Below are 484655 nucleotides of genomic sequence, written 5' to 3'. Positions count from 1 at the left end.
TCATTGAGCTCCTGTTCATGCTTCTATCCACCACGCGCATCAATTACTTGCTTACTTGCTTCCTTCAGCTGCACGTCTGCATCCATCACCACCCACAACCAATCGATCCAGCCTCAATACGCAGGTACAGATTTCACTCCAGCCAGTCAATTCTTACGTTCATCGTCGATCCCAGCCCCCACCAGCCTCGGTCTCTCCCCCTTTTGATATGCGCCTCACGATAACCAGACGGGACCCAGCCACGGGGATTTAAAATCAGCCTCATTGTTTTCTTCTTTATAGGCTAAAACGAGACGAGGAATCGCGGCTGCCTAGCTTTGCGAGCTGCCCGGGCTCCATCTCCGCTCAGCTCATGCGCGACAGAACTGCAGACCCATTCTTGGCGGTCACCCTTGATGTCGCATTCGAGGATACGTGGCTCTTTCAATCAATTGAGTCCCAATGGACCAAATTGAACTTCAATGAGCCCCTTTGCAGTATCCATGACAAGCACAACATTACCTCGCAAAGGCGCCTCTCGCCTAAGGTAGCGTTGGACCCTTGGGATGTCATCAAGCCCTTGCCGCCCCCTCGTGCAGCAGCCTCTGCAAGATTATCTGCAGGTATTCCGCAACCTGTCCCGACGACACAACACCGGCCAATTTCCAAGCTCCGTTGCCCCGCCTCAACAACTTTCGGTGTCCGGCACACCGAGTGTGTCCCCGTCGCAGGATTAGGGTCTGATGCCCTCGTGAAAGAGACACTTTAGCAAATCCAAGACATGGAGCTCCAGAGCCGCAAGAACACGGGGTAAAACTTCCGCAAACCAGACCACGTTGAAACTCAATCTGGAGCCCTTGTTGCAACTGTGTCGGATATCCCCGATACTGGGTCCCAACGCTGTGGGGAGGGCCTTGGGATAACGGCGTCCATCTCTATCCATACCCGGTACGGAGTAGCGAGTTTCGAGGCGTCGTAGATGTGGTTTCCTGTCAAATGACGATCCGTCCTTACCAATCCGTACACAGACTTCTGTGACTGGATAGATAAGCTTTCGCCAGTTCCCCAATTCATCATCAGGTCCCAAAGATAGCCTCATCAAAGCACAACCGAGCTGCTGGGGTTGCTGAGACACTGCCCAGACTGGGGGGAATGCCAAGCTTCGACATGGGTGGATTCTCGGCTTACATGACCCTGCCAAGAGCACCCTGACAACCACTCTTACCAACGCCAAACCGCCGCAGATCCTGTGTCGTCAGGGATGGCACCTGTAACTTGGGGTTCCCTCCTGAAGGCATCGTGAAGCAGTCATGGGCCGTGGTAGTGGGCTGGCCTCGAAACTTCTCGAGGCCGAGACGGTCTTGCTGTACCGGCCTTGTTTCATTGAGCGCGTTTGAGAATCGTCGCAACGTCGGTTGACGCCGAGAACGGGATATCCCACCGCGCACCAGGCTGCCCAAGAATGCATATAGACCTTCCTCTTGGCGCCTTGAATCAACAGATTGTGTTTCTTTTTGTCATCGCTCGCAGGTTCGGCCGTATTCTTCGAAACTTTCGTCTTCGTCTTTGTTGGGTTTTCCTCCCCACCAGTGCTATTGTTTGAATATTGCTTGCTGGCCAAGTATTCTCCGGAGACATCCTTTGAATTACCGTTTTCTCAACCGCTCCTCCATCCCTTCCAACATCATGCATCTGGTCAAGTCGATTCTTTTCGCATCTTTGGCTGCCTGTAGCACAGCAATGCCCAGTCGAAGACAGGCCAACGTCTTGCAGGTTCAGGACTACGCGCAGTTCCAGATTTCGGATGGACTTGCAGGAAACGCACTCCAAGAGGTCGCCGAAAAGTTCCCGGTCCGTTTTTTGCCAAGGTTCAATGTCGTATCGATTGTGGGCTTACAAACCCCAGGTTGAACAGTTTCGGGCGAACCTAGCTGGAGTCAGTCAACAGGATTTGGAGATCCTCAAAGCCGCGCGGGAGACAGCAGAAGCCGCCGAAACAGACGCGGGCGGTTTCAATGACGCCATCGCTCAGGTTGGAGAGGATAGTAATGATGGCAAGGCGCTACAAACTGGGTGAGTTTGTCGCAAAGGTTGTCTGGAAGCTGACAAGATCAGGGGCTGACAGTGGAACAGAAAGATCAAGAACAAAGTATTGAAGCTGGAACTTCAAGTACTTGCTCTCCAAATTGAGCAGGCTCAAGGCGATGACAACCAGGAGAAAATCGACGAGGAGCAGCAGAAGCTAGATAAGAATGTGGCCACGGACAAGGAGAGCGCGGGCGACCAAAGCCAAAGCGTCAACTTTCAGGGTTCGTCACAGCCATGACGAATAGACCCTCACTCTCGGGATGCTCTGCCGAAAAGGAGGTCTGGGACAGGCCGACTCCCCGATTCCCGGGTCCTGGTGATGTCAAGAGGTCGAAGCTGGCGTTACACAGGCAGGCGATTGTCCCAAACTTGAAGCGCTTGTTTTGGGGCGGGGCATTAGGCTTCGATACCTGACTCTGATGGCCCAGACAGATGTCATCCGATGGTTGATTCTGTCATGGAGGCGATATCCACCAGGAAAGTCGAGAACAGCCTGGCAGTCTGTAATAATCAAAAGCTGCTGCAACTTCGGAATAAACTCTTTCTTGGCATGCACAGACACGATCCATTGAAACTTTTTCAACAAATGTGCTTGGGCGTCGAATCGATGAGGCTTGATGTCGGCTACAGCTGCGAGTCATTCCCTACCCAGAAACGGCCTAGGGATATCGATGGACCTCGCCACGAGGAACTAAAGACGGCATTGCAACGGTATTAACCGCCAGATTCCACTCATCGTTGCTCGTTAGTGCTTGTGCCTGTCCGAGAAAAACTTGACGGGTCCCTTTGTGAAGAATCCGGCCGCGGCATGTATGGATTTGGAAGGTACCACCCCGGGCGACTGAGAGCAAATGCCTGTCTCGTAACGGAGAATTTCAAACTCTCAATCTGCTCTTTCCTTATTAGGTGCCTGCCTGCCGATGGCAGATGGAGTGACACGGCACGTGCACCCTACTAGCTGACCTCTACGTTCCTTTCCTTCTGATCTCTAATCCGCTGCCTCATTCAACTTCAGTTGTTGGCCTGTATTTTGCTTCTTTCAATCAAGGCAGTTGTAATATACAGTCTCTCCTCTTTCAGACCTCTCGGACTTAGCATCTTTGCAATATCACCCATACTACAGTCTTATAGATTCCACGCCAAGACTCTCGCCAACTTCCACCTTCCTTGATCTCCACGGACAACACCTTATCTCGCGATCACTCTCCCTAATGACATTCACTCGGCCCTCCCTCGGTCCCCTTCATTAGCGTGAATCGGTACTTGACACTTTCAAGATCCACAGCTGCCATGCATGGCGCTTCTGTGCCGATGACATCTCCTTCCTAGGAGAAAGGGTCCATGCAACAGCCCGAGGCCGTCCACTCCGATCCCAATGGAGACTCCGCCGATCTCCAAGTACATGACGAAAACTCTCTTGATCCATGCTCTGGCGCCCTAGAGTCTTGTTCGAACAGTCTCGACTGTATCTGTCGCCCAGGGTCCCCCCACGTGCGATTCTCTGACAAGGTCCAGACGTTCATAATCGGCGGAAGTGTATGACCCATCGCCTGAACAAGTAGTCTGTCCGAACTGACAAGCCTATTCCAGGATGGCGTCTCTGACGATCTAGAGCAGCTAAGAGAGAGAGGCATGGATCCTACCAAGGTACGCTCATCACAGCAACCGCAGGGTCTTTCTTCAATATACTGACAGGTCATGTTTAAGGGAACAAGGCCACGCACGTCGCTAGCCTTCAGGTTGAAGTGGCTCCGATCCCCGAGCAAGCGGGGACATCAGTGTCTCACAACACACCTCGCGAGTGCCCTTGCCGCTGGCACCATCCTTCTTTTGATGTTCGTTTTATACGTCATTATACGATTTCTGCATGCCAGACCCTCCGGCAATTGAATGTCACAAAGAGCCGTTGTGGATCTAGATGGACCGGCCGGAAACTAACTACGGTTAGTTCCTACTCCTCAGTCAGGAAGAAGTAGGTGGTATAACACGACTGATAATCATTGTATTAACAGTTTACAGCAGGTCGATTTGCCAATGCACCATCCGAAAGCAGACTTGGCCGACTCCTAGGTTACGAGGCGCCAGAATAGGCATACAACAGCTTGGTCAACTCATTTCGTTCCCTCAATGCTTGTGATCTTCAGCACTGCCCTGTGTTTACTCAGCCTAGAGTATCGTCGTGACTTAGACCCAGTCCACCTCCTTGGCCTGGTCATGTTCTCTGCCCGTCCACCAACCATTGACTCGGTTATGCCTGTGATTTCTATTTTAGACCACCTGACATCTAAACGCTGACGGTATCACATATAGGCACTCCTCGCTTCGTTGACAAGGGTGATTAATAGCCTCAATTACTCGCCACAGCACTACATTCACCTCCCTCAAGAACTTGCAAGCATACTAAACAGACAACACCCAAGTGGTCTGACCAATGTCACTTCTTGGAGACTGACCCAGGTAGAAAGAAGTTGGCTGGATGGGACGGAACAGAATATGCAGCCGCATGGTCGAGACAACTCACACAGCCACCGACTTGGACCGATGCAGCCGAAAAGACGTCAACCTGTCACTTTGGTGCTGTTTCTTGGCTGCCCGTTCCCGACTACGATATGCGTCATGGCATATTGCCGAGATTAGGCATCTTGCATGCCCAGCAAGCGTACCGGAGTGCGGTCTCCGGCGGCCCTGATTCTAGGAAGAACATGGCTCACCACAAAGAGCTTCTATGGCCATATTTTGATTTATGGCGGGGTTTCCGATGCCAAAGAGGGATTACAAGTACACTTTTGACAGGTCGATGGTGAGATATGCGCTCCGTCACGGGAACGCAACATGCAAGCATCCACGAAGGGTACTCACTCAGGCATTCGTTCCCCAGTGGTCTATGGTCTTCTATAGCACTCGGCACCCACTGTGCCGCATGGCGATCGTGCTGCAGGCCCACAGGTACAAACAGAAACCACTGGGCCATCAAATCTCAGACGCGGGGATCCGATATGTGAGGTTATGCCCGACGTCCTTGCCACCTCACCCCCGCCTGACGACGCATGAAGCATGCAGTGCAGTGGCAGCGAAGACACGGCAGAAACCAAGACATGCAGCCGCTATCTTGCATGGCACCCTCACAAGACATGCCTTAATTTCTTCGAGGACGCGAACCCAGAACGCCCGGGCCTCGTTGGATCTTGGAAGAGGGTTGCATCTCACCCCGGCCCAAGCGAATGAGATGGCGTTCGCAAGGTCCCGATGGCCGGCGCTAGGGCAAGCAAGAGACACCATGACAGGCTTAGCCTCTATCAAGATGAGTTGTTCTGCCGTTGACCGCAGGCTAGACGCAACAACCTCTGCAGCAGCCCACAATGGCATTCGGGAACCGGTATCAGTCAACTTCCGATGCTGCCCAGCAATGCGACTTGACGCGAGCGAGGAGCCGACGGGACGGGGCGGGGACGGGGACGGAACGGGTGAGCATGGAGCTGATCTCAAGGGCCGACATGGCCGTGGGTCCCCGGACCTGCGTTGAACGACACCAAGGTGAGCCGATTTCTAATGCGTTTCGCACGTCATGCCAGATGGAGTACTGATTGTCAACATGGCAGGTCGAAGGAGTGTGGTGTGTATCTCAGCTTCACATGGATATAATGTCATAAATGATGCTACGACATGAGTGGCTTGGAAATGCCTGGCCAGGCCTGGATCCTGGACAACCACAACCCTGCTCTTGGTATGGATATGGACCGCTCCGTTGGTGCCCTGTCCCATGTCCTCACGAGCCGTGGCAGCAGTCCGTCTTTTTCGGATTCTCACGCATGCTATAGTAGCCGGAAATCTCACCCATGAAATTACCTCGGCCAACCACCTGATGCGGCGTATGGTCTGTCATCGACCAGGCGTTCTTTGCCGGCGGCAAAGACGTCTGTTGGGCTGTCACACGCAGACTCCACCATAATCGAGACGGGCGTGGTAGCCGCCATCGCCAGCACCATCACCAGGGCCGGGTCCTCGACGGTTTGGGTAGTCAGTCTGGGAGGGTACCGGGGCATCAAGGTAATCGAAACAGGAAACATGTTGTCACACGCATCTCACCCTCATCACGACACCCGGGAAACTCGTGCTGTGTGTAACACAAACATACAGGGGTCAGGTGCGTCCAACCGCAGGCCAGGGAGGATCGATCTTGGTGGATCAATGCAGCTTGACGGACGCTATGAAGCTTTGAGATAAGGCCGTCTCCCGATCACTTGGTGTAGTTTCAAGTGGCCGCCCCCGGTCCAGTGATTTGTGGCTCCGCGCAAGAATGAGGCGCTACTTTCAACCTCAACCCGTTTTGGCGGAGGTGGTCGTCGTCGGCCGAGAGGGCCCGCAGCATGAGACGCAGCAAACAGACCATGGATACAGACAGAAGTAGCGGGTCGTGGCAGAAAAAAAAATTGCAAACGAGGGACCAGAAATGGGCGAATCTGGCCGGCAAATGTGTCCCCTCATGGACCATCCCCCACACGAGTATCCAATAGCGAGGGCCTAGGGGCAGTCAGATATCAGTTTCCAGAGCCCATGTCACCATTTCGCCAACAGTATTGACGCAATGCTGGGATAAAAGAGCCCCGGCTAGGCTCTCTGGACGTGTCAAGTTGCGGGGGAATGGTCAAGCAGTTGGATGCCGGGACCTTGAGGGCGCTGCAACTCGTGCAAACCAGTCGAGGCGTACAGGGAACTGCAGTGCAGTGCAGTGCAGTGCACCGCAGACTCTGGTCGATGCGCCTCTCGTCATCCGTCATGCAATTGCCCTCGTCACTTCGCCCAAGGTGGCTGTAGGCGGGACATAGGTGCATAGGTACTATGCTCAGGCGTGAGGCGGCTGGAACGAGCAGAGATGGTGTTCCTGCTCGCGCCACCCCCGATGGAACGCAGGCATCCGTTGCTGCGGCACATACTCGGTGCAGTGCAGGAGAGGAGAGAGGACCGGTAGTAACCTCGCCGTCGCATCGCCAAGGACAGAGGAGCGGAATCGCCGTCACATTGCATCGCTGCCCATGCTGTACCAGGGCCTGGCATGTCCTGTCGTGCCCTGCTCTGCTGGCTTCCTGCTGTTTGCTACGTAGTGCTCATCCCATTATGTTGTTGACATGGTAGCTTGGAGCTGAGGTTGAATCACAGCAGGGCAGGGCAGGGTGGCTTCCAGAAACAAAGGGACTGAGACACCTGGTAAGACCACCACCCACCACCACCCACCAACTTGGGATGCGCAGAGCGGAGGATTTTCCAACCAACTACATGGCGTGCCTGGCGACACTGGAACGCTGAGTACCAGTCGCTCGGGGCACAGGCTGCATCATCTCTCCTGCGGCCGCCTCAGCGTGGAATTGGACTCGCAAGCAAGACGAGATTGGGAAAAGAGAGATGAGGAAACTCGTCCGATGACGATGATGGACAGAGAAGAGAGGGCCAACTGAGGGTCCCCCCCTTCCCCTCCCCTCCCCTCTCCAAGGCCACAGCATTCCGGGGCCCAGAGACCCCCGTCAGGGCTACGAGCCAATATCCATAAAAGCCGAGAGTCCCGCTAAATGGGCTCTGGGTGTGAGAGCGCGCTGTGCCTCTGCAAGTCGTTCGTTCGTTCGTCAGTCCAGTCCAGTTCAGCCCTACATAATCACAGTCAGCCGCCCCTCCGGTTACCAACCCTTGAAGCAAGTGACATTTGTCAAGAGCCTCTTCCCTGGTCGTCTGAGTATAAGCAGAGAGGGTCCTTGTCGTCATCGTCTTCGTCCTCGTGCTGCACTAAGGGGCAACTTGTCAGTTCCTTGACTGGTATATTAGGGGTAGTCTTCCCCCTCTGCGGCAGACCGAAATCTATCACTTGTACCCTATATTCGTATCCAACACGAGTCAACAAGACACAGCAACTCACTTCCACGGGCCACTGAAATCGACACAGTGCTCCATGACAGCAGTGGCAACTCCATTGACCAAGAGCGAATCAAGACAGACCTTCTGGGACATGATGCCACCTTCAACCAACGCGAAGTCGGTGCGAGAACTGCAGGGCCCAGTCAACTCAGCCAACGGCCTCTGCGGACATAGCTCCGTTCACAACTGTTACAACCTTGCTCAGCCCAACAGCACGCTCTGTCAGATGTGCGCGCAGGGGCAATGCTCTTGAACGGAGATGCCGATATTTAGCGTCTGACGGTCCATGGAGTATCCTCTTGAGTCTCCGGGGCTGGAAGACGACACGTCTTGGCCCCCGCACCGCCTCCGGGTCCCAGATCTCAAGAACTCATATCATTGACAAGAGGCAAGAACGCCAAGGGCACAGCAAAAGCGAGCTAAGAAGTTGGACCCGGAGCTACGGGACAGATACGCGGGAGTGGTAGCGGGTGGGACCGTCCCCCAATGAGACAGGGTCTCAGCCAAGGAAACCCAGACAAAATCGTGATGCCCACGTGTCTGGGGGGGTAACTGCCGCCATACCGACGGCTGAGCTGAGGGAGGGTTCGGGGCATGGAATGATGACGCGGGTGGAGGACCAGGGGGGTCGAGGGGAGATCACAGCAACACTGAAGAGAAGAGAAGCAAAGGCAAAAAAGGACGATAGATTTCACAACAACTACAGGGACGACAATGGGTGGACCAGGATGGTGGTATGATCAAACGAGGATATCAGTACTCACAAGGACAACCAAGGATGGATGGATGGATGGATGGGATTGGTGTGTAATAGCAACAGGGCAACCAACTAACTACCTTACTACTCTCCATACGTTTGATAATGCCGACTCTAATACCGGACAGGATTCAGCCACGGCGTCTACTCCCGTGCTAATCCCACATCAAGACCACGCTAGCCAACAGACGGGGGGGCAAAAAAACTCTCGTCGTGTGTGCATGACAATAGGTCAAGGTACGTAGTTTCTGATCTTCTAGCCACGTGAGAAAGGATCCGCCCTCCCTCCCACATCCCGGATACTTAATATCCGCCCTGTGGAGATGGGGTAGTACCTAACAGCGTGCGTGTGTGTGTGTGTGTGTGTGTGTGTGCGCGAGTGTGTGTGCTTGTCTCAGCATGACATGGATGAGGCGAGACTCAGGTTTATTCGACATGCGAGTATGGTTACACTCATGCATCTGTATGACATTGAGTGTCTTCCATTGTCTTGGTTGGATACCATAACGAAAAAAAAAAGAGGAACAGGGCATGGGTGCGTACCACCTCAGCTTACCTTGTCTGGGGGCTTGCAAAGCGGAATGTGCATGTTCCATACAGATCAAAGAGTCAGCTCATCAGGGTCACTACACGTCCGAGGCTTATCGGAGAGCATCACTGAATTAGGTTCAATTCCACAACGAGAATCACACGTATGTATCTTTGTTTGTATTGTATACTGTTGTCTAAACTCCAAAATGTCCCGAGGTATCCATCCCCAGACCAGGCAACGCGAGTGTAGATAGTCACATCTACAAACCGTGCCTTAGAAAACTCCACGCTGGTATCCATGCGCCGGTTCCGATGACCTGCAAGGGATCAAAGACTGCTACGCAGTAGCCGCCATGTTGTTTGTTGTTGAAAAGAGTTGCCTCCCCAGAAAATGTCCGCTCATATAAGGTCTCCAAACGTCCATCCCCAAAGAAGTTCATAAAAGGTATTCACAAGAAGTTGAAAGGGGTAGATGCTTTCACACCTACAACTAGGTCATCAGTACAAAAGTGGATGAGGCATCTAGTAGAGGGCAACGAAAGCAGCCACAAGAGCGGCACCGAGGAAGCCAGACGAGGCAACGAGACCGTTGGCAGCGGCGGTGGGAACAGTGACGGGAGCAGACTCGGAAGGAGAGCCACCGCTGGGGACTGTAGGGGGGTTCTCGGGAGTCTCGGGCACGTTGGTGCCAGGAACGTTGAGCTTGGTGGTGCGGGTGACGGGAGCAGTAGGGCCAGCCTTGGTGGTGGTGTTGCCAGCAGGGTAGAAGGTCGTCTTGACGCTGGGGACCCTCTTGGTGCTGGTGCTAGTGGTGGAAGTGGAAGTGGTGGTGTTGAGAACGGGGATCTCGATCGAGGTGGTGGTAGGAGGAACGTAGACAGAGGTAGAAGTCTCAACCTCGGACGAAGTGGTCTCGGCCTCAGAAGAAGTAGTCTCAACCTGAGCAGTAGAAGTCTCAACCAGAACCTCGGTCGAGGTGGTGGTGCGGTAAGGGCAGTCGGACACGGTAGGGTTGCACTGGGTGAGAGTGAGGACCTTGGTGGTGGTAGAGGTCAGAGTGGTGGTCAAAGGCAGGCCGTAGTCCTGGGCAGCAGAGAGAGAAGCGCCAGCGGCGACGACGGTGAAGATGGTGAAGCGCATTTTGATGATTTGGTCAAAAGTACAGTGAGTGCTTTGTTGATGTCTGAAAGACGGTGATGACTCGAAGTCGAAAGTGATTCTTGTTTATTGCGTTGAGCAAAAAGGAGAGAGTCGTGCAAGGCACAAAGATTGTGTATCAAGAATCGTTGGAAATGAAGGTATAGCACAAAGCTGTAGAGGTGTCGTCGAGACAGTACAAGCGCAAGGTGAGGAGGGAAACAGGAGGGAAACAAAACAAGGTGTGGAGGGCGGATATCCAGCCTGACTTGTAGTTTTCGCATCTGCCAGGGCGAGCGAAATCTCTGCTTATAGAGGCTCCGGGCCCCCTTCGTCAACCCGCCGAGAATCCTTCTGGTGCGCTGTCACCTCATCGCCCCCGGTTGGTTGGCACTGCTACCGGTCCCTGGAAGTTCGACCTAGCCCCGGCATCCAGGCAATCTTGCTCCCAGAATGGTACCCTGCATCGCCTTCGCAATGCCATGATTGGGTCCAAGAGAAGGCGGCAACCCGGCCGAGGATCGCGGAATACCTTTGCTGCTGCAACTCTGACTGGCTTGTTCCTGAACTAGAGCCCTCATCCCGGTCAAACTCTGCTCAGGCCCCGGTCCGCTCCCTGCAAGGGCGCTTCGGCTGCTGGGTAGCCCTGGCATAGGTCTTCGGCTCCTACCAGCGCACCAATCAGATGTTGCGCTCGTTGACATGGCCACGTTTCGCTGGGGGCTTGATGGGTCTCGGAGCCTTGCCAGCGCAATGACACTCTTTTTAGCACTCTCCTTTTGCGCGGTTTGTGTGTCCTGAGATGGTGGGACCGCGGCTAGCCAATATCGTCCTGGTGAGTTGAAAAGAAACGGCTCGCAAGTCGTCGAAAGAGAGGTCAAAGTCTAAACCACGCAGTTCGAGCCGAGGGAGAGAAACTAGAGTCCATGTGAGCCAAGAGAAGAGGGGGGGAATTTGCTCGGCCAGCTCTTGTCTTGTGTGACCCTGACCCCCCGATGCAGCTAAGACAGTTGATTAAGATGTTCGGTTGCATCGCCGGACATTCAATTTCCTCGACCCATGGCAAGGCCCACGAGCGACGCGTCCAGCGTCCCACGATGCTGTTCCCCGGCCAAGGCTCTGAAACGCTTGGCCCGGACGCCTCTGACGACGTAATTATCCCGCCATGCAGCGTCAAGGCGATGGCCAGTTGCTAGTAGCAGAAGAGTCTCATCTTGAGATGCTCGTCTCGAGTCAAGCACCTGCGCTTGCGGTGAGGGACATGCGACCGTTTGCATGTCTAGGCTAAAGTGTGTGCACAAGGTTTGGGCCGCCAGCCAGAGAGTCCACTGCGGACCGGTACTGACTGGCAGCCACACCGAGAGCCAAGATCAGAGGCAAATGGCTAGTCAGGGGCCGGCGTGTTGGGAGCGGAGCGGCACAGCCAAGACCAGGCTGCTTAGCGGCATCCTCTCACCGATGTTGTGAGCCGCAATACCGTCTGTACACAACATGAGGGCATGAGGAAATGCGATAAGGAGCAAGTTGGCCCCGTTCATAGACTTCTAATCTCGGAGGTCCTCAGCCAGGGTCAAGGAGAGATGCGGCTATCATCTGCAGGCCCCCGTATCGATAAATAGATGGGGGCGGGGATCGACACGAGATTGCTGTGCGTGCCGTGTGCTCAACTCAGCTCAGCTCTCAAGGGTTTGCTTGCGGCGGCAGAGAGTACAGTATGGTACAGGCCACTTGGCTATCTTTAACTCAATGTCTTGAACTTGGAAGACTGCTGGCCTCTGGCGATGGACTTGACGCAGGAGAGTTGGTGATTTGCCCGCGAAGCATAAGCGTTTCAGCCCGCGTCACGGGAACAAGAAAGATGTGCTGTGCTGTGTTGTCCATGCGTAAATTGCTGCCATTTTTGGGTGGTCTCCCAATATAGATAATGAGGAGTCGGTGTGGGTTCAGCTGCGGGCTCTAGGTAGATGTCGCTTGCGGTGAAGGGATCTTCCAGGCATGAACGAGGAGATGATCAAGATTGAAAAGATGGAAAACAGGATTCAAAGTGAGAAAATAGAAGAGGAGGAAGAGATGGGTTGGAGACGAGAAAAGCTGGAGCTGGAGGATGAAGGAAGGGAGAGAGCTGACGAATGGTGGGGAAGACGCCCCTTCCTTGTGCAGCTTTAGCCAGCTCAATACGAGTCTGTGTCTGCAGAGAAAAGATACCGTACCAACGCAGATATGCAAGGAGAAGACGATAACATGTTTACCGCCCAAAAATAGGACAATTTGTTAGGTAGCTATCCTGTGAGGCATCTATAAAGGTGTGAGGCCCATCACCAACCTCTTTGCAGGTGCGGGCAACTGGGGGAAACCAGCCATCTGGGTGAATGTCTATGACCTCCAATGTTGGAGCTGGTACAAGGGATTGCGCGGCTGAAACTGTTCAACCTCCAGATAACAACTCAATACAGACAATTAGAGCCATTCCCATTCAAAATTGACTCTCTGGAACTCATTCTCCCTGCTATTTCGTCATCAGAAACGGCTCGTACCTGAGATTCAACTCAGCTCAGGCACTCGGAGTTTAGAGGATGGACCCCTTCTGTGCCCCGCCCCCGCATCATTCCCAGTCACCAGCCTCATTTGACATTTGGGGGGCTCAGGAGACGGGGACCGACCTCCCTCTCGTCTCCTATTCTTCCATGCAGCTACCTAATTACCTTCTGTACCTTAGCTTACGTAGCTCCAAGAACCTTGCTCCTCCATCAACAATTATCAAGACTGACACTTATTGACTGACTCCATTTGCGATAATACACCCATCTACCTAATCAACACCTAATCCATCTCCAGCATGTCGAACCCATTCTACGACGATCCCGCCCTCTACATCTTCACCTCCCTCACCGCCGGCTCCTCCCACATCGTCACAGCCACCTCGCGCCTCGAGACCATCCTGCGCGCCAACCGCATCCCCTTCAAGGCCGTCGACATCGCCTTTGACGACAAGGCCCGCCAGCTCTGGGGCCGGAGAGCCGGAAAGGATGAGAGCGGCCGCGTGAGGAAGTTTCCCGGCCTGGTTCAGGAGGGCTGGGTCATAGGCGTATGCGCGACTCCAAAGCTTTACTTTTTTGAGATATGACTGACCATGGCGATAGGATATTGTCGAGATTGAAGAGTGGAACGAGTATGGCGAGCTCAAGGAGCATGTCAAGATCTACTACGACGAGAACACCATCCCTAGCATCCACCAGAAGTTGCCCGACCCTCCGCTAAAGAAGCCCATCTATCCGAACCCCGTCCCTACTCAAGCATCTCAATCTCCGGTCGGAAAGGCCGTAGCAGCAGCCGCTGCTGCTAAGGCTGCGGCACCTAAGACGACACCCGCCGCGAAGCCCAAAGCTGCAGATACAAAGAAGGAGGAAAAGACCCTTCCGGTCCGCTCCGTCGCAGATGAGGCTGCGCAGAAGGCCAAGGACCTTCGCCTGAAGGCTCTGCGAGAAAAGGTCCACGGCAAGGACGCCGCCAAGCCCGCAGCGGAGAAGGCGGCAGCGAGCAAGGAAACTCCCAAGACTCCCGCCAAGGCCACCCCCTCCAGCAGCAAGACCGACGGCCTCCAATCCCCCACGTCCAGTTCGTGGACAGAGACCGATGCTGCTAAGAATGCAGTCCAGAGCCCTACGACCGGTACTTGGAAGGAGACAGGCGTGTCCTCTCTAAAGGGTGCCACCGTTTCCGCGGCGAGCAAGGATGAGATCAAGGCAGTTGAGGCCAAGACAGCGATCAAGGAGGAGCCTGAGGCCGAGAAGAAGGCGGAGAAGAAGGACTCTGATAGCGACTCGGACGACGACGACGATAGCGACGAAGAAGAGGACGAGGATGATGAGGATGAGGATGAGGACGACGACGACGACGATGATGATGATGATAGCGATGATGACGATGACGAGAAAGAAGTCAAGAAGCCTGCAGCTGCAGCTGCATCAGCGGAAAAGGACAAGCCCAAAGACGCCAAGAAGTAATCCACACCAACATTAGAACAAACCCAAAGATAGTTGACATTCTCGCTCAATACTGGAGCTGATGATGTACACGACTCTTTATTAGAGCCTCAGTTAATATCCCGCCGGGGAGGTATATCCAACAAAGTCTAGTAGTCAAGGTGTTGCGCAACCCCTTTGCTCGCTCATTATACAGGGGCCTATATAGTCAGAAGATCCTCACTCATCTAATACAATCCATCGTCGTCACTCGCCGTGCCGTCCTGAAAGCCCATGACAGCCTTTCCCTTGCCCTTGGATCTTCCATTAAGATCATCAACCTCATCCTCCTCGTCAAATTCATCATCACTCGTCAGGGCAATGGCCTTTCCCTTACCCTTGCCTACAACAGCCTTCCCTTTGCCCTTTGACGACGTTGATGCACCTGACACAACGCGCTGGGTTACAGGGGCGGGCTTGTCATCCTTCTCTTTCTCCCGGCCACCCTCAAACATGGCCCGAACGCGCTCATAGTGGGACAGTTCACCAGCGCTAACACTAGGAACAAGTTCATCGTTGGCAGCCAAGAAGTCCTCCTCTGTAACCATGACAGCAATGTCCTCTGGCGTGGCATAGTGATCGAAATAGTAAGCGGTCGAAATCGGGTGTTGAGTTGCTGGGTCGGCATTGATAGCTTTGATATTAGCGTCCACAGCTGTAGCTTGGCGCGTGACGGCCTTGAGCATGGCATCACTGCAAAGAGCGTAAAAGTCGGCACCAGTATAGGTGAATGGAAGGCGCTCTGCCACAGAAGCGAGAGAAACTGAGGGGTGAAGAGTGAACCTGAGAACAGATTAGCATCAAAGCGTGTCAGAAACATGCGTAATTAACTCACTTCCTTGTCAGTGCCTCCAAAATGGTCTGCTGCTTGTCGTTTGTGTCAGAGACACCCAGGTAGAGCATCTTGTCGAAACGACCAGGTCGCAGCAGGGCAGGGTCCAAAAGATCAGGTCGGTTGGTCGCACCAATAACAAAGACACCACCACCCGAATCATCGCCACCGGACATGCCATCCAACTCTGCCAACAGCTGAGAGACGATTCGGTCCATAACACCACCGCTGTCACCCTGGTTACCTCGCTTCGGAGCCACTGAATCCAATTCATCAAAGAAGACGACGCAAGGTCGAGCATCCCGGGCACGCTGGAACACGCGTCGCACGTTGGCTTCAGACTCTCCGATGTACATGTTGAGCAGCTCAGGACCCTTGACACTGAAGAAGTTGAGACTGTACTCGGTGGCGATCGCCTTGGCCAGCAGCGTCTTTCCGGTTCCAGGAGGGCCATAGAACAGAATACCCGATCGCTTCTTCATGCCCTTCGCGAAGAGCTCGGGGCGCTCCAGTGGCAGTTGAATGGTTTCGGTGACAGCCTCCTTGACATTGTTCAGGCCACCGACATCGTCCCAAGTGACGTTGGGAATCTTGGGTGCGCCGATAGAATCAGAGAAATTCTTGCGAGCCGCCTCCACGGCAATATCAAAGTCCGACTTGGTCAAGCAGCGCGCAAGAGGGCCACCAGCAACCTGGACGTCTCGCACAGTAACGGTTGTTTCAGCGTCAGTGTTCTTAGTCGAGAGCTTCTCAAGGCGAGACTGCTGGGCAATTGAAGCTCGTTCAACGACGTCTACCAGATCACCTGCCACGAGGGCTGCAGTCTTCAGGGCGATCGAGTTGAGATCGATAGAAGGCTCAAGACTGACGCCCTTGTCACTGATGATAGACTTGAGAATGGATTCACGCTCCGTCTCATCGGGTGCTGTCATTTCAAGCTCGTGCGTGAACAGTCCTCGGACACCATCTGGAACCTTGTCGACCTCATTCGTGGTGGCAATGAGCACTCTAGTGTCCTCCAGAATCTCCTTGATGGTGGCCTCAATCCGGTCAGCGGTCAGGGCCTCGATATGCTGGAGAAGCAAGCCGCAGCAATCAGAGCCACAGCTCATGGCACGCTCTGCTCTTGTTCTAAGAAAGCCTTCTGTCTTCACATCGCTTCCACTACCACTTCCCTCGCTCAGGATATCATAGGCGTCAATCGTATACGTATGCAGGCCCATATCAGAGCAAGCACTGGAAGCGAGAGTTGACTTGCCGATATTGCGGTGCGTAGAAGTCAGAAGGATTGCGACAGGTGGCATCTTGAGATGAATTGCCCTTGCGCTCGTGGCAGCAGCAATGAGCTCCCTCAGCTGACGCCTAAGGGGAGAAACGTATGGCAGCTCGGGCTCCTGAATCGGAGGAGGCGTGGATTCAGATGCTCTCCTGGGTGTCTTCTTAAGACCAAGATAATATTGCCAGGTGCTCTGCTTGATACCAGGTATCCGGCTTGTCTCAAACCCTGAGCCGTGCATGGCTACGGACGAGCTATCGATGCAAGCAACCGATCCCCAGAAAGCATCAGCAGTACCGTCTTCATCCTCATCGGCCTTTTGGATCTGGATATGTCCAACCTTGAACCAGGCAACGCTGTCGAACCTCGAAGGCTGCTTTCCGGTCTCCTGGCCGCCTGCGGTGAGTGCCATCACATCATCCACCTCGGAACCTCCAGCACCAGGCATCTCCTGGAGTGTACGGCCGAGTTCAGCATCGACCGGCACAGCGATAAGATCTCCACTCCGGACTAGGCGGATCTTCTGCGCAAAATATCGCTTCAGGCCACCCAGCACAGCGGTCTGGAATGCCCGCTCCGCGGAGATAGGGGTTCGGATATGGTGGATGGTAATGTCCCGAGCATAAGGAGGCCGTGCTGCGCTGGTGAATCTAGGGATGGTACCCTTTCCTTGGTAAGACGCCTTCTTCAAGGGAGAGAGGCGAAGATAGGAAGCATCGTCAAGGTTGGCGAGGAGAATAGGAGAGGCATAAGCCGTAGGGCTAGTGGGTCGCTGGATTTGCGACTCAAAAAAAGACAGTCTTCTTTCTCCATGCTTTGCACTTGGAATCCTCGTCATAGGTCGCTGAGAATAACCCTCTGGCAGACCATATACGCGAACAGGTCGCCACTTGGCAGGTTCCGAGTCTGTCTGTCCAAAGCTTCCCAGGCCAAAGGCACCGAACCCATTAGCAGGGGGTTCCTCAGCAGCCTCAATCCTAACCCAGTCACCAGAAAAGCATCCTATCCTAGTTAAGGAGGATACATCAACATAGATTCTGGCTTCCTCGTCATCTTCCAGGGCTGGCTTTGGGTGGAGCAGGTCTGAAGGAATCTGCTTCATTAGGCCCTGAGCCTTGAATAGTCGGCCTCTTGGTCTATCCGGTCGAGCAGTGGTTGCGGTAAAGTTCGAAAAGACAGAGCCAGGCGTAGCAATGCCGCTAAGACCGCTCACCTTTCTGCCACGCAGAGTGCCCACAGTCATTGGTGTTCCCGGTTGTAGCGTCGAAACTCCACTAGCATTGGTCGTGGGCAGAGTTGGAGCTTGCAGAGAGATCATATCATCCATCGAGTCGTCCGATAATTCGTCCTCTTCAGAGCCCGACAGATCGGTTTCGGTTTCAGTCGCAGACTCCATCCCTTCGGTTGTGGTGCCTGACTTGTCCCGGTCCTCAGCAGCAGAGTAGAATTGGTCGGTGCTAGTATCGTATTCATCCTCGCGGGCGCCATTGAGTTGCTGGCTCGCTGATGCGACGCGACGGATCTGCTTAGTGTGGACACGGCCTCGCATAAGAATGATCTTAGTTGACTTGGTCAGGATACCCTGGGCGACTGGCTCGCACAACATGATCTTGCCCGGGTTCGGCGGCACATGGGTGAGAGGATGCGGAGGGAGAGGAAGCGGAAACAGATCACCAGAGTGGACGACTTTTAGAGTACTTAGAGCAGCTCTGAGAGAACTCACAAGACGCTCCTCTGGTGGTGGGTTGCCAGCGCTCTTGCCCCTGCCGTTGGTAGGGTGGTCTCGATAAAATGTGCCTTCTCCATTCTCAAGCCTCTTTGTTAGTTCGCTCTCCAAGCTCACAAACACGGTTTCAAGCGGTACAGGAGCGACGTCGAGGACGAGAATCTCGATCCCACCTCGACTATGACTCGACAACTTGGACGGAGCAACCTGTTGCAGGGTGACGGCGAAGCTCTGGAGGGAAGCGGACGAGGGCGAGAATCGGACGGTCGAGGGAGAGAGAGTAGAAGACTGTATTATCGGGACAATGGACCACGGACTGTCGGCCGGGCTCGCGTTTGGCGCCCATGGAGCGATCGCGATATGATGGATGTTATTCTGGCCAGCGCCTGCGCAAATCCAAGGTTAGTAACCTTTCGATGCCGTGTATGAGTTGGTATTAGCATCTAGGTACTGAGGCGACATACCATCGCTGACGTTAGGGAAGAGGTCGTGGAAAATGTCCTCGGACACAATGCCGACATCGCTCTTGATATGGTCATCGAGGATGAGTTTGGCGGCGATGGATGGCTTGTCCTGACGACGTCTGCGGTTTCGTCGCTTGGCCGAGGTTACAACAGATCGAGATGAGCTTGCCATCTTGATATGTGCGTCAAGGTAAGGCGTGGGGTCGTGATGATGGAGCTGGCGGTCGAGAGATGGAGCTTCAGGCGCAACGCGGGGATGGTTGCATCGCGATCCGGAGCTTCTGGAGGGACGGTGTAGCAAGAGATGAAAGGAGAAAGCGTTGAACAACACACTCGGGACACGCAGTCACTTTAGCAAGAGACAATTGAAGCGACAGGTGAGGAGTTTGTGCCGAGTCGACGTCGTCACGGCCCCAGATTCCGAGGTGCAAAGCGGTTGCCTTTGCGACTGGAGATTGGAGATTGGGATGTGGCTTCCGTTTCGGCTGCGGCTCAAAGCGACCGAGAGGAAGGGGGACAGAGAATTTGGCCTCGGCATTGGCGCGCGACACGGGGTAGGAGCGGTACGTACCCCGACCGACCGCGGAGCACGGGCGCGGGCACGGGAAGTACGTACCGGCTTCTCCGGGGTAAAAAAGGGTCAGCTGTTGAGACCCTGGATTGACAGAGAAACAACAGCTTAGAGATCAGATGCTATTATTGCATGTGGTGCACGATGATCGTATTCGTGTAGTTAGTCTCGATGAGGCTGATATGATGCTCTTGTTCGGTGGATTCCCCTCCATCGTCAGTTTTGTTATCTCCTGAGGTTCACAATGACGCTCCATTTCCCCACGGACACTTCAAATCATTTCCCCAATAACAAGATGAAGCCGCCACCCAGATACCGACGCCGTCACTGACACACAGACACGTCCAAGATTTTTATCAAGTCCAGGCCTTGGTCGTTGGCAGTGCAAATTAGCTCTTGCAGCCTGATCGGCCGGAACTGAACCAGGCGTGATGATCCCCCAGCCCCTTCACATGCTTCGAGCAGGGATCATCCGTCCTCCACGTCGTGGCAGTCTCCGCCACAAATCCGACTCCCTGGCGGCGAGTGACAGACTCGTCGAGTGCTAGCCCACCCTCCTCTGCGGCGCTTCCAAGCCCCCCCTTGTATCAACGCCCATGACGCAACCATATTTCGCAGCGAGTCAGATGTAAGGGCCCTTACACCGCCGCCAACTTTCTCGCCATTCTCAGCTTTGAAACGCTCTGTCTTGTAAACAATCGGACGACAAAAGGGTCCTAAAAATCCACCCAGAACATCTCAGTATCCGTACTTTATTCTTGTCATCCAATCACGGCTCTACCCCTTCTCAAAGTGGAAGTTGGCCGCCGACCTACCCTATTGGTCCGGTTTTGTCATCTTAACGTTCACCATCCCACCCTCTCCCCTTGAACACTAATCTTTTCTTGCTTCTAAAGTTTTCGAACAAGTTTATTTCTTCTTTTTGCTTCTGTTCCTGCCAGACATGCGGATATATCTGGCTGGTTAGTTCTTCTCTTCACCTTATCTCGACCTGTTAGTCCCTCATCATCAGGACGGCTATACGCGACCCTTCGTATATCCGACTGGACTTTGGACCTCACCACGCCATTGCATACTCTCTCCAAACCCAAAGACTTCAAAAATGACCTTGAAACATGATGGAACAACAAGCGCTGCTCAAGAGCGGACCCCTCGCGTTATCGGCAAGAAGCTGGCCGAAACCGCCGTCCAGTTCAGTCAACAGGCCGAAAAGCTCTCTCACCAACACCCGACTGGACAGGATCCTTCTGTAGCCGTCGAGGCTCAGTTTGTGACACCTCAAGACCCTGTTATTGTAACTTCAGATGGCCAACGGCTTCCCGGTGTACCCCTGCAAGAGGCGCATAAACTTAATGTCCTCCGCGAAGAGCTCCAAGGGGAACCCAAGACCGTCGAGATCAAGGAGGGCGACGAGGTAAAGGAGAAGATCTCCAATGTTGAAAGTGCAGACACGCGACACCGAAAAGTCGTCCAGCTTCCAGAACAACAGAATGGCGCATCAATGCAGAAGTCGACGACTAATGGCACCTTGCGAAAGGCCATGCCTCCATCGCACACGAATCCTCTCTTTCCCCCATTGCCTCTTTACGGGCCGCCTTCAATGCTTCGAAATATTCAATGTCTATTCTTCCGAATATCAGCCTTCTTCCTCAGTTTGGCATTTCTTGGAGTTATTGTTCTGGGTGCTCTATTTACAAGCATCCCTTCGCTTTGGAGGAACATCTTTTACCGGTTAACGTTCCGCAACCCTGACGCACGTCGGCCATTTTTCGAAGAGGAGAAGCGCAGAGCCCGCGTGAGGCATGAAAAAGAAAAGGCTTGGATGCACAAGAAGTCAACAAGCGGGCTCACTTTGGACCGTGTAGAAACCGCCGAAGCGTTTCCACCAACCGAGGGTGGACCTGATCCGATCCTGTGCGATGTGGCATACTATGCGCGGAGAGTTGGGCTCGATGTTGAAACGTTTGAGGTGCAGACCGAGGATGGGTTCTTGATTGAGTTATGGCACGTTTACGATCCGAAGGAGTACACCGAGCTGGATGGCAGTACCCGATCTCACCGAGGACCGGAAGTTTTCCAAGGCCCCAGAAGGAAGTTTAAGGATCCGAATCAGAAGCCCAAGTTTCCCGTGCTGCTCATGCATGGCTTGCTGCAGAGCTCAGGGGCGTACTGCTGCAACGACGACGAGTCCCTTGCTTTCTGGCTTTGCAAGTCTGGCTATGATGTCTGGTTGGGAAATAATCGATGCGGTTTCAAGCCCAAGCATACACTGCTTGAGTATAGCGACCCGAGGATGTGGTGTTGGAATATTCGGCAGATGGGTGTCTTTGATCTCCCTGCGTTGACATCGCGAATCATCAGCGAGACGGGTTTCGAAAAGATTGGCCTCATCTGCCACTCTCAGGGGACGACACAAACATTTGTTGCCTTGGCAAAGGAACAACGACCTGAACTAGGAGAGAAGCTGACAGTCTTTTGTGCCCTTGCTCCCGCAGCATACGCTGGACCTCTAATCGGCAAGATGTACTTCAAGTTCATGCGAATCATCTCGCCCGGCCTATTTCGACTCATGTTTGGGATTCACGCTTTTATCCCTTTCATGATGCAGATGCATCAACTTCTGGATCCACGCGTGTATGGATGGCTCGGCTACAAGGTCTTTTCCTTCCTCTTCGACTGGACAGATTCCCGCTGGGACCGTGGCCTTCGAAACAGGATGTTCCAGTTCGCGCCTGTATACGTCAGCGCCGAGTCGATGCGATGGTGGCTCGGTCGGGAGTGCTTTGCCAAGCACAAGTGTATCTTGGCTACTAAGGATGCCCTGAAAGCTGAGGAGCACATGGATGGAGCAACCGACGGAAGGCCCGTGACACCGAGAACGAAGTCAGCTATCGAGGCGCACCGGAAACATCCCAAGGGCTCGACAGCATGGTACAACGAGCAAGCACCGCCGATGGCCTTTTGGGTTTGTGGAAACGACAATCTCGTTGATGGCGAGAAACTCCTCCGACGTTTTGAGAAGGGTCGCGAGCCCTTTGTTGATGTGGTTCATAGCAAGACAATTCCTGAGTATGAGCATCTTGACGTGATCTGGGCTATGGACGCAGTGGACCAGGTGTTCAAGGAGGTGCGAGAGGTGCTTTGGAAGACGTGCGATGTGCGTGACATTTGCCGTGTCCCGGAGGGATGCGAGCATGTCGAGCCACGAAAGCCAAAGGTGTCTGTTGCTGAGGACGTGATTGATGAAACTCAATCAAGCAGCAGTGGTGAGAACTAGATGAGATATGAGGATGAACGATACATGCATACATTCACCTATATAAACGACACACATATACACGAGAAACGCTGAATGATGGAAAAGAAGGATAGAGACGTTGTCTTTTGCTGATAGCTCTGACTGGCTTTTGTTAACATCACTGCCTTGGCCTCGAGTTTGGAGTTTGAGCGACGGTGTTGTTATAGGAATTAGAGGAGGATATAAGATATTAATTAGAATATTGCTATTCATATAGATTCATCAATTCATCAGATACTATGCCAAAAGCTCGATAAGTTTGTTTGGTGACACAACAAGCCATGGCGTTTCCCATATCCAGGGACTCGGGCCATGAAACGGTCAAGCACAAAAACGGCAACGATCATCGAGTCGATCTCTCCAACCGTCCCAAACTCAAATTCCGCATCAGCCAAGACCTCTCCCTCCCCCGCGCAAGCTCGGTTCCCGGCGTACAACACCAGCACACCACCCCGGTCTGGATCCTCCGGAGGGACAAGACCTAGCATCAGGAAAAGCCACCCTAGGAAGCAGGGGGCTTCGTTGGCTCGGGGCGGTTAGATGGAAGCTGAGGGGATCGTCATGTGGTCTTGGGAGGCGTAAACTCTGGGGCTCGTGGTGCGACTTGGGCTTGGAGGATGTGACATAAGATGTGAAGGAGCTCCTGAATGTATCTTTTCTTGTGATGGTTTTTAGTTCTTTGATCCTACATTTTGAGCTGTATGTTTCTTTGAGGGAAGAAGTTGACTTGTTCATCCGTTGATCCCGGATTGCCCACCATGCCGTACTCGTCACCATTCGCAGACGTCGACATCCCTCTTGTCGACGTCTGGAACCTATATATGGAACGCTCTCGCGATTTCCCTGATGACCATCGTTTGTGTTCCGCACAATACAATTGAAAGATCAAAGCTGACATTTTGTACAGCAATTCTCATCGACGGCGACACGAACCGCTCCTACACCTTCGCCCAGATCCGCGATCTCTCTGCCGCCTTTGGCCGAGGTCTCCGACACACCTTTGACTGGCAAAAAGGCGACGTCCTAGCTTTCTTTGCCCCAAACCACATCGACACCGCAGTCGTAAACCTCGGCGTCCTCTGGGCTGGTGGCGTCGCAAGCCCCGCGAACCCGACTTATACGGCCGAAGAGCTTGCTAGCCAGCTCGTTGACGCGCGGGCCCAGGCGCTCGTCACGCACAAGGCGTTTCTGCAGACAGCATGCAAGGCGGCTGAGCTGGCGAGCCTTAAGCCTGAGAGGATCATACTTCTTGGCGATGGGAAGGACGATGCTGGGAGGTTCAGGCATTGGACTGAGGTGACGGACAAAGGTGCTTGGTTCAAACCCAGGAAACCGACAATTGATCCGCAGAGGGACCTTGCGTATTTATCCTACAGCTCGGTAAGTGAATATTCCGTAGACAGTGAGAAAAGACTAATGATTTAGGGGACAATGGGACTTCCGAAAGGTGTCATGTTGACGCACTACAACATGGTTGCCAACGCCTGTCAGTTTGACAAGTTTGACCTGAAGCTTATAAACTGGGAGTTGGATGCTCAACTAGGAGTGTTGCCCTTCTTTCATATTTACGTGAGTTATGTCCTATTAAGAGGAAGGGAGAATAGTACTGACCTCACTCCAGGGCCTCGGCGTCGTCCTCAATGTCAGCCTCCTCTCAGGCGCAAAGTGCGTCGTCATGGCGAAGTTCGATCTTGCGCAAGCCTGCCAGCTCATTCAAGACCACCGCTTGACTTTTGTATACGTGCCGCCACCGATTATTCTCGCTTTGGGAAAGCACCCCTTGGTGTCGCAGTATGATCTCTCGTCTCTACGCTTCGTCAACTCAGCTGCTGCGCCCCTGAGCCGAGATCTGGTGGATGCAGTATGGGATCGTCTCGGAGTCATGGTAAAGCAGGGTTATGGATTGACGGAAACGAGTCCTGCAGTTTCGGTACAGATGTTTGATGAGTGGAGGCGGTATCTTGGGTCAATTGGGAGACTTGTACCCAACATGCAGGCCAAGATTGTTGATCCTGAAGGAAATGAACTGCCACCAAACGAGGTACGTGTTGCTGAATTATACTGTCTCCCTCATATGTCGAAAACCGTTAATGTGACTACAGTCTGGTGAGCTGCTCCTGAAAGGCCCAAACGTCTTCCAAGGCTACTGGAACAGACCTGAGCTCAACAAGGAGACCTTTACCGAGGATGGCTGGTTCAAGACTGGCGACGTCATATACATTGACACAAATGGGAATCTGTTTATAACAGACCGTATCAAGGAGCTCATTAAGTACAGTACGTATAACGAAGCCCGCGTGCGCCATTCTTACTGACAACTCGACAGAGGGTTTCCAAGTCGCACCGGCTGAGTTAGAAGCCAAGCTCATCGGTCGCAAGGATATCGCTGATGTCTGCGTCATTGGAGTCTGGAACGAAGACGAGCAGACTGAAGCTCCTCGTGCATATGTCGTGCCTAGCGCCGGCGTAGATGGGAGCAAGGAGTTGGCTGCTGATATCATTGAGTGGTTGGGTAGCCGAGTCGGTCCCTCTAAACGGTTGCGCGGAGGTGTGAGATTCATCAAAGAGATCCCCAAGTCACCATCCGGTAAGATTCTGAGGCGCATATTGAGGGACCAGATGAACAAGGAAGAAGGGGGACCAAAGGCCAAGCTGTAGGGTCGGAGTATCGTTACTTATTTTGTACAATATGCTTTGTATCTTACATGAGGTATGGCTCTGTTATTCCACCTCTATACAATCAAATATGTCAATCATGTCGTCCTGTTTCACATCTTTTGATTAACCTATTCGCTCGGCTTCCTCCATCAACTTCTCGACGCTGAACCTCGAGTCGCCGGCAGCAAACCAGTCCAGAAGCTTCTTTCGCTCCTCAGCCCTCTCCTTGCGCTCACCGTTTAGCTCAGCATTCTCGCCTTCCCAGCCGCCGTAGAATCGCTGCAGGCACATAACCAACCACCTGGCATTCTCGGGCTTGATGCCCCGATCCTCGACGACCTGACCCTGCATCAGGACCAGGCCTCTGTCATCGGCAAGGTCCAGATGGTGCGTGATGGTTGTGTGTGGCTGCGCAAACTCGCCCCGGTTCTTGTATTCGGCGAGCTGAGTGAAAAGTACGGTGCTTGTCTTAGACTGAGCATCAAACGTCCACTGAAGGAAATGAATCTCGGCGCCCTGCGTCGGGTGTGGCACGGGGAGGACGAACTGGGGCGCATTTTGCGCAGCCTCCTCCATGATCTTGTAAGTCGAGGTTGGGATCACTGCGCAGATGGCGTTCTCGTTGGAGGCATGTCGCAGGCGCCAAATGGCAGTGAGCTCCTTGTCAGGAAGCTCTCGCGCCTTGGGGAGGTCGATGATGTTATTGAGTGTCTTGACAGCGGGCTTGCCAGCTCCCGTAGGAGGCGCCCTCGGAGCCTCGCGCTCTTCTGTAGGCTCAATCTGACCCGGTGGGAGGTCCTTGTTTGGCTGGATGGTCGGGGTATCGGGAGCTTGGGGGATGGTTCCGGGAGGATGCTCGACGGCATCCCTGCGGCGCTCGGCGTCGATCTTTTCGGCGTAGGCAGCTTTGAGCTGGTCAATGCTCTCGTGGCCCTCCTGCTGGGCCTTTTGGTTGAGCTTCTCGCGGTACTTTTCGAGGACGGCTTGTGGTGGCTGTGTGGTTGCGAGGAAGCGGATATCGTGAACTTGAGCCCATCGGCGTTGGTTGACGGCTTGGGTCGCGCGTAGGGGAGCGGCTACGAGCCGGCGAATAGCGGGAATTCGTAGTGAAGCCATTGTGATGAGCTGATATTATCGTCCTTGGACGTACCAGCTCCAATTGGGTATCGTAGTCTGGATGTCGTCGCAAGGTGAAGAGGGAGAGCTTATGGAGTCGTGACGGAAAGATTTGGTAGGACAGGGTTAAACCACTGAATTCCGGGGGCTTCGAGCTCTATCGTCACTAAAACCGGCAATAGTGGGGGCGGGCGTTTATCAATCCTCTCAGCTTGAGGAGCGTCCGGCTTCGGAGTTTGAAGGATGACAAAGTCGCCCTTAACAATTGGACCAAATTGATAGTCCATCTTTGATCTTATTGAATCGGAACTAGACGCTTTCAGTTTCCTCAAGATCTTTTTATCAAACCCTCTCACCCGCCGCATTCTCCTTCACCAACAAACCGAAAGCGTCTTGTACCCCGCCATCAAAATTCACCGCCTTTGGTGGGCATCAACTTTCTGCCGCCCTCTACCACAACCCGAGCACCGAGGACTCCAAGTCTCCCAAGTCCAAGCGATAGGTCCTGAACTTGCATCGTCGCATCTGCATACGCTAGAGTACGATTGAAAGTCTCATCCCTGCTCGCCATGGCGGATTTCAGGCAGTGGGCCCTCGAGTTTGTCCTGGCCGATGATGAGGGGCGACAGACGGCCATCGCTCAGAAGGCTGCTAAGGGTACTTATTCTCCGAACATGTTTATTGTTTTCGCGAGGGATATTCTCTGACTGTATGTTGCAGAGATTCAAACTGCACCTGCCAATACAAACCCAGTAGCACGATGGGTTGAAGCCGTGCAACCGTGGATGCCAGGGAGTGGTCATGAAGCCGAAGATGAGACACCAGACTGGACTGCTAGAGCGAAGGGTAGGTTAGGAACGCTACTGGTTATCATTTTTGCTAATTATGAAACTTGTAGCTCTGGAATTTCTCTCTCGAACTTTGGACTTTCTGAGCAAGGACGTCTTGAAGCCAAGTCAAGGTATGTAGCATGCGTCTTATACACCCGCATCCTGGCTGACAACTCGTAGTAAAATTGCTGGTTAGCTTCTTTGGTGCCATGTTCGAGGTTGACCACAAAGCTGGCATTATGCCTTCTGCTACTGCCTTAACCCGGATAGCGGCTATGAAGTCGTTCCAGCGTCAAAGCGGAAACGACATCATCCAAAAGATCACTGCCTTGCGAGATGACTTTCCTCGTCAAGTGTCTAAGACCCGACTTACCATCTACGAGCTTATCCGATTGCTCATGTCTACCCCTGAAGTTGCCGGTGATCTGCAGCATCGGCATGGCTCATCAGCTGGCTTCATGATTGACCTCATGCAGCTCTGTCGAAGTGAGAGGGATCCCGAGTGTTTGATGGTCTGGTTCGACATTCTGCGAATATTCTTGTCCGAATATTCGCCCTCAAAAGAGGTTCTGGAGGAGGTCTACGGTGCTTTCAAGCCGTACTTCCCGATCTCTCTTCCTCGAGCATCACAAGTTGCCATTACCCCTGAAGACTTGAAATTGCAGCTACGGAAGTGCTTCTCATCTACCCACTTGCTAGCTGATCACGTGTTTCCATTCCTTCTTGGAAAGTTGGACCAGGGTGATGCTGTAACTGTTAATGTCAAGGTGAGAGCCACAATGCCCCTTTGTAGAGTTGCCCTCACTAACTATCAATAGGTTGATATTCTCAAAACCATTCGTGCCTGCTTGGACGAGTACACACACCCCGAACAGTCCGTCGCCCCTTACTGCAATAGACTTTGGGGGAGTCTCAAGTACGAGGTCCGAAATGGAGAGATCGAAGACACCATCTGGGGTACCTTGGAAGTCCTCAAATCCCTTACGAACAGACTTAAGGGTGATGACCTCCGTGACTATACTCTATCTGTCACAAGGGATTGCGTCGCAGATCTTGCTACCACCATGTACGCATCATCTGCTGGTAGACTCTTGGTTAGTGTCTTGAGCGCTAAGCCCAGTGCTTTCGTCTTGATGGCCGCTCCTGTCATGACACACATCAAAGAGAACCTGCGGCATCCAAAAGCTCCTGTGCACAGCCAGGATCTACTCAAGGTTCTTCATGTTGTCTTGGAAACTCGACTTCTGCTTGTCGATTCAGAAATGACTGCAGAGGAACGAGAAGATTTTGCCGCTATTGATGCCTTCTTCAAGTCACTCTACGATGAAGTTTTCAAAAAGGCGGTTAATCTGGGCTCAAATTCGGACGTTTCTTACGACGATATCAAGATTGCGTCCCAGGCAGTTCAGGGGGCTGGAGCTTTGCTATGCCAAAGGCCGGCCAAGTCACTTGTTGCGGCTGAGGATGCTGCGAATACTGGCTCTGAGCGACTTCTTCCTGAAGCAACGTGTTCAGAGATCTGCGAGTCACTCTTCGCTATCCTGACGAAATCCGGCCCAGGACATCCCCGGTCAGCTGGTGGTGACGAGCTTATTAATGATACTACTCAGGCCCTGCAACGTGCAGTTCGTCTGTATCCCAAGGGCTTTAACCCCCTGGTTGACCAGGCCATGGCCATTATTCGACCCAGTTGGCGAAGTGGAGGAGCAGAGGAAGCGTCCGAGACTATCACAGCCCTTGGAGCTCATATTGCCTTTGTGGGATCCTCAGAGCTACCATCAACCCCCAGGAACGGATTCGACCACTTCATATACTCCATTCGATCGTTCCTTTCGGAACTTTTCAACGCTCTCGAGACAAAGGCAGACCCTCGGGTCTGGTGCGCTCTGGCGGCGACTGTCCAATCTATAATCCGACACTTCAATGATGCTTGCCTGGCACAAACCCCACGGAAAGATCTCGACCTTGAGAATGAACCCTTGCAAAGGGTTAGTGCCGTTTATCCCGAGCTGGAGCAACTTGGTGGAGAGAAGCAGGTCGAGCCGTCAGTGGGTTACCACTCTCAGATTCCGCAATCATCGTCTGTTGATGAGATTAGACGCGAGTTCCTTCTCGTCAGTCTTTTCATTTCTCGGCAACTTTACCGCAGGGCCACCAAGGTTGTCGACTCTGGTAAAGCGGCACTTACCCTGAGTGACGACTTTACTGGTATGGCCCAGGCCGCTGGATACCAATACCTCCATTTGATCTCTACTTTGGCGGGTTTTGTGGTTCACGAGTTTAGCGAGTCTCAACAGACTGCACTGAAAGCCGAGGCGTTCGCCATCAGCCTCTTCCGTGATGATTCTATAACCGTCCCCCAAAAGGCATCAGAGGAGCAATTTCCCGGTGGTGAAAACGGGTCATCGTGGAGTTGGTTAGCATCAGAAGCTCCCAATGTCCTATCTCTTGGTATACTGCAAGCACTGAAGCCGTCTGCGGTAGCAAGACTTGTATGTCTATCCTGTTCAATGTGCTGTATCATGACTTTGCTAACTGAGATTATAGTTCGAGACAGGAGTCGCACAAGAGCTGATCCTCAGCGGATTCGTGGCAAACTACAGCCCAAGCAGACCGGTTACGTTATCTATTCTCACCATCCTGGCCAACAAGTACAAGATCGAGACTTTGCCGAGCCTTGTAACTGCACTTGAACAGCTCACATCGAATCTGCTTTCAGCCTCTTCACCTGAGGATGATGCATCACGCTTAGAGAAGATCACCTCGGTTTATGCCCTTGCCGCAGGAATGGTCCGGCGATATAGCGGCAAGGAAGCAAAGCCACTTCTCCAACTGATCAAAGACTCGCCAAAGGATGCCAAACTTGGCTCTGAACTTGCAAGACGACTCGAGGTCATTGTGGTTCCCCAGCAGCCATTGACCAAGGACAATTATGCTATTGTCAAGCCGCTATGGGTGCAGAAGGTGTACTTCGAGTTGGTGAGCCCCATGCTGCAGGCCGCTACCGGACAAGACGCCGAGGTGCAAGACCAGCAGGTCAAGTCAAACTACAGCACTGGAGTTCTTCTCATCGTGAAACATATGAACTTCCCGATCTACGAGGCGGACGCGGATAAAATTCTTCGCATCTCTATCGCCGTTGCTCAGAACAGCAACATCGGCCCTGAGACCAAGGCTGCTCTTGATGTACTCAAGAACACGCTTATTGAGGCCCCTGAGAAGGGTAAGGGGCATCTCCGAAGCATCATCAAGATCTGCACAAGAGTCTTCTCGCATAGGTCCTCCGCCGCGAGCGTTGATCCCGAGACAGAGGGCGCTTGCGGTAAGCTTGCTCTGGAGATTGTTGGAGGTTTACCACGCATGTACGAGTCTCAGCATCTGTTGCCACACGCACCTCAGGTGCAGCGAGAACTGACAATGGTCTGTGGACATCGTGTGCGAGAAGTGAGAAAGACGGCACGGTTGGCGAGAGTGGCATGGGCGGATCTCAAGTGAGCGAACTCGGCGTTTTCAAGCATTGGGCTTCTGGATGGATGGGAGCCCGGATATAGAGGCTATATACGGCGTTGACATTCAATCTTGCGTGTTGGCTGTCGCAAGATGGCTAGATGAATGCCCATGACGATGAAATCCTTAAACATGAACAAGGTCCTGCAGTGACTCTGATAATATCACCTAGGATACAACGAGTTTGTCCTTGAGTTTTCACTTCCTCTCTTTAACATGGTATCAAGACACGATCCTCTCTGAACGCCGGATTAAAAACGAACAGTCAATCCCAACTTCTTCTACATTTTGATATCCCCAACTCTCTTCCTACGCCTTGCGTCGCTGCTTGCCTCCCTTCTTTCCGGCGTCAGCTGCCGTCGAGCTACCCTCGGTCGTACCCGCGCTGGCGGCGAGAACAGCGTTGAGAACATCGGGGCTAGCATCGAGGAGATCCTGCGAGACAGTAACGCGCTTGGGATCACGCTTTCCGATCAGGGGAACCGAGGTGGCGAGCAGCTCCTGGAAGGGGATTGCGACGAACTGGCCCGTCTCGTCGAACCAGCCGGTGAAGGGCTTGGAGATTTTGAGAACCGAAGACTTGGAGTTGTTGTCGGTGACGGTGATGGCGAGGTTGTAAATGGGGACATTCTTCTTGGTCGAGCTGCTGATGGAGATCTAGAGGACTTGTTAGAAGAAGTATGCGAATGGCAGGGGGTTAGCCGTACCTTTTCGCCGGACGGCGATGTACCCTCATAAATGACACCCTTCTCACGGAATGTAACCCATAGTGTCAAGGCAGTGTTGACCAGAGTATAGACTGCGACGGCAGCAGCTGTAAAGTGCTTGGTGTTCTCGAAGCCAAGCTTGTAGTCCCAAAGGAAACAAGCGGCGGCGATGCCAAAGGCGCTGTAACCGAGGGCGAGGCGAACATCGGTGAGGGTATGCGATTGTCGAAACTTGAGAGAGTTGAGGTAGTTGGGAATGGCGTCGTCGGATGTGTTCTTGAGGTCTGTTTGTTCGCGAGGGCCACCGTGTCAGAAGAGCTGGTTCGTGAATGGGACATGGGATAACTGGTGCGCGTTTACCTGCAAGATTGTAGACGGAAATCTTTTCCGCTGCGTTGGCCATGATGGGCTAGAGGCCAGAAACGGCGCGTAAATCGGAGATTGGGGTGTTGCTATGTGTTGCGAACGAAGAGCCGTTGAAGTTGGCTGTATGTAAGTGCAACTTCAGCTCGCCCATCCATCCATCATGGGGGTTCGGCTGCCGTGGGGCTTAAGCATGTGGGATAGCTGTCCCTTCAAAGAGAGTCTGGCCAATAAGAGGTTAGAATGAGCGCCAGATGTGGCTCAACCGCCTGCCGGCATAGTCGGAGCTCCACCGGTTTGTGGCGCATTAGAGACGCCATGGATCGTGGCTATTTGGCGTCTTGGACCTCACAACCTCCAACAGCTACATCGCAACACGACGTCAACCTCTTCGCCTCTGCCTCACCAATTGCGCGCCCTCGACTGTCGACATCATGGTGCAAGTTCCGATCCAGACCCTTCACAGGGACCCCCAGTTATTGTACGCACAGCTTCGAAAGCTCCTCCTCACGCCAATTGCTGACCTGAAACTCCCAGCTACTGGATCCTCATCCCCATCACCATCGTCATGGTCCTGACCGGTGTCCTCCGCCACTACGCATCCGTCCTTATGGCGACCGCGCCTAAGAAGCAGGACAATAAGGCTATGCGTGAGCAGCGGTCCCTTGCCCGCGGCGTCGCTCTGCGCTCCAACCACCACGCCCTCTCCCAGAAGGCCTTTGAGGCTCGCCGCGATGTTCTGACCGCTGGCTTCGAGTCTGGAGCGTACCTAAAGGAGCCCGACCGCAAGGGCCAACCTCCTGCCAACCCCCTGACCGATCCCAGCGCCATGGATGGTATGATGGGCATGATGAAGAACAACATGGCTATGATCATTCCCAATACACTCATTATGAGCTGGATCAACGCTTTTTTCAGCGGCTACGTTATCAGTATGTGTTCTGTTGACATGTAGAGACTTTGTCTAACTTTTATAGTGAAATTGCCCTTCCCCATCACCATCAAGTTCAAGAGCATGCTGCAGGCTGGTGTGCAGACCAAGGAGATGGACCCCCGATGGATGTCTAGCATCAGCTGGTACTTCCTTTGCATCTTTGGTCTTCAGTTTGTCTACGTCTTTCTCCTTGGCAGTGACAACGGTAAGCCTCTATCCATACTCCACCCAACCATTGAGACTCAATAACTAACGCAATACAGCTGCCAGCCAGGTCGCCCAGCAGATGCAGGCACAGCAGATGGCCAACCCCATGGCTGGCCCCGGTCAGGACCCCCACAAGCAGTTCAAGGCCGAGGCTGAGAACCTGGCTGTCGTCGAGCACTACTCGGTCCTGGACGATGTCGAGGAGCGTTTCTTGGCGGGTATCAAATCGTAGATTCATAGAACGAGCAATATACATACGCCGACAGACGCCGTGGCACATTTTCCTTGGCCCCTAATCTCTATCCTCAGTCCCTTGTCGTATCCAATTCTATAGCTACTAGTCCCACCAGAGGCACAGGCCTAGTCCATCAGCAATCATGCTGCCCTTGATTCTGTATGGTGCCGTTGCCTCCGTTTCTTCTTGCTTTTTTGGTCCAGCAGGTGCTTGGTCGTGCCACTCCTCATCGATGACCTGGAAGCGGACCATTTCGTGCATTTCATAAAGGAGCCGTTGCTCTTCATCAACGTTCCAGACCCAGAGTTGATGGCTATGACTACTGTAGGAAATTGTCAGTGCCTGTCGGTCAATGACCCATTCACCAACGGAAATACACACAATTCGGCACCCGGTGGTAGGTACTCATACGAAACAAAGATGTCGGCGAAGAAATCCGTCTGCAAGTAGATGCCTTCGGGCGTGGAGGTTGATATTCTGGCCATCATGACCTCACCTTTGAAGGGACGAAACACCACCATGCGAAACTCGACTAGAGATTGCGCTTGATCAGCTGCGAAGGTCATCAGAGTTCAAAGGCCAATATGACAAACCATTGACATTGACCAGGCCAGTGCCATGGCCGATGAGACCTTCTGAGGCCCATTGCAGGTCATACAAGCATATGCAGAGACCAATTTTCTGGATGACCTTGTTGGAGTATTTGGCGTTGATGTTGTCCTCAATGGCTTCCTTGCTCCGCTTGGAGAAGTCTGCCGGCGCAATCTGCACCAAGTCGGCGATTTTGGTCTGAGAGTGTCAGTCACGGTTTCACTTGGATGACGCTTGGTGGGGGTGCAACCTACCAGGATGAACATGCTGATAGCACGTGAGACTCACTCCAGAGTCACTGTCAGTATCGGGACTTTCTTAAATCTTGCTCTAAAGAATCGAAATATTTGTCAAGCGCCATAAGAAAGAGGTTCTTCGTCCCATGGGTGTCTCAGCGGCCCAAACACTTTGAGTGGTTGACTGCACCAAAGAAACGGCCTTGGTCGCGGCAGAAAAAGAATGCCGCTGGCGCTAACCCTCTTGGAGTTAGCTCCCTAGCAGACCCGCCTCACCGCCTGCCAGAAAAAGGGCCGACCCACCAGCTGCGATTGCGGTGTGCAGATAATTTCCAACAGCTTGTCGCAGTGGGCTTTTGGGGAAGGAGGGAGCTTTCACACTGCTCCGTCTCGGCCGTCATCGTGCCTTCCTTCTTTCTAGAGACGACGGGAATCAAACAAGCAGCCGCGACCATTCTCGGCTGCTGCCTTTTTCTGAATTTCCGCGTTTGAACCGTATTTCTTCTTTTCCTCCTCCTCTTCTCGGCGCTGATTCTGATCTCTCTTCCTTACTTCAACTCTACTGTGCGTAACCTTTTCGTTCTGCAGCCTCCGCGAACCCTTTTCCCACTCGACACGTCGACCACGAAATCTGCCATCGAGAAGCTATAAACACGCCCGAATCTTCCATCCTAACGAAGCAACGAACCATCGTGTGTCATCGCTTAAAAGATTATCGACGAGGTTGAACACTACCAGCGCAGACCTTCCCTACGCCCGCTAGATCCGAGATCCCTTCATCCAGCAACACTTTCCATCATGTCAGGCTACGGTTACGGCCCTCCTCCCCCGCCGCCATCGGCTTCTGCTCCCCCAAGTTATGGACCCCCAGCACCATCCTACCCCCAGCATGGTCAGGGCCGAGGCGGCTCGCATCATGGCAGAGGAGGACGCGGCGGCCACTACAATGGAGGTCGCGGTGACTACCACGGATCACCCCAAGGTCACTATGAGTACAGTGGTCAACCCTACCCTCCCCATCACAATGCTCCTCCATATGGAGGCTCCCACCCGCCGGCCGGAAGCTATCCACCGCCGCAGCCCCAATGGGGACCTGAACATGGCCATCCTCCACCTCACGGGCATTCGCCCGCTCCCATGTCTTCCAACAATTACCACCCTAACTACGCTCCCCAGCCCTACCCACCTTCTCAGTACCCGCAGCAGCCTCCGTATGGCGGTCCCCAGCCATACCCTTATCAAGGCCCTCCTCCCCCTCCTAACCAATCCCAGTGGGGTGGTCAAGGACAACCGCCTCAGAACCACTACGGCAATGGCAGACCACGAGGTGGCTACAGTGACCGTGGTGGACCAAAGCCTCCAATGAACGGCCCCATTCGCCCTGGGTATGAGCATGAAGGAATGGCACCACCTGTTAACGGTTATGGCCAGCCATATCCTCATGATCCTCGGGCAGCCCCCTATCCCCCAGCGCAATATCCCTATCCTGGCCCTCCTCCGCCTCCTGGACCACCTCACCAGGATGGCTACTATGGCCACAATCGCCGCGGCCGAGGTGGCTTTAGAGATGGGAACTCTCGAGGACGTGGAGGCTACCACGGAAACGACAAGTCCCGCCATCACAACAAGCCTAGCCACAATGACTCCAATCACAACAAGCCTGAACCTCCTACCTTGGGTAAGAAGAAGAAGCGGAAGATGAACACGTTGGGTTTGACTCCTGGAATGGACTCGGAGTCTGAGGACGACGAGGGAGAAGAGAAGATCTTGACTGACCTGATCGGGCAAGAGACCATCCAGTAAGTGGCCAAGCCATTTCCCACTGACCCCTCCTAACTCTTTACAGGATCCAAGATGTCGCGGCGTTCTTGGCGGATCGAAAGAAACATTTCCCTACAAAGGCCCGTGTTGAGGCTAAGAAGGCTGCCGAGCTGGCACAAAATGGCGAAGACAAGGCTTCCTCGCTGGAGAAACAGGCCGACAAGCTCCGGCGACAGCTTCGCAAGGTTGAGTCGTCGATCAAGCGAAAGCGTGAACAAGGGGATGAGGGTGATGAGATGAGAGATCCGTCCGAAGAGTCTTCAGATGACGAGCCAGAAGTCATGTCTACTCGTTCCCACGTCGCTCCTCCACCACCTCCTCCCGCAAAGAAAGCCGACGTTTCCAAACACTGCAAATATTATTCCACTGGTGGAACATGCGGCAAGAAGGGCAAGTGCCGCTTCGTTCATGATCCCGAGGTCCGAGAGGCCGCCATGAAAGAACGCGAGGCCAACAATGGACGTCTGACTATTCAGCAACGCTTGATTCTCAACGACAAGGAGCAGGAAGACCTTACTGTCCTTCAGTCCATCGATTACCTCCGGAAAAAGGGAGCGATAGACGCGGCTGATCCATCCGAGGTCAAGGACGAAGTCACCAAGAAGGCCAAGGCCGAGCTTCCCGCGCAACCTCCTCCGTCCAGTTTGCTCCCCGATGCCCCGGCTTCCCTTCCTCCCCCTCCAGTCAAGCGGGAGCCTGCTTTGCCTCGTCGCAACCCACCACCTTCCATTGTTCCCGGCGACAATAACAACAGCCAAGGAATCAAGCACTATCAAGGCTGGCTGCTGAGACCGTATGGAAGCACCAACGGCAAGTCATCCAAGAGCGACGATCTGCCGTGAGAGTCAAGGCCTACTATAGTCACCTCTCAACCCGGACTTAGGACCATATGGATGGCCTACCAGGAGTCGTTTTCAAGTTCCGAAAATGGATAGTTACCCACGGATGGACGTTCCCTATCCTGCCCTTTTTGTTTGATTAGTGTATGAGTACGATGGTCGGTTACTGACTTGAGCTTGACGTGCGGGTTACTGCCTATAGTGGGCTCCGTGTCGAGGATCAAGTGCCTGAAGTCGGTTGTATCCGGGCGGCTGGAGCTTCAGTTTGGAGCCTTCCGGTGATCGACCCCTTTGGTTTTCTTATCTGGGTCAATTTTTACGTTTGGGTTTGCTAGGCACAGGCGTTGAGCTAATCTCTGGTCACTAATGGCGTCTAGTTCCTAGACGTGTTTGGAATGGGAAAACTACCTATGTTTGTGCTTTCACTGTGTCCTCTCCTGCTTATGAACGTGTGTGGATGAGATGCTTCAAGTGTGTAGTTGCAAAGTGGCGACTCACACTGATGTGTGAAGACTACCAAGCGGAAACGTGTCATACGCGAGTGCGTTACAAAATTGATACCATTATTGCTAACAAAAGAACTACATGAGGTGATAGACTGCCAGTCTATGGCTGTTGGTGGTGTTGAGAAGAAGCTCAAACACTTGTGACAGTAGAGGGAGGCTTGGTTGGGAGCTCAGACAGAAGCTGTAGCAGCTCAGCTCGTAGGGTTTTGCAATTACGTCTAGACAAGATACCATTCTGAAGCGTCATCCAGTGTACGTGTCCGTAACTATCTACAGCCCCATCCTCGCCAATGTTCCCTTTGAAAAGCCACTCGTGATCCCCGATCTGGGTTCCCTTCCCCGCCCGAGCCCCCTACCCCGTCTTGACCAAAACCATGCAGCCGCCCCCTTTAAGACAGTGTGCGACGAAAAAAATCAAAAAAAGGAGAAAAAAGGGGAGGGAAAGATGACAACTCCGTCGCTAATGTGGTCCCTACTGCGTGTGGAATAGACGCGGTAAGGGAGAAAAAGCAGCAAGATAAAAAGCCGTTGTAGTAGGGGAGAGCAAAGAAAAGCACATCTCATAAAACGCCTCCGTTTCCGAGTCCTCGACCGTTGCTCGCGTTGTTGTGAAGTATTGTTTCAGGTGGATAAGTGTGTGATGATTGAAGAACCAACTGGAGTAGAGTAACTCGATCAAAAACCTCATCGAGATGTACCATGTGAGGCGTGATTACTGCCCAATGGTCATCCTGTCCAAGAGATGACATCGATAAAGACATAACAAAGAAGTTGGATCATCGACGTCGAGCACGAAGTGCTTCCAAGGCCGCTTGACGCTTGCGCGCCTCCTTGTCGGCCTTGAGTCTCTTCTCAAGTCGCTCCTCTTCAATATCCTCACGGCGAGCAATCTGCTCTGCCCGGCGTTCTTCGATATCGAGCTCGTCCATACCGGCCTCCATGTCCGAGGACCCGTCAGACGCATAATCATATCGTGGTCCACCTTGATCCTCTTCCTCGTCGTCGTAATCAATGAAATCGTCCATGTCTTCGTCGTACTCGTCTTCGAAACGTGACTTTGAACGCGCCGGACGAGGAGCCCGTGGAGCGCTGAGTAACGCTCCACCGCGGGGGGTATCCTTCTTCTTGGTGGCATTCCCGGGCCTCGGTCTTGCTGTGCCGGTGTATCCCGTGGTTGCCGTGACGGCCTTCTTCACCTTCTTTTCTTCCTCGGCAGCCGCTGCGGCTCTGCCAGAAGCCTTGCTTCCAGCTGCCTTGCCCCGTTCTGTCTTTGCCGGAGGCGGGGCCTTGCTATCACGACCGTTACGTGGATCCCTGCTTTGTCCATTGACAGGTGTGCCATTCCGTTGGCCTGGTTTAGCCGTGCCGGAGTAGCCTGGAGGATGACTTGGCCTTGCTGGCTTCTTAGCGTCTCGAGGGTCCGCCTTTGCTGCCTTGGCCTCCTCCTTCTCCCTCTTGATATTGCCACCCTCGACCTTCTTGTGCTGGATCTTACCGACCTGACCCATCGTGGCCTGGGCTCGTTGAGCCCGAGCCAAAATCTCAGCGAAAGAACCCTTTTTCGGTGGTGCACCACGGGCGGCGGGAGGCGCGTTCGAGGGGCCGGGGGACGGCCTGCTGGGAGGGGCAGGCTTCGAGATCCGATTACCCCCGTTCATGGGTCTCGAAGACAAAACATTGGGTTTTGAACCCCCACCATTTATCGGATTTGATGGCCGCTGGGAAGGCGTCGGTCTATCGAGCGGACGTGATGGTTGAGTCGGTCTCGAGGTCTCGTTAGGGCGGGGTCTGGGCGGCTGTGATGTCCGTGGTGCCACTGTGGTAGATAGCGTCGTGACTCGAGGCGCCTTGGGGACGAACGGGCGAATGTCATCGTCGGCCTTCCTCTTGGGTAGAGTATTCGATCGTGCGAGGTTCTGTGCGGGGGACGGCGACGCCCCATCGTCGCCGCCACTGATCTGGGCCAGGAGGTCTCCGATCTTGAAGGCCATGGTCAACGATTTTTCCCAAGATTGGCCACCGGGTCAGTCACTCACCGGCATCGCGTCAGAGATGAGCCAGAGAAGGGCTATATGTGGAGGTGATCCCTCAGAGTAAGAGAGGAGCAAGCAAGCTCGTGCGTGAATTGTGAGTCATTGAGCGGGCGGCAAAGTTTGTCGGGCTTTGCTCTTTGTCTGCTGTCGTCAGGAACTTTGAAGTCTTGCAAACAATGTGAGACTCAAAAGCGTTCTTGGTGGCGGGAGGCGCAGAGGCGACAGATGGCTTGTTCGAGGTCGAATCGGCCCAAAACTTGCAACCAAGACACCTGGAGCTCAGGCGATCACAAAACTGCAAAGGGGAAAATCATACAGTTGCGTGAAGAACAAAGAATCAGTGACAGCCAACCTTTATGGGCGAAGGAGGAAATCAGGGAAAACGCCACACCGGAGCGCGGCGCCAGGACACGTGACCAATATCCCGGCACGAGGCAGGCTACCATGTGGCTGTGCGCGCGAGGGACACGGAACCACGGCGGGGGACTTTTTCCGGGCAGTCCACAGAAACGCACAAGGCACAGGGGATCCCCGCAGCCCCGCCCTAAAAATTCGGCTAGCAGCCCACAGGATCAAAATTGGCCTTGAACTTCGTCACGCCGTGAACTTTTTCTACCTTGTCACACCGAAAACCATACCTAACCAAAGGACTCGAAGGCTTCAGTCTCCGCCCAACTTGCGGTTAAATTGATTGATTTCTCGTGTTCTCCTCTGACTCCAGAAGTAAGTATTTAATCCTGTTGCGCGCTGGTCTCCCGCCGTCGAGTTTTACTTGTCGCAAAGCGCAACTCCAAATCCTCAAGTTCACAGCCCTAACGCGCTCGACCAGAAACCACATTCAAAATGAAGCACCTCGCAGCTTACCTTCTCCTCACCCTCGGCGGCAACGCCTCTCCCTCTGCCTCTGACATCAAGGCCGTCCTTGAGTCTGTTGGCATTGAGGCTGACGACTCCCGCCTCGAGACCCTGATCTCCGAGCTCAAGGGCAAGGACATCCAGGAGGTATGCCAACCCGATCTACAACACCACACGCACACAGCATGCTGACAATTCTACTCTAGCTCATTGCTGAGGGCTCTGAGAAGCTCGCTTCCGTTCCCTCCGGCGGTGCTGGTGGCTCCGGTGCCGGTGGTGCTGCCGCCGGTGGTGCCGCCGCCGAGGAGGCCAAGGAGGAGGAGAAGGAGGAGGAGGCTGAGGAGTCCGACGAGGACATGGGCTTCGGTCTCTTCGACTAAGCGGTCTATCTCTAAAGACTCGCACGGTTACGACACCTCACGAATTTCGGAGAAGCTCACGCGCACAACGGGTTGTTGGTCGACTCCTACATGTCTTTTTTCGGCGTGCAAGGATTGGCTGCTCATGGCTGGATTGGGTCTCTCTAAGGATGGGATAGATACGGCATGGGGAATTAAAAAAGGCGGTTCGGCTCTTCGAATACTTGGTCCTGATTCTGTGAATGTTGGGTGTGTGGCATCCCTGTGATCCTTCAAGTCAATTTTGATCTCGAAGGTGTGTCGCCGTCTAAGCCCTGTTACAAGGTATAGGGTTGTTCACCTTTACTGCTCACGACTGTCGCCGTCACAACTTCTCAGCGTCATTGTGTTCCCATGCGTACCCAACAACTCAACTTGAGTGTTCTAGCAACAGCACGAGCAATTGGTCAACCTGAAGCGCATATAGCAGTCAAGCACAACTTGGCATGGTGTTGACCCGTCTTCTGCCTCTTCGTGGTTGTTGGCGTGGGTGGTTATTGCTGGCTCGAGGGGGGTTAAAATTGCAGTGAAGAGGCATGCACATCGAGTGGAATGTGCATGTGTTGGCAAGGGGTAGGAATGACAAGCGTCAGCATGGCTAGGTATTCCGGACATCATCAGCGCAAGGGCCCTGGTCAGCTGACGACGAGTCAGCAACTCTTTGTTTGTCAGAATGAGAAGGGAAGGCTTGGTTTTCGGCAAGTAGGCTTTCCGTTAATCTAAGTTGCCCTCGTGGTTGAGGATGATGGAACTCAAAGAGGCTTTTCTCATTTGCAAGTATTGACCAAAACTACCTACATACAAATGGACTAATATTAGATTCCATCAGAGAGAGTCCAATAAACTCGGCATTAGACAGCCACTCGTGATGTCGCCAAGATGAATTGCGTATACAAACTGCCATGTAACACCAAAGCCAACCAGCACAAAGAGACTCCGCATGTACCCAACTTTGAACGCCGCAACACTTCAAATCTAACATGTACACATACCGTTAAACTACTTGTTGGTCGAACGGTAGCCAGTCTCCTCACCCGCCCATGAAAACACTTGTGATCGACTGTTGTTGTTGTTGTTGTTGTTGTTATTATAGGTCGGCAGAGGCGAGTTGCCAGGATCCGCAGAGGCAGGCAATTCGGCGGGTGCAGTTTGCTCGGGGGGCTTCGGCGTCGTGCCACCCTGCGAGGGCGAAGGCGCGGGATGCTGCGTATAAGTGTCACTGCTGGACGCCGCCCGGGTTAGCAAACACAGCCACACGGAAAGAAGAAGAGAGAGATAACTCACTAGTACGACCCTATTGTTCCGTCCTGGGTTTGGGCTTGGGCCATCATTGCTGCCAGCGTTGCGGGGTGTGTTCCGTAGCCGACGGATTGGTGAGGGCTCATGGGTGGGCTTTGGCCGAAGGGAGCTGCTACTACGCCTGGTAGTGGTTTGTTCACATCCCAAGGAGATCCAGAAGGATTAGGAGAGTTGTATTGTGTTTCTGCGACCGGAGGATTGGGAGTACCACGGAAACTCTTGCGGTATGCCTTGTCGAAGCCACCTCGTCTTCCGCAGAGGTAGAGCAAGGCGCCGGCCAAGAGTAACACTGCAGCACTTCCGATGGCGATTCCGGCAATGGCACCAGGGGAAAGGTTTGATGATGTGTCTTCGTCATCCTCTTCTCGATCTGATTCTTTGGGACTCGCAGTCTCACTGGGGTGATCGTCTTCGGTAGGCCATGGTTCTCCAGGTCGTAGCTGGTAGTCGACATCTTTGGCCTTTTCGAGCCACATGTCGAGGGTTTCATTCTTGGACTGTCCTCTGATTAACAATCATTCGCTTTAAGAAGGGCACAAAGAACTCTTACGGGATTCACCACGCCCATCATGTGCCACTTTACGCAGGATCCGGGTGCACCACAGTAAAAGAAGATGGGATCGGTATTATTGACTCGAACTCGGAATCGGGGAGCCTGGACATGTCAGCATCAGGATGGGTAGTAACTGGACAAGAATTCACTCACATCATCAGTGATGGCCTGGACCTTTTGAGCACCACTCGAGAACCCTTCTCTGTTTAGGTCGACGTATTCGTAGGGGATACATGGGTGCTCAAAGTCTCCTCGGATGATCCAGTGCCCGCTGGGATAGAAGCGCCATTCGATAACGTCGCCGACCTCGGCTTTGACTTCGGCAGGGGTAAACTTGTGTCCAGACTATGAAGCCATCAGCAAGGTGTAACTTCTCATACACTCGATATAACCTACCGCTCCAACATTGACTGTGTGAGTTGCTGCCCCTGAAGACGAAGCAGTTGTTGCAGCCTCAGCAACTGTAGACGTAGCATCGAGGGTCTCTGTCAGAAAGCCAGAAACGGTAGGAGCCTCAGGTCCTCCAGCGGCCCATACCGCAGCAAGGAGGGCCGGGAGTATAACGAAGGGACTCGGCAGCATTGTAACAGGATCACTCGGGATCTGATCTCAAGCCTTGTGGATAGCAAGCAGATGATTTCAAAGCATGAGAGAACTGACAGCACAATAAGAAGAAGAAGGAGAGGAAGGAAGGACAGATGGAACACGGGAGCTGAGTCATGAAGCACTTTATCACTACGTGGACACGAGTACAGGACAAAGAGGGTGTACGAGGGCAGCTGAAGTTGGTGAACCCCCCCTCCTCCTCTGGGGGCTGAGGGAGACCACCTGGATTTGCTCATCGACATCTGTGCTTCCCAACGAGGCGCTGCATTTAGCTGCATTCGATCCTGCTGAGGGATGCAATTAGCATGTTGGGTTTTCTTGGAAGGGCTTGTGGTGGTGGAGGGTCGTACCCAACCAACAGCAGCAGGGAGGGAACAAAGGAACTTTAGGATTCAGCGAATCTTTTAGGTCATGCAACCACTCTAACATATTGAACTTGCTTGGAATTACGAGTTTCATGGTGCTGCACTGGCCAGAATGCCAACCTTGACCCTTTGTTGGTCAAGTCCGAAACGTGAAGGCCAAGTTTCCTCCAAGCCTGACAAACCTAATCATGGAGGAAACTAAAGTAGGAAAACCAGTTGCTCAGCCTGGCCAAGATTCTCGGCTAGAGTAATATAACTGTATTTGGCTCTCAGCAGCAACACAGTCAGCCACTCTTTCTTGCTATGCATCGCTGGGTAGTACTAGTGGGGGAGGAGTCAGCCTCAGCCTTGAAAAGGTGGTTGTAAGCGGGCAACCTTTTTTCTGTTGGAGTTGCAGTGTCAGCATTGATTTTGATGGGTGAACTTGTTGCCAAGCCATGCAGACACGGGCACTAGATTCCTTTAAGGTTGTTTCCGATACAACCTCATGCCTCCAATCGAGATGTTCCTGTCTAACCGACAACACCATCTTGGGTAGTTGACAGAAACATGAGTACATTTCAAGATATTCTGTTCATAGAATGTGATTATCTATTTTGACATGCCTTCTTCAAGGCCCTGGTCCACCACATGCTCGTCCTCCTCTCACAGCCTTATATCGCCATACACCCCAGGAAGCAAGACAAATCACCACGCCGTGACACGTTTCAAATGCAACGTCTTGTCCCGCAAATCATAGCAGAAATCGGAAGGAGCATATACCCCTCCTTATCGGCGCCCTATGAGGCTCAATTGGGGCCTACCACTTGAGATCTTCGGGAGTGGCCAGCTTCTGCTTTGCCCACACCCTCTCGTTCGATTGAGTGTTGTGTAGAATCCTCTCTTGTTGTTCTTTTGTAGGAGTTCTCCAGCGCCAGAATTGTGTGTACTTATTCTCCTTCCCTTCCAATACATCTACCACGTACTCGCCCAGAACGGGCAAGAATTTGAAGCCTATAATCTGTAAGCGCCAAGTCTCCAACTTGTGCAGATAACTCACCATGAAAACTTCCACCAGTGACGACCAAAAGACCTCCAGTCTCCAGTACACGATCGATAACAAAGTCGAGATCAACAGTGCCTGCATACCAACACATCTTTACCGCCGTAATCTCTGCCCCGACCAAATCTGGCAGATTCTCCCTTATAATGTCCTTGGCCTCTGCGATCGGTGAGAGCGGTGGTCCTCGCTTCTCTACCTCTTCAGCCGTTGCTGGGGCTGAGAAGGGTGTTTCCGAGTCTGTGTCTGATGGGTTTGTCCATTTCAGAGATCGATACGAGATTTTGAGAATGCCGTTTCCTACTTTGGTCAGTTTTGCAACACAAAGAACAAAGCGCGAGTCGTCCAGCGGGAGAAAATAGGGGAAAGCATCAAGGAACTCACTGTCCAAGGGAAAACCGGTAAGTCCTCCACTTTCTGAGCTACCAGCATAGTTCCAAGCCCAAGTCGGAAACACATCAGCGCGGTAACGATGCTGCAAATGCTCAGGTACTTTGATGAAGACAAAGTTTCCAGCCGTGGTCGTCATGAAGCTCTTCAGTTCTGGAACGATGAGAGGAGAAAACGGGCCCGCAGCAACAATGACCAAGTCCGCAAAGTGACGCTCCCCATCCTTGGTCACGATCCCGATGACCCGACGAGCGTCTTTGTCATCTCTAATCAAGGACGATAACTCGCCCTTGTCCCCAAAGTAGGTCTCTGCGCCTTCCTGTTCTATAAGGTCAAGGGCATACTTGCATGCCAAGTCAGCGTTAGCCAATCCTGCATTGGAGTCAAAGACGCCGTCAAGCGCGAGACCTCGACTGCGTCGTTGAAACTGATCAAGACGGGCACCACCCCATCCATCGGCTTCTGCTCTTTTAAGATCTTGCTCTGAGTGCAGAAAGTACTGCGTCTGGCCTAATCCAGCCTCGCTCATTGTCTTGAAGGTCTCAATGTCGACGTCTTGGGGTCTGCCAATGTCTGTGAGACGTGCCCAGCCGATGTTTTGGAATAGTTCCTGGCCAGATTCCTTGTTCCATTGCTTCCATTTGTCTATGGCGCGGTTTGCTAGGTCTTGAAGTATGGCTGAGTCTCCGTATGCACTGCGGATGACCTTGTGGCTGTCTGATGGCAGTGTGTTAGTCTGAGACAGGACGTAACGGCTTAACACTCACCAGATGACGCCGAGTCACCTCCGTTGAAGGGTGAGTACTCTGAAGCATGATAATCTTGTTTGTCGAATATCTTGATATCTCGGTAGCCGCGTTGTTGCAAGTGCAATGCCGAGGACAGTCCAAACACACCAGCGCCTAAAACGCATTAATAAGAGATACCAAAAGAAGGGGTCAGTGGCTGGCTATACCAATAATGATGATTGAACTAGCTGGACTGGTCATGATGAATGGCTTGGATATTGAATCAAGTTGTTGCCAGTCTCGTTCAACTCCAAATACCACTGTATATGGGTTGTGGGCAATCAGGTCCCCTCAACTCGGGTGTAAGCCGACGGGAAAGATATCAAGAAACGCCAGCCGAAGAGTCGTCTCCAAACTGGAGTATCATTTCGTATCTAGTTAGTCTCCATTGCGTGATCATCAACGGCGTCTATAAATCCCGGTTGACATTAGTTAACTACAATCCTTCAACTCGTCTCTAGATCCCTTTATGTCCGGGTCCATGACTCAAGCCATCGGGTGCATGTAACCGTAAACCCCCCGGGGATATCAAAGCTGTGGGGAAGTCGATGATGCTATTTGAGCTACAGCTTGCGAATCTTTAAATCATCAAGGATTCGTCGTTTCTTTTCTATTTGTACGACGGTATCTTCCGGATATAAGGCCGGTGATAAAGACGGCCCAATCAACTTGAGACACTCACACATATTCCCCAACCCATCGCTTCACGCTCCGACATGTCAACAGTCAAGAGCGTCGCCGTAATCGGCGCAGGTCCATCTGGGGCAGCAGCTGCAGAGGCCCTCAGGAGGAGCAATGCGTTTGACGTGATCAAGGTGTTTGAGCGGAGGGCTGAAGTTGGAGGGGCATGGTACGACTTCAGTCTCGAGTTGAAGCTATACTCGACTGACGATTGATAGGAACTTTGATCCGGATCCTGATGTACCGCCTGCTGATCCTATGATTCATCCGAGTCTTGTAGATCCTCCTGTTCAACCGCCTTCTACACTGCCAGCGCGAACGCCAAAGCAACAACTGCAAAGATGGACTACTGCGCCAGTATACGAGACTCTGACTACAAACGTCAACGTTGTATGTGATTTCGAAACAGCCAAAAGTTGTATTTTACTCATAATGCTAGGAAATCATGTCTTATACCTATGTTCACTTCTCCCAAGTTGACAAGACTCCCCCGGCCGAGGACACTGATCCAATGTTTCCCTCTGCAGCCCGTGTCTTGAAGTATATCCAGAAGCTTCATGCGAGACATGCCGACTTTCTTGTCTTGAACACCACTCTTGAGCGAGCCTCTAAACAGGACTCAAAATGGGTCTTGACGTTGAGAAGGTCCGAGCCTGAAGAGGATTATTGGTACGAAGAGTCGTTTGATGCCCTTGTCGTAGCGACTGGTATCTACTGGGTTCCCAAAATTCCTTCAATACCAGGCCTCCAAGAGTACAATCGGAACTTTCCAGGCCGTGCTCTACATTCCAAGTACTTTCGATCAGTTCAAGCTTATAAGAACAAGGTAAGTTGCCGCAGCTTACACCGTGAATAAGCAATTCTGACACAACAGACTGTCATCATTGTCGGCAACGGCATTACCGCCCTAGATCTTATTCGTGATCTTATGCCCGTCGTATCCAGCCTCACCGTCTCCCATCGGAGCGTAAGCTGGATGTATCCTACTTCCTTGGAAGGGGTTGAAGGAATATCGGTGCGACCCGAGTCAAGCCATGTCGATCCAAGCACAGGAGATTACTTCTTCAAGGATGGTGGTCCTCCAGTTCGACCAGATGCCATCATCTTTGCCACGGGATACCACGTCTCGTTTCCTTTCCTATCCCCGCCTCAAGCAGTTCATAATTACGACGAAAATTTCACTGCAGATTGGGTCCCAGGAACTTACCTACACACTTTTTGGAGGAAAGACCCTACTCTCTCGTTTGTCGGTCTTGTTCAAAACAGCGTCTCTTTCAGAATTTTTGAATACCAAGCTGCACTGGTAGCATCGTACCTCTCCGGAAAACTAAAGCTGCCCCCGATATTGGAAATGGAAGAGTGGGAAAAGAAGCGGCTCGAAGAGGTGGATCACAAGACGGCGCTCTTCCACTACAACAAGTACCCAGGCAGCGTCGAGTTCCTGAACCAGCTACATTCGATCCTCGCGGGTGCAGGCGGTGACAGCCTCGGTCTGTTGGAGTGGCAGGATGAATGGACGCCGCGGTATCTCGCCGGGGTCAACGAACGTAGACGGCGTGTGGATAACTTGAAGACGCTCCATCTTCGGGGGTCGGTGATTTAGAAGAGATAGACTATACCTAAACAAATATATAGAAGCCCTAGACTGTACCCAAACTTATAGAGACGGCGTCTCTGCACCATGATTGGAAACCATACAAATTCCCCCGAGTCAGCAGATAAACTTATTTCCGCGCATGCATGGATCCGAATAGCTTCAAACCCCGGGACCCAATGGCGAGCGACAAGTCAACGACTCGCTTAGACGATCCATCTAGGACATGAATCCTATGCTAGTAGTTATGCGGCAAGACTAGGCGCGCGAATCCACTTGGGCAGGGCCGTGTTATTCCCTGTTTAGATAGGAGTGAGCCCAGTTCGTTGGAGACCCCGTTGATCTATACCATGTAACCTGGTCCAACAGCGGCGGGGAAGCGAGTTTTTAACGACTGTGTTGATATGGCGTAATAGAGGGTCGGTATTAGCATGATTCACCTAGTCTCATCCCATGTTTTTCGGTGTCGAACTGTTCGACAGGTGCATATATAGGATGTCTAGATAACAGCTTCCACAGTATGGCAGTGTCAAAACCAACGTTAAGCAACCCCAAAAATGGCATCCTCTAAGGATATATCAGATCCCATGGTGGCATCACACGTTCTTAAGGAAGGAGGCGTGAAGCCTCATATCGATGTCCATGAAGAACCTTCCAAGGAGGAGAGGAGGGTTGTCCGAAAGATTGATCTTCGAGTCCTACCTCTCCTTTTCTTCATGTACCTGTTCAAGTAGGTTTTCTCCTTTAATTTTCTGAAATCGCAAGTCTAACTTTATATCAGTGCTCTAGATCGAAATAACTTAGGTGCTGCCAAGACTGATGGTATTGATGTCGACCTCGGATTCACCAAACATGAGTACAACATCCTGGTCTCTGTATTTTACGTCCCATACTGCGCGTAAGTATAAGCTTTCCATCGTTCTAGATGTAACATTAACCATGTTAATAGCTTGACTGTGCCAGCAAACATGTTCACCCGCAAGCTCTCAGCCAGGTGGACACTGCCCTGCTACCTCCTCTTCTGGGGAACCACCGTAATCCTCTCCCCAGCATGCAAGAACTTTGCCGGTCTCGCTGCTCTCCGGATTCTTCTGGGTATGGCTGAAGCTGGCTTTGGAGTCGGCGGTGTCTTTTACTAGACTCAGTGGTACAAGAGAGATGAGTTGGCCAAGAGAATCGCCCCGTTCTATGGCAGTCAGACCTTTTCAGGAGCATTCTCTGGTTTGATTGCCTTTGGTTTGTTCCAGATTGAGGGATCTTTGCATGATTGGCAGTGCCTTTATCTAGTCGAGGGTGCTCTGACAATCACTATTGGGCTGATTGCTCTGTATGTTCTACCCCTATTACCTATCAAAACCAAGCTGTGGTTATATATGAGGATATTCAACTAACAAGTCCAGTGTCTTTCTACCTCACCCCCCTCACAAGGAGTCCTCATTCCTTACAGACCGGGAGCGAGAAATCTGCCGTCTCCGATCCCTCCGCGATGCCTCTCAAGCTGTGGGATCCAAGTTTCAGATCCGCGACTTCTTTGCCCCCTTGAGAGACTGGAAGCTTTGGGCCTGGGCTTTTATCGCCTTCTGCTTTGGAGTTACCAATGCATCTGTCGGAAACTTTACGCCTCTTATTGTTGCCAAGCTTGTGAGTGACATTGAAGCACCTACTAAATACTGCATCTGACACGATTCAAGGGCTACTCGGCTGTCAAGACCAACCTGTACACTGTTCCTCCCTACATGGTGTCTGCTGTTCTTCTCTTCAGCACTGCCATCAGCTCGGATTACTTCCGTGAGCGAACATATCACTTGCTCTCAGCCTTCACACTTGTGGGTCCAACGTAAATCATTCTTCAACTATTTACTAATGTATATTAGTCTTGTACTGGCTTCATCATTATTGCCTCGATTGATGTCGAGAGCCATATCGGCGTCGCCTACTTTGCAGTCTTCCTCATTGTCGGTGGTTGTTTCACTCCATCTATCGTGTTTCACTCGTGGCACCAAAACAACATTCTCTCCGAAGACAGGCGCGCGTTGTAAGTCCCTTATATCGACTGTTGAGTCCTGTCATGTTAATCTCAAATAGCAACATTGCCTTCATCACCTTCTTCGGCAACGCAGCCGGCCTCGTCTCGAGCAACGTCTTTACTCCTGACAGTGCGCCAAAGTACATTCCTGCTTTGGTGACCAACTATTCTTTCTTGGCTGCTGCAATCATCGTAACCATTCTTATGAGGCTGTGGATGCAGAGGCAAAATGCTCTACGAAACACGGCCCAGGGCGTCAACTGGACGAGCGCAGATGTGCCGACTCATCTGCTACTGGCTGGTGCTTCTGAGAATCCTCACGAGAACCCAAACTTTAGATTCGTGCTGTAGATTTAATTTAGAGACATGAGTAATAGGGCCATATAGAAGGCATGCTTGTGCCACATCAAGTAACAGTCAAGTTGACCCCAACGGAACCACTGACAATACTGCTTTCAACTGCTGCAACGCTGCAGTCTTGGTTAAAGTCTAAAGTTTTATCGTATAATCATGAGCCCTCGAAAATTGCACGTTGATATTTTAGTTGGACCATCTCAGCTCAATACATCATCCCTATCCCACTCCCCTATTCTTCAGCGTCCCATCCTCACGAATCGCCGCAAGCGCGAACCAAGGAGAACGCATCCAGTGCTAGTAAGCTCAAGTAGGAGTCCAGATCTCGCATCGTAAAACGCCACCATTTCTCTTTCACCTTGAATGAGCATCACTCGGTCGATCCACGCGTCGAGTTCTTGAGCCCAGCTGGAAATAAAACCAAGACATTTCACAGATCACAATCAAGTCGATTGCTCAGCACAGAGTTTCCTATTCGCCATTGCTCTTGAAATCGATATTTTCTTCCCGGTGGAGTTGCGGCAAGCATGCACAAGTTAACGGTGTCCTTGCTAACTCTCAGAACTCTTGTTATCAACAGGCACTCTATTTCGAGCTTTTTATTTATCTTCACATGATGTACACTATTAGTCTGATATTACAACTCTATGACGTCTTGCTCTTCTTGGTTGTCTTTGTCGGAAAGAGATCAGATTCCTGAACAAGTTTCAACAAACACCAAAGATAGCAGATGATGAACCCAGCCGCTCCAATACCGACATTGGCCACAACCCAGAGGTCCGGCTTGTCGACAGGGGGCACAGCCAGTGCATCAACAACATGCCAGCCCACCATGGCGGCATAGAATATCCAATGGAGGAGGGCTGTTGACCATTGAGCCCAGGCGGCCTGGCCGTCCTGGAAGTATGCGCTCAAAGAGGTAGGTGGGAGACCAAGCAGATATGACCAAAGAAGGGTCAAAACTGCATATGGAACCCTCAAGTCAACACGCTTGAGCAAGGGGAACATGGTCCAGGCTCCCAGAAGGTTGGCGAATCCAACCCAAGCCCGAGTGTCCTTGCTCAGTCCTTGCTTTCCGGCCAAGAGCAGCGTCATGGGCATGAGCGGCAACAGGACGCTCTTCTCGTGAACCTGGTAGCTAAAGAGGAAGAAGCCCCAAGCAGTGGTGGCGAACGCCAGGGGCAACGTCGTCTTCCGAGGTCGCAGGAACAGGATGAAGTTAGGAGGGATAATAGAGGCGAGCGTAGCGCCGAGGGCCACCTTCTGAAGCAGAGCTGCTGGATACTGGCGGAGCTTGATGACAACGTTGGCAGCACACCAGAAGTTAGCAACCTTGTCCTCGAACAAACCACGAGCAAAGGGGAACACTCGGTGGATCATCTGGACCAGTTGCACAACGAGAGGGTAGTAGAAAGCCTTGGTGTCGAGAATTTCCGCAAGTTGGGGGAACAGAGGAAGAGGTGGTCGAGCTCCATCTGATTCCGCATATGGATCGATTCCCTGCTTCACATCATGAAGAGTGCCCAAAATCAAAGGCAGTAAGAGAATAGCGAAGGAAATGATAGTAACGAGAGCAATGCCGAAAAGTCTTGTTGGGTTAATCCGAGGGAAGACGCATCTTCCAAGCAGGTAAGAAAAGACGCTGAAGGCATAGTACAAAGCCATCTGCTTGAATCCCAGCGCTCCAACGAAGAAGACGGCAGCCCACTTGTAACGTTCCGCAATCATGCTAGACATGCTCGCAAGCACGAAACCCAGCATAACGGTGTTGTATTGAAAGTGAACATGGTCGATGAGGATAGTCGAAGGCTGCATCAGAATGGCGACGAGCGCAAGCCAGGCGTTCCAGTTGGCAACTCCTTGCAGACGACTATACCGTCGTACAAAGACAATCGCAGCCGGGACGTAGATGAGGTATTCCGAGATGATAACGGTCACCCTCATAAATATCTTGAGGTTAGGGTCCTCGTTGCCTCGGGAGGCGAAGAGGGCGAACCACTCGGGGTCGATGAGAGCTCCAATCTTGCCCAGAACCCAGCTATGGTAGGCGGTCAGGGGAGGATAGTCGAGTCCCCACCACTGGAGATCATGAAAATACCACTGCGAGACGGGGAGTTGTGTCGTCACCTCCATCCAGTGTCGTTGCGCTTCGTAGTCTCCAAACATGGGAGGCTTGCGGTGACCTGCGAGGTAGTCCACGTTAGCATACATGCTCGCGTGTCATGATATGATGGAAGCAACTCACCAGAATATCCCCATAATCCAGCAGCCCATCTAAACAGACCAACGACCATGAGAATTACGGGCAACACCTCCCAATGCGACGAAGAAGTGCGCGCAGGCCATAAAAACGCGGCAAGGGGAAAAGCAGGCGCCCTCACCAGGGCCTCCGAACGAGATGGCCTGTCGCCGCCATTGCCGGTCTTCTTGGTCTTGCGACGAGGTTTGTGCGGTGACGGAGAAGGGCCAGCCATTGTCACCGCGGGAACGAGGAATCCGTGGGAGAAGCGAGCGTCATCAAGAGCACACAATGGAGCTCCCTTGGTGTTTTGAAAGGAGAGAGGGCGGGCGGGACCTGCTTGCGTGGTGTTTAAGATGACAGCCTGCAAACCCCGGAAATTTTGGTGGAGCTTCTAGAAACTCGATCCAATGCCCTGAAAAGGAGCTCCGAATTCCGGTGAAACCCCGGCCGGCAGACGTCAGTGCTGTGGTACAGTGTCAATCTTGCAGGTTTCTGCACAGTATGGCGATGCTTCCAAGAGCTTGGCAAGCCTGTTGCGTCACAGAATCCCCATGTTTTCCCTTGCTTCAACATCTGAATCTCTTTTTATACCCTCAAGCTCTCGTCTAATATAAGATGCCTTTCCCCTTTGTCCTCCCGACAACATCCGCCTTCTCCTTCTCATCCAGCTTCAGCTCCGATTCACATCCCTCGCTGCCCCTCAACGCCAGCACATATCGCGGGGTGGTTCGAGATACGCTAAAGAAGCACAAGAGACTTCCTCCTAGCTCTCAGATCTCGAACCTCAATACAGCCATATCGAGTCTCAACGGGTACATACCCTACCTTCTCGCTGTAGATGATGGCTTGAGCAGCAGAAACCTGCCCAACGGGGAGTTCATCAACATCGTTCTTAAGACATCCCCGGCCATCGAATGGAGACCGACGCTGTCAGGTGATATTGTTCCAGGACGTGAAAGGGCTCGAGTCAAGATTTCATCTCTGGAATATGAGATATTCTTTGTTCTCTCAACGTTGGGCTTCTCGCATGTCCTGACTGCCCGATCTGCTTTACAGCCCCTCTATTCGACCAACGGCGAGTTTCTCGGCGCACAAGGCAGGACGAGCGCAATCACTTCAGCGACAAAATCACTGTTGGAGGCTGCTTCCGTGTACGACTATCTTGCTGGCCGAGGAGAACACATCACAACGAGCCCACCATGCGCCGACGTCTCACCTGGTACAGCCCGAGCCCTCTCATGCCTGGCCTTGGCGGAAGCAACTTTGCTGGCTGTTCTCAAAGATGATCCATACCCAGCGATTGTCGCTCAAGACAGGAACAAGAATGACAAGGAGTGGATGTTCAAAGCACCAGATATTCCAAAAGTCCGCGCTCACCTTTACGCCCGTCTATGCTTGGCAGCGTCAGAACATGCTGCCAAGGCATCTTCCCTATGCAGCTCAGCCGGCTCAGGATCTCACAAGATCAACAGCGGGCTACTAAAGTACCTGGAGGATCTTCGCCGAACATGCCGGGCCCGCGCTTGTCGGTTCTTCGGTATTGACGCTGAGCTGGGAGGACAAACTGCGGAAGGCATCGGATGGGTTCGCGCCGGTCTTTCAGAGTTGGGTGTTGAAGTCAAGGACAGCAAAAAGGGCCTCAGCTTCAGTCGATTCAAGAAGGATATCACGGAGAAGCGAGAGGATCGACGAGTGGACAAGGAGGCTGCATGGGGAGCTGATGCGGGCAAGTTGGAGGAAACACGCATCTTGGAGATGCTCGACGCCAAGTGGAACAAGATCAACGACACAGTAAGCAGCCTCATGCGAAATACGGAAGCATTTTCTGACAAGAACAGATGAACACGCAAGCCATCCCGCCCGCCAACACACTCCTGGGCAAAATGCCATCAGGGCGTGAGATTCATACCATCAAGCCGTATGAGCCGCCTTCCCTTGACCGGGATGTCCTGGAAGCCATGCGAGCACCTCCAGAGGAAGATGATGGCTTCGTCGATGACTTGAGCTCGGATGATGAGATCAGAGGAAGCCCATCGGCTCCAGTTGGTGCGTTCCCAGGATCTGCGGCCGATTATGCACGGAGTTCAAGCACAAGCACGCCTGGCAACGCATACTACTAGTTTTAGAAGCGGCAGCGCCAAATACTATACGGAAGATGCATTGGATGAGTAGCTGGTTGAACTATTTTTGGTGATGTAGACGCATGGCCGGTCACACAACACACCATTGTTGGCCATCTGAGAAACTGTCCACAGCCCTCATACAACCGATATGCTACAACAGCACTCGGTCACATTTCCTCCTTAACACAAACATCTCTTTAATTGCCGACTGCTTAATCGGCTGTGATTTCCGGGTACTCGACCGATGTAGATGCTGCTGGACAAGGAGGGGCCGTAGGAGCGTCTTGGGGAGAGCATACATCGTAGCAGCTATAGTCCGTGTCAGTATTCTGTGAAAGCTTTTTCTAAGACGTAGGAATTGCTCACGCTCCGTATCTAATACCACATGTGTTGATGGCATCAACACAGATGGTCTGATGCTCACATGGAGGATACGGCGAGGCCGCAACGAGTCCAGCGAGACTGGCAACAAGGAAGAGAGCGTTTGAAAGCATGATTTCGTAGAGAGATAGTCAATCGATGTATTGTACCATTATCACATTGTGCGGGTTCCTGTCTGTTTAATATATACTGCATTACCGGTCGATCGGCCGCCGCGACATCCGCAGCAAGACACAGCGGGATGTAATACAACTCCGCAGTCGGCCGCGCTTACAGATGATCGTCAGTCAAAAAGACGTTTGATGCTCAGAAGCAACACGGCAGTATACGAGGTGTAAGCATTCCCCGTCGAGTACCGACGGCCCAATGGGAGGTGTAATAGAGACGATGCGACGTCACGGACCGTATAACACGGCAAATCACAAAGATGTGACCTGAAGCCTGCAGGTACTGGGTCAACGGCTCGAGGGCGCTTCAGATAGCCCGATGGGAGGGTCTTAGAGACACAGTTACGTCATGGGCGTTCTCACTTTAATAAGGATTTGCTGGTCGGGGTAACGTCAGCGTCTCTTGTGCAAAAGTACTTTTGAAATTAATTACAGCGCGAGATCATGACATGTTTAGCTACGGAACACTGACATTGTCTTTGTTCGTCTGTGCTGCATGCCGTAGAGACCCTCTTCGGTTCCCACGTACGATTATGAGACACGGCAACGGCGGGTCAGGAAAAATGGGCAGAATCATAATAAATTAAAGATATTTTTAACCTACCTCAGTCCTTCCGAACTGAGCGATACAGTCTCAGAAACACCAGGAAAGCAATGATCCTGTCGGTTGAAATAAGGCCGCATTAGACACCAAGCCATGGTTGCCCGAGTTGGAGGGGCGGCATCACTAGACCAAGCTAACAAAGGGTGTCCTCGGCTAACAATCTCGATAATGGATGCTTATTTCTTTCAGACGGCGCTGGGATGGATGTCTTGATATGGTGAAAAGGTGTGCCCCCATTGTATGGGAGTGATCTCAAGCTTTATCCACAGTCAACTCGATATCTTCAGTATGTCTCAGCATAAGATCAAAAAATCGGTCAAGAACTCTGCCCTACCTTTAATTATTTTCCCCTACCCAACCCAAATACCCTTTTTTGCGTCAAAAAAAAAAACTCGAAGAGATGCTGAAAAGTATATCTTGAGAATCGTCATGATATGCTTGGGCGAAACCGACGCACAAAGTCAAACACCAAACCTTTCAATCACACTGCCATCGCCAATTGCCAAAGCGCGTGGCAAGCACTCAACCACGAGCTTAATAGAAGGGGCATTATTGAAGCAAGAAGGACTCTTTTCCCTAGACCCTGTCATACGTTTCTTCCCTCGTAGTGATTAACACTCCCGCATGATCTAGCTATCACGGTGATCGAGGGGAACAAAGGCATCATCTTGCCATTATCAAAGTCCAATAGTAAAATATGACAATAAAGTGAACAATGTATAGATTTGTATTAGTGGTCTATTATTTATCATAATATTTTTTTCTGCTCTTTGGTCTTTTTATACAAGTCCTTACATTGTTCAGTCGTGATATTAAAAAGACATCAATGTACTTTACCCGCTCTACATCATCAACAGAGTCAACTTGTTGGGTCGGGGAGTTGTCGGGCTGTAAGTTAAATATACTTTCGACAGCCGTTCTTTGCCAGCTTCTTCCTTCGTTCGCTTTCTGCATGTGTCTTTTTCTTTCGGTATCTGGCAACTATTCTTCCTTTGCATCGCGCAACACTCTCGAACCGGCCGATCAAGCATAAAGATACCAAGATGAAGTGGTATTCGCTCCTATCAGCTTCATTTCTCCTGGGCACCGTCATTGCCGCCGATCCGGTCCATCAAGTCCCCGAGCCGATTACATACCGTCTCATAGTCACGGCGTAAGAAGCCGTACAAACCTCTGGTAGCTGGACTAACATGGTACAGGAACGGTACTATTAAAGACATCGACGACATTTACCTGTCCAGTGACGAGGAGGGTACTGTCGGGATATTTGGCACCGACCGAGAACCCATCTTGATCCACGACACCAAGCCCGGGAAGAAGTCCGGCCAGTTCTACTTCGACACCCGCCCCGGGGACGAGCTCTTCCACGGCCTAACCCTCCTCCGGTGGCAAGGCGTCATGAATCTCAAGGACACCTTGCACCCACACCGTTTTCGAATCAGGAACGACACCGGCACCCAGTATCTCCCAGACAGATATTCGTGGAACGAGTTCTGGTTTACCGAGGGTGAGAACGGCATGAAGGAGCTGTTCTGGGGCGCCAAAGGAGATCACCCCGGATGGGTCGCAGTACCCTTGATAGATGCGACTTACATCATTAAGTGGTATGATGGTGAGTGCAAGCAATACCGGCCCTGTCGGGCCCGTCCTTGGGATTTCGGAGCTAACACCGATAAACAGAAACAAGTTCGTACATGGTTGCGAAGCCCTGGGAACCTGTGAAAATCTATTTGCAGCCGTTCGAATTGTAGGACGGCTGCGCTCGGTTAAGCCAGTAAAGAGTATTCACCTCATAGCCTAATTATGAGCTAAATGAGAGATGAAAATGAGAAATGATATCATAAATCTTTGAATACCAGGACAGTTCGTAAGGTCGGTGATTCAGAGGCCGGTAGGGCACCATACGGCTATTTCTCAAACTCCCAGCCATCGGCGAGTACGAGTCAGCCCAATTGAGGGCCCGAGTGAAGCACCTTGGTGCTTGGGCATGGCGGTCTGCTTGTGGGGTGTTCGGCACAGTGTTTTGGCGTGATCGTCTCGTGTCCCGTGTCTCGGTTCCAGGCTGGAATGAATCTAGTGATTAGCAACAAGAAATGAAAACAAAACAATGAAAAGCAAACTCATGAACAATTTGTCAACAAGGCCCCGAGGGTTGAACATCCAAGAAAATAGTATTGCCAAGTTTGCTATCAGAACACAGCGTGAAACTCCCGCCCATCTAGCCTATACACAGGGTTACAATCCTTGTAGCATCACACGCAGTATTCCATCTGCGGTAACCCTTAACTTCACCTCCGCCTCAAATCATCATGTTCGTTCCGCGACAAATTCGCTTTTGGGTTCTTAGTTGCCGAGAGCCATCTGCTTCTTGATCTCGGCGATCGCCTTACCAGGGTTGAGACCCTTGGGGCAGGCTCGGGTGCAGTTGAGAATGGTGTGGCAACGGTACAGGCTCATCGAGTTCTCGAGGTTGTTCTTGCGCTCGGCTGTGCGCTCATCACGAGAGTCGGCGAGCCATCGGTAAGACTGGAGAAGGATGGCGGGTCCGAGGTACTCCTCAGAGTTCCACCAGTAAGACGGGCACGAGGTAGAGCAGCAGGCGCAGAGAATGCACTCGTAAAGACCGTCGAGCTTGCGGCGGTCCTCCTTGGTCTGTCGGTACTCACGTCCCTATTGACTCTGTCAGTACACGTCAATGTTAATGAGGAAGAAAGGGGGCCGTACGTCCTCAGCAGGGGTATCGCGCTGGAGGTAGGGCTTGATGCTCTTGTACTGCTTGTAGAAGTGCGTCAAGTCGGGGACAAGGTCCTTGACGACGTAGGTGTGAGGAAGAGGGTAGATCTTGACATCAGATGAAGACTCGGCAGGAATTCGGCCTGGTCGGGAGCGTCAGCACTTTGCTCTCAATTGAATAATACCTCGCACGCGACAATGGCGGGGAGTCATACATAGGCAGGCAAGGGTGTTCTGGCCATTGATGTTCATGGCGCAGCTACCACAGATACCCTCACGGCAACTTCGTCGGAAAGTCACGGTAGGGTCGAGCTCATTCTTGATGCGGATGAGGGCGTCGAGAATCATAGGTCCGGTCTTGTTGAGGTCCAGGGTGTAGGTCTGGAGACGGGGCTTCTCGCTGGGGGTATCGGGGTTCCATCGATAGATCTGGAAGGACTTCATGTTGGGCTTGGGCTCCTGAGGAGCCTCGCTGACCGAGGCCATGGAGCGAGAGAACACAGCTCCGGGTCGAAGGGCAGCCGTCCTTGAGACGGCGCCGACAATTCGAGAAGAGGATCGGAGGGCGGCCATGATGATGAAATCGAGATTGGGACCGGAGGAGAAGGACAGTCAATCTTCGTGGGGTAAAATCTGAGCTGCGGCCGAGGAATTGACAGGAAGAAAAGCCGTTCAATCCCCTCCGTTGAAGTTGAATTGACGATGTTCACAAGGGGTGGCGTATCCAGGTTTCTCGTCGTCATGAATTGGGAAGCAAACCTTCCCTCGGCTATTGCTTTACGGAATGGAGACATGCGCTTGCCGTGGACCAATCAGAGCAGGGGTGTTGAAATCAATTTCGACGGCACACTCGGTCGGGATCGGAAGCAGGTGCTCGTGAAAGGCGGATGGATCGAGGAGAAACAGATAATCCGGGAAATCCGGACATGAGGTTCCGGGAGAAATGGAAATCAAAATAATTTTCAATCTGTGGCTTTGCCGTTCAGCCCCATCGCACAGCCTCAGCGCCCTGCAGTGGCTTCTCCTTCTCGAAGGGACAGGGCACTGGAGGGGCTTGCCTTCCAAAAAGAATTAGATTAGATATCGGAGACCCAACAACTTTATTTCTCCGTTCGCGATCCCACTTCTGAGGAGCCAACTCCCTCCAACACCACTAATTTTTTCCTTGATCCCTTCGCCAAGATGTCTTCTCTGTAATTGCCTACCGCTTTAGACCGACTTGACTCTACACTCGACCATCTTCTCTCTTGAAGCTATCTCTCGCAACAATTCTTGTCCTCGACGATCCACTCTAGCCCTTCATGGCAGCGCCTTGCAACCGAGTTGCTGCGGCTTCATGGCAATCGCTACTTACTGCTAGAGGTCCGTCGCAGAGCCCATGCATTCCTACTTAGCCACTCATACTAACTTTCTTTCAGCTTCCTTACAGACCTGCTCGCGATTTCGAACCCGACCGATCTGTGCCATGGCCTCATGCTTGCGATCGAAACTTTACTCCACATCAGCCGACGCACCAAGATTCTCTTACCATATCGCCTCCTCCTTTATCGCCAAAGACAGACCCTACGATCCCTCCACCCACGTTTTCCACTTTAACCCGTATAATCGAATTCAGCCCCCGCGGAACCGTCGCCCTTCCGCTCGTCCCGAATCCGGACACGATGCCTTCTTTGTCAGCCGGATCAATGATTCAGGCTCAGTAGCGTTTGGCGTGGCAGATGGTGTTGGCGGCTGGGTGGATTCGGGTGTCGATCCCGCCGACTTTTCTCATGGCTTCTGCGACCACATGGCAGTGGCTGCTCACGAGCACAAGGCGGAAACCGATCCTCCCTTGACAGCGAGGAAGCTGATGCAAAAGGGATATGATGCGATTTGCGAGGACCGCAGCCTTCGGGCAGGTGGTAGCACTGCGTGTGTTGCTATTGCTGGATCAGACGGAAACCTGGACGTAGCGAACCTCGGTGATTCCGGTTTCTTACAGCTTCGTCTGAACGCTGTCCATACCTATTCGGAACCCCAGACACACGCTTTCAACACTCCCTTCCAATTATCGCTCGTCCCTCCGAGTGTTGCCGCTCGCATGGCAGCTTTTGGTGGTGCTCAGTTGAGCGACTTGCCCCGAGATGCGGATGTTACACAGCACTCGCTCAGACATGGCGATGTCCTCGTCTTTGCGACTGATGGCGTTCTCGACAACCTCTTTAATCAAGATATTCTCCGAATTGCGAGCCGGGCTCTGGTTCGGAGCGGTGCCTGGGTTATGACTGAAACCGGGGGTGTCCGTGTAGCTGATACTCTGGAACCTCTAGTTCAGCTCCCCGAGGCGTCCGAGGAAAAGAAGGAAAGGACACTGACGCTTCAGAGTTTGCTCGCGACCGAAATCGTGACAGCCGCAAAGCGAGCCAGTGTCAACACGAAACTCGATGGACCTTTCGCGAAAGAGGTCCACAAGTATTACCCCAACGAAAACTGGCACGGCGGCAAGGTCGATGACATTTGCGTCGTGGTAGCTGTGGTTAATGAGACTTCAGCGGGCTTGAAGAGCAAGTTGTAATTTTTATCTTTATTTTATTTCCGGGAGCGGGTTTATGATAGAGATGGGAACAGCTCATAGAGGCGGGCACGCAAGCACACTGCGATTGGGAACTTGGGATGTTTTGGAGTCAAATGATAGACAGCAGGGAGTGCGTCGCGGTTGATTGATTTACGGGGTTGTATACATGATGGCGCAAGTCGGGTTGCCTATATGTTTTTAATATTAAAAGCACATTCGAGTTCAGATGCGACTTTGGGGAGTTTCGGAAGCACTATCACGCTACAGACTATGCTAAGCCTCAAATGCTACGCTGCTGGGGCATTCACTATTCACTATTCATCTACTAGGTGAAATAACCCATTATGCAACCACAATGATTGATTCACAGCTTGTCTTGGTGCCTATGCCACGAATAATTGACCTAACGGTTTTATTAGATAACCAACGTGGCAAAGTCTTCAAATCGGGAAGTACCTATGTTAATGTGGCGTTTGTTCGAGGATACGTAGGTAGGTAGCAATCCAATGTGACTATGTTTATTAGAGGTTGTCAAGGTTGCAATTAACTATCGTTGCTACACTTTGGGCATATTTCTATTCTATGTGACAACTATTGAGTGCTACCTAATCTTCAAGTTTCTGAAATTCCCTGATTTCTAAATTGGCTTGCTATCATAGATAGGTGACCCGAGAATTGTATCTCCATTGGATGGGTTGGATGTGAACGTGGAAAATGCAGGGTAGCTCCGGAAGCCATCCGCACGTGGGACCCAATGATCCATGACATCACCAACTCGAAGCAAGTACTCGACTCGTTGCATCTTGGGGCCGGAAATCTGGAAGAAATTCATGATGCTCTATTTCATAAAATTTCACCTGGAAAACGATGGAGATATATGCGGTAAGTTACTACCTATGCTCAATGGATATAGCTCTCTAATATCCATATCAAGGCTGGCGCTATTGCAGCATTCACGGTTGACCTGTTGGTCTATCCTCTCGACACCATCAAGACTCGATACCAGAGCCAAGACTACATCAAAACATATGCTTCCAGTTCGGCCAAGAAGGCACCCGTTTGGCGGGGTCTTTATCAAGGCATTGGAAGTGTAGTCCTTGCTACGCTCCCAGCAGGTCAGTATTCACAAATATTGGCGAGACAGGGTTGCTCATGTTCCCAGCTGGACTATTCTTCTCGACATATGAGAATGCGAAACAAGTCATTGGCAAATCAACATCGCTACCACAACCTCTAGTACACTCATCCGCTTCGGCAATTGCAGAGATGGCATCCTGTCTAGTCCTCGCCCCTGCAGAAGTCATCAAGCAAAACGCCCAGATGCTACGGGGCGAGACTTCAAGCAAGGGGTCGTCAACATCTTTACAGGCGTTCCGTCAGCTCGCCGGGACCGGGGCATCACGGCGTCTCTTTACAGGCTACACGGCCCTCGTCGCGCGCAACCTTCCATTCACGGCACTTCAGTTCCCCATTTTTGAGCATATGCGCGCACGGGTCTGGGAATCCCGCGGTGACGACGCCCCGGAGCCCACCCTGGTCGAGACGGGGCTTGTGACGGGGTTAAGCGCGGGAGGCGCGGGATCAGTAGCAGCGTTTCTGACGACGCCGAGCGATGTTGTCAAGACGAGGATGATGCTGAGCGCCGGGAGTGAAGGGAATGAAGTCGCGGCCAAGATGGCGGGCAAGAGGGCCAAAAAGGGGGCGTGGACGGTGACGCAGGAGGTGTACCGGGAGAGGGGAGTGCGGGGATTCTTCCGGGGTGCGGCTCTGCGATCGGGGTGGACGATGCTGGGGAGTGGGTTATATCTGGGGACGTACGAGATGGCCAAGGTGTGGTTGAAGAGGAGGAAGTCTGAGGAGGAGGAAGTCGAGGAGCCGTGAGAGATGAGATGATGATTGAGACAGGATCAATTGCATGATATTAGACCATCCAGTCAGCAATAGATGAGAAGCTGCAGAGGCTTGAATGAAAACAGACATGACGGCATGTTCTGGTATATTGCTGACAATGAGGTCAACGAAGATCTTCTCAGTATGTCGACATTCTCGTGGCTTTTGACGTCTTGCTTGAAACAGAGTGTGCGACAGTCCGAAAGAAGCTCCCTAGTCTCCCCGTCACCGCCTGTAGCGTTACACTCGTATCGCCCGGAGCCCAACGCATGTATATATACGCCCTACCCCAGACAAGACACACCTTGATGATTTTGTTATATCCAGCATCCATGTTGTTTCTGTCTGCGGGTTTGTGTGTGAGCTGTCGCCATTTTAGCGTCTGGCGCACATGTCAGTGCCGCATCCTGGCCTGCGCTAGTCTTGCATCTTCTGCCCCTGGCATCCAAGTTCCAACACCTGTAGAAACCTTTTTTCACTTCCGACTCGGCGTCGTCTTGCTGCCGAGACCGGGGAAGTGTTATCATTGCTTCTAGCGGTGAAGCCGTAGATTGTCGAATTTTTACCCCGGCTCGTTGCATTACGGTACGACGTATCATCATGATCTCGCTGTCTCGCGTCATTGGTACAAAGCGAGATCCCGGAGCCGCATCTCAAGTCCCCCAAGACAGACTTTTCCCAAGCCATTGAGGAAATTCAAGGCGGCTAGGAGAACCCCTTTGGTTCTGGGACCCATTTTGGAAAACCCTTACATGTTGGAGATAGAAGCCCAACTGACTCAGGGCTGCAAATTCCGCCGGGCTCGGCCGGAGGCTTGTCTGTCAGTGATTCCGACACGCCCGACCACCCGCACTAACAAGTAGTTGCCGAGAGAAGACCCTTTCCTTTGACACTCTTCACCGACCCACACGTGCTGGTTTCTCGTTTTCCCCAGATGGTGTCATTTAGCACGTTATTCCAGGCTCGATGGCCTAAGAGGCCGTAGGAAGGGGCTTGGTGTGACAATAAAAGGCCAATTGCTCGCTGTTGGGGTGGTGGTCCTCGTAGCTGTTCCCATCTTCATCCCTCAATTGCCCCCGGACTGTATATCTCCCTGCTGAGACTGTACTGCTTAGTTGGAACTCGCAAGGTCATCCAGCATAATCATCTTCCAAGTCGTTGTTCAGCCACAATGGCGTCCGTTGACATCCAGACGGCTCCCGGAGCGGAACTCGGCGTGTTCCAAAAGACCGGCACACATGTGGACGTGAGAGAGATCAGCCCGGAACTCGCTCTTAATAGTCGATATTTGATCCAATCCCCATACACCGAGCAGGAACATCTACTTGACCTGGACACCTTGAACCACGAGAATGTGTTCCTTGCCCGTGCCTTGAGCCAGTTCCGAGTCCTTCGCGATGACTATGCAACGGCGCCTTATGTCGACTCTTTCAACTGGCCCGAGGTGCTCGAAGAGGTGAAGCGTCTGGCTGTCGAGTCAGGAAAGGGGTTCAAGGAAACCTCTTTCTACATCGTCGCTTTCCGGTCCCGCATCAAGAAAACCACCGAGTATGCTGATCTCGGCCGACTCGACAAGGCGGCTCACGCTGAGGCTGTGGCAAGTGGTGGGTTCCTCAAGTAAGCCGAATCTTTCGTGTTCATGGTAGTTCCTTGCTAACAGTGACCAGATACTGGTTCGGAGAGCCAGACTCTGAGTTGGCCAACCTGGCGACTTGCATCTGGAGGACAAGAGAAGATGCCAAGAAGGGTGGCACCGGACCGGCTCACCGAAAAGCGGCGGGAGCTACTCGTTCCATGTACGCATTCTGGAGGATTGATCAGCACCGACTCATTATTCGGGATAATGTCGAGTCATGGGAGATTATTCCATGGGAGGAGTGATATCCTGGCGCGATAACGGGCGTTACAGCGGGCGCTGGAAGCGACATAGAATGAGGGCGTGTTCTGGTGCTCATATTAAAATTAGAGGAGGTCTGATATCCGGGGTTAAGGAGCTTTGGTTTAGCATGAGAGGGTGAGCATGATACACAAGGGACGGGATGGGTCGGAAAAGGTCACAAGGCGTTTGTTGGAAATCGATATATATTCGGCATGGGAATGAGCTATGATAGACGGTTTAGAAAAGATAAAATGTGCTTTTGGATTTGATAAACTAGGTAGTAATAGCTGATGCTTGAATGTTGAGAGGAAGGGCTAGGTTCCGAGTGAGGTTGACGATTAGCGAGGTGGGGACTATGCAGGAAGTACACGGCTTTGCCATGGAAAAGAAGAACCATGAGTTGTCCTTCAAATAGAGAAAATAAGATGCTGGCTTAGAAAGTGAGTAAATCTTGATGCCTGATGAACTGTAGTTGATGGCAGGTGATGCAGTTGTTAAGCTCGTGAAGTGCACCGCGGGATATATAATCTGCCGCACTTCACCGCCCTCATCCCACAACGCCCACAAATCGGTATGCGAAAAGTTTCGATATTCCCACATTCAGCGCCCCGAGGCCTTCAACACCACCCGCCCACTCACGATCGTAGCGCCGAACCTCTATCCATCACTCGCGGCCCCGTGAATATCTCTTCCTGAATTTCTGCCAAAATGGGTGACGCTCCCAAAGATGCGCCTTTCCAGGCCGTCCAGGTCGAGGCTCTGGTGAGTTGAGATGCCCCACCTCGAGGCCCCCTCTAGGAGTTGCGAGGAGGCAGAGCTGACCTGTGTCGCTGTGTAGGTCATCATGAAGATTGCCAAGCACTGCTCCTCGGCCTTTCCTTCTGTCGCCACCGGCTCGATCGTGGGTATGGACCGTGATGAGCTTCTGGAGATCACCAACACGTTCCCTTTCCCGACCGTCGACCCCGCTACCACCGATGGCCACCAGAACGACGCCTCGGCACTCGCCGCTGCCGCTCCCCGACAGAAGGCCAACATCGCCTACCAGAACGAGATGATCCGACACCTTAAGGAGGTCAACGTGGATGCGAACAACGTCGGCTGGTACACGAGCGCGACCATGGGCAACTTTGTCAACTTGAGCTTCATCGAGAACCAGTTCCACTACCAGAAGGACAACGAGCACACCGTCGCCCTCGTCTACGACGCCAGCAAGAGCTCCCAGGGCAACCTGACCCTTCGGGCGTTCCGCCTCACCCCTGCGTTCATGACCGCGTACAAGGAGAACAAGTTCACCACCGAGAAGTAAGGCGACGTCGGAGCATACTTAGGGAACAGGTGCTAACTGAAAATAGCCTGCAAAAGACCAAGCTCACCTTCAAGGACATCATCGCCGAGGTCCCTATCAACGTCCACAACTCGCACCTCCTCACCACCTTCCTCCACCAGATTCCCTCCGCTCCCGTCAGCGGCGATATTCAGCAGCCTTCGTCGCTCGCCGACCTTGAGCGGGACGGTGTCAAGCCCCCGCTGTACCCCTCCATCGATTCCCTCGACCTTGCGATCGACCCTTTCCTCGAGAAGACCTGCGATCTCCTGCTCGAGAGCATTGAGTCGCACTACACCGACCTCAACAACTTCCAGTTCTATCAGCGACAGCTCGGCCGTGAGCAGGCCAAGATCACACAATGGCAGACCAAGCGCAAGGCTGAGAACGCCCAGCGAGCCGCGGCCAAGCAGACTCTCCTGCCCGAGGATGAGTGGCAGCGGCTGTTCAAGCTTCCCCAGGAGCCCAGCCGGCTGGAGGGTATGCTGAACGCGAAGCAGGTGGAGCAGTACAGCAAGCAGGTGGACGGCTTCACGGCCAACGTCAGCGCCAAGATGTTTGCGGTGAGGGAGAACCTGTTGCCGAAATAGACAGAGGACGGGGGCTCGAAGGGGTTCACGGTGTCTCGAGGGAATTTCAGGGATACGAGACGCTCAGTGACGGTTTGCATTGGCGGCGTTCCGGGCAATGTGGAATATAATTGAGTGCTGGTCTAGATTTACAGCGTTGAGAAAGAGAGGAGCACTTGATAAGCACATGATGGACAGACCTGATGTTGCTGGTGATACCGAGATGTGGTGGGGAGGATACCTGGTTCTGGCCTCTTGTTGATGACCGACAGAGGTTCATGAGTGATGCCCAAGAAACAAGCTTGAAATGCTTGAAGGCAGATCAACTAAAAAGTACGAATATTGGATAACCAAGATAATGCTTGTCTGGATTTATGTGTCTTGCGGCAACTTGAAGGGAGCATCTTGCTTGTAGCTTGTCGTTTGTTGTCAACATTGTCTCTGGCAAACCTACAACGGCATGCATGATGGTCAAGCTGCTTGTTGTCTCTCTTGTGTGGCCATTCAGCTTGTGCCATGCTGGACAGGCACAACGTAACATCAGGAAAGGCGGTCGGTTTGAGATGATCAGCACCTAGCTCAACAGGAAAGGTCGATTGGCCCCCCAGCCTCCAACGGCGGCCGGGGATTGACGGTTGCTGTGGGAGGCGGTTCTCGGCTTCCGAGCGGGGAATTCGAGTTTGAAGGGAACATCAGGGTCCCCGAGCAGAGAGCTCTCTAGTTAGCTGAGTGAGACGCGGCAATATCGAGAGGTAGCAACCGAGTTTCAGAGAAGGTGATCCAGTCAATGAACGAGAAAACTCAACGTGGTTCCCGGTTCGCTAGATCAGAGTGTTTTGCACCGTAATGGATCCGTATTCGTACAATGGATGGCTCCATCATGTGAGGGAGCTGTCGCTGATGAAAAAGATCCTCTTTTTTTTTTTTTCTGACGCCGGCTTCTCGCAGCTCCACTCCCCGGCCGGTGCCCGCCCCTCAGGTCCCCTCGTCAGCAGTCCAAAGGTACCGCTGGAGGGGCGTTTCCAGGCGAACCATCCGCCCGTCCACAAGTACCGATGGACAGCGGCGACTTTTTTGGTTGCATGCCCGTGGTGATTGCCCCGCCTCTTGGTGGGAGGTGGTTTGTTGGTCTCTTCTCAATGGCAAAGAAATTTCTGCCCCTCATTTTGCCGTTTTCACCGCCCGCCCACCAACCCCTCCCCCTCTCCCCCTCCAATCGAGCAGGAGGTCAAGTCTGAAAAGCCCCGCTCCCATCTTATCTTCTCTCCTCGTCCTCAACCTCTTGACCTCTACATATTCCTCCTCTTCCCTTTTCTTCTTCCCTTTTTCTTTCTTCCTCCTCTTCTATTCTCTTTCTTTCCCTCTCATACTCCTCCTCCACCAATTCATCCACAATGTCTGCCCCCGCTCACAAGTTCAAGGTCGCTGACCTCTCCCTGGCCGCCTTTGGCCGCAAGGAGATTGAGCTCGCTGAGAACGAGATGCCCGGTCTCATGCAGACCCGAGCCAAGTACGCTGCCGACCAGCCTCTCGCCGGTGCCCGCATTGCTGGCTGCCTCCACATGACCATCCAGACCGCCGTCCTCATCGAGACCCTGACTGCTCTTGGTGCCGAGGTCACCTGGACCAGCTGCAACATCTTCAGCACCCAGGACCACGCCGCTGCTGCCATTGCCGCCGCCGGTGTCCCCGTCTTCGCCTGGAAGGGTGAGACCGAGGAGGAGTACAACTGGTGCCTCGAGCAGCAGCTCCTTGCCTTCAAGGATGACAAGAAGCTTAACCTCATCCTCGATGACGGTGGTGACCTGACCACCCTCGTCCACAACAAGTACCCTGAGATGCTCAAGGACTGCTACGGTGTCTCTGAGGAGACCACCACCGGTGTCCACCACCTCTACCGTATGCTTAAGGAGAGCAAGCTCCTCGTCCCCGCCATCAACGTCAACGACTCCGTCACCAAGTCCAAGTTCGACAACCTCTACGGCTGCCGTGAGTCCCTTGTCGACGGTATCAAGCGTGCCACCGATGTCATGATTGCTGGCAAGGTCGCCGTTGTTGCTGGTTTCGGTGATGTCGGCAAGGGCTGCGCCATGGCCCTCCACGGCATGGGTGCCCGCGTCCTCGTCACTGAGATTGACCCTATCAACGCCCTCCAGGCCGCCATGGCCGGCTACCAGGTCACCACCATGGAGAAGGCTGCCAAGATTGGTCAGATCTTCGTCACCACCACTGGCTGCCGTGACATTCTCACTGGTGTTCACTTCGAGGCCATGCCCAACGACGCCATCGTCTGCAGTAAGTTTCCTGATAACTTCTCTTTAGCTCATCATCTAACATCTCCCAGACATTGGCCACTTCGATATCGAGATTGACGTTGCCTGGCTCAAGGCTAACGCCTCCTCCGTCCAGAACATCAAGCCCCAGGTTGACCGCTTCCTCATGCCCAACGGCCGCCACATCATCCTCCTCGCTGAGGGCCGTCTGGTCAACCTTGGCTGTGCCACCGGCCACTCCTCCTTCGTCATGTCCTGCTCTTTCACCAACCAGGTCCTTGCCCAGATCATGCTGTTCAAGGCCAGCGACAAGGCTTGGGGTGAGAAGTACGTTGAGTTTGCCAAGACTGGCAAGCTCGACGTCGGCGTCTACGTCCTCCCCAAGATCCTCGACGAGGAGGTTGCCCGTCTCCACCTGGACCACTGCCAGGCTGAGCTCAGCACCCTCACACAGGTCCAGGCTGACTACCTCGGCCTGACCCGTGAGGGCCCCTTCAAGGCCGACATCTACCGCTACTAAGCGGATGTAATCATACCCAAGGATCCTTCAACTGGACTCCTATGTGTAACGAACTTTCCCTCTTCTATCGACACGACAACTGGCAAAATTCTAGTTTCAACAGCATGAACTTGCATGGCATATGGGCTGGGAGAGTTACAAGGACATCTGCGGTTTTTTGATTTTTTCCCTCTTCTCTTCTTTGTTTCTGCTTATTCGGGATGCTTCTCTTTCCATCGTGAAGAGGAGATTTCTTCGCAGGGTGCAGGGAGGGGCAAAAAATCTTGCTTTTTCAACAAAATGGCGTTGGCTTTTTTGCTAATCATATGATTCCCCCCTTCGAGATATAAAAAACGGATGATGAATGGATGAAAGGATCTTCATGATCCACGACGAGACCTCCCCATAGAGATGGAAGGAGATGATGACTCGAGATAGGGCCCGTCAACCGTGGCCAGGACAGAGTAGAACTTCAAAAGAAATTCTTCTCAACAAACTTTGATAACTGCTTCTCTGATGTGATGACTTGAACCTTGTCGGGGAGATGATGGTGTTGAGGCTATTGTCTCTTGGTAAACTTGTATTCGTAAACTTGTGTTTTTTCTATTGCTACCATGTCTAGAAGTCACTCCATCCCAGTGTATTTGAACAATTCCAACTTTACTGCAAGTTCTTTTGCTCAGTGACAATACTCTTGAGCTTCCCCTCTGTAATTGCCAGCCGGACATTATCAATGGCCCATTCCTCCATGGCCTTTTCTGTCTCGACGGTATAGGTGCCCATGTGCGGAACCAGCAGCACATTCTCATTCGTCAGCAACCCAGGGTGAATCTCAGGTTCCTTTTCAAACACATCCAATCCCACGCTGGCGACCTGGCCGGATGCGAGGGCATCTACAAGTGCTGCTTCATCCATGACTGCGCCGCGAGCTGTGTTGATGATGACGATGCCAGGCTTCATTATTTCGAATTGGGCCTTTGCAATTGTGTGTCGAGTGCTAGGCTAAACGTGTGTAAGATTAGAGAGTGATGTTGTGGTGTTGTGACTTACATTGAGGGGCAAGTTCAGACTCAGGACATCACTCTCCTTCAGCAGCGTTTCAAAGTCGACATACTCGGCGCCCTCCTCTAGCTCAGGAGAGAGCTGCTGACGGTTATGATATCGAATAGTCATACCAAAGGCACGAGCCTTGCGGGCAACATTACGACCAATGCCACCCATGCCTAAGATACCAAGCACCTTGCCCTCAGGGTCGTGGCCTAGCGGGGGAGGAGGGCTTCCACGCCACTTTCCAGCGCGGAGGGATAGGACTGAACTGGAGAGGTTTCGGAGAGCTCCTATAAGTAGCCAGATGGTAATATCTGCTGTGGCATCGTCTACTGCTGTGGGTGTGTTGGAGACGCGGATGTCGTGGGCTGTGCAGGCGGCGACGTCGATTTGGTCATAACCAGCGCCTGAGAAGTTAGTGATAGAACTCGAGTTTGTATGAATCCTGAAAGAGGGAATAGGGCAAGTTTAATAGGAGTATGCAAGATATAAAATTGAAGGGCGTATATGCGAATCATGCCTGAGAACAAGGAGCCTCACCATTATGGCAGATAAACTTGAGCGTATCAGGAAGAGCATCAAGCAGCTCTTCGTTAACAAGACCAGTAGTGCTCACAGACGTAAAGTTTCGATAAACAGCAACAACTCCATCAAAGACTCCAGACTTGGACTCTTCTAAAAAGGCAGCTCGGTCAGTCGACTTGGGCTTGATGATGTCCGCGATGGAGGCTAGTGAATCCCAGGCTTCATAGGCGCTGGAGGAGTTAGCAGTGACTTCCTTTTTGAGTAATCATAGGGGCTTAGATGAGTGCTGGAACTTCTGGGGTACTTACTGCTCGATACCGCCTAGTAGGAGAACCTTGGGCTTGGCTGCCATTGTGAGGTGAGGATTAGGCTGGGGAAGCTATCGTGGGGGCTCAAGGTGGGAAACGGGTTTAGCAGAACAGAGATTGATCGAGTATGTGTCGTCTCTTAGGCTTCACAGTTTGTATCTTGGTAACTCTCTATGTATAGAGAATGATAGAAAAGGTCGGGATCCGAATCAAGATGAGATGCAATGTGACCTTATCTACCCTACCGCCCGGGAGCTGTCGATATGGCGGGGTGGACGTGGGGGCGGGGGTGGGGTTTGACAGATCGTCAGAAGGCGCGGTGAGACGAGGGAGCTGAAGCTGAACTATTGATGCCTGATGGGAAGGTTTTGAAGGAATTGGGTTATTGTTTCCTACCTAACCCGCGGAAGTAGAACAAGTTCCGGACTTGCCAACTCCGGGATGACTGACCGGCTTAGACGGAGACGCTATTGTATCGGGACCCCACGGGTTCGGCCTGATTTACCGACGGTGTAACCGGGCATATGTTCATTCTTGTGATATACCCATTGTAAGCTAAGAACAAGCTCCCATAACCGGAACGTCCATGGCTACATGCTATTTTGTTTTCAAACTCATGACTCTAGAAAATCTATGCCGTATAGGTGACGGGCTGACACTTAATATCCCGTCCACACCATGACTCTTACCCCTGACGCCGCTCTTTACATGAGCAATCTCCAAGCACCCAGCAACAGAGCCGCGAAACCAGTGCAAACACCCATCAACCACTGCAGGGTCTGAAACTTGACCTGCTCCAGCTTCTCCCTCAGGGCGGCAACCTCCTGCTCAATCTTTGTCTCAGTCTCCTTGATCTTGAGCTCCTGGCCGACGGCCTCCTCGCGGATGCGGCCCTTTTCCAGGTTAAGGTCGAGGCGCACGCTGGCCTGGGTGCGGCTGATCTCGTCGCGGAGGCGGCTGCTGAGCTTGGCGATGTCGTTTGTCACGCGCTCGTGCGCCGTGCGCGTCGTGTTGGACTCGGTGCTGTCGGCCGAGAGGAGCTCGGAGCGCAGCTTGGCAAAGTCGACTTTCTGGGTGTAGGTTGCTTTGGCGGCGTCTTCGCGGAGGACCATTGTACGGGTGAGATTCTGGATGCTGCAGATTAGGTTAGCAAGATGTAGACTGGGCATGATGTGGGATCGAGTGTACCTCTCCTCTATAACGTCATTCAAGACCTTCATCATGGCCACTGACTGCTCCTCGGTGAACCCCTCGCTCTGTAACCGCTTGACAAACTTGAGTGTGTCAAAGTGATGATCTCGCTGTCGTACGGCTGTCGCATGGAACGCTCTCTTAAGGATCGGGCTCTCGGCGCGGCGAGCGCAGCATCGAGGGGTAGCAGAAGCAGTCTGGAAGGAGGCAAAGGAGCGTCGCTGGTGGCTCGAAACCAAGGGCCGTACAACTTGCGACGGAGGACCCCAGCTGAGGCGTGGGAGGAGGAATCGAGGGAGCATTTCTGCTGCGGCGACGGTTGGAGCAGCCATGGTTGGTCGTCCGCGGTGAAGGTGGAAAGTTAAAGATTGTCTTTGGCTTGTGACGTGAATGGAGTTGAATTGAGTTGGCGATTGAAACGAGCGGGAAACACCGGCTTTCATTGGTGCCAGGTGCTAACGGTTTATAGCCAATGGGAGGCCGTTTGAGCCATGTGTTTGCCCAATAAGGGAAGACGAAGATTGGTTTGCATCTTGCAATTGAAGTCACAAAGTTAAGTCTGAGAGTATTTCATACACATGTATGATACATTAAACAGTGAATTGGGTTCTTGTGCGATGGTATATAGAGCGTTATCTATCAATTCCTCCTTCTGCTGATGTTCCTGATACGAATGTCACGGTGGATATAGCAGGGTTCCAGCTCACTGTGGGCTCCCTCTCAATCACACTCCACGTGTCGCGAGCGCCATTCAATCCACCCAGGACCACGCTTTGGATCGGGATTCAGGTTCTCGATAGTCCAGCCTCTGCTAGTAAGTTTCAGGAATAGATCAAGCCAACTTCTAGGCTAAGACGGCAAATTATCCGACAAAGGGATGTCCTCACTTGACCTTCAACATCAACGCTCGTGTTGGTCGTATGATACGCGCAAGCTTCAATGGCGAGCGACCCCTAATCTCACTCACTCTCGGACTGATAGACTTTCCGATCACAAAAGCATCACCCTAGCCATTGTTTTTATGAGCATGATTGTAAAAATGATACCTTGTTGCTGGCGCTCAGTTGGAAATCTTTCTGCCTGGTTGACCCATGACACGGAGTTGGCTTTAAAAGCTGTCCGACAACCCAAACAACCATCCATTCCATCATCCACCACATCCAGGTCCAACGACCACTTAAAACTCCTTGTTTATGCAATCCTTCTCGCAGTCTGTGCCCAATCTAGATCTAGCAACCAACACGCGTGTCGGGTGCGGGACAATTGCTCGCATTCGCTTGGAGATAATCGCTCCCCCGGAGTTAACTGAAATCCGAAATCCGACAAATACCAGAACATCCCCCAGCTCCCAGCGCAACAAACAACTTGATCGATCGGCTTTCATCACACCCCCCAAGCATTCCCAACTCCGAACCTCTTTTTTTTTTGCCAGACGAAAGCTAGGAGATGCATGCGCGGACTTTACCAGCACTCGTCCTATCCCGTCCCCAGAAAAAGACAGAAACAAGCATTGTGAAATCCCGTTGAGCCCTATCGTGCGACCGGACTTGGCGTCCGTCTATCCCAAACCATGGCACCACCTGATGTGGCCGCTTCTGGCACTCCAGCTGGGTACGGCCGAGCCTGTACAGCCTGTCAGCGGGCCAAGTGCAAGTGTATCCTGAGACCTGGAGGTCAAAACTGCGAACGGTGCTTTCGTCTAGGCAAGTCTTGCCAACCAATGGCAACTTCACGGAGAAGAGTTGCCAAAAAGACGACATCTTCGAGAACGGCACAGCTAGAGGAGAAGCTCGATGATCTTGTCTCCATCTTACGTGCAACTCAGTCTGCCAATGGTGTCCATCCACAAACTCCCCCTACTACTACTCCTGGCTCTACCACGACACATCCTCCTCCCCACAACTCTTATTGTCCCTCGTCTGTACTTCACACCCCCAGTCGTTTAGACTCGCTAGCGACTGCTGCCACTTCATCCTCGGACAACTTTTCGAGCATGCCCCATGCTTTCGGGACTGCTAGCTCAATAGAAACCCCGATGGAGTCGGCACCGCTTCCCAGCGATGACAGCTATCTGCTTCCGGAACCGACGCCGGCAGAGGCAGAAATCTATCTAGACAAGTTTCGATCTTGGCTACCGAGATTTCCCTTTATGGTCTTGCCTAAAGATCAGACAGCTGAGAATCTCCGCAAGGAGAAGCCCTTTCTGTGGCTATGTATCATGAACATCACCACCACATCCTATCCTCAACAAGTAAAGATGAAGGAGCGTGTTCGTCAAGAGGCCGCTCAGAGGGTCATCGTTGACCATGAGAGGAGCATGGATGTTCTTCTGGGAATTGTTTGTTACATTGCTTGGCAAGTTGAACTACTAGCTCCGTCTTTCAGGATGAGCTCTAACACGAAGCAGGGCCACGCTAGTCTCTGGACCTGGCGCAAGACCCTTCATCATCACATTCTGTCAGTTGGCGGTTACGTTGGTTTATGACCTCAGCTTGATGAAGGCCCCGATTGAGGAGCAATACTTTACAATCTGCTTCAAAATGTGGGGAGGCCGGCCTCCTCCACCCCGGCTCCGAACTCCGGAAGAGCGGAGGACCGTCGTGTCACTCTGGTTTCTGACCTCAGTGTAAGTCTCATGCTTTCTTTAACTCTCAGTCAGTTGCTGACTTGGCCAGGATATCTTCCTTTGTGGGCAAGATGGACACCCTCCGCTGGAGTCCGCATATGGAGGACTGCCTCATCAACCTAGAGAGGGAAAAGGAGCATCCTTCTGACGAGGTGCTGGTCGCCTTTATCAGATACCAACTCGTTGCCGACGAAGCACAGAAGCTTTTAGTTCGCGATGTCATGGGCGAGTCGAGCCAGGCGCCGACATATGTCTTTAGAAGGGGCCTCCTTAATAGGTTGCAGGAGATCCGTGATGGACTGTCTCCAAGCCCAACTCCGCACAGTACGTGATATCTACAATCTTTTTGTGAGGTGCGCTAACAAAAAGAAGGAGTTCTGGAGGCCCATTCGTTGGCGACCGAGGTGCTGGTCAACTCGGTTGGACTCTTCATGCAGACCATTCCCATGAACCAACGCATTGAAAGTATGTACTCATGCCTCAAAGCAATCAGAGGATGGTATGATGTCTTCTTTGGCATGCCACCCGAAGACCTACCAGGTGCTCCTTTTGCTCTCTATATACAGCTCTCGCAGATCCAAGTTGCCCTATACAGGCTCACAACCTCTGAGGATCCTGCCTGGGACAAGGATCTCGTGCGAAATACGGCCGACTTGCTTGTGCTACTCGACCAGGTCATCGAATTGTTCACCCGATTGGATACCGTATACCCTTTCAGGGCAATGATGGATGAGGATTCGCTGTTCACCAAGGGAGCCATGATCATTCGCAACATCCGTTCTTCATGGGAACCTATTTTATCGCGACATCTGGGAAACACTCCATCATCCTCGAGTCAAGTAGTCCCCAGTCGAGCAAGAATGACACCAAATCCGGCCCAGACCTTTATGAATCTTCCAGACCCGAATCTTCTCGACTTCGGGGACATAACATGGATGTCGGATGTCTTTGGGCCGTGGGAGATGTGAGGACATGTCAGCAAATGGGGATCGGGATTTTAAAAGAGCACCGAACCCGGGGAGGGATGTTTCAAAGGGGGGTGTTATTTGGCCGCAATACCACCTACGGGTCGGGACCGGGGTTCAAACGGAATCTTCAACTCCGCTCCGCTCTCCACCCCCGGCGTCAACACCACCATGTGTACCCCGATGCCCGGATCAGGAGGCTTTCCGCGCAGCCCTACGCAAAATCCCGGTAATGATCTCGGAGATAATTTATCTGCCTGAAATGGCGAACCATTCAAATATGTCGGGTTCCCGGCTTGTCTCCAAGGTCCGCCACCTCTTGTCACTTCACTTAAACCTCGATACTTGAGTCAAGTCATTGCATGTTGAGATGACCACGACAATCACCGAAAAGTTGCAGGACGAACCTCGTGGCAGTATTGCCGGTCATGAGAAGAATGACTGTCAATCCGATGCCCCTACGCTACATGAGCCGGAGCAAGATGGTGTTGACAAGACACCTGGAGATGATACGCCAAAAGATGAAGAACAGGAGTGGGTTGGTGGATGGAAGCTCGCGAGTCTGATGATTTCCATTACTCTTGCTGCTTTCCTGATGCTCTTGGATATGTCTATCATTGTCACTGTAAGTGTGTTGTGATGCATTGTATACGTGACCTAACCCGAATCCAGGCAATCCCTCAAATCACGTCTGATTTCCACTCGCTACAAGACATTGGATGGTATGGTAGTTCATACAATCTTGCAAGGTACGCATTTTTTATTCTTCTTGTGGATTATACAACTTGTCTGACATGCGACAGTGCTGCTCTACAACCCCTTTCTGGTAAACTATACACATACTTCAAGACAAGAGTAAGCAAGCCACCATCCATCAACTCGTGCGATACTTACAGTCTTTAGTGGCTCTTCCTGGGTTTCCTGTTTCTCTTCGAGCTAGGCTGTCTTATTTGCGGCGTCGCTCAAAACTCCATCACGTTGATCATGGGTCGAACCATTGCCGGCATTGGCAGCTCGGGAATCCAAAACGGAGCGCTCACCATGATTGCGTTCTCGGTCCCTCTGCACAAACGCCCTGCTTTGGTTGGTATACTCATGGCTGGTGCTCAACTTGGCTTGGTTATTGGACCTTTGCTCGGTGGAGCGTTTACTGAGTACGCAACTTGGCGATGGTGTAAGTGTCCCCTGTCCAGAGTATTGGATAGAAAATATTCTGACTTGTTATCCAGGCTTCTACATCAACCTTCCTATCGGCGCCGTCTGCACTGCCCTCATCTTGGTCGTCCATGTCCCCGATCGTCGAGTCCGAACCACCGATACCGCCCGCCAGATCATCACCTCCAAGCTCGATCTCACCGGCTTCGTCCTCTTCGCCCCTTTTACCGTCATGTTCCTGCTCGCCCTCCAGTGGGGAGGTATCGACTACGCCTGGGACTCTGCCACCATAATTGGACTGTTTTGCGGTGGTGGTGCTCTCTTCGCCATCTTCATGTATTGGGAGTACCGTGTTGGCAATGGCGCCATGATCCCTATCCCCGTCATTCGAACAAGGCAGGTCTGGACTGCGTGTCTGACACAGCTGTTTCTCTTCTCTACCATTCTTGTGGCTTCTTACTACATTCCCATATACTTCCAATCCATCAAGGAGGCTACACCATTCGAGAGTGGTGTCGATATGCTTCCCAGTATCCTTAGCCAGCTGGCGGCTGCTATCTCGAGTGGTTTTCTTGGTGAGTTGCCTCCCTCCTTTCCCGATAACATAATGTAACTAACACATTATTAGCTCAAAAAGTGGGATACTATCTGCCCTTTGCTACCGTCAGTGCAGTACTCTCCGCTGTCGCCAATGGACTGTTCAGCACCATGGGCCCCCATACTCGAACCGTCACTTGGGCCGGTTACCAGATCCTGGCTGGTTTCGGTCGCGGGCTGGGCATGCAGATGTCCATCATCGCAGTGCAAGCCCACACGAGCCCCGAGATGACCTCAGTCGCGACCGCCGTGCTCGTCTTTTCGCAAACTTTCGGTGGCGCCATCTTTGTCTCTATCGCCAACGTCATCTTCAACAACAAGCTCCACGATGAGCTCGTCTCACGACTTCCAAACCTCGACGTGGATAAGATCATTGATGCGGGTGCCTCTGGTGTTCGACAGGTTGTGTCGACAAAAGATCTCCCCGAGGCTTTGATGTCTTACTCCAAGGCTGTGAACGCAACCTTTTACCTCGCTGTGGCAGCGTCTTGTGTCATGTTCTTTAGTTCGTTTGGTATTGGATGGAAGGATATTCGAAAGAAGGCTCCTGCCAAGACGGGAGATGCTTAGATTTTTGGCAATTTTTCTTGTATCATTTGGATATTCATCGCGAGCACAGGCTGCTTCTCGCAATACCTATTTAAACACCAACAAATGGCGTTGACTTGGAGGTGGATTGACAATCCCAACTTTAGAACAAACTACAAATACTTTAGATAATCTCATAGGATTTAAATTAATAATGCGGGACATTAATCCTCATACTTTTGTTCTTTTGTGGCCTCATTTCGTGATATTTAACTCTGGTTTATGTCAAAGCGCGTCAGGAGATTCTGTCGGTACAGGGTAGGTAACCCTCAAACAAAGCTTCATTGATGCACATGTTTGCGAACCACTCACACATCTTCATCCCAAGTCAACATCACGCAAACATCATATTCTTCCATCTCATCTACCCGGCTATTTGGATATTTTTCTCGTTCACCGCTAGAAGTTGCTACCATGAACCGACCAAACAGACCTCGCAACCGCCAACCTCGCCCACCCCGGCAAAACCAGAACCAGAACAGGCAGGGTCAGAACAATCAGCGAGGGTCATCATCTCGGGCGCCAGCAACACCACAGCAAGCAGCCGGCACAGTCCCAACTGTCCAGCAAGTTGTCCCCGGCGCATCCGTATTCATCATTTTGAAAGAGGACCAACCGACAGGCGAAGAGACACAAGGCATAGTACAGGACATCCTCACGAGAGGCAATCACCCACGGGGCATAAAAGTACGTCTGCGCGACGGCCAAGTGGGCAGAGTGCAGCGGATGGGCAATAATTCAGCCGCAGCAGAAGATACTGGAGCAAAGGCAACGCCGTCTTCAAGGTTCACGATGCGGTATACCGATGTGCGGAGGGATGACGAGTTTGCGTCGGAGCCGCCGCCGAGAAGCTTGGCGGATTTCATGCCAGACTTGGATGAGAGGCTAGGGACTGCGCCCAGTGGTGTCGAGGCTGTCAAGTGTCCGTTTTGTGAGGACTTTGAGGGGGATGAGACAGCTGTTACGGTTCATATCGACCGTGAACATTTGTCATGAGTTGGGGCCTTTACGATCTGTTGCAATTTGGATGAATTGCGCTTATTTAAGAGCTGTGTTGACTGGATGTGGAATCGGCTTTGAGTATCTGTCAGACCTTGCTATGAAATCAAGCAGTTGTTTCGAGGGCTTTAGGCGAATGTGGCTGAGACAGACAGCTGTGTTTCAGCAGGACGACTCGGCAGTTCATTGTTTTTGTCAACTGAGGCTTGTGAAAGAGCGTCGTTGTCGCGTGCAGCTCTTCGATGGGGAAAAGTGGCTGGTTGATGAAGCATGGATGAGCCACATGGAGCTTTGTTGGACAAACATCTACTTTTGATGAATCATGTTGATTGCGTTACTTGCTCCTTCGACAGTGAACGAAGAAATTCAGCTGACCAATTGGATCCAGCTCTTAACGGTGAATCTCCTGGTCTCCATGTATGGACGGATTTCCCCTCTTGGAGATTGGTGACGGGCTGTTCAATAGTTTCCAGCTTCTTAAAGTGCAGCCTGGAGCTTCTCAGGAGCTGCACTTTATGCATGTGGATGACGTCGCGTGTTAATCAGCACAATGATTCACTGTAAACCATGTGTTCTGTACTCTAAAGATTCTGTGAATATGGACCTCTCGGGGTTAATGATAGTGATTAAGCAAGTCCAATTGCTTCAATAATCATGCATTTCGCTGTTCTCTTGGCCTCAACTCTTGTCGTCGCCCACGTCACTGCCTATTTTAAGCCTCCCCCTTTTCGCCAACATCTCAAGACCAAGGTCAATCTCGCCCGGAGCGGAACATTGTGGCTTCCCGTGGAAATCATTGGCTCATCTCCTGAAATAAGCTGTCAGCAGCTGACGGCCAGTGGAGGCCAGGTTGCCAGGCACGAGCACCCAAACTGCCCTAGCGGAGGTACGTACCTTGTGGGTCCCCTTTCACTGTGAGCCTGCAGCCCAAGGACCCAAGGCTAGCAGCACCTGCCCTGGACGGTCCGTCGCCTTTGAACCTGCCCCCGGCCGAGAAGAACAGGTAACGTAACCCAAAAAGTGACGGACCTCCTGCTTTGCTTGCTTGCTTCTCTCCTTTCCTACCAAACAAACCCTCCATCTCCATCTCTCCTCCTCCCCGCCACGACGACGACGACATCGCCTGCATCATCACCGGCAGCTGACGGATAATCGCGAATCTCACGTCGTCTCTCTTTCTTTTCTTATCGATCCTTTTCGCGCCTGCGCCCTTTGCTTTCCTCGATCGCCTCGTGCATCCATCCGCTCCGCCCGTGCCACGCGGCGCATGGAAGCTTCTACATCGACCTTTTAAGGACGCTCCCACGCAATCGCTGGCAGTCGATCCGAGATCGACTCCAACTCATCGTCGACACTTTCCTTTGTCCCAGTCGAGCTTAGGAGTATCGATTTGACGACGGTCCCTTTTACCTGATAATAAGCCATACCGGCATCATGGCGCCCCTTCCCATCAAGTTCCAGGAGGTTGTCCAGCTCGCCAACGTGGGCGTGGACACCCAGAGCATCGGCTTCAACTCCTGCGTACGTTTCTGCATCGGCGCCTAATCGACCATGAGCTAACCACGAGCTAGACACTCGAGTCCGACTCGTACGTTTGCGTGCGAGAAAAGAAGAGCGAGGCCGCCCAACCCGAAGTTGTTATTGTCGAGCTCAAGAATGGTAACAACGTTACTCGTCGGCCGATCAAGGCCGACAGTGCCATCATGCACTGGAACCGACAAGTCATTGCCCTCAAGGCTCAGTCTAGGACACTCCAGATCTTTGATCTCGAGCAGAAGAAGAAGCTCAAGTCGTGTACCATGAACGAGGATGTTCAGTTCTGGAAGTGGATCAGCGAGAACGAGCTTGGTCTCGTCACAACGTCCAGCGTCTATCACTGGAACGTCTATGACGCTGGCCAGGACGCTCCCGTCAAGGTCTTTGAGCGTAATGCCAACCTCAACGTGAGCTGCCTTCTGCTACTCTGACGTGTTATCCAGGTTCTGACCGTGACATTACAGGGCTGCCAAATCATCAACTACCGAGTCAACAGCGACGGCAAGTGGATGGTCGTCGTTGGTATTTCATCCCAGCAAGGCCGCGTGGTCGGTGCCATGCAACTCTACTCTAAGGACCGAGGAATCAGCCAGGCCATCGAGGGTCACGCTGCTGCCTTTGGCACCCTGCGATTGGAGGGTGCTCCTCAAGATACCAAGCTTTTCAGTTTTGCTGTTCGAACAGCAACTGGCGCCAAGCTGCACATCGTCGAGGTCGATCACGCCGAGTCGAACCCCGTCTTCCAGAAGAAGGCTGTCGACATGTTCTTCCCCCCGGAAGCCACCAGCGATTTCCCCGTCGCCCTTCAGATTTCCCAGAAGTACGGTGTCGTCTACATGGTCACCAAGTACGGCTTTATCCACCTTTACGACCTTGAGACTGCTTCATGCATCTTCATGAACCGAATCTCGAGCGAGACCATCTTCACAACATGCACCGACAACGACTCATCGGGCATCGTCGGTATCAACCGAAAGGGTCAAGTCCTCTTCGTTACCATCGACGACACGAACGTCATCCCTTACCTCCTCCAGAACCCTGCCAACACCGAGATGGCCATCAAGATGGCTTCAAGAGCTGGTCTTCCTGGCGCCGATAACCTCTATGCTCGCCAGTTCGAGCAGCTCTTCAACTCTGGCAACTACTTGGAGGCTGCCAAGATTGCTGCCAACTCGCCCCGAGGCTTCCTGCGAACCGCCGAGACGATAGAGAAGTTCAAGCGTCTGCCTGCTCAGCCTGGTCAGATGGCCTACACCCTTCAATACTTTGGAATGCTTCTCGACAAGGGTGCCCTGAACAGACATGAGACTATTGAGCTGGCACAGCCTGTTCTCCAGCAGAACCGCAAGCACCTGCTCGAGAAGTGGCTGAAGGAGGGCAAGCTGGACTGCTCTGAGCAGCTCGGTGATATGGTTCGCCCCTACGATGTTGGCATGGCCCTCACCATTTACCTGAAGGCCGATGTTCCCCAGAAGGTTGTTGCTGGTTTCGCTGAGACTGGCCAATTCGACAAGATTCTCCCTTACTCGGCTCAGACTGGCTACCAGCCTGATTACATCCAGCTCCTTCAGCACATCACCCGCGTCAACCCCGAGAAGGGTGCCGAGTTCGCCAGCGCTTTGGCCAACAGCGAGCAAGGTCCCTTGGTCGACTTTGAGCGTGTGTGTGACATCTTCCAGGGTCAGGGTCTGATCCAGCAAGCCACTGCCTTCCTGCTTGATGCTCTCAAGGAGAACAAGCCTGAGCATGCTCGCCTCCAGACTCGCCTTCTGGAGATGAACCTCATGCATGCTCCTCAGGTTGCTGAGGCCATCCTGGGCAACGAGATGTTCACCCATTTCGACAAGTCCCGCATTGCCCAGCTCTGCGAGCAGGCCAACCTCCCCCAGAAGGCTCTCGAGCTCTACGAGGATCCCGAGTCTATCAAGCGGGTCATTGTCAACATTCCTGGTTCTCCCAACTTTAACCCAGAATGGCTGACCACCTTTTTTGGCAAGCTCTCTGTTGAGCAATCTCTGGACTGCCTGGACGCCATGATGAAGAGCAACATCCGCCAGAACCTGCAGTCTGTTGTGACCATCGCAACTAAGTATTCCGATCTTCTCGGGGCCGTTCGTCTGATCGACCTCTTTGAGAAGTACAAGACCGCTGAGGGTCTCTTCTACTACCTTGGTAGCGTCGTGAATCTGTCAGAAGACCCCGATGTGCACTTCAAGTACATCGAGGCTGCCACTAAGATGGGCCAGTTCAACGAGGTCGAGCGGTTGTGTCGCGATAGCAACGTGTACAACCCTGAGAAGGTGAAGAACTTCCTCAAGGAGGCCAAGCTCCCCGAGCAGCTTCCTCTCATCATTGTCTGTGACCGCTTCAACTTCGTCCATGACCTGATTCTGTACCTCTATCAGAACCAACAGTTCCAGGCCATTGAGTCGTATGTTCAGCGTGTCAACCCTGGTCGAACTCCCGAGGTTATTGGCGGTTTGTTGGATGTCGACTGTGACGAGAACATTATCAAGCAGCTGTTGACTACGGTTAATGCCCAGTCAATCAGCATTGATCAGTTGGTTTCCGAGGTCGAGACACGAAACCGACTCAAGCTTCTGTTGCCCTTCCTTGAGGCTACCCTCCAGGCTGGCAACACGCAGCAGGCCGTGTTCAACGCTCTTGCCAAGATCTACATCGACTCCAACAACAACCCCGAAAAGTTCCTCAAGGAGAACGACCAGTACGATACCCTCACTGTTGGAAAGTACTGCGAGAAGCGAGACCCCAACCTGGCCTACATTGCCTACTCTAAGGGCCAGAATGATCTGGAGCTCGTCAACATCACCAACGAGAACTCCATGTATAGGGCTCAGGCTCGATACCTGCTTGAGCGTTCTGACAACCAGCTTTGGGGCTTTGTGCTGAGCGAGAACAACATCCACCGCCGTTCCGTCGTCGACCAGGTCACTGCCACGGCTGTTCCCGAGGCCAACGACCCTGCCAAGGTGTCCGTGGCTGTGTCTGCCTTCCTTGAGAACGATCTTCCCCTTGAGCTTATTGAGCTTCTCGAGAAGATTGTTCTGGAGCCCTCACCTTTCAGTGACAATGAGAACCTTCAGAACCTGCTTCTGTTCACTGCTGCTAAGGCTGATAAGGCTCGTGTGATGGACTACATCCACAAGCTCGACAACTATAATGCCGACGATATTGCCGCCTCGTGCATTGAGGTTGGTCTCTTCGAGGAGGCTTTTGAGATCTACAAGAAGGCCGACAACAAGTCTGCTGCCGTCGATGTCCTAATTGACAACGTCGTCAGCATTGACCGTGCCCAGGCTTATGGTGAGGAGGTTGACCTGCCCGAGGTTTGGAGCAAGGTTGCCAAGGCCCAGCTTGATGGTCTTCGAGTCGCCGACGGTATCGAGTCTTACATCAAGGCTGAGGACCCCAGGAACTACCTTGAGGTCATTGAGATTGCCACTCACGCTGGCAAGAACGAGGAGCTCGTCAAGTATCTCCGCATGACTCGCAAGACTCTCCGTGAGCCTGCCATCGACACAGCTCTTGCTTTCTGCTATGCCCGCCTTGACCAGCTCAGCGAGCTCGAGGACTTCCTCCGAGGCACCAACGTCGCGAACATCGAGGAGTCTGGAGACAAGGCTTATGAGGAGGGTCTCTACGAGGCATCCAAGATCTTCTACACTAGCATTTCCAACTGGGCCAAGCTGGCCACAACCCTGGTCCATCTCAGCGACTACCAGGCTGCTGTTGAGTGCGCCCGCAAGGCCAACAACATCAAGGTGTGGAAGCAGGTGCACGAGGCTTGTGTGGAGAAGAAGGAGTTCCGATTGGCTCAGATCTGCGGTCTCAACCTGATTGTCGACGCTGAGCAGCTCCAGACTCTGGTTAAGGAGTACGAGCGCAACGGCTACTTCGATGAGCTCATTAGCCTTCTCGAGCAGGGCCTTGGCCTTGAGCGTGCTCACATGGGCATGTTCACCGAGCTGGGTATTGCTCTCTCCAAGTACCACCCCGACCGCCTCATGGAGCACATCAAGATCTTCTGGTCTCGTATGAACATGCCAAAGATGATCAAGGCCTGTGAGGAGGCAAACCTCTGGCCTGAGCTGGTCTTCTGTTACTACCATTACGACGAGTTTGACAACGCCGCTCTTGCTGTCATTGAGCGACCCGAGAACTCTTGGGACCACCAGCAGTTCAAGGAGATCGTCGTCAAGGTTGCCAACCTGGAGATCTACTACCGCGCTATCAAGTTTTACGTGGAGCAGCACCCCTCTCTGCTCACCGATCTCCTGGCCACCCTCACTCCTCGCATCGATGTCAACCGTGTTGTCAAGATCTTCCAGAAGAACGATGACCTTCCTCTCATTAAGCCTTTCCTACTCAACGTGCAGACACAAAACAAGCGTGTGGTGAACGAGGCTGTCAACGACCTTCTCATCGAGGAGGAGGATTACAAGACTCTTCGCGACTCTGTCCAGAACTACGACAACTACGATGCCACTGAGCTGGCCAACCGTCTGGAGAAGCACGACCTGATCTTCTTCCGCCAGATTGCTGCCAGCATCTATCGCAAGAACAAGCGCTGGGAGAAGTCGATTGCTCTGTCCAAGCAGGACAAGCTGTACAAGGATGCCATCGAGACTGCTGCTTTGTCCGCCAAGATCGATATTGTCAGCGACCTCGTTCAATACGTAAGTTTCTCACTCAACTTTTTGAGATGCACACTAACAAGCTTAGTTTGTCGACATTGGCCACCGCGAATGCTACACTGGCATGCTCTACGCCTGCAATGAGCTCATCCGACCTGACCTCGTCCTTGAGCTCTCATGGCGCCACGGCCTCATGGACTTCTCCATGCCTTACATGATCAACCTTCTCTGTCAACAGACCAAGGAGCTTGCCACTCTCAAGGCTGACAACGAGGCCCGCAAGACCAAGGAGAAGGAGCAGGAGAAGACGGAAGACAACACCCCCATCCTGGGCGCTTCTCGACTCATGATCACTGCTGGCCCTACCGGCATGGGCTCCAGCCCCTCGCCTGCGCCTTACGGTCAAGCCAACGGCTTCGCACCGCAGCCCACCGGCTACGGCTACTAGACGCAGGTACCGGTGTGGCCTTGGCTTCCCACCTACAACATGCCAGTTTTTGCGCCTCTTGGTGGTCAAGGCCATCAGCGAAAGGCCTCGCAAGTATCACAATACCAGGGCTTGCGCGACCCTAGGGGATTCAGATAATAGTTCGGACTCGCGATCCTGTAATCATAGTTGGCCTCTACTGCGAGACGCGAGTGAGGCGTTAGGAGGAGAATTTGAGCGCATGGGACTCAAGGATCTGCGGTAGACTTGAGGATGTTTTGTTGGCATTAACTAAATCTTGCAGTCGGGGACACATATCCGGACTGCTGTATGTTGTATGATAGTACATTGATTTTTCCTAGTTTGCTATTTGACTGTACCTTATCCAATTCCGTGACAACGCCGTGATACTATAATAATTACAATTACGCTATATGAGCGAGGCTCCATCAAATCATTCAAATGTCAAAGCTCTTTACTTGAGCACACGCTGGAATAGTTCTAAACCAATGCCTGGGGAACCATATGACGCTTCTCCTTCTCGACTGGGTCTTTTTGTGGCTGAGGATTCGAGACCTTGAGCCACTCGCCGTTGAAGGCGTTGATGAGCCAGTTTCGGAGTTCTGGAAGCTGTTAGAGGCCTGTTGAAGGAGACTTCGAACGGGGACTTACTGTCGTAAACAATGCGGTTGCCATTGTGGAAATAAATGCTATGATCACTGTCTGGGAAAACATGAACATCATAGTTCTCAACGCCCGCAAGGTCAAGGTCATCAAGCAGGGTGAGCGAGTTCTGGAAGTGGACATTGTCATCTGCAACTCCATGCATGAGGAGGAAGCGCTTGTTCTCCCCGAGAGCGGTGGCGTTGGCGACCTTGGATAGGTCGTAGCCATCGGGATTGTCCTGGGGCGTGCGCATGTATCGCTCCGTGTAGATGCTGTCGTAGAAGCGCCAGTCAGTGACAGGGGCGACAGCCATGCCGTAGCTGAATGTGCGGCCGGCATCCTGCTCGAGAGTCTTGAGGGTGGTGAAGCCACCGTAGGACCAGCCCCAGATGGCGAGGCGCTCGGCGTCGACGTAGGGCCGGGACGCAAAGGATGCGGCGGCGGCGATGTGGTCGTGAGCCTCGTGGACACCGAGCTTAGAGCGGACCGTAACGCGGTGCTTACGGCCGAGGAAGCCGGTGCCACGGGGGTCCACGGTGATGACCAAGTAGCCCAGGGCAGCGGCAACGTAAGCCTGGAAGTCGACAGCGAAGCGCTTGGTAACGGACTGAGAGCCGGGACCCGAGTACTGGTGGAAGAGGACTGGATACTGCTTCTTAGCGTCGAAGTGAGGCGGGCGGCGCTCGACGTAGTTGACCTTGACACCAGTGTCGAGGTCCAAAGTGCCGTACTTGAGGATGGGAAGCTCATGGCGACGGGCGCGATCAGCGAGCTCAGCATTGTCCTCGATGATGCGCTCGTATGAAGAGGCGCTCACCGGCGTGGAGATGACCTTTTGTGTAGGAACCTTGGGGCCGCGGTAAGATAGGAAGACGAAGCCGGCTCCCTTGGAGAAGGAAGCGTCATAGTAGGCCTCGGTCTTGGGGTCCGTCAAGGCCTGGAGGTCGCTGCCATCGAGCTTGACTGAGTAGACATGGCGCTGAATGGAAGACTCCTTGGCGGCGATGAAGTAGACAAGGTTGTTTGCGAGATCAACAGCCGAGGGTGCATCGTCAACCTCCCAGTTGCCCTTTGTAAGCATGATAGGCTCCGAGTTGTCAAGCGGCGTGAAGTAGGCAAGATGATCATATCCCTCATGAATGACAGAGTCGACGTATCCATCGTGCTCACGGCCATTCTTGGGATCAGCAGGGATGTAGGTCATCTTGTGTGAAATCTCGAACCAACCGCCGTCAATCTCATTGATATTGATGGTGTTGATAGTCTTGCCCTTGCGAGAAGGAACGTCTACGAGGACAACCTTGAGAACATCGCTGACTCGGTTGGTCTGCTTGACGATGGCCTTGTCGCCAGCCCAGAGGAGGTTATTGATGATGCGGTCATCATCAGCAAATGCGCCGTCAATCTCGACAGAGAAAGTATCCTTCTTGCCAATATCGTAGAACTGCAGATCCACGACTGGGTTATGGGCACCGGCCTTGGGGTACTTGATCTGCTCCACCTCAGGATACGCCTCCTCGCCATCCTCAGGGGTTGTGCCACTGGGACGCTCAATGAAGAACTGAACGGGATACTCGGGGACGCCTGTCTCGTTGGTGCGGAGGAAGGCCAGGTACTTGCCGTCGTCGGACCACCAGGTAGCGCTGCGTCCGCTGAACACTTCTTCCTCATACACCCAGTCAGGAATACCGTAAAAGTACTCAGGGCCGCCGTCCTTGGTGATCTGGGTAACGTCCTTGTCGCCTGTCAGACGGCGGATGTAGAGGTTGTTCTCCCTGGTGAAGGAGACGGCATCACTCTTGGGGCTCCATGAAGCAAGCTGGATTCTAGCATCGACTTGGTCCGGGACGAGAGGCTCAGCTTCCTGGGTCTTAACGTCGAGGACAAAATAGATGGCGCTGAAAGAGTGTCGCCAGTTCTTCTTCCGGTCGACACCGAGGAGAACCTTTGTCAAGTCTGGGCTGGGTTCAGACCACGAAGGGGAGTACTGCTTGCCGTCGTATTCAAAATAAGGATGCTCCATGAGAGTGCGCGAGTTGGAAGCCTTGGGCTCTGCGTCATCGCGCGTCGCGACATTCTTGTCGCTGCGAATATCCTCAACGACGATATAGGGCTTGTTACTAGCCCCGACCTCGAGAAGTAGGCCATCCTCTCCCTTGGGACCGGCGATCCAGCTAATGCTGTGGTACTTGGGCGACCAGGTACCGTCGAAAAGCTGGTCCATGGAAAGGGACTTGCCCGAGCCGCGCGAATTGGCATCGGGATCGTGCTCGGTGTCACTCTCGTGATGGTATGAACCTGATGCGATAAAGATACCGAGACCGGCGAGCCATCCACCGATAAAGACGACGGCGACGATGATCAGAATCCGGCGCAATCCTCTGTCCATAGGCTCACGATGAAGCGAAGCTCCAGGACCGAGGAACGGACCCGTCTCAAGGTCGTCCTCATCTCTGAGAGGATCTTCATCGTCAAGGGCGCGAGGGTCCTTCTCCTTGTCGTTGTCGGCGTCCATCTCTGTCTTTTCCTGTATTCTTTCAAATACGAGACTCGTAGTAGAAACCGAAGAAAGCGAATCGTCCGAGTAGCGACGGTCGCCCTCGGGGGATAATGCCGACGACATTGTTCAAAGGGTTGTTTTGTTGATCAACGTGATGTGTGACACGCGGCCGTGGAGGGATCGGAATCGAGTATTGCGTAGCTACGGGCGTGGGTGCTGGAGCATATTGCCGAGGAAGGAACGTTGGTAGGAAAAAAGAACGATTGGCTACAGACAAAACGGTTCGAGCAGCCTGTCTGTCAGAGTAAAAGAAGGACAAGAAAATGAGGCGTTGATTTGGAACTCTATCGGGGAGTCAATAGCTGATGCGAGGGGGTCGTCAATCAATACACGGAGCTCGTGCTTGGTTGCTCTCTTTGGGGAAAGCTCGTGATGACATAAGCCACCTACGCACCCACGTCGCGGCGGCGCTTATTGAAATGACTGATTTGAACAGAGACCGATTCTTGGCTTGCAGGTTCTAGGGGAGATTAATTACGCCCTTGTTTTTATTAATTGACGCCTTCTTGCTCTAGCTAGCTCACTCTGTAGCGTGGCTCGTTCTAGATGCTATCTGGGCATTTATCATATCCGTAGCCCCATAGCTTCCCCGGGTTAGACCCGCTCTGTAACCCGGCCTTCGGCTCCGACCCGGCCCCGCCCCGGCCAGTCTCTCCCTGGCGTCCTCTCTGAGGGTATGTGTAAATGGATGTATGCGAAAAGGAAAAGAAGAGACTTAATGGTGATGTAGTGGCAAATCTCTTCCTCGCGAGCAAACCAGCCTAGAATTGTAGGTTTGTCACCGTGTCCCCCTGTTCAGCTGCTTGACTCTCACGGTGACGTTGATAACCGCCAACATCGTTGAGCCAAACCAACTCCCTTTAGACCATGTACAGTGACTCGAATACGGGTATATATAGCTGTCCAATACTAGCGGAAGATGAATAAAAAAGAGTCGAAACAGAAACAGAAGAAGACTGATGTTCGCGAACGACATGTCAGTGAAGCAAGTCGACGAAGACAAGCCCAACGAATATGACCGAAGTAGAACAGGCCTGCCCACCACCACGGCGCCCCGGTACTTGACCGCTGGGGATGGCCTTTGGGATAATTATCCTACGAAGAACCTGGACCTCGATACTTCAGTGATGTGTTCGTTGTCGACACCATTGATCTCCGATATGTTTCTCTTCTGCCACGATGATCTACCGCTGGCAGTGTGCGATCTCAGAAGTGGGATAGTGTTAACGATATATATATGGCATTCTCAGGGGGTGTTGGCTGCTCGACTCGACACCCCGAAGCTGCCTAGATGCTCAAAACTGAGAGTCGATCGCCCCAGCCAGTTCACTCTAGACATCGTGTTTGTCGGTTGCTGCCCAGGGGTGTTGTTTGGGGACCGGGCAAATTCTTCGGAGCGCTCCAGTAACGTATCGTCTAGTGAACCATAGGTCTGGCTGGCGAAATCTTCCTCCTCCCTAGAGAAGATATTTGGGCCGTAATGTGCTGTTGATTGGTCCTATATTCGACAGTCTTTTAAAGCAAGAGCTCTGTGAATATCTTGCACGTAGCAGTGGAGCACAACCCAAAACCCCTCCCATGCGATGGCGACGTACCGAACTCCGTGTATCTTATCCGCTGGCTTGATGGCTCCGTTCAAGTCATTCGAAAGGACAAAGAGATCTCTCCAAAGATCTACCTGTTGTGTCGGGATCCACCATCGGTCGGAGTGTAGGTAGTAAGGCTCTGCCCATGAAAGCGGGTATGGGACGCTGGTGTTGGGTGCAATGCTGGGTTCCCTCCTTTCTTAGGATCCTCGTATATATTAACCACACCCATACTCCTCATCGTCGTAGCCCCGTCATCTGATTGGGAAGCGCTCGTTTTGCTCGTTTTGCTGGTTTCCCCTCTTAACTTTAGCCGTCCCAGCACCGGTAGCTTCTCTTTGCCAGTAGTTGCCATAGGGAGACCCAGCAAATGCTTTGCCCCTTGGCGTTTGCAGGCAAAGTAGATTCTTCAGCGCAAATAGGAATCATGGGTTAACCCATACTTTCTCGTGGTAGCTTAGCGCCTGTCCAGGTCCATCTGCGCTGTTATATAGGAGGACCTCGGGCTGCTCATCGCATATATAATGACAGATGTGGTAGAGGTTTGTCAAGGCTCTGATGAACCACGGAGAGAACGGTTGACGGATTGAAAGAGGCTTGTCCTGAAAGAAAGAAACCTGTTGGAATGTCTGGTGTCTGGTTCCATGGGTCTCCAGGTCTCGCATTTGAGCGACGAGCGAAACCAAGGCAAGTATATAGTAAGGGAGTATACAGCTCTGTAGTCGATTGGGTTGTTGCGATTTCAAGAAGGAGGAACAGGTATTATATGCGAACGTTAGTGAGGTTTTATAGTGACAAGAAATGCTGCTATTGATTGATTTGGCATCTAGAACCTTTGGAGTGTTTCTACTATCATCATGTTTCCTATTATGTTGTTGAAAAGAGACCAAGGGCGGGACAAACACCACACGACAAATCAAGCGAGTGTAGATACCAAGCAGATCCATGCTCAACCCCAACTCTTCTAGTTTACATAGCCATGCGAGTTACGACAGAAGGCAGTCAGAGACAACAACCCAAGAGAGAGCTGCGAGTGTATGACCTGCCACCGAAGCTAGGCAATGGGGCTACAGAGAGATGGGAGTCTACCCTGCAACATGAAGACCATCTCTGGCCGTTGGCTAGAGCACTTCCTTTCTCTCACAGGCAAGAGACCCCTGAGCGCAGCATTCATGAGCACAACCCTGCACAAGGATAGAACCAACTTATTCCACATCAACATCAAGGCTATGCATACAGAGCGAATCATCGATCGGCAATTATGTTGGGCATCAAGTTTCGCTTCAGCATTCCCAAAATAGACGTCTCTCCCAACCTCCGTATGTATTCGCCCTTCTCTTGAAACGCTCTGATACTTGGGCATGCAGTCCTTCCCGTGAGGAGGTGGTCGTGTGATAACATTTTCTTGGCAACATCCATCAAACCAAGAGCATTCGTTTGCTTCAACTAGAAGATTCTGACGCAACCTGACCTATTCTAACTAGCGGTGAGCAAGCTATGAGACACCAAATAGATTAATGTCCCATCTCTTCCAAAATTACTGCCTCGTTTGACGGAGATGATGACGGATGGTATGCGCAGCGCCGGCGGTGAGTTGTCAAACTGACAAATAACAGGCCTTGCTTGACGATGATGGCCCAGCGTGACCAGAATATTCCTTTCCCGTCGGGAACTGCGGGATAATTCATGACAAAATTTCGGGATATCGCATTCGAAACGGGTTAAATCAAGGCAGTGAGGCCATCACGAGCCAGCTGGCACGGATAGGAGCATGTAAGTGGAGACGGGATATCTGTGGTGAAGCAAGTACCAACACGCAATAACAAGCAAACAACATCAAATCTCCAATCAACTCAAGTTGACACTTGCCGAGAAGCACGGGAGCTAATGACGGCACGGGAGGAGAGTTTCAAGATATCTTGGTCAGCCCCCCAATCAGAGGCTGAGGAGGAGTTGAGCAAGGCCACAAATTTTAGGCGGCCTGCATCGACGACGGGAAAAGGAGGTTGGATTTTCAGTCTGCAACTTGTGAGTCAGACCTGGTTCTACGTGCTCACCGGCTGATCGATCGATCGATCAATTGACCATGGAGCTCGTCAGGTCGAGGAGTGACTTCCTTAGGCCGAGTTTGGCTATATATACCTGTCCTCTGTCCCCCCAAACTTCTGATTCTTTCAACAAACAACTCTATATATACACACAATCTTTTGACTGGTGCCTACACACCTCCACCATCGTTGTCGTTCAAGTTGTGCCTTGGCTGCCCTTGACACTTGCGATCGTTGATCTCAAGTCCCTTCGTCTCCAGGGATCAGGTTGGAACTCGTTCCTAGCTGCGAGAGGACGATTCATGCTGGTTGTGTCTGCCTGGGAGGGACCCGCTGCGATACACACTCGAGTAAGTGAACTTGATGGTCCTTGACTATTTCATTTGACTGACATGCTTCTTTGACTTGCCAGTTTCGTCGCATTTTTACGGTTGGACGACGAACAGCCCAGGCGGTCTGACTGCCGTTCGTTGGTTCACCCGACGAAGATGGGACTCTCGCTCTCCAGGTTCCTGGCGCCCACATACCCAATACAGTCCCGATGAACGCGACAAGGCCGCCCTCATGACGGGCTTTCAGTGCATTCTCCAGCACAACAACGACGACCGCCACATTCTCATCCACAGCGACGACACTGTCGACTTCTTACCAGCTGGGACATCACTCTTTACACTCGTCATGGTCTTTGCCTGCATGTCCAGCAAAGTGCAGGATCGGGTCCTCCTACATTGACCATTTCAACGCCAACACTCCGTTCCACAACAAGAAGACGTGTGTGCAATTCCAACTCTGCCCACGGGTTCGACTTTGCACTCGGGCTGAAGCGCACCTCTGGATGAAGTGAGCGGATCATACAACTCAAGATATGGCTTGTGAGCTTTGGTTTACCAGTTCCGCCCTGGGAAGCGGAATTGACTTTGGTATGATTGGGTGGAATGCCATGGGTCCTCTGGACTGCATCGACTCTCAAACTTGGGTTGCCTGAACCTGAGATACTCCATGGTGGTTCGCCGGACTGCCTTCTCTGAAGAAAGTGAGTGAACTTGATGATCTCAGACTGCTGTACTTTGACTGACGTTTCTATTTCTTAGTGTTTTGGACGCCATCGCTCCCTTGGGTCACCTCCTCACCATTCATGAGGACGACATTGCAAGCCCTCAGCCTTCCCATGCTGTGCCTTTCTGGCCCCTTTTCAAGGGTGCGTTGACGTCTGATGAGCGACGTCTCGGCAAGGTTTAACGCCAAACCTTACCATACGCAGCAGCGAAGTGAAAGGCAAGTGTGGAGCATTGCAAGGGCAAGTTTATGCCCTTCGCAATGCGAAGCGGAAGACTTTTGGTCGGGGCCGGTGCAAACCCAGCCAAGAAGCTGGAAAAGATGGACAGGATTACTGGTGCGCCTCTTCACGGGGTATCCGACGTCTTCACGGAGTATCCAACATCGCCAGAGTATCCAGATGGTCCATGGGGTGGTGCTAATGTCGTACTACCCATGGTTCAAACTGCGAGAGCTTTCAGAGAGGTTTATTGGAAACACCGCCCGGTGGTGGTATCAGATGAACTCGATGAGCTCGGTAAGTCGACTCTACCATTCAGCAACCGTGAATTTTGACTGACCTTGCATATTCTTCAGATATCACGAGTTCCTCTTGCGCCTCTGTCACTCCATCACCGTATGTGGCCCTCGACCCCAAACCATTCCATCTGTTCGGCCACCAGCTTCAATGGAACTCGAATTTACACGCAAGGATCGTTCGACCAAATTTCAAGGTTCTCCAACTTCGCCGAACCACACGCATCGGTGCCATACTCCCCGATGGCGCACCCTTTCCTCACCGGCTTCGCTTCACCCTCCTCTTGCTGTCTCCTCGACCACGCACTGTGCAAAGCCCGACGCGAAGGCTCAGAGGCTCAGTGTCGAAAAAGACAACGCTGATATAGAGACTGTTTTGTTTCTCTTTCCCGACTCTTTCGGATGCTGTCGACCGCGCAGCCAACTGCTTGTGTAGGGTCGCCTGTGAACCCACGCTCAACGAAAGTCAGTTTCCTCAACGACAACTGAGCTATCCGACAAATCCTCGACGTTGCGTTCAAATACAACATATCCCTGGTCATGGGCCGCCAATCCTCATCCCAGACGTCTTCACCCATCATCATTGGCGTTTGTAGCTGCGAGCCATGTCTTCATCTCATAGGTCTTGCAAAGCCTTAGCATGCCAGAGGAACAACGTTTCCGAGACTCTGCCCACAGAGAATCATGATGCAGTCACTGCATTCATCACGATCGAGCGATCGCTTTTCGGAGACCACGCATTATATACACAATGGCAGCGGGACCTCGCTTCACCCAACTGCTCCCCTGGTCGGTGAGGCTGCAGACCAGCTTCTTTCGCCAGAAGCTTACGGCCTTTTCCCCTACAACTGCCAATACATCTCAAGCCCGACGGATGCGAACAAGCATGTTGAGAGACCTATGTTCTGGGTCTATTACTGCATGAACCACAAGCTGAATCGATTCGACACCGGCAAAGCCATCGGGTCCATTGTCGACAAACCCACAGAGTACTTCAAAAGAGGATCTGTTACTTTCTGGGAGGACGCCAGGATTCATACGGGAAAGCGGATTCACCAACGATAGACCCTCATGGTGACAGACGAGGGCACTGACGATGCGTACCATGCCGCCCAAGCGGTCATTAAAGCTCACGATGGTGATAGCTTCGGAACCATTGGGGCGAGTGAAGACTTGGGGCCCCACGCGATGGAAAAAGGTCAAGGCGGTCAAATGCGTTGGCAGCCAGACTGAGCCAGGAGACGATGCCATGGAAGGGATATCAAATCTCGAGCGTCAGCCCGAGGCAAGTCCACGGACAGCCCATTCGGGAACAAATGCACCAGCCAATCCGCTTGTAACAGAAGGCTTAACACTACACCCTCATGGTGACAGATGAATGCACTGACGATGCGTACCATGCCGCCCTGACGGCAGACACGTGCCATCGTCACGGAGGATGAGGCCGAGGCCAAGGGGGGAGATGTGTGTACTCGGGTAGCATCATAGGGGCCCGACTCCATGAGCTAGCGTCAGCCGCCTTCGAGCTGCATTCTGTTGAGCCGCACTCCTCATACGGGGATAACGGGAAAGCGGATTCACCAACAGAGATCAGCTCGAGGATGTGTCCAGCACCATACAAAGCCTCGTTCAACTTGCGGTATACTTACTATTCCCACGAATACTTCTTCAAGCTGTGTCCAGACGAGGTGGAGACTGCACAGCAGAGGACCGACAACTTTCACTTTGGGTGTTCGAAGATGGTGCACTCCGTCGTCATCTTCTGAGGCATGGAGAAACCTTCGTGGTACCAGGCGCGCATTAGACGATGCATTCGATGGCACACTGACCATGAACTCTCGGGATCTATTCTCACCAACACGAACGACATGTGGAGGAACATGGGGGAGGATAGCAGTGAAAGAATGGTTCAATTCTTGGCTCGGTCAGGTTACTCAAGAAACGCGCAAATCGGCCGTCTTGTCGACAACGAATTAGACTTCTACGCCTACTGTCAACATTTACTATCTGTTGTGTGAGGGGACTCTGTCCTCGAAAGAAACATGACGATGCGAAAGCATGGCGGATACATTCCCCCAAGACTTGCCACCAACGACATCTTTCTCGAATGTGCTGGGTTTCCATTGTCCCAGCAATGATCCAGACTGGGAGATGCCCGACAGCAAGGGCTTCTCCCAGGACACTGAAGATTGTCTCCTGATGAGCGGAGACTGGTCAGGCATGCTAACCAAGAGCTGCAATTTTCTTCTGCAGGAGGAAGAGCAACCGATGGTGACCTTTTCACGGGCGAACTACTGGACGAGAAATGAGGCGGCAAAGGCTGGATTCCTTCCGACATACGCAAGAAACTCAGCCGGCCCGATTCCCCTGCCAAAGAAACTTGCAAGTACCTCTGGCAAATCACTGCCATAGCATTAAGCCATGGCCTACGGCATTAGGTTGGTCTGAGTTTGCTCCTCTGAACCCCGTCCAAGGAGAATCCAGTAGGCCAGTCTTCCTAGCGGTGGATGAAGACATGGCCCCAGATGAAGTCGGAGAGAGCTTCAAAAACACCAAAGTTTGTTCTCGGTGAAAGACTGAGGGGCGGCCTGGGTCTACCTCCAACTCAAACTCATTTTGAGCCAGCAGGCGTATGCCACCGTAACCGACGGTGCTTTCGTTGGTTCTTTCAAAGCAGTCTACGCGAACTATCATCTTCGGGCCAAGGTGGGCAGAAGAAGGGTCGCATCGAGCGGTATCAAGCCATCATACCAAAATACCGGTTGTTTCGGCGTGTTTTGGCTATGTGCCGCGAAAAATCTATTCTCGCCTGTTCACCTGCTTGAAGCGCAGGGTTTTCTTGATGTGGCCGACACAGAGGAGATGACGGCGGAACACCCCAGGGCAACTCTGATGCGCGATACATTGACCAGTGGCACTAAAATCGTCTTTATATGCCCATTCTCATCGCATTGGACAGTTTGCATACTGAGCGAACCCTTGCCGGATGCGGATTACGTCGCCCACATTCATGATGACCGAAAAGTTTGACTACAGTGACTCCCAGAAGTTCTGGGAAGAGCTATGGTCACTTGTGAAGACATGCCACCCTAGGCGTGTCTAGACGCTCCCTTCGATTAGCTGCGTCGTGGATGAAGAGGAGCAAGCCCATTTGGGAGGAGTGTTTCCTAGCTCTTGCTGAGCGAGCCCATCAATTTCCAACCTTTGGGAATGGAAGAGAGGGTAGAATTCGTTGATGAGGCACATCTTAGCCGGATACCAATAGTTGCCGAGTGTTCGCGGTCGAGTGTCTTCGCAGTACAAGACCCTCGACAATAAGCATGACAGCAGGAACGCGTCTCGTATCTCACTTGGGAGATCTTTTTCACATCGGCACATCATACCACAACCCTCGCTGTCCTCAGGGGCATGTACAAGTGCTTTCGAGGGACGAGTGATGGACAATACCTGGTGCTTATCGAGCGGGGTGTCCATACCGTCGCCAGGCGCCCTCACCGGACAAGCATCTGTGATTGCGCAGGAGACGCAACGACACGGTAACCTCCATTCAGCAGAGACGTTGGTTCTTCAAGATGCGATATGTGCTAGGAAGCTGGCGTCCAGCATGACTCGTCTGGTGGGAAAGAAGAACAATGCATTGACGAGATGCTCTTTTCGACAGCCCCTCCGTCCCGTCCCGACGATCGTGAGGTTGCCACCGAGTTCAGACATGGCAATCGCCTCGAACGTGCATCAGGACTGCCTCTTCCCTGTCACTCTGAACGATCCTTGGCCCAAACCCTACGTCAAGCGCCAACATTCGTCGGCCAGCACTCTCCCTAGACCCGGAGATTCTTGTCCAGTTTGACTTGGGTTTGCTTGCCCCCTGCGAGGAAAGGATGCCACCGTACTGGGACCGTGCCGCTTCTGGAAGAGATTGACAGTGACGACGGTCGTCCACCTATCGCCTATCCTCCATTCCCCAGAGAGCGCAGAGAACGCGATGCGCAACTACGGGATTTTCTCTCCAACCCTCCTTTCTATCCAAGACGTGATCTCCTGATGAGCGGAGACGGCCGGGTATTAACCCGAGACCTCTTGGTGTCGCCAAAGGAGGGAGTGCGGCTCGATGGCGAATCTATCACATGGATATCAACGTCCACATATCCACATCAGCGGCCTTGGCGAGATATACGTGATTAACGCTGCTGTGATCTATGGGGGGTACTCTTGCGCATGCCCTGGTGGAACAGCAAGACCTCGAATTTTGACCTGGACGATTATTCTACTGCAGGAACCACAATCCGCGGCTCCGCTACGTACCCTCAATGACGAGTCGGCTGAGGACTGAGCGATGTCGATTATGATGTCGACCCGGCCACTTTGAGGACAACCCTCACCGTGAAGTTACAAGCCCCTTCCAACATCGCACGGGGCATGACGATCTACGACGAATCCATGAGTGATATTATCACTTCATGCCTCTCCGTCCACCTTGCCGTCCTCCATGAGACATCGGAGAAGTTGGTGTTGAATGCATCACGATGGGCAAACATCCCTATTCCGATTTGATGTTCTCTGCTTCCTCTACGCCTGACGAGATCCGTTCCAAGACATTCTTCAGTCTTTACTACTACCAGCCAACGACAGAAGGGCCAAAAGAACGGCTTTCTTCGAATGTTGTTTCCGGAAAGCAGGCTGCACTATTTGGCCTAGCCTGCTCTTTTCGGAGAGAAGGCTGACCATTTAGGGTCCTCGTTCGACTTTCGATGAGCACTGCATGAAAGCACAGCCTATGATGATCTTGAAAGGATTGCACAACAAATCTGTCCCTTTTTGGTACCATGGGTTATACCCTCGACGGCCATTCACCATGTTCCAGCGACAGCGTCTCAGAGTAGGCTCGCGTGTGAGCGGAGGAACGGGCCGATAGACGAAAATTCATGTCCTGTGATACCTTTCATGAAACGCTACCCACCGACAATGCTGGCCTTTTCTCCCTCGAAGATCTGAATGGAGCTGTGTTGATGAACTACCAACAAATTCAACCTGAGACAGAACCTGTGATGTGACCGATACCGTTGACGAAATCACCGATGACGACGGCATTGGAGGTACGCAAACAACAACAAGAGCTACGCTTTCCAACATTGCGAGCCCACAAGACGGTCACAGAAGACAGGCAGCATGGGCGGCGACCAGATTGCTCCGCTTCTCGGGAACACGAACGATCCGAATTGTACATTTGGAATGAAACAAAGTTGATTCTTCTCCCCAGCCGTGACTTGGGCTTACGGTTTGGGGTGCTGAATATGATATGCCGGGGATTGTTCCTCGACAACGCGAGGGACGTCACGTCAAGTTCAATGGTTCATTGATTGGCAGAAGGTCATCATGACAATGCTGTCAATGGCAAGAGACGTGGAGGTACAATTTCATTACTATTCTTTCCGACATGATCCGGGTTGCCTGCTTGACCGGAGTCCGACCCTCCTATTCCCGCTCAAGAACGCTACCTGAAGCGTGTGGCCTCCGTGGTTGCAGGACAGGCACCGAAGAGTTGCCAGACAGCTCGCAAGAGCAAATGATTTGTTCAATCATCCAAGAGTTTTGGATTGGGTCTCGTATACCATGCGATGGCTCCTTCGCCGCGGCCTCTTCGCTGTGGCATCTATGTCATATCTGGCTTTTCCCACAGACAGCAAGCCTGAGCCTTCATCGCCTCCTTCTCCATGATCACTCATGTTTCGACCATCTGGTTGACAAATACATGTACGCCCAGTTTGGTCTGGACCACAATTTGGTCTGGACCAAGGCTTGAAGAACCATATCCAGGCAATCACAGTTGTGCTTGCTTGCCTGGATGCTGGATGCTTCCTCGACTCTAGGGATTCCATACCTCGATGTTTACAATTGGGGACAACTATGTTCTTCATCTCCACAGGAGACGGGACACTGGGAGACACTTAGTCACCAAACCCTTCTTCCAATGGCTGATGATTATGGAGTTTCTCATGATCATCGCTGTGGAAGAGCTTACACGAAGACTGTTGGCGTTGGGTCCTGGATGTGAATCTTCCAGGTTTTTGTCCCTTGACACAAGGCTTCCGGGCGAGCTCCTAAACATGCATGACTGGAGCGTCTTCTATAACTCATGCTTGGTGGAGGAAATTCGAGTGCTGCAACACTCTCTCGCATTGCAGACGATCCAGCATTTCTTACTGGAGATTTCGCAAGCAGTCAGATCAATCCAAGGGGTTTTCTAGACCACCGTGATGATTTCGGATCCCTTCCCCACTTTCCCCGCCCCTGCCACCTACGCAACCAACGGAGATTATCGATCTTATGGAGGAGGAGGATGAGGAGGCAATTGACCTTGTGGAGGAGGAGGGGGTAGCGGCTGGGGAGGTCAATGAGATGGCTGATCCGGACCCGGCCATCACCAACGGCTTTCTTGAACCTGGGCCGTCGCAGAGGCCGGTCCTGACCAAGGAGTCTCTGACACAACGACTTCAAGAGCTTCGAGCCCGCCGTGATCCGCTCATGGAGGAGCTAGATGCCATTTCACAGGAGACACTTTGGATCTTGTTTGCGAGACGTTTGATCGAAACCAATAGACCCTTAACCACAGCGCAGAGAGAGACAACTGGTCGATAAACGGCTGGCACCAACAACGAATCCCAGCAATCACCAGCGACTATTTTCAAGAGTCATATGTACGACCGAACTACGTCAGCCTGGTAGAGCCGCAAGGCTTGGACGCATACTCAGGGCGCCCAGATCACGAAACAACTAGAAGAGAAGGACCTTGTCCAAGGCAATGGCGAGGCACAGGAGACTTTTATTTTGCTTCTCGTTTGTCAACAACAACCCAACCTCCAGGCACGAAGTCAGTTGAGGCCGAAACAATTCAACCGTGACGGACGACTCGTTCCCACAACTCGTTCCCTGTACCTCCACCAATTGAGGTCATAAACGACTCTGTGTCGATCAAACTTAGGCGAGGTGCAAGAAGGGGAAGAGACGGATTTGCCCCCCTTTGACATCGATTTCATGACATTCGGGGTGGTCATCTGAGTCATCTGGCCTCAGAACTAAATCTGGCTTCTTCCATCTCTACGCATTTGGTCCTACAGTCTCTATCATGGACAGTTTAGTCCCCTTTTCCAGTAAATGAGCTGAAATGAGATTTCCTCGCTTGGGTGAGAGCACCAAACCAAATACAACACACTGAATAACATCTCGACGACAACAAAGCTTCTCTCCTAGAGGACATGATCAAGCTCAAACTGTACACACGCACAGTGAGTATGACATCGGTACATCTGGTCGACCTCCGACCTCGCTCCTTGCCCAATTGACCAGCTCAAACATCGGACACGACTTATCCCTTCTTGGATTTCACAACAGTGCGAGAGAAATACAACTGGGAGGCATTGTGTGAGGTGCAAGAAGGGAAAGCTGCCAGAATGTTCTATGACAAGCAAGACTCTTGCTGGGCATCAGAAGAAGTACGGTGGTGATGACAGCATCTTATCCTGTCGGATATGCAAACAGCTGTTCGCACATGAATCGGATCGCACAAGACGCGCTAGAGGAAGCCAACAAGCTCCTAGCAGACCGACAAAAAAAGCGGAAAACACTGGAAAAGGTGATCGAGTCGATAAATGAGGAGATCTCATTGGATCCAGTCGAAACAGAGCTGCTCACTTGGGCCGTGGGTGCCAAAAGACTCTTCACGCGAAGTGTGAACATGATGGTTCAAAGGCCTTGGGTAGCATCTTGCAGAGTCATGTCAACAACTACTATTTGGACACTGAGAGCCTGACGGCGATGTACAAAAACTACGAAAAAGGGCCAACGCGGCCCGGACAGGGGATTATCGTCCCTATTACCCTCTTTTATGTCTGGAAGGAGAAAGTGGAAACCGAAACATTTCGGCCGTGTTTCCCAGTTCAAAGCCCTGATATCAATCGCTGGGCGTTGGCTCTGGGGGCACCAGAGTTGCTCGAGAGATATTTTTCGGGTTTGGTTTTCTGGAACAGGACGAACGGCTCACGGGTTGCTGATGTGCGCACCCACGTTCGGACAAGGTGTTCCAGGCCCCGACGATAAGCAATTGGACAACCGAGAGTCATTGATACCATGGAGGATAACCAGGGGATGATCAGGACCCGGCCATATGGGAGAGATGTCTTTTTTTCAGCACCACGAGGAGAAGCTCGGACGTAAGGTCCTGAACTGTGAACATCTCATGAAGATGAAACAAGAACAAAGACCAAGCCGACGAGGAAGGCGAAACTGAACCAGCTGTTTTCGGCCAAGATCCAACAAAGCTAGCCTATGCAGGCTCGTAGAGGCAGATTCGGGAACAGAGCTTGGTGACCTTTACCAGCCATCGACACGACTTGGCGTCAACATCGAAGACGCACTGATTTTCCATCGGAAGTCGTTGGGGTTTCTACTTGTTCAACCCACCAGAAGGAGTTGGAAGGGAAGTCAAAAGGGGCTCAGCTCAACCAAGTTGACCAGCACATGAATGGAAGGATGGCACAACAAGGAGTCAATTCATGCGACCCCCACGGCCCCAGCCCAAACTACAATTCGTTTGGCACAGGCTCTGGATCCCTGGTTCAAGGGATTCGGTCGGTCGTCGTGGATTAATTCCAGCAGAAGCAACCGACCCAACTGGGACATCTTTCGCAGGCTCATATCCAGAGCCTCCCTCGTCCGCCACATTACATTTACGCACTATCCTCGACTGGCTCATGTTGCGGGATGACATTCAGGAATAATGCATTTTGGGAAGAAACGTTATCCTGGTAGCATCACGGAAACAAATCATGTTGGGAAGGAATATTATTCTGGTAGAATCATAAGAACACTACCTGTTTTGGGCACAAGGTTGTCGACGTACTTGACAAAGGTGAGCCCGCCTGGAAGAAATATTATCATGATAGAATTATGGAATTTAAACTTGAACCGAAAAAAAAAAAACATAAAACATTCAAAGCCAACTGTGAGTAGTCCAGTTACTCGTGAGGTTCAACCAATACACATATCTTGAACACTTCACATGTTGCTCCTCAGTCACTAGCTCCTTTAAAGAATCATCCAAGGGTATCCTTCCATAAATCACAAACTCAACACTCCCATTTACTTTAGAAGCTGTGAAGCCTCGACATTTGCCCCCTCAATCTTCTCAACCACACAAGCCGTCCCATACGCACTCGCCTGCGCGAACCCTCCAAGGTCACCCGTCTCGAAGCGTAGGCAGATAATGGCATTGCCGCCCCGGTTCTTAGTCTCCTCGACGACACGGCTGATGGAGTCGTTACGGCACGAGTACAGCATCGAGGTGAACCAGGTTAGCTCGCCGCCTGCCATGCTCTTGAGGACCATGCCGATGCCTGCTGCAATGTTTCGGGAGCGGACTGTTATTCCATAGACGGCGCCGAGGACCTTGACTACACGGTAACCGGGGAGGTCCATCATGGCTATATGAGTGTTAGCGGTGAGGATCTTGGTTTCTTGTGTGGATAGACTCACTTGTGGTGACGATTCCGTCTGTCTCGGTGACTAGGGTTAGTGTTAGTGAGGGTGATCGTGAGACTTCTATGGGTGAATTCTCTTACAACAATGCAAATCAGACAGCTGGGGAGGAATATTGGCCACAGAGCCCTGCTCCTTGCCGTGGTGCTGCTCCTTGGTTGAACCGAAGCCCATTTTGGCGGATGTGTATAACTGCGACGATGATATAAATATTGTATGATGAATGACAATTATCGTGTATTATAACACAACTGACTGTCTTGTAATGATAGAATATCGAATCCTGTCATGATGAAAAAACGAGGGAGTCGACTGGTATTTAAATACTCCTACAAGCGAAGCGAAAAAGCCATAATCAATGCATCCAAAGCCTCAAAATACAAAGCTACGGCATGGTGATGCCGCATCATCCAACGCTCCCCTCTCGCATTCATCGTATTCCTTGCGAAAGTGGCTGAGGTTTCTGTTAGTGCCGATCAGCCGTCGCAGAGCTTTCTCGTTTAGGCCGCATTCGCGTGGCGGTGCTGGTAGGGCTGTTTCTGATCCACGTGATTCTGCCTTGAATTACCTTCTTTTTTCCTTCCTTAGATAACATGGCAAATCATTTGTTGATGTTGGGTCGGGGGTGTCGGTCCTCGTGACCGGGGGCTCCGCCCGGGAGTGGGGCCGTACGGAGTGTTTGATTCCGGGATTGACGGAGGATCCCACGTTCCGAGGGTATCAATAGTTTAGGCAAGAAAGCGCTGATATTCCTAAGTAAATTGTACAAACTAGATTCTCTTTAACAGATGCGTCTTTCGTTGAAATATGCAGTCATCGTCTCATGTCAAAATATATACACTCATTCATCATCATCTACCCCCAAAATGAACGGCTCGACCTCTTCATGGTAGCCCTCTTTCTCCGTCCAAACTTCTTAACCCTCTTCGCATCTCTAGCATGCAACATAACCGCACTCAAACTGCGCTTTCCACCACCACCCTCAACATGAGCAGCCTCGATGTCACCGCAGTCAGGCCTCTCGAGCCTATTGGCAAAGGTGTCGACAGCCCAGAGAAGCACGCCGTTGGTCCACCCGAAACCCTCGACGACTTCGTACTCGCCGCCGCCGCCAGCGACGTTTGTGGCGTTGTCGGCGTACTTTTCAAACATGATGCCCTCGTCGGCGTCCGAGAGACCCCGAAGCTGCGGCGTCTCCGATGTGGAACCGCCCGTCGCGTACCACGTGCAAAAAGTCGAGTCGAGGTATCTCTGTCCGAGCTTGAGGGCCAGACGGCGGAGCTCGATGAAGGAAGGATCCATGATGCCAAAGGTAGGAGGAACGTTCTGCAGACCCGCCATGAGAATGTGCATCAGTGGTGGCCAGACGTTGGGTTGGTCCCACTGCTGTCCGGTACGGAAGTTTGTCGCGGGGATGCCGCCGGCTTTGGTGTCGAGGTACTCGGCGACGCGGCTGTAGGCGTTGAGGACCGCAAAGGGGTTTCTCATGAGGTAGTCGGGCGCGGCGCCCAGCCAGAAGGGGTAGAACTGGGAAACGCTGAAGAGAACCTGCTTGCCCTTGGGAGCGGTGGTCTTTTCAATGGTTTCCGTGTCTTCGTCTTCTGGTACGTAGATGTTCTGGGACTGGGATGTGATGTTGTAGTCAAAGTAGCTCCAGAGCGTCTCGTTCCACAGAAAGGTCGTCATGGCGTAGCTGCGGTTGGCGGCTACCTCTCGCCATTGCTCACTGGCACTCGTGTTGCCGGCGTTTGCGTAAAAATCAGCAATGGCAATCTCATTTCCATACAGGATGGAGTTGAGATCCACGGGGATAATCTCCCTGGTGTTGAGGTATCGGAGAGGGAAGTAGTTGTCCCTCGCAGCATCCTGAGGTCGAGCAATCCATCGCGATGTATAGTCCCAACCGCTCTCGGCACCGCTGGCAAGGTTGCCATACAGCTTCTCCTTTTGCTTCTCGTCGAGTTTCTCCTCCTCGGGAAAGACATCTCCCTCGGCTGAGTAGTAGGACTTGTTATTTGCGGTGACATAGTCTTCTCGGTACGATTCTGGCCGGGGACGGGTGTTGGAGACGTCATAACTAGAATTCAGGTTAGTCCGGATGCTACGGGGGAGGACATCTCGTATTCATACCGGTTCAGGAGGAATGTTTCGTCATTAATGTAGACCTCGGCAGTCCGGTTGGTCATCCAGAACTCGTGCTCCTTGACTAGCAAGGGCAAGGCGCGTTCGAGGATATCGGTGTCGTTGGTGTGCTGGACGTAGATCTTGACCATCTGGGCCAACAGAGGAGGCTGGGACCGGTTGAGATAGTAGATTCGAGCTCCATTGGGCACAAAGCCATACTCTTCCACAAAGTCTAGGAAGTTTTCAATCGTGTTCTTTGCAATCTCGACAAAGGAGCCACCAGTGCGGAGAAGGCCCTCGAGGATCCAGTAAGAGTCCCAGTAGTAGGGCTCTCTGAACCGACCACCAGCAACGACAAAGGTGCGGTTAATGGGGATGAAACTGTTCGGACACTCGGTACAGTTGTTGGAGTCGCTATTATAGCGACGGGTCAGGTCAGGCCAAATGTCAATGACCTTTTCCGTAAACTCCTTGATGACGGTATCGTCAATCTTGTCGAGGAACTCGGGATCCGTCTCGAGCTCGTCCTCGGGAACTTCTTCAAGCTCGCCACCAGCATCGGCAAAGTTCTCATCGAGAAAGTCCGCGAGTTCCGAATTGTTTCTCAGAGGTTTTTCGAGCTTGTCAAATGCCTCTTGGATCTCTTCCAGAGGTCGAATGGCTGGCCTGCGAGCGTGTTAGTGCAAGTGGGCCATTGAAGTGAGACAACAACCTACATGTCGACAAAGGTCTTGGAGTCGCTAAATGGTTGCGCAAGCTCAACCTGCTCTAGGATATCGCCGTGGCAGTAGATAGGTGAGTCGCACGGCGCAATAACAGAGCCATTGACATAGAGAGCGGACACGGCCGTGACCGAAGCGGCCAGGGCCGTCGCAACATGTCTCACCGCACCCATTGTTGTCAACTGAAGCTTTCCTTGAACAAATCTGCCTCAAGAAAGAGTGAATTGACTTGAAGAAAAAGAAGGAAAATCAGAGGGACGAAAGCTGCGTATATATGCGATGCTACCAAAAAGTCACTGACTCGGCCAAGCACGGCATGACATGATGCCCAGTATCCTTGACCAAAAAAAGTGACTGTCTGCTTTTCCCCAGCTGTGAACAGGCTTTCCATGCTGCCCAGCCCAGAAAGGAAGCTGTTGTTCGCTTGGACGACGATCACCCTCCACAATGCACCACCTCCACCAAGAAACATGGGGCGACCTTTTTAACAGCTTCGTCGAGATGCTAGCATGCAAACTGACAAGAAAACTGCCAAGGGCTTTGTTTTCCGTCATTCAAGTTATTGTGCATCTCCTAACCATCTTGGCCTTGTCATTTAACTTGAGGGCAGTTCAATTCCAAGCTTGGCCGATGAGTCTTCTCATCTTTCTTCAAGAATACCTGACCTCACAAGGATCATCATGATCATGCCCCCGAATTCGGCCCGTCCTCTCAAGGCTTGGCCGTCTCGACCAGTGACGTGATGCCGAGACAAGGCCTCACCCCAGACGCCACATTCAAACGTGGGGAAGCAGAAAAACGCTGCCTACGAATCCTTGTCTTTCTTGTCCCCGCAGTTCGGCACATCACCATCGTCGTTTTGACCGATTGGTCCGTGACGTCAGGGGAGTCTTTTCAGCTCAAGCGTTGAAAAAAAGACGTTGATGAGGGTCTGGCTGCATTTCCGGTTTCGTTTAGAGTGCGGAATTGAATCCTTTCATGAGCTTGACGCGTGGTCATTGACGTGTCAGCGGCGTTGTTTAAATCGTCTTGGCTGTCCCAAACTTGGATGAGAGATGCATCACAGACGTTTGTTTTGAACGGCATCTCGTGCAGGGAATAAGATGGTGTTCCCGAGTGAGTGAAACAATTGCTTCTGGAACTTGATTCAACGACACCTGAGAGTCCCAACAACTTCTCAATGGCTATTCCGTGTAGACGACCACAAGCTATGCATCTCCACCCCATCTCAATCCTACTCGGTCAAATTGAGCTTATTCTTTAATTTATATTAGTCCATCTTACAGAGCCAAGTCGGCCTTATTTGTGTAATAACGCCGACATTGAGTCAGTTTGTTGTTCTGGACCTCAGCCTGGGCTAACCGAGCAGTATCAACATATCCTTCACCGAGAGCACCCATGAAATGAATAAAGATCATTTAATATTCTCCATTTTATTAGATAATCTTTTCATAATTTTAAGATTTCTTGAATAATTCTCATATCATAAAGTGAAAGCGTTTGAGGAGTCAAGCCTGGGCCTTCATCTCTGTGTCTCTTTTGTAATCAGACACGCGTGGAAGCGCTCAAAAGAGCTGGGAACCAGAGTGTTAATTTGGTAGTGAGCCGATTTTATCCATGTGCACCCTAGGGGACGACGACATACTCAGGGTCATCCTATTCCCAGTGCAGTGGGTTCGTGTCCTGGAACACCGAGGTGTTTGACAGCGCTGAAGCTTGAGATGAAAAGGTGATTTGTCTTGGAGTTTCCTTGTGAATGCGTTCCAGATGGATCCATGGACGTCTAGTAATTTGCAGGCAGGCTTGTGAGTGAGTCTTAGGGCAACGAGACATTAGTCCGAGTGAATAAGCCATAGCGGGAGTCATCAAGGGCCATGTAAGTGACAGCCTGGGAGAGGACTCTTTGCCACTCAATAAACAGAGTACCAACGGTTCGATGTCAGCCGAGAACCCCAACAACTTCTCAATGGCCATCAAGTGTATATAGCCGTAAGCCATACATCTTCGCGCTGTCCACGTGCGCTGCCACCGGGGCCGCGGTTCCTCCCTAGATGATGTTAATTACTAGGAGTACGAGGTGTTACACCCGGGTACTCAAAGAATCAGGAAATCCCGAGGCTGTTGTGTCCGGCCATCTTTAGACAATGTCACGGACGAGAGCAAGTAGTCACCCAGCTGATAGATTGATTCCAGAGGCAAAATTGCAGTATATAGAGAAAGAATATTTGAACGAGTGACTATTGCGTTTTGTTATGGAAGCTGGCCCCCAACCCACCAACTCCCTTGTTAGCTAACCGCCCTTTGCACATCGTTGGCCAATGGTTAGGAGATAAAGGCGATAGTTAGAGTGTTTCAGGATTCGGCTCATAGTTGGTTAGGGCTATGGTTGGGATTGGTCTGTGACTTGTCTAAACTAAGGAAGACTCAGCTTGGTTACCTACCTTCAGACCCTCGACGAGATCTGATGACAGTCCCATCTAGGGAAACTTCTTTGCGAAGTAAACGTGTTTCTTCCCTGGAAGCATATAGCCACCTTCGATCTTTGTCCACTCCTTCTTCGTAGTCTTCTTCTTGCGATTCTTCGCATCCAAGAAGTAGAGACCCTTGCCGGATCTCGACTTCTGGATTTTCACCTCAATGGACTTCTTTTGGGGGCGAGAGGAGTCTCCTTCCTCTTCTTCCTCGCCATCTTCGTCATCTTCGGCTTCGTCGTCGTCATCTTCACCACCACTGGCCTCTGCCCCTTCTTCTTCCTCTTCCTCGTCACCATAGTTGCCAAGCTGGCCCCCGCCAAAGTCATCGCTTATTTGGCTGAAGGAGGGCTCGTCACGATGCCACTCTTCTTCGTTCTCGCCGGTACCGTCCCAGTTCTGCGTCACTTGTCCAAGATCGGGCTCCTGGATCTGCTCTCCCCTGGAAAGTCTGGATTTCTTCGCGCCTGACGTATTATGGATGTAGTAGCCGTCTTCGGTGCTGCGCCAGCTATCCAGGTCTGGATATGAATAGTCGAGGAATTTGTCGCCGTTGGTAGCCATCACAGCCAGGAACCAGAGCGTCAACTTGGTTGTAAGCCGATTCGATCCATGTGCCCCCCATGGAACGGTGACGTACTCCGGGTCTTCGTAATGCCAGTGGAGTGGGTTGGTATCCTCATATACAGAACCGTCCTCCATCGAGGCGTCAGATGCATACCTGACGTGGCCGGCAGTCGCCCGAGGGGCACGCCCGGTAAACAACGTATCAGGGGAACGCTTACGAGTGAGCCTGAGGGCAACAAGGCACTCGTCTGATAGTATAAAGCCATATCGGGAGTTGTTGTCAGCCATGTAGGTGACGATCTGGGTGATGACCTTCTGCCACTCAGCCCAACGGGTGCCGCCCTCTCTTCCCATTGTAGGCCACCATTTCTTGCTGAGCTTGGTGTCTCCAGGAAGGACGTTGACAAAGGATTGGTTCTGGCTCAGACGAAGAGGGGAGATGACAGACCAGTCCGGCTTGTAAGTCGTTCCGCACCGGCTCCCTCGGCCAAAATGCGGCACCCCGTCCCGCCTATTCAAGGAATAGTTCACAATGGGGATTTCAAACCTCCTCAAAACATCATCGAGAGTCTCCTCGTTGAAAAGACACAGGTCCTGTGGCAGCGGCTCAGGCTTTGCTGCACCCACATACTCCTTGTCGAGCTCACGCCGGAAAATTGTCGTCAAGGTGGCATAATCGAATCCTTGCCACGGCCGCCAGGACTCAGGCGCCTGAACATCCGTGTCGACAGTCGAATTTCCACCTCTGGGGACGAGGCTGTTGTCGACATTGACGTTCGACCTCGTGAGCACGTGAAGAAGAGTCGGCATCTTTAGCCAGATGGAAGTTAAGTGAAAGAATGGGTAATAAGATAATGTGCTTCTTGGATATCCGGGGATCTATCCAGACCTACTGGTTTCTAACGGGAGAAGATATGCCAGTTTATATCTCCAAATCTTCTCTTCAACCCTGCGTGGCATTTTTGCAACTCGCCGAGGACGCGGAAGGCTCTTCTCCCAGTTGGAACGAGCCTAGGTATTGCCAGGGTGAATTCGAATTTCGGAATTTCTCCATCTTCCCTTGAAGTGACGAAGATTCCGACATTGGGGTTGCCTCATTTGTTGAGCGTCTTGTGTGTGGTCGCCAGAAACGCGTTGGTGGGCTAGGCGCTGTCCAACGCTCATAGTTCGAATATCATGCATATCTCCCCCCTGCTATCGAACTTTGATGAGCCATCCGATTCGAGGCAAGCCATGAATAGACGGAAATCTACTGTGCCTTTTGGGCCATCCGGATTGAAGAACAATGCAATAGGTGCATAACTTATGCTGTAGGTCCGTTCGGGTTGGAGGAGAAGTAGTGGAGGGCGAATGAAAGGCTTCTCGAGTTTCTTTTGCCCTCTCCTGTTCACTCCTTTTAGTACTTGGGGAAAGCTATTATAATAGTAATACTATATTTAATAAGTTTTATTAATCTTATAAACTTCTATTATAAAATAAGAAAAAATATTTTATAATATTATTATTTTTACTTTAATTTTATTATAACCTTATTATATCTTTTTTTAATCTCTTTAAACTACCTATTTATACGAAGCTATAATCTACCTAAAATGCGTATCAAACAGTAAAGTGCACATACTCCCTGTATTGTTTGCTTTCTGGAGATACAAGTACATAGGTTCGGGGCTTCTTTGGACGGGAGCTACTTATTCAAATAGGTAGGCAGGTACCGAGCCCCACCGAGCGAGCAACCTGACTTTCACGCCTTTACATCTTCTCTTCTCCCTTTGAGCTCTTCAACCATCGCCTCTCCTCAATTACTATGAATCGCGCATCAAGACTTCGGCAGGCACAACAGCTGGGCCCGATGCCCGATCTTGTATGGGAACGAGCCATGCAGGTGCCGTTCCTCGATGACAAGCCCATGGATGGTCCTCCATCATGCACAGAGCAAGACTTCAAGCGGCCGCATCTGCGACGGTGCACCTTTGACTTTGACACGATAATTTGGGAGCGCAAGCTCGGCGGTGGACTCGATGGATATGTTTGGAAGGTCTGGTTCGGCGAGACGGGTCCATTTGCTTTGAAGGTGGTGAGTGCTGACAACGAAGACTACTGTCAAGTCATGCTTATTCTCTCTTAGTTCTGGGATACGGAGCCCCCAGACTTCCGTCACTACTACGCTGCCCAGCGAGAATGCCAGAACGCTGCTGTCTTCCAAATGATAGAGGCAGCCATTGCGCAGGCTGCTGTAGAGTCGAAGCCGATCCGGGTCCTTGCTAACCCTAAAAGCAAGCAGGAAGCACGGTATAACCTCTACGCCTTCTCCGACGAGGCCCGTTTGATGTCTTGTCCTGAAGACCTTGAGACGGTGGAGGTTACTTCTATGCCTCGCTTCAGAAGGTGCTATGGGTGGCTGAAGTTCAGCGGTGAGGTATTCAAGAATCTACCATTCGAATTGAGGGCGCACCCTCGCACCGTCTCAAAGATCCAGAGGTCCATATCATCTAGTAAAGAGTACACGGCTATTGTTTACGAGTACGTCGAGGAGGGGGAGAACGATGAGGCTGTGGTCGAGGAAGTGGACCGGTTCTGTTGGCTCACCGGGTTTAGCCATAACCTGTCGCCAGCGACTCGGAACTGGAAGAGCGGAGTATTGGTCGACCTCGCAGACATTATTTACGCTCGTGGCTATGGTTGGCGGCAGGGGACCTACAAACCAAGGACGGCGGAGTATATTTTGGTAGAATGGTGAGGCTGCCGCAGTATCAATCCCTCTCTCTCCCAATCAAACACAAACATGCCCTGGGCGAGACAACCAACAATCACATCCTTAACAATACAAGAAGCACACATCCTGCAGAGAAAGATCCACATCTTAAAAACTCCGGACAGCCTGCCTAGATAATCCCTGTCGTCGAACTTGGGCTGAAGTCTGGGCTCCCCACCCGTCTCCCAAATTGGAATGGCTGGGGGAAACAACGAGGCAACCGCATGTGTTCGAGCGCTTAACTATCGTGTGCGAGTAAGACTTGAAATGTGGGAGCATTGGTGTATATCTACCCCGAGACGCCCAAGTTAGAAGCTGTAGAGTAGTACATGGCCGTGCCATCGAAGTGAGTGCAGGCTCTTCTTCCACTCCCACAGCTCCAACCACCAGCACCCAGCACGACGCCGGAGCCGAGTGACGCTACCAAGCTCCCTCGCGTGCCACTGTCCTCCAGGCTCTGGCATCACATTGCCCATGGCTACCCTCGAGGACATCCTCGATGACATGAGGTCAATCGTCGCCGGTATAGAAGCCATCGGACCAGGGTTGCAGAATCCCCGACTTCGACCCTCCGATCAGGAGGTCACACAACTTCATGAGTTGGCAACTAGTATGCTTGAACATGCGCAATGCCTTCGCGACAAGTCCATCTCTTGCACCTCAGCATGGACACCGGAGATTTTCCAAAAATCCGATGAGCACATGTCGCGGGCACAATCCGCTATCCGAACTGCGGCTCAAGGCAAGGTGAAATGGTCGATCCTCAGGAGAAACCTAGCGGCCATCTACCAAGGGCATTCATCCTCAGTTGTCGATTCACCCTCGCTCAAAGCGAGGAAGGCGAGAAAGGCGCAGAAAGGCCTAGCACTCCGCAGCTTGGGAGCGGGCGCTATCCTGGCGTGGGGTGTCTCCTTGCCGTCGAGCTTGTGGGAGGAGATGGACCAGCTTGTATTCAATGACGTTACCAAGCAAATGACCGAGGCAGCAGTCGGCAGCGAGCCTATCGCAGAGATAGCATCGAATGCTCAGGACATCATCCGTGATCTGGGTAAGGAAGAGCCCTTTTGCGGCATCGAGTCGTATCATGATTTCGTCCATGGTGAGCTGGAAACATGAATTCATGCCACGACGGAGAAGATTGCTAAGTCGTACAGAGGTCGAGGACCTCGCACGCAAGCAGCCCAGCCATCATCCCTCCAAGAAGCGAAAGCTCGATGACAACCAAGATCTCCAAGGCCCCGATTTATCGGTACATCCGGAACCGCACAGTGGAGAAAGCCACTTGCTCGCGAGCCAGACCATCTTGGCCGTACCGGACATGCACTTAGGAAGCACATATCTAGAGGAAGCGCCTCCAGTGAACAACGCTCCTGCCGGTAGGTGGACAGAGTCCCAGCCCAGCTTGTTTGAAAAGATGGTCAACCGGCTAACAAAAAGGGTACCTAGAGCCCATAGTGCCGTTGAGTTACGATGTGCCGGAAGACAGATTGCCAGATTTGCTGGGACTGCGCCCGGCGGGGGGTTGTGACGAGCTCCCGCCCATCACGTTGGGCGTTCCCACTGACGAGCTTCCGGGGTTTGTCTTCTTCAGCGTATCGAGGCGAGCCACGCTTCAATATATATTCGAGGGTGGGTTCGCAGCATCATGGCTTGATTCTGGTGTTCCGTTTGCTAGCGTTTCGCAATGAATCTGACTTGGACCAACATGGCTTCGAAGGGGCATCCAGCGGGTACGAGCCCAACGTACGAGCCCACGGCCCTCACCACGTCCCACACAGGGCCTTTCTTTTCCTTTGTGGCCTCACCTTGGTTAGCCGTTTCACTTCGTAATACTCGTATGCATCCGAACTTCGGCGTTCCCTTGTGAGGTCTGAAAATAATGATGCGGTCGGTCGGATGGGAGTCGTAGATGCGGCCCTGGACGATTTCGAAGCCATTGTCGTCGCTTTGAGTTATCGAGAAGCTTGTGCCGAACTTGCAAAGATCCCAGGTCAGCAAGCTGGAATTTTGGGGAGGTATCATTTCGAGGGGAGCAAACTTCTTTCATGACGAACTCGACCAAACTTTCGTCGTTGTCTTCCACGCCTTCAGGGAGCAGTACAGCACGTGGCGTCTCCATGTTGCCGAACCGAGCCCTTTCCAGAGTAAAGAATCGAAAAACCAAAGGAGGAAGCAAGAGGATCAGCGACGACAGAATAAGAAAGGTAATACGACCATTTGATGAGATGACAGAGGTTGGATGATAGCCCGACCACCTCAGTACCGAGACAGTTAGGTAGAGGTAGGGATGGGGATTTACTCCGCCCGGCGGCGCTAAGCCCTGAGGGTGAGCCACCCCAGTCTGGGTTGGGGTACCTGACAAGCCTCCTCAACCGGCGCACACGGCCGATCACAGGCAAGGCCAAGTTCATCCACATGTATGCTTCTGTCTCTTCAAGGTCAAGTCGGCTACTTTGAGTAGCCGACTCAATGTACAGTCTCGCCTATTCCCTCTATAAACTAGAATACGACTATTGGGGTACATAAACGCTCCCCTTTCCAACCTGCGGCTTCGAACTCAGATCCTCCTTCTCAGCGAGAACCTTATCAAACACCGCCCTCAATCGCTTCAGCACCTCTTCCTCGTTCTGGGCAACCTGATAGTGAGTTACTAGTCGGTTGCACATGAACTTGAGTCCCTCCTCCTTGCCGATTTCGATGAATCGCTTCTCGCTGCAACCGACGGCCTTGAGGTCTAGCCACACCATGTTGGTCTCAGTTGGTTCCTCGACTTTGCCGCCCAGGCTTGCCCAGAGAGCGTCGACCTTGCGGGCTGTCTCGTGAGAGGCCTTGAGGGGTCCATCTTCGCCGTTAGGAGATGCGCCAAATGTCTGCTCAACGGCTACACGACCAGCTGAAGTCACGACGCCAGACTGACGAAGACCACCACCGATAGACTTGCGAGTCCATCGGGCGTGCTTAATCGTGGCCTTGGAGCCCACAAGGACACTTCCAACAGGTGCACCGAGACCTTTGGACAGGCAAAGAGTAACAGTGTCAAAGTAGGAGCAATACTCGGGCAAGGACCCAGCCCCAGAGACGACAGCCTCCCAAAGACGAGCACCATCCAAGTGCAGTTTGATACCGTGCTCCTTAGCAAACTCGGAGATGCGCTTCACCTCGCTGAGGGGGATAACCATGCCGTGGAGGGTGTTTTCGAGGCTGATAACTCGTGTAGGGCAGCCGTGGACGTCGTCATCCAGCACAGCGTTGGCCATGATCTCCTCAAGAGTCATGTACTTTCCATTCTTAGGCACGATGGGCTGAATCTGAGCGCCTGTGAGAGCCGATGTGCTATCAATTGTCAATCAACAAGTCCAGGTGAGTCTCGGGAAGTACGAACCCGCCGGCCTCAGAGGTAAAGATGTGAGCACGGTAGTCGCAAATCACAGAGTGAGGAGGCTGCGTGAGGAGTGATCTCAAGGCGAGTTGGTTGCCCATGGTTCCCGAGAGTACAAACAGACCAGCTTCCTTGCCAGTTCGTCCAGCAATATATGCCTCGAGATCATTCGTAGCAGGGTCCTCCTGAAAGACATCGTCGAGGAGAGAGCATGACTGGATAGCCTGCAGCATAGCTGGAGTGGGAGTCGTCACCACATCACCTATCGGGTGTCAATGGGAACCTGAAAACATGAGATGAATGGTGTGTACTTCGCAGGTCAAAGGCAGCTGGGCCTTTTGCGCCAATCCAGGCATTGTGTGTCTTTTCCGAAGTTGCAAATGAGTCTCCCATGGCTACTGAAGATGAGGCAAAGAAACGATGCGGGGATGCTACAGAGCGGGTCAAGTTGGAGGTAATTGCCGAGAATCGTATCGTCGATGAGGATGCGTTATAACGAGAAAGACAAGATGAAACGAGTCGAGATGAAGGCCGCATGATGAGTTTAACGTGTCGGATAACGCACCGCGGAGAATGACTACACTAGGTACCTCCGGACACGGAGATTTTGAGGGGAACACCGAGTCGTCTTGGCCGTTGGCAGCCGTCGATAGAGCCGATACCCACCCCATCTCGGCTCCGGCAACGGGGGGATCCCCCGCAATTGTGCATGTCAAAGGGCGCGCCTGTAGAAGGCGCGATAACGATTGATGCCGTGCTTGGTTACTGTATGCTCCTCAATGTCCTCGATGAGGTTATTCACAACCGTTTGTTCAGCTGTGTGTATGCCATAGCTGGTAAGCGCTATTTACCCCCGTCAGCTCTCGGGAGAGTTAGCCGGCCCCCTTGTTGAAAACGTTTCAAGATCATACAGGACTCACGGCACGGAACTCCGTATCTATTCTACGGAGGGGCCAATCCAAGCCAGCGTAAACAAAAGCAGGGGTTTAAATACCCTTGGCTTAGCCAATTCAGCGGGCTTGGCGGGTTGTTATGAGACATGCATTCTCCAATTCGACTCAGCCCTACAACTCGAGTCCAAATGTCAGCTACGCCACTGTCTCTGGCGCAATGAGGCTGTGAATCTTGAAACAAAATCCAACAGGATTAGCATCCATGGGACATAATCCCTCTCCCCGCAAGAGATGGCCTGTTCTCTTGCCAAGCACCCCGTATACGAATATACCCACCAGCAACGGCACTTATCTACCGACCCAAAAACTGGCACAAGACTCGACATTGTGAGTGAGGAAATTAAAAAAGGCGTCGACTCCTTTAAATTGCAGGCGTCTTTTTGTCCGTCCAGGAACCAAGCCGTAATCTCCAGCCAATGGCCGTCGGACAAGCTCATCAAACCTGCAGTGCCACATGCACACCTTTTTGCAAGCAAAGAGGCGGCGGCCGCCCCTAGTGAGCACCATTCGTATAAAGCATTGTTGTGTGCCTGACTAGGTGCTGACTGTAGAAGGTTACGATCTTCTTCCGTAGGATCCTTGCTTATGCGCTGCGCCTTTCTTCTCCTCGAGCGCATGATGGACTGATACGAAAAACTTACTCTCTCTTTCTTACCGTCACTCGTTTCTGCTACAGGCAAATGTTGCCATCATGGCTGCTTTCTATCGTCCATCTGGCTTCTTATTCTTGATACCCTTCATTTGTCTTGTATGGCTTCTCGCAAAGCAACCCCTCTTGGACCGCTCACATGTCCACCGCATCACAGACGCCGACATAAGCGTCTCTCTGACCCTCCCGCGCCTCGACTTTTCATCGCGCCCTCACCACGAGTACTATGCTTCGGATGCTGCTAAGAGCCTATGCGCCGCGCATGGATACTCCGTGTTTCGTCCCCGCGCTGATGCCCCTGGCGGCCGCCGCAAGATCTACGACCTCTTCATGGTCAACACGGAGCTTGACTTTCTTGAGATTCGACTCAAGACACTCTACGACCATGTCGACTACTTTGTCATTGTTGAAGCGCCGTTGACGTTTCAGGGCGGTCCCAAGAACCTCACTATTCGGAATAACTGGGAGCGCTTCAAGCCGTACCACGACAAGATGATCTACCACGAACTGGAGTACCCGAAAGACTTTAAGCCGATTCGTCATTGGGATCGCGAAGACCTTCAGCGCAACGCCATGTTTGAGCAGGTCTTTCCCAAGCTCTCAGGTCCTCAAACTCCTGTCGACGGTGATGTGCTCCTCGTAGCCGATGTCGATGAGATCCCTCGGCCCGCAACGCTCCTCGTCCTTCGCACGTGCAACTTCCCCCGGCGCCTCACGCTGGCTTCCAAGTTTTACTACTACTCGTTCCAGTTCCTCCATGAAGGTCCCGAGTGGCCCTTTCCCCAGGCGACATACTACGGCGGGATGCACGGCACCATCCTCCCAGGCAACCTACGCACCGGTGACGCAGGTGTCCCTTTTCTACGAGATCTGGAAAAGGGCGTACTAGCCAACGCGGGCTGGCACTGCAGCTCCTGCTTCGCAACCGTGGACCAGTTCCTCAACAAGATGGCAAGCTTCTCACACGAGTGGATGAACCACGAGTCGTTCCGCAACCGGGACCGTATCGCCGCCGCCGTGCGTCAAGGTGTCGATCTCTGGGGGCGCAAGGTGGACAAGTTTCGACGCATTGAGAACAATGTCGATCTCCCGAGGTGTCTCCTCGAAGATAAGGAGAGGTTTCGGTATATGCTGAATAGGGATGGTAAGACGGCGGGGTTTACTGACTATCCATGATGAGATGAAAGTTTCTCATGATGTTATGTACGTTTTTGGATGAAGGTTTCGCGTTGTGTCTATACTATATCGTCCAGGAGTTTTAGGATATAATAATACCCTCGGTTTTCCATCTCTCAAGCAATTTGTCCCAACCCGTTCGTCCCGATATACATACACTAACAAACACCCCCCTGAGCTTGGCATGATCTGACAGAGTCCACGCAAAGGTTCGTGGCCAACGGGAAGCTCCATTCCGCCAAGACGGGCATCTTTTGCCCTAAGGGTTCGCCGGATCCGGCGTGTCTGAGGGTATTCTTGTAAAGAAAGGGATGGAATGTGCCGCAGCACGTGAGCAATGACAACGACAAGACTCTCTGCCTGAACAATTCACCAGTCATTCTTGAAACTTGGCATCCTCTCTATCTTGGCATCTTCAAGTTTTAACCAGAAGAAACACCAATTGCAGCACGTTTGCCAGTCACATCCCATCTTCAGGTTCTCACTGGCCACCCATCAGAGACAACTGAATGTTTCCCCCCAATGAGAAGCTCGAAGAATGAATCGAAAGAAACGAGGGGGTTCCTCGGCAAACCAGCCGCGCCAGGGAAGAGAGAGAGAGGAGAAAAAAAAGGGCCCCATCTCCTGTAAAAAAAAAAAAAAAAGCCATCCGTCTAGCGCAAGAGGTACGATTCGCTGACAATCGCCGGCCGCGCTCCAATGAAAAGGCCAAATCCACCTTTTTCTCGTCGACTGTGAATTCCAGCTCATCTCCCAGGGGTTGGGTTAAGGAAATAGCATTTCTATCCCTTTTTTTCCCCTCGTGTTCCTTTTCCTTTCCATTATTACCTTCTTTCTCTTCTTTTCTTATTATTTTTTTCTCTCTCTCTCTTTTCTTTTGCAAGTCTCGTGTTTTACTTGCTTTTCCTCGTCGTCGTCATGTTACCCTCGCCTAGGCCCCGCCCCGTCCCGACAGCCCTGCCGCTCCGCCTCCGTCCGTTCACCGCCGTCCCCGTTCAATCGGAGCCTCCGAGGGCAGTTTGATCACGAGAGACCGAGTGCAACCCCTCGGGGTCTGTTAATACCGAAACATCAGATCAAGAACTTGAAAGACATCCATTGTGTTCAACAACGACTCCCAGCCAAAGGCCAATGGAGTCCTCCTCAAAAAAGAAAACCAAGCCCCGTCCATCGGAAGCACTTGGCCGGACAAGAAAACACCAGCACCCAGTCAGAAACACCCACGATACTTGACCCCCCCCCCCCTCCCCTCGACCTGCAACTGCACTCACTGCTGCATCCAGACACACCAGTTCGTTTCGCTCGGCCGGGCGCGTGTGTCTGTATGTAGGTATGTATGTGGGTGCGCGGAACAGGGAGCGGGGGGACGGGATCCATCATCGGATTGATTGACTGACAGGGCAGGGCAGGCAGGGCAAGCAGGGCCTCTCTCTTGCTGGCCTCCCTTCTGTCTGGCTGGTGTCTGGCTGGTCGCCTGCCAGAAGGCGGCGTGCGGCGCTTGTCAACTGCAGCGATGAGTTGGCCAACGCATCAAGTGGTCCGTGTGTAGCCTCCATCCCAGACTCCCCAGAAGTGCCAGAGCAGAGTTTCCCTCAACAACCCCCCTCTCCTCTCCTCTCTCCCCTCTCGTCCCTTCAACTTCACTTGTCGCTTGCTTCGATGCTTGTTCTTCATCTTGATCTCTCTGTTCCCCTCGCAGCTTCGCTCCTGTCCCTTTGAACGGCTCAAAAAAACCTCTCCCCCGTCTGGAATCCGTCTACACCAACATTTACACCCCTGTCATCGTCACCTGGACTGTACCATCCTCCTCCGCCTCACCAGGACCATGGAACTCGACCCATGCCATCCGGCTCACTCACTCTAACAGTTTTTACCGGTTCAAATCCCCAGGAAGGCCCAGTCGGACCCAATTTCTCTTCATTTCAATGGATCTTGGCCTGTTTACCAACGGCAAACATCTGCGAATGCTTCAGACATTCCGGTTACATCTTGAAGCTGCATCTTCATTCAATTCCCTGTCTATCAACCCACGCTTCTTCCGCTGGTTATTGTGCCAAATCCTCACCAAGCAATTTCATAGCGACATCATCATTCAGTCATCAGCCGTTTCCTCGGCCGCTTGAAGAGTACTCATACAAGCTCGTGGCCGAAATCATTGCCCGTGCTTACTTATTCAAACATTTGTGTCCCAGCCAAGAAACAAGACGTCCAAGAATCATATCATCGTCGTCGTCGTCAACAGAAATTCCGGAAGCACCAACGACAACACCAGCCATGGTCTCGGCGCAAAATCTGCACCCGCTGGCAAGCGCCAGTTCTCGTGCACAGAACCCGTATTCCTCGGAGAATGCCCTCTCCGCCATTCTAGCCAGTGCTGAATTTTCTCACCCATGCCAGCTCATGCTCCATCAACAAAGAAAAAAAGGGTCTTGCATACCCGGAATAATAACAACAAGAAACCAGCGAAGAAGCCTTCGACATGATTGTGAAACAACCGCTCATGGGCTGACAGATATCTGGAAAAGTCATGAGCTCGTGAGAGAGGAAGTTTATATATGTTTACCGTTCGTTCACCCCTTCGCTTCGCCGGCCTTCGTTCTTCTCCTCAATCTTGACGCCCCGGAGGCAGGCAGCCATGGACTTCTTCCTCATAGTCATCCCGTACCCAGGAACCCAGGTCCGAGTGGCTCGCTCCCTTCTCCCAGGCCGGACTGGAATAAGAGCTGCATCCGCAGACAGGCGTGTCACGGCCACCATGCCGACATCTCGTCTTCATGCACGGGTGGCATACTTCATTAGAAACTCGACTACGGCGTCAAGGTTTGTCTCTTCTTTCGCACTGATACCATAGCAGCACACCTCGCGACCGCGTATGCTCTTCAGGTCCAGTTCGTCAATCAACTCGTCCACCGAGAGCTTGTCCGGGAGATCAGACTTGTTCCCTAGGATTAGGAGTGGGATGCCGGCCAATGACCTGCGACCCATGAGGTCGTGCAGCTCTTCCTTGGCTTGGGGGATCAACTCGATATCGGCAATGTCCACGATGAAGACGATGGCGCTCACGCCCCGGCAGTATCTCTCCCACATGGTGCGAAACCGAGGCTGGCCACCAATGTCCCAGCATTTCAGCGTAACATGGCCTCGTTGCACCTTTTTCATATTGAATCCGACGGTGGGAATCGAGCTGCGCGGCATCCGAGGTTAGCACTACGTCCCTGCCAATGGGAAATCGACGGAACGGTCCATCCGGGTTAGGAGGAAGGGGATGACATGAGCTTGGGGATGCGCTTACTCAAGAGTGAACTCTCCTCCCTATTCATCACCAGGGTCAGCCAGAGGCGGTCAAGCGGCAGAGCATGGAACGATATGGGAGACACTTACAGCGAGGACCCTCAATAACGATGTCTTGCCAGCATTTTGCAAGCCTACCATGGTCACCTCCATCTCCATCGCCCTTCGCATCATTGTCAGTATGTCGGCGCAGTTGATCCGCGGCGAGCCGAGGCAGGGCAGCAAAGCACGAGGCAGAAGAGCCAGGTGGCAGCATATCGCCCAGCAAGCGGCTCATGGGACACGGCTACTCACCAAAACATGCGCATTAACCAATTGTAGACCCTCTGAAAAAGTCCTGCCATGTTTACTATCGGGGCACCGAAGGCGCTTGTCGGGTCGCGGCAGAAGCGGTCGGGTGAAGGCGGGGGTGCTGATCGAGCAAAGAGCTGGATAGGCCAGCTATTACGGCAGGGCGAATGGAGAAAAAATGCAATCCGCCGAGGATGGCGGGTGTTTTTATCCAAGGTACGTAAAATATCTCGATCTCGCAGAGGACGGTCAAGGTTGTGGCGGGCGGGGTGCTTTATGGCAAAGGCAATTCTTGTTGGCGTTGGCGCTCAGACGCAGGGTCGCGGTTGATGAGGGCAAGGATGAACAACGAGCGGGACGGCGGCTCAGGAAGAAAAGCGACTTGTATGACGGTGGCAGACGACAAGTAACATCTGCACCTGCTGCTGCTAAGTTGTGCGCGCGAGCGTCTGGGCGTCGGGGTTGGAGTCGGAGGCGGGCTTGGGCGGCGATGAGATGGGGATGGTAGAAGGAGGAGAGGCTCGTGGTGCAACGACGGAGGAGCAGAACAGAGCAGTAGATTGGCACAGCACAGGTGACGCCTGGGCGGAGGCACGAATAGGGCCCCACCTGGAACGAGATGACGGCCGAGACAGTCGAGAGACGCCGGACGGGCACCAAAAAGGGCACCCAAAGGCCACCAGAGGCCACCACAAAGGCCACCAACGGGCACGAGCCTTTGGGGCCCTTGAGGGGGGCAAGGGATGGGGAAGTGGTGGGAACGACCCGTGCCTGGCGGCGCAGGTAGCGTAGCTTTTAGCGCAGTTGCAGCGCCAAACAAGCACAGAGACAGAGGTCGTGGAAGATAGGTAGACGGCTAGGTCGAGTCGGGCAAAGATAGATGTCGACGTCAAAAGACTGGGTGGGTTTCAGCGCAGCTCAATGTATAAACACCACTGACAGCTCGTTCTACCGATAGCCGGGGAGCAGGGAATCGCTAGAAGAGCTCCAGGTCAAGGAGCCCAGGGCAGTCAAGCAAGAGAAGCCGGAGCAGGGGTGAGCTGGGCGCGGGTGCGCAAAATGTACTGATTGGGGATTGCAGTCGTCGCGGGGTGTTGTGACATTCCAGTCTTCAATCACCTGGTCCAGCCCAGAGGTGGCAGCAGTGTGGGTTAGACGCTGCGACGTCTCATTCGCTTGGCCGGGGTCGAGCTTGCTAGGGCAGAGCGATGATCGACCAGGGCTGGAGAGCGGCGTCGACGTCAGTGCTAGGCTTCTGAGGGCGCCTAAGAGACTTTTGTCTCTTTAAAGGGTCCTTGTCTCTGGCAAGGCGGCTAGAGCTCAATGTGAAGCGGATAAATGAAACGGAACAGTGCAGGTGGAGATGGATGTTTGATCTTGTTGCTTTAGTTCTGGCTGAACCCAGTTGCGGTTGGCTGCAGGGACCTTGAGACCTGGCTGGGCGGGATCCGGCAACAAACCGAGGTGATGGGTGAAGTACCAGGCGGCAACGATGGACTTGACGATCTAGTCCCAGATCTAAGCGGGTCGTGTCTCGGGGTTGAGCGTGGCGGGCGGGTATCCCGTTTGCCTTTTGCTCTGTCAGCTTGAACCTTGGCGAATCAGCCGTTCCCAAGATGTGTGTGAGGCTGTGGCAGTCCTAAAGCGCCTGTCAAATATGTGTCTGAATGTGCTGAGCGTGGTGTTGCAGGTGCACATGTAGCTGGGGCGTTGTCGCCAGCCAGTGACAGCGAGGAGTCTTGAGAGGGTGAACACCAGAATGAGGAGCTGGGCGAACTAAATGGCGAGCCGACCACAGAAAGCTTCTGACGACGAGTGACTCTTGCGGTAAATGGTGACGAATACTGTCCAGGTTATCAAGCTGCTAGCGATGACGCCGGGATCATCTAATCACCAGACCTGAGGCGCAGTTTCGCGAGGCAGCAGCGGCGATGTAGATCTGAAATGACTAAGTCAAGGAGTCTGACGGCGCGAGTGGAAGATCTGGTTGGCGTGAGCATCAAAGATGGTCTCGGTAGTAAGAGGGAGAAGAACGAGAGAAGGACAAGTGATGGAGAGGGGGAAGACGTGACCTGCGGGTATAAGGCTTGAGTTAAGGTAAGGTAGGTATGGCTGTCCAAATCAAGTGGGTTCCTGCCGTTTCGACCTGACCTACCTCCCCAAGTCAGACAAAACAACAACAACAGAAGAAGCTCGAATGTTTAGAAATAGAAACAAAAAAGACTTCCATCGTCCGCTTTCCTTCTTGGTACAACGATGAGACTCCGTTTTCCGATTGGCATAGACCGCTGGGTAAGGCGAAATGGCCTAACCGAAGCCAGGCACCGTCAGATGTCCTGCAACACCAGTATAGAAAGTCCTAACACAAGCATCCACATCGATTCTCTCCTCACGAGATGCCGTGCCTCTTGTTCTCGCTCAGCATCAATAATCCGAAAAGGGAAGCGTGCACGAGGGGCGCATGCGATGAAGTTGTGCACCACCGGCAACGCAGGTTGGGCTGCAGTCCATGCAAGCATCAAGCCTCGGCGGCTTTGTGCCTCACGCTCAGCATGTTTCGTGATTCGCGAGCAAAGCCATGGTTGGGAAACCATTGCTTAGAGCTTCTAGGGCTCCGTGGTGGGTGCATCTGTCGGCCTTGTTCATGATGGAGGTGGTGGCTGGGTAACAATGAGCTCTCATTTGGCATCCATCATGAGCATAAGCCCCTCATCTCCTTGTTGTCTCGTTCAATGATCTGTCTGGAGAGAGCTCCGCAGGAGGTTACTGCTGTGTCCTGCACCAGCACGCATCTTGCGGGTCATGCTGCAAGCTTCTGAGCAATAAGACGGAGTCCTCCGCTGCCTGCTGGTTGCGCCGGGTGCTGGATCGGTCATGTAGGAAAACGGCCCCCATCTTGAAGGTTCCGAGTTCCAGTCAGCCACAGGTCTGCATGTCCATCCCAGGCACCAGCTCCAGGCTTCTAATGCTCTCGAAGCGATGGAATTACCTATTCCAGGCAACACAAGCGGCAACAACCTTTGCGCTGGAGGCCTCGTGACTTGGATGGTCAGATGAACTCGTCGTCATCATCCAGCATTGCCTCGTTAATATCCGAAACAGCTTCTTTCTCTCCCGAACGACGCATCATGAGCCTTGTGCCGCAAGCTATCAGACGAGTTCTTCCTCTTATCAAATTATCGGATTATTCCTGTCGTGCTACACCTGCAGAAACATAGGCCAACTCTCCTCTTACTTAGCCTGCAACTTGACGAGGTGTGACATTAAGAGAAGATCCGAATGGTATCTTCAGATGGTTTCACTGCCTCATCTAACAAGTGCCCAAGCTGTTAGAGCCGGGTTGTTTGATAGACGACTGAGTTGCTTGGAGACACTTCATGTGGCCTGCAAGATGGAGCTGCCCCTCATTCGCTCGAGCTTACACATTCACCCCACCTTAATCGATAACGTATCTTATCTCCGATTGCTTATCGGCAATTTTTTTTCCGTCGTTTCTTAGGTCGCCTTTTTTTTCTGCTTGTCTGCGACAGCCTCCAATTCCTCTGCGAGCCGCCTGATCGCGAATGTCTACCACTCTTCGCGATTACTCGTGTTAGACAAGACTTTGCAGGCGGCTGATAATTGCGATTGATCTGCATCCACTCCATCCCTGAGGTTATCCTCCTCAGCGGCCGAAGTGACCGTCGCAAACGCCCAAACATACAAAAGCCTTGAATCCGACTTCACCGATTCACCATGGCGCCCTCAGCCACCAACACCGAATGGGACCACGAGTACCACACTCTCCGCCGAGAGAACCTCTTCCGAAACCCTCCCAAGGATCATACTGCGTATCCCGCTCTTCAATTAGCCATCAATCCCCATATTGAGTCCTTCAATGGACTCTTCCGCGACGATGGCAAGCCCGGCTTGCTCACGCATGGTCTGGCCGACATTGGCACCAAGACCTTTCTTGACGGTGACGAGCGGGCTGGACCTCAAGGCAAGAACCGCTTGACCATTCGATACAAGGATGTCTTCCTCCAGAAACCCCAGGTTCCGCCTTCTAACAAGATGGCCCGGAACCGACAAATCTTTCCCGCCGAGTGCAGAGAGCGTCACGTAACATATCGAGGAAGGCTCTCGGCTACCCTCGAATATCGCATCAATGGTGGCGATCCCATTGAATTCGTCCGCGAGTTTGGCCAAGTCCCCATCATGATCAAGGTTTGATTGCCCGGTCTTGCGCCCCAAGTCCGCCTTGTTAATGCTTTCTCAGTCCAACCGATGCCATCTTGAGGGCAACTCGCCTGCTCTTCTCGTTGAGCGAAAAGAAGAGTCCGAGGAACTGGGTGGCTACTTTATCGTCAACGGTATTGAAAAGATCATTCGAATGCTGCAATTGAACAAGAGAAACTTCCCCATGGCCATCAACCGACCTAGTTTCCAGAACCGTGGCCCCGGCTACACCCCCTACGGTATCATTCTCCGCGCAGTTCGACCCGACGAGACGTCCCAGACCAACGTTCTCCACTACCTCAACGATGGAAACATGACTTTCCGTTTCTCATGGCGCAAGAACGAGTATCTTATTCCGGTCATGATGATCCTCAAGGCGCTTGTCGAGACCAACGACCGCGAGATCTTTGAGGGTCTGGTTGGCCCTGTTGGATCAAAATCGACCGAAAACACCTTCCTTACGGACCGAATCGAGTTGCTTTTGCGGACGTACAAGTCCTACAACCTTTACAGCAAGTCGGAGACGAGGGCGTACCTGGGTGAAAAGTTCCGGGTTGTGCTTGGAGTCCCTGACACCATGTCCAACCTCGACGTTGGTACCGAATTCCTCCGAAGAATTGTCCTGGTCCATCTCGGAAACGTCGACGTGACGGAGGAGCAGGACAATGAGAAGTTCAAGCTTCTTCTCTTCATGATCCGCAAGCTCTATGCCCTTGTCGCTGGCGAGTGCGCTGTCGACAACCCCGATGCTGTTCAGAACCAGGAGATTCTGCTGGGAGGTTTCTTGTATGGTCAAATCCTCAAGGAGCGTCTCGATGAGTTCCTGAGCGTTAACGTCCGCGCATCCCTGCGAGATTACCTCCGCCGGAACCCAACTGTTCCCTTTACTTCTGAAGATTTCCGCAAGGATTTCCCAAATAACATTTTCCGAAAGGCCAACGAGAATCTCGGAAATGCCCTAGAGTATTTCTTGTCCACGGGTAACATGCAGAGTCCATCTGGACTTGATCTTCAGCAGACTGCAGGTTTCACAGTTGTGGCCGAAAAGCTCAACTTTTTGCGATTCATCAGTCACTTCCGCATGGTGCATCGAGGTGCCTTCTTTGCCCAGCTCAAGACAACTGCTGTGCGAAAGCTGCTCCCCGAGTCATGGGGCTTCATGTGTCCTGTCCACACGCCTGATGGTGCGCCCTGTGGTCTTCTGAACCATCTTGCGCACAAGTGCAAGATCATGACCGATTCGGTCGACGTCTCCCATATTGCGGCTCTTGCTGCCGAGCTCGGAATCGTTGACGTTTCGTCAGCCTCGACCGAGGAGAATGTTGTGGTCATGCTTGACGGCAAGATTCTTGGTTTCTGCACTCCCAAGGAGTCGGTCAGAATCGCGGATTGTTTCCGATACTGGAAGGTTGAGGGCACACACGGCGTGCCTCTGCAACTGGAGATTGGTTACGTTCCCCCGTCTCATGGCGGTTCCTATCCCGGCATTTACATGACGTCCACGCCTGCAAGAATGGTGCGACCCGTCAAGTACCTCCCTCTCCAGAAGGAGGATTGGGTTGGTCCCTACGAACAGCCTTACATGTCCATCGCCGTGGTGCCGCAGGAGGTCGAGTCTGGAAAGTCTACGCACGTCGAGTTTGATCCCACCAACATGCTGTCGATTCTCGCCAACATGACCCCCTTCTCGGACTTTAACCAGTCGCCTCGAAACATGTACCAGTGTCAGATGGGTAAGCAAACCATGGGAACTCCCAGCACTAATCTTCGCTACCGAACCGACAACAAGTCATACCGCATACAAACTGGACAAACACCCGTCGTGCGAGCGCCTCTTCACAACACATATGGTTTCGACAACTTCCCCAACGGCATGAACGCAGTTGTTGCTGTCATCTCGTACACTGGATACGACATGGACGACGCCATGATTCTCAACAAGAGCGCCCATGAGCGTGGCTTTGGACATGGTACCATCTACAAGACCAAGAAGATCTCGCTCAAGGATGACTCGCGAACAAAGGCCACCAAGAGTGTCACCAAGGCTTTTGGCTTCGCGCCTCACAGCTACGTGAGTGCGTCATACCAGGGAATGCTGGATGACGACGGCCTGCCTCACGTGGGCCGCATGATCCAGGAGGGAGATGTAATCTGCGCGTGGCACACGGTGACGCCCGACTACAATGGCAAGCTGGTGAACCTGGATGGCATCACTCACTACGAAAAGTACAAGGATGGCGAGACGGGCTTTGTCGAAGAGGTCCGCCTGATCGGAGCCGAGACCGGCAACGAGCCTCTGCAGACCATCTCTGTCAAGTTCCGTGTTCCCCGATCCCCCATCATCGGTGACAAGTTCTCGTCCAGACACGGACAGAAGGGTGTCGCCTCGCAAAAGTGGCCAACGGTGGATCTGCCCTTCTCGGAGACTGGCATCCAACCGGACATTATCATTAACCCCCACGCTTTCCCTTCCCGTATGACGATAGGCATGTTTGTGGAATCGCTCGCCGGCAAGGCTGGCGCGCTGCATGGCCTTGCGCAAGACTCGACACCGTTCAAGTTTGACGAGGAGAACACTGCGGCGGACTATTTTGGCCACCAGCTGATGAAGGCCGGGTACAACTACCACGGCAATGAGCCCATGTACTCGGGCATCACGGGAGAGGAGCTCGCAGCTGACATCTACATCGGAGTTGTCTACTACCAGCGTCTGCGACACATGGTCAACGATAAGTACCAGGTGCGAACCACTGGTCCAGTGGTGCCGACAACAGGCCAGCCCATCAAGGGCCGAAAGAGGGGTGGTGGTATCCGTGTGGGAGAAATGGAGCGTGATGCGTTGTTGGCTCACGGAACGGCCTTTTTGCTCCAGGATCGTCTCCTCAACTGTTCGGATTATTCCAAGTCGTGGATCTGCCGCCGCTGCGGTTCGTTCCTCTCTGTGCAGCCCACCGTGTCGCAGTTTGCACCGGGCAAGAAGAAGGCGGCCAGCATCGTGCGATGCCGCAACTGCGCCGTCAAGCTGGACGACGCCGAGGGCATCGACCTCACCGAGATCCAGGGCGAGATCTGGGAGGACGGTCAGGGCAACTCTTGGGTTGGTGGTGATCACACGACGCAGGTTGTTGTCCCCGGTGCTCTCAAGTACCTCGACGTCGAGCTGGCAGCCATGGGCATCAAGCTCAAGTACCGCGTGGACCGCGCCGACGAGCCTCGCAAGGGGCCGATGAGGCCCATGTCGTTGGATGGAGTTCGGGTTGGAAAATAGATGTGTATGTTTTTTATGCTAATTTGATCATTTTTTGTTGGGGAGCTACCTATTCCATACATTTGCCTCAGGGGGTTGATAGAAGGGGGTGCGTTTTACGACTGTACAGCATGGCATGTCAATACCACGATTATTTACCAAACTGGAGGCCTCTGTCTTCCTTGTGATGATGATTCAGTGCGAGTCTAAGTTCCTTCTGAAGTTGGCTTAGGGGATATCGAGGCACCAAGAGTTGGCACTCATTGATACGCTGTCGACCTCGTCTCAGATCCCCCTAGTTACTCAGCGTGTGTCTCATCTTCAAACAAAAACCAACAAGTCATCAAGCCGAGAAAAAATGACGCTCTTCTGCCACCAAATCTGACTCTCCCGTGCCATGTTAAGCAGGGGACAGCATAGAACAACGGAACCGAAGACCAACCGTTCACAGCTCGGTCGGCCACGAGCAAACGGGCGCATGAGAAAACGTGGAGGTCAAAGGGGGGCAGGTTTGTGGTTTGTGTTCTGGGAAATGAGGTTGCACGGAGCGTGTAGGGCAGCTGCAAGCAGCCGTCGGGATGGCGAATAGCGGTTGAGGGAGAAGAGAGAGGGTTTGCGAAGTCTTGGGGAGGAGAAGCATGTAACAAGCCGTCTTGTGCTATGCTACTTTACCTGGAGGTGTACCTTGTAGAGGACGATGGGTGGCTGCGTGGATGAGGTGAGGTGGATATCAAATGGCTCGTTGCTGCTCCTACGTTTCTGCATTTGCGTTTCTTTTCTCCTTGTTTGCGAGTCTCCTTGGCTGCCATCTCATCACTCTAGTGTCCGTAAGCCCTGGTATCACCTTGAAGAGAATCATCGTATAGTATCGTATCTCCAGTGACAGCTCCTCAACCAAGTCATCGGCGGTGACAAGTTGTCGAGCACACACCGCCGTTCTAAAGTGTATATATACCAGTCTCTCTACCCCCTTGATTCAGTCAATCTTCATTTATTTCCAAGCAAAATCCGTTCATCAGTGGTGGTGCAAGTACCAGCTTAACCTCCTTCCGCGGCACCGCCTTTGAGGGACGGGCTGCACCTTCCCGCCAACAAGGCCGAGTGAAATCAGCAGTGCGCTCCAACATCCCGTGCTTCTCATCTCTGCTCCTTCTCTCTCTGTCTCTTTCCTTTTCTTTTATCTTCATCGAGAAAAGTCTTCTGCTTAAGTCAGCAGAAGAGGCCTCAACTGAGCTGGTCCCATCCCCAACTCGACCTATACGCATTGGGCTTCTGCTCTCAAACCTCGTGCACCTCGACTTCAACTTTCACTGGAAGAGTAGTGCCTTTGTCTTGGCCCTTTTTGTTTCACTCATTGGAAGGGGGGAATCCCAGCTCGATATCGCTCCTTTTCTACTCTCTTGTCTGCCCCTTAATTCCACACTCTTCAATTCTCCCAACTTGACTCCTTACCTCCCAATTACACATCAGCCATGCGTGGCATTCTCCTCCTTGGGGGCCTCTTTGGCATCCTCGCTACAGCACAGCCATACAATTACGGCGCCGACATCCAATCCCTGACTCGAAGGCAAGACACCAGTGATCGCGTGGTCATCAAGCCGCTCCCGATAATTCGCAATGGCACAATGCCCCTGAGATACGAGATTCGAGAGATGAAGGCCGACCGCTACAAATGGGACTTGTTCATTCTGGCCCTGAGTATGTTGCAGTACACTAGTCAGGACGATCCCAGGTCGTGGTACCAGATTGCCGGTACGTGACACTGTTTCGGATATAACAATGTCTAGAGGCTATGCTAACCTGCATCTGTGTTTGTGTCCGCGAGTAGGAATCCACGGTGTTCCCTTTGAAGCATGGAGCGGTGTCGAGTCTGTAGAGGGGGGCAACATGTCTGGATACTGCATGCACAGCTCAGTTCTGTTTTCCACATGGCATCGCCCATATCTCGCCCTCTTCGAGGTAGGCATTCCCCAGTTAGTTCATCACCGTTACTTACACTCTTGACAGCAAGAACTATACCAAAAAGCCAATACCATTGCCAGCATGTTTCCTAATGGGACAGAGCGACAAGCATATCAAGACGCTGCCCGTAGCTTTCGCATGCCGTACTGGGATTGGTCGTTGGAAGCCCCTGAAGGGGATGAGCATTTCCCCGGAGTTTTTTGGAACGCTACCATTTCTCAATACGGTCCTCGAGGTATTCAGCTCGTCAGAAATCCTCTATATTCATACTACTTTCACCCAAAAGATGAAGAAGCATTCATCTGGACCCCTGTAAGAACTGAGTCGCCAATAAGATCAACGCAGCTAACAAAAGGTAGCTCAATACCTGGGATGAGACAAAGAGAGCTCCAAATGTGAATATCAGCGAAAACGCTCCTCCATCGAACAACAGCCTGGTCAATGCTGCCCTTCTCACAGCGTTGCCCGAGATTCAGCAGCGTCTACTTGGCCTCTTCTCCAATTCGAAAAACTTCAACGACTTCGGGACCAAGGTATGGTCAATAACTGACAATGTTTCAGCGGCGGACTCGATCGAATCAATCCACGACATTATTCACATCAATGGTGGGCTTAAGGGACACATGACATATGTACCCGTATCTTCGTTTGATCCTCTATTCATTCTTCACCACACCATGACAGATCGGCTGTTGGCCATGTGGCAGATACTCAATCCAGACGCGTGGATGACCCCGATGCCATCTGGTGAAACTACTTTTACATCTATTGCGGGCGAAATGCAAGATTCTACAACTCCGCTGACCCCATTCTTTGCCACAGAGGATGGCACGTTCTGGAACTCGGACATGGCAAGGACCACGGAAGCCTTTGGGTATTCTTATGCCGACACGGACTCTTCAGGGAAGAAGGAGGACGAACTTCGTGACGAGTTGACGAGGAAAATCACGGAGTGGTACGGAGATAGGGGCTGGATCGCGGCGCTGGAACGAAGTCAACACACTCAGAGTCCAGCGCAAGAAAAGCGACATGACAAGGCGAGGAGTGTGCACCTGAGTAGTATCAGACCCGATGTCACAGAAAATGCTCCAGATCCACCAGCCTCAGCAGTTATCAGGAATGGGCGATACATGGATTGGGTTATTAACGCGCGAGTCAATATCGAAGCGTTCGCAGGCAACTTCCAGCTTCTCTTCTTTATTGGGCCACCACCAATAGATGCCAGCCAATGGCTTACTGCCAGGAACCGAGCTGCCAAGGTCACATTCATGGGAACTCGTCACCAAACGGGTTCGAGGTCGATGATGGCTGGATCGTCACCTCTGACAGCGGCACTGGTGAAGTTGGTGGGAGCAGGAGAGATCCCCAGCCTGGATCCAAAGCATGTGGTGCCTTTTCTAGAAGAAAGGCTACAGTTTGCGGTGCTTGGGGGCCAAGACATAGAGGTCGATGTCTATGAGCTAGAAGGGTTGCACATTACCATCAACAGTGGGGAGATGATGGTGCCAGAGAAGGGGAGTCTACCAGAGCAATGTTCCTTGGTATGCAGGATGAAGTTTTGGCCTGAAAAGTCGTTGTGTTAGTTTTTGTGTGTTTAATGTGGCGTTATATAGGTAGTGTTATTTGTTCAAGATTTCTATCAAATTCACTGGCAACTTTTACTATTTGTTAGGCCGTGCCATTATAGGGGATGGCCATGTTTGTTATAATCGCAAGATGATCATGAATACAATAATAAAGAAGCGTCCTTGGGGGAACGTCCTCAATCGTAAAATCATGGGATTCCATTATGTACCAATACTTGACTCTTTGATACGAAAAGAATGCTGATAGACAAGTATTATGAACCTGTACTGGCGGGTTGCCTGTTGCCAAGAGACTATCACCATACGGGAGCCTATGTCTTGAGTATCTCGGGTGTGGCTGATCGATACGATGCACAAGGACGTCATATCTTCAGACAATGTCTCACATATCCCGTACAAGTAGTAGTAAAATACTTGGCAGGAACATTTCACTACAAAGCCTGCCCGCCCCTCATTTAGCTTTGCTCGTCACTAATAGCAACCAGGGATGGGATGGTTGACTGCGGCACGGAATAGTTGATGAGGGGGTAACCCCCAAAAAGTGTCCGTCGGGGTTTCTTGGAGGTGCCAGCATAAAACGCCACCGTTGTAACCATCATAATCCTCTTCTTATGTCAGATGCTGTTGATATATATATACACATACGCGCGGTAGTAGCTGACTCTACCAACTTGAACAAACTCAACAACCATGGCTTCCAAAGATCGCATCCCATCTGTACCCCCTCCATGGACGCTCAAAGGCGACGTCTACGCCTTTCCATTCTGGACCTCGGCATCACAAGATCCCCAGAATCTCCCCTCACTGGCATACTCACCCCTCGAGGGTGAGTCCGCCTACGCTTCCTCGTCAGAATCCGGCAGACACGTCGGCGGCGTCAGCATGGTGCAGTTCATCCGGTATACAGACTCGCCCGTGGGTCCGTATGATGAAATGATTCTCGCGCCGGGTGGGTTCGAGTATGAGAGGGAGGATAAGGATGGGAGGAGGGTTAAGAGGAGGAATCCGAGGATTACTAGGATTTATGTTTCGCAGAAGCATACTTGTTACAACGGGAGAAAGAGTCAGTCATCTCTCTAAATGCATGACACTGCAACTAACGATGTATTAGACTGGAACGTTCCCAAGCATCTTGCCCACTTCGACTGGACCGAAAACTCCGACGGCTCAACCACTATCAAGGTATACCCTCACGACTTGGACTCTGCCACCGAGTCGTCGACCCCAAGCGCAACACCTTTCTTCCAAGCAACGTTCAAACCGCTCCGGTTCGCCCCTTCGTTCCCCTTCCAGACAAACTGGTCCAACTACATCGGCATTGAGTCGACCTTGGTCCTGCCTCCACTCCCCGCCGGTGACGGTACCCAGGGTGAGCTCCCGGGCACCGATCGGTGGTGCGCCGTTGTGCCCCACCAGTGGAGTTCCCGGTGCAGTGTCGGCTGGTTTGATCTGACCCAGCACCGGGACAGTGAGGGCCGCTCGACGAGTGAGTTTGACAACTTCTGGCCCGGCTGGGGAAAGTGGCATTTTGGATTCAAGATGAAGGACGCTGTCACCATCTTTGACCACCCCGAGACGTGGGATGCCCCCGGATCCACTCAGTAAATAGCAGTACACTCATATCGTTTCGTTTCGTCTAAGCACAGTCCATGTGAGCAAACACTCCTGAATGGTCCAATCTTGTCTATCTTGTTGAGGGTTCGCACAAGTAGAGTGAGCTCGTACAGATCCATACCAAGTTAAAGCAAATGCCTCTTTACCAGAACGCCCTGAACTCCTGTGCACGCCAAGATCCATCTTCAACCCCATCCCCTCGGCCAACGGGTTGCCTCCGTCGCCTCTTCAACCTGCCTGTGTAACAAGAAAGAGCCCCAGTCTAAGCAGCAAAGACAAGTTCATCGGGTAGCCCACTGCTCGCCCGTCCAGGTCGTCCGTCAAGTCATTAATAAAGGTCAGCCAAGTCATACACACCACTCGGAGCACTTCAAGAGCCCATCGAGAACGCCTCGCCTCCCTAGGCCCATACGCCCCTTGCAGTCCTTTCCATGCCCATCCGTCCATCCACACGGGTTTCCAGTCCGCATTTCCCATGTCGTCCATACGTATCAGCTCTATTAATAGCCAAAACTTGAGATAGCCCCGGTCCACGCTGCCGCACCTGTGGCGTGGAGAGAGGCCACCCTGGCCCTGGGTAACCAACCTGAGAAGTGTTTCACCTCAAGTCGGGCCCTCCCGTCCCTTGTCGATACCGGTTTATCAAAATCCGGTGGCGCAGGCGGGTCGATATCAGGCCATCATCAGTAAAAGGAGCTCTGCAGGGTTAACCGTCTCTTGGACCCTTAAGCTATGAGCCCCTTCATTCGGCAGCCCCAGCTGCTGCCTTCTTGGCCACCACCTCACGAGCATAAAACTCGACCAGCATAGTCGCGTACGCCTCCAGGTCTTCCACTGGAACGGCGAGTCTGAAATCGTTGAGGAGCAGAAATTGGAGCTCAAGGTGGTTCAGTTCAACAAGCGGCAGTCCGCCGACCTGGTACCGCCATGTTAGCACACAAAGATCCAACCAGAAACTGGCTTGGCACAAACCTTAGCATATCTCGAATTGGTGTAAAAGACGTCAGAGAAGAACTTGCTTGCGCATGTCACTCCCGAGATAATCAGACGGTGGATGTTGAAGCTGTCGACAACGAAATATGTCGCAGCTGCCATAGCAGCGTGGTCGTTTGAGGCAGATGTCCCCCTGTTGCTGCTCTGACGGCTGGGCCGGCTAGAGTCAACCATTTCCTCGTCATCGTCATCCGCCAGATCTGAGTCACTCTCGTCCGAGTCCTCATCACGCATGGGAGTGTCTTGGGGGGCCGCTGAGGCCGCTTGACGAGACTCTGTTTGCCTTCGCGCCTCCTCGCTCTTCATCACCATGTCGTTAACACGTTCTGTCATGCGGTCAAAGTAGACCAGTAGACTGAGGAATACCTCATACGTGGTAGGGCAGTACTTGTGTATTCGCGACAGGTAGCTGAGGATGGTGATGGCGGGGACATTCTTGCCATGGAAAGCAAGAACCGAGTGGTTCAAGGACGAGATTGAGCTGCCGCTCGTGTCGCTGGACTGGTTGGCTTGCTGCTGATGCGCAACATTACGCTGCATCGCATCATGCTGTAGGTCATTGGTGGTGGTGATCTTGGTAAGGAGCGCAGCAACCATCTCGATGATGTCGCCGATAGGCATCCCACTGATTTCGTACTTCATCTGCTGAAGTGGAGGGTCGTTGAGAATACCAGAGCTGCCATTGCCAGACAGCAAGTCGGCACTAGCCAGGCTCTGAATATGTGCAAGGTCACGAATGTGAATAACAGTCTGCTCCGGCACTTGGGATGATGCGCTTGAGAGAGGATACGAGGGGTTTGGTATTTGAAAGTCGTCCGAAGCAGGAGAAGGCTGCTGGGCAGCAGGGTTAGTGGGGGTTGGGCCGGATCGCGGTTCGTGACCTAGGGGACCAGAGTCCCTCGCGTCGGATGCCATAGACGAGGTCTTTGCATTATCGGCGGGAGCAGGGCCGGTAACAGCGGATGGCGATGATGACGGGGGAGGGGAAGGGAACCGTGAGGCTCCGCCGCTTGCCGACACGTGGGCAGCACCGTGGCCCGCAGGCACGGGCGTAGACCCCGACACTGAAGCGGATGCGGGTGTGGATGACCACGTCGTCGCGGGGTTGTTGCTGTGGTTGCTGAAGTCGGCAGTGGGATCTGTGCGTTGGGCTCGCGGGGTAGCAGAATGTCGCGATCGGCTAACGGAGCGATAAGATGAGGACGAGTCGTGAGAGTGTTGATGTTGGAGAGAGGGGTTGGCAATCATGGTATGGAAATATGAGGTATCCGAAACGAAGTCGCCGATCACAGCGGCCATAACATAGCTATCTGGCGACAGATATCGTGGTGGAGGCGGGGATGCAGATTAGGATGAATAAACAGAGGGGTATCGCGTGTCGTCGCTGGTCTCGAAGAGAGTGAGGAAAAGGATATCGCAAACGGTATCTGTACTGCAGGAGAGTAAAGAAGGGTATTATTAGCTCTCGAGGTCCAGGAACGGTGATGTTGCAAGGTGGTGGTGTCGGTCGGCGGGGAAGAGGAGAACGGGTCAAGGCGAAGAAACCAAGGTGATGACGATGGTTATGGCCAAGTCGACTTGACAGATCAAAATGAAGATCAAGACCAAGATGGAGGGGGCAGAGAAGAGGAGGGGATAGGATCGGCCCGGTGGAGCAAAAGTGACCGGGACAAGCCAGACTTGGACTTGGAGGCTGAGGAGGGACAGGCGACAGGCAAGAGATGGGAGCCAGATGAGGAGGAGAGGCAAGGTCAGCCTGGTGCGGCGGTGGATGATGACTAGCGAGCGGTTGAGTGGTCCAGTGGGTGTCGTCCAGTGGGCGGGCGTCCAGCACCTGGTGGTGACTGGCTCATCCCAGAGTGGCCCAGCACCCGAACGCCTAGCAACACGCACCAGAGGTCCCTCAGCAGTCGCCCCTCAGCCCTCGTGGGTGAGCCAGCGGGTACCATGTGCTGGCTGGAGGGGGTGGCCGAGCGGATGGTGGGGGCGAGGCTCGACGTCTTGGGAGCCGGCGCCCCTGGAAATTGGTGCTGCGCCGACTCAGGCTCTCCGACAAAAACTCGGGAAGGACGACAATCAACATGGACGAGTTGACTCGGTGTTGGATGTCACCCATCTGATTGGTGCATCTTCCCAGCCTGTCAAGCCCCCTTCAGGGTTCTTGAGAGTTTTTCGCTGTCCTTTCTTTTTCCGAGTTTCCTGAGGGTGTCCAATGTCCCGGACAAACTGGGTTCGTTCGTCTTTATTCCCTCGTAGAATCTGTGGTGGAAGGGAGAAGGAATTCTCGAGTGGGGTGAGGTGTCATCCGTCGTCGATCATCCCGTCTCAAGAATGTCCAAGACAATCTTCCATGTCGATAAGCTGTTCCTCTTCATGGGCAGCGAGCATCATGGCGCGTGCTTCAACCAAGTTCCATGCTAATCGAGCTTGGGTGACCGAGGCGGTGGGAGACATGTAGACTCGTTGTAGCGGTCCTGTCCTTGTCGACGCAACTGTGAACTGAGGCGTTACACAGGATACAGCCAAGGCAATGCTGTGGCGTTGTGAAATCGCATCCTGACAGAACGCAGGCTGACGACGTCACCACCCTTTCCAGCAAATGCACATGTATCCGCACATTCGTTCCAGGAGCTGACTCGATCCTTGACTCTCCTGCCTCAAACAGTGTAACTGTCCATCATCGGCTGTCTGCGTCTCTGCGACATTTTATGCCCTCATCCGCCTTCTCTCAGCGCTGCGATTCGACACTGCATTTCGAGAACCGAGAAGTCGAACCAGGAGGGGATGACGACATACGCAGCCATGTCGTGTCGATAAGGATAAGGAAGTTGGTTGGAAAAGCATGGAGGGATAGACGAGGACGGCCGCAAGATGGAGCCCCGAGATCAACACAAAGGAATAAATTCACTTACCAAAGTCCTCGTGTATCTAAAAGTGCAGGCGCTCGTAAGGTCCAAATGAAGCACAGCTAACAAAAAGGAAGCAAGTCTGAGTTATGCTGGCAGATGCAATGCGAGTCGAAATACGATCCGATATGATGTGGGTGTAAAGTGCGAAATGCCCGAAAAGAGCCTCTCAGAGTTGTCGCAAGGTTAATAGTTGCCAACGGACCGGATACAATTGGCCTCCGAGTGAAGCGCGATCCAAAGGGCCAACAGTCAGCAAATTGGCGCCAGTTGTGCGCGTGCGTGTGTGCGCGTGTTCCGGCGAAGGCGTCGGCGACGGCGAGAGGCGAGGAGCGGAGCGGAGTGGTGTGGCGGGGAACAGATCCAGAGCTGCCTCCGATCAGCGCTTTTAAGAGAAATGGCACGACGCGGAGATGCAGCTCTCAGGAACAGCGGCAGCTAGGACGAGCGTTGAAGCTGGTTCTGCTGAGGCGTCTGCGCTTGGTCTCGTCGTGCAGGAGGCTTGAAAGCGGTTTGGAGTTGAAGAATGCAACTGGATGAAAGCCGTCGACGGTTGGGCTCTGCCGTCATGAGCACGGGCCGGCAGTCAGATAGTCTACGGAGCGGGATCCCGCTGAGAAATGGCGGTCGAACGCGGCATTAGCAGTTGAACTGGCCTGGTGAGATTCTCCAGCTCCAGAGACATCCACTGCTGGCGCCTGAAGTCGGCCACGAGCGCCAGCCGCGAGACCTCAGTCCAACCTCGAGGTGGGAGCGGCAACGAATCGAATGACACGGCTTCGGGTGACAGTAGGTCTCGGTCGACGAAAGCAGGTTGGTCCCGCCCTGCTTGGGCACTCGTACGGCCCGTCCGCTGAGACTGGTCTGGATCTGAATCTGGGTCCAGGTCTGGCAAGTGGCCTGTCGATTGTGGCTCGAGCTCTCCGCGGTGGAGTTGAAATGGAGACGAGTTGATCAACAGCTCGAGAGTGGACGATAATCACGTCTTAGGGTACGTAAAGTAAGGCTTAGTGAAGCTGCTGAACGTAGGAAAGGAGGTGACAACGTGGGGATTGCGATATGCACAGTTGGCGGAGGAGGAAATGCGAAGCTATCGAAGCTTGGGACAGAGATGTTGACTCATGTCGCGGGCCCAGTTCGTTCCTTCCATGTTGATTGCTTCGCTTCTCGATTGCTTCAACCTGTCCTATCGCGTCGCTTCCTTCCTTGCTTGGGCACTCCTGCCCAAACAAATACACACGCAATACACGAAACCCCTTACGAAAGTCGAAATAAAGACCATCCATACCTAGCATCTTCTGTCCTTTCGCTTATATTAAACAATGGGCCAGATGTTCAGGGGAATCCGCCCAATGGAGGTTTACGGATCCATTCCTCTAGAGGTACGTAGTTGACACCCAAAATCACTCAGAGTCCGAGGGAACGCCTACCTGATTCGCCAGGTGCCTGACAAGAATGTAACTTGAGTTTTACAAGCAACTCAACTCTCAGGCTCAATACCACACCTATTTGTTCATGAAACATCGACTTCTCAAAACTCTACAATATACACATCCTCACTCTATCGAGTTTCAACTACGAAGCTATCGGATCGAAGAGACGCCCCGCCCCGTAAGGCATCCTGAACCGCCTGACCACGCCCCCATCTCCCCAGCTCCCCCGAAAAGCCAAGCCCAAACCGCAGCCAAGCCCTGTCGCACGTGGGCAGATTCCCCTCGAGTCTGGGACGGGGGTTGGGGGAGGGAGGGAGGGGGAGGCGCGCACCTGGAGACGGCCGAAATTCGGGGTACGAGTCCCGGTACCTTGCCTGCAAGCGAGCGCCGGATCCGACTGCCAACCATCCGCGGCCCGGAGAAGTTACCGTTGACATGGAGTTGGTCCTTTTCATGTCTCTGATGGGAACATTTGACGATATGCAACCAAGAATTATGGTTACAACCTGTTGGACTGCGCCCCGGAGAATAATCAACTGACATTGTGTCGAGTTGATAAGCTCTTGAACGGAGAGTGGACGCCCAGGTATATCCGGCTATATATCCCCTGCATGTGAGCAAGGGTCCGGTTTCAACACCATTGACTATCACCAACATGCCCTCCATCATCACCCACGGACTGGACCGATTGACCCCCTTCGTTCTCGAAGCATCTGTCAAGAACTACAACGACAATGAGGAAAAAAATAAAATAAAATAAAAAGCTCATCTTCCCCTGCGCAAGAGTCTCCACTGTATCCAAGACAGTCGAACAAGCATGGCTGTGGGAGAACACGATCCTGCACTGTAACCTCTTTGGAGCCAGGCTCGCGATTGCGCTCAATGCACGGAATCAGCGACATGATCGTGGTTGCCCAACAATGCCAGGCAAATGCCCAACCCTCGGCCCCTAGTAACGCCCCCCAAATCCTCCCACAAAGTGATCTTCCTCGCCACGGCTCCGTCCCATGTGCCCACACGTGCCCTATTCAGCTGCCTCACTTTTGCGGCAAGGCGAGTGATCGGCCTTGGTCCTGATACCGAACTGCCGCAGAAAATACTATGCTGATTCATGCGACAATCTCACCGCTGAAAAGCCAGCCTCATATCGTCAAGGCAAACAAGCCCGAGCGTTCCTATCAACCACACAGCAATTGTGCCTGCAGCACATGGGACTTGTTCATCTCAACTCCTAATCTTACTTACATCACTGGGCGGGCAGGCTCTTCGTGTCCGCGTGTCTATTCCTCGCCGGCCTCCCATTCGCCGCCTCAACCCACCCTCTTATGCACGCCTCCATGTGCCATTCTCGTCCTCGCGCCCAAAGCCTCTTTCTAGAAGAGCGGTGAACCATTCTTGGGATCGATCCTCGGCCGTGGATGCGTCTCTAGCTTCAGCGAGAGATCGGTCTTTTCCCGTCTTCTTCTCTTCCGTTAAGCCCTTGTCCTGGACGTTTGATACTGAATCTGCACTTCAGTGCGCTCAAAGGATCCCTTCCACTGCCGTATCCTTGAGCAAACTCTTGCTATTCGCCCTGATGCTCGGATTCTCTCAAGATCCGACGCAGACTACGCGGCCCGCTCTAGATGCCGCTCCCGTTCCGCTCACATGGTGGATCACGACCAGTTCCCCAGGTGAATTCGGAAAAACTCCATCGTCATTATTCCGATTATCTAGTGTACAGGGCCGAGTGACGTCTAGCCTGCAAGTCCCTCCCTGATTTCATGGCTTGTTTATGTCATGACAAGTCCGTATCAGCCCAACCCATGCTGAATTATTCCCAACCCTTTCTTTGTCCTGCTACATCAGGACCTTCACTCGTGCCGCACCGCATAGTCCGTGTCGGGGAGATACAGGTGTCGGTCCGCACCGTCCTTGGTGAGAACCACCATGCGGATGACACCTCCCGAGCTGCCGTCCCACTTGATGGCCTCCCTCAGTGCTCCCTTGACGAAGTTGACAGCATCGTCCTTCTCCATACCCTCTCGCCAGTTGGCATCACAGTATCCGTAGATGTAGGTCGATCCAGAGCCACCAATGGCATATGATTGCTTGTGAAGGGAACCACCCAGGGGGATGGAGTATACTTGGCCACCGAACCGCTCATCCCAGCCAGCGATGATGAGACCGGCGCTGTTGATAGTATTAGTACTCAAAGCAGTCCACAAGGTGTGTTATCAGGCCAAGACGTACGACAAACGGTCCTTGTTGGAGTAGCAGATCTCCTGGAAGATAGAGGCAGCGGTCTGTGTCATGGGGGGCTTGCCATTCATCATGGCAAAGAGTCCGAGCTGGTATTGCACGATGTCGGCGACAGCCTGTGTATCGGCAGCTGAGCCGGATCGGCAGCACCAAATGGTATCGTGTACTCTCGTCAACTTGTCCGTCACTCGGTTCGCGATGTAGGCACCGGTCGTTGTTCGTGAATCCGCACCTGCACAGAAAGGTCAATATTCTGTTGCGGCAATCCAGGTATTTTGAAGCCTACCCAGAATAACACCATCCTTGAAGGTAACCGCCATGCTATCGTCATGTTAAGATATATCGTTCCAACATCAGGGAGGCACATACATCGAGGTTCCCAGGCTATCCATCAGTTAGCATTGTGCTCATAGGGCATAGGATGCAGTATAAGACTCACTTGACCTCACCCTTCTTCAGGCGGTCCATGTCCACATGGATTCCATCTAGCAACATCCGTAAGCTTCCCATTCAACAACCCCATGCTATGACGAAAGAGCTCCCAACGCACCCTCATTCAGCACTCCGGCGTGGCCAAACTCCATGATGACGGTCGGTCTATTGTTCTGTTCGATTGTTCAAAGAAATGAGGGGTCGGGTGGTTCGGAGTGGTGTGTCGTGATGGTATGTCGTCGTTGTTCGTTGCTTGGGGAAGGCTGGAGCTCAAGCCAAGCTCAAGGCAGCTCTGAACGCGCAGCCGCGCCACGGCGGATATATGAGCACGTGATATTTCACGTGATTCAACATGCGATGCAAACACTGAGTGTTGGTGATTAACCATGATCAAAAATGCGATGTAAAATATGCTTTTACGATTTCGATATGATATCTAATACTATACAAAACTTTGGCTTTGTTCCGTAGAGTCGCTTGGGTGAGGAAAGCAACTTGACACATTCTCAAGGAACACGTATACTTAGACCTCTTCCGCAAGCTGGACGGCCTGGTCCCGCCAGTGCCAACAAGACTTCTTGGTCTCCATCTATCAAATACTCTTACAATCCAATATTAGGTTTATAGATTTCAGTGCTTGTGCAGCTCAGCGTCGGGTGCCGGTCCCTCAGCCTGAGCACCCTCCACAGCCTTCTTCTTGTCCTTATCCTTGTCCTCATCGCCGCATCCGCAATCGTAGAAATCGCCAATCTTTTCGCAGTCGAACAGAGGTTTGTGTACTCTCTCGTTGACAATGTTGTGGGCGAAACACAGCCATCCGGCGGCGGCGTTGCGGCTGCTCGTTTGGGGAGGGTACTTGGCAAGCACCTTTTGGAAGTGCGCGGCGCATTGGCCGCAGGGGTAGAGTCGGGCAAAGAGGTGCATGAAGGTCTCGAGAGCCATGCGATCGTCCTTGGTCGGCTTATCGGGGAAGCGCGCCATCATTGTGTGGAGGAACTTCCACGTCGCGTGGCCAAGTTCGGCCCTACAAGAAGAGAGTTGTTAGCAGATGCATCATCAACGGTCCAACGTCATCGTAGATTGGAACGTAGAAGCCGTCGCATCTTACTTGAGCGTCGCATTTTCCAACTTGGGCGCAATGGACGCGCCATCGAGTAGTCCAGAGGGAAGGGAATCAAGATCGGCCGCGAATTCAGATCGAGGGGCATCCTTCAGGGGCACATCGAGGCCATCGTTCAACTTGGGAATGGCGCTGCTAGAGGGCCCAGAGAAGAAGTATGATAGGGTGAAAAAGACGCTGAGGACCAAGACAAAGGTCAAGGTGAGATGCTGTCGGCGAGCCATGACTTCGAGAATTAATGAGTGAAATGGAGGTTGATCCTCCGTCTGTGGTTGATGGTCATGATACCACAGATAAATCCTCCAGCGCGGGCCAGCCCAGAACAGCGAGATCGAACGAGCCAAGGTACCCCTGTACTCCGGCCAATCGCGACGGGAGACCCTGAGAACGTCTGAGGCAGTGGGCCCACCTTATTCAGAGCAAATGAGGCTTCTTTTCACTCAAATCGTGGCACGAGTGGCTTCGATTTATTGGTGTGGGGCCGGCCGTCGCCGGTACCGACGCCCGGCGCCGATGGTGGGTCTCCGGACATGCCAGATATCATCCTTATTTGCACCTTGATCTTCCTGATCTTGTTAATGATCTTTGACTCTTTTGATGCTGGTCATGGGAGCGCGTCTTGGCCTGTCTTGTTATGGCACGTGATAATCTATGTATCTCTTCTAGCCACGGCAAATCTGCCAGAGCAAGGCGACCTCACTTTTCTTTGAGCGCTCATCTCCCTTCGGACCCGGAAGACAGACACAAATGGAGTTTCTTGGTTACTTATGGGCTTTGACCGTGTTAAAATATCTAGTGTTCCCGTAGATGGGAATGAATCGATGAAGGAGGCTGTCTGTCAGCATTCGCTCCCGACTCCCCTCTCACATGCACCAACACAGATGAGACTGTCCCCGGATACTGTGTGAAAGGGAATGACAGTAGTCCCTGATTTATCAGTGGGTATTCGTTAGATCCTGTTTCCTCTGCTTTCTTTGTTCGGTGATGTTTTCTGTTGTTGCTTGCCTATCTGTTCCATATCAGGTAATTCTACTACTGAGTCCTTTAACGACGATGGCACTCGCCCTCCTTACTCTACAAACGGGAAAACCCACAATTCAACATGAAAAGACACGACAGAACATGATATGCATCTCCATTTGAGTCATTTGAGAACATTATCTGGGTTCCAGGAGAGATATATAGCTTATTCCATATTCCACCGTGTCAGTCAGCTACCCTACATCAAACTACTATTTTGGGTAAACTCGTCATTTGAAGAAGCAGCTCGGTAATACGAGTGCAGATATCACGTATATAAATTTAAGAACCACGTAATGTATAATGTCCTCGATGTGCACGGGGACTGTGATGTGACTGGGCAGTTGTGATTGAGTAGACGTAGTCGCCTCTCCTGGGCGAACGAAGAAGTGAGATCACGGATGAACCATACATGATACCCAACATTGGGATGCCAATTTGTTCGCAGTATGAGCGATCATCTCCACAGGAGAAAGAAACAATATGAAGATCCTGCCTGCATTAATAAAATTAACGCTGAGGACTTTTAGGTGGATGAGTGACGAACCAACGCCACTTTGAGGAAGATAATACAACACGGCTGCACTGACATCTGTAGGACATCATAAATACTAGAATGAAATTTATTAGGTCTATGACGCTTCGAAAGCTGGCGAAGGACACCACTTGAAATTCAATATCGCTACAATTATAATATATATGGGCTCAGTATGACCGGCAATCACCCCATTCGAATCCAGAAACTCATAGGCGATCGGATGAACCCTCACCTATAGGACTCGTTTTATTCGCACAAGTTTCACAACGAGAAACGTATCGAACAAAGCCCCGCTGACGTAGTTGGCGAAGAGAAGAAAGGATTGAAGTAAAATAAGTCTGTCTCGATCATGACACAGCGTCTCATCTACATGGAGATTAACTCATACAACCAGAACTCCCCACGCAACGGTCACTGGAGAGACAAGGGCGATGCGGATGTGAATAAGAGATGGACCGGACTCGTGAAAAATGGCGGGACTCATCACTCGAGGCCACCCACCACCCACACTTCATTCCAGTGGTGCTTCATGTCTTGCCCCATGTCTTGCTCAGCCATCCAACACCTCCCTACTTACGGAAAGCATTGAATCAAGCTGAAACCCGAGGGAGTCCCGGGTTACCATTCCAGAGGGTGGTAGAGAACAAAACGACTCTGATCTGTGGCGAGTCGATCCCACTACGGGACTGGACAAACTGCTGGTGGAGGGTTGGGCACACCTACATGATGATAGCAAGGTAGGATGGGCCAAGACGCTGGCTGGTATGCAATCAGCCCTGAGACTAGAAGAAACCCCCATCGGTGAAAGAACTCGACGGCCGCTTCACCTTTCTGCGTCAGGATCGATGAACGATGCGAGACGAGACAAAACTGTTGAAAGTCTTGCCCTTAGCCCTGTCGTCATATGGAGACAGCCTCTCGTCCTCACTACAAGGAGTTCATGGCCGGGAGAATGTGGAAGAATGCCCAAGGGCAGCCGGAGATGGCACAGAATCATACACTCGTATGACACACAGACGCTGGCATGGGAACTGTCACCTGTAAACCTCAGCCACCTGAGGAAACGGTGACAGCAAACCCCGAGAGGGCAAAGGAAAGCAAAGTTGAAAACCCAACTAGTAGAGTGTCACCTCGGAGTCGGAGGCCTTCACATCGGGATTGACAGAACTCGGGGCTTCAACTCCCGGGTTCCCAGACAGAGCCACCGGGTCTATTGATTCAGGCGAGACGAGCCGCTGGCGACCATGTCTCAGGACGTCGCGTGTCCGCCATTCCTCTTGCCTAAGCCGAGCCGGACGATCTATGCCGACAGGTCTAGAGAAATGGATACCCTCCGAGTCAACTTGTCGGGGTGTTTCTCCCGACGGAGCTGGTGTTTCGTTTCAGGGAGAGTCAGGTAATGACAAGGGCCCATTGACGCGAGGGAGATAGAAGAAGCTCGCGCCGGTAAGCTTCCTTTTTAACCAGGTGGAGTGAGCGGTAGGGCAAAGGGCGGCTGGGACGGTAGTGGTGATACTGGTGAGTGTGGATGCAAATAGGTGTGGCGGACGCCAACTGCGATTAGGTGCGGCCACCAGCGGGAGAAACGGACGGGATGGGTGAGTCGGCGATGGGCCGACAGGAGTTTCCACCTTTTTGGCATCGTGGGCTATTTCCAGAAGAGCGAGCTGAAGCTGAAGGGAGATGTGATGTGATGTGATGAGATGAACCGAGAGGGTCACTATGGAGCACTTGCGGTTGAGTCCCCAGTCTAACAAGCCAAAAGTTTCTCACGGCTGTGAATAGACGGGAGAAACAGGATACCAAGCGCCCAAGTTAGTCGGTGAATTGCAGACTTTGACAAAGACGGTTGCTGATCTCGAGCCTTGCAGGGGAAGGCATGCTGGATGGTGACCGAATTGGGGCGAGGCTATCCCAATTTGGTGAGGCCCTGGACGATTTATCGTATTGTGGGCGCATGGGAAGAGCCAGGTGCTGGCCTCTGCTCTTGACAAGACACCAACGGCAGCGAGCAGGTGCTTCAGGTGAGTCGATGGACTGCTGAAGGGGGATATGGACAGATGATGGTGCAGACGGCTGGACACACTGGCATACACGATGCATGACGGGAGATTGCGACCTAGGATAAACAGTGGGATACATGGGCACGAAGGTGTATGCATCCCTTTTACGAAAGCACTAATTTCCGTCTTGCACAGGCTATGCACATGGCATTGTGACTATGTATAGCAGTCAGATACGGGTGACGGGTTGTGGGGGGCTAAGCGTGACCAAGGCAAGGTAAGGCGGCAAGGAGAAGGGGGGAATGTCATGGTAACATCGTAGGATGGGAATGAAATGAGCCAGAGTCAAAGTGGTGTTGAGTTGGCAGTGGGAGATGGTGATGGACGAATAAACTGACTGCTTGGGAGGAGGCTAATAAGAAAAGATGAGATGAGACAAGGCGCAAGATGCAACTCATTCGACGAGTCTTGGGTCCAGGAGCAGTAAGCTTTTGCTCCAGAGCAATCACAATGAAAGTAAGCACCAAGAAAGGTTCTTGGTGTCCATCGGCAGATGAAGCGGCATGGAGTCGACGGGGAGAACAAAGAGCCCGATGCCATGGGATGGGATTGACACGAAGGGTGAGTTGACAAGATGAATCAACACGAGAAAGCCATGTGCGAGAAGCTCTCTCTTGTGAGACATTAAAAAAAAAAAGTCCAACATCGACAATGGCTGACGCGCAATCTCGGGGCGCTGGACCAACCGAAAGGCTGTATTGCTTCTCCGTCATCTCTTGGGCGTCCACGTGGAGTCGAGGAATTCGCTGCACGAAAGCCACACGCAGAGAGAGACATTTTGAGAGCGCACGCGAGGGTAGAGGCTGATTCGCCGAACAAAGCCAGAGGCGCAATCGATTGATGATGACGGTGGCTATTGAAGAGTGTCTTGCTCATCTGGTGTGTCCAGCCACAATCAAGATGGCTCCAAGCCATGGCACTGAAAGGATCGCTTGCCGCGATACCATGCCGCGTGGAGTTTCTTCTCTGTCCAGTATCCATTGATCAAGCTTTGTCGATCCCTTTTTTCTTCCTTCTCGAAGTCTCTTGCGCGCAAAAGTCATCCATGCCCGTTTACTTCTCACACAGATGACTCTTGCCGAGTTGCACCGGCGGCCAGGGAACCCAGACAGAACGAGGTGGCCCTGGCAAGGATCCCAGTCTCCCATGCCACGGAACGGCAGGGAACAGGGGAGGGAATAATTAAAGGCCCAAGCCTCAGTGGCCCAAGTGGCGCTCCGAGACGAAGCTAGGTGCTGCTAGGACTCTTGCTCCAGCGGGTCTCTCGTCGTCTTTTTGCCCTCTTGGTGCGCCCCCTGTCGCCAACCCGTCGACTCGATTCGCGGCTTGGTTCCTGGCTTACGGCGCCATGCCACGGGGTGGCCCTCTCGGCTGCCCGCTGAGGTGGGGACTGCGAGGTCCACGGGCCCTGACTATCGGCAGGGGAATGACCAAGGATTTGCCGGTCGGGAGGCTGCTTGTTGTGGTTTAGCTAAAGGTACGAAGCTCGCCGTGCCTGGATACTCGTTGCTGGCAAGCGTTTACAAGGGAGATCGGAGTATCGCCGAGGGTTCGGGCTTGTATGCTCTCCCTTCGAGCAGCCTGTGTAACAGCGAATGGACGGTTGCATCACCACTGTCCACGCGCTGCCGTCGCATTGTTCAAGGCTCTTGGTGGTTCATTTCAAAGCGAAGCCATTGTCAAATATTGTACCGCACTCTCCCGCCATGGGCGAAGCTGACCAGACCAGTTCACGGCATGCAGGGCTGGACAGACCTTGCCTAGTACGAGATGCCCAAGACAGTCGACAAGGCTTTAGCTGCAAGCGAGATCACACTCAATTGTTCCCAATTCCACCATTTCATGCCTTCTTTTTCATCCGGTCCCCTCTGGCTGAACTCTGGCTGCCTCCAGCAAGGAGACAGAGTTGCATATGTTGTTTGAAACTTGATGCGCACTGGATTAGATTCCAAGCTGGGGACAATGCAACTCGGAACCGTTCCCGTAGAAGAGCAAGGGAGAGAGAAGACGAAGGAACAAAAGAATGGAGTCAAGCACATCTTGCACACGCAATGCTCTCCATAATTGGTCGTAAATATGCATGAACAAGGAGGGAGGCCAGAGATGCATGTGCCAATATGTGTAGATCCTGTCTCATGGGATGGCGCTATACTGGAAGGATCGTCTAATTCCTTGACTGGCCAATGACTACGTGCCACCCCAGCGCCTTCCCCTTGCATATCGCAGGACCAGTCAGATTTAGCACGTGCTCGCAATGACCTGGCACAGCCCTGAATTGCTTCACAACTCGGGCACAACTCCAGCCCAGCCAGGCACACAGTCACAGTTCCACACTCCCTTGCCCCTCGAACCCAGCTCCCCGGCAGATGAGAGACACGGCGAGCGTTTGGGACCCGACGCTACGACACACTCCGTCGATTTCCACCAACGACGCCGCTGTTGCATGGCATGTCATGCTTTGGACGGGCAGTCTTTCTTCAACTTGGTTGTGCCGCACCAGCCCTCTCCAACATGCCGGTTGCCCCTCGTGCAACGCATGCGTCTTGTTCATGAGGAGAAGAGGATCTGAACAGGATGAATCCGCCTGCGTGCCTGCCTTCTCGCGAATGCAGCTGTGGCCGTTCTGACGGCCAGAGCACCATTCCGTCCACTGTGCCGTGCCCTGGCATCATGACCATTCTTTCTGCGACAATGCCGTAACAAAGCAATCAGCCACACCCTGGCTCGTCGTTCACGGACGAGAACCCCTACAGCCCAGCCCAAGAGACGTCGCCTCGGTAGGGAACTGCCAGGGACTGTGCTGGACTCTCAGCGGCCAACCCCCTTTTGTTGCGCAATTTGAGGCTGGCGCCTGGGCGGGTTCTGTTCGCTAGGCCAGGCTAGCCCACCCACCACCATCATCTCAAATGCATCCCAGGTGACCTTTGGCTGGTTAAGGTTGCTTTCGGCGGCTCTGCTTGTGATATCCTGTCGAAATGAGCAATAGAGAGCCACTTGAATGCACGCAGTCGATGGTCGGCGAGCGCAGCATCAGTCAATTCAAAGCACTCAGCCATCAATAATAGCAGAAGGAATTACAGCAGGAGGCTTGAAGCATTCTCCAGCGCGTCCCCATTGCCATCCCTGCGTTTCTTGCAAATCGACCCATCCCCACGTCAGACCTGATAGTGCGTTACTTGACGAAAAGCTTACGGGTACAAGAGGACAGCACTCAGCTGCCCCTTGTCACCCATGTACTTTTGCAAGCCGGCACCAGTACGGATGAGTCCATCACAAGCAGGACCCCATCTCTTTGTTCGCTGCCATCCACACAGCGTCGACTAGGGCCTGCGCCTCTTCCTCTCGATCCAAGCAAGCCCACCTGCAACGGGAGTACGAAGCCTTGTACCTTTGTACCGTGCCTCGTGTGCCTTTCCAACGCTCAAGCTGCCAAAAAAGGTGTCCCACGACGTGCCCACGCCCTCTCTAGGCTTAGTTTAGTTTACTCTGGCTCACCCCCTTCTCCATCGTCCTCCACCCACACTCCCTCCTTTGCCCTGGTCCCCTTGTCCCTGTCGTGTTTCCATACCCTTCCCATCTCCCCATTCGCCTTCATTCCTTCCTTTTGCTGTTGGCCCTGTCGCTGTCCCTTCTTTTCTCCAGCCCTTTCTTTCTCTTTACTCCCCTTCCTTTCGTTTCCCTCTCCACACCGACCTCACCTCCTCCGACAAGCTCCAAGGCGTCGTCGACCGTCCTTTTTCGATTCTCGACAGCGCTCCCGCGCGTGCAAGCCGATCCCTCGAGAGAACCCGTCAGCGCCTAATCCCTCGCCTCGCTTCATGTCTGGTCGCCTGTAGGACCTCAGGAGGTTCTCGCAAATAGCAAATGTCGGCGTAACGATTCATCTTTGGAACCTTTCCCGCGAAACCGACAATCCTTCAGACCTCGAACCGACAAGAGGAAGCCCTAACGGACACCCTCAATCGAACGACTTGCGCCTGTTTTGAATCCAACTTGACGAAATTTCGTCAGACACTCATTTATTGCACTTGAAAACGCATATACACACGCTCTACGCAAACTATATGTGAGTCCATCTCGTCTTTGGATCGCTATTATCGATGCTGGGGAATTGAGGGGCGGGATGGATGATTGGTGGTTGGTGGAGGTTGTAGTGTTTGAATTGCCAGGGACGCGTCAATGATGTTTGAGGCATGATTCGGATGATAGATGGTTGCTGACCATGGCAACTAGATCACACTCGTTGACAAACTCTGTCAAGTACATTCGCTGCAGTTATTCCTGACAGTGAGTACTGTCAACTTTGTTGGTAGTTGTATCTTGGCACTAACTAGAGGATTAGCATACGCCCACGTCCTCATCGACAACTATCATTACATCTCACAACACAGTACATACAGAGTCAAACGTAGGAAAAATCGAAAATGCACACCAAATCTTTTGCCGTGGCGGCTGCCATCGCCCTGGCATCATCCACAGTTGTTGAGGCGAACCGGCCGCGCATCTACTTCCCCCGACAGATCAGACGAGAGTTCGGCAACAACAACGCGACAATCACAGCCTCAGAGGAGCAGGCCGCTCCCGAGAGCACGCTGGCCAATGCTGGCAGCAACAAGCGAGAAAGCCTCAGCGACTTCATGTCAAGCATATTCGGAGGGGAGGACACAAATAGCGACGACAAGGTCAATGTCGGTTTGAACCGCCAGAGACTCGGAGCCACTGGCGCTGCCCCTCCCGCTCTTATTCTGCAACCGACATCGAGTATTGTGGTGGAGGACCCGGAGACAACAGTCGAGACTGTTGAGCCTACAGTTGTCGCTTCAGGAACAGACACCGGAATTCTTCTTGCCCCCACAGGCATCGTCACCACCACCAACAAGCAGGTGGCTCAACCAACTTCGGAGGCCCCAAGTGAGGAGCCTAAGAAGGAGACTGAGAAGGAGTCGACCGCTGAGCCAGTCGAGAGCAACCCTGCTCCCGTCAGCTCCAACCCTGAGCCTGCTCAGACAACCGAGCAGCCCAAGGAGAACACCGAAACACAGGCTGCTCCCTCTGCTGACAAGAGCGTCGCGGACCCCGTTGAGAGCGTTGTGACCTCGGTTGCCCCCGTGGAGACCGAGACTCAACCCGCTGCCATCGAGACTCAGACTAACGAGCCCGAGAAGTCTGTGGCCAAGCCAGTGGAGACCCAGACCCAGTCTGCTCCTGCTGAGCCCGCTGAGACTCAGACTCAGCCACCCGCTGTCGAGACCCAGTCTCAGGAGCCTGAGCCCGTTCAGAGCGAGACCAAGAAGCCCGAGACGCAGCCCAAGGAGTCCCAGGCCAACCCTATCGACACCAAGACACAGGAGCCTGCCCCCGAAACCACGAAGCCAGTTGAGACCAAGCCCGAGACTTCTGCCGCCCCTGAGCCTGTCCAGAGCGAGACGAAGCCCTCTACTGAGCCTAAGGTTTCCCAGGTCAAGCCCGTTGAGACCACCGAGGCTCCCATTGAGACCGAGACCAAGGCCCCTGAGCAGCCTTCTTCCAAGAAGGGTCTCTTGGACCCCGTTGAGAGCATTGTCTCCTCCGTTCTCCCTGACCCTGTCCAGACTGAGACCAAGGAGCCCGACACTGTTGAAACCCAGTCGCAGGAGCAACCCGCTGAGACTCAAACTCAGAACCCTGACCCCAAGGAGACTCAGAGCCAGGAGCCTGCTATCGAGACCGAGACCAAGGCTCCTGAGCCCGACCAGACCGTTGCTCCTACATCTGCTGCTGAGCCTGCCGAGAGCAACAAGCCCGCTACCAGCAAGGATGGTCTCTTGGACCCTGTAGAGACTCTGATTAGCTCCGCTCTCCCTGATCCTGCTCAGACCGAGAGCGTGGAGCCTAAGCCTGAGGAGACTAACACCAAGGCCCCTCAATCGGATGAGACCCAGTCCGTTGCTCAACCCGATCAGACTCAATCTCAGTCTGTCCCCGAGGAGACTGCTGAGCCTCAGCGTGAGAACTCCAGGCCTGGCGAGACCCTCCCCAGCTTCAACCCTGACGAGACCACCGCTGAGCCGACCACTGCCGCTCCTGAGAATGAGCCGACAAGCAAGGAAGGCCTCTTGGACCCCGTTGAGACACTGCTCAGCTCTGTTCTTCCCGACCCCACCAACGTTGAGACAACTTCTCCTGAGGAGACTCAGTCTGTGCCTGTCGTCGCTACATCTGGTCCCGTTGATGAGCAGCCTACTTCTTCTCCTGCCGACGACTCTCAGAAGACTCTCTCTGAGCCTGTGACCAACCCTGAGACCACCAGCCCTGTTGACGTTACAAGCGCTGCTCCTGAGCCTACGGACCTTATCCCAACCAGTGTTCTTCCTGAACCCACAGACCTGATTCCCACCAGCCTCGCTCCCGAGCCTACTGACCTGGTCCCCACCAGCGTTGCCCCTGAGCCTACCGATATCACCTCGGCTGCTCCCGAGCCTACGGTTCCTGTCACTGAGTCTCCTGATGTTACTTCGGCCATTGACCCTACTCTGCCACCCGACACTGAACTCCCCGAGACCACTGAAGCTCCTACCAACATTCCCGACACCGAGCTTCCTAATGTGACCTCTGGCATCGACACCGACCCTACCACAGCCCCTGACACTGAGCCTACATCTGGTGTTGAGACAGAGCCCGCTATCCCGACCAACACTGATGATCCTGAGACTACCAGCCCCGCTGAGCCCACTGACGTGCCTACCGGTAGCCAGACTGAGGGTCCTGAGCCCACTGGCGAGACTTCCGCTCCTGGTGACAACACCACCGCGCCTCCTTCTGAGCCTACCAGCGAGCCTGCCACCGAGCCTGCTACTGAGCCTGCTACCGAGCCCGCCACTGAATCTGCTACTGAGCCCGCCACTGAACCTACCGGCGAACCTACCGGCACTGCCAGCGACTCGGAGCCCACCGAGCCCGCCACTCAGTCCGAAGCCACTGAGCCCGCTACCGAGTCTGAGGCTACCAAGGAGCCAGCGACCGAGACGGACGCCCAGTCCGAGCCGGCCACTGCCACTGAGGAGCCCACCGGCGAGGAGACTCAGAGTGCTCCTACCAATGCTGATGAGACCTCGGCCCCTGTCGAGACTGCCACCGAGGATGTGCCCACCAACGAGCCTACCAGCGAGGCCCCTGAGGTGACTTCTGAGCCTGTTCCCACCGAGGCCATTCCCACCACCCTCGTTCCTTCGGCCGATCCTGTCACCAGCATCCGACCTACTGCTACGCTCACCAACACTGATGCTTGGCTGCCTACGACCATCGTCTTCGAGCCCACCTCCAACACGGTTCTCCCCACGGCTCCCACTGAGACAGAGACCAGCACCGGCATCCCTACCGACATCCCCAGCAAGATCTTCCCTGACGATCCCGACCGCGTTGCCCCTGAAGGATCTCGCCTCATCCAGATTGGTTTCCTATACCCTCTCAACTACAAGTTCGTGGCCAAGAACACCGTCGCTGCCGCCCAAGTCTTCAAGTACCTTCCCAAGGGTCTTGCTTACGCTGGTGGCTTCGACGAGAACCGAACCTATGTCGACAGCATCGTTCCTCAGGATACCCAGTCTCAGTGGGGATACATCACCGCCCTGGCCAAGGTTTACTACCCCGAGAACATGATCGACGCTCTCCAGGCCGATCTCTTGACCCCCAACTCTCTTCTGTACAACAACGAAGATGAGATCATCCGCAACCTGACCTCGGTCATCAACACGAGGATTGATATCTTGGGAGATGAGGGTGCCACTGCTACTGGTAATGATGGCAGCTCAGACAGCGATGGCGGTAACAACAATGATGGTTTCGGCAACGACGGTGACAGCAACAAGTCGGCTAAGGAGAAGGCTACCACTGCTGGTATCGCTGTTGGTGCCATCGGCCTCAGTGTCATGTATGGCGCTGCCATGTTCCTTGTTGCCCGACGATACAAGCGCAAGAAGCAGCAGGGTCACCGCCGCACCAGCTCCATTGGCAGCAGCCAGCGATCGTCTGAGATGCGATACACTGGTAACGGTAGCCCCGCCCTCATGGGAGGCGCTCTGATGAGCCGGGACTTCTCTGCCTACGGCGGCACCGGCACAGCGGCGACCAACTCAATGGTTGGCCGTCCTGCCGGCCGTGACAGCCACGGCAGTGGCCGAAGCGGCATGGGCAACTCTGCCCGGACAGCGTACATCTCTGCGCCTGTCGCCGCCGAGAACTCTCTGGGATGGAACTGAGCAGTGCCTGACTGTCAGTTAACAAAATTATCACATGTCTCTAGTGCGCATTTTTCTTTTACACTTCGATACCCTTCAGGTGGACTGTGACGACTACTCCGACCCCTACGTACGACACGGTGACGGTGGTTGGCAGCAGATGGATGGACGGACTGGACGTTGTCTCCTGTCAAGGCAGACAGTCCCCCGGGACCTTCACCATGAGCCTTCTACTCGAATGTTTTTCTTACCTTGTTCTTTCTTCACCATGTTGACGAAGACGACGCGACATCCGCCTTGGCCTTCGCTATAGACTTGACTTGCTGGTCGGACACTTCGACCATACTACTACTACTACTACTACTACCTACTACTATCATATTTCCATCTTCACGCCTGGCGCCACTCAAAGGGGTAGAGCCCCCACGCACCTACATTTTGTTCTTCCGGCTCCATCCTGGCGACCTGGGCATCATTTTTAATGCTTTTGGTTTCCAATTTTACAAAAAACTTGTCTTTCTTGTCGTTTCTTGTGTTGTCAAAACCGGGAGGGTGGATATGCAAGAGGTGGAATGGAACAGCCTTGGCTAGCGTAGACGGGCGTTTCGGGATAGGATAGGGGAGGGCAGAGATGCATGCCGACCTGTACATTAAAGAGGAACAAGTGTGGTGTCCTCGAGACGCGGCATGGATCAGGTGCTTGTGGCTTGGGATGCAGAAGAGGCATCAAATTGTGAGGACAAAGGACGATGATTGTTTTATGTGGTGGTGTTGTTGTGGTCCAGCATATCCGAGATGTTTAGAAAACAAAAAAAATCCAAAGCAAAAGAGACTGTGACCGATCGGATGTGTATTAACGTGTCTATGTGTCTCTTTCAATGGTGAGCACATGTCATGTCTTGTGTCTCTGGTTTGTGTATCATGTCTTGTCGTGACTGAATCCCATATTCTTCTCAAGATTCCTTCAAGCTTCCTTCCAATACCAAAAAAACTGGCTGAATTTAATCTCTCTTGACACGCGTGGTTAATGCATCAGAGATGGCGTTATGGGGCCAGGATGGACCTCGGGAACCCCCCTTTTGACGGGAAGGCCCTCTTTGTGTCTGCTTACTTTTACTTGCTTGGGCGTATCGAGAGGTTGCATTGGCGTCTCGATAAGGCTGATTTGGCGAGTGTCAAGTTACACACATGGTGAGCGTGAAGTTACATGGTGAAGAATTGGAATGGAATGGCTTTGTAAAGGGATGACTGAGAGCTAGGTTGATACTCTAGGTTGAAACTAGGTCCAAGGCTTGGCTTTCTCCTCCTCGGCTATCTCTCTACGGACGGCATCTTTAAATGATGTATGAGGAGTCGTCATGCAAGTGCGTGTAAGCTGATTGTTGGTTGGCATCCGTCTGTTTGCCGTTTTCACTCTTGACTTGAGTCTGGATGGATCGATCCCTGGGATGGCTCAAGCGCGCTTCCCGGATGGTGGAGCATCGTGTAATTTCCCCTTGCAGGAAACCTTGACGGTCGACCGGACTACTAGGGGAGGGGGGGGAGTAATGGCGGCGGCGGCGTCAACGGTGCGGCGTTGGGTTGCACTCGGGGGACCGGGGTTTGCGCGTTCAAGAGTCTCTTCCCATTGGTTGAGAGTCATTAGAGAAAGAGTCGAGACCGTCGCTGTCCTGATTGTCGAGGGGTGGCGTCTCAGCTACGGAGGTTTTTCCCTTCTTCTTTCCCTCCCCCTCCACGATGGTACCTGGATTTCTTTTTTTTGCCTCTTGTGGATTTAACTTGCATTTGGCGTGTCGCCTTTTTTTTTTTCATTCATTTTTTTTTTTTTCACCCCTGGGCTTGTGCGTGGCTTATCAGACTATTGAAGAAGAAAAAAAAGACATCCGTAGACTGCTATGAATAGGAGCAAGAGGCGTTGAAGGGAGGAAGCGTACTAACTAACATGCACAAAAACCAAGCTAACATGCAACAAGACGGGAGGTCTAGATGAAAAAAGAAGCTTGGCCTTGGAGCCGCGAGACAGGAACATGGAGAGACGAGGGGCATACACACAGGGGTCAAGAACGGAACAGGCTCACCAAACTGGCCTGACGCGTCCCATGATGGGCTACCCCCTCTTCCCGTCTGGCTCTGGCACGGCTCTTGTAGGTAGGTAGGCACGGTCACGACGGTGGACCGGCGAGCTGATGGCGGCAAGCTCAAGCGGGAGGGCTCAGTTGAAGGCCATCTTCTCATGAGTAATACACAAGAGTACGTGTCTGTCCTGTCTGCAAGGCTCGGGTACTCCGGCTGCAGCTTGTATCTTTTGTGGCGGCGCCAAGGGCCTGATGGACTTGGAGATGTGATATCTCGTGCGTACCGACAAGCCTTCTCTGTGGTGTCTTACACGCGAGTGTCTCTCCCCCCCAAGCCGGCCGCGTGGTTCGTCGGTGGGTCAGGGGCACCACCTAACTGACCAGGATACCCAGTCTGGTGGGCAAGCTAGGAATGGAATGTGGGCTAAGATGGGAGGAACTATAGACGTGGGCTTGCGAACTATTGAGGGACGAAAGAGAGGAAGATGTGGTTGAAAGAGGAGGAGGAAGAAGGAGATGATGCTTTCTTCATACACAATCAAGTGTTGCGCATTGAAAGCATCCATTCTCTTTTTTCTTAGTCTTTTGTTCTTTTTGACGTTTTTGACACTCTTTTTTTTACTTCTCCTTATTGTTTAAAACCCCTAATTCAAACTTATACATTCATTCGAATTTCCCTCTTTGTTGGAGGGGGGAAGGGAAGAGAGAGGGCAGTCAAATAATGTGAATGCCTCTCTTTTGAAAGAAAAGAAAAAGCAACACAAAGAGACAAGGCTTCTACGATTAACAAAACTAGAATATCACAAACACTCACAAACACGTAAGTCCCCGTTTGGGGACTCGCAACAAAGACGGTCATGGCAGCGCCATGGACAAACCTTGGCCTCCATCACCCCTCAACCGGCGAGGACAAGATCGTCGCCGGCGCATACAGCGAGACGAGATCGTCGGCCGGCTTCAGCTACGTCCGGTATCCCTCGACCGTCACGTCCTCAGCACCCCTCATTCAACATCCTCCTCCTCTACTCTCGCCGCCTCTCCCTTCGCACTCGGGACCCTCGACACCCATCGTCAGCCCCCGAGCGGGCTTCCAGTCGCCCAACAGTCCCGCCAGCCCCGGGTTTCCTCTCAGTCCGTTTTACCCTCCGAGTCCAGGTCCGCTGCAGAGGGGTCAGTTTCCTTCCTCTCCTAGCAGCGATGGCTTTGCTTCTTCCCCGAGAATGTCGGGCATGACGGACCCGAGAATCGTGAGGGCTTCGAACCACATGGACGCACTTCTTGAGACGCCATACTACGACACCCCGCCTAATACTGCTGGAGCCCACGGGGAGACCAACTTTAGACACGCCGACGTACCGGAGCCGACCGAGGTTCCGCTGAGAGACGGATGGAGGCCTAAATGGCTGCGACGGAGGGTGATTGCCATATTCACAGGGACCTCTATAATGCTGGCCGTGGTCGGCGAGGTTGTCATGTGGCTGTTGTCGAGGGATGACGTCGAGAGCAACATCAGGGGTGTGTGGACATTTGGACCTGTAGTAGGTGAGTGATCGTCAGGAACATTACCCTCTGCGTAAGTGTGCCGTGTAAGTGAATGCTCACAATCTGTCAAGTTATCTCCATCATGGCCATGCTATGGTCCCGCGTCGAAGCTCAAGCATTACTCTACACGCCCTGGATGATACTCGATCACCGTCCCACCAGCGTCGACGAGACACGCCGCAAGCAGGCTCACCGAACTATCCTCCTCGATTACCCAAGTCTAGGAAGCTTCCAGGCTTTGACCAAGGGCTTTCGAAACCGCCATCATCTTGTCGTCGCATCCATCGCCGTCAAGCTCCTTCTTCGTGTTCAGATTGTTCTTTCTACTGCCGTCTTCCACGCCGAGATCCTCGTTGATGGTACCACTCTTCTCCGAGCCCGTATGGGCATTCTCCACGCCATGGTCGGCGTCTTCCTCATTCTCTCGGGCGTGCTCCTCCCTATGCTCTACCACGCCCCCTCATCGCGGGGTATTGCGCCTCGAGATCCTACTTCTCCTGCTGGAACGGCTGCCCTACTCGCGAGTAGCCAGCAATTCCTGGGTCGGTTAACTGGAACAGGTAACGCGGACATGGAAACAGTTGCTGCTCGACTAGCGGGCTCATGGTATACTACTGAGCTTCGACAACAGGGACGAAAGCCAGAAAAGATGTTTCAACTGCGACAGCTCAGCGGAGGAAACGGCTCTTTCAACACTGAGAGTCCTGGAGGTTCTAATGAGACGATGGGGATATATCGACCGTGGACTCAGCGTGCTCGGACTCAGGTCACCAGCGTCTCCGTTTCGATTGGACTTCTCGCTGGTATCTGCGTCATCTTTAGTCTCAGGGGCAGTAGGGAAGGACTCGAGTTCTCAGACAGCGTCTTTATTCTGTGGACCTGCCTTCCTACGCTTATCTTTGTCGCCATCGCTGTATTCTGGACACGCATCGACATTGACCGACGACGACTCGCTCCTTTCCTCAAGCTAACCGTCGCCAAATGCCGCTTCCAAGAATCACTGGGCCTCACCTACATGAACGAGTTTGGCCTCCGGAGTGCAGGAAAGGCCATCAAGCACCAGGACTGGGCCGTGTTTCTAGCAAAGAGCACTGCAATGCTGGGCTGGCTGATGCCCATCTTCACCGCAGGCCTCTTCGCCATAACCCAGATCTCACAGACAGCCAAGCTTCAACTCCAGCCGCAGACCGAGTTCAAGTCGACGACAAAGTCTCTCAGCACCGCCATCGATACTGCCATTGTCAACCAGGTCCTGCTTCAGGAGACGCCCAAGTACCCAAGATGGACCTGGGAAGACGTCGCACTGCCAGAAGTCTCCCTCGCGGATCATCCTAAGGAGTGGCCGCTACCAAAGACGCAGCTTATCAGCGACATCCCCGCGCTCAGGGCTGCCCTCACTTGCGAGACACTCACTCTCACAGGAAGTCAGGGGTCAAAGTGGCAATGTGTTCCTGTGGCTGGCACAAAGAAGCAGCCCATCTGCAAAGGGGATCAAGCTTACACAGGGCTCGTAGCATCATCTTGCGCGCAGCTTACATCCAAGTTTTCTCTCAACTATGTCTGGGGAAGTTGTGACAGTGAAGGCATGATCTCGGTGCTGCTGTGCAACCAGACAATCATGGAGGTCGACGTACACACCACGTTCCACACCGAGGATCTCCGCATCGACACCAACGCCATCCCCATCATCAACACGACCAGTCAACGGCCTTCAGACGTTGAGGCCGACATTACTAGCGTATATAGTGCCCTCGACGATGTCGGCACTGATGATAACAAGCTCGAGGGCTTGGATAGCTTCTTCCGTACGCTGGTACTTTCGAGGGTAGAAATGTCTCTGGAGCGATTGGTATTGCCAGAGAGACAGAATGCCGTGTCACAGGCTATTCGACTGCAGCATGGCATCCTTGGCGCGCAGGCTCTCAACAGCGACATGATGCGACAAAAGTTGTCATCCAAGCGAGCTCGAGCTGACGACTCTATACCGGCGTCTATCGACTACTACATCTCTCGCCTGACGCAGTCTAGCGTTCAGACATATGTCCTCGCGGGCCTCCTAGCCGTGACCTTCATCTTTGGCCTGCTCTCCCTCCGCACGGCACCGCGAGGCGCACCGCTGCCCAAGAGCCCAGGCAGTATCGCAGCACAGGCCAGTCTCCTTGCCGACTCGACATTATGGTGGCGACTACCAGACGGCGCCGAATGGATGTCAGACGAAGACCTAGCACGATGTCTCCGACGCAAAACATTCCAACTCGGCTGGAACAAGAGCGGCACAGGAGGTCGAAGCTACGGCATAGGAGTTGTGCAGGATGAAGGCAAGGTAGCAAGGCCAGCTGTAGTGTCTGATGTCTCGGCAGGTGGCAGCAGTGGAGGGTTAGTTGCCGGACGATATATTAGCATGGCGCCTGGAGTGTATAGTTACGGAGATATTCCGCTATACGAGAAGACGTAAGAGAAGAAGCAAAGATTTCTGTATAACATGGGCATTGGAAAGGGCATGCATGCAAGGCGTTTTGGTGGACGGGATGGAAACAGCGAATTGTACGCGACGGAAAATGCATTTCTTGGTATTATATATAAATAATGTGTATATATACAATGATTGTATATGAAGTTACATGTTTGTCGATGCCTTGATAAAGTGTTGATTTTTAAAGAGGGAGGTGATATTTATAGACTTTCCCAATCGGGAAAAGTGGAGTAGCTTGACTGGCTGACCACCAACGGGATGAGAACGTGGGGAATTACGAAACTTTCAAATGACAAGAGCTTAATTGCTCATTCTCAACAAAGGTCCAAGTATATAAGTACAATTATCATTGATTCACTCTCTAACTTTGCCTGTAGAGTGTTGTCGCCATGGCCTTTACAATGCACTCCCACTCCGGGCAGTTCTGCCCGGGGCATGCCAAGGATCAGCTAGAGGACATCATCAAGCATGCCATCGAGCTCGGATACAAGACTTTTGGGCTCACGGAGCATATGCCCCGCTATGAGCAGCGAGATCTGTATCCCGAAGAGGTGAGTACTCAACACCCTATGTTTTGGAAAAATGTCTCACAACTTCTTAGCTTGATGATCCTCAAGCTGCTCTCGAGGCTCTACCTCCTCGTCATGAGGCTTATCTCGTCGAGGCACAGCGTCTGCAGCGAGAGTACGCCGACAAGGTTCACATCCTGATTGGTTTTGAGGCCGAGTTTATTCGTCCAGACTTTGCTGCTCATGTTCGGACGTTGGCTCAGCACCCCATCATTGATTACTTTATTGGCTCTGTGCATCATGTCCACGGCGTCCCGATTGACTACGATGCTACTATGTTTGCCGCTGCTAGGGATGCTAGCGAGGGTGGTACAGAGGAGAAGCTCTACGAGGACTACTATGACCTTCAGTATCACATGCTGCAGGAGCTTAAACCCCGCGTTGTTGGCCACTTTGACCTCATCCGTCTGATGAGCGAGGACCCTGCGAGGGACATTCGCCAGTGGAAGGGTGTCTGGGAGCGAGTCATCCGAAATCTCAAACTTGCACGAGAACAAGAAGGATGGCTCGAAGTGAATAGTGCAGCGCTGCGCAAGGGACTGGCAGAGCCTTATCCATGCAGGATCATCGCCGAGGTAAGATGACCCGAAACACCTCACTCCTTGGCCTTTTATGCGTCGCAATGCTAACCACATTCATCAGGAATGGATCAAGATGGGCGGCAAGTTCACCTTCTCCGACGACAGCCACGGAATCGCCCAGGTCGCAACAAACTATGCCCGCACAGTCGCCTATCTCGAGAGCCTAGGCGTCCAAGAAGTGTGGACCTTGCAGAGAAAGTTCCATCCTGGCATCGAGGGCACCAACAGATCCGTCGTCGAGGACGTCAGTGTCCCAGTCGATGTTTTCCGCCAGACTTTCCCCTAAGAACTCAACAGACACCAAGTAAATGACGAAGAAGAGACGAGCCAGCCGTACAAGTCATACATTAGAAAGAAAACTAGAGCTATTTAGAAACGGGCGGCAACCACATCTGAGAAGCCAAGAGAAAGGGTATCGTGGGACACCTGACATCCAAAGAAGGTCTAGTGATAAACGTTCCAAGGAAGAAGGGGGTAAATCGAGCAAAGAAAGACAGCGACAACTAGAATCGAGTATTGGCTTCAAATACCGCCACACCCTCTTGGTAGAGAGTCTTGAAGTAGAACAGATAGCCAGCTATCCGTGAATTACAGGAAATGGGACATGTAACAAAATCTCACCCTCGTCGCTACTGTTGAGGAGCCTCAGGAATTTCTTGAACAGATTCAGAAGCGGGCGGCTCTGACTTGACACCTTCATCTGTCGGCTTCTGCTCCCCCGCATGCTGTCCCTGTCGTGGCGCAAAGGGGATACCCTCGGTATACTGAAAGAGGTTGTTCTTCTTTACCGGGCTTGGTGTTGCAGCAGGTGTTTGTGCAGTTGGCGTTTGCACATTAGGCGGGAGCCATTTGATAGGTTCCTGCTGAGCAACAGCCACGGGTGTAGGGCCTTCGGGTTGGTACGCAATAAACACATTGTCGTCGTCGCTCGATTGAATGGAAACAGAAGGAATTGGAGAAGAACTAGGAGGCAGCGAGACCTGCTGTGGCTCAGAGTTGAGCTCAAAAGGGGCGTCCGGGAAAGGCGTTGTAAGGCCGCTGGACGAGATTGTAGCCGGAGGGGTAGGAATCTCAGAGTCAGGGGCTGCAACCTGAGTGGGAGAGATGTTTCCCGAGTCAGGGCCTCTGATTTCCGGCGACTGCTGGCGGCTGGTTGAGGCTTCGATGGGCCGAACAGGCTTGGACTGGCTGATGGCAGCAGAGGCGGACACAGATCTGGCCTTGACCTTTTCAGCTTCAAGTCGAGCTCGCTCTCTGGCTTCCTTCTGGGACTGGGTGATGAGATTGATACGGATCTTCTTCATCCCTGTTGTGATGCTATCGATATCATCGCCGGTTGCACCAGATGGGCCAGCCTTTGCCTGAGGCCTCGTTGATGGGTGGATCCTTTGAGCTGCTGTAGGGGGCCGCGATGCGGTGGGAGGAGCAACCTTTTTAGTGGTTCGAGGCGCCCTAGGTGCAGGCTCTTTACGAGTAGCCACGGGGTTTCGAGTCTTCTTCACCTGAAGACCTCCACCGGGAGGTGCCCTGGTGCTCACTGGAGAGCCAGGACCAGGGGCCTCAGAACCCTCCGGAAGGTCAGCTTCATTACCGGACGAAGTGTGCGATGTAGCCCTGGATGCGAGAGTAGTCGGTACCTCGCTAAGACGTCGACTGGCTCTCCGCACTGGCTCATCGCTGTTGGTCCTCGAAGGGATACCACGGGCCACGGCCTTAGGAAGAGTTAGCTTTTGCTCACGTATATATAGAGGTAGAATACTTGCCTTGTCTGCAGTCAAAGTGGTGGTAGCCATTGTCTGTCTACGACCTTTTGGTGCTTTGTCCTTGATGGGCTGAGGGGGAGGAGCTGGCTTGGGCCGCCTCTCGCGCAAAGACATGCGTGACGTCGGGCGTGAAGCTGGGGCCGGAGGGTTAGGGTCAATTCCCAGAAGCAATGATTGGCGGTCTCGTCTCGCCCGTGTTGCCTCGGCGTTCAAATCCTCGGGCTTGCAGCTGTCTGTCTGGCGACTTTCAGGGATGAGAAGCTTGCTGAGCTCGTGGGCTGCAACCGTCCAGGGAACCTCTGGTGGGGGTGGTGAGGGAGGCCGTGATAGTGAAGCACCCAGGTTGGAAAGACTGCGGCGCATCTTAATAGGATCCGCAACCCTGGCCGTTGATGCCTGTGTCGGAGAAAAGTAAGTGGGAAGCGTGTTGTTGTGTGGCTTCGCTGCAGGACCACCAGGACCTGCAACTATAGCTTCAAGCTCGTCCAGCCGTGGACTTGCCCACCAGGCCGGATCATAGCTGTGAACAGAGTCCAATGATGGCTTTGTATCCATCTCATCGTCTTCCTCCGCGAGCACTCCGATCTTGTGTCCCATCTCCGCACCAAGACGTCCCAGGTTCTGCGGCTCTCGTTCATACGTCTGGTCATCCGCCAAACCACTGAGGTGACTAAGAATACCAGAGAACAAAGCCTTGTCGCTATAGCCACCCTCCAAGACGCTGATGATGCGACCATCGACCTCGAGTCCCTCTTCAGCGGCCAGTTTGATGACGTCATGGGCTATCCGGGCGTAGAACTCGGTCGGAACGTTGACTTGATGGCGCTGCATTCCTGCGCTCTCCCACTCACTCGCATCAAAACCAGCCGAGAAGAAAATGGCGGCCTTGGGGATCTGGTTTGACTGCCGAAGTCGTTCTGCCTGGTTCTTGAGATAGTTCCTGGTCTTTTCCAGCAGAACGCTATACTTGGTCTCATAGAGTCGCCAAAACTCCTCCTCCGTCTTCCATGATTGCAAGTGGACATTCCAAACTGTCTGGCCGTGCGCATTATCAATGCAGATGCTGGCGTTCTTAACCTTTTCCTCATCACCCATCTCGCACGGATACGAATTGATATCGTGCAAACTGAAATAGCCAACTGACGACTTCTTCCACGCAGCAGCGTTCTTGGCCGCCGCGTTAGCTCGAGTGTTGTGTTGCCAGGTGATGGCCTGGGATCCGTCACCATGGTGAAGGTCAAAGTCAATGATAGCGGCGTGTGTAAGTCCATGGTTGAGGACAGCATGCATAATTCCGACGTGAACATTGTTGATCCAGCAGAATCCCGAAGGGTATGAGGCAGAGCAGTGGTGACCTGGAGGTCTCACTCCCACAAATGCACGTTGAGGTCCAGGACCGAAGACGGTATCAATAGCTTCACAAACAGCTCCCAGGGCACCCTCCATAGCGTTAAGAGACTCCGAGCAGAGGTATAAATCACCTTCATGAAACTTTTCGGGTGCTTTCTCCGTTCCTCGGTTCAACTCTGGCCTCTGGAGTTCTTTGCCTCCCATTGCAAGCTTGGACTCGGCCGCCTCGCACATCATCTTCAATTCTTCCATCCATTTCGTTCCATGAACATTAACAACAGCCGGTGATAGTAGTGAGAGTTTGCGTTCCGTCTTGTGTATCCGAAAGGGAATCCCTGGCAGGTCTTCGACATCCCTCCTGGGATGAGGTGGGAAGGCTCCCTCGCTGTGTCGTCCACCCAGGCGCACATAGGCTGTCGAGATACCCAAAACAGCTGCCTTTATTCTTTCCGGGCGTTCGACAATCGTACCAAGGGCGGCCCGGGAGGTTCTCGGTCGGGAGAATCGGTGACCATAGACGGCATCGTTGAGGACCACGATCGTTTGCGGTTGGCTTGCACATTCGGGCGAGTGATGTGCTTGCAATTCGGCACTCAAAATGTCGTGTGCAATTGAACTGGCGGTCGGTCGAGGTTTCTCCTGGACAGGGGGTGTAGCCAAGGGAGACTTGGGAGACGGTGACATGATATGTGTGGTGCTGGCACGTCGAGTAGGAGTCGGGACAGCTCCCATTCCGTTTGAAGACCGCAGCGAGTTCATCGAGGCCTTTCGAAGAAGCGTGGGCGTTCCCGAGCCGGGATCGCGCCCTTGCGAAGGGCTACGAGATGGGAGTCGAGCATTGGGCCTTGGGGACTGCGAGGTACGGCGTCCTGATGCACGAAAGGGAGTGCTGGGTTCGGAGAGGTGCGGTGAGCCATGAGCGCGGCCGGGCGAGGTGGATATGGACAGCTGTTTCAACGACTGCGCCAAGTCATCATTGTCATGTCGTAGGCTCCTAGTAGACGACTGACGTCGGAGCGGCAGCGATGGGCGGGACGGAGTTGCCATGAGGCTTCGGAGCTGCCAGATTCATGGGACGAGATGGGCATAGGATGATGGGATGAGACAAGGGGCGGGTCGCAACGTTTGAGAATTGGAAGCAAAGACGCAAACCAGCCTAGTGTCGAGTGAGCCCTTGTCGGCTTTTCGATGGAGAGTCGGTGACGTCTTTGCCCCTGGGAAAACACACAGGTCGCGTCTCAGGTAACGCGTCGGTGGGTTGTATCACGTGATCCATCTATGAGTTGCGGTGATTTCCTATTTGGGCGCCCCTGTCCTTCGATGCTACGTTCCTCCAATTGATCCTCGAGATAATGATTTTCGTTCCCAGCTCATGACAGCACGGTGTTGATGACTTTGGATCAAGTGAGGTCATACCAAGTCAGATAGAACAAAGGGACCAACGCCCTCGTGGCTAGGCAGACGTTTGGGTTTTCATCCATGCAGCACAGCACTTACAAACAACGCTGATCCGCAGTCAAGGCGACGAACCAACAGCGATGGTGTGCAGCGGGAGGTGCCGTAGGATGAATTCTGTTGGTTGTAAATTAAAACGAGATCTGAGTTGAACTTTGTTTTGACAGCGATCCATCACCACGAGGCTTCCGCTTTTCAAAGGAAGTGCGAGGTAGCACAGTGTCAGGATGAAAAACTTGGTGCCTCGAGCTTCAGTCCCGTCTCTGTCGCTGTGGGTGAGTCTAGACTCGTGGCTTGCAGTCTCTGACTACCAGGGTTGCCTGGTCACCTTGTCGCAATGCAAATATTGGTACGTACATAGGGGAAACACGCATCTATTCATAGGCCTGTATGGGACAAAAGGTGATTGTTTCTCGCTCCCACCGAAATACAAAACGCGCAGATGCCATCATGGCTCGAGCCTCAGGGATGATCTCGTTGTCCATACTGTAGGTGATGGCACTTCCCCTTGCTGTCAAACAAGTCCAAAGTTAAAGACCACACCCTGTTGACAAAACAACTTACGATCCACTCGGGCCTGGTTTATGCTTGTGCTAGCTCGCCTGGTCACCCTTACATCTTGCACAGGGTTCGGGCGTTTGAGCTCTGCGGAGACAGATGTTCTGCGCGGATTGCTGCCGCGCTGGCATCTCCCCCTCTTCCGCTTCCCGGCGCCGTTTATTCGACCGTCGCTGGGGTCAAGTGAGACCTGCGAGGGGCAGAACGAGGCCCGATAATTCCGGCAGCATCTTGGCGGTGGCGGTTGAGCCGTCCATCGGGCGTAGAAGAATTCTTTAGCTAAAGAATTCGTGTCTCATCGAGGCTATGCGTGCCCTGAGAACCAGTAGAGGACGTCACATGGTATGTCCCTCATGTCTACAAATGTCTATAGTATCGGGAGGTGCCCATCGGAATAGGGAATGAGATGCGGTGTGTCTGCCAAGCGGGGCAATTAAGGTTCCATGACCCTTGGCAAGGCTGAATTTGAATTGAATTTGGCTTTTGGTGGTGAGTGATTTGCGCAAGGCAACATACGTAGAGTGTTTGTCCATGTGATTGTATTCCCAACACGACGAAGACTCTAGCAAAGGAGACGCTGGGTAACAGATGTAGGTAGCTACATAATGAATACTGTGTTTGGATTATCAAACAAATATCTAATTAATATCACAATTTGTCGATCCTGTCCAACATCTTGGAGGACAAGGGGAGGTGGGCCATCATGTCAGCTCGGATTTGTGGGATTTCTGTAAATAATTGGAGTCATTTGGAACGGATCTGACTTGATAGGCAGATGGAGGCGCCAAGGCTTGTTTCCTCATGCCGAGCAGAGGCAAGTAAACGCCCGTGGAAAAAGGAAAGGCGTGCAGAAATGTGCAAATGCAGCCAAACGGCAGAGGCGGCCAACAACAGCGTGTAGAATACGCCATGGACACTCAACTGAGGCTCGAGTCCCTTTGTCAGAAGAAATCGTGGCACCGCTCATTCTGCAACTGCCAAGACTGCACTTTCGACGTCTGCCCAGCCCTCTGCGGAAAACGGCATTGAACCTGGGATCATCATCCAGGTCGACCTCATTTGATCCATGGTCTCTTGGCTTCCTTGGCCTAGCCCCTCGCCTGAACAACCTCCAAGAAGGACCCTTGCAAGTCATTCTGATCAAGTAGGTTAGACCGAGTCCCTTCAAGGCGTCCGAGTGGCTTACATTGTGGTGTTTTCCTCCACCCCTGGTTTGTCCTCGGCGTCGGTACCCCGGTCACCTCCATCTTCGGTTGCAACTCTGTCTAACAAGTCCTCGACATTACCACCAGGTCCTCTCGAATCGCCCCAAGACAGACCCAGCCAGATGCGCCTAATATCGACTCAGCCGCACGGTAGCAGACTCTTCCATTGGCTGGCCCTGGGGCCCAGACACTCTGCCTCGTGGGCTGCTTTGCCCGGAGCTAGCTCAGCACACCCCCCGGCCGCAAGCTCTCTAGCGTGACGAGGACCTGTCTCGTTGCTTGCTGATTGCTCAATGACCGATGAGCCGACCCTTTCTCTGCAGGCAGAGCGCAGATTGCTCTGGCTCTGCGCCGTGAATAAATGCCCGGCGCCTTGCCCTCCTCGCCCCCCCCCGGAGATTGCTTTTCTGGGGAATTGGTTTGGTTTCTTTTACGCTCAAGAGCTATAAGCGGCTGGTGTCTCTGATTCATCCTACTCTTCAACACCGTTCGAACCAAGTCCAAGTCTCCGTGAGCCAGTTTCAAAATGAAGGCCGCAGTCCTCTCCATCCTCACCAGCGGCGTCGCTGCCCAGGTCACTGTCGCTCCCGTCTTCGCCCCTGGCATCCTCAATGTCGCAGCTGTCAACCCCGGAGACCCTGGTTACCAGACCTGCTCTGAGGCCGTCAACCTCTTTGAAGGCTGTGTGTCGTCTCTAGGTGGTGTTGAGGCCGCCGCCAACGCCGACCCTACTGAGCTCATTGGATGCGCTTGCTGCGATGGAGCCACTGCCGCCGCTCCTCTCTACTCCGTATGCTCCAACTACCTCGAGGAGGAGCTTCCTACTGCCAGCGAGCAATATGAGGGTGCGTTTTATGCGCCTGAGTCAAATCTGCGTGATATGGATGGATGCTAACATAAACTCTCTTCAGCATACGGCACTCTCTATAAGGCTTGCGCTCTCGCTGCCTCGTGCGGTGGTGGTAGCGGTGGCAGCGCTACTCGCAGCCCTCGAACCACAGCCGTTGTTAGCAGCGATGGCGATGAGTCGGCTTCGGCTACCATGACCAGCCCTGCTGAGCAGACCTATGCTCTGGCCTGCGAGAACATGCTTGGTGTCTTCGCCTCGTGCACCCGTGCCAACCGCGACTTCACTGAACTCCCCTTCAAGGAGCAGGCTGAGTGCTACTGGTGAGTTTTACTTGGAACAGACAGGGCTTACTGATCACTAACTCTACTCTAGCTGCCGTGGTTCCGGCGACAGACTCACCTGGACTGATGAGATGGGTGGTTATGCCAAGACCTGCGCCAGCTGGGCCAGCACTGGCGAGCCCGACACCATCCTCCCTGGTATGTTTCACACTTGCTTCACTGGTGGTTTTATACTAACTCATTCTTCTCAGTCGCCGAGACCTTTGCCAGCTTCTGCAAGCGCTACACCACTGCTTGCGACGTTGCTGCCACTCGCACTCAGGACTCCGAGACCACCGCGACTGACGACGACAACGACGACGACGAGACTGACTCAACTACCGAGTCTTCTCCCCGACAGACCAGCAACAGCGATGATAACAACGACAACAACAACGATGCCACCACCAGCAATGACGGCCCTGTCACCGTCACTGTCCCAGGCACCGGCTCCGCTGCCAGTGCCACCGAGACCAGCGGCAACTCTGCCTCTTCTCTCCGTGTCGGTCTCGGCGCTGTCTTTGCCGCCGTTGCTGCTCTTGCTGTTGCTCTGTAAGCGCCCGTTGTGTGACGCGAGTGGGGATGGGCTGTTGGTTCTACATTTCGAGTGGAAATTGTGTTGGTTCTAATGACTGCTGGCATGGTTTAATGAATTTATATTGGAGAACACTTGGACAAAGCGTGTCATCGTTGGGGGACATCCTTGTTGGCATATGAAGGGAAACCAACCGTATATATAGAAATTCACTTTTGATATCCCACCATGTTGAGTCCGCTCACCAACGCCTTGCGCCTGTATAAACATCCCTTCATTGGGTAATGACTCTATTCCGTTGTCAAATCTATACCAACTCCCTTCAGCGCGCCAACTGCCCATTCCGGATACTCAGTCTTCTCAGGGTATAGCCATGCGAAGAACTGTCGCACGAAAGCTGGGAAGCGGTCCTCGATGACGGCCTCTCGGATTTGCCTCATGAGGTTCAGTTGATAGTACACATTGTGTATCGTCAATAGATGAGCAGCCACAGTCTCCTTGGAGGCGTTGTGGTGCACAAAGGCTCGGCTGACACCCATCCCTCCATCAGCGGACGGCTTGCAGATCATGCAGCCACAACCCTCCTCAACAGGTTCAAAGTCGGCTGCGTACTTCTTGTTGCGCATGTTGAGAACGCCGTACTTGGTAACAGCGTTGCCGAATCGGGCTGTCCTCGTTGGCCACACACAGTCGAACATGTCGGCGCCGAGAGCAACGCTCACCACCAGGTCTTCAGGATAACCAATGCCCATAACATACCGCGGCTTGAGGTCAGGGAGCAGTGCTGTGCAAGCCTCTACGACCTTGCAGTAATCCGCTTTGGCCTCACCGCCGCTCAGGCCTCCTATGGCTATGCCCGGGGTGTCGCGAGCCAGCATCTCTCGGCAGCATTCTCGTCGCATATCAAGATCTAGACCACCCTGGATGATACAAAAGAGGTTCTGCGAGTCGGGCTTCTTGTGTGCTGCTATACAGCGATCTAGCCACCGCACGCTGCGCTCCATGGCTTCTCTCATGCGAGCCTTGTCGGGTGAAGTTGTGACAAGGACATCGTCAAGCTGCATCATGATATCGCTACCGATACTGTTCTGTAACGACATGGAGTGTTCGGGGGTGAGAAGCATAGGTGTTCCATCATGGGGACTCAGAAATTCGACACCCTGCTCAGTTATGGTGGCAAGCTTGAGCAAACTGACCATTTGAAATCTTGAAGACGGTCAGCTGGACTCAGATAGGTGACTGTCGAACACATACCCTCCACTGTCAGTCAGGATGTTGTAGTTCCATCCTTGAAGCTTGTGAGCTCCACCGATAGCATCAAGAACCTCCTGTCCCGGCTTCAAACCAAGATGGTATGTGTTGTTCAAACACAAGCGACAGCCTGTCTCTTCAAGCTGTTCAGGAGTGATACCCTTGAGAGAGGCCTGAGTAGCCACAGGCATGAACATAGGAAGCTGAACCGGTCCATGAGGCAGCGTCAGTATCGAAGCCCGTGCTCTAGTTGTCTATCTTGGAAACTCGTTCATTAGCCTCGTGTAACAGAGTGAGGCAATCGCCAAGTAAGACTCACGGAGCATTTTGCAACGAGCTCAAATGTCAGAGCCGGTGACTTGTAAATGTTTGAAGTCGAAGCCATCCTCTTGACAGCTTGCATCTCACTCTTGATTTTTCCAACTAAGAGAAGAGAAAACTACCAGCTTGTCTTGCCTCCCAATCACTTCTAGCTGCTGTATTTTTACTTCATGAATCAACATTGCAGGGTTGTGAGAAAGGTTTCAGTGGGGTTCAGCGCCATGGAAAGAGCCCCCCAGCTCGAGTCTAATTAACCAATGAGGCCACCCCGGGTCATCACCGGCATATCCCGCCAAAGCTTCCAAACGCCCGCGAATTTTCGTCGGCCTCAGCTCAACGCCAGCCGACCACCACGAAGATACCAAAACGGCAAGCCAATTGAGCTCGCCAAACGGTCTCCGAGTCGCAATGGGGGGCCGAACCGTCTCGCCCGGGGGGGCTCTGCTGAGATCCTCTCGGCTCTTCTCCATTCCCAAGCCATTGCCCGAACCGCAGTCGACCAACCTGCACATTAGTGATCACAAGTCTCCCACCATGACACGACAATACCCCCAGCACCAGTCAATTACCTCTCCTCTCTCGTCGCGAGAGAAGGGAGATTGGGGATTCAAGCGGCCGTTCCCTCTTAGGTCCACCATGACCACTTCGACACCCCTCATCCGAGTTAAGCAGGTTGACGCTATCGAGAGTGTTACCGACTTCGCTTCTGCCGCCGACTACACTTTGTCTCTGGAAAAGTTCCAGGAGCTCCGTGTGCCTCTTTCGATCCCTAAGGAACATGAACGAACCACTGGTACGGCGAGGACCGACATATGGCGCAAGTCTGTCTTTGAGGAGGATATGGACTTTACCGACTTCCGTCAAGGACGAGCGGATGACAAGCGATGGAAGTTCCAGGGACCTTGGTTGGCCAGGTTGACCGAGGGCGAGTTCATCGAATATCTCAACAAGAGCGTACGACCAAAGCGTGCTCACTTCCGATGGTTGCTGAAAGAGAGACTTGCCGAGTCTCTAAATACCAAGCAGGCTCAGGAAGCTTTGGACAAGGGCGAGCCAGCTCCTCCCAAGATCAACCCTTGGGACATTAGCAAGGAGCAATTCATCGACTTTGTGCGCTCTCTCCGAAGTGACCGAGCTACGCTCTACGGACTTGTCTCCAAGTTCCTCGATCTTGCTCCCCTGGGTCACCCAGTGGGCATTCTCCAGACCCTCATTTCCACAGGGGAGAATGCGGCTGCTGAGAGTCCCTACGGCAAGGCTGGACCTCCTCCTAGTCATCCCTCTGCTGGTATCAGCTACCTGAGGACAAACGCATACATGGACAACCACCCTGTGTATGGTCCTCAAGGACGACATACCCCTGTCCTTGCCCGAGTCATCCACCCCAGGCGCAATGTATCACTTGCTAAGCTTGGTGTGGGTGGTTTCGTCGCCGATACTCCTCCTGGTGACAACGAGTTCACCGGCAGAAACCAACGTCGTGGTCAAACCAAGAAGGTGCTTGATGGCATCACGCATCTTGACACCACCACATACGGTGGTGCCAAGGCTTACGTCGAGCCCGTGACAGCGACTGTTGACCCCAGCGGAAAGGTCGTCCTCCAGCTCCGGGACACCACTTCCGAGTCCCAACTTCTGGCAAAGGAGAGCAAGGGACGAGAGCAGGTGTACACTGGGGAGAAGCGTGCCCCCAAAACGGAAACTGTAGCTGATCCTTGGCGAACCAGCCGCGTCGCTGATGAGCTTCTCGAAGACGACTCAGCGTCCCAATCCGAAAAGGATGTTGTGGGCAGCTCCAGCAGCTATGGTCTTGACCAGAAGCAATAGATGAATTTGACGAGGGGTTAGGGAGCTGTTGTATATCGATGCCATCTATGTTCCTTGGCAAAGAAAAATCCTGTACCAAACAACTGTACAAGTAGAATTGAAAGCAAGAATTGACTCGGGATTATCCTGATAAGCATTCCTAGTTCATACTTGAGATGAGATATCTTTGAAGTGAACAGCCATGAAGCTTTAATTGACCCATACCTTCACTTGCATCGTCCACAAGCCAAGCCTCACGAAGCAGGGTTAGGTAATCGACAAGCCCCATAAAGTGGCTAGTTAGCCACAACACGTGATTCAAAATTCCGAGCCCTAATCGCTAGTGCGTGCACCTTTCCCCCACCACGGCTCAACACCAAATTTACAGTTGGAATTTCTTCGAGCGACTCACTAACAACCCAACGCCCAACGTCCAACAGTCCAATACCGCCAAAATGGGTCGCGTCCGTACCAAGACCGTCAAGAAGTCCGCCAAGGTCATCATTGAGCGGTACTACCCCAAGCTCACCCTCGACTTCGAGACCAACAAGCGCATCTGCGATGAGATCGCCATCATCGCCTCCAAGCGCCTTCGCAACAAGGTTAGAACTGCGAGAGAAACACGACAAGATTTGCACAGCGACTGACCCCGGACGAATTACAGATTGCTGGCTACACCACCCATCTGATGAAGCGAATTCAGCGTGGGCCCGTCCGCGGTATCTCCTTCAAGCTTCAGGAGGAGGAGCGTGAGCGCAAGGATCAGTACGTTCCTGAGGTCTCCGCTCTGGACTTCACCCAGAACTCCGAGAGCGGCGGTCAGCTCGACGTCGACGGCGAGACCAAGGATCTCCTCAAGCACCTTGGCGTATGTGCACCCCCGATAAAAGACAAAACACCGCAGGATACTAACCAGGCGCACAGTTCGAGTCCATCCCCGTCAACGTCATCCCCGTCTCTCAGCAGCAGGTCCCCGAGCGTGGTGGCCGACGATACGGCGACCGCCCTCCTCGCCGCGACTAAAAAATTGGTTTTGGGAACATTATGGGTGTCTGGGATTTACAGGGTTTGCTACTTGGCGTCTTAGGACAGTGAGTGCATAGGTCTCAAAGAAAGATCTTCCAACCCCCCAAGGTGTCGCCGATTCCTCTGGATGTCTCCAGGGATGACGCTTGATCGCCAAGTTACCTCCCTCTCGTCTGTGAACGTGACCTTGTCCCAAGGCCAGTTTGCACCATGAGGAACTGAGCCAGCGGATTGCTGCATCATGCTGGAGTCCCAATGTTACATCACTTGGGTATCTCTTGCCTATTCGCAGTCATGCCGATCCTATGATATATATGCCATCCGTCCAACGCCATTTTATGATACAACGCCTACAAAAGCCAATTTATTTCTTTTGGTCCTCCTTTTCATTGTCTAGGCGAAGTTTACTCTTGTAGCCCTCAACGACCAAATGGTCATCATCGTAGACTTGTGGTATGTCTGGAACAGGGGAAGGCGCCTCAACATCCTTCTCCTTGAGTGTAACCTTGACCTTGTCTCGTTGCATAGGTTCACGCTGGCCGCGTTCGAGGGCCAAGGCAGCTGTGTCTCGAGCTGCTTGTCGCTGCTCCTCCAGCTTAAGGTCTCCTAGCTTCTGTGCAGCTCGGTCAACGTCTGTTTGCGTCTCGTCGAGCAACTCGATCTGAATGTCTGGGATACCCGCGCGCTCCCATGCAGCCGTCTCGTTTAGCTGGACCTTGACGTAGAGGGCGCGGCGGGCGCATTTCTGCGAGCACCACATCTCGACATCCTTTCGCTTGACAATGTCTCCGTTGGCTAGAATCTTCCAATCGCCTCCAGGCCCAACCTGTCGCCGGGGCTTCGCGCAAAGTGAGTATCCGCATAGCTCGTTGACGTTGCGCTCGATGATGAGATCGTCATAATCCGAAGGCTGAAACAGGCGCACGTGAGCCTTGAAGTCGGCAATGTCGGACGGTGCAGGGTTTGCAGCGTTGTGCGGGGCTTCGCGAACAAGAGGGTACTCGGAGAGAAGGATCAGGCTGTCCAGGATCTCAGCCTCAAGGTCTTTGCGATGCTGGATGATCCTGGCGTGCTGGAGGGCGACCTCCCTGGGATCGACGTCGGGCTCTTTGGCGGCATCCTTGGGCTTCTTGAGAATGCCTTTAGCTGGCTGCTTGGCAGTTGATGCCATGGTGGACGCGCAGGTGCAAGACGGTAGCTCAAATCAGGTTTATAAGCAGGGACGAAGAGAGTGAAGTTGTTGAAAACCGTGAGATGGGAAAATGTACCCCGCCGCCACAGCCGGTGGGCAAGCTCAATGACGATGGATGGCAATAAAAAGCTGTCGTTTTAAGGGATCAAGCCACACTCCACAAGGAACAAGAGGCTTGTAAGCAACTTGAAGAAAGGACAAGCAAGATTCGGGATAAAGGCATACGCAGTATGTATGTAAATGCTAATTGGAACAAGCTTGATGTTTCAGAAGATTCCAGACGTCTTTTTTTGCAGATTAGAATCAGGTGTCCAGGCCAATCACTTGGGGTCATGTCGAAACGCAGGACGAGCGTTTGAGGTGTGTGTGGCTGGCTGGCTAGGTAGGTACTCATCAATCTGAAGTGGTGCTATCATGGATGTTGCATTGCTGCACAGCCCGAGGAGCAGTCCTTGCTAAAGCAAGGGTACTTGGTCCTTCGAGCTCAGAATTGAGCGTTACATGAGGCGACTGGGAAATAAGCTGTAGTTGACAAGTACCATTAGGCTGATACACGAGCTTAAAGGTACTTTATGCCTGGCTTGTTTTAGAAGCCCAGGCATTGTTTCTTGCCCCAGGTTTCCACGGGCTGTACCTCTCGGGCTGCTCGGCCACTGCTATTAACAGATGCAAGCAGCCAACGTTCAACATCCATGGAACCAACAACAAAGAGCAAGTGATTCACTGCCTACTTACTTGCATCCGTGTCCTCTTGCCTTCGATTGTTTTTATTCTGCATCATAATCTCTTTCTTCACCCGCCTTTCGGGATCATCCTCGGCCTCTCCAAGTACAGTACGACGTAACTTTGCTCTGCCCGCGCCTAACACCTTTTTTATTTAGCCGTGGGATGGATCGAGTGACGGGCTTGGAGCGCTGACGTCGACAAACGCACGCCCCAGGTTGGGCCTTCCCGCTAAACACCACCACCACCCGCCGCCGCCTCCTTGCTGCGACTCGCATCTCCCTTTCTGCTCACCTTTTTGTTCCGAGCTCAAGCATCACACCTAATATTCATCATTACGATAGGAGACTCGCCAATCCCCTCCGTCCTGTCCGTCGTCTCCAGCATAGCTTCATCCTCGCTATTCCTCCCCGATTCGACGGGCTGACGACGCCCCTGTCTGCCCCACAACCAGGCGAGCTGTCGACCTGCGAGCATCCACGTACTTTCCGCTCCATACAGCCACACGCCTCGAGTAGCTTTGATCCGGCCTCGGGCAGTATTCGTTCTGCGAGAGAGCTCCCTCAAGGATCACCATCAACATGGCTGCACCGTTCAAGGTCAAGGCCCTTTACGAGTACTCGTCCCCTCACGAGGACGACCTGAACTTTGGTACTGGGCAGATCATTACTGTCACCGACCAAGAGGACGACGACTGGTATGGCGGGGAATACCTCGATGACCATGGCGTGAAGCAAGAGGGCATCTTTCCTCGCAACTTTGTCGAAAAGTTCGAGCCTACCGCGCCTCCTCGTCCTACTCGTACTCGCCACAAGAAGGAACCCGAAGCTGCCCAGCCCGTCGAAGATATCGCTGCTCCTCCCCCACCGCCACCTGCGCAACAAGCGCCTCCTCCAGCACCCGTCCACGAGCCCGAGCCCGAGATCGAAGAGGTTCACGAGCCCGTTCACAAGTCTGCTTCTCCCGAACCTCCTGCCCCGGCTGTCCCGGAGCCTGCACCACCAAAGCCTGTTGAGCCCGTGTCTGCACCGGCTCCCCCGCCCGCAGCTCCCAAAGTTACTGAGCCTCCAGCCCCCGCTCCAGCTCCAGCTCCAGCTGCCGCAGCTCCTCCTCCCAAGCCCAAGCCCGGTCCGCCTCCCGTGTCGGAGAAGCCAAAGAGCAGCTCGTTCAAGGATCGCATTGCGGCCTTTAATAAACCCGCAGCGCCTCCCATCGCGCCGTTCAAGCCCAGCGGCCTCGGCGGCTCGGGGTCGGGCTTTGTTAGAAAGCCGTTCGTTGCCCCTCCTCCGAGCAGGCATGCCTATGTGCCTCCCCCGCAGCAAACTCCGACTGCAAAGGTCTACCGCCGAGATGAGGATCCTGAAATCAAAGAGAGGGAAGCTGAGACCCAGGGACAAGCCGAGAGGGCCGGCCTTGTGCCGGCTGAGAGCCAGGAGGGTGGTAATGAGGATCAACCCAAGCCTACTAGCCTAAAAGAGCGCATTGCTCTTCTACAAAAGCAGCAGTTGGAACAGGCACAGCGACATGCCGATGCTGCTGCTGCTGCCAAGAAGGAGAAGCCCAAAAAGCCTCAAAAGAAGCGCGAGAGTATTGGGCATGCCGAAGCCCTGGGTGAAGCGGAGGAGGCACCACAGCAACCTCCTGCTCCTCTTGAGCGCAGAGATACCGAGGATTCAGGCGTCAGGACATCTACAGATGAACCCCGGCCGAACCGCATGCCACCTGCCCCGCGCCGCAAATCGTCTAAGGGACCCGCGGAACCCATACATGATGGTAATGAGGCGGATATGTCTGGGGCCGGCGATACAACTGAGGGCAACGATGACTTGACGGAGCGCGATGATAGTGATGGCGTGTCTCGACGTGCCTCGAGGGCGCCTACTTTGCCCGTACATACCGGTCCTCCCCCTGAGGCACCAAAGAAAGAAGAGAGTGGTGGCGAGGAGGAGGAAGAAGAGGAAGAGGAGGATGTCGACCCTGAGGTCAAGCGCAAGGAAGAATTGAGGGCGAGAATGGCCAAGATGAGCGGCGGTATGGGTTTCCACGGCATGTTCGGTGCACCCATGCCCGCCCCTGCTCCTCCTCCCAAGAAGAAGAAGGCACCCAAGCCTGAGCGAACATCTATCGATGAGGGCGTAGAGGAAGCATCACCTGTGTCTTATGCTGCTCCGCCCATCCCTACTATGATGGCCCTTCCAGGACTGGGAGGTCCTAGGAAGTCAGAGGAGTTGACTCGCCCTGAAGAGGAGCCCGAACCAGCTGCTCGAGCGCCACCACCACCCGTGCCATCTCTGCCACCTCGAGTGGAGGAGAGGGAAGACGATACGGATGAGGAGGGCGAGACTACTCCTGCTCCTCCCTCAGCCCCTACAAGTACGTGTCACTATATCTCATCCAGCACCCACCTTACTCACCTTTATTCAGTTCCCCCGCGGGACCCCGCAGGACCACCCCCTATTCCTGGCGGCCGACCAGCGCCGCCTCCTGTGCCGTCTGACGGTAAGTTAAAGCTCGTTCTTAAATAAGATCCGGATCTAACTCCTCTATAGCTCGACCTCCCCCACCTCCTCCCCCTTCAGACTTGAAGTCTCAAACTGAAGGCTCCGAGTCTGGTGATGAGCTTTCTGGAGGTGGCCGAGAGAGCGAGAGGGAAATGCCTGTGCTTACTGCACGATCTCCTCCTATGCCGCCGATACCAGTTCAACCCCCTGTTTTACCCGTACGATCTCCCTCTACATCCCACGATCCCGAAGAGTTTAGCCCTGCCTCTCCTAGTTCTACGGCCAACAAGCGACTAAGCCGGCCGCCGCCTCCCATTCCTGGATCTGCACCAGCTCTCCCCTCGCAGAGCCGACCTCCTCCTCCACCTCCCCCAGGGGCGCTTCGAAGACAGTCAACTCAAGATACTCAGACGCCAACCCCAACGAGGCCGTCCCAGGCTGGTGAGGAAGGAGACGAAGAGGTTACCGAGTATGAGGGTGATTACGATACAGATATTGCCTCCTCGGTCCCTCATAAGGATGCCTTGAAGGCCCACGCTCGCGATTCCAGCCTGGAAGATAACACCCTTCAGTCTCCTATCGCTGAAGCTCCCTCTAATGTACCACCACCTATCCCGAGTGTCGCGGTCCCCAGGGCTGTCCCTCCTCCGGTCCCTTCACAGCCGCCCCCAGAGAATAAGCGCCGATCTGTTGACGTGCCACGCGCTGCTCCTCCGCCTCCGCCTCCAACCCACATAATTCCTCCTCAGCCTCCTCCTCATGATGAAGATTATGACCCCTATAATTATTCAGGTACTCCGGGTGGACATGCCTACGCTCCCCGAACTCCCAAGATCGAGGAGGAGGCCATCTTCCCTGGATCCCCATCTGTTTCTTCTCCTATCGATCGACGAGCTCCTCCACCATCTATACCTGCAGGCCGAGTTTCTGGCCGAGCATCCCTGGATGTATCAAGAGCGGGTGCCGGAGTCAGACGTTCCATGGATCTCCACCGACCATCAATGTCAATGGAGTCTGGTTTTATCGCTAATGACATCGACCTGGCTATCCAGAGCGGCTGGTGGAAGCAGGCCAACCAGGTGCCCCCTGTTCTCCAAGGCCGCAAGGACATCTTCTTTGAAAGCGAGGAGTCTACCTCGACCAACGGTGGACAAAAGACGACCATCACTCGCGAGATCTTTATCCTATACCAAGACTACTCACAGACCTTTTTGACAATCCGTTACGATCCATATGACCCGTCTGACGTTGAGCTCGACCAGCGTCAAGAACCCCCGCCTCGCCCTCTTCGACAAGATCAGATGGAAGAGTTCTACGAACGATTCGGTCGTCCTATTTCCGAGGCCGTGGCCGCCAAGAAGGACTCTGTCGTCGGTGATGGCACGCCTCAAGGTCTCGTGCTAGAACTCCTCAAGCCCTACAGGGACCACCTTCCCCCTGTGGGCACCCGCGCATACGGCGCCCTCGTCTACTCCAACATGGCCAACGCATCTACGCAACAAAACGACGTGATCCGCCCCGGCGACATTCTCACCATCCGCAACGCGCGCTTCCAGGGCAAGCATGGTCCCATGCACGCAAAGTACTCTGTCGAGGTTGGCAAGCCCGATCACGTCGCCATCGTGGCCGAGTGGGACGGCACCAAGAAGAAGGTGCGCGCCTGGGAGCAGGGCCGCGAGAGCAAAAAGGTCAAGGTTGAGAGCTTCAAGCTTGATGACCTGCGCAGCGGCGAGGTCAAGATCTGGCGCGTCATGCCCCGCAGCTGGGTTGGCTGGAGCAGCCAGCCCTAGTGGCGCTGGGGACGGGGCAACAAGGACGACGACGACGACCTGTGGGGCAGGAGGATGATGACCATGATGATGATGATGAACAGAAGGAGCTTTGGATTGGGCGTGGTCCCGGGGTCGTATCCTGAGGCGTTGATGTGGTGGGATGGCCGTTTGACCGATGAGGGGATGCGCGCTGAAATGGGTGTGTGTGACGAAGCATGAGGGAGAGTCAGTCAGAGGAGAGATTTAGTTGTAGTAAAGCAGTTCGATTCAGTAGGTTACGTTATTGACCGATATGTCTTATCTTGTATCGTGCCCTCCGAGTATTACAGTTCCACGGTCGTCTTGGGTCTTACAGAGGCATGATATCTCAACTCGTACAGTCTACTCAGCTCAAGACACAATTCACCCGAAACACAGTCAGGGTAGCCATGAGGCGCCTACGCATAGCCTTTATGGCCACGTTTTATCCATGTTGGTTTCGGACCTTGGGATCTACAGTGATAGTCAAGCACCCAGCAAGTATCAAGCCCCTGTCCCGTGTTGTTGGATCGACAAGATCTCCAACGGCCAGGGAAAAAGCAACGAACCGTTGAAAGGGTGACGTCGCGATGCATCAGGCCAGAAGATTCAGACATGCCCCACGCCTATGAGGGTCAGATGGGGTCAAAGACGGAATGCCGAATAAGGCAAGTGAAGTTGGCTCTCTCATGAGGTGCTAGAAGCGCCTTGTGAGACGACCCAGTGAAAAGGATGGTGAAGGACAAGAGGCATAGGCCAGTGGTAAAACAGGTAGAGCAGCCAACTCATTAAACACAGCGCATCTCGTGACTGGAGCTGTGGGACGATGAGACGGGTGAAGTCAGGTCACCCTTCCAGAGAGGGAACAGGGGGAGGAGACGTTTCGTGACCGCTGGATCGGATCTCTCTCAGAGAGAAAGGGTATTGCCGGATAACTGCTGCTAGTATTGGAATCGTCGGTCCGCGGCGGCAGGCATCGAATGCATCCTGTGAATCGAGGCAATTCTCTCCATGGATATCGCTCGGCAATCAGCCAGTTAGGCATCAAGCGCGTGGGGTGAAGGATGTGGGAGAAAGGCGCAGGGTCCCAGAAGTCGACAGCCGTCCATTCGGATCGCGCCCAAATGATCCATGTATTGCCTCTGAGAGGGTCTTGAAGCATTAGCATTGGCGCAAAAAAAGACAAAAAGCCTGTCCTTCCTTGGCTTTGAGTGCACATTGTGGCAAGAGCCTGATAATCACTGTTTGCTTACAGTTTTCACCGACGGGCCGGGACGCGCCTAATTGAAGGGCACCATCACAGAAGGGAGCAAGGCGTGGAGACCAGAGACGGCACAGCACAAAGTGAGGCGTTTGGTCATCGATTGGCCTTGTTGCCGTATTCGTGACGGCCCATCTCGAGAGTCAGTTGGAGTATCGTGATGTCGTCAGCTCTAGTTGGGCTTTGAGGCCTGACACGGCGTCATGTCTAATGCTCCGAACATACGGAGCAGTCATCGTCTCGAGACAACCAAGGCAGCTGGCTCTTGGGTGCCAGATGATGCCATGAACTCCTCAACCGAGCCGCTGCAGCGTACATAGTTCCCGCGTAGCATTGCGTCAAGCGAACATGCTGGTATCGGATAGGTGCAGTAAGAGATGCGCGAGAAAACAGATCGACCACGCTAAAGACCAGCTTCAGTTCAGTTGATGGAGGATTGGGGAGACGCTGAGACAGAATGAGGTCAGCTCCAGATTCAAGGCTGGGTAAGATTGGTGGTTGTTTGAGATGGTGGCATCGGTTCTCCATGGTTGGTGGTAGCAGCGACACGAGGACAGCAAACTCGTGTAGCTGATCCAAAAGGGCAATGTGACGGCCTCACTGTACTGTAGCTTTGAGATGATAGTCAGGCACCGCCTGAGCCCAAGGCAGCGGTAGTTACGCCCGATTTTCTCAGTGTCCTGAAGGAATGTCTAGAGCCATGGGATGAGCACAAGGCAACCAGGCACCGGCACCGGCACAGGTACAGTGCCGTGGTGAGCCCGACTTCAGGAACGCCGACGGCCCAGTGTGCCGACCCTCGAGAACTCCTGGGAACCCTGTCCTGCGAGCTTGAATGTCCCCAATATTTGATCTGTACAGTCATCATTGGAGTCGACAGGCATGACTGCGCTTCTGGAAAAAAAGACGCAGCGGCGGCAGCGGAAGAACCGTCGACATTACAATTGGCCGTGTAAGACAACATGAAGACTGAGGGAGGGCCGATGGCTTGGAACAAGACGAATTAGAGGCCGACACATGCATCCAAAGGTGCATTTTGATGGGTTGGCTTGGTGGTCAAGTCTCGGTTCGGCGTGCATGTTGAGCGCGTGCGCTGCCGGCGTAGAGGTGTGAAGACAATGCAGGGTAGAGCATTGCAGCAGGTGAACAATCGTCTTGATCGTGTAAGCTGGTTGCTGCAATGTTGGACCCGTCACTGTAGGACGGAAGCATACGTAGACCGGACTGGCAGATTTCGTGGCACCTTCGAGTACTCGACTATCTGTAATTGTGAGACATGGTCGTATGCATGATGCATGTCGACGGGTTTGAGCAAGACGCAGAACTACCTGGGCGCCACAGATGCAATGATAGGATCGCAAATGTGCAGCTGCTCGGATAGTTGAGCAAAGAGCGACAGAGGCAACCGTAAATCATGGAGCTATACCTAGCTTCTTTCCGCAATGGGTGTGAGATCCCCAAGCTCGGGGTTGATGGGATTGTTGGGAGATCTTCATGGGAACTGTTCGCGGACAGTCATGTCTCCAGTCTCAGAACAACACAGCCATGAGTTGGCATGTCTGCCCCGTTGCCTTGCCTGCCGATGCTGAAGCAATGGGTCCTGTCCTTTCGGGTGAGTCAATCCATATTGCCCGTCCAGCTTAGCAGTGCCCGACAGGGCAGTCATTATCAAGGCTGAGGTCGAAACTGTGGGGAGTCTGGTTGTACATTGAGGCCCAGTAGAGGCATCCCAGCCTGGATCCATGGCGGGGCTGACGGCAACTCCCCATATAGAAGCACTTTAGCTGGACTTGGGCGGCGGAGTGAGGTCTATCCACAACACCAGCCAGGCACCGTTGGGCTTGCCTCTCCGCAGTGAGGCTTGGTTTGAGGTATTCGTCATTGCAGCCTCGCCGCCAACTCTGTAGGCGTCCAGAGCCATGGCTAGCGAGCTCTAGTGCCCGTGCGACGGGGCAGACACAGCATGTGTAAGAAGGCTGACGCGTTCTAGGGTCATCGACAAGCCACAGCTTGGGCAAATGGAAGGCAGAGAGAGGCGATTTGGGAAGAGATTTACCAGCCAACGATCAGAAGGCATCCTTTCCAACTGCGCAGGGATTGCAGAGCTCTGTGCAACCCCCCCAGGAAGGTGAGGACGAAGAGGTGAGATGGCGTGGGATCCAATCGGTCGTGCGTCTGCGGAGTGCATCAGGTCCGGGGTCGCCGGGGGCCGAGGGATATTCTGGATAAAGGAAAGAAGGAAAAAAGTGTGTGCGATGGGCCTGAGTTGGGTGGTTGACTCTCTCCTTGGTTGGTGGAAGCTCGACGAGCTGATGGGTGGTAGAGGAAGATGACCAGGTCATCCTGGAGGAAAAAACGAGGATCGAGGCATGGTATAGGGTAACTCTGTCGGTAGTGACATTCGGAAGGAAGGATGAAAGGCAGTCACGGGCGTGCCTCGGAAGGAGGGCGACCAGGCTTGCTCTTGCCCTGTGAGAATTGCATCTCTGATCCATCCAGTCTCTTCAGCGGGTGGACTCGGGCAAGGAAGGTATAGATGGTGGCACTTGCACTTGCAACGTGCTCCCTGGGTCTCGGTGCAACGTGCAGCGACAGCGGAGAGGCCCGGGGGCGCTTAGGGGCACCGGCTGTCGCAGGAAGTTGCAGTCACGCAGCTTCCTTTCCGGGGAGGGCCCTCTTCTGCGACGGATTCAGGTGAGAGGTACCTGCCGTAACTGAGAGGATGGGACTCGTCGAAATTGATCGGCCACCTCAGATGAGATGAGAGACGGAAGGTACGTGACAGGCAGGGCCTTCAATTCACCCAAGCAGATTTTTCTCCGTCATCTGAGGCTCAAACATCAGGTAACAAGCACATGGCATCACCCATCTCAGGATCTGATCAGAGTCATTGAATCTCGTGCTCAGTCGCAAACTCTGCACTCAAACCCACAAGTTCAAGGCGATATTCGGCGCGAGCCACCATCTTGAATGAACTCTCAGGAAAATACGCACCTTCAGGGCACCCGCAGACCCAACCGGAACAGATGCCATCATCCCGTCTGCCAAACGGTCGGGGACACTCCTCATTCGGGGATCCCCTCCAAGGTCACGATATCGAAACGCCCAGGGCTTGACTGGACCGATTGGGGACGCACTGCCTGTTTCGTCTGCCGATGGTGAGTAATGAATGGGCAGTGAGCCAGCGCACGTCGACTTTTAACTCTGAGCTGGTCACTTCTGGAAAGGGCCAGTGTCAAACTTCCCCATTCCACCAGGATGTCGTGGGGGGAAGAGGCCTGTATTGTTGCCGTGATGATGCTTGACACCGGCGGGGTTTGGGGACTCTGGAGCAATAGAGTCATCAATATTGATGCTGTACATGCATCCGTGATCCAGTCGGCTCCAGCATTCTGGTGGAGGGAAACAAAGGGTCCTCCAGCTGAGGGATGTGCATCGAGGCCCCCGTTCGGTGCTGCGCTGCGCTAGGTCAAGGTCTGAAAATTCTCGACATGATCGCCTTAGTCGAATCAAGCTACAACTCCTTCATGATCAAGCTCATGCTGCTTACCGACACTGGATCGACTTGGACTGAACGAGATCCCGTCGATCGGCGTGCACGACAATCCGTCTCCCGAACTGAGAAGGGATGGTCACCCATCACCCCAGAGGGCCCGAATCGACGGGACGAGACAACAGCCCATCTGTGGTGTGACTATGAGCTCGGTATGAGCTCCAAACAGCTATTGCACCCCTGGCCATGGCCTGTCCGTGTGCGGTACACCGTCCCAGCGCCCTCACACGCGCACTTTGGCAGTCTCTCTAGTGGTCGACACCAGCAGCAGTGGACTCTGCGGGCACCCAGGTCCCAGTTCCGGGATCTCATCCGGGGCAGTCTTGTCCCCAAGCAGCCCCCACGGACGACGCCACAGAGCCATTGTGTGCTGAGAGACTCGAGATGCTCATGCTTGAGTTGAGATGGTGAAAAGTTGGAATGCAGCGCCCAGATTTCACCTGCCGTGGTTGTTGGCACCCCCGGAACGGCCAAGTTTTTCACGGCGATGTGACTGTCTGCCCACCACGAGTTTAGCGCAGTTCATCAGGCTTTGGGGGGCACACCTTGGTTCCCCCCTCGCTCTCGCACTTGGCTTCTGCAGCCAACGACGGAGGACAGTGATGCCAGGGCTGCTGTACCACCACTTGGTGTGCTGGAACTGCTGGCTGTGCTGGGGAGGCACTAGGGGGTGGCTGCTGAACGTTGAAGGCGACCGAGTCACTTGGGGCGAGGCGTTTCTTCTGCCTGTCCCCCGCCGTGGCGCGAGCGGGTTGACAGGTGGTCCGTCCCGCCAAAGCGCTACTGTACCGGCCAGCGAGCGGCCAGGTTCCCTGATGTGGCCTCGAGTCTATCCATGCTGGGATCCTCAGCACCTTTCTTACCCCTGGCCTCCCGGAGCTCCACTGGTTGCGTATAAGGTCAGGCTCCGCGGTGCCAAATAAGCCCCCCTCCCCACCCGCCAACGTCTCGTTACGAAGACCAAGGCAGACGACTTTATTTTATAAAGATATATATCCTTTGACAGCCTCCCATATCTTGATCCTGGATGTTCCGAGGTTGACATTCCAATCCAACATTGTTTGACTGTTTCATACCTGTTATGCACCAGCAAGCATCTGACTACACCACCACGACATCAAGAGAGCATAATACCAACTGCTCAACACCAACATCACTTACACGAACACCTTGACCGACAATTGTCATCCACTACGAATTCGACAAACGCCTAGTACTGTACCATAACCCATGGCAATGACGCCCGAATCGACATCACGGCGGCAACGAAAGGTTGTCATTACCACGTCTCCCGCCCCCTCCGAGTCAGACTCCCTTCGCGACTCGTACTTTTCAGAAGCCTCTCAATCAACCGCACCCACATCTTTCCATTCGGCATCTGGTTCCAATACCAAGGCCCTTGATGTGGCCGAAAATAAGAAGCCTACAACAGCCATGAAAGCCCCAGCAGCTGCCGAGCTGCTCTTCAACACCACCTCGTCCTCGATTGCCACATACGACTCCGTCCTTTCCGAGATGGCACCCCTGCGCCGAGAAGCAGATCTTGACGCAAGCGGGCAAGACGAAGAGGAGGACGACGAAGAGGACGACGAAGAGAGTGGTGATGATGACGAGGACGACGACGATGTGGAGGCCGACCTCGCGGACAAGGACTTCATCCTGTCTGACCCAGAGTCTCTTCATATCCCTCCAGTTTTGCCTCCCTATCGTGGCACTTCCAACGAACGCCCTTGTCGGCCATCTACGCCTCAGGACTTTGCCCGCCTGTTTCCTTCGCTCGATCGACTCGCTGTCCGTCACGATGACTGCACTTCGGATGGCAACATGAACCTCCGTGTCGACACGGTTGTTCCCTTTGGTCACGGTCGCCGGTCTCTTGCTGTCCAGCTGTTTCATCTGCGTATGCACGACCTGGCCCGACGCGAGTTCTCCTTGCGCCGTTATTGTCGCGATTCTGGCCGCGAAGTCTGCAATTCTAAGCGCTCCTATGCCCCAGCTCCTACGGGCACCGTGGCTGCTGCACGCCCAGCCCTGCGACGTTCCATGAGCTCGGCAGTACGCACCATGACTACACCCTTCCACCGTACCACGTCTGGAACACAGTCTATGTTTAAGCATGGCAACGCCACCACGACGTCTGCTGCTTCTGCTGACAACGCCTCGATCTGGTCCGGCTCGCATCACTCGACGACGTCGGAGCAGCCCTCAACCAAGGCCAAGCCACGCATGGTGCCAACCAACCGCATCAAGCTCGAGTTCAGCAACTACGCCCGCGTGGACATTGCCCGACGAGGAGGACGGACGAACAAGCGGTACGAGTTTGAGTGGTGGGGACACACCTACGCCTGGAAGCGTGTGATTGACAATAACCTGAACGTGGTGTCGTTCCACCTTGTGCGAGATGGCCATGGTGCTCCTGTCGCACACATCGTGCCCGAGATGCGCAGCCCTAACCAAGTGCTCGACGACGAGATGGCTGGTGCTTGGGTGACCCCCTGTTACATGTGGATCAGCGACAGCAGCATCATTGACGCCATTACCGACGTGGCCGAGTAAGTAATCTTGGACCCCTACGACGATGACCCTGGCTAACCCGCATGTTTAGTGTCATTATTGCCACCGGTCTCATCTCCCTTGTCGACGACTGCATCAAGGAGCGATGGCAGGCTAAGAAGCCTTCTCATCGTGCCATCCGCAACCGCACTGGTGACTTTAACCAGTCAAATCCACGCTCCTTCATGCAGAGCTTCTTCCAACGCCGACACTCGGAGGAGCATTCCTCTAGCCGCGGATCACTACGGTTTGGTCGCAAGCCTGTAGCCGCGTATTGATTACCTACCTACACTCGTATCAGCTCGCAGATTGATTTCGCCTCAAAACTTGGCAACGATATCTCTTCTAAAGCAAAGAAAGCTACGACAGAAGGAAGCCATTATTTCTCTTTTGAAAAAAGGACGTTGTGCGCGCCACTCCTTGCCTCGAGTTCACGATACCAAAATTTCTCTTCTTTTCTGTTTTAACATTTCATCTCTTTTTGTTTCATGTCACACACGACATTATACACTACATGTATGGCGATCTTGTTATTGGTATTGTCTATTTCACCACCGCCACGGGTTATTGGCGATGGTTCTTGGAGGCATTGTGATTGGGCATTTACGGGATGGGATCATGGGAAACGTCCCCCAAACGGTATCATGGCATGCGAAGGTGTTTTGGGAGTTTCTATGGATGGATGACGGACCACGGGAGGCGGGAAACCCCGGGCTTCGATCTGACTTGGTATTTCTTGGCGTATCTTCTTTTTTCTTTTTTACTGTACCCCGGATGGGTTTTCTCCTTGTTACCCCGGATCTTGGTCCGATGAATCTGGATATGGCACGACGACGACATTACATTACTCGCTGGATTTGGAGGTTGGTTGGAGCCAAGATGAAAAGCTCCCGCACATGATAGGTACACACTTGGATGAGACGCCATCATGACCTGATACGAAACGGCGAAATTGACAGATTTCTTGTTAATATTGCGCAAATATCTCTCACACTTGCATGACGATCAATGGATCTCGTCTCTTTGACAACTCATTCAATGATTCAGTGCTCGGTCCACGACCTCGGCGTCAAAGACCAGGCCAACCAACACACCCTTCCCTGTCAGACCAGCTGGAGATGCACCCCGGACCTGAGAATCGTGCCATCCGTGACGCCACAAATGCACGACATTGGCCCTGCCCGAGACGCGGGGAAGAAAGTCCGTCCCTTCCATTCTATACGTCCTGCAGACGTGCCTTGGTTTGCCAATCCGTCCCTCGTCCGTCCTTGTTGCCTGCATCAACGGTTACTAGCCTGCATCCAACCCGTCAGCCTGGCTACTCTTTTCGGAGCCGCAGGAGGGGTTGATCAGAGGAAAAACGTCAGAATCGATCCTCGTCGTACTGATCCCCCGCTCTGCCGAACCATGTGCCAAAGTCGAGCTTCATGAGGAGGCGGTTGATGCCGCCGACCCGAGAAGGCGCATAGCCGCCGCGCTCCTCGGCGTCGTCGACGTCTCGGGCTCTGCCACCGCGCTGGTCCTCGTCTTCATCGATATCCTCGGTAGCGGGGGTCCATTCTGCAGCGGCGGCGTCGCCCTCCCACTCGGCCGCAAACACGGGGTCGGACTCGAGGGCGCGCAGGGCGGCCACCACGTCCTCGATCCCGGAACGGATGCGGGTCTCGATCTCGTGGAGGCGGCGTTTGACGTCACGCTCTTCCGATTCGAGGTCGACAAAGGCGTCGACAACGCCCGCGTCTGTCTCTAGGTCTATCGAGGTGAAGATGGCATGTAGACGGTGCAGGTGGGCAACTAGGTGGTCGATGTGGATGAGGAGGTTGTACAAGGGTTGTGTAAAGGTGGGCTGGGTGAGGAGAAGGCGATGGATGAGGGTGCGAAGATAGAGGCGATGAGCTGTAGAGAGGGTTTGAGGATCGTGGGGAGGAGATGAGTCTGGTGTTTTGTGAGTGTTTTCCTGGGCAACAGGACTGTCGTCTTCTTCACGCAGCCATAGATCGTCGTCATCCTCCTCATCGTCTTCACCCTCTCCGGCTTTATCTTCATGCCTGGTTGTTGGTGTTGTCGCTCCTGACCGACCGTGCTTGGGATTATTGACTGTCAACCACTCATTAAAACCCTCCCACAGCCCAGCTACAATCTCCGTCTGGAGATAGGCTTCTGTCTCTGCGAGGAAAAAGATGGCAGCGCTGGCGGTGGTCCAAGAGCTGCGCATTGATGACGCCCGCGCCGTCCACCGTTTCCGGAGCATGATAATCTGGTCCCGATCACCTCGATGAGATGGGTGATGACGTCTGAGGGATGTGATTTTCCACAAATCGGTAAGTCTGATGTGCGCCCTGCGCATGGAGAGCAGGTAGGCGTTGATGCACGAGTATATCTGGATATCCGAAGGTGATAGCACCATGTCCAACGGTGGCGGGATCTGAACTGATAATACAGAGGGAACGGAGAAGAGGAGGTTGCGGAATGGCGACTCGGATAGTAGGTTTGCAGCATCGTGGCTCAGACCGGATCCAATGCCCAAAGGCGTAGACGTCTTTGCCTTTGTGAGATTGAGCCGTAACAAGTCTCGAGCAAGCTCAAGTTGCTCATCTTCTTCGGCGTGTTGACCTTGCATCGACGCCAAAACCGCCCATGTTCTGGCGAGGACCGCAGCGACTTCACCTTCCTTGACAGTCACATTCTTCAGACCGTCTCCCTTTTCATAGGCCAGATTGTCGGCTCTTCTCCATCGGCTGCGTATCTTTTCATCCGCCTCGTGGGTCAGCTGCATGGCAAACTCTCCACGACCCAGTAGAAAGAAATCTCTCAGGAGCTGCAGCATCTCTGTCACCTTGGCCAACGGTAGTAGTTTCTGTAGTGTGTTTTCCGAGAGGGATAGTCGTACAGCCGTGATGGCCCTCGAGAAGTTGGTGCTTTTTATGGGAAAAGAAAGACTCGACAGCTCCTGTAACTTGGACGATAGATGGTCAAGTCCTCGTAGTCCCGAGTCAACGCTGCTTCTGACTCTGATGTGATTTAGTGATTTTCCAATAAAGAGCATCGAAGAGGCTGTAGCCGGCGTCACAAAGGCAGGTAGCAAGCTAGCCCGTGATATATACTCCTGGTCAAGTCAATAGTCGTCCTTGTATGTGTGAGATTAAACCAACCTCGTCAGAATCTTGGACGTTTTGCACAAAAAAGTCCTCGATTCCAAAGCTTGGAAGTCTTCCGTATAGTATCCATGCCGATACTTGTTTCAGCCAAGCCGTCTCGGCCACTGTAACAAGACTCATGGCAGTGTCTTGCACATCTTGATATCCGCTCTGTAGCTCGAGCCGTAGTCGGTCCATCAGATGAGCTCCATGACACACCTCGCCCTTTTTATCCTTGGCCAGCATAAACTGCACCATCTCCCATAACCAGTCCATTCTCCTAGTCCAGTCCTTGAACTCTCCCACCACCGCCGTCAACGGCACGATATTATACGCCCCCACCAACTCGGGGTCATCCCGCAGAATGCTCGCCTCGACCTCGAGGACCTTGCGCTGAAAAGCGGACAGATGTATCGTGTCGATGGCTGTGGCGACGGCGCGACAGATGGTCGACGGGTGGGCGTTTGCTATCTGGGCCGTGTAGCTGATGAGCTTGACGTGGACGTCGCTGAGATGTGCGGCCGAGGCGAGGAGCTGACGCTCGGCAGGGGATACGCCGGAGAGAGCATTTGGCTGGGAGGTATCGGTTCGAAGGAGGGGGGATGGGTGTCCCGAGAGGGAGAGGAGGATTTCGTGGAGCATGACTTTGAGCTGATGGTATGGTTAGCGGTGATGCTGGGCTTGGCTGGGTTGTAAAGCAACATACCGATTTTGCGTCCTTTTAGACTTTATCCAAACTCTAAGACCGCGAATCGTGATAATAATGAGTCCAATCAGTTCGAAACGGCACATTAATCGAAGTTGATCGTCTCAAGTTCCAATATCGAAGTGGTTGCGACCCATCGAGGGCGCCGTATGATGGTCCAGGATACGGTCACGGTCGGAAAACGAAGAGGGATAGAGTTTGGCAATTTGAAAGACAATTCTTTACTCCTTTAATAGACCTAAAAAGCACCTGGCCATATCATCCCGCCTTATGTTCCGAACGGGCTGTGTCTCCAAGTTGTCCAAGGTTAAAGTTATCTTGGCGACGCGGTTAGTTTGCGACTGCCCCGCGATCACACGTGACGTCAAATTGAGCTTCATGCTCATGGCATCTTTGACACATGGAACAACAACTGCAAAGAACATGAAAACAAGGGGTATCACTTGATAGTTCAAGACAGGCACCCGTTTTAAGAACGTGTTCAGAAGGATAATAATTAGCTCAATTCTCGAGTTTCTTAGAAACTGCCATTAAGAAATCCATAGGTAGGCTCGCATGCAACTGGGTTTCCCACCAACACCAATTCTTGGATCTTTACCCTTCATTATCGCAGCAAAAGAAGAATATCCTCCCAATCTGACCATCATGTTGACCGTCATAATGTTCCCTCAGAAAGGACCCTTGGCTGGCCTCTTGCCGTTGGGATCGTAGCCGCTGGCAATGCTCACGTTATCCCCATAAGTGCTATGCGCACCCTTTCCGTTTCCATCTCGGGCAGCAATGAGCTCGGCGTTGCTCTCCGTACCCCCCACGATGATCTCACCGCCTCCCTTGACCTTTCCAACAACCATACCCTTGGCAACACTCTTGAGAATAGCGCGACGTGAGACTCCAGTCACGTCAATGTAGACAAGTCCCACGTTCTTGAAGCCGCCTCCCAGATGTCGCGATACCTCGCCGGCCTCAGCGCCCCAGCGATGACCAACCACTGTGGTCACGCTAGACGACGTTCCTGTAAGCAGGTTGCGGCCGGCTTGTTCGATACCGTCAACAACCGTGTTGAAGGCCATCAAGCTCTTGTTGAGCATACCGGGCTTGTACGTGTCGATGGCGTTCCCGTCCTTGTCAAAGCCTCTGGCCCGTCCATCCTTACGGCGAGTAACGCTTGCGCCCAAGTTCTGAGCTAGATTTCCGATCGTACCAACTGTCGAAGATGAAAAGGTAGCTGCTCTATCCGAGATGTTGTTGATGCAACGAATGCGGTCATGAGTAGATGGAGCAAACGTGACAGGCTTGGCATTTGGCTTGGTGTTCTTTGTGAAGCTGTCAGCCTGGCTCTGCAACGTCCTGGAGACGACATCCGATGTCGTAACGATAAGCCGGGATGCCTTGGTGGCGCTGTTGACTATCGTCGACTTTTTGTAGGCGGGGTGTATGTCCATCTCCATGTATGCCTGCGAAACAGGCTGCACAGAAATGTTCTGGCCACCATCCGCAGGAAAAGAAATCTCAACGGGTTCTGGAAATATGTTAGTAGAAGCACAAACATCATGCCGAAGGACTTTTTCGCATACCCTTGGAGCCTGGGCGGACCTTGCTGTCTTCAACCACCTGGTACGTATCGGTAAGTTCTCCGATGACACTACCATCTTCCTCATCGACAAGCACAATTCGACCTCCGGCATGAGAACTATGGCTGCCCTGAACGTAGGCCTCCCCTGGGTTGTAATTGGCCGGATTGTAGGCAGGGAGCTCTTCGCCAGTAGCCTCGCGCTCCTTGGCTAGGGCCGCCTTGGAGTCTCTCGGTTGGGGCGCAGGAGCTCTCTCGAGGAAAGCGGTACACTGGGCGAGGATAGTCTCAAAGGTATCGACGTCCTCTTGGACACCTGATCTGCTGTCGAGGGACGGGAACTCGATCCGAGTGAAGGCGCCGCTATCGGGGCCGAGATCCCAGCGGGGGATCAGGTAGCTCTTAGGTGGTTGGTGGTAGATCTGAGTCGTGGCAGGCAAGGGGAGGTCGAGCTCGGGAGGGAGGTGTAGATGAAGGTAGAAATCCTCTTCGCCGTCGGAGCCAACCCCTGAGGGCTCAACAAAGCCCGACGAGGTCGGGACCATGAGCAGTGACAAGGTCTGCGGCCCCGAACGGGTGAGAGATCGCTCCTTGCCATTAGAGATGTGGTAGGCGTTGATGCCCTCCACAGCGTAGAGGAGCTTTGGATCCTGATCAAGCCTGTGTTAGTACGAAAGGGGCGCTAAGGGAGGGCGAATTACAGACGTCATGGACGGATACCATGATGGGATAACTGGAAGTGAGGTTGACTTACGTTGTGTCCCGAAGCCATGTTTGCTGAGCTCTCGTAATCTTCCAATACAGAGATTCGTATACAGATTCTTTGAGGAAGAAGGGACAGGTTGTTAAAAACAAGGAAGGGGTAGGAGAGTGTCCCAAGCTTGGAACTCGCGAAGTTAGAGATGGAGGGGTTGGTTTTATGACGGCGCTCAGGCCAGAGATGGTGCCTGACAAGCGCGATGCGCGGCAACACAGCAGCAATGCGTTAAACTGTTAAAGAAATAGCTTATGATACGGCGGCTGTTGCAGGCGGTCTATTCGAGAGAAGGGTACGAAATTGTCGCAACGGGGACGTTGGTCGCAAAATATCCATCATGGTCAAGCAGTAGGGCGCCTGTCGGCGCTTATGCGTGTGGTGAGCTGCGAGTTGTGAGGCCTCTGGGAGGGGGCGACGTCATTCATTGGTGGGCGCAATCCATTGAGGGTGCCGCCACCGGAATATGAGCGAATAATGTCGAAGTGCTTGCTCTGGCACCATCTTTATCAAAGTTGATCACGTACGTAATGTGCGTCGAGACCATTCTTTTCTTGCCGTGTCTTGGGAAAATCAACAAAAAAAAGTTGTTGACCTGGCAAGCTGAACAGCTTGAGATTGCGTGTGCGGCAGGGCGAAGCAGTTAAGCTTAAACGGCCATACCTGTTATAGTTTGCCCGGTGACAGCCAGCCCGCTCGGGGACAGCTTGGCACTCTCGGTCGGGTCCATGTCCATACCAACATGTCACTGCATGCTGTCGTAAAGAGGCGGGATACAGGGATCTATCCTCGGCATATCCGTGGGAGTTGGGCTGTCTGTGGGGGTTCGCCGTGAGGTAACTTTTCGCTTGGAGTTGGATGCTAGTCGTTGCCTGTTGTCAACAAGGCTCTGGCGGTGTCTGGCTATTCAACCGAGATGGACGGTGGTCTTCCAGGAAGTGGATTGTCGTCGTGACTGTAGGGGATGATGAGAACATCTCCTAAGTAGAAATCTATGATGTGAGAGAAATGGAAAAACGGAAGACGATGGAGTCACTTGGGATCCATGGATCCATAAACCAGGGATTCGACAGTCAGCAGCCGAGTAGAAACTGGGTAGATTGCTGTAAATTGGATGGATGCCCGGGATGTTCCATACTGATGAAGTTGTAAACGCTCTCCTTTCACCTTCCTCGAAGGCTTTTTAGCTTCATTTGTGCCTTCCTCCAAGAATTGATCCTTTCTAAAAGGAGGCAGGCGCGGTCACGAACCACGTGTGTCTCCGTAAAACGATGGGACCTTACGATGGAACTTTTTATCACTAACAATTACATACAACTTCATTGAACATTCATTTGTTTACCAGTTTTTCGGAACCAGGACCCATCTTTTGACTTCTAGTCATGGTTGGCTGTGTTACATACGCATTCTTACAATTGCCGCCGCTCTCACTTCAGCTGCCGGTTACAGCTCCTTGCGCCGTAACTTGACTGCACGCTACGGTGCACCATCCGACACAATATGAGCAACGATGTCTGATGATCGAATACGCCCCTCCCCTTTGCATCGTGTTATTGAATTGCGTCCCGAGGCTTCAATTACCATTTGACCTTTTACTGGTCTCGAATTGTACTGGGAGAGCTGCTCTACGAAGCCCACGCGGGTCCATCCTTTTGGTCAGAATCGTGCCACTAACAGGTTCCACATGATCTCGATGTCCATCCACATCATCGAGACTGGAAACTCGCCGATGTCGCTGGAGAGGAGTGTGAGGCTCTGCAAGTGCTGTGCTATCCAATCGCCCGAGATGCTCAAGTCACGGCGCTGCTACTGGCGGAAACCCCGACGAAACATCAGCGACAACTTACATGCAGCCCTATTGCATGCATACCTAAATCGACTGTCTGACAATCCCTTCATCAGTCGCTCTATCAAGGCCCGAGCGCAGTTGGACAATTGCACGATCGCCAAGGAAACTAATGACAACGCCCTCTTCCGCATGCCTGTCGCTCCCCTGGCTGCCCTTGGCGTTTCCGAATAGGGAGTCCTCGTAGGGTCGTCCATATAATGGTTCCTGGTTTCATCATCACGAGTCAATCCCTCATTACTACGTTGTTCGTAGTAGGGATGCAGTGGCGCACAAGTTGGGAGTACAGCCATCTCTTGGCTCTCAACGCCAAGGCGATTTAGCACCCGACTCTCATCTCTCTGCCTGCCGTCATGAGCGCATGGATGCTAGAAAAGGAAGTATGGATACACGCTGATGCGTCCACTACTGCACGTCTTGTCTGCTCCTAGCCTCCCAGATTCCCTTCTCCATGCTCGGAAAAGGTCGAGAGTCGATCTTGGGGCCCGCCCAGTGCACGTCAATTAGTTAGGAGAATCAACCCCCACCGGAACGCTGGGGAAAACGGCCGGCGGCGGCCTCGGATATTGCACCGAGGGGTGTCAAAACTTAAGTCAGCCCCAGATTTGACCACAGGACAGAAGCTCTTCGTGACGATAACTGGTACGTTTTACCCCATCATTACGTAGTGGCTCATGCTATTGCGAAATCGGATGCCTTGCTCAGCGTGGTTGGTTTACTCACACCGAGGCGTAGCCATCGGATGAGGCGTCGGCTTGCCTCCCGATGGCACGACCACTTTCAACCTCGTGGCTGGCGGTTTTGGATATGTTTTGGTGGTCTTCGTTGAGAAAACAACAGCTATTGCACAGCAATCATACGACATGCTTGGTCTATATTTGCGGGTGATCTGGTTGGCTAACATCTTCTACCAAGTTAGGCCTTGGATCTAGCCGGCGGCATTCCCTCCCGTACCAACCCAAATAGCGAGCATGGGCCGTTGTTTGGGCCGTGATGTCTGGACACATCTCGCGCTCACCATGCCCACCGAGCTGCGGGACCTACCCGCGTGGTGGACACCGCGAGCCCCTGCTCAGGGACCAGACTTCCCTGCTGCCACGGCCACGGCTTCAACGGACGAACTGGTCTAGCTAGCCACGCCCTTCGGCGCACACAAGGAAGCGGCACGGCAGAGACATGCGGACTTCAAATTGAGCTCTGTTGGTTTCTACTGTGGGGTCAACCATCGGAGACAAGATGGATCGCTTCGTTAGCGGCTCCTATCCCCTTACCCAGCTCTCCCACACGCCTGGCATGCAGATTACTCGCCAAGGTTTACCATCTTCAGGTACCTAGGGAGACCAGGAGGGCGTGCGCATTGTAGCCAACGTGCTATGAGGTCTGAAGCCTGGTACATGCCGAGCACAGTAGGCAATTAAGCGGGAGGCGGTGGGCCAGGCATGACAACTAATAAGTCGGGCCTGAGAACCTAGCGGTCGGCTCGGAAGTTTCGTCTGTAGTTCCCTTTCATCGGCTTCTTCTTGAGCAGTTCTGCCTTTGGCTTACCTTCGACGTTACTGAATTACCATCTCGGCCAAGAGTAGTTGCTTTTCGCCAGAAAACTGACCCTGCTGTCGCCACAATGCGTTCCTGAAAGCAGAACCAGGTGAAGCTTTCCTCGAACTTGATCGCTCCGTCCAGTACACTCGAGAGACTGGGCAGTCGACTGTATCGTCCAGGCTCGCAACACTGGCTCGGTTCAACTTGCGACCTCCTCCCGCGGAAACTAGAAGTTGTTGATTTGATCGGTTTGGTCATTCGATCATCGATTACGATATTTGGACTTATATCTGTGGAGTTCGCATCTGCTCTCCAACTCGATCAGTGGTCTTTACGGGCGACTTTGACTCAACGGGTAGTGACTTCTTCGGGGATTGTTTCTCCTTCTCTTGAATTTTGAGATCACACTGGGTTCTTGTTCAGAGCCCAACATCGCCAAAATAGCTTCTCAACTTCGCATCCAGTCAATACTTTCGCCTGCGGACCCCGAGGCTGATGAGCTGTCCAACGCATCCTCGAACCAGTCAACTCCGAAGCGCAAAATCGCGGTGCTTTCTTCTGCCCCCGAGGCCACTCCGCCGGCCTCACATCGGGTTGGTTTCCTGGACGGACAAACCAGGTCTGATGTCGGCGGTTTCGAGCCAACCGGGGGCTATACCGACGATCATCGACCTATTTCTCACTCAAGTGCCAGAGAGGGAAAGAAGACTTCGAAAACGAGGCAGCCGATGAGGTCTAGCATTGCTTGTCTGAGATGCCGCAGATCGAAAATTAAGTGCGACAATGATGGCGGTAACAGTCCCTGTGATACTTGTATCAAGGGAGGCCACCAGTGCCAGTACCCGGAGGCCACATCTCTTGCTCCCAAAAGAATTGAGCCTCCAGCAAGCGGAAGGCAAGAGAAGGATGGCCCTCACGAAAGGAAGAGGGCAAGGAAAATGGACGAAGCACCTGGTTTCGACAGTACAAAATCCACAGCCTACGCCGAAGATATTCTCGCCTACCCATTTCTAACGATAGAGTTGTGGGATCAGCTATTTGCCATCTATAAGCAACATTTCGCGACTGAGCTGTCTTTCATTCATCTCCCAACTTTGAAGGAGAAAACGAGTCGCAGACAAGGCCAGAAACAGCACCATTCGTCCGAGCTGAACCTGGTTCTTCTTGGTATCCTCACCCTCACGGCTCGCTTTCATACGGACCTCGTCAAGTACGTGACACACCTGTCAAGCCAACAAGGCGGGAACGTGCGGCCACGGACATTGCAACACAACCCCGACCCCATGGCCGCCTCTGAGTTCTTCGCCAATGCCCTCACGACTGCAATTGGCCCCCTGAGAACAGCCATGACCGTTGTCACTGTGGAAAGAGTCCAGGCATTTCTGATGCTAGGACTATTCGAGTGGAGTCAACGCCACACGTTTAGTAACTCTAGCGCTTGGATGTATGTTGGTGTTGCAATACGGATGGCAAAACTCCTCAAACTTGGCCTTGACGATCACATTATGAGGATACGAGAAGCTCGCGCCGCCGTGGCCAATGAATCTCGAACGAGGTCATCTGAAATTGGGATCATAAGGGAGTCTCGAAGACGCACCATGTACAGTTGTCTGGTTCTTGATCGCATGATGGCCTGCGGCAGCGAGCGGACCATGAGCATGCCCCTGGAGAGCATTGGGATACAACTGCCATGCTCAGAGATGGCGTTCGACCTTGCTTTGGATGTTTACACAGGCTATCTAAGATGCCCGGAAGAATCTGTTTCACGAAAAGTCAACGACGACAGTACCTTGAGCCGATTTGTGCAGTTGGTTGAGATATGGAGCGATATTTCCCACTACAGTACGGCGGGTGGCCGCTCGCAAGAAACCGCATCGCCGTGGGATAGCCGATCGACATTCTACCGGCTGAGAGACAGATTGGATCGATTTCATAAGGACCTCCCGGACACATTCACGCTGTCACGTCAAAACTATTACCGCCATGATAATCACCAAGCTACGAATACGTATGTATCATTGCATATGCTATCTTCGATGTGCCATATCATCCTTAACCGAGAGTATCTTCCATTTCTGCCCATCCGCTGTGGCAGACCACAAGGACCCCTTGCGAGTGCACAAGATCAAGCACGGGGCCAGCTTTGGGAAGAAGTTGCTGACAATGTCTTCCGAGCGTCCCGAGATATCCTGGATCTGGTTGAAATCTGCAAGGACAAACTTCCTCAATCATGCTTGACCGTGTTTGCCGTATGGCTATCCGGCTTTATGGCTGTATACGCCCATCAATTCCCCAGCATGGATATTCAACAACGCATGGCAGTTTCGGAAAGCATTGAACGGGACATGGATGAGAGCACCAGTGTGCTTGAAGGCGCGACAACAAGGACGTCTTGTCAGGCACTGCACAAGCTGACGAAGTATCTTCCGGTGGCACAAAATTACTTGACATACCTGGAAGAATTAAACCAGTACTTTGTGGATGCAAAGAACCATTTCAATCAACAGGCTAACAACACCGACCCCATGTCCAACCCTTCCTTTGGGGTTAGGCGATTGAGTATACGACCTGTTGGTGATACTGGCATGAATGAGTCGTACACAAAAGCGGACAAAGCGTCTCCTCAATCACCCTCGGATGATGGACATCGATCTCAACATGACGAAGGGTCTGACAGGTCGCGTGGTAGCAGCTGGGAACCTGTTCGTTCGATGGGCGCGCTAGAAGATAATCAGGGGGTGTCGAGCTACACTCATGGCCCCAACATCAGCCCTGCATTATCGTTTTCAGCCATGGGGAGTTCAGCTGGACTACGATCCGGATTAGCTGAATCACCCCCAGTTGTCTTGGAACATCGAGGAGAAGGGCTATCTGCCAAGGCAGCCCCTATGGGTGGTGCAGGCAAGCCTTCGTTGTCGGAAAGCCAACTGGTACTGCCAGGCCTTGACGAAGGCCTCCTTCAGCAAAAAATTCCGGAATTTTCGATGGAGAAGCTTGAAATGATCGAGTCGCAACGAATCGGGAAGATATTGAATGACTTGGAAGAGTTTGCGGGTGCGGGCTCATTGGGAATTGGGATCCCCTAAACAGACTTGGACTTGGGATGGTGTTTCTGGATAGACAAGGCTCAGGGAGGCTTTAACGACCAAAACAGATGTAACGAATTCGTCATGGGAATCCGGAAACCAGAGGAGTCGGTATGTCTGGGATGCATGCAAGACTTATGCGTTGGGATGGAAAAGAAATGTATGGTGTGGAATTCTGCTGGGATTTTGGAAGCTGGTTTGAATAGATGCATGAATTGGGAGGCGTTGGAGGCATGACTGAATTAGCGAGACATCCAAAACGAAGATTGCATGGTCCTTGGAGTGATTTGGGTATGTATGGTGTTTAGACTGATAAAATAGATGATTTGAGGGTGGAGGTTGATGTATGGAAAGTTGTGAAAGAAGAACAGGACGAGGCAGGAGCTACCCATGCTACTGCAGCAAGCAGGAGCTCGCCGAATTGCCCCAGCAGGCAGGAACCGATGGGATACCTAACCGGGCAAACAAATCATGGGATGCCTCATCTTGCCTCCTTCACTGTCAACCCGCGGACAAACAAAGAAAGACAGCCAGCCTTCTTTTGAGTTGTTTTCATAGCCACCCCCACGCTGCGGTCAGGGATATACAATCTAGGCATGCACAGCATTTGACTCCATCGTCCGTGTCGACCCATTGATGGGCTTACGGTAACGGCTTCAACGAACAAGATGACGGCAATTGACAATCATCTCAGCGTTTTGGTACTGCTCACACGAGCAAGGCCGGGCCGGTACGCATACAGTCGGCAAAACCTGCCGGATCATCGAGAAAACTGAGGCCATGCGGGCGGGTCTCTTGGACGTGGGATAGCATTCCTTCCAGGCGCTCTCGCCCACCATTCTCGGGGAGCTGGGTGGTTGCACAACAGCCTCTAGCTCAGCTTGTGAAACCAACGAGAAGAGCTCAGCACAGAGCATATGACGTCGGCATCAAGTCAGACTTGCCAAGACTGGGCAAATGCATGTCACCAAGCCCAGAAGTGCTTACCCCTTGTCAGATGCTTCCAAATCAAGCACCCCTAGTGGATGGTCCAGGAGCGCACAGAGGGGTCTGCAGTCCGCATGCCGGAAGCCTCGCGGGGAGCTACACGACCACTCGACGACCAAGAGAACAAGGAGCAATCTTATCTCCAGATCGGCGAACCCCGTTCCACGTGCGACCCTCGGACGACGACTTGATTCCAGTCCATGACCCGTACAATCCGGTTTATGTCGCAGGCAGGGCGTGCGGCGAGGACGACGGCCAAGGTAACCGTGGCTTCTGCAGGAGATGGTGCAGTCGGTTTCGGGAATGCTGGAGCAGATGAGGAGGTCAGGATGTGGGATACCGTGCGTACAGTACCATACAAGCTGAACCGACCTCCCGGATCCCCCATATCTCGAATATCTGGGGTAACTGTAAGTCGCCTTTATCACGCAAGATAAGGCTGAAGTCCCGAAGCACCATGCACAACACAACAGCGAAGGCGAGCGCCATTGATCATCTTAAATACCCCGACACCAACCAGGCGACGCGGCACCATCGATCCCTCCCTTCCCAGGGAGCTCGACGCTCACCCCCAAATATCAAACATCCCGCAAGCCTGATACCTCGGAGCTGGCCTCGTGAGCTCTTCCCAGCATCGCCTCCCACGCGCGTGGGGCGTGGGGCGTGATGCTCATGACGTCCTGATTTGCCAGCTCCCAACCTCTCCCACTCTCTCTCCACAAGCGCTGATGCTTGCAAGTTTGGAGCTGCAGTCCATGACAAACTTATTTCGAAATGGTTCACCGTGAGAGGCCCGGCAAGATATGATTCCACCTCCCACCGCTCCGACACTTGCGGAACGGAGGTGGATTTGCTTTCTTCGGCGCCCAGCCGGCCTTCCATGTACCGCCTCCAAGTGGACCGCTGTTCCTGGCTCAGACTCTCATCGTTGCCCCTTCGGTATCATGACGATTCACTGAACTAAGGATAGTGTGGCGCCCCCCCGCGTTGTTTGGCCGTGTCCGCTGGCTCGGCTCAGACGCCTTGCCCCCAAGGATGAGGAGTTGTCCGAGATGTTCTCCACTCAGGAGGCAGAGATCCTCAGGTACCTCGGAGCAGCTGCGTTGGAGGGGAGGACTACTGACGAGGCCGACGCCCTTGGATGCGCCTCTGCTCTTGGTCTTGTTGCGCGTTATAAAATATAATACCTTGGCTCCCATCAGTCCACATCCCTAGCACGTCCCGTCCCGAGCTGAAGCGTCCTCACTGTTTCGTTGTCATTTGCGTTTGCTTTGCAATGCCTTCTTCCGTCAACGCGCCTCCGGCCGTCTTTCAAGGGGCAAGGCCCGCGGTGAGCAAGCCATCACCGGCGCTGCCAGATATCATTGATATTCGTGGTGAGCATGTTGAGATCAACTTGAAGGATCAGATCATCTCCCAGTTCAACCCTGAAGATGGGCCCCGCAAGCTTCCCACGCTCCTCTTATACAACGAGAAGGGACTACAGATCTTTGAGGATGTATGTTTTCGTCAGGACCATTCTACTCACCATTGCTTATACTGAACCAGATCACGTATCTGGATGAGTATTACTTGACCAACTATGAGATTGAGGTGTTGAAGCGGTCGTCCACCGAGATTGCGAGGCAGATCCCTGAGGGCTCCATGGTGATCGAGCTAGGAAGCGGGTCAGTTGATTCCCTCAGTATGCCGACCGCGCTTCTAACACGATCAAGGAACCTACGCAAGGTTTGTTTGCTTCTGCAAGCATTCGAGGACCTCGCAAAGCCCATTCAGTACTTTGCATTGGATCTTTCTCGCAAAGAGCTCGAGCGTACCCTCGCACAAGTGCCCGACTTCAAGTATGTGTCGTGTCACGGCCTGCTGGGCACATATGATGACGGACGGGAATGGCTCAAGCATCCCTCCCTCACCGGGCGCTCCAAGTGTATTCTTCATCTGGGATCCAGTATCGGTATGTTTTTGATGAGAACTGAGAATTTTTATCCACTAATTCATCATCTCAGGCAATTTCTCCAGAGATGAAGCAGCAGCCTTCTTGGGAGGGTTTGCGGACGTTCTCCGACCTTCAGATTCCATGATCGTAGGTGTCGATGCCTGCAATAACCCAGCCAAGGTCTAGTAAGTGAAACCGTCGCCTCACAATCAGCCTCGCTAACCAAGTTTCAGCCATGCGTACAACGGTGTGTAATGACTTGCAGCAGCCATGGGAGCAATGCTAATGCGACAGTTTTATACAGACTCCAAGGGGCTGACCCATCAGTAAGCCAATCATGAATCAACCTCGGCTCTCCAGGACTAACAGAATACACAGATTCATCCTCAACGGCCTTTCCCATGCCAACGAACTCCTTTCTGAAGAAGCCTTCAAGGTGGAAGAATGGAGGGTCATCGGCGAGTACGTGTACGATGATGAAGGCGGCCGCCATCAAGCCTTTGTTGCACCCACTCGCCCGACCGATGTCCTCGGATCGAGAGTCATGCCACATGAGCGAATTGAGATTGAGCAGAGCCTGAAGTATTCAGACGAGGAAACAATGACGCTCTGGGCCCAGTCAGGCCTGACCGAGATGGGTCGTTGGAGTCGGGGAGACGAGTATGGTAGGTTGCATCTCCTCGTGATCAATATTCCCACCCCGGAAACTGGATTTTGAGGCCCCTGGGGTTGTGCATGCCCCGGACTACCCCGCGAATCAGGTCAAGACATGCATCCAGTGACCCGACGGCTGCATATTGGTATTTCCCTTTGTGGCCCGGGTCGGCAAGTCTAGGTCTCGTTTGTTAGATGACGTGGGGGGTTTAACAAGAACAAGATATTTAGAGACTGGGCAGAATGGATACTAACAACTACCTATCTAGGCCTCCACATGTTGCAAAAGTCCGCCATGCCATTCAGCTTGATTCCGTCACTCTACGCCGCCGAGCCGCTTCCTGCAGTCCAAGACTGGGAGGCCTTGTGGAAGGCATGGGATGTAGTGACCCAAGGGATGCTTCCTCATGAGGAGCTCAACGAGAAACCCATCAAGCTTCGAAACGCATGCATCTTTTACCTCGGTCACATTCCGACCTTCCTTGACATTCAGTTGACCAAGACTACTGGTCAAGCTCCAACTGATCCCGCATACTACTATTCCATCTTTGAACGCGGAATTGACCCCGATGTGGACAACCCCGAGCTATGTCATACGCACTCTGAGATCCCTGATGAATGGCCTCCAGTTGGAGAGATCATAGAGTATCAGGGAAGAGTGCGATCCCGAGTGAAGGCCCTATATAGAGATGGCGCAAGCAAGATCCCTAGGCACATTGCGAGGGCCATCTGGGTCGGATTCGAACATGAGTTGATGCACATCGAGACTTTGCTCTACATGATGCTACAGAGCGACAAAACACTACCGCCGCCTCATACGGCACAGCCTAACTTTGAGAAGATGGCTAAGCAGGCGTACGAGGCGAGAGTGCCGAACCAGTGGTTCAATGTCCCTGAACAAACCATCACATTGGGCATGGATGATCCTGAGGATTGTACCGATACTTCTGGTCACTTTGGCTGGTATGTTAGATATCTTCTACTGATCATCTCGTAAAGCTAATATGTTACAGGGATAATGAGAAACCAGCTCGGCAAGCCAAGGTCCACACCTTTCAAGCTCAGGGGCGACCCATCACTAACGAAGAGGTATGGATTGAGAATGCCAGTACATCCATATGTCTCTAACTTGCATTGTAGTACGCTCAATATCTATACAGCACCAAGACCAACAGCGTGCCAGCATCGTGGTCTTGGGATCCATCCAAGACAGTGAACGGGAGTGCTAATGGCAGTTATACCAACGGTCACTCGAACGGTCATACCAATGGTCACTCTAATGGTCATTTCAACGGCCATTCTAATGGGCACGCCAACGGACACTCAAATGGACATGCCAATGGGAACGGCCATGTTAGCAACCAAGTCCCAGACTCGTTTCTCGAGGGCAAGTATGTCCGAACCGTTTATGGGCTCGTGCCCCTCAAGCACGCTCTAGACTGGCCCGTCTTTGCTTCGTATGATGAGCTTTCTGGTTGTGCCTCATGGATGGGTGGAAGAATTCCTACCTTTGAGGAGGCCAAGAGCATATATGCGTACGTCAACAAGCAGAAGAGGGCTGATGCGGAACGGATCCTTTCAAAGACGGTGCCAGCAGTTAATGGGTAAGCAACTTGATGAGCCCTTCTTGGTTCAATACTCACATGCATATAGTCACCTTGTCAATGATGGCGTCGAGGAGACACCACCTTCCCAATCTTCCGAATCGGCCAAGGACAGCCCCTCGAAGCTGTTCCTTGACCTGGCCGACGCCAACGTCGGTTTCCGTCACTGGCACCCCATGCCAGTGACATCCCAGGGCAACAGGCTTGCCGGTCAGTCTGAGATGGGCGGTGTGTGGGAGTGGACAAGCTCGAATCTCAAGCCACACGAGGGCTTCGAGCCTATGTCGCTATATCCCTTGTACACAACCGACTTCTTTGACGGCAAGCACAACATTGTTCTGGGCGGTTCGTGGGCTACGCACCCGCGCATTGCGGGACGTGCGAGCTTTGTAAACTGGTATCAGAGGAACTACCCTTATGCGTGGGTTGGAGCCAGGCTTGTTCGTGATATCTAAGTTTGATTTAGGAGCAGGGGTAGTGAGGTATGGGGAGCAGGTTCCTGGAGTTTCTCTTGTCATAAACGACTGTTTTAGTAGTCGGTTGGCTGTTTTGGTGGTGTTCCTTTCATGGCGGTGTTTTATCAAGGTCCAGATTGTCACAATACCTAAGGTACCTAGGGATGAAGGGGAAGATTGTCACTCACTTGAGATAGCAAATGTATTCTTATCATCTATGTTCCAGTATCGGCCCCTCAGAGTGTGGCTTTTGAACTCCTCTACCAAAAGATTGATGTGGTGTACCTTTTCCATCCTTGGTACCCCTTCTCGTAAACATAGCACATTAATAGGTCCAACTTTTGTCCAGAGTCCCTAGCAAATCTTATACTAATCCTGAACGCCATTTCATTGCCTGGATGCTGAATCTTTGCGGTCAATAGAGATACACCATGAGTGATCATGAGGGCTCGGCGAGCTGGACACGACCCCCCTGGGTCTTTAACAGGGCCCGTCTCCCAAAGACGAGCACTTGTCTCGGCCTAGGTGGGCGCGGCGTTGTTTTGTCTGCCTCAGCCGCGCTGCTCAGCTGTTCAAGCTACCGTAGATATCGAGGAGCTGCTCAAACACGTAGCCAGGAAGCTTAATCCCGTTCTCTGTGATGAGCTTGGAGATGAGATCAGGGGGCTATATATCTGTCAGATAATTGAAAAAGAGCAAAAGAATGGGATACCAACTGTAAAGTCGACAGCATCAACGGGCTGCTTGCTCTTGGTGCTGATGGAAAAGTCGAGCACGTCCTGCTTGAAGCCAATGTCTCGTTGGTCCATGACAAACTTGCGGGCAAACTTGTGCGTTTCGACAGCGACATAAAAGGGCACGCTAGCCTGAGCAGCCAACTTGGAGATTTGCAGAGTTCCCATACGAGAAATGATGCCGCCGTTGGAGGTGACGGCCTCGGCGCCGACAATCACCATGTTGACCTGTCGCAGCAGACCCATGACGTAGGCGACCGAGGCCTCTGCAATCTCAGCAACCGGGATACCTTTTTCACGGAGCTCACGGACGACGCGGTCACTCTCCTCCACGCGCGTCTCTTCACGAACATAGATGACCTTGAACTTGGCAGCTCCGAGCTCCTGCACCGCACGCTCCAAGATTCCCACGACTGATCGTGAGGCACCGTGTGTGAGAATGCACTGCCCCTCGCGGACGAGCCTAAAGCCTGCGTCGGCAATACCTTCACGAGCGGCGTTGGCCCTCGCCGCAAAGAGGCGGCCATTGCGGAGCAAATGCTGTCGCACCGCATCGAAGCTGCCGTCCTGCTGGCGTAGAGACGAGACGAGGTACTGCAAGAAGAGGTCCGTTCCGGCGGATAGGGGTACCGGGTTGGCGACAGAGTCCTTGAGACGGTCAGAGTGGACCTTGACCATCTCGAGAGTCTCAAAGACTGTCGTCGAGGGGTGGGCGTTTAGCAGCGCGATGAGGGACTCGATGGCGGCGACGGGCTTGGTTAGGTGGGGGTCTGATTCGAGGAGGCCGCGGTAGGTCGACACGATGCTGGAGGGGTTGTCAGCGAGGTGAGGAGGGTGTAAGAGTTAGGGAGGCGCACTCAAAGTCGGAGGTTGAAGATGGCTGGTCCTGCTGCTCGGCCGGAGCGGCGGCTGCAGAGTATTAGCGGATGATGACAACTAGGGATCGAAGGGATGAGCTCACGGGTTGCTTCGACGGTCGCCATTGTTTGGTCGTGGAGAGGATGTCGCCGTCTCTTCTATGAGCGGATGATGATATTCCCAAGTCTGGATTTGGTGGAGGGGAGATTTTGACGCTGGTGAGTCAGTGAGAGCTCTCCAGTCCCGTCACTTTTGGCGGGGTCGGCGGGGAGCGGGGCCGAGCGATAACACCGCTGAACGATAGGGGAGTATGGGTGTATCCCCTATAAAGATGGTCAACATACTGCGTAGTAGGTACCATGATGGTAGATTACACCTGTGTTCAATACCCAATTCGCGAGTAGTTGTGAATGACCACCCTCAATTCAATGTCTAGCCAGTTGAATCGCATCATTCTATAGCGTGCTCAAGTCTGGCCATCTGCAGGGTCCATCATCCACTTACCTACCCTACAGTAAAACGGTAGTGCCCCGCGCTTTGCCCCTCCACCGATCCGAGTGCCCCTCCTAGACGTCGCAACACCACATTAGCACCATCACCAGGCAGCTCTTTTCCCTCTTCACCTCTCTTTCCAAACACCTCAAAAATACACCCCAATGGAGCTCCTAGACCCCGCCACAGGCACCCCCCTCCCGAGCGACGCCATCCAGCGCATCCTCTTCGTCGCCAACGCTGTCCACGTCTACAACATCCCTCCCCTGACGTCTACAAAGGGCTACTCTGCCAGCGCCTGGACCGCCGATCCCAAGCGGCACATCTTCACCGCCCGGCTGCGCATCCTCGAGACCGCCTACGAGTCGCCCTCTTCCGAGAACAAGCTCAAGGTCGACGCTGTGCTTGAAGACGCCTCCACTGGGCAGCTGTTTGCCGCTGCACCTTACACCGCTGCTGCTGTTGTCGAGCCTGTGCTGGATAGTAGCCGTTTCTTTGCTCTTACTGTGAGGGATCCGCAGGGTAGGCGCGCGGTGTTAGGTATTGGGTTTGAGGAGCGCAGTGAGGCATTCGATCTTTCCATTGCTTTGCAGGAGGCGCGTAAAGCTCTTGGTTGGGAGGGAGAACAAAGTCGACCGGCGGCTAAGAAGGAGGAGGAAGAGAAACGGGATTACAGCCTCAAGGATGGAGAGACCATCACAGTGAGCTTTGGCGGCTCCAAGTTTGGCAGGCGGAAGCAGCAGAGTTCGCCAGCGGGAGGATCCAGCTCGGGAGACTTGCAATCCTTTGCTCTTCCACCACCGCCGCCAGGACCCAGTGGTGCAAAGGGTTTCTCGCTGCCACCTCCACCTAGCTCACAGGATGTGAAGCAGCAGAAGCAGCAGTCAGCCAAGGATTTAGGATTTGACGACGGACAATTTGGAGAGTTTGCGTAAAAAAGGACCAATTTGGGTGGTAGATTGATATATTAGCGACATGGTTTTTTGAGAAAACGTAGGTATACATTCACCCAAAAATGAGCAGCCTGGATACAATTGTTTTGATGCTAATGCTGGTTTATGCTATTAATGATATAATGAAGATGACCTAGTCTTACAGAAAGAAGTGCTCTTTGTTGCTTTGTGCTCCATTGATTATATCCAAGCTTTCTCGTTGTACATATTGAAACATGTTTAATCGTACCCATGCATACTTGTATCGGACATTGGTAGTAATAAACACAATGGCCAAGCACTTGCTTTGGCTCATGTTTCGGGCCATGCGTTCTGGAGACAAGGGAGGCTGAACCGTCTCTTCCTGATAGCCATGGTGCGGACATCACCAGATGCCTCTTCCAAGTCAGTTGCTTCGACAATCGGGGCGTCGGCTGCAACTGGAGTTGCGGGAGTCGTGTCTGATTCAACGCTTTCGCAGGGTGAATCAGGTCTGCATAAGAGATCCTCGCCCGCCTCGTCAACAGTCTCCAGGCCAAGGGTCGCTTCGGTCTCTTCTTGGCCCAGCGAGGACTCGGGCAGATGATGCATATCGCCGAAGTAGCCCATGGGGACAAACTCTGCGCATGCTCCGTTTAGGGGCGTAGTAGGCGTGGGAAGGCTGTAGGACATTGGGCTGTAGACAGAAGGGGTGCCGACGCTGGGGCTATCCATGGACCAAACCTGCTGCTGTTGGTATCCGATCTGCATCCAGCTCTCGCGGCTCTGAATCTCCATGTAGAGTTCGGTGAGACGGGAGAAGATTGCCCTCTCTTGTTCAAAGGCCTCGTTGATCTTTGACTTGAGGAGACCGAGTTGTTTGCGTAGTTTACGTCGGCCCTTGTCTCCGGGAAGACCCTGAAGCTGCGACTCGACGATGGAATACTGTCTCATCAGGTTTGCAGCACGGCTAGAGTGCTGCTGGAGAGCGCTGGTGAGGTATGCCCTTTCCACATACAGGCTCTCGTATGGCCGTGGCGAGAAGACGAGGTGAGAGTTGGCGTAAGGCACAGGTCTTACATCAACACGAGGAGGACGAGCACGAGAACTAGACGAATGTCTTCGGTTCCTCCTCCGCGTGGAAGGACTAGTTGCCGATCCAGATGGTGTCTGCGTGATACCCCCAGGTGATGCTGGAATAACAGGGCATGTCTCTGATTTGGGGATAATAAGGTTCAACTCCTCAGGAGGCGGCGTGATCCTGGCAGCGATGGATGGTAGTGATACCATGTTGTGAACGGTTGAAAATGTCGTGTTCATCTTGAAGGATAGCGTGATCTTGCTAGTGAGAATGATAATGATCGAATCCTCAGTGCAAGATGATCAGCACCCATAACAGATAGTTATTGATCGTCCCTCCCCGTCTCTCCCGCCACCGACAACGCAAGGAAAGCTATATTGGGACGAGGGGTTGGCAGACGCTTTGTCAGTCGGAAACGGTCCCGACAAAGGGCACTCAGCGAGATCCGAACCTTGCCCAGACCTTTTCTTTGCCAACGTACAATTCCTAGCGTTGGGTGCGTTGTCGTTCGTTGTTGTTGGTTGTTCCTGAGGGGGGCGTTGGGGATCCGTGCCACACAAATAAGATCCTGAATAGAACTGGGTTTCTGTTCAGGGACCTGAAAGGGCTTGGTCACCCGGTTTGCCTCTGACAGTTGTCAATGAGCCGCAGAAGCCATCTGGGTCGCTCTGGCCAGGTGGTGGCGTTCTTAGTCCCCGAAGTTGGCTTGGTTCTGAAGCCTCGCGGCAAGGTTCATTCTCTCACTGTGTAACCCAACCGAGAGACAGCCTACCTCTCAGATAGCAAACCCGTCATGTTTTGGTGGGTCGTTGAACCGCCAGAGCCCAGCATCCATGGCCGCCTTCCGGATCGAGGAGATCTCTTGATCGGTGACTGCGCGGTTGATGTCCGCGTATCGGACTTCATTGTCGGCTTCACCATCCTTGGTCTTGCCTCGTTTCTTCTTTCCGACGTGCGCATCTGGGTGGTACTGCTCCATGATGTTGACGAAACAGTCGCGGGACACCTCCTTGGCTAGGAACCTCATGATCTCGGCCCCTTCAGCCTCCTTGCCTGGCATGACAAGATGGCGGATTAGTAGCCCACTCTTGGCGATACCGTCTCCAGTGAAGCACAAGTCTCCGACCTGGGCGTGCATGGCCTTGACACTCTCCCTGGCCGTAGTGGCGTAGTCGTCGGCCTTTAATAGCCTTTTGGAGGTGCTTGGTTCCCACACCTTGAAGTCGGCCAGGTAGATGTCGACCAACCCGTCCATCAGTTCGAGAGAGGCTAGAGAATCAAAGCTTGATGTGTTGTAAACGATTGGAACCATCAAGCCACGGTCCCTGGCATGCAGGATGCTCAGCGCCACCTGGGGCACTACATGCTCTGGGGTGACGATGTTGATGTTGTGGACGTTGCCAACCTCTTGCAACTTCATGTACCAGTCTCCCAGATCCTCGGGTGTAAGATCCATGCCGTTGCGCTGGTGAGAGATGTCAAAGTTCTGACAGAAGATGCACCTCAAGTTACACCCGCTCATGAAGACCGAACCACTACCAGTATGACCTTGGATACAGGGCTCTGTCAACGAGTCAGCAACACAATCCAACACACCGCGCATGACATGTAGCAAACGCAAGGGAGCCAGAAAAAAGCACAGAGCGCACACTGACACTGACCTTCGCCAAAGTGGGGGGCAATGGTGTTGACCTTTACCTTTTCCCCGATGAGGCACATGCCCGTCTTCTCGTACCGGTTGACGCCGCACTCTCTAGGGCAGAGGTTGCAGTTGCGGAGGTGGGCATAAGCCAGGGAGCGCTTCTTGGCCACGTCCCTCGAGCTGAGGGTCTGATACCGAGGGATGTAGTCGTCGAGGAGGAACGGAGGAGCCAGATGCAGGGAGCGGCGGTGGCCAATCGCGGGTAGGCTACGTATCCGGAAGCTCCTGGTGGCACATTGTCTCGAAAGAAACAGCATCATGAGTTGATGCCGAGTGTTTCGAGATTGTGACAATTGCCGTTGCTATGATTGGTGTTGAGTTGAAGCCGCTGGACCGTACTCGAGATATGCTTGTAGGCAGCTTAGTAATGTACTTGTGTGGTAGGTTGGTCTCTTACTGGGGTATATGCACCGAACGGGTCCGAGGTCTAGGAAGTCCAGAGTGTTATTCATGGCGAGCGTTGGATCGGTATTCTTAGACTTGAATTTGAGTGATTGGTTGGAGAAGGTAGGTTTCTTAGTATCTGATTCTGGAAGCTTCATGCTGTGTGACTATGCCATCACCCGACCGCCCAGCTGAAGAACCACTGGTGTGACAGAGTGCACCTCGAAGTGGATTTAGGCTTGTAATTACACTCGAGGAGTTAGAATTCTAAGCAATGATTCTAATGGCTTGGATAGTATGTGCTAGTTTAGGGGTGTCTTCTTATGGGAAGTCCAAGCCAAGACCGTAGCTCGTCTGTCATTGGGTTCTAAGCAACACCTAGGCCTTCAAGCTATGATGATCCCCTGCATCAACTGACAAGACATATATTACAGGATTTTTACCATATTTCGATAAAAATTACAGCATTGCAGTCTGGCTTGATCTGTTTGCCTTGATGTTCGACTACGTTGCAGTCAGAAGCACATGTCAACGAAGGGGGGGGGTGACCATTTTTGCATCACCGAGATCAGAACTGCCCAAATGTAGACCGAATACCAGCGAGGCTCTTCTCAAAAAGCCTTAGATAGATGGTCGTGTTTTCTTTTCGTAGTAATAGTTTAAAGTATTAGACAATGACTCAAGGTATAGTGCATCTAAGGAGTGCCTCCTCAGCAATGTCCTCTTACTGATATACACATTGTGAGCGTGTATCAAATGGCCAAGTTAATATCCCAAGCATCTACTCTTAAGATCTGTTTTGTGAGCTTGCTGAAACAACACGTGTAAACTAGAAAAAAAGTCGTATATATTTGAACCTGACTTGGCAGCTGTTTGCCACTGCCAACACATCTGGATCTCGGTGAATGCTTTTGTGCAAACAAATCCTTGTGTATTCACAATTTCGTTTCTTAGCCTCAATGATTCACTGACAGTGATATCTTACTCTTGGATATTTAAGCTCGTACCTCGAGATTTGCTCTTCTCGACTCATCATACTTCATCATCACCATGACTGCTTGGGGCTTTCTCCTGGCCCTCTTGGCCCTTTGTGCCCTACCTTGCTCCGAAGCTCTTCACTTCACTCCCGAAGCTGCGAATAATACGCTGCGCAGTGTCTATGACTACATCATCGTTGGTGGAGGCACCGCTGGACTGACCATTGCCAACCGTCTTTCTGAGAACTCATCTGGTAGCCCAATATCTGTCGCTGACATGGGACAATCTGGCTGACGCTCTGCAGTTTCCGTCCTCGTACTCGAGGCTGGCCCTCTGTACATACATATCCAAAAAGCTTCATCGCCCATAACTAACCTCTCATTAGGGACGATGCCAGAAACCTCACAATCCCCAAGGGCTTGCTCCCAGTCCCAGGAGTCATCGGCAACGGCGGCTGGAGCGAATACGAATGGGGCCTCATCACAGAACCGCAAACCTATCTTAACGATCAGTATATGGAAATACCTCAAGGAAAAGCCATTGGAGGAAGTTCCATCCTCAATGGCCTCTGCTGGACAAGGGGCCCTGCCTCTGACTATGATGGCTGGGAGAAGCTGGGCAACAAAGGATGGTCTTGGGATGACATGCTTCCCTACTTCAAGAAGGCATGTTCAAGAAATATTAAACTATATGGAGCAGAGAGTTAACCCACCATAGTCGGAAAACTTCAAGGCAAATGCCTACAAGAAGGATGCCGATGCTCTTCGCATCCATCCTGACTTGTCTATGCATAGAAGCAATGGCTCAGTTCACGTCTCCTATCCTCGATACTTCTACAGCCAATCCAGTGAGTTGCCCATCGGCTTTGATTCAACGACTATTTCTGACTTTGATGTAGCAAATGTGCTCGACGGATTCTCAGAGCTCGGCATACCCATCATTGACGACCCAAACAACGGGACGGCCGCTGGAGCAATGCTTCTCCCATCGAGCATGCATCCCACCAACCAAACGAGATCAGATGCCAGAGAGGCTCACTTCAATGTGGCAGATCGCAGGTCTAATCTTCACGTTGCTATAGGACATACTGTTACACGCCTCATTTTGGAGCCCCATAACCGATTCACGGGAAGTCGACGTGTCGTTGGTGTAGAGGTAAGATACCCAAGGCCTCAAGCGATCAGGGTTGAGCTGACATTATGGTAGTTTGCAGAGGATGAGAAAGCAAAGAAAAGAACCGTTGCCTGCAAGAGAGAAGTTATCGTATCTGCTGGGGCCATCTTCTCTCCAACTCTGCTTCAGGTTTCGGGTATCGGACCAGCCAAGATTCTTGAATCACTCGACATTCCCGTCGAGATCGACTTGCCTGGGGTTGGATACAATCTGCAGGACCATCCCATGATATACGCTACCTATTACTGTAGGTCTCCCCTTGCCTCGTCACGTTCAAACTGACCCTCGACAGACCGCAATTCTTCCCTCTTCAAAAGCGACGCAATCATTGGCGAAGTACATGACCAGGTCTCTCGCATGTACATTAACAACAGAACTGGCATGTCTATCTGTATTTTATATTAGGTATGGGATTGGCTAACAGTGTTCAGGCCCCTGGACAGCGCCTCTCATCAACACAGTTGCATTCCCCAACCTTCAGTCCGTCACTGAGTCCTAGAAAGATTTCGTTGACGACAAGAGTTCAGGAAAAGCTGTTCCTGATGATGCCCCTCACTCAGTCAAGATTGGCTACGAAGCGCAGAAGGAGATTCTTGGACAACAAGTCCTCAGTAACGACATGGGGATATTTGAGACAATGGCCAACTCCTGGGGTCAGCTTACTGTCGCTGCCCAAAAGACCTTTTCTCGTGGTACTGTCCGGCCTTCAACCTCCTCCATCTTTGATCCACCTCTTCTCGATCCACGATACTGCTCCGACCCCATTGACTGCGAGATCATTGTCCTTGGTCTTCAGCTAAACATGAAGCTTATCGAGACAAAGGCAATGAAGGAACTTATGCCAGAACCATACACGGCGTTCAACACGACAGATCACGACAAGTTGATGAGAGAGGTTCTAAGAGGACTCACCACTGAGAGGCATCCATCTGGAACTGTCGCCATGATGCCTCGAGATCTGGGAGGAGTAGTTGACCCTGAGCTGAGAGTGTATGGAACGTGCAATCTGCGTGTTGCTGACGCTAGCATCATGCCGCTGATCCCTTCGGCTCATCTCCAGGCCGTTGTATATGCCATTGCTGAAAAGGTGAGTCTTGGTCGGTGATGGTGTCGAAGGTAACTAATGAAGCATGATAGGCAGCAGACATGATCAAAGCGACAACTCCAGACTGTCCACATGGGCCGTTTCCCCCGAAACCTCGACCAACTAACTGATTTTCTTCGCTCTGTTACTTGGAAACTTTGAACTTGGAGATACTTTGTAGAATGCTTCGTCTTGTATACCGTTGGGTAATAGATGGCATTAGTTGTAAATAAAGCATGAAGCATCACATAGCGATAGAGATGGGCATACTACTCGTGCTCTCTGTTGGTTTAGAAAGACCAAAGCTAACTAGACGATAACTATGCAAAAACTGAATAATCAGACCAATTCATCATCCCTCTCTGTACGTGTCCGAAACTTCTAAGCCTCCTCTCCCAGCTCCGTGTCCACATCCAACAGACTGTGATACTCGCTCGGCAACACAGATCTAAGTTCTTCCATCTTATCCTCATACACCGCAATCTGCGAGTAGAGTGCCTTTCTAACCCCGGCCTCATCCTCAGAGAGCCCCATCTCGTGAAACGACAGCTCAAGCCTCTGTCGACGCAGTTCAGCATCCTTGACGGCCAGCATGTCCTGTAGTTCGACTCTGTCGCGTATGAGAACCTGGTTCTGCGCGTCCATCTGCGACGCTTCCTCCAGTTTGGCTTTCTGCTTGGTCTCCCATTCGGACACGCGCTCAGGCCAGGTCGGCGTCACGACAGAGACAAGCGTCGGGCGCTCCTCTATGCGCCGCGTCTGCTGGACGCCCGGATGCTGTTCGGCGGCTGGAATCGCAAAGAGGGGAGACTTGTGGCCTTTGCCTTTGATGCGGTAGAAGCGTGTCAAAAGGTCGACGGGCACGATGCCTCGGGCATAGACTTTGCCGCCTCTTTCTTCCATCCACATGCGCTCGCCGCTAACACCGCTGGCCTTCCAGATCTTTTCCTTCTGCTCGATCTGGGCTTCGGCCACGTCAATCATTCGGTGGATGTAGCCAGTGATGTCGTCGCCGATGTTGGCCAGAACGAACTTGTCTTGAGGGTATGCAACCTCTCGACCCCCTGAGATGCCGTCAACGCCGTCGCGACTCATCAGCTGCAGCGGGACCTCAGCCTCGTTACCAAGGATATCAAGGGCATTGGCGTAGCTGATTTCGAGTTCGTGCATTCGACCGACGAGGTGCTGATGATGGAGAAGCCACTGGCCAAGAAGAGTGTTGCGAGCGCCGGCGAGCTCATCGGCCGTGAAATGGGCTCGGTCCTCATCTGTGTCGCCTTCTACGCCGACGGGGAGGAGAGACATGAGACCACCGGTGGAAGAGTACTCGTGGTCGAGAATCTCAAGACACTCGTTGGCGTGCATGACAAGGTCATGATGCGTCATGTACGGACGACGGGTAGCCCCCTGCTTAGCCGAAGAACCCGTGTCAGGGACTCTGGTCAAAGGACAGTGATGGACAATGCCGTTCATCTCAGACTGCTCCTTGACGGTATTCGCAAGAGCCCAGAGGGGCTCATGATGCGAAACATCATCGTTTTCGTAGGGTTTGTCGAGCTCGACCAACCAATCAAAGGCCTGGTCCCTGAAGTCGTCAAAGTCACCTTGCTCCTCCCCCAAAATGTCCAATGCACATCCGGTAAGTGTCGGGGCGAGCTTTCGGATGAGATTGGTGATACACTGAGCATGCTGCTTGAGAGCTAGCAGAGTGGGAGCGCGCCCGGACGAGAGATAGGAGCAGTTGACGTGCTGGAGGAGGGCGATGTCCTCAGCTTCCAGTATGCCCGAGTTGGGCAGAGTCCAGGTAGACTTGTAAGCGATTGCATAGTTGTTGGCGGGGATGTAGAGAGGGTGAACGGGACGTGTCTTCTCCTGTCTCTCATCATCCGAGGAGTCTTCTGAAGATGATGACATTGCGACTGCGGGTGAGTGGTGATGGGTTCAGAGCAGACTGTGCAAGTTCAGAGAGGGAGGTGAGGAGTGAACATGAGAACAAAAGAAGGCCGCGGATGAAAGAAATAAACGTGATCCTTTGGTCTTATACCAGTCTCAAGTCCAAGTTCCTTCCAAAGGATCCAGAATTAGCATGATGTTTCCTGAGGGTGGCTTGGCTATGGGAGGCTATCCAGAGAACAAAGAAACCTATTCTTTGTTTGCAGTATCCCCGCCACAACATGGTGGACGCATTGACATGCGTAGCTTGCCTTGATAGGAGCTGCAGTGAGAATGGGTGACGGTTCTTTGTTCTTTTCTCTGGACAAGGACGAAAACACAGGGAGTTGGTGGCATCGAGTTGCAGCTGGCATAGTTGCCTGCTCTTATAGCAATGCTTGGAACGGATTGTCCGAAACTTGCTATGATCCAACAGCTGCATGCTTTGTTGAATGGCAAGTATGTCTATAGCTTTCTGTGCAAACTGGGTGTATTATATCGGCAAACCACCCGCTCAAAGCCTCTCAGACATCTTTCTTCATCGTTGCCTCATGGCAGAGGCTGAAGCTACCAGGAACGCTTTAATACCATCCCAAGCGCTATACAGTAAGACATGTTCACGATAGCCATACACATAAAAGTGACGAGGGTGGTAGTCCTTTCGTATCATCTCCGAGCTAGCATCAATGGTCTTCTTCTTCAATAGGTCTGTACCTGGGTCGACCTGCAGGTCACCAGCTCGCTCGGGAAGCTACAATAAGCTTGTTTCCCCCCTGCCTGTCGAGACCCTCGCTTTCAAAGCTGATAGGCAGGTTTTTTTGTATCGCAATCTCAACTATGTTTGCTTGTCCGCTCACCTGAAGGCTGAGTTCCCCTGCCCCTGTCACCGAAGTGGCCGAGAAACGGCAATTAGAAAGCTTATCCCTTTGCCATATGGCTAGTAGCCCCATCTTTCAGGAGACTGAAGGATGTAGCTTCAAAGTGGACTTCTCCGGGGCCAGGTCCAGTCCCGAGGACGTGGGATTGCTACAGCTCCATCAGATGTAGCGTTGTGTTCCACCAATCACCAGCCAACCGCTGGCTGTCGCGATGGATGAGAGGCATCGCTTCCAGTTACCCTGACAATGTCTTTGCCTACATGTACATGTCCATCCCGAAAATTCGAAACTTGTGCAGCGACGAAGACGGGTCGATGGCCCAGAGGCGCTGTCAGACTTGAGAGGTGATGTTTGGGGCGCATTCTAGATTGGAGGCACAGGCACAGGCACGGTCACAGTGACGCCTCAGTCATTAAGGTTCAGTACCTTTTATCAGGCGTAGCCCAGAACCCAAGAGGCCTCATCGCCTTGCTCAACAGGACAACTCTAGATGATACAGCGTTACATACCTGCTGCAACGGCGACAGAGTGCCACAGCGGTCTGGAACTTTTCAACTTGTCATCAACCACCTGGACACTTGTTCAACGCAGGCTGGAGGCACGGTCGGCAAAGCCGCGACAAGCTTTGGCGAACGGTTGCGGGACCGGGATGATACCCAGGCATGAGCCTGTTGAAGCAGCGGGCGAGCAGGGCTACGAATGGCAAATGCGAGGGGCACACGAGGGGAATTCAATTAATTCATGGTAGATGAATGAAGACACAGGGGTTGCTACTGGCTGGAGGAGTCGCCCGGAGGAGGGGATGGGCCAAGCCTCGACCCCGGTCGACCAGTGCCAGTTTGGGAGTTTGATGCCCGGAGCAGACCATCTCAGCTGAACCAGCATCACCAGTGGGCGTTAGCGCCTTTTTATCAATTGGCTCGTGCATGTGCCCTGGAATGGGTAAGGGGATGGGATACAGTAGAGGAGACTACTATACTGTACAGTACGGCCAGCGGTGAGAGAGAGTGATGATGTCGTTGGCATGATGGGCAGAAGCGCAGAGGCATCAGAGCGATCAAAGGAGGGTGGAATGATCGAAATAGGGGAAAATTAGGAAGCGCCTCCTTGCCTCGTTAGGCTGTAGCCAGAGAACTAGAGGCTCAAGGGAGACACAAAATCATGACGATAGATCGGATCAGCGTGACCTTGCCGTTATGGGCTGCCTTGATTTACAAACCTGGAGATTTCTAGGCTGCTACTGTACTATGCAGGATGCCACTGTCTAGGACAAAGGGAGGGGAAACAACACTTGATGTCATTGGCACTGGCAACGGCAAAGACGGCGTCAAGATTGTCAAGACCCAAGAAACGGGTAGGAGAAGCTCCGAGAGAATAGACTGACTTTTTGCTCATTTGGCCAACGACAATGTTGGCGCCACGAGATTGGATGTAGAGTCGAAATAGCCTTGGCAGATGGGGAGGATTTGCATTCCCGTCCCAAGATCTTCGCCGGGATTGATTCATTGACTTTTTGCCTGACAGTTTTAGTTTTTGGTGTTGAGCAAAAAGGATGGGTTGCGTCTGACATCACACACACAATCTGCAAGAGCACATCCCTGTCGAGCTGTTTCGTCGTGGCTGTGCTGCATCTTCGATTTCGACATTGCAAGCTGAAGGTCGCAGGAACTGGCGCTGTATCCTACTGCTGTATGGCTGAAACCCAAAGTGAGAAGGACAAAGAGCCACAACGGCCATGGTCCAGGCCTCGGATGGAACCTCACGCTCACGAGGTCATCAGAAAAGACAGACTCAACTGCGACACGGGCAAGCATCTCGATTGACCCAGATGTGTTTGACTTGTCGTACAGGATGATGAGAACCAATGCCTTAGCGGGACAAACTATCTGGTGCATGCGTCCATCCACGCGCCTTTACCAATAGTGCCGACGGTCTGGAGCCAAGCTTCGACAGCCGAGATGAGATGAGGAAAAAACCCAGGCCACTTCCCGAGGCCCGCACTGGTTTACGGTAGATTCATGGATGATTTAGAGTTAGGGTTGCAGTTTTCTTTCCTTCCTGTCGCAAGGAAAAGGAAGGGTCCCTTTTTCGTATTAAGTTGACGGTTGCTGGTTTCAGAGGTTGGATTGCCTTGGTCATCCCGTCTTTATCCCACCCATGTTATCGTCCAGGATCTATTCCCACCCGTCCTTGGCGGTTTGCCCACTCCTCTGGCAAGTAAGTGCGCTGATCATCAGACGACCCCATCCCCCAGAATAGCTGGCGACCCAGTAACTTACAGCGTATCGATGCGCTGGCCCGGGCACTTTCGGTGGTTCCATTTAAGCACCCGAAGAAGGGGGTGGGTGTCCATTGGATGCCCCACAGCCGCCCACCACCCGTCGATGAACCCGGCCTGGACTGCACCGCCCACCATCACCACCGCTCGCAAGAGCCGTCGATCCAAGCCCAAACCAGGATTTGTCTGTTTCCTGACGCGTCCGAGTTTCAGGGACTTGGCGATGCGCTCGCAGCCTCGGCGCTACGCTGTGACGTATCTCCATCAGCACCTTGTCTTGTCTTGTGCCGTCCCACGCCTTGGCTTGCCATTCACCCTGACGTTGGATGGCATCACACACGCCCACGACGACAAAACACCACAGGATTCGAGTAGATAGCAGACATGGAGAAGGACAAGGGATTAATTACACAAGAGGGCACAAGAGGGCACAAGAGTTACACGCTCGTCGCATGCAAGGACTCCTTTTCCTTTCTTCTTTTTTCTAAATCACCTCGTCCACCAGGGGGCCAATTGGGCTGAGACATGATTTTATTATCAGGGTGGCTTTTTAGCAGCTTTTTTTCTGCTGGTAGCGCAGGCAGGCCTCCTCTCCTCCACCCACACCCCTGACGACCTGACCGATGGACAGGAGTGGGAGTGAGCTAAGCCAGCCTCTGCCATGAAACCAGCTTTTTTTTTTTTTTTCCTTCACAAGATTCTGGGCCTCCCTCATTGCGCCTGCAGAGATTAATTACATATAGTCGCGCCCCAGAGAGCTCGACCGTTTATCCTTCCCCTCCCTTTTTCTTCGTTTTTCATAGAATCGATTTGCCAGGTCAAAGAGTGGGCAGCTTCCGCGAGAGAGAGACGCGTCTTGCGCTGCAGCTAATTTACTTGGGACCTTCCCGCCCCGCCAACAGCTTGTCATACCAGCTGGGACCTGGGCTCCGCTGCTCCTTCCTCAGATAAACCCCAGAAAACGAGCTTGCCTCCTTCTCTGGTTCAGCTGAACTGGGACTCCACCTCTACCGTGCGATATTCCCATCGACCAACAGGACAACCACCCGCATTTTGCTCAATCCTTCATAATCTCTCCCCCTCCCTCCAAATCGCTTCTCCATCAGCATCTCCCCGACGTCGCGCGATCGTCGAAAACATCGAATCGAGAGTAAACGACCTAATCGAGCTTGCCCAACGCGAGGGCCCACGACCCGGATAGATCTAGAGATATTGCCGGGCCGTCATCATGGGTAACTTTATCAGTTGGTTGGAGAAGAATCTCCCCGACCCGAATCAGGGTGATGCGCGAGGAACCCAACCCCAGTCCCTTTCGGGTATGTCTTTCAAAAGTATTCAGGATGCAGTCGCGGAGCAGAGCTGATCATGTCCAGGCATGGTGTCTACCCTCGTCCCCGTCCTTATCACGACGGCGGTTTACATCGTAATCTTTTTGTTTTTCAGAAAGTCTAACCGACGTTTCTATGCGCCAAGAACATATCTAGGCTCCTTGCGAGAACAGTAAGATTCTACCCGTCGCCGCAACTGTTTTCCGGGCCTACTAACGCTCCTGCAGGGAACGGAGTCCAGAACTACCCAACGGTTTCTTCAACTGGTTTTCTGCCTTCTGGAAGATCCCCGATTCCTACGCTCTGCAGCATCAGAGTCTCGATTCCTACCTGTTTATCCGCTTCCTGCGAATCTGCTGCACCATCTGCTTTGTGAGCTTGTGCATCACTTGGCCCATCCTCTTCCCCATCAACGCCACCGGCGGCAATGGAAAGAAGCAGCTCGAGATTCTCGGTTGGTCTAACATCAACATTACGGATTCAACTCAGAGGAACCGCCTCTATGCCCATTGCTTTGTCGCATGGATCGTCTACGGCTTTGTCATTTACACCATTCTTCGCGAGTGTATCTTCTACATCAACGTCCGCCAGGCTTTCCTCCTCACCCCGCAGTATGCTAAGCGCATCTCGTCCCGAACCGTCCTCTTCACATCTGTCCCTGAGGAGTACCTCGATGAGGCCCGCATTCGCACCCTCTTCAACGACTCGGTCAAGAACGTTTGGTTCCCAGGTGACACCAAGGAGCTGGACGAGATTGTCAAGGAGCGTGATGAGACCGCCATGAAGCTGGAGAAGGGAGAGGTCAAGCTTCTCAAGTTGGTCAATAAGGAGCGCGCCAACCTCATCAAGAAGTCTGGTGCCGACGCTGAGAAGGCTGCCTCCGCTCCCTCGGATCCCGAGTCTGGAAACCTTGCTGCCCGCTGGATCACCGACAAGAAGCGCCCTACTCACCGTCTTGGACCCCTTGGTCTCATTGGCAAGAAGGTTGACACTATCGAATGGGGTCGTGAGGAGCTTAGCAAGCTGATCCCCAAGGCCGACAATGCTCAGGCTGAGTGGCTCTCTGGAAACTACCAGAAGCACAATGCTGTCTTTGTCGAGTTCTTCACCCAGTCCGACGCCCAGGCCGCTTTCCAGACCACCACTCATCACCATGCCCTTCACATGGCACCCCGATACATTGGAGTGAAGCCAGAGGAGGTTGTCTGGAAGAGTCTGTCCATTCCCTGGTGGCAGCTCTTTATCCGTCGCTATGCCGTCTACGCCATCATCGCCGCTCTCATTATCTTCTGGGCCATTCCTGTTGCCATTGTGGGTATCATTGCTCAGGTTGATACCATCAAGGAGCTTCCTGGCCTGACCTGGATCGCGGACATTCCCAGCGTAAGTTGATAACAAGTTCCTCCCGCCATATTCATTGCTAACCTGTCGTACAGTGGCTCCTTGGTGTCATTTCTGGTCTTCTCCCATCTATCGCCCTCTCTATCCTCATGTCTCTGGTTCCCGTCTTCATGCGCATTTGTGCCAAGCTGGCTGGCTGCGTTTCTCTGTCTCAGACTGAGCTGTTCACGCAGAACGCCTACTTCTGCTTCCAGGTCCTGCAGGTGTTCCTTGTTCGCACACTTGCCGACAGTGCCGTCGCTTCCATCGCTACCATTGTCAAGGACCCCAGCCAAGTCTTCACCATGCTCTCGAGCTCGATCCCCACGTCGTCCAACTTCTACATCTCGTACTTTATCGTGCAAGGTCTCACGATTGCTACCAGCGTGCTGACCCAGGTTGTGGGCTGCGTCATCTTCCAGATCCTGTACAAGTTCCTTGCCGGTACTCCCCGAGCCATGTACACCAAGTGGACGACGCTCAGCGGTATCATGTGGGGAAGTCTCTTGCCCGTCTACACCACTATCGCCCTGATCAGTAAGTAATCAACTGGTGATTTCGCCTTGTACTTTGTTTAACATGGATGTAGGCATCGTCTACGCTGTCATTGCTCCCATTACGCTCTTCTGGTCGACCATCGGCCTGGGTCTGTTTTACCTCGCGTACCGCTACAACATTCTGTTCGTCACTGAGACTACTATCGACACTCATGGTCTTATCTACCCTCGTGCCCTGAAGCACCTCTTTGTCGGTGTCTATATCGCCGAGGTCTGCATGGTTGGCATGTTTATCGTGTCCAAGGCTGCTGGACCCGCTGTCTTGATGGCCGCTTTCCTCATCTTCACCATCCTGTTCCAGATCACCATGTCGCGGGCCCTCGACCCCCTCCTGTACAGCCTGCCCCGATCCCTCGAGGTTGAGGAGGAGGCTATCCAGAGAAGCCAGCAGGGCTCTGAGCTGGAGGAGGGACAGGCCAACAACGGTGCTGGTCCCAGCAATGGCGGCGGCATCGCCAACGGGGCTCGCAAGCTCCTCCCTGGTGGAGCAGATGGTGTGCAGAAGCAGGGTAACTTCTTCGTGAAGTGGCTAAAGCCCTGGCTCTATGCCGACTATGCCACCCTGCGCCAACTGGTCCCCCACGAGAACTCACTGGGTCTTGACCGCCAGTACACGGACGAGGTCGAGAGAGATGCCTACTTCCCTCCATCGGTGACCAGCGCAACACCCGTGCTCTGGATTCCCGCCGACCCGGCTGGCGTGTCGAAGCAGGAGGTGTTTAACACAAGCAAGGTGATCCCCATCTCAGATGAGGGTTGCACGCTGGATGACAAGAACCACATCGTGTGGGACACGGAGGAAGCCCGACCTCCGATCTGGAGCGAGAAGATTTACTACTAGAGAGGAAAATAGTTTTGACAGTGTGATACCCAAGCACATGCCGGCTATCAGGCTGTGTTATTTAACAAGAGGAGGAAGAGTTTGGATTTGAACATCAGTTACTGGGATGGTGGATAGCTCACGAAATAGTGTCACGACCCTTTCATTGGATTCATAGGTCTTATGAGGTGGCTTTGGGGAGGTTATTCGTTTGTTAGGACAGATAGGTAGTGAATGAATAGTAATGCTAATGCATGTATGCACGATGCGAACCAGTAATGGTTCATGCTGTTGTGATGATGGGCATGAGATATCCATTGCCAGGGTCCTGGAGTACCACCCACCCAAGGCGAGGATGGATCTGTCAGCTCTGAGAGCGGAGTGAGTGATAGCGGATTGTTGGTACAATTGATAGTTGATTGGGCAACTATAGATGACTCGGCAAGGTTTACCCTAGTATGATCGGCAGCGTACATGGCTCCATAAGCTCAGCTGATTGAGCGGATACGTCTTGACATGCGTTGAGCTGAAATGTGAAGTAAAGTCAGTTGGAGGTCAACAAACAGTATTTATGACGAGATTGATATCTTGAGATTGAGATGTAATATTTCTAACAATAGCCAAGACATTGAACAAAGGGTACAATCAAGGGAGGAGAGACATGAAGCAGGAGTAAGCAACCAGAGACAGAAAGTGACTGAACTGAATTTGGACGTTGGTTGTTGGGGTGAATCCACGGACGCAAACGAAAGGCAGGGATTTGTGACGCGACGCCATGACATTTGACCATTGCACCCACTTGCCGGGGAGCGAGCGCACAGCCACAGCCGCTGTCGAAGCCACACCTAGACCCTCGACGGAACCAGCTTGTCTCGGCGGTTTAGAGGCTTGAGTGTCAGAGCAGAAGCCGTCGTGATGTTTGATTGTTTGCAAACATGATATCGATGCAAACACATGTACGACAGAATCCGTCTCTGCTACGTCTACAAGGATGCCACATGTGATATCTTCAATATCCTTGCCTCCCGCCCAAGGCTAAAGCACCCCTCCTATGCCCTCCATCACCGGCCCCACCCGCCACCGGAAAGAGCTTCGAGTCTCCGTGGCAACCGTCGACCAAAACAACCCACCTGCACAGCTCGCCGGACCTCGAGGGAGCTCGTCGATTGGCCTCTCTCCCTCGAATCGGGCCATGCCAAGCCGAGGGCGGCAGCCATTGCGGGAGCCATTGTCGAATGAGACCATCAGACGGGCCAGCTATTGACAAGATAAGCCCAGTCACAAACTCTAGGTGCACGAGGTGGAGGATATAGCTCGAGACCCCGGGACTAGAGGAGGGGACCCCCTGCTCATTACATGTGGTTGCTCTTGTTCACTGCCGTTTCTCTATTGTTTGGGTCTACTCTGCTCTTTTCCTCAAGTCTGCTCCTCTTCCTCGTCATCCAACTTAGTCTTGAACCACTTTCCCCCAAGCGTGGGACAACCCGATCCAAGAGCGGCCCGTGTTCTAGGCCTGCAAGAGAAAAGACTCGACTCGAATCCTCTCTTCCAAGACCGCACTGTGAGGCCGAGACATTGCACAGAATTCTTGAAGCAATCTCCCACAGAGCGCCGATCATACCTCTCTCAACACTGTTGCGACTGCGCTCTTGCGACACGCAACCGCAAAAGATACTCTACGCAAGGAAGGATAGCGAGGAACGATAGGAACACCAACCGACTACGAACTGCGCCGGCGACGATGATGATGCTCTGAGTAAGAGAGAGCCCAGCAGTATCGTCGGCGAGAAACAGCGCATGAGCAGAGACGAAGCAGACAGACAGACTACCTACCCCCCATCGTCTCTTGTCTGAGTAACACACCAGACCACACGCCACCACGATGGCTTCAACGACCAACAACCGAAGCCGGTGCTCGGCACAGCCAACCATGACAATCACCACTCTACTACTCTTGACCATCACCGTCATCCTCTTCGCCTCTCCGGCTGCCGCGCACTCTTTCCCCTACGTGCCTACTCAGCTCCTCATGCCCGATCGCCCATGTATCGACCATACCGTACCTTGCGCCGCCTCTGACCTGGCCTACATCTTCCGACAGACCGCCTCTGACAGCATCGAGTTCCGCGCCCTCAACTTTTCCCAGAGCGTCAGCGCTGACGACGTCGACCTTGAGCGCCCTGCCGGGAGGACCTCTCTCCCGTTTCTTCTGGACAAGTCCAGCAGCACGGCGTTTGGCGCCGCCAGGACAGCCAACGGTTCCGTGCTCGTTTACGCGGGCGACTGTAAGACCGGCAGCGGCGATGTTTGGAGCTTCGACCCGGAGGAGGGAGGTGACTGGACTCGACGTGGCCTCGGCGATGATGGCGACCGTCGTCGTGCGCCTTACTTTCTCGGCGCTACTGTCGCATTTTCGTCCATGCTTGCTCCTAGGATGGACCAGCCGACTATGTATACCTACGGTGGCATGTGTACCACACCCGACTCTGGATCCAGCGCTCCCAAGACTTGGCAGGCTGAGGCCAACTACACAAGGACCATGATAAGCCTTGCGCCTACAAACAGAAACGCCAACACACCATACACATTGAGTGTGGCTTCCAGCAGCGGATCGCGCGTCCCGATTGCTGGTTTTACCCTTACAGGCCTGACACCTTCCATTACTAACAGGTCTGGCATCGTCACCCAGCAGACCAGCTATGTACTCCTTGGTGGACATAGCGAGTCGGCCTTTATCAACATGAGCACCGTAGCCGTGTGGAACTTGCCCGCTGAGTCTTGGAGTTATGTCGACATCCAAGCGCCAGATGTCAAGGTTCCCAACACGGATCTCACGGTCAAGTCCACGACGACCCGTAGGAGCACAAAGAACACTGCGGACAATGTCTACAGTCGCTCCGGACACACTGCGACTCTTAGTGAGGACGGAAACTCCATCATTGTTTTGGGAGGATGGGTCAAGGACGTCAACACCCCTGCCGAGCCTCAGCTTGCCATTCTCGAGATGAGCGATGCTTACAGCGGATGGCAGTGGAAGATCCCAGAGGAGCAGCCCGACTTTACTGGACTCTATGGACACGGTGCGGCAGTCTTGCCTGGCAACATGCTCATGGTCTATGGCGGTTGGGAGCTTTCTGGCTCTACTTCAAGCCGCAAGACGAAGCGCCAGGCCGTGTCAGGCTCGCTCCGTTTCTATAATATTACTTCTGGATCTTGGGAGAACGACTATAAGAACCCCCTGGCCGGCGAGTTGCCTTCTGAGAGTGAGAGCGACAATGCTCCCAAGGACAACCAGAGTCATTCCAACTCTAAGAAACTTGGCTTGGGTCTGGGTCTGGGCTTTGGTGTCGCTGTTCTGATTGCCCTGATCATTGCTGCGGTTTGCTGGTGCAAGAGACGTAAGCGACACCGTGAGAATCGTGACCAGGCTGTTCGTGCTCTGTCTCAGGATGCCAGCCACTTTTCCTCCGGACGAGAAGAGATGATGGAGCGAGATGACGACCCTTGGGGAACCGGTGGTGTTCCTTGGTATACCGGCGCTGACCCTTACGTTGCTGGTGAGCGATCGCTCGGCTACGAGTCTCTGCGAGGCAACCGAGGAAACCTGCCTGGCCTTCACATCCCTCACAAGCCCATGCCGAGACCATCCCGTGGTGGTTATGTGGCCACAGGGCCACGACCAGGAAGTTTCCCAGGACCGATTCATCCCATCTACGAGGACGACGAAGAAGAATCATACCACAATCACCGAGTGCATGACTCTGTCCACACGCCTACTTCCGAAGTTCCCTCAGATCCCTTCCAGACTCCCGTTACAGCCGGTGCTATCCCCCCACCCGCATTCTTGATTCCTGGTGGTCGAGCTTCCGCTACGCCTAGCCCTGAGAGCCCACGACATGATCCTGAGGTTCAGGACTGGGTCTCTGATGTTGATGCCGCTGAAGGACTTCTCGCTCGTATGAACAGCCGACATGGCCAGAAGCAAGGTGCTCAGAACCAAGGCCAGAACCAAACTCAAGGGCAAGGCCGTGTCTCACCTACACGACGTAACTCGAACCGCTCTGTTGCTCTGCGCGACGATGAGTCCCGAAGCGGATCTAACTTGTCCGAGTCGGCACGAAGCGCAGCAGAGAGCATCAAGGCCAAGGCCCGTCAACTCAACCCTCTCGCTCCTACGTTCCTAGCAGCTGGCGCCGAGCACCCTAAGCCGGGTAGCTCGACATCGTCAAGCAGCTACAACACGGCACGCTCATCGTTTGGCGTTCTTCAGGCCGAGGGTCCCGCGCTCCTTATGGGTGATCGCGCTCCTGGTAGATATGATGACGACGAGCCTTCATCACCTTCCAAGTCGAAGCCGCGCCGAGGATGGCTCGGTTCCCTCAGACGAGTCTTTTCCGGATCTAGTACACCGACATCCTCTCGTGAAGATATGGCCCAAGTTCGACGCTCGTTCGATCAAGAACCTGTGTGCGGTGACTATGAGCCCGGCCTCGTTGGTCTGCGCGGCGAGCTTCTTAGGCGGAAGCAAGGCCGTCAGGACTGGGAGGACCTGAGCGCTGTTCCCGGGTCATCGTCTAGGGATGCCATGATGTCGGGAGGAGCTGGTGGTCTGGAGCCCGGTGGCGAGTCAGACTGGGATATTGAAAAGGCGGTAGAGCAACGTCTCGTGCAGGTCATGTTCACGGTGCCTAGGGAGCGTCTGAGGGTGGTCAACGGCGGCAACGACTCTGAGAGCGACCGCGAGAACGAGGTGCCGGTGAAGCCGCAGTCAGCTGTGCTCGTGGATCCCGAGAAGGAGAGTCAACGAACAGTCAGCGCAGAGCATCACGAGGAGGAAAGGACATTCAGGAGGACTTCGTTCAGGAGCAGGGTTCGCCAAGAGGAGGAGAGGGTTGTGCTCAGGGGTGGTCTTCGTCACGATGATGATGATGATGATGACGATGAAGAAGATGAGATGGATGAGAAGATGGCTGAGAAGCAGCATCTTGTTGAGGAGAAACAACATCCTTTCCGAGAGAAGCCTCTTCTTGTTAATGAAAGGAAGGCTTCTCTCGATGAGAAATCTCATCTTCTCGTGGAAGAAGATGATGATGATGATCCTTTCGTGGAAAAGACCCCCCTGGTTCAGGAGAAGCCACAACTCATCCAGGAAAAGGAGCCGGTGGTTGAAGAGAAGCCGGTGCCGGTACAACGGTTCAAGCGTCCAGAGGAGGAAAAGGTGGAAGTGGAAGAGCCCAAGAAGCGTGAACAGCCGCAGCCATCACCACCCGAACAACCTCCTCAACCACAACCTGAGCTGCCTTCAACACCTCAACCACCAAAATCCGCCCACCTCCAACCCCTCTTCCACCACCACTCCCCCTCCCCATCTCCATCTCCATCTCCCTCCCCGTCACCGTCCCCCAACCGCCGAAGGAGACACCACATGAGGGGCGAGTCGAGCAACTCGGTGGGCTTGATGCACCACGTCGACCTCGCTCCGCTCGAACCTCACCTCTCCCACTCTACCGACGGTCGTCCCTCTTCGGGCGTCGTCATGGAGGCCCAGGCCATGCCTCTGACTCGCGAGAGACCACGGACGCGCGTCCTGGCCATGGTGGACAGCTTTGAGAGTCTGAGCCGTGAGGGAAGTCCCAGTCCCACACGATTCACGTAAAAAAGGCTCTGTTGTTTTTTGATTTGATTTATTTGCAAAAGGGTTCATAAGTTAATTGGCAGGGTGTTTGGGTGCAGGGACATTATCAGCATCAGCATCAGGATTGCTTGGCATTTGCTTCTAATGGCATTTTTTGGGAAATGGGGTTTTATTTGGGGAATTTGAAACTTTTTTTTTTTCGGGTTTAAATGTATGTATTGTACTGTACGCCTTGGGATGGATCCATGGATGTATCTATGCCCTCATGTATGTATGTATCTATGTGCCCAGGAATTCTATCAAGCAAGGAAGAAGCAATGAAAGGAAGGATTTTGCGTTCTAGGGGGTGATTCAACCCTTCTCTCTCACTCGATAGTCCCTGTTCCATCTTACGAGTACCAGGTTGGAGTGATACAATAACAATACAAAGGATACCAAATCCATCCTTGATGAGAACAAATCCTTCAGACTCAATCCATATTCGACGCATCCAGACAGTCATAACCACCAAATACAAACGCCTCTCGTGCAAGTAAAGGACAACGCATCGCCGACCGGGGACGGTGTGTATCCATTGAAGAAAAAAGACCGCGGTCGGAAGAAGCGTCCGGAATCACCAATGGATAAAAGGAAAAAATAAACACTTGAACCCGGGAACAGGGTGAAAAAAACGTGCGTTGTCGGGTCATTCCTTGATTTCTGTTGGTGTTTGCTTGTCCCTGACGATCTCCTCTTTTTTCATCAAGCCCGCTCCTCTCATGAAACACGCACCGGGACGCCATGGGATCCACGTCAGATGCAGGGGAGGGAATGGATCAGCGGGTGGGTTGGATCCAAAGTGAAAATCATCATTTTCTGGGGAGGGGCCTTTAACGGATGTGGAATGATTTGGCAATTCTTTGATTCGTCGAGGCTGTCAGTGTCAGTCATGGTTGGGTTGTCGTTGAGCGGAGCTGACGGCTGGAAATTGGAGGATTCTTGAATACACGTATCAGCTGCGCCTGTGAGGTATGCAAGTGTGATTCTCTCTTTCAGCTGAGCAGGCTTGACCTTGACCAACGACGTCCCTTCTCCAGAGGTCTGTTCCACCGGATGATGGCATCGATGAGCTTCTGCCCGGGAAAGTCAATGATGACAATTCCGGTGCGTGTCGCCTCTGGGTTGTTCTCAAAATCCTCGATCCACTGACCAGTCATGTCGTTCATGCCCGTGATGGTCCTGTTCCTGGGGCCAGCAGCGGCCTCAATCGGCTTGACTCCGACCGATGCGGAGAGGTGGGCGAGATAGAGGGCCTTGTTGTCGTGCCTCGCTGTTGCAGCCATCTCAAGAGCTGTGCGGATCGCGGTCCATTTCTCCGACAAATGATAGACGTCGGGAATTATCCAAAGGTCCTCAAGGATCATCTGAGAACCCTCCCATTTAACGCCATAAGGACCTTCCTTATCTGGGAAGTTCTGAAGCACAAAGATCTTGGAACGAAGATCGCCGAGCAATGGGAGGGGTTCAGTGGAGCTGTAGTTGTAAAGGTGGTCTCCAAAGGAATGCCGGTTGAAGGCATCTTCAAATGTTCTAGTGTTGCCCTCGCCAATGGGACCACCTTCCTGCTTGAGGCGCATGATGATGGTCTCGGAAGGATTGCTGTCCAGGAATTCTGTCATATCATGGACAACATCCTCGAAACTGAAGCCAGTGTAACCCCAGGCGTGGTAAATGTGCAAATCATTCTCGCGTAGGCGGGCCCGGATATCGAAGTAGCGAACGCCTGCATTCAGTTGGGTAGACAGATTCCAGTTCTGGCATTGAAGGAATTCGTCGCCAATTTCGTAAGTCATGGTATCATGCGTACCGGGTACGCTGAGGCTCGAGAGCGGCACCTCGTCGGGGATGGAAGCCATCCATGTTGGGTTATGGGCGAGGTTGGCGTCGAAGCTGAAGGCGCTCAAGTAGCCTTGATAACACGAGCCGTAGACGAGGCAGGGCGCGAACGTGACGAGAAGGTAGAATATGCACATGATGAATACCACGGCGCCTCCAATCAGTAGCGGTAGGCGTCGAGGATAGCCCAGGTGGCCCAGATGGCCTGGGAGGACGTGATAGCCCTGTTTCCCGATCATATCGAAAGGCTGAAGCTGAAGCGGAAGCGTCGGGAATCAAGTACCAAGGTCAATGTCGGAGCCGGAGGTGGGGCCGGGGGCGACCTTTTTGGCCCAAGTTACATTAGAGTATTAAAAGAATAATAGGGAAAGCCCCGAATACAAACGGAGCCGCGGCAGAGGCCAAAGGGGGGTATACAGATGCTGCTGCAGAGCAAGTTGGTGGTTGTAAGATCTAGATGTTGACAAGGCTGAGGCTCCCGTCGGTGGAGAGAAGTTACGCCATGACATGGACGTCAGCAGGAGGAGCTTGGGCCACCTGCGGGGGACCACCTGCCCCAATGCAGGCTTGTGAGTGGTCGGCGGGGAAGGCTATCGCCATAATGTGACCCAAAGGAGAAAAAGTAGCTTACCCTAGACTTGTCACATGAATTGGAGTTTCATTGAGGCTGCTGAAAAGTGCACAAGCAAAACTCTATTGTGCAGTTTTGATCAAAAGATATGGGTATCATAGACAAGCTTTTGATCGACCCAGTAAATCAGAAGAGCACGTGAATTCCTACTTGTTCCTGATCTCTCCACTGGTCGTGCAACTACTGTACTGCGATCTCGGGTGCTCCCACAAGCTCATGTCTAGCTCTGCCTAGTCTGGGGACCTGTTCAAACTCAATACAGACGGACATTGTACCATGACGAGAAAAAGACGTGATGAGGTGCAGAATGTACGGGTACATGCCCCCTCTCAACAGCTCTCCCGTTCCTCAACCGAGGTGTTGAGATTCCCAAGTAACACCGAAATCACGGCATCTCTTGCTCCGGATCGAGAATCATGAAAAAAATGTCGATACCGGGCGTTCCGATGGTTACCATACATGACGCTGCCCTCGTGTGCCGCAAAAACACGGACGACGACAGACCGGACGGGGCCGGTTGCGGCAAGCGATGACGGAGTTAAGAAGATACGGCACCCAGGCCTGCCTTTGAATTCGGCCAGACTAGCCCAAATCACGAGAGTTCTCTCTCGCCTGGATATTTACGTCCATCGACTGCCGTTGGTGGCGGGCGGCTTGCAGGAGGTGGGACCCCTGAAGCTACAGATACATTCACATTCGGCTTACGGGCATGACGGGCGCAGCCAAACACGCAACGGCGACAGTGACCAAGCTCGTGATTCGAAGGGCCTGTCTCGGGCAAGGCCTGGCGTATTGGAATAGCGTATTGGAAGAAAGGCACCTCAAAATCCCGTCCTTTCAAGGACACAACTTGCAGCCAGTGGCAACGTGGTGCTTCGTATCACAGACCCCATCCCGTTTCCCCCCTCCCCCAGCTCTGGCAGGGTTTCTTGGTCGTGCGTGACATGACATGCAAGACACACTTTTTGACGAGAAAGTCGCTAAAATGATTTTTCTTGTACTTGGAACTTTGGGGGTCCTTTGTTGACATGTGCGAATATGGCGGAATGCAGTCATGAGGAGGGGCCCGGCCAAGGTTTCCCGGGGGAGGCTAAAAACGGAGCCTCAACCACACGCTCTGCCTGTCTAGGTTCATGATGGATGCTCCCCTCAAGTTCTGGCGGTCAGGGCGACTATGGCGGGAAATGGCGGACAAGAGGAACAAGAACCATTCAATAGACGCCAGTTGACGGCTGGATGATGCCGCAACATCCCATCCTTTTCCTTTGTCGTCACCCACCCATTGGTATCAAGAGGCTGAAAAGCTCGGGTTAGACCGCGAATCTATGTGTGAGCTGATATCTACAGATCACAGCATATCAGACATGTAGGATCTTGAGGACCCTCTAAGCCTGCATCCCAACCTCTTTCTTTCTCTCTTTCCCCCCACGTTGCTCTGCGTGACCCTCCTCTGAACATGGGAATAGCGTCGCAGATTGAGACATGATGAACCGATTTGCCACACCGCGCGTGTTGTTGGTAATCAAGGGTCCCTCCTGTTTACATTTACCCACCATAACAATACGATTTCTCACTAGGGGGGCCGAAATGGGAAGGGAGAGCAAGACGATTGGACAATTGGAGGAACGCAGCCTCGAACCTCGCTTGCCTGGTGGTGGTGAGGGAAAAGGGTCACCTATCAAGGTGGGTGTACTGTAGGTAGCATCTAAGAGAGGGGAAGCAGCGCTTAAAAATGGGGAGTTGGGGTTCGGTTCGTGTTGGGCGGTCATGGTGTTGAAAGTTGGATGTGGTGCGTGCTCGTCTTGGCCAAGAAACTCCATCCCCAAGTTTTCGCAGTCTCTTATACGGTCCCTGGACAATAACCGACCAAGATATCTGTGCAAAATGCCAACATTTCGTCCCGTCTTTTCAACATGGGAAACAAATAAGAGGCGGATCCTATAGCTCAAAAACTCCAAGATCTCAGCGTAGCATCCAGCCACCTGGTCGCTTGATAGCTTCATGAACCATCCACACAACAGCTGCATGCCCGCATCGTGCCATCATCCCACCCGGAACTTGCAGATGTAGACGCCGAGTCCTTGGCCGCGGCCGCGAACCCCTTCTGAAGAGGGACTAGGCGACATGCTAGCGTTGTGAGAAAAGCAGGCATCAACACTATTTTCTTTTTTTTTCTGTGCTGTGTTCAGCTGTTGAAGGCTGGGAGGAGACAAGATTGCAGGGCAACAGGCCATTCTTTGTCTCCTTGGCTCAAACCCTGAGATCGGCGACAAGATATCGGAGAACGCACAAAGTCACACGACAAGCAACTAAAAAGATATACCGAAGGGACCAGGGAGGCCCTTCAACGAAAGTCAAAATCTTCGCTTCTAAAATACCGGTGACGTCGAGAGGGGATTCCCGTTACCCGCGAGCGGACGGGATTTTGTTTATTAAGATTGCCAAGGGGGGAATGAATGGATATGATCTGACCCCAAAAGAACCCTTCGAAAGCGGGGGGTGACCATTTCCTTTTGACCTTCTTTTCTGGAGATGAAAAGGGATCGTTGACAGGGGACGGGACGAGACGTCAGTGTTTGAGAGTGACGGCGTCAACCGAAGACATTGAAGGCGGGATGGCTTCTTTTTCTTGGAGTAGTAGTAGTAGTAGTATGAATGCCACGATGCTAGTAGTTCCTATCCATGGGGTAGTTTAAAGTCCAAACTTGATTGTTATCTTCTGCGACCGTATCCTTCTTGCTTAACCCATGCTCTGCTCACCTACACTGCAACCAAAAACCTTGGATCCATCATCCATGTCTCCCTCTCCCTCGCTCGATCCTTTCCGCTCTTCTTCGTGTCTCTCCCGCGGTCCCGGGCTCCCCGTCCACTGAAACCAGCAAGCCGTACAAGCAGGGGTTTCCTTGGTCCTTGTTTGCCCATGGGATAATCACCGTATTTTTCTCTCTCTACACGTTATCCTCACCAAAAGTCCGTTTTTCATGTCGATCAAACCAAAAAAAAAAAAAAGACCACCATCGATATGGACACACGGGACACGCCATTTTCTCACCCACCACCACTACGACAGAGCGGGATCGAGTTCGAGTTAAATCTTGCCAGCCTAGCAAAAAGGGGCCGGAACTGGCCCGTTACGGTAGGTCACCGTTTCCTAAACTGGGTGATGCCACGTCCAACGGCGCTGGCGCCGCGCTCAGGGACTAGTAGGTTGATTTAAATTAGCCTCGTCAGGCGCCTGGAGAGGGGATGGTACAGAGTTAAACGGGAGGAGCGGCAATGTATTCAGCTGTAAACAACACACACTCTCATTCTCTTCAAATCGCTTCTACACAATCGTCTCATTGTCTGTGAGAATGGATCCATGGCACCCGCTAGCCTCACGATATTGCGCGTCTTTCAGAGTGGACACTAGTGGAGCCACAGCTTGCCTGTGAAGCAAGATGACGGGCATGGGGTTGATGGGTGTTGCAGCTTTGAGGCCATCAGCCAAAAACAAGCACGCAGTACATGAGGCCATCTCTTTCCGAGGCGTGCCGGTTTTTGTGTCGACTAGATCTGGCGTTTTAAACCGGGGCCGGTGGATGTCTCTCTCATATCATGATGCTTGGGAGAGTTATCGATCTTGATTCAGGACGGAGCGGACTTTCAGGCCTCGACGGAGCAAAGCAAGACGTCAAGATCTGAGGCGCCTCGTTCTATGTCTCGTTCTAGCGCCGCACGTCGTTATCTCGATCATTGTCGCTGTCGTACATGTCACGAATTGACAAGTCTTCGCGAGAAGTTGCCTGGAGTGATTGCTGATTCCAAACGACGGGCAATCAATCAGAGATTTTGATTGAACCCCATTCCAGCGGAGCGAATGGCCCTGGGACAGCAACAGACAGTAGCGATTAGATTAGAGGCCAAGACTCGAGGCCAATTCGGATATTCGGTTGCCGAGGAGGGTGCCTGGGCGATGTGAAATGGATGGTGTCCAATTTCATTTTCTCAGCCCGGCGGCAAGCCCTCTCAGGTCTAGATTATGACCTTCAGGAACATGACGACCATGGCTGAGAAAGCAATTCGAGTTAATCGCCAGTAAATGAATGCCTTTGACCGTTGAAGCGTCTGAGCATCTGGAAAACCGTCAGTAGCAACGGAGAGAGAGAGAGACAGGGATGCCAATATCCCACATGCCATGGACCACCAGATTTGGGGATCTCTGCTTCGAATTGCGATTGTCGGTCACTCCAACCCTCCGTATCCGCCCATGTACCTCTACCTGTTTATCGAGATCGCCGTGCCGAGAGAGTCCACACCCACTTTCAGCAAGCAGATCCACCACTCCCACTCCCCCGATGGACTCGACACGACACGCCCCTAGTCGTTCAATCGCTGAGCCGAAACTGAAAGTGGCCCAAAACAACACGACACCCGCGCTGCCCAGGGCCTATGGCGCTGAGCTTTGCTGGTGACGACATCACTCACCAGGGGCTCCCCCTCCGCTGTCCGGATAGGGCAACGGGACGAAGTTGAAGCCCAAGGGCACTGCAGAAGCCGCGTGTTTTAGCGTATTGGGGAGGGACCTTTTCTCAGTAGTTCGTCACTGTGACAGCGGCGTCGAGGTCAATTCAGCTTCAGCTTCATGACGACCCAGCAATCAGTGATGAATGGAGTTTGCTTACCTCAGGCATTTTCCAAGTCGATCAAATTTATCTCCCTGGACTCAATCAAGCTGAGCTGAGTTCCTCCTTTTGCATTCTCCCTCGCTTTCTTGTTTCTATTCTGTTCAAACAATTGACTTGTCTCCATTCCTTTCTCTTCACTCCTTCCTTTACTCCCCCTTTTGACCGTTTGACCGTCCCGTCACATCACATCACAATCATTCCCTATTGCCACCACTGAGACGGTAAATTTTTCGAGCGCCTCGATACCACCATCATCACCAGAGGAAAACAGAGAAAAAGCCCTCCTTCACTCGGTGTTAGTCCGCGGAGTGGCTCGTTTCCGTGCGCGCGCGCAAGCCTATCCATCTTGGCTCCTTCGCTCATCTTGCTCTGGGCTGCGTGGAGCCCTTTAGGTCCTTGGCTTTTTAGCTGAGCATTGGATCCTGACTTGACTTTTGGCCTCACGCCCCCCTGCAGACCTGAACTGTCCTGTCCTGTGTCCTGTCCCCCGGGGGTACGTACCCAGACCACAGGATTCACTGGCCTCGTAACGGAAGCCAAACCTCGTACTCGACGGGACGAACAAGAGACAGGACGGATTCTCGGATAGGCTCGCTCGTTCTGGTAGACTTGGCTTCAATCACGAGAAGCAGTCAGTCATTGACAGATTGTCGCCTAGACTCGTCCTTTTAGACCAAATCTCGAGGGTTAGACCGTCTCTCCTCCACCCGTCGCTATTCCCGAGCGCTCCTCAGTCCGTCTTCTGGTTCCATCCTTTTTGGTTAGGAATAGGAACCTCGTCTTCCGTCCCTTCCTTCCCGGTTTCCTACCCTGGTCGTTGCTGCTCCTCTCTGCCGCCGCCGCCCCTCCGCTAGTCCCAACTGAAGGCAAGGTAGGCTGGCGCTGGCGCGGGCAAGCACCACCCGGGAGTACCGTGCTAGATTGCCAAGGTACAGGTACCTACTTGGCTCTTACCTGATTCGACCACCCTCGTCCTGTCGCTCCTTCCAACACCTTTTTCCCTACCTCTATCCGTACCTACCTTACACTCGCTCTTCCTCTCGTCTCGACCTCACCTCCAGCCACGCATTCCAATCTCTCACCATCTTCCCCAACCTCTTTTTCGCCCAGTCCGCCTCCGCGATATCCATTTGCCGGCTTGGAGTTGTCCTCTCTTTTCACTTGCTCCCTCCCCGGTAATTTTTGGAATTTTTTGGCTTTACTTGGGACGATCATTTGAATCCTTGGGTCTTTTTTTTTGGAGGCATCGTTTGCTTGCGTTGCAGCTGTGTTGGATTCGCTCTGCGTGTTGGATTATTCGGGCCCATTCATCGACGACAAACAATTTTTGAGAACTTTAACCTGCGCGGTTTGACTCATTCACCACCGTCGTTTTACCTCATCCCAACACCACCGTCGCTATCGTCGAGCTCGAATCAGCGCCGTGATCCGATATATCACCTTCGCTCAAGCATACATCTTTTCGCCAAACCCCGTCGTCTTGTTCGACAGCTTGGCTGTGCGACCTCACTCGACCCGGGTCGTCGCCCTAGCGATATCGGCTGATCAGTTCCGGTTTCGAGACGTTCCTCGCGAAAACAATCCCGGTAGCACTACACATCTCGATATCCGACGTGATATGAATTCGACCATCTGAGAGCTTTCGCGACCGTGTTATGGTGATTCACCTGCTTCATCTGTGTCGCACTCGACTTCACATGCTCTCTCGCCGTCGACTCTATCGGTAAAGGTGTGTTACAGCAATGGTCATGGACTCGGCCTCCCTCCGCATGCTCTCCATCTCTCTTCGCCAGACAGTTCCTAACCTCGTCTCGTTATAGGCTTTTGGACCAAATTCATAATCATGTTTCCTCCTTGCAGGAACGCCCTGCCAGCAGGCGTGTTTCTCCTATTAGCATCGTCCTGGGCACCTCTTGCCAGTGCTTTGGACATTGAATACTGCGCCAGCTTCAATACTGGCTCAACCCCCAAGAGTATGTCTTGCACTTGCAGACTTGGTTCTCAAAATCTTTAATAACCATGATCTACAGACTCGAGCATCTATCAAACGAATGGTCTCTGCCATGACTTTTGCATCGACGATTACGCCTTCGCCATTACGCAGGACAAGCTGTGCTGGTGCTCAAATTACGTCCCCTCCAAATCGACGCAGGAGGATACATCAAAATGCGACATCCCCTGTCCAGCCTGGCCCTCCGAGAACTGCGGTGGAGATGGCCTATACGGTTATGTGTCTCTAGGCAACGTCCTGCCTTCTGGCACACAGGGGCCTTCGTCCTCATCATCAAAGACCACAGTAAGTAGCATCTCGTGATATTCATGCCTATTTGTATTGTTGTGATTGCCATCTATCCATCCATCCACCCATCCATGCCATGCCTGGACAAGCGTCCTCCAGCTTTCTCATCTGCCACGCGTATTCTTGATCCTTTCGCCCCCTTCCGCTTGGTAAGACATCGCGGCTTAACTGGCAAAGACTCAGGCACAACCCACTGCGATCATATCCAAGGTAACTGAGACGGTGCAGAACACAGTAACAGTGGAACCGACATCCGAGTCTTCCTCAACGGAGGAGCCAGAAAGCTCAACTGTACGCTTGATCTCGACACGCATGCTATTCCAAATCGGAAACTGGTGATGTGATTAATAAGTCGTTGGATAGGTGCTAACAATGGCCTTAGACGGAATCGGAAGAAGAAACCTCGACTTCCACCGAAGAGGAATCAACCTCGACAACTACTGAGGAGCCTACGTCTCTAGTGCAGACAGTCACTGCTGGAGGAACTGTCAAGACTGTCACAGTTGCCCCAACACAGTCGACCACCGCCGGTGTCTCGGCAAATGAAAGCGCGAATGAAAAGTCACAGAAGAGTGGTCTCAGTACAGGCCAGGTTGTCGGCATCGTCGTGGGCGTTATTATCGCCGTCCTGGGTCTCGCGGCTCTTGTACTGTTCATTTGGTTCCGCCGCAAGAAGCAGCAGAATGAGCAGGAGGCCTTCCATGATGACCCAAGCATCCGAGATAGCTCCTCGGGCATTGCTCAGCGACCTGATATGAGCATGGCGGCCGGCTCACCTGTGTCGGCAGCTGGGGCTAGCAACCGCAACAGCACGTTGCAGGTTGACCCACGAATGGACCCGTTCAAGCAAGGACTGTACGTCCGCAGCGCTAGCCACGAAAGCATCAACACGCTCCGGGATGACCACGATTACTCGAGGAGGATTCAGGCACCCAAGGTGCTCCGTGCAACCAACCCAGATCCCACTCCCGGAACTTGAGGCGTCCTCGGGTGACGGTGACGGACAAGCCGATTGACGAAGAATGTTCCACGCGGACGGACACGGGGCCGCTCAAGGTCATGAAGTAAACGAAACGAATTTCGCATTCTCGGGCTCACACATTTCCACACCCTGTTGGGGGTTTTTGTTGCATTTCAAGATGATACCAGGAAGGCGTTGGCATTTTTCAGGGACACATTACACAGTGGCAGGCACAACACAAGGCAAGGGACACGTTCCCCCAGCGACTGGCGGGCGGGGTCACGGTCATGGTCATGGCACGGTACATACATACACAGCAAGCGGCCGGTATAAGGAATGAAGGGAAGGGCATGCATGCATGGGATGACTCATTCATTGGTAGCGAGTGCTATCTGCATGGTTATGAGGGCAGTGGCCGACTGTCTCGTTTCGATTCGGACTTATACTTGGGGCATGAGGACAACGACGACCTTTGCGAGACTGCGATGAATGGACAGTTTGGGGCTGGTGCAGCTATAGTGCGAGGATCTATTGGTCAGGCCATTCTGGCTGAACAAGTTGCACACAGTCATTGCTCCTTTTGGTCTGGATATAATACACGGGGGTCGTCGTTGTCGGTTTCTTTTTGGGACGGATTTCTTTGTACATAGAGTTTAAAGACTATAGGATGAGGAGGATTCCTGGCGGCAAAAAGTATAGTTTTTTCTCTTTCTTGATGTCAGGGAAAGGTCAGGATGCTGCCTGACGAGTGTTACCTGGGGTAGTTGATAGCACACACACAATTCAACCAACCACTTACTGGTATGACACAGGTTTGAAGTCTAGTGACGTGGTTACTTGTGATGTGGCAGTGCAATGAACTGTACACTCTGTTACAGTATATGTCTATGATGAGGACTTCCTGACTGTCTCACCATATGCAACGACAACTCGAACAGCCACGCAATCATGGTATCAAAGTCAATGTTTTTGTGCCTGTCTGGCTGTTTTGGCTGTAAACGGTCTCGACAACCTGTCTCAGCCTGAGCCACGTGAAACAGCCCCCCAAGTTTGTGTCGTCTTGGTTCAACTGTTAGTGAGAGGCGGCAGATGGCGCGTAGCTTGTTCTTCTTTTTCAACTGTCTACTTGACTCGAAGGTTTTAGACTCTGTTCTGGACGTTTGTGGCTCACAACTTTTGTAGTGTCAAAAAAAAAAAAAAAAAAAAAAAAAACCATTCTAGACTGTTGAAAAGAAGCTCTTTTTTCGTAGATGACGATAGTGGCTCGTTCACGTGTGAGAAGGGACGACCGCTTCCGGATAATCATCCCCTGGCTAGAGATCCGAGGCTTGGGATGTAGAGGCGCCACTTGGATGATGTGGACGCTTTGGAGTCGGGTTTCTGAGGGAAATAGAAGGGTCGAGATCTGCAGAAGTGACTGTCGAACGGGGTATGGCTCAGGGGGCGTAGTGACTCATTCTCGGCGATGGCGAGAAGGTATAGGAAAGGTCAAGGACTGAGTGATTGATGGAAAAAGAGGCGGTAGAATAGACTCGGTTTTGAAGAGTCATGGATAAGAGTCTTTCATCTTCGTAGGGACATAGGGTGGGTGTAAGATAGTACTTAGGCCATTGATAGAGTAGTCCTCATAAAGGTGGGTGAAGAAACGTATGAAGATAGGGCAATGCCTCGACTAATTATTAGCCTTGATGTCGATATGTTCATAGTAAACATGTTCTTAATCACGCAAGTGGTTTGTTCCATGCTCGCTCAAGTCTTTTGACTTTGTGACTCTGACCAAGAAAACACCAAATCTCCAGGGCATGTCCCTTTGCTGTGATCTATCAATAGCCTCGCTGTGTAGACAAGCGCCTTCCTTTTACAGTGCTCAATAATACAATACCGAGCCAGTTTAACCGTTCCACTCCCAATGCTGTTGAATCTGATGTTACAAAACCGAAAAAACTAGGTATCGATGCCGGGTATCTAAAATCCAATCCATGCCCAACTCCCCCCCCCTTTCCCAAGTCATTTTTTAAAACAATGAGGTCGAACGATGCGAATTGATGTCGCCCGCTGGTGCCTCGAGTCTGATTGATGCCATGTCGCATCCATCTCAAAAATGTGTGTCGAGTGTAGCCCTCCATTTGTGGATGGCAATAGTAGTGGTAACAGCAGTAATAATTGTAGTAGTAGCAAGTAGTGAATGAAGGAGATGTGTAAGGTAATGCAAGGTCGAACGGAGCAAGCCAAGCAAAAAAATAGACAAGTCCAGATAAACGCCCTGATGATGCGATTTTCGTCTGCTTCGCCGCCGCCGACTTTCTCGTTCTCTCTCGCTCTTGTTCTTGTTCTTGATCAGACTGTGCTCGGTCGTATCCGTCCGTCCGTCCGTCGTCCTCTGTGCTGGTCGTCCACCATTGTAACAGCTTTTTTGATCAGATGCCATCTTGACATCTCTTTCTTTGGCAAATACCATGATTTTGTTTCCTCCTCAAACTGAACTCAACTGTCCCAATCAACATCCCTTCATCGTCGGGGTCGCTTCTCGCGCTCGCTCGATAATCCGCCAACTCCTTCTTCACTTCTCCTCTTTCGTCCACGTTCCTCTCGCCCTTCGCGGCGATCTTCAGGCCTCAAGCCTCCCTCACGTTGTCCTCCACGTCCACCTCGGCTGCTCCCCCAATCCTCGCCACTTCGCCCACTTTGGCTTTCACCTCGATGCCGGCTCTCCCGTCCTTGCACCAGGTCTCTTCCGCCAGTGGGAGGAGGGCCCATTGGTTCGCGTCCACTGCCGCCTTGATCTCTAGTCGACCGCCTTGAGGACTCTCGCTCCTCTCGGCCACCCTCGCTAGCTCCCGAGCGTCGTTCTCGATACTCACGATGCTCCTTGCCATCACGTTCCCGGCCTGGCGTTCGTTCTCTATCTCGCTCTCGGCTGCTTCGACGTGAGGCGCGGTTGGACCGGCTTTCGCGATCCCGACGGCTTCGTTCATGCTCACCACGACCAGATGATTCCTCCCCGTTGGCAGGTGCTCGGCTTGACGTTTCATGTCGAACAGGGTCTTGACGTTCGACAACAGGTGTGCTAACGGGAGAACCCCCTGTGAGGACCTGTGCATCTGAACCACCAAGCGTCTGTCTGGGTGGGTTCCTTCGCATGCTACTGCTTCGACTCATGTCTGGCATGTTGGCTTGTGCTTGCTGCAGCGTGCTGTTTATACCAGCCAGCTGCCTCCGGCTGCCACCATTGCGGGATCGCTCGTTGGAAGAAGCTGGACCAGTGGGTACACCTCCGTCGCCTGCTGGAGACCCTGCGTAGCTACCGGGGGTCTGACGAGGCCCAGGGCCTGATCCTCGGTCTGGTGTGTTGGTTCCAGGCATGGACTGACGACCATGGCCATGACTGTGACTTGGGCCATGGGGTGGTGGTCCTGGTGGTGGAGGAGGAGGCAGTGAGTTACCGATTTGAGCAAGTCGTTCAGGATGAACACCCGAAGGTGTTGCGTTGGTCGATGCGGGAGATGGCATGCCTTGGCCCGGGCCAGAGTTTCTAACTCTGCCCTGTGGGCCTCCAGGAGTGCTCGATGGAGTCACTGGTCCAGCATTTTGCTCATACCCGCCTCGTCGTCCCCTGCCTGACGATGGGCCAGTCGGAGGAGGCCTATCAGGAGTGGGTGGTCGCTCGGCTTCTGGGGCAGCGAATCGGTTGTCCAGTCGACCTGGAAGGCCTTGTGGTCCACCATGCCCGCCCCTTGCAGATCCTCGTCCACGACCTCGAGGGCCGTAAGGAATATCGGCTACGCTTTGAATCGGATTGAGACGCCCATATGAGTCGTCCTGATGAGGCGGCTTATGCTCAGGCTCCGGACCGCGTGAGGAGGGACCATGGAAGCCCGAAGCGTCGCGAGTCTTGTTTCCGGACGCTCTATCATTCTCACGATCCGCTGGCCTTTCGCCACGATAGTTGCTCGGCATTGGGGAACGCTCCCGTGGGTCTCTTCCTGAAGCCCGGTGATCTACTGGATGATTCCGGTCGTGTCGTTCCTCACGGCCTTCTTGGGGACCACTCTCGTGTCCATAGCGCCCGCTTCGTCGAGGAGACTGAGCACGCGAGTTGCGACCGCGTCCTTCGTCTCGAGGTGGGCGAGATGGCGTGCTGTCTCTGTTCTCTATCAAGGCTGCCCTTTCTGGGTTGACGCCCTCTATCGGCTCAGCGGGAGCATTCTTACGGCTCCTACTGGGTCGATCAGAACCAGGGGCACGGGTTCGCTCAGGCTCTTGGGCAAGCAGGGCAGCCCTTTCAGGGTTGATGTGAGGCTCGGGTGCGTCGGTGTTACCAGTAGGCGCGGTGGGAGCTTGAGCAGGCGGCTCATTCAAACGGCCGTGCTCATGACCTCGACCGCCTCTAGAATCCCGAGGCCGCTCACGCTCATGGTCATTCCGGCGCGAAGGTGCGTCAGGCCTCGCCTGTTCTCGGCCGTGCTCCTGTCCCCGGCGATCAGAGTACTCTCGCGGCCGATCAGGGCGAGAAGCATCAAAAGATCGGTTATCACGCTGCTCGCGTATCTCACGGTGATCGCGATTCTCGCGAGCCTCGCGAGGCTCTCTAGGTTCTCTTTGATCTCGATTGTCGCGAGAGTCTCGGGGCTCACGAGGGTCTCTGGTGCGTGGATCCCGTTGCTCTTTGCCATCTCGCCGATCATGTCCTCGAGATTGGTTATATCGCTCGGGAGTGAAGTGAGCAGGGATGGGCACATCAGGTCTGCTTGGGAGTGTATGGGGAGGCCGATCGGGAAGGGTGTTTGGCCGAGCATCAGCCTTGGGCCCGTTTGGACCAGAGCCAGGTCCTGAGCTTGGAGCTGACGAGCGAGGACCTTGCGGAGTTGAATCACGCTTGTTGCTTTCCCTGGGTCCTGTAGGTTTGGCAGGCAATGAGTCCTTTGGAGTGCCTGCGGTCTTTGTCGCGGTGTCGGTGGCAGGGGACTTGCTGTCCTTTGCATCCTTTACTTCCCCATCCTCCTCCTCAGTCCCGGACTGCTTTGCCCCGAGTGCCCTGGATCGAGTTAGCAATTAATCATCTTGCTTCATACGTAGAACTTACTTGGAGGAGCCCGGCCTAAACTCTGGCGCAGTAGCACGCAAGTTGGTTGATTTATCCGTTTCATTTTGGGCGGCTCCGGCCTGTCAAAATATTAGCATCGCCTAGAAATACGTCTTTCGCATGTACTTACACCACCAGGGCGGAAAGCCTGGACCATAACCCATTTGGATTTTCTTCTCTGAAGTTCGGACATTGCGCCCTGAGCGGCGACCGCGAGATCAACGCGCCCGCCGACCTCGCTGTCCGGCGAAGGCTTGGAGGCCATTTCTTGCTTGGTAATGGTCTGAAGAAGAGCTGAGAACCTGGTAGCCATGAAGTCGATGGCGGGGAAAAAGTCGAGCACGGCCTTCAGCACCGTGATGGCGTTTCGAATATGCATCCATTCTGCACCCTCAAGGCAAGAACGGAGTGCACTGTTGAGGTTCTTATGCCATTTGAACAGCATGTCACGGAACTGCTCATGCTCCACAAAGGTGAGTGGCTTTCCATTGTCGTCAACAGTGAGGGCGAATCCAAGACGAGGTTGGTCGCTGGGGCCTTTGCCCTCCTTCTCGTAGGCGCCTAGTCGAGGCTGATCCTTGGATGCCTTTTCTTTTTCATTAGGCACGGTGGCATTCTTGTGCCATCGCGAAAGATCCTCCAGGATGAGCTTCAAGAAGTGGCCAAGGTATTCGGCCTCCATGACACTGGATGTGAAGATCAGTGATCGTAGTCGGTTGGCGTTGAAAAGGCGATCATAGAGTGACATCAACTTGAAACCAGGGGCATTCCACTCGTGAAGGGCCTTGATGAACCTGTAGGTGTACTCCGCATCTGCTGTAGATAGGAGCATTCGAGGTAGGAAGCACTGCTCGAGCAAGACATCGGAGATGCTGTCCGGCTTCGCCCTAGGCTCAGGGAACGAAGACTGGAACTGCTTGCTAAGGTAGAACTTCCACTTGCCCTGTCGGAGGACATGTTCGGCGCATTCTTCATGAAGGCCGATCTGGAGTTGCATCAGCTCCTTTCTCTTCTCTACCTTGCGCTCCTGTCCTCGTCTCGACATGTCGGAGCGATCTCGAGATACAGCCAACTCCTCACTCTTGAGTCGATCCTTTTCTTGGCGATAGATCTTCTCAGGGCAAAAGAGATCACCCAGCTGGAGAGCCCAGAAAGTCGCATAGAGATCTGGGGTAATCTTTTGCCAGGTTTCAGGGCGGGCGCAATCTTGGATCGAGTCCACGATGGGCTGTAGTGCCGCCCTGACGAGAGAAGGAACGTCAGACTTCTGTGATCGTGGGGAATTAGTTGAGTTGGATGTTGGCGAGCTTTGGGTTCCCACCTGTTCGTCGGCTTGGACGGGTTCCTGGCTCGGGGTTTCGTTTCCACTGTTTGCGGCTGGGGTGTTTGACATGGAAACATCACCGTCCTTGTCTGCAGGCTGAGAACCCTTCTCCTTTCCCTTTGGCTCGTCCAGCTTCTTCGCCTGCCATGGGAACATACGGTGGGCGAGGCTTGCCCGTCCGATAAGGAATGCTGAGCCGGCTTCGAGGCCATAGGTGTGAATGAGGTCGGGGATAGACGGTACAAGTGCATCGAACTCGGCAGGCTCGAGATTGCTCCAGAGAAGGTCCAAGTATTGAACCAGGATGCGGTGGGAATCGTCAACGATCGATGACAGGTACTTGATGTGAGCTTCGTCGTCAGGTACTTGGAAGAGTGCTGCTTGTCGGTACTGGGCCAGGTTGATGAGCAGCTGCACACCAAGCTTGGAGTCAGTCAAGGCCTGGATCAGGCGCTTCGAACTTTTGATGTTCTCAAACCGTTTGTCTTGACCACGGATCAGAGTATGGCGTCGCAGACATTGTCCTCCAGCCATGGATAAAACTTGGTGATCAGTGAAATCAACCGAATCGACAATTCCACCCATGGATGTAATGAGCTCCTTGAGAATGATCAAGTCGGTAGAGTTGCCCTTGATTAACTGGTCGTTGACATACTGAAGAACGGGTGTAGCGTTTAACACGGTATATCGCCGGAACACCCTGCCAGAGAACCTTGAGAGAGCCTGCAGCCACTTGCTTGTGGTAAGGGCATGTTCAGCTTGTGTACGGCTTCTGGACTTGCCCAGAGAGTTCATCAGTGACCAGACAAGGACATCGTACGAAAGCTCCGTGAAGTACTTGGCACACTCCACAAACGCCTCGATCAAGTTAGGGTAAGATTCAAGCTGCTCGAACGCAACCCTGAAGACGATGCCAGGAGACGAGTAGCTGGTCTTGGCGAGTTGTTTGGCCATTTCGCTCAGGTTAGTCAGAGAGACACGCTTCATAGTGCCACGGGTTTCCGAAGTCGCTCTTGCAAAGGCGGCTTTCATGGCAGGTAGGCGAGAAATCTGGCCCTCGAACCACTCAGCATACATAGAGTAGCGAGTTGTCATGGGGTAGTGCCTCATGAGATCCCAGATAGCGTTCACGGCTGAAGCGTTGGCTTTTGTGTGACTGAGAGCGGGCAACAAAAGTCTTCGAAGGAGATCATGCCAACGGGTCAAGTTGTCCTCCGACTTGTCTTCAGCAAGACTCTTGGCTCCGATTCTGGCCAACTTTGTCAGCAGGGCCTCGTCTTTGCCCATGTTGACACCTGAGATGTTGAGTAGGGTTCCGCAAAGAGTAAAGATGTCATCAACGGTTTGACAAACAGGGATATTATCTGCCCATTCATCCCAGTAGTATCGGTAGGTCTGCGATTCGTTGGTGTCCGTCTTATCGGGGAAAGGCCACCTGAGAGATTTCCGAGTTGTGAGCCTGCTGAGCCGCACACTGCCTTTGGGGATTCCTGATTGATCGAAGTCGGGAACAAATTTCGTTGGACATCCGGATTCGCTCTTTATGATAGGTCGGCTATCGTTGAAAACCTTGTCGACACAGTGGTGGAGGATGCGATGGATTCGCTCAAGGACCTCAGGAAAGGCTTCCGGGATCCAGGGGAAGCGACCGAGAATGAACAAGGACTCGGGAATAGCACCAATGGTCAGAAGCTGAGTGAGCAACGATACCTTTTGCTCCAAAGGCTCCGGCAGCTTCGGCTTGTTGTCTGTTGCTTCTGTCGCGGCTTCCTTCGCATCCGCATCCGCCTTCTTGGGAAGCTCTCGTCGAGGGAGAGTTGAGGAAATGGGGTTGTCATCATCTCCTTGAGGCAGGACGCCAGCCATTAGGAGCGCATTCATAGGACCACCTCGTGAAGCTCGCTCTGCCTCTTCAACCTTCTTCATCTCCTTTTCACGGACTTGCTCCATCTCTTCGTCAGCTGGTGAGAGATGAGGATAGAGGTCAATGATGGAGATGAAACCAATCTTGATAAGGAGAGCAGCCAGGTAGAGCAGGTTCGCAGGGAGAACATCGGATTCATCTCGAGCTTCAGAGTTGTAGAATCGAAGCTTGAAACCGAGCAATTGTGCAGCAGTTCGGTTGCCTGCGGGAGGCAGTGTCTTGGTTTCCTGCACCCACTGTCGTTCGAGGTCGGCAGCCGCATCGTCGCCCTCAGCTCCATTGGCGATGGTGAGTTTTTGCGAGTCAGAGTCCGCAACCTGTCGGCCACCCAACTCGAAGAATGCACCCAGATGAATTTCTCGACCTCGGCTCCAGAAAGCGATGTCCCGGGTTAGCTTCTTCTCTTCCAGAAGCTTCTCATCCTCCTCTGTCGTCGTCCATTGCGAGTATCCAGGAGTAGCCCATAGAGGTAGGCCACCGACATAGACTGCGGCGCTGAACTTGAGGTGAGATCGAGGCCACCAGGAGCTGACTCGGAGGAATTTGACAAAGAACTTGAACTGCTTGATAAGGACGGCAGCAGCAACATCAAGTGTGACGTCAAGTACCCTGCCAACGTCCAAGTCAAAGGTTCCGATTAAAGCCTTGATTCGTTCAAATGTCTGCTCAGCCATTTCAGGAGGAGGCGGTGCAACACTGCTAGTGGTAAAGAGCTCCGTGATAAGCTTCGAATATCCTTCGGTTTCCTCGCGAAGGAGGTTGTAGTTGGCTTGTCGGTAAAGGAGATTTGTTGCCTGCTTGATGCCCAGCTTTGCAAAGTTGTCTCTGATCAGCCCAAGCTGTTGTAGAACTGGAGCATCGAAAACCTGTCGCATCAAGCTGGAGGAAACGCCGGTAGCAATGAGGAATTCGCGCAGGGTCGGCCGGAAAATAGCGGGCTCGTTGTCCATGACGATTGACAAAGAGTCAAGGAAGAGGGCATGGGGAGCAAACGCGTATGATTCCTTAATGATCTCCGACGTTTCGTCTCCAATAATCTCCTTGACGCAGGCGCCTGCATCAGCAGGTGGAAGTCGAGCCTCAACAACGGCATGGATAAACTCTTGGAACAAGCTTGACAGTTCAGTAATGTCAACATCATCGCGCGATTGCTTTCCATGCTGTAGGATCTCGTCTCGCCCGCGCTCGGCCCAGGTGCTAATCTTTTCGTCTGTGAGGTTATCGTATCGGTACGTTTGACGGACCGGAGAGACTGGCCTCTGAACAGGCTGCGGCGCGGGTTTCCTGACTGCGGGAGGAGGCGGAGGTGGCGGAGGCGGCGCGTGTGAAGAGGAGCTGGGCCGTCGTTGAGTAGGGGAAGGGTTTGGTTGATGATTTTGCGTAGCTCGGTTGTGACCTTGGGATGAGTCGCGCCGACTAGGACCACGAGGTCCTCTACCGCGGCCACGCCCTATGCCGTCGTCGCGGTCGTGTTGACCAAGCATCGTATCGCCAGGGCGATGCGGGGAAGAACGGCCTCCTTCGACCGAAAGGCGGTCGTTTCTCTTGCGTTTTGGAGGCATAGCTCTCGATAAATTCGTGAACGGGGTGATGATTATCTCATTAGATGGTAGCGTGTCGTTATGTTCGTCAAACAGACTGTAAACCTGAGGTCTAGAAGGAAGGTCGAGTAAGTTGCATGCTTGGAAAAGACGGAGCAGAAAGGTTGAAAATGTGGCACGTGTTTGCTGATGCCGTCGGCGCGGAGAGAAAGACTGACTTTTGACGACAAAGGAGTTTCAGGTGGGGAAGGTGGTGGTCGCGCGAACAAGGCCAAGGGAATGAATTGAAAGAGGAAAATAGGATGAGAAAAGGAAGGGGCACGCGATGACTGCTACTGCAGCTAGACCGGCGGCGTCGGGGGAGGTGCCGTTCAAGTGACGGAAGATGTCGCGATGAGGTTGAAGCAGAAGAAGCCGATGCGAAGCTCCAGACTAGGCATGTCACGACGTTTTGGCAGCCTTACTGGGGAAACAAGGCTGCCAACGCGCGCTGGAGCAACGACGCACGCACGGGCCAACTACGGTTGGGGAAGATACGTATCGCAGTCCCAGTCAGGGAATGTCACGATTCACGTGACGTCGCACCTGACCTCCGTTCCCGGCCGATTTTGACGCAGAGCAGACTCTTGCGCCTGCGACGCTATTGGTCAAGTCCCAGCCGGTCCTGGGGACGGGCAGAATTACGCCATCGCAGGGACGGGGTTTTTTCACCTAAACTTGCGGGAATCACTTCTTTTGGTAGAATCAAGCTGGAAACTACTTTTAACTAGCAGCTGGCTATCCATCGGGTCCAATTTTTTGGTGTTTCACGGCTTCTCGGGGTCTACCTGCCCGAATATCAACCCTGGACGAGTCTGGAGCGACCCCGGCCCGATTCTCTCTACAACAGTCTCTGCTCTATCGCGAGACCTTCTACAGCGACCAAGAAGCAATGCCGACCGCTACAGAAGCCGAAGGGTCTGCCTCTAATGGCACGGCTCAGAAGCATTATGGTCAGTATTTCCCTAGTCTCTAGCATATCGCTCTGTTTGCTCTTTCATCCCTTGCCTATCATCCCCTTCCTGAGTCATCTCCATTCTAATATGAGGACCGATGACTGAATACCTATAAGAAAGAACGCACTCGCAACCTGAGAACCCGTTTGCTGCTCTGATTCCCGATCAGCAACTGGCCATCATCCCAGAGTTCACTCTCGAGTCCGGAGTAACCCTCCACAATATCCCCGTCGCTTATACCACTCGGGGTAAGCTGAACGCAGATGGAACTAATGCCATGGTGATTTGCCATGCGCTTACTGGAAGCGCCGATGTGAGCGATTGGTGGGGCCCTCTGCTTGGGGGTCCTGGTCGGGCGTTTGATACATCGAGGTTCTTCATCGTTTGCATGAACAGCTTGGGCAGTCCCTATGGAACTGCCAGCCCAGTAACTGCTAAGGATGGTGACCAAACTAAGGACCGATACGGACCCGAGTTCCCTCTCACAACTATCCGAGATGATGTCAAGTAGGTGAAGGTCAAAACGCTTTGGGGTCTAGAAACTAACCGTGATAGCCTCCACAAACTCCTCCTTGACGACCTAGGCGTCAAGCAGATCGCTGCCGTGATTGGCGGATCTCTTGGTGGCATGTTTGTGCTCGAGTGGGCTTACTTTGGCAAGGACTACATCCGATGCATTGTTCCCATTGCCACCTCGAGCAGACACAGCGCTTGGGGTATCAGCTGGGGTGAGGCTCAGCGACAGAGCATCTACGCCGACCCCAAGTACGACGATGGATACTACCCCTTTGAGGACCCCCCCTCCACGGGTCTGGGTGCTGCGCGCATGTCTGCACTGCTCACTTACAGAAGCCGTAACTCTTTCGAGAGCAGATTCGGACGCAACATCCCCGACCCCTCCAAGGTTCAGACTATCGGTGGACGACCGCGTCCCTCGACCCCCTCAGAGGCGCACTTCCACATCCACAACGACGGCCATGTTGTCAAGCGCAGCTCGCTGTCTCGTCACAACAGCACTAGTGATGCTCCAGCTTTGGCTACCGCGTCACCTGCTGTGCCTGACAACGCCGCAGACCCCCAGTTCCACGGTCCCAACAAGGACAGCCTCACGGGCGGTGAGCTGCCACAGTCGACCTATTTCTCAGCTCAGTCGTATCTGCGGTACCAGGGTAGCAAGTTTGTGAAGCGGTTCGACAGCAACTGTTACATTGCCATGACTCGCAAGCTGGACACGCACGACGTTTCGCGCAACCGGGCAGACACCATTGCTGATGCGCTGGCCTTGATCCAGCAACCCACCCTCGTTCTGGGAATCGAGAGCGACGGTCTCTTCACCTTTGCTGAGCAGGAAGAGATCGCGCAGCACGTTCCCAACGCGCGCCTGGAGCGTATCGACAGTCCTGAGGGCCACGATGCGTTCCTGCTGCAGTTTGAGCAGGTCAACAACTATGTGCTCGGCTTCCTCAAGGAGGTGCTGCCTGATATCATGAACAAGGATGGCGGTGCGCCTGAGGAGGCTTCAGTAGGACAACTGACCAAGTCGAGCACCTTTGGCGAGGCAGAGGTGGAGGACATCACCGCTTGGTGAGTCGATGAGAAAGAAGAAAAAACAAAAAGAGATTCATGTATGGCTTTTCCTTGCTCAAAAGACGAGTAGATATAAACAGGAATGGATGGCTGAAATGTAAGACGGATTGTAAACTCATAACCATTGCTTTTTGGATACATGCCTGTATGTCTGCTTCTCAACTCGATGGGCCACTTAGAGAGCTCGATTGATGTCCTCGTAACTGAAGCGTCAGGTCACCGTGCATTAGCTGGCTTGTCGACCTCGTGAGTTGACCTGGGTTGAGTAATTGTATGCTTAGAGAACAGTAGCTCATAGAGCGGCTTGGATACTTGAAGTTCCGAGAGGAGCTGTGAAGCTGACGGTGTGGTGTATAAACTACCCCTTCCCGGTGCCATCTAGTACTATGCCACTATCGTTTCGTCGTCGTAAAGCTTCACTGATAACAGACTCACTGGCGAGGTCTAGATCTCATGTACATAGATTACCAGGAGTTCAAAAGCGCCTCTGTTGCCTTGGTATAGTCTAGTCCAACCTGGCGCTTGACGCCTCCCCGTGTGCAAGGGGCTTTTAAACGTTTCTCCTTCGCCTGGATATTTCTATGCAAACTTTGCGGACGCTAGTTTCATGTTTATTGGAAATAGAAACAGGGTCGTCGCGTGCCTCTTGGATCTAGCAACTGAACTATCGATCTGGGCGTTTGGCTTTCGCGAACCTCTTTTTCTCCACATTGATGAGATGAGTGAGAGTAAAGTGGGCAAATTTGTCCCTACTTAAAGATTTGCAAAAGGGTAGATTAGTTTTGGCTGCTTCTTCGTTTCAGCGTGTGTCCAGGCTGTGTAGAATGCGAAGCGGCGATGCTTTGGCTGGCTTGCCTGAATGAGTCGTTTCACGAGCGTTTGTATAATACGTCGACTAGGTATGGTTGGCTAGATGAGAGGATGACTCAGTGATTCGGCAAAGAAAGGGAAACCGAAAGGCCTGAATATTACAAAGCACAGAAACGGTATTATGAATCGGATCGTGAGTCGAACAACTCAATTGGGTCCACCCCTAGGTTTCGCGAGACGGTCATCCACCTGGACTGTTCCATTCGGGTCCAAATATGCAAGGGAGTCTCTCCATGGCGCCTGGAATCTATTCTTGTCCAAGTTGGAGGACTAATTGTAGAAAATGGACAGTGCTTGTCCCCTATTTCAGATTTTCTTTCATAGCTTGCGGCGAGTTTTGGTGCTCTTAGGTTAAGGACACAGCACCCAGCTCTCGGCCAGCGGGATAACAGCTTCAACAAGAAAGGTAGAGCTAGAATCCGGGATTGGACCTAACCGACAAGATATGCTTGCCGCAAGTCTTGTCACTAACATCGAGACTACTAAGCTCTTGGGACTGGTGGCTGGGAGATCGAAAAGTCAAGATCGTGAGACGCCTTTCCGTTGACCCGGGCCTCAATTACGGAATGTGTCCAGCGACGGACGGTAAAGCTTATACCATGAGAACTCAAAGTGACCAGGATCTGCACTGCCTTGTCTCGAAGAGTGTCATATGAGGGGGTTCATCAAGCCAAGACCCACGAACCGAGACGTCGGGTTCGATGATGTGACGGTCTGACCAACAATCACAGTTGGCGATGAAAGTATCGCGAAACTGCCTTCGCAAGGAATAGGAGCACCTTGAAGCTTCAGCTTCAGAGCATGCCCAACCGGCGCATGGGATTCCTTCCCGAAGCCCACTTGTCTGGTCGCTGAGCAGGGTTGCTGTGCCTCCTGGGGGTCGCCTCCGGATTACGATTCTATGTGGTAAGTGATTCCTTTTACTCGTTGATCCTACACTCTTGGCTGTGCTGCCTGCTCTCGTAATTAAATTGTCGCGTTTGTCAATGTGGTTTCTTGGCTTGCAAGAACCTGTGCGCCTCGTTTCTTCACCACTGCTAGGTCTCACTTGATAAGAGCCTCGGTATCTGTATGCGGATTCGGGGCGAGCGGTTGCACCAGCTCTTGGGAGCTGGAAGCTGGGAGCAGGGGAGAAGGGTGAGACGAGCGCAGCGGCGGCCAGGTATGGATACAAACTCTCACCTAGCTCCACGAGACGCCAGATGTGGGGAAGACAGGGCCAGGTCGACAAGACACACGTGGAGAACCGATTGGCTCGGTGTGAGACAAGAGGCCCCTGTCAGAGTGAGCGAGAAGAGAAGACAGACCGAGAGCTCGGAGGCGCTGAGGGGAGAATGTGAAGAAGCCGATGTCCAAAGAGGTAGGTTGCTGAGGCTGGCTAGAATGCATTCCGTCGGTAAAGGTGATGGAGGGCAACTGATTGGCTGGCTCATTTGATGGCTTCAAGCTAAATGCGTCTTTGCTTTGATGATTGTTGATAAGACCTTGTCGTCCTCGTGTCAACGGCTCCGGGCGGCAAGCGTCGCAGATTGACAAGATTACCAAACAAATTCAGGCACGGGGCCCGGCAATGCCTGCAAACTTAGATGGAGACCCGTAATACAGAGTGAGTGCAACTTTGGAACATCAGGCGAGCCGCATGTCATTTTGACCCCTTGATCCATGCTGTGGCAAACTGAGAAGACGGCTAGAAGCATTGTCGAAGACGGAAAAGTGGAGAAGCACGGCGGCGAGTGTTTGAAGTCTTTTTTCTCTTCTCGTGATGAGTGAATGATTTTGCCCCCCGCCAAAGAGAAGGATGGCAACCGTTTCACCTGTGTCCATAGCGGATGGGACATGGTGACGGCTCCCGGCGCCGCCTGTGAAGCGTGCGCTCGACTTGGTTTCAATGCGACAAGGCGTGCACGACCCAGTGACTGGGAGCACAGCAGACAGCTAGGATGGAGCTTGCTGGCCGAGGATCGGACAGTCATAACAATAGCAGCGGATCCGTCATTCATCATCATTTGCTTTCTCAGTGATGATGCCATGGGGCGGCCATTGCACGGTCAGTGGGTGTTACGTACAAGCAAATGCCCACTGACTTAGTCGTCGGTGCTTTTTTCCAGAAGCATGGTGTTGAGGGTGTTGAAAGACACATGCTGACACGGCCATGTGTGTGATGTCGTGTGAGGGGAGCGGCAGTAAAAGTATCGTCCTGTTGTCGAATGGCGAGCAGAAGCCATCGCCGATCATTGAAACCACATCGTCATTGACGACACGCAAGCCGGAGATGCATCGATTTTGGTAGATGGTGGTAATAACTGTTGTCTTAAGCGTCGATCAAGTGCATCGGCCAGAGAGGCCGGTTAAATTCCCCGTCGGCGAGATCTGCGAAAGCGACCGCAGCGAGATGATGCATGGAGCCTGGAAGGGACATTGATGCGGCATTACGGAGTGTCGTGGATCCATCCATGGATAGAATGAGTCTATCGCTTCTGGAAGCCTTGACAGAAGGAAACCTGACTGAGGCCTGAGGCAGCAAGTCTGATGGATTCATTCTGGAAAAAACAAGGGGGAAGAGGGGCAAGGTTGTCAGACAGGGCGAGCGAGGGGCCTGTCCTGTTGATCAACTCTGATTTTCAACCGCCAGACAACGAACGAAATTCCATCAAGTTGAAGCGAACCAACTGCCAGACGCCTCCAAATGATCAAAAGAAGGCTCAAACAGCCTCATCGCCCCAACCGCTCTCGCTCATTGGAAAATCAACTCCCTGGAAAACGCTCGCCGAGAGACACACAGAGCGACCCTTGAAGTGGGGGGCAGCCCTTCCAGAGTAAGAGGCGGACACTTTCTCCACCAGGGCGAGTTCAGTCACTGGGCTCCGTAGGCTTCCCATTGGCTCCTCAAGCTTCTAGCGGTCTTTTAGTCGACGACCGGGGTGTGGAGCCGTTCAAGGGTTTGCAGGACAGGGCGGGGCCTCTGGAACGGGCTTCTCGGACAGGGAGCCTTCCTCTACGAGCCTAGCCGTGGTTGAATCCCTGGATCCCTTTGGATGAGATGCTTCGAGCTGGTCATTTTCAGACGGGGTTCCAGCCTATGCTCGATGGAGGAGGTGCTTAACAGAACCGCCTGGGTGCCCGGGAGCACGGTGAGCTTGTCTTGTCGGGCCTTTACCTAGGGAGTGACAGAACCTCTGCAGCCATTCGCTCCTGCCCTCCCAGTCCAGGTGCGTGCTGTGGACGTCCCCTCCAGTGGGCTCTCAGCGCAATCTCAGTGGTTCGGGGGATGTCTTAGTGGGTGTGCAGTGGACTTTCCATCTTGCTTCTTCCTCGGCTTCCAGTGGCTTGGCCAGAGATTCCATTGCGGAAGGCGTGCGTGGAAGCGTCCCCACTTGGCTTGGACCTTCTCAAAACCACCACCATGCCATCCCCCATCCGTGGAAGGTACCTGGGCAGGCACGCTATATCCCCCGGCCGCATCCCATCTGTCAGGTATCCCGCCCAAACTTGCCCATCTCGACTCAGCCATTTGCATTGCATCCGCTGTCGCTCTGTTTCCTGGGAAAAGACGATACATCTTGTTCCTCTTTGCTTCTCCATTCCACTTTAATTTACAGAGGAGCCGGGTGTTTTCCCTCTTGGTAATACCTTCCGTTCATCGCATCCACCCACGCTTCGCGACAGACGATCCGCGCCCTCCTACGATCTCGGCCGACCCAACATCGCAATCCACCTCGGCGCCGCATCCGAAGAGTCACGGCACTCTCCTCCGTCCTCGATAACTCGTCACTGGTCTCGTTTTAGGATATCGCTTGGGAAGGGACAATAGCATTGTGTGTGTTGGAACATCGTTCAGTAACGGCCTCCTCGGCGCTCTCCCGGACCCTGCCGAGTGTTGCGGACCGATTCTGGAGCTTGACTCAGTAGCCTCTAGCCAGACCTAGGCTCTGAGAGAAAGAGGAGGATATTTCGGAGCCGGGGCATTCTCAGCAACGGTTGACTTGGTTATTGAAGACATCACATCCTCAGGAGAATCCAGCCTTGGTGTCGATGCTGCCTCCCGAAGGCATCTAACCCACCCAAACGACAAAGTGGAGGGGATCAATATCACCAAACACACATCGACGCATTTTCATCCCGATCAACTCATGTCTTCGATTACGGATATCATCGCTCCCGATATCTACTCGCCATAAATTTCAAAATGCCCGACTACGACGACGATATGCTCCCTCCACCTGCGACTCCTTCACAGGACCGTACCTACGGCGGCAACAACGCATTTCACAACTTCTTTAACGACTTTTCTCACATCTCTGACCCTAACCTACGCCGAAGACTTGCCTTGTCTGAGATTGACAAGGTCCCTTTTGGCGCATACCGTATGTGACATTTTCGGAGTTTCCTATTTCGGGCCGAGTTGCTGTACGCCGAGTACTGACCAAACTTGCGATACAGATGTTCGCGCAGTATTAGTGGCAGGCGTTGGATTTTTCCTCGACTCCTACGACATATTTGCCATCAACCTTGTAACTGCTCTGCTTGGTGTTGTCTTCTGGGGTGACCCAAACCCCCAGAACGGCTTCAGCGGTAACAATGGATACCTCCCCGACCCGGTGAACCAGGCCTTCAAAGCTTCTACCAGTGCAGGAATCGTCATCGGTATGGTTGTGTTTGGCTGGTTGGCAGAGTATGTAACCCCATGCGTTCAACAGCTCACTTTGGCTTCGTTAGCAGGACCAGTTATGCTGACAACTCAACTAGTGGCTTTGGAAGACGTCGCATGTACGGTGTCGAACTGGGGATCATCATCCTAGCGACGCTTTGCTGCTGTCTCATCTCCTCAAGCCCAGCGATGGGTTCAACTGGCTTGCTCATCTTCTGGCGGATCATCATGGTAAGCCCTCAAGGTCTGCACCTCTGTCGTCTGTACTGACTAAGGTTAGGGCATTGGTATCGGTGGCGATTATCCACTATCCAGTGTAATTACGTCGGAGTAAGTTATTGTGCACTGATCTAAACTTTGTGGCTGCCCTAGTCGCCCACGCGATGTCAACGAAGTTGAGTCAAGCTGACTATCAACCCGCTAGATTTTCGCCGACGAGGTGGCGCGGCGCCATGGTGGCTGCCGTCTTTTCCATGCAGGGTCTTGGACAGCTTGTTGCAGCCATCGTAGCCCTTATCACGACCGTCGCTTTCAAGGAATCGTTCATCGGCGCTGCTAACGAGAGCAAATGCGGATACGAATGCCGCCTGGCTGCCGACCGAGCATGGCGAATCATCATTGGAGTGGGCGCAGTACCGGCCTGCATTGCTCTCTATTACCGTATCACCATCCCCGAAACGCCTCGATATACCTTTGATATCGAACACGATGTGGAGAAGGCTGATGCCGATATCAAGGCATATGTGGCGAGTAAATCCAAGGGCTCATTCGATGTGGTACACCAGGTCAGGACGAAACGCATTGCTGGGCGCAATCTCAACGTGCCACGTGCTTCTTGGTCTGACCTTGTCGCCTTTTTCCGTATATGGGCTAATTTCAAGATGCTTCTGGGCACTACATTGTCCTGGTTCTTCTTGGTATGTCTTCTCGTCTACTTGATCGTTGACTCGACTAACATCTACCCAAGGATCTCGCATTCTATGGCCTTGGCCTCAACAACACCGTGGTTCTCCAGGCAATTGGATATGGCACAGGTGATACGCTTTACGAAAAACTTCACAACCAGGCAGTGGGAATGATCATCTTGACTTGTGCAGGCTCTCTACCTGGCTATTGGACTGCCATCTTTACTATCGACACCTTCGGTCGCAAGCCACTCCAGGTGATTGGCTTCTTTCTCCTTACAATCCTTTTCTGCATTCTCGGGTTCGCATACAAAAGCTTGACGCGGGGAGCCTTGCTTGCCCTGTACATCATTGGCCAGTTTTTGTTCAACGCCGGCCCAAACACGACTACGTTTATTGTCCCAGGAGAATGCTTTCCTACACGATATCGATCTACGGGCCACGGAATCTCGGCGGCCATGGGCAAGATTGGAGCTATCATTGCTCAGTGCATCAGCATACCCCTGGTGCGTCAGGGTTCTGCCGAGGATTGCAAGGGTGCCGAATGCTCGCCAAACCTGCACCGCCTTCTCCAGCTCTTTGCCCTGTTCATGCTGTTTGGTACTCTTGTCTCACTCCTGATCCCTGAGACCAAGGGAATGACGTTGGAGGAGCTTTCAGGTGAGCCGCGTACGAGTTACAATGCAGGCTGTAATGGCAGCATCAGCCTCGGCTCCCCAAAACTAAGGGCATGGAACCCTTTCCACGGTGGTCAACCTGCAGGATTCTCGTATCCTCGATCGCGACCAGGCCACTTCTCTAAGCATCGAAAGTCGGACCGTGTTGGAATCATGACATCACCCGAGCTAATGGCAGAGACGTCTCGACTTCGACGACCCCGTTTCTGGAGGAGACACCGCAAGGCCAAGTCAAGCAACGGAACGAACGAGATTGCACTAAGCACTCGCAGCTCAGGAACAACAGACGACGACATCTTCCCAGCAGGTGCTCCGGTGCCCGCTCCGATGAGCCCCCCGCAACCCCCACCAAGCTGGGGAGCCGGTTGGGGACGTATCGACAGAGGAGGACCGCCGCCGTTATTGAACTCGGTGCAGCTGCAGGATGTCGGCAGCCTGCTCAAAGAATAATGCTTGGCATCTACACCGGTCACGTCCGGTTGGCATTTTACTCATGGCGTTGGTTGGAAATGTTGATTTTTAGACAATGATACCTTAGATGTTTGCTTTGCATACTTGTCGAGAAGAAACGACAACCAAGGGGAGGCTTCTTGTGGAACATGGAGCCTTGCCCTTGGACGAATGAATCACGAATACGAAGAATATTCTCCTAATATTTGCATCGCAGAGACGAGTGAGGTATCATGATATAGTTGGGGTCATAAAACTTCTCATCTACAGTAAGTATCTATTACAATGCCAATGCGCCGCCTAGGTAACTAGCAAATCCATTCCCTGCCATCAGCAAACAAAGCATCTTGAATCTCCAACAAAAGGGTATTATCCCATGATCACCTCTGATCCCAGTGTAAACATCGGTTTTAGACCAGAAAGCAATACACCGTGAAATGGATCTCGTCAACATCTCTGGGTGCCAACAACTGGTTGCTGCATGATTACAGTCAGGCAAACCAGTCTCGCTCAGCCACGGAGAATCTTGAGAGCCTCCTTCAAGTTCGCAATGTCAAGAGTCAACTTCTCTCGGCGGTCGCGGCTGCACATCTCCTCGCCAGCGATGGTCTCAAGGTTCTCGGGTGTCATGTGAAGAATAAGTTCCTCAGAGAGCACGGTGAGGGGTCCGTTGGGCGAGTACAGGAGGAAGTGGTCGATGACCTGCTGGCAGATGACATCGACGAAGCGGGTCCGGGCAAAGTCGTAGAATGTGTGCAGGACATCATGGATGTTGCGGCAGGTGGATGCGAGGTCATCTGACCCTCCAAGGCCATTTTCCACCATCTCCCGGGCCTGTCGACCTGCAGTGCCCCCTCCCAAGTGGGGATGACTGATCGTTCTGTTGATCGTTGACTCGATCTTCTTGCCGAGCTCCTCGACATGGGCAAACTTGGTGCCGTGAAGCTTCTTGTTGAAGGCAGGGCTGTACGTGATGCTCTTGCCCTCGAACTCAACCTCGAGGAGGAACTCGGTGTGGTCGACGGCACGGCGGTACCGCTCCTGGAGGTCATCAACGATAAAGTTCCAAAGCTCATCGCGGATGGTGTTATCGAGGCAGCAGGCGTCGAGGACACTGCGGATGAAGTGGTGGACGATGAGGATGGCATTGGAGACGTGAGCTCGAGCCATGGGAGACCACTTCTTGGATTGCTCCTTGAAGTTGGTGGGGAGCATCTCGCCGCCAAACTATGAGACGTGTTAGTAAGAGTGGTTAGTATCACAGGTTTGGCTGAGACTTACAGTTCCGAGCTCGTAGCCACGCGATGAGCGGTACTCTTTCTCGATGAAGGCCAGAATGTCTTCTTCCGGGTCAGGGCAGCAGTAGGCTTCATGGAGGATGCTATCACCAAGTTCCTGTTCTCCCACCAGCGGAATCACAAAGGTCATGTCATCATCGTACAGATCGTCTCGAATGGTCATTTGACTCTCAACGTCGGAGTCACCCGAAGAGCTTTCTTCGTTCTCCTTCTCACCGGGCGGCTGGAAGTTTCTGGTGTGGCCCTTGTCAAACACGACGTTCGCAAAGGCTTCATTGATCTCGCGGATGCGTGTGATGAGCCTCAGCTCTTCCTGTTCGTGGAAGATCTTGTGGCGAGAGTAGTATGCGTCCAGACCGCAATTCTTGATTTGCGTAAAGCGCGAAGCGATGCGCCCCAGATAGACGCGCTGCTGTTCGGTGGAGCTGCGTGACTCTCCCATGTTCTCGAGAAGTGCCTCGTTCTTCTTGAGCATCGTCATCAGATCGCTGCGCACCTTGGGAAACTCGCTCTTGATGCGGTCCATGAGCAGGTGTTGAAGCCGAGCCTTGAGAGCTGGGATACCAAGACGGTCTGCTGGAAGCTTGCTCCAAGGTGCCTCTCTGAAAAAGTTCTCTTCCTTGAGGTTGCGCTCCTCAGCGCTCGAAGAGGTGTCGTCAGCACCTCGGTTCTTGACCACACAGTAGCCCAGAACAAGGTCACGGCGGTTCCCGTTCACAAGGTTGACGACGACGGCCTTGGTGGCTTGCTCAACGGCAAGGTCAGGCTTGGTAAGGACGCCCAGTGTTCGTTTGCCCTCCGGGTCAACCTCCTTGGCCAGGGTCAAGATCTTTTGGTTGGCAATATCGCCAGTGCAAGGGACGACTGCAAGAATGATGGTGCGAGACTCTCTGATATAGTTCCGTACCATGTCCTTGACCAGATCAATGTCTTCCTTTGTCGTGACGCCAGGGGTGACGTTCTCAAACATTCCGGGGACGTCAATGACAGTCAAATGGTCTTCGTTCGGTCCACTGATCTCAACGCGGAGGATATCGCGGCTAAAAGCAGAGCCAGTCGAATCATCCTCAGAGCCAGACTTGATGCCCATGACCTTGGCCGCCTGGTTCGGGATTTGGTTAGAGATGTCTTTTACGAGGGGTTGGACTAGAGTGTGTAACGTACATCCACAAAGATCTGAGCAAACTCCTCAGCATTGAGGTCCTTGGTCTCACGGCGAAACTTTTGGGCCTCTGTGTTGTTTGGATCCGCGGGTTGGATTGAGATGACAATGTTCTTTGTCTCCTCGCGACGACAGATGATCTCTGTGGCGTGGCGGGTGCAGAGTGTGACGGAGCGAGGGAAGTGGAAGCCGGTGAGAGACTCGAGGACACTCGACTTTCCAGCGCTCTGATCACCGACGACGACCATCTAAGAGAGTGTTAGCAATTGCGGGCTAAACGTATCGCGCGCGTGCGAAAAGAACTCACTTGAGGAAGAGCGACGAGGTTGGAGATGCCCAGCCCTCGGAGCCTGTCCATCTTGTCGAGGAGGACGCGGTTCCCGAGGCCCACGCTCGACTTGATGGGCTTTGAAAGTGCCATCTTGATGACTGGAGAAGGACTTTCTCGATGCGCAGGTCTATTTGGGTTGCTGTTCAGTAGCACTTCACGTTGTGGTGAGTCCTGGTGAGGGTGAGGAGGGCGAAGAGGAGGAGGATGAGAGGTGAAGGAAGAGAGAAGAGGAGGAGAAGGAATTTCGTGAATTTATGTTTGTGCGCTCACTTCCCTAAGACTTAGGAGAAAGCCTTTTGACAAGGCACCCTGATGGGAAGATGGGATTCTATGGAAGGTGAAGGAAGAGGTCGTTGGCCTGTTGCAGTGCCCGCCAGTGATGGCCAACAGTGAATCACAGTCTGATGCTTCACAGCCCGACGGGGCCCAGGCCAAACAAGGCTTGGTACATACGAATAGATAACCCAGCATGGGCAGGCAATCGCCTTTGCTCCTTTGCTTGCGACATGGGTTTAAAGCTGAGAGTGATAGGCAGATTTGTAGATGTGATAAAGAGCCAACGACACTGCCGCAATGCAACAAGTAATGACTATGGCCAATCACCTGCAGTAATTGAACTGGGGAGCAAGGAACACAGCGCTAAATGATCTGAACTTAAAGCATAAATGTAACCTCTGTTGGTTGATGTCAAGCTGCGCCTCGGCCGCCTGGGTTGGCCATCTGAGCCACCAACGCGAGAGGCATCCGGTTTCAGGTTACGGGGATCATAATTGAAGTGTAAAAAATGAATCGCTTAATTTTTGCTTGGGTATCTTGACGTCGCTAAAAGAAAACTCCTATCCATTCCATCCGATTACCACAGGGAGACGATTTCGCTCACAGGCATCTCACATCCAGTTGCCAGCCCTTGCTCTCTGTTATACCAGGCCTCGAGCACTTCCAACTCCACAGCACCGGGATTCTCAGTCAAGTTGGATAGAACGGGTCCAACAGACCTTGACTCGAGTGCCGGATCCAACACGCCTGGTGGAGATGCACCCCTTGATGGTGGTTGAAGGGACGTCTCCAAGGCGTGAATGAACTTTTCGGCCAGAGGGTGATGGGATGTCATGTACTGTCTGGCTGTTACGAGGCATCGTCTGACCTCGTCATTAATTGGGGTCGGGTTTGTGACAATGTCTCTAAAGAGAGGGTGCTTCGAGAGCATAGTGAGAGTCATGCCTATTATGCAAAGAGCTGAAAGAAGGTTAGCAGAGGCTTTTGGTCTTGAGGAGCTTGGGAACTTACAGATTACAGCATGGCTCTCAGGGGGCCCGTCAAAGGTAACCAGTCTCCGCTCACGGTTCATGACATCCTCCAGCTCAACGCTCGCAGCATAGCACGACTCAAAGAGTCCACTGAGCATGGATCTGGCCACCATGGATGCTGGTTGACTAGCATGGCTGCTGACAAGCTTCATGATCGCTGCTCGAGAAATAAGAGCCTTTGTTTCCAAATACCTTGAGAATGTTAGTCGAGTTTTTGCTGCAGGAATTATTCAACATACCTCATGCGAAGAAGAGTAGCTTGACGACGGAAAACAGCCTCAGTTTGCGTGCAGGGGAACTTGAGGCGAAGATGCTCGGGGAGAGCAGCTTGCCATTCCTCAAGCACACAATCGAGATTCAAGGCAGTTCCAAGGATTTCTGAAATAGACTGTTTGTTGCCTGCTTTTTGGTTGAAGTAGGCATCCTGAACTGGTTGAAGAACCGTATCGGAGAGCTTCAACACCTGAGTGAAGAAAGAAATCCTTGATGGGGCGTTGGAAGGCTGCTCTCTGCGTGGGTTGTGTGGGACAGTCTCGAGATATTCGTCGTCGATTTCTTGAGGGAAGGTCCCAAAGTTTGCTGTTTTTTGGTTTCTAGGAGAATTTTGTGTCCTAGGTTGATTGTTAGCAACTCATCTACTATGTTAGTTTGGGTTGCTCACCTGAGAAACAGAGCACAAGCACACCAAGTCCTCCTGCGCTCCTCAAGCTCAGACTGAGACTTTCCCGGAAACTCCACATGAAGCATCATGCCTTCTGCTAGCCGATGCGCCATGCCCGTCAACATCCAACTCTCCTGACCCATACCCATCCGTCGAAGGAACCGCGCGTGGATGATCAGAGCCTGCACAACTGGAAGAGACGCCACGGATAGCAAGTCGATAAGGAGGAGAGGCCTCGCTTGCTGGTGGAATTCGTACGCGTTTGAGGCTTGCGATGTAGTTGATTCCGCAGGTGACTTTGTGAGTTGACCAATGGCGAGCATGCCGAGGAGAAGAGAGTAGGTCGCGGCGAGTTCCGTTGCCTCCTCTAGTGGGATATCACGACGGTAACGTGAATTGGCGACGGCAATGAGCCGATGATAGCGTTGGTAAAAGGTCGGACGGTGAACAGTAGGTAGAGTGATCCAATCGACATCAAAGTACTCGGCAAGCAACTCGTCCATGAGGTCCGCTGGTGGGAGGGAGATCTTTTCGAGCATGAGAGCCGCCTTGACGTTGGAAGAGTAGGAGCCAAAGGAGGAAGCCTTGGCATGCGAGGCTTCTTCAAGATCATCGGTTAATGGAGGGCTGGCGCCCATGTGGTGAGGGTGGGAATAGTAGCCTGCAGGTTCCTGGGCCATGGGAAGAGAGCCAACTCCGGCTGGGAAGCCAGAGAGGGGATAGCTAGAGTCGCCATGAATGGGCGGGAGGACGTGGTCCAGAGGCTTGATAGGTCGCACGGGCTGTTCGGAGATTGCCCCGGGGGAGCTGGATTGTTTCCTCCAGGCGTCATCGTGTGAGGGCGTAGTTGCGGCAAAGGCATCTCGACCCTGGACAGCGAGTTCCTATAAGAGAGATAAGTCAACTATGCGACAGTGTTAGTTGACAAAGAAACCTACGAGATGCTTCTCCTTCTCCTCAAGTTCCTGAACCCTCTTCTGAAGGGCGCGAATATAGCTTTGATATCAGATCAGCCCCAACATTCCATGACACGATTGTCCAATTCGTCCAAAACTCACCTCCGCGACGAAGCGATGGAGCCTTCGTGCTCAATCTCGGGATACACACACTGGTCAGCGCCAAGTCCTCGCCTGCAGCAAGAGTCGCACACGGGACGCGCTCCGTCGCAGCGAATCTTGCGGTCGCGACACTCTCGACAGGCGAGCGACCTCGCCTTACAAGGCCGGCCGGCTGCCGAACGCCGGGCGGGAGCCGTCGCCGCCGAGGATCCGCCGCTTGCCTTTGAGGGAGTGCTGGTCCTGGTCATGGCTGCTGTTGGAGTTGAAGGATCATGAAAAGGTAAGAGACGGGTCGTCGGGGGAAGATAGGCTGCGTTTGATTAATTCGAAGGGATTGAAGGGAGGAGGGGGTTGTTGGATCAACTCCGAGGAGGATCAGGGAACTGGAATCTCGATTTTTTTTCTCTGCTTGCTCATTCGTGAGGTTGGGTTTGGCTGTTGAGCGAGCCGGCCGCCGAGGGTGGCGGATCGGCGGGCTACGGATGTCGGACTGTCGGTGGGCGAACGGACACGCCGGGATGAAGGGGGTGTGCGTTAGGGACAAATGTCCAGAAGGGGAAGAAGGGCACGAGATGTGATGTTTCTAAGTATTAGGATAGGTCATGTTGTGAGAACAAGAGGCAGTTGTGATCTCCTCATTCGCATCTCGCAATCTCTCATCTCGAGATGTCCATTTAGTGTTGCCGATTCTCAAGATCGAATGGATACAGGCTTCTCCCGGGTCTCAGGTTCTCGACGGGCATCGGTCGTCGGCTATCCCCATTGGCGTTTTTTCGCCTGTGGCCCCCCCGTCTTGCATCCTGTCAAACTCCCCGATTTCCCCGATATCCATCGCAAAGCAAGGGGGCTTGTGTCATGGATCTAGCCGGATCGGATGGGCATTGGATCCAGTATGGTGGGATTGGGAATAGCCTCAGGCAGCGAGATTGATGAACCCCCACGGAATGACTCCACCAGGTTCTTTGGTTCAATTCTTGAATGTTACTGCGTGAATAACTTCAGATTCACCTAGTTATGCGCACTGACTGCTTCCTCTGAAGTTATCTCCAAGATACTCTCCATCCAGCAGCTGTCCATTTCACGTCCCGCCAAGTCCCCGACATGCATCCCCAATAGCGTGCTCAGTCCCACCAATAGCCCCCAAGAGGCGACATTCAACATTCCACTCTTCCCGAAGGAGAGATCACGCTATTCCCGGCTCGTCGCTTCGGCTCTCGCCCCCGAGTTCCGCCTCGGATCAGCAACTATCGCTCTAGACCCGTTGCTCATGCGACCACCCGAGCTCCCCGTGACCAGCGCCATCTCCCCGCTGGCTTTCTAGGCCCCTCCCGGCCCGGCGCTCGGTGGGCGATGTCCACTCAGCCTTGATGGTTACGCAACGACACGCGACAGTGGACGTGGATATTGTCTTGCGAGGTGTCAGTTGACGTGTCAGTGGTGTTTGACGTCTGGGACTGTCTGGCCATCTTTCCGCGCCGTCTAGATATCTTCCCTCGCCAGAGATCACTAGCCGTTAAGACATAGCGTCTCCTCACGGGGAAATGCTTGACACGGTATTTGAAGCACATGTAGCAGACTCTCTTGCGTGAGACCAGATACAGGCAATAGCCAAAGGAGCTGCAGCTGTCGCATCTGCTGGTGATCAAGGTCTTGAAGAGAGTCCTGCAGCTGTACCCATCGGCGTTGATGCCGATGATGCTCAGGCAAAGGGTCGACAGATCTCATGGATGGAACTATCAAATGGTCCAAGTTACTAGCGGTGACATTTGCGCCGGATCTTGGACCTGCATGAAGGTGCTCCAAAGCCAACAGCACGGGGCTGTCACTCACTGTTCACCACCTTGACTCCTCCAAGTCCACTACTTTATTCGAAAGGCTCCATAGCGTTGATGTTTCAGTAAATATCCGCAGAACTTTAGGGGGGTTCTGAAGCTGCCCTGCTGGATAATCTGAAGCACATCGGCCAACTTCTAAACGCTTAATAGCCCACAGCGTGGCCGTGATACTGGCCACTCACCCACTCAACCGACAATCTGCTTCAAGACAAGGTCTCGGTTCACCTCTGGACTGCTCGTCGAATCCAACATGATGACGTTTGTTTTGGGACGGCACGGGCTCTCAATCCATTTCTTGAAGAGCGCCCGAGAATCCTCGCCTGCACGAGCGCTGCTCGCGGCGGCAGGAGGGCAATCGACGGCGGTTCGCTGGCTCTTCATGGGGTCCCGCGTGCGCAATCTTTCGTCCAGAAGGTCGATGTCCTCGACCTTACACTCGACGTACCAATAAGTAAAGGCCTGCTGCTCAGCAAGGGCTGAACCCCGATCGAGAACCTCTTGGAAGTTGCAGGTACTGTCCACGATGACGTTGAGTCCCTGCTTCATGAAATCCTCCGCGAGCCTCCATTGAAAATTATAGGCGCGTTTTGCTACTTGGTCAAATGAACCGTCATTGTCTTCAAGGAGGGAGGATCTCAAGATGTCGTGGTCGACGACGACCCCGCCAATTGACTGTCGCAGGAGCCTTGCTATCGTGCTCTTGCCAGAGCCGGGCGCACCAGACATTTGGATGAGTAGTTTCGGTGGCCTCTGTGAGCCTTGGTCGAGCATAATGGTGTCTCGGCGGGATGATTCTCTTGTCATAGTTGGGAGTGTTGCTGCTGTTGTTGTCAGCGGGGAGAGGCCAAGTATTCTCCAATGGTGTTGAGGACTCGTGCTCCCCGATTGGTTGAGCACACAAACTGCAGGGCAAGCACAGCACATTAGGCCTTAAGCGTCTCTTACAGAAGCAATTTTGAGACATGGTAACAACCCTCTACCAGCAATCAAGACCCAGTCACCGAGGGAACTACTCATGCGCAGTCCGGCTTTTAGCTCGCCTATTAATTTTAATAATATCCTTCCATAACTCGTCAGATGTATGCATATGGTTTCGCACCACGACAGCCAGAGGCTAGTTGAGACCAGCACACCATGGACATCACTAGGGGCCACAACTTCTTACAAAAGCAACAGTATCATTACATACCAAACACAAATCCATCATCTTATATACCCACTTCCACGATGATCTCGGCTCCCCGCATCGGACAATAGCCTCATGTAATTGGTGCCCAGAATTGGAGTACATCAGTGAGATGGAGTATCGGATCCCCACACGGGACCACACGGGAAGGGCTTCTCTTAAAGTGGTCGCATATCCCAATTGAACAAATCAGTGCAAGACATATTGTCTATTCGTCGACAATATGGCGGCTCTCATTTATCTTGTACCCTTGTGCTCTCTGGCACTGGTGGTCGCCCTCAAGGTTCTGTCTCGTGTCTATCAAACCCTCTTCTCTCCCCTCAAGAATGTCCCCGGACCTACTCTAGCGCGCTTCACCGATCTATGGTACCTTAATCGAGTATCTCGAGGACACTTTGAACGCGACAACATTAATCTTCATCGTCAATATGGCCCCATTGTTCGCTATGGACCCAATCGATATAGCTTCGACCACCCAGAGGCAGCCCAGATCATTTACGGTGTTGGCAAAGCTGACAAGTTTGCCAAGTCCTCCTTCTACCGTACATTCACTACTCCCGATCCTAATCAGCCGTCTATCTTTGCCCATGAGAATATCAAGGAACATTCTCAGTTGCGAAGACTCTACCAGAGTACTCATGCCATGTCGGCTTTGATCTCGTATGAAGACTTTGTAGACGAATGTGCCGATCTGTTCGATCAGAGACTCCGAGAGATGGCTGCGGATCCAAACTCTACAGAGAACAAGCCTTTGGTCGATATGGGCCACTGGTTCCAGTGTTATGCTTTCGATGTCATCAGCATGATCACATACTCGACGAGACTCGGCTTCCTCGATCAAGGCATGGATATAGCCGGCATCATGGCCTCCTTGGAAGGATTCCTGGCTTATGCATGTAGGGTTGGTATCTTCTCCTGGATCCATCCCGCTTTATTCGCCATCCGTAACTGGTTTGCCGGAAATTCTGGCACTGGGATACAGTATGTCATCCAATTTACGGAGCGATGCATGAAGGAGCACCAATCCAAGCCCAAGAATCTGGACGTCGAAAACGAGGACGTTCAAAGAATGGACTTTCTCTCAAAGTATGTGGCTCGGCACCGAAAGGATCCAGCTACATATGACGCCTGGTATGTCCTCAGTGGATGCGCATCCAACATGACAGCCGGGTCAGACACCACAGGAATCAGTCTCTCTGCGATTCTCTTCTTTCTCATGAAGAATCCAGAAGTAACCCAAAAGCTTCGTCAAGAAATTGAGCAACACCAGCAGCGAGCTGCAGACCCCAGACACTTTAGTTTCAAGGAGACTCAGGATATGGAGTATCTTCAAGCTGTGCTGAAAGAGGGCTTGAGGTTGCATCCAGCAACTGGGCAACCTTTGGAACGGGTGGTTCCCAAAGGCGGTGCAACGATTGCTGGGCAATTCTTTCCAGAAGGGGTAAGCAGGTCTTGACTTCTCTCAGTGGTGCATTTACTAACTTGACCAGACAATTGTGGGCGTCAACACTTGGGTAGAGCACGTCAACTCGACAATCTTTGGCCCTGACGCAGACGTGTTCCGCCCCGAGCGATGGCTAGAAGGCGACAAGCAAAAGCTAGATGCCATGAACCGTCACTGGATACCGGTAAGTAACCACCTCTCCCTTGAGATAACATGGCTGACTATTTGACAAGTTTGGCATGGGCGCAAGAACATGCATCGGGAGACACATTTCTACGATGGAGATATCCAAGTTGATACCACGGATTATTCGTGACTTTGACTTTTCGTTTCCTAATAACAACTTTAACGTTGCGGAGCTAGAGACTCTCAACTACTGGTTTGTGAAGCCCAAGGGGTTCAAGGTGTATATCAAGGCCCGCAAATAGTGGAAGATGGGTTCATGTACATTGGCAAGGACGATGTATCCGGGGATGAGTTAAACCATTGCTATAAATCCTGTGAAATTACGCAAAATTCCAAAATGGTTTGCTAAACTAATCAAGCGGGAGTTTCGAGTGTAGGTTTCGAACTCGCTCCTCCATCGCCATTGATTTCTTCCTTTTCAGCAGCTCGAAGTCTCGCCTCACGCTCAGCACGTCCTTCACTGTTCGGATCATAGTAGGCTGCCAAGAATTGTTAGTCAAATGCAAGTAGTCATGACATGCAAACTCACGCTTCTCTCCAAAGACTGTCGTTCGAATACCTCGACGAGGCGTATCGTAAGTTCCAGGAATCACACGATGAAGGACACATCTAGAGCTTGTGAGTAGTAGAACTAGAATGGTTTACTTGGAATCATACCGGTTGTCCCACATAGCCACAGCACCCACTGTCCACTTCCATCTTACATAATGATCATCGGCAGAGTGGAGATGGTAGGAAAAGAAGTCAAGCAGTTTGTCTAGTAGAAAATGAGTGTCTGAAATCCTGCGTTGATTTCGGTTTGCTTACCCGACTCCACCTTCTTCAACTCAGCAAACCCAGTTACAAAGCCTGGGTTCACGTTGACAGCCTTGAGTCCCGTCACTGGATGGGTCCGCACAGCGGGGTGATGGGTATCGATGGGAGGACGGTTTGGCCCTGTTCCCCAAAGGTCAAGAATAGTGTCGTATTGCAACTGCAACCATATGAGTATCATGATTCTTTCAAGTGAAAATCATACGTACTCGTGAAGTGTGAACAGCATGAAGACCTTCAACAAATCTCTTCATGGCATCACTCAAAGTATCATAGAGTCCGTAACCCGAAATCCACGCAGTATCTCCCCCAACTTCAGGATGCTCCTCCATACGAAGAAGAGAATAAGAAGGAGGGTTGATTTCAAAGGAAGTATCTGCGTGAAAGTCTCCCGATGGCCAGGGGGTGTACTTGGCGATCTCTCGGTGGTCTTGTGTGCTCCCCCGAATCACGACGTGCTTGACATCCTTCTGTGCAGGATGACGGTCGAGAATACCGTAGTGCTCAAACAACTTGACCTGTTTCTCAGTATCAAGGTCCTGGTCTCTGAAAAAGACAACACCTCGCTCATTAACAAGCAAAGCGAGTTCATCCAGTTGCTGAGGCGTCAACTGCGACAGCTGAACATTCTCCAGAACGGATCCAATAGATTCTGTAAGGTCCGTTTTCTTAGCCACGGAAAACAAAGCCTTCTTTTCGGGATCTGCAAAGTGCGCCCTATCACGAGGAGGCGTGATTTCCTCGCGCAGTGGCTCAGGAGGGGCCCAATCTTTGATCTTGGCGTTGAAGTGAGGATGAAGGGTGATTGGGAACCCAGAGTCTGGGGAGACGTGCTTTCGAGATTCGAGGTGAGCCATTTTGAAAAGAGGCAAAGTTGAAGGTTGTCAACTGTTTCTTGTGAGTTAGAGTTGAGCTGTCACTTATATCACACTCTTCGGCTCGTTTTCATCATTCTACGAAAGATTGCGCGTGTCTGCAAGGTCATGATAGCGAGTTCCGGCTCGGATTGGTTCGTTACAGTACAAGGTTAGCTTATCAATCATATAGGTGCGGGGGATAAAGTCAATGAGTTGATAATCTCGGGTATTGTGCCATCACGCTTATCGGCTTTTCATCTTTGCCATTTGTTGTCGAGTAACATGACGTGCATTGCGAGATGGATGGCGTCAAGCATTTAGCCGATCGGCTCAGAGGTCATACAAACAAGAGCAATCAGAGGCCTGTCCTAATTTTTATCGTATGGTATTATTGAAGTGAGAAGTTTTAGGAGGGATAAAATGGTAGACCTGAGTTTTTTCTAGTTTGCCCTTTTCAAGGATGCTGGCGAGGATAGACAATAAGACTCCCTTATCCACCCACACGACTCGACTCGGACCAAGTAAGCTTGTTGGCTTTCCAAATATTATACACGCGCCAGTCCTTGGTTGTCTTCGAGTGGTCCTTAACCAAATACTTGACCACGGAACGTGAATCCCGGTACCAATTCTTCTCGGGATCCCCAAGACATTCCCCAATCGTAACAGCTAAGAAGGTGTAAGATTCAAGTTATCCACAATAAGAACAAAACTCACCTCGTTTCCCACTCTGGAGGAGCTGCTTGATGACCAACGGCACTAAGTTCATAACCGTGTTGCGGTGAATATCATGCATCAGAACAATAGAACCTCCATTCCACAGCCTGGTCGAGAAAAGCCCCAAAGATTGTCCCACCGCGTGAGGTTCTTTATGTTGCCAGTCAAGAGTATCAATATCGGTATCAATGACGTGGTACCCAAGCTCGCCCAGGACTTTCAAGGTCTGGCTGTTGTAGCTCAAGAACGGTGGACGCATGTAGATGGGGAATTTGCCCATGATTTTGATGAACTCGTCCTCCAGCTTTGTCATTTCTAACTTGACATTGGCCTCGTCGAGGTTTGCTAGGTTTGGATGGCCATAGCTACAAGCTTGTCAACATAGCCATCGACATAAGATTTCAAGGAAGGACGTACGTGTGTGAGGCAACTTGATGCCCCTCTTCAACCATTCGAATGATTGTAGAACGATAGTCCTGAATGTTTGCCCAGTTCTTTCCGTTAACAAAGAAGGTAGCTTTCATATCAGCCCCAGCAAGAAGGTCCAGGAGTGGATCGGTGTAATAGAATGGTCCATCGTCAAAGGTGAGCGCGACAACATCTTTCTGAGTGCAGCTGTGAATAGCAACGCCGATGGGAATGTCTATTTGTTTTTGTCCCCACCAAGCAGCTGCCAACTGCAGGCTACACAAGATAGCAACCAGAGTCAAATGCATGATAAGAAGGTCAGCCCCATAGAGGAAGAAATAGGGGGCGGAACGTACCTGGTAGAGATCAACAGCCTCAACACCCAATGCTTTATAGCGTAGCGATAGATAATGCACTTGGTCCTAGCTATCTACTCCATGATGAGCTCTCGACGCCTCAAGAAAGCCTTTCTCCAAAAGGACCGTATCCCAGATAGCAATAGATGCACAGGGTTTGCCACTTCCATCTCCCTAACCATCATCCAAACAAACTCCAGCCATCAATGTCCACCATTCGACAATATGGTACGCTGTTTAGCCCAATGGCCAATGCCAATGGCAGGTGGCTTGGTTGCCTACAGACTGAACTGCATAGATTACGAGACTTGGCTTGGCTTGAAGATAGGGGCTTGCATTTGGGCAAACATTCATGGAATCGCCGCTGTTAGCATACCATCGATATCTATTATTGGAAACGAGATAATCATGGTGTGCTTGTTGGGTCGATTCTTTCACGCTCATCTATTCTCCATGGGAGGTAATTAGGACTCTATTCTTAATAGTAATCAATTCTGTGTCCCTATCTGTTTACATGTCTTATACATCCAAAGTCCTTCAATGATGGCCATTCGTCGTTCCGTTCGCCACACCATTCGTCACACCGTTCGTCTTGCCATTTATCTTCCCATTCGTCTTGACACTCTCAGAAGACGAAGCCAACAGCTCATCCACCATCAGTTGGCAACAACCCAGATACTGGCTAGGGTCACACAACGATGACAGCTCCTCAGAAGACAGATGCTGTGTGACTTCCGATACCTTCTCTAGTGCCTCGAGCAACGAAGTATTCCTGTCCAGCGCTGACACACAAGCCCCATAGACAATCTCGTGGGCTTCCTGTCGGCCAACGTACACAGCCAACTTCATCATGACAGCTTCAGCAACGATCAAGCCCCGTGTCGACTCAAGGTTAGCTTTCATGGCATCTTGGTTGACCTGCAGACCAGAGAGTGCAAAGTTGGCTTGATGAAGCGATCCAACAGCCGAGATAAAAGCCACTGGAAGTGCTGCCCACTCCAGGTGCCAAGGACCCGAGGCTCGCTCAAAGTCTGATACCATGGCGTCTAGCACGAGTCCTGCTTGTGCTCGGAGGATCTTTGACTGGGCTAGGATGATCTCGCTTGAGATTGGGTTTCTCTTTTGGGGCATTGTTGAGGATGCTCCTCGATGAGGCACGAATGGCTCAGCAACCTAGCATGTACCCAGTCAGTTATCTATTCGGAGACGTGAATATGACAACTCACCTCGTTCAGCTCGTTCGAGGACATCATGATCAAGTCGAGGGCAATCTTGCCGAGTGACCCTCCAACCAATGCCAAAAAGTTGACAACCTCTGCAATGGTATCTCTAGCAACATGCCAAGTGATGACAGGGTCTCGAAGACCTAAGATGACCGCCAGCCTCTTTCGCACTCGGATCCCACTGTCTGATGTGCCCAAAGAAGCCAGAGTACCAGCCGCACCACCAAACTGCACGAGCAGACAGCGCTCCTTGATCTGCTGCAGGCGTTCTGCGTGACGTCGTAGTCCAGCAAGCCAGACGCCACATTTGTAACCAAAGGTAATTGGCAAAGCGTGTTGCAGATGTGTTCGACCTGCCATGGATGTGTCGCGGTACTTTGATGTCATGGATTCGAGGATGCTGATGGTTTCGTTGAGTTGACGCTCTACAATCACGAGACCTTCTTTGATCTGTAGTTGAGAGGCCAAGTCCATGATGTCTTGTGTAGTAGCGCCCCAATGGATGTATCCAGCTTAGAGAATGTCAGTTGCCAGCCTTTTGCCAAGGAAGTCTACTTGCCCTCTTGGTGAGGAACCCATGAAGCCATCTGCTCCACAAGGCCGAGGATGGGGTATCCTACAATCTCTGCCTTTTGTGCCAGCAAAGGCCAGTCTATCTTAGAGACATGGCTATGCTTCTGAATGACACTAGCAGTGCCTTGAGGAATCACTCCCTCATCTTCCTCAGCCCGAGCGAGGGCGCATTCTGCTTCGATGAGCTTGGAAACGTATGACCTCTCTGAAAAACATTCTCGAATCTCTTCAGTTCCGAATGTGTTTCCAAAGAGGGTCGAGTCAAAGACAGTAGCGGCAGCCATGATGATAATTGGTCAAGAACACTTAAGGTCAAGAATGGGTATAGAACCAAGGTCCAACACCGGTCATACGGGAGTCGACGTTTTATGCATTTCCTCCCTGCAACAGCCCACACCCCAATTACCAATCACCTCTCCCAATTCCTTAATCCCGCCGCTTTAAATCCCTATTCCGTCGCCTCTTCCGAATAACAAGGCCACCTGTGGAGTCGATGTTACGGCGTTGGAGCGGGATAAGCTGACGGAATAACGGGATAGCGGGATAACGGCGTAACCCTCGACGACGATCCATGTGTCCAACGACTTTACACCGTCCTTCTCCGCATTTTCCCCAGAGGGCTAGGAATTTCTCCACGGGGCTGATAGCTCGAGTCTAAAAGGTAAAACGGTCTGGACCAGAGAGTGGTCTGGGAGTATATAGATGCAAACATGTCTTCTCACTTCCCCAGACTTCAAGGCACTTTTCCAGATCCATCTTCCCTCATCCCTCTATTGTGCTACTCGATCTCATCATGGCTGCTACTGCTCGACTATCCAAGGACATGAAGCCCTCCGAGCTTGAGGCGATCCACGACGAAAAGATGCTTGAGCAAGACGAGCCCGTTAACCCTCGTGGTGACTACTCTGGTGCTGCTGCTAAAACAGATCCCGCCGAGATTGCTCTTGTTAGGAAGCTTGACAGGATGATCATGGTATGTCTCTCAAGAACAATTCATATCCAATTGCTAACTAGAAAAGCCCATCCTTTGGGCCATGTACTTCCTCAACTATCTCGATCGAAATGCCCTGCCCCAAGCCCGATTGAACACCCTCGAAGAGGACCTGAACCTCAAAGGCGTCCAATACAACACTGCCATTTCGATCCTGTTTGTTGGTTATCTACTGATGCAAGGTACGCTTGTTCATCCTTGGCATCAATCAGAGTAGCAAGACTAACTTGCTCAGTTCCCTCCAACATGTTCATGACACGAACTCGACCTTCGATCTATCTTTCTTGCTGCATGATCGGCTGGGCCACCGTCTCGGCTTGTACCGCACTTGTCAAGAACTACAGCGGTCTGATTGCTTGTCGATTCTTCCTAGGCTTTGTTGAAGCTGTAAGTCTGACCACCCAATACAAACTTCAGTTATTAACTTGATGCCTTTAGCCTTTCTACCCCGGTGCTCTGTACTTGCTGTCGATTTATTACACTCGAAAGGAACTTGCCACACGCATCTCTTTGCTATACACCGGACAGGTTGTGAGCACAGGATGCTCGGGTCTCATCGCCGCAGCCACGTTTTCAACCCTCGACAAGGTCAAGGGAATTGCGGGCTGGCAATGGTATGTGTATCCTCCTCTAAATGCAAGTATATATACTAACCGAAAACTACAGGCTTTTCATCATCGAAGGCTGCGTCACCGCCATCGTCGCCCTGTTCGGCTTCTTCCTACTCCCAGACGATCCCTCGCAGACTCGCTGGCTCACCCCTGAGGAGCGTGAGCTCTGCATCCAGAGAATCAAGCGAGACACTGTTGGCGGTCAGACTCGAGGTTCAACCTGGGAAGGCCTGAAGCAAGCCTGCAGTGATCCTCGCACTTGGCTCTTCTGTCTTATGCAGAATCTTCACATCAGGTTCGTGTGTTGAAGTCTTGATCTGAAGAATCAAAGCTGACCAACTTAGTGCTTGCTCTTTCAACAACTTCTTCCCTACTATCATTAGGTCCATGGGATTCAAGTCCACCACTGCTCTTCTCCTTACCGCTCCTCCATACTTTGTTTCTGGAATCCTTGGTATTCCGTTTGCCTGGTCTTCGGGCCATTTCAACGAGCGTACTTGGCACATCACAGCCGGTCTCTCCTTGGCAGTGGTTGGTTTTGTAATGTCTTGTGCCACCCTCGACCTAGCGACACGCTACACGGCGACATTCCTGTATGCCACGGGTGCTTACTCTGTTGGATCCGTCATCCTCGGCTGGGTTAGCAACACTCTCTCACAGACCCCTGAGAAGAAGTCTGTTGCATATGCCCTTGTCAACGTCACGGCCAACTTGGCCTACATCTACTGCGCCTACCTCTGGCCCAAGTCAGATGATCCAGTATACAGAATGGGCTTCTCCAGCATGGTTGGATTTGCAGTGACTAGCATCATGTGTGCTTGGGCTATGAGGGTTTGGTTGATGAGACTCAACAAGAAGATTCAGAGGTCGGAGAACGAGGCGGTTGCCCTTTACGCCTACTAAACGTCTATGGTCATGTCAAGCTTCTCTTATTCTCCTTAGATCAAGTTAGTTGCGGTTTCTTGGGTGTAGAACAGAATCTTGGTTTGCACCTATCAGAATAGGATTTTGATTTAGTTTCATTCACTTCATCCAAGTAGGACTTATACAACTGTCTTAGAGGAGAGATTCCATGGCGCTTTAAACCTGCTTGAAACCTTGCTAATTCCACTTATTAGCGGTTCTCCAAATTTCGGCTAGTGTGACCCCGCATTGTACCTGGCATGACCATTTCGTAATCTCGAACTGATCACCAGGTACAAACTGAATCTTAACAACCTCTCTAATGACCTCGACAGTTGAAAGTGCCCCTTCTGATCCGCCTTCTGGGAGAGTTCCGGGTCAAGTGTGGTGAGTCTGAGCTGCTTCAGAAGCATTTTTACTTATACTAACATGAATCATACAGTGACCGATGTCGGCGGTATGGATCTTCTCCAATTCACCCAGCAGTTCACTTGCATGGCCTCGACTAACTATTTTTCAGGAGAAAGATTAGATGCCATGGTCAAGACAATGATGTAAGGGAGAAGATTTATTGCTTCAGACCTTCTATACTAACTCTCTAGTGCTCTCCCTGCCTTCAAGCAGGCATTGTCTGTGTGACTACAGCCAAGTTGAAAAGAAACAGAAAACGGAAAAGGCAAGATATTTCAAGGCAACTAGTTCACTTCTCTAACTTAAAGCAGCTTCTACGAGGCCGAGGGTATTGAGCAGCGCCGCCAAACACCCCCAGGCCATTCTCAACACACTGCAGAAGTCTCAACTCCGATATCCCAAAATGTCGTCCCATCACAGTCTCTCACCCTTCAGCAGACAGGTCAAGCCTTGCCACTGCCTGTGATAACCAACACTCCAGGACCCAGCAGCACAATGAACAGAGCACAACCCATCACGATAAAGTCGGCAAATGAGCCTGTGATCGGTCACATGGGACGCCTTGTGGCAGATGATCGACAAGCTTCCATGTTTGGCGGCTCAACTACAGGCGTCCACTTCATCAGCCAGGCAGAGCAGCAGCTTCAACTTCTCCAGATGCACAAGGATGCATTCCCCAGCTGCGCATATGGCCTGTATCTACACAGTCCCTGGGGTTCCTCTGTTCAAAACCCTCTCACACCTGCAGTCTCAGACTTGGTCCAACAGCTACCACCAAACACGGTGGAGATTATAGAGGCCACCATCAACAGGTGGACGCCTCTGTATCCCATTGTTCACAAATCATCAACGATAGATTCTATGCAGAGGCTACTCGGTTTCTACGAAGCTAGCAGTTCTAGCATTATCATCTCGTATCAAATTCTTGGGCTGCTTGCCCTCGGAACAATTGGCCAAAGGGGAGACTGCACTCAACAGCACCATCACTTCTTATGCCAGTCTGAGCGCTTCTATACCATGGCCACGGCTTTGCTAGACAGGGTGATTGATCAACCAAGTCTTCAAAGCCTACAGGGACTCGTCATCATGCAGATATATCTCCAACTATCTGGGCGCTATTCCACAGCCTCTCACATATCAGGGGTAGCAACGCGCTTGGCTCAGACTCTAGGTCTCCACCGCCATTCACATCGCTTCAAGTTTGATCCCCTTGAGACGGAACTGAGAAGACGGGCTTGGTGGTGCCAATACTCACTAGACGCGTCAGTATCACACCTCTCTTTAAATGCCTGTTGCTGACTCCATTCCAGATTCTCGAGTGCCTATCATGGCATGCCTCGATTAATACGCGACCAAGACGTCGACACAGATCTCCCAACAAGTGTAGACCATGACCTTCTATCACGAACACATGTCGAGTTTCCTTTGCCAGGGGAGAGGTCACAAGTTGACACCGCCATCAGCCTGTTCAAGCTCGCCCGCATCATCGGACGGACGCTTGAAGATCTTTACACCACTACCCGTCGCCGTGGCGGAGTGTCAAAGATCACCCATCTGCAAGCTGAACTCAATATGTGGGAGAGGGTGGTCCTCGAGCCTGAGATGGACCCTGAACTGGCCACGCCGGTCGTCAACATGTCGCTCGAGGCAATATTCCTGAGGGTTGCGCACTGCGTCGCGACGATTCATGTCCATCGACCAGCTCTCTCTTTCACCGTCGCCGATGCGCAGTTTGTCCCATCACTCAAAGCCTGTGGTCAAGCTTCCGCCACCCTCGTTAGGCTATTGTCGGCTGGCCTAGCCATGATGGGAACCGACAGCCAAGGTGCAGAGTATCCTGCTAGCGGCTGGCCAGAAAGTCTCCTTGTGACGCTTCTATACCCCAACGGAATACACATGCTCTGGCAATCAGGCTTAACGATACTTTTCGCTGGCTGGAAAGGGTATCCCGTGACGGTCGACCAAGACGAGAGCCTTATACAGTCGTGCATTGAGACGCTGCGACAGCTTCATACACACACGGATGATGTCGGGAACCATGTGGCCCAGTGTGCCGAAGTACTCGACTTGCTCTGCAAAAAGATATTCTCAGATCTTCAAGTACCGCCTAATCTCGAGCAACTTCAGTGGAACGTATGGGATTGGCCAATGGCGTCTGCATTGGAACTTGCGAATATGTTGGATACGGCCCCGTTGGATCTAGACTTGGATCCAGAGAGATGGCTATAGACTCTCTTCAAGATTAACTTGGATCTCGTGAGCCCTGTTGAGTTATTGAACATAGATAGATGCAGTCGTTTAAATCCAAGCAATCCTCCCGCATTATGACCATGTCTTGAGCAATCCGCTAGCTCCGGAGCACGTCGCAGTGAGTGTCAGGATCAGGAGTATCGTGGACGAAGGATCTCGGTCAAGGAAACGAAGCGAGGTATGACGAGGCAATGCGTAACTTTTATTAAAGGCCTCGACGTGTAGGTCATTCGTGTCGTGCACAGCAACGTGCTCGTACTGGCAGGCGGTTCATATCGTAAATGTTATAAAAGGTGGTGTTTCGATCATAAGTTTCGATTCAACCAACCGTTTGAGTGAATAGAAGTGACAAGAAGAGAAGGCGTAAAATGGCATAAAGTAAACACCAGTCAAGTCAATCCCTAGAGCAGAACGTAAGAAGTGGTCAATGAAGACCAGAGACAAATTCCTCCATTCTCTTCAACGCCGACCAGATACCAGAGAACTCCCGCGTAAGATCCATCCCATTCAGCAGTCCAGACAGACTTCCGACAACAATACTTAAGCGTCGAGAAAATTTCAGCCCAAAGAAAGAATGGGAGGGTATCAGTGGAAACATCAAGAAAACAAAAACAGCAAAACGGGCATCATCAAAGATCTAAATGCTGTAAGCGTGTCGTCGGTGGTGGAACGCTTATAGTTCATCCTCCCAATTGCCTTCCACTTCAATCGTTGTGCCCAGGGCCTCCCGACCCTGGCGAATCATATCTTGTAGCTGCTTGTTGAAGGCGTTGATACGCACATCTGTGTCCCGCTCCTCCATCTTACGACGGGCAGCAAGATGCTTGGCCTCAGCATCAAGTCGAGGGCTTGCTTCAACTGAAGCACGTGCCGAAGCTGTTGAGGCGTTGCTATGAGAGCGGCGGTGGGACATGTTACTTGGACTCGGAGATGGTGCCATCGTGTTTCGACGTCGGGTAGGCTGGGGAATCTTGCTAGGGGATGGAGATCGAGTACCAGCGAAGGAGGCGAAGGAGGCGGTGGATGCTGGGATCGGGGAGGGCAGTGAAGGTGAAGGAACATGAGAGAGGCGACTGGTAGGGCGACTGGCCGGTCGTCGCTGGGTCGGAGTCGATGCTGATGAGAATCGAGAGGCGGGCGTGCTGATGCGTCGACCGGTTGCCATCGATGGGCCCGTGTTTCGCGATCGAGGGGTCGGGCGATAGGAAGCACGTCGCGCTGGAGGGGTAGGTTTTGGCTGAGCTGGCTTATCGTCACTCACCAGAACCCAATTCCTACCAAGCTCATCCCGATGATCAGTATGCCTCCGTTTCGCGGCCGGTCCGGTTGGCGTGGATGCCCCGCTGTTGATGGGATCCTCGGGGTACTCAGGTTGCTGGTTGAAGTAATCTCCCTGCGGAGGGAATTGACCTGGTAGGTACTGGTTCTCATCTGCCTTCTCGTCGATCGAGGGTAGTTCCGGCAGTTCCTGTAGCCTGCCGGTCGACACCGAAAAGGCCTTACCACCGCCGGCCTGGAAGCCTCGGAAGGCGCCGGCCTTGCAAAACTCCCACACACGCCCGACGACGCCACCGAGAGTAGAGAATGCGAAGCTTCCCCAGCTCTGCGACGGCATCGGCTGTGGAGGGAGGTTGAAGAGAGGCGTGGGGCCGCCAATATTCTGGTCTATATCGTCATGGGCTCTCTTCGATCCGAGAGCTCTTCTATAATCCGAGTCCGAGTACATGCTCTCGCCGAGAATGCCGCTTTCGAAGGGACCGCTGGTTGGGGTGTCGAGCTGGCCGGCAAGCTGATAGCGCCTATCGCCACTTCGGTTCTGCGCGACAGGTGTACTGAAGAAGCCATTATGGTCAAGGTCGCCTTCCATTCGGATATCTTGCGATCGTGACATGTCATGGCGATTCCGCTTGCGCTTAGATGCGTGCACGTCATGAGCGGCGCTGATGCGAGGGGCAGCGTATCCGAAGCTGGTACTCGAGCTGGGCGACATGGGCGGGCGAAACAGCCCAGGATGGACGCCTTCGCCGTGAAAAGCGCCCGGCATGTGGAAATGTGGAGGAACGGTCATTTCTCTTGAAAAGTAGGAATGCGGAAGGCGGGCGTCATGCGCAAGCGCGCGCAAGGATCGGAGCGAGCTGGAAGCTGTAAAAGAGTGAACAGAAGCTCAGCGGCAGCCGAGACACATGTCAGGACTACGCCTTGGAGCGGGTCTGGGGTAAACTGAGTCGTCAAGTCGGAACGATAATCGAGGATGAATTCGAGATCGAGCGCAATAGAGGAATCGTGATTTGAGCGGCGAGACAAATGGCGATGGTTGAGTTATCGCCTCGTGACTGGCTTTGTTTGGGGTCGGGTCTTGTGCCTCGTCCGTGTGCGGGCGGGTGGTGTTGACAAAGAGATGGTCTTCAGCGCATGTGGTAGAGGGGGAGTTTGCCTTTTGGTTGCCTGCTGCACGCAGCAACTCTAACGAAACTTTGGGTCCCGAGGAACGTGATCTGCGTCCTTTGGCGCTGCACTGTAGGTACGTAGTATGATGCGATGAATGCAAGTAAGAAAGAGGGCCTTGAAATCGAGGCCCGTCTGCCGCTTGCCGCAGTCTTGTGACGTTCAGCGCCAAACAGCTTGCCGACTTGGTTGTTTTGTTTGACAGGGGGGGTTTGCGGTTGGGGGGCCAGCGTCTTTGTCGATGGATGATTGGTGCAGCTCTTAAGCTGATTGCTTGCCTGGAGCTGCCGAGTTTCAATTTGCTGGTGGAGGGTGCTGCAGGTGGTGTAAGAAGGATGCAGGAAACAAAGGAGTCGCAGTCGCAACGAAACGCAGGAGTATCGAGAGGCTGGGTTCTTTTCATTCCTCAACCTTGCCCCCTCCAGCCGACCTTTTTGCCTCTTTGCTCACCGCTGCCGAATAGTGCGTGGCTAGACAAAGCTTTGCTCTGCTTTAGCGAGTGCAGCTCCCCGGGCCAGCTCTGTGCCCCTGCGTCGGCGGGTTCTCTGGGTTTTTGGTTGGGGATGGCGGTTGATGTTGGCCCACCCAGATCGGCAGGGTTTAGCTTCTTGACAAAGAACGGGGACAATGGATCAGGGGGAGGAGCCGCAGTTTTCATCTGGCGATTGATTTGATTCATTTCCACCATGTGCTTCTGCATTGGTTGTCCTAGGAGATCGCCGAAATGGAGGCACCCGGGTCAAGGAAAAAACGAGACACTAATACAATAAACATATTTGCTTACTCTTCTCTAACATAATTGAGAAAGAATAAAGCTCTAAAATATTATAATTATTGTAAGATCTTTCTAATAATTTTATAATAAATATAGAAAATTATTTACTAAATCTTAGATGAGTTAATTAATACTCTCTGCTGTTCTGGTGTCTTGTTTATTTCTTAACCCGCGTGGGAGGCTTTATCTGAGTCTAGAAAATGTGGATGATTGATTAGATAAGCATCCAGGCTGGCATCGTTGCTCCCATCATTCATGGCAAAAGCGGCAAACCAGGTGATCTAATGCATGATGCTATCTAAACACACTGTCGTTACTCTTGCTTGCTCATTAACCATGTTACTCATGCTGCGTGAACAGATGCCCTCTAAGGATCCGTACCATTCCCTTCCCTCCAGTCCAGACGCCATCATCCCTTGAAAACTCCAAAGGCCATTGGTATCATTCCAGCTCCTGTCTTGGTCCTCAAATTCAAAAAAGCCCAGGCACGAGAAGCTCAGCCACGAGAGTAGTAGTCATCCTGCTGACCTTTCCGCTCCGGCTTGACTCCTCCGTCGACGCCCTGCTCTCCGTGGACGTGGGTCTTGCTTCCCCAGAAGGCCTCCCGCTCCTTGAGAACTTCTTGACCCCAGGCCTTCATCTCGGGGAGCGTCATTCTGGTCGCGACGTACGCGAACTCGCCCAGATCAAGTTTGCCATCTCCACGCTTCTCGTACTCGACCATCTGGAGGAGCAGCTCCATCTTGTCCACATCGTGCACAAAGTGACTATCGAGCGTCTTGGAGTCCTCATATTCTTGCCAGATGGCACGGATATCCTCGCCCGTTGTACCGCCAGCGACGTTTCGCAAAAGGTTCTTGGTCAAAAAGTCCATCGTCTCGGACTCGCGACGGCTCTTCTCAGGCTTGGGGACGCCATCGACGGGGGTGATGTCGCCGACGAGCAGCTCAGCCATGTCGTGAATCAAGCACATCTTCATGCATTTGGCAAGATCGAGCTTCGGGGCGAGGGACGGCGGGGCGAACATGGAAATCATGGACATGCGGTACATGTGGTCGGCGATGGATTCTCCCCTGGTAATGTCAGTAACGGTCTAAGCAGAGCATATTCCAGACAAGTTACCTCTCAATGCCGAATCGCCGCCATCCCTCTCGCTTGGTCGTCTTGAGTCGCTCGAGGAGGTGGAAAAAGGCAAGCGGCGATTCAGACCCTTCAACGGGGGCATCACCAGGGATCTTGGCGACTACCTTATCGACCGTCCATGGCTCAGAGACCTGGATAACAGGCGTGTAACCAAGGTCTGCGGCAACCTCAGCTGGACGGAGGTCCACGGGCCCATTCTGCTTGGTCTGCTCCGGCTGCGAGCCCATGTCTGCGGTAGGATGCGATCTCGGTGGCGGGGTAAAGTTGAGCTTGGTTCTGGTGAGGATCTGTGCGGATTGTTCGGTTGACGTGTTGGAGAAAGATAAGGAAGAAGTCGAGATAGTTCTTAAGTAGTTGGTATGCACAACGCCCAATGGATGTCTGTTGGAAGGCCCAGACAAACAACGCCGATAAAGGAAACAATTGGAACGGAAGGAAACACGTAGGACAGCCAGCTTCATATCAACAAAACAAACAGGCTGGGAAACTAAGGAATCTTTAGTGGGAAGTGAAGCGAGGGGAGGTTTTGGGCTCTAGAGTCTCCTCTCCCAGTGCGACACCGGCCAATCGTCAGCCACTTAAAAGAAAGCCCCAGGAGTCTGCGGCTAGGTTGCGTCATATCGGACAGGGGTCAAATCGTGAGGCTGTTCAGGATAACAACACCACAATATTCACGGTGCAGGTCTGCTTTGTAGTCAGCTCTACAATGCCCTTTGAATGCGATTTTGTTTGATTTGAACGAAATAAAACATTTGTATACTACATTTGTATTCACATGTGAATAAGTTTCTGCGTTCCGAACTGTTGTGGGATAAATAGTTCTTGCGAGCCAGTTAACCCACTCCAAAACTCAACCTCTGCCCTCTTATTGATTGTGATACCGCGCAGTTTCATGGCATTCTCCCCTCAAAATCCCGAGCTTCATCAGACAAATGTGTAGTTAGATAGAGAATTTTCAAGTTTCCTTACTCCTAGGTAACCAGCAACTTCATGGTGACTTCTGGATGTTTTCTTCGTCGTGCCTTCCAGAGCCGTTACCCTATCCTGTGGACTTGATGTATTTACAAACTCTCCTTATGACGCTCGGTGAAAAGCAGCACCTTAGAAGCCCTGATGGATTAACTACCTCCCTTTTCTACTTTCTGTAAAAACTTTTCCTCCTATCAGCTTCGCGTCGATCCAAGACAACAGACATCCGTCCTCACCACCACACCAGATATATCATACATACTTTGAATCAGAGATTATCGGACCCGAGCCGAGATACGATTATAGGCTGTATTGCCAACAAAGGACATAGACTTTACGAGATGTTGCCTGTCCCGATCACCTCTTGGATAGTCGCCTTCTCAACCAAATCAGTCATCAAGAGGGGGGTTCCAACCAAAGGACTGGGTGCTATCACCACCACAGCCAGTATGAAGTCGGCGATAACGACTTTAGCGACAACAAGATTGAGAATAAGCAGATGGAGGACAAACTGGGCCAAGATGGCACAGCAAGAATCACAACTGCCAGAGCCGCCACTACCCCTACTGCTTCCACCGCCATCGCGACATCGACGACGACGACCACCGGCTTCACCATTTGCACTTCCGATGCTATCTCAATCACCACCGTCGGCGTTACTTTGGCAAGATCCGCGTCCTATACCGAACCCAACGGGGGAAAATAGCTGGTACCTGGGCAAGGGATATGTCTGGGCTTTCCTCCTGCTCCTCCTTGCAGCCTCCCTTTCAGACTATCGTCGTCGAAAGCAGCAGTGTTTGACAAATCTGGCACCGTCGCTTGAAATACCGAAGCACGAGAACGATGGACAGTGATGGCTCTCAGTAGACTGGAGAGTTAGATAGAGGAAGATACCCGTTGTATTGAGAACCTGCTCAAAATTGCACGAACCATCGCCAAACTCTGCAAATTGGATGTCGCTTATCAGTAATTATCCCACAGATCCTTCACATACCCTTCCGTCAATCTCTCGTCTTCTCCATACACCTCCTGCCACCCAGAGAACCCTCTATCCAGCACAAAAACTTCCTGCCCATCTGCTCCCTTGGGGTCCTCGCCCATGGAGCGCAGCAGGCCGTCCCGCTCGCGGAGGTACTTGAGCGCGGCGCTGGGTCCTCGGATTTGGCTGAGGGCGCAGTGGAAGACGACCGTCTTCTTGTCCTTGAGACGGCGCACAAGGGTCGCCATCATGGCGTCGAGGGTGTGGGCGGGGATGTTGCTTGCACCCTTGATATGGCCGCCGATCCAGTCTGCAAAGCTGGTCAGTTGGGATTGAGACTAAATGATCCAAGTTTGAACGTCTTGAGTGGAGTATGAAGATAGGTGATATGTGAATAAACTGAGGCTGCATCATGTTACGGTGTTGCAAGGTATACTCACCATCATCACGAACATCAATAATGGCAAACGTGGGGTCCGCAGCGTTCACCTCCTCGAGAATCTTCTCCGACAAGGACTTGGCCGATAGCCGCTTCAGGGTCGCAATGGTGGTCATTGTGCGAGACTGGGAAAGAAAGGGTTTACTGATGGACCTGAACAGCCTCATGGACAACCAAGGTTGAACAATTCTGAGTTGCGTCTCATCAAGTCTTGACCCTTCTGAGAGGTCCATCTCAACAGACGGGCTAACGCAACTGCCCCACCAAGGAAATCTGGCTTCGCTAGCCTGAGATGGCGGGGTTGCATCAACGAGCAACACGCCTTCACCTTGACACTCACAGCTAAGAGAACGCACATATTGGAACAATCATTGGATCTAGTCGTACGCTCATCAATATCTATACACAAAGTATACAGTACAACAGCTTCAAACAAACAACCTAGTCAAGGCATCTCGCAAAACGCCCCCAGTCCGGTCTTCAGGGTATTTCTCAGTAAAACAAAACAGCCGATTCACGCCTTGCCCACCCATCCCGAGTTGATAAAGAAATCGAAAATCCTCCCTCCCTTCTGCGAGTCCAACCTGCAGATCTCCTTGGCCTGCTTCTTCTTCAGCGTGCCGTTGGTCTTGAGCGCCTCCTTGAGGATCTGTTCCTTGATCATCAAGTATGGCTTTGGTTGTAGCCTGATCACTTCGCACAGTTTGGCTTCTTCAGGTGTGAGCAAATGCAAGTCTGGTGCATTGTCCTGGCTCAGCTGCAGGGGCTGTACACCCGAGATGGGTTGCGCAGCGTACTTCTGCTTTGGTGGTGCATGCCCATTGACGCCATTCACACCGTTCACACCATTGACACCATTGGTACCATTGGTCTGGCCGTTCGTCGGCGCCTTGCTGTCACCGTTGACCTCGCCGTTGGGTGTCGGCGACAGCCGGATGGGCAGCTCTGGGGCGACAAGCAGGGCGGCTCCACTGGGAGGCTCGGGGGGAGGCTGCTTTGACCTCTGAGCAGATGCCAAGCGCTCACGGTCCATTGATCCCATGGGAATCGACTTTTGGATGCGTGACGCCTTGTCGGCTTCGTACTTTTCACCACTCCGAAGATCTCCAATCCGGTTATTCCGCCATTCCTGTAGCTGCGAGATGGCTTGTCTCAAATTGAGCTCATCAATCAGGCCCTGGTTGAGGTCCTCAAAGTCCTTGTGGTTCATCATCCGAGCAAAGGGTTTGGCCTTTTGAAGTAGGTCCTTTTCTTCCTTTGTGCGCTTCTTCTCCAGCTTGGTGTTTTCCCGGTAATCGAGAAGATTGTGCTCAAAGATGACCTTTTTGCGTTCCACACGTTGCGTCAGTCGGCAGTTGTAAATGTCCATCACAGTAAGCTTGAGCTCCATCTCGGGCTCAAGCTCACCAGTCCTGGGATTCAGTCCATCACCGGGGTCGAATTGCATAAGCTGGACAGCTTCCTCTGCCTCATTTGCGTATTCGGTCTCAAATTCCAAACGACCCGGCATGTAACCCTGGATTTCATGACAACTCGGTACACTAGCCGTGGGTTTCGTCTTGGGCTGAAGTGTTGGTGCATTTTTGGCTGCATCTCTTCGTTCTTCTATTCGCCTCTTTTTGCGCGATTGGAACTCTTCACGGGGAATCTCGTTGGCTAGCTCACAATCTTTCGGGGCGCATCGCTTCGGAAGTGGAAAACATGGCGAGTCGACATAGGTCTGGAGATAGTGGTCGCGGACTTCGTCCTTTTCGCGGAATCCACCAATATGATCGGCAATGTCGGACCATGAACCGAGACCGTATATCTCTGCGCCTTCGAGAAGGAGTAATTCTTCATCGGCACCCCATTCCCGGTCGAAGATGGGAAATGAGTTCTGCTCAATGACACGAAAGGCATGAGTCGCGGGGTCATGAGCATTCCGGGCTTCTCCTTTGGCAAAACACGAGACGCAGAGGTCGAAATCACTACACGCTGGGTCGGCACATCTAATACGGACCTACACAGCAAGATTAGCCGCTCCATCATGACATGACAGGTTTAGCCGGTATATCTCCGGGGCGCGTCTTCCACATCCCCGACAGGTACCAGGCAGCAGCCAAACAACAGGGAGGCTTACCGTAGATGTGATATCAGACGAACAGACGTCGCAGACATATTTGACACCTCCTTCGCTCCCTCTGGTGATGGTTTTCTTACGTATAACTCCCATCTCGCCGGTTGCGATGTCGGGCGGGGAGCTCGACGTTACCCCCCCTGTCGGATCGTGGTCGGAGGTTTGGTGCCACTCTGGGCGCGATGACGGTCCAAGGGAGGGTTAATGGTGATGCGCAAATGTTGAGATTGATGATGCGACGCGAATTTTGATGGAAATAGGTGATTAGGGGTCGTGGTTGATGGAGCGAGTGATGGGTCGACTCGTCGCTTGGAGTTGCGATGTTGATTTCGGCGCTCTGGCTTGGTTGGTTGGATGGAGCCCAACCCCATGTCCCACTGTTGAGCGTGCCGTATCCGCCTCCACAGTGAGGTCACGTGTTTCGAATCCAGGCACGGACGCTTGGGAGTGAGCCACTGACGGGAGCCGCTATTCCTAAAACGGATGCTAAAAGATGAACAATGCGAATTCGGTTGCTCGATGCCGTGGAAGCTGGATTTATTTGCAAGTAAGTAAATGTTCTTGTTCTCAGACATAAAATAATCAGCTTTGGTGAACTAGAATGAGGAAACTGGAATTGGCACCGCTTTGCGTGTAGGCGCATTGAGGCAAGCATGCTGTCATCCCCGGATCCATAGGCAGCGTAAATTATATCCAGCTCGTTTCCTACTTAGCAGTCATTCAGCGATTTACTACGGTACCACGGACTATTCATCATTGCACATGCTCTAATCCAATTCAACCCCAACTCTGTAGGACTACTAATGGGGTATAGCTCCTTGATGCTATCTCACACGGGGCTCGGGGAATCATTCGGGGGTTCATTCGGCCGCGGCGCCGGGCGGCCTAATATTCCTTTCCCAGATTGATCTGAAGCTTTGCTTTTCATGGAAACTTGATCAAAGAGTGACACCAAGGCCTTCCCCAACATTTAGATCATCGTTGATGCTACTGGACGGTTGCAAAGAATGACAACGTTCCAGTATGTGGAACGCCATTGGGCTAGCGATGTGGTGGGGGTTTGAGAAGCTTGATCGCGGGGTCTTTGGGGGTCGTCCGTTGCTCACAAATCTCGAATCAAAGCAACCTTGCTCAAGGAAGAATGAAGTCGTTCTTGTTCAACAGATATGGTGCACTCTAAGATTAGTATATGGACATCAAGAAAACCACTAGATAATGCCTCTATACGGAGATCGTGGCAAATATCCAAGCACATGTTCCCCTCGCTGAAAGCTTCGCCGAGAGCGCGGCCGAGGGATGGATCCATCCAGAATGACGGCGGTACCTTTGAGTGCCACCGGGCCAGGCGTTGAACCGCGCCATTCACAATCTCCAGAACCTCTAAGAGTCATTTTCTTCCCTGCCTCACCGATTTCACCTTGGAAACTCAGACCGTACATAACACTGAACCTCTTGGCTCATCGCCAAAGAAAATCCCATTGCTGTGCTGTTGTTGAAACCCCACCACGCCATCATGCCTGATCAGATCCTCGACGACATATCTCACCGCAGGTATAATCCACTGACGGATTCCTGGCTTCTCGTGTCTCCCCACCGGACGAAGCGGCCCTGGCAGTGAGTTATTCCCTCTTTCGCCTCAGAAGCTTGTTCTAATATGTCGTAGGGGTCAGCAAGAGGCTGCTGTCGCAGGCTCACTTCCTGAATATGACCCCAAGGTGCGCTCATGACACCTCGTCCAGTCAAACATGATCTGACTGTCCATTCAGTGCTATCTTTGCCCAGGAAACACACGCGCTGCTGGAGGCCAAAACCCAGCTTACGACACCACCTTTGCTTTTGTTAACGATTATAGCGCTGTAAAGGCAGAACAACCAGACTACGAAAGCGAGTCCTCGTCTAATGATTTGGAATCTCTGCTCCTCCGGGCGAAGGGCGTCAAGGGCGTCTGTTATGTTATCACCTTTTCCCCAAAGCATCATGTCACGTTGGCCGACATGACGCCCAACGAGATCGTGCCTGTTATCGAGCATTGGACTCGCATCTACGCCAACCATCTGGCAGCATCCAATCCTCTCGCGGCGGAGGCCGAGAAGCTGACCATCTCCTTGCCCAAGGATGCCGCTCCTATCCCAGAGGACGAGTACCGCTACATGCAAATCTTTGAGAACAAGGGCGCAGCTATGGGCTGCTCGAACCCCCACCCTCATTGTCAGGTCTGGACAACTTCTACTTTGCCAGAGGAGCCTGGCAAGGAGCTGGTTCAGATGACCAAGTACCGAGCTGAGCATGAAGGCCGACATCTCCTGGGCGATTATGTCAAGCTGGAGCTGCAAAAGGAGGAGCGTGTTGTCTGGCAGAACGAGGGCTTTGTCGTCGTTTGTCCTTGGTGGGCTGTCTGGCCATTCGAGGTCCTTATTCTGCCCAAGCGACACATTCGATCCCTCGTCGACTTTAAGCCTGAGGAACGACTCCAGTTTGCTGAGGCGATGCAAGAGGTCACCCGAAGATACGACAACCTATTTGAATGCAACTTCCCCTACAGCTCTGGACTTCACCAGGCCCCTCTCAGCGGGACGCCCGAGGAGGTGGAAAACGCCTACTTCCACATGCACTTTTACCCACCTCTGCTGCGCTCGGCCACGGTCAAGAAGTTCCTCGTCGGCTACGAGCTCATGGCTGAGCCGCAGCGTGACATTACGCCCGAGCAGGCTACGGTCCGCCTCCGCAACTGCGGAGGAGAACTGTATCGGAAGAATCTCTAAGCTTGAGGGTCATCAGTTAATCCCAAACAATTTCGCTCTCTATTTTGTCTATAGACCGTATGGTGTAACCTTTTTAGGGGCAACCATCATATTTACCCTATATATAGATCTTGTCTATACCCATTGTCGCATCTAGTTGAGCGTAACATAATGGTCACGAACAAGAGGCATCCAGATCAAGGAGAGAGAAGCCAGAGTAAAGGGGAAGATCTGGGGCAGACCAAAGGTCATGCTCTTGAAGACGAAGAGCTCGCTAGCAAAGTGTCCCAGCGCAACCACGTAGGTCCAGTACGCAATGGTGTAGACGGGGCCAATGTGCAGGTTGTAGGCCGCGTAGCATCTCACGATGCAGGTGATGAGGGTCCAGGTACCAAACAGCCTGCCCGCAAGAGGGGTCATTTGGTCAGTGGCTTTGGGGTCATTCTGGGCTGACACCAGCTTGTTGACTGAGTCCTCGGGCTCGAACGTGGCCGTCTTCGGTGGCAGCTTCGCGTTTCGGATGAATCGACCGTTGTAGACTCGGCGGGAGAAGTGTAGGGTCGCATACGTCTGCAGCGAGTTGCCAATGGAAATGATAGAGAGCTGTAGCGGTCAATTGAGTGCCGGTCGACTAAAGGAAGAGTAGGGACTCACGATAAGCATGTGATAGGGCAGAATGCCCTTTGCCTCGGGAAGAATAGACTTGAGAAGATCCATTGCCACTAAATAGAATGCAAAATACTCAACAATTGCAATTGTGCGGTCAGAATTGGCCACAGATCGCGCTGATGTCTTTGAAAGTGTAGGATGGTGAGATCGGCTCTGGGCTTTTTGGTGGGAGGGACCTGTAAATCGGCGGCCGCGGGACGGAAGAAAGCTTGGGCCACCTCAACAACGTCAGGGGTAATTAATTGTTCCTGGCGGGCCAAGAGCCGAGGGGTTGCAGATCTTGAGAGTCTTGATCGAGGAGCTGTCCTTTTCCCTCCGACAACCTATTCCTTCGAGTTGCGACCGTTTGAATATTCGTCAAAATGGACGCCATTTCCAATTTCTTCCAGCGCGTGCCACAGCCTCTTCAGTGGAGTCTTGCTGGTATTGGTGCCCTCGTGCTCGGCTCCAAGCTGTTGAGCTATCTCCAGCTCGTGCTCAGCGCCTTCGTTCTGGGAGGCACCAACGTATGTGGCCATGATATTTATGCTGGAGTAACATAATAACTAATTCTGTTTTCTGCAGCTTCGCAAGTATGGCAAGCCTGGCACCTGGGCTGTCGTGACCGGCGCCTCTGATGGCCTTGGCAAGGAGTACGCTCTCCAGCTCGCCGCCAAGGGCTTCAACCTCGTCCTCGTTTCCCGAACTCTGTCGAAGCTAGAGTCTCTGGCTGCCGAGATCCAGGAAAAGTTCCCCGGAAAGGGTCTCGAAATCAAGAGCCTTGCCATGGACTTTTCCCAGAACAACGACGCCGACTACGAGCGACTGGCCGAGCTTATCCAGGGTCTCGACGTTGGTATTTTGATCAACAACGTCGGCCAGAGCCACAGCATTCCCGTTTCCTTCCTCGATACTGCCAAGGAGGAGCTTCAGAACATCATCACCATCAACTGTATCGGCACACTTCGGGTCACTCAGACTGTTGCTCCTATCCTAAAGCAGCGAAAGCGTGGCCTCATCCTGACCATGGGCTCTTTCGGTGGCTGGACTCCTACACCCTACCTGGCCACCTACTCTGGCAGCAAGGCTTTCCTTCAGCAGTGGAGCAACGCCCTGTCCTCGGAGCTTGCTGATGACAATGTCGATGTCTACCTTGTTCTGAGCCACCTCGTTACCACGGCCATGAGCAAGGTCCGCCGCCCTAGTCTGCTTGTCCCTAATGCTCGCAACTTTGTCAAGGCCGCACTTGGAAAGGTTGGCCTGGGTGGCTACCAGACTGCCCCCAACACATACACACCTTGGTGGAGCCACTCCTTTATGCTCTGGCTGATTGAGAACGTTCCTGGCGTCAACAGCCCCATCACTATCTTCTACAACAAGAAGATGCACGTGGACATCCGACGAAGGGCTCTGCGCAAGGCCGCTCGGGAGGCTAAGAAGCAGTAATTGATGGTCATGGATGGATACTTGGAAAGGTTAGGCGTAGCGGATGAACAAAACACGTGGATTTAAAAGGAGGAATGTGATAGGAAGTAGAGGCAGTAGAGAAAGTAATCATGAGGGTGTGAAGTGTGACAAGGAATCTCTGTGACTGAAGCTCCGTACATGACACCAACTTCGCCGAAGGCTACAAGATGATCGGTGAGAGGTAGTGTCTTAGATGTGAAAGGCATAAAGAAAGAATGCTATGCGCAGTAACGACACTTTTGCCAATTCTTTCGCAAAATTATGCTTTGCTTCTAGAATCTTTGTCCACTCATAACGCGTAGCATCTGGTTGCTGGTCCCAAGTCTCAGCCTTGCGCCCAAATGGTCCTAGCGCCAAAGCCCCAGTCGCGAAAAATCCGGTGCTCCAACTCCAGCCTCCCCAAGCTCTCGTCAAATTGTTTATCACTGCCACAGCGTGTACCTCTGACCATACATCCCATCTCAGGCCGGACGACGACGCGACCGACACGACGAGCTGCGACGAGGCCAGAAGCGCGACTTTCGGATTCGAGGCTTTTACTGCCATCCTCCAACACGCGCAATCCCGTCGTCTTTGCATGGTGGTTCGCGACCTGCGTCCAGCGGTATAGCACGGCATCGCTGAAGCTGCAAAGGCCCGGCGCGGGTCTCGATATTGCTGCCCATCATGTCGTTCCCACAGACCACTCCGGTGCGACCAGTTCCAGGCGCTTTTCTGAACACTCCGGCCGTTACCTCGAGGTTCCAGTCGGGCCCTGATCCCGTGCGCCGCCAGCTGTTCCAGGCAGCTGAGAACAGCCAGTCTGGCTCGACATCCAGAACGGCTGCCCCAACATCGACATCTCGAGCCGTCACCACGACGACACCTACTTCAAGGACACCTACGAGCGAGAGTCTCGTGGCGCCGACCGCGCTGCCACCTCCGCGATCCGAGAATGTTCCTCCCGTCGTCAAGGCAGCCAAGGCCATCAACACCTTTCTCCAGGCCGATGGCCGGTTCCCAGACCTGGATTCATATTGCAGACGTAGGTTCCCAGTTGATATGGTGTGAAGTGAAGAAGATAGCTGACAGTGCTTAAGAGGGCGCGTCCTCTGAGTACGACCTTGAAACTACAGAATCCCCCATGGCCCCCTTCCACAAGACGCAGATGTACCCTATCCCGAACCAAGTCTTCGATCACTACAACACTGGCGAGCTCCAAACCTTGATGGGTCTTTTTGCAGAGATCAACCATGCTTGGGTTGTTATTGACAACTCTCTGTTTCTCTGGGACTACACCCATCCCGACCCTGAGCTGATCGGCTTCGAGGACCAGCCGCACACGATTCACGCTGTTGCGCTCGTGCCACCTAAGCCAGGTATCTTTGTTGGAACGATCACGCATATTCTGGTTGTTGCTACGTCTTCGGAAATCACTCTTCTTGGTGTGTCCGCGACCGACACCCCTGCTGGAACCAAGGCGGTTTCCTTGTACCAGACCAAGATGCAACTCCCGCTCCGCGGCACCGATGTTAGAGTCATCAAGGGAGCCGCGAACGGCCGAATTTTCTTTGGAGGAAGCAATGACATCGATATCCACGAGCTGTACTACCAGTCCGAGGAGAAGTGGTTCTCAAATCGCTGCGGCAAGATTAACCACACGAATCCTGGCTGGTCTTCAGTTGTCACTCTACAAGGAGGCTTCTGGTCACAAAAGACCCCCGAACACCTCAAGGACATCGTTATCGACGACTCGAGAAACCTCGTTTATACCCTTTCGAGCCGATCGACGATTCGAACATACCACATGGAGGCCCCCGACCGTCTTAACAAGGTGATCGAGAAGGAGAAGGTGCACTGTCTTCGCGATATTGCGCACATGATCAGCCAGTCCATGTTGTTGAACGATCGATCAAGTATTGTCTCGATCAGCCCAATCTCTAAGCAGGAGGCATCGAAGCTTCACTTGATGGCTCTGACTAACACCGGCTGCCGTCTATTCTTCAGTGCCACCAGCGCAGCATCCTACCTTTATGGCTCCCAGTCAAACATGGCCCCTCAGAGCATGCAGGTTCAATTCATCAAGTTCCCTCCTAGCCAACACCCTCGCCGGTCTGGTTATCCTGGAGGCGAGACGATAACCGATTTAGAATCAGCCATGCTGACCGAGAGCCGACAAGGTGCCCGATTTGCGCCCGGATACTTTCTGGATTTCGTCAGTAGGGGCTCCAATCCGAACGAGGATACCCTTTTCGTGTCTGGCCCCGAGACTGGCCGTATTAAGGACACGCCCCCGACAGCTCCGTTGAAGTACTATGAAAGCGCAAGTTGGATCGACATTGGAAGCCGGGCGGAGGCCGTTGGCCTGATTACGAAGCCCTTCTCAGCAGCGCCACAGCCCCTTGGATTTGGCAACGAATTGGCTGTTCAGTTTGATGAGGCGCCCAGCGAGTTTGCGGTGCTCACCAATACAGGTGTGCACATTATTCGACGAAGGCGATTCGTGGATATTTTTGCTTCGGCGATCAGGGGCGCCGTGGGAGATGAAGGCTATGAGCAGGTCTGCCGCCGGTTTATTCAGCTGTACGGTCGCGTCGAGACTGTTTCAACTGCCCTGGCTGTAGCCTGCGGTCATGGTGGCGATTCTCGACCAGGCGCTGCGCGTGCCATTGATCAGGCAACAGAGGACCGGGCGAGATCTGTCTTTGTTGATTTTGGTGGACAGCCCACCATTACCGAGACTGACGGCACATCTCTGACTACCGACTCTGTCAGACTCTCTTCCCGACACGACGCCCTAGCTCTGTACCTCTCCCGCTTGATTCGCCAGCTCTGGAAGTCCGTTGTCATCACACCCGGCGTTTCTGCCACTGGTGGTGTTACCATCAGCTCTACTATTCCTCTCCCTAAGTTGAGCGCGGTCCAGGAGAACCTCGAGCGGCTTCGACGATTCCTCGATTCCAACCGGGGTCTTATTCAGGGCTTGTCAGGCCCGTCCGACCTGCAGCATGTCTCTAGCCGTCAAGAAGAAGTTGCCCTGCAGGCTGAGCACCAGGCTCTGCACGCTCTGCAGAAGCTGATGGAGAGCATCTCTGAGGGCATCTCTTTCGTGCTGATGCTGTTTGACGAGCGAGTTGCCGATATTTACACCCGCCTTGACGCTACGGCCCAACAACAGCTCAAGGACCTCACTTATGAGAAGCTTTTCTCGCAAACCGACGGCAAGGACCTCGCCAAGCTTCTGGTTAAGGCTATTGTTAACCGCAACATCGAGAGCGGTTCAAACGTTGAAACTGTCGCCGACGCTCTGCGAAGGAGATGCGGTAGCTTCTGTAGTCCGGATGATGTTGTCATTTTCAAGGCACAGGAACAGCTCAAGCGTGCTTCTGACCAACCTCCGAACACAAACCAATCCCGAAGCCTTCTTCACGAAAGCTTGAGGCTCTTTGAGAGGGTGGCCGGCAGCCTGACCTTTGCCAATCTTAAGACCGCGGTTGCACAGTACATCGAGCTCAAGTATTACGCCGGGGCGATCCAGCTTTGCCTGGTTGTGGCCCGGGAGAAGGACAGGGGTAACACGGCTCTATCATGGGTCAACGATGGAAAGCCCGCGGGAGACCCTCGCGCTGATGCCTTCAACGACCGCAAGCGCTGCTACGATATGATTCACGACGCCCTGAGTCACCTCGACGCTGCTTCGAGCAGTGAGCCCGAGATGGTTGATGGTAGGCTGACATTGATCGCCACGAAGCGACTTGAGGCCTACGATGTGGTGAATGGGTCTGATGACGAGGTGTTCCACTTTGACCTCTATGAGTGGTACATTCAACAAGGCTGGACCGACCGTATCCTGGCCATCGATTCGCCTCACGTTATCACCTTCCTTCAGCGTCTTGCTGGAACTAACGTCGAACATGCCGATCTGCTCTGCCGCTTCTACACGAACCGTAGCAGATTCTTTGATGCCGCTGAGGTCCAGGCTGAGCTCGCCAACTCTGACTTCCCTATTGGCATCAAGGACCGTATCCGGCTGCTCAGTCTGGCCAAGGCCAACGCTAACGTCGCTACTACCGGTGTTAGCCGACAGCAACAGCAGCTGCTCAACCATAGCGTGACCGAGTTGCTGGAGATTGCGCATATTCAGGACGACCTACTTGAGCGCCTCAAGGCAGACGAGAGAATCGATGATGAGCGGAAACTGGAGATTGAGGACGCTCTGAAGGGCAAGATTCAAGGACTCTCTGAGGTGAGTTGTTCTGGAGACGCGATTTGCGAGGCACAATTGCTAACGTACTGCAGCTGTTCAACGACTATGCCGATCAGGCCGGTTACTATGACCTTTGCCTCCTTATCTACCATGTTGCCGACTACCGCAACCACATGACCATCTCGGGTACCTGGAGCAACCTGATTCAGCAGACACACGACGAGGTCATGTCACGCCTGGAGAACTCAGAGCCTGGAATGCCCTCGCCTCCTATGCCTTATGAGTCGGTAACCAGCAAGATCCAGAACATTGCCCATCGCACATCCCTCGACAGCTTCATCTTCCCCATCCAAGACCTTCTCCCCGAACTCTGCCGCTACGCAGTGGCACACCAGCAAGATGCTACGATTGGTGCTGATCCTACTTGGCCTGTCCAATTATTCCTCACCTTGGGCGTGTCTCACGACATGATTATTCGGGTTCTAGAGGTCGTCTTCGATAGCCAGGACTATGGCTTTAGCGGATCAGTTCGCAACCGTATGATCGAGTTGATTGTTTTTGTGGTCAGCGACTGGCTCGCCGAGGTACGCCGACGAGGAGGTGCAGGCAAGGGTGGCGCCATTGGCCAGTCTGTTGCGGATCTCCTCAAGCGATGTGACGATGCGCTGCCGCCGCCTGGGCATGGTAACAATGCTGGCGGAGCAGACCTCGCGGATGTCAGGCGGGTGCTCAAGGCTCTCAAGAGAGAGGTGGATGGACTGTCTCAACGTGTGCCGACTGGAAGCCTCAGATTTGCATAGAGGGTGAGGTTTGACGGAGATGGAAAACACGAGAAAGAGGGCGACGAGTATCATAGAGGCATAGGATTGATTGGAGCTTGAGTAGTTGTGGCTGCGGCATGTTTCTTAGTTAAAGGGATGATGGATATGCTATAGGCGCCAATTGGCATGAGGGTGCGTTGTACAGGTTCAAAGGTCTATTGTAATTATAAACCAAGGCGGGGGCTCTACGAAGCCTGCCTCGGAAAAGAATGGAATAAATGCCCCAGAGATGAGTCAAGCCAGAGCCCTACCAGAGAGGAGAGGCTCTGTGTTGACTGATGTTGCTGTTGGTGATGAAAGAATAACCTGACATCTCAGCAAGGCGAACACATGGCAAGTTTGCCTCTCGCCCTACATGACCGTATTGACCGAAAGCAGAGGCGTGCGGCTGACATGCATGCTCTGCACCTTTGACAGGATCTGCTGCGGTTCCCGCGGGGACCAAGTTATCATGAGGCCCCCCGGTTGACGTGGGGGAGGCTTGGGTTTTCTGTGGTGGTGAGGCTTGCATGTTGTTCGCCTCACTTTGTGCAAGTAGGCGAACCGTGGAGTGCCACGGCTGTGAGATGAGGCCTCAGATGCTGGAGTGAGGGGTTGTTTATTAACAAGTGTGCAGCCTGGTGGCGAGTTTTTGGAGGTATAAGTTGGGTGGTTGTCGCTGTGAGGGAATGCTGCTTTCGACATCAAGATTCACAATCACAACTACAACCTACACAACCAATCCGAGCTTCCTCACGTGGACATGCTCAAAATGGAATTTACAAACGATACCCGATAATGCAGAGACTCGACAATATCTCCCCTCCCATTTGTTCTTTACTTTACCTGATTTCGACAATCATGTTTCCTACGTATCTTTGAGGGAGCTGGACTCCTTCAACAATCGAGACTCCTTTCACGAGTCACATCGATGATGCATACGCATCAAATTACGTTGACCGCGCTTAACTGCGTGAGTCTTTTACCCAGCGATTGCCACGAGCACATCACCACAAGCACATGGGCTACGAGTACACTCCTTTCTCCAAGCACATGACTGCAAGCTCATAATGAGCATCGCTGGGGCCCACGTTTTCCTCCCAGCTTCCTCAAACAGACAATTACAGATTTTGAGAAGTTGGTAGTCCATACCGACGAGAACACCGATGATTTGGTATGGCGAGATGATCTATATAGTTATCCAACAGCCAGGCGGCGAGGATACTTAACGATGCGAAACCTCACCTCGACGAGGACCAAGGCATCGGCTTGCAACACTTTTTTGGGATAAAAAAAGGGGGGGGTTTTGTATTCGCTCTTTCTTGGATTAGAAGGTGTTTTTTACTGGATCCGTTTAGAAGGTGACATGATAGAAGGGTTAGATGGAGGTGTGGCTTGCTTAGTTGCTTTGCGAGTTGGGATGAGGGAACTTGTTGGGTTATAGAGTCACTTGCTCTGGTTTGTTTTACTTTCATTATATAATTGAATGCTTGAGTGTGTAAATACATGTTCTTTTAGTTAGGTTGATGCGTGGATGGTGATGTTTGTTGCCCATGTCTTGAGAGCCCAAGCCTGGACGACTACATGGTTCCGTCTTCAACACTCGCATAACCGATGTGACTGAAACAAGTTTCAGGACTAATTATCTCATATTTGCGCATGTTACCAAGCATTCTGGGGACCTTGTTGAACACTCCGAGATAGTCTCCGTACGGCGGTGACTTTTCGGATACTTCTCTCGAGGTGCCTATATATCCATGCCCCAGAACCCAGACTTCCCTACTAATCTGTATGAATCTCTCGATGATAAAGAACGTGTTTTCGCTTGCAAGAAAAGCTACAAGATCTTTCAACATGTCCAGAACAGAGGCAGCCACCGCCATGAAGACGCTCACAGAGCTATACAACAGTCCGGAAAAGGGAATCATGGAAGAGCAGATGCTCTACGTTTCTCGACACATGATGCCCAAGCTGATCGCTCCTCTGCCTCGACAAATGGGTATCACAGACAAGACGTCAACGCCAGTGGCATTCTTCGACAATGCTTGTGGTAGTGGTGTCCTCACTCATGAGATTCAGCAGATACTGCCCAAGGATGTGCTTGAGAAGAGTACGTTTTTGAGTGCAGACAATGCGGAGGGTATGGTAAATCTCTCAAAGAAGAGAGTTGGACTGGAAGGATGGGTAAACATAGAGGTCAAGAAGCTGGATGCAACGGTAAGCCGGTTGAGGCAGTTGGAGTTGTCGGATACTAACGAGTGATAGAACACTGGCCTTCCAGAAAACAGCTTTACTCATATGGGACTTGGCCTGGCACTTCACATCATTCCGGATCCCGATGCAGTACTAGCTGGTGAGTCAAGTATCTCAAACTCTCGAGACAATTCTGATAATGTGTAGACGCCAAGCGCATCCTCAAGCCGGGCGGCATCTTTGGCGCCACGACATTTCACAAGAGTAACGTCTTCTGGCAACCCGACATGAGATCCGCCTTTGAATCATTCCCCTTTGAAGCGCCCTTTCTCAAAGAAGTAAAGATGCAAATGCACAACCAAGGCGACTGGACAGATCCAGAGTGGATCGAGAAACACCTAAAGAGCAAAGGGTTTGTAGACGTTCAGGTGACTACCAACCCAGGAAGCTATCACATCGAGAATGCTGAAGAGTATGTGCTCTCGTTTGGAATGATGCTTGCTTGGTTGATGAATGCGGCGTGGAGTGAGGAGACGAGGAGAGAGCATCCCGTGGAGGAGGTTAGGGAGTTGTTGAGGAAGCATTTGGAGGAGAAGTATGAAGGGAGGGGGTGGGATATTGAGTGGAAGGTCATCTGCATGACAGGAAAGATTGAGTGAGTCTGATTGCTAATAGGAGAAATTGAGATACCATGGACAGTTTGTTTTGGATCTGGCCTGAGGCACAAAGGGAAGGGTGGTGGCATCTGCAGCCTGTTGGAGATGCACCAGTTTGCACAATGCCTGGCTACCTGCGCCCGCCAAGCGCTAAACATGGCACTAGGTAGCAGTTTCAAAGGATATTAGAGAGTTGCTTAGATGCAAGAAATACTCAACGTACCTTATTGGCTTGCAAGCCTTGAGTGATCTGCCCGCCGGCCTTGAAGTGCAGATGCAGAACAGGGCATCTACAAGCTCGATGCGATACCAAAATCGTTTTTTTTTTGTAGTAAAACTGGGTCTTTTCATGACACTTGAAAGCGCTCCGCCTATTTGCCAGCTTGTCTCCTTCATCCACGAAAATACCAACAGACGTGCGTCGGACAGTCTCAAACTCCTGAAAGCGGCCCCTCTTCGACGTACCAACCAGCAAACGAATAGCGCACAGGTCACATTGATGAAGGCAGGACTCTAACCAGATTTAAGTCGAGAAAGCAAACGTCGTTTTATGCTTCTTCAACGGTATCGTTGTCAGCGTGCAAGTGATGAGCCAGAACGGAAACGGCCCGTCCCCGGGGACCGCGATGATGTATAAGTGAGACGTTACTCTCAAAAGCTATACAGATATCCCCGACTGTCTGCCTCCTCGTGTATACTATCCTCATCCTAAGCCGCAAATTGTCTTGCAAGTCATAACGTGTTGTCAAGGAACCATTCGATATAAAAAAGTGTGAGGACATACGGAGGTCCCTCTGGCAGAGAGGTCAACAGGCATCATCCAGAGCAGGGGCAAAGACAAGGGGAGGTAAACAGTGTGTTTTCTTGACAACAAGATCATATACCCAAGAATAAAACTTCAGATTTATCAGTCTGCATTTTACATAGCTATTTCTCTAACCTGACTGCAAGAGCACTAGTGGTAATGTCGACTGGCTCTTGGTGTAGGTACTGAAGGTTGAGATTACCTTGATGACGGATTGAACCCCCAAGACAACTTGCCTCGTCGCAGGTAATGAATCGAAATGGTGTAAGATATGAAACAAACTGCCGACAAGAGCCAGTTTACCATTCTTTAATACTAACATTCGTCACACGCTGCCCTACATCTTCAACATTCCCGTTCCCCCTGGATCAACCAACCACGTGATCCGCCGCCAGCATTGGAACCAGGGTGGCATCTCCACATTGTTCAACCCGCGAGTTTCTGGTGCTTGGCAAAGAGAGAAACGTACGCAAGCCTTTTTTGATCGAGCCATGTCATGATCTTGATTGCCCCGGCGCTTCAAGCAGTCAAGTTAAAACCTCTTGCGCCGCTTCTCCCAACATGTTTGCCGCCTTGACTTGGGCTGTCGTCCTCGGCGCATTGTCGCCCCTGGTCGCTGCTACTCATGAGGAAGGGCTTCCGTCTTATCTCTATGGTGCTTCGATTCCTGTCGAGTGCATGAGCCGTAGCTCGTACGTTCTGTTACTGTCAAATGTCCTCATGCCTGCTAACTTGTTCAAGGGAAACGGGCGAACATCTCGAAAACGAAAAGCACGAAATCGAATGGATTCCTTTCCCCGTGTGCAACGAGACCGGCCGTCCCCTCGAGTTCAACTACGGCACCGAAGGCGAGACCAACTGCACCATTCCCATCATCGACGACCCCTTCTTCCACCTCCTCGAGTTCTACATCCACTCGGACGCGCCCTTATCGTGCCGTCTCCCCTCGCGACCGGCTCCTGAGGTCGAGGTTGTTGGCGAGAAGCTGCCCGATAGGCAATACATCCCTCTCGTCTTCGCCCTCGCTGGAACACTCCAGCTGAGCCACATGCACGTCAGCACACATATGAACGTCTTGTTGCACAGCACGCCCAAGCACCACCTGCACCCCCACGATAGCGGCGTGCTCGACTCGGCCATCGCATACAGCACGAGTCCCCTGAGCCACCTGCAAGGCTCGTTCACTAGGAAGCTCGTTATTGGCGACCCGCTACCTCTGAGCCTGTCAGTGCGCTGGTTCCCTACACCGGCGCTGCCCAAGACCGAGGGACGCGTTGAGTGGCAGGGCTTGGGTGGTCACATCTACGCCAGCACTGTATTTTACAGCCTCGTGTCGTTTGGCGCCGGCGTGCTAGTCGCGGCCATGTACACACTGGGCGTCGTGTTGCCTAGGAGGCTCAAGGGGCGATCACTTGGCGGTGCGACTCCCTTGGGATATGGAATCAACAGCGTGGGCAATGGATGGGGATACTCGAAGCAGCAAAACAAGAGAATAGACTAGAGCCTCTTTTTCGCTGTTCATTCGTGCATTTCTGGAGTCTTTTGGACGGATCTTGGGAGTTGTTTGGGAACAAGTGATATTTGTAATCTGAAAGCCTGATAATTCATATGCGGCTTTGTACAACCTTATTCCTGTTGCCTTTTCATCTACTGTGTCTTTGCCTTGATGTCGGTGCTCACGCGACGTAGGAGCCTTGTGTACATGTCAACGGCCATGACGCCGGCTTTCAAGCATTAGTAAACACCCATGTGAAGCATGTCTGGAGACTTACGAATGATGAGAAAAGGAAGATAAGTTCCGTAGAGAAGGTTCGTCTTGTGCTCTTCTGAGACGAGCTCCGGGCCCATAGGAATCAACTCAGAAACACACGCCACGGTGCCCATGCCAGTGAGGCAGCCAAAAGCCAGGCCAGCAAGTTCAGTTGCGCCTGAGGATGGGCTCTTGGAGGAGAGCTGGGAGACGATGTAGATGGCTAGAGGGCACTGGACAAGTAGTTCAAGCCAGAGAAAGCCGTGAAACCAGTCACCGACGAACTTGTCCCCGAAGAAGGGATCCCCCGAGACGGTGAGGTAGGTGTCGCGGATGATGGTGAGGAAGTGAAAGGGCGCTGATGGGTTTCCGTAGAGGGAGTCTGGGTAGAGAGGGGTGAAGTCGAGGACTAAGGATGTTAGTATTGAGCATTGAGTTATGAGGGGCTTGTTGTAAACAGAGCAGAGCAACTCATGAACACAGAGCTCAACTGCACAGAACAGCTACATACCAAACATGCCAAAGAGCTGCACCGAGATGATGGCCAAATAGACCCAGTCGCGAATTGGTTTCTGAGCCATTGTGTCGTTGCACTATTGAGTCAAATGTATATCTGATCAATTGGGATTCAATTGTAGGTTGAAAGACTCTGAATAGTGTCTTCTGTTACTTTTTGTTGAGGGGATCTGCCGGCAGATGAGGGGGACCCGGCGGTCGGGAAATGAAACTCGGTGAGGCTGACCCTGACCCGCCAACGGGGGACGGGGGATGTCGGCGCCGGAATTGCTTCTTTTGGTCAGCTCGCATGCATGTATGATTATTTGTTACACAGGGGATTAATTGCTTCAATTGAAGAGTCTGTATTTTGATGCTTGAGCCAAGTTGTGCCCAATGGCCCAGAGCGATGAAAAGCGGTGATACAATGATCGGGCTGCCCAGCCCAAACCCGTCTATGGATATCTCAACAATAAACCCCAATTAATATACAAATAAACCTGACCTGCAAGTCTTTGATTCTAATGTGCCGGTGCAACACTCGCAAGCGACGTATCCAAAGCATCAGCATCGTACCCCGTCATCAAATCCGCCCAAAAGTCATCGTCAAACTGGAAATTGGCCGCCCAGTCTGGTGTCGGCTCTATCACGCTCTGTGTCTGCGCCAGCGCTGTACATGGAGTTTGGACATGTTGCTGCTGCTGATGCTGCTGTTGTTGTTCTTCTTGTGGTATTTTGGACGTGTACCATTGTCGAATCCATCGTACTTTGAAGCTGCATTTTAGAAACACGCTGCTGCCGTCTTCCATTACGCGACGTCTTCGGTCGAGGCGGAGTGCTTCTTGATCTGCCGCTTCAAAATGATCGCTCAAACCTTTGAGTGTATCTTGAAAATTGAGTCGTCGCCGTGCAAGGCTGGTGTCCCAATCTGGAGAGTTTTCTGAAAGGATGAGGCGTGAGGCTGTGACGGTCGCAAACGCGAGGACGCAGTTGACCGTCACAGGAAGGGTGGACATTTGAGCAGCAGGGATGGCGAGTTGCTCTTTGAATGAGTCTGCTACTGCTTCTAGGCATTTCCACATGTACTCAGAATGCTGAAGTGGTTCCGCGAGGGTTCCTTCTGAGGTGTTGAGGGGGGCTGCCCGCATGAGGATGGTGGGCTCGTAAAGTCGGACGAGCAAGGTGTAATAATGAGCCCAGAATGCACCTTTTATACTGTCAGTACACGTGGTGTGCCAGGAGGTGTATGCGCTTACGGTTCTGCTTGACAGAGTCTGGCTGGAACTTGGAGAGTCTCTCCAGCTCGCGCTGGACATTGTTCATGGTCATGGCAACATGGCCTCTAAATGTCGGAGGAGTAGGATCCAAGTAGTCGACGGCGGGTATGGCACTGAAGCCACGCTCAGCTAGGTGCTGCATCCTGACGAGAGCCACGAGGTACAGGTCGGACTCGTACTCGCGTGCCTCGATGAGGTGATCGCAGCATTGTGATAGATGGTTGCTCCACGGCACGATGGTGTTCTTTTTAAAGAATGAACTCAGTCTGGCTATGTTAGTTTTACTCAGTAAGGTAGAGCATGGCGGCTTACATGGCTGTTATGTAGTACATCCCCAGCACGGCTCTCTTGTCTTGTGACGATTGATCTGTCTTGATCTTGGAGCATGGCTTGCCCATTGAAGTCCATGCATCTCCCAGTAAGCTTCGCGGGGCACCGAGGATAGCTCCAGCTGGTCTGTCTAATCTCAAGTCAATTATGAGACCAATGGCCAGCTGGATAATGCTGGTGACCTGTAGGTCTCCATAGAAGTGAAAGTCGTTCCTGGAAGTGTTAGTTAGTGTTCAACCACGTTCAGATAATGATCAACTTACCAGGCTAGGTAGACTAATATCCCCTGAAGAATGTCTAGTGACCTTTCCTGGCCCATGACTACATGCTCAGCGAGGTACTTGCGGAACCAGGCTTTAAACTCCATCTGCACTTTCTCTTTGAGCGGCGAGACAGCAGCGAGAATAGTCCAGAACAAGAATCGCGACTCGGAATAAAACTCATGCGACGCGAGTGAATCCAGCATGGGCACAAAGGGGAATTCGGGCACATAGTCCCGACGATACACCTCTAACCGTTTCGCAGCCTCATCATGGGTGATGCGGAAGCCTGGGAATAACTCCAGGTCTGCATAGTCCTCATCAGGACGCCCAATGATAGGAGGCGGCGGGAGGCGATCCTGGGCAAGCGGGACTGCCTGGATGTCTTCAGGGATTGTCTGCTGCTGCGATGGTACATCTTGGGGGCTCTCGGGTGTCAAGGGGGAGAGGCCTTTCTGAGCGGCGAGGAGAGACACGATGCCGTCAATCTTTTTCTCCAGTTGAGCCACTCTTCTGTATGAGAGTGTCAGTGAGGTGAAAACAAGGTGGGTGAGATTACGTACGTTGACTTTCCGCGCTTTTTCCTCTGTGTTGTTTCTGGTACTCGACACTCTAGCTTCATTCGAGAACATCTGCGATGATGAGTTTTTGTTCCTTTTTTGCAACGGGATATTTCTCACCTTGAACAGCTATTCTCTAATCGTCCAGCGCCTGAATTAGGCCACTGACACTTCATCTTTAGTCGAGCGCAGTTGACGCAAGCCCTTGTCTTGGTCTGTTCTGCTAATCCGGACCGGGCGCTTTCGCCGCTCCGACTAACGAGGCAGTCCTCCATGACAAACACACAAAAGAGTAGTACAAAAAAGAGTGAAGCGATGCCAAGAGACTTGTAAAGTTAAACAAAGGAGTAGTATTTACGAAAAATGAACTAAACGAGAAATCTACGGAGGTTGAATAAAGTCGCGACGTCCGGAGGTAAGGGGATGTTCAAGGTGATAAACCCGGGGGTCGGAGGGCTTTTTAAGGACCGGGTTGCCTGTTTTGGGGGGAGAGCTGACGACTTGACCCAGTTTTTCTGCCCACGGTTCGGACATCGGGTGGTAAAATGATGTCCGGTGTCCGACTTTATTTGCCTACCCTATGCTTCGATACCTATCCTACGATAAATCCTCTCTCCCTGCGTTTAATGCCTCGATGAAAGACTCTGTAAAATAATTAGTATCCGTGTGCTATAATCCATGTTCCAGGCCTTACCTCCGAGCTTCCAACGAGTACTGAATGACTCAAGAGTGCTTCGCAGCTCCTTCAAGTCTTCACCCGCAAGGCCATCCACATACAAGCGATCCATGCGAATAGCAGCACCCTGCAAACAGCATATGCCAATAAAGCAGGGCCGACTGTTATTAACCCAACCTCTATGACGCACAATCTCACCCTCAGTGTGAAATGTGTCAAACACAATATTGTGCACGCACTGAACAGCCGAACGTGTCGCGGGGCTACTGAGGGTGGATATCTGCTTGTCACGTAGACAGTACAAGATAGCCAAAGCGCTGCTCACAACGTCAGCATAACTGGCCTGCTTCCCAAAAGTGAGAATACTTACCTGAGAGACATTGCTAATGCCTCACATAATGGAAAAGATTTGCCCTGTGTTCTTGTTATGAGAGAGCTTACTAGCCTGTGGAGAGTTGTTTCTGCTTCTTCTCTTTGCTTTGAGTCTGAATTGACCACGGCGTCGAGTATCTTGCCAATGTGCAGAGCGACTTTTGCTCGTGCCAAAAACTTGCGAGCCAAGTCGTCGCCATAGAGATCCTCATCCGATGCCTTGGCAACTGCGGCACTTGCGAAGTGGTGGTTGAAACCAACGGATTGTGGTACATGGTATTCGAAGTCGGATAGCATGATGGTTCTATAAGAGCCGTTGGCATAGTCACAAGTCTTGGATTTTCTTGATGATGGTACTTACCTATCAAGTAGCACAATCCCGCTCCAGCACAGATCAAGTTGCGTTATCTCGGGTCTTTGTATCATGTCTCGATCACAGCCGGTCGGTTCCAGACTCAGCTGCTGCGCGAGACTCGTGCACACACCAAGAGTCCCATAGGCATCCTTGCTCATGCCATGACCAAGTTCGTATGCAACCAGTAAAATACCAGATTGGAGGAGAGCAATTTTCGAGACATGAGCTGATGTCTGAAGGAGAAAGAATAGGCGCCGCGCTGTGCGGTACAAAGCAGACCTGACTGAATGGTTTGGGTGCTGACACGGTTGCTGTATAAAGATGTAGATGCAAACAAGTAAAAGCGCAGTGACATCATTTTGATATCCCGGGTATCTGAAGAGATGATCTGTATCAAGATACAGCTGCTCCTTGTCCAATATGGGAAGCCAGCTGTGCGCAATGGCAAAGTAAGTCTCAATCATAGTGTGCAGGTTCGCACCGCCTGCGCTGAAGATGTCTTGGGCAAGTGTGGACAGTGTGGGCTGAGCATGGCTGCCCTCATCACCTACGCTGTCACTCGCACATGCTGCCCATATCAAGTAGCGTTCGGCCAGCGGTGTCAAGTCAAAACTGCACGAGTCTCGAAGATGTACTAGCACGGCCGCCTCTATCTGAGTTCCGGGTGAAAAGGGGCTTGTCTGGGATGTAGTAGTTGCTTTATAATCACAGGCAATCGCCTTGCTATGGGATGATGATCAGTGTCAGTAGAGGCTGTGGGGAATAAAAGACGTACGAGGTGCAGCGGGAGCACTGCGGGAGGAGCCTATCACATCGCTGCTTCTGGCGTCTGCAGGTGAAGCAGGACCCTGGAGCCAGTTGATTTGGAGAGCTCATTGTGTAGAGTTAAAGATGAAGAGTTGCGGCAAGTGTGCTTGACTTGGAACCTGAACAAGGGTCGGCCGTGGGTGGATGTCTTTTGAGAAGGGCCTGTCAGTCTGTGTTGGGAATAGCTTCAGCACTAGCAGGGGTCGGCCGATACCTGACACGGAGCTCCGGTGGGTCCGGACCGCTACCCTATATCCACAGACGTCGTCATGTTGGTGGAGGGATGTTTTATGTAAAAGCTCCGAGTAGTGATTGAGTAAGCGCAGCAAGATGGGCACATGTTTTCTTTGCACATATGAAGTCATTGCTGAAAAAAGGTAGCTTAAGCCGGTGCCTGACGGGTGGGGCCGTGTAGCCCAGATCCCGATTCATGTCATGCAAGTTGCGAGCAGGGGTTGTCCGTAGCGTCCGACTTGACGTGTGTATCGGAAATAGACATCAAATCAAGCTCAGTATACACGACCATCCTGTATTCCAGAGGCCAAACTGGTATAAATAAGACGGATGGTCTCTTCTCTAAAAGTCTTTTCAATAACAACAAACAAGCAAAACATCCATTCACAAACAATCCTCTTTTCGAAATCTACATTCTACCAAGTCACAATGGCTACTCCCACTTCCACCAGAGCTTGGTCTCTCCGCGAAACCGACCCCAGCAACTTCGATGGATTGGAGCTCAAGGAGAGCATCCCGCTCCCCAAGCTTGGCGACCATGATGTGTTGGTTGAGATTGAGGCCGTCTCGCTCAACTACAGAGATCTTGCCATCCCAAGGGTAAGACCCAATGACACATTGAGTTGGAATAATGTTTGCTAACTTTAATGAAGGGCCGTTACCCTTTTGTGATGAACCTTCCTGTTGTTCCTGGCTCGGATGCTTCTGGTATCGCTGTGGCGGTTGGCCCCAAGGTCACCGGCATCTCCAAGGGCGATAGGGTGTGCACACTCTTCAATGAACGTCACCAGACTGGTGAAATCACTCCAGAAGGAGTATCAAGCGGCCTTGGAGGAGCCATTGACGGCACACTGCGTCAATACGGTGTATTTCCCGAATACGGTCTTGTTCAGGCACCGCAGTCCCTGAACGCCATTGAAGCTAGCACCCTGACCTGTGCACCTCTGACGGCATGGAATGCTCTGTACGGACTGCAGTCCAAGGCTGTCATGGCTGGTGACTGGGTACTGACCCAAGGCACCGGCGGTGTGAGTCTCGCAGCCATCCAGTTTGCCGTTGCTGCTGGGGCCACCGTTGTTGCCACAACTTCTTCAAACGACAAGGTCGACGCCCTCAAGAAGCTGGGAGCTTCTCACGTCATCAACTACCGCGAGACGCCCAACTGGGGCGAGACCGCACGAGCCCTGACCCCCAAGGGTCTAGGCTTTGACCACATCATCGAGGTTGGCGGTCCTGCCACGCTTGAGCAGTCGCTCAAGAGCATCAAGCTCGGCGGAGTCATCACCATTATCGGGTTCCTCTCTTCGTCGGACAAGCAGCCCTCGCTGATGGACGTTCTTAACCATCTTTGCATTGTTCGTGGTATCTTTGTCGGATCCAAGGTGCAGTTTGAGGAGATGAACCGTGCTATTGACTCGATCAAGATGAAGCCTGTGGTTGATTCCAAGATCTTTGCCTTTGAGCAGCTCAAGGAGGCCTATCAGTATCAGTGGGATAGGAAGCACTTTGGAAAGGTTGTCGTGCAGGTTGGAAACTGAGGGATTCTATGTATAATAAATTGGGGCAGAGGGAGTATAGTTACAAGCCGCGACTGGCACTGGCATTCCACTCTAGGTCAATCGCACTAAATTGGATATGAAGTATCACGTCAAGAGTTAACTGCTTGAGTCTTCTTACGAGAGCGACAAGTTAAAGGGTTTTACTTGGTGCAAGGCATAAATTCCCAAAAGAAAGGTATTTATTCACTATCTAAGTTTGGCCCCATGTTGAGTCAGGGCAGTGCTATCTTAAAATCGACAGAGGCAGAGGTTGAGCTCAAACCTGTCATCTCAACCAAGTCTTGCTCGGGAGTCCGTATCTCGTAATCGGATGTTTGTCTGACAAAGGAAATCTAGATTCTCCAGAGCCATCTTCGTGGCTCCCCAAAAAGTCATCATCGGAATAGCCTCTTCGTCTTCGTCGGCGGTAAACTCACCTTGTCCTGGTGGCGGTGCCTTGTAAACACTTGCGTTCAGGCCGTTGAGTATTTGGGCATCGTGGTTCCGGTTTTCGTTGTTTGTGCCATGGAGGCCAGGTGTTGGAGGATTATCGTCATCTGTTCAAAGTCAGCATGTTCATCCTCGCGTAGTCCAAGGTTTACTCCCTCTTGCCCGTCTTCTCGCCACATTCCTCATCCTCAGGACTGCCGGTCTCAGGGTCAGAGGAAGATGCGACTGGGGTATCGGAGGGAGAGTCCTTGCTCGACTCACCAATCATCTCGGCCGTGGTATTGGCGTCGTCTTGGCCATCCTGTTTCTTGTTAGCGAAATCTCGACCCTTCTTGGCGGGCTTGCGTACCTTGGGCTCGTTCTCGAGATCATCGGCAGTGGCGACTTGAGCAACCTCGGAGAAGTTGCGCGCGGTTCGGCGACGTTGACGTCGCTGCTCCCGGCGGCTGAGAGGTTCGGACTCTACGGCCACCTCGGGCGCGTTGTCGTAGAGTGGAAGACTAGAGTTCTCCCGAGTTGGACGAATCTCCTTCTGCCAGGACATGGTGGAGGTAGTTTGTCGTGTTGTTGGTGTGGATGAGGTGTTGAGTTGTGTTGAGAGGTTTCGTCGTGAGTGTTGTCGTGATCGTTGTCGTCAAAGGTGAGGAGAGAGAAAACAAAGAAAGATGAAAGGGGGCTCGTGCGTATTTATACTTGTGGACGTGAAGTATTTGTTCATATATCCTCGACTTGTTCCAGGATGAAGTGTAGTTGTTCAGTTGTCAATCGCACTGTGCCGACTATGTGCTCTATAATTCACATAGACCGATGCGAAGAGCAGCGGGCTAACGGTGAATAGTCGTGAACAGCGAGCGTGGAAGATTCCAGAAATTGATGGTTGCCTGGAATCGCCGTACTTATGAGGACAGAGAAAAACAGACAAGTGTTTGATGGTTGTTCGGGAAGTTGCCGGTTTGTTTGCTGGTGTCTGTCAGATGTGCGTGCACGTCACGGGATTGCCTGCAGGCAGCCGATGATTCCAGGGACAAGTCATCCTGTTAGACTCGAGGACACGGCTACTGAGCGAACTGTGAAAGGGTAACCATAATTTATGCTGCCGGGAGATGGCTCTCACGAGCATTGGTGGAGAGTTATGTCGCTGACAATCTTAGGGGGCTGATGCTTGGCACACTGAGCTCGAATGCCCGGATATATGGTGGGTACTACTTTTATGGTTCATCAGTATCTATTTTGCTTTCTTGTTAATCGTAAAGTTCAAGATAAAAATCAAGAAAAAAGATGGGCTATCCAATGCCCTTATCCTTCTACTTGGACTTTATCAGGCTTATTCTCTCTATTCATTGTTGGTAACTTGATTCTGGCCCTATCATAAGGTTCTATAAATTGCGGCCTATAAGAAACTATGTTGCGGACTTCCACCAAACTACCACGTTCGCATGTCAAATGTCTATTTCCTCGCTTGGCACAGACTTCCAAGACGAATTCAAGGACAGCCGAGCCGTTGCTATCTAATTATAGACCAAGATATCTAGGTAATCAGTAAACTGGTTATTGCAATCGGCCAGGCAGGACACAGATACCACAGCCTGCTGCGCCAAGATGCAATAACAAAACATGGCGTCGAGGGAAGGCCTCTTTAATCCAGTCTTCGGATTCCGAGCCTGATTCTTCTTTCTTTCTTTTCTTCCTCCCCACCCTCTCATCCTCTCTGTGCCACCCCCTCCTTGTTTCTTCTATCTTGCCTGTAATGGAACCCTGTATCCCTGAAGACGCTGTAGACCCTGACGTGGCAGGGATTGGTGTAAGTCAATGTCGACCTACCTTCTCGAGAGTAGGTAGGTTGAGAAATTGCACGCACTGACAGATTCCGAATATAGGTGTTGATTTCGTTTGCCATCTCATCACTCATCACTATTCTACTTATAGTGATTGCATATTTCAGACAAGCGCTTCGACCTGATCGATATAGCTCACTCGACAATGTCATCATTGGGCTTCCTCGACGTAAACCGATCAGCGAGAGGGTTCGAGCACAGCGCATCGCGGCTTTGGAGTCTTTCCTCAAAGCCCTTTCCGACCAGCATTTATTCACTTCCTTTGCCCTCACACTGACTATATATCTTCTTCGGTATGGTGCACCGGGGTTTGATGCCGAAAAGGTCTCTGCGTACTCGTACTGCCTGGCAGTCAACATCGCGCTGCTTTCCTCCACTGTTCACTTGTCCGCCACAACCATCTTACGAGATAATCTTGACAAGTTTAAGTGGCTTCGACTTGTACGGGTCATCATAATGGTTGTGACAATCGGTTGTTTGCTGCCCCAATTGGTCCTAACCCAGGTCATGGAGCCAAGTATTACACTACGATGTGCTGTCGGACCGGCAGAGGAATTCCTGAACTCTACACCGGACGACTATGAATTTGGCTTAACGGTAACTTTGGCTACATCTGCGATCATTTCCGCTCTTGTGTGCGGCTATGGACGCAGAATACTGGAGCTCTACTCGACGAGCTTTCGGCAGTCACCCGAAAGATGGGCCTCCAGCGTCTTTAACACCATTCGCCAGTGGTTCAAGGCCGACATCCAAGAACACCTCGACCAAGAAACAGTTTCCTACAATGAGAGGGAGCTGGTGGATGTCCATACATCTTCAGGAATGATGCTTCATGCGCAACTCCTGCGCATTGTGTGCACCGAGTTCCGCCAGTCATTTTTTACTGAACTCATTTGGCTTCTTTTCTATACCGTATATTCGATATTCCAGATGGTGTTCTTTATTATTTGGAGCTTTGAACCTGGCCAATCACCCATTAGCCTTAAATGGGGATTTGGGCAGGTTCTGCCCCTGGTTCTCCTCGGGCTCCCTGTTATTTCTGCCATTGAGTTTTACGATGGTGAGTGACTCAGCGAGTTTAGTCTGGAATGATCCTCTACTAATAAGAAAATAGAATGGGCAAGTAATAGTCCCGAAAACGAACGATCCATTGAGCTCCAGGAAATGGGGGCTGGGTCCCAGACCAACAGCCAAGTTGATGATTTGAGTCCATATGACTTGTGCTTGAACCATCACAGAGAAACTACACTCTTCTATACCTGGTTCCTTGTTAGTGTTTATTCGGCATTGGTGATCGCTGGAGCATTTGAATTCTCCTGGGCCACCTGGGGCACCTTCACTACATCAGACGGAGAAAGTATCACAGGTACGTTTTATCTAACTATTTTCTTCGTCTCTGTGCTTGTGATAAGCCTGGGGTTCTCTTTATTGGCTGGTTCTGGTTGGATAGGTGGGCGAAAACGGTTTGCGCGGCTGGGTGCACGATGATGAGCAATTGGTGGATGGGTCTGTCATTGAAGATCATGTCAAACGAGCCAAGGGCATAAGTGGTGGAATGCCCTTTTATATAACCTCGCATTTTTATGTGTCGGATATAGAGGGAGGCGGGAGAGGAGAGACGTCAAGACGTTCAATGGCTTTGATGAGAAAGGAAACTGCCGGGAAACTGGCCCGCTTGTCAGCATCCACCGTTTGGATCAAGCAGTTACCAGATCAGGATTGCATTGCGGAGGATCGACGCTCAAGGATGAGTCACCAAGAGACGTCGTCTAGCAATGATGGGATGGGGCTGAGGTCAGGTCATAACTTAACATGAAACCAACCCTGCAATTTTGTCTGCGGCTGAATGGGAAACCTCGACTTTGGCAACTACCTTGTAAATCTGGACTTCCAGGCAAACCCCAGTAAGGCTAGACGAGAGAAGCTTCTACACGAGGGGGCGCGATTTGAGCATTGTGTTTTTACCACTCATTTGAGAGGAAATTGTGTGCAGGTGCCAATGTCTTGAAACAGCCCCAATCTAAAAATCTTGCGACGGATTCCTTAGTTGCAGAATCTGGTCCGTGGGTGGCTATACGAACCGACTTGATGGACCGGGGTCGACCAACACCACGCCAAAAAGCCTGAAGGATCGGGTCTAATCTCCAGATGTTTCAAGCTGCCTAAAGCATTTAAGCTGTTTCTTCCCACCTCTAAAATTTCTTCACAGTTTCTTCATCTCTACCAATAATTCATATTCTTTTCACCATGGTGTACAGTTCTCTTGTTCATGCTGCCGCTCATCTCGCGCGACGAGGAGCCACCTATCCAGACGAAGAGCCATGGACCGATGAACAATGCGTGGGCCATCCAATCACACACGATGTTCACTATCCTAGTCAGGGAGATACTGTCTATACGGGTGAACAGATTACTCTCTCATGGCAGAGTGATTTCAACGTGACTGGGAAGCTCACCCAGAAGTGGAGCGCCGAGATTAGAGACTTTACCAACATGAGCTTCCCTGAGGCTTGGAGATACCAAATCTTCTGTAAGTCAACAATACTGGCATATCCATTGTATTGTATCTCTGACCAAGATTTAGCCAATGTGACATTCAATTATCCATCGGACGACTGGACGCTGTGGAACGAACAATGCCAAGAGTACTGGACCTTGATTGAACGCAACTGGACAATCCCCAAGGATCTCGACCTGAAGAGTGGCAAGTTTGCCGTGATTTTCAGAAACGAGACGGATCCGTCAAACAGGACCTCTGTCCTCAGTGACTTGTTCTTTATCGAAAACAACCAAACCTCGACAACGACAGCGCCTACGCAAACTGTGACTGTCACCATCGCGACACCGGCAGCGACGAATGGAGGTTCAGAGACTACTGAAAGTACACCGGTGCCTACTAACGATGGGGGTCTCTCCTCGGGGGTGAAGACTGGCATCAGCGTTGGTATTGCGGCGCTGACGACTTTGTTGCTGCTTGGTCTTTAGATGTTCTGCTTGAACAAGAGCCTACTACGTTGAACCTGATATTGGAGGGATGGAGTCTTTGAGGCTGTCCTGGTTGGCAGAACCCTTGATGGTTAATGGGTAATTTCTTCTGGAGCTTTTCTTTGTGCAAAAATCAGTTTAGATCTACATAGCAAGTCCGAAGTGGGCTTGAGACTTCACAATTTCATATGTTCAATACAATTCTACTGTACCCTGGAATTTTCATCTTTCATAGCTACAAGTCCAGTCTTCAGTCTTACTCATGTTGGTATGTTGTGCTGGTTTGCCTTGAATAAAGACTGGCACGCAATCCTCCTTGTTCCAGGACTACTCAAGTCTAAACAAGGAGAACGCGGCATGCTCACAACTCAAACGCTTGCAACCCAGACATGGCAAAACATTGAACAAAGGAGACCAGTTGCCTTGAGGCTGCATAAGAATGGGACATCATTCTAAATGATTCATCACCCATAGCAAACAATAAACTCAAGTCACCATGTCTCAAGCTACTTCAGCACGAAGTGACGAAAAGACTCTGGTCCCAGTGGCGGGCGGACCCCTTGATGGCTGGACTATCACCAATCCCCATGGCTACATTATTGCTGGCTGGTCTTGCTCCCGGGCACTCAAGAACTTTGAGATAAGATATAGGATGCCCGATAATAAGAATCGACGGACCGAGGCTGATGATTCCAACCACCGTTGCCGAACCATCAATCCAATCTCGGCCGACAATTGCCAGCGCTGCGGCGCTCGATTCGACGTAGGCGTAGAGGCCCTAGATAAGGATGGGAAGGTAATTGCAACGATTAAGATGATCACAGAGAGAGCCGACTACTTCTGGCGGTACTCGAAGGATTACCCAGGCTACAATCCTAATCTCAGATGGAACCACCATGCGACTGATTGGTGGCGAGAGCAGAAGATGATGCGGAGAAGATAGCGTTCAATACAGCTACTTCTGTCTTTGATTAGGGAGTACCTGGTCAGTAGCGCAGACAATTACTGCAGATGAGTACGCACAATTAGACCGAGTTTGCCCTTTGAAATGATATGTTGGCAACTGAATATTAGATCAGGAGAGATTACGCTCGAATGAAGCTGCTATGCTTGACATGTCGATTTGGTGGATTCACGACTTGTTATTTGATCCAAACATTGTTCTAGAACCCCCCTGTGAAGCGTTCATGCTTGTTCAAAGTATGAGTCAATAAAGAGGAACATGATGGCCTTGACGGGAGACTTGTTGCCACATCGATTAGGCGTCAATAGAGCTGACAAAATGGTCTTTGTGATTTGGCCAATAGAGATGGAATTTCCAATGCGAGGAATGCATGAAACAAGGCATGTCGTGTCACAGGTGTGCGTTGATTTCAGCCCTCCGAAAGTTACACTTGGACATCACCAAGTAAAAAGGCCCGTCAAGAATCATGGTTTTGTGTATCCTTTGGGCGATTATATGTAGCACCTGTTTGACTTGTTTTCTCGCTCTCTTTCCCTTGCTGCCCAGTTATCCGCCCATCTCGCAACGACGCCACGATAGAAGAGCGGTCACAACCAAAACCCGCCTGAACCATTGTTCGACAGCGAAAAACAATGGTAGAAGTCACAAAATTCATACAGTCGGATCATAGCCAGTGGCGCTGCAAGAGATGCAAGCGCCGAAACCGCATGTCGGCCGGTCACTGCAGGCACTGCAAGAGGAGTCGCAGACTTGGAACCAAGGCCCTCAACGACGCTGGGGTCGTTATTGGGAAACTGAGGATTGTTAATACTGTCGGTGATGAGTTCTGGGAGTATTTCGACATTATCACGGTCGTCGTTGAGGAGTGATAGGGTGTTGGTGATGGCTTCGTCAGTGATGATGAGATGTCACGCTATGGCACCGGATCAGATATATGAGACTGGAGAGATAGTGATATTGTGCGCATTATATGAAGTCAAAGTGAATAGAATCCAAGGATCCTCTGCTCCTTCAGATTCCCAGTGTATAAAGCCGGTACGCCTTACCGAGATATGTCTGCTTCCTCTCCGTCGACAAGACAAACCTAACTAGCCAACATCAACAACTGCAACACCTACAAGAGAAACACTTTCTTTGCTATACAAAATGCCTACCGTAGTCACCAACATCGTCCGCGACGACCATACCAAGTGGCGCTGCAAGCACTGCCAGAAGATCAACGACATGGGCGTCACGCACTGCACCAGGTGTAACAGGAAGCGCGGCATTGGCGCGCATGCCATCAACCAAGAAGACAGCATGATTGGGGAGCTGCAGATTACCAACACTGCTGGTGACGAGTTTTGGGAGTATGGAGATTACATTGAAGTTATAGTTCAGCGTTAGTAGGTCAAGGATCGTGCTTAGATTCTTGGCTCGTGATACAAGGCGTTGGCCAGTGGTGAATACAAGGAAGACACTTGAATAAACGCAGTTCCTATGTGCATATGCTCTGTTGCACGTCTCGCTATCGGCATCCTCAGCACTTGCTCTATTCGTTTCATGTTCATCAACCAGGTACTTGAAATAAGCAATAGAACGTTGCCTAGCAATATTCATTTTAATTTCCCATTCACTTAAGCAAAACAATGACATCAACGTTATGAAATATGCCCTCCGCTGTCCGGACCGATCACTTTGATGGGTCGGCCGTAAACAGCAACCACGCTTCATCAACGTAGGCGATGGCCTGTTTGAAACCGTCATTGAGGATCAATCACCATGCTTCATCAACGGTCACGACTCAAGCGTAATCACCCCGGCGTCGACTCTACTGCCTTGCATCATATTGCAATGTCGATTGTCTGTGACCATGTGGAGAAATAGGCATAGACGAGAGACCCCAGTCGGCACTTGGAGAACCATGTAATCGATAACCTGGATCTATATGAGATGTCACATCGACGCGGTAGAACGACATCGGCCTAGCAGGGTTCACCAGAGTGACAGGCCAGGGTTCAAGCGAGTGTGTATATACTCGTAACAGCGTTGAACATATTGTATGGGTAGGATATCATTTACTATAGCATCGCTCGACAATGGACCAACCGACATGGAAAAGAGATGAAACGTATAAACCACTCACTGTCACGAACTTGGTCCGCGCCCGGAGCCATTCCGCCAAACGTGATGGACGTCTCGAGAGAACTGGGCCGTCAAGTCTCGGATTTTGCTGTTGATCTTGTCAGATGGATGCTGCCTTGACTCTCAACAGTCACATACCTGAGCTTGGAGAGATCCACATCCATCGACACCACCGTCGACAGATCCGACAGGTGGTTCTGGGCCCTAGCCTGCTCGTGGGCATCCAGCACGGCCTGGTGGATCTGCCTGCTCTCGACCAGAGCGTCGGTAAGCTGTGCCCAGGCTTGGGCAGCCTGGATCAGGTACTCTCCAATGTCGTTGACAAGGGTCTTTGCTTGCTCGGTGGAGGCGGGCTCCTTGGCCGCCATGGTACTGGAGGCGATGTCTAGGTGCTGGACCAGGACCAGTAGGCTCTCGGCAGACTGGGCGTCGTACTCGGGCTCGAAGGGGCTTCTGTGGGCGGGCATGGGAGATGGTTCTGTTTTGGTAAATTAGATGTGCTGATTGTAGAGGAATCTCACAACTCACTGGAAAAGGTGAAACGGGGTGAAAGAAGAAGAGTAGGTGGTATTTCAAGGGGTGGTGGTGGATGTGCTGATGCGTGTGTCGTGGGGGTCGGATATCAGCACTTGATATTCCGATATGCGGCGAAAGAAGAAACGTCGGGTATAATATAAGGAACAAGAAAAAAAAAACCAACTGATCGAAGGGGAATGAAACGTTTAATGACCCCGCGGGAGGCGATTACTTAGATACGACACTCTCTCTTCCCCCAGCCCAGTCAGTGGAGACAGGGGGGAAAGAGAGACGAAAAAGCTGAGAAGAGAAAAGAGACAACAAGGCCAAAGTCCAAAAGTTAGCGCCGCCTTTTTTCGGGAGCTCCGCTAAGAATAAACAAGGACCCCCTCCAAGAGCAGCGGTCACAGAAAAAAAAAACGAGCATTCACTCATGTGTGTTTGCCTCATTGATGGGCACGAGGCAGATCCAAAAGTGCAATTGCTCACCGACCAGACAGACAAGCAGGCAAGTACCGCGACATTACAGAGGGGGTGGCCTGTCTGAGGGCTTCTAGAACCGCTAGAATCACGGCACATGGTACGGTACGGGTGCTGCTGGGCTGAAACCCCCATGTCTTGAGAGTTGTCTCTTTTCTCTTTTCTCTCTGTCATTCTCGGCTGGGGACTCTCCGTGAAAATAATGGCGCCATTCAGCTCGCTCGGCCACGACCCGGCTGTGTGTGGCGGATCGACAAGAGAGTAAGAAGCGAGCGAAAAAGCCCGCCGGTTCATGACTATCCGGTCCATGTTCCCACTGCCGAGACGACAGACGTGGTTCCTCTGTCGATCTAGAAAGATGGACCCCTACATCGGCTTAGCTTGAGAGTCTAGTCTAGCTACAGTAACAGACAGTGCCGATATCTCCTCCCATCCCATCCCAGGTCAAGGTCTGGGAAATCCGGGGGGTGTGTGTGTCTGCTGACGTGCAGTTCCAACAGCAAAAAAAGGGCAGGGCCCCACGGCCACGGTAGAAGAGAGAGCTTGCGTGAAATGACATCAGTGGTACAAAAAAAGTGTCATATCGCTTCTTGTCACATTCCTGATCCCGAGAATCCGGGCTCCGGCCCCTCTTTCCCCGCGGATGGCTGACTCTATTTGGACCCTTTTTCACTCATGTCGAAGTTGAAGCTGAAGTGAGTCTTGTAGCCGCATCACTGAAAGGAATGCTTGGGCATCAACCGTTTCATTGGAGTTGAATGCCGCCATGTCAGCAGTACATACCCGCGCCTACCGTGAATAAACTCAGTCGACGGTCTGAGAGCCGAACGAGTCAGAACCTCTCTCAAGGTCACTTGTAAACAAGAAATCGCTTGGCGAAAGTGGGCTGGCGTGTGAGGTGGCTGGGGGTGACTGACTCTCAAGAGACAAAATTATCCCCTCAGCGAGAGAGAGATATCAACGCTAATCGCGGCGTGGGAAACACAACAAGGAGGCACCACAGGAGTTTCACTGTTCCCCTCTGTCGCCTCTTATCTCTTTTCTCGTCCCGGCGTTGCCCGAAACTCTGAGCAATCCTTTTTTTTAAGCAGGGGTGGCCTCCTCTTCCCCACAAGGAGCACCTACAAGAAAAAAAACACCGGGAATCGAACCGGAACTGTTACATAGCGGTGAACCAGAGAGACGACGAGGCGACAAGAGGGATCTTAGCGGGCCCCCCTCTCTCTCCCCTCACCCTCAACTCCACTCCCCTCATCTCATCTCAGGGATTCAGGGTCGAGCGTGGTAAATAAGTGAGAAGCCGTTGACGGCGCTAATGCACCCGGAACAATGGATCGGTAACCCACGCAGAATCCGCCGAATGGTTGCATCTCGGGTCCTCCACTTGATGGTCATGATGCCACTGAGAAATAAAGATGTTATCTAGGCTATCAACCTGATATCTGATAGTCGAAGCGTGGGAAACGACTGAGACGAATGTCTTGACTGTCTTGCCTAGATCTCGATCAAACTGAATCTTACTTACAGCCCATGACCCTGACCTGCTGAACAATCAGTCAAATATTGAAACCCACATAGTATGAGTCTACAGTGCTTGCTTTTCCATCGTCAATCCCTGCCTGCGCAACTGCAACCCAGGGCACCAATTATTTCTTGCATGTCTCTGAGAGCATGTGAGCCGCTAATTCCCACTGATCCACGTACTGAACACATGGGAGAAGATCACTGTCTAGAGGTGGCGCGGCAATTTTAGGGCGCGCGTCTCAGTGCCACGGGGTTGGAAAAAGCAACCAAGAAATGAGAGCTCTCCACACCGGTCTGGAGAAAGCGTAAGCTGCAACAAGACGGGCGGGAATAGGCGGCAAATGATTCTCTCCTCGCATGATTTTTGTTTTGCAGAGCGGTAGTTGTTACGTGGTTGCAGATCATGTCGATGAGTAGTGTTTTTTTGTCCCGCTGCGGGAAGACGTGTGAGATGCAGAGAGATGACGAGGTTGCAAGCCACCATATGCTGATTAAACACGGGATGGTGATGGAGGGTGGCTTCATGCAAGTCAAACAAGCCAATTAACAAAGCAAGGAACCCCTTCTCGCGGGGAGCTGGCTGGGCAGAGTTACAGTAGTACCCTTCTTTTGCCCCTTCTTTAGCTTGCAGGTCTACGATAATTGAGGCCGTTGCTATTCCCGCAGACGGTTGCACACACCCATAAACTGTAGGTGTTCTCCCACTTGTACTGAAATGGATATAATAGCCACGGATAAGCCAGTTGCCATCTTGAAACCGTCCGCGGTTTCATGCGGAGTCACTGCTGACATTCTTGTGGTGCTCTGGTTGTTCCCAGTTTTTGTAGACCCATCAAACCCACTAGGAAGAGGTCTGAGCGATATGCAGAGACCTATTGGCAATCGGGCAAGCGGAAGGAATAGTCAATGCAACGCTACTGAGGCCATGGATCCATCTTGTTGTCTGCTTTGATATAAAATTGTCACCTGTTGAACCTGTCTGCGAGTAGCTATGTACTCGTGGGCCCCCTTCAACAGCCCTGGCTTACGAGTAGGTCACCTGTTGGCATCGAAGCTTAGAGTGATAGATCGGTTATAAAATACACCCAAACACACCACTTGATAGATACCGAATCATCCAATGACGAATCAGAACTAGATCAGCAACTTCCCTCTCCTTAAGTGAGGTATCGGAATCCACTACCAACAACACCACGCCCAGCAGCCTCCTCCTCCCTCTCCTTCTCCTCAAGCCTCTTGTTCTCACGCTTGAGATAAAAGTGGAGAACCGTAGCAGCAATAATTGCAACAACTGCCATGGCACCATTAACGCTGAACGCCAAGACGAATCGAGGCCCGGCGTTGTTTGGGTAGAGATAGGAGCCGTAAATACTGCAGATGGTGGCCATGGCATTGTTGAAAGCCACAGCCGCAGCTCGCTTGGATACGGGACGGAAGATGGTGTTGGCAGTCCATACCATGGCCATATTAAACCCCGTATAGATACCCGGAAGCATAATCATGGCTCCAAAGTATCGAGGTCCGATACCAGAAGTAGCAGCCGAGATGATGAAACCCGCCAGCGCGCAAGAGATGGGAATGACCGTGTGCCAGTACCTCTCGCGAGTTCTATCCGCATTCCAAGATACAAGAGCGCAGACGATACAGGCAAATAGATATGGTGGAGCCGTGAGAAGCAGGGTCGTGTTGCGATCCTTGCCCATGCTCTTGACGACAGTGGGGAAGAAGCTGTTGATAGCGATGGCGCTGGCTGCTCCATAAACAACCACGACAAGAATCCAATTCTTGGGATCTTTGATAAGAAGCTTGAAGCCTTCAAAAAGAGGCTGCTTAGATCCTTCAGTCCAGTCTTCTTCTCCAGCAGCATCCTTCTCCATTCGCCACATGGCAAGAGCTCGTTCTTGCTCTGTAAGCCATTTTGTGTTCGCAGGGAAATCCGGGAGGACAAAGAATGCAAAGGCAGAGATGACGACAGTTGCAGAGCCTTCAATGATGAAAACCCAACGCCAGGCGAGAAGTCCGTGAGCGCCGTCAAGATTATCCATTATAGCAGCGGCGATCAGACCCGAGAAGGCTCCAGAGATCAAGGATCCACAGTAAAAGATGCCAGTCCGGACACCGAGCTCTCTTCGGACGTACCAAGCACTTAAAGTAGCTAGGGCACCGGGATAGAAGGCTGCTTCGACGAAGCCGAGGAGGAATCGAGTGACAAGGAGGCCGGCAAAGTTCTGAGCGGCTTCACTGCAAGCGCAGAGGATTCCCTATGATTGGTGTTAGTTGAAGTCTTCAAAGATGACTTTTGAGGAGTTTCTTACCCAGACAACCATGCATCCAGTCAAGTACATGGCAGGTTTTCCAATCTTGTTGAGAAGCATGTTGGAAGGGACCTGCATGAGGATATAACCAACAAAGAGAATAGAAACACAGGTCTACAGCCAGTCAGAAATGGTTTGCGCGAATACAAAAAAGACATACCTGGAATTCGTTTGGACCTAGGTTCAAGTCTTCTTCCAGTCCACCAAGTCGAGCTGCTCCAATCGCGTTTCTAAACCCTTGTTAGCGGAGAACGTCAACGTCTGGTTTGTGATGCATACCTATCAAGATAATTCATGATATAAATTAGAATCATGGTTGGGAGCAATCTCAAATCGACCTTTCGGAGGAGCTTCTTCTCGAGCCTCTTGAATTCCTCCTCAGAGAGGCTTCTGAGGATCTCTGGCATTTGGCTGTTTTCCTCGACAAACGACACCACCTTGCCGAGGCCATGATCCTCTGAGGAAGGTTCCTTCGTCTTTATGTCTGAGCCCATAGTTGAAGATTGCAGTATCAGATGAATTTGGATCAAGATCAAGTTGGCACGAAACTCTGTGCTTCAACACTTTCGATACTCAAGTTAAACTGATGAACCCCCCCTTATATACAACCTTCAACACCGCACCGACAATATACTCCAAGCTATCAGATAGCCAAGCCCTTGTCAAATAGAGACCAATCCAAGATAGCACACGACCAGGTTGAGTCAAGTGTTCACGATCACTTTCGCGGGGAACCCCAGATGACAGGCGGTGCAAGCCAGGATGAGATTGCGGGGAAACCATGATAACGAAGGAGTCAGTCATGATGATGGTGGTGTCTTCGGCCGCTAAAGATATCTAGCCGAAGTCTGTCGAAGCGAAGAAAAACACTATCATGAGTCGTGGATCACAACTTGGCTCTTACACTAAGGAAACTGAGGCTTCTCGCGAGGCTTGGCTGGAGACAACCGAAGGGTGGTGCATCCCTGCAACTTTTCTGGAACCGGCCGCTAATGCGCGTCAGGCCGAACGACAAGCCCTAGCGTGGAATCGGCCGCTAATGCAAGCTGAGCCGGTTGATCAGCAAGGAGTAGGGACACTAGAGCCCATCCGGGGGGTGGTGCCCGACTGATTTTCGAGGGCTTGGTTGCTTCGGCCGCTTGCGCTAGCTGAGCCGAAGAGGCCATTGAGATCCGCCTCTTCCGCGAATATGCCCACGTTTAGCCACGCGGTGTTTTACTTGTCTGGAAACCGGTGAAAGGGGTGGCGAGGTGATTGGGTGCTTGACGCGCTATCTCGTCATGTGTCCGAGCGGTTATCTTGCTTGGGGGAGCAATAATTTGTTTGCGGGGGAGGAAACACCATGACCGGTGAAGGAAGCGAGACGGGAAACAGAGAGAGAGAAGAGGAATTACTGCATCGGCTGGAGAGTTGTCACAGCCGATCACATTGCTTAAAGAGGTCTTGTTGACGAATATAAATAAACTACTAGAGTTCAATAGACTAGAGCCATCAAACAACACCATCTTCACCCATCACCATACCCTTCAAGTCTCAGTTCGCAACCATGAGCAAACCATCAGTTCTCATCATCGGCGGAGGCGTCTTTGGAACCTCGACCGCCTACCATCTTGCCGAGAGAGGCTTTGACCAGGTCACAGTGGTCGACCGCTTCGAGCCGCCGTCCAGAGATTCTGCCGCGACGGACCTGAACAAGGTCATCCGTGCCGACTACCCCAACCCTCTGTACGCCAAGCTCGGCCTCGAGACCCTTGGCGTCTGGAAGGACCCAAGATCCCTTTTCAAGGGTCTCTACAAGGAGACGGGATGGGTCATGGGCGGCCATGAAGCTACCAATGGATGGCTCGAGAACGCCAAAGACCTGGCGCGGAGGACTAACCGTCCTGGTGTCGAGTATTTGACTGCTGAGCAGATGAGACAGAAGTGGCCAGCTTTGAGTGGAGAATTTCCGGGATGGACTAACTTGTATAGTCCTCAAGCTGGATGGGTGAGTTTTTCTCTCATTGATCTACACAGCAATATTAACCGTCATTTGTCCAGGTCCCCTCCGGCCAAGCCCTCCTCCGAATGGCGCAAGCTGCCCAGGCAAAGGGCGCCAGATACATCACAGGTGACGCAGGCCACATCAAGAAGCTGCTGTACGACCGGGACGGGACATGCAGGGGTGCCGTGGCAGCCAATGGTCAGCTCCATCAAGCCGACATGGTTGTCGTGGCAGCTGGAGCAAGCCTGCCCGCCCTGGTCGATGGAGCAAATGAGGACGTGGTGGCACAGACTTCGGCAATCTGTGTCATTCAGCTTGAGCCTCACGAGGTTGAGAAGTACAAGGACATTCCCATCATTGATGATTTTGAGCAGGGTGAGTTTAGGTTGTTTGACTTTGCTGGGTTGACTACTGACGAGATAGGCATCATCTTTCCTCCTGATGAGAACGGGCTTATCAAGCTCTGCAGTGTGAGGCTTGTGACCAACTACAAGAACCATGATGTCCCTGGTGCATCTATCCTGCACTCTGTAGGCGACTATCCAGATGATGGATGCCCCAAGGAGCTGGAGGATGAGATCAGGCAGTTTGTGCGCGAGATGATTCCCGAGCTGGCCGATCGACCATTCGTCACGACCCGACTCTGCTGGTAAGAGTCTCATCACTCAATTCATCCTCAACTAATCATCCCCCAGGGACGGCATGGCCAAAGACCTCAACTTCCGCATCTGCCCCTACCCCTCAACCAAGAACCTCTACATCGCCACAGCAGGATCCAACCATGGGTTCAAGTTCCTCCCCGTCATCGGCAAGTACGTGGCCGACATGCTCGAGGGAAAACTGGCCAAGGAGTGGACGGACCTCTGGAGCTGGCGCTTCGGCAAGGTCCCCGCCAACTTCCAGGATCCTCACCCGTTCCCCCTCCGAGACCTTTCCGAGTTGACGGGCTGGAAAGGGAGGAACGCCCCTGGCGCGGGAAAGCTTCCCTGGACATGGAGCCGGAGTCGTTTGTAAGCGTTAGAGAGTCTAGATACACCCCCCCTAGTTGTGTAGAGTAGAAGGAAAATGCGAAGCAGGAAATGCAACCCGAGAAAACGCAGGGATCAGTCACATGACCTAGCTCGCGATAGATCCACAGAGAATGACCCAATAAGCACCAAATCCGCTCCAACGGATCTTCGAGCCCACGTTAACTCAGCGTTAGCGTTGTTGTCTCGCTCTAGAGGCTCTGTTTTCTCCCCGGGACACGACTCGTGGCAGTGTTGGGCTCTGCTCCACATTGCCTGCTTCCTTCTGTACCTCTGTACAGTACCTACTCCAAGTTTGGTCTCGATAAAATCCCGTAACAGAGCGTGAGAGTTACCAAAAAGAGGCCTTGTCCTACGTCACTAGCTCTGAGCCTATTCCAAACCAAACAAACCCCTGCTTTTTCTCGCCAAACGGCGTCTCCGCACGCCTCGAATCTCTTTACAATCTCGTGTCTCCCCTCTTAAGATTTGCGGTGAAGCTCAAGAGACCTTGTCTGGTGAGAAAAAACAAAAAACAAACAACACCCATGCTTTCCAACCGTTGACCGGGTATTTCGCAGCGCTTGGGTTGCAATAACATGGGGTCGCAATGGGCAAGTTCAAGGGCCGCAATGCTGTGGCCTGCACGGCATGCCACGCCCAAAAGCTAAAGTGCAGCGGCGGTATGTTTGCTACAATCTTCATGATAGCTCACTTTGACAGCTTGCTCAAACCTCCACAGAAACTCCCTGCAGCCGCTGCACCCTGCGTAACCGAGAATGCATCTACCCAAAGAAAGAAAAGTTCATCGCCGTACCAGAGAGCTACCTGCGCGAGATTGAAGGCGAGGCAAGTCTCAACCGTCAATCCAGCATCGCCGAGTTCTCCTCCTCTGCCGATACCCAGTCCAGCTTCTTCACCTCCGACCGACATGAGACGAGCGACTATTCACCTGTCAGCGACAACCGAGCTGCGAGGAGTCACCTCAGAGAAGACTGCAGCGCCGAGCGCTTCATCCAGAAGCTCAAGGACCTATCCTCGTCGTTGCATCCTTTTGTTCAGTCCGACATGTGCCAACCCATAGGGACTGGAAATGAGAGCGGTTACACCTATCTACGTCTGAAATCCGACTTTCACCGTGAGTGGGATGAAACCTCGAGTCTCTTTGTGTCTGGATATCTTGCTCATTACTGTGCATCCCAGAACCCGAGGTTTCAGTCAAACTACCACCCAAGCCCTATGCTTTACGCCTTCTCGACATTTTCGAAGACATCTTTTGCGATTATCACTGGTTTCTCCGCAGAGACTTTCGAGAGCGATTGTCTTTGACCTACTCTCACCCCATCAGCCAGTCTGGCGACAGGAACTGGTTCTGCCGGGTCTCTGTCGTTCTAGCTCTGGCTCAGACGTTTGTATACAGCGAAGTCTCCAATTCGTCCGAAGTGGAGCGGCCAGGGTCTGGTTCAGGATCTCAGGCAGACAGTTCTCGAACCTTGACGCTTCTACCACCTGGATCAGATCTATTCGAGCAAGCGGTGCTCCTATTCAAGATATCCTCCGAGGAACCAATTCTGGAGGACATTGAAGCTTTGAATCTGATGGTGAGTGACACGTTGCAGCTAATAGGGGCGCGAGAAGCTAGACTAAATCTCCGGGAATAGGCGTTCTACTGCTACTCCCTAAACCGACGGAAAACCGCCTTTATCTACGCCAGTCAGAGTATCACCCTGGCGAAGCTGCTACATCTCGACAAGGCACAACCATACCAGTCCAAAGATGCAGCAAACCAGACCAGCAACCATCAGCGGGTTACGAGCGAACATATGAGAAGACTCTGGTGGACTTCATACTGCATGGACAGAATGGTGGCCACAGAACTTGGCTTAACTCCCACGCAGTGGACGATTCCACAAACCGTTTCCCTTCCTTCGTCTTCTGGTCTGATGTCTGAAGACCTAGATCAGTTCTTTGATCCTGCAATCCTGGCTGCTCAGATCCAACTCTGCGAGATCAAGCGCAGGGTGTGGGATACAGTGACCGGGTTGCTGCGAACCCCTGACTATCACTCCATCCTCAGTGCCATACAACCCTGCCTGGACCTCTTGCAGAATTGGAAAGAGAGTTTGCCTGGCCATATGGCTCTTCGGTTTGATACTTGCCAGACCATGTTCAACCTGCCATGTGCCAGAGGCCTTGCGTCTCTGTATCTACGGTATCACCAGGTACGTTTGCTCGTCAACGTCCGTCACTTGTAAGTGCAAACACTCACTGGCGCTAGTGCTTTACTGTCCTTCTACGTCCATTCTTCCTTCAGGAGCTATCCGGTATCATGCAGGAGCGCTTGGGCAAGCCAACACAGAGCATGACAACTGCCAGCGACCAGATACAAGCCATCAAGATACAGTGTCTCGAAGCCGCCAGGAACAACTGCATCATTCTTCTTGATCTTTCGACAAACAGCAAGATTGGTCAGAATTCCTTTCTATCCTCTCAGCTCAAGCTAACTCAGTGAACAGCCAAGTACGGTTATTGGGATTCTATTCATACGTTTTCGGCCCTGGCCATCCTCTCGCTCTCCAACATCCCATCGATCGATCCTCGGGGACCAAAGTCCGAAGCCGATGCACGACTATACACCGACTCTCGAGCTATACTAGAAGATATGGCACGAAGTGGAAACCCCTCTGCCAAGGACCACGAGTCCCTCCTGACAGACGTCGAAGCCATGGTCAAGGAGGTGTCATCTCAGGCAGACCAGCCAATGATGGATCCCGATGCCACCATCACAGATCCATGGGAGCTGCAGCCGAGTTTCGGGGATGTCGGGTTCTATGAGCTGATATCCGATCAGCTGTGGTGGGACATTGACTGGAGCAACCTCTCCAGCACGTACGCTGAAGGTCTGGGTCCAAGTTTTCCTGGCTAAAGGCATCTCGGCGGGCAATGGTATAATTCTTTGTACATAGTCTATACGTTTACGAGTAGTATCATGATCATGAGGTAGGATATTTTTTTATTGGCAGCATAGCAGTAGTCAAGGTAGTCGCAAGCAACATGAGCGTATCCAGATTTTCAAGGCTTTGGTCTGAGTTCTGTGTCACATTCTGCTCGTGACGTATTCTCGTTGCAAGTGACTTTCTTGTACGCCATCTCCACTTACTACAAGCAATATTTCTCTATGGCTTAGGGTAAGTCGCCGGCTTCTGTTGGTAGACTCGCGACACCTTCATCTCCGCCTCGGCAGGACAACACCGCCTCCTAGAAAGGCATAGATCTCAATAAAGCATCACGTCGACAGACTATGTGCTCAACACTTTTTTCTATATGTATGTCCATCTCAAAAACGCGCAACGAGTCTCACTCCAAGTTCCCTGGCGCCCAATATCCGACGTTCCGGACATGTAAATAGCGATTGATATGAGTCTTACTGTGCTATATCAAGCCATCGGTAACCAATAATTGCCTCATTATCCCCCCTTTTCTCGCGAGCACCTTGTCCTCTTCCGTCTCACCAAATTCCCTCGGGTTCTCTCCCGACGACCAGGCCTCTGTTTCCGATCCGAGCTCAGACGACATGTCTCAGATATCGCTTGTCCAGCCCGCAAAAGCAAAAAAGGGAACTTGCTCGGTTATTAACGGGTGCACATATTCCGTACATAAATACATATCGCGGGTCCACCTTGACTTGCATTGGTCTCAACGGTGAATCTGCACGAGAACAGACCGTGGAGACTCGGTGAGCTAGACTCGATGCACATGCACAGGGCATGAAGCGAATCGGAATTTCTCCTCACTTTGACTGGTGAGATCCTTGCTAGTGAGAATGAAATGAAGTTCCTGCTGACCGGATGTGATATACCAGCCATAATGAGGATCTGGACAGGGCGATATTCCGGTCACTTGCCAAGCCCAGTGCATATAACCGACATGGTCTTGGGCCAAGTATCACTTCCAGCTCTCAATGGTCGCGTCACGTCCAGCATGGTTGTCTCAGAAGTTTATTCTTCTGGCCTTATCTACATCATTCATACAAGTTTTCCAGCCACCGCCATAACCCGGGCGGAACAAAACCACTTCCTATGGAGCAACTGTCCATTTCCACTGCCCAAACCCTGTTCATCATATTACCGAGCGGCACGCGGTGCTCATGCAGTCAGGTCCAACGACAAGCTCCGCGGTCCTCGATATCGTGGTCGTAGGGTCGTCGTCGTGGGGTTGCATCGCGTAAACAGGGAAGATGCCGATAGGGAGAGTGTCTATCTGACCTGGTTAGATCTGCCTCATAGTGGAATTGATGGCATTCAGAACGCTTACCTTCAAAATTTTGCACCGTTGCAAGTTGCTCATGTTCTCGAGTCGAGCTCAACACCACACTTCGCAGTCCTTGACATCATAGTCATAGACTTGAAGGAGGTATCGTCGAAAAGTTGTATCCCGGGGTAGGGAAGACGCCGAGAGTGTCTGTTTGGTTAGATTAGATCTCTCACTTAATGGAAGGGAGAACATCTTCAAACACTTACCTTTAATCAGTTTCATTCTCCAGGTAGTAGGCCATGCGAGCCTCCCGGATCTTGCAAATCTCCTCGTTGACAATGTTGTCAGCCTCATCCGGCTGTCCGAAGATGAGCAAGGCCACATCCAACTTCTTCAGCCAGGTGTCCTGCTGCAAGGCGTGGTTGGCAATTATGACGTTGCGCTCCGACCGGAAGCAGTTCGCCAGAGTGTAGATACTGGAGCTGAAGAAGCGAACAATGACGGCAGCCACCTTTTCGTGCTCGGCGATGGCCATGTACAGAATGTTGTTGACGAACTGGCTCGTGATGGGGAGAGCATTGTTCTCAGCTGCCTTCTTCAAGACGGGGTCGCAGATGAGAGGACGCTCAGAGGTGTCGATTTCACCATTGCGAAGAGCACCGAAGGCAAGGTAGTCAAGTGCCTTCATGAAGTTTCGACGCATGTCGCTGAGCTGCGAAGCGGCAGGGGGAAGCAAGCAGCACTCGCAACGACACTCAAAGAACAACTGGTCATGTCGCTCAAGTCTGGTCTTGCTGACGAGTTCGATTTGATAACAGAAGGTAATCTCCTCGCCAACCTCAATTTCCGCAATGGCGGTTCTCACCAGCCAACGATCGTGCTTGTTGTCAGTGTGCGGAACGGACGAGTTGGGCTGACACGAGTGGTTGAAGCGCGACTGGACGAGATAGAATCCAACGCCTCTGTTGTCAACGTTGAAAGAGTTCTGAATAAACCAGGGGATAAACCTTCTGAAGAAGCGGCCGCCGTTGTCACGGGCCATTGTAACCATCTTCTGTTTGTCAAGCGGTAGATTGAAGAATTTCATGGCGAGGGCTTCTTCATTGAGGTCCTGGAACCTGTCGATCACGAACAAGGGCAGTTCACGCATGATCAATCCTCCCTTGTTGAGGCGCCTCGTGGCAAAGGCTCCCCATCCCTTGCCGTCCGTAGCCTCCTTCAGCACGAAGGGAGCGTCTTTGGGCAGAGGGATGCGAGGGTACGCTAGAAGGGTATCAGAATCAAATACGGCGAAGTAGAAGAGATACTCACGGTGTCCGTCGGTCGACATGACTGTTTCTGTCTCAGTGGACGAGGTCGAGTGTTTTTGGAGGATGTGAGAAAAGTCAAGTCGGACGATGAAAACACAGAGAAGAGGGGAAGAAGGGGAATTGTTGACATGACGATGTTATTGATTTTCCCTGACAGTGCTGGCAGTGCCAGAGAACTGCCAGGAGCAGTTAGAGGCTGGCGAGCATGCTGTATCAGTCCAGTAAATGGCCTCCCTCCCTGGGATTTTAGGAACGGCAAATCAAATTTTGGAAATTGTTTGATTTTAAATCGAGCATTAGGTATCACAAAGATTACATATTCTGATAAATTCAATCTTGTCTCATTGATGCTGATTGTGATGTGGTTGAGTGTCCAAAGTAGCTATCCTGTCGGGCGTCACTCCACTAAGCCAGCCCCTACTCCAGCCGCACCGACGTCTCTTCCGCCATGCTCTCAATTTTCTTGATATCCTTGACCTTGCTCCGTATCAATCCCTCTCCGCTCTCATACCAGCAGGCCAAAACTGCAAGTGCTGATGACTTCCAAAGGGGCACCTTGCGACTCTTCCGATTACTCGCTATCGTGAGGAGGGCAAACAGCAGTGCCCCAAGCTCGATGGCTGCAGGTCCGATAAACCACAGCCATCGGATCGTTACGTAAGTTACAACTTCTACCCTCTGTCCCGTCGCTGTCTGACTGTTGGGCCCTGAGCGCAGATAGTCCGTCATGCTGGTGGCCATCTTGTCCATCAGCCTAGTCACATTCGCCGTGCCACCGAGTGCCGGGCTCACGGCAATGTTTTCGTTTCCACGACTGCCTTCTACCCATTCCGTCACGATCGTGCTCGACTCCAAAAAGTTTTGCAGTGCCCTGAGGTCGGGCTTGGATATTTCGAGTCTCGGGATACCGTCTGCCTTGGACTCGTTGATCGCATACACCGAAGAGTTGTCAAGCTTCCAGGGATTCTTGCCAAGATCGATCTCTTCCGTCTTGTCAAAGTTGAAAGTGGTACCGTTGGATTTCGCCCCGGAGTATTCATACGCGGCCAGGGATAGAGAACACTCGGTGACGTTGGCGTTGAAGGTGGCAAAGTTGTGGTCAGAGGTGGTTCTATAAACGACAAGTCTGGCAAACTCGGAATTGTTGCCAGGCCCCGTGTCGAACTCGTCCTTGACTACAGCCGTCGCGTTCAAGTAGAAGGTGGTTGCATAGTCGGTGTGGAAGTTGTGAGTCGTGATACCCAACCCTCCGGGAGTCGTCATGCTGCAGTTAAACTGGCTCTGCCGGGACCCATTACAGTTCTCCGTCTCTAGTGTCTCTTGCGTGACGTTCTTGCATTGGCTCTTGAAGCCGAGAGAAACGACCGATTGATTCCAGGCGCAGGATCCGGAGCAGCTAAAGCGGGCAAACGTCGAGATGTCGTAGAGTCCCTGAAGGATGGCAGCCTGCATTTTGGGGTCCTGCGGTATGGCTTCTATTGACACTGGGTTAGAGGTGTTTCTTCGTGTAGGTGTCACCGGTGATACGTACCATCGCCAGCATTCGCCAACTCCTTGGCCAGATCACGGTAGTATGCGTGCGTATATCCAAACGTCGCGTTGTTGTCTGGCGTCTCAATCGGCCGATCTCCAATCTCCACAACTTGCTGTGTCAAGGCGGCCAGGCTCAGTCTGAGGACGGTGATCAAGGCACCGAGGGTAGCCAAGTTCCACCCAACCGTGAAGAGGAACTTGGTCGAGCCCGATACTCCTCGACTAGCCTCGTCGAAGCTCTGAAAGTTGGACAATGTCCTCGGCCTCTTCTTGAAGTACAGCCACTTCAGCTGGCTGATGAACCGGCTGACACTGTGCATCATGGATGCACCTAGGGCAGTCGTGAGGATAGAAATGGTGGCGTTTAGGGAGATGTAAAAGCCCCAGTGCGAGAGTGGTTGATCATCCATGTATCTGAAGATGGCTGCAATCCCACTAAGACAAAGCAAGCTGAAGAGGGCCGTCGCCATCTCGGGGCCCCATTCATGCTTGGAAAGGATAAAGTATCGCTTATACTCGGCGGGGTTCGAACCGGGGAGTTCCATCTCGCGGACATGTGGCCGGTCCGACATGAGCGGCTTATACTGGCCTCCTGACATGGTAGCGGTGGTTCGGGGGATGGATTCGGTTTCGACTGAAGACGAGCAAGAGTGAGGATGGAATGGGGGCGAAAGAAGGAGTTGAATTAGACAGCCCTACGAGTCTATATGTCTCCCCTCGGACTCCCTGCCTGCCAGAGCTGAACATGCACCCAAGATCCTTTTTCAGCCACTGTTTAAAAATACGCCTAATTTGACGCAGGACACGACAGCCCGCGTTTGAAAAGCCTTAGCGGCTACAGGCTCGGACTTTGAAGTTTGGCAGCCCTATCCCATCAAGCACCAATCGCGACACGCAGAAAAAGACTTTTGGTTCCTTGGCAAGGCACAACGGGTAATGAGATTGCCCTTTAATAAGCGCCCGCGTCTAAATTGTGTAGAAAGGTGTGTTAACGTGACAAGGGGACGAAATATCTTATTGGTGTTGGAAGCCTTGTTTGTTTGCCCTGGTCTTTTGTCTTATTCGTCGCCTCGGATTCTGCTTACTTGGCTCTGCGACCAAGTCCGAAAGGGGATCCGAGCAAACCAACCCAAGGGTGAGGCTCAACAGGCGCACACGACCATATCAACACGACCTAAACTCTAATTTGTTTGACAGGGTAGTATCGGGGAAATTCATTTGAGCAACGTGGAGCCAGTCGGACTGGCCTGTCATGGATTTCAAAGGCAGTTGCTGTCGAGGGAACCAAGGCCCTTTAGCGAACGAACAACAGAGAGATCCTCGTGCCTAAGGCACAAACAACTTTGAACCGAGGTACGATTTTCCGTCTAGAGAAAATCAGCAAATGGCGTAGCTCTCTTGTAGTCTTGCAGGGCGTAATCATTCTCCTGCCGCGCTACAAATCCACACATTTCTGTCGACCAAATCCGCAATGTCTGTTCAAATTAGTGCAACTTGAAAAGTGCTGAATTATGCAATAGATTCTATTGAAAGTAGATAAGTATCTTGGCCTATGAGAGACATACAGAGTGACTAGGAAGAAAGCTCAAGCAACCAACGAGGGCGTGGAACGATTCTGGTCCGGCAACATCCCACGAGAAGGGTGGGGGCGGGGATGCGCCAAAGAAACGATGAGCTCGACCAATTCGTGCAGTTATATTTGTGGCTTAGTTCCCCGTTGTCTCATGTGTAACTGGAGTAGTGGGCACAGCAAGGGCGAAGTCTGAAGTAATCAATTGTGTGGCCAAAAGGGTCGTCCGAGGTCACTCTCGAGGCACTCTCTATTTGCACGGTCTGGCTACATTCACAATGCGTCGCTGGAAGCGAGCCTGCTCCAAGGCAATGCTTCGGGTCCTCTGAAACGATTCATTCACGAGACCTGTGCGTTGGTTCAAGAGGCAGCATGGCTAGCTGAAGAGACGGCAGCATCCGACTTATTCATGACCCCTGCCTTGCGGGCACCAGTCGCATCATGGTGGCACTTATCAATCAGCTAACCAATGATCTAATCAATCACTGAGCATGTCTCATTATCCTGGATGCTTGAACATGTGGCGGCTGGCTTGACCCATATGAGCCGACGGGGCGATGTGTTCGAGCCCGCTAGTGACGCGAACCAGAGTATCCCGTGCAAACGTGGTGAAAACAGGCCCTCAGGACCCCCCAGCACTTTCACCAAAAGGCCATATACATACTCTCACATCGTTGGTGTTGGTCGCCAAGACCTTGATGTTGTAGAGAATCTTGGAAGATCGGAACTCGGGTGACCCCTGGTTGTGACCCGCCTCCCGTGGCGAGCCGGTGCGAAGTGGACGGGCCAACTCCGATCCCGTAGCCGCATCGAATTGAAGTGGGAGGTCGGCGGGCTGGTATTTCTTGTACATAATACACCCCCACGAACAGGACTGGGAGGAAATGCGTAGCTCGAGGCAAGTATAAATACTAAGGGCAGGTACTGGTTCAGCAGCAAGATCGCAGGCTTGTCTCCTTCTGTCAACTCCCTCATCATGCTGTCCCTGACTGTGAGTGAACTCATCATGACTATAGCTACCATGGCTAACAATCCAAAGAAACTCGTCCTCGTGACCGTGGCCATCTCATCCGTGGCCTCAGCCGTGCCTACCACGGATAACCCTGCAATCAACAACCTCCAGATCCGCGGCGATTGCTACGGCTATGCCAACTCTACCGAGTGCTTCACATTCAGATACAAGGAAATCTGCAGCAAGGTGATCAACATGCACAAGCTGGGTTGTAGGGTGCAGCGCACCATGGAATGTAACGAGGCATGTGCGGAGGATGAATAAGGGAGTGAAGCTCGGATACAAAACTTGTTTTCATCGAATTAATTCCCCCGTCCGACTCAAATAAAGCCTGATGCACTTGTATATGGGGAAAGAGTTGTCGATAGCATCGCGTCAGTTGCCATGGAAGTCTGTCATGGTGGAGGGGAGCACGTGTGGAGCCTGAGATCTTTTGGTCTGAGCGCAGGTGCCTGGTCCTGTCAACCTTGCCAAGGATTCTCTGAGTGATTTTGACATCTTCAAACTCTGAACCAAGCCGACTGGGCATCGCCTTTTTATTCGTCTTTTTCCGTCCACGCTGTGGCCATTTAACTCACCGTAATTTTAACAGTTCTACTTCCTGAGTACAAGGCAATATCTCAAGCAACCATGACCGAGAAAGATGATCCGCCGACGCAAAATGACGGGCAGTTCAACGCGAAGGGTGGAGACCTCGAGGATCCAGACACTGCATCGCTGAAATATGCCGTATCAGATGCTGAAGAAAAGGGGCTGATCAGCCCAGCTTCTCCTTCCACCCAGCAGAGGTGGCCTTGGACATCATCTCAAAGCTCCCCGGGGCAGTCTCAAGTCGAAGAGGTCCTAAGCCAGAAGGTAGTCAGCCTTTGTGAAAAAGGCTCAATTTCAGATTTAAAACTCGGCGTGTGGCAAGATATTTTTGAACAACTTCGTCGAGAGAGATCATCGGCTGCTGACCTGCTGTGCTTGATGAACTTCCTCAACCCTGAAGGCATCCCTAAGTTCATCCTCGAAGCCTACCAGCGCTACCGTGGAGGTAACAAGGTCAACCTTGACCGGGACATTGAGTTCCTGACTGAATGCTCGCTTATCGTCGCTGCGAAAGAAGATGGTGTGCTCAAGATACATCCTACGGTACATTCTTCTGCACGGATGTGGATCTCGTCAGTAACATCAGTCCCCCAGTGGAAGATCTGGCCAAGACAGCCACAAAAGGACGAAGAAGCCTGGAAGCGGACGCTTCTCCATGTCTTTTCATCAGAATATTCAGATCCGCATGACACTGGCAGTCAAGGAATCTGTCAATGGCTGGATTCTCATGTCGACTCCGCCATAGAGATCGAACCACGCGACAAGAGTTGCTTTCAGAAATGGGGCCGACTACTCCATGATTTGGCTCTTTATCGATGTAAGACCGGTAGAAATCAAGAAGCTGAGCAACTTCTCCAGCGGCTATTGGAAGCCAACAGAAGGGTCCTTGGTCCAGAAGATCCAAGCACGCTTTCGGGTATGCAATGCCTTGGAACCGTCTTGTCAAGAGGAGGGAAATACAAAGAAGCGGAAGAGGTGCAAAGATGTTGTCTGGAAGTGCGTCAGAGGCTGTCTGGTCCGGAGCATCCAACCACGCTTTTCACCATGAACAGTCTTGCGCTGACCCTGGCAACGCAAGGCCGTTTTGAGGAAGCCGACGACCTTTGTCGGAAAGTTCTGGAGGCGAAAAGGGAAGTCTCGGGTCTTGATAACGTGTGGACGCTTGCAGGCTTGACAGGCGCTGTTGGAAAGCTGCCGGGGCATCGACGCGTGGAAGAGGTGGAAAGGCTGCAGTGGTTAGTTATGAAAAGGACTCGGAAGAGGGTTTGGAGTGTGAACTCCAGCATCCAGGACGACAGTCAAACATGAAGGTTTTGGAACATGAGGCATAAATAAGAGCCGGGAAAAGAGATGCATACTATGTGAGAAGGAAAAAAGCTGGCCAGCTGTGATCGCGAGACTTCAAAGGAGAGTGCTAAGATCACGTGCTTGGGTCACGTGTACCCCTTCACGCATCACGCTTTTCTTTCCATGATGACAGACACCATCAGCCCCCCCTCCCCATGATATGAGTTAGCTCTATGAAGTGAGATTCAGCGAGAGCTTAATTCGTCTCTATATGCATCCCTGACAAGGTTTGAGCTTTTAATGTGCACCAAACCTTAACCGTCGTCGCCACTTGTTGAGATTTCAAGGGTTTTTTTTATTTCAACAACACACCATAAATACCACATGCGAGCTTCTCCATTCACATGCTTACTTACAACTTTCTTCATCCTATACCTAACCTTGCATTTCTGTGCTGAACCACACCACTCTGACGCAATGTCTCCTCTCATCAAGACAAGATTTCTCATACTATCCGATACCCACGGGTTACAGTTTCAAGAAGACAGAAAACCTCATATATCAGCCGATGTAGTTATTCACTGTGGCGACATCACATGCGATTCCAAGCTACATGACTTCAAGCAAGCGATTGACCTACTCAAGGAAATCGACGCACCACTCAAGATTGTCATTGCTGGAAACCATGACTTTTCGCTTGATGATTTAGCCTTCAAGGAGAAGATTACTGAGGCAAGCAGACTGGCACAAGAGGATCTCGAAGAGAGCATCAAGATTGAGTACGGTGACTACGGAGACGCCAGACGGCTATTCGATGGACATGAGGACATTGTATTTCTGGAAGAGGGATCTCACCAGTTTCCACTCGACAATGGCGCCCTATTGAGGGTGTATGCAAGCCCATATACACCGACTACTGGCAACAGTAGCGACTGGGGCTTCCAGTATAGCGGAGCTCACGAGTTTGCCATCGAAAAGGGAACCGATATCGTTGTAACACACGGTCCACCTCACGGAATCATGGACATGACAACAGAAAGGCAGCGAATCGGATGCCCTCAACTGTTTGGTGCCGTTGCCAGAGCTCAACCTAAGCTTCACTGTTTTGGGCATGTACACGACAGCTGGGGTGCAAAGTTGGTGGCCTGGAGACCGACAATATCTGACCAGCCTTCACATTTCAGCGATATCGACAACGGGAAGTCTGTGGTGATTGAGAGCCTATCTCGGCTCAAGGGATCCAAGTTCGAGTCGGCAGAGGACAGAGAGGCTCGAGAAGACGCGGTGGAACGGTACAAGTCGCAATGGTACTGTCATACAAGTCACTGTGGCGGAGATAATAGGCCTCTGGGTCTAGGGGAGACCTTATTTGTCAACGCTGCAGTTATGGGTGATGGTGAGCTCAGTCAATACCCGTGGCTGGTCGATATTGAACTGGAGCCCTACCGAGGCAAGAACTGACTGTGGCGACGATTCGGATAATCGAGTGGCGCGATTTAAAAGACCAGAGCGAAGCTACTGAGAACACGGGTAAATCATTTTTTATTCATTGCGATCCATCCCTAGTGTATAGTACCCTCGTCCTTTACCCTGATTTATAGAACCCCCTTTATAAACCCGCCTGCTCATCAATGCATCTTGAGCCTCTCCCAGGCACTTGCCATCCATTGGCATTGTGCTGTTTAATCACCTATTTGTCGAATGAACCCTAAATGTATTCCCTGACGACCTTGTAGTCACACTCTCAGAAACCAGAATTGACTAGAATGAACCTATATAACTCACCAGAAAGTATCTCATTTTCTACCTATCTAGCGGACTTCCCGTCACCAAGCAAATTCTCGAGTGACTGTACTCCTCTGACTCGCTCAGTGACTGAGCAGCACGAGATTTCGGTTGTCTATGCTTGTAGGGGAAAGTTTTGGTTTCTTGTTTGGGCCTCGGAGGCCTTTTTCTGCGCCGAAAGCAACATGCCCTCAGTAGTCTTGCGCAGCGGAAAAGGGGTCGAAAGTCAGGCATTGTAGCCGCCTCAGAGTCACCGCGCTTGGATCTTTGGACTGTATTATCGTGTTTCCCAGCGTGAGCGATGTTAAACGTGGTGCCAAACAAAGAGATCTGGGACGAGATGATGGACATGTACCAGAGAAGCGATAAGGTAGAAATCTGCCGAGGGGGCAAGACTTTATGTAGCCAGGGAAGGCGTTGTCACATCAAGCAGTGGCTCGAATTCAAAGGCGTTACCACATGGTTTCAGAGACGATAGTCAGTCACGAGACTTGAAATCGTCGTAGTCAATGTTTTCAAACAGGTGTGAAAGGCGGACGAGAGACGTAACCCGTGGTTGCGTTGTCTGCTCAAACACGCGTCGCCGTTGTGAGGAAGAACAGGCTTATTCGTCCGCCTATTCACGATCTGGATGGGATTTTCTATTTACTGGCACGTTGCACCACTTCTTATGAGAATTATCAACTTCATGTGTCACCGCATTTCAATGGAGATGTGGAAGAATAGTTGTCCTGAAGCCTACATGGGCACCATTCGCCAGGAGGGTTCTACCTAATAGTACCGCTTCACGCGAAGCCTTTTCCTCGAGTTACGTTTTGTTTTTAAATCTGGTGTTGAATTTACGTGCTTGTTTCTACACTTTATTCTCTTTCTTCACATTTCCGTTTGCTGCTCTCCACATGCAGCCAAACCAACAACCCCGCAATCCAACAAACACTGAGCGATTATCACCAAACATCATCCACCTCAGCAATAATAAGACTTGCTAGGGCAACCTGCGGTCATCACAAAATGACGGGCCAAACTGTCCTTAACAAAGATGCGACCCTCGCGGCTCTCCCTCCCGTGGTAGCGACCAACCTCCGGAGCCAGACTCGACAAGAGCTTACCTCATCACCTAAAACGCCCATCCTCGTCATTCTCGATGACGATCCTACCGGCACGCAAACATGCCACGATATCAATATCCTAACTGTTTGGGACGTGGCAACGCTTGCGGAAGAGTTCAAACAGACTAATCAAGGCAGCGGCTTCTTCATCCTGACAAACTCGCGCGCTCTCCATCCCCAACAAGCCAAAGAGCTCATCACCGATATCTGTGGGAACCTGCACACCGCTTCGAAGGAGACAGGAACCTCTTTCGAAGTAGTCCTCAGGAGTGACTCCACACTCCGCGGCCACTTCCCATTAGAGGCTGAGGCGGCAGAGCATGTTCTCGGTGCCGCTGACGCCTGGATTCTCTGCCCGTTTTTCCTCCAAGGAGGTCGATACACCATAAACGACATTCACTACGTCCAAGAAGGAGACCACTTAGTCCCTGCCGCCCAAACACCTTTTGCCAAAGACGCTACGTTTGGTTATAAAAGCTCCAACCTAAGAGATTATGTGGTCGAAAAGACAAAGGGAGCGATACCGAAAGAGAGAGTCACATCTATCAGTCTGGATATAATTCGCACTGGTGGAGTTGATGCTGTGTTGGGTCAACTCCTCCAAGAGGCTAAAGGGCCAAGGCCTGTCATTGTGATCAATGCCGCTGCTGACGAGGACATTGACGTCGTTGTGGCTGCCTTGATCAAGGCCTCGGATTCGGGCAAACGCTTCCTTTTCCGAACGGGAGCCGCGTTCGTTTCTGCTCGACTAGGCATCCCGTCCATTCCCCCAATCTCTGCGAGTCAGTTGCATTTATCAGGAGATGTGGGCGGTCTTACCATCGCCGGATCCTATGTGCCCAAGACAACCGCACAGCTTGAATCGCTGAGGCAGCTGGCTGGCAAAGAGCTCACCAGTATTGTTCTTGACGTTCACAAACTCCTCCAATCACCCGAAGGGGCATCTAAGGAAGTTCAAGACGCTCTCGAAACAGCAGAGGCAGAAATCAAGAGAGGACAAGATGTCCTTGTCATGACCAGCCGAGAACTCGTTGTGGGAGATGATGAGGCCAAGAGTCTTGACATTGGTTCGACCGTTGCCCGAGCCCTAGTATCTTTTCTAGAAAAGCTCGATCAGAAGCCTCGGTATATCATTGCCAAGGGTGGAATTACGTCGTCAGACATGGCGACCAAGGGGCTGAGAATGAAGCGCGCTCTTATCGTTGGCCAAGCTGCGCCAGGTGTGCCGCTGTGGAGGTGTGACGAGGCCGAGTCAAAATGGCCTGGTCTTCCATTTGTTGTTTTTCCGGGTAATGTTGGCACTGATGAAACTTTGTACCGTGTAGTTGAGGGGTGGAGGGTCTAGCTGTCACAAGCATGCCATGACTCCCTTTGGCGTGTTCACGTACAGTCAGATCACTGGGGTCTACAGCACGGAAGTTAAAGCTGATGATGTTTATGCTAAATACCTAGCTATAGTTATCAAAGACCTATCATTCCTTCCCCGTAGCCTTAGGTAGTCCTTCTAACCTAATCATCACATCACCGACCCTAATCATAATCCCACAGTTCTTCGCCAGTGGCGGTGATCTCTGCAAGCTTCCCAATCTTGTCTCCGTCTCTGTTGAGAGCCTTGGCCTTGACAGCTCTCTTCTTCTTGCAATTCTTGCAATGGTCGGTCGACATGTCGTTGCCCTGCTCGCACTTGATGCCGGGCCATCCCTGGAGCGGAAGTGGACAAGCCCAGTGGCTGTGATCGGCTCTGATAGTTGAAGTCATTGTTTCTGACGTGGGTATATTTCCTTTTTTTCTGGGTAAGTTCTGTACTGCTACCATTTGTGAGCTGCGTTGACAATCGAATGACGACGAAAGAGAAGGTTATCATCGTCGCCGTTCTATATACATCTCTAGCGGGCAGTTCATGTCAAGAATCACTGCTCTCTACAGGTTCTCATGACTGGGGCTCACTGCTGTGGAGGTTATCGTATCACGACCTGCAGGCTACAAAGATTCACTTTAGACAACATCCCCTTTCCGTGAAAAGAGGACCGCCACGAGCAGAGAATAGAGCCATGGGCCAGTGACTGAATGCTAGTCTAAGGTCCAAGTCTCAAAGATATGACACAGGTCCAGCCCTAATTCCCCCTACGATTCGTACTTCAAGTTGAAGGGCACCGTCGTCACAACGTCCCAATCGTCTTTATCAGCCTTGTCGCCAAACACCCTCAGCGCGCTAACTCTCAGGGAATAAACTCCCTCATCTAGCACAGTACCGTTGGCGAGCAGTCCCTTGACATAGGCCCGCTGGTCCGAGCGAGGCAGGTAGAGAAGTGGCCAACCAGCCAGCGCCCCGATGGCATCCCCCTTGGCACCACCACGCAAGACATCAACGTGGAGCGCAGCAGTCCCGATAGTGGGCTTGATGTAGACATTTGGCGTGGTATCCTGATCACCACGGTCCGTGAGCGGTGGGTTAGCGGGATCTGGTCGTGGGATGGTGTAGGTCCTGTTGGCGGGGACTTCGTTGTTGTAGTTGGCAAGATAGACTTGGGAAGCTTGTAGAACAGGGATATCGCGCATGCTTCCAGCAACTCCAAGGTACGGCAGCACCAGGGATGAGTTAGATCCTGTCAGGGCAATGTGTCCGCTATACACGGGTAGCAGAGTCCCGTTGACATTCTCTGGAGGTGTACAGGTGACAGTCACGTCGACAGAGCCACCGGCAGGGACATTAATCTTGCTGCGTAAATCTGTCAGCTCAAGAACAAGAACCTCTCAACAGGTACGAACCTAGAACTGAAGTTGATATCAGCCCACTCCTCAACTATCGGATTCGGGAAGGAGGCAGCCATCAAAGGAGACAAGCCTGGCTGCAAAGTGTACATGGTCGGCGCTTTACGGTGAGAGAGCTGAAGGGCAACGTCGCTAGCTCCTGTGTTCTTCACACTAAAAGTCTTGTTTCCAACAAAGTGGTCGGTATCGTTGAACGAGATGCTCTCGATGCTAAGCTCGACGGTGGTGTGCGCTGCGTCAAAGGCTTGGGCGATACCTGCACCTTGCTGTGGTGCCGGGGCTGGCATATCTGGATCTGCTTTCTTTCCATCGAACCAGTCAAGGGGCTTTGCGGTTGACACGATGAGTCGCCTCAGGAGTTCTGGCTTTAAGCTCCCGCGAACCTCGCCGATCAAAGCGTAGATACCGGCGACGAGAGGTGCAGCTGGATGAGTTAGCAAAGTCAGACTCGAAATCACGACGCCTTGAGAACATACACATGCTGGTTCCTGTCATAACTCTGTAGCCTCCCATGGCCACTGGGAACGTGCTAAGGATATTCGCTCCAGGTGCGGCGATCTGGGGGTTCATGGCCAGTTCCCAAGTTGGGCCCCAGCTAGACAAATCCCCCATGTAGCCTCCGCTCACGTTGTTCTCGAGCTGCTCAAGGCGTACAGCAGTATTGTTTCCCCCAGGTAGAGAGACTGTGACAGTCTTGCCCTCTTTTAGAAGGGAGAGCCACTTCTGGGCGACGTAAGGGGGGACTGTTGCCACGCCCTGGATGCCTTCCGCGTAGTTATAGAGTTCATCACGCATTGTCCTTGGCTTGTCAATATCCTTTGAGAGTCGATGCGGGATTATGGACTTACAGGTTGTCCTTGGCGTAGTAGAGCAAGTATTGGCCCCCCTTAGCAGCCACATTGGTGCCTTGGTCCTGTGGATAGCATCCGGTCGCCCTAGCATCAAGATTCTCCAGCAGAACAATTCGCTTGCTCAAATCCGGAGTATCATCAGGCAATGCCGAACAAGCATTGTCGGCATCAGCAGCAGACCACAAAGAAAGGGTAACATTTTCAGGAAACTCAGGGAATCCAGGCAAGAATCCAAACTCTTGACTCGTCTTGTTGGATTCAACAATGTACGAGCCGGCGGTGAGCAGCGCTGGGAACTCTGTGTTAGTAACTGCGCCTACACCTGTCACTCCACGTCCCGTAGCCGGAGCTGACGCGTAGAAGAGACCAAGACCGCCGTCGTTGCCTGCAGAGATGACGACGGGCACTCCCGCATCTACGATGCGTGTGGCAAGAACACTCCAGACATCCGAGGGCCAGCCGCCAGCACTGACAAGCAATTATTAGCGCAACAGAACGGTCCAGTAGTGTCGAAATAACTCACTCGCCATCTGAGCAAGATATGATATCAGCCCCCTCCTCGAAAGCCCGGATGAAAGCTGACAGTAGAATCTCGTTGGTAGATGTGGCACGACATCCCCAAGCACGATACGCTGCTAGCTTGACTCCAGGTGCAGCTCCGGTGAAGCCGTACTTGTTGCCCTCGAGCTGTGCAGCAACAGTTCCCGCAACATGAGTTCCGTGTCCTTGACAGTCATCCATAGGATCCGCGTCAGGTTTGGCCTCGATAGTTCCAGGCAGGAAATCATCGCCAGTAAAGTCCCAGCCGGCTTCAACCAAGCAGCCAGGTCCAAAGCATCCTCCAAGGGCCGGGTGGGTATAGTCGATGCCGCTGTCAATGATTGCAACGCGAATGCCCTTTCCGGTAACTCCTTCTGCTCGTAATTTGTCGACTTGGGTCATGACATGGGGCGAAAAGGTGTCTTCAGCGGCATCCCGACGGCTGATTTGGCGTCGTTGCAGAGAATCGCCGGCAGTGTCATTCAAAGCTGGAGCCTCACTGGTTTCCGGCATATTCAGGCGGACAGAGCGAACAGGCCAGACAGCCTTTACCTGTGTCAGCGCTTCAAGTTGTTGCAGGATCTGCTTTCCATCACTGCCACTCGCGTTCAGGACTTGGAAAGACACGCCGTTGAAGAGGCGGGAACTGAATTCGGCACGAGGATTTGCACTGATTCCTTCCGACTCGAGGGCATCGTAAAAGGCCGACGCCGACTTAATCGTATCAGCAAACTCGACAATGAAGTCACCAGAGCCGATGGTTCCGGTTGTGTCTGCGGCCCGACGAAGTGCTGTCGACGAGGCGACTTGCGCGCCTAGAAGCGCCGATGCGATTTGGAAAAGACGCATTCTCACGGCAGTACCGATATTGACGTCGAATTCCAAGGCAATGGAGCCATTGAGTCTTCAGGTGTGCCATTGCCCAGTTATATAACCAATGTCGATCAGAAGCCCAACCCCTGACCAGACCCATACAACACGATGTTCAAATCCTAAATACGAGTTTCGCATTAAGGGTTATAGTGTGATAGTGCTCGCTGCAGGGGATAGTCCTTGGCATTCCCCATGATAGCTCGGGCTAACGACCAGATCTGGCGGCGGGATGGAACCCTGGACCACAGAAATCGAATCACTGCCGAGGTGATCTCAAGTGCGTGATTATCAAGGGTCAGAGTATGCAGCACTTAGGGTATATCCTACCGGTTGATTCAAGCTCGGTATGCCATGTTTTGAATTTCAAGAGCATGACTCAACGGAGATGGAAAGGACAACACCATCTCTAGCGTAGAGAATAGTTCATAGAATAAAACCAATATCCCAGGCGTAAAGTAGATTCTTTCCAACGCGGAAAAACGAAGCCAGCACGCAGGCCGCAGGTTCCGAGCAGTTTCTTGTGCTCTATATCCTCAGGGCAACACAATCCCAAAGTTCATCCAAACCAGGCCATGCCCGGCAATATCAAATCCATGACCAGCGGCAATAGCCACTACTCCAGACGCCTATCTTGCTAGACCTCTACACTCTAGAAGCTACCAGACTCATGTAGATGCCCCACAGCAGACCAATGAAACTCAAAAACACGATCCGTCGGTGGACGGGGATGAAACTGAAGCTGATGATGGAAGCAATCGGCCAGATTTTGTAGCCGGCAACAATGATGGGGATTGTTTCCTAGGAGGTATTAACAATGAGCGATAATGTAGAAAATGAACTAACCGTCTTGATGTTGCTCCAGATCTGAGATGAAGCCTGACCCTTGAGAACACCCATAATGATGAGGAAAGCCACCGTGTTCATGATGGCACCAGCAGAGATACAGTCAACAAACCACTTTGTTAGTGTGTTCCTCATGCTGAACTTGGGCTCCCGATCCCGATTGACCTCAGCCATGCGCTCCTCATAGCCCTCTTTGAGCTCGGGCGCATCCTCAGCGGGTGCCATTTCAACATCACCGATACGCTCCTGTGGGCGTCCAGATGGATACGCCGGAAATGTGCGCTCCAGGAACTGCTGCCAATGATAGTTGGGAGGGGCAGTGATCAATGTGAGTGTGACAAAGCGGAGGAGAGGAAGGAGATCCAGAGTTACAGGGCGCTATCGGAATGAGTTAACAAATGGGCTAGCTGATTGAGGTAGTAGTCACGGCAATTAATGGCGATTCAAATCAATTGCAGTGATTCACAATGAACTCAAACTCACGTTCTGCTGACGCGCCTCAATGAGCTGAGCCAGCACATTAGACGCAGTCGAGAGGGCAGCAGCCTGAAAAGTAGCGGCGAGAATGGGAGAAGGCATCTTTAAAGCAAGCAGCGACTATAACGAGCGAATTGTAAAGCACAAAGCGATTGATTGATTGTGGGTTACGAGATGAGATGCCGCCCTTGAGATGATGTTGCTACTTTGCAGTGAGTGAGCGACGAGTGGAGAGGCCTTGTTTCACGTGTTGCGACGCGTGCTTTGCAGGCCCGGGATAAGTAAAGATCCGCTTACCCTCTGACCCCTTTTCTCATCCCTTATTTCTCCATAAATTCCAGACGTCGTATCCGTGTTTGAGAATGAGCATACGAGCAGGTATTTTCAGGGCAGATTTCAAGAATACTAGAGGCTTTTAGCCACCATTCTCAAGAGATTGTCCATTCTGGTCATGGTGGCTCAATATGGGGAAAACGCCAGCCCAAACAATCCCTGTCACTCTGGCCCCACAGCTTCAAAGGTCCAGGGTAGATGGGTAGGTAGATATCGAGACAGACCAGACAACTCACCCTTGAAGTTAATATCAAGGAAAATTAATATTAATTCTATCAATATTCACCTATCTGAACAGGGCCTATATGAGACGTCTTCTTCCAGGAATATGCGTTCATGCGCGCTTCTGTCTCACATGTTGCCATGCACCGCTCAAACCTTTCACCGCAGGAGAATAATTTGTTAAGGGAGCATATCGTGTTGAAAAGATTAAAGTTTCAAGACACATTAAGGCCATGTCTATGATTTTTTAATATCTATACTCACTATTGAAAGAGTCTATTGGAATTACGCTTGAGAATATGCCCACCATCGCATACATGCTTCTGACCCAAGCACGTGGCCCTGTGTAACTCTACAATAAGAAGTGCTTTTCGGCCTCGAGCGCTGGGGTTTTCTATGAATGGGCTTAAGAAATAAGTTTCGTATAGCTACTCAAGTTTTAAAGGTGTATGGTCTTGACATGAGTGGTGTTGCGCGGGCGTACTTGGGCATCACTAGCATAAGCAAGTACACACCGGGTACATCAAAGAGCCGAGGACTTGAAATAATCCTGCGTTTGCAAGTGAATAGCACAATAGTGTTCTCAAGACTCTATCATTGCGAAATTCCAACAATTTGAACTCAGTGTGCTGGCATGAGCATATGCCCTGGCCAGTAGGAACTCCCCGTGAACCGTATCAGTATCTCCTCTCCACCAGTCACATCCATGCAGAAACCAGCATCCGAGTCTCAGAGGGAGCCAATGACGGCCAGGTCGGAGATAAGACCCGAAATACTATGGAAAGATGGATTTCGCCAACCGAGGTTCCAATCAAAGGCAGTTCACAGCTTCATCAACAGGGAGAATCCGGTTGGCCTTGAAAGGAACAGTGCATTACCTCGGTTGTATGATCATGTTGATAGCGTGGTATGCCTCTGCTTGATCCCACTGTGCCCTCCTACAGCACTTCCCTGATATCGTCCAGCACTCAAACACTGCACAATGACATGTTGCTGTGACATAACCCCACGGGCTACCCGGCATTCCTACCCATTTACATAATGCATCAACCGTCCTCACAGAAGTACAGGGAGCTGCAACGGATTCTTGAACAGCTCGTAGAGAACCCTACTAAATAGGTTTGCTTATCCGTAACAACTGCGTCACGCGCCTGCAACCGAAGCCGCCCTGCCTCGTATCATCAGCCTCTAGGTCTCGACCTCCCTCACAAACCCGAGCCGTTATCACGCCCGCCCACTCTCATCCACCTTCTGTAAGTGGTACACACCCTCTCCGCGTCCGGTGGCGTATCCACCGTGTACCTGTGTCCTTTTATCACTGCCGATCCGATAAGCTTGCTTCTGTACCCCGCGTTTGTCCTAGTCCCCAACTGGCAATGTTAACCCGCGGGCGGTTTTCTCCAACTGTGACCTGATCCGGTCGTATTTGACGTGTGTCTTGCTCTCTGCAATGTAATCGAGGGGGTGTTTGTGCAAGAGTTACTCATAAAAAAAGGAATCCCGCAACTTGGAGTTCCGAGATTGCTACCTACGTCGATAATGTTTGTTCCGAATCCTTTCCATTAAGCAAATAGGCGAACGGTAATCATGCTTGTCTTTTCCGAGACTCTTCAGCCTGCGACGGTCAAGACAGTGCTCGCTCTGTCTTTCTGTTTTAGCGCTGTTGCATGCCTTGGCATCCTCGCTCATACCCTTATTCACAAGCGAAAGGCGATCACTCAATACACGCGATGGCCGTCATCTCCTCCTCCAGAGCCGGTAAAGAGGACTTCTGAGGTGGATTACACCAAGGTGTTTCCGCCCTCGCAGCGACATGTTCTCCAAGAGATCTCGTCCGAATTCGCAACAAACCCTGTAGATCTTGCCTTCAAGCCTCTTTTGAGACTGGATGAGGACTATCGCACTGCTAGTCCCGCCAAATACAACTTTACCGGCTTCAGCGTCAGTGAGCTCAAGAAGCTCGGTGACTTTCCCGACTATGCAAAGCTATCCGGTGTCCCTCTGCCTGCGCCTCTGAAAAACTTCAATGCCAAAACTGCGCTCCCGAGACCTTATCGTCCTTTCCGGTGGGCTTACCACCAAACAATGTGTAAGTGATAGTGGATCCAACTCGAACCCACTGGAGCTAATATGCAATAGCTTTCAAGAAACTAGACACGGATTTTTGGTTGGAAGTGGAGAATACCTATCCAGAACGCATCCGTCAGCGTCAGGAACTTTACGCTAAGCACGGTAAAGACGTGCTGCAGGCGCTTCCGGGTTCTGAACTCGCAGTCAAGGAGCTTATGGAGATGATCATCCAGTTTCTCTGTGCACGATATCCTCAGGCATTTGAACTCCACGGCAACACTTTTGTGAACCACATTCTAGGAAACAAGCAGGATCTGGACAGGATTGAACCCCTGCATTTTATCCTCAACCACGTCCCTGAGGACTTTGCACTCACACTGCGGGATCCCGCAACGGGTCGATATACCTTCAGAGCTGGTGTGATCTGTTCTTCTGTTGGTTGGAAGCTGAGTCAGAAGATGGGACTTGGGTTGCCAGAGATTCATGCCCCGGTGCCTGACTATAAAGAGAAGATGGAATTTAGCATGGATCGGTAAGCACAGCCCATCTCTAAGTGATCATTAGCTTACTCGTATAGTTTCTTCACAAAGATGCCCGCAAACAGTCCAATCCAACGAGGCTCATGGGGTCTCGAGATCGGACAGCCCCTGTTTCTCCCCGCCGACCACCCCGATTTCAGCCACCGAGACTCACAAAACCCATCTCTAACCCCAGAAGATCTCCACCTACGAGTAGACTGGCAAACCCTCCGCAGACTTCCCCTCTCCGGGGCCATCGTCTTCAACTTCAAAGCCCTCTTCACATCACTATCCGAATTCCGAGACGAGCCCTACATTCCCTCTCTTGTCCTCAAGGTCCTAAACGAAGGAAAAGAGAACCTCATGAAGTATAAAGGCACATGGCATGTAGAGCACGTCGCAAAGCCAACTTTGAAAGAGTGGGAGCGTGAGCAGGTGGAGAAGGGCTTGATTCCAAAGGATTGGGAGCCGCGCACTTTGGATGAGATGCCTTTCTTTCCAGGGTGGGAGAGAAAATGGAATTTGGAATGATTTGATGTGTAATGAATGTGAAGTACAAGTAGCTTAGCGAAATTTACTCTGATGATGAACCTCATCTTGAACAGGATATTCTCTTGCATGGCTGCAGTCCTTCGTCCTTCGTATCACGGCATCATATCAGTACCCAAGAATGAAAATAACCGGACAAGACTCTCGGAACCCGATCACCGAGACACAGCACAAGCAAGATTTCTAGTACAAATGTGTAAGTGATATCTGATCGGGAATGCGGTATTTAAACATAACTAGAAATTCATGATGCATCGCTCAATGCCTCGTAACCATATCTACAACTATTTTGATATTTACAGACACTCCCCACACAAACACCACCCTCTACCACGGGTATTTCCTCACCTCATCCTCCTTCTCGAGGTTCAATCCCCTCGCCAACTGCTTCTCATGCTCTCTGTCAAGATACTCAAGCAACACACCTCCATACTTCTCCTTGCCCTTGTAGTTAGACACCTTGTCGTCCCAGCTGCGCACAGCACTGGCCAGACGACCTGGTACGTAGTCTTCCTTAACAATATCGGTAACAGGATGGAAGTACGTGCGGATGGTAAAGACAATAGCACCTGTCTTGGGCAACCGACGGAGAGACTGACGCTCAGAGCGGAACATGTGATGCTCAATCGCCTTGTCTTTCTGCGCAGTGCTCCAACTAACAACAGGGTCATCTTCACCACCAATGCTCCAGCTCCAGGCGAGAGCATCATCAACTTGGAGGAAGTAGTTGTTGCGGCAGTAGACAGACTCGCACTTGAGACGCTTGAAGAACTTGCACATGCCAGTCTCGAGCTTCTCCTTGAAATGCGGCACATCACCAGAGTAGTGAATATCCGAGAGCGACATGCCGTACTTGTCTGAAAGACGCCAGAAGCCTGCTAGGAGTACAGCGCCGGCCAAGAGGTAGTATTGTCCGTCGGGACGCTCAATCATTAGGGCAAGATCGTCCTGGACGAGACGGGCGCAGATGGCCATTGGGTCTTCGGCGAGGGGACGTTCGACAATGTTGAAGTCTTCACCAGACCACTTGTTCTTGATTCCAACTGGTGTTCGCTCGAAAAGGGTCGGGTATCGAGAGGGGAGGTACTCTGTGAGTTCCTGGAGGAGTTCGATGGCGGCGGGATAAGCGTCGGGATGAGTAGCGACACACTTTTCACCACGCTCCTCAATACGAGCCTTCTTGTCGGCATGGTACTTGGGATAGTCGCTATCCAACTCTATCCACTCCTCCGAAGACACGGTACGCAGACCCATGGTGACCTGGTACTTTGGCCCGTAGCGGAATGCCCGATAGGGGAGGGGCTTGGTCTTTTCAATGGACCAGCCGGGATAAGGCTCAGGAATTGGAGTCTTGTAGTCGCTGGGTTCCCAGCCAGCAGAGAGTGGTGGGAGGTCATTGTTGAGTTTGGATTTGCGGGTTGAGAAGATGTTGAATATTTGGTAGGCGACGAAGGAGATGCCTGTCAAGATGCTGAGGACGACGATGGCCTCATGGGCACCAAAGGAGGATAGTGAGAGAACCATGATGAAATTCAATTGAAACCAGAAGAAGTGAGAGAAAAAGATGAGTTGATACTCAATGGACCACCATGTGAGTCCTGTAAAGGTTGAAAGGCTATCTGTGATACTATCAAGCCCCAAGTGGTCAACACCCTCTATTTGAACTCCCTCCCGACAGCATCCAATACAACCAAAAACCCTCAATCGAACCCCCAAACTTTCCACTGGGGCAAAAAACAATCCGACGATCGGGATCATGTGCCGGAAGACAAACAGCAGATTGCTGAAAGCGGCCATGTCTACCCCGCCATCTCTTGTTATCGGGGAACTTGTCCCAGATAGGAAAAAGAAGCCTATCACGGTGTTGCGGGGCAGATGGTGACGGATACGTTTGTCTGAAAGAGATGGACGACGCGCGAGGGGATCGTTTTACGTGATTGAGCAAGATCAAGAGGCGTTCGGAGTTGGTGTGTAAGACGTGAAAGCGGAGGCTGAGAGGGGGTGAGACGGGTTGGGAGTTGTATATGAAGGAGAGATTGTTCCTCTTCTTCAATCTCTCAGTCAGACAAGACACAAACACCTTTTCTACAAGCCATCTTCTCTCAATCACCTTCCAAGACATCCTCTCAGTCATCTTCAAACCACCTCCCAAAAACTTCACACAAAACTTCACACAAAACTTCAAAATGTCCGCCTTCAAGCACTTCGCCCAAGCCCAAACTAAGTACGAGGTTCCCCTCCTCGCCAACGAAAACGCCTACCTCGGCGACGTCCACACCTCCGACAAGGACGCGACAAACCCCATCTCTGCAGGCTTCTTCCGCCTCAAGAAGGGCACCCCCCTGGTCTACACGTACAAGTACGACGAGTCAAAGATCATCCTCGAGGGCACCTTTATTCTCGAGGACTCTACGGGCCAAAAGGTCGAGGGCAAGCCTGGCGATGTCTTCTTCATCCCCAAGGGTACCACCATTACCTTTACCACGCCTGATGAGGGCTTGGCTTATTATACTGGTGCTCGCAAGTATATGGATGTTTAAGATGGATTAGAAATGGAAAGGAAATTTTGGGGCTACAGGATATAGATTCATGATGAAATGAAATAGAATTGCACCCGTAAAGTGTCCCGACCAATCTCAATAATACTCATACTCCATGCCGTGAATACCTTGCCCTGCCAGAACCAATTCGCTAGCTATTTTTACATCTCACAAAAACTTCATAAATTAACCAAACATTGACCGTAGATTCTTATCCTCCATCACATCCACCCAGTGAACCGTCGCCGACCCTGGTGGCTCATTGTCGTACGCATCCCATATGGCCTTGATCAATTCCCTAGCCATCACCACCGGCTTCGGCGGTAAAGTGTTTTCCAGCATATTGAGTCTCCCGGTGATGAAATGCCGAGCGTTGCTAATGTCGAGAGACATGCGGGAGATGAGATTCCCCGGGGGTACCGAAGCCGGCGACGTACCCAGCGCCTCCATAGGGTCACCAGGTAGAGCGCCAAAGGGACCTGACTGGAAACCGGTGACGGGGCTGGCATCTGTCTCGAATGAGAAGCCTGGAACATCGAGGAGGGTCATGGTGTCGTAGCGAAGACCGGTGCTGGCTGTGATGTACAGCAGAGGCTGGATGACACGTGTTCCAGAGTCGGGCGGGATCTGCTCAAGAACATTGACGAGTCGCAAGCTGAGGGGAATGATCCACTCCTCCCACGGGATGTGTCTGCTGTTTGCGTGCGCAGAGTCCAGCGGTAACCGTAGAGCGACGAGGTCAGGGAAGGTCTGGTAAAGTTGGAGAAGCGCGGCCAGCTGGTAAGCCTCTGCGATTTGCGAAAGGTGAAGCGCAGGTGTGCGAAAGTCTCCAGTCTCGTTGATTGGAACAGCAGCCGAAAACTCCAATCCCAGTAAACGCTCCTCCAGTCGTTGGGCTTCCTGTATCTCCTCCAGCGCTCGTTGAAAGTCCCGTTCCGTCTCCTTGGGCAGCTTGAGGTGTCGACGGAAGCTTCGGCATAACCGTATCGACTGAGCAAAAAGCTGAGCAGCAAGCGGCGAGATGCCCGTCCACGGATGAGGTGAATTGTCGATATATCGCTCAGCTAATTGCATGTTTGGGTCAGTCCGAGGTCCAATCATAGTGCTATCTGATTCGACGACAGCATCTGTCTCATCCTCGACAGCGGCGAGGAGCATCTCGCAGTATGCAAAACTCCTGTTGAAGAAGGAGAGCAACTCGAGGTCTTTTTCGGAATATGTTGAAAGACGACGGTTGAGACGTTTTAGAATCATCTTTGCTTCTCGGAAGAAGGGTAGACCAAGTTGTCGAGCATCCACCCAGCAGACAGTAGTACCCAAGCAGAATAGAGAGAATAATAGTCCAGAGGGAATCGTGTCGAGTACTGTTCGGCAACTAACCTCCTTCGCCTCGGAAAGCACCGATCCAGTAGCCGCTTGGAGGAAATACATGGCGGACTGCCTCATGTTGGGTAACCGGGTCGACAAGAAGCCCGCCGACATGCTCTGCAGCGAGCTAAACACCGAATGGGAGGTTGTGCAAAGCTCGAGGGCCAACTTGCGATTCAAGTTTGTCTCCGAGTCGAAGCCCGACCAGGCGGTGCACACCTGCTCGAACCAGTTGCTGATGAGGAGCGACGACGTGTCGGCGATGAGACTGACGGTCAGCGGTGTGCCCTCAAGGTACTGGCCGGCAGGAGGGATGAGGGCTTGAGAGGTCATTTCGACTATCGGAGTCATGACCGTCATGTCGTTGGTGTCGACGATGGAATTTGTCTGGGTAAAGAGGTCCGTCTCCGAATCGGTGCAGGAACTGCTTGTCCAGCTAGCGTCGCCCAAGATAGATGAAGCATCCTCTGTCGCCAAGTCGTCTTGTTTCGAAGGTCCAGGAGCAGGATCTAGAATCGTCATGGGAACTGCTGTCGTAGGCATCTTGTCGGTTCGAACGGAAGAGCCTCTTCGTGAAGGTGTGGGTGAGGGACCAGTCTGGATGTTGATGTCCATCTCGCCGGGCTGATGTTTAAACGACCACTTGAACTCCTTCCAATACCCTCCACACTTGACACCTTTTCGAATACATCTTAAACACTCTGGTCTCGTCTCGTCGCATTTTGTCTTGCCATGTTAGTTTTAGGACCAAATATACCCACATCAGAGAGCCCTACATGCTTGGCCTTGCAGGTGGCACAGCCCGACCGTGACCGTGGATTAGGCCCATTCTTTGGCCTAGCCGATGTTCGCTTGCAGCCGCTCTTTGTCGTAGACGTCTTTGCCTGCATGGTGACCGTCTTTCGAATCTCGTATATCGGCAGTGTCAAGTCGTCGTGGCCGGCAGCATCCCGATCATGAACAATGACGGAGCGAAATCATCACGAGACGAGACTGGGTCTGGCTGGTTCTTATGGGATCGGACAGGGGGGCCAGGGTGTGTGTGTTTTCTGGTTGGTTGCGTGGCAGCCTATCTCCGACAAGATAATGGGGGGGAGGGAAAACGCGGGGAAAATGCATCATTATCTCAGCCACTGAACGAAGCTAAACTGATAAGAACCACGGTAAAAGAAAGAAGCTGGTAGGCTCGGTCATCTCGGCAATTGGGTATGAAGCAGACTAGTCATGCGCCCGAGATGTTGCAACCCGGTGGCATTCATGGGTATTCACCGTGTTCACTGGCCTTGAAGATGAGCAAAGACTCTTCTGAGGATACAAGTGATGCAAATAGAACTCAGATCGAGATAACCTCCATGACAAGGGGAAACACGTTGTCTGGTCCACTACGCGCCAAGGCAGGCCTCTCGGGAGTCAGATCCGTCATGGTGAGGAGTGGACTCTGGTGGAGTAAACTCCACAGCCAAGCAACAACTCTTGGTCCGCGCGGGATGAAAGATAAGAAAATAGAAAAAGAATTCTAGACTTTGCTGTGCTACGAGTCATTCCGAAAGCCGAGCATTGGCGTTGGTATTGTGAGCGCCCGCTGTTATCCCTTATCCTTAGACATTGACCTCCGCAAACGACAAAGACCAACAACGGGGTCCGAGCCTACAGCATCCCCCTTTCCGTCATGAATAATTACAAGGTCAGGCGCCTGAATCCCCTACGCCCCATAGGACGACACTTGCAGTGCCGATGTGTTTGAGATGCGGGGTGCCACACCGGGATATGCATCACAATCCGCATCTCCCACCCACTCAGATTCGTCCAAATTCCCAGATCGACATCTGTTTGTTCTCCCAGTGGCTTTTTCTTCTTTACCCCAGGAATTTGAGACAGTCTCCCTAGATCAAGCTATTACAAACGGAAACCTAGATGAGGCCATCTACCGGGGTTCTTGGTCCACTCGGCAATGCAGACGGTGGTTGAGTCTGGGGAAGGGTTTGATATGAGTAGGTGGATAAAAGTAGGAGATCATCTCTTCTTTCTGGATGAATCCTGATACCTTCTTCATCTGAGCCCAAATATTGAACGCGGCCTCTTGTCCTTCCCGGCCGATGTCATCTGGGGTTGTACGCTGCAACCTTCCCCAAGCTGCCATGGAAGTCATGCCACTTCCCGGATTGCGACGGTGACATTCCCGGGCGGTGAAAAGTCTAATAAAATCACGGCGAAGCAGTCAAGCTGCGACCTCAACTACAGATGGCTGTCAGCACCTTCATTACCCAATGTTAGACCCTTGACGTTAACCAACTCGTGTTATTAGTTGGCGCCCGTTCTTTCTAACGTCCCGGCAGTGATTTGTTTCTATCTCCTTCCTATTCTTCTCCTACAGCCCTCCATTTGACAGGGGGTGGATAAGACCCCAGCGACAGTATCTTACAAGTCACATTTGCACCTCGACGCATCTATTTGGAGACATACGCATCTGTATTCCCCATGCTTCGGGGATGGGACTTTTGGAACAGGCAGGCCGGATGCCTCGGGTGCTGAAACCTTGAATATGTCGCTGAGTGCCAGCTGTAACCCCTATTGTCGACATTGCGAACCTCATACTGCGCTCTCAGACGCATGTGAGAAGGGCTCCTGACCAGGATACTACCTGGACCAGATTCCTTATCATCAGAAACAGAAAAGGGGGCATGCCTCTCTTGGCCAGGTTGAAGCCTTGCGATCTCCTGTATGCCCCAGCATACTAGGCCAGGGCACTGCTCACGACCTGAGCAGCAACATCCAAATTGGCGATAGACTCCCAACTCGGGGATCGAAACCCTTGACGAATAGTATATCTTACACAGCATACACTTCAGCAAAGTGTCTTGTCTATCTCTATGTCTAATGCTCTTCATCCCAAGGAATCACCCACTGATGCTCCCTCTACAGTCTAGCTCTACTCTCATCCACCTCCTCAGCCTCAGCCTTCGCATTCGACCTCTCCCACATAGCCTTGCGCAAATCCGAACCCTCATTGAAAGCGCGGAACCACTCCCTCCTGAACGGCGGCAGCTTGCGTCCAACCCCTGGCTCACCCTCACCAGCCAGCTCACGCACCTTGTCAAAGTAATCCTCAAAGTCGGGATACACGACCGAGAACTTGGGTCCGTCGCCGTGTGTCTTTATTCGTTCGGTTTCCCATTCTTGCATTTCTTCCACGGAGGGAGGGCTTGCTCGGCCTGCGAGGAGACGGGCTGCGTAGACAGCTTGCCATTCAAAGATCTTGAAGGTGAGACCGGCACCTACAGCGCCGACAAAGAGAAGAGTATGGTCCTGGTTCCAGACTACGTGCTGGTAGATTCCCGGGACTCTGTTGTTGCGTACCGGCACAGAAGGGAGGAAAGGAAGAGTCCAGCTATACCCTGTCCCAAAGATGATGTGGTCGACGTCTAGGATCGAGGTGCCGTCTATGAGGTGTACCGTTCGGCCGGTGACCTTGGAGATAGAGGGGTGCTTCTTGATCTTTGGGTGTGAAAAGGCTCCGTCGCCGAAATAGGCATTCACCGTGTGTCCAATGGTGATGCTGTGAACCGGCGACTTGGCTGTGCCAACAAGATCAACAGCGATGTCCGCCGCTGAGACAGATGCCCCAACTGTCACGACCCGCTTCATCAGACTGTTAGCTATTTCCACTTGGTGGGAAACTGTAGGGAAACTCACTTTTCCTTTGAAGTAATCTCGTCCTCGAAAGTGCTTGCTATGCAAAACACTCCCAGGACGAGACTTCTCAAACTGATCCAGCCCATCTATCGGAGGGATATACGGCACCCAGTAATGTCCGCTAGCGACAACAACAGCGTCGAACCATTCCGTCCACCAGTAATCCTTTTCGTTGCCTTCCTTTCGCAGAACAACCTTCCACTCTTCACCAACCTTTTCAACATGTTCCACAGTAGTGCTATAAGAAACAAGATCCTCATAGTTGTTACGCTGCAAAAGTCCAGCAATATAATCACGAATCACCTTCCAAGTCCGAAAGGGTGTATCAGGACCGTGAATCCCAACCGACCACTCACTGCGAATCTCGGGAATGGGCTCCTGAGTAAACTCCATCGCCACACTTGCGACATTGGTCTCGAGATACGGATAAATGGATGACTCTTCAAAGCGCGGCTGAGAAGACTTGGGCGCATAGGCCGGAAGCTTCTCGGGGATTGTTAGAGGCACATCTGCGGTGCGGTCTGCCAATTGCGACAGGTTGGAGACTGTTGGGGGTTGAGCTTTGTCGTCGATCCTGAGACTGTTAGCAATTGCACCATAGTTTAATGAAGCCAATTGGCAAAGGAAGTGGTATCTTTACCAGCAGCCTCCAGGACCTTCGCGACGTTCAAATACTCGGATGAGATCGAATGTCTTTTCTTGAGCCAAGGCATCAACGGCGATGGCGCCCGCGGGACCAGCGCCTATGACAGCCACGCGCTTAACGGGAGGGATCGCCATGGTGTCAATTGAAAGCAGACAATGAAAGAGCACAAACTAGTCAGTTCAGAAACTCTTCTCAATCTGCACAAAGGATGAGTTGACAGAGGCAGAGTCAAACTTCCAAGACTCTTCGGGACATTAACCACCGCCCTTTTTCTCCACCCGCCGGTTGAGCGGCAGCCAGTTAACTCGACGTGTGGGTGGGGATATGGTTGCGATGCCTTCGATTGTGCTTCGATTGTGCTATATCACGCCATCGCTCGCCGCGGAAAAGCACGCTTTTTATGTATGGGACGATATATGGGCCTTTGTGGTGGTAAATGGAGTCGTCTATGACTTGTGGCTTGGCTTGAAGGGCCGAATATGCTTTGCTCTCGGAGAATAGCAGCCGTATTAGTTCTCAGTCACTCACATCTACCACTACCAACCATGTATATCCAACAGATTAACACAGTTGCAACCTAACCAACAGCAGTGTGGACCATTGGACGACTTACCGGGCTCCATCCCCAGCCAATGGCCTCAAACACTCGGTCCTCCAAACCATCTGTCCCGGATATTATCTGTCAGATATTTGAGTTGTCGAGGATGGCGCACCAGTTGCGGTTGATTCGTCGCCTGCGATAAACTTTGCGAGACATGCTGATGATGGTAAGCTCGCCGCTGTCAGAACGTCCAAGCGGAACAGACACGGGATAGATGAGACAAGGCGACAGTCCACTATCCCCATTACTACGACACGCAAGGTGATTTGAATATTATATTAATCGCAGGGAAGTACCAAACTCATATCCCGCTAAATCGGTTCGTGTATGTAGACTCCAAACTCCAGCCGTATCCCATCGAGGGATACGTTCAAGACTCCTTGTAACGCCTTGCAACAATATCAAACCAACCCTCACCAGCTTTTGTACCTCCCAACCACTAAACCACAGCTCCGTATCGCACAGAAGCCCGCGACGATGGCGGAACGATCGACTGCTCAGGTCCGCAGCGCTCCAGCTCCCTCAGCCAAGCATTCATCCTTGCCTTCTTGTCATCCTCGAGACTTCGGTGGTCGAGCGCGTTCCATTCGTCTTCGCTCAGGCTCCAGAGCGTCAAGTGTTCGAGGATAGCCATGACGGCAGATATAACGATGACGGCGACGGGGTTTCCCCAGTCGGCAGACCACGCGGCGTAGAAAATGAGGACAAACGCGTCCAGCGCGTCGCTCAGGAGGTTCACCACCAAAGCGCGCGTAACTTCGCGACGAGCAGTCGGATCCGAAGGCGTATCGGCAGTGTAGAGAAAACCGGCGAGAAGAACGTCGCGCACGCCAATCAAACTGGCAAGCATATATGCGCTTCCATCAGGAGGAATGTCGAGGGCCCAAAGACCGAAGCGCGGGTAGGCTATGAGGGAGAGACCACGCAGGAGACGAACAAGCGAAAAGGTGGCGATGGCAAAGCGCTGAACATCGTTTGCGATCGAAGGAGGAGGATCGGGCGATTGCCTCGCAAACAGAGGAGTGGCGACGGCGGTGGGAGTGGAGATGGGGAGCAGAGGGGTCGTCGAGTCGGCGGGCATGACCTTTAGTCTATCAAGAATGGACTCTCATCAAAAAAGAAACTGTGAGCGTCTGACACGGGGGACAGAGGAGGAGACGAGGCCGGCGTGTCTGGACTCTCTGCGAGCTCGAATTTATCTCGAGACTGGATGAGGTAGGTGATGAGGAGGAGAGAGATGGGGACGGTGAAGAGAAAAGGCACGACAGCGGCGAGCAGCGTTATCAAGGCAGCGGCCATGATGATCCATCAGCTAGTTATGGCTAGTGGACGGACACACACAGGTTGCGACGTTGGAGCTCTCACACAAAACGAAAGGAAAAATAGGGCTCACGCGTTTCCCCACAGACTATGGAAAAGGTGGAATCGTCATGGGATGGTCATGCTGAGACGGGGATGGTGGCGCCGATTTGTGAGGGTGTCATGACCCGGGGACCCTCCATAATCGTCCAAGCTTCTTTTGCTCCTTGAGAATCTCGATGGCGCTAGGACAGCTCAAGGTGACAAGTCGGTGAGCGGCAGTTCTACAACACAGTAACACGGTCATTGTTTGTATTTTACAGTACATAATTGGAGACGGATTGTCAAGACTTCTTCAGTGTCTTTAGTGGCGAGTCAGGTTAATCCATCCCTCGCAAATCACCTCATGTCTCGCAGCGAACTGGTGGAGGTCCAACCTCTCACCACTCGCATCCCCCATCTGCGCATCATCCCACGCATCCTTGGCCTGGCCTGCTTTTTTTTTTTTTCTGTCGCTTATCCGAAAAACCCAGAACCAGTCGTCTTCTTCCCGTGGGGAGATGCCCATGTCGTGCACATACACTCGATGCGACGCGAGAGATAAGAAAATGCTCCCCTTGTGGGGGTCCTGGTCTATTTAAACAGTCCACATGACAACTCAAGCTTTCACCGTCTAGCTGTTTCTTTACTTAGCTCTCACATCTTTGCAGATTCAATTGCCGTCTTGGGAATGTCGAGCTTCTATCTCTTGGCGCTAGGACGTGATGGTGTGCCAGCTTCTTACAGTTGCATGCAGCTCCATCTCAATGTTTGCATCTTAACAATCACAATGGTCATTTCCCCATGCTTCGAGTTGCATTGTTGTAGACACCATCTCGAGGGCTCTTTGAGGCTCTTGCTTATCCTGGCAGACCATCTTGACCGGCAAGTTGTAGCCGGACCCTTGATCTCCCTCCCGAGCCCAATGGCGATATCGGACATGGGGGTTGGTGAGGCTATATCTGCAGTCTGGCTTGTTGTCCACCACGCGTTTGCCAGAGCATCACGCTGGGCAGCCTCTTCCCAGATTCAATCCACCAGCATCATGTTCCACGATGTGAAGCTCCCTACTTGACTCCACGGAAGTTCAATTTAACCTTTACTCTCATAACCGAGGCCATCTCAACCCGCGGCCGAGAGGATATGCGACGCCGCTTCTTGGCCTTCATCAACGATCACATACTAACGCCTCAAATCCAATCCACGGGGACTTCGTAGTCTGCGGCTCGGCAGAGAAGCCATCTGAAATTACCCCGGCCCGAGGTTCAGAGAACAACGAGGCCGTCGACCGGGACTTGCTGCGCTCATCGCAAGTAGAAGCTTTGTGGCTTTAGTGTTCATCCACAATGCAGATAACATTAATTGACGTCCCGAGATCTCGGTCGTGGTAGGGATGGTAAAGAGGGTCGTAGATCTTGGCGTAGATCTGCTCCTCACCTTGGTCAAACAGCCTTTGACGGTTTATACCCCGCGATCATCCTATGGTCACGTCAGTGATGTAAAGGATGAGCGTTGCCGAGTCTAAACGAATCAGCGTTTGTTGATCGCCCTGGAGAATGCCCTCCCAAGACGTCTCTGCTTACATTCTAGCGATCATACAATCTTGATATCGACCGAATGGTCAAAGAGGAATATCAATGGAGCCAGGTAGAGTATGAAGTCGACGGGGATCTGATAGAGGCTTCCTGGTGGGGAAGAGATCTCGATATGCACGAGCGCCAACGCTATCCATGGCGGCTTACAACTGACAGCCTTGAGGCCAAAGATGGAGACTTTGATGATTAGCTACGAGGATGGCGCTGTGGGACGAAGGAGGGCTAGCTAAAGGGATCTCGTCTCAATTACATGCTGCTTCTATTGGTGATCAGAGGGCTCAACAGGACGAGACTATTACAGCGGATTTGCACCATCATGCAGCTAATCAATTGCATTTACTTCGTGGTTCCAACCACATCTTCTTGGCTTATTCTCCTCCATCACCAACAAAGCTCTTCCATCCAACAGCAGATGAATGTCTCAGCAACCCCCCATCACCAACAGCACCCAACAACCAATCGCAGCCATCAAGTCCAACTTCTGCTACCAAGGGGCTCGAGCGCAAAGAAACGTCAATCCCAAAAAGTCAACAATCTCCAAAAACCAAGTGAAATCCAGGTTAAGCACGCCCCAGAAGATCCCCTCAACGCCCTACCGAGTCCGAGGCCCCCGGGAACGAAGACCCAAACTATCGATCGCCTGGGGCACGCGGCATCCCGTCCCCCTCACTCGCTGTCAAGATGCGCCATGCCGTCCCGACTGGCATTAAAGCCCCGGGCCCAGACTCTTGGGTTCGTTCCTCTCGGTCACAAGCTTTCTTAGAACGCCATCAACTTGGACTGTCAATTAGCTATTGCTAGCAAATGGCAAGTCTTTCCGTGTGGTGTTTTACATATTAGTGGCATTTTCCGTGCCTTTTTTATTTTCCTTTGTCTCAATTCTCACACATGTTCCCTCTTCTCCCTTGCCTCAGTAACCTGTCACATTTCTGCACCAGGATAATCCACGAGGGGGATACTCTATACAGGTTCTTGCGTCTTGCGCCCCACTGGACTGAGGTTTCACTTCTCCTCATAGGGGACCTCCTCTTCTCGCAGACATTGCATGTTTGTCTCGTGATTCTCTGCTTCTCTCTATCTGGAACGTCCCGCTCGTCATTGAACCTGCGGCGCGTCTACAGGAGTTACAATTACGGGCGCAAAGTATACATCATCATGGGTGACAAACGAACAAGTCCTAGGGCGAGTCCAAAGGGGAGCCCAAAGGGGAGTCCGCGAATAGAGAAGCAGGATGATGTCAATGATCCAGGTATGGTAGCACAAAGCAGAGACCAAGAGGGGGGTTGGCTGCCACGAGGGAACCACACTCTCATAATAGAAACTAACACTCACAGAACAAACACAACAAGAAGAACCCCTCCCTCAAAGCCAAGGCCTCCTCCACGGAAACGCCCTAATCGAAGCGGGCGGCAGCGACGAAGACGGTGAATTCTCAGCCAGCGACTTTGACGCCGACTCGATAGCCGGAAACTCCGACTCTACATCGATCGGCTCAAGCATCTACGAGCACAGCTTTCAAAACGGGCGTCGGTATCATCGTTATCGCCATGGGAGGTATCCTCTGCCGAATGATGAGGCAGAGCAGAATAGGGAGGATATGCTGCATGCCATGATGTTGGAGGCTACGGATGGGAGGTTGTGTTATGCTCCTATTGGGAAGAATCCGCAAAATATTGCTGGGACTGGGATATGGGCTATTGAGAGTATGTGGACAGGTTGTTTAAGTAAAGGAGCTTGCTGACACTTGCAGTGGGAGACAAATATCCGAGTGCAGAGGTGCTAGGTCTCGATCTTAGCCCTATTCAGCCTTGCTGGGTACCTCCAAACGTCAAGTCATGGTACAATGAGTGTGATTATGTTGCCAACTAGCCAGATTCTTGGTCGACGATGTTGAAGATGAGTGGCTCAACGGTGGCGACTTTGACTTTGTCCACCTCCGCAACATGATCACCATCCTCAAGTCACCAGTGCTTCTCCTCAAGCAAGCATACGCGTGCGTATCCCGTCCCAACTCCGACTTCCTGATCCTTCTTCTAACTTTTATCAGAAACATGAAGCCTGGAGCTTGGGTGGAACTTCAAGACGTCGATGGCCAAGTACACACTGACGACGACACCATTCCCGAGGACTGGCCCCTTAACGCTTCACAGAGTACCTCGTCCAAGCCTTTGCCCAGTTCGAAACCAATGCACATGCCGCTCGCTGTATTTGGAGGCCAGTATCTCGCCGAGGCAGGGTTCGTCAACATTCAACACAACTACATCAAACTTCCTTACGGAACATGGCCAAAAGACAAGTGAGCCAGCCCTCTATTCTGTCCCCAAGAAGAATACTAACAAATTCAGGGTCATGCGTCTGGTAGGCATGTACTACCGCACAGCCTGTGAAGAATTCTTCCCCGCCGTAGGAGCCCTCCACTTCCCCAAGATGGGCTGGGAAAAGAACGAGATGGAAATCTTCTTTGCAGAGTGCCGCAAGTCGATGAGAGATCCTCGAGTACACACGCCTACGGAAAGATGCATTTCTGGAGCGGTCAGAAACCTCTGGACGCTGAGTAGATGGGTGGGATTTTGTTCAAGAGCGTGTTTTGAGTAAAAAGACGGCGGCGTTGTAGAAACAACACAGCATAGTATGTGCTTTATGAATCATGGCTATCAGATACCAAACTTGTTAATCACCAAACTCCTAAACTTCTTTTTCATACACCGTCTAGTCAATTCTTTATATTACCGCCTCTTCACCTCCGTCCCTTCTTCACCTTCTTGCTCCTCGGTTCCTCACCATCATCCGCACCCCTCCTCTTCTTCCTGCTCTCCTCAAGCAACTGCTGCATACCCTCTGTAGCCTTGAACTTGGGGTTCGATGGATCGATAGCGTACTCGTGGCTCTCAAACACAGCCTTGAAACGGTCATCTGCAACATCCATCTTGAAATCCTCCTGCAGACCGCCGCGAGACTCCTTGGCTTCGGCTCGCTTCTTGGCCTTGCCCTTCTTCTTCTTGTTCTTCTCGGCCTTGATGATCTCGTTCATGTCAAAGTGGTCCAGGTGCGCGACTTGGTTGTCGTCTGCGTCCTCGGCCATGACCTTTTCTAGCTGTGACTTTTGCGCCTTGGACTCGGCTTCTACAGCCTCGCGGGCTTGACGCTTCTTGAGACGCTCTTCCTTACGAATGGAAGTCTTTGATACTGCCGCAGGTTCATCGGCAGTAGTGAAGAAAGGATCGTCGAAACCAAGGTCCTCTGTCTCAGCGGCTGGCGCATCTACAACTTCCTCGTCCGATTCCTCAGGGTCACGGCCTTCTCGCTTGGCTCGAGCCTTTTCGCGCTTCTTCTCCTTTCGCTCCTTTTCCCTTCGCTTGTACTTTTCGATTGTTGTCTCCTCCGCAGCCTCCTTCTTGGGGGCGGATTCTGTGAGGGCGGGCGTAAAGGTGATTTCCATGTCACCTACAGGTGCATTCTTGGAAGACTTGGTGGGCTCCTCAGACAAGCCCAGGGCTGCTCGCATCTTTCGACGCGCCAACTCCTTCTTGGAAAGCTTGGGTTCATCCTCTGCCGCTCCCTCTTCCTCAGCAACCTCCTCCTCCACATCATCCTCGTCTTCACTGTCGCTAGCAAGATAGGCCTTGAGGTCGTTCTCCTCAATCTCGCCGCGCTTACCAGTGAAAGCACGGTTGATAGACTCCTTGCGCGACACCTCCTCTGGGTGCATGTCCCAAGTGAGCTTCACCTTGGAGCTCTGCAGAGCATTGGTGACAAACTCGATGGGGGTATAAGAGTCGGGCACCTTGTCGCATTCATCTCGGGGCTCGTCATCGAAAGTGACGTCGTCGGGGACAAATCGAAGATCGAGGAAATTGGAGGAAGACTGGTACTCTCGTCCATCAACAGCCTCATACAGCTTCTGCGCAACCGATGGGCTTGAGCAGACCATGACGGCGTAATAATAGCGTAGACGGTCGAGCTGGTAGGATCGGAGCGCATCGCTGTCAAAGTCTTGGTCATCGCCCTCCTGTAGCAGGGCGTTCTTGATCTTCTCATCTCCATCTTCACTGTCCTCGTCGCTGTCCTCGTCAGAATCCTCATCCGAGTTGTCGCCCTTGGAGTCCTTGAACAATGCCTTCGGGGGTCCCTCAACTTCCTCCTGCTGCATGCGCTCCTTGCCAAACTCGCTGGGGTAGACTGAAATCTTCTCAATGCTGCCTCCATTCTCGGGGAGGAAACTGTTGAAAAGAGCCATCAGATCGGTAGACTTGACATGATCCCAATCAAGGTTGACAATGGCGATTCGGTTCGTCACTTCTCCAGCCTCAACCTCATTCTGCTCATCCTGGAAGCGCTGCATGTCTCCCTCAGCGTCAACTTGCGCGCCACCCTCCTCCTCATCAGAATCAGACTCATCGTCAGAGTCAGAGTCCGATTCGGAAGAAGAGAAGCCACCGCCACGCGCAGGGTCGTATTTCTCATGCGCCTTACGCAGCTCCCTCTGAACCACCTCGTCATCGTCAACCTCAATATCCTCCTCCTTCTCCTCCTCGTCCTCATCCTCATCTTCCTGGCGGTATAGCCTCTGAAGAGCCTTCTTCTTGGAATCCGACTTTACTTTTCGGCCGTATCGATCAACTTTGGCAGTGGCAGTAAACTCGTTGTCCGTGAGCATGTGCGCGAATCGCTTGTCGATTGTCGTCTTGGTCTGCCTCTTCGATGGCAGCCGAAATCGGGGATCGGTCTCGAAATCGGCGAATCGCGCATCGGCGATCCGGCTGGCGGACGAGCCGCTCTTCTTCTTTGAGTTCTTCATGTTGGCGTGCGACGTGAAAGAATTGAACTGCGATTTGCGATGCTTGATGGAGGGGCAGAAAACGCATAATTTTTTGGCGGTCAACTTTTCTGCCCAAGGCGGTGAGCCCCTGTAAGTCGAGTCCACAGATGAACGTCAACGCACCTCGAAGCATCACAAACAGATATTCAATCCCTATGATAGAAGCGACGGAGTTACTGACCGGTTTCAGTGTTTCAGATTGTCAGTATATAGTCAAGATTCATTCCTACAAACGAAAGAGGTATCTAGATGCCCAATTTTCCAACACCCGACGCCTTGCAAGCCAAGTTCAGTCTGCCATCAATGGAGGACCTTAGTTAACCTCCTCCACGAATCCAATCTGTCTCCTTGCATCCGCACCTCCTGGGACCGAGGCTATCCGCTTCGCCAGCCTCTCCTGTGTCTCTACCAACTTCTTTTGAGCCTCCAATCTCTTGTTAATCCGTTCATCGGATCCTCTCTCGATACGATCCAGCTCCTCCCGTTCACTAACCCGCAGGCTGCTGAGCGCCTGAGCGTTGCTTGCACGCTCCGTGTTCATCTTGGTTTCCCATTCTAGCATCTTCTGCTGTCGTGTGTCCTCGGCCTTCAGTTCCGCCGCAGCCACCGCCTTTGTGCGATCGAGGCTTGACTGGGTCAGCTTGTGCTGCTCTGAAAGGCGTCTCTTAAGCGCAGCATTAAAGAGCGATTCCTCCAGGTCAGCCTTGTGTCGAGTTGCCATGAGGTCTTCATTATGAAGCTTGCGGCGGCGGGCATCCTCAATCTCTGCCTTGTTCTCCCAGATTTGTTTTCCCACATTGGCCACCTCCTTTCTCCGCGCGAGAGCAATGGCGTGGTCTTCCGACTCGAGCATGATGCGCCTGAGTCGAGCTTTTCGTTCTCGCTCTTCGACTTCCATATCAGCTGGCAGACCAACGGCATCATCTGGCTGGTCTCCCGAGTTCGCATAGTACACATCCACTGCCCGGTTCTTTTGCAGTAGCTCGAGAAGTTGGTCTCGCGTATCCGACTCGGGCATAACCTTCTTGATATACATTGTTGGGGAGTAAGTATACTCACCATCAGTGTAGTGATTAAAGGGCTTGTTGATTTCCTTCCACATGGCTGCCTTCAAAAAGACCCGAGTGGTCGCAAGGGCGTCCGAGGCTTCAAAGCAGAGAAGAAGCAATGATTTCCCATGTGACTTGATGCTCAGGTCAGACCCTGCCTTGACCAGGAACATCATGACCCTATTCATGAGCTTTTCCCGGTCCGCCGTCAGCGCTCCCGAGTTGGATCCATTGAGGCAGACCTCTCCCAGGGCACTACGGCCGTCGTGCAGCGGGCTAGGGAAATCAGGATGGTGACCATGTTCCACAAGAACTGTTACAGCCGCTAGATTCAACTCCCTGGCAGCGTTGTGCAAAGATCCATCATCTTCCGACTGGTCAATGGCGAGGAGGTTGCCCATCATTCGAGTAGATAGTTCGCCACCGATCTCAGTCGCCATCGAGAGTGGTGTTCGACCCATGGCATCGGTAACGTCAACGTTGGCGCCTTCGATGAGTAGTTCTTTGACAATGTCTGGTCGACGAGTTTGAACGGCCAGCATCAGTGGTGTCGTCCTGCTGATTGTTGTTTCAAAGTTGACGTTGGCTATCAGGGTTAGTACTTGTTCGTAACACGGATTTCATGGACTTACCGCCGCGCTCAATCAGCATCTTGATCAAGTTCGAGCTGACCTTCTTCTGCGGCTGAGCAATGGCCCATACCAAGACCGTCGCTTCTTCAGGCTCGTCGACTTTATCGTGGATGCGATGTGTTGTGGTCTGGTCGTGGTAGAATCCGGCGTCCAGCAATGTCTGTAGGACCTCGGATGATCTTGGATACTGCGAGATTGCCTTGACCAGAATTGGCTCTGATCCAGGGCTCCGTACCATGATGTCCAGCCCAACCTCACCATCTCGGTATCCAGAAAACAGCTCAAAGAGCCTCAACACCTCGTCGGGGGACCTGGCCGTGTCGAACAAGCGTTCAAAGGCAAAGGAGAGCGTTTGGGCTGATGGCTTGCAAGTGAGCAGCTTCTCTGTCCAGAACGCATTGGCCTTTGACGCCGCCCAAACAAGAGGTTCCCCATTCTCGTATTCAACGTCCACGCCATGTTCAATGAAGAGCTCAACGAATTGGTCGGCCAGCGACTCAGTTTCGTCGGTGCTGTTCTTCATCACCATAACCATGGCACCACTCAGAGCGTCCCCGTTTGCTCCCTTTTCCAGGAGCATCTTTGCGACTTCGAAGCCTTCCGGGGTAAACCATGTTGCGAATTTCTCGGCTGTAAAACCGCCCGAAAAGATGTGGTTGATGTCTTGCTCAGAGATGTCTCGCGCTAACAGCAGCTTCAACGGAGATGCCTTGACACCCTGGACAGCTTGGACCATAGCATAGCAGCCATTGGTCAGGGGAGATGCTCCAGAGTCAAGCAAGAGCTGAATCAGCCTTTCGTCCGGTTCATCCTCACCAACAGCCTTGCTCAAGGCGATGTGGACCTCGTCGGTAGCTAACATGCCGGCTTTGAACAAATCGTCAACAATCTGGTATCGAATGTCGCGACTTAGCTTCCAGCATGCCTTCAACGCTCTTATCAATGTTGGGGGTGATGCCTTCTTCTATTCAGACGCGTCAGCAACTCCACATGCATCAAGGCTAAGCCACTTACCTGGTTGCTCCCCTGATGCCATAGCCCCAGTAACAACTCAAGATTCCCGACGAAAGCACTCCTAGTTGCCGCTACGACCGCTTCGCCGTTGCTGTAATTAGGATCCGCGCCAGCTGCCAACACAACTCGCAGAATCTCTTTCCCTGCTTCGCCGGACTTGGCAGCCGACACGAGTTGAATGTCCACAACTTCACCCGAGACGCCTCTCTTGAGGAGACGTTCAAAGACCATCGCTCTCTTGTTTAGATCTCCAACTTCAGTAGCAGCCTGGAAACCTCGCTCAAGAGTGAGTTTCTGAACGTCAACATTTGACCTCAAAAGGACATCCAGAACCTCGACGGAGCCACCTCGACATGCCTCAATGATGGCCTGACCGTCATTTGTCGAGATGCTTGCGCCATGGGCAATCAGGACATCTCCGAGCTCAAGGTCTCCATCACGAGCCGCGATGAGCAATGCGTTGGAGGCTGCTTGCGGGGATACCCCAGCTTTCGCCAACCGACTGCAAATAGCAAGCCTCGATGTCCAGTCCGTAATCTTCATTGCTGTGTCAAGGCAAGAGTTCCTGATATCAATTGTATGCTTGGTCCGCGAGAGAAGCAGATCAAGGATCTCAGGTGATTCCTTCGAAACAGCCAAGGCCAAGGCCTCGCCATCTGAGGCATCAGCAAAGCCGGCCAGAGTACTAACCAGCGCAAAATCAGATGTGAAATGGCCAATAGCATGACCAAGTGCCCTGTTGACCTCACGTGGTAAGGCGCCAGCTTCGACCAATGTCTTGGTGAAAGTTAAGCGGTTCATGGGGTCCGAAATGGACAGCGCATGAGGCAAAGCAACCGCAAGTGAAGCCGGGGTTGGAGGTTTCTCGCAGTTAAACATGATGTCAACCAGTGGCTCTCGAGCTGCAGCAACTGCTGTGCACAGGGGCCGTGCTTGGTACGCATTGGGATCAGCACCACACTCCAGCAGCTTCTTCAACGTGGACAAGGTAGACATGGACGATTTATCCGAGCTATCTTGAACGAGAGCTTGAATTTCCCGAACTAGCATAGAGTTCAGGTCGAGTTTCCTAGCCGACTTTGATAATATCACGCCGAGCTTCCAAGCCTTGTTGTCCGTGGACGGGAGAGGCGCCAGTCCGTCGAGACAACGGGGTATTGTGTCCACATTCTGCTTGCCAATATTGAGAACTGTATCAAGGACCTTTGGGTCTGGATTCTGAACGGCTTTCTGGAGTATCTGGCCTTCAAGCGCGTTGATGTCGGCTCTTCCTTGTTGCAGAATGAGATGGAGAAGGGACATATCGACTGGCTTTTCCGAGAGCGTTGCGAGCAAAGCATCAGCCACATGCTGCACCCCAACACTTGCTCTGGCGTTGAACAACATTGCCAGCATATCATAGCGAGCTCGGTGGTCGGTAACCTTCATCACATCCTGTATGCGGGCAGCTGCAGTCTGGGGAGAGGCGGCTTGCATCAGCGAAGAGAGAAGTGCGAGATCCTTTTGTGCAATGATGGCATGCAGTCCAGCTCCTTCATTGTAGTTGATATCCGCATTGTACTTCAGAAGCAGTTTGATTAAAGCGTCATCTCGCTGGGAAGGGTCTTCACTGATCGCGTCTTGCAGGGCAGTGTGCAAACATGGACCAGTCAATGCTCCTTTGAGGAAAAGTTCGACCATGTGATATCGATCCCCGTTCGGGAGGCTCTTGATCATGGGGAAAACTGCCGAGAGTGTTTCATTCGAAGGCCTTGCGGCAAGAATACTAGAGGTCATATGTGCGTCTCCTCTCATGACAGCGGTGCGTAAAGCCTCCCCATTCTGGAAATCTGGGGACGCGACAGCATGGCGGTTACTGATGCGTGGCTTTCCGTGGCCATTGGGATGTCCGTTCGTTTGGTCATGAAAGTGAGGGTTCAGAAGAAGCTCGACACATTCAGTATCTCCAGACTTGGCTGCTAGGACAAGATTTTCGTTCAAGGCAGCCCCGTTGGCGCCCTTCTTGAGCAGAATACGAAGCAACGCTTGTCTCGCGCCACCTGGTGCTTGCTGTGGGATCAAAGAGACACAGTCCGATGCCAGGGCAGGGTCAATGGCAGTGGAGCCATTGAGCAACGAACTAACGAGACTCACTTGGCCCTTCGACACAGCAGCCTTCAAAGCAGAAGCATCATTATGCTCAACAGAAGCTCCGTAACGGGCCAGAAGATCAGCCATCTCAAAGAACTGAGACTCACAAGCCAGCTCGAGCGATCGAGCAAGTATTTCGCCTTGGGCACCACAGCAGAGTAAAAGTTCGGCAAAGTCGAGCTTCATCTTTGGATTCAGCTTTGTGTGTTCGATGAGTAGCCCAAATGCCTCTTCCAGGCCTGGGCTTTGAGGAGGCTTGTTTCCGGTGGCAATGGCCATTGCCATGTCTCTTCGCTCGTTGTTGATCGAAATTTTGAGGGCTTCAGCTTGATTGTAATTTCCATCTGCTGTGGAGCGGCTGAGGTGCAGAACAGTATCGAAACACTTGGCTCTTACAGCATCTGTCAACCCTTGTGAGACGCAAACTGGTGATGGGCGCCCCTCTGATCGTAGAATGAGTGCAACTATGCCTGATAAAGCAGGCACAGAACAAGCTTGGCGGAATTCATCCTGGCCCTCTGCAGTTTGGGAAGCATTCGCGCCGTATCTGAGTAGAACCTCGACGATTTGTGGGTTTCTAGTCCTGATGGCCGCCGGGAGACAGGTATCGAGTGACAGGGGGTCAGCATGAGGGATGAGAACCTGGACCATTTCAAGTTGATCTCGCTCGATAGCAGACTTAAGCAGTCGCGTGCGATCGACACCGTTGTCAAAACTGCGACGTCGATTCAATAGTCCAGATTTGTGTGTTTGCATGCCGCTGAGATCGATACCCGCAGCAGCCAACTTTGCGATGAGAGCTTCAGCAACACCGGCAGATCCGGAGCTATCAACCCAAGAGTTCAACACATTGAAAATCTCCTTCGTGTCCCAATGCTTGCCCTTCTTGAGATTGCCAGATGAGAAAGCTCGGGAAAGGCCACTCTTGGGCCGTAGTTGGGCGACTTCGGCACATCTCCTCTGCAATAGGCCTTCGGCGACCTCATCGTCGGCTTGGGTTCTGAAGGAGGGCGGCTGCTGGGGCCGTGCAAGGGGAGCAGGTGCGCTAGGCGGAAAGGTAAAACCCCATTGCTGTGAGAGCTGAATGATGCGCCTCTGGCGGGCGTCGGCCGGAGTTTGGTGCATGTTTTCTTCAACTTGGAGCTGTCATTTGGAAGATGCAGGGCTGCAAGTTGTCCACCGTTGCAGGCAGAGGCCTGATCAGGGTAATTCGCGCTCCAGGCGTCGTGAAACAGAGTGATCCTATGTGGCGGAAGGTCGGGAAAGCTGACGACGCTCAGTAGAATAACGAGCGAGAGGCTTCAAGCTTTGGAGCGACGGCGGAGGATGTCGAGGCGACGTAAAAATACAGGTCCAAGTTGAGAAAAGAGATGGAAGAAGTCCTGAAGCTACGCATCCCCTCATAGGTAAGGCTGGGACCTCGAGACCAATATGCAAGAGCTTCCCCGGTGCCTCCTTCCCTTTAAACAGGCCCTGCAATTGGAGCCTTTGTTTTCATCTCGTTACAGCTGCCTGGGGTTGCGGGCCATGAGCCCCACTGAGCCACAGCCGCAGAGTGTCAGTGCCCCACGACTCAGGGCCTCATGTCACAGACGGGGCCTAAAAGCTACCCGCGAGGAGTGACGTATGGTGGAGGCAGCGCCAAGAGTTAGCGCTAGAGCACGCGTCTCCTCGAATTCCGTTGGATGCTCAGCTCGAGACTCGAATAACGTCGAATAATTATTAATTAATTTCTCAAACGGTGTAAAGCGTAACCAATCTCTAACAGAACCCCTCACTCTTTAATTCGCCCCTAGGACAGCTTGCGAACTTTCCGTGCTCAGCCCCAAGGCAAAATGCCCGGCCATGTCGCGGCTCAACTTGCACTGCCACTCTGTGACATCCATGGCTGACCTCCACTATGAATGGCGAACGACACGAATCTTTGATCAACAAATTGTGAGCATCACATCAAACACACTTTTTTGGCACGCGGAGCAACATGAAACCGCTTGATTATTTGCCTCGAGAAACCTTGACGTCGATCGCTAGACCCCAAAGAGAACCATTCGGGCGAGGGCTAAGAATAGACCAGGGGTCTAGTCGGATCCCGCCGGGCACACGTTCTGGGGCCATTTACGAGGCGGTTACGCGTATGCTGGCGCAACCTCTGCAAATTTGAACCGTCTCGGTTATCGACAGCGGACTTTTGTAGTTGGTTACACTCGTTTAGCTGTTAAATAGATGCCTAGATGGAAGCTCGTATCCTTCGGTTCGTTTCAACAGCAAAGGATTCCAGTATTGACTGTCATTGGAGAATTGACGACTGACTGATCCTTTGATGCTGGGGTTGAGCCTTGTCCGCCCAGTAATGTTTGTCCTGACGGATACCCTATATCGACAATGGTTTCACCGATTTTACGAGAAACCCAACCTCAATGGATACTGCAATCGTCACATGATGGCTGAGGGCATCTTGGCAAAGGAAGAAATATTCTTTCGGTTTTACTCAATCAACGTCGACACGTGGACCGTTGTCCACCATGTGTCTGACCACAAGTGTCACTTTGTGCTCCAATCCACCTCTAGTATTTCTCCTTGAGTAACACAACGGGCTCTGGATTGAGTTGTAAAAAATGTGTAACTTCTTTAGAGTTATCTATTTGCAATTAGAATGCTTGTCTATGCTTGCATCTTGTCTCTGCAATACGTGACATTGAGACTATGGTTTTCTCCACAGATGGGTAGATTTCTCACCTCCATCACACGTTTCTGGATGAGCTCCATTTGATACCCTGTCACTTCAATGGTATCCGCGTATTGACAATCGCCAGCACATTTTCCATATCTATCCTCGAATAACCAGCGGTATTTTGCAAAGCCACAATGGAGCCATGCTGGTGAACTCACTGACGCAACCTGCAAGACCTGATCGCATGTTCCATTGTTAGATCCCTCTTGAGATATTGTTCCCATTATATACCAATCACCCTGGTCGTCTGATCTTCAGGTCTGATGCTGTTAGCATTCAAACTGGATTACTAGATCTCTGTTAGCACCTACAATTATTCATCACTAAACCCATTCCTCTACATATATCCAACCTCAACAATCCCAACAACAAGACTGCATACTCAAACAAGAAGCACAATGCCGTACTTCCGCCTCCGAAACCGCCTTGCATGACGTGCCTGTCTTTGATTGCTAAGCAGAAACACCAGACGATTGGGTTTTTACCCCGCCATCATGGAACCTTTCCCGACCCCGCCAGCGCGTGGATACCCGTGGCCGTTATCGTGAAGACCGTCTCAAGCCGATTTTCTTCCGACTTGCTCTCAACTCGTTCGAGGTTTCTTTATACATAGGTAATGGCCCAGTCGCTTGCCTCGCCACTTCGCCGCTCACTTCTCAGGCCTTCGTCACTCTTAGTCGCAAGACATCTCATTCCCGTGCAGCGCATCGCCCGAGTCGCTTCCCATCTCTCCACCGTCAAGATGGCTCCCATTCCTCCCACGATGAAGGCCGTTCAGATCAACAAGAACGGCGGTACCGAGGTTCTTGAGTACACCGACATCCCTGTGCCCAAGGTCGGCGAGGGTCAGCTGCTCGTTCGCAATTCCATTGCCGGTCTCAACTACATCGATACTTATTTCCGTTCCGGCTTGTACAAAGCGCCGCATTTCCCTCTGACTCTTGGACGTGAAGCCGCTGGTACGGTTGTTGACTCGCATTCTTCCGTGTCCAACTTCCCTTCCGGAGCTCGTGTGGTCTTTATGGGCACCGTCGGCGCGTATGCCGAGTACAGTGTTGTCAACGCCGCGGATGCCATCATCATCCCTGATGAGATCTCAAATGAGCAGGCTGTGGCTGCGTACCTTCAGGGTCTGACTGCCTGGACCTTCATCCGTGAGGCTGGTGAGGTCAAGGCCGGCCAATGGGTCCTCGTCCACGCCGCTTCCGGTGGTGTCGGTACTCTGCTCGTCCAGCTGCTGCGCGCGGTTGGCGCAAAGACCATCGGCACAGCTAGCTCGGAGGAGAAGCTCGCTTTGGCCAAGAAGAACGGTGCTGAGTATACCATCAACTCGCACGACGATGTGGTGGCCAAGGTCAAGGAGATCACCGGTGGTCATGGCGTTGATGTCATCTTTGACGGCGTTGGCAAGGCCACCTTTGACGCTGATCTGGAAATGATTGCGCCCAAGGGCAGCCTTATCTCGTTCGGAAATGCCGTAAGTTGAACCCTTTGCCCTGGAGTTCGCGACTAACAAGACAGTCTGGCGCCGTGGACCCCGTCAACATCCTCCGCCTCACCCCCAAGTGCGTCCGATTGATGCGACCCGTCGTCAATGTCTACGTCTCGCCGAGAGCTAGTCTGGAAAAGTACACCACTGAGCTCTTTGACAAGCTCAAGTCCGGGAAGCTTGAGGTTGCGATCCACGATGTGTATCCCCTCAAGGATGTTGCGCGGGCGCACCAGGACATCGAGAGCCGGAAGACGACGGGCAAGCTGCTCATAAAATGTGATTAAATCTAGCCTTGCTCCTTTTCTTTGAACGCGCTACAAGTCTAAATGCTATGGACGGCTCAACCATTCAATCCAAAAACATGTACCACCGGAATTATTAGACCCAAGTTGCGAGAAGGCCTGCTCGCAGACGTGACCTATATCATCGCATCGCTTTAAGCCTTGGCCTTGATGGCATCAAGAAGCTCCGCGGGAGGGTCTTGTCTGTAACCCTGAGGGTTGTTCTTGACCCAGCGCCAGAGGTCGTCGCAAGCCTCCTCCATGGTGAGCTCCGTCTTCCAGTTCAGCTCCTTGTTGGCCAGAGAGGGGTTCGCGGTAAGATCGAGGACATCGCCCTGTCGTCGAGGGTTGACCTGGTAGGGGAGGTCACGGCCGACAACCTTGCTAAAGGCATTGATAATCTCAAAGACGGTGCTGCCACGGCCGGAACCCAGGTTCCATGCCTTGACACCGGGCTGGTTCTCACGGAGGTAGTTGAGAGCGACGAGGTGACCACGGGCAAGGTCGACAACGTGGATATAGTCGCGGATGGCGGTGCCGTCTCGGGAGGCATAGTCTAACCCATGTTAGGAATTGCGCGAGAAAGAGGCTGTGCCTGACTAGGAAACTTACCGTCGCCGAATACCAACAGCTTTTCGCGCTCACCGGTCGCGACCTTTCCAAGAAGGGGGAGAAGGTTGTAAGGAACGCCCTGGGGATCCTCGCCCATGATGCCGCTGGGGTGAGCACCGCAGGGGTTGAAGTATCGCAGGAGGGCACCGTTCCATTGCTTATACTCCTTGCCAGCCTTCTCAAGGTTGTTGCGCTGAGCGTTAATAAAGTCTGTGATGACATCCTCAATCATGGACTTGGTGCGGCCGTAGGTGTTGGTAGGACCGATGGGGCAATGCTCGGGGATGGGGATCATGTTGGGGAAGCGGGTGGCATCGCCGTAGACGGTGGCGGAGGAGGAGAAGACGATGTTGTTGACGTTGTTGCGCTCCATGGCGCGGAGAAGAGCGATGCTGCCGCCGACATTGACACGGTAGTACTCGAGGGGAATCTCGCCGGACTCGCCGACAGCCTGCGGATGGTGTTAACGGGCGTCACCGGAGGACAGCAGACAACTTGCCTTGAGAGCAGCAAAGTGAATCACGCTGTCAATGGCAGGGTGCTTCTGAAAGACCTCGTCGAGGGCCTTCTCGTCGGTCACGTCGAGCTTGTAAAAGGCAGGACGGCGGCCGGCCAGCAGTTCGATGCGGTCGAGGGCAACCTCGGACGAGTTGTAGAGGGAGTCGACAATGACAACATCGTAACCGTGCTGAAGCAGGGCAAGAGATGTGAAGGAGCCAATGTAGCCAGTGCCACTGCAAGATCCAAGAATGAGGTGGTTAGCAATGGGCTGTTTCTTTGAGACGAGACGACAACGCGCGGCAGCGTCTGAGGGGAATCAGATTGCGACGAGGACAAAGACAGAGTCGAGAAGGGCGCAAAACGGGGCGCAAGGGTCGCAAGGGAGGGGGATTGTGGCGTACCCAGTGACGAGAACTGTTCCAACAGGCATTGTCAATTTCTTTGTTATATGAGCGATAGGATGGGAGAGAGTTTGCGGTGAGGACGGGAAGAATCGATGGATGCGCGAAGCGGCGGGGTTTAAGGCAAGGAGGTGAGGGAGATGGCGGGGCACTTTTTTTTAAGAGGAAGAGGGAGATGGGGGGTAGGACAAGGGTTGGGGGTGGCGGGTCTAATTAACAAAGAGATGGATGTGGTGGTGAGATTATTATGGATGCTTGTTGAGGCGGCGAGTCGTCGTGTTATAATTAATGGATATTAATACGGGGTTGGCGAGGAGATGAGAAGGACAGAGAACGATATAGAAAATGGTCAGGGGTTTTCTGCCTCATTATCTTGTAACTCTGTTTACACGAGCGTCAGAGCAACGCTTTGATTGCTTGGACGGAGAAAGCCAGTCAGAGATGACGATTCTGGGTTTGAGGGTGGCGGGGCGCCGTTGCCAAGCAGGGGGGGGTTCATGATGAGGGATGGGAACGTTAGCTTGTGTTGTTTCTGTTGGCCCGGCTATAGGAGAGAGTTTGTAGCTTCTATAGATGGCTAGTAGTAGTTGATACGAGAACCTGAATCTGGTGGCTGACATGAGACTTGAATGAATTCCGCCGAGTAGAGTAACACACAACTTGACGCCGAGTGGACTGGTTATGCCGTCACTTGGCACATCATGTTATGAGGTACTTGACTGCAAGTTTCGAGACCTTGGTTGTCTCTTTTTGCCCAACATATCCATTGCTTGGACGATTCTAACAAAAAAATCTTTTTCTACGTACACCACAAACCGTCATGTCTTCCTCATGGTCCCAACACTTGGCGGCCATTTTGGCGTCACTTCACATCGCCCAAACACGTGATCACGCCAGCCTCTCAATTCGCGGCGCCTAATCCTCGGCGCGCATCGCGTCTCCAGGCGCATTCACCTCAACACCTTCACAGACGATCACGAATAATACGACCGAGAAAAAAAGAAGCGACGAGATTTTGCATCATTTTCGGATTAAAGAAAGAGACTTTTTCATTCTCCATCTCGCAAGTTTCGGAGCCCCCAAGTCGCGCACCTTCACCGCATTGTGAGAATTTCCCCAAGTCGACCCGCCACCACCAACATGATGCTTTCTTTGTTGTGACTTGCGCGCAACTGAACTTCGACATTGGCCAGCCCCAAGCTGGCGCACTGAAAGAACCGTCTTTGTCTGGCAGGACCTGGATGGGAACGGACTTGTAGTCGGCCACCTGCATGCATATTGTGCTGCGTTTTCGGCAATCCAACTTTCTCATGGTTGCTATTCTCATCTCATAGCACAAAGAACGACGACACCCCTTGCTTGGACTGCCTTTACACGAGGATAGCGGCAGGCACCTGTTCATGACACAAAAGGGCCTTACTCCTTTCACATCAAGTCCATCTTGTTGTTCAATCCCTTGTTCATCTCAACCTCGACCAAAAATTACACCCTGTCTCACTCATGCCTCCCAGAGCAGCCGCCGGTAGACGTCCCCGGTTCGCCAGTCGGGAACCGGAGCAGACATCTACACACGAGTCCCCAAACGCCCTGATACGACCTCAGCTGCCGCCGCTGCAAGGTACTCCGAGCTCTCGGAGACAGTACACCTATGGATCTGGTGTTGAGCCGCCGCCTAGAGTTAGCGCTGGCTTTCAGCGGATGGACATCAGCACCGCCGTCAACCAGGCCCTCTCCAAGCGTGATGACACCGATGTGTTTGTGCGACCGCCAAAACCTCGGGCTGCAACCGTGGAAGATGAGGAGACTTCTCGTGATAGTGAGTATTGTTGTGAAAAAACCTGGTATATCATTTCTAACGTGCCTCAGATGGAAACCGGCTAAGCGCTGGAGGTCTACCTCGGGGAACTGTCGCTGGTAGTGACGCCGACAGCCTGCGAAGTTTTGGTATGGAAAGTGACTACTACGAAGATGCGACGATAGGATCCGCGCCTACTTTGACTCCAGGTCCCCAAACAAGACAACGCACCTCCAAAACAGCTAGGACACAAAAAGATGTGTCCGAGGAACGTATTTCACAACCTGCGCGCACCGGGAGACTGCGACCGGCTTACCAGTCTTCAGATGAAGACGAAGAAGAGGAGGACCCGAGAACGACAAATGTTGTCAATCATGGAAAGAAGATCAACACGCCAGCCCCCAGTAGAACGCGCCAGACAAGGTCAAACCAATTGCCAGCGCGAAATACTGCTCGGGAAGAAGACCAAGAGGACGAGAGCGGGTATGAGGAAGCAACCGGTTTAGAGCCAGAAGCGGAATTGCAAGGTGTGCATAGAGTGGCCGCCAACCGTCGACCAAGGCACGGATCCGATGAGACGTCTGAGAAATCGGAGGGAACCTTTCAAAGGAGACCACAGCATCGGTCAGACAAAAGGGGGCTCTTTGAACAAGCCGACAAGATCAACAAGAGGATCACCTCGTTCGATAAGGCCAACGAGATTCCGATTGATCCGCGGGAACGTGACTCTTTAATCCAGCAAGAGATTCGCGACGTCGAAGACCAAGTCGCTCGTGAACGAGCAGAGAGAGAAACCCGGACCCGATTCGTTGTTCAACACGAGACGTGGAAGCAGTGGTTCCAGCAACAAATCGCCTGGGTGCTCACGCTCTGGCCTTTCCGCCTATTTATGGGACAGCGGAACAACTTGGACGACTTTGACGACTTTGACGAGGATCACGATGTTCCTGCCGTGCAATTGTGGCGGATCTTTCATCCCATGACGTACGTACGAACCTTGGAGTGGCTGTCCGACAAGTTGATGGATTACATCTTCAATTTTATCAACAGAGTATGTGGAGTTCAACTTCGAGGCTCTCAGACGGGCTTGACCATGTACTGGACCATGCTTTCTTTTCTTGCCTTGTTGATTGGCGGCGCCGTTATACATATGGGAATGGGAACATCTATGCCGTCAGTACCAAGCTTCCCAGGTCTGGGATCGTCGGGTACCCTTCCTTGGCCTAGTTCTTCCGGCTTCTTTGAGAGGATTGGAAACATGATCCCGTCAATGCCCTCCTGGAGCACGGATGAGGAACCCAATATTTGGGATAAGCCAGAAGAGCGCGGATCCGGATCCTTTGAAAAGTTCTTGGCGTCTTATAAAAAGGCAGTCAGCACTTTAAAAGACAAGGACAACATCCATGAGCAAGCCATCAAGAAGCTGGAGGCTATAGTCCCTCACATCGTCCACATGGACACCAAGGGTGGGAAACCCGTCATCTCGCAGCAATTTTGGCATGCTCTCCGAGATCTCATGAAGGCGGACGGTAGTTTCTTGAGTTTCGAGAAGAAGAAGAATGGTAACCTTGAGGTCTCTTCTGATGGACAGTGGCAAGCACTCCTTGCTCGGCTCACCAAAGATCCTTCGTTTACGTCAACCATCAACAAAAGCGCCACGGGGGCTGCTGAACAAGTGGAGAGTAAACTCTCTGGATGGTGGGATCGATGGATCAAGAACAACGACAACAAGATTCAGGAGATTCTGGACAAGGCAATGGATAAGAGACAGTCTGCTGGTTCGGAACGCGAATTCGACGAACGACTCACCAAGATTGTCAATGAGCAGCTCAAGGGGAAGAACCAAGCCGTCGTCTCCCGCGAGCAGTTTCTCAAACAGGTTGAGGGCGAGTTTACCAAGCATCGGAAGCAGATCGCTGCTGAGATGACGGAGTTGAGAACAAAGATGGATGAGCGTGTCAAGGAGATGATTCGTGCTGCAACCTTTGATGCCCCTAAGCAGGTCACCAAGACTGAGATCTCTAAACTTGTACATGAGATTGTCAAGAAGGCTCTGGCTGACTTGAGTCTTCAGGCCGTGGCCAAGGGAGAGATCAAGGTTAATTGGGATGCCGTGCTCAAGAACCAGGTCAACTTTTTTGGAGTAGGCGCTGGTGCTACTATTGACCCGAAACGCACGGCACCGGTATGGGATCCGTGGAATAAGGGGGTTGCTTCTGTCGAGGCCTACGAAAAGGGCCTCGTTGGTGTGAACCCCCTACCTCCCATCGTGGCACTTCACCCCTGGCAGGACGAAGGAGACTGTTACTGCGCTGCCCGTACTATCAACCATCGCGGCAACGCTCACAGCGCCTCAATCGCCGTCCATCTCGCCCACCTCATGGTCCCCCAACAAGTCGTCATCGAACACATCCTCCCCGGCGCAACAACAGACCCCGAAGCCCGTCCCCGCCAAATCGAAGTCTGGGCCAACATCGAAGCCGACGAGCGTGAAAAGGTGCGCGACTTTTCACAAACGCACTTTCCCGACAACAAAGAAGACTGGGACTTTACCCCTCCCAACTTTGAGGATTCATTCGTAAAGATTAGCCAGTTTGTCTACGAGAGCGATGAGTTGCACAACGGCGTGCATATCCACCATCTCAGCCCGGAACTTGAAGATTTGGGCGCCATGACGGATCATGTTATTATTCGTGCTGTGAGCAATTATGGTGCCAAGACTCATACTTGCTTTTACAGGGTGAGACTTTTTGGAAGGCGGGCAGACGAGTAAGGGGAGTTCTTTTGCTTGTTTTTTTTTTTGTCTTTTGGGGGAGGTTATATATGCGTTTGGTACCCTTTTTTTTTTTTGTCGGCATTGCTGAGCGCGGAGCTGGATGGTATGAATGGATAGGTTTTTTTTTGATGAATAGTATTGATGATTTGCTTTTGACCTTGAATATTGCTGTGACTGAATATCTGCCTTCCTCTCTAAAGAAACCACAACAATAACATGCACGACAGATGAATACATGCCCATGAGAAACAACCTCGTGCAATTGTAATCTGCAACTTTTGTCTATCCGTAAACACAAGGCTCCAAAGGGTATCGAACCTATCTCCTCTCTCTTCAACCATCCAACAGCCCAGTAGCAAGGGCCTCGAGATCCTCGAGAGTCTCTGGCTCCTGATCCATCTCGATAACCTTTCCCTTTCCCTTGCCCTTCTTCCTGCTCTTCTTTTCCTCGTCCTCGGAATCGTCCTCGAACCACTTCTTGGCCCGCTTCTTCGGTGGTTCCCTCTCCTCTTCCGATGACGAATCTTCTCCAGCAATAGGTAGAGACCGCATAAACTCCAAAGGATCGTGTCCGTCGTCGACGGCTTGTAGCATAGGTGCATCCTCGTCGTCCACAAAACCCATACGCTCCGCCCTCTCCGCAGCCTTTCTCTTCTCCTTCTTCTCGCGACGCTTCTGCTTTGCAAGAGCCTTGTCGTCGACATCCGCCTCCTTGACTCTCGTACTCTCGTCCTCGACAAACTTGCGTCTCTGCTCCTCCGCGGGACCCTCCTGACGGAAGTCGTCCTCGTCCTGGAGCTCGTACACGGCATGAGCGTTGCCATCTTCGTCAAACACTAGCTTGGTCGAGTTGCCCTTGAACTTGGCCATCTTCTTTTTCGACTTGAGGGCCTTTTCGCGACGCTTAGAGTCTACGATGAAGGGTTCTTCGCCGCCTAGACCTTCAATGATCTTTGCTGTGCTCTTGTATGCGTCCTTGGAAGCCTCGTCAAGATCATCATCCCTGAGAACTCTCTTCACCGACAGGAAATCGCCCTCCTCATCGTCCTCACCCTTCTTGTCGTCCCCATCAATGACAAGTTTTGTGTAGTGACTTGACAAGACGTCTTGGTTCGTTCGCTCAAACATGCGATCGTACTTTGTCCGCACCTCGTTCTTCTTGCTCTTCTTCTTACCATCCAGATCCTCGTCAGACTCGGAGTCGCTGGACATGCCTGCGCGAGGGGCATTCTTTATCCGCTTGATATCGTCGCCCTTCTGGAACTTGATCTGCGGCGTTCCGGGAAGACCCAAGCTAGCAGCGAAGCCGTCGAGGTCGAGCTTGTCAAACTTGAAGACGTCCTTGTCCTTTTGTATGTAGATGGATTTGGCGTAGCTGATAAAAGCCTTTTGACCGAGATACTTGAGGTCAGGGTTCTGGAAGCACATGCTTTGCAGGTGATCCTTGATGTTCTTCTTTTTCTTCTCCTTGACATTTACCCTTTGTATGGGGATCTTCTTTTGCTCCAGCTTCTTGAGCATTCCAGGCTCTTCGCTCGGGTCTAGGAATAGCACAGCTCGACCATTGCTCTGGTACCGAGCTGTTCGGCCAACTCGGTGGATGTATGTGTCGACGTCTTCAGGGCAATCAGCCTGAATGACCCAGTCGACAGCAGGGAAATCAATTCCTCGCGCAACGACATCGGTAGCAAACAGACACGAGTGCTTGGCAGCGGTGAATCTTGACGTAATCTCCATTCGAGCAATCTGCTTTTGTCTGCCGTGGAGATGGAGTAGAGGAATACCAGGTTGCAGATGACGGAAACTCTCGTACACGAATCGGACTTGTTTTCCAGAACTCAAGAACACAATGATCTTGCTCTTGAGGTTGGCCTTGATGAAACCATACAGTGTATCGAGCTTCTCGGTCAGAGGCGTAGAAATGTAATGTTGCTGAAGGGTCGTAGGGGTTGCGCTCGCTGCGGCTTCGTGAACAGAGACGTATTCGGGATCCTTGAGGCTGAGTCGCGCAAGATCAGAAACCTTTTTGCTCTGCGTCGCACTGAACATGAGAGTCTGTCGCGACTTGGGAAGATGCTCGACGAGGGCGTCAACAGCTGACTGGAAGCCCATGTCCATGATGCGATCCGCCTCGTCGAGTACCAGGATCTGTAGGTTGTTTGCGTCGAAGCCGGCCGTCTGGTCGAGGTGCTGGAGCATGCGGCCGGGGGTGCAGACGAGGATGTTCATGCGGTCCAATCGCTCTGCCTCTTCCTTGAGACTCTTTCCGCCAATGACGAGACCTGCGGAGAAGACGTGGTTTCGACCAACTTTTCGTAGGACTTCAAAAATCTGAACGGCGAGTTCGCGGGTGGGGGAGAGGATAAGGGCGCCGAGACCATCGTACTCGGTCCATTGTGCGCGGTAGAGCTTCTCGAGGACGGGAATCAGGAAGGCTAGCGTCTTTCCGCTGCCTGTCTTGGCGGCTCCGAGGACATCGTTTCCCTTGAGGGCGAGGGGAATGGCTTGGGCTTGGACATCGGTCAGGACCTGGAAATGCGAGGCCTCGAGGCCAGACGCGGTCGGTACGGAGAGGGGGAGATGTGAAAAGTTCTTGATGGCATCCGACTTGGGGTCCTAACGAGTCTATTAGTCAAGTTCAAACCGTCAAATGAGGGCATCCCAAAACATACCAAGTCAATCACCCTCTGCTCCAGCTGCTGAAGATCCTCCTGCTCCCTCTTACGCTTCTGCTGTCGCTGTTCAGTACGACCATTCTTTTGAACCTTGGCCGCGCGGCCGGAATTTCGCGCGCTGGGAGCCATTCGTGGAGGATATTGAAGATATCAAGGGAAGAGGATGGGGAATTCTCAACCTTCAAAATCTGGAGTCGCGAGCAAGAGAGTCTCTGTCGCTGGAAATTTTTTGGAAAATGGGCGGCGCTTCGGGAGGCCGATGACCGATAGCCCCACTTGTGGGTACGTACCGACCATACTGGGATTGGCAACATTGAAGCCAAGCCCATCTTGTTCGATGACAATTACTTCATTGACAGAATTATTTCGCGGAGGGAGATGTTTACCTGCTGCTATTACGGTTGCTAACATATGGTGGGGGTACTCAGGAGCTGTGTGTGGAAAGAGGTGCGTCTAATGTTGTATGCTGGACTGCTGGTGCCTCTTGAGCAGCAGGACGTGAGAACAGTCAAATGTGTAAAGAAAAAGAAGTAAGTGATGTTTAAAAATACAATGATCCCAGCCAGAGCCTGTATCCCGAGGCTATCGATAGTTCCAAAACCGTTAGCAAGTATAGCAACTGTGTAAAAATGCAAAGTTTCGGACCCTTTGCGCCCTGTGAACAACCCAAACCATGTATATCCGCAGACTCATATCATACAATCATGTCAGCAATAGATCCATCACATATTCGTTCCGTACTCAGTTCTTTCTTGCCATCTTGATCGAGTCTGCGCCAGTCTCGACCACACGGTAACCATCTGCATCGCCCTCGCCGCTGGCAGCCTTGGCATAGGCCTCCTCACTTCGATCGCATAGCACGTCCAAGTCGGACTCGCTCAACACCTCCTCTCCGCCAGAGACCCTGTAGACTTCACCGTCTTTCAGGAGTAGTGCCCGGAGGGATTCGGGGTCCAGGTCCTCACGGAGGTCCATCTTCTGGCCCATTGTCTTGAAGCCACCCTTCTTGATAACCAGCTTTTCAAGACGTCGCTTCGCATCAGCAGACAGAAGGAGAGACTCCTCGACCGTATCCTTGGTTGCGAGACGGAAGACAACGACAGGACGAGTCTGTCCGATGCGATGACAGCGATCCTGGGCTTGAAGATCCTGCTGCGGATTGAAGTCAGAGTCGAAGAGGATCACAGTGTCCGCCGACGCCAGATTGATGCCTTGTCCGCCAGCGCGAGTAGACAAAAGAAAGACCTTGTACTCTGGATCGGTATTGAAGTCCGCAATCTGGGTCCGGCGACTTTCTTGCGAGACTGAGCCGTCAATCCGACAAACATTCCAGCCACGTAGCTCCCGACAGTAATCCTCAAGGATGTCCAGCTGAGTCGTGAACTGTGAAAAGATGAGAACCTTGTGGTCATCCTGGAACAGCCGCGGCAGGAGGCGGTCCAAGAGGAGCATCTTTCCAGATGCTGTAACGATTGAATCGTCAACAGTAAGATCCTTCGATGCGTTCCACGGGTTGTAAAAGTTATGTGGCGAATTACACACGAGACGGAGCTGAGCCAAGGGGTTGCCCAGCTTCTTTTGAGCAATTTGCTTTTCTACTTGGGTTAGCACTGATCGAATCTTGGTAACAGTGGACTTACTGGCAAGCTCAAGTGTCTGAGCGCGTTCCATCTCCTCGGGTGTCAAGGACGTCTCGGCGTTGTTGTCAACGTCTTCAGGAACCATCTCCTTAGCAAGCTTGGCCTCAAACTCATCATCCGACATGGCCTCCTCGTCAGAGCCGGCGTCCTTGTACGTTCGCGTCTTTCGAGGTCTTCCTCGCAAGCTGACTGGCGTCGACTGACGACTAGACTTTGCACTCTTTGCCTCCGACTTGATTGATGTTGGAGGGGATTTTCTCTTGCTGGCAGAAGAGGGGGTCGGCGATGCTGTATCAGGCACTGGGTTCTTACGTGGGCGACCCCGGCCACGCTTTGGCATCATCATGGCGAAGGCGTTGTTAACGACTGGCGGTGCGGGTTTGTCCTCTACCCGCTTCTTGACAGGGCTCTCGCGAATGGGGAGTGACCTGGTCTTGGGCGCCCTGCTGGTAGATCGCGATGTCCCTCGGCTGGGCTTTGTCGACGAGGGAGTGTTGCTGATCTTCTCCATGACCTTGTCCTCAAGATACTTTCTTGTGTCAATCTTTTTGTTGGTCAATACATTGTAGAGATCGGTTTGTTCCTTCGTCATCGGCGCAAAGAGGACATACTCCCGCTTCTTGGGGAGGTAGGCCGCGACATCCTGCTTGATGCGTCGCAAGAGCATCGGCTGAAGAATCAGGTGAATCTTCTTGACAAGGTCTTGCTTCTTTTGGTCCGCAATGAACTCTTCTGTGCCACGTTCATCTTCCAGGTCAGAAAAGTCAAACCACGACTCAAACGCTTCCCAGTCGGTGAAAATGGTTGGGAGGAGGAAGTGAAGCAACGACCACAACTCCTTCAAGTTGTTCTGAAGCGGGGTGCCCGTAATGAGGAGACGGGTGGCTGAAGAGAACTGGCGCAGCTGCTGAAATAGCTTCGCCTCCGCGTTTTTCATGCGGTGGCCTTCATCCTGGAGGCGAATAAGTATGGGTAGACAGCAGTCACAAGGACGACTCACAATTATGATGAATTCCCAGCTGACTCTCGACAGGTTGTGCTGGTCTCTGAGAACCATCTCGTAAGACGTGCAGACAACTGGGAACTTCTCAGTCGGGCGACCACTCTTAAGGTGTCGCATCATCTTCGTCTTGAAGATCTCCTCTCTTTGCTCTTTGTTGCCGTGGTACATGACCACGGGGATCGAGGGCGTCCACTTATGAAACTCATCCATCCAGTTCGAGAGTGTGCTTAGAGGCGCGACAATCAAGTGAGGGCCGAGATAATTCTCTTGCTCCCTCAGCAACGCGATCAGAGAGATGGTCTGCACCGTCTTGCCTGCGACGAGTTAGCTCTGATGGATCGTCGCAACCATGAGCACTTACCAAGACCCATCTCATCAGCAAGAATCCCGCTCATGCCTTGCGAACAAATCTCATACATCCATGTGAGACCCTCAAGTTGGTAGTCGCGCATGGTGCCGCCAACCATGCACTTTGGCTGCGCAGCCATCTCTAGATTGTGTTCACCCAGAGTCTTGCCGTCAAGACTACTGCCGACACGTCCAAGAACTTGTGTCTTTTTGGTGAGAATATCGCTAAATGCGGCACTCTTGGCCAACAGGTCATCGAGCTCTCTCGCCTTGATCTCTCTCTCGGCCTTGGTCTCTGCCTTCTTCTTCCTACGTTTCTTGAGCAGAGCTTGGCGTCGCCTTTCCTCAATTTTCTCGTTCTCTTCTCGCGCAGCTTCTTCTTCTTTCAAGAGCGCATCGTCGATCTCGTCCTCGAGCTTCATGGTGGAGTTTGGTGACTCGGGAGGCGGCGGGGAGCTCGGAACACTGGTAGGTAGGCGGGAGGTGGACCGAACGGAGGTCGTGGCCTCGGAGGGAGACCTTGGTGTTGTCATGATGGAAAAAGACTCGTCAAAGAGACGACAACGGAGGAGAAAGATGAGAAAAGAAAAAGGCTGCGAGCTCGAAGCTCAGGGGCTTGGAGTTTCTGCCTGTCGATCGCCACTAGTGAGGTTTTCGGCGATGATGTCTTGGACTCTGCTCCTCGGATCGGTGGATGAGAAAAGAGGGGGAATTAACAAAGCAATAACCCTAACAAGAGTCTATAGAAAGTGAAATACGCTAATGGGCAGTCAAAACTCCAACAATTGACCGTGAGCGCTTCCAATCGAGCGTTTGTTTGCGCAAAGGCCGTTGACAGGGGGAATCAGAGTGCCAGGGTCAAATGAAGGGCGTGGCGCGTTAAGCCGTGACGCACCGCGACGCGAGAAGGTAGCGCAGTCACGGGTTAGCGCGAGGAACAAACTTTTCAGCCACGCTCCACATGCGCCACATATAGTTAGCCACAGAAACCTCCTCCAACTGCCCCTCCCCCACCATGAAAATTATCGGGAGACCTGAACAGTCACTCCAACACTTGAAACAATCATCTTCTCGTCTAGTTGTTACTTGGAACAATTCTCCTTCATTTAGCCCCTGAGCGAAGCCAAAAAAGCTTCCTCTTTTTCTCCAGACACACTGTTCTCCCTTCGCGTCCTCCGCACGGCTACTCGAAGCCTACCCCTCCGCCCGCTCACTACCTTCAGAATGGCTTCCTTCGCCTCGCAGACCTACACTCCCACCGAGGAGGCCGAGATCCAGCAGTGGCTCACCACCTCGGAGCGCCTCAAGTCCAACGAGGACAAATCCTCCATCCTCGAGACCCTCAACGACCACCTCTCCAGCCGCTCCACCCTCCTCGGCAGCAAGCCCTCCAAGGCCGACGTCGCCATCTACGAGACCCTCGCTCCCGTCGTTGCAAAGTGGACACCTGAGGAGCGAACCGGAGAGAAGGGACACCCCAACATCGTCCGCCACATCGACTTTGTTCAGAACTCGACTCTGTTCGGCCTCGAGGTCAAGGATGAGGACAAGGTCAAGGTTGACCAGGACAACGTCCTCTATGTGAAGCCCCTCGTCGACGCCAAGGCCGAGAAGGAGAAGAAGAAGAAGGCTGCTGCTGCCGCCGCCGCCGGTGGCGAGGCTTCTCTCGTCGACCGCACCAAGGAGAAGGTCAAGGAGGTTGTTGAGGAGGCCAAGGAGAAGGTTGCTGGTGCCAAGCCCAAGAAGGAGAAGAAGGAGAAGGCCCCCAAGCAAAAGGCTGCTCCCGCTCCCGCTGCCCCTCTCTCCCCTGCCCTGATTGACCTCCGTGTCGGCCACATCCTCAAGGCCATCAACCACCCTGACGCCGACTCCCTCTACGTCTCCACCATTGCTGTTGGTGACCAGCCCGGCAACGACGACTACGTCGAGTACGAGGGCCAGATCTGCCGAACCGTCTGCTCCGGCCTCAACGGTCTCATTCCCCTCGAGGAGATGCAAGGCCGCAAGGTTGTCGTCGTCTGCAACCTGAAGCCCGTCAAGATGCGAGGTATCAAGTCGTGCGCCATGGTTCTCGCCGCCTCCCCCAAGGTCAAGGAGGGTGAGGATGACCACAAGGGCCCCGTCGAGCTCGTTTCTCCTCCCGAGGGCGCCAAGGCCGGCGAGCGTGTCTGGTTCGAGGGCTGGGAGGGCAAGCCCGAGGGTGTGCTCAACCCCAAGAAGAAGATCTGGGAGACTTTCCAGCCTGGTTTCACCACCACCGACTCCCTCGAGGTTGCTTTCGATGCTGGTGTTGTGGAGCAGCTTGGCAAGACTGGCCAGGGCCGTCTTGTCACTGAGAGCGGTGGTGTCTGCACTGTTCCCAGCCTCAAGGATGCCGTTGTGCGATAAAGAGATGGATTGTATAAAGATCTATAGATAGATGAACCAAAAGAAGTAGACCGAGATAGAATCTGCGTATTCACTCAAGACCAACGTTCTGTTCCATTTTGATGACTTTGACATGTGATTGCAAGGCACAGAGGCTCGTCCCTGATACCCAACAGCACTCAATGAGCTATACAGCACTGTGACTTGATTTATATCTTGATTGGATTCTGTTCATCCGGACGCCCTTGGTCCAGATCCATCAATATGTCCAGTAATATACAACGAGCAGCTCTCGGCCGCCTCATGCTTCTATACATATACTTTTAGGTGTCGCTCAAAAGATCCCCCGTCTCTTCAAGAACGCCAGAATTCAACGCTGCAATACCCCAAACACCTCATGCCAACTCTCCGTCATACACACGTGATGATACATGGCGTGATAACCTCTCAGCACTCGACAGCCTAGCGATAACCATGCCCGAGTCTAACTAAGAGTCATAATGCTAATAACCCGTCGAAAGTCAAGAGAAAAAGTACTTGCTCTCTCGCAACTGCGTCACATCAAAGTCGCCCTGTTACCTAATTAGCATCCAACGTCTATCAAGAAAAACACGGTTGGAAGTTGGCCGTACCTTCTGGGGAAGTTCAGGGAACTTGAGTGGAAGCCAGATAGGAATGACCTTCTTGACATTTTGCTCCGCGCGCTTCTTTTGCTTGACGATTTGGTGCTCGAATGCCGTGGTTGAAAGGTTTTCCATGAGCGCTTGGGCAAAATTGTTGCCGAGAGTGCTCAGTTCTGCCACTTCTGTAGCTTCATCGAGTGCGCTGACTTCGCCCTCTGGAATATCCCCGAGACCCCCAATCTCTTGGGTTTCCTTCTGAATCTCGACGTCGACCTCGGCTGCAGCCATCTCCTCATATACTGAGGCAGGCGTGACAATCTTGCTGGCAGCCTCCACATCCCAAGGATTGCCGGAAAGAAGAAGTGTGTTGCGCTTGTGCTCAAGCAATAGCTCCTCCTTGTAGTTCATCCTGCCATTCTTTCGTATCTCCTTGATTTTCTTGGCGACGGGGCTGTCAGCGTCGATGTTGGCCAGATACAACGCGCCCCTGTACCTTGCCTTGAACTCGGTGGCCAGGCGGCCGACAACGTCCTCTTCGTGAATTCGGATGAAGGCGTCCCGCAGAACTGTGTTCATAACGTCCACGTCTGCAGCATGGGTCCAGAACGAGTCGTGGACGGCGGCAAAGTTGAGGCCCAGCTCATCGCACTTGAGCGCAGAGAGCAGCATGTGGCTGGCATCTAGCGAGTGGATGAAGTTGGGAGGGAATCCCTGAAGTTGCTTCCTCCGGTTCACGGGGTCCGTCTGGTCGAAGGCCGGGTATGAGATGGACTGCAGACAGGTACGGATTTCCTTCATGTACGACTTGCGGTATGGCTGCGCGACTGGCATGCGTAGAGGCGTGGTCCAAACGACAGTGGATCGGAACTGGGCAGACAACTCCTCGAGTTGATTCTTGGCCGGCTTCTTTGCCCTTACCTTGGCGGTTGCCTTGTCGGATGGGTTCTGATACTCTTCCGCAATCTGGTCAAGCTGAGCCGGAGTCAGGGCTCGGCACACTCGACCACCACATTCACCAAGCCAGTACTGAATGTCATGAGCACCACGGAACATGGTTGCCAGGGCCATAAAGATGTGCTTGGCAATGTATGTTGCCACGACAAGATGAGGGATCCCACTCTCCTTGTGCAGGTTAGGATATAGGGCATCGATTTGTTTGGCGACCTGCTTCTTGGCGCCTTCAAACGTGACTCCGTAAACGTTGGTCATGACAGTTTGCTTCACAACCTTGCGGGTGATCTTGTCCTTGCAAATCTCCGCAAGAGCCTCTTTGCTCTCGGCTTCCTTGCTAATCGACTCCCTGACCAGATTAGCGACAGCCGAATAGACATCGGCCGGCCGGCTGCCTGGCATGAGGTTGACTTGTTGAGCACCCCAGGTGTCACCACCGAGAGCCGCATAGTGCTGGAGACCGTTGCAGGTGCCATCTTGGTGGACCGGCAGGTTTGACACAAACTTTGTAGGATCAGGGAGATCGTGAGCGGCCTTCAGTTCGAAGCAAGCAGCCAGACATTGCCAAGGGTCCTCGCCCTTCAACCACCATCGACTTCCGTGGAGAGGGTTTGTGGCCGACTCGATGATCTTGTCAAGATTGTCTGTAGCAAAGGCCTCTCGCTCGTCAAAGCTGGCCTTGTCGAACCCGTAAACGTTGGCCATGTGAATCTTCAACCACCTGAGACCGGTCTCGCCGAGCTCCTTGCCGTTTGCAAACTTGAGGAGAGATCGCATGTGGTCGGCTCCCATATGGTTAAGATAGGTTGGAAGAGGATAAGCACGACCTCGGTAGTCGACATTGTGGGGAAAGTAGATGACCTGCTTGCGGAAGGCCCTTGCAATCTCGAGCTGGAGGTTCATGAAACATCTCTGGGAATGAAGAGCGGACCGGTGGTTTTCGACCGACTTGAGAGCGCGCATCCAGGTACGTCTAACGAGGGGATCGGGTGTCTCTGGCTCAGGGGGGGACTGCAGCACCGGGTTCAGCGCTGGTATGTTGGCAATCTCATGGCCTGTGTTCCATGCCTCCACCATGACATCCAGGAGCTTGTCGTTGATCCTCCAGGGGGTCTTTCCTAGCACGTCCAATCCCTTGAAGACTTGGTCCATGTCGCCTCGCTGGATGGCTGCCTTTGTGTATAGCTTTTGCTCGTCGTCTCCTGACTTGATACGGACCAGGGAGACTTTGCTCTGTAGGAAGCCACCAGTATTCATGTTCTTCCATGGCTGGGGCTCAGCGATCATAGGAAGATGCTTGGCGAGGAAATCCCCGACTGGTTCGCGCTTGAATTGCTCAACCAGAAATGGGTTCAAGGCAAAGACACCAATCTTTTTGCCCTTTCGCATCGCGTGCATATGTGAAAAGGCAGGCTGGACTTGACTAATCTTCTCCCTAGTCAACTGGTTCTGCTTGATCACGTTGACCTCGGCAGTCTCCATCAAGGATTTGACGAGAATAGATCCGATCCGAATCCTGACCGTGGTCGACCACACCTTTCTCGCGTCGCTATCATCATCAATCTCTGGGAGTGGTTCGTGGGCATCGGCGATGATGGCTTGCTCGCTCGTCTCAACCTGCTCGTCGGGGTTTGCGGTATACTTGACTTTACGCAGACGTCGACGTTCCTTTGCAGCGTTATCAGCAATCTGAGCTCGGATGTCCTCCTGAGCCACCTTTGCAACATCGTTCACAAGGCGGATCATGGTGACACCCTTATCCAAGCCCATTACTGCACCACTATTGAGCACAGCAAGAATGGAGACGGCAGCCAGTCGAGTAGGGTTGGCCGCGCGAAGGATGGGGCCGTAAATGCAGCGTTCCAAGTCTTCCTCCGTCTTGGATTCTCTCTCCTCCGACTCCTCAACTTTGCTAATCTCCTGTCTCAATCGTGTCTCCATTTGCGTCAGCCAATTATGTAGCATGTCGCCAACATTGAAGTCGTCACTCTTGACGTTGAGAGAAGTGTTGATGCCCATCTTGTCCATCTTCTTCTTGGCACTTCGCCATTTCTCGATTGCAGCGTCGATAGAATCTCGTTCTAGACGTATTTGAAACTCTTGCTGCTCCTCAACCGACAGCTTGGAGATGTCGACATCTTGGAGCTCATGCATGAGGGAGAGAGCAGTTTTGAGAGTTTGCAGACCGTCTCCACGCTGGGGAGTGGGTCTGACCTCAGGGTAGGGTCCGACCTGTTGTGCGTCCAACTCCTCTTCAAGACCCTCCTCAGCTGCAAAGTCCTGGTCCTCGGATACCATGGTCACATAGTCACTGTCCTCGGATTCAGGAGCGAAGCTGTAAGTAGGGCATATCTCGGTGATGATGCCCAGATCTTGATCGGTGAGGATGTCGGCCATGCTCAGCACGCGCAGACCAGCTTCGCCGGGAGCCATGCTCATGTATCGGTTGATGAGACGTTCGAGTCTTGTTCCCCGCTCGGAAAGAAGTGAAGCCTTGAGCATACAGGCGATGGTCTCGGCGGTCTGCGGCATACCCTGATTGCGTATCTGGAGCTCGTACCATTTGTGGAGTTGTTCGGCTTGTTTTCGATCGGGACTCATTCGCATTTGGTCGAGGGATGCGCGAAGGTACTGGTTGTGGAGTATAATTCGATGCTCACCTGGCAAGACGCCGGTCAGGTTCATCCGCTTCAGGATCAGAGCAGCTCTCTCAAGTCTGCCCACATTGATGCAGGCATCAAAGACGGGTAACATCTCCTCAGCTTCAGCAGGGATGCCTTTGGCGTTCATCTTGGCAAATGGTCGGCGACTGGGTGGCTCCGGGATGGTCAAAAATGAGGAGGGGTCGAGAGGGCGGACTTCGGTAGGTGATGTCCGGAAGGGTTGCAGGCCCGAGCCAGCGAGCTGGTTGAGGTCGCCATAAGGAGAATTGCCAAACTTGAAGTCGTCGACAGCCGTGGCAAGACTCCTGCCATGGATGGTCGCATGGTTGGACTCTGATCCTCGGCGCTTTCGGGGCTGGTATTGTTGCGTGACGACACATCTTCTAAGGCTGGTCGTTTGGAGCGATGACAGCCCAATTGGTCGTGTTGGAGCAGCCCGCTGAGAGGCAATCGCCCTCCGAATCTGTCGGGCGAGCATTATGATTATGGTGAATAGGGCTGGTCGCAGTTCGGGGCGGCCTCGCTATTGCCCGTCGCATGAAGTAGAAAAGAGAAGTTCCCAAATTTTTCGCTTCAATCACAGCTAGTGGGGACGGGCAGGCGGGTGGCCACTGCTTAGTCAGGATCGGGATGTGCTTGGTCGAGTGGAGCTTGAAAAATCAAGCTGGACCAAGCTGCAATCAGCTATAGAGAGTATCTACTGCGTAGTAAAGATCCTATGAGTTGTAGAGATGAATTTGAGCAAAAGTTCTCTCTAACGTTTTGTGTCTCCCAGAGTCTTGTAGAGTTTTGAGCAATGGTTATCCATTGGGCGTCTGTCGAGTTGTAGAAAAGGGTCACGTGCGCAGGCGGGATCAGAGACCAGTCTCCACCCGCCGCCTTTCCAGAAGCCGAGAGCTCGGACTATCAACGCTCTTCCCCACTTCCGTCCGACTGGGTTTGACGAATTTGAGCTTGAGGCTTCAGTTGGATTCGGTTTCTCGATTTCTTTGCCGTTGAGCTCTCGCATCTGAATTGGGATCGAGAGCCAACTTAAAAGATGATTACTCGCCCCGTGGCTGCGGCATTGAGTTGCCGGCAATGCCGATCCGCCATCCTCCGCGCCGTTGTTTCGAGGCCGACAGCCAGCTCTTTGCGCACTCTCCCACAGCGACAGGCACGACAGCTTCCGATCTTGACGAGGAGATTCTTTTCAGAGGAGAAAACGATCGAGCCTAAGGGTGAAAGGGTCGCCGAGGTCTTGGTCACTCCCGATAATGCTCCTGAGACGAAAGACACAGCCGAATCCGATGATGTGCCCTGGTTCCTCGAAGTTGAACCGCCCCGCCATCCCGAGAGTCAACACAAGGTCGAGCTACCCAAGATTCCCGAAGATGCGCCCGAAGTCATCGGACCCATGATAAAGTACATCTTTGAGGACATGGGTCTGGATGATATCTCACTCCTGGATTTACGAGATCTCGATCCACCAGCTGCACTTGGTCCCAACTTGATCATGCTCTTTGGGACTGCTCGTAGTGAGCGACACCTTCACATTTCCTCGGGGCGATTTGTGCGATGGCTACGAAAGAACCACAGCATTGCTGCAAGGGCGGATGGTTTGATTGGGCCTGGCGAACTACGAACCAAGCTCCGTCGACTTCGAAAGAAGGCCAAGTTGCTGGGAACCAACACTGCCATCATTCCTGGCGGAGACAACGGCATTTCGACGGGCTGGGTTTGCGTGCACTTTTCTTCCAGTGGCGACAACATCAACGAGGCGGCTAGTTTCGACGACAGCGGACGTTTCTCCGGTTTTGGTGCCCCTCAAACAGGAACCACAGTTGTGGTTCAGTGCATGACCGAGGCTCGGCGAGGAGAGCTTGACCTGGAGACTCTATGGCAGGCTATTTTGAAGAAGAACTTGCAAGAAAACAAGAAGGCCAGGGGTGAGAAGTTTGCGGATGCAGAGGAGCTGAACAAGGTCCTGGCCTCCAAGATACAACTCCCTAGCAGTGCGTCTGCCCTCCAATGGCAAGCCATGCAAAAGGCATCACAGCAACATCGCAGCTATTCCACGAGTGCACGACGACTCTCCCCTTCTCTGGAACGAGAACAACCAGCATCAAATCTTCTGAACGAGGAGCCAGAGTTCGCTGAGGAGCCAGTGGTCCTTGATTTGGCCCTGGTCCAAAAGCATATTCAAGATATCCAGCTTATAGGGACTCCGATGACACAGGAAATGCTATATAATCTCATCAAGGGAGCCATGATGACGCCATCCCCGAACAACGCCGCCAAGGACCGACTGTCCCTCGTTGATCAGATTCTCCTGACGGCTGAGGAGCGGGGTATGGAGATTTGGAATGACGAAATGTTTGTCACCCTCATCGAGGCTGGTCTTCTTTCACCATGCTATGGTCTGGAGATTCAACGGGCGCAGAAGAATCTCGAGTATCTGATGAAGCAAAAGGGATGCCAGTTTAACGGAGACCAGGTGCTTCGACTGATGAACGCATATGCATACCAAAAAGACTGGGACCGATTCTGGGACGCGTTCCGCATGCCGCCTAGGTTCAAAATGGCCAGGGAATCGCAACACTACGAACTAGCCTACCGAGCCATGGCCTTGACGTCGAGCCAAAAGATGTGCATCGCCGCCTTGCGCTGGGTCTATCCTGAAATGATGAGCCAAGATCCTCCCATACTGCTCGTCAGCCCCCTCTACGACTCGCTCAAGGCGTGCCTCACGGTTGCAGACCCAGGTGCGCTGACTTGGATGCATAACGCGAGCGAAACCAAGCTCATCAACCTTCGACCTGTCCAGCGTCGTCGTCTCGAGAACAGAGAGTTTCTCAAGGTGATGCGGGAGGTGGAATCAATCCGGGCCGAGCTGATGAGGGCTGGCCTTGTTCAATCAGAGTCTGGTGCGTTGCACCAATGATGGGCTGACTTGAAAATGATGTTGGATTGGTACGGATAGCATGACCATATGGGAGGTCACAGGCGTTTGTGTGCATGTACAACATATGAAACCATGTAACAACACATCTCAATGCATACGGTTACTGATTTGTTCAATTCTTTGTCTACTAAACGTGTATCTGGCTTATATCTTGGAACCTCCTTGACACCCTGATAGTCAGCTCTTTTGTAGAGCCTCTCTCAACAACGGTGCAACCTGCTTCCGACTCGCAGCTAGTTCCCTCTGCCTCCACGCAAACCTCGTCTTGCCATCATCCAACTCGCCTCCCTTCCACGTCTCCAACTTCAGCTTATCTCCATCCCTCACGAACCGCTCCACTGCCCCGCGGCCCCCATCGCTCAACCCCCATACGAGCAGATGACGCTGGAACTCGCCGTCCGGGTGCGATGTGGTCATGATGCTCGCAACGTCGAGTTTGCGCTCACGCGCCCAGGCCTCAAAGTCGCGCAGCAGGGCTTGAGGGTCACCGGCCTTGTCGACTAGGTAGTCGAGGTTCTGCACAACGCAGCTTATGCCGAGCTTTAGGCCTGAACCGTCCCACTCCTTGTAGTCCTTGCGGAAGATATCGCGGAAGCTGAGGTGCGAAATGTCCTCCTTGACGGCGGAGATTTCGCCAAAGTAGGTCTTCTGGCTGAATGACGAGTGGATGTGGGATTCGAGAAAGGGAACTGCTTTGGTGTCTTTTTCGCGAACCTTTTCTTTTGAGGTTAGGTTGTTTGTATCCGAGAGAATGGCTGCTAGACCGATCTTGGCGAGCTTTTCATCCTCGCCGACGTCACGACATAGTTCTTCCCAGACTTTGCGGCTCTCATCCACGACTAAGCTCATGCAGCTTCCACAAGGCTCAATCACTCTCGGATCAGCATCTTTCGGTACAGCACCCTCGTCGGCGTGGTGATCAACGCATCCAAACACTTGTCCGGAAAACTTGGCCAGTGGACCGGTGAGGGAGTTGTGGTCCACGAGCAACCAGCGGGTCTCCTCTGGCTTGAGATCCGGAAGCTCAGAAAGAGTAAGAAGATCCGTGAGGTTCAAACCGGCGTGCTTAAGCACCGCGTTCATTTCGGTGCGCAGGGCGAGGTCATCGCGGGGCAGGTTTGAGAGGGGGATGTGTAGGGTGTGAGGAGGGGTATGAGAGCGGATGTAGGCATAGACCACCGCTGAGCAAAGGGAGTCGAGATCTAGAAAAATGTCAGAATTGTGTCACCATTCGAATGAGGTTATACTCGCCGGCAGATTCGTTTCCCACGACAAAAGTTAGAGGTCCTTTTCTTTGCGCAGCTGGAGCCGTCAGGGCAGTCCTCGCCCTAGCAAGAAAAGCACTGAGGGATAGTCTCGACGTCATAGTCACGACTGAAGGCTGAAGTAAGATGGGCATTTCAAGTTAGAAGCAGTATAAAAAGGAGAAAAGGGAAGAAGAAATAAAAGGAAAAGAAAATCAAGGTTATCCACTCGTAAAAAAAGTTACAACTCAGATTTGCTTGCCCACCCCCTCGTAGGATGAAACTTGTAAGTTGAGCCTCTGTTCGTTAAACGTTACCCAACCATTTTCGGCGCCTTCCGACAGCCACAGAACCTGTCACTCGAAGTGGGATCCTTGTGGCTTACTTGCAGAAGCACTCTTCACCGCCAAATGACGAAGCATCATGAGCTTGCCCCTCCATCTCGCAATTCTGCCCGCTTATCTCGCCTCTTACCTTTTACAACCCCCCCCCGCTATCGGTGTTCAAGGGTCCTGGGATTGCATTTGACTACTGTACGCATGCGCGTCTTTGTATGCGTGACACTGGAGGTAGCCCTCGGCTTGTGCTTGCGTGAGTGGTAAGAAGAGAGGGCGGATCCAGTTGATGGATCCATCTCCCGGTAAAACTCCATGACTCTGTATTTCGCGCGGAAACCTCGTATTCTCCTCCTTCTCCTTCTTGTAACCTCGACCGCTCTTTTTTATACCATTACCTATCGTGACGCCGGTAAGATGGGATCCGCCGCTCCTTTGCGCCTCGCCATTCTCGAGGCCGACACGCCGCAGCCGCAGACTCGCGATCGCTATGGCGGATATACGGGTGTCTTTACGGCTCTGCTAAACGCGGCTGCCAATTCGCTCAAGCCGCCTCAGAAGCTGGATGAGATTGTGACGATCAAGGGATACGATGTTGTCAACGAACTTCACTCGTATCCTGCGCTCGAGGACATTGACGCCATCCTCATCACCGGTTCTAGGCATACGGCGTTTGACAATGATCCGTGGATCCTCAAGCTCGTCGAGTATACGAAAAAGGCCATCGAGACGGACCGTGTGCGCGTCGTGGGTATCTGCTTCGGCCACCAGATCATCGGTCGTGCTGCTGGTGCCAAACTCGGACGGAGTGATAAGGGCTGGGAGGTTGCCGTGACAGAGGTTGACTTGACGGCCAAGGGCAAAGAGATCTTTGGGTTGGACAAGATGGTAAGGATGCATACATACCCGTTTTCTCGTGCGACGGTTACACTAACAATTGCGACAACAGCGCATCCACCAAATGCACCGCGACATCGTCTCCGAATTCCCCCCCAACTCGATCCCCCTCGGCTCCAACGCCATCTGCGAAGTGCAAGCATTTTACTCCCCCGGCCGATACATCAGCGTGCAGGGTCACCCCGAGTTCACAGACGAGATCATATCCGAGGTTCTCTTTAACCGACACACGGTCGGAATCTTTAGCGACGAGCTGTACGCAGACGCTATGAAGAGGGCGCCCATCCCGCACGACGGTGTGGCCATTGCCCGCGCGTTTCTCAAGTTCATGAGGGAGGGGTGAATTATTGCGGCTAGACACCACCCCTGTCCTCGCATATCGACCAGGGGGGATACATTAAGCATTAAGAGGAGGAGCTTGCCAAGAGATATACATGTCGTTATGAAGTAATGCACGAATTTACGAGGTTATAGAAGAAAGGATGCTCCAAACTCATCAATTGCTTGTGATACCCGTCTATGTATGTATCCATTGCGAAACAATAAGCATCCAACTTGATTTATTCAGCGCCGCCACCCAAATGCAATCGTTTGTTTGTAAATGCTGCAACTGTAACGCCTGTCAATGCAAAATATCCCAAAGCCTTTCTATCCTCTTCCAAGCCTGGGTATCATCCTCCACTCTCATCCCATTAAACCAATGTCCCCTCCCTCTCCTTAGTTCAATTCGATTCAATCCTCGCTGTCCCACCACTCGGGAGTTATCTTGGGTTTACTGACTGAATTCGTTGCAGTCTGGTCGGCCTCTCGCTCCAGCTTCTTGGCTGCGATTTCTTGGTCACGTCTCATTCTTGCGAATCGACCGTCGACCATCATCTCCTCTCTTGTGCGTCCGACTCTGGGGCCTGCGTCTGGCACACCTCTTTGGCGCTTCCAAAACATGAGACTCTGGAGGTTGACGGCTTGGCCGTGTTTCCAAGGCTTCTCTTTTAATGAAAAGACAATGGCATCTGCGAGACCTTGGGAGCACAAGAAGATGATGCTGGCCAATCTCATGCCAAAAGGCGCACCCTTGCCGTATCCAGTGAGTTGGACGATGAATGGCAGAATCCAGACTGCGACATAGACCAAGGGGTAGATAAAGAGTAGACGAAGCTGTCGGATAATCTTTTCGCGTGTCTTTACAGTACCGGGTGTGTTGAAGTCCCCCTGGGACAGAGCGACGTCGTAGTCAGGGATGCGAGCGCTGCTGCGTTCGCGGCGGAGCATGGAAAAGAGATTGGGGAGAGAGGGTGTTCGCGACGGCACAGCGGATGCGTCTGCCGACTTGTGGTAGTAACCTCCTGGGCTTTCTGCGGAATTCGAAGGAGTTGTGGATTCAGGAGGAGGTGCCTCTTGGAAGAGGTCCGGCTGTGTATGGATCTCCATGGGCGTGATGACATCGTCCGAGCCGCAACGAGTCGTACCCATCGAGACTCGAAAGTCGGACTCGGATCGCCGCCTCGTTAGAGTTGTCTCCGATAGAGTTGTGCCCGTTAGGTCGGTGCTGAACTGAGCTGACCACATCTGCGCAGAGCCCCTTCGCGCCATACGAGCAGAGTGAAGTCTGCTAGGATGCGACACCATAGGAATATCCATGTGTAGAGTGCTCAGCGTTGCGAGAGAGGGTCTGCGACCCCGTTCTTCGGAGACGGTGATGGAGTTTCGGCGTGAAGACATGGACGAAGGAATGAGTCCGTGGCTTATAATGACTGGAGTTGCATGCACTGTCGCGGCTAGTTGTCGATGCCGATCAGCGCTGTCCAGGTTGGACATTCTTGATAGGGTCTTGCTGGAGTCGTCGCCCGCCGCTCCAAACCGACTCATTAGTACTCGGACGTAGATGTAGATGGCGACGCAGAGGACGAGAATGACAGTGAAAGCCAGGTATCGAGGAATCCAGGACAAGGCGAGTCGCTTCCACATGGGGTTAAAAGGTAGGTAGCAGAATAGGCCGGTGTTGACGTATCCGGGGCTACTAACGAAAGCAATGGTGGCCAGAACGACGGGGATGACTGCTGCAAGGCCGTAGGCGATCTTCCGGAAGGGGTACAGGCCCTGTTCTCCTCGAAAGATGTATAATGCTGTGTGGACTGCAATGAGAGATACAGCAACATCTGAAGCCTCGATGCTCAGGGAGAGGAAGAAGCCGCTGACTTGGCAAAATGTCTCTTCTGTTTCGATCTTTCCCGCAACCAGCTCAACAGCAGGGAAGAGGAGTAGCCAGAACCCCTTGAACATGTCACTATAGATGAGCAGCATAATAAGACTGACGACGGTTAGCAGTGATTTACACAGCGGCCACTGAGACTCACTCATGGCGAAAACTCCTCCTCATGCGAAAGAACCATATCGAGGTGAGAATGGTGGCAGAGATACTGAGAGATGCGACAACAAGTGTCGCGACGTGGAGGATGTAGGTTTGGTTGGGTGTCAAGACGGCCATGGTGAAGTACTTGACTGCTCTCGCCTCAATGGGCGGCATCGCAACGTCCCATGGCGAAGACCCCGTGGCCTGGTGGCGAGGCCACGGAGGCATGATAGATGTCGTCGATGAAAAGGGAGAGGTGAAGGTGAATCAACTCTGCGGGTCCCCCTCGGGTTCGTGTCGGTTTCACTGCTTGATATGCTTGCTTGTCGTCGATCCTGGTGGGGTGTGTTATAACAAGGGGCACGCCGAATGAAGTTGACTGATGTGCAATAACATGGTTACAGAGGAGTGAAGAGAAAAGAGAGAAGATGGACCCCTCAGGTTAGAGGAGGGACATGTCAAGGGTATAATCGAAAAGAAAGAGGAAAAATCTTGGGATGGCCGCCAAAGGGGGTGTTGTCGTGCCCCGAAAGCCAAGAGAAGCCAAAGCGGTCCCGAGAGACTAGAGGCGTGCAGAGCCCGAAGAAGCGAGGTTTCCCGCCGCGTGGGAAGAGACAAAAAAGAGTTGACCTAGACCGGAAGAGATTTGAGTTTCCGTTTCCGTTCCTGTCGTTGCTTGATTCTCTTTTTTCTTCTTCTTGTCGCCGGCCGAAAGATGGGTGTCTCTCTGTTTGGTTGGCAAAGGATCCTTCCGGGAGTGGAAAGGCGTGAGGTTTAAGCTGTGACACCGTCTCTTTTCTCTGGGAGAGACTCGGCGAGACGTACGGATTGTTGGTTTCTCTCGTAAGAGGCCTCTAGATACGCCCGCTGATGTTGGATGGAGGACCTAAAGTGAAGAGAGGGAGAGACAAGGGTAGCAAAGGTGGTGGACGAATGTGCGTCTCCAGGACGAAGAAGGGGAGAATTCCAAAGGTGAGGACAAGCCGTTTTGATGGACGGGCAACAATAGGTTACTAGGAGCAAGGGAGAGAAAGGGAAGAAGAAAAGAGAGGGAAAGAGGAGAAACAATCTAGGACGGCAGACCAAGACAAGACATGGATGATGATGATGCCGCACAAAGGGTAGGGTGCCACGGAGAGACAAGCACGTCAAGGAGAGACATGAGCAGGTCCGTCCCATGTCTGGCCTACGACGGATCGACACCATCATCGGCAACCGACACCCAATCTGGTGGCGGACCACCAAGACGGACCATTGAGACCCTTAGCATGCCCTCCATCTCGAGACTTGACAGGCGGCGTCACCTACGTAAGGGATGGACAAGCGAGGCCATCCTAAGTCTGGGCTGGCGCATGCGGGTCTTGGATGGCGAGATCGGCGGGGCATCTCTCACTCCCCCACTGAGCCAAGTCAGTAGCCTACAGGGGCAAGCATCTCCACCAAGAGTCTGGACAACTGAGGGTCCCGCCAATCGCATCTCTGTATCTGTCGGCACTCGAAGGCGTCGAGGTTTTTTGAACAGTGTAAACAAGGTCGAGGCGGAAGAGATCAAATCTCTTGCGAGGGAAATGTCACTGCGTGGCAGCGGGTAGATGCGTCCCAGGGGACCTCTCCCTCCAAAAGGTCTAGCAACACACCTCGTGTGGACATCACCAGCTCGACAGGTAAAAAACTACATATCCCACTCAGTCACCGCCCCTGCTTAGTTTTCAGACCAACTCGTCCGTCTCCGCATTCTGCTACCCTCCCCGTCTGACCGAACGACGGGGTCGTACGATGATCGCGATCGAGGTCACTCTTGGTGCCAAGGGTTTTTTTTCGCTTCGCTCCAATGTCAAACGCGCTTTTGTTGGCAGTAGGCAGTGCATCTTCCGCATTTCAGTCCCCCACTCCCATCTCCTACTTCCGCTAACAGAGAGAGAAAAAGGTCATTTGGCCGATGAACCAACATCCATCGGAACCGCACTGCTCTAGACTCTCTCTTTTTTGACCGTTTGGTCCCAAAACCAGGCACCGAAATCATGACCCTCTGATCCCATGAATCAGTCTACGCCGAAGCTAGCTCTGTTTTGGGCTGGCCCGTACCAGATCATGACAAATGATCAAGGGACAGACGACGGGACCTGAGAAAGCCTTTCTCGTTATCGCCCTCTCCCTGCTGAGGGCGGCGGCGCTACCAAGAGGAGGGGAGAAAGTCTCTGCTTAATTAGACTTTGCTAGGTCACGTTTTGCCACGAGGCTTTTGGGTAACTTATGCGCGTCTGCTCCTGGTTTGTCCCCTTTGTTGTTGGTCGGGAATACCATCGAGAGGTGGTTGGGTGATATCCTGGCCATTAATTTGAGCCGCATTCGATGTTGAATGAGATATCCAAGTAATTGTTTCCAAAGGCACAGCGTACTCAATCAATAGAATACAGTCGATTTTTAATGAATAGTAATCAGACGTTTGTCGCGAGCTTAATCCGCACCCGATCAGCACTCCACCATTCCAGCCGTTCAGCTCTCTCAGCCAAATCGCTTTCTCAGTCTCTCTCTTTCGCGCGCGACGGCCACGATAGACTTTTACAGAGGCTCTTTTCCAATCTTCTACGGTGAAGACAAAAAAGCCTGCTTTCCCCTCCCTCGTGTCCCCCTCCGTTCTGCTTGGATTGGGCGCTTGTCTGTCTTCCGCATACCTGTATCAAGGAACGGATTCCGCGTGGTGTGATGTGAGTTCCAGTTCCTCCATGTGGTTGACTGGAAAAGAGATGTTCCAGGTGTTTTTGACCAGAGCGACGAGAGACCCCGCGATGTTGGTAGCATGGCCTAAGATTGACGGTGATGGCAAGTAACACAATGATCGGTCTTAGGTATGGAGTTAAAGCTCAGATAGCACCTTAATGCGTTGCTCTTCTTGTCAAGGCATGCGAAATAGCGTGTGTCGCACACTGATTCATAACACATGCAAATGGGCATTCGTCCGTTAGCCTCTGGGCGGGCTCCGGAGTTAAGCTTGTCCATAATCCCGAGAAGGAGAGACATCAATAGCTCAAATTCCAACGGCAGCCTGAATCATGGTTGAATTACTCATGCGAGACTGTTTATTGAAGGAAATCATCTTTTCGTCACTCAATTGGGCAACAATTCATTGGGTATCTTGATGCAGGCATTTATCATCTCCAGGGTCAAGTTACCCTAGACAACCGACTTCCGATGCAGCGGAACTCGCTAATTTCTTTCCTCTCAACAGAGAAAGATCACAGAATAGGTACGAATGCATGGTCTAACCATATTGTAGGATGCATGTAGGCTTCTAAGATACGGTAGATTAGGACTATTGGGATAATTGAGAGTGTTAAATGACTAGCTCTTCGTGATGGAGCTTCTCGCAGCCGACAAAGCAAGCTCGTCCACCAAACAACACAACTCTTAGAATGTGTAAGTCAATAGTTTATTCTAAAGAAAGTTTAGAGGCGAAAATGCGCCTGTGGCGTGTTATAACCGCTGTTGCCACATTTGCTGATCTCCTTGCTTGTCTACAGGAGGCTATTATCTGTACTACTCTCGCTGATCAGGAGGATCATCAGTTGATGGCTGTTGAACAGGTGCCCAACTCTTGAATCAGGCTCCAAAATCGCTTGAGAATGGCTGACGAGCGCAGTGTTGGGCACTGGCTGGTAGTAAGATCCGTCGCCGTGAGACCATTTCTAGCTGCACCTTTGATGATCAGTATTCCAACGTCATCGTGATACCAGCAGAGGATTCGGTGCCAGCACGAGGCGACAGCCTTCGAATGCCTCGGGTTAAGATCACCTGGATCAACATTTCCGAGATGAATGTTTGTCCCCATTATCCGGTCCCCAGGATCGAACGATATCGTGAGCATGGGCTCGAGGAATGAGCACTCCTCTCGCAAAACGGGATGGTTTCCCAGAAATCTTCTAGAATTGAGCGAAAAACATCTACTCATTGCGGAAGAGCTAGCTACAATTGTCTGTTTTCTGACTTGATGCGACATAGCCATGGACATCAACGCCTTGGATCATAATAGATCTGTTAAACCATTGTCCGTCCAGAGTCCACGCCGGGCCACGACTTATTCCAATTCCCAGACGGTCTTCTCTGGAACCATGTCCATCTTACGGACCTAGTTCGGGCCTACTATCTTGTCCTGAGCTGGTAACATCTTGGTGCTCGCCTCTAGATCCTGATTGATCATGGTTCAGTTGTCGCTCCAATCTCGTGGCCACTGTGTTGCTGGAGTCAATATCGTCCGCAGACTGCTCTTCAGAAATGCCACTTGGAGGTGCAGTGCTGGGTCTGGTGATCGGAGGCCGTGGGGAGCTTTCAGGGTGCCCTGGGCTTGGTTCATGCCACCTGCAGTCAATTTCATCAAGGATGATACGAAAGATCGGAGTGCTGCGACGGCCTGTAGAAAGAGGCTTTTCTGCATTTGCGGGCAACTCGGCTATCGGTAACTGAGGCTGATCAACAGGAGTGCTCGGAGGGTTTATAGAAAGAGGCGTTTCTGCATTCGCAGGCAACTCGGTCCAAGGATTATAACTACGGGGGTCTAGTTGACTCCGGTTTTCCCAATCCCATTCGTTCTGGTTAATGATTGAAGGTGGATAGGGAGGCTGGGGCGTAGAAGGATACGGCATTGAAGTCTGATCCGTGTTGGGTCCTTGTACAGGGTTCCTCGGAACACGGGAGTTGGGCATAGACAAGGCATCTTGAATTGACTGCGGCTGTTGAGTCCATCCCTCTTGACTCTGCTGTTGTAGGTGCTGTCCCCCCGAAGAGGCCCCCTCGTGTATCCCCTGCCCCGGATCTTGACCAGAAGGAATCCTGGAGGGTGCTTGGATCCCAGTCATCCGACCCTCATGCTCAAGTCCATAGAGGGACCCATGGGCTGAAATTGGCCCCCTTCGCGATGAATACATTGACGAGAGAGCGATTGACAAACGTGAGGAGGACTGGTTCTCGTTGGTAGTGCGGAACCGTCGTTTGTTGTGACGTGAGTAGATGCATGCAAAAATCACACCCACCAAGAAAAAAGCGGCTGCTACCCCAAGGATTACGCCAGCTAGACCGCCCGGTGACAATTTCTTCTTCCCGCCTGAGGGGTGGCTGGCTGGAGATGCCGAGTCGATGGTCGACGTGGCCTTCGCCCCTGCCTCTATGGTCTTTGTAGATATGTATGAGGTGGTCAACATTGCGGTGGTGATTGATACTTTGGCTGATGGGTTCCCTTTTAGGTCTGAGCCTGGAGATGATCCCCCAGTAAACAGGTCGGCATCGCTCTTCTTGTCGCTCAGCTTGGCTGCTCGAAGCTCTCTATCCGGACAACCTCTCCTGCTGCAGGGGTCCACGGCACAACATCCCAAGAAAGGGGGACTCGTATCTGGGCACGTGTACCAGGAGACGGCAAAGTTATCGTTGATACAAGCTTGGGGAGGGATCCTGTACCGCGCTTCGAAGGTGGCCGGCTCCAGATGTTCGTCGGGGCAGAGACCCTTTCTGTCTCCGCACGGGTTTGAGGTGCAACAGCCTATAAATCGTGTTGGGCTGTCTTTGCAGATGTAGAAGGTCCCATTGAAGGGGCACCCGAGGCCAAGGTCACTGATGGGATCAGAGCCGTCCATAGTGATGAGCACTTGACAGCAAGAAGACACCACTGTACACTGCAAGTAAAGGAATAGAGGGAGAGGAAGTCATAAGTTATCGGTAAAGTTCATGGAAACCCTACGTCTAATATAATGTCCTCTGGGGGGCTATTGCCGACTACTTCTTTGTGTTGACTATTGCCCACTAACAAGAACTCTTAAGATTAATTGTGAATGGGTTTACTTCAGATGCAGAAAGAAATATGCGACTGTATAGAAAGACTTTTCTCGCTATCTTCAAAGAAGCAGTCATTATTACGGCGTAGAAAGATGTTCCGGAGCCTCCGTTGACTCGGGCCTGATTTCTTTGAACGGCCTTCAAAGAATCTTGATTGGTCGATGTTGAGTAAGATAATTAAGTGTTGCTAAACATTGAAAGATAGGAAATACAATGAATATTTGGCTCGGAGCAGGGGTTGACGAGAAGGGTATGCGTGAGTGCTGACATCTGTTGAGGTGTGTTCAGCTTCATAGATTGAGCGACTTGAACATTTCGGCGAAGTTGGTGATTCCAATATACGACACAACTAATAACAAGAAGAAGAGAAGATGATAAAAAAACAAGTCTATAAACGTCTCCCTGATGTAGATCCTCCTTCCATCCTACTACCTGGTTGAGGATGTCATTGTCACCCCCTTTCATGCAACTCTGGCCCTTTTCGTCGATTCTTGCATTTTGCAGCAAGAGTGTCTTGTATGCACTCTTTCAAGTAGACAATTAAGCCTTCTGGCATATGGCTCCACCGCCCCTCCAATCCTTAATCGTCTTGGGGGCATACACGTACCCGGTGTGCTCAATGAGCTCGGTGATCGGGCGAACCTGGCCGTGAGTTGGAAGAACACTGCTCAAATTAGCTTGACTCATTCAAAGAAACGATGGATCAAGAAAGAACTTACTATGCGCTCTCGGGAAGTCCGTCCTTGTCCACCTGGTCCAACCATTCTCTCATCAGCTCGCGGTCGTTTTGTCCGTCGGGCATGCTGGGGTGCCAGATGTCGGCCTCAAGTACGGCGACGGAAGAGCGCTTCGAAGGACATTTCTCGGTGACAATGGCGTAGGTCCAGTCAATGGAGTGAGTGGATTGTTCCTCCCAGACGAACCAGGCCTGGGTCTTGCTGTCGCTGTGGACGTAAGGGTGGGTATCACTGGCAGATGTTAGAACATTGTATTGAAGGTATGGATGAGAGTGGCTTACTTGAAGGTGATGAGCTCGGCGCCTGGGATGCTTGACCAGTACTTAGCTGAGACGTCGGCGACGATCAACTTGGCTCCAAGCTTGACGTACTCGGCGGCACCTCCAGTGTGGTCTCGGTGGTGGTGAGTAGGCTGGCCTTGTTAGCATGGTTCAACCGCTCACTGTGGTAGACTTACCCAGAGGTGCGTGATGGGCTTGTTGATGTTCTTCTTGATCCACTTGATCACCTCCTTGGTGTGCTGGGGAGGAGCATCTCCAACAATGAGATGATCCTCGAACTCAATGATGAACTGTTTGACTCCGAGCTGGTCATGGTCAAGAATGATCCAGTACACGTTGGGTAGCCCAGGAACAGGCTTCTCGCCCTTGATGGTATCGACAGTAGACGTTGTGAGGCCTGCCCAGAGGCCGTTCAAGCTAAACTCGCCGATGCGCGCATGCGTGTAACCTTCAACCTTCTTGGGTGCAGCCTTGGGAAAGAAACCCTTGTCGTCTGGAAGACCCTGGAAGAAGTTTCGCGAGAATTTGGGGTTGACTGTGATCTCCTCAATGATGTAGTCCTCGAGGGTGGCGTCCAGCTTCTCGACGGTCGAGTTGTAGACGGTCTGGACGAGGTGGGGGAACTTGATGCCCTTGACAGCTTTGTAGTCGCTGAGGTAGAGGTCGCTGGTTGAGGGACCGTATATCATGTGGTCTTCTACGGTGCGGACGATGTGGGGGAGATGGGTGCGAGTGTCGAAGATGACGGTGATGTCGAGGACAGGGTCATAGACTGACTGGGTTAGTAATTGTGACGATGAGAAGACAAGATGCGTACCAGCTGGCATCTTGACACCGTTGACGTCGACTTCGGTGGCCTTGGCGCCACGGTGCTCCTTGACCTGGTTGCGTCAGTATCTCACGGTTTCGTTGTGTTGAGCACAAACTTACCTGAAGCAAGAGCTTGGGTGAGAGCATGTTTCCATGGAGCACCAAGTACTCGGCGAGGGCAGCTACAGCGAATCATCAGAGTCTGGCCAGAAGGCGGGAATTACATTACTTACGATCGGTGTATCCAGAAGTGAGGTCGGCAGGAAGCCAGATCTGGTTGTTACCGCGAACATAGCACGCAAAGCCATTCTTGCCACCTCTGACAACGAGCGAGTGGTTGAACTCGTCGAGTCTGGGAGACCCCCAAGACCAATACTCTGTCTATCTGTGAGCCTTGGTATGAGCAGGTTGAGTCTAGGACATACCGGAAGGCTTGAGGATGCGATCAATTCGCTGAGTCAACTCGTTCGAGTCAAAACTAAAAGACACATTCTGAGCGCCAGATATAGCCATGGCTGTATCGGCTCTGTCCATGTTGTAGCTCTGCATGAGACTTCGAGAACGGTAGATGCTGGACCATGTTAGCTGTTGTTCCCTCAACACAGAAAGAGAAGTCTACTTTGGAGAGTGATAGGTGACTCCATCGAGGCGCGCAATGACATCTTCACCACCCATCGCGTTCAAGGCTCGATCAAGGATGACATCGGCAGAATTGTTGGGGTAGTTGATCGTCTTGGAGGAGGCCAGCGACACCAAGGTGAAGGAGAGGGCGAGGATCTTGCGGATCGCCATTGTGACAAAAAAATCGAGACTAGAGACTATAGAATGAAGATGTTGTTTGTTTGCTTGCTTCCATATCCATTGCCGAGTCTTTCCCAGCTCCTTTATACACATCCTCTGACAATCCATCCCCCGCGAATCTCGACTTGCGCGGAGGCGCATTGAAGCTTCGGAAATTGTGACGTGACGACGGATGACCGAGAAAGCGCGATAATTAGAAACTTAAGAGATCGACCCCAGTATTCGCAGGGCTGAGATGAGGGTCGGGAGCTTTAGCGCAGACGCTTGGTGGTTAAGGTTGATGGCGAAGCTGATGCGCGGGTCGATATTAACGTCCGCGGTCCGCGATGCCGCGAGGAGGAGTCCGCTTGGAGAATTAGACGTGAAACGCGCCATTGACAGTGACCGAGAAATGGAAATTCTGGTTATTTTCTTTTCATCGTTGTCTAACCGCGATTAGTCCCTGCTCTTCTGTGTACTTTGGCTCGTCTTGCTGTCGCTGCGGGCGGACATGACTTGCGTGGCTGGGTCGCACGTTTTGACGGGTCTACAAACACGGAGGCCGACCATTGAATGGAGTTTTATTTCCATACTGCGCTATCAATCGATTCATGAGCCCTGAAGCCTGGAGGGGGGACGTCGATTGATGATGGTGTTGGCGGACCCAGCAGGATGGCTGAACTGCTAGTGACTAGGCAGGGAACAAGCGATGCTCAAGTGCCTTTTGTGCGAATGGACTTTCACTGGGGCTGTGTTTGCATCTGAAGTTGATAGAACGTTTTTATTTGGAAGCAACGTCGTGATGACCTTATGATCTTCCCTATTCACTCCGTGCCTACCAACATGCACCTCGCAAATGCGCAGTGGCCACAGAGACCGACTCCTGGTCCTGAGGAAATGCTGGTAAGACGACACGGATCCCCTAGGCACGACGAATGTAGGATAAATGCCGTATTTTGACCCTTGAGTTTTGACCGAAGCCTTGATAGATCAACAAGCTTCAATGTGTTCTTCTACTTGGTCTCGGAAGCCATGTCTCTGGCTGGAGGTTGTCAAGGAACCGCCTGGAGGGCAAGATCACTAAGCCATGGCGCCGGGTAAAAATATATATAAAGTAAACTCTTTATCATTGCTCGCAGAGCTTCGCTCCGCGCGTTGTCGCTCAATTGACTTTTACCGCAACTGGGACATCAACCACCTCACCTGACCACATTCTTGCCCTTCTTTTTCTTCCTGCATTCCGGACACTCATCTTGGTGAACGTAGACCGTGTCGTGTCTGGGAATATACTGACAGACCCCAGGCCTCTTTTGTAAAACGTGGTCGCATTTCTCCTCAGTGTATGGCATCTTGATTAGGTAGGAGCATTCCCTACATAGGTAGCCGGTGCTGGTGAATTTGCACATTTTAAATCCCAAAGATGTATCGAAGTTCAATATCGAGTGATGTTTGGCAGATTGTCTGTGAAGTTGTTCTTGTCGTGGCGAGTGTCAAGTCTTGCTGTGCTTGGGCGTATTGTTTGCCCGAAGAGATTTTCGAGGTCACAAATGTTCCTAGAAAGGTAGTAATCACTGGTCATCTGAAGTTGCACGAGAAGACCCTTCAATTCCAAACTCATTGTATCACGTATATGAGCATTGTTTCACTGTCACACCGTCAGGATGTGAGAAAGGCTTTGGCTACCTATGGGCGAAAGTGATTCGATGCTCTACTCGTCTTCTGTTTGGGTCTTCTTCTTTCGACTCCTCCTGATACACTTGGGGCAGTCCTCCTCCTCGATCTTGAGATCATCCTTGAAGGTCTCCCAAGTGCGGCACTTGTTGTCTTTGCATTCGAACTCGTTGGAGCGTACCCGGATTAGGTAGCCGCAGGTGTCGCAGATATGACGGATAAAGTAGGATATGCACATGATGGTTATGATATGGCCGTCTTATGCCCTTTTCTTTTGGTGTGCACACAGGGCCGATAATCAGGCGATTGGTTGGCTCTGAGAGGAAAATCATCTGGCTCACCGGGGATAGGGAGAGGCTTTTAGATTGGCGGACACTAACGAGGAAGCGTCGAGAGATATGGTTCATCAGAAGCAAACAAGTCATTGATTGGCGGCGTGCTAAGGAACAGCGGGCACAACATCACAACTCTCAAGCGAGGGACAAGACCATTTCAATTTATACCCTCAGAGTTTCACTGCTCGAGCCTGACTGATCAGTGACAGGGAATAAACGACTACTCCTGTTTAAGCCCGACAGTTCCTAAGATGTAGGTGAATGTGTCCCATGTTGGGTGCTACCAAGTCGGTTCCGTCGCCCATGGCCAAGTCCGTAATGGTATGCCTCTGCAGACCGCAACTCGCATCTAGGTCTCAAGTTAGTCACTGGCCAGAGTAACTCATCTCTGACTTACTATAGGGGTTTGGCGTTTGCGAGGTCACAAGAACCACCCCAGACGTCACACACAACCTTTTGGCTGTGCAGAGTAGATGCACCGGTGCACTTCTTGCAAGAAGCAGGTTGGACCTTTGTGTTGACGACAACCGGATCTGCCTGCTGCTCTCGGCATGATTCCGATCCCGTAAAGAAACAATGTGTAATGTCGATGTTGTAGGTGACCAGGAAGCCGCAGGTGCTGCAGAGGCCTCGGGTGTAGGTGGTGATGCACATCTTGAATGATGAGAGGTGAAGAAATGATGTAGTGACTGAGAAGGGTACGGGTCAGTGATGCCGGGCAGGAGCGATGAGAGTTGAAGGTGAATGTAACGCTGGCTGATGAAGGATCTCTGGAGTGAATGTGTGATGTTGATCAAGGAGATGAATGGAAGATGGATTGATATCATCTCGGAACTTCTTTTGATATTCACTTTCTTTGGTTAAGCAGTGTTTACTCTCATCGTTTTGTTTGGAACGCAATCCGTTTCGGCCAACAACAATTAAAAAGTAATTTAGCCTCACAGCATACTCAGAAGGTAAATCAAGGCAACCCAGTTAAATAAATACAGCTTTACACAGTGAAGCCATCATGCCCATGCTTTTCAATATAAGAGTTAATATCAAATAAGCTCTATAGATACTCTCGCGCTTAACACTCTGCCTCAACAAACCTTATCTCATCGAGAACGATAAAATGCTCTTCATTCTAGCAATAACAAGTCACCATCACTAATAACACAGCATAAGATAGCGACTCCTATATAAACCACCAGGTGCGTTCTCCCACTGAATGACCCAAGACCCGCAGCAAACCGATCAATAGCAATGAAACTATTGATTATACAAGTGATTCTACCTGTGTGGTATCGATTCCGTTTGAGAGAAATTCGTTCGCCCCCGCCGTGTTGATTTATCCTGATGCTCAGTCGCTCGAATTGGGTGCCGTTGCCACGTCCTCACGCGGCCTGGTGCGTGCTGTTATGCGATTCTCCTGAGCGCCACGGAGCTCTCATTTTAGCCACTGCGTTACTGGTAAGCCTATCGTGACACCATATGAGAGAATCAGAAGGCCCTGTCCCTCTCGGTGCAGCGCCACTCACCATCAGCAATACGTTCCTGCTCCGCCGATTCAAAGGCCTCCCACGTCGGAGCAGGATCCAATCCCCAAAAGTATTTCACACGGCGAGATCCAAGCAAGCCCTGACCTAGCGACATGTCCCATACTCGGTGCTCGACCTCATCGTACATTTCGTGTTTGTGGAAGCCGCAGTAGAGACAGAGGGCCGGGTCGCAGGCGACGAAGACGTTGACGAAGGCGCGGAAGCACTTTTCTCTCTTCTTGACGTCGGGGCAATACCCGACGGGTGTTTGTTGATTGTCGATGTGTGTTCCGCATCGGTGACAGGCCCAGATGGTGTTTTTGGAAAAGCACATGTCGGCGGGTGTGATGATTGGTGTCTAAAGGGTGGGTTCCCCGGGAGAAGGTCCGACCGAAAAGAAGAATGGCTTGATGAATTGTTATCATATGTCAGGATTATCTCTGATTCTGCTGTGGTGTGGATCTGGGGAGATGGAGCTCGAGAGAGGCTCCAGATCTGGGACCCGACACTCAACACTGCCGCATAACACGCTCTGCGGTCGATACGACCTTCCTTTCAATTGTTGGAGAGCTCACTCTTCGCTTCGACTGACCAACCCCTTGCTTGGTGTCACTGCTGAGCCGTCGTTGGCAACTGCAAAGGTTGATCATGTCAAGGAGGAGCAACCTGAATTACTCCATGCCGCTGCCAAGGCTGATGAGGCACAAAATTAATTCAACACTCCATTGACCTGTACCTACCTAATCCTATCGGCACTTGATCTGAGCTTCTTGGTGTTTACGCTGGCTGAAATCTCCATCCACTCCCCATTAGTCTGGAATCTTGCCTAATGTCCCGACACGGGCAGATGAACGATGCCGCGTCATCTCAAATTTCCGTCTACGTAATGACTTCTCGTTTATTTCCGACTTTTTGTGTTCAGTACTTGACCTAATTCTCGTGATGTTGAGGTCGGGTTAGATGCGTTCAATTGCTTCCCGACTTGGAAAATAGTGGGCGATGGTTGATCTACACAGCCTCCTTGATTGATGGCAAACGGACCATCCTTTGAGGTCAATGTCATACCCCAAAAAGGCATTTATTGAACGCACTCAAAGCGCTCAAAGAATAAAAGGCGACAATGAAACCTCCTATGAAGCACAAACAACTCAAACATCATCAGTTGCATTCTCATGCCTCTTCATCAAACACAACAATGCGCTTCTACCAGCTTTTCACTGCTCTTGCAGCTTCGACCACGGTCATGGCGGCTTCTTCACTTCGTTGTTCCCCATTCCCTTCTTCCATGGTAGAATTCTCGGCTGGGTTTGTACAGCCGGAGCCGCCCCTCGTCAAGCCTGAGTTCAAAACCAACTTTGTCCAACACAAATGGTACACCTCTCTTCTGACATCTCCTTTCTCTTCTGACTAAAACTAAAAGGAACGAAAACTTGTCGCACATTACGACAGGGTTTATTGACAATTCTCCCTCCAAGGGCCTCGTTCGCGCTGATGAAGCCTTTGATGGCAAGCTTGCCTCGTCCTTGTTCAACTACGCCAATGTCACCAAGTCCGGCCTTGTCGACAACACCTTGACTACCTATACTCCTGGTTCCAGCAAGCCTGAAGTCTGGAGGGGATATGTTAACTCCAACTTTCCCATCTTCCAAAAGGACATTCTCTTCAAGGGTGGGGCCGTCTTTGAGGGCCTTGTTCAGAGGAAGTTTATTCCAGCTCCTGTTGCAGCAGTAAGACGCAATCGCCCTTCTTGTGATAACCTGTCCAAGGACTAACAATGGTTGCAGTGGAGTTTGATGTACCAAGATGCGATCCCTGTCACCGTTTACGTCGACAACTGCCATGTTATAGTTGGCTATGACTATTTCTCACCAGGCTTGAGGACTCGAGTCATAAACGAGTTCTTCAACACTGAAGCCAAGGAGTAGTTGTGAGGCAATGTGGTTGGATCTCCGGATCGATGGAGCTCACCTGGACACATGCATCAGATTATTCCCTTCTTTTCTATTGTAAATTTGTCGATAGTTACTAAACCGGTATTTTATTCTCATAGTTCCAGAGCTCTTGCAAATCCACAGTTATCCTCTCTGAAATGATAAAGCCCTTTTGAGACACTCGTGTGAGCAATTTCGATGTCCTTTGCCTCTGCTTCATATCAGTCGCATTTGAGCCTGCCATTCGTAAGGGAAACAGAAGCAGCACTCCTGGAATGCTCGATGTTTCGAGGATGACCTCTGAAAGGCTAGTTATTGCGTTGACATGTGCAGTAATCTCTGGCTCAGCCAGCCAGGGGACTTTCACTTCTCCCCAGAAGGAATAATAGGTGAAGTTCCTGCAGAGAAACAGCACCAGCGCATGACAATTGGCCATGGCCAAGTTAAAGTATGGATCTTCAGAATCTGGATATTCATTTGCTTGTTGAAGCCAAGATTCTAGCTTTAGCTGAAAGTGTTTGGCTTGACGAGTGAGCAGATGCACCGCTGGATGGTTGGCGCGGAGATGGCTTGGAATAGCCTCGAGATTCTCAAAGAAGCTACTCGATGGTTAGGTACTGGCTTGGAAACGACCACATAGGTGTTTTTACCTTTTGCTCCAAGTAGAAATCCGGACTAGAAATTCAAGGATGGTTTCCATTGGATCTGAGGGATCCCTTGCTCGGGGTTTCTTGCGCTTCATCCATGAATCCTGGAATAGAAAAGTAGGTCCACCATAAATGATAGCCCTGCTGGCTTCCAGGAGGCGAAAGGCCTCAAAGAGCCTCTCGCTGAGGGGATCGAGCCTCCCTGGGCCTTTCGATTGGAATATTCTACATGTGCCATACAGCATATGCTTGATCCACCTCTCCCCAGACGTTTCGGACATTAACTGATAACTAATTAGAGTTTTTGAACCAGATTCTGAGCGTAGTAGGATCGTACCTCAAACAGCCCTAGAAGAAACGTACACCAAAGTACACCTTCGGATTGCAAGGCCCCTGTCTACTGTAGTTGCCCTTGAAGGGCTTGGATCGACTTATTGTATGATTTAAACGCAAGATGCTGCGGAGATTCAGAACTAGATGATGTGCTTCTGCTTCCCCTTCTGCTGGCCTCGAGTGCGCCGATCGCCACCGTTGCTTGTTGGAGTGGTGGGCATGCTTGGATGAGCGAGACAAGGTCGGAACTGACATCCCCAAAGCCCCTCGTAAACTCGCAATGCTTCATGAATAAAACGAAGTGATCCGAGTAAATATTTTCCGGGGCCGTGGGAACCTGTGTGGGGAATTGGATGACTGGCAGAGGCGTGGTGATTGGCGTCACGGCGATAAATTCATGCCTGGGCCTCGGCGCAGGATGTTGAGCAAGACACTGCTTTTTAGTCCGTATGCAATATTCGCATGGAGAACCACCCTGACACTATTGCTATGTATTAGCTTCATGTTATTGGTGCGTCAGGGTTGACAATTCATCCATACCTTGATGCGCCTCTTGACGCACGACTGACATCGTGTCACCTTCTTGCGCTTATCCAGAGGTCCGACAGCGCGCTTCATTCTCTCAGATGCGGCATCTTCACATGGAAATCATCTTTGCAAAGGAAAAGTCAACGTCAAGATCCCAATTGTCTGGGGGCTAAGAGGAGCCTGTCGTCATCAGCTGGGCTAACTCGATCAGGAAGTAATCGAGCGCACTTTCACGAGCTCGTATTCGTAACCGAACACTAACACCAGGCAACAGAGAGTCTACACTGATAGGATGCCGAGTCTTTGTGAGGAGGCAATCCAAGCCCGAACCTCAAATGTTTGATACAAGTTCATACTATTTCACACTGAAAACAAGTTTTCCTATCATACAAGCTTTTGTTGACTGTACTTGGTGTACAGATCAGGATACCACTTCTGTCCAACATCCGGGTGGCTGATGACGCGATTGCGAAGATATGCTTCTCCAAGCTGCAGGCTGATATTAGACCCGTTCTAGACTGCCAAAGAATGAACTTACACAAGAGAATAGAGGCGAAAGATACTCGCTCGGTACGTCGACAGCTCGCTTCTTGGCATCATCCGAGACCGGGACCTTGGATACAATATGAGCGGCCACGCTCTTGAGTTGATCCAAGGTCAGGCTGGGGTTGATGCCCTGGAAGAAGGGGACACTGTAGCGGGTTGTGCTTGTGGGAGCCTGACGCGAGTTAGAAGATGGGAACCATGATGAGATATTCAAGGGGGCTTACAATAACCCGGTGAGTTGTAGCAGGGCAGACTCCTCCAGTGATGGCCTCAAATCCTTGCTGCACGTTGATGATGAAGCTTCCATCAATCGGGGGCGCTTCGATCCACTCTCCATCCTTGCTGAGGACTTGAAGGCCTCCGACTGCATCTTGAGACAGGAAAGTGAAAAGGCCGGCCGAATCTTTGTGAGGACCAACTCCCACTGAGCCTGGGGGACACTGGGGATACTTAACCAGCTTGAGGCGGTGCATGATGTGCTTGAAAGGGTCGAATACGTCGCTAGGCAGTGAGAGAGACTCGCCGACGTAGCCTAGAAACTCGTTTGACAGGTCTGTCATTTCTGATAGATAGCGTCGGAGAAGAGCTTCGCAGCCTGGGTAGTCGGGGAACTGATGGTAGTGTCAGTCAAGTTAACGATTCGAATGAGATGTTTGACTTACTTCACTCGGACCCTCCATCCGACGCCACTGAGGCTGTCCCTCCTTCCAGATCTCTTCATTCACAGTTCCAAAGTCGAATTGCTGCAGGTGTTAATATCAGTTGAGATGTTTAGAGGCTCATGCACACACCTCTCTCATGTCTGTGGCACCGGCTGTGGTCTCTGCTCCGAGTTTCGTATAACCGACGAAAGCCGGCGACTTGACCATGGCAACAGCCTCCTTCTTCTCACTTGGGAGGGCAAAGAGCCCGGGGAGCATCTTGTAGACATCTTTCACTGTGTTCTGCGATTGACAATGTCAGTTGTGAGTCCTCGGGATGCCTTCCGATGTACTTACGGCCACCTCGGTGTTGATCAGATACAAGAACCCGATACCGAACAGAGCATGTTGGAGAGTTTTGAGCTCTTCCTGCTTTGTGCTCGGATCTCTCAACCTGGCAAAGTCAACAATAGGAAGTGAAGCCTTGTCTGCTGTCATCTTGAAAGTAAGTTGTTGATCGTAGATGTAAACTCCAGATGGATGCCGTCTTGGTTATCAGATCAGATGATGCCGATTTCGCTTGTCCGTTCCTGAATCCCGATAGCCGGTCGCCGTCGGCTTTGGGGCCCGGTCGGTTTATGTAGTCAAGCCAAAGCCCCGCAAAAGTCGACTCTGACGAATGACGTTATTCAAGTTCCGTTGGAGATGTGCGGCGTTTTTTGTCAAAAAGTCCGAGTCGCGGAAAAGCCGGAGGGCGTCTTTTGGTTTGCATATTGCTTTTTTGTATGGCTGAGGCTTCGGGAATGGATTTATATCACGGATTTGAGGATCTCGGTTTAGAATTGCTTTGTCAAACATGCTCGGTTTAGAGCTGGAAGTATACTAGCGTCGATCACGCAATCGATAGACGTTGCATGGGTGCATCTCGGTCTAAGTGACAAGACGACATGCTCCGATGGTCAACTTGAGCTTGGGTGAAAGGATACATACGATGACAAGAGAGTACTTATGAAAACCGATGACCCAATGCCATTCATAACTATCTTCTGCTGAATGGGACACACGACATGCGAGAAGAGCACAAAGAGTCTCAAAGATTACGAGTATCCATCCAACCCTGACAATACATCTCACTCCCTCTCCTCTTTGTTCAGTTCAACCATGCGTTGAGTCGCAGTGACGGTCTTGTGGAAGCGCCATGGCTTGATCTTTCTCTCAAAAAGCTCATCAAGTTCAGCAGCAGAGCGACTATATCACCAGTTAGTATCTTTCAACAACTTTCGTCAGACATTGACAACATACCCAGCCGTCTCGGGGATGAGGAACCACATGGCAAGAGTAAAGGGAGCACCCAGACCGGCAAATAACCAGCTGGTCTTGAGGCCCCAGTTCCACTCGTGCGCATTCACCATATAAGGAATCAGAATACCCATAACGACACCGACGACACATGTGGAAGCAGCCGCGAACCCAGCTGTGTAGGGTCGTAGACGTTGCGAGGAAATCTCACCGATGAAGCCCCAGCCCGTTGCTCCGTTAGCGACTAGACCAATATCTGCATGCATTAGTCAATGATATGCTTGAGTCGGCAGAGTTTACTTACTCCAGATGCAGGCAAAGAGCACAAAGACATAATTTGTCGCCTTGACTTGCGGTGCAACTCCAAGAATGCCCACGACGACACAGCATACCCAGCAGATTGTTGTTCCAGCATTTGCGAGCCATCGACGACCAATGACATCCGACACTGCGATGACGACGATGGAGAAGAAAATGTTGATACCAGATGTGATGCATGTGATCTTGAAAGGATCCTTCAAGCCAGCCTGCTGAAAGAAGTAGGTCGCATAACCAAAGAAGATGCCGAGGCCGATAAACTGCTGCGCCATCAAAGTCCAGCAGGAGATGACTGTTCTGAGACCATCTCTACCCCTGAAGATGGCGTACCACTTCTCTCTGTTTTGCTCGGCGGCAACCTCGCGTTCGTGCTCGACGTTGATGAGCAAAAGGTTGTACTGGTGGTCAACATCAAAGCCATCGACGCCCCGGTAGATGGTGCTGAGAGATTTCTTGGCTTGTTCGGCCTTGCCCTTGGTGGCAAGCCAGGCTGGAGATTCTGGGACCAGGAGATAGATGATGAGCATGAGGCCAATCTGGGACCATTGGGTATAGACCGGCGTCAGGTAGTCTGTGGGATCCTTGTCGAGCATGACCTGGAGGGCGACAGGGGCGAAAAACTGTCCGAGAATCCACCAGAAGCTGTATGCCATGAGAAACATGCCTCGAACCCTGACGGGAGCAACCTCCGAGATATATGCTGGGATTGTGGACTGCAGACAGCCGACGCCGATGCCTCCAAAGACCTTGGAGACAGCCCAGACGCCCCATGTTTTGGCGACACACTCGATGGCTACGCTGATCGCGAGGAGGAGCCAATACCAGTACATGGATATCTTTCTACCGAATCTGTCGGTTATGAAGGGTAGCGTGACCATACCGATGATCTGACCGACGGATCCGAGCGAGTTCCAGACACTCAGTACTGAAGATGCGAGGACGACACTGCCATCGTCTGTGTGTTGAGTTCCGAACTGGGCAACAAAGCCAGCGTTGGCGATGATGTTGCCAATGAGTCTATGTATGTTATGTCAGCTCCTCGTCGTGGGATAGGGGCCATGGTGTACGCACCCAATCTGGTAACCGTCCGTGCCGGCGCTGATAGTCATGACAGTGCAGATGAGGCAGTTCATCTTGAACTTCATGACGGTCTGCCATGGGGTGAGCTCTTCGTAGCCGCTGACGCCCTGACCTCTGGCAGCAGCCTCGGAGCTGAGGTCCTTGGGAGAGTGGGCGGTTTCATCGGCGATTTCTTGATGTTCGGCCACCTCGGGTGGATGGGTCATGTCCTTTTCGTTGACGACCATGATTGTGTGGTGCTCTACTGAGTAGAGTCAATAGAAATATGGAGGTAAGAGACCAATTGTTGAGAGTGAGATTATTCAGGATGTGATGGGAAGGATCTGCAGAAGGGATATGCAGAGACTTTATAGTAGTTGAGTTAAACCGAGGCATGACCGCCAGGGCGTTAGTCTTGCCATGGATGAAAGGTTATGTCTCTCCACTTCCTAGAAGTTGTGTTGACGGTCGAACTGGGGTGCATTAGTGTCTGGTGTGTGGAGTCAAGACTTGGTACCGATGGTTTGTCACGGAAAAGGTCCAGACCATGAGCCAGTCGTTGTCCCCCTGGGAATTGTACGTTCCGCGTTTACGGAACCCACGGTCATGGTCCAGTGCTCTGGTGAAGTTATGGGCTACAACCCGAGACTGTCCAACCAAACGAGCCGTTCGGGCGTTGCTCAACCGAGACAGCGGTGTTGCCCTCCTATCAGCAAGCCAGAACCACGGTCATCCATCAGCTGGGTAAGCCACTCTCGCCTCTAACAAGGCTCTCGGGAGAATGATGAGCGATGCCAAGGGAACATTCGTCGATCCCCATCCTGATGGCACCACCTGACGGCCCAAGTTGAGGCTAATCCAGACACTAGGTCCGGGGAAGAGAACCTGGGGTATGGGGTCCCCGGGTACCCCGGGTGTATGAAGGACGGGGGAAGGGGATGCCCCGTAGCGAGGGGGAACGGACTGCCCCATGTGGAGGTCGAGGGAGTTGGGGACAAGATGGGGATTCACTTTAGCTGGCTCGGCTTGGGTGCCGTATTCTATCCGATTGGTTGCTTATACGCTTCCCCCTAACCGGTATGGTTTTACGCATAGGATCCGAGATCAGCCCCAGCAGTCGGGAATCTCCTTGCTTGCGCGAGGACTGCTATTATCCACTGAGCTGGGATCTAGACCAATTATGATAAGTCCTTCCTAGGCTCACTAAAATTAAGATAAGACATTAACCTATTCTTGTATGATTTTTGTAGAGGTTTAGATAGTTATTGGTGTTTTGGTACGACCACAACTCTCACAAGGCCAGAAGAGAGAGACGCCTCCCTTTCTGACTTAACCACCCTTGAACAACCTGATCGATCCAACAGTGCTTAAAAGTGCCCCATATGGAGCTGGCCCGCTTCCCCGCGAGCCCGAGTCAGCCGCTGTTGGCCCCGGTGTCACAACCCCGGACTAGTTCCGCTGCTCGGGGAAGAATGGCACGAGAACTGTCGAGGCTATCGGCTGAGTATATCCCAGGTAGTTGAATCCTGCCCTACCGGTTAAGTTACTTCAATGTCTCCGGGTAAAAGCACCAAGGGCGCTTGGCGTCGACTCTGGACGTTCATGGGCCATGCTGCCATGTCTCTCTTTGGACCGTCATCACACGATACAGGACCCCGCAGAATGATTCAAGCATATTTTAGCCGTTGCCATACTCCTGAGTCGTGTGAATAGTGCCCGAGAAGACGCGTAAAGTCTCGTGTCGGTGCTGCCGTGGGACATGTACTTGTACCTCAGTGATAAAAGCTTGCAGGTTAGAGGCACTACTTCATGAAATTCTACGTTTAACTTCGAGCAACATAGTGGCATCACTATCGTAAAACCATGTCTTCAGGATACCTCAAAGTTAGGGGAAATGAGATTGTTGACCAAGATGGCAACGTAGTCGTCTTGCGAGGCACCTCACTGGGAGGATGGCTCAAGTAAGTTACCCTTGCTAGTTAATTGTTTGGAGTAATGCATGGAAGGAGCATCAGAAAACTAACTGTGTATTGTATCTTAGCATGGAAAACTTCCTGACGGGCTATCCGGGTACCGAATCGTTCACTCGAGCTGCGATGCTGGAGGTCATGGGCAAGGAGAAGTACGACTTCTTCTTCGACCGCTTCCTCTACCATTTCTTCACCGAGGACGATGCAAAGTTCCTCCAAAGTTTCGGACTAAACTCGATCCGTCTCCCCTTCTCGTACAAACATTTTGAGGATGACATGAACCCACGACAGTTGAAGGAGGAAGGATTCAAGCACCTTGATCGGGTCATTGACCTCTGCTCTTCGAATGGCATTTATACCATTCTCGACATGCATACCGTGCCCGGGTGCCAGAATCAGGATTGGCATTCGGACAACCATACCTCTTATGCCGCTTTCTGGGACTTTAAAGACCACCAAGACCGGACGGTCTGGCTCTGGGAGGCCTTGGCTCGACGGTACAAGGACAATCCTTGGGTAGCTGGGTTCAACCTGTTGAATGAACCGGCCGATTCTCAACAGACTCGAGTGGCAGAGTTCTACGACAGACTAGAAAGGGCTATCCGAGCCATCGACCCGAACCACATCCTCTTCCTCGACGGAAACACGTATGCCATGGAGTGGAAGGGGTTCAAGGAAATCCTTCCAAACTCCATTTACGCCGTTCACGACTACAGCATGATGGGGTTTCCCTCTGGACCTCGCTACAAGGGAACTGCTGAACAAAAGGCCAAGCTGAAGCAACAGTTCTCGAGAAAGATCGAGTTCCACCGCTCGCACAACGTTCCCATCTGGAACGGCGAGTTTGGGGCTGTGTACGAGACTGAGGGACCTGAAGCGGATGAGAAGAATGAGGAACGGTATCAACTCCTGGGCGAGCAACTTCGTGTCTACGAGGAAGCTCGTATCTCGTGGGCGATTTGGACCTACAAGGGTGTTGGAATTATGGATATGATCCATACTTCGCCAGAGTCTCCCTGGGGAAAACTCACCAAGTCGTTCATGGAACGAAAGAAGCATCTGCAGGTGGATAGTATGACTGGCTTTCCATCAGAGGAAGTCGACAGCCTCATCGATCCACTGGTTGCGTGGATCAACAAGGTCTCGCCGTCGGCGACCAAGACGTACCCTTCCAACTGGAACACCAGAGCCCATGTCATTCGGAACATCTTGCAAACTTTCTTGGCTTCTTCTCTCTGTGGAGAGTTTGCAGAGTTGTTTAGGGGCAAGAGTGAGCAGGAGCTGGAGGAGTTGGCGCAGAGCTTTTCGTTCAAGAACTGTGTTCATCGAGAGGGGCTGAACAAGGTGCTTAGTAGCTGGGTAGTGTAACTTGCCTTCTAAATGTCAATAAAATTCTGACAGTTCATTCATTTTTGCTCACACAATCTGGAGCTCGAGTAGAACCACAGCTGTCCATTCCCATTGATCTTGGAGATTTATTAACTAGTGGCATCGGGTCTTTGAGAGCTGATGTTACTCCCTGAAGTTGTTCAACTCGATAGAACAGACGAGGGAAGAACTCGCACAAGTGTCTACATCGCATCAGAAGAGCAAAAGGGGACGTTGTCGTGCGAAGTGCCTTGTACTTCCCTACCAACGGTCAAAAGTCAATGGATATTAAAAGGATACCACGTTCAATTATGCGCCGAATGATTTCATTAAATCTGCGACATGTTGAGCAAGGCACTCTGTCCTGAGAGATACGCGAGGGGCCAAGTCAGCCACTTGCGGCTCCTCTCTGAGATGGCCAGTATCTCGTTCATGATATGAGACGCCCACCCTTGGGTAAACCAATGTCTCTCTACCGTGCGCAGCAGGACGCAAAAGTGACCGAGTATCAACATGGAGATAGGGTCTTTCCTAGTCAGACCCTCGACGTAGACATCACCAACCTGGTATATCCACATCATAATCACCTCCATCTTGCCCACGGCGCCCAAAGTGGCGTTCTGTCCTTTTCCGAATGTCTTCTCGCAGCATCCCATCAAGACCCTCACCTCATGCCTATATGCCTCAGCAATACTATCTTCAGTGAAGACGGTGATTAAATCCAACACGTCGTTTAGCGAGGCTCTCCAGTCTTCGATGCCTGGCTCCAGGAGTGTCGGATCGAGGGGAAGCATTTCCGTTTCAACGCTCGGCTTGGGGTAGTATTCAGCGAGAACACCCGAGAAGATAGAAGTCCATCCTACACTTGATATCACCAGTCGGACGCCTCGTAACAGGTTCAAGTACGGGACTTGTTGATCCTCTGAAATGAGAAGCAAGTTACCAGGACTTGGGCCTTTGGCGAATCCGATGAAGCAGATGAGAATGGATATTATGTAGGCGGCGGGGCTATTCTCGTGGTTGATATGGCCGAGGAGTATCGTTGCTGTCTGTAGAGCCGTGCCCAAGTGCTGTTCTGCGAGATCAAGGTACTTTCGGGCCTCGAGGGGTTTCAGTCTGGCCATATGATACGAAGACAGAGAGAGCAGAAAGGCCAGCACACAAGGGTGCTGAAAGCCTAGTCGGGGTACTCCTTCGCACCAGAGGCCGCGCTCGCGATGATCGCCCGCATGTAATGTGTTGGCCGTCGTGGTCATGTAGTTGTGGAACAGCTCGAGGTCTGTGACATTGAGGCATTCATGGGCACCTTGAAGACCTGAGTTCGAAGCGTTCGAGGAGAGTCGGATTTGTTCGGCCCATGAAGCCCAGTCCGATCGAGGGCGACCACGGCGGCCTGGCCCAGAGCTCGAGGCAGGAGAGGGACGAAGGACATGCGAAGGGATGGGAGAGAAGTCGCAGCAGACTCCGAATCGACGGCAGTTCCCGCATTCAGGCTTGACCTCATCACACTAGAGGAGCCCGGCAAATTAGCAATGCGCCTGTCAAGAAGAGATGGATACTACTTACCTTTATCTTTCTCTTCTTGCACGTTTGACAGCCCAGACGGGACTTTTTGTGGGATTTACGCATCTCGTATTGACTCGGATATGATGGACAAGGCGTGTAAGAGGAAGGCTTGGTGGTGCAAGTCGGACAGGCGGGGAGCTTCCACTTGTGATGCAGCTCCCATCGGAAGACTCGGCATTGGACAAGGGGAGAAGAAGAGAGAAGAGGCCCCAAGGAACGCATGTCTGATGTGAAAACACAAAGATGACGTCCAGGGGAGCCCGAGGTCCCGTTACATGAGGAGGCTGTTGGCTAGGACAGGGATGTCCTAGTGGGGACTAGCGTATCCGCTAATACCTTAGGTTTACGGGTTGAATGCGTAAATATTGTCATTGGCTTCTTACCCTAGAACGGGGTGGTTGAGAGGAGCTGAGGGTTAGGAGAAGCGCTCCTCTGGCATGTTTCGTCGGGGATTAGCTCCTCAGAAGGATGAAGGTGATGTCCTCGTTAAAGAAGGAGTAGAGGATACGAGTCACGGGTAAGAACATATCATCTCTGACATTTGACCCTCAGTATGAGAGGTTCGGTGAGCGATCGTCAAGAGGGAGCGAGGATGACCGAGATGCGGTGGCAGAGAGCTTCCCCTGCAAGGACATGGCCAACCTATCGTGCAGCATCTTCCCTACACGGCGATAAGACTGATCTTCGCAAGGTCCAGCTGGCTGATCAAGCCGTCGATATCGTTTATATTGGCAGAAGAAATCATGCTATAGGGAAATCACGCAGTTTGTAGATGCTCTGTGATAGCTATAGTAGAGGTGAGGTACAGTTCTAAAGAAATGAAGCTCACGGAAGTCATGAATGCGACTACGGCAGCTCAGTGAGGCCAAATACCTCTTGACGTCCCTTCTTCGTACAGCGCCAGTGTGTCAGCGTCGATTCCGCCCTACCATCATTCTTGTAAGAGCAGTAGGCGACATAATTTCCTGACTTATTCTCCACCCGCAAACAGAGGCATTCGATGTAGGTCGGATGCTTTGACCAAGTGATCCAATTGCACGCCGGCCGCGCCAGCTAGCTCCCCGTGACCTAGAGCTCGCGAGCTACTTTCCCGTTCGCCGAGAGGTTGAACTAAAGACTGTGGATCAACCTCATGTCATTTAAGCCCGGGTGGTGCAGGATCGTGGGTGAAGATTGAGGGGAATGCGGAGAGTCTGGGGGAGGACCATTTAGCCTAAAGGAGCTTGTTCGTGGTCATGCCAGTCACTCATTTTACGGATTCACTCCTATCAACTCTAGATATGCAGCGATAAGCATAGTTGGGGCCGTTTGTCACCCATGGGAAGATTTAGGCAGTTATTATTGCACTGTTCTTCTCGTGATATGGGTCCGTGTCAAAGTCCTTGGCTGTGGATTGATGGGAGGCACCCGAAAAGTACGGCATTGCATGACCAAGGTGACAGTGGCCACGTGTAGTATATACATAACGCAGAGAAAGCATAGATTAGCAAAATAGGAGGATCGCATGTCTTCGAGTGCGGCTGATAGGTGGTAGTTCAACCCGATCAACCCGATCAACCCGAAGAGAGCCTAGGGAATTCTTGCCGAGATATCAATCTCAATACCTACAAACATAATGCATACTGCTCCTAAACTACACCATGTTTTGCGGATACGGTGACGCTCCCGAAGGAAGCTTTCTCAACTACCGCGACTACCCTGCTCCCAGCTATCTCATATGCCTCCTCCTATGCCTGTTCACGCATGGGCCGCATAGCCCATTTCTCTTGGTGACTTCGACCAACTCGTCAATCCCACAGGAGCCATGCACCAACAGTCCCCCTCCATTGGCGACTCGGGAGCAGACGAGTTGGTCGATCTGATGGCGGTATTTCCAGTCGCAGCGGAGGCAGAGCCACTTGTAGATGACCGTCTTGCACATGTTGTTGGTTAGCTTTTCTTTGCGGGATTGTTCTGTTTTCGAGCTTGGGTCCTGGTCAGATGGATATCTCGTCGTGTGTGTTGTAAACCAGAGAGTAGCTTCGGTCTTGAACTAGGATTTTGTAGTTCAGAAGAAAGAATCTCATCTTCCCCCTAGTGCTGGGCCTCTGCTTATATGCTCGTAGAAGGCCATGATTCACAGCCGGTGTTTCTGTAAAGCATGGCCTCGTGGCCATTAGAGTCATGTTTCCGCGAGAATCTCTGCAGGGAGTTCCTGACGAGGAAGGTTGTCAGAGGCTGTCGCAAAGTGACGCGTATGCGGCTTCATGGGTGCGCTAGGATATGTATACACAGAGCTGTTACTTCTCGGGCCTGATCTCATTGATCAACTGTTGGAAAATTAGAACAGAAGTCTCAATATCGACATACCTTGGACTGTGAGTTGACGCTTTTTAAGTGAGGTGACCCGGAAGTCGCCCTGAATGTCCGCCACTGTCAAGAATGTTCGGTCTCACGCCTTGACTCACAGCCAGGCAGTATAATACTCACTGTCAGCGTCATCTATATATGACCGTCTCTGCTTTAGTCTCAACGTCTCTTTCGATCTTTCCCCCATCCTACGAAACACGAACAAACCACCACCGATCGAAACCACGAAATCTATCAAAACTCGGAGTCGGCTCTCGCCCGGTAGCCACCATGTGCTGGAAGACCATCATGTTCACAGTCTGCCCTGACTGCAACTCCAAACGGCAGAGGAAGATGACCCAAGAGTCATGCGAGGGGGCTGGCAACATGTCACGCTACGGCCAGTGCTCCATGGGAGTCCAGATGAGGGATGCTCAGCAACCGGCAATCTGTGGCGAATGTAAGAAGAAGAGAGAGGCAAGGAAGGGGAAGAAAAAGGTTCACTTTGAATGAGGTAAGGAGAAGAGGCGAGAGTCAACCTAAGATGAGAGGGCAATCTATGATTTAGAAAAACTCCCAATATTGAGGCATCATCTGCTGGCGATTTGGAATTTCTATGCGTTGAGTGTTGATTATTTGTAGCTCGGTGCCACGGAGAACTAGAACTTCTTAGCTACCAAAGGGATTATCGCCTGGACGCCTGTCGGTTGTTTGTTTCATACAATCTGTTAGTAGCGATCATTGGAAAGGGTTCAAATATTCAACTCTCCAAAGTGAGAAACCACTTGTTCTTTCTGGTGACCGGTCCAAGTCCTTTGGGATATCTTTCTGTGACTCAAACGACCACATGCATCAACAACACAGCCCGTATTCGTCGGTTTACGCAATCCAGCGGCGCATGTCGATCTCGAATGACACTAAGCAGGCATTCGCAACAACAGATAAGGCGTTAGTCCCCGTCTTGGCTCTATATTTGGGACCCTTGACCCACAGACGTTACATCGCTGCGCCCCTCGCTCAGCCCTGCGATCGTACCCTCCATTGTTTTGAGACCTCTGACTGGTGGAATCCAGCTCCGAAGGCCTACGGTGCATATATCGCGTAGCCTTATGTCTGAAATTGATTGCAAGGGGTCATGGCTCGTGGGTTTCCTCACAACTCACGGCGATTAAATACCTCAAGAGCTGAACAATATCTTGCAATATGATCTAGTATAATTTTTATTTATCTTCAAAACATGGATGCCGTCATTCAAGAGTGTGTGGCAGAGCACAAGGAGTTGCTTCAGGTCCATGACCACTGTCCTGAACGGGCATATGTTGAAGTGCAAGTCCCTGCAGATGCCAAGAAAGTTGTAGCGGTCACTTTCACCGCAGTATCGCATGATCAAGGTAAGCCAGAATGTATTTTACTCTCGGCTCGTCGCTAAAATCTAAATAGGTTGGGCGAGCAAGCAGGAAGAGCCATCATTCACATGGTTTGACGCTTCAGTCAAGCGCCCAGAAGGTCGAGGAGATCTACGCACCATCACCGTCTTTCACAATCGCCTGGCAAACAAAGAATTCTTTGAGCTCAATACGAGGTGGCACCTTCGCGATGGACCTCGTCGTCGACTCTGGATCGAAGCCCTCCGCCCTGGAGATGTTATTCAACTCATTCCTAGAGCAATCTACACAGCTTGGGTGAACATCGTCAAGGAATGTCGGATCAAAATCGAATATGAGACCAAGACCATACACGAAGAGCTCGATGAGCTACACTTATTTTCCAACATTGAGCATTACAACACATTTTTGAGCGTCAACGACCAAGAAATCCGACTTCTTCACGTCGAACCAGGCGAATTTGACGATCCCATCAAGGCATACTTCAGTCAAGCCAGCCTTAATGATGCTGAGAATAGATCTCTCAGCTTTGATGCGCTTTCATATTGCTGGGGAGACGTCACAGACCGTACCGACATTTTCCTGGCCCCCGACAAAGACGACGTGAAGCTTGACGGTGCCCTCCAACGGTTCAGTGTCGGTCGATCAGCCGCCGAGGCTCTTCGACGGTTGAGAAAAAAGCAAGAGATTCTGACAATCTGGATTGATGCTGTTTGTATCAACCAAGATGATCTCGAAGAGAGAGCTCAACAAGTCACGCTCATGAGCTCTATCTACTCGCTCGCCTCGACCGTACACATTTGGCTTGGAGAAAACAACGTCGGCGTCGAAACCTGCCTTGGACTCATTCGAGATATCTGCAACTACAACAGCCGTCAATGTCCTGGTGGTGATGGCTGTTCATGCTCAGGCACTCCTCACGGTTTGTCCTTGGAGGAGATGGATGCCCATATGGACGCCCAAAAGAAGGAGAAAATCCCAATCTCTTTCCAGAGCATGTGGGAGGTCTTTGACATTCATGAAAAGAGTTGGTCAAGAGAAATCATCGATCTTGCGGGCTGGTACGGTAACACACAACTGTCTTTCCTGATGAGCACGCTTTTCGAAAATCCCTGGTTCACTCGAGTATGGGTAGTTCAAGAAGCCTTGTCCGCGAAAAAGGCTTTGGTACACTGTTCAGGTGAACAGGTCCTCTGGGAAGAGCTTTTGCAGGTGAACAGTTGGCTAGGAGATCCGCGTTTCCGAGGACAGAGTCCGCATATCATGTCACAAGCCATCATGCAACCGATTTGGAAATCGTTGAAGCCAAAAGGGAGAACAACAGAGACTCCCATCACTCCAGTGGACGCTGAAGATACAGGGAAACTCTCTGGAATCTTTGATGTTTTCTTTGCTGGACTGGACCTCAAAGCAACAGATCCCCGAGACAAGCTCTTTGCTCTGCTAACCTTTGCAGACGAAACTCATGTGGCGGAAGACCTGGATGACTTGATCCGCCCCAACTATGACAAACCCGCCGAACGAGTCTTTGCTGACTTCACTCGCTGGTGGATCCGAGAACATGACTCACTCGCCATCTTATCCGCTGTTCATTGCCACCCAGCTCGAACATGGAGAAGAACTGTTGGGTCAGATTATCCCGAGATGGAGCCTAACAGACCAACTTGGTCTGTAAGCACAATTGGAAACTCGAGATGGGTTCAAGCAAATCTCAACGCTCGCTTCAAGTTTTCGGCAGGCGGCAAAACGAAACCCAACAATGATCTCCTCAAGACCTCTAATCCTTTGATCATCCGACTATCAGGCCACTACGTCTCCGAGATTGCTGCCATCAGCCACTACCCCATCGAGTACCTCTACCCCTTTGCCCACGACAACGGAGAGCAAAGCGACATATGTGCAGTTTTTGACAAGCTCTTTGATCCATGCGGATTCACAGGTCTCTGGACCCTTAAGCCCAACGACGAGACTGTTGAAAAGGCTCGCCACAAGTATGAGGATCATGTCATCGCCCACTGGAACTATGTCAGAAGGCCAAACCTGCAAGTTTTGACGCCAGCTGGTGCGCCAGAGTTGGAGAGGCACGAGACAGACTTCGTTCCTACGTGTCTTGATCCTTGCTTCTTTGTCGCCGAAAATGGACAGTATGGGCTGTGTCCTTGGCCCTCAAAGGTGGGAGATGTGATTGTGGTGTTGCATGGTGGAAATGTGCCGTATCTGCTGCGGCCGGTTAAGAATGAGGACGGGTCGAGTGGAGGGGGTTTTGAGTTTATTGGTGAATGTTTTGTGGATGGAATCATGCATGGGGAGTTTCTGCAGTCTTTAGGGGGTATGGCGGAAGCACATGAGGTTTTTGATATTATCTAGCGTACCACAAAGATACCACGAGTCAAGTGTTGTATTTGTCGTCTTGTGGTTTCGAGTGATTAGGAGAGGTCACAACCTGTAATGAAACTACCCAGTTATGGACTATCCGACGCCAAAGAAAACATATTCGATATGAAGATTACAACCCGAAACTATAGAGCTCGAGCCCGCCAGTACTTTACAGCGTAATACCCAAGCACCCCAGTCCCCGAAAGGAGCGTAGTCAAAGCCAGCACCAAGCCTGTCACAATCCCCTGGTTGAAGAAGCCAATACCCCCTGCTCTCTTCAACCTCACAATCTCTGGAAGTTTTGTCGTTGCTTCCCGGTCTAAGGCAACTAGCTCATGAGGTGAGGATCCGCTCATGAACTTGGCAAGCTTCTCGCTGGTGGAAGAGTTTGTGATGTACTTGGGGGTTGGATTAGAAAAGAGATGTTGTTGGTAGATTCTGTAGGTGTTTGGTTGTGGGGGATGGCCCTCGGGAGCAATTGGTGAATCTGTCGCTTGTTAACTTTGTCGTGTTACTCGAGAGCCACGATTACTTACACATCAGCTCAGCTGGGATCTGGTTGACGAAGCTGACAGTCGCGTCGACAAATTGGCACATATACTTGGCCATGTTCGGGGTAGTAAATATGTATGCTGCCGCAAGTGGTCCGGAACTACACAAGTCAGTAAGGTGCCTGACGAACTTGGGTTGGCTCTCACCTCCTAGATGCATCAATTGCGTCGTCCATGCTAGTGACGGAGTGGATGACAAGACAATTTTCTGCTACCTTTTGCCCAAGCAGAGCAGATTTCCTAGTTGTCATCAGCACTTATCTCTACAGTCTTATTTGGTCAATCGTACCTATCCTCAACGTCTAGGATGAGTCCGCCAGACCCTGATGCTATGGCATTGACAGAGCCGTCTTTTTCGGCCTGTTTAGCTAGGTCGGACTTTGCCGCTTTGACAGATCTCCGAGACAAAGCTGGGTTGGCCATGAAGTCGGTGCTTTGCTGTACAAGAGCGCGCAAGAGATCTTTCTTTACCCATTCGTTCACGTACACAACATCTGGAGCATACGGAGACTTTCCACCAAGACCAAAGCGAGACGAAACTAGGGCCTTTGCGGCTGCTTGCACATCGGCGTCTCGCTCCACGAATGCGAGAACTGGTGATTTCGAGTTGGACACCAGGTCTTGATTTGATGTTGACTGTGTTGAACCATTTTGGAGGACGCGAATGTGAGGGTGGTTGATGTCTGCTGAATTCACTTGCTGGCTTGTGACCTCCAGGATATCTTTGTCCAGAGACTCCTGGATCAGACCCAGTACAAGTGATGGTGTTTCCAGCAAAGAGTTTTGAGTCTTTCATAGTCAGCTTTCTGTCTCAAACTTGTACCTCTTGTTAATTACCTTGACTATTACGCAATTACCTGCCACAAGAGCTGGCACCAGGGCCGCCATGAGGCTGTACAAAAAGGCATGCGGAGAAGGCTCAATGACTACAATGCCAACCGGACTCCGGTTGTGCGGATCATCGCGTCCTTTTGAGATAGCATACTCGTCCTCAATACACTTCTGTGGGTCAATTGACGCAAATGCATCCGCGATGCACTGTAGAGCGAGCCAGTACTCGCCCTTGATCTCTGCTGGCCTGTGGTTGGTGTCCTTCTTGATGGCCTCTTGGATCTGGGCTGCGTTATCCGAAAGTGTGGTGTGTAGCTGCTTGAGCTGGGTCTTTCTGTAGAAGGGATTCAAGACTCGGCCGTCTATGGCGGCGGATCTCACTGCTGCGAATGGCTTCGTCATTGTGGTGTATGTGTGGCTGAGACCCTACTCAGTTGGATGCCCAAGCCGTCAAGCGATTGAGAGAAGTAAACACCCAAATAAGCACACCATTTCCCCTTGGAGAGCTTCGAAAGAACGCGTATGACCCCAGAGAGGTCCCGTCGGGGTCTCCCGACCGGCTCGGGATGTGGTCTCAGAGTCCCCTCCACATGCCGACTGGCGAGCGCCAAGCGTCCCGACCGACGGTCCGGCATGGAATTAATCTGCCGAACCGCGAACGGGCCGAAGACGCGAGTTAGAGAGTAACTATTGCTTACAACACAAGGCTGGCCAGCGCCCATAGATCCGCTCAGCACCATCACTGCCCCCATCCTCATCCTCAGCACAGCAACGACACGCCTGACACCGCATTCAACATGTCTACCATCACCACAACTGAATCAGCCACGGCACTGAATGGAAACTGGCACAGCAATATGTTGTCAGACTATGAGCTCCACCACTCCCAGTCCCAGCCCTGCGAAGCTGGCGCGCGCGAGGCCCAAGTTGCAGCGCCAATCGACCGTCAGTGGGATACAGAACACCGCCGCGTACCCGCCTACAGGGCCATAAACAGAAACAGAGACCAGTCTGAAGTTAGAGTCTACACAAGCTCAATTGAGCGTGTCTTCATCACAGTCATGTTTACGGGCCTGAACATCAACGCTGTACGCCTTACACCTTAAATCTGGAATGCCGATATACTGATTATATTTTAGGGTGCTGCGCAGTATTGGAGAGCCTCTTTTGGTAGACTGACGGATCGGGTATTTAGATATCAAGTGGGAGGAGAGCTATGAGCGTGGAAGTATGTAGTTGTTCATTCTCTTTCAATGAATATTTGTTTCGATGTTGTCAATTTTTTGAATGTATAACTATCTGTAGACACTTGTAATCATCATTTTGATGCCTCGACTCCCTGCATCGTGCCATAATCCTCTCCTAGTTTCTTCCCCTCCACAGTGATTGGCTTTGATGGCTGCAAAACGTAGAGCATTCTAGCCCACTCTTTGTCGCTAGTGTTCCTCCACGCGTGCATAGTACCTCGCTGCACGCAAATATCACCCCTCTTCAGCAACCTGGTCTCTCCAGAGTCGAGGATCAGCTCAACCTCTCCCTCAAGAACAACCCCGTAATCAAGGCTAACAGTGCGATGCATAGGAGAAGTGATGTTGGGGCCCATGTCGACGTAGCGCAGGACAGTCCCCGTCGAGACTGTCAGTCCTGGAGGACTACTGAGGAAGTCCTGGTAAGACTTCACATCCGCCCCTTCATCAAGCTGCACAGGGAATTCTCGGGTGACGTAACAAGAGGCGAATGAAGCAACTTTGTCTGGAAGCTCATAGAAAGGTGCTTCCTCAGGGACGGACGAGTCGATGATTGCCTTTCCTTCGCTGTTGTGGGAGGTGATGTAGCGTTTGGGGTGGCTGAGGGTTCCTTGGAGTGCCATGGTTGAAGTTGACTGTATTACGGTAGGTAATTTGTTATGCGCTTCTTCGTGCATATCCAAGCTACAAGCTGAAGTATGGGATGTTCTATAGTGCATTGGTCCCCGTCATAGGGATCCTCTGCCGTCGCTAGCTGCCGATCGGGATGTGGAGAGACGCCCCGACCCCGGCCTTATTCCCTGCCTTCGCGCTCCGAACAACATCTCCGGGGCCGACTTCCGAGCCGGAAATAGGTTGTTAGCAATATCTCATAATATTAGGTCGTGTTTTATGAATAGTGGCACTTTACTTGGCCCAGTGCCCTGTCCAATTGCGACTGCCTACCGTCAAGATACCAGATACCAGCAACGATGGATTTTTCAGCCCATTTCTCACAGGAGAACATCCCATTCGGCATTGCATCTTCTGCCAAACATCAGGACCCTCAAGCTGTTACGAGGCTAGGGAACACGGTGCTATTCCTCGCTGACCTACAGGACAATGGAATTTTTAGTGGTCTTCCAAAGGGTGTATTTAAGCAAGGCACACTAAACGAATTTGCTGCGCTCCCGAGATCCAAATCTGTGGACGTTCGCAAAACAATTCGAGGTGTATTTCGTCAGGATGGTATTGGAGGGTTCCCTCCCACAGCTCAAGAGGATGTATCATTGGTTACAATGCATCTTCCTGTTGAGATAAAGGACTTTTCAGGTACTTCGTCTCTCAAAAGATACGGAGATATAATTACTAACGGCTCAGACTTCTCCTGCTCTCTTGAACACGTAACAAACGCAGGACGAATTGTCGTCGGCAGCACACAGCCGCCCCCTTCATTCTTCAAATTTCCTATTGGATACCAAGGCCGCACGAGTTCCATCGTGGTTTCTGGAACCGACATTGAGCGTCCCATGGGACAGTTCCGGGATAAGTCTGTCACGGATCCCCTCAGCTCGAAGGCCATCATTTATGGGCCTTCGAAGCAGGTCGACTACGAAGTCGAGCTGGCGGCAATTGTCGGAAAGCCGCTGCCAATGAAGCAGAGACTTAACGCTGAGGATGCTGAGGAGCATATTTTTGGCTTTGTCATACTCAATGACTGGAGTGGTGAGTATGCCATCCAATGGGTGCGCCGACGGAGGCTGACAAGATTTACAGCTCGTGATATCCAAGGGTTTGAGATGAACCCACTGGGACCATTTAACGGCAAGAGCCTTGGTACTTCTATATCCCCATGGGTAGTCACACTCGAGGCTTTGGAACGTTTCAAAACCGGCGTTTCTCCACAGCAGGAGTCGTTGGTTTCGTATCTACGATACTCCAAGCCTTCAACTTACTCCATCACCATGGAAGTCGAGATCCTAACCAGCTCAACTGCTACAAAGACTGGCGTTTGTCCTGTGAGCTCTCTGTACTGGAGCCCACCTCAGCTCCTGGCACATGCCGTGAGCTCTGGTAGCGCGCTCAGGACCGGCGACATCTTGGCAACGGGCACAGTCAGCGGCCCCACTGATGGAAGTCATGGCTGCTTACTCGAGACGACAGAAGGCGGCACGAAGCCTTTGATTCTAAGCGATGGATCGCGCCGTACATATCTCGAAGATGGGGATGTTGTGCGGATCACTGCTGTGGCAGAAGAAGCTTCGTTAGGTGTTGGATTTGGTGAATGTATTGGTCGATTAACGTCAAGCCGTCCGACTTAGACTTGTTCTAGATAATCTCTTAAAAGTCTAGAAACAATTTACTTTAATTCCTGTCAATCTTGAATACAAAAAATACGCGAGTTGGGTTTATTCACAGAAATGGTGGGCCTAGAGCTGAGAACAGTTTTCCGACCCCTTTATTACAACTCTACAAATGCTTGGAAGCCAGAAAGCTGTACCTAGAGCACCTTTCACTAGTGAGGATGATCTTATATTTAGTGGAATTTAGTTATACAAACAACAATCGAAAACTATACGAACATGAATCTACTCCACCCGCCTTGCATGCGCGAGATCATCAACACCGTGTCCCTCTTCCACCTTACTCTCAACAATGTCATACACAGGTATCTCCGAGAACCCGGCGGCAATATGGTGAAGAGTTGGCAGATTCTCCCAGTTTCCTTCCGTAAAGACGAGCCGTCCTCCACTGCCAATAGTCACCTTGTCAACCTCTGGCGGGTTATTCGCCAGCCCATTCTGGAGAAAAACTGGGTAAGCTGCATCTGCGACTCCGGGATTGCCAGCGGCTGGCACATATCTATAAACCAAGAGACCTTCTTCTGCAGGAGGCGGGTTGCCAATTGCTCCGTTGGTCAAGACGTCCGCTTCTTTGCCGAGACCATCCAAGGCCATCTCAACAAAGGTGGCACCTCTCCAGCTGCATCGGATGCTAGCAGTGGAATCTTGCTTCTCTACATCAATATCGCAGTAGATCTTTGGCATACCCAACTCCTCTCGGCCAGTGATGATAGGGTCTGTCAGATTCTCGAGAAGAACAGCAAGGAACGAGCCGCGCAACTTGCTCCCATCTTTCTTCTCATACTGCACACCGTGGATCCAGAGGCCAAAGAAATTGTAGCCGCCTCCGCCCAGCCACTTGAGGTCCTTGAGCTCAGTACATTGGAAGCTGGCTTCGGCGATGGTTCCTGGTTGGTAGAAGCTAAATGCAGGCGTTGGTAGCAAGGTCTTGAGATGCGTGGCAGAAGTCTTGAACCGAAGTTTGTAAGTCGTGAATCGTGAATTTTGACCAGGGATAGGTCTTCCATAGTGATCCTGGCGTGGACTTGGCATGGGCCCGAAGGAAACGGGCGAGCGCCAATAAACACCGCCATTCTGAGACCAAAGGAGCTCCTTCAATGCTCGTGTCGAGTTATGCCACTCATCATGGCCGAAATTGTAGCCCATGAACTCCATGACTGCAAGCCGTTAGTATCTTGATAAGCAGTCCAGATAGGTGTCTCACTGTTAAAGTCGCCGCGGTTCTCATCATTGAGATCCATGCCAGCCTGCCGAGTAAACTCTTGAACCTTGTGGGCCCTGTGATCACGCAGTTTCTCATAAAGAGCAAGACGATCAACAACATCGTCTCTACAGGTGCCTCGTGGGAGGAGTGCGCACAAGGATGCGGCGTCCTCAATAGCGATGCCACCTATCATTGTCAGTAATCAATGTTTCAGAGGCATTTGGCGTCTTTATCATACCTCCTTGTCCTTGATCTAAGCAACTCATGTCAGTAAAACGTCTTCTTATCATGCCATCACCAGAGACTCACGAGGTAAAAATGGATGTGCGGCATCTCCTAGCAGGACTAGTCGCTCCTTGTGCCAGGCCGGAATACGCTCCATGTCAAGAAGAGTCCAGACCTTGAGCTCACTGGCATCGACCAACTCCAGAAGTGATCGAACCCTCTGCTCAAAGCCCTTGTACACTTCGAAGAGCAGCTCCTTGCTTCCTCCTTGGCCCCAGCCTATGTCTTAAATCAGCCATGTTGGTTCTCAATGCACTATTCCGCAAGGCTTACCATCTCCTTTTGAGGCAGCGGCAGAAACTTCGCTCGGGTGGATGCCCACAAAGTTCATCACCGTGTTGTTTGAGCAAGGATACATGATCAATCTCCTGTCGTCGCCCATCCACATAGTCAGATAGCCCTGGCGATCTAGAAATTCCTTGGTAATCGGGTTCTTTCCGATCCTTTCGCAGGGAATCATGAACCGAAAGGCACTCTTGCCCGACCCATAGGGCTTAACACTTGGTCCAACAACAATCTGTCGTGTGATTGACTGTAACTTGTCAGAGGACATGGTCAATACGGGGGGTATATACGGGGTGCTCTTACGCTGACGCCATCTGCACCTAGGACTAGGTCCCCAGAGATTGAATCTCCGTCGGCAAGCTTGACTGTGGCAGTCGATGGATCAACATCCACAACCTGGCTTGATGTTTGAAGAACAGCGGGTGTCCCTAGTCCTTCAGGGGATGTAGCAAGCTTCTTGAGCTCTTCGTGTAACTGCACACGATGAGACAGCACCCAGGGCTGCATTAATCCATTAGTATCAACTCTCCAACGAAAGATAACTTAATTGGGCTCTTACATGCTGCCATATGCGAAGCGCCTTTGACAGATCATTGTCAAATTTGAGCTTTCCAGCGGCATCGTATTCAGTTACCTACGCGCCATTAGCGGCTGTGCTTCGCGTTCACTGCATCATATTACTCACTCCATTGACTGGATTTGCTCCAAATGTTTCGGGGAAAACTCCAAACCTCCTGAGGATGCCATGACAATTTGGGGCGAGATGAATAGCTGCTCCAGTTTCCTTGGCTAAATGGGAACGTTCAAACAACTACAAGACGTCAGCTTTCCAGACGATCTTCAACCAACGAGGTGGACTCACCGTCACTTCATGACCCTGTTGACGGAGGCCCAAAGCAGCAGTCAACCCTCCAATACCTAGACAGTGTTAGTCATGTCGACGTGAGACATGATTCATGCGATGCTCACCCGCTCCAACCACTAAAATCTTCAAAGGCCGCTCTTCTGAGGTGCTGGTCATGGCTGCTTGCGTGATGTTCCTGGCTACAGTTGCTCCCACCAACAGCTAACTGGGTAACACGCCCACAAGTACTCATCACTCAGCATGTGTTGGATAGCCGTCGGCTGAATACCCCATGACCTGTTCAATCCATCCCAACTGCATCATGACTGCGCATTCCCGGTGGATTCCCGATATGAAATCCGGGGAAGCGGGTGAGGGGGTCATCGGGAGTCGGCCCCACGTAACCACGGATCGGAACCCTCCACATGGCTCAATACTCGGCTTGTCTTGCATCATGACGTTTTGAGTATTCAAAAAGAAGCAGAGCGTATGCGGATATGGAGGAATCATCAACACCGAGCTGCTGTCAATCACCCCTGCTCACACCTGTGCTCATTCGCCACAATGCCTAATCAGATCAAGGACATCCACACCGTGGATGATACATCCTTTCCCTACGTCTTTGAGCAAAACGCCACAGTTACTCTCAAGTCGGGATCTGGATTAGTCCGATGCAACGTCTATCGTCCCAAGGGTGCTGATCGGGTGCCTGTTCTGGTCACATATGGTCCATACGGAAAAGACATTCACTACAAAGAGTAAGCCCTCCTCCATGCTGTTCTTCTCGCCCCTAACATGTCAAAGTTTCCATCCCAAGTCTTTTTCAGAGGTTAATCCCCAGCACAAGTCTGATCATTCAGCATGGGAAACCCCAGATCCAGGTTTCTGGACGACGCATGGATATGCCGTTGTTCGCGCAGATGAGAGGGGTCTCGGACAGTCCCCTGGTCTCCTTGATACCATGTCTAGGGGCACGAGCGAGGCCTTTTTTGACGTGGTCGAGTGGGCAGCGGAGCAGCCATGGTCCTCAGGCAAGGTTGGCCTTTTGGGTATTAGCTACTACGCTGGCAGTCAATGGCGAGTAGCTGCCCGTAAGCCCAAAGGTCTAAGCGCTATCGTACCCTGGGAGGGAATGTCAGACTACTACAGGGACAGATGCCGTCACGGAGGAATCCTTTCCAATGGCTTTATCAAGTTTTGGTGGAATCGACAGGTCGTCACGAATCAGTACGGACGCCCAGGCCGAAGCTCGCGAAACTGGGGTCCTGACACGATTGAGGGCGATCTACCAGAAGAGGAACTCGAGGCAAACCGACAAGACCAGAACAAGGACAACCTGGAGAATCGCTTCCGAGACGAGCCTTACTACGCATCCAAGGAGTATGACATGGGTGACATCGAGGTGCCCTTGCTGTCTGTTGGTAACTGGGGAGGCATTCTACTTCACCTGCGAGGCAACATCGAAGGCTACACTCATGCCGGATCAAAGTTCAAGTACCTTCGAATGATTACCGGTCGTCATGATCTTCCTTTCTACTACGAAGAAGAGGTCAATGTCCAGCTCAGCTTCTTGGATGCGTTTCTCAAAGGCGATGACCGAGTTGGCTGGTCTCAAGAGGGCAAGGTTCCCCCCGTAAGTCTTGTTCTGCGCAAGGGAAACGTCGGCTTCAACGATGCCGAAAAGGAAAAGGTCTATCCTCGTCGTGAGGAGAATGAATGGCCGATCGCGCGGACCCAGTACACCAAGCTGTTCCTTACGCCGGACCTAGGCCTTTCTTGGAACGGACCAAACAGTGACCGAAAGAAGCTGTCTTATAGAGCTCTTGGCACGCTAGAGAAGCCAGAGCTTCTCCAATTCTCGACAACTCCTTTTGAGTCAGAGACGGAGATTACAGGACACATTATCGCCCACCTCAACGTTTCGGTTACTCCAGATCCGACGGGACCAACGCCGAGCGACATTGACCTATTCGTCACAATCCGCCACATAGACCCATCAGGACAAGAGGTCTTTTACACTGGCACCGCGGGAGATCCTGTGCCCGTGACCAAAGGTTGGCTTAGGACATCGTTGCGGCAGGTCGATCAGCAGCACCAGAAGCACCGCGAGTGGCTTCCCCACCGAAATTACACCAGCAAGGATGTCTTGCCTGTGATACAGGGTGAGATCTATGCTGTGGACATTGAGGTCTGGCCAACAAATGTCGTGGTCGAAAAGGGTGGCAAGCTTGTGTTTGAGGTGTCATCGGGAGATACTCAGGGGTCTGGCATCTTTGTGCACAATGATCCCGTTGACAGGTAAGATTCACTTCTTGATCTTTAAGAAATATGCTGACAGCGAACAGATCTCCAGATGTCCTTCAAGGGCTCAACAACATTCATTTTGGGCCCAAGTTTGAGAACTACATCACTCTTCCCATCATTCCAAACTAGATGATGTCCAATAAAAGGCTCTTGACTATACTTGTTCTGGTAAAGATGCGGCAGTACTTGAGTAGCAAACAAGGAAATAGAATTAGAGTGTAAAAATAAACTATTGTTCTAGCCTTAGCAGCAAAGAGAAAAGGCGGCATATGAGTGACTAATTATATTCTGTAAACGATATCATCCAAACGACTTGCTATGGTATATTTAGACGAACCACTGTGCACCAAGCGCAGAACAACAGTCTCCTTGCCAAAATGCACAGTTGTGAAGTAGAATTATTACATGGAATACATCCTCCAATCCCCTCCTAAAATCACCTCTTCAAAGCATGCCAGCGGCAACGGCCGCAATCATAACCACCCCTCCCATAGCACCCATCTTGTTGCTGCTCGCGCCATTGACAGTCACAGCAGTGGAGGGAGTTGCCGCAGGCATAGAGCCGGTGGGTGCAGCGGCACCAGATGACCAAGACGCGTCGGTGACGACAGTCAGAGGTTTCTCACTGCAGGATATAGTTGGGAGCGCGGAGCGCGTCACCATGTCGGGTGTCGAAGAGTGAGAGGGGCAACTACTGCAAGTGACAGTAGTAGAGACAGACTCGGCAGCCTGGACTCCTGAGAGGACTGGAAGGGTCGTTAGTTGGTAACATGAAGTACGATTGAAGGGGGAATTCTCTTACGGGCGAGCGCAGCGACAGCGTAGAACTTCATGGCTTCGAGGTGGCGTAGTGTAGTGGAATGAGTGCAAGACAGAACGAATGACGGTGCTTGAGACAGGAGCAAAGAGAAAGGAGATTGAGATATTATGAATTAATTGAAAGTAAGTGATCAGGAGACAGATGGCTTAAGATCAACACCGCTCTCTTTCAACTCATCAATGCTCGCACGCATGCCGACAGTCCAAGCTAAGGATTACCAATTCGGATACCAATGCCGTTCTCAAGACTGACCTAGCAAGGATATTGGTAGGTATGATGATTGTATTAGTCGAAAACCAGTTCATCCGGACACCGAGTCTACAATACCAGCCCAACGCTAGCCGTTGCGCACGCCCAGTAGGCCATGGCTACCTTTCCCGCAGTGTCTTGGAACCAAAGACATGCGGTTGGAGATGAGCGAGCTAAAACGTCGTTAGCCTCCCGGAAAGATGACGTCCCGGGCTTCGATAGCTCCACACTTCGCCGACCCGATTCGGGTGAGGGACAAACAAGTTTCGACGCTAGAGTAGGACGGGACTGTGAGATGCCGTGCGCGGATCCCCAGAGTCCCTGCCGATCTTGTTCTGTTTCTGCTCAATCACCACACGTGCCTAGCGTCGAGTTTTGACCTTGGGAGTCTTACGGGACCCGTTCCGTTTACAATGATAGGTTCACTTTGCTTTGTTAGCTTATTCTGCGTCACTGCCCGATCCGCCTGTCGTGAGCCATATTGGATTCAGTAGATTGGTGATGAGCAAGACGGAGCTCGGAACGGATGGAAACTGCGCCGACGACGGTTGAAAGCAGGGAGGGAGATTGCAGATGTCATGGAAAGCGGTTGAACGTGATTATTCACGGCAGATGGTACTGGTGTCAATGGCTTCATTGTAAATAAAACCAGTCACTCTCGCTCATTAACCAAATCATTCATACCAGACAAGTTCACTCATTCCCAAGCATCCATCCTTATAACCACCATAATTCTCTAATACCTTCACCCTCATATCAATCTTATCAAGATGCTCTTCTCCGCTGCTACCATTGCCCTCGCGGCTGCTGGCTTTGCCTCTGCTGCCCCTACTGTTCAGAAGCGTGCTTCTGAGATCAACGACGGAGTCATCCTGAACTATGCCCTCACCCTCGAGCATCTTGAGGATACCTTTTACCGTGAAGCTCTTTCCAAGTTCAGCGAGAAGGACTTTGCCGACGCTGGTTACGACTCGACCTTTTACAACAACATCAAGAAGGTCTCTAGCGATGAGACATCGCATGTTGACTTTCTCACCAAGGGCCTCAAGGGTAATTCAGAGATCCATCCACCAAAAAGCATTCTCTTGCTAATAATATTTTGCAGCTGCTGGTGCCACTCCTGTCGCTGCTTGCACATACGACTTTGGCTACACCGACGTCAAGAGCTTCCTTGCTACCGCCTCCGTTCTTGAGGGTGTCGGTGTCTCGGCTTACCTGGGCGCTGCCGCCGACATCATGAGCAAGACCTACCTCACTGCTGCTGGTTCCATCCTAACTGTTGAGGCGAGGCACTCGTCATACATCCGCGGCCACCTCAAGGAGGTGCCCTTCCCCCAGGCCTTTGACGCCCCCCTGACTTACAACGAGGTTTACTCCCTTGCGTCAGGCTTCATCACAAGCTGCCCCAAGGACAACCCTGCCCTCCCCGTCAAGGCCTTCCCCAAGTTGGCTCTGGACCCCTCTACCGAGATGCCTGTCAAGACTGGTGACATGGTCACTCTCCAGACCCCTGGGTACGCTGTCAAGGGCGCTGACGGCCAGAAGGTCTACGCTGCTTTCATTGCCGTGACTGGCCCTACCTTTGTCGAGGCCAAGGCTGTTGATGGCGGCTTCTCTGTTGAGATCCCCGAGGGCTTTGCCGGCCAGACCTATGTTGTTCTCACCGGATGTAAGGATGCCGTGTCTGACGACACCGTCGCCGCTGGCCCTGCTATCATTGAGGTATGTGATTTTCCAGAAAAATACTTTGACCGAGTGCTAACAATGTATGAATAGATTTCCAGCTAAATGTACATGAATTGCATGAATATTTATTCTTCTTCGCCAAATCTGGGTGTCCGAGCACACGAGAACGGTCCGGGTTAGCGCTTTACTGTGTGATTCAGATTGGATCATTCATAGACCTTAATGTATATTATTTTTTGAGTAACTGTTTGGTATCTAAATGGTAAAAAGTGCTTCCAATGAAACCAAGGAAGAATCGTGGGAACGAATCTTAGCCATCAAACTTATGCAACATGTGCCGTGAATATGCAATTCATAAATCTAGCTCTCTGAGATCTAATTGCCTCGCATGTAAAATTGTGAACATCCGAACGAATCCTTGGTCTTCCATCGCTCCAGCCCTGTCGATTGCCGTGGAACCGGAGACTTCTGGGGTTCAATCAGCCCAATTGTGCGGGCCATCGTTTTCCAGAACGGCGGATGGTATTCGATCGACCCCATAACTTGGGCCACACACACTCTCACAACGCCGATCTCTCCCTGGATAATATGGCGGCATCTTCGACAGCCGTTGTCTAGCGCCAACACTGCCTCCACGATCCGGGCATAATAATCTCCCCGACCGACCGGAAAGCGCCACTCCGGGTGTGTCTAATCCGATTTGGGGGTGAAGATCGAGACATTATCCAAATAAGTGCCAACTAGTGAGGCCGCTACATCTACATTAGTATCGCATCAACACGTTGTCGGAAGTCTATGCCCAATCCTCATTGGGAGATCACATCACCGGCAAGTCCAAACGATCAGCAAGCAGAGCTGGAAATTAAGCATTCGTGCTATTGACATCGTGAAACCTCTTCTCAGCCTAAAAATCTATGCCGTTGCAACTGTCCTTGGCCAACTTCCAAACGTGAACTGACTATTGCACATATTGGTCAACTCCCATGTCTCCGCCTTGAGCTCCCCATACACTCCCTCATCCTCCTCATCGCCAACAGCGCCAGCGACAAACACAGCAGCCATGAAGTGATCATCTGTCGCATGCGCGTCTCTATAGAGCGGGTGCTTCATCAGACGCGTCATTGCGCGTCGGAGATGAGGTCCTGTGTTGTTCTTAATCACATCCTCGACTGCCTGTCGAAACTCCAAGGCCCATGGCTCCGGAGGCGTTTCTTGCCCGAAATTGTCTGTGTACTTGACCATCGGGCCCCAGATGTTGCGGTAGAGGTTGTGTACAGCTCCACCGGATCCGATGATGAGATATCCTTCACTCCTCAAACATCGCAGTGCTTTGCCGACTTTCATATGGTAGTGGGGATCGAAGCGGCCGTTCATAGAGATGAGAGTAGTGGGTGGACAGCCGTTGGGGAACATACGGATCAAGATAAGATAAGTATCGTGGATCCACTCAAAGGTCGGGTTTCCAGAGACATCAAATCCCGCCTTGGAAAGCAAGGAGATACATCGCTCGGCCGTCTCCAGGTCGGGGTTAAGCTTGTAGTCGACGTATTTTGACGGGTGAACATATGCGACGGGCGATTTTCCAGGTTGAGGGTTCGTAGCGACTTCGATTCTATCACCGAGAGCATCCCAATGGGCTCCCTGCTTCTTGTTAGACGGTCGCTTCAATCATCAAGGCCTCTTACCATCATAACAACACCCTTGATCTTGTTTGCCAATGCTTGATCACCAGCTTTCTTCCAGTAGTCTGCTGCTTCGGATTCCTCTCCAAGCATCATGGTTGACCCATGGGAGAAGAAGTGGACTGGTGTTAGCTGAGCTAAGCCGAGGTTAGTCAGTGTGTGTATCGGACTTTGGAGTAACAACTTACCCATGATCTGAATTTGGTCAATTGCTAGGCACTATGGGTTTATTTTCGATAGGTTGCAATTGTTGAAAATGTAAAACTAATAAGAAATGTCCTTATCCCTACACAAGACGCTGCGTTTGTTAAGAATTCCGTGTCTCCCGGCTGCTACAGGGTGGCTCATGTGGGGTGGCGATGGTCCGTCGGGATGTGGAGAGAACTTCCCGACCACATCCCCAACCTTTTCACCCTTGAGAATAACCGCGGAGACGATTCCCCTTTAATCTAGCTTCAGATCTATTGACCAAAGAACCTTAACCGATTCGTTGACTTCCCCGCACCCTAGACGCCACCTCCGCATCCGAGATGGCCGGGTAATTTGCGATAAAGACGGTCATGGACCAGCCAATTCTGACTCTTGTTCCTTCGTCCTCTCCACCTCCCGAACCGTTCTCGTATGTTTTCCCGACGTCCACCGGGTGAATAGCATCATGTCTACCGAGTCTGGCATGTTTCAGTGTGGCTCTTGTCAGAAGAGCTACAAGCGCCTGGATCACCTGGCTCGTCACGTGCGTTCTCGTATGTTTCATGCCTGAGAGGTTGACGCGACTGCTGACTCTTCAGACACACAGACAAAGCCGTACAAGTGCCATGTTTGTCCAAAGGCATTCACGAGACCGTTAGTCGTGGCGTTATTCTCCCACTGTGCTTGACTAACAATCGGTTTCCAGTGATCTCCTGAAAAGACACGTCGCGGGTCACGGTTCGCAGGCGGGGGAGAGCAATGGCGGTTCCGTTGGGGAGACGCGTTTCATGCCTGGAAGGGTGACGAAAGCGTGCAAGGCATGCGCGTCAAACCATCTTCGTTGCAGTGAAGAGAAGCCGTGTCGTCGTTGCCAGGAGAAGGGCCTCGAGTGCAGATGGCCTGGCTCTACCGACGTCGACATGGCCATGACACCACCAGACACGTGCCCTCAGGAAGACGAGTCCATGTTTACCCACGAAGATGCATCTGCCATGACATCTCTGAGCAATCCACTCAGTATGGACCAGACATCTACATCACCGAGCATGGGAGGGCAAGCTTCTCTGGATGTGTTGACGCCGCAGACCACGCAACGCCTATTCCAGACGCTAGGTATGACAATTCGATATCCCAATTACCATTGTTGATGGGACTAATAGTCTATAGATCCTACCCTCAACATCGAAAACAACCCGCTCTTCTTCCACTTCCCCGATCTCAACCTTCTATCTGGACAATGGTCCTCCACCCCCACCAACGACATGGAGATCAGCACATACAGCGGTTTAGACGACATGGATCTCCAATTCCTCGACTCTTACAACGTCAGCATCCCTTTCGAGGTTAGCAACACGTTCCAACCAACGCCGCGAGGCACACAAACTCCTCGCACATCTCATATGGACCCAGGCCAGCCTGCCGCCATGTGTAGTGAAGCCTTTCAGAACTCGCATTGGAGGTTCCGTCCCAACGCGAAAGATCATGCCGGGGCCGAGGACCACAACCTCTCCCTTCCCTCCATGACATTGGACTACCCCTCACCAGAGTCCAGAGTCTCTCTAGATGCCGACACACGCGTTACATGTGCCAAACTCGGAGGGCCAGCACGTGACAGAATTTTGATGATGATTGTGAACAGTTGTCAGTCAGATAGCCTGTCCAAGGCAGTTGCCTCGTTTCCTTCAGTGGAGCTTCTTGACACACTATTGCAGTATTATTTAACCTCACCACACACACGTGCAGGGTCATTTATTCACGCCGCCTCGTTCGACCCCAATGAGAAACGACCAGAGCTTGTCGCAGCCATGGCAGCCATCGGGGCTGTCTTGACATCAGACCCTGCGCTATCCAAACTTGGCCGGGCGATGCAAGAATGCCTGAGGTTGGCAATCTCAAGGAGGGTTAGTATTCTTCTGTGTGAGATGACACGCCCTGGCTAACTAAACCTGCAGTGGGAGCAAAACAACACCCTAGTAAGAGACCTTCAGCTCTTGCAGGCATTCCTCATCACCATCGAGGTCGGAATTTGGAGCGGACTTCCTCGAAAAGTCGAGATTGCAGAAAGTTTCTTCCAGCCAATCCTGACGATGATGAGGCGTGATGGAAAGTTCAAGCCTACTGCATACCCAGATACCAATATTGGGGATACCTACGACTTTGATCTCCGACAGGAGTGGTTGAACTGGGTCGAGAATGAGTCATTTAAAAGACTCGCCTTCAGGATGCTTGCTCACGACATGGGCGTGTCCATGGCCTTGCTGGTCAACCCTCTTATCTCTTATGCTGAGGTCCTCCTTCCACTGCCAGGTAGTCCAGAGGGTTGGTTGGCAGGCAGTCCCGAGCAGTGGAAGTCATACGTGGCCGCTCAAGAGCACGTCAAACCGCTATTTGTTGCCGACCTCATCGACAATCCTGATCTTCTCAACAATCCTGCAAACCCGGTTGACATCTACATTGCCAGCATGGCCGTACTTTCATGTATCTGGGCCATGTGTCGAGAGTATTTACAATTCTCTTCTCTTCAGAGATCACGACCGCGTCGCTGGAATGCCCTCGTCACGAAGCTCAGGAAGGACGAGCTTATGAAGTTGCTTGGCCATCTCGAACTTAGCCTGGCGCCTCAACTTGGGGCGGACTCAGAGATCAACCTCCGGCTTAAGCTGTGTCTGCTTCACCTCCATATGCCATTTGAAGAGATTCAAATATTTGCCGGTATGGATGGACCGGAGCGAGCTCGCGCTGTGTACCCTACCATCAGCGACTGGGTCAAGAGCGAGGATGCCAGACACACCGTCTGCCACGCGGCTCAGATTATGCAGCTTGTCATGTTGCTCCCAAAGGGCTCAATACGAGGTCCTCCCGTCATAATTCTGTATCATGCCACCCTGGCATTTTGGGTTTACGGGCTCCTCTCCGATCAGTCGCAGGTAACGACGAGACTCACGAATCAGAGTGTGTACCTAGATGAAGAAGAGAGTACTGCATTGCAGCGGTTTAAAGGGTTTGGACAAGGGCAGCCATGCATAAGACGGCGATCAGAAATGCCCGGAGAGGAGGATGTGTTTGTGAGCGTGCCACTATCACAGCCGGATAAGGTCATGGAGACTATCATGAGCATTGTCCGAGAAAATTTTACTGGGATGCGCGTTCCGCATCTCACGGAGAAGTTGGTTCAGATAATGGCAGAGCTGGAGAAGTCTGCGAAGAGGAAAGTGGTTGCCTGATGTCGACACTCACAGATGCCCATATTTGCTGGACTAAAGTACAAGGACGACAGGAGAAACAGAACTGTCTCTTTTATACATCTCACCCCTCTGATACAGGCCACGGCCGGTCAATGCTAAGGTGACATTGTGTGCGTGGGGCACAACGGGATCTGCGGGAACTCCCTCACATCTGGGGAAAGATTCTGGTCTCGCTTAAGAGGAGTCGAGATCTGCATGGTCCAAGCGAATGGAGGGCTTTGTTCTGACTACACTTTGTGATTGAGATGCGACAATTGTTGAATCAAAGGTAGGTATGCATTATTACAAGGTACTATACTGATACAACCATGGAGCATGCGCTGAATAGAAACGCGCACGCTGGTGGTAATTGCCATTGTTCCCATCAGCACACCCCGTCTATGAGACAGTCCACTCTCACGAAGAAACTCCAACCAGGACCCAAGTCTATGCCCATCACAGATACGTGTTGAAGATCTTCTGGTACTTTTTAAGAGTGGTCTTGTCACCCACCCAAACATCCCTGCCCTTGTCAACGGCCTCGATGTGCTTGCCAATATAGGTGGCGACCATGCCGTTGCCATAAGCCGACTTGTCGATAAACTTGTGCTCATCGGGCTCGACGACCTCGATGTAATAAGGGTGCGAAAGCATCTCGGTCAGGACGTCGGCGGATTTGTACAGAAACATGGCGATGCCATCAAAGTCGACGAGCTCGTTGGACTCTGGGGCAGAAGCACCACCTGCAGTGGGAACAATCTTGCCTCCAACTTGGACCTGTCGACATGTGAGTGATCTGTCTGAGCCACGACAATGTGTGTTTCATACCTGCTGGTACCGGGTGATGTTGAAGTAAGTAGCAAGAGGCACAACCTTGGGTGCATGCTGCGTCTCCCAGTACTTCCAAAACTCCTCCTGTGTAAAATCAGGGCGGCGCTTGACGTAGGTGACCATCTGTAGGAGGCCAGTGTTGGAGGGGGCGCACGCAGCAAGAGTGGCCCCAAACAAGACCGTAAAGACGGCGAAAAGTAACGAGAAGCGAGCCATTGTGCGTCTGCAGGAGAAGGGGCAAGAGTGTGAAGTGTGACAATCAGGGTGAAACGAGTGGGAACGTAAAAGCAAGCCGTTCGAGTGGCTTTTGTGCGATACAAGGAGTGGATGCTGACAGGTTTATCTGTACCATGTGATGGCAGGTGACTGGGTCTCCTTGCCATGAGGTGTTTGAACCCTTGGTGATTTTAATTTACATGCCCTGCGATGTAACTCTTTTTTTAATTATGGAGTTTATGTTGGCTGCAGCCATCGAACAATTTCTGCAGGTTCCCCATCCATGCGAAGACGGGTGGCCCCGATGCGGGAGTTTGTTCCCATTTGAACGGAACCCCCGGAGATGGTTGGTCACGGATATCGAGATGGTGATCTTGGAGGTTATTTTGTACGTAGTAATGCCACCCAAAGCTTTAATGTTTGCAAATACCAGACCCAAAGATGTTATTTTAACCTTATCTTTAACGTTTTTACAACATACGAATACTCGTTCGAGTGAGGAATATTTCCGTCATGGCCAGTTTTCTCTCGGTTACATCGTTCTCATTGCTTTTTATTTCTTGGACGACAATCGCCGTCCTCCGCGAACCCATAAGCAAGCACTAGCAAGCTATAAACCCTTGCCCCCAACCTCAAGCGAATGCCACAGCTCCACGGAACTAACCAATCAGGCGGGTCGAAGAAATCACCACCGCTCTCCCCATACAATTTTGGTGCTGGGACCGGCGGTGTTTTTTTTCGACCCGCCTGCCAATAACGTCCTCAAAGATCGGAGTGGCCCGACGTTGGATGACAGGACTCCCCTGGCTAGATTCATGCAGGGGCTTGGCGAATATGGGGTTTGCTTTTTGAGATATCGTTAAACCTCAGGCATTAGAAAACATGGATAAGAAAGCGTTGATGTCTCCGCCAAGATGCCAAAGAGAAAAGTTCATGTCTGACCCTGGTTCGCACATTTCGAGACCGAGGCCGTGGTAAGAAGGATTCTCCCCCTTTAAAAAGCAAAGATTGAAACCCACAACGTCTTGTCCCGTCCCTGAAAACTCGTCTGATTTGAGGTTGAATTTGCTTTTGAGTGACTGCCCAAAATCTTTAATGCGGTGTTTCGGCGAAAAAAGCACGAGTTTGCCAAAACTCGGCATGAAGCCGGGATGCGTAGCAAATACAAATACATTCTTCCACCGAGTCGCGCACACTTGCATTTGTCAGTCGAAAGTTCTTGGCTCCTCTGGTTCTCTTTTTCCCAACTGATACAGCGGCTCAAGTCTCTTCATGGCTTATCCGGTAACGAATGGCGTCACGACGTTTCTGGCGCCGCCAGAAGGCTACGTGGTGGACTTTGAGCACCCACAGCAGCAGAATGCTCTTCATCACTACCTGATTTTCGGCATCTTGGGGTCTTTGGCGCTTTTTTGTTTGATACAGAGGCTTTATACGAAGCATTTCCTGACGGGGAGTCTCAAGATTGATGATGGTAAGAAAGACACTGGCTGGGAAGGGTGAACTTGGCGCTAATTTGTGGTCCACAGCGTTGGTTTGTCTGGCTTGGGTGAGGCTCTTGGCGAGTTGACTTGATGAAGCGTTACTAATGGGTCTCAGCTGGCATCCGTCATTATGCAGTCAGTGCAAATCTGTAGGTTCATGCTTCCTTTAATGATGTCTAGCCAGCTGACATTGTTCAGGGTCCATTTCGATAGGAGGGCTATGTCATCATGCATGGGAGATGCCCATCGAAGTATTTGAGAAGCACATGCTTGTCAGTTTCTACGAATGAAGCTATTCCGACCTACCACTCACCACCTCGACAGAGCTCATACATCGTCGCGCCCATCTTCATCACCTGCAACGGCCTCAGCAAGACATCTCTCTTGACATTTTACCTCCAAATATCGCCCCAGAGATGGTTCCGAATCACCATCTGGACCACCATCGTGATGGTGGCCTGCTACACTGTCGTCATCGCCGGCCTACTTCTCTTCGGATGCAAACCGATTCGCGCCGCATTTGATCCTTATGAGTTTGGCACGGGTACCTGTGTTGACCTGCCGAGTCTGTACATTGCCATCGCTGTCGCCAATATCGTTTCCGACGTCGTTCTCTTCACGATTCCGATTCCCATGATCATTCGATTGAAGATGCCTACGGCGCAGAAGATTGGTGCCGCCCTTATGTTTGGTGTCGGTTCCATGTACGTCTCCGTTCCCTATCATGCCGGGCCTGATTAACAGGATATACTCAGTACCGTCGCGACATCCATTGTTCGCATGGTTTATCTGCCGTCCCTTCTGGGAGCTGTCGACATCCCTTGGGTTGCTGCGCCCGCTAACGTTTGGTCGTGAGTAGCAGACATCTCACTGCATATGCAAGGTGCTAACCTGTTGCAGCTTCGTCGAAGTCAACCTTTTCATCATCTGTGGATCCATGCCGACCTTTCGCAAATTCCTCAAGCGATTCCTACCGAAATGGATGGGCTCATCCGGCCAGTCACATCCATCCAAACCCACTACGTTCGACACATCACAAAGCAAGCTGCATCGCCAGCCACATACGGGATACACACAATTCGATATTGTCGAGTTGGACAATTTCTCGGAACACAAGAAGGAAGGTGTTATACAAGCGACTGTTGCGGACGTGGAGTCCAAGCGGAGCGGGAGAGATGATACGAGCGAAGAGGCTATCCTTGATGAGAGATCAATAGCGTACACCAAGACATTTCAGGTTCAGTATAGTGCCTGACTAGATATAGTAATTAATTTAATATGTTTCAAGCTCTCTCGTTACGCCAAGTTACACCTGAACTTGCATCACTTACCTTGCTTGTTGTATATATTTTGAGCGGGACGGCGAGGGCTAGGCATTGTCTGGGAAGGACATCTGGTTTGAAGAGAAAGGGAATCGCTTCTAGACGTGTCCAATGGTACAGGGTAACAGTACCTTGCCTTCACTGACGCCTCGACAGTGACCATCAGCTACACCATCAAAAGACAAAGTTATCATTACAAGATGGCTGTTGTAACTATTGGTGATGTCGAAGGCCACAATGAGCACAGGAGATGGGAGAAAACAAGCGAACTCAAAGAGTCTACCTTTGGGTGGAAAAGGAACGTCATGTATTTTATTAAATAGAGCAGAAATTTCGCGTCGTCGAGGGATCCAACGGGGGGGTATACGGGTCTTTCTATTGAGTAAGTCTCTGAAAATTCCACCTTGAATGACGACGAATCACCACACCTTAATATCCTTTCTCATGCAAGCATCAATCCCATCACGGACCAAACACCCACGGCCAACACAACAGCACCCTTGATATCCAGACCGCTCGCAGCATTAGGTGGAAAGTCGCCCTCAGGCTTACGGCTGCCCTTCATGAGCTGACTGGGAGCTACGCAAAGGAGCTCGGTAGCAGTTCTTAGACCCTCGTCTTGGAATTCCATAGTAAAGAGAAATGGGATTGGCTGTCGGACGCGTAGATCGTATATCTTGTATGAGTCGATGGGGCTGTCGGCGGGAAACAGAGCATTTCCCATTACTGGAAATGTCTTGTAACCGCCGGGGAGGTTGACGCCCGGGATAGAAGGTGTTGTACAGTTGGGGTTGTTGTAGGTTTCTGGTGTTCCTGTACACATGTTAGCATCCTCCTTCTTACGCCGTGGGCCAAATCTATAGGGACCATGGATTAGAATACGTACCATAGTAAGAATATGCATACTGGTTGCAGGCTTCTTTGACACTCTCTGGCGGGTCAGGGCATGTGCCATCATCAGCCGGCCCTTTGATACTCCGCAAAGCCTTTTGACACTCGTCGCTCAATACACCATTGCAAGAGTGACCACTCTTATTGCCGTCGTTTGCAGTCGCATTTTGGCCGTCCATATAGTAAACGCAGATTCTTGTGTGGTTGGCTCGCGTGCCGTTGAGAATATCATTGGGGATGCTGAGAAACGTTTCAATGTGCTGAGATGAGTCAAAGTCTCCCCACGTGGCTCCCTCATCGCGCCAGTCTGAGAGGCCTAGTGTGAAGAGCCACGGGACGCCTGGAGAAGGGTTGAATGCGGCCGTGTTTGTCGAGTTGAAAACGAGTTCGCCCTTGCGGATATCTTCCAGAACATAGGAGCATTCTTCATCGTCTTTAGCGAGAGCCGTTTGCATAAAGTAGGCAGATGCTGTGACGGCGAGAAGTAAGCTCTTGGAGAGACCCATGATTGTGAAAGTGCGTGCCTGGACGAATTGTTGTCTATGGGAATGGTTCTGGACGTCTTTGACTTTTTATCCAATTTCCTACTTGCCAACTCAGCCTCGATCCCAGCCACACAGACATGATCGCTGCAAAAGATCGAGACTAGAGCACGGCTGACATGTGTTGGACTAACAGATCCTGGTGATCTGCTGAATGAGGAAACTCGAATGTTGCTGCCCCGCTCTCGTATACAGGGTCGAGCTGATGACAGAATAAGATGATCATAGATCCCTGCATGTTAGGTCGATTACTTTTGTCCACTAATTCAGCTGGTCTATTCTCGGCAGGGCTGTGATATCCACTCCCGTTCTAGATTTCAGTCTTTTTCATGTCAAATAAGTTAGCGTCAGGTCGAGGTGCAGCCACATCATGTCAAATCCGTGCTTATTGTCTCACACAGCTGTTGGTCGTTGTCCAATGTGCCAAGGCGTTCTTCATTGCTAGACGACAAGGCATTCTTCGTGGGGAGAGCCACTGAGGTTCCGCTTTCATGTTAAACTATTGAAAAGCACGGGCTTGGCTGCCGAGATGGGCACGCGAAGGATCATGAAAAGGAGCATAGTAAGCATTAATCATTTGCTGATTGGACAGTGAAACATTGGCTGATCGATGTTCTGCTAGAGTTTGCCTTTGGGGCCCGGACCCCATCAACAGCCAACTTACTAGAGAATCCACGACCGACCTTGAGAAATCTCACAACCACATGTGCTTGTTCACTTGCGGCTAGTAGAGTGGCTGTGTCTCTAAACTCGAATTTGATGTTGACCTGGTGCAGAACGTGGGAGAAATCTCCATGGGGAGTTATGGCGACAGTAGGAGCGAGCTAGGTGCGGCTGGGCTTATCACCAAGTGGGATGTCAGCCAGAGTCAAGCGAAAGCGAGGCTCAAAGAGGAAGTATAAGCAATAGGTTCTTTATTATAGTTGAAGCCCAGCACTTTATGGGGCAACTGAGCCAGAAGATCGTGGTATTTGTCATAAGCTTCTGGTCAGAGGCGTTCGTGATACACCACTTCTGATCTTCGCATCTCATGGTACCACCTGTCCAACCGGTCTCCTGTAGTGTAGCACGTCTTTTGGTAAATAGGCGAGACTGTCTTGAGGGCAAACCCCACCAGTTTGTGTTCCTGTTTCTTGGTCTTCCTATATGCCGTCTGGTTCAGGCATCAGATCCTGAGATTATGCTCATATTCTGCCTTTCCCTCGGTCTCAAGCTCTCCAATTCGTCAGCTAGTGCATAATCGGAGCCAGGCGTGATCGTGCCACTCTCTGGGTTACCAGTCCCGGATTTTCGGAACCTCTGGCCGACGAGGCTCTCTGATTCGGTCGCTCGGGTCGATATACTATCACAGGTCGTAAACTTAGTCCGACTTATTGAACTCAATGGACCAGATGTCCTAGTCGTCTGGGGACGAGCACACAATAGTCCTTTCAGCTCGTCTTGTCGACATCGTGATGGAATGATTAATGGACCGAAGATCGTATGGGCTTAGTTGCGCGGGTTGATAACTGTATAGCTCGTTGTGTTTGATACGCCACATTATGCATAGATGCCCAAAGTACGATAAGCCTCCAGAGCCTGCTTACAATCTCACCTAGTAACAATTTTCTTATGCCACTATCATCCGCCGAATACATAGACAGACCTTAAGAGATGTCTCTCTGTATTGCCTGCGCTGCTATCCGTTTCGAGGATTTAAACACCAGCGGCGGCGTTCCCTTGAACCGGACTACATCAGATGTCGAGGCTTGTGCCTAGTCATGCTAGTTGTGTGCTTTGATCATGTCAGCCAGCCACAATGAATGGCTACCCAATAAACCACTGTACAGGTTCAGTATCACAACGACTGACAGAAGCTCGGATGGCTCTGTTCGGGATCACAAGTTGCAGCACGTGGTATTCTACTCTTTGGATGTCACTGATACAGAACCCCGAGCTTTGTAGAGCAGAAAAGGCGCACGTCAGATAATTGACGGTATATACACGTTGGACTTGAAACATCCCAAAGCACAGCGTTCAATCCTGAGCGTCGTGTCTGGCGTAGGTAGGGGCAGAATGTGGTGTTATTGATCTAATCAATATCCTGATGAAAAGACATAGATGCCCCAACAAGTCTGCTTGATCAGACTATCGCCCGTTCAGTGGGACCTGGCGATGACGCCGTTCAGATACAGAAATGGGTTCAAAATTGCAAGTTGAATCATCCGTCTTGTTCCGAGCCACATCCTGACCATGATTGGACGGCAATGCCCACCAGACTAATTGATATTGGGGAGAAGGGAGAGCACCCCAAACTCATCGAGGTTGACGGCAAACTCATGGATTATCTCGCGTTGAGCCATCGATGGGGAGGAGCAAAGATCTATCAGACGACTCAAGCGAATCTCAAGGCTCAAACCGCAGGCATCGATCTTGAAAGCCTGTGCATTACATTCTGGGACGCCCTGAACATGACCTCAAGGCTGGGGTACCAATGCATATGGATTGATTCACTCTGCATTGTGCAAGACTCGCCCAAGGACTGGGCCAAAGAGGCTGCTCGCATGGATATGGTATACATGAACGCAGTACTGACTCTTGCTGCTGCTTGCGCCACCTCCGGAGACACAGGGCTGTTTCAACAGAGAAATCCGGTAAGGGTGAGAATGGGATACCAAGGCCCATCGACAGATAACATGAGCAACAGCCCCGAGAAATACTATTTCTTGGAGGAAACAAAGATCCAGTCATTCCGTGAGGAAGTGACTAATGGCTATTTAAACTCTCGAGGTTGGTGTCTCCAGGAACGTTGGCTTTCTCGACGGACCGTCCACTTTGGGCGCACCCAGCGGTTTTGGGAATGTCAGTCGACCATGACAGAGGAGCGTTTCCCTGGCGGCAAGGGAGAGCACCGTGGATATCTCAAAGCCCTGTCGAGTTCCACCTGGAATGCAGATGCATTCCGTGCGGTGCGTGGTAGGATGGAATTCTCCGAGTTCGGCGACTGGTATAACACCGTATGCGAGTACAACAACCGAGATCTGACCGTGGGAGATGATAAATTCCCCGCAATCTCCGGGGTCGCTTCGATCTTTGGGAGCCACCGAAAAGACCGGTACTTGGCGGGCCTGTGGGAGGGATACCTTCAAGTCGGGTTGCTCTGGTGCTCAGAGGATGGAAAAGGTCTCAGGCGGCCCAGCACGTTTCGAGCACCCTCTTGGTCTTGGGCCTCTTGTGACGGCTGCATTTATTTTGAATTCGACTGGGATGGTGAGGTAGAGCTTGATATCATCACCTCTTCGACAACATTAGCTGGCCAAGATCCTTACGGAAAGATATCAGCTGGGTCCATTGAAGCCAACGGATTCTTGGAGAAGATTCCAAATATTTCCCCAATCACAACTTCGGAATCAGCATTTGTTTGGACAAACGTGAACGCCCAGTTATTCGATGTAAATGGTAAACTGGTTGGAGAAGGCAGCTTGGATACGCCGGAGCGTTTGAACACGATTGGTCAATTGTTTTGCTTGATGATATTTCGTGTAGCGGTTGGATTCAGACCTCTCCCTCTTGAAATCTTAAACACACGGGGTGAGTGGGCATGGGGTCTTCTGTTGGAACATGTAGGGGAGACATACAAGAGAGTTGGTTTGGCACAAGTTCACCAGTCATTTTTTGGAGGAGACAAAGAAAGATTAACCATTATCTAATTGTAATGAGGATTAATAGAGGTGACAAGATTAATGGGCAATATGACGAGCTGCTGCTGCGGCCGACAGGGCCGGATGATGATCTATGTGGCGATGAGTTCAGTCGCACTATGGCGAGTATAGAGCCTTTCAAGATATAAGAAGCAGAGACAAATCTTCATGAGCTGATTAGCTGTTTCATAACTAGAGAACTAAATAAATGTGATTAGTGGCTAGAGGTGCTGACAAAGTCACGCATGTCTCACTATGGTATAGCTAGTCGGGGTTACGGTGTTGTGCGATTGGGTAGTTGCTTACAACCATATTCTTGATGATTCTTAATAAATGGCTTCTCAATGTAATCTCTGACACTGAAACCGGCCATTTGAATGTTTTTAGAGATAGTGGAATAATTCTCGGGCTTATTTGAGATCAGTTCTCGTCTTTCTATAACTCTCACCTCAACCGCTCAAAGACTTGGAATTTATACCTCACGCAAGGACGAATTTTGGTTTGGTATACTTTCAATACCAACTGAAGCTTATAACCCTTTCCGTCATCAATAGTACCGACCAGCTGTCAATTAGGATCAGAAAACCCAAAAGCCAAGGATGTTCGTGATACGCCAAGAATCTGATGCATCAAGTAGATGTGGCGGTGTGGAATGGCCAGGCTGTCCTCACTCTCCATCCCAACTCCAACATATTTTCAGCAACAATGAGTAAAATGGAACACGATTAATTGCTCCAGACTAAGGGAACATCTAAACTCTGCTCAAAGATTAGCGACAGCCAGGGAGTCAAAGCTGAGACCAGCCCTGACGTCACGTTCCCTGGCCATGATCTGACTATCGGCAGTCGACATCTACGATCCACCCAGTTTGATCCGTACACGTTGCATTTCACATGCGCCGAGACTTTCAGGGTGTTTGTTTGCTCAATCAAGTGTCACATGGAGAACGCTTGGAGGGAATTTTTCTTGATTTGTTTTGTTTGTTTGCTATCGCACAAATGCCAAGTTCGCTTTCATTTCGTCGTTTGCACCCCGTGTGCTCTCGTATCCCTTAGAACTGGACTATTCTCATAACTGTGTTAGTATAGCACCGTGTAGCAAGGGAACAGTGTTACACACCAAAGACAAGGTTACCGCCGTCGTTGCCGATGCGCTCGGCGAGGTTGACGTCGGCATCGACGGGGTCGCCGTCGGCGGGGTTGAGCTTGGCGCGGAGGATGGGGACGTTGTCGTCGCCCTCGATGCTGAGCTCGATGTCCTCAGCAGAGTGGGAGAAGTCTGGAGAAGAAGATAGATGTTAGTGGGGACCGTGGAGAACTGGTGGGCCAGAAGATGCTACTCACTCTCACCGCCCCAGGAGAAGCTGCCATCATCGTTGCCGATGTAGTAGTCGAGGTCGAGACGAGACTCAACCATCTCGCCCTCTCCGTTGCCGCACTTGGCGACGAGGATATGACCGTCCTCGAGCTCAATGTCCTCGGAGCTAAGGTGGAAGTTGACCATTGTTGCGGTTGAAAAGGTTGGTGATTAGAGAAGAAGAAGAGGTTGTTGTTGTTGTGCAAGGTTGAGAATATCGAGCTGCAACCTGGAGGAGGAGAGGGTTTATATCCCCATCAGTGACAGTGACTCAGTGACAAGCATTCCTGCACCCGCGCGAGGCCTCACGCATGGACTTGCACAGGACGAGGACATCACCCCTCATCAAGTCCAAGCAGCCAAGCCCGACTCAACCGTCTTGTGCCGTTGGTGAAGCTGCCACGATGCTATGCAGTAAGCACTGTATGTAAGCCCACACAGGACCCCCTCACTGAACTGTCAAGCTGTCCCTCCTTCTGAACCGCGCGCTTTGCTTCGCGAGGGGGGGACCCGCCTTGGCGCATGGCCTACGGGTCGGCACGACGGCACCGGACTGGTCCCTTCGCATCTTCAACGGCCATGACGGCCCACCGAGAGACCAAGCGCGAGGAGGAGGTCCAGGATAGGGCGGGAAGCACACGAGCTTCGGGAGGCCTCCTCCTTCATCTCCAGGAGGTTCATGTTTTGGCTTTATATAGCTCTCATCAGGAGGGGCAGACGTGCTGTTTCCAGGACATGCCATGCAGAAGCAAACTGCATACATGCGGAGATGGAAACCCTGCGCGCGACAATTTGGGGGCGAGGCGCAGCAGGATACGGTGAGCTTTGTTACATTGTGCTAACGGCTTGGCACCGGTTGATACGGCTCAGGTGTGTCGTACACGTACAGCTTGGCTGTTCAGCAACGTGGACCTGAGACAGGCAGCAAGCAAGTGAGCGTTTGTTCTGGACCATTCAATGTTGTTTATTGCTCCGGAGAGGCGTCTTGTCATTCACTAGTCTCGTGGGCTGATTCGGCAACGGCATCAACACACTCCCCGTCTACCGCCGTTCAACACGAGCGGCTGTGGCAATCCTCATGCGCTTTCCATACATCCAGAGAGGTACCGTCAACAGTGAAAACAAGCCCATCAACATAGCAAAGATACCAAACGGTTCAGCTGCACCCCTATCGTGGATCCAATCAGCCACAAAGTAAGACCATGCAAAGGCAATGGTAGCCCGCAGGATCGTTACCATGGTGAAGCAGTCCGCGGCGAGAGAGTGATACGAATCGATGAGCTAAAAATGAATGTCAGCTTACGTCTGGAGGGTATACTCGGGTGTTTGCTTACATAGTTGAATCCTACAGATGGCACTTGCATGAGCCCAAAAGAGAGCATTCCATAGCCAACCTCCAAGCCAACCCACTGCTTCGGACCTGGGTACTGAGCGCAGAATCCAAATACAAGGAATCCGCAGGTTGCAGTAGCGAGTGGAAAGAACAGTGTAGGCAGTCGATCCTCGGCTTCTGCTACGCCATGTCGCTTGTTGCTTGCTTTCTTAACCAGGCTTCCATCAGCGAGCATGTGAGTGTAGAGGTATCCGATAACAGTTCCAATGAGCGCGCCAACATTGATAAGTCCTGCATTGGCGCCCCAGAGGTAAGGCGGTTGAGCCATTATCTGCGAGCCGATGGTTGAGATGGTGACGATACCACCAACCAGACCAGCGTAGTGAAGCATCACCACCCATGTGCCTGGCAGTGCGAGAGTTTTCCATGGTTGCAAGAACTGTCGTGCCAAGCTTCCACGAGGGCGCTGGAAACCCAACGCCTGAGCAACCGTGAAAGGCTTGTAGCTTCCGTGGTCTTGGCTTGTGCCAGTTGACTGCTTGTCTTCCACTTGCTCCTCTTGGGCCATTTTCTTCTCAGAATTCTCCGCTGTGATCGTTTCGCTTGCGAAGCTCCTCTCGTAAAGCGTCTCGGGGACAAAGAGTGCTACTCCAAGGCAACAGAGTGCAGAGAGGGCCAAGCTGACCCAGAAGAGGGCTTTCCAGCCGTGACGGAATACGATGTAGCCTCCGGAAAGTCCTCCGGCGAGGGGGCCCGCGCAGAGCATGATGGTGTAGAGTGCCTGTTGAGGTCTCAGTGAGCCTCGAAGACGCTGAAAATCTGTAGCTTTTCTGTACATACCATCGCCCTTCCTCGCTGGTGAACAGGGTATAAATCTCCGACCAGAGCTGGAGCAACCGAGTCTGCAGCTGCACCTCCAATGCCCTGAAAGATGCGAGCTGCAAGAAGAGAGTTGTACGACGTCGAGAGTCCACACCAGAGAGTGCTAAGCGTCATGAGGAGCGTAGCAACAAGAAGCACGGGGCGTCGTCCTATCCAGTTGGAGAAAGGAACCCACCAGATGTTGGCTGCGCCGAGGAACAAGACATGGACCTGTGGGTATTAGCACATCTCTGCAGAATCCGAATCAGAGTGCTTACGGCGACAAGGGTGGTCAATTCGGAATACGACCTTGGGTCGTGAGGGAAGTTGTGCGCCCAGAGCTGGAAAGCTGGTGCGATGACACCGCTGGTGTAGTTTGCGACAAACCCATAGAGGGCGGCAACGATCAAGGCGGCGAACTTTCTCCAAGCTGGAAAGTTCAACGGATCTCGAGGGTCATCGGTCAAGGGTGGGAGGTTTGCAATCTCATGGTCAGTGTGTTCATGTTCGCCTGGGTATGTCAGTAGGGGGCGGTTGAACGTGTGGGGAGTACGAACGATGGATACGAACAGTTCCAGGAGGAGTGGCTGCATCAACAGCCTCCGCAGACAAGGCAAACGCTTCTTTCCAAGAAACCATGATGAATGATCGTAGCTTGTTAGACTTGCGAAGGCAAGAATCTATCTCTTCCCTCCTCAAAGGACACGGCAGAATATGTACTCAGGAGTTCGCCAAGCTCTCCGCAGAGTTCCCCAGATTACCCCAGATCTCGAGCTGTCAGTGGGACCAACCACATGACAGAGATATTAAGCTTCCCTGCACACTCCGGCACTTTAGCTGGTAATCTCATCGGGGCTGAGTGGTTTCGGCTCCACCCTCCCGGTGGCCACTCGGGACCGACGCCTCCTCTGGCACTGATAAGGGACTTGACCTCCGCTTACTTAATTGACTGAGATTATTTTAACTACTTGTTGAGTCTTGGCGCCCTCTCATGGTCGTTCCAGAACGCGCATTGCAAAGGCCGGGCATTGTCCACCTCGACTACAGTGAAATCTCCCGGGTTCACAACAATCTGCTTCCCGCCTCGAGCTCCATACTGTGGCCACTCGACGGCTCCTTCGCGCCGGTGGCGATTCGGGTCCCCGGTAAGAACAAAACTGTTCATGTAGCTATAGTAAATCTGGGCTGTATCCCTGTACGGCACGGCCGGGTCGTTCCAGAGATACGCAAAGTCGGAGGCATGGGGGATGCCGCGCCACGACTGTGCTGCCAAGGGATGATCGGGCGTGTTGAAACGGAGCCTCCACGTCGGAACACCCGCTGCTGATGTCCGGGAGGCAGTCTCGCGGCTGGGGCAGATGTAGGCCATGTCAGACCACGAAGCTGAGATTCGGTTGTACTGTGTGCTGTTTGGAGACATGGCCCAGGGAGAATCGGGATGTGTCACTGGGTCTGGGTAGAGCTCGTTTAAGATGGCGAGATCGGTGACGTTGAGATTGGGGCTCATGCGATGCCAGAACTGGATAAAGTCGTCGTTGGTCTGCAAGTTTCCTGGCGTGTAATACTTGCCCTCGTCTGTAGTGTAAGTCGTTATGATGGGTAGGTGATGAAATGTGCTTTCGATGCCGCTCTCTGACCCAGATTTCTCAAGGAACAGTCCACCCAGTGCCGGTTGCCACGGCCAGTCCAACAGATTCTTGGCATCTTCGTATCGCTTTGTAGCCACTTCTCTAATCTTCTCCGCAGGCGCACTGATGAGACAGCTCATTTGCTCCGAGTCTTCGGCCTCAACTGAGCAACCAATGTGGTCCATCAAAGCCGCAAAGTCTCTCTTGTAGCGAGGATACTCGGGAGGAGGAAACGCTCGAGCAGTAGGAGAACCAGACTGAAGAATTGCCCTTACGAAGAGTGGCTTGTTCTTGTCAACGCCATAATTATGGAAGTAGTGGAATGCCGTAGAGTGAGCACCAGCTGAGAGACCGCCAAGTGTGATCTGATCGGGATCTCCACCGAAAGAGCTCAGATGGCGCTGCAGAAACTCCAAGAAAAAGTGTTGGTCCTGAAGTCCAAGGTTCATGAGACCCTGACGCTTGAAAAGGTCACTTGGAAGAAATCCAAAGGCATTAAGTCGATAGTTGAAGGAAACGACAACTACAGGCTCTGCGGATGATGCAACAAAAGCAGCGCCGTCAATGTCGCGTGCGGAAAATGACGCAAAGCCACCTCCATGAATCCAAACCAAGGTAGGCAGCTTTTCGCTTAGAGGTATGCCGTTGGTGCGGTACACGTTGAAAGACAAACAGGCCTCGCTTTGTTCGTCGGGGTAGGGATATTTCAAGTCTTGGAGGCAGACAGGGCCATATTGAGAGGCGTTTTTGACTCCCTCGAAAGCATCGGGCTGAGCTTCCAAAGGACGAAATCGCCTATTTCCAATAGGTTGCTGGGCATAGTCAATCCCAAGCCACGCATCGACTTCTTGAGGCAGCTTATGCTTGCTCAAGGTGTTTGATAAGGAAACTCCGGAGAAGGTGCCGTAGTCTTCGAGGCTAACCTGCGGAACGGCTGCGGCGGTACCGGTGAAGGAGTGTTGCAAAAGAGGGCCAAAAGCGGCCAGAGCAGTGGTGACTAACATTGTCTTGACTGGTTCAGAGACATAGAAGGAAAAGTCCTGGGTCGAATATACAGCTATTTGTTTACTGCGAGTCTTTCAATGCTGGCAAGTCAGTTCGATATTGGCGTTGTCGGCTTCGTCTTCTGGTGCCCGAGATCGGCATGCAGGATATTCCCAGGATAGGTAATTTTGCGAGTGCGAGCACACCCATCGCTGTGACATTATACAAGTTCCCTCTGGACTTGGCTATACTGGAAACGGCCAATACATGGCATCTTTCCGAAGGTATGATCAAGCTATTCATCATCGTTGTTGAGATAATTGGGTTTCTTTCATTCTATCACGTTAGTTCGGTGTTCAAATGTGTCTCCGACTATTGGAGTTCCACTTCTGTCCGCTCAGCCCGGGCACCAGACTAGTCAGTTGACGAACAGCAACCTTCAACGATGCGGGCGAGTTCATGTGTCTCGACGGGAATAAAGTACGCAAGGTACCTTGGTGATAGTGACTCGGCCAGCATCAAATCAGACTACGATCTTGCTACAGCCCGTTAACGCATGCCCTAAGAAACATGTTCTATTTTCAAGTCTTTACTACGTCAAGAAGAGTGTAGGAGCTAACTTCAAATCCAAAAATGGGTGGAAAGTAGGTACACGGCGACACTTATAGTTGATTAATTGTGCTGTGCCAACCTCTCAATTTAGTCCAAGGAGAAATTCCCGCGCGAGCTTGGACAACACAGCCGCCCCCTTTGGCTCACTTCCCCTCTTGACCTGAGAGTCAAATACTTCTTGACTGATATCCCCATTCTCAAGAAGGAAGTCTGCCAGACACCGTGTTACGTATGAATCAAACTCTGGATGACCTTGGTATCCTAGCACCCTGCCTTTCTGATACATGACCTGTACCTCGCTTAACGAGCTAGAAGCGAGGTTATCGATATCCGGCGGCAGACTGGACACGCAGTCGCTATGGAATTGGGGGATGTTCTACGACGGATTAGTAAAGAACAAGCATGATTTTGAGCAACAGGCAGAACCAATGTTTTAGTCCCCAGAATTTCTACACCCTGGGATGATGGAGTGACTTCCTGCACGCCTAGTTCGTATCCTCCAGGACTGAGGGTGACCTGTCCACCCAGAGCTTTCGCGATGATTTGGTGACCGTAGCAGAATCCAGCGATGGGAATCTCGGCCTGATATGCTTGCTTGACATAGCCCAGCAATGATGGAACCCAGGGGTCGTTCTCGGCTGCGGAATATTCTGCCGGCGGCGTCAGCACCCTTTTCCTCGGAACATGTTTTTCACCGATGTCTCACTGCTTCCAGTAATCACGATCGCACTGATCTCGGATAGATGGGGATATTTTTGGCTTGCGAGAACCCGGTGCTTCTTGGTTTCGATCGGTGGACAGGACTTTAGGTCGCCAAAGACAAAATGAACTAGAAGATCTCCGTGCGTTCCATGCGCTGCACGAATCACCTCAGGAGGCTCTTCGAATTCGAGCACAAGGATTTTATGCGAGCTTGCCATGTTACTCGGGGTTTGGTGCCTAAGATCTGTTGGCAAGTGTTAGAAATCAGTATTAAACCTGCTTTGGTATGTGGGAAAGCCGCAGGGTAAGAAATTCGGTCCACTGAAGAAGTAAAACGAGCTGAAGTTACTGAAGAATCGCGTGGGAATTACATGCCTCGGCATGCGACCCAGGAAAGCGGTGACAAGGCGGAAGACCCCCTCTCTCGTGATGCCCTCCACTCTCTTCACTTATTTTACCGTTTTAAGACTAGGCGCGTTCTCAGGTGAGTCGGTTTCAGCCATTTTAGATTATTACAAGGTTTCTATACTGGATGTAATGTGAATTTACTAACATGCTTTTCACTTTGACATGGAGTTGAGGTATAGCTCATCCCATTGATCCTTCATTCTCCGAGCAAACTCCGAACCCAAGGTGTTATCCACTCTTGGACTAACATAGACATAAACAGCCGGGGCTTTTATCGGATCTATCCATTCTAACCTCATCTGATTGTCTCTAATTGTATATAAGAACACTCACAGCAAATGATATCATATTTCAGGCCCGAGGGCGCAACACCGCGTACCTAATGTAGGGTACAACCATGAATTTATCCCCTGTCATGACGACCCCAAATATCCTGATCAGACTCGGTCAACCAGTGGACGACGTGATACCACCGTCCACCACCAACTCTTGTCCAGTGATATACTTGGCACTCCCCGAAGCCAAGAAGACAATAGCATTCGCCACATCCGAACTATCGCCCTGTTTCCCCATAGGAACTGCCTTATCTCGCTTCCCCGAAAACCCTTCCAGATCACCGCCGGCGTACTTGTTTGCTAGGTACACCATGAGTGGCGTGTTCATGAGTCCCGGCACGACAGTGTTGAGACGAACGCCCTTGGCAGCGTAAATGACCGCAGTCGCTTTAGTGAATTGCATGACTCCAGCTTTGAAGGTCGAGTACGCCACTTGGGGCTTTCCAATGTATCGCATGCCTGCAATTGAGGCCACGTTGACAACGGCGCCAGTCTTTTGTGCCTCCATTATAGGGAGAACCTCATGACAGGTTAGATAGACGGATTTTATGTTGAGCTCCGCTTGCGCATCCCTATACTAGTCAGCACAGTGTCAAGAAGTTGCATGTATATCACTGACCAGATATTTTCCTCCATCTCGGCCGGACCGCCAGGTTCTGAACGCCCAACATTGTTAACTAAGATGTCCACCCGACCAAACTTGGCCATGCATTCAGACACGAGCCTCTTCACGTCCACAGACGAGGTCACATCAGCTTGTGTGATCTCGACGGTACCTCCCTCAGCCTCTATCCTAGTCTTTGTATAGGCGGCAGCATCAATATCAATATCGCAGCCAAAGACCTTGACACCATTATGGCAGAGGAGACGAGCCGTGGCTGCGCCATTGCCCCAGAGTTCTCGAGTGCCGATTTGACCGATGCCGGTGACTATGGCAACTTTGCCTGCGAGATCGGGGAAGGTGGCAGAGTGTTCCATGTCTAGTGTCGAGCAGAGGGGTTAGATTAAGGGGTGAAAGTCGAGTTACAGGTCCAGTCCCTGAGATTTAGGTGATAGGATGTCATTTTATATAGTCTTAATTCTCTCAAAGTTGAGATGATGTTCTTTCTACGTAGATGGCCATAATGAGCTCCATGGTGTTGAGTCTCGCACCCAACTTCCCAGTACACAATTTAGCACCATGTGGAGACACACAAACCCACTCACTCTCATAGCAACTCTCGGCGACACTTTCCAACCATAGCCGGAGTCACTTCTCCTCACATTCATCTTCATTTTCCCACCCAAGAACTCCTTACCCTCTTCATAGACGCCATGCCCAGTTGTAGAAGTCAAACTGGCGGCATCCGTCAGCGCGCCTTCTCGTACGGCTTCAATCTAAACACCACCACGTGCCCAGACTTGGTGGCATAGGCAAAGATTGACCCGTTAATAAGGAATGAAACCGGACGGCAATCAAATGGTAACCAGATCATTTTCTGCCCGTTCCACGTGATCCAATCTCGGTTTGGGCCGAAATTCCAGCCCTCGGCCGGATACCAGAAGTCCACGCGGAGCGTTTTGATGTCAGTAAAGACACTACCGTCAGGAAGCTGCACGATCATGTCTTGATTCCAAATCTTGTTTCCGGAATGAAAGATGCAGCTTCTTCCAACAGAAGATAGCATTATGGGGGGCTCGTTGAGCCTCGCCGATGAATCTCCCAAGCCGTCAAAGTCTCCAAGTGCATTGATTTGTTTGACCCCAAGGCACCCATCACCGACGGGATATAAAAATTTTGTTGGGTCATGAGAAAAGGCCATCGGCATACCCATGGGTGAATAGCCGCATTCCAGAGTCTGGATATGACTCCCCGTCTCGAGGCACCATATCTCTATGGTACGGTGAAAGAAAACTGCCGCCACAAACAGTGAGGCCGGGGAGATGATTGCCGAACAATCGCAAAGTGGTTTCGGTGGCTGACGAGATGACCTTCTCACAGTCAGGGTATGGAGGCGTGCGCACTGGGCAATGTGCATGATGCTAACGGTCCCGGGATCGACAACAAGGGCGATGAGATTTGAGTCAGGAGAGAAACTCGCCGGGCCAGATAATCGACCGAAGTTCCTGAGCGGTTTCTTCCGGCGGCCCGTGGCGGTTGACCATATAAAAACACATTTCAATAACGTCGATCTTGCCGCAAGTAGAGAGGAGTCTCGAGAGAAGGCAATGTCGTCTAAACTATACCCGTCACATTGGAGATCTCGGATGAACTCGCCCGTGCCGCATCGGAAGAGTTGAACTTGGGAACCATCGCAAAATGCAATTTGCTCCAAGTTTGGGGATTGTTCTATCGCTTGAAAGGATTGGGTCTCATCGTCGAGCCGCTGGTCGGACTCAAAGACATTCGTGCGCCATACAGAGAGGTCACTGACGCCGCAGCGCGATATGATAAGCGATGAGTCGTGTGATAAGACAGCCATCCGCTCCCCCTGTCGCATGACATCTTGATATCCCTCGCCTTTGGTGGCGTGCCAAAGATAGACATCGTCTTGACCACAGCAAGCCAAGAGTGTTGAGTCAGCTGAGATGGTCAAGAAATCAGTACACAATTCAGGCAAGGAAATTTTGGTGATTAGCTCGCCTGTGTCCGTGTACCAACCTTGCAAAGCACCATGGGAGGTTGCGAACAGAAGTGCACCATTGTGTGATAGTGCTATCGCTTTATAACCATCACCGCGTACTGTGAGAGATTGTGTTGGCCCATTGTGTCCGATGCGCCATCCTCGTATCTCTTTTCCCGAAGCCGCTGCAAAGAATGTCGCGTCTGCTGAAAACGCGGCCCGATAGTTCTCAGACTGATGCCAGTCACGCTGAGTGACCTCCCAAGCGCATTCGCCCGAGTTGTTGCAGCATCGAAACACTGACAGGAAGGGCATGTTCCAGTGTTCAAAGTTATAAACCGCAATGAGTTTGAAGTCGTTTGAGAAAGCCAGCCAACTTTTACGACAGCTATAAGCCCTGAATGGGGGATCGTTTGGGAGATCGGTTGGGGAAGAATGCTCAATCTGCCTGGTACATTCACCGGTTGTAGTGCTCCAAACGCGGATTTCAGGGCCATTCCAACCCTTAGATTCGCCGGAATCCCAGCCAGACGATGCGAGAAGCTTGGAGTCCTGTGAGAACGACATGTTGCTGACGCACATGTCGTGTGCTTTGAATGTATGGATGAGCTCGCCGGTGTCAACGCGTCGGATATGAATAATTCCATAGACTGAGCCAGAAGCCAAGAGAGTTGAATCATGCGACAAGACCACACAGCTTAAGTGGACCTCACCTCCAAGTATCTGGTTCAATTGACCCCAGTCGATTTCATATCGTGGGCAAAGAGATACCCAGTTCGGCAATGCCCGAATGAACTTTTGCCTAATGATATTGCTTTGGGGACTGAAAAGCATAAAAGAAGAGTATATCTGAAGGGGTGACTTGTCTAGAATGTGGGCCTTAGTCTTCAGAATTTCAACAGCGTCTCGTAAGAAGTTGCACAGAGAGTCATTCTCCTGGGTCTAGTAAAATTCAGCTGCCATGTTGAAGTCTTGAAGCTGTTTTAATGAATTCTGTACCTGAAGTGTAGTTAAAATGCGATGCAAAGCGGAGATGCCATCCATGGTCCGCTCCAGCAAGGCAATGGCCTCGGCCCAATGCAGGAAATGGTCGTCAAGGAATGCGGATATTTCACCGGCGGGATATTTGCCTCGAGCACCTTGAAAGTGGAAACTCCAATGAAGGCAAGCATATTGGACATCCTCCGTCAAGTAGGAGCCGATCTCTTCAAGGTCAATGCGTGAGCCCTCCCCCTTTGACGATCGCAGACTACACATGTCTTCCTTGAGAAACTCGCGCATGACATTCATACATCCAGCTACCATCTTGGCATGTACTGTAGTCTCATCGATCCAGAAGTCATCTTGTCCATGTTGTTCAGGGTCAACCAAAAAGTCGCGGAAGGACAAATGGAGAAGCTTGACGGGCGCGTCGGCTGATGGAGGGACGCTCAAGACAGAATGTAGCAGACTCAGCTGGCAGTCGATAATGTTTCGAGGAAGGGAGAGAATCCTTGATAGGGCCTTAGTCGAGAGAGGAGTGGCGACAATGATGATTGAGCCGACAATCAATTTGAAACGTTCCAAGTTCTGCACCCTCCGTCGCTCAGATACCCCAGTAAACAGGATATGCAGGATAGGCAAGTAAGTCGCGTTCAACCGTGTTTCTTGGTTTGTTCTTTTGTAGCATAGGATATCCTGAAGCAGCCGATCAGGACCCCCCCATGTCTCTGATCACCAAGCAAACGACAAACGGTGGCAGCTTCAATGAAGAGGGGGCTTGCCATCTTGACAAGGCGCTCGATAGACGAGCTGCCTGGCCAGTTGGCGGCCAGACGTTCCCCCTTCGGCACAGAAGCGTTGTAGTTTGACCGGATTGCTGTCAGCTCATGTGAGAAGAAGACGGTTAGATCGCGCTCAACTACGTTGCTGGCGATTTCATGGAGGATGACGTGCTGGTATTCACCCTCGATTCGGTGAAATCCAATCCGAATTGGAAGCTCTGGTCGGCTTGTGAGAAATACCTTCAGGCCTTTGCTTTGAGCTTGGGAAAAGAGATCAAGGATGAGCTTGACTTGTTTGTCCTCCACCCCGCATTCATCCCAAGCGTCGATTACCAAGACGAAAGTCTCGACACTTCCAGATGATGATAAGACTTCGGATAGCGGCTCGAGTATAAGTGTATCAAACTGTCTCTGTAGTCCCTTATCACTTATTGTGGAATCTTCCTCAATCGCCTCTTTGATGTGCTTGGCTAGATCAGGGATTCTCGTAGCCAGCTGAGTGGCAATGGTCGTGAAAAGCCGTGACGTTGTTCCTCGATCACCTTCGGACCTCTTGAAGAAAAAGCTAGCCCCTAGCTTGTTCGTTGATGCAAGGGACTGAGCTATAGTGCGAGACACTGTCGACTTTCCGGTCCCAGCCATGTCGCTCAGCCAGAAGATGGACTTGGCGGAGGGGTCTTGAGCCCACTTCAATATCTCATCAATCAAGGCAACTCTAGTATCTGGCAGACAAGTTGGGTTGTTTTCCTCTGCGTGAGAGTCGAAGGCGGCCCCGGCAGCAATAGGAAGGCGGGCTAGGACGATTTGCTGGTCAAGATTGAGGACATTCGTTCTGATGGTAGCTAAGCGTAAGCAAAGGGCTGACGTAAAATGGAGAATCATACCGTATGCTTTGCACTGCTTGCTCGGTACGGCTTGTGTCGGATTGAATCCGGTTGAGATCTTCACCAACTTGGAACTTATCAGTACTGATGTCAATTGCTCTATGGGTGCTGTGTGGGAACTAACTCGACCGCAGTACATCGGCCACTCGCTTGGTGACCTGGAGAGTCCTGACCGGGATGAAACTAACGAGTTCCTTTGCGTAAGCTGCTGCCGTTGCAGCGGCGTATCGTTGCCATCGATCATTCTTGTGCGAGTCGGCGTAATCCGAGATGCCGCGTATGACGATGCAAGGGAAATGATTCATCAGACCAGCCGCCTCCATTTCGAAACACAAGCAATCCTCCCCGGCGGTCGCGGCAACTTTATCCCGAGTCGTGGCTTCCTTGACGAGAATGTTCCCAGAAGCGATGATGCCGTAGTGGAAGGCGGGATCAGTCGTCCCTCGCGCCTTCCGTTCCACCAGACACGATTCATCACACCGATCGCACGAGTCGCCACCAACGTGACTGTATGTTGAATTAAACAGTCTGTCGTGTCCGATGCCTTGATGGATGTAGCCGGGTGCATGGTTGTTTGGCGCTGCCATGCAAGGATTGGCTGCCAACATGGCGCCGAGGAAATCAGGAACTCTGGATGGAGCAATTTCATGCTCAGACTTGAGGCTCGCCAACACGTGAAGGAGAACCAAAGGGGGCATATTAAGAGAGCCTCTTCTCTCCCAAGTTCCATCTAAACCCGCTTTGCCCAGGTCACACTGGATCACACCTCCAGTGGAGCCATCGGGCTGGCTGATGACAACATCACCAAGCCGAATATCCCGACCCCGATCTGGACGAGGAATTCCACCACCGATGCCTACTAAAAGGCCGATCCGGATATGAGGCAAGGAGGAAACCAGGTTTGAGGCTGTCGTTGCCGCGGAGACTGTCCCGATTACCCCGGCCGGCAGTGAGGCGATCACAATGTTGTGTACTCCAACCTTGCCCCAAGTGTACGAGTTAGTGTCTGATTCAGACTGAGTGAACTCTTCGGGTGCTTCGTGACGTTCATCTAGAAGTGCTTTTGCCGCTGCGAGCTCGATCGAGAGAGGCGCGATCCAGCCAATGGTGTAGAGGTCCGGGCTGTGAAGTTGTGCCTCCATCTTGGTGGTTGTTGAGATGATGGATGAGTCAAACTTGAGGTGAGACGTTGCAAGGAGAAATCTGGTTAATAGTGGCCTCATTTATTTCGCTTGCTGTATGGTTGCCTGGTTCGGTTAATGCGATTGAGTCGCTATTCACAGACCCTTCCAATGCAACAGAGGTCTCGAGCTGCATGTGTCAGTTTCGCTCTTGGCCGTTCAAGTTTGGCACAATGCTTTATGCCAAGTGACCAAGTCGAAGATTTAACTTGAAGAGATTCAATTAAATTCGTTTACTGTTACTACATGCATGAAGAACAAGGACACGGGTGGTTTCCAAGGTGGATCGTACAAACCGTCTGTGTCTAGCCGGTTCTTTGTTATCGCCGATCCAGGTCCTTTGTGGGATAAGCTGAGCCAGAAGACCTTGATAGCTGGTAAAGTATCAAATTTGAAATAAGCTCATCATCTTGACATATGGTTAGAATGAAGGCTTCCATATTGACATTGCATTCTCCTGTGACATTCCAAGCTAGGTATTCATCCCTTCTTAAATCGACCCACCAGATCAGAATACGCTCAGAATTTTCGGCACAAGCCATGAATTCCAAGTTATGAGAAGATGCGATGCATATGCGAAGCCCTTTGCTTGCCCTTGCCCATACTAGCGTACCCCTAACATGTCGTCTCGCGTAGAAATCTGTCAACACAAACATCGAGTTTGAAGTGAACAGCCCAGATCGATGGCTTAAGCACCCACGGGTTCTACCTCAGAGTATGCCTTTTATTGTGGTTATTCAAAAATACACCTGGGCTGCGGCACCTTGAACCTCCGCTTGTAAGAAAGTGGCTTTTATGGCCTCAGAGAGGTGGGGAAACATAAGCCCTTGGCACGAGAGCGCATTCACAACCGATTGAGCCCCAGCAAGGTTATGTACCAGACTGCCGTGCTTTCCTTACGTACGTACTCTTATTTTCCAATTTCATTTAACGCGGCCGCCTGCACGTAATAACATAACGGTTAATAAGGGGTATAAGCGGTTATAGGGTTACCGTGTTACTTCCCAGTACCTACCTATCCCTGCAAGCATCAGTCAGGTGACCCCGACCTTCTTATCTAGGTAGGCATGGAGCAAGGAACTTGGACCAGGGACCCAATAATCTCCCCGCATTGTTGAGATCCGTCACCTCGCATGTACAGAACAAAGATTGAGCTGTGATCAATCCCACATGATGTCTTGCCAAAGACAAGGAGTCCGCAAGCGATCTGGGTGCGCCAAGTGCAAAGGTATGTAACGCAACAATTAATCCTTCGTCAGATACTTCTAGCCATCCTTGAAATGATGGACAACCTGCTGACTGTCTTCGGCCAGAGCAGCACATCCGCTGCTCCGAGGAACTGCCCCGATGCGGGCGTTGCCAGCGCCTCAACGTCGAATGCGTGCGCGGGTTGAAACTGGTCTTTCGCGAGGATGCCATTCAGCGAGGCATCAAATTTGGCCGTGAAGGTATCCATATTTCCTTCCTCTCTTCCTCGCCGTATCTTGCTTTCTCTTCAACACCGTTGACTGACTCTGGGTCACTTGGCAAGGCGTTTGGACGAAACGACCCGGCACCATGCGCAAGCCAATCAACAGAGCCATCTTCCAAGGGGTGCCTCTTGACCAGTATGTTAATCGGTGGGTCTTTCTAAATTTGGGCAACGCCGACTTCCACGATACCCACAGCGCGCCACGCCCTCAGTCTCGTCGCAGCGGCTCTGTCACTGCTTCCTGGACCCCAACGCCCACGAGCCCCATCTTCAACCACCCTCTTCAATCCTTTCCAGACACTGAGAGTTACCTCCTCGACTACTTCATCCGCGGTATCGGCCCGGCCTGCACTTTGAGCGAGCTGCACAACCCCTATGTATCACTCTTGGTCCCTCTTTGCTTTGTCTCCATCACCCTTCGTCACGCGCTACTAGCCGTTGCTGGAAGCCAACGATGTCTCCTCGGCGAAGACCAGTTCACGGAGCAAACCTGTCGCTACAAAGACTTGGCGTTGCAGGGCATCCGGCAAGAGATATCTACTGGGATGCATGGTGATGCCACAGTCGCATCCATCCTGATGTTGTGCTTTCAAGAGGTGCGTCGATCTACCTTTACGCTACCTGTATTTCATGCACACCTCGTATTGAGCAAGGACATAGATATCAGATGACTGCTCTTTGTCATGGGTTGTTCACCTTCGGGCTGGCTTGAGACTTGTCGACGACAGCACGACCAACAGCGCATCTGATCTATGGAAATTCTTCAGAATGTATTTTGTTGCCCATCAGATTATGAGCCGTACAGCATCCGAGTTCTGGCCAGAAGACGAGAAATCCCAGTTATGGCCCGACTGCGAAAACCTAGAAGAAGTATTGTGGCCTCTGCTCTCGCTGTCGTTAGCCAATACTGATTTTCACCAGTTCGACATGCTCATGGGCTGCTCCCGTGGTCTCATGACCTTAATCAACAGAATCTCGATCCTTGGATCCGAGAAAGAAAAGGTAATTCCGAACAGGCCGGTTAGTTTAATACATATTCTAACACAAATTGCTCATAGATACTGAAAGTCCGGGCTCTGACGCCCCGCGAAGTTGAGAAATACGACAATATGGCCTCCGACATTGGGACAGCCCTATTGTCGCTAAGGCAGAAGCTCCCGAAAGACGCAGCGGGGAGAAAAGACCTCAAATTGGTCGCGCGAGTCAAACATCTAGCAGCCTTGCTCTACCTCACCGAGCGCCTTGGTCATTTCAGCCCGAAGCCCGGGAGCCATTCTGCAAGAACTTGTGCATCTTTCAACGTCACAACATGGGATGTTGAAGATGTAGAGCCATGGGTGTTCACAAATTCCGAACCGAGTTCAAGTATGCGGGAGCAAAGAGAAAATGCGCACTACAGTGGATGGAACTCCTTCTCCTCTCACACATCATCAGAAGATTATGTGGACATCCGGCATGACGGGAAGATTCTGCTTCATGCAGGATCCAAAAAGCAGCTCGTATCATCCATGGTCAAGTTGATCTCTATGCTTCCAGACATGTCTACTCTACTGTGGCCTCTATTTGTGCTCGGCAACGCGAGCTTGGAGAATGAAGAGCAAAGGCGGTTTGTTCTGGACCGACTGGCTAGCATGCAAGAGATGGAGAATCTGGGGAGCGTCAGGAGAACCATCGACGCTGTGAGGCACGCCTTCACGACTCAAGGTCTCCTGACATCAGTTGGTAGACGGTGGGGGCACGAATCGTATCGCTACATCAGTCTAGCTTGACAGATAATATCTGGCCATCCTATACTCCTGGCCCTCTTCGATCTAAACCAACGAATGTTGCTGTAGAGCTTTACCACGAGATTCTAACTATATCATGCATAACGGAGGTAAGAGCAGCTAAAATACCCATGAGAGGCTAGACCTTTTATAATAATATAGCTAGGTATAATTCATTTATTATTATAAGAGAAGGTTTAAAAAACATTATTATATTAATATTACCTATTAGCTTATATAGGTCTAGCGACCTAGGCGAGCTAACCTAGTAAGCTAGGTTAGCTATAAAATTATAATATAGCTATAAAATTATAATATATTATAGGGCTTTAATTTCCCCTTTAAAAAGCTATTTTTTTTAGTCTCTTAGTTTTAGAAGCTATCTATGACGGCAGTCACAGCTATGGGCACCTTAGCCACTGCGCCACGGTATTACGACCCAACAGGCCTCACATCACGTGGGAACAAGGCCCCACAAATTCCCTTCTATACTAACCTATTATAAGGTCACTTACTATTCTAAACATAAGCCTCACTCTTTGGATTATAAGCCTCATAGTTTAAATTATAAGGCACCTAAACTATATAAGTATATAAGATATACTTATTATACTTTCTTATATAATAGCTACCTTAGCTATTAATATAACTTAATTATACTTAATACCTTAAGTATATTACTAGATATAATATTATATTACCCTTTAAGGTTATATAATATTCTCCTCTATTAATATAAACTAATATAACTAATTTATCCCTTAGGAAATACCCTCTTATTATATATTAATAGCTCTTATTTAGAGGATTACTTATATTACCTTAAATAATATTAAATATAATAGCTACTTAGGTTACTCTTAGTAATAATTATTAATAGGTTCTACCTATTAATTACCTATTTACCCTTATTATATTAATTTAAGTTAACCCTAATAATAATAAAGAAATAAATAATAATAATAAAGAAATTAAATAACTCTATGCCTAGGTTATTATTATAATTATTAAAATAAAGGAACTTAGAGGACTTATTAATTATATAGCTATTACTTAGTAAGTTTAAAATTAATAATACTATAAGAATATCTAAAATATTAATAATATAGTAATTACTATTATAAAGGGTAAAGATATTAGAGAAATCCTAAAGCTAGAATAACTAGAGAAGTTTAATAATATTATATATAAGTTATTAATATTTCTTATATAATTATATATATTTATACTCTATTATCTTACTTAGTTTATTATAATATTTAGTAAAGTCTAATATGCCGCTAGGCGCCTTATTAAATATATTATAGCCTAATTTAAACCTATTATAAAGGAATACCTTACTAAATTATCTATTAAATATTCGCCTTAGACTATAAACCTCTATTCTAGCTTTAAGACTTTTAAAGCTATGCTTTAATAAGCTTTTAGAATAATAAATAAAAAAGCCTAGGCAGAAAGAGAAATTAAGATACTCTAATAAACTCGCTCTATATTAAAATATAGCACTAAGTATTTCTAGCTCGCCTTAAAGCTTAATTAGGACTAAGAACCCCTAATATCCTTTTTCTTTAATAGGCTTAAGAGGGAGGTATAGGCTAAACTCTATAAGGAAGACTAACCTAATAACCTTATTAATTATATTAGCCGAGTAATTAAGATTAATAATTAATAATTCTCTTAGAAGAAACTCTAGAACCCCCGTAATAATAAAGAAAACTATTAAAAACCTTAATTTAATATTAACTAGGGATAACCCTAATAAATTAATATATCCTATAGAACCTATATAAGACCTATAAAACTTAAAATAACTTAATAAAAAAAGCGCGATTACTATAGACTTAAATATTAATATTATTATAAGATAAACTATATTAAGAAGATCTATTATAAGAAGTAATATAATATTAAGGAAAGTCGCTATTAGCTATAATAATAATAATTCCCCGAAGGTAAGAAATAAATAAGATTTATATAAGCTAATAGCGAATTATAAATAGCTTTCTAGATAATTAAAATACTTAGTATAGCTTAGACTAAGTATAATAATACCGGTCTAAAATTAAGAGAAATTATTATACCTTATAACTAGGTATACCTCACTAAGGAATAATTTAAGTATAATAATTATCCCTAGCTAAAACTATAATATATTATAATAAAACCCTTAAAGATAAAATAATTCTATCTTATAAATAAATTAAAATAAAAACTATTACCTAAATTAATTAATAAACCTAATAAAGACCCTAATACTAAGACTATTATAGTAACTAGATAAATTAAGTAATATTATAATAATTTTAATTATAGCACTAGAGCTAAAGCCTAGTAATAATTAATAATAGCCTAGATTTAAAATTAATAAAACCCTAAGGTAAATAATAATTTATAGAGGGAAGAATATTACTTATAACTCTATAATAAATAAGGAAACTAATATTAGAATATATTATAGGAATAATATATTTAGACCGTAAGGGAATATATAAATACTACTAATATATAAAATATATATATCTATATATACTATTAGATAATAATTAAGAACCTATAATACCTAGAAGTATTATTTAATATATAAGATAATATATAAACTTACTTAATATATAAAGAATACCTTAGTATCTTATAGATATTATATTAATATTACTAATATAAGGAGTATAAAAAGAAAAAATAAAAATAAAATTATTTCTTAATTCCCTTATTATATTAGCTTAATAATAAATTATATTTATAATATAAGATAAAAAGATATTAAATTTCTTATTAATATAACTCTATTAATATTATAAGAGTATAATATAATAAAGACTTATATAAGGTAATATATAAGTATAAATAAAATAACTATAAAATTAAGAAATAATAAAAATAAATCCTTAGGATTATTTAAAGGAAATTAAAAACCTCTAGGTTAATAAAATAAAAAAATAAAAAGAACTTAAATCTAAAAGATATCCCTATCTAAGTATATTATAAGGAGATAGCTATAAACTTATAATAAGGACTATATTATAATATATATAATAATAAATATACCTAATTAATATATCCCTAATATAAAGAAATCTCATAGATCTCCTATAAGGATTACTATTATAATATATATATCTAGAGTAAATAAGAGAATAATTATTTTCTTATATAGCTATAAGGACTTAATAATAAGCCTTACCTTACTTATAAACCTATTAATATAAGATCTATAGATAGAATAAAGGGGTTAATATAGCTAATATTTATTTTATCCCTAAAAAGGATAGATTTATTACTCTTCAATAATAATTTATTATTATTATATAGAAAATTATAATAAAAGAAAGGTAAGCCTTAAAAAGAAGCTACTTTAATATAAAAGTAATACTTTATAATAAAGATATATACCTAAGATATAGGAA

At 52.0% G+C, this 484655-nt stretch overlaps 159 protein-coding genes across 159 annotated transcripts; 75 read left to right on the top strand and 84 right to left on the bottom strand.

The window, feature by feature from the left end:
- Positions 1-1665: 1665 nt before the first annotated feature.
- NECHADRAFT_106308 (uncharacterized protein) lies at positions 1666-2305 on the top strand (the record flags this gene model as incomplete). The annotated part of the gene is made up of 3 exons (XM_003048871.1): positions 1666-1812; positions 1886-2052; positions 2113-2305. 3 exons carry the CDS (start codon positions 1666-1668, stop codon positions 2303-2305), a joined length of 507 nt encoding a protein of 168 aa, XP_003048917.1.
- A 7476-nt stretch (positions 2306-9781) lies between these two features.
- On the bottom strand, positions 9782-10399 carry NECHADRAFT_83716 (uncharacterized protein; the record flags this gene model as incomplete). The annotated part of the gene is made up of 1 exon (XM_003048684.1): positions 9782-10399. One exon carries the CDS (start codon positions 10397-10399, stop codon positions 9782-9784), a length of 618 nt encoding a protein of 205 aa, XP_003048730.1.
- Positions 10400-13232: 2833 nt separating this feature from the next.
- NECHADRAFT_105024 (uncharacterized protein) lies at positions 13233-14628 on the top strand (the record flags this gene model as incomplete). The annotated part of the gene is made up of 2 exons (XM_003048870.1): positions 13233-13481; positions 13537-14628. 2 exons carry the CDS (start codon positions 13233-13235, stop codon positions 14398-14400), a joined length of 1113 nt encoding a protein of 370 aa, XP_003048916.1. The 3' UTR covers positions 14401-14628.
- On the bottom strand, positions 14607-18075 carry NECHADRAFT_47187 (uncharacterized protein; the record flags this gene model as incomplete). Its single annotated transcript, XM_003048683.1, has 2 exons — positions 14607-15201; positions 15254-18075. The coding sequence occupies 2 exons, from the start codon at positions 18073-18075 to the stop codon at positions 14607-14609; spliced, it is 3417 nt and encodes a 1138-aa protein (XP_003048729.1).
- Positions 18076-20230: 2155 nt separating this feature from the next.
- Positions 20231-22564, top strand: NECHADRAFT_95478 (uncharacterized protein; the record flags this gene model as incomplete). The annotated part of the gene is made up of 2 exons (XM_003048869.1): positions 20231-20249; positions 20430-22564. The coding sequence occupies 2 exons, from the start codon at positions 20231-20233 to the stop codon at positions 22562-22564; spliced, it is 2154 nt and encodes a 717-aa protein (XP_003048915.1).
- A 779-nt stretch (positions 22565-23343) lies between these two features.
- On the top strand, positions 23344-25243 carry NECHADRAFT_47149 (uncharacterized protein; the record flags this gene model as incomplete). The annotated part of the gene is made up of 6 exons (XM_003048868.1): positions 23344-23440; positions 23493-23965; positions 24011-24154; positions 24207-24632; positions 24688-24862; positions 24912-25243. 6 exons carry the CDS (start codon positions 23344-23346, stop codon positions 25241-25243), a joined length of 1647 nt encoding a protein of 548 aa, XP_003048914.1.
- NECHADRAFT_62754 (uncharacterized protein) lies at positions 25241-26450 on the bottom strand. Its single transcript, XM_003048682.1, has one exon. The coding sequence runs from the start codon at positions 26357-26359 to the stop codon at positions 25367-25369; it is 993 nt and encodes a 330-aa protein (XP_003048728.1). The 5' UTR covers positions 26360-26450; the 3' UTR covers positions 25241-25366.
- Positions 26451-26928: 478 nt separating this feature from the next.
- Positions 26929-30684, top strand: NECHADRAFT_47028 (uncharacterized protein; the record flags this gene model as incomplete). Its single annotated transcript, XM_003048867.1, has 6 exons — positions 26929-27016; positions 27080-27205; positions 27258-27320; positions 27370-27956; positions 28008-29681; positions 29737-30684. 6 exons carry the CDS (start codon positions 26929-26931, stop codon positions 30682-30684), a joined length of 3486 nt encoding a protein of 1161 aa, XP_003048913.1.
- Positions 30685-31005: 321 nt separating this feature from the next.
- On the bottom strand, positions 31006-31806 carry NECHADRAFT_95474 (uncharacterized protein; the record flags this gene model as incomplete). Its single annotated transcript, XM_003048681.1, has 4 exons — positions 31006-31028; positions 31065-31353; positions 31404-31687; positions 31764-31806. 4 exons carry the CDS (start codon positions 31804-31806, stop codon positions 31006-31008), a joined length of 639 nt encoding a protein of 212 aa, XP_003048727.1.
- Positions 31807-32200: 394 nt separating this feature from the next.
- NECHADRAFT_8079 (uncharacterized protein) lies at positions 32201-33130 on the top strand (the record flags this gene model as incomplete). Its single annotated transcript, XM_003048866.1, has 4 exons — positions 32201-32247; positions 32304-32698; positions 32744-32905; positions 32964-33130. Coding segments are annotated over 4 exons (771 nt in total), but the record flags the coding sequence as incomplete, so codon positions are not given.
- A 114-nt stretch (positions 33131-33244) lies between these two features.
- NECHADRAFT_95472 (uncharacterized protein) lies at positions 33245-33999 on the bottom strand (the record flags this gene model as incomplete). The annotated part of the gene is made up of 4 exons (XM_003048680.1): positions 33245-33464; positions 33524-33695; positions 33736-33931; positions 33988-33999. The coding sequence occupies 4 exons, from the start codon at positions 33997-33999 to the stop codon at positions 33245-33247; spliced, it is 600 nt and encodes a 199-aa protein (XP_003048726.1).
- A 768-nt stretch (positions 34000-34767) lies between these two features.
- Positions 34768-36632, top strand: NECHADRAFT_95471 (uncharacterized protein; the record flags this gene model as incomplete). Its single annotated transcript, XM_003048865.1, has 2 exons — positions 34768-35768; positions 35816-36632. The coding sequence occupies 2 exons, from the start codon at positions 34768-34770 to the stop codon at positions 36630-36632; spliced, it is 1818 nt and encodes a 605-aa protein (XP_003048911.1).
- A 1279-nt stretch (positions 36633-37911) lies between these two features.
- NECHADRAFT_95470 (uncharacterized protein) lies at positions 37912-39177 on the bottom strand (the record flags this gene model as incomplete). The annotated part of the gene is made up of 2 exons (XM_003048679.1): positions 37912-39114; positions 39172-39177. The coding sequence occupies 2 exons, from the start codon at positions 39175-39177 to the stop codon at positions 37912-37914; spliced, it is 1209 nt and encodes a 402-aa protein (XP_003048725.1).
- Positions 39178-39803: 626 nt separating this feature from the next.
- On the top strand, positions 39804-40726 carry NECHADRAFT_71015 (60S acidic ribosomal protein P2). The gene is made up of 3 exons (XM_003048864.1): positions 39804-39891; positions 39998-40170; positions 40230-40726. The coding sequence occupies exons 2-3, from the start codon at positions 40012-40014 to the stop codon at positions 40401-40403; spliced, it is 333 nt and encodes a 110-aa protein (XP_003048910.1). The 5' UTR covers positions 39804-39891; positions 39998-40011; the 3' UTR covers positions 40404-40726.
- Positions 40727-41420: 694 nt separating this feature from the next.
- NECHADRAFT_46724 (uncharacterized protein) lies at positions 41421-42855 on the bottom strand (the record flags this gene model as incomplete). Its single annotated transcript, XM_003048678.1, has 5 exons — positions 41421-41640; positions 41715-42217; positions 42271-42375; positions 42427-42618; positions 42670-42855. The coding sequence occupies 5 exons, from the start codon at positions 42853-42855 to the stop codon at positions 41421-41423; spliced, it is 1206 nt and encodes a 401-aa protein (XP_003048724.1).
- Positions 42856-44043: 1188 nt separating this feature from the next.
- Positions 44044-45662, bottom strand: NECHADRAFT_83703 (uncharacterized protein; the record flags this gene model as incomplete). The annotated part of the gene is made up of 5 exons (XM_003048677.1): positions 44044-44237; positions 44284-44583; positions 44668-45390; positions 45441-45575; positions 45629-45662. The coding sequence occupies 5 exons, from the start codon at positions 45660-45662 to the stop codon at positions 44044-44046; spliced, it is 1386 nt and encodes a 461-aa protein (XP_003048723.1).
- Positions 45663-46177: 515 nt separating this feature from the next.
- On the top strand, positions 46178-47827 carry NECHADRAFT_83702 (uncharacterized protein; the record flags this gene model as incomplete). Its single annotated transcript, XM_003048863.1, has 5 exons — positions 46178-46311; positions 46361-46532; positions 46582-46968; positions 47017-47632; positions 47778-47827. 5 exons carry the CDS (start codon positions 46178-46180, stop codon positions 47825-47827), a joined length of 1359 nt encoding a protein of 452 aa, XP_003048909.1.
- A 466-nt stretch (positions 47828-48293) lies between these two features.
- NECHADRAFT_95468 (uncharacterized protein) lies at positions 48294-50113 on the top strand (the record flags this gene model as incomplete). The annotated part of the gene is made up of 9 exons (XM_003048862.1): positions 48294-48374; positions 48420-48466; positions 48518-48634; positions 48686-48863; positions 48900-49063; positions 49137-49377; positions 49428-49562; positions 49611-49771; positions 49822-50113. 9 exons carry the CDS (start codon positions 48294-48296, stop codon positions 50111-50113), a joined length of 1416 nt encoding a protein of 471 aa, XP_003048908.1.
- Positions 50114-50761: 648 nt separating this feature from the next.
- On the bottom strand, positions 50762-52590 carry NECHADRAFT_95467 (glycosyltransferase family 57; the record flags this gene model as incomplete). Its single annotated transcript, XM_003048676.1, has 2 exons — positions 50762-52299; positions 52362-52590. The coding sequence occupies 2 exons, from the start codon at positions 52588-52590 to the stop codon at positions 50762-50764; spliced, it is 1767 nt and encodes a 588-aa protein (XP_003048722.1).
- Positions 52591-52930: 340 nt separating this feature from the next.
- Positions 52931-54525, top strand: NECHADRAFT_101266 (uncharacterized protein). Its single transcript, XM_003048861.1, has 2 exons — positions 52931-54149; positions 54197-54525. The coding sequence occupies exons 1-2, from the start codon at positions 52974-52976 to the stop codon at positions 54476-54478; spliced, it is 1458 nt and encodes a 485-aa protein (XP_003048907.1). The 5' UTR covers positions 52931-52973; the 3' UTR covers positions 54479-54525.
- A 2151-nt stretch (positions 54526-56676) lies between these two features.
- On the top strand, positions 56677-57384 carry NECHADRAFT_83698 (uncharacterized protein; the record flags this gene model as incomplete). Its single annotated transcript, XM_003048860.1, has 3 exons — positions 56677-56786; positions 56833-57245; positions 57314-57384. The coding sequence occupies 3 exons, from the start codon at positions 56677-56679 to the stop codon at positions 57382-57384; spliced, it is 594 nt and encodes a 197-aa protein (XP_003048906.1).
- Positions 57385-57976: 592 nt separating this feature from the next.
- On the bottom strand, positions 57977-58939 carry NECHADRAFT_95465 (uncharacterized protein; the record flags this gene model as incomplete). Its single annotated transcript, XM_003048675.1, has 3 exons — positions 57977-58303; positions 58358-58509; positions 58645-58939. 3 exons carry the CDS (start codon positions 58937-58939, stop codon positions 57977-57979), a joined length of 774 nt encoding a protein of 257 aa, XP_003048721.1.
- A 728-nt stretch (positions 58940-59667) lies between these two features.
- NECHADRAFT_46646 (uncharacterized protein) lies at positions 59668-60920 on the top strand (the record flags this gene model as incomplete). Its single annotated transcript, XM_003048859.1, has 2 exons — positions 59668-59728; positions 59785-60920. 2 exons carry the CDS (start codon positions 59668-59670, stop codon positions 60918-60920), a joined length of 1197 nt encoding a protein of 398 aa, XP_003048905.1.
- An 862-nt stretch (positions 60921-61782) lies between these two features.
- Positions 61783-62918, top strand: NECHADRAFT_71007 (uncharacterized protein). The gene is made up of 3 exons (XM_003048858.1): positions 61783-61802; positions 61855-62035; positions 62083-62918. Exons 1-3 carry the CDS (start codon positions 61788-61790, stop codon positions 62799-62801), a joined length of 915 nt encoding a protein of 304 aa, XP_003048904.1. The 5' UTR covers positions 61783-61787; the 3' UTR covers positions 62802-62918.
- Positions 62919-63981: 1063 nt separating this feature from the next.
- NECHADRAFT_47094 (uncharacterized protein) lies at positions 63982-64691 on the top strand (the record flags this gene model as incomplete). The annotated part of the gene is made up of 2 exons (XM_003048857.1): positions 63982-64427; positions 64478-64691. 2 exons carry the CDS (start codon positions 63982-63984, stop codon positions 64689-64691), a joined length of 660 nt encoding a protein of 219 aa, XP_003048903.1.
- A 616-nt stretch (positions 64692-65307) lies between these two features.
- On the top strand, positions 65308-66766 carry NECHADRAFT_62738 (uncharacterized protein). The gene is made up of 3 exons (XM_003048856.1): positions 65308-65451; positions 65528-65994; positions 66045-66766. Exons 1-3 carry the CDS (start codon positions 65398-65400, stop codon positions 66604-66606), a joined length of 1083 nt encoding a protein of 360 aa, XP_003048902.1. The 5' UTR covers positions 65308-65397; the 3' UTR covers positions 66607-66766.
- Positions 66767-67895: 1129 nt separating this feature from the next.
- On the top strand, positions 67896-69853 carry NECHADRAFT_62736 (uncharacterized protein). Its single transcript, XM_003048855.1, has 2 exons — positions 67896-68880; positions 68930-69853. The coding sequence occupies exons 1-2, from the start codon at positions 67980-67982 to the stop codon at positions 69376-69378; spliced, it is 1350 nt and encodes a 449-aa protein (XP_003048901.1). The 5' UTR covers positions 67896-67979; the 3' UTR covers positions 69379-69853.
- Positions 69854-70017: 164 nt separating this feature from the next.
- NECHADRAFT_47224 (uncharacterized protein) lies at positions 70018-71281 on the bottom strand (the record flags this gene model as incomplete). Its single annotated transcript, XM_003048674.1, has 4 exons — positions 70018-70359; positions 70408-70811; positions 70945-71159; positions 71238-71281. 4 exons carry the CDS (start codon positions 71279-71281, stop codon positions 70018-70020), a joined length of 1005 nt encoding a protein of 334 aa, XP_003048720.1.
- A 660-nt stretch (positions 71282-71941) lies between these two features.
- On the bottom strand, positions 71942-72349 carry NECHADRAFT_47143 (uncharacterized protein; the record flags this gene model as incomplete). Its single annotated transcript, XM_003048673.1, has 1 exon — positions 71942-72349. One exon carries the CDS (start codon positions 72347-72349, stop codon positions 71942-71944), a length of 408 nt encoding a protein of 135 aa, XP_003048719.1.
- A 1799-nt stretch (positions 72350-74148) lies between these two features.
- On the top strand, positions 74149-76022 carry NECHADRAFT_46784 (uncharacterized protein; the record flags this gene model as incomplete). Its single annotated transcript, XM_003048854.1, has 4 exons — positions 74149-74804; positions 74866-75054; positions 75227-75378; positions 75424-76022. 4 exons carry the CDS (start codon positions 74149-74151, stop codon positions 76020-76022), a joined length of 1596 nt encoding a protein of 531 aa, XP_003048900.1.
- Positions 76023-76389: 367 nt separating this feature from the next.
- NECHADRAFT_47081 (uncharacterized protein) lies at positions 76390-79355 on the top strand (the record flags this gene model as incomplete). The annotated part of the gene is made up of 8 exons (XM_003048853.1): positions 76390-76644; positions 76692-76768; positions 76823-76874; positions 76923-77193; positions 77249-77753; positions 77843-78164; positions 78201-78261; positions 78688-79355. 8 exons carry the CDS (start codon positions 76390-76392, stop codon positions 79353-79355), a joined length of 2211 nt encoding a protein of 736 aa, XP_003048899.1.
- A 1437-nt stretch (positions 79356-80792) lies between these two features.
- On the top strand, positions 80793-86365 carry NECHADRAFT_101260 (uncharacterized protein; the record flags this gene model as incomplete). The annotated part of the gene is made up of 4 exons (XM_003048852.1): positions 80793-80879; positions 80930-81301; positions 81338-85591; positions 85638-86365. The coding sequence occupies 4 exons, from the start codon at positions 80793-80795 to the stop codon at positions 85995-85997; spliced, it is 5073 nt and encodes a 1690-aa protein (XP_003048898.1). The 3' UTR covers positions 85998-86365.
- A 112-nt stretch (positions 86366-86477) lies between these two features.
- Positions 86478-89265, bottom strand: NECHADRAFT_47100 (uncharacterized protein; the record flags this gene model as incomplete). Its single annotated transcript, XM_003048672.1, has 2 exons — positions 86478-86599; positions 86649-89265. The coding sequence occupies 2 exons, from the start codon at positions 89263-89265 to the stop codon at positions 86478-86480; spliced, it is 2739 nt and encodes a 912-aa protein (XP_003048718.1).
- Positions 89266-103519: 14254 nt separating this feature from the next.
- Positions 103520-104184, bottom strand: NECHADRAFT_62727 (uncharacterized protein). The gene is made up of 3 exons (XM_003048671.1): positions 104023-104184; positions 103937-103966; positions 103520-103884 (listed from the first exon to the last, which is right to left on the bottom strand). The coding sequence occupies exons 1-3, from the start codon at positions 104111-104113 to the stop codon at positions 103544-103546; spliced, it is 462 nt and encodes a 153-aa protein (XP_003048717.1). The 5' UTR covers positions 104114-104184; the 3' UTR covers positions 103520-103543.
- A 485-nt stretch (positions 104185-104669) lies between these two features.
- On the bottom strand, positions 104670-107014 carry NECHADRAFT_70989 (uncharacterized protein). Its single transcript, XM_003048670.1, has 3 exons — positions 106780-107014; positions 106070-106729; positions 104670-106016 (listed from the first exon to the last, which is right to left on the bottom strand). Exons 1-3 carry the CDS (start codon positions 106956-106958, stop codon positions 104795-104797), a joined length of 2061 nt encoding a protein of 686 aa, XP_003048716.1. The 5' UTR covers positions 106959-107014; the 3' UTR covers positions 104670-104794.
- Positions 107015-109262: 2248 nt separating this feature from the next.
- Positions 109263-110633, bottom strand: NECHADRAFT_83683 (uncharacterized protein; the record flags this gene model as incomplete). Its single annotated transcript, XM_003048669.1, has 2 exons — positions 109263-110334; positions 110371-110633. 2 exons carry the CDS (start codon positions 110631-110633, stop codon positions 109263-109265), a joined length of 1335 nt encoding a protein of 444 aa, XP_003048715.1.
- Positions 110634-111627: 994 nt separating this feature from the next.
- On the top strand, positions 111628-112560 carry NECHADRAFT_83682 (uncharacterized protein; the record flags this gene model as incomplete). The annotated part of the gene is made up of 2 exons (XM_003048851.1): positions 111628-111897; positions 111949-112560. The coding sequence occupies 2 exons, from the start codon at positions 111628-111630 to the stop codon at positions 112558-112560; spliced, it is 882 nt and encodes a 293-aa protein (XP_003048897.1).
- A 2525-nt stretch (positions 112561-115085) lies between these two features.
- On the bottom strand, positions 115086-116491 carry NECHADRAFT_95452 (uncharacterized protein; the record flags this gene model as incomplete). The annotated part of the gene is made up of 4 exons (XM_003048668.1): positions 115086-115908; positions 115958-116216; positions 116266-116385; positions 116452-116491. The coding sequence occupies 4 exons, from the start codon at positions 116489-116491 to the stop codon at positions 115086-115088; spliced, it is 1242 nt and encodes a 413-aa protein (XP_003048714.1).
- A 1096-nt stretch (positions 116492-117587) lies between these two features.
- NECHADRAFT_95451 (glycosyltransferase family 17) lies at positions 117588-118732 on the top strand (the record flags this gene model as incomplete). Its single annotated transcript, XM_003048850.1, has 2 exons — positions 117588-117614; positions 117674-118732. 2 exons carry the CDS (start codon positions 117588-117590, stop codon positions 118730-118732), a joined length of 1086 nt encoding a protein of 361 aa, XP_003048896.1.
- Positions 118733-121504: 2772 nt separating this feature from the next.
- On the bottom strand, positions 121505-122367 carry NECHADRAFT_46575 (uncharacterized protein; the record flags this gene model as incomplete). Its single annotated transcript, XM_003048667.1, has 4 exons — positions 121505-121916; positions 122025-122044; positions 122114-122186; positions 122318-122367. The coding sequence occupies 4 exons, from the start codon at positions 122365-122367 to the stop codon at positions 121505-121507; spliced, it is 555 nt and encodes a 184-aa protein (XP_003048713.1).
- A 3682-nt stretch (positions 122368-126049) lies between these two features.
- NECHADRAFT_95449 (uncharacterized protein) lies at positions 126050-129800 on the top strand (the record flags this gene model as incomplete). The annotated part of the gene is made up of 3 exons (XM_003048849.1): positions 126050-126520; positions 126573-128936; positions 129048-129800. 3 exons carry the CDS (start codon positions 126050-126052, stop codon positions 129798-129800), a joined length of 3588 nt encoding a protein of 1195 aa, XP_003048895.1.
- A 1451-nt stretch (positions 129801-131251) lies between these two features.
- Positions 131252-133324, top strand: NECHADRAFT_47204 (uncharacterized protein; the record flags this gene model as incomplete). Its single annotated transcript, XM_003048848.1, has 5 exons — positions 131252-131531; positions 131605-131738; positions 131787-132053; positions 132101-132749; positions 132852-133324. 5 exons carry the CDS (start codon positions 131252-131254, stop codon positions 133322-133324), a joined length of 1803 nt encoding a protein of 600 aa, XP_003048894.1.
- Positions 133325-134017: 693 nt separating this feature from the next.
- On the top strand, positions 134018-134932 carry NECHADRAFT_47096 (uncharacterized protein; the record flags this gene model as incomplete). Its single annotated transcript, XM_003048847.1, has 2 exons — positions 134018-134390; positions 134439-134932. The coding sequence occupies 2 exons, from the start codon at positions 134018-134020 to the stop codon at positions 134930-134932; spliced, it is 867 nt and encodes a 288-aa protein (XP_003048893.1).
- Positions 134933-135683: 751 nt separating this feature from the next.
- NECHADRAFT_46526 (uncharacterized protein) lies at positions 135684-137182 on the bottom strand (the record flags this gene model as incomplete). Its single annotated transcript, XM_003048666.1, has 2 exons — positions 135684-135857; positions 135914-137182. 2 exons carry the CDS (start codon positions 137180-137182, stop codon positions 135684-135686), a joined length of 1443 nt encoding a protein of 480 aa, XP_003048712.1.
- Positions 137183-142038: 4856 nt separating this feature from the next.
- Positions 142039-143177, bottom strand: NECHADRAFT_73808 (uncharacterized protein). The gene is made up of 6 exons (XM_003048665.1): positions 143065-143177; positions 142954-142999; positions 142884-142898; positions 142801-142835; positions 142506-142746; positions 142039-142445 (listed from the first exon to the last, which is right to left on the bottom strand). Exons 2-6 carry the CDS (start codon positions 142980-142982, stop codon positions 142127-142129), a joined length of 639 nt encoding a protein of 212 aa, XP_003048711.1. The 5' UTR covers positions 142983-142999; positions 143065-143177; the 3' UTR covers positions 142039-142126.
- Positions 143178-143453: 276 nt separating this feature from the next.
- On the bottom strand, positions 143454-144319 carry NECHADRAFT_62719 (uncharacterized protein). Its single transcript, XM_003048664.1, has 2 exons — positions 144055-144319; positions 143454-143970 (listed from the first exon to the last, which is right to left on the bottom strand). The coding sequence occupies exons 1-2, from the start codon at positions 144288-144290 to the stop codon at positions 143577-143579; spliced, it is 630 nt and encodes a 209-aa protein (XP_003048710.1). The 5' UTR covers positions 144291-144319; the 3' UTR covers positions 143454-143576.
- Positions 144320-158835: 14516 nt separating this feature from the next.
- Positions 158836-161975, top strand: NECHADRAFT_47184 (uncharacterized protein; the record flags this gene model as incomplete). The annotated part of the gene is made up of 2 exons (XM_003048846.1): positions 158836-159520; positions 159592-161975. 2 exons carry the CDS (start codon positions 158836-158838, stop codon positions 161973-161975), a joined length of 3069 nt encoding a protein of 1022 aa, XP_003048892.1.
- A 407-nt stretch (positions 161976-162382) lies between these two features.
- On the top strand, positions 162383-163429 carry NECHADRAFT_47112 (uncharacterized protein; the record flags this gene model as incomplete). Its single annotated transcript, XM_003048845.1, has 3 exons — positions 162383-162544; positions 162595-163137; positions 163205-163429. The coding sequence occupies 3 exons, from the start codon at positions 162383-162385 to the stop codon at positions 163427-163429; spliced, it is 930 nt and encodes a 309-aa protein (XP_003048891.1).
- Positions 163430-163436: 7 nt separating this feature from the next.
- HDA2101 (uncharacterized protein) lies at positions 163437-167532 on the bottom strand (the record flags this gene model as incomplete). Its single annotated transcript, XM_003048663.1, has 6 exons — positions 163437-164070; positions 164188-164285; positions 164370-164813; positions 164882-164901; positions 164951-167250; positions 167483-167532. 6 exons carry the CDS (start codon positions 167530-167532, stop codon positions 163773-163775), a joined length of 3210 nt encoding a protein of 1069 aa, XP_003048709.1. The 3' UTR covers positions 163437-163772.
- A 2342-nt stretch (positions 167533-169874) lies between these two features.
- NECHADRAFT_62714 (uncharacterized protein) lies at positions 169875-171407 on the top strand. Its single transcript, XM_003048844.1, has 4 exons — positions 169875-170319; positions 170386-170644; positions 170697-170803; positions 170857-171407. Exons 1-4 carry the CDS (start codon positions 170001-170003, stop codon positions 171198-171200), a joined length of 1029 nt encoding a protein of 342 aa, XP_003048890.1. The 5' UTR covers positions 169875-170000; the 3' UTR covers positions 171201-171407.
- A 62-nt stretch (positions 171408-171469) lies between these two features.
- Positions 171470-172815, bottom strand: NECHADRAFT_95441 (uncharacterized protein; the record flags this gene model as incomplete). Its single annotated transcript, XM_003048662.1, has 3 exons — positions 171470-172385; positions 172434-172684; positions 172720-172815. 3 exons carry the CDS (start codon positions 172813-172815, stop codon positions 171470-171472), a joined length of 1263 nt encoding a protein of 420 aa, XP_003048708.1.
- Positions 172816-173159: 344 nt separating this feature from the next.
- On the top strand, positions 173160-174709 carry NECHADRAFT_70976 (uncharacterized protein; the record flags this gene model as incomplete). Its single annotated transcript, XM_003048843.1, has 1 exon — positions 173160-174709. One exon carries the CDS (start codon positions 173160-173162, stop codon positions 174576-174578), a length of 1419 nt encoding a protein of 472 aa, XP_003048889.1. The 3' UTR covers positions 174579-174709.
- Positions 174710-174957: 248 nt separating this feature from the next.
- On the top strand, positions 174958-175688 carry NECHADRAFT_105006 (40S ribosomal protein S17). The gene is made up of 3 exons (XM_003048842.1): positions 174958-175159; positions 175222-175425; positions 175482-175688. The coding sequence occupies exons 1-3, from the start codon at positions 175013-175015 to the stop codon at positions 175578-175580; spliced, it is 450 nt and encodes a 149-aa protein (XP_003048888.1). The 5' UTR covers positions 174958-175012; the 3' UTR covers positions 175581-175688.
- Positions 175689-175947: 259 nt separating this feature from the next.
- Positions 175948-176754, bottom strand: NECHADRAFT_95438 (uncharacterized protein; the record flags this gene model as incomplete). The annotated part of the gene is made up of 1 exon (XM_003048661.1): positions 175948-176754. One exon carries the CDS (start codon positions 176752-176754, stop codon positions 175948-175950), a length of 807 nt encoding a protein of 268 aa, XP_003048707.1.
- Positions 176755-177588: 834 nt separating this feature from the next.
- On the top strand, positions 177589-182048 carry NECHADRAFT_70973 (uncharacterized protein). The gene is made up of 3 exons (XM_003048841.1): positions 177589-179871; positions 179923-179997; positions 180048-182048. Exons 1-3 carry the CDS (start codon positions 178080-178082, stop codon positions 181787-181789), a joined length of 3609 nt encoding a protein of 1202 aa, XP_003048887.1. The 5' UTR covers positions 177589-178079; the 3' UTR covers positions 181790-182048.
- Positions 182049-187839: 5791 nt separating this feature from the next.
- NECHADRAFT_95436 (uncharacterized protein) lies at positions 187840-189434 on the top strand (the record flags this gene model as incomplete). Its single annotated transcript, XM_003048840.1, has 2 exons — positions 187840-189155; positions 189209-189434. 2 exons carry the CDS (start codon positions 187840-187842, stop codon positions 189432-189434), a joined length of 1542 nt encoding a protein of 513 aa, XP_003048886.1.
- A 1085-nt stretch (positions 189435-190519) lies between these two features.
- On the bottom strand, positions 190520-192935 carry NECHADRAFT_46654 (uncharacterized protein; the record flags this gene model as incomplete). Its single annotated transcript, XM_003048660.1, has 2 exons — positions 190520-192262; positions 192309-192935. The coding sequence occupies 2 exons, from the start codon at positions 192933-192935 to the stop codon at positions 190520-190522; spliced, it is 2370 nt and encodes a 789-aa protein (XP_003048706.1).
- A 543-nt stretch (positions 192936-193478) lies between these two features.
- NECHADRAFT_101249 (uncharacterized protein) lies at positions 193479-195937 on the bottom strand. The gene is made up of 3 exons (XM_003048659.1): positions 195324-195937; positions 194574-195219; positions 193479-194518 (listed from the first exon to the last, which is right to left on the bottom strand). The coding sequence occupies exons 1-3, from the start codon at positions 195339-195341 to the stop codon at positions 193668-193670; spliced, it is 1515 nt and encodes a 504-aa protein (XP_003048705.1). The 5' UTR covers positions 195342-195937; the 3' UTR covers positions 193479-193667.
- Positions 195938-199151: 3214 nt separating this feature from the next.
- Positions 199152-201794, top strand: NECHADRAFT_47160 (uncharacterized protein; the record flags this gene model as incomplete). The annotated part of the gene is made up of 3 exons (XM_003048839.1): positions 199152-199875; positions 199948-201282; positions 201535-201794. Coding segments are annotated over 3 exons (2319 nt in total), but the record flags the coding sequence as incomplete, so codon positions are not given.
- A 2263-nt stretch (positions 201795-204057) lies between these two features.
- NECHADRAFT_70968 (uncharacterized protein) lies at positions 204058-207430 on the top strand (the record flags this gene model as incomplete). The annotated part of the gene is made up of 10 exons (XM_003048838.1): positions 204058-204279; positions 204330-204448; positions 204497-204735; positions 204788-204902; positions 205045-205382; positions 205641-206334; positions 206385-206460; positions 206512-206629; positions 206738-206975; positions 207025-207430. The coding sequence occupies 10 exons, from the start codon at positions 204058-204060 to the stop codon at positions 207428-207430; spliced, it is 2565 nt and encodes an 854-aa protein (XP_003048884.1).
- A 181-nt stretch (positions 207431-207611) lies between these two features.
- Positions 207612-209172, bottom strand: NECHADRAFT_62701 (uncharacterized protein). The gene is made up of 4 exons (XM_003048658.1): positions 209126-209172; positions 209022-209073; positions 208147-208969; positions 207612-208096 (listed from the first exon to the last, which is right to left on the bottom strand). Exons 1-4 carry the CDS (start codon positions 209145-209147, stop codon positions 207995-207997), a joined length of 999 nt encoding a protein of 332 aa, XP_003048704.1. The 5' UTR covers positions 209148-209172; the 3' UTR covers positions 207612-207994.
- Positions 209173-209678: 506 nt separating this feature from the next.
- On the top strand, positions 209679-210449 carry NECHADRAFT_46854 (uncharacterized protein; the record flags this gene model as incomplete). Its single annotated transcript, XM_003048837.1, has 1 exon — positions 209679-210449. One exon carries the CDS (start codon positions 209679-209681, stop codon positions 210447-210449), a length of 771 nt encoding a protein of 256 aa, XP_003048883.1.
- Positions 210450-210758: 309 nt separating this feature from the next.
- Positions 210759-211745, bottom strand: NECHADRAFT_83656 (uncharacterized protein; the record flags this gene model as incomplete). Its single annotated transcript, XM_003048657.1, has 1 exon — positions 210759-211745. The coding sequence occupies one exon, from the start codon at positions 211743-211745 to the stop codon at positions 210759-210761; it is 987 nt and encodes a 328-aa protein (XP_003048703.1).
- A 536-nt stretch (positions 211746-212281) lies between these two features.
- On the bottom strand, positions 212282-213465 carry NECHADRAFT_47217 (uncharacterized protein; the record flags this gene model as incomplete). Its single annotated transcript, XM_003048656.1, has 2 exons — positions 212282-213069; positions 213168-213465. The coding sequence occupies 2 exons, from the start codon at positions 213463-213465 to the stop codon at positions 212282-212284; spliced, it is 1086 nt and encodes a 361-aa protein (XP_003048702.1).
- A 1177-nt stretch (positions 213466-214642) lies between these two features.
- Positions 214643-216848, top strand: NECHADRAFT_46494 (uncharacterized protein; the record flags this gene model as incomplete). Its single annotated transcript, XM_003048836.1, has 6 exons — positions 214643-214837; positions 214987-215119; positions 215379-215755; positions 215792-215990; positions 216036-216134; positions 216247-216848. 6 exons carry the CDS (start codon positions 214643-214645, stop codon positions 216846-216848), a joined length of 1605 nt encoding a protein of 534 aa, XP_003048882.1.
- A 360-nt stretch (positions 216849-217208) lies between these two features.
- NECHADRAFT_46568 (uncharacterized protein) lies at positions 217209-218741 on the bottom strand (the record flags this gene model as incomplete). Its single annotated transcript, XM_003048655.1, has 1 exon — positions 217209-218741. The coding sequence occupies one exon, from the start codon at positions 218739-218741 to the stop codon at positions 217209-217211; it is 1533 nt and encodes a 510-aa protein (XP_003048701.1).
- Positions 218742-223143: 4402 nt separating this feature from the next.
- On the top strand, positions 223144-226262 carry NECHADRAFT_105002 (uncharacterized protein; the record flags this gene model as incomplete). Its single annotated transcript, XM_003048835.1, has 5 exons — positions 223144-223231; positions 223289-223415; positions 223471-224626; positions 224680-225160; positions 225213-226262. The coding sequence occupies 5 exons, from the start codon at positions 223144-223146 to the stop codon at positions 226019-226021; spliced, it is 2661 nt and encodes an 886-aa protein (XP_003048881.1). The 3' UTR covers positions 226022-226262.
- Positions 226263-227882: 1620 nt separating this feature from the next.
- On the top strand, positions 227883-231656 carry NECHADRAFT_46868 (uncharacterized protein; the record flags this gene model as incomplete). Its single annotated transcript, XM_003048834.1, has 2 exons — positions 227883-230810; positions 230955-231656. 2 exons carry the CDS (start codon positions 227883-227885, stop codon positions 231654-231656), a joined length of 3630 nt encoding a protein of 1209 aa, XP_003048880.1.
- Positions 231657-232666: 1010 nt separating this feature from the next.
- Positions 232667-233899, bottom strand: NECHADRAFT_70960 (uncharacterized protein; the record flags this gene model as incomplete). The annotated part of the gene is made up of 1 exon (XM_003048654.1): positions 232667-233899. Exon 1 carries the CDS (start codon positions 233747-233749, stop codon positions 232667-232669), a length of 1083 nt encoding a protein of 360 aa, XP_003048700.1. The 5' UTR covers positions 233750-233899.
- A 6752-nt stretch (positions 233900-240651) lies between these two features.
- Positions 240652-242086, top strand: NECHADRAFT_83649 (uncharacterized protein; the record flags this gene model as incomplete). Its single annotated transcript, XM_003048833.1, has 3 exons — positions 240652-240781; positions 240839-241104; positions 241490-242086. The coding sequence occupies 3 exons, from the start codon at positions 240652-240654 to the stop codon at positions 242084-242086; spliced, it is 993 nt and encodes a 330-aa protein (XP_003048879.1).
- Positions 242087-244214: 2128 nt separating this feature from the next.
- NECHADRAFT_62693 (uncharacterized protein) lies at positions 244215-251961 on the bottom strand (the record flags this gene model as incomplete). The annotated part of the gene is made up of 3 exons (XM_003048653.1): positions 244215-247103; positions 247152-247231; positions 247282-251961. 3 exons carry the CDS (start codon positions 251959-251961, stop codon positions 244577-244579), a joined length of 7287 nt encoding a protein of 2428 aa, XP_003048699.1. The 3' UTR covers positions 244215-244576.
- A 910-nt stretch (positions 251962-252871) lies between these two features.
- NECHADRAFT_83647 (uncharacterized protein) lies at positions 252872-254523 on the top strand (the record flags this gene model as incomplete). The annotated part of the gene is made up of 3 exons (XM_003048832.1): positions 252872-252932; positions 253052-253442; positions 253491-254523. The coding sequence occupies 3 exons, from the start codon at positions 252872-252874 to the stop codon at positions 254521-254523; spliced, it is 1485 nt and encodes a 494-aa protein (XP_003048878.1).
- Positions 254524-259578: 5055 nt separating this feature from the next.
- On the top strand, positions 259579-262072 carry NECHADRAFT_46498 (uncharacterized protein; the record flags this gene model as incomplete). The annotated part of the gene is made up of 6 exons (XM_003048831.1): positions 259579-259756; positions 259833-260064; positions 260223-260271; positions 260321-260370; positions 260465-260957; positions 261008-262072. 6 exons carry the CDS (start codon positions 259579-259581, stop codon positions 262070-262072), a joined length of 2067 nt encoding a protein of 688 aa, XP_003048877.1.
- Positions 262073-262582: 510 nt separating this feature from the next.
- NECHADRAFT_95422 (uncharacterized protein) lies at positions 262583-264953 on the bottom strand (the record flags this gene model as incomplete). The annotated part of the gene is made up of 4 exons (XM_003048652.1): positions 262583-263299; positions 263354-264472; positions 264535-264780; positions 264840-264953. 4 exons carry the CDS (start codon positions 264951-264953, stop codon positions 262583-262585), a joined length of 2196 nt encoding a protein of 731 aa, XP_003048698.1.
- A 763-nt stretch (positions 264954-265716) lies between these two features.
- On the bottom strand, positions 265717-268137 carry NECHADRAFT_46733 (uncharacterized protein; the record flags this gene model as incomplete). Its single annotated transcript, XM_003048651.1, has 6 exons — positions 265717-266099; positions 266151-266362; positions 266410-266781; positions 266832-267715; positions 267770-267827; positions 267890-268137. The coding sequence occupies 6 exons, from the start codon at positions 268135-268137 to the stop codon at positions 265717-265719; spliced, it is 2157 nt and encodes a 718-aa protein (XP_003048697.1).
- A 2668-nt stretch (positions 268138-270805) lies between these two features.
- NECHADRAFT_95420 (uncharacterized protein) lies at positions 270806-272782 on the top strand (the record flags this gene model as incomplete). Its single annotated transcript, XM_003048830.1, has 5 exons — positions 270806-270899; positions 271019-271116; positions 271194-272351; positions 272401-272538; positions 272588-272782. 5 exons carry the CDS (start codon positions 270806-270808, stop codon positions 272780-272782), a joined length of 1683 nt encoding a protein of 560 aa, XP_003048876.1.
- Positions 272783-272894: 112 nt separating this feature from the next.
- On the bottom strand, positions 272895-274210 carry NECHADRAFT_46558 (uncharacterized protein; the record flags this gene model as incomplete). Its single annotated transcript, XM_003048650.1, has 6 exons — positions 272895-273019; positions 273070-273149; positions 273198-273297; positions 273348-273513; positions 273563-273811; positions 273929-274210. 6 exons carry the CDS (start codon positions 274208-274210, stop codon positions 272895-272897), a joined length of 1002 nt encoding a protein of 333 aa, XP_003048696.1.
- Positions 274211-274898: 688 nt separating this feature from the next.
- Positions 274899-275640, bottom strand: NECHADRAFT_95419 (uncharacterized protein; the record flags this gene model as incomplete). The annotated part of the gene is made up of 3 exons (XM_003048649.1): positions 274899-275289; positions 275342-275567; positions 275613-275640. The coding sequence occupies 3 exons, from the start codon at positions 275638-275640 to the stop codon at positions 274899-274901; spliced, it is 645 nt and encodes a 214-aa protein (XP_003048695.1).
- A 585-nt stretch (positions 275641-276225) lies between these two features.
- On the bottom strand, positions 276226-277768 carry NECHADRAFT_95418 (uncharacterized protein; the record flags this gene model as incomplete). Its single annotated transcript, XM_003048648.1, has 6 exons — positions 276226-276303; positions 276343-276861; positions 276915-277423; positions 277467-277498; positions 277532-277563; positions 277598-277768. 6 exons carry the CDS (start codon positions 277766-277768, stop codon positions 276226-276228), a joined length of 1341 nt encoding a protein of 446 aa, XP_003048694.1.
- A 578-nt stretch (positions 277769-278346) lies between these two features.
- NECHADRAFT_46648 (uncharacterized protein) lies at positions 278347-279989 on the top strand (the record flags this gene model as incomplete). Its single annotated transcript, XM_003048829.1, has 6 exons — positions 278347-278457; positions 278504-278657; positions 278711-278862; positions 278914-279095; positions 279142-279381; positions 279431-279989. 6 exons carry the CDS (start codon positions 278347-278349, stop codon positions 279987-279989), a joined length of 1398 nt encoding a protein of 465 aa, XP_003048875.1.
- Positions 279990-282853: 2864 nt separating this feature from the next.
- On the bottom strand, positions 282854-284718 carry NECHADRAFT_70952 (uncharacterized protein; the record flags this gene model as incomplete). Its single annotated transcript, XM_003048647.1, has 1 exon — positions 282854-284718. The coding sequence occupies one exon, from the start codon at positions 284716-284718 to the stop codon at positions 283324-283326; it is 1395 nt and encodes a 464-aa protein (XP_003048693.1). The 3' UTR covers positions 282854-283323.
- Positions 284719-286366: 1648 nt separating this feature from the next.
- Positions 286367-287240, bottom strand: NECHADRAFT_95415 (uncharacterized protein; the record flags this gene model as incomplete). Its single annotated transcript, XM_003048646.1, has 2 exons — positions 286367-286943; positions 286993-287240. The coding sequence occupies 2 exons, from the start codon at positions 287238-287240 to the stop codon at positions 286367-286369; spliced, it is 825 nt and encodes a 274-aa protein (XP_003048692.1).
- A 1705-nt stretch (positions 287241-288945) lies between these two features.
- NECHADRAFT_46749 (uncharacterized protein) lies at positions 288946-289567 on the bottom strand (the record flags this gene model as incomplete). The annotated part of the gene is made up of 2 exons (XM_003048645.1): positions 288946-289271; positions 289402-289567. 2 exons carry the CDS (start codon positions 289565-289567, stop codon positions 288946-288948), a joined length of 492 nt encoding a protein of 163 aa, XP_003048691.1.
- A 347-nt stretch (positions 289568-289914) lies between these two features.
- On the bottom strand, positions 289915-291612 carry HXA2101 (histone acetyltransferase complex protein; the record flags this gene model as incomplete). The annotated part of the gene is made up of 2 exons (XM_003048644.1): positions 289915-291399; positions 291520-291612. The coding sequence occupies 2 exons, from the start codon at positions 291610-291612 to the stop codon at positions 289915-289917; spliced, it is 1578 nt and encodes a 525-aa protein (XP_003048690.1).
- A 1417-nt stretch (positions 291613-293029) lies between these two features.
- On the top strand, positions 293030-294278 carry NECHADRAFT_46822 (uncharacterized protein; the record flags this gene model as incomplete). Its single annotated transcript, XM_003048828.1, has 3 exons — positions 293030-293130; positions 293180-293231; positions 293283-294278. 3 exons carry the CDS (start codon positions 293030-293032, stop codon positions 294276-294278), a joined length of 1149 nt encoding a protein of 382 aa, XP_003048874.1.
- An 18-nt stretch (positions 294279-294296) lies between these two features.
- Positions 294297-295064, bottom strand: NECHADRAFT_70947 (uncharacterized protein). Its single transcript, XM_003048643.1, has 2 exons — positions 294912-295064; positions 294297-294860 (listed from the first exon to the last, which is right to left on the bottom strand). Exons 1-2 carry the CDS (start codon positions 294972-294974, stop codon positions 294411-294413), a joined length of 513 nt encoding a protein of 170 aa, XP_003048689.1. The 5' UTR covers positions 294975-295064; the 3' UTR covers positions 294297-294410.
- A 224-nt stretch (positions 295065-295288) lies between these two features.
- NECHADRAFT_47054 (uncharacterized protein) lies at positions 295289-296351 on the top strand (the record flags this gene model as incomplete). The annotated part of the gene is made up of 2 exons (XM_003048827.1): positions 295289-295432; positions 295491-296351. 2 exons carry the CDS (start codon positions 295289-295291, stop codon positions 296349-296351), a joined length of 1005 nt encoding a protein of 334 aa, XP_003048873.1.
- Positions 296352-297038: 687 nt separating this feature from the next.
- NECHADRAFT_70944 (uncharacterized protein) lies at positions 297039-301606 on the top strand (the record flags this gene model as incomplete). The annotated part of the gene is made up of 3 exons (XM_003048826.1): positions 297039-297396; positions 297452-300597; positions 300651-301606. The coding sequence occupies 3 exons, from the start codon at positions 297039-297041 to the stop codon at positions 301356-301358; spliced, it is 4212 nt and encodes a 1403-aa protein (XP_003048872.1). The 3' UTR covers positions 301359-301606.
- Positions 301607-303212: 1606 nt separating this feature from the next.
- NECHADRAFT_95408 (uncharacterized protein) lies at positions 303213-304210 on the top strand (the record flags this gene model as incomplete). Its single annotated transcript, XM_003048825.1, has 3 exons — positions 303213-303575; positions 303624-303711; positions 303759-304210. The coding sequence occupies 3 exons, from the start codon at positions 303213-303215 to the stop codon at positions 304208-304210; spliced, it is 903 nt and encodes a 300-aa protein (XP_003048871.1).
- Positions 304211-305477: 1267 nt separating this feature from the next.
- Positions 305478-306632, top strand: NECHADRAFT_70940 (uncharacterized protein). The gene is made up of 2 exons (XM_003048824.1): positions 305478-305704; positions 305754-306632. Exons 1-2 carry the CDS (start codon positions 305574-305576, stop codon positions 306511-306513), a joined length of 891 nt encoding a protein of 296 aa, XP_003048870.1. The 5' UTR covers positions 305478-305573; the 3' UTR covers positions 306514-306632.
- Positions 306633-306746: 114 nt separating this feature from the next.
- On the bottom strand, positions 306747-307343 carry NECHADRAFT_106302 (uncharacterized protein; the record flags this gene model as incomplete). The annotated part of the gene is made up of 2 exons (XM_003048642.1): positions 306747-307144; positions 307274-307343. The coding sequence occupies 2 exons, from the start codon at positions 307341-307343 to the stop codon at positions 306747-306749; spliced, it is 468 nt and encodes a 155-aa protein (XP_003048688.1).
- Positions 307344-307778: 435 nt separating this feature from the next.
- NECHADRAFT_83628 (uncharacterized protein) lies at positions 307779-309959 on the bottom strand (the record flags this gene model as incomplete). Its single annotated transcript, XM_003048641.1, has 6 exons — positions 307779-308464; positions 308514-308800; positions 308847-309077; positions 309128-309637; positions 309688-309756; positions 309805-309959. The coding sequence occupies 6 exons, from the start codon at positions 309957-309959 to the stop codon at positions 307779-307781; spliced, it is 1938 nt and encodes a 645-aa protein (XP_003048687.1).
- A 322-nt stretch (positions 309960-310281) lies between these two features.
- On the bottom strand, positions 310282-311963 carry NECHADRAFT_83627 (uncharacterized protein; the record flags this gene model as incomplete). The annotated part of the gene is made up of 7 exons (XM_003048640.1): positions 310282-310328; positions 310379-310487; positions 310551-310677; positions 310731-310774; positions 310856-311036; positions 311094-311810; positions 311863-311963. The coding sequence occupies 7 exons, from the start codon at positions 311961-311963 to the stop codon at positions 310282-310284; spliced, it is 1326 nt and encodes a 441-aa protein (XP_003048686.1).
- A 594-nt stretch (positions 311964-312557) lies between these two features.
- On the top strand, positions 312558-313666 carry NECHADRAFT_47041 (uncharacterized protein; the record flags this gene model as incomplete). The annotated part of the gene is made up of 2 exons (XM_003048823.1): positions 312558-312728; positions 312782-313666. The coding sequence occupies 2 exons, from the start codon at positions 312558-312560 to the stop codon at positions 313664-313666; spliced, it is 1056 nt and encodes a 351-aa protein (XP_003048869.1).
- A 291-nt stretch (positions 313667-313957) lies between these two features.
- Positions 313958-314660, bottom strand: NECHADRAFT_83625 (uncharacterized protein; the record flags this gene model as incomplete). Its single annotated transcript, XM_003048639.1, has 2 exons — positions 313958-314223; positions 314378-314660. 2 exons carry the CDS (start codon positions 314658-314660, stop codon positions 313958-313960), a joined length of 549 nt encoding a protein of 182 aa, XP_003048685.1.
- A 1203-nt stretch (positions 314661-315863) lies between these two features.
- On the top strand, positions 315864-317724 carry NECHADRAFT_83624 (uncharacterized protein; the record flags this gene model as incomplete). Its single annotated transcript, XM_003048822.1, has 4 exons — positions 315864-315917; positions 315994-317011; positions 317066-317317; positions 317552-317724. 4 exons carry the CDS (start codon positions 315864-315866, stop codon positions 317722-317724), a joined length of 1497 nt encoding a protein of 498 aa, XP_003048868.1.
- A 474-nt stretch (positions 317725-318198) lies between these two features.
- NECHADRAFT_83623 (uncharacterized protein) lies at positions 318199-318936 on the top strand (the record flags this gene model as incomplete). The annotated part of the gene is made up of 2 exons (XM_003048821.1): positions 318199-318481; positions 318536-318936. 2 exons carry the CDS (start codon positions 318199-318201, stop codon positions 318934-318936), a joined length of 684 nt encoding a protein of 227 aa, XP_003048867.1.
- Positions 318937-319432: 496 nt separating this feature from the next.
- On the top strand, positions 319433-319929 carry NECHADRAFT_83622 (uncharacterized protein; the record flags this gene model as incomplete). Its single annotated transcript, XM_003048820.1, has 2 exons — positions 319433-319732; positions 319912-319929. 2 exons carry the CDS (start codon positions 319433-319435, stop codon positions 319927-319929), a joined length of 318 nt encoding a protein of 105 aa, XP_003048866.1.
- Positions 319930-321902: 1973 nt separating this feature from the next.
- NECHADRAFT_101235 (uncharacterized protein) lies at positions 321903-322682 on the bottom strand. The gene is made up of 3 exons (XM_003048638.1): positions 322553-322682; positions 322163-322502; positions 321903-322112 (listed from the first exon to the last, which is right to left on the bottom strand). Exons 2-3 carry the CDS (start codon positions 322489-322491, stop codon positions 322028-322030), a joined length of 414 nt encoding a protein of 137 aa, XP_003048684.1. The 5' UTR covers positions 322492-322502; positions 322553-322682; the 3' UTR covers positions 321903-322027.
- Positions 322683-325770: 3088 nt separating this feature from the next.
- Positions 325771-327266, bottom strand: NECHADRAFT_23989 (uncharacterized protein; the record flags this gene model as incomplete). The annotated part of the gene is made up of 4 exons (XM_003048637.1): positions 325771-326805; positions 326860-326973; positions 327020-327089; positions 327139-327266. Coding segments are annotated over 4 exons (1347 nt in total), but the record flags the coding sequence as incomplete, so codon positions are not given.
- Positions 327267-328405: 1139 nt separating this feature from the next.
- On the top strand, positions 328406-329857 carry NECHADRAFT_95403 (uncharacterized protein; the record flags this gene model as incomplete). The annotated part of the gene is made up of 4 exons (XM_003048819.1): positions 328406-328846; positions 328900-329180; positions 329313-329492; positions 329539-329857. The coding sequence occupies 4 exons, from the start codon at positions 328406-328408 to the stop codon at positions 329855-329857; spliced, it is 1221 nt and encodes a 406-aa protein (XP_003048865.1).
- A 603-nt stretch (positions 329858-330460) lies between these two features.
- Positions 330461-332776, top strand: NECHADRAFT_83618 (uncharacterized protein; the record flags this gene model as incomplete). Its single annotated transcript, XM_003048818.1, has 6 exons — positions 330461-330533; positions 330593-330988; positions 331054-331451; positions 331512-332072; positions 332129-332318; positions 332367-332776. 6 exons carry the CDS (start codon positions 330461-330463, stop codon positions 332774-332776), a joined length of 2028 nt encoding a protein of 675 aa, XP_003048864.1.
- Positions 332777-334372: 1596 nt separating this feature from the next.
- Positions 334373-335434, bottom strand: SDG2119 (uncharacterized protein; the record flags this gene model as incomplete). The annotated part of the gene is made up of 2 exons (XM_003048636.1): positions 334373-335367; positions 335416-335434. The coding sequence occupies 2 exons, from the start codon at positions 335432-335434 to the stop codon at positions 334373-334375; spliced, it is 1014 nt and encodes a 337-aa protein (XP_003048682.1).
- A 397-nt stretch (positions 335435-335831) lies between these two features.
- NECHADRAFT_95402 (uncharacterized protein) lies at positions 335832-337492 on the bottom strand (the record flags this gene model as incomplete). Its single annotated transcript, XM_003048635.1, has 2 exons — positions 335832-336889; positions 336946-337492. 2 exons carry the CDS (start codon positions 337490-337492, stop codon positions 335832-335834), a joined length of 1605 nt encoding a protein of 534 aa, XP_003048681.1.
- A 2667-nt stretch (positions 337493-340159) lies between these two features.
- Positions 340160-341428, top strand: NECHADRAFT_83615 (uncharacterized protein; the record flags this gene model as incomplete). Its single annotated transcript, XM_003048817.1, has 1 exon — positions 340160-341428. The coding sequence occupies one exon, from the start codon at positions 340160-340162 to the stop codon at positions 341426-341428; it is 1269 nt and encodes a 422-aa protein (XP_003048863.1).
- Positions 341429-341884: 456 nt separating this feature from the next.
- On the top strand, positions 341885-342868 carry NECHADRAFT_46630 (uncharacterized protein; the record flags this gene model as incomplete). The annotated part of the gene is made up of 1 exon (XM_003048816.1): positions 341885-342868. One exon carries the CDS (start codon positions 341885-341887, stop codon positions 342866-342868), a length of 984 nt encoding a protein of 327 aa, XP_003048862.1.
- A 1335-nt stretch (positions 342869-344203) lies between these two features.
- On the top strand, positions 344204-345646 carry NECHADRAFT_95400 (uncharacterized protein; the record flags this gene model as incomplete). Its single annotated transcript, XM_003048815.1, has 1 exon — positions 344204-345646. The coding sequence occupies one exon, from the start codon at positions 344204-344206 to the stop codon at positions 345644-345646; it is 1443 nt and encodes a 480-aa protein (XP_003048861.1).
- A 779-nt stretch (positions 345647-346425) lies between these two features.
- NECHADRAFT_46676 (uncharacterized protein) lies at positions 346426-349313 on the bottom strand (the record flags this gene model as incomplete). Its single annotated transcript, XM_003048634.1, has 5 exons — positions 346426-347020; positions 347071-347497; positions 347550-347872; positions 347922-348392; positions 348448-349313. The coding sequence occupies 5 exons, from the start codon at positions 349311-349313 to the stop codon at positions 346426-346428; spliced, it is 2682 nt and encodes an 893-aa protein (XP_003048680.1).
- Positions 349314-349679: 366 nt separating this feature from the next.
- On the bottom strand, positions 349680-350836 carry NECHADRAFT_62673 (uncharacterized protein). The gene is made up of 3 exons (XM_003048633.1): positions 350664-350836; positions 350181-350558; positions 349680-350135 (listed from the first exon to the last, which is right to left on the bottom strand). The coding sequence occupies exons 1-3, from the start codon at positions 350757-350759 to the stop codon at positions 349980-349982; spliced, it is 630 nt and encodes a 209-aa protein (XP_003048679.1). The 5' UTR covers positions 350760-350836; the 3' UTR covers positions 349680-349979.
- Positions 350837-352799: 1963 nt separating this feature from the next.
- NECHADRAFT_70935 (uncharacterized protein) lies at positions 352800-354394 on the top strand (the record flags this gene model as incomplete). Its single annotated transcript, XM_003048814.1, has 3 exons — positions 352800-353301; positions 353352-353814; positions 353860-354394. 3 exons carry the CDS (start codon positions 352800-352802, stop codon positions 354329-354331), a joined length of 1437 nt encoding a protein of 478 aa, XP_003048860.1. The 3' UTR covers positions 354332-354394.
- Positions 354395-354676: 282 nt separating this feature from the next.
- Positions 354677-355873, bottom strand: NECHADRAFT_47137 (uncharacterized protein; the record flags this gene model as incomplete). The annotated part of the gene is made up of 1 exon (XM_003048632.1): positions 354677-355873. The coding sequence occupies one exon, from the start codon at positions 355871-355873 to the stop codon at positions 354677-354679; it is 1197 nt and encodes a 398-aa protein (XP_003048678.1).
- Positions 355874-356535: 662 nt separating this feature from the next.
- On the top strand, positions 356536-356889 carry NECHADRAFT_47207 (uncharacterized protein; the record flags this gene model as incomplete). Its single annotated transcript, XM_003048813.1, has 1 exon — positions 356536-356889. The coding sequence occupies one exon, from the start codon at positions 356536-356538 to the stop codon at positions 356887-356889; it is 354 nt and encodes a 117-aa protein (XP_003048859.1).
- Positions 356890-357075: 186 nt separating this feature from the next.
- NECHADRAFT_46571 (uncharacterized protein) lies at positions 357076-359147 on the bottom strand (the record flags this gene model as incomplete). Its single annotated transcript, XM_003048631.1, has 2 exons — positions 357076-358983; positions 359034-359147. 2 exons carry the CDS (start codon positions 359145-359147, stop codon positions 357076-357078), a joined length of 2022 nt encoding a protein of 673 aa, XP_003048677.1.
- A 1950-nt stretch (positions 359148-361097) lies between these two features.
- On the bottom strand, positions 361098-362788 carry NECHADRAFT_70932 (uncharacterized protein). The gene is made up of 3 exons (XM_003048630.1): positions 362591-362788; positions 361951-362524; positions 361098-361896 (listed from the first exon to the last, which is right to left on the bottom strand). The coding sequence occupies exons 1-3, from the start codon at positions 362728-362730 to the stop codon at positions 361174-361176; spliced, it is 1437 nt and encodes a 478-aa protein (XP_003048676.1). The 5' UTR covers positions 362731-362788; the 3' UTR covers positions 361098-361173.
- An 848-nt stretch (positions 362789-363636) lies between these two features.
- On the bottom strand, positions 363637-364278 carry NECHADRAFT_47254 (uncharacterized protein; the record flags this gene model as incomplete). The annotated part of the gene is made up of 1 exon (XM_003048629.1): positions 363637-364278. One exon carries the CDS (start codon positions 364276-364278, stop codon positions 363637-363639), a length of 642 nt encoding a protein of 213 aa, XP_003048675.1.
- A 3007-nt stretch (positions 364279-367285) lies between these two features.
- NECHADRAFT_83604 (uncharacterized protein) lies at positions 367286-368430 on the top strand (the record flags this gene model as incomplete). Its single annotated transcript, XM_003048812.1, has 4 exons — positions 367286-367379; positions 367465-367833; positions 367881-367979; positions 368027-368430. The coding sequence occupies 4 exons, from the start codon at positions 367286-367288 to the stop codon at positions 368428-368430; spliced, it is 966 nt and encodes a 321-aa protein (XP_003048858.1).
- A 437-nt stretch (positions 368431-368867) lies between these two features.
- Positions 368868-370913, bottom strand: NECHADRAFT_22088 (uncharacterized protein; the record flags this gene model as incomplete). Its single annotated transcript, XM_003048628.2, has 1 exon — positions 368868-370913. A coding segment is annotated over one exon (2046 nt), but the record flags the coding sequence as incomplete, so codon positions are not given.
- A 349-nt stretch (positions 370914-371262) lies between these two features.
- On the bottom strand, positions 371263-376899 carry NECHADRAFT_83602 (uncharacterized protein; the record flags this gene model as incomplete). The annotated part of the gene is made up of 3 exons (XM_003048627.1): positions 371263-372584; positions 372631-373594; positions 373645-376899. The coding sequence occupies 3 exons, from the start codon at positions 376897-376899 to the stop codon at positions 371263-371265; spliced, it is 5541 nt and encodes a 1846-aa protein (XP_003048673.1).
- A 2348-nt stretch (positions 376900-379247) lies between these two features.
- NECHADRAFT_83601 (uncharacterized protein) lies at positions 379248-380281 on the top strand (the record flags this gene model as incomplete). The annotated part of the gene is made up of 2 exons (XM_003048811.1): positions 379248-379982; positions 380027-380281. 2 exons carry the CDS (start codon positions 379248-379250, stop codon positions 380279-380281), a joined length of 990 nt encoding a protein of 329 aa, XP_003048857.1.
- Positions 380250-381862, bottom strand: NECHADRAFT_101231 (uncharacterized protein). The gene is made up of 4 exons (XM_003048626.1): positions 381793-381862; positions 381390-381624; positions 380891-381341; positions 380250-380834 (listed from the first exon to the last, which is right to left on the bottom strand). Exons 1-4 carry the CDS (start codon positions 381819-381821, stop codon positions 380434-380436), a joined length of 1116 nt encoding a protein of 371 aa, XP_003048672.1. The 5' UTR covers positions 381822-381862; the 3' UTR covers positions 380250-380433.
- A 1430-nt stretch (positions 381863-383292) lies between these two features.
- Positions 383293-386360, top strand: NECHADRAFT_95388 (uncharacterized protein; the record flags this gene model as incomplete). Its single annotated transcript, XM_003048810.1, has 4 exons — positions 383293-383608; positions 383659-383859; positions 383914-384211; positions 384260-386360. 4 exons carry the CDS (start codon positions 383293-383295, stop codon positions 386358-386360), a joined length of 2916 nt encoding a protein of 971 aa, XP_003048856.1.
- Positions 386361-386696: 336 nt separating this feature from the next.
- NECHADRAFT_95387 (uncharacterized protein) lies at positions 386697-389167 on the bottom strand (the record flags this gene model as incomplete). The annotated part of the gene is made up of 2 exons (XM_003048625.1): positions 386697-388979; positions 389036-389167. The coding sequence occupies 2 exons, from the start codon at positions 389165-389167 to the stop codon at positions 386697-386699; spliced, it is 2415 nt and encodes an 804-aa protein (XP_003048671.1).
- A 612-nt stretch (positions 389168-389779) lies between these two features.
- On the bottom strand, positions 389780-392451 carry CHR2105 (SNF2 family DNA-dependent ATPase; the record flags this gene model as incomplete). The annotated part of the gene is made up of 5 exons (XM_003048624.1): positions 389780-390633; positions 390679-390896; positions 391107-391630; positions 391679-391995; positions 392043-392451. The coding sequence occupies 5 exons, from the start codon at positions 392449-392451 to the stop codon at positions 389780-389782; spliced, it is 2322 nt and encodes a 773-aa protein (XP_003048670.1).
- Positions 392452-393082: 631 nt separating this feature from the next.
- NECHADRAFT_101230 (uncharacterized protein) lies at positions 393083-394495 on the top strand. The gene has a single exon (XM_003048809.1). The coding sequence runs from the start codon at positions 393254-393256 to the stop codon at positions 394415-394417; it is 1164 nt and encodes a 387-aa protein (XP_003048855.1). The 5' UTR covers positions 393083-393253; the 3' UTR covers positions 394418-394495.
- A 422-nt stretch (positions 394496-394917) lies between these two features.
- NECHADRAFT_95384 (uncharacterized protein) lies at positions 394918-399111 on the bottom strand (the record flags this gene model as incomplete). The annotated part of the gene is made up of 3 exons (XM_003048623.1): positions 394918-394968; positions 395029-398938; positions 399044-399111. 3 exons carry the CDS (start codon positions 399109-399111, stop codon positions 394918-394920), a joined length of 4029 nt encoding a protein of 1342 aa, XP_003048669.1.
- A 455-nt stretch (positions 399112-399566) lies between these two features.
- Positions 399567-401693, top strand: NECHADRAFT_101229 (uncharacterized protein). The gene has a single exon (XM_003048808.1). It carries the CDS (start codon positions 399673-399675, stop codon positions 401554-401556), a length of 1884 nt encoding a protein of 627 aa, XP_003048854.1. The 5' UTR covers positions 399567-399672; the 3' UTR covers positions 401557-401693.
- A 61-nt stretch (positions 401694-401754) lies between these two features.
- Positions 401755-403243, bottom strand: NECHADRAFT_83593 (uncharacterized protein; the record flags this gene model as incomplete). The annotated part of the gene is made up of 2 exons (XM_003048622.1): positions 401755-402779; positions 403207-403243. 2 exons carry the CDS (start codon positions 403241-403243, stop codon positions 401755-401757), a joined length of 1062 nt encoding a protein of 353 aa, XP_003048668.1.
- A 304-nt stretch (positions 403244-403547) lies between these two features.
- On the top strand, positions 403548-404407 carry NECHADRAFT_73803 (uncharacterized protein). The gene is made up of 2 exons (XM_003048807.1): positions 403548-404044; positions 404106-404407. The coding sequence occupies exons 1-2, from the start codon at positions 403574-403576 to the stop codon at positions 404394-404396; spliced, it is 762 nt and encodes a 253-aa protein (XP_003048853.1). The 5' UTR covers positions 403548-403573; the 3' UTR covers positions 404397-404407.
- Positions 404408-404598: 191 nt separating this feature from the next.
- On the bottom strand, positions 404599-406631 carry NECHADRAFT_70923 (uncharacterized protein; the record flags this gene model as incomplete). The annotated part of the gene is made up of 2 exons (XM_003048621.1): positions 404599-406337; positions 406408-406631. The coding sequence occupies 2 exons, from the start codon at positions 406629-406631 to the stop codon at positions 404786-404788; spliced, it is 1776 nt and encodes a 591-aa protein (XP_003048667.1). The 3' UTR covers positions 404599-404785.
- A 3334-nt stretch (positions 406632-409965) lies between these two features.
- On the bottom strand, positions 409966-412027 carry NECHADRAFT_83590 (uncharacterized protein; the record flags this gene model as incomplete). The annotated part of the gene is made up of 2 exons (XM_003048620.1): positions 409966-410344; positions 410526-412027. 2 exons carry the CDS (start codon positions 412025-412027, stop codon positions 409966-409968), a joined length of 1881 nt encoding a protein of 626 aa, XP_003048666.1.
- Positions 412028-412766: 739 nt separating this feature from the next.
- Positions 412767-414846, bottom strand: NECHADRAFT_95379 (uncharacterized protein; the record flags this gene model as incomplete). Its single annotated transcript, XM_003048619.1, has 7 exons — positions 412767-412890; positions 412946-413194; positions 413245-413375; positions 413421-414016; positions 414288-414431; positions 414480-414625; positions 414674-414846. 7 exons carry the CDS (start codon positions 414844-414846, stop codon positions 412767-412769), a joined length of 1563 nt encoding a protein of 520 aa, XP_003048665.1.
- A 1420-nt stretch (positions 414847-416266) lies between these two features.
- On the bottom strand, positions 416267-416743 carry NECHADRAFT_83588 (uncharacterized protein; the record flags this gene model as incomplete). Its single annotated transcript, XM_003048618.1, has 2 exons — positions 416267-416387; positions 416547-416743. 2 exons carry the CDS (start codon positions 416741-416743, stop codon positions 416267-416269), a joined length of 318 nt encoding a protein of 105 aa, XP_003048664.1.
- Positions 416744-418216: 1473 nt separating this feature from the next.
- NECHADRAFT_83587 (uncharacterized protein) lies at positions 418217-418694 on the bottom strand (the record flags this gene model as incomplete). Its single annotated transcript, XM_003048617.1, has 2 exons — positions 418217-418281; positions 418361-418694. The coding sequence occupies 2 exons, from the start codon at positions 418692-418694 to the stop codon at positions 418217-418219; spliced, it is 399 nt and encodes a 132-aa protein (XP_003048663.1).
- An 861-nt stretch (positions 418695-419555) lies between these two features.
- On the top strand, positions 419556-420285 carry NECHADRAFT_83586 (uncharacterized protein; the record flags this gene model as incomplete). The annotated part of the gene is made up of 3 exons (XM_003048806.1): positions 419556-419731; positions 419781-420087; positions 420145-420285. 3 exons carry the CDS (start codon positions 419556-419558, stop codon positions 420283-420285), a joined length of 624 nt encoding a protein of 207 aa, XP_003048852.1.
- A 1898-nt stretch (positions 420286-422183) lies between these two features.
- NECHADRAFT_47140 (uncharacterized protein) lies at positions 422184-423484 on the bottom strand (the record flags this gene model as incomplete). The annotated part of the gene is made up of 6 exons (XM_003048616.1): positions 422184-422288; positions 422338-422517; positions 422570-422956; positions 423008-423088; positions 423137-423289; positions 423344-423484. 6 exons carry the CDS (start codon positions 423482-423484, stop codon positions 422184-422186), a joined length of 1047 nt encoding a protein of 348 aa, XP_003048662.1.
- Positions 423485-424116: 632 nt separating this feature from the next.
- NECHADRAFT_46766 (uncharacterized protein) lies at positions 424117-425889 on the bottom strand (the record flags this gene model as incomplete). Its single annotated transcript, XM_003048615.1, has 4 exons — positions 424117-424234; positions 424289-424541; positions 424590-425620; positions 425675-425889. The coding sequence occupies 4 exons, from the start codon at positions 425887-425889 to the stop codon at positions 424117-424119; spliced, it is 1617 nt and encodes a 538-aa protein (XP_003048661.1).
- Positions 425890-427525: 1636 nt separating this feature from the next.
- Positions 427526-429000, top strand: NECHADRAFT_46782 (uncharacterized protein; the record flags this gene model as incomplete). Its single annotated transcript, XM_003048805.1, has 2 exons — positions 427526-427623; positions 427704-429000. The coding sequence occupies 2 exons, from the start codon at positions 427526-427528 to the stop codon at positions 428998-429000; spliced, it is 1395 nt and encodes a 464-aa protein (XP_003048851.1).
- Positions 429001-429329: 329 nt separating this feature from the next.
- NECHADRAFT_46700 (uncharacterized protein) lies at positions 429330-430508 on the bottom strand (the record flags this gene model as incomplete). The annotated part of the gene is made up of 1 exon (XM_003048614.1): positions 429330-430508. A coding segment is annotated over one exon (1179 nt), but the record flags the coding sequence as incomplete, so codon positions are not given.
- Positions 430509-434131: 3623 nt separating this feature from the next.
- Positions 434132-436646, top strand: NECHADRAFT_83581 (uncharacterized protein; the record flags this gene model as incomplete). Its single annotated transcript, XM_003048804.1, has 2 exons — positions 434132-434285; positions 434335-436646. 2 exons carry the CDS (start codon positions 434132-434134, stop codon positions 436644-436646), a joined length of 2466 nt encoding a protein of 821 aa, XP_003048850.1.
- A 152-nt stretch (positions 436647-436798) lies between these two features.
- Positions 436799-438439, bottom strand: NECHADRAFT_95375 (uncharacterized protein; the record flags this gene model as incomplete). Its single annotated transcript, XM_003048613.1, has 5 exons — positions 436799-437142; positions 437192-437307; positions 437354-437446; positions 437496-437995; positions 438044-438439. 5 exons carry the CDS (start codon positions 438437-438439, stop codon positions 436799-436801), a joined length of 1449 nt encoding a protein of 482 aa, XP_003048659.1.
- A 916-nt stretch (positions 438440-439355) lies between these two features.
- On the bottom strand, positions 439356-439907 carry NECHADRAFT_83579 (uncharacterized protein; the record flags this gene model as incomplete). Its single annotated transcript, XM_003048612.1, has 1 exon — positions 439356-439907. The coding sequence occupies one exon, from the start codon at positions 439905-439907 to the stop codon at positions 439356-439358; it is 552 nt and encodes a 183-aa protein (XP_003048658.1).
- Positions 439908-440255: 348 nt separating this feature from the next.
- Positions 440256-441584, top strand: NECHADRAFT_46918 (uncharacterized protein; the record flags this gene model as incomplete). The annotated part of the gene is made up of 3 exons (XM_003048803.1): positions 440256-440595; positions 440644-440988; positions 441040-441584. The coding sequence occupies 3 exons, from the start codon at positions 440256-440258 to the stop codon at positions 441582-441584; spliced, it is 1230 nt and encodes a 409-aa protein (XP_003048849.1).
- Positions 441585-441851: 267 nt separating this feature from the next.
- Positions 441852-444497, bottom strand: NECHADRAFT_95372 (uncharacterized protein; the record flags this gene model as incomplete). Its single annotated transcript, XM_003048611.1, has 9 exons — positions 441852-442783; positions 442831-443016; positions 443140-443334; positions 443389-443647; positions 443704-443901; positions 443960-444034; positions 444086-444211; positions 444263-444318; positions 444380-444497. The coding sequence occupies 9 exons, from the start codon at positions 444495-444497 to the stop codon at positions 441852-441854; spliced, it is 2145 nt and encodes a 714-aa protein (XP_003048657.1).
- A 311-nt stretch (positions 444498-444808) lies between these two features.
- Positions 444809-446677, top strand: NECHADRAFT_83576 (uncharacterized protein; the record flags this gene model as incomplete). The annotated part of the gene is made up of 3 exons (XM_003048802.1): positions 444809-445002; positions 445049-446542; positions 446590-446677. The coding sequence occupies 3 exons, from the start codon at positions 444809-444811 to the stop codon at positions 446675-446677; spliced, it is 1776 nt and encodes a 591-aa protein (XP_003048848.1).
- Positions 446678-446992: 315 nt separating this feature from the next.
- Positions 446993-447381, bottom strand: NECHADRAFT_83575 (uncharacterized protein; the record flags this gene model as incomplete). Its single annotated transcript, XM_003048610.1, has 2 exons — positions 446993-447294; positions 447351-447381. The coding sequence occupies 2 exons, from the start codon at positions 447379-447381 to the stop codon at positions 446993-446995; spliced, it is 333 nt and encodes a 110-aa protein (XP_003048656.1).
- Positions 447382-448387: 1006 nt separating this feature from the next.
- Positions 448388-449405, top strand: NECHADRAFT_83574 (uncharacterized protein; the record flags this gene model as incomplete). Its single annotated transcript, XM_003048801.1, has 3 exons — positions 448388-448667; positions 448723-449339; positions 449394-449405. 3 exons carry the CDS (start codon positions 448388-448390, stop codon positions 449403-449405), a joined length of 909 nt encoding a protein of 302 aa, XP_003048847.1.
- Positions 449406-450215: 810 nt separating this feature from the next.
- NECHADRAFT_83573 (uncharacterized protein) lies at positions 450216-451177 on the bottom strand (the record flags this gene model as incomplete). Its single annotated transcript, XM_003048609.1, has 3 exons — positions 450216-450965; positions 450998-451122; positions 451174-451177. The coding sequence occupies 3 exons, from the start codon at positions 451175-451177 to the stop codon at positions 450216-450218; spliced, it is 879 nt and encodes a 292-aa protein (XP_003048655.1).
- A 463-nt stretch (positions 451178-451640) lies between these two features.
- Positions 451641-454398, top strand: NECHADRAFT_95368 (uncharacterized protein; the record flags this gene model as incomplete). Its single annotated transcript, XM_003048800.1, has 5 exons — positions 451641-451728; positions 451815-451872; positions 452022-452287; positions 452342-453075; positions 453127-454398. 5 exons carry the CDS (start codon positions 451641-451643, stop codon positions 454396-454398), a joined length of 2418 nt encoding a protein of 805 aa, XP_003048846.1.
- A 456-nt stretch (positions 454399-454854) lies between these two features.
- Positions 454855-455352, bottom strand: NECHADRAFT_95367 (uncharacterized protein; the record flags this gene model as incomplete). Its single annotated transcript, XM_003048608.1, has 2 exons — positions 454855-455175; positions 455227-455352. 2 exons carry the CDS (start codon positions 455350-455352, stop codon positions 454855-454857), a joined length of 447 nt encoding a protein of 148 aa, XP_003048654.1.
- A 1365-nt stretch (positions 455353-456717) lies between these two features.
- NECHADRAFT_95366 (uncharacterized protein) lies at positions 456718-458184 on the top strand (the record flags this gene model as incomplete). The annotated part of the gene is made up of 7 exons (XM_003048799.1): positions 456718-456919; positions 456975-456979; positions 457045-457078; positions 457128-457201; positions 457254-457633; positions 457685-457780; positions 457830-458184. 7 exons carry the CDS (start codon positions 456718-456720, stop codon positions 458182-458184), a joined length of 1146 nt encoding a protein of 381 aa, XP_003048845.1.
- A 509-nt stretch (positions 458185-458693) lies between these two features.
- On the bottom strand, positions 458694-459648 carry NECHADRAFT_83569 (uncharacterized protein; the record flags this gene model as incomplete). Its single annotated transcript, XM_003048607.1, has 2 exons — positions 458694-459064; positions 459138-459648. 2 exons carry the CDS (start codon positions 459646-459648, stop codon positions 458694-458696), a joined length of 882 nt encoding a protein of 293 aa, XP_003048653.1.
- A 2282-nt stretch (positions 459649-461930) lies between these two features.
- NECHADRAFT_83568 (uncharacterized protein) lies at positions 461931-463632 on the top strand (the record flags this gene model as incomplete). Its single annotated transcript, XM_003048798.1, has 2 exons — positions 461931-463254; positions 463583-463632. 2 exons carry the CDS (start codon positions 461931-461933, stop codon positions 463630-463632), a joined length of 1374 nt encoding a protein of 457 aa, XP_003048844.1.
- Positions 463633-464475: 843 nt separating this feature from the next.
- NECHADRAFT_95365 (uncharacterized protein) lies at positions 464476-464867 on the bottom strand (the record flags this gene model as incomplete). Its single annotated transcript, XM_003048606.1, has 2 exons — positions 464476-464642; positions 464708-464867. 2 exons carry the CDS (start codon positions 464865-464867, stop codon positions 464476-464478), a joined length of 327 nt encoding a protein of 108 aa, XP_003048652.1.
- Positions 464868-465761: 894 nt separating this feature from the next.
- On the bottom strand, positions 465762-467553 carry NECHADRAFT_95364 (uncharacterized protein; the record flags this gene model as incomplete). Its single annotated transcript, XM_003048605.1, has 5 exons — positions 465762-466001; positions 466055-466834; positions 466894-467145; positions 467193-467425; positions 467472-467553. 5 exons carry the CDS (start codon positions 467551-467553, stop codon positions 465762-465764), a joined length of 1587 nt encoding a protein of 528 aa, XP_003048651.1.
- A 325-nt stretch (positions 467554-467878) lies between these two features.
- NECHADRAFT_46888 (uncharacterized protein) lies at positions 467879-469546 on the bottom strand (the record flags this gene model as incomplete). Its single annotated transcript, XM_003048604.1, has 1 exon — positions 467879-469546. The coding sequence occupies one exon, from the start codon at positions 469544-469546 to the stop codon at positions 467879-467881; it is 1668 nt and encodes a 555-aa protein (XP_003048650.1).
- Positions 469547-470220: 674 nt separating this feature from the next.
- NECHADRAFT_46596 (uncharacterized protein) lies at positions 470221-471058 on the bottom strand (the record flags this gene model as incomplete). The annotated part of the gene is made up of 3 exons (XM_003048603.1): positions 470221-470514; positions 470556-470788; positions 470845-471058. 3 exons carry the CDS (start codon positions 471056-471058, stop codon positions 470221-470223), a joined length of 741 nt encoding a protein of 246 aa, XP_003048649.1.
- A 637-nt stretch (positions 471059-471695) lies between these two features.
- NECHADRAFT_95362 (uncharacterized protein) lies at positions 471696-472561 on the bottom strand (the record flags this gene model as incomplete). The annotated part of the gene is made up of 2 exons (XM_003048602.1): positions 471696-472155; positions 472203-472561. 2 exons carry the CDS (start codon positions 472559-472561, stop codon positions 471696-471698), a joined length of 819 nt encoding a protein of 272 aa, XP_003048648.1.
- Positions 472562-472932: 371 nt separating this feature from the next.
- Positions 472933-477975, bottom strand: NECHADRAFT_83562 (uncharacterized protein; the record flags this gene model as incomplete). Its single annotated transcript, XM_003048601.1, has 5 exons — positions 472933-475128; positions 475186-475893; positions 475959-476781; positions 476834-476900; positions 476958-477975. 5 exons carry the CDS (start codon positions 477973-477975, stop codon positions 472933-472935), a joined length of 4812 nt encoding a protein of 1603 aa, XP_003048647.1.
- A 1212-nt stretch (positions 477976-479187) lies between these two features.
- Positions 479188-482363, top strand: NECHADRAFT_83561 (uncharacterized protein; the record flags this gene model as incomplete). Its single annotated transcript, XM_003048797.1, has 12 exons — positions 479188-479242; positions 479328-479462; positions 479546-480081; positions 480146-480487; positions 480544-481214; positions 481321-481361; positions 481414-481417; positions 481493-481519; positions 481614-481680; positions 482220-482242; positions 482298-482307; positions 482361-482363. 12 exons carry the CDS (start codon positions 479188-479190, stop codon positions 482361-482363), a joined length of 1914 nt encoding a protein of 637 aa, XP_003048843.1.
- Positions 482364-484655: the final 2292 nt, after the last annotated feature.

Source organism: Fusarium vanettenii (genome assembly GCF_000151355.1).
Source record: "Fusarium vanettenii 77-13-4 chromosome 8 genomic scaffold NECHAsca_10_chr8_2_0, whole genome shotgun sequence".
Taxonomy (NCBI): domain Eukaryota; kingdom Fungi; phylum Ascomycota; class Sordariomycetes; order Hypocreales; family Nectriaceae; genus Fusarium; species Fusarium vanettenii.
Note: the sequence above shows the minus strand (reverse complement) of the source record. Positions and strands in the feature narration are given on the sequence as shown.

Bases quoted from the DNA above. Each gene is read 5' to 3' on its own strand.
- NECHADRAFT_62738 (XM_003048856.1), top strand. From the start codon at position 65,398: ATGGGTGACGCTCCCAAAGATGCGCCTTTCCAGGCCGTCCAGGTCGAG. The intron at 65,452-65,527 runs GTGAGTTGAGAT...GTCGCTGTGTAG, and splicing joins CCGTCCAGGTCGAGGCTCTG to GTCATCATGAAGATTGCCAA. The intron at 65,995-66,044 runs GTAAGGCGACGT...AACTGAAAATAG, and splicing joins AACAAGTTCACCACCGAGAA to CCTGCAAAAGACCAAGCTCA.
- NECHADRAFT_62736 (XM_003048855.1), top strand. From the start codon at position 67,980: ATGTCTGCCCCCGCTCACAAGTTCAAGGTCGCTGACCTCTCCCTGGCC. The intron at 68,881-68,929 runs GTAAGTTTCCTG...AACATCTCCCAG, and splicing joins CAACGACGCCATCGTCTGCA to ACATTGGCCACTTCGATATC.
- NECHADRAFT_62714 (XM_003048844.1), top strand. From the start codon at position 170,001: ATGAAGGCCGCAGTCCTCTCCATCCTCACCAGCGGCGTCGCTGCCCAG. The intron at 170,320-170,385 runs GTGCGTTTTATG...AACTCTCTTCAG, and splicing joins TGCCAGCGAGCAATATGAGG to CATACGGCACTCTCTATAAG. The intron at 170,804-170,856 runs GTATGTTTCACA...CATTCTTCTCAG, and splicing joins GCCCGACACCATCCTCCCTG to TCGCCGAGACCTTTGCCAGC.
- NECHADRAFT_70940 (XM_003048824.1), top strand. From the start codon at position 305,574: ATGTTTGCCGCCTTGACTTGGGCTGTCGTCCTCGGCGCATTGTCGCCC. The intron at 305,705-305,753 runs GTACGTTCTGTT...AACTTGTTCAAG, and splicing joins GAGTGCATGAGCCGTAGCTC to GGAAACGGGCGAACATCTCG.
- NECHADRAFT_73808 (XM_003048665.1), bottom strand. From the start codon at position 142,982: ATGGACCGCCTGAAGAAGGGTGAGGTCAA. The intron at 142,747-142,800 runs GTAGGCTTCAAA...CTTTCTGTGCAG, and splicing joins CAAGGATGGTGTTATTCTGG to GTGCGGATTCACGAACAACG. The intron at 142,446-142,505 runs GTACGTCTTGGC...TACTATCAACAG, and splicing joins TCCAACAAGGACCGTTTGTC to CGCCGGTCTCATCATCGCTG.
- NECHADRAFT_70947 (XM_003048643.1), bottom strand. From the start codon at position 294,974: ATGGATCTTCTCAAGTCTATTCTTCCCGAGGCAAAGGGCATTCTGCCC. The intron at 294,861-294,911 runs GTGAGTCCCTAC...TGACCGCTACAG, and splicing joins TGCCCTATCACATGCTTATC to CTCTCTATCATTTCCATTGG.
- NECHADRAFT_62754 (XM_003048682.1), bottom strand. From the start codon at position 26,359: ATGGCTTCACTACGAATTCCCGCTATTCGCCGGCTCGTAGCCGCTCCC.
- NECHADRAFT_73803 (XM_003048807.1), top strand. From the start codon at position 403,574: ATGGGATCCGCCGCTCCTTTGCGCCTCGCCATTCTCGAGGCCGACACG. The intron at 404,045-404,105 runs GTAAGGATGCAT...TTGCGACAACAG, and splicing joins TCTTTGGGTTGGACAAGATG to CGCATCCACCAAATGCACCG.
- NECHADRAFT_101231 (XM_003048626.1), bottom strand. From the start codon at position 381,821: ATGCCTGTTGGAACAGTTCTCGTCACTGG. The intron at 381,342-381,389 runs GCAAGTTGTCTG...CACCATCCGCAG, and splicing joins TTCACTTTGCTGCTCTCAAG to GCTGTCGGCGAGTCCGGCGA. The intron at 380,835-380,890 runs GTAAGTTTCCTA...AACATGGGTTAG, and splicing joins GCTGTTGGTATTCGGCGACG to ACTATGCCTCCCGAGACGGC.
- NECHADRAFT_62673 (XM_003048633.1), bottom strand. From the start codon at position 350,759: ATGCCTTCTCCCATTCTCGCCGCTACTTTTCAGGCTGCTGCCCTCTCG. The intron at 350,559-350,663 runs GTGAGTTTGAGT...TCATTCCGATAG, and splicing joins TTGAGGCGCGTCAGCAGAAC to CGCCCTGTAACTCTGGATCT. The intron at 350,136-350,180 runs GTTAGTTCATTT...AATACCTCCTAG, and splicing joins TCTGGAGCAACATCAAGACG to GAAACAATCCCCATCATTGT.
- NECHADRAFT_62719 (XM_003048664.1), bottom strand. From the start codon at position 144,290: ATGGCTCGCCGACAGCATCTCACCTTGACCTTTGTCTTGGTCCTCAGC. The intron at 143,971-144,054 runs GTAAGATGCGAC...CTCTTCTTGTAG, and splicing joins TTGGAAAATGCGACGCTCAA to GGCCGAACTTGGCCACGCGA.
- NECHADRAFT_101229 (XM_003048808.1), top strand. From the start codon at position 399,673: ATGATTACTCGCCCCGTGGCTGCGGCATTGAGTTGCCGGCAATGCCGA.
- NECHADRAFT_71007 (XM_003048858.1), top strand. The intron at 62,036-62,082 runs GTCAGTATTCAC...TCATGTTCCCAG, and splicing joins CCTTGCTACGCTCCCAGCAG to CTGGACTATTCTTCTCGACA.
- NECHADRAFT_105006 (XM_003048842.1), top strand. From the start codon at position 175,013: ATGGGTCGCGTCCGTACCAAGACCGTCAAGAAGTCCGCCAAGGTCATC. The intron at 175,160-175,221 runs GTTAGAACTGCG...GACGAATTACAG, and splicing joins CCAAGCGCCTTCGCAACAAG to ATTGCTGGCTACACCACCCA. The intron at 175,426-175,481 runs GTATGTGCACCC...CCAGGCGCACAG, and splicing joins ATCTCCTCAAGCACCTTGGC to TTCGAGTCCATCCCCGTCAA.
- NECHADRAFT_62727 (XM_003048671.1), bottom strand. From the start codon at position 104,113: ATGGGCTTCGGTTCAACCAAGGAGCAGCACCACGGCAAGGAGCAGGGC. The intron at 103,967-104,022 runs GTAAGAGAATTC...CACTAACCCTAG, and splicing joins GCTGTCTGATTTGCATTGTT to TCACCGAGACAGACGGAATC. The intron at 103,885-103,936 runs GTGAGTCTATCC...ACACTCATATAG, and splicing joins AGACGGAATCGTCACCACAA to CCATGATGGACCTCCCCGGT.
- NECHADRAFT_101266 (XM_003048861.1), top strand. From the start codon at position 52,974: ATGCCTTTCCCCTTTGTCCTCCCGACAACATCCGCCTTCTCCTTCTCA. The intron at 54,150-54,196 runs GTAAGCAGCCTC...TGACAAGAACAG, and splicing joins GGAACAAGATCAACGACACA to ATGAACACGCAAGCCATCCC.
- NECHADRAFT_70989 (XM_003048670.1), bottom strand. From the start codon at position 106,958: ATGGGTGCGGTGAGACATGTTGCGACGGCCCTGGCCGCTTCGGTCACG. The intron at 106,730-106,779 runs GTAGGTTGTTGT...ACACGCTCGCAG, and splicing joins TCCAAGACCTTTGTCGACAT to GCCAGCCATTCGACCTCTGG. The intron at 106,017-106,069 runs GTATGAATACGA...CCTGAATTCTAG, and splicing joins GAAACATTCCTCCTGAACCG to TTATGACGTCTCCAACACCC.
- NECHADRAFT_71015 (XM_003048864.1), top strand. From the start codon at position 40,012: ATGAAGCACCTCGCAGCTTACCTTCTCCTCACCCTCGGCGGCAACGCC. The intron at 40,171-40,229 runs GTATGCCAACCC...ATTCTACTCTAG, and splicing joins AGGGCAAGGACATCCAGGAG to CTCATTGCTGAGGGCTCTGA.
- NECHADRAFT_62701 (XM_003048658.1), bottom strand. From the start codon at position 209,147: ATGGCGACCGTCGAAGCAACCC. The intron at 209,074-209,125 runs GTGAGCTCATCC...AATACTCTGCAG, and splicing joins GGCGACCGTCGAAGCAACCC to CCGCCGCTCCGGCCGAGCAG. The intron at 208,970-209,021 runs GTGCGCCTCCCT...CAACCCCTCCAG, and splicing joins TCTTCAACCTCCGACTTTGA to CATCGTGTCGACCTACCGCG.
- NECHADRAFT_101235 (XM_003048638.1), bottom strand. From the start codon at position 322,491: ATGCCCGCCCACAGAAGCCCCTTCGAGCCCGAGTACGACGCCCAGTCT. The intron at 322,113-322,162 runs GTATGTGACTGT...CAAGATCAACAG, and splicing joins GTGGATCTCTCCAAGCTCAG to CAAAATCCGAGACTTGACGG.
- NECHADRAFT_70932 (XM_003048630.1), bottom strand. From the start codon at position 362,730: ATGGCGATCCCTCCCGTTAAGCGCGTGGCTGTCATAGGCGCTGGTCCC. The intron at 362,525-362,590 runs GTAAAGATACCA...TAACAGTCTCAG, and splicing joins GAAGGTCCTGGAGGCTGCTG to GATCGACGACAAAGCTCAAC. The intron at 361,897-361,950 runs GTGAGTTTCCCT...AGTCTGATGAAG, and splicing joins GAGATTACTTCAAAGGAAAA to CGGGTCGTGACAGTTGGGGC.
- NECHADRAFT_70973 (XM_003048841.1), top strand. From the start codon at position 178,080: ATGGCTGCACCGTTCAAGGTCAAGGCCCTTTACGAGTACTCGTCCCCT. The intron at 179,872-179,922 runs GTACGTGTCACT...ACCTTTATTCAG, and splicing joins TCCTCCCTCAGCCCCTACAA to TTCCCCCGCGGGACCCCGCA. The intron at 179,998-180,047 runs GTAAGTTAAAGC...ACTCCTCTATAG, and splicing joins GCCTCCTGTGCCGTCTGACG to CTCGACCTCCCCCACCTCCT.
- NECHADRAFT_101249 (XM_003048659.1), bottom strand. The intron at 194,519-194,573 runs GTATGCGAAAAA...ACATATTTCCAG, and splicing joins GGTCCGCCCAGGCTCCAAGG to AACCCGTTGAGATTTCTTTT.
- NECHADRAFT_101230 (XM_003048809.1), top strand. From the start codon at position 393,254: ATGGCTTCCTTCGCCTCGCAGACCTACACTCCCACCGAGGAGGCCGAG.